The 522,723-nt window shown below is 43.3% G+C and overlaps 1 protein-coding gene, 1 long non-coding RNA gene and 1 other non-coding gene across 6 annotated transcripts; all 3 read right to left on the minus strand.

Annotated features, from left to right (window-relative positions):
• Positions 1-63,291: 63,291 nt before the first annotated feature.
• On the minus strand, positions 63,292-457,744 carry Camk1d (calcium/calmodulin dependent protein kinase ID). Of its 4 annotated transcripts, none has more exons than XM_063253725.1 (11): positions 457,341-457,737; positions 303,398-303,529; positions 203,995-204,069; positions 119,354-119,492; positions 114,326-114,452; positions 99,205-99,280; positions 79,838-79,950; positions 78,378-78,456; positions 72,098-72,185; positions 70,770-70,891; positions 63,292-69,080 (listed from the first exon to the last, which is right to left on the minus strand). In XM_063253725.1, exons 1-11 carry the CDS (start codon positions 457,430-457,432, stop codon positions 69,056-69,058), a joined length of 1,068 nt encoding a protein of 355 aa, XP_063109795.1. In that variant the 5' UTR covers positions 457,433-457,737; the 3' UTR covers positions 63,292-69,055. The 4 variants fall into 4 exon arrangements, with proteins under 4 accessions (XP_063109795.1, XP_063109794.1, XP_063109796.1 ...); XM_063253724.1 differs by having other exon boundaries at positions 70,774-70,891; positions 457,341-457,732; XM_063253727.1 differs by having other exon boundaries at positions 68,988-69,080; positions 70,817-70,891; positions 457,341-457,744.
• Positions 372,760-372,890, minus strand: LOC111756455 (U6atac minor spliceosomal RNA). Its single transcript, XR_002790944.1, has one exon. It is a non-coding gene; the product is annotated as a U6atac minor spliceosomal RNA (small nuclear RNA).
• Positions 457,745-505,233: 47,489 nt separating the features above from the next.
• On the minus strand, positions 505,234-508,923 carry LOC134476736 (uncharacterized). The gene is made up of 2 exons (XR_010048541.1): positions 506,062-508,923; positions 505,234-505,601 (listed from the first exon to the last, which is right to left on the minus strand). It is a non-coding gene; the product is annotated as an uncharacterized LOC134476736 (long non-coding RNA).
• Positions 508,924-522,723: the final 13,800 nt, after the last annotated feature.

The raw sequence follows: 522,723 nt of genomic DNA on the forward strand, positions 1-522,723 counted from the left end.
TAACTGACACCAGAAATAGTCACAAGTACCATACCTTGAAAGCAATTGGAATTCAGAAACAGATCTATCTTGACTGGTTTTGAAAATAGTTTCTGGTTACCTCTAGAGAGCAGGACACTGAACTATAAAATTGAATGGCTCTGCTAGCTGTACTAGAGAATTAAAACAAAACAAAACAAAACAAAACACAAAGAACAGGCATAAGGTTTTAAATTAATGACTTAAACTCAGAAAATTTCATTTATTTAATCACAGAGCCAACATAGCCAAAAAACAGATATAGGGCATCTTAGATTGAAGTCATAGCCTCACCAAAACTCATAAACAAATTTCACAAAATAAGAATGGCTCCAAAAATCTTACTGGAGACATTAAGTCTATCAGTCTGAACTCATAAATCGTACTGACCTCCCTGCCCCCAAAGCAATTCCTTCCTGGTTTGATGAAGCTTAAGAACCGTGTAATGAGATGTTTCATAAAAAGCCCAAGCTCTTCCTGCCCTCCCCTCTGAACCAGCTCCATAGTTTGCACACCCCAGTGCAAAAAGACAATTCTAAGGTCCCTGTTAAAAAAATTGTTGAGAATTTCAAGGCAGTGACAACAAAGCACTGTATCAAGTGGGAGTCTTTTTTGAACAAGAAGCTCAGTGTGACTGTACTCACTGGTCAGAGGCCCAGGACACTGGACCTGCCCACCCTACCTGCAAACTTAGTGTAACTGCATATGAGATTTATCATGAAATCACACTTTAAAGGTTAATGTTCCAAAAGAATTTTACTAATTTTCTAATTTTATTGATTAAAACCTAGGGGTTATATGATAGGAAGGGATATTTAATATCTCTCCTAAACTGCAGAGGGGAAAATCTAATTTTAGATTGCATAGAATTTGTGCATTTGAAAGAGCCTCTAGATTCAATGCACTGACTGGTTCAAGCAACGGGAATAATTCTAAATGTTTGCTCAGTTACTTAAAATCTAGACTTCACGGTATGAAGTTGGATAAAATTGAGGTTCTAGAAATTCCTAGGTATAATTTAGATTCAAAGTATTAAGAGGATTAGGCTCAACTTGTCATCTAGTCACCTGATCCTAATTTGGCTCTGAGAAGACATGGAACTTTGATTTTGAAAGTGGTAAACTTTGGCATCCTCGAAAAACAGAGGTAATCTGACACATTCTAAAGGTCAGAGATGAATGTGATGATGTTCCCTTAAAGCGGGCCCCTGATTTGTGTGTGGATAGTGGGCTCCCAGAGTATGAAACTCATGTAATATGCTATCCTGAGATAGATATTTCATGAAGGTCCCAATATTTTCCTGCCCTATTCTCAGACACAAAGTGGGTACATTATCTATAATAGGAAGCAGGGCCAAAGAGGTCATCCAAATGATTGATCATAAAACTCACAGGACTGAAGAACAGATGGACCTCTTGCCAGGCTCATCTCTGTAACTGAAATCAGTCAATCAATCAATCTATCAATCTACGACTGGTAAACAGAAGTCTAATTTGAGTAATGTCGTGAGAGTCACAACCCTTCAACTGATTCCAACAGCAAGACGATTCAAAATTCCCTTGGTTTAAGACAGGCCAAGGTCTGGTCAGATCCCTTGAAGACCCTACTGTACCATGACAACATGGCAGCAGTCTTCCTAGACTTGTGCAAAGGGAGCTAGAGATGCTTTCCAGTGGAAAGGCACAGCAAAGCAAGGGAATCCTAAAGTCATTGTCAGATTATTGCAACTGCTGCTGAACTATCACCAAGAAAAGAATCAGAGGTGATGCTAAAGGGAGTCAGGTAGTAGATGGTACTTTGGCACAAGACTATCTCACAGTAAATCTTGGAAAAGGTCTCTGAACCCATTTTTTGGATTATTTTTCCCAGATCCTACAAAAATAGTAGGGACAGACATTCTTGGCATCAAGCAAATGCACATACTGACCCTTGAATCACAAGACTAAGGATACTATGTCAGGAAAAGTCAAAAGGAAACCCTAAAATTTCTTTTTGGTACTTCTAAAATAGATAAATATTTTAAAAAATAGAAATCAGGAGAACAGGGGCTGGGCTTGTAACTTATTGGTAGAGCACACATTTTTAGCATATTCAATGTCCAGGGTTCAATGAAAGTGACAGAGGTAGAGAGAGAGGAAGAGAGGGAGAAGAGATCATATCCTTCAAAATGAATAGCAATTATAAAAAAGAATAACAAGTTCTAGGTTTAAAGGTACAATAACTGAAATGAAAAATTCACTACATGAATTCAATAGCAGATTTGAATGGGCAGAATCTTTATCAGTGAATTTGAAGATTATGTGCATTTGCTTGATGCCAAGAATGTCTGTCCCTACTATTTTTGTAGGATCTGGGAAAAATAATCCAAAAGCCATTATTATTCAAGATAGATAAATAAAAAAGAATGAGGAAGAATGAACAGGGACCAAGAACTTGTAGGCCACCATCAATCAATCAACACATACACAGTCAGAGTCCAAAGAGAGAGAAAAACAGGACAGAAAGTCAGTAAGGGTTGCCAAGTGTTGAGAGTGAACAGTGAGTGGGTGAGGATTTCTCTTGGAGTGATAAAAACATCCTGGAGTTACATAATAGTAACTGCATATCACTGTGAATGTGAACTAAAAACATTTAATTCCACACTTTTAACACAGCTAAAATAGTGATTTTTGTTATGTGAATTTCATCTCAATTTTTTTTTTAATCAGTACCGGGGATCGAACTCATGACCATGCACTTGCAGGGCAGCGCTGATGCCGCTGAGCTAAATCCCCAGCCCCTCATCTCCATTTTTTAAAATCTCTGTTTTTCCTCGTGTCTCTTCACCATGAACCATACCAAATGCAATTCATCCAGAACCAATTAACCCAGCACCTGACAGCTCTGGTTATACCATCGCCTCTGCTTTTTACCTCGGCTTCCCTTGGTCCACCTCTACCTGAGAAAACAATTTTCATGTATCAAAATCTTGCTCAAAACCTATCATGACTCTATTCTCCATAGTGAGTGTTAGTTCTTTAGAATTTTATAGTTTGGAAATAAGTAGTTACAGAGAAGCCTTGGGCTATCCAGTCTGTACCAACTGGAAAGTTTTTATTATCTTTTTAAAACAAAAATAATGTGGTGAAAGACATAATAAGTTAAGATGATTAAGATGGTAAGATTTTTAAGGATACAGTTCAATTATGTTAAGTATATTCAACCGTTTTGTAATAATTGTCACCAAAACCTCATTGAATAAAGGGCTTATGACCCCCTAATTGAAATGGACTCCTCCCTCTGGAATTCTACAGTATGTTGAGGACACTCTCATTCTACTGCTGACCATTATCTTCTGAGTAGATTTTGGTTCGTCCCTTCATTGCTTTGCAAATTCCCTGAAGGCAGGCCCAGGCTTGTGGCCAGCACAGTATAACACTAACTAAAGCTTGGGGAGGAAAGAGCAAAGAAGAGAAGAGAGCCGCACTGAGTACCAGGCTTCCCAGCACAGTAAGAACTGGAAATGTGAAGAGAAGAAGCCAAAGAACAACTCTCTCCATCCCTCGGTGTTATGGTTTGTGTCACAATGTCCCCCCAAAGCCTCATGTGGTCATGGGGTTGACTTTTGGAATCTAGAGTTTGTGATTTGTTCATTGTCTAGTGCTGGAGTTGAGGGTGTGAGAACTACACTCTCCTTAGGGTGGGTAACCTACATAGAAGGGGCAGGAGAGGCTTGCTCCTCCCCTTTGTGATCTTGTTGCTTTGCTGTCTTCTGCCACCATTTCCCTCTGCCACACAGCTCTGCTTTGGAGCCAGCTGATTATGGACTGAAATCTCTACAAACTGTGAGCTAAATAAAACTTTTCCTTCCTTAATTTTAGATATCAGGTATTTTGGCTCAGCAATGAGAGAAAAGTAAGACACTCAACCTTCTTCTCTTTTGCATTCTGGTTTCTTGTCTTGCCTCAGTGGGTTTTGGGTCCTCTTAATTTCAGTCTCAAAGAAAATCCCAGCTCTAAAAGAGTCTTCCATGGAAAAATCCCACAGCCAGTGAACTGCCCTGATTTGAAGCTATTTGTTCAGTGTATAAAGATTGAGATTCTTTCTAGCTCCGACCTTTCCTGGAGTATAAGATCATACAAAACATTATTCATAATACCATCATCTCCTCACCTTATTCAACCAACCCATAGAGGAAGCAGCACGGTGAAGTCACTACCTAGTTGTACAGACCGCCTCTATCTATGGAGGGAGCTAAAAAGGCTCCTTGCTTTTCTTTCCACCCCCACCCTCTTTCTATAAACCCCTTTGCTTCTACAGAGCTGGGGGACTTTGGCACCACATTCTCCCCACAGCAAAGGGGTAAAACTCTTCATTGGTCCTGGAGGTACTTTGGCTTTTGCTAACGGTTCAAAGAAGAAGGCAAAACAGAAATTAAAATGAAACTTTGATTATCTTGGTATTAAGTCCAATTTCCATGAAAGGACCATGATCTGGCTGCATCACTCTGTCCCTGTGAGATGAGTCTCCTTTAGTTGCCAGACGGCTCAGCACAGACCCCATGGCCTGGCATTTTGTTTCTTCCTGTCCAATAAAATGGGAAAATTTAAACCAGACCCAGAAATGTCCTTGCCTTTTATTAAAAACATTTCTTAGTTGTGTAGTTGGATATTCTGAGAGAGAACTTCAATAATTCTGAACCTTTGGATGATATAAACAAGGACCAAACTGCCACAATGGAAGTGCCAGACAATTATATAATGTCGCTCTGAACTCATGGTTCTCCACTACGGCTGCCCATTAGGAACCCCTGGCAGCTGTAAATAAAAGGGTGCATGCCACGAGACCCCTTCCTACCAAAGAGGGGCTCCAGCATCAGTGTTCACTAGGAAGTAAAGAAAAAACACCAAACGATGCATAACGACACACCTTCCACGTGATGACAATATGCAGCCCAGATTGAGATATTGCTGCTCTGAGTGTAAAAGAGGTAATTTCTCTTGGGAATAAATACTTTATTCTGTGACATATTATTCTAGTACCCCCTTGGTAAGAAAACATAAGTTCAGGTACTTGGAATAAATCTGAATATTTCTAAGCTGTTCCAAATGTAAATGCTTTAGATCAATACAGAGCTCTGCTATACAATGTAAGAAATTGCTGCAAATTTGTATACTTCTTGTCCCACTAATGTTATTGGTAGGATCTTGGAATGGCTTAGGGGGAGGGCTCCTCTGCTTCAGGGTATGTCACCTGGCTATAGCACTGGCCAAGTGTACAGTCTTACCTGGAGGCTCAACTGGGAAGGCTCTGGGTTGAAGCTCACACAATTGCTGGCAGGGATCAGTTTCCTGAGGGCTGTGGAACTGAAGCCCTCAATTCCTTGCCAAGTGGGCCCCTCCACCATTCCTGCTTGTCATCAAACATATAAGCCAGGAGGATCAGGAAGAAAGTCTACAGATAAGATGGTAGGTACAATCTTCCATGGAAGGGACCCCCCATTACCTTTACAACATGCTTTGATTAGCAAGTCATAGTTTCTACCCCTCCCCCCCGGGGGTGTGTGACATACAGTAAACAAAGACAAGACTATCAGATCTGGGAAATGTGGGGTGCCACCACAGAGCCAGCCTGATTCCACTAAGTTCTAATAACCCAGTTTGCTAATGTAAAAGCATGTCCTGTGGGAAGGATGGTACCTCCTGCCAGATACATGGTTATGTATCTCTACCATTTTCTTATCACTTCTGCCATTGTCTGGGTCTTCTTATAAAGGACAATTGGCACTTGAAAGGAACTGCAAATCACAGGAACAATGATAAGTCACCCATTGTCTGCTTGATATATTAGAACATTCAGTGAGGAGCTGATAAAACTCAGCTACAAGTGCCGAGAAATTCAGGGTCAGAAAGAGTTCTAAAGACTCTACAGATCAAATGCAATCCATATTTGACTCCTTTTTAAGAGAGCTCTTGGTGTTAGTTTTTACTGCTATAATACAATATCAGGAGGCACAAACAACAAATATTTCTTTCTCATAGTTCTGGAGACTGGGAGTCTCAATTTAAGGCACTTGCAGATTTGGTGGCTGCAGACAGCTGTCTGACCATATGTCCTCACATGACAGAGGGAAGCAGTAAAAGGGTAACTAATCCCAACATGAGGACCCCACCCGCATGACCCAATTACCTCTCAAAGCCTCCACCTTCAAACGCTACCACACTGGGAACTAAGGTTTCATATATGCATTTAGGGGAACAAAAACAGCATCTTCTCTCTGCGGGTTGTCTAGATTCCAGAAGAAATTTCCAACGACGGGAAGAATGCTCCATAAGCAAAAGGCCGTCACTGTGAACGGCTGTAACACAGTGCTGAGTTTTACTCTTGATCAGCAGAAATGTTTTCTCTGAGGTACCATGGAGATGATTTCGCTTTTTATACTGGTTTCTCCATCAGCAAAGCTAAAATCAGTCACCCAATCAATCAATTGATCCTTATTATATCTATATTGCTTTCAATATGGCTCCTGAAGGTAGATTAAGAGGATTGACTTTGTAAGAGTTGTTCAAGTGCCTGGATATTTTCCAAAGAGCAGCTTTTCCTAAATCCTGCACTCACTTCCCAGCTGTGTTTAAAGCTGGTTTTCTTTGTGTGATTTTGCTTTGGATTCCTCAAGGCGGTTACTTTCATTGGAGTTAATAACTCAGGCACAAATATTTAGCTTGGAAGAGGCAAGCACTTGCAAATCACTCCATTGCCCAGCCCAAGGCCAAGTGGAAAGTTTTTCTAAGCATCAGATGGAGGGAGGGGCCCCCTGGTTCTTCCACAGCTTTCATCCAGGTAACCACGTAGACATCCCAGAGGCAGAAGCCTTCGCATCCACCTGCTTGCTAAGAATATGGGCCACGGGGGACTTCAGAGTGGAAAGCAACACATCATTTTAAGAGAAAGCAATCTTGTTTTGATCATGAGCATTGGTGATTTTAAGTAGAATATCTGCCCTGCCTTCCCTACAGAATCTTTATACTTCATACTTCAACCCAGACAGTGTTAGGAGGGGCTGACAGTCACTTACAATCTGCAGGAGGGTCGCTGACCAAGGTGGGTGGTGGGGAGGTTGGGAAGCCATGAGGGCTTTCAGCTCAGGAAAAACATAAGAAGACAGGAGGACTCTCCCACAGCCCCCACGTTCATGGCACGGTGTCTCTCTCTGCTTTAAAATTCACTGGTCAGCCATGGGTATCTGTGCCCAGCCTGTGCACGTCACTGGTGGCTTTCTCATTTTATTTGCAGTGAAGTTAGAAGGACTGGATCACTGTTCTTTATTTTTGAGGTGGCGGTAGTAAAGCAAACATTATAATCCAAGTATCAGAACACTAAGCATAAAGACATAGCACTTCACAAAGAATCATGTAGGTCTTTGAGGAAAAAAAAAAAAAAAACTATTCTCAACTCATTTCGACCATTTCAGTGTCAGATACCAAGTGCCAGTGGGTGGTTTGCATCATTTTATAACTTCAAAATAATCCAATTTTGGTGAAGTTTTAGGCGTGAGGAGTTACCAGCTCCTTTTTCCTGGAAACTTCAGCTGGAAACATTTAACTCCTCCTTTATCTGCTTTTCGTTCTCCTAAAAAATGGTGATTGGTAACCCAAATGTTTCTGGTATTTTATCATCCTAAACATTTAGTGAGAGACAGTGATTTAAAAATCTCACTAAAAAGAGGCATAAAAGAGAAACAAACTCTAACACCTCCCTGGGTGCATCATGATTACCCTCATCCCATGGACTCTGGCCTCTCCCGTGGTGGTGAAAATTAGGGGCACTGCCTCTCACCTTCCTGTCCCCCTCAGTGGCTAGTTCACATGCATAAATCAAGCCTCTTTAGAACTTTTTGAAGTTAAAATTTAATGCCTGCTTTCTGAACTGGACCCACTGTGTCCCTTCCATCTTTCAATAGACTTGGAGCCTAGAGATCGGTGGCACATCCTGGGCTTCCTCTTAGCAGGAGAGCTCATGAGTTGCTTCTCATTCTGACTTTCTGATAGAAGTTGGATGCATATTACATTCCCAGAACTCTCCAGTGTGTTGGATTAGAACATAAAAATAGACTTCTCCCCTGCAGCGGATAGATTCTGATTAGAATTCTTAAGTTCTTTCTCAATTTCATTTTCCATGTAAGGGACTAGATTTAAAACTAGGCAGCTGGCAGATAGCCACATGGTTTTTCGGTTTGCTGGCCATGACGTTGCACAAGAACAACACAGGATGCTTACAAAAATCTTCTGCTTGGGGCTTAGCAAGAGATGGGAATGAATCCATTCATCCCTGGCTCATCATCTTGCTAACAAGGCTGCATATGTCACGGGCTAAGCAGTTAATGCCAATGACACTCTCAGTCCAGGGGGGCTTGGAAATTTGCCACATAGTTTGCTTCTACACTTCCCGATAATTGTTCTGTGCTATCTTTATTATTAATTTATTTAGTAGTGCCAGAGTTGGACCCTAGGTCCCTGCACATGTTAGGTAAGTGCTGTACTACTAAACTCCATCTCTAACTCTCCTATGTTGTCTTTAAAAACCTATTCTTTTTGGACTGAGAGTTTAATAAGGCTGCCCCCAGCCCATTCTTAGAGTTTCATTTAACCCACCCTAAGCCATGCTATCTCAGAGACCTCTCATTAAACCCTTCAACACGTACTTATTGAGCAGCTATTATGCCCTTCACACTATGCTAGTTCTGGCTGATGATGACAAAGAAGACAGGCACACTTCTTTTCAACCTGGAGTTAAATTTTCTCTCCAATGGAGAAGAAAAACGGTGAATACAAACTAACGATCATGGGTGCTTTGAATGAAACCAACAGCATGTGGGTCCAAAAAACTGCACCAGTTGGGGCTGGGGATTTAGCACAGTGGCACAGCACTCGCCTGGAATGCGAGGTCCTGAGTTCAATTCTCGGTAACCTCCCCAAATAAATAAATAAAAAGCTACAGCAGTTGGGAGGTGAAGACTCAAGGAAAAGACTCACTTCAGATAAGATGTCACAGAAAGTCTTTCAGACAAGGTGACCTTTGAAATGAGACCTGAAAAAGGCCAGAGAGAGCCTGAAACTACATATGACTCCTAAACAAAGTGACTGTTCACTGGACCGTGGTAACCAGTCATCACATCCACTGAGACCAGCCGCTATGCTTGCCTCGCATTCCTACTCCAAAACCTCTGCCCTACCTATGTCTGGCAGGATGGAACATACTGTAGATGACAACGGGAACAGATGGTGAGTCCTCCAAGACAGGGAGAGCTAACAACAATACACTGCACCACTAGGGACAGCCCTTCATGTCCTCAGGCTTGATGGGGCCCCTAAGCTCTAGACTCACATCCAGTAGCTTGCACAACATCTCCACGTTTGTGTAATGGGCACCTCAAATTTAGCAAGTTGGAAACACTGAACTTCTGACTCAAGATTCCCTTTCCTCAAAGAATCCACTCACTTTGCTCCTACTCCAAGGTCACTAACAGGGTCCAACCCCCCAGTACTGCTGCAACCACTCCCTTTGTATTTTGAGGCTTCCATTACTACCTTCCTATGAGTCATTTTCCAAACTTAACTGCTACCATGTCCCTCCTGGGAGGGACTCATCCTGGGCCATCACCGTTGCTCCTGACACTCAGCCTTCCCTACTGCTCTCTGTTATACTGGCGTGTCTATTTTTCGGCTACCAAAGCCCATTCCAGGATTAGAGCCTTTGTATGTGGTCATCTTTCCACCAAGAGCATTTTTTTTCCCAGATCTTTGCAGCCTGCTCCTCTCCCCCTAAAATTTGGAAGGCTTTCCCTGCACACTGTAATGCACTGCCTAGCTCAGCTCCCCTGCTAAAACATCGCCTCCAGAGTCAGCTCTGAGTTGAACGCTGCCACAAAACTATAGATGCCAAAGATAAACCACAGGCTTGAAGTCACAGAGGAATATATTTTCTTTCTTTTTCCTTGTTTTTTAAAGAAATTTATTCATCTTATTGGGGTATTTTAATTATTACTTTTGGTTTTTTTTGTGAGTGTGAACATTGTTCTAGTTTGGTTTTGTTTTGTCTTGTTCTTGTTTTTGTGTTTGTCTTGTTTCTTTCACTCCTGTATTTTCCACCAGTTCCCTTACTTACGTAATCTTACGTAATCTTCCTCTGGGCATCAGCCTTGCTTAAAATTTCTTCTTCTTTTTTTATTTCTCTACCTTTTCTTCTCCTTCCATTTAAATTTTCACCCTTAATTATTTCTCTTCTACTTCTACTCTCTCTATATTCTCTTTATTCTTCCCCCTTTTCTTTTATTTTCCATTTCTTGCCAGTTTCTCTGTCCTACCTTTACCTAATTCTATATCTATAAATTAATAGTTCTGTGTCCCTCAACTCTCCAGTAAGATTCTTGGTACCACTTTTCTCCCTTCCTTCTCATATCGTAGAGTTTAAAGCTTCAAACTTTTCTTTTTGCATTGCACCCTCACTGTCAAACTCTAAATCTTCAATAGCATAATCATAACCCTTTGTTAATCTTTTGATAGTTAATTCTGTAAAATTACTGTTGAGTTCTTTTCTGTCTGTAACAGAGATACAGCTGCTGCTTTCAGTATATATTAGTTAGAAGTAAATACCTGGCTTACCTTAACATCTATATAGTAATTAATGGCATCTTCTCTAGAATTAAGGGTGGTACAAGACTGGTTTATGTAGTGTGCTAATACCGTGATTCATCTCAGGCAATACTGCCACAACTGAAAAATAACTAAAGAAAGCTCCATGCTAGAAACAAAGTCTTTAGACTATAAGCATCAACAAACTCAGCACAAACAAAACAAACACACAAAAACAATAGGAACATAAAGAAAAGACAACAAAATGCCTCCCCAAATCCCCAATTCCCCCAAGGAAGCACCAGGGGGGCAGAATAGTATAAACCACACAATCCGAATTGCCCAAAAGTATAGCAGATGAGGATAGAAAAAAGCTCAAAGAGATAATCTGTGGGATGAGAAAAGATATAACTAACCAGTAAATGGAAGTTGTAACTGCAAAGATGCATTAGCTCTCAGAAGAACTAATAGAAACCTAGATGAGCTAAACAAAACGATACAAAACATGAATGATCCATTACGAGAACATTAGACTCTATGAAATGGTTTCAATCAGAAATTCAGTTTCTTTTCTCTTTTTTGTTCGTTTTTTGTTTGGTACTGGGAATCGAACTCACAACCTCATGCTTGTCAGGCAGCATCTGTGCTGCTGAGCTAAATCCCAGCCTCCTCAATCAGAAATTTAGGAGATAAAAATCACACTGAAAGTATGGGTAGCTGAAGTTTATCCCTCTTTATGGCAAAGCAGTATAAAAATACCACACTTTAAAAATCATTAAATATCTTTTTGAATTAAATGGCTTTTCCCTTTTTTATAGAGGAAAAACAGTAAAAGCAATGATACAGAGTTTCAGAACAAGACAATAGGAAATTAACAGTGGTGGACATATTACATATTGCTATCTTCAAAGTACTTGCTCAGATTACAAGGTGTAGCATGCAAAATTGGTTAAATAGAATAAACACAAACTGTTCTTTTCAATGAACTGATAGAAATTAGTAATTATTTTAGCTAACTTCTCTGTGTGTGTATATATATACACACATATATACACATATATGTGTGTATGTATTCTTTCCCCTTCCTTCTTTTCTCCTTTCCTCCATCCCAATTCTTAACTTTTGAGCATTTTCTTACCCTTTCACTATATCTATTGTACTCTGTGTGTCTTATTTAGCCTGTAAGTTTCTTACACTAAGGAAACAATACAATATATATACATGTAAATCCAGTTTATTTCACTTATGATTATGGTTTCCAGTTGCAACCATTTAGCTATAAAAACCTCCACTTTTCCGTTTTATAGTGGAGTAGTACCCTCATTGTATAGAAATACTATATATATTTTGTAATTTTATTTTTAAAGAGGGTAAAATTAAAGAGAATAAAACAGATCATAAGATAACAATGTAAGAGACACAGACTTCAAAGCAAGAAAAAATGGAGATCTTTACTGTCTATCAGATTGTCTCTTGTTTTCTTCCAAATAGTTGTCCATATCTTCACATACAATGAATTCATACAAAACAAAATGTTATAAAACTGATCAGAGCAGGATGATGAAGGCATTTTAGGTCTTCAAGACCAGACAATAGGGAAGTCAACAATGACTGCCATAATGTCTCTCATTCTCTTCAAAATAGCTGTCCATACTTTCATGTATGTTGAAATATAAAAACAAAACAGACTAAACTCACTCTGAACAGAGAATAATAGTACTGCTGGATTTCACATCATGACCCTACGGAAGCAGCACTGTGTACTTTAGTGTCTCTTTTTTCCTCAGAGTAGCTGTTTGTTTCATCGTGCATTATACAATCAATTCTCATAAACATTTTAGAAGTTCTATACCTGCATGAGTCTCTATGTATATACCAATCCTTTCTGTATTAAAGGGGAAAAAAAACAAGACAAAACAAAACAAATTCCTAAAAAAACACGATACAAAAAAGACATAAACAAAAACAGCAGAACCCAGAACACTGATAGTATAGGCCTTCAAAACAAGGTAGTATGAGCATAACTAGGGTTGTTATTTTATGTAATGATCTTCAAGAGTTCCTCAGATCACTATACAATAATAGGCACAATTGTTCCAATCCTATGAATGTTAACTATTTTGTTCCAAGAACTTACAGAATTTGTAATGCAATCAGCTTAGCTTTCCTGTGTGTTTATATAATTTTATACATTTTTTTCTTTTCCCTTCCTTTTTCTTTTACCTCATTTTCCCTGAGATATTATTTTTCCCCTTTAAGCAGATTCTTATCCTTTCACTGTATTTATTGAGGTTTTTGTATCTAATGTACTCTTACCATTCCTTATACTAGGGAGACTATACGGTATTTACACATGTGAGTTTGACTTATGAGTATGGTTATTTCACTTATGAGTATGGTCTTGAGTTGCATCCATTTACTTATAAATATCTCAATGTGATCATTCTTTATAGCTGAGTAGTACTGTATTGTATAAAAATACCACATCTTTTTTATCCATTCCTCAGTTGATGGGCATTTAGGTTGTTTCCAAGATCTGGTTATTACAAATTGTGCTGCTATAAACATAGGTGCACATATATCACTGTGGTATGATGTTTTCAGTTCTTCTGGGAATATGCCCAGAAGTGGGATAGCTGGGTCAAATAGGATCTCCAATCTCAGCTTTTTGAGGAATCTCCAGGCTGACCTCCACAGTGGTTTCACCAGTCTATACTCCCACCAACAGTGCAGGAGAGTTCCTTTTTCCCCACAGCCTCTGCAGCATTTGTTGTTGGTAGTTTTCTTGATCCCGGCCATTCTTTCTGGAGTGAGATGAAACCTCAGTGCTGTTTTAATTTGCATTTCTCTAATGACCAATGATGCTGAACATTTTTTTCATGTATTTATTTGCCATTTGTATTTTTTCATCTGAGAACTGTGTTTTCATCTCAGATGCCCATTTTTTGAATGAGTCTTTGTCTAGAGAGACCACACTGACTCCATTTTGTCCTGGACACATCTGGTCGTCAGTGTTATAGGAAGTGCAGGCTTGGAAACATCACCCTCACCCCAAGGTAAAAACATGAGGTCCTGTAAGGTAAAAAAGCAAACAAACTATATAATCTAAGCATGCACAATGTGAGTTTCTTTGTAGTTTATCTCAATAACAGCTGCTTGCTTATGCTGGCCAGGTGACAGCCATCTTGCTGACTATTGGTGTGTATGACCCTTTATTTTCCTTTTGCTTGCAGAACCCCAACATCTGGCACCTGAACAGGGACACAACAGTGGAGATGTCTGCTGTGGAGGGCGACCCGCCTTCGCTGTGTTCCTAGGTGGGACTCGGCCCCCAACGCATCTACTTCATTTTCTTCAGAAAACCCCCGGTGAGTCACGGGGAATTTCCTGTCTGAAGTGCAGCAGAAACATAAGGCAGAGTTGCTTTTTCTCCTTAACAAGGTGGGCTATGGGCTCCTGAGTGTAATTTAGTACAACTTTTTTGAGAAATTCATGACTATTGTCCGTGGTATCCTGAAGGAGGAATGCTCATGATGGAGGATTGGGAAAAGATAGGCCAACTGCTGCACGCAGAGCCTTGAGGCCCTGTCTCTGTCCTGCACACCTGGTGCCTTTGCCAGACGCTGCTGCAACCTTTGGCCAGTGAACAGGTGGACACCGCATGGCTGACTTCCAGGTCCTCCTGGCTGTGCCGCTTCAGCTGTCTCTACCTTACCTGAGTGAGGTCCTATTTTCCCTTGACCACTCAACAGTTAGCTCCTCTGTTCGGTGCATTTCGGGCTCACCCAGATCCTGCTGATGGGATCTCTGACTCTCCTTCTCTACAGCAGGCCCCTCAGAACATTGCTCACACTCACCACGGTGATGGTGGACCAAGTCCAGGAGGACTGCCCTCTCTCCTTACTCATTTTTCATTCAGCCCCTTTACCCACTGGGGCTCTTGTTGCCATCCAGAGCTGCAAGGCATTTATTGTTGAGTGGTTACATTTACCCCACTCGCATGGTAGTACTTTATTTCCCACTATCAATGCTATTTCCTCTCGTATCTCTCGAGGACATACTCCTGCACTTGCACTCCTTGGAACTGATCTCACTGATACTGTTTTACCACTCACCAAGGCTGACTTCTCCTTTCTGCTGTCCCCTACTGTTTCTCTTCAAGTTGCTCTGGCTGACTATGCTCGTTGCATTTCTTTCAAAATGTCCCAGACCCAGGCTGGTGGGAGCCAGTGCCCCTGCTGACCTGGGGAGGAGGGGATGCTTCTGTGTCATCCCCAACAGGCCCTATGAGGATTCCTACTTGTTGTGTTCACCCTGCACAGAATGAGTTGACACCATGGGCTGCACAACCCAATTCCAGTTTTGCCTCTCCCTGAATCAAGCCGGGCCACCTCCAAAGCGACCCAGGACAACAACTGCTTGGCCAGTGACCTGGGGTGATATAAAGGCACTGACCCAGTCTGCACAAGTCTGCATAAGACTTGCTCTGTGCATCTGAAGAGGAACCCACTGCTGAAAAGCTTTTTGCAGCAGTATTTACCAAATTCACAATGAACTCTTTAATGCTTGTTTGTATTCTATTGCCATGTGTTTTGCAACTCTGTAGCATTATGATATAAAATCTAGCAATACTATTATTCACTATTCAGAGTAATATTAGTCTAGTCTCTTATGTTCAATTTCAGCATAGGTAAAGATAAGGACAGCTATTTCGAAGCGAATGAGAGACATTATGGTAGTCATTATTGATTTCCCCAAAATCAGGTCTTGAAGACCTAAAAAGCCTTCATCATCCTGTAGTGATTTGATTAGTTCTATAATGTTCATTGTATATTCACTGTGTGTGAAGATGGGGACAACTATTTGGAAGAAAACTAGAGATAATAAAATAGACAGTGAAGATCTCCAGTGGACTTGCTTTGAAATCTGTGTTTCTTTACATTGTTTCCTTATGAACTGTTTTGTTCTGTTTTGACATGTAAAATCTTACTCTTTTAAGACAAAAAACAAATGTTTAGGACTGATAACCATATTACTGAGTTTTTGTTGGATCACTGAGCAGAACTGTTTGCAGTGTCATTATTTGAATATCACTTTGTATGCTTTAATTTTGTAACTTGAACAACTATTTCTAAGATGACAATATGTAACTTATCAACTAGTGATTTCTTACTGTTTATTTTTTCTGAAATTCTGTATTATTTCTACCTTTTTCTGTTTTTTTTTCTCTTTAAATATAAAAAAAGAATTTCCTTTGCTATTCTAGGTCTCTTCTGATTCTAGATGAATTTTAGGAGTCGTTTCTCTAGATCTGTGAGGTATGCTAGTGGCATTTTGATTGGAATTGCATTAAATCTGTATAAAAATTTTGGGAGAATGGCCATTTTCACAATGCTGGTTCATACTATCTATGAACAAGGGATGTGTTTCCATTTTCTGAGGTCTTCTTCAATTTCTTTTTCAGGGTACTATAATGTTCCCTGAATAGATCTTTTGCTTCGTTAGATTAATTCCTAAGTATTTCATTTTTTTGGATGCTATTATAAAGGCTGTAGCTTCTCTTATTTCTCTCTCAGTGGTTTTGTTGTTAGTGGATAGGAATGCTATTGATTTTTGAGTGTCGACTTTGTACCCAGCTACATAACTGAATTTATTTATTATACTTAGGAGTCTTCCAATGGCGTTTTGTGGGGCTTTTATGAGAGTATCATGTCACCTGCAAATAATGATAATTTAACTTTTTCTTTTCCTATCTTTACTTCTTTTATTTCTCTCTCTTGTCTAATTGCTCTGGCTAGTAAAAAATACTATATTTTTTTAATCCATTCTTTGGTTGATGGTCATATGGGTTAAAAATTTAGCTATTCTAAATTTTGCTGCTATAAACATGGATGCACATATATTATTGTGGTATGATGATTTTAATTCATCTGGGAAGACACCCAGAAGGGGAATAGCTGGGTCGAATGGTATTTCAAATCCTAATTTTTTGAGGAATCTCCACACTGATTTTCACAGTGATTGTACCAGTCTACACTCCCACCAGCAGTGCAGAAGGATTCCATTTATGCCCACAGCCCTTCCAGCATTCGTTACTGGTTGGTTTGTTAATGGTATCCATTCTTTCTTGAACAAAATGAAACCTCAGTGTTGTTTTAATCTATGTTTCTCAAATGACCAATGATATTGAACTTTTAAAATATATTTTTATGTGTCATTTGTTTTTCTTCATCTGAAAAGTGTAAATTCATCTCAGATGCCCATTTTTGAATTGAGTTTTTTATTTCAGGAGCCTTATTATTCAATTATTTATATGTTCTAGATAGAAGTCCTTTGTTTGAAGCATAGTTGGCTAATTTTTTTTCCCAATCTGTGGGGGCTTTTTTCACTCTATTGATTTCTTTTGATGTGTAAAAGCTTTTTAACAGGATGAAGTCCTAGTTGTTGATTCTTTGAAGTACTTCCCATGAAGTTTGTTTTTTGTTCATGAACTCTTTGCCTACACATATGGCTTCAAGGTTTCTATCTACTGTGTCTTCTAGTAGATTTAATGTCTCTGTTTTAACACTTAGATCTTTGACCCATTTTAAATTTAGTTTAGTGAATGGAGATACACATGGGTCTAGTTTTAATCTTTGGCATGTAGAGAGCCAGTTTTTTCAGCACCATTTGTTAAAGAGGTTATCTTTCTTCAAGTGAATATGTTTGGCCCCTTTGTCAAAGATAAGGTGATTGAATGCATTTGTAGTTGTGTCTGCATCTTCTAGTCTGTTCCACTGATCCTCAGGTCTGTTTTGTTTGCCAGTACCATGCTGACTTTATCATAGTAGCTTTGTAGTATAATTTCAAGTCAGGGATTGTGATGCCTCCTGCCTTGCCTTTGTTGCCCAGGATATTCTGTGCTATTCTAGGTCTCTTCTGTTTCCAAATGAATTTGAGGAATGTTTTATCTAGATCTGTGAAGTACACTTATGGTATTTTGATTTAGATTGCATTAAATCTGTATAACAATTTTGGGAATGTGGCCATTTTCACAGTATTAGCTCTTCCTATACATGAGTAAGGAGTATCTTTCCACTTTCTAATGTCCTCTTTGATCTCTTTTTTCAGAGTACTGTAATTTTCACGACATAGGTCCTTTACTTCTTTGTTAGATTGATTCCTAAGTATTTCAGTTTTTGGATTCTATTGCGAAGGGTGATGTTTCCCTAATTTCTCTCTCAATGAGTGTGTTCTTTGTGTATAGGAATGCTATTGATTTTTAAGTATTGACTTTGTATCTGGCTACACTACTGAATTTGTTTGTTAATTCTAGAAGTCTTTTGGTGAAATTTTTGGGGTTTTCTATTTAGAGTATCGTGCCTTCTGCTAATAATAATTTAAATTCTTCTTTTACTATCCTTGTTCCTTTTATTTCTCTCTCTTGTCTAATTGCTCTGGCTAATGTTTCCAGCACTATATTGAATAGGACTGGTGATAGTGGACATCCTTGTCATGTTCCTGATTTTAGCTTTCAATTTTTGTCCTAAATGTGTTTCTTATATGACGCATATTGTTGGGTTTTCTTTCTTGATGAATTCTGCCTATCTGTGTCTTTGATTGGGGAACGAGAACATTCACTTTAGAAGTTATGACTGAGAGTTATTGACTTATTCTTGGTATTGCACTGCTTTCCCATTTCTGATTTCTCATTTATATTATCTGTATTTTACCTCACTATCTATATTGAGTTATATATACATTGAATTATATATATAATTGAAGTTATACACGTAAAATACATATACATATATATTGAGTTTTTCATCCTAAGCTTATGATGTTTAAGCTTACTTAGAGTTACTTAGATAATATTATGGTCTCAAAGTGCATCATTTTCCTACTTTTATAACAAACAGTTTTACAAGACATATAAAGAAACCATTATAATCCTCATCTTTGCAGAAGAATTGGGATCTGAGCAATCCAGAGACATAAAGTAACTTTGACTGTATTTCATGTCTTTTTCTTCCTTTTTAAAAATATTTTTAAAATTTTTAATTATTTTGACTTAAAAATTACATGTCATAAAAAGTATCCATTTTAAGCACATAGTGTGATGAGTTTTGGTAAATATATATATACCCAGGTAACTATCATCATATTATAAAATGAGATACAAAATATTTCTGTCCTCAGAAAGTATCTTCATGTCCCTTTGCAGTCTACCATCCTGGACACCAGGCAAGTGTTTGTCATCTTTCCACTGATAATGTGTCCTTCTGTGTGTGTGTGTGTGTGTGTGTGTGTGTGTGTGTGTGTGAGAGAGAGAGAGAGAGAGAGAGAGAGAGAGAGAGAGAGAGAGAGAGAAAGAGAGACCACTACCCAGTGGCTCTGAGCAGGATTGAAAATTAACTAATTAACGTTCTATGTTTATCTATGAGTCTGTCCTAGGGCTCAGGCCCTTGCCTGGTGATGGGAGCTGATTCATAGTAAGTGAACCTCTATGAATCACTGGTGCTGGTTGAGGCTTGCAGTGGCCCGTGAGGCCAGAGATACCTCAAAGGGCAAGATAAGGCCACAGCTGTGGATACTTGGCTCAAACATCAATTAAGTAGATGGAGACTGCAGCTGTAGGAATTACTTCTACAGTCTCACTCCTACTATGTCTTCATGATAAGACAGTTATATTAAATTGACTTGATTCATTACTTGGAGACATCCTTGAAGTGACTTTCAAGGTCCTGCTCATTGCCTGTGCTTTCCTCAGTTTCCCCACCCCTTATTGTTGGACCTAATAAAGTGAGTGGTCCAGAGAAGTCTCTTTTTTTAGCCCTTGGAGTCTCGAGCTCAGTTAAAGGATTTTAACCCTTCTGGAGCCCTAAAATCATACCACTTGTCTCATTTTATTTAAACCTCCACCATACACTAATTTGGGAGGGATCTAGGTCAGGACCTGATATGTGAGTGTACATGCATTTGAACAACTCACTACCAAGATGCATGGCCTCTCTGTATTGTAGGCTTCTCATTTATAACATGCAGATAATGGTAATAAAGCATTGCTCATGAATATATCTTACAACATTTGATACATATTAATAAAGTGTTTAGAATATCTGCTATTGTGCTTGTCTGCTTAGGATGTCATAAAAAATATCACAGACTGTGTAATTTAAACATCAGAAACTCGTTTTCTCATGGGTTGGGAGGCTGGGAGACCAGACAAATGGGCCGACAGATTCCTTTCCTGACTAGGGCTCTCTTTCTGGCTTATGAATGGCCAGCATCTCATCTTGCCCTCAGATGTTCTTTATTAATGCATAAGTGAAGAGTGAGGCAGCTCTGTGCTGTCTTCTTTTTAGAAAAACACCCTCTTGCAAACTTCATTTAACCCTGATTACCTGCCAGTGTCTCCATCTCCTAATAGTTTCACCTTGAGAGGAAGGACACATTTCAGGCCAAACAGGTACTTATCACTAGTAGATTTCAGAGCTGAGATTCATTCTCAGAACCTCCAAGAGCTTGCACCTTTCACTACCCTACTCTTCATATATGTTTACTAAAGCCATCAGAATGACATAGTGAGAATGTGCATCCTTTCTTCTACATTTGGTGACTTCTCCAGTAGCCTGTACTGTGGTTGTCTCTTCTCAGTTGTAGAAGAAAGGTCAAGTAGACAAGTAGGAAGGGCAGGCGTTGGGATCAGACAACCTTTGTATTGGTCAGCTCTCTATCACTATAACAAAATACCTGAGATAATTAATTTAGATAAAAGGTTTGTTTTGGATCACAGTTTTGGAGATTCCAGTTGAAGGCTAAGTTTTCCCCACTGCTTTGGGTCCCTGACAAGTTGTACATTGTGCTAGAAGTATGTGGCAAAGCCAAACCAGTCATCTCATGAGGCAGGGAGTAAAGAGAGGGGAATAAAGAAAGGGTTGGGCATCCCACAATCCCCTTCAAAGGCACCAGTGATCCAAGGACTTTCCATTAGAACCTACCTCCCAAAGATTCCATCACCTCCCAACACCATTACCCTGGGGACAAAGTCTTTACTACATGGGCCTTTGGGAGAAACTTACCCAAACTATAGTGGACCTGGAATGGAATCTGTGAAATGGAATGAAGTTTCCTGTAGCATGCGCTAGGGCCTGCAAGATCATGCATGGAAAGAACCTCCCACGGTTTTGCTCTTTAGTAGGTGCTTGATCCTTGGTACTTGGGGATGCTTTATATACCCTTCCATTGAGGCTCTGATCATCATTTATGTCCATTTACTGAGTATAAACCCATCAAAAACCATTCTTATATTACCCTCACCCTTTTTCAGTGGGTTCCTACATTAGCAAGATGAATCTGGATGGTCAGAAGTTTCCAAATTGAAGAATTTACCCAAAATTCACAAAGCAATGCTTTTATCGGTTTGATTATCCTTAAAAGTAAGACAATATAGAGTGAGTGGAAAGAGCATACCCCTAAAGTTCCATTTCTTCTCTCAGGAGATGTGGCTGCCTCCATAAAACTGAGATTTGCATCATAGGGAGAAAACTCATCTTGAAAAGACGGTTTTAGGAAGCCCTTTTTCACTATTAAAATAGAGCCTGGATATCAATTACTTAATTAAAAAATGCAACATCTCATGAATGGCCAATTTCAAGGCATTCAGAGAACAAAATGCACTTTCCAAAGACATTTCCCCAGACATCAGAGAGCTCTTGGGAGACATCTGGTCCTTTTTGAAACTAGAACTAAATTAAAAGTTTAAAGTCTTAATTTAGGGCAGCTGGCCTTCTTTCAGAGTGCCAAGCAGATCTGTTAAAAAGCATTCTATGAGTGGAGAAAGAAAAAGCTAGATTAATACTAGCATGGTTCTACTCACCTATTAAAAAATTTCAGCACCTTTGGAGAGTGGCACCCTGATTTGCAGGCACTTGTCACATGAATATTGAACTATGTATAGTGGCTTTGACCAAAGTGAGATGGTGAGCTGTATTTACTGTATATCAGAGTGCTATGTTATCTATGTGCTAATTTATCTTACTGAATTTTCATAACTGGCCTGGAGTAAGAATTTTGAAAATACAGGATGGAGTGCCATATTATAAAGGACAAAAAAAGTCAGAAAAATTATCTCATCCAATTCCCATAGCTAGTAAGTGATTAGATTTGTAAACCCAGAGCTACCTGATTCCTGGATTCTATCTCTCAGCCCTCAAGCGAATATGAATATTAATAAGAGTGGCTATTTGGGGAGCCTTCACTTGGTGTTAAGGCACTAAAATACATACTCTAGGTAACCAGAGGGTACTACATGTTAGAAGATTATAGACATGAAGCACTTTAGACAATGGGAAGGAATTGGGCTCTGCCACCAAGAGTATCCTGGAAAGGTTTAGTTTCTCACTGATTTCCCCTAGACTCTGAAGGACTCATATTTAGCATATAACTATAAGGTTCCTTTTGCATTCACAGTAAAATTTCATTTAGTTGCCTTAACTCTTTAGTAAAGAGTACTAGCAAACTGGTGGTGGAAACAGGAGAAATCCATACAGATTTCATTAAGGGAGTGAACAGAAATTAGCAAAATTGAATGTTTTATATGTGAGAAGCAGACTTCTGCTGAGTTGGTAGATACAAACCGTATACATAGCAGTGACGCTACCTCAGTCAAGATTCTTAGGTCGCCAGTGATAGAAAACAACTGAATTTTAAACAAACAAATGTAGGTTATGGTTGGGGGATTGGGTTTAGTTTTATTCTAGACATTTATCAAGGGTTTAGTTATGCTGAAGTTCTATTCTCAACTTGAAAGTAAAATAATGAAAGCTATTTCAATATGAGAAAACCAGTGTTACTCCATTACGGCTAACTATAGAAATTATCATAGCAGCCCACACAATAGAGAGAAGCTTCCACGTTCCTCAACACATGGTCCCATAAGTGTAAATCCAGCTCTAGAAGAAGCTATGGCTTCACTAAGTTAAGCACTGGGGATGGTAAATGGCTGCTTCTTGGAAAATCCTTCACTGAAGAGCAAAAATGCTACTAGGGCTTTAAAAAACCAGAAGGGTGTGCAAAATGCTGCTGGAATCTGAAGACATGGTCATGGTGAAGTTGGGGATTGGCAAGCCCAAGGGCTTCAGTGGGAGGACACAGTTGTGCAGGGGAGCAGCAGAATGGAAAACAGCATTTGGCTTGGAAATCTGTACTAGCTTGCAGAGAGTGTGGGGAACTCAGTCCTCCCATGGGAGTGGGCGATTGGCTAGGCAAAATTTTGGAGTTGGGCAGGATAAGCCCAGAACAAGAACAGCAGTGGCTTCAGTCAGCAACTCCTAGTGCAGAGAAGATTGGTAAGAATTGCTTGGACTGAGTCCTGCCCCTGTGTGTGATCCAATAGCCAAGGATGAGGTTTCCCTGAAGTTATCCATAACCAACCCCACTAACCCAGCACATGCTAACATAGTGAAGACTCCTTGTGGTTAACAAGGTCAGAAGGGAGGGACCAAACTGCCCTGCCCCTGCTTATACTCCAATAGTCACCAGCACATTGAGGAAAGCAGCAATCCCTAGCCAGCATGCTTAAGAGTAATTGCAGCCAATACAGGATGTGCCCCCACTATCTGGAGTAAACCAGAAACACGACAAAAGGAAAACCAGAAACATGACAAGAGGAAAAACAAAAGGAAGTCTCCAGCCTCCAACCCAGGAGAGGTAAGCACAGAAGAGACTGGGGGTTGCACATCTGCAGTTTCCAAAGAAACAGCATCTGACATAAAGAAATACCTTAATGATATTATAAAAGAACTCAAAACAGAAATACTAATGCAAGTAAAAGAAGCTATAAGAAAAATAATAAAAGAAATGCTAAGCACCTCTCAAGAAGACACAGATAGAAGAATACAGGAGCACAGAAAAAGGAGGGAAACCTTCTATGAAGGATATAAAAAAATCTAGAATATGTGAAACTGATTCAAAGAGATTACTAGGAAATTAAAAACTCTATTTAAAGCTGGCAAAACTACTTGAGAGAAATTAAAGACAGACCTTGAAGATAGGTTTGCAATGTGTGATTGTGAAAGGAAAGATTTCTTAAAAATAACGAGAAACCAGGAAGTAACAATGCAAAGGCCAAAAGACAATAACAGGATCTATAAGTTAAGAATAAAAACTGTGAGTGAAGAAGCAGGGGTAAACACAAATGAAATACAAAGACTATTTACAGAAAGAATAAAAGAAAACTTCCCAAGCATAGGAAAAGAAAATGATATTCAGATATATGAAGTATACAGAACTCCAGCCAGCTATAACCAAAATAAATCTATACCCAGATATATAATAGTCAAGATCCCAGAAATTCAACACAAGAACAGAATATTAAAAACTGTCAGAGGAAAGAAACAGATCACCTACAAAGGAAAACCCATCAGAATCACAACAAACTTCTCAACACAAACCATCAAATCAAGAAGAGCTTGGTGCAATGCATTCCAAGCCCTGAAAGAAAATAATCTCCAGCCCAGATTGATGTACTCTGCAAAATGAACTTTCAAAATTAATGGAGAAACAAGATGCTTTCATGACAAAGAGGAACTGTGGGAGTTTGTGACCACCAACCCAATCTTACAAAAAATACTGGAGGACACTCTAGAGAGAGAGACAGAAAAAACACCAAGGTTTCAAGAACAGTGGTAGACCGGGCTCACTGAATGAGCAGACAGTGGAGTGAAGGGGAAAAGTAGACAACCAAAGGCAGAAAAATAGCATAGTACAGAAGGTTGACCATAATCACTAATATAAATGGCCTCCATACACTAATAAAAAGAAACACAGACAGAGTGGATCAGGAGATAGGATCCATCAAGATGCTCTATATAAGAAATATAATTAACCTGAAAGAGGGTTTATGGACTGAGACTCAAAGATGAGAAAATAATACTTTATGTGACAGGGAACCAGAAAAAAGTGGAAGTAGCTCACCCATCAGCTGCCAATTGATTGGAAAGACAGAACACTTTTATACAATGGAGAACTACTCAGATATACTGAAGGAAAACCTTGAGGCTCTTATAGGTAAATGAATGCAACTTGAGATCAAACTCATGGTAAAAAGATTCAGAACCACTTAGGTAAATAGCAGGTTACCTCTCTTGTCTAAAAATTAAAGGAGTTAGTGGGATTCAAAATGTACAATGCACCCTGTGAAAGTGAAAGGGGAGGAATGTCTAAAAAAGGGAAGGCAGAGGACATTATTAATCTTGTATCATGATTTGAAAACCATATTGTTTTCATTGCTCAGTTTAGTTTGGTAATGTTCTGTTCCAGTTTGTCTACTTGTACTAGATTTGAGGGCATGGATAGCTATTCCAAAGATAGCAGGATATACTATGGTAACTATTTTTAATTTTCTATTAACTTAATCTGAAGCCCTGTATTACTTACACTGTCTTATTATGCTTGATTTTATTTGAATCTGTTTTGTGCAATCAGTCTTGTTTTGGCTGATTTTATTCAAATCTGTTATGTTTGATAGTACCAGGTCTCAGAGTATAGGCAACTACTCTGAAGACAATAAGATTCACTATGATACCCATTCTGGTTTGACTATTACCCTCTTTTGAAGTCCTATAACGTCTCCAATGGTTTTTTTTTTTTTTTATTGATTTTGTTTTGCACTGCTATGTTTAATTTTATTGTGTCTGATTATATGGTCAATTCTATTGAAGATAACAAGAGACATTATGGTAACCCTTGTAGATTACCTTGTATTGTGGTTTTAAATTGTTCTCTGTCCATTCTTTTGTTTTGAATGACCCCATTTTTTTTTCTTTCTCACTTGGTTTTATTCTTTTCAAAGTAAAAAAAATATTTAAATTTAAAAATGGAAGAAAAAGATGAGTTAGAAGTCAAGTGAGAGGCTAATCTAGTTAAGATCACTTAGCTTTATTTTTTGATAACATTAATATTGAAAGTCCACTGTAGCAGTGATGGTAAGCCTACGGCATACATACTGCAAGGGTTGTTGTATCATTGAAAGCTTTAAAAGCTTTGTTGTCACTATACTATTGCATAACGTTACATTAGATGAAAACATAGAGAGAGAAAATTTTTTTCTATACTTTCAGAGCAAAAAACAAAACCCAGGTCCTAGTGCATGCTAGAAAATTCTACCAGCAAGCAGCATATCCAGGTCTACAGAGGAAAATCTTCACTTGAATGTATTCAGATTTAATAATAGCTGTTTTTGACCCCTTATTTTCACTGCTCTGTACTTTGACTTAAAATCAACTACCAGGGATAGGACTTGTCTATCTGAATTTTTTCCCTCTCCCTACTGACTGGAACAAAGGGTCCCCCTACATTTCAAAAGGAAATATGCAATTGTCTTCCCTTCTTTCTACTTACTTTATATTTTTAGCCATTACTTCTGTAGCAATTCTGCAGCTACCTCCATCATCATCCACCCCAACAAACAAACAAAAATCCTACAATTTCACAGGATGACACACAATCCTATCTCTTTCAAGCTTGATGTCAGGTATTGTTTTCCTTCAATCCATGGAACTCACATTTTGGAGTTGAATTCTGTTATGGTTTTGTTCAGTCTGACTTTGAAGCAAATCCTATAGTTTTGTGGCCAGGAGCTGATATCTCTTCCTCCCAAGCTACCATTCTTTCTCCAATACCATAGCAAAAGTAGAGAGATAACAACGATTGTACACTGGAAGGCTAATGTCTACTCCTAACCCATCCAGAACAGTCCACTCTGAGCTCTCTCTTCCTCTGTTGTACAGAGGCAGTGAGAGCCTCTGTTTCCATATTTGATGAGTGAAAAATTGTGGTAGAAATACACACAAGTGCACTGCTAGGCACAGACACACATACATCCACACACAGAGACACACTCACTGCCTAAGAGTCAGAAGAACTAGACTTTATTTTAATTTCCTTTCACATTTTCCCTGGGATCTTTGAAGAATCCCTTCATCTCAGAGGTTTGGTTTCCTTATCTGGAAGTGAATAAGTTGGAACAGAAGACCTATAAGATCTTTTCCAGCATGAACAGAATTTGATTAATGTAAATTTTCATATAAGAAGTAAAATTAAATTCTCCAGTTCTCATAGGCAATCTCATAGAAAAGAAGCTAATACTAGAACAAAGGACGATGACTTAGTGGCTAAAAATTCCAAAAGACCTGTCATAGTTTATGTCACTGGCCCCCAAGCCTCATGCAATTATGCATTTGTGATTGGTTCATTGTCTAGCACTTGGATTGGTGGTGTGAGTGCTATGCCCACCTAGGGGTGGAGCAGGATATGATGTATGGACGGGAAGAAGGTTCACCCCTGCTGTTTGCAGCTGCCATGAACTGCGGCACCTCCATGCTACCCTGCCTTGTAGCCAACTGAGTATGGACTGAAACCTCCAAAAACTGTAAGAAATAAACCTTTCGTTTCTCAACATTGGGCATCAGGTATTTTGTCTCAGTGATGAGTAAAAAGTAACTAAGACAACACCTATGACAAAAATAACCCCAGAGCTAGTCTTTCCATCCTAGTCTAAGATAGTAATGAAGATTTCTAGACTAAGAATTGTATTTGGTCTCAGCTGTGTGCTCATACCCCATTAAGTTGGAATCAGATCACATTAGCTTATGAAAGCTGATTGTATGTGTTGTCTCCTAATTGTGTAAGACATTATATTTTCTGCTTCAATCTAATCATGGTGATACCACAGAAGTCAACAAAATGCTACAAATGCTAACTATTACCTGGTGGAGAGCTGGTTTACCAACTCACAGTGGCTCTTGAAGCATAATTTATTTTGAAGGTAAATTTTATGTGTCAGCTGTTGGCCATAGGGTAGCCACATAGCCATTAAATATTCTGGGTGTGTTTATGAGTCTGTTTCTAAAAGAGATTAGCATTTTAATTTGTAGACTGAGTTAAATTGATGCCCCCCTTTATGATTAAGAATGGCTGTATCAGACAGGCAAGTTATGTAGAAAATAGCAGGAATCTAGAGAGGCACTGGACACGAGATATATTCAGGATGCCAGGTCTTTGTCAGATAAATAGTAGCCTGAGGTCAAGAGTTACCAAGAACAAGATGGACATTTAAGGCCAGGAATGTTAAAATCAGGTAATGAGGGCTGGGTATTTAGCTCAGTGGCATAAGCACCTGCCTTGCAAGCAGGCAGTCGTGAGTTCGATCCCCGGTACCGATAAAAACGAAAAAGACCAAAAAAAAAAAAAAAATCAGGTAATGACCAAAGTAATGAATGACCACTATGCAAACTTCTGCTGCTGTCTATATGGAAACTGTGTTCCTTCTCTTTTTGTTCTTATAATAAATAACTTGGATAGGATAGCTTTTAGAGACCAAGAGGCACCTGCAGACATATTCTTGCTACATGCCTTGACCAAATAGACCCATTTCTAAAGAAAATAAAATTGTCTTAATCTTATTGATTGACTTTAGTTTGGTGTAGAGTGGACTGAATCCTGATAATTTTCTTGCTTAAACACTCCTAGATCAAGAGTACCTTCCCAACTATTGGAAGCTATTTATCTCTTCTTAAAACCGTTCCTCCCATCTACCTCCTTTGCTTTCAATTTTACTCTTCAATTTTGTGAGACATGGACTGATATTATATTTCTTGGTCCCCAATTTAGGGGTGTAAAAATTTAAGACCCCATTTAAAGAATTTTTCATATTTCACTTACAATATGTTCTCTTCTTGCATATCTCTATTTTGCTAACCACGATCACTTTAGAGAGATTGTGGATTTACTTTGGGGGCTTGCATTGGCCAGTCTTTCATTGTCTGTGCCAATAGTCAACCTCAGAATGCATTTTCTGTTGCATGAGCATCAGGGCAGAATAAAAGTTTGAAACAATCACTGCTGTACTAGACCAGTTACCAGACCTTCAATTAAAACTTAGCTTCTCTTCCCAACCTCTATATGGCAAAGGAATATGGAGCCATAAAGTTGCGTGGGACGAAACAAAAGAGTTGCAGAATCATTTTCAGGGAAATGCCCTGAGAAACGAATGTGATGGCAGGAGTGGACAGTCCAGTTCACCACTTCCTAGGACACTCCAAGTTGTAGCCACTTGCATGGGCAGTGTGAAAGCTGGGGGACAACCTAGTCATCAATAGTTACACAAGTAGGACCACTAGTGGCATGTGGTTGTTTTTCAGAATTACATATTTGATGTCTACTTCAATTCCCACACACCCTTGGAACATATTCTTAAGAATTAGAATAATTTTGATACTCATACTTTGAAGTGGCTATTTTTTGGGTTAGATGTCTATGCCCTCAAATTTGATATGAGTGGACAGACGGGAACAAAATAAAATCAAACTAAACAGACTACATGAGTGTGAGAGATCACTTTACTGGATAAATTTCAACAAACTCTTCAAGGACTGACAGAAATCCAGCCTTGGCAACTGGAGCTCCCAGTATCCCAGCCTGGGGATCTAGTACTTGTAAAGTTTATTCCCTCTCTAACGCCCTCTCTAGAGCTGATCTGAGGGGGTCCATAGAGTGATTCTTTCAACTCCCTCAGCAGTTGGAGTGCCTGGACTGGAGTCCTGGCTATACCACTGCCAAGTTAAACCGTGTTAATCTGAAGCACCTGAACAACGTGACCTAGCACCGGAATGATTTATTCTGCTTTGTTTTATCCTCTTTAAAAAAAGAGATCTTGTTGTACTTCAAGCCAGTGGAAGACTTGAAACTTCTATTTTAAGAAAAAGACAGAAAGGTGAACTACAGAGGAGAGAAGAAATGAGAAAATGGTAAGAGAAGGATAAAATGGAACCGAACCTTTGTAATGAGGAGAGGAAAGGTAGTTGAAAGGATGGGAGGGGAATAAAAAAGCAAAAAAAGCAAATATCATGTATAGGTACAAATTCCCTAAAATGAGTGTGATCATTGTGGAGAGCTAACTTGGACCAATAAGCTGCATTAAAATATATGTTTTTAAAAAAGAAAAAGGCCTCTTCTTCAGACAAGTGAATGTTAATTCTCATAGCCCTTATGGTCTCTCTTACACACCTGTGAGAGGAGAATTGAAGTTCTTTTAATATGGGCCCAGGAATGGGCTGAAGCAGTTCAGTGAGGAGCATGCTGGGCCATGGATTACTTCCCTTACCAGCACCTCAGGACTCCATGGTGGGTACCTCCCCTCCAGGGAGATGACTGGGATACATCACAAGAGTCCATTGACCAGATGGACAATCCTCTGCTATCTATCAGGTAGCCCGGCACTCCAAGGTAAATGAATGGCTCATAAATTCCACTTTACACAACTCAGGGTACAAGATCTCTTTTTTAAAAGAGAATAAAACAAAGCAGAATAAATCAGATCCTCCCAAAGCACCCTGTACTCATAGGTAGGACTTTGGGGAGGTTACTGAGTCAGTGGGGGCATGGTCTGGAAGGGGTTATCTTCCACTCTCTCCTTGTTCTTTCTCTGCTTTCCACCATCAACCCATAAGAAACTCCCTCTGCCACACCATGTTGTTTTGGAGCTTGTTGACTATGAACTGAACCTCTAGAAGCTATAAATAAAAACAAATCTCTCCTTCTTTAACTGTTGATTATTGTGTCTCAGCGATGAGAAAACAACTAAGATTTTAATACAAGAGAAGTGGGGTTATTGCTGTGATGTTACCTCATTGTGAGGTTCAGATGTCTTTGAAACTGGCCTTCAGGAAGAGTTTGGAAAGATTTGAAGATGCTACCTGGAGCAGAATCCCTGGAAGGCTGTAAGCCAAGTTTGATGGTGGGTTCTGGTCAGAGTTCAGAAGACCAGAATGCTGATAGAAATACAGTTGGTAAAGACGAGGCTCTAAAGGTTTCTGATGAGAAGAAAGACTCCATTGGCAGTTGAACCCTAGGCCATGTGTGCTATGCTCTGGCACAAAATTTGTCTGCATTTTACTCAGATCCAAATTTCCAGGAGACTAAGGGTGATGAACTAATTAATCTGGTAGAAAAAATTTCAAGGCAGTCTAATGTTGAGGTGGTAGCATGGTTGCTGCAGACTTGCTGCCATGCATGTGGTGTTGGCGTAAGAATCAGGAAGGCTTCCACCCAAATTTCAGAAAAAGACCTGGACGACCAGGCAATTTTCCCTTAAAGGCAGTGTGTGAACTTGTGAGTGTGAAATCAAAAGTGTAGTTTTGACTCTAGAAAGTTGGAAAAGATAGGAATGTGGATCATGTGAGACAAGGTACAGAGTAAGGAAAGCTAGCCCAAAATAAGGTCATGAAGGTTACAACCACTGAAGTTCACATCTCACCACAATTTATCCAGGGTGGTGGACCTGGAGCTAGAGGATTAATGTTTGCTCTGCGGAGTTTCAGTCTTATTTTGGTCTCATTCCTTTATGTTCACTGATTCCTCCCTTTTGGAATGGAAATGTTTATCCTGTGTCATTGTGTGTTCAAAGTATGTAACTTTATTATGATTTTTTACAGGGGTTGGCAGCTAAGTTTACCTTAAATCTCAGAGGGACTTTGGAGTTGGACTTTTAAGTAAAGCTGAAACTATGAAGACTTTGATAACTCTTAGAGATGGATTAAATGTATTTTGCATAAAAGGATGAATATGAGTATTTTGGGGCCCAGGGGCAGAATATTACGGTTTATATCTACAATGTGTCCCAAAGTTTCATGTGCTTAAATGTGGGAATTTTGGAAGATGACTGGATTATGAGGGTTCACAGTTAGCTTGGAGGTGGGATTGGCTGGAAGAAGTGAGTCACTGGAGGCATGGCCTGGGTCAATCTTTTCCCTACTTTCCCTTTGATTTCTCTCTTCCTTTTGCCACACCATGAACAATTTCTCCACTACTATGGCCCTCTGCCTTGGAGCGAGCTGGTTATTGACTTAAACTCTTCAAACTGTAAGCTAAAATAAAACATTCCCCTTTAGGGTTGTGGTTGTCATATATTGTGCTTCAGCAATAGAAAAGCATCTGAGACACCTTATAATAAATCTGTGAACTTCCTGCTTGTTCTCTTTATCTGAAAATCCCAGACTAAATTCCACAATGCCCACTCATTCCCAGTCTCATCTCTAAGTGGAATCTATATAGTTAAATTAAGAAAAAATATGAATTACAGTAATACCTTGGTTCCCAAAAACTTCTGTGAACAATTCAGTTCACAAGCAAAGGTATCTGGCAAAATTTTGATTTTGGTCACAAACTTCATATCGGTTGACAAACACAAGCAGGGGCATCTTCTCTACACAAACATATTAATGTTTCCCAAAATCATAAAGCAAATTAAGTTCATAAACTGAGGCACCACTATACTATTTGTAAGTTTATTATAAAATAAAGTTTATTTAAATAAAATCCAAAACAAAAATGAGATGTATAGAGGAGTAAAAGCAAAGAAAAACCAAGTTCCTAAATTCATAGCCTAATTCTGAGTCAACTCTCATCTCTCTAAAACTTTGACACAGACTGCTTTTCATGAGATCACTTCTCTGTAATCTAAACAAGGTTTTACCCAAGATCCAAATTTCTGCTTCACAGCCTCTAGTCCCATTGGATCAGCTTTGTGTTTCCCTCTAAGTGCAACATTTAGACTGGGAATCAGGGCTGTTTTTCATTGCAAAGTTTATCTGATGCTTCATTCCTCTGAGTAAACAGATTTCCAGCTTAGCCTGCCAGCAATATTACACTCTAACAAAGTTTGGCAGACATTAGGGTTTGAGGTTCTCCATCATATTCTCAGCTCCAAAGTGGCTATAAATATCTCTACTCCTCACCATCCATAGGCTCTCAGCCATTCCTGTCATGTACCATCTTCCTGTTCGGTCCAGTACCCACTGTGCACCTGGATGCCCAGATCAGAGCCAGGACATCATTTGTACCAGAGTTCCAGATGGCTTCACAGCTCATTTAGTACTGCTTTCCCTATACTGGTTACATACAAAAGCTTTGACTTCAGTTGTTAGAACTAGTGACAGGTTTGGGGGTTGTATTAACTTTCTGTCACTGTGGCAAAATATCTGATATAAATTACTTTGAAGAAAGATTCATTTTAGCTCATGGTTTCAGAGTTTCCAGTCCATGGTAAGTTAGTTTCATTGTTTCTAAGCCAGCAACAAGGCAGAAACATGGCAGAAAGACAGGATGGAGAAAACCTCATGGTGGTTAGGAAGCAGAGAAAGAGGGAGGAAAAGCCAGAGAGAAGAGGTCCTGGACTAGATATACCCTTCAAATGCATGTTCACAATGAACTAATTCCTCCTACTGGGTCCCACTTCCTAATAACCCATTCAGCTATGAACTCATTAATAGATTAATCCATTGATTAAGTTGACATCCTCATGACTCAATCACTTCTCTATACATAACCTCTGAGCATTGCTACATTGGGGACCAAGCTCTTTATACATGAGTATTTGGGAACACCTCATATTTAAATCATAACAGGGTTTGACACATTATAGGCCTTTGCCCATGTCCCAAGATCCAACTACCTCCATTAATTTGGGGGAGGACAACACACTGTAAGTGCACGGTTCAATCCCTGGGAATGAGTTTCAATATTGTTAATGACACAAAGAAAACCCAGATATTGGTGTACAGAGAAAATCAATTAATAGCAATTAACAAGAACTATCTCTCTCTGATAATAGCAACAGAATCAGCAACAACAATAACAGCACCAAAGACAACCTGGATATTGACAAACTATAGAACCAATAATACACTGCCCTTAGCCATAGAAAAGGGATCTGTAACTATAGTCTAAAGGCTAACACAAACCACATATCGACATATAGTAAATATCTACTGAATGCAAAAACTGTCTACAACAATAGAAACAGTAATGGCAATAGAGTTAACTATCTAAAGGTTAGAAAAACCTATGGGGAAGCTGGGAAGATGGCAGATCAATAAGCAGCAAAGTAAAGAACCTCTCTGAGAGAAACAGCTCAGACACTGGAAAATAACATCCTGGAGAAGACTAGACAGAAGGAGATGGATCCTCTTGACCCAGGAAAAACTAAAGAGGGATTTAAAAAAAAAAGAAAGAAAGAAAAAGAAAAAAGAAAATAATTGTGGATGGAAACCAGATGCACTCTCACCAGAGCCAGTCCCGCTGTGTAGGAAATGCTGCTGGAATCCAAAAATGCATGGCTATGGTGAAGTTGGGGGTTGGCAAGCACAAAGCCTGAGCAGAAGGATGCAGTTGTGGAGGGGAGAGGTGGAGTGGAGAACAGTACCAGTTCGGAGATCTGCACTGGTGGTGAGTGCTGGGAACTCAGTCTTCCCATGGGGGTGGGTTATTGGCCAGGTGACATTTTGGAGTCGGGCAGGATAAGCCTGGAACCAGAACTGCAGTGGTTTCAGTCAGCCACTCCTAGCACAGAGCAGATTGCTGAGAATTACTTGGATTGAATACTGCCCCTGTGTGTGATACAACAGTCAAGGACAAGGTTTCCCTGAAACTATCCCTAACCAACCTCACTCACCCAGTGCACACTAACATGGTGAAGACTCTCTGTGGTTAACCAGCTCAGAAGGGAAGGTTAGCCTGCACCACCCATGCTTGTACTTCAGTGGGCTGGGGAGGGCAGCAATCTGCAGCTGGCACGCTTCAGAATAATCTGAACCAATATAGGAAGTGCAGGGGACTCCAATATCCACTTGTCTAGAAGAAACCAGAAACATGACATGAGGAAGAAACAAAATGAAGTCTCCAGCCTCCAACACAGGAGAGGAAAACTCAGAAGAGTTTGGGGGTTGCACACGTGCAGTTTCCAAAGAAACAGCATCTGACATAAAGAAATACTTTTGTGATATTATAAAAGAACTCAAAACAGAAATACTAATACAAGTAAAGGAAGATATAAGAAAAATGATAAAAGAAATGCTAATCATCTCTAAAGAAGACACAAATGGAAGAATGGAGCACAGAAAAAGGAGAGAAACCTTTGATGAAGAATATAAAAAAATCTAGAATATGTGAAACAGATTCAAAGGGATTACCAGAAAATTAAAAACTCCATTTAAAGCTGGCAAAACTACTTGAAAGAAACTAAAGATAGATCTTGAAGACAGCTTTGCAACATGTGACCGCGAAAGGAAAGATCTCTTAAAAATAACAAGGAACCAGGAAGTAACAATACAAAGGCTAGAAGACAACAAGAGGATTCATAACTTAAGAATAAAAAATGTGAGTGAAGAAGCAGGAGTAACCACAAATGAAATACAAAGGCTATTTACAGAAAAAATAAAAGAAAACTTCCCAAGCATAGGAAAAGGAAATGATATCCAGACATACGAGGCATACAGAACTCCAGCCAGCTATAACCAAAATAGATCTATACCCAGACATAATAATCAAGATCCCAGAAATTCAACACAAGAACAGAATATTAAAAGCTGTCAGAGGAAATAAACAGATCATCTGATGGGGAAAACCCATCAGAATCACAACAAACTTCTTGACACAAACCATCAAATCAAGAAGAGCTTGGTGCAATGTATTCCAAGCCCTGAAAGAAAATAACCTCCAGCCCAGATTGATGTGCCCTGAAAAACTATCTCTCAAAATTCATGGAGAAACAAGATGCTTCCATGACAAAGAGGAACTGGGGGAGTTTGTGACCACCAATCCAACCTTACAAAAAATACTGAAGGACATTCTAGAGAGAGAGAGAGAAAGACCATGGTTTCAGGAACAGTGGCAGAGGAGACTCACTGAATAGGGAACACAGTGGGGTGGAGTGGAAAAGTAGACCACCAACGACAGAAAAATAGCATGGCAGAGATGATGCAGAGAAGGTTGGCCATAATCACTAACATGGATGGCCTCGATACACTAATAAAAAGAAACACAGGCAATTTTCAGGAGATAGGATCCATCAAGATGCTCTATATAAGAAATATAATTAAACCTCTATATAATAAATATATTGGACTGAGAGTCAAAGATGAGAAAATAATACTTTTTGTGACAGGGGCCCAGAATCAAGTGGGAGTAGCTCGCTCATCAGCTGCAGATTGGTTCGGAAAGACATAACACTTTTATACAATGGAGAACTACTCAGGTCTAAGGAAGGAAAACCTTGAGGCTCTTGTAGGTAAATGAATACAAATTGAGACGACGCTCAGGGATAAAAAGGTTCAGAACCACTTAAGTAAATATTGGGTTGCCCCCCTAATCTAAAAATTAAAGGAGTTAGTAGGGTATAAAATGCACAGTGTTCCCTAGGAAAGTGAAAGGGGAGTAATGTCTAAAAAGGGAAGGCAGAGGACATTGTTAATCTTTTATCATGATTTGAAACCCATATTGTTTTCATTGGTCTGTTTGGTTTGGTTATATTCTGTTCCAGTTTGTCTACTTGTACTAGATTTGAGAGCATAGACAGCTATTCCAAAGATAGCAGGATATACTATGGTAACCATTTTAATTTCATATTAATATAATCTGAAGCCCTGTATTGGTTTCACTGTCTTATTTTGACTGATTTTACTTGAATCTGTTTTGTTCTATCACTGTCTTATCTTGACTGATTTTATTCAAATCTGCTGTTTGATGGTCAAGTCGGACAGTATCGGCAACTACTCTGAAGACAGTAAGATTCACTATGATATCCATTCTGGTTTGACAATTGTCCTCTTTTGAATTCCCATCATGTCTCCATTTTTTTTTATTGATTTTGTTCTGTACTGCTATGTTCAATTTTATTGTGCCTGATTATAGGCAATTCTATTGAAGATAACAAGAGACATCATGGTAACAATTGTAGATCACCTTGTATTGTGGTTTTAAATCATGTACTATGTCCATCCTTTTGCTTTGAATGACCTTATTTTGTTTTTTTTTTCTCATTTAGGTTTATTCTTTTCAACATAAAAAGAAAATTTAATGGCTATGCGAGTAAAGACAGTGGAATTAAGGAATAGGAGAATGACTTTTGAAAAATTAAATAATAGAAGATGAGGAGAGAAAGGTAAAGGGTAAAGGATTGTATTAAGAGCAAAAACTTAACAGAATTAGATAAAAGTAACAAAAAAGAACAAGAAAAAGAAGAAAAATTAAAACAAAAAACAATCAAAATCCCATGAAGAAAAAAATAAAAAAGAAAATGAACCAAAAAAACTTGTGCATTTTTGAATGAACGGATCTGCAATCTTGGGGCCCAGCAAGTTAGGTCTCTCCAGCTATATTCATAGCCCATGAGTTTGTGAGGTGCCCCCACTCTGGCTCCTGAGGAGACTTTTTCTGAGCACCTCAGACTGTGGCAACCACTGAGGCTGAGGCTTGCAGTTGCTCACGTTAGCAGCTGGCAGAAATAAGCAGACAGTGATCTCTGTGCTGGGTGTAGGCAGCATGTAGTGCTTCCATCAGTTTTTGTACTAAATCCTAGCACCTCAGACTCAGTTACCTCTGAAAAAACACACACGCCTGGCCTGGCTTCTGACTATGGAGGGCAGGGCCCCATGTCTTTCCCAACCTGAACTTAAGCTCAGGGTAGGGGTGAGGGCTTCAGTGGTGAGGGGTTTGTGTCTAAGCCCCATCCTCTCCACAACAGTCTTCTGTGGCTATCGTCTACCATAGTCAATGTGGTGAGATGTCTTACTTTTCTCACTGCTGGGAAAAAACACCTTACTTGAGTTAAGAGAGGAAAGGTTTGCTTCGCCACACCGAAGTTTCAGTACATACTCAGCATAGCAGTGGGGCATTATGGAGGAGAAATTGTTTATGGTATAGCAGGCAATTGGCAGCAGGCAGCAGCAAGCCTGTCTTCTTTCTGTCCCTTTATATTTCATCCGGGCTATAAGCCTGTTGATGGGTATTACCCACAATCAGAGTGGGACTTCCATTATCCACCCCCTTAATCCTGTATCACAAACCCTAATCCAGTTTCAAGCACCCATGATCCAGCCATCTTTCAAAAACACCATTTGTGAGCATAGGACACTTTGGAAGGACACATAAATCTAAACTGTAACATAGGATAGCCCTGAAAATCTTGAATGAAGTGATGTTGATCCCTAGTTGTTCTGTGGCTCTGTCCTAAACAATTCCCAAAGTGGCTTTTGATGAAACTTTCTTAAATACGGCAGGTATTGCAATAGATTTCAAGTGTAGACTGCTGTGCAGAAGTATTGTGTACTTTTGGAATGAAACTCAATGCTGTTTTTACAGTTTACAATAACTGTCAGCTTTTCTTGGGGCTAACACTGCTGGTCTGGTCAGTCATTTCTCCTAGAAGCTGCCATCCCTGTGTTCTTACCTTGCATCTGTGGAGACAGGGACCCTTCCTTGGGAATTAAGGTGAGTTTTCCAGAAAGCTTCATTGTTTATCTCTGCATCATCCTCCATTTCTCCAATTCTTCTGTAGTCTAGTTTTTTTGTCTTCTCCCTCCAAATTCCTGGAGAGCTACTTTTTCTTTTTTCTTCGTCACATTATTCTTTTTCAAATGTCTTGATTCAAGGTCCCAAAAAGGCTATATTTTGTTGCTCAGTGCTGCTCTGCCATATTTTCTCCTCACAGTCTTTTTAAAATTTTTGAGTCATAAAGTTGCTAAGTTGCCCATAATGGGCTTGAACTTGTGATTGTCTTGCCTCAACCTCCCAGATTTGCCACTATACTTTGGGTACTGTTGGAGGTAATTATGGGATAGATTTGAGGGCTCTTGTTCAGCAAAGAGAGCCAAAATTGCTTCTTAGTAGAGATTTTAACTGAGAATGGAGCACATGGAAAGATCTGAACCCTGAGATGTAGCTCTTAGGAGTAAAGTAGCTACAAGCGAGGAGACAGGTGCTTTCAGAATGATAGCAGGAGAAGGAAAAAAGAATAAGTCAAAGTGGCAAAAGACAGGGACAATTTTTAGTGGTCACACCAGTGAAACGATATAGGCAGATTGCATGGAAGTAACCATGGCTATATCCAAAATGCCCAGGAGTGAAAGTTTCATGTTGGGAGCACAGGACTTTAATGGACACGGGATTTGCAGAGGCCTGCTCTTTTCAACATGTCCATCCCTACCTAAAGATTACTGACCTTACATATGATTTCTCACCTTACAAAATCACTACCTTAAATATGTGTCTCTTCATGTACCATTTTTTAAAATATTGTTTTATAATCTTTAGGAACATACATATAGTTTGAAATCCTTTGATCCAGGTAAACCACGCAGGAAGGCCCAGAGACCAGAAGGAACACCAGTGACACAGGAGAGCCCTGACTAGGATGCAAAGGGTGGACAGGGGCTACCAGCAGCAGAGAGGATGCCAAAGCAGCAGTGACAGCACCAGCCAACAGACGGTGAGCTAGGGGAACCAGCACTGGGCTTGGGGACAAAGATGCACAGAATAGAAGCAGGCAGGTGGGACAGACCCTGTCTCTCTCTCTCTCTCTCTCTCTCTCTCTCTCTCTCTCTCCCCTCTCTCTCTCCCTCCCTCTTTCCCTCCCTCTCACCCTCCCTTCTCTTTCCCTCCCCCTCTCTTTCCCTCTCTCCCTTTCTCCCTCTCTCTCTTCATTCTTTTTTTTTTCTAAATGGCTCCAGAGACCTCCAACTACAGAAAACTAACCCCACCTTTTCCCCATCAGTTATTGACTTTATGGCTCCTAAACCCTTCAATGTGACCCAGGTCATCCTGATAACTTCTCTATTTCATGGTGTGAGAAGTCCCCCATTCCTTCTGTACAACCTCTCCTGCAGAATGGGGATCAGCATTTTCTCTGAGTTTTGTACTCAGAAATGGCATTTAGATACCACAGCCTGTGCACTGGAGGGGTTCCTGGAACCAGCTAAGTTACCATTTGTATTGGCTTGTCAGTGAAAGAGCAGCAAATACACAAATGTTTTTAAAAAACAAAACAAAATGTGTTGTAAATTCAGATGGATACTTCCAACTTAAATTCAAATTGTCATTTTTGAAACCCTTGATTTTTTTTTTTACTGGTGAAAATCTTAGTTCTAAATGACACCAACCTAAGTATTTATTTGCTTTTTCTCAAGACACACACATAAAAATCTCAGTGCAACAATTTCTTTTTTTTATTTTAAAGAGTATAAAACAGTGTAAAACCAATTAAAACAGACTAATGCAAAAGATATAGGACTTCAAAACGTTACAAAATCAACAATAGTCACCATAATGTCTTTTTGATGTCGTCAAAATAGCTGCAGATAACTTTGGATATAGTAAAAATCAAACAGAACAGAAATAATAAAAACAAAACAATGAATGCAATAAGAGACTTCAAAACAAGCGTATCATAAATTCAATATTGCTACCATAATATATATTTCTATCTTTGAAATAGCTGCTCCTGCCATTGGATTTGACATAACCAAACCAAACAAAACAGAATAAAACCCAACCCAACAAAACAATGGAAATGATACAGGACTCCAAAACAAGACCATAGGGAATCAACAATGGCTGCAACCCTCAGTAGGAGATCCTCCCTAGATGCCACACTGTGTACCACTATCCTCTGAGCCTACGATCAGACCACTGGCCTAGACCTGCAATGTTAGTGAAACACCAAAGCACCACAGGCATCCAATTGCATTTCACCTCGGTAGCTCTCATCACAGCCTGTGATTCTCCGCATAAGCCAGGCACTTTCGGCAGGACATGGGGTAGAGGATTGCTACTTCTTTTTGCCAGCTCATGAACTGAAAGGAGCTGGGATCTGTCTGTTCCAGTCTGGTGGTGGCCCAAGCATGGTGCTTGTTCCCAGAGGGGGCTTGCTTGCTGGTGCGGCTTTGTTCTCTCTACCCCCAGTCTGCAAATGGCTAACAATTTCAACATTGTTGTTGACAGTATGATGATTGAAAATATTTAGTTAAACCTAAATACATCCCACTAAGGATGGATAGTCAATTACTTTTCAGTGCCCTTAAGTAATTCCCCTTTTCATCTACCAACTCAGTACACAGGCTCTCTTAAAAAATTAAAAATATTTTCAGAGGTGGCTTTGAAGACATATAATCCAGTTTTATAATGATAGCAGGTCTACAAAATAAGATACATTCAGAGAAATAGCTTTTATTCCTGACTTTTCCCTTCTGTTCCTCTTCCCTGCATAGATAATATTTTCTGTTATTTTTGGCTTACTCATTCCTTTTGTAATTTAAGAAAACATAATTGTGTCTTCTCCCTCTTTTAAAATAATGACAGCATAATGTATTTATTTTTATCAATTTTTTTTACGTTATAACATGTACTAAAGACCATTCTTTGTTCTTTTCTATGGCTGCAAAATACTCTGCAGTCATTTCACAATGTTTTCAGCCCATCTCTTGATGGTGGGCATTTGGGGTGTTTTCTGCCCTTTGCTTTAACAGCCTTGCTGAGTTAAAGGTGAATGCACATGTACGCTTGCTAGATATTTGCCAATTCTCCTCCATAGCCATTGTATCATTTTGCATTCCCACTGGCAATAAAAGCAAGTGACTTTTCCCTCATAGTGTAGCAAGAATGCATAGTTAAAGTTGTAGTTTTGGTCAATCTATTAAGTTTATTGTTTTCCTTTTTGTATTTCCTCCAAAAGGGTACAATATTCCTGAAGGTTCTTCAATACTGAGACAATGTTTGAAATGGACTGCATGCTCTTATTCTGCTTCCTGCACCAAAGATTCATTTATTATATTGTCCTATATGGGGATATATTAGACATTAAACTATTCATGGTCTTAGAAAAGTGCCAAGAAGCAATTCAGTATGCTTTTAAATTTGCATTTCTATTATGAAGAGGGAGGTTGATCATTTCTTTAAATACATACTCTTACAGCTTCTGATTTATACTATTTTCATTAAAAATATTTTTTGAAATTCTTTAGGATTGGTCTGTATTTTATCTTTGATCTACCTGTTAGTAAAAAATTTGAAATTTTCAAGTAGAAAGGCATAATGTTTGGAGAAAATTATTTGTAGCATTTTATCTGCTTCATAATTATTTATTTTGGGGGCAGGATACCCAGGTGAATAGTTTTAACTTTTTGATTTTTTGTTTTCTTTTTATAGAAGTTTTATATAAACACTGCATAGCTCTTTTGCTCATTTTAAATGTTTTTTACAGAAGAGAGTAATTTTCAGGTATCACAGGTGAAAAACAGTCTGTCCTACAGATACAGGAAGTATAGTTTCAGTGATAAACAGTACTTCTGGGGGTAAGATATTTCTTTTGATTATATGATAGTCTTTTGCTTGCTTCTTCCCTTTTATCATGAGCCTCAGCAGATGTAGAAAGTGGACTGGGAATTGTAGCTTCCCATCATGGAGTGCCATGACTTGGGCTTGCAGAAGTTTCTAGAACCTATGAGCATGATCTAACTTGGCTGCACAGAATGGGCCCAGAAAATTTTAAGCTATCTGAGCTAGGAGAGAGAGAGAATGGAAGCTAGAAACTTATATATAATCCCAAAAGAATTTTCATTCTCTTCTCTCTGGTTCATTGAGCTTTAGAGAAATAGAAAAGCATCTCCACACTTCATCTTTCCATTGTAGTTCAAGCTAAGAGAAATGAAATGGTCCCAGAGAGGGCCTAGTAAAATTCAAGCATATCAGATAATAAATCTAGAATTTGTACAAATATATCCAGATTAGTGATAAAGAAATCTTTTTAGCAGAACAGCAACTATGCCATCATACATTAAGGAAGAGATAGAAAAGAAATAGACGAAAACTTGTGGCATTAGTGCAGAATATACAAAGGCCCGGAAAGTCAACATAAAGTCCAGTTAAAAATTAGCAAGACTGAGCCAAACATGGTGGCTTATACCTGTAACCCAGCACTCAGAACACTGAGGCAAGAGGATAACCAGAAGTTTGAGGCCAGCCTGGGCTATAGAGCAAGACACTGTCACAAAAAAAAGTCAGCAAGTCTTACACAAGTATTTTACATAAGAAAAATTTCAAATGGAGCAAACAACATAAAGAAAACTGTTCATGCTCTTTAGAAATTAGAGCCACAATGACATATAACCGTTAATTTGGCAAAAGTTTAAAAGTCAGGGTGTAATGGGAAAACAGTGGTAAGAGAAATTCTCAACACAGTTACTGGGGGTGTACATAAATTGATAAAATCATGTGACACTATCAGCTAAAATTGAATACATGTATATCATAGGACCCAACATTCTCATTACAGGGCTGTATATCCTGTCCCTTAGAAGTGCGAGGCCATTCTACCAATACACACAAAATTGCGTGTTGGCTAGAAACTGGACACAAGCCAAATGCATGTTTACTGCAGAGGGGAGGAATATACTATTTTAGTGCATTCATGGGCATGCTGGAAGATATTTAATGATAGAGAAGAAAGTCCCTGTTTTGGAGTATTTTCCAATTTTTGTGGTGCAAATACTTCCATCATGGTCAATTTCAAGCTCCCAATATGACACCAACTAGCTTACAAAATTCACAAACACGTAACAGCTCTCAGGAGCTGCACAAGCCAGCTCCAACACATCACTGACACATTACCATCCTGCAGTACTCTGCACAGTAAGAATGAGACATCACAACAAGTTGGATAAATCTCCTAAAGCAAAATAAATAGTAAAAGAATGCATAGAGCAAGATTCCATTTATATAAAGTTAAAATAGGCCAAATTAAAGCAGAATGTGTAAGGTTACATTATTTATATGGTAAAAATATAAAGAATAACAAGGGAGAGTTTATCCTGAAAGTGGTAAACACTTAAAGTGGTTAATTTTAATGAGAATATAGGGAATTATAAGTGGTAGACTTTCAGGATGCATTTTTGTTGTTGTTTATTTTGTTTTTTGAGACAGGGTCACACTATGTAGCTCAGGCTGGTCTTAAATTCACTACATAGCCCAGGCTAACCTTGAATTTGCAGCAATCCTCCTGCCTTAGCCTCCCAAATGTTGGGACGATAGGTGTTCTCTGCTCTTTCTGGCAGGATATAGTTATTTTTCTATTTCCTGACCTTAGTGGAGTTACATGGGTGCTCTCTTTATATCTGTTAACCTACAGATACAGGTGTGTGCCTCTCTCTCATGTGTTATTAAAATCAGCAGTGTCCCAGATTCTGCTGGAACCAGCTCATATTAACTCATGGGAACCACCTGTGCATATCCAGCTCTGTTAAGAGTTACATCTAAAATGTCCCTTAAGCAACTCATGTGTGTGGAGGGTGATTGGGTTATGGGAGCCCCATACTCATCAGTGAATCAATACATGAGTTCAGATCTATACGTGCTGCTAGGAAGTGGAGCCTGGTTGGAAGTGGGCCTGGTTGGAAGTGGGTTGGTGGCAGGACATGACCTTGAAGAGTGTATTCTTGACCCCCTCCATTCTCTGCTTCCTGCCATCACAGAAGGAGCTTTCCTCTATCAGGACTTCCTGTATATGCTATTCCACTTATATGCTATTTCTGCATTTGACTGAATCCAGTGAAACTACAGTCAAAATAGACGCCCCTTTCTTTAAATTGTGCTGTTGGGCATTTTGATGGGAAAGTGACCAGTACATTTACCAATTGTATATTCAGTGACACTATCTTGGGAGCATGAAATCAGCCATGACAGGAACATTTCCACCACAAAAGTTTTCCTTTTCTGGAGAAATTTAATAATCTACCACTGGTGATACATTTAAAATATACGTATGATTTATGAACTGACTTACTTAACCAGATATGTCTTTCTTGGGTAAGTACACTTTAAGGGCAAAACTAAATTTCTAAAAAACAGAACATAACAAGATCCCTGCAATGAAAAAAAAAAGACATAAAAGATGTGAAGAAATATGAAGAGTTTGATGCGCTCTATTATTTGATGTGTGATGTGCATCATTATGTTGATGGTAAAATTATGGATCCTGTCTAGTCCTCTATACTTACAGAAAATGTTTTGATGAATACTTTGAGAGACAGCAAAAGATGCAGTGGGGTCAGAAGCTTCTCAGTCTGCCATTCAAATTGATTGTCAATTTCCTCCAAAGTAGCCTCAGACACTGTACCATACCAACTCATTGGCAGTATTCTGAGTAGTTCTCCTTAGTAATTACTTGTCATAACTCAGGTAGCAATGAAAAATATTATGACTTTTTCTTACATATTAATGTTATTCTATGTTCTCAAAATTTTGCAACCCTAAGAGTTATATCATATCCCTAATAGTTATATGATAGTTATGAATAACATGTATTTCAGCTTCCTGATAAGTGATTGAAATGATTATTTTATGTTAAAATATTCCTGTATCTATTATAATATAGAATTTTAAATTTTTTATTCACTTTCAAGTTAAACCACAAGTCTATAGGGAAATTTTGGGGTTCCGAACAGCTCCTTTAGATTATGAACAGGGTGAGTTTTGCATCACCTCTTGTGTCTTTAGGGTTGTTTCAGAGAAAGATTTCCTCTGCTAGAAGAAAGAATCTGATATAGAAAATTTGAAGAGTGTTAAAGTATTATCATTTGAGATAAAATAAAAATCAAGCAATAATGGATTTGGCTCAATGTTAACGTCCTCATACAAAATCATGTCCTGTGGCAATGGGACAGAATTGCTCTCAGGCCCTGGGCACCCCGTGGGGTAGCCCCAGCACAGTAGGACACTGTTTCCTTGGGGGTCCCCCAGAACCAGCAGTTGGTGAGTGAGGTAAACTGGCTCTGCTTCAAAACAGATGTGAAGAACAAAAATGGTTGGGTAGGGCTTCCATTTCATTTCAAAAGGTTGAGGCAAACCCCAGCAGCAGGCAGGACAGCCCCAGGTTGCTACACTGCCAAAGCCCTGGAGTAAAAGGAGGGATGAGCCACCCAGTCACAGGGGGACTGCTGGCAGCAGGGAAGCAGACTTGGGGGGATTCCGCTGAGAGGCAGGAGTTGGTACCACCCAGACTCCACTCCGGTGGCCACCTTGGCCCAGTGGCACAAGCAGGCACGCAGCCTTGCCCTGCAGCTGGACAAGGGCAATCCCCCCATTCTATGACCAGCAGTTAGAGGACTCAGAGGTGTGGAACAGAGGAAGCTGGGCAAGGTCTAAAAGGAACTAACTGTACTCGGGTCTGGGAGAGCCCCCAGGCTCTCCCTACCTGGGGGTTCCAAAGCAATCGGATAATATTGCGCCATAGAGACAACCATGGTAAAGAGAAGTGGACGCCCAGAGCGTTGTCCCAGCCCCCACACCCAGAGGCCAAGATCAGCTCCACACCCAGTGCAAATCCTACTGCACTTGGTGAGGTTGCACAGCATATTTCTGGGATCTGGAATATGGACTCCTCAGAACTGAGAATCTCAGAGGAATTTTACTATTTTTCTTTTTCTTTGCTTTAGTAATTATCTTTTTAAGTCTGGTTAGGGTGGAGTTGTTGTAGACTTTTTTTTTACTAGTTAAATTTCTTACCTTGACTTTTGTTCTATTCATTTTCTTTCTCTCTTCCCTCAGCTATCTCTTAATTTTGTGATTAAGAGAGTTTTGTGTGAGTGGACATAATTTCTTTTCTTTCTGCTTTACATCAGTATTCTTTTGCATTCTCTTTGGTAGTTTCTTTCCTGTACTCTTCTCTAGTTTCCTAAAATTGGATGATTATCCTTTGCCTTACAGCCTTGCATCCACTGTATTTATCATCATTCATCCCTCTGTTTGATCACCGGTCCCTCTTGCCCCCAAAACAGGACAAAAGTAATCTACCAAGGAAAAACTGATTGCATACAAGTGCCTGGTATGCACTAGATTTTGTGGTATAACTGTAGAGCTGGCTCCTATGGCTTAAGGTACCAAATTAATAGTTACCACAGTTTGTCAGTTGCTAGGCTGTGCTTGATGAGATTATTGTTAATTGTATTACTTTAGCCAGGGTATCATACATATTACAATCAGTTTTTCTTCCTTGTATGACAACAATGATTGTCTGGTGATAACTATCACCATAGTCCAGTGCCAAAGAATAGGGTGCCAAGCCAAATTGATGGCAACTTCTGATCTTTAATAAATTGGGCAGGCAAGATCTTTGGATAGAAGCAAAGACCAAGAACTACCTACACCTGGAAGACATCTCTGAGAAATAGACATTTCCTAGGGAAGCCTTGACATAAGTGATACAACTATCTATCACAAGAAATTACAAGTACCAACACAGAAAATAAAACAAAATAAATACAGAAAATGATGGGCAAAAGCAAAATGCAACCCCAGATCTCCAGCCCTCTCAGAACAAATCTAGAGCTCAATGAGATAGAAAAAAAAGGGGAGCTACATACTGGAGCTTTCTTAAGTGATAGCAACAGAGAAGTGAAAATGTAAATTTAAGTGGCTATAAAAAATAATATCTCAGGTAAAAAAAAAGAAATGACAATCCAAATGAAAGACATGCCCAACAAACCTAGAGTAGACACAGAAAAAAATAGAGGAGCTTAGGAAAACAATGGCAACTTGAATGCCCAATATAGGAAAGAAATGGAAGCCATGGAACATATTTAAACAGACATCCAGGAGATTAAAAATTCCACTGAAAGTATATGTCACAGATTAAACAAAGGGAAAGAGAATATTAGATCTAGAAGAAAGAACTGCAGTTAACAATCACAAAAAGAAAAATGTCTTAAAAATAGCAAGGGTCCATGAAAAGTATATCCAACAGTTGCAAGATAAAACAAAGAAGAAAGTATATGATTGATCAGAGTCAATGAGAAACCTGAAGACAGTGCAGATGTCACAAAAAGCCTCTTCACAGAAATAATGGCAGAAAACTTCTCAAATGTGTAATTAGAACCTTACCAACAAAGAAAAGTCCAGGTCCCAATGGATTCACGCTGAACTCTACAAAAAGTTCAGAAAACAACTAATGCCACCAATGCTGAAACACCAATATGAAACTGAAAAGGAAGCAATACTCTAAAACTCATCCCTGAAAGCATTACCCTGATAACTAAACCAGAGAAGGACCCAACCCAAAAAATAACTACAGGCCAAATCTCCCTAATGAACAGAGATGCAAAAATCCTCAATAAGATACTGGCAAATGGAATGCAGCAGATCATTAAGAAGATTATTCACCAAAACAAAGTAGGTTTCATTCCAGGAATGCAGGGATGGTTCAACATATGCAAGTCAATAAATGCAACATATCATGTCAACAGAGTCAAAGACAAAAATCACATGATCACTTCCATAGATGAAGAAAAAGCATTTGACAAAGTTCAACACCCATTCATGATAAAACCTTACAGAAAATTGGAATTGATGATCTTATTTTGATGTGATAAAAGCCATCTATGATAAACCAACAGCTACCAACACACTAAATTGTCAAAAACTGAAAGCTTTTACAATCAGGAGCAAGATAAGGATGTCACTGTCACCATTCCTATTCATTAAACATCCATTCCTAAACATTAGCCAGAGCATTAGACAAGAGAAAGAAATAAAAAGAGAAAGAAGAGGAAAGGAAGAATTTAAATTATCATTATTTGTGGATGACATGATACTCTACATAAAAGACCCCAAAAATTCCACCAAAAGACTTGTAGATTTAATAACCAAATTAAATTCCACCAAAAGACTTGTAGATTTAATAACCAAATTATTACAGATAGATACAAATTCAACACCCAGAAATCAATTCCTGTACACAAATAACAAACTCTTAGAGAAAAATTAAATAAAACAACAGCTTTCACAGTAGCTTTGACAAAATGAAATACCTAGGAATCAACCTAACAAAGGAATTAAAGTATCTATACATTGAAAATTACTCCTCTGAAAAAGGAGATTGAAGAGGATACCAGAAAACATAAAGGTATCCCTTGTTCATGGAGAGGAAGAATTAACATAATAAAAATGCCCCATACTCCCAAAATTGTTATACAGATTTAATGTAATCCCAATCGAAATATCATCAACATACTTCACAGAACTAGAGAAAACATTTCTAAAATTTATTCAAAACCAGAACATATCTAGGATGGCAACAGAGACAAGTCAAGGTGCATCATAATCCCAAACCTGAAACTATACTACAAAGTTATTGAGCTAAAAATAGCATGGTACTGGCAAAGAAATGGACTTGAGGATTAGTGAAACAGATGCATCTGTATACACACTCGGCCACTTTATTATTTTATTTTATTTTAAGGAGAATAAGACTAAACAAGATAAAACAGAAACCAATGACTGCAATACAGGATAGTAAGAAATCAACAATGGCTACCATAATGCCGCTTGTTATCCTCAAAATAGTTGTCTATGTCATCAGACATAATACAATCAAACAAATCAAAACTGTATAAAACCAATCAAAACAAAACAATGAAAACAGTACAGGACTTCGAAACAAGATAATAGGGAATTCACAATGGCTCCCACCTTCAGATGGAGATCCCCCATCGGTGTTACATTGTTTATTGTCATCCTCCAAAAAGATGATCAGATTACCAGCTTTTCACCTACAAAATCAGTGAAAAACTAAACACTACAAGCATTATATTGTATTTTACTTCAATATCTATCATTGCAGCCTGTGTTTCTCTGAATCAGCCAGTCACTGATGGGTGCGGAGGGTGGTTTGGCTCCTCTCATTTCCCAGCCCGCATGCCAGAAGGGGCTGGATCTGACTCTACTCCTCATGGTCCATGCATGGCACCAATTCACAGGGAGAGTTGGCTTCTGGGTGACTTGTTCTCTTCCCCTGCGGTCCTCTCCATTAATTTTGAGAGATAGTTTTGCAGGATTCATCAATCTGGTTTAGAAGTTGTTTTCTTTCAAGACTTGAAATATTCATTCCAAGCTCTTCTTAACTTGATGGTTTGTGTTAAGAAGTCTGTCGTAATTCTAATGGGTTTTCCTTCATAGCTGATATGTTTCTTTTCTCTAGTAGCCTTTAATATTCAGTTCTTGTGAATTTCTGAATCTTGATTATTATATGTCTGGGTATAGATTTATTTTGGTTATGGCTAATTGGAGTTCTGTATGCCTCACTTATCTGTACGTCCAGTCCTTTTCTCATGCTTGGAAAGTTTTCTGCTATACTTCTGTAAATAGCCTTTTAGGTCATTTGTATTGATCCCTACTTTTTCACTGACATCTATTATTCTTAAATTACTTTTCTTTGTGTCATCTTGCAGCTGCTGAATTGTTGTTTCCTGGTACCTTAATATTTTTAAGAGATTTTTTTTTCTTTTTGCAATTTCTAGCTTCAATCCTGTCTTCAAGGTCTGAAAGTCTATCTTTAATTTCTTTCAAACAGTTTTACTAACTTAAAATGTAGTTTTTAATTTACTGTCATATCTCTTTGAATCTGTTTCATGCATTCTAAATCTTTCTTATATTATTCATTCAAGGTTTCCCTCATTTTACTCTGCTCCTCTATTTTTAAATTTGTCTTCTTTAAATATACTCAGCAATTCTTTTATATTTTTCATTTCTTTTTTTACCTGAGATATTATTTTTGATCAGATGTATAGCTTCATGAGATTCTTTATTTCAGCTGCCATCACTTCAAAAACTTCAGGTGTGTAATTCCCAATCTGTTCCATGTCTGTGTCTCCTGGACTTGCTCTGTATGGGCTGGAGGTCAGAGACTGCCTATTGCTCTGTTGACATTTTCTCAGTTCCTCAAGATGAGTGGGTTGTGGGGTCCCAAGCACTTCCTGATTTGGCTAGAATTCCTCTAAGATGTGGTTGGCTGGTTCTCCTAGCCTGTGCTGGCTACAGGTATCTGATGGTGGTCAGTGGATGTGCATGGGCAGGGCTGGCTGCTATGTTTCCTGGCATATGCTGATTACCAGCAGGGAGCATCCAAGATGGCAGCTCTCAGCCAACTTACCTTTGATAAAGAGGTCAAACATATTCACTGAAAGAAAGATAGCCTATTTATTTATTTTGATACAGGGTCTTGCTATGTAGTTCAAGCTGGACTTGAGCTCATTTTGTAGCTCAGACTGGTCTCAAACTTGCAATGATTCTCCTGTTTCAGCCTCCTGAATGCTGGGATTACAGGTGTGTGCCACCAATCCAGGCCTAAAATAGCCTCTTCAATACATGGTGCTAAAAAAACTAGCTTTCCACATGCCAAAGACTAAAACCAAACACATATCTCTCTCCACGCACAAAATTAAAATTTAAATGAATCAAAAATCTAAACATTAAAACTGAAACACTAAATGTACTGTAAGAGAGAATAGGTAGGACTCTTGAAGACATAGTGTAGGCAAAGATTTTGTGAACAAAACCCTGATCACATGGGAAACCATAGAGAGCCAACAACTGAGATATCATCTCATTGAAAAGCTTTTGCACAGAAAAGATATTACTAACAGATTGAAATGGCAATGCAAAAAGTAGGAAAATCTTTAGCAAGTTGTTCTTAGACAAGAAACTGATATCTAGAACATATGAAGAATTGGTTAAATATAACCAGACCTCCCCAATCTAAATACCCAATCCAAAAATGGGCCTCTGAGATGAGCACACACTTCTCAGAGAAAGAAATAAAGATAACAAATAATATATGAAAAAAATGTTCAACGTCATTGGTAATTCAAGATGCAAATTAAAAGCATGTTGAGATTCCATCTCACTCCAGAAAGAATGGCTATTATTAAGAAATCAACCAATATGCTAGAGGGATTTTTGGGAAAAATAAATCTTTATCCACTGCAGAAATCAGTGTGGAGAGTCCTCAAAAAAACAGGATTAGAGGTTGCATTTGACCCAGTTATTGTCCTGGGTATCTTCCCAGAATTAAAAATATCATATTATCATAATATATGTTCCCTCATGTTTATAGCAGCACAGTTTGTAATGGCTAAATCTTGTAAACAACCCAATTGCCTATCAACTGAAGAATGGATAAAAATGAATTTTTAAAAAATATAATGGAGTATTAGTCATAAAGGATAAATTTGAGTACTTTCTAAGTAAATAGATACACACTGAGACTGTACTCTTATCTGAAATAAATCGGTCATATATGTGTAAATATTTCATTTTTCTCTTTTGTGAGAAACTAAAAGTGTAAATAAGGATCAAAGTGTATAATAGGTATTGTGAAATAGTGAGAAATTGTTCAAAAGGAAGGGAACTGTGGAGCGAGGAGGGGTAAAGGAAGGAAGGAATGGAAAAGAAAAAATGATAAAAGAAAGAAAACATGGAAACAAAACTTTGTAAACAAGGAGGGGGAGAGGGGTTGAATGCAAGGGAAGGGGCTGGGGAGACAAGAGAATTCAAATTATATTGTATACTGGTATGAATTCTCTATGATGAATCTGATTATTATGTATATCTAAATTGTACCAATAGACGTGATAGAAAAGAATCATTGCTCATTTAGGAAGGCAGTGAGTAGAAGGGATAGGAAAGACCTCTTCTTTAATGATTTTGACTCATCAGAGTTGGGACAGCAAAGGGTCTAAACAAGATAGAGATTTGTTACTTTTCCACTGGTCCTTAAGAGGAGTGGTTTAGTTTGAGTTGGAAACAAGACAGAAAGGATGGAAAAGACTAATGCACAGTAAAGCTAAAGAACACTGAAAGAGGCCTAGAGTTGACAGATGAAACTAGAAAACAGGAGAGCGAGTGCCTCAGGCTACGAACATCTGCCTTCTCCAACTCTGCCCTACCTTTCCCATTCCATGGTAGTCTGGAAATACCATAGGAGTCTATGTTACTGCTTTTCCTGGCCTGGTGACTCCAAGCTCTCAATTTTTTCTGCCATTATTGGGCAGGATTTGGTTCATGTCAGCTGTAACCAGGGGTAAAGTAAGAACATCATTTATTCATCAGAACATCTAACATCTGTTTTTCTCATGGAAGTTCTACCCTGAGATATCATGATGATGACTCACAGTATGTTTGCAGGAGTTAGAGAAGAATGAACTAAGTTTATCTTGATTTCTATTCCTAAACTCTGTTGGAACCAAACCTAAGTCATCCTAAGATTGGGAACCACCTGCTTTCCAGATGTCTCCTTTTTATGCTTATCCCCAGAGAACCACTGATTACAGGACTAGAATTGGTTAGTGGTGTGTGACTTTTGGTGAGCTGACATTGCTGCTAAATCATTCTTAACACAAGTGTGCTATACCATCGTGTGAGGATGTGTTGAAATCAAACCTCAGGCATTGTTGCTGCACACTTAGATTGACTTTCCAAGCAAGAAGATTATTTCAAAACTATTTTCAGTTTAAGGAGATTTGTGGGAGGTAGAGAACATTGTATCAGAACTATTTAATGTATCAATGTATCAGAACTCTTAAAAAAATAGGATGCAATCCAGCCCTCTGTCACCCTCCTCAGTGAGAATTTCTTGAAGTATGAGATAGGAAACTTTCTTATGAAAAACCTGAATCTGATATATAGCCCCTGAGTGAGTCGTGTGTTAGGTAGGCATGCTGTGCTAACTTACAGTAATTGACAATGAGAGGATGATGGCAACTCCTTCTTCCAATCATTTAAAATATCCAACAAAGGCTAGGGTAGACCCTGTGGAAGAGGAGGGGACAGAATCCCTGCCTTGAAGAAGCTTAAACCCCAGTAGAACAATCTTGAACTCGAACAAGAGATTCATGAACAGAAAGTTCATAGTGCAAAGCAGGAGAGAATAAGCTTTCTCTTTCTTGCCCTTCAGTCTATGGGCACACAACTGGCCATCCATCCTCAGAGTAGAAGAATGCTCGAGTCATCGTGAGATTACCCAGGCACAGTGGATCAAAAGTGTGAATGGAATGGCCTCCTCTCATAGCATATTGATTCCCTACTCCTTGACAGCTAGAGGGGTCCTCAGAGCTGAAAATACAGCCTCCTCCAAGGACAGTGCTGGCCTATCAAGCCCACACCAAAGATCTCATCACTTCAACATGCAGAGCACTTTGCTGGAAGGCAGAGGCTTAAGTAAGAATGGGATGTTCACCTGGCCAGGGCCACTGCGAGGCCTTCGAGGACTCATTTGACCTTCCACTGTCCTAATCTAACTTTCCTTTCCTTAGCAGGATATGTAAGCATTCCTCTTCTGCAGGAAGAAGGCTTGTGGCTATTGCTTTGCTCAGAATCCTTTCCCTTAGCAACCCCCACACTGTAGTCTAATATGATCGCTTACCCACAGGATTTGAGTGGGCGACAGTGCGAGGGAACACATTACAGACAAGACCGGAGGACAGTCAGCTCCATACTTGTGCATCTTGCATTGGTGGATTCGACCCATCATGGACTCAAAATATTTGAGAAGAGAAAGATTTACCTCTATTTTCTTGTTATTCCCTGAACCATGCAGTTTAACAACTGTTTACAGAGCATTTGCATTGCATTACTGTAATTATTGTAAATAATCTGCAGGTGATTTTAAGACACATAGGAAGACTCCATAGAGTCTGTGCAAAGGCTACACCATTTTTATGGATTTAATCGTCTGCAGACTTTGGTATTGGTAGGGGTCCAAAACCAGTTCTCTAAGGATGTCAAGGGGTGACTGTGATTTGGCAACAGCAGTTCAGGAGTAGACATAGGATTCAAGCTAGGAAAAAATCAGTCTTTCCTGTCTTCAGAGCTCTCAGGAGAGGTTTTTTCTCTTGTCAGGTGATAAGATGTTAGGGCCTTGTGAGGCCTGGACTTCTTGATAAAGGAAAAACTAAAAGATGGAGAGAGGAGAGGTCCCTGGATACCTCTAAAGACAGCTTGAACACATGAAGCCAACAAACTTCCTTTTTTATCCCCTTGAATTACTTTGAGCTGGGTTTTTGTCACTTGTAACAAAAGGAGTAGTATCTTGATTAATAATCTATTAAAAACACCAGGTTTATCAAATAGATGATTCCTAAACTTGAATAATTTATCAATATTTAGTAATTTCTTATGTTTATCCCAAATATTACATGGGGCTTACTTATACCAAAGATTTCATTGATTATCTGGAATTCAAATTTAACCAGGCATCCTATATTTGCCAACATTATCTGGGATATATTATTTGCATCAAGAGTTTTAAAAACTCTCTGCTTAGAAAGGAGGAAAGTCAGCCAGTGGAACAAGGGAAGTTTATACCGACTTATGATTAGGGTTACCATCATGGTCAAATCAACTCTGCTTTGTAAAAACCAGACGAAAAAAGTAAGCAGCTCTGGAGCCAGACTGTTTAATCCCTATCATTGGAAGTGTAAATGCTTTAGTTGGCCTTGGTTTCCCACTTGTGCTACACTGTAGAATACCCTAAGGAAAGTTCTAAAATTTCAATACCCACACACTGTCTTCATTGTGTGCCCAAACAATGAAGTCAGAAGCAAAAAAGATTCACAAAGGTGATTTCATTGCATTGAGAAGGCCAAGAACCACTGAGCTTGGCCCTTAAGACTCAGCCAAGCTGGAGAAGTTAATACAACAAACGAGAAAGGTCCCCTCCAGCTGAGCAGGAGAACACAGTCAGCTAGTGAATGGCTGGCTGACTCCTGGGTCACCTTGCTGGCTCCGGGTGGGCCTTAGTTTCAGGCTGGCTCTCATGCAGCCATGTGGGTGGCCTATGATCGCAACACAGGAAGTGGACACCAAGCCATCCTGGCTCACCATGGTGGGTGCCAGAATGAATAAACCATCTAGGTTGATGATCTAGAAGTTTACATGTCTACAATTCAGATCAGTTTCCCAGAGCAAGAATCCATCCCCATTAGAAAGCTCTGGAGGAGGGGAGTGGAAGTGCCGGGTGGTTATGAGCGGGGTTTCTGTGGTATCAAAGTACAGCCTTTCTTTCTGACTCTAACTATGGATACAAAGTCCAGCCCAGGCTGCAGGACCTGCCAGAGCACATCCCTGCTGGATCCAGATCCTGATGCATGGCTTGCCATTCCTGCACCTCATTCTCAGAAATGTAGTCCCTTCTTAGACCCTCAAAATCATCACCAACATGGCACAGGTTTAGTGGGCAAGGAGCAGCCTCACCCGCCCTTCTATTGGCCACTGGTGCACCGTCCCTCAGAGGGAAGAAGCTATCACACATACCCTTGATTAAGTCCTCCACCTTCCAGCATTCTGCTTAGCATCCAGCAAGTATCAGGTACACATGATCTCGGCTGAAAGGAATACCTGGCACTGTCTCTGATTAGAAGCTGTTGTGGATACTCCTTTTGGGTAAGGTGTGTTTGAAGCTGAGGGCTGAGGGAGCATCTCTCCTGGCTGAGTCCAGGGCTGGCTGGTGGGCTCCTGTTCCCAGGGGTTCCAGGCATTTCCCAGAGCCCCTGTAGTTCTTAAGTGCCAGGCTCTGTTCTGCACCAATACTTTTAGGATCAGAAAAGTAAAAGACTTGATGAAATGGGAAATGGCCAGAGGGCAAGCAGAACTTAAATAGAGGGGGATGAACTTGAAACAGGCAGTGCCCAGATGCTCGGGCCTTGCAGAGAAAGGCCCAGAGGTGAACTGCATTAGGTGAAATCACGTGCTCATTCCTCCAGCATCTGCAATTGGCAGCATCTGTGACTTGGCTGACCTACAAGACCCACCAGCTGTCCCTTAGTGACCCAGTGAGTCAACCCTCTCAGTGATTCCTCAAATCATGCAACAAATAGATCTTTGATTTTGCTTTGCAATGCTGGGAATCAAACCCAGGGTTCCACACTTGCTAGCCAAGTACTGTACCACTGTGCTACACCCTCGGCTCCAATAAGGAATCATATAATGCTGACGGTGTATTGGGATCATAGTAGCTGTCTTTGTTTTCAAAAGAGTGGAGAGTGTTTACATTCAAAACAAAATAGCTGGGTAAGAGGAAGCAAGAGAACACTGATGTTCAGCTGAAATGGGGAAATTAACCTAAGAGCCTCCAAAAATGATTCCCCAGCAAGTGTGAATCCAGGGAGGAGGCTTTTCAGAACACAAGCTAATTCACTTCCACCTCAGGGAACCGCAGTGCCACCTCATTTTCCCTGGGGAAAGCAGGGTGGCACATACTTATCAGGTGTGCTGGGCAACCTACCCTGCTCCAGCCAAATTTAATGTCCATGACCTTTCACAGCAGCGGTAAGTCACCTAAGGGGGCCTGCCAGAGGATAATCTCTTACTCCCGTCCCGACCATACCAGGCAGTGGGTCACAGGGGAATTCTTTCCAGCTTGTTGGTGTCCTGAACAAAGCACCAGATGAGACCTCAGAAAAGGGTGTGTGTTTCTGGAAGGTGGAAAAGAAGTACATTCTATAGGGTGAGAGTGGCCCAGATAATGAGGGAGTGGGGTCTTCTACCTGCAAAATTCCTGGCTTGGATTCTCCATTAGACAAATAAGTCACTGGGATAGTTGTCCTATCAAAAATGCACGTGGCCTGACACCAGCTATAAAGTGCCCTAACCAAGGATTTGCTAGGCTTCCTGCCAGATGTAAATGAAGAACAGAAAGCAGCACTTTTCTGATGTTTTGTGTACGGTGCTCAGGACCTGCAATCATCCTGGATGCTGGGATTCCATAACATTTATTTTTACTTTTTTGAGACAGGGTCTCACTATGTAGTTCAGGCTGACCTTGAACTCACTATGGAGCCCAGGCTGACCTCAAATTCACAGCAACCCTCCTGCCTCAGCCTCCCAAGTGGTGGAATTACAGACATGCTCTACCATGGCTGGTGTGCCTCCACGACCTTGACACATTCTACCCAGCTGACTGACTGGCTTGCCCCAGCCCTAGCTCATTATTCTGGGTCGAACCCAGGGTCTTCACTGAACAGCAAACCTAACTTCAATCCCTTTTAATTATTTTTAAATTTTGACACAGGGTGTCAATGAAGTGCTAAATTGCCCAGGCTGGGCTTGAATTTAATATCCTCCTACTTCAGCCTCCCCAAGCGCTGGGATTACAGGCTGGCGCCACTAATGTCCGGCAAGTTTTTTTGTTTTTTTTTTTTTTTCTTAAGGGAATAGACATTGCCAACTATTTTCAGCTACTCAGTTGTGGCCGTGACTTCAGAATCAGGGAGCCTAGGTTGTCTCAGACAAGAAGGCGTTGAGGAAGAACCACGGTGACACCAAGAAAAACCAATGACCACCCTAGAGCCCTGGGTCTTATCTTTTAGGTATAGGAGGGCCCTGGAAGGCACCTGCCCAGCGCTCCTGAACCCCTCAGAAGTGTAATAGACCAGTTCACAGAAGGACCAGAGACAGGGAAGAAGCGCTATGCACACCCACTCAAGCAGAAGGGTTGTGGCACTGTCCCTCTGGGCCTCTAAAGCTTTCCTGATGTCATCTGCACTTCCGCCTATCAGCAGGGGGCACTGTGGAGCCCCGGGCACTTCCTGCTCTGTCTGACTGTTTTATCCCCCTGGCAGAGGGTGTGGAAATGAATGGCATTTACCCGAAGGTGCCCCATCATTAGCGTGGGTGTAACACCAAGGGTTTAGTTGTCTGGGCAGCCAATTTCCCTATAGTTATTACCTGTAGCATCTCTGATAGGTGACACCGGTTCAAGCCCCCAACTGAATTCCATACTTGTTGCTGCAGTCAGCAAACTACTGCAGGCTCAAGAAAGGCAGGTCTTTCTGCAGAAGATGCAAGGTGGACCCGAGGGCTTGTTGTTTAAGGTGTGCAGCCACGTCTCCTGGAGCTCGCTGGAGATGTAGAACCTCAGCCTCCTTTCTCCACCCAACTGAATGAGGTATTATTGCGTTTTACCGAGGCTGCAAAGGTCTTCTATTCCTAAGCATTTTAAGTCTTGTCCTGAGATGTCTCAGACAGGAACTTCCACTCATCAAATGTTGCAAAGATATACATGGCACTTTGACTAATAAAATATTAATTCATTTTAAGAGCTTTTTGAACTATCTTTTCTTAGTTCGTACACTGAATTCCATGAAAAGGTGTCCTATTTTCAGGAGCTTGAGACTTCTGAGGGTTTCTGGAGTGGTCTGGGGGTTTCTAGAGTACCTTAATCATTCAGTCATGTTTTCAAAAGATTTAAGTCTTTGTGGAGAGTTAAGTATAAACACTAACCTTGACATTATCCTCTTATTTTTCAGAGAAGTAAGGTCTTTGAGTGAACTGTGCCTAGGTTGTGGTTGTAATGTTCATGTAGCATGGTTTAGAGGGGTACAAAGACCAGGGGCAGGAAGGATAAAGGAGGAGCTAAGAAAAAAGAAACTGCCTATAATGTTCTATTTTCAGTCTTGTAAGTCTCCAGCACGCATGTGGTCATGACCCTAACGGTGGGCACCCCTGACTATAGACTTCTTCCATGTAGATCTAAGTATTTTTATCTCATAGCTTTTTCAAGGTTACAGCACTTAAATAATTTAGGTAAACTTGAGATAAGACTTTCAATTTGCTGTATCACAAACTCTTAAATCATAATAAAAATGTGTCATTACATTATGTAACAAAGAAAAAAACTGTATGGAAGAATATTTTTTACCTTGTTCTAATTTTCTTCCTTTGTAAATATTTCATATGTATTTACATAAGTATGTATAGTACTAGATGTCTATAATTTCCAAATATGTAAATATTCATAAATTAGAAGTATGCTCAAAAATATATATATTTTTTTGGTACCGGGAATTTAACTCATGACCCTGTGCTTTCCAGACAAGTGCTTATACTGCTAAGCTGAATTACCAGCCCGCTTGAAATTATTTTCCCACCAAGATGCACAATTAAAACTTTTTAGAGTTTGGTGAATGGAATTAATGGTTCTTGCTGGCTTTTGTCAACAACTGGAAAAGTCCTCGTCTTGCCAGAACCAGTGACCTGTCACCAACATTTTCTGAGCCTGAGTCATACTTGGTAACATCTGAGCTTGTTCATCTAACATCAGAGTTGGAAAGAAGCAGCAGGAAATATACATTTCAATCATGGAACCACTTTACCTCATGTTCCTCCCTGCTCTGGGCTAGGATCCAAATCTGAAAAATACCGCAATTCAGTTTCAATGGAGACTCTTTTTTTTTGCATGTTGTTCAGGAAGCAAACAGTACACTTGACCTGGCAACATGATTTTCCTGCCAAAGAGCCAGACTCGAGAGGCTGACATAGTAAGACCCCCGTCTGAAAACTGAAAAATCAAAAGGGCTGAGATGTTGTTTCGGATGAAGGTCCTATGCTCAATCCCCAGCACTGGAAAAAAGGAAGTAAGTGAAAGGTACTTTAGCGATCTTTTGTCACACCCATCTCTCAACTCAGGAAGGCATGGTGACTCCTAACTGCTGTGTGGTCCCACCCTGGCTGCAGCTAACAATCACCAGAGATGACTGAATTGAGGGGCTTGGTGTTTTCTAACTGCTCCCACTGTGATTCAGTCAGGGAGGAGCAGCACAGGAAGAGACTTGCATACTAGACCCTTTGCTGCTACTCAAAGTGTGGCCCAGGACCAGGAGCCAGGCCCCTGAGAGTCAGAAGTGCAGCTGCTGAATAGGAATCCACATTTGAGGGGAGCTTAGGAGAGGTGTGAGACACAGCCCAGGAGGTGGGCCATCTTCCCAGGGGCCGAGCCCTAAGCTTTGGTCAATTTGGGGGTGAGCTTTCACGTCTGCCCATGTGAAGAGCCCCTTGCTAGGCAAGTGCAGAAGCCAGTGTCTTCCCAGGCCTGTGCTGGGGGGGACAGCTGGTCCTCATTAGAGGGCTCCACACTGAACTCTTCCCTGTGAGTAGTCAGCCTGGGCTGATGGCGCAGGAGCTGAAGTGTGACTGTCAGCCTGACCCAGAAAGGGACAGAAAAATTTAGACTCCATGTGCCGAAGAAACAAATCTAATGCTGAGGCAGAAGACACACCATGGAGAGGAAGCAGGAGACAAAGCTGGGGCTAGAGAGAGAAGAACCCGCCCGTCCACCAAGAACTGGCTTTCCCTGTGCATCCATATTAGGAAGGTGAGCTCATGCTAAATCCGGTTCCTCTCAGGGACAGCCAGGAGCTCTCAGGAGACCTGAGACCTTTTCTTAAAAATAAACCTGTAGCTCACAGAACATATTTAAACAAGTGCAAAAGAGCTGAAATCATCCCTTGCATGTTATCGGATCACAGCGCTCTGAAATTAGAAATTAACGATAAAAGATACTGCAAAATTAGGATATATAATAGTAACTCTTTTCGATCTCCTATTAACTTGTTTTGAAGTCCTGTAATACTCCCACGATCTTGTTTTGACTGATTAGACTCTGTTCCATTCTGTGCGATAGTAGCAAGTCTGAGGGTATAGGCAACTAATTTGAAGGCAATAAGATTCACAAAGATGCCCATTCTGGTTTGACTATTGTCTCCTTTGGAAGTCCTGTAATGTTCACAATGCCTAAGTTTTATTGGTCTTGTTCTCTACTGTTTTGTCCAACTTTATAATATCTAATGAGATAGACAATTCCTTTTAAGGAAACAAGAGACGTTGATAACCATTGTTAATAACCTTGTACTCTGTTCTACATCATGTGCTATGTCTAGCCTTGGTTTTGACTTACAGCTTTGTTTTGCCATATTTGACTTTATTCTCCCCCCCCCCAAAAAGTAATAAGAACTAAGGAGTAATAAAATCCAAAATGTGTAAATTTTGTTGTAAAAAAGAGAGGTAGGAAAAAAAAAAAAAAGAGCTCTAACGGATATAACAGCAAGTGTGTTTAGGGGTGTTAAATAGCTGACTATATTAATGTTTTTGGATCATCGAACACAGCTGTTTGCAGTCTCTCTGTTTGAATGTCTACTTTGTATTCTTTGATACTGTGATTTGAGCAACTATTTCCAAGATGATAATATGTAATCTATTAACAGGTGATTTCTTACTGTTATGTTTTTTTTGTAGTTCTGTATTATGTGTAACCTTACACTGCTTTGTTTTGTTTTGTGTTTTTCTCTTTTTCCTCTTAAAAAAAAAAAATAAACCAGTACATTTGAGGACAGAATGGAGGTGAAAAGCAGATGCCTGGGCAGCCTGCGTGTCAGAGATGAAACTCCATGTGCGTAGACAGAACTTTTCAGAGTTACTATTTGGGACAGAATAGAATAACTTTAAAGAATGCAAAAAGAAAGTTCAACAGGATTAGTATCTTTGTGTGCACCTCGGATTTTAGATTAAATCCAGCATCTGTGATATTCCTCCAAGAAAACTGAATAACAGAATAGCACAGAACTTATGGGTGGGTACACAGAGATATTCCATTCTCACCACAGGTCCATATAGATTAGGTAGGCCAGGCGGAGCAGTGGCACAAAAATGCGTTTCTCTTGGAGGTATGCAATGGATTCCAGCAGTGGAGATGCTCCACAATCTTAACTGACTTGATCAAGTCACCTTTCAATAATTTTCAGTGGCTGTCAGTTACTTGGTACATAAAGTGCAAATGTCAAAGTTTGGAGTTCCGTGACTGTGCCACATCATGAGAGGCAGGACAGCAAGAAGGTTGTTGGGTCAGTGGGAGCTGAGTTGGAAACCACTAGTCCTCACATATGACCCCGGGTGAATCACTGAACCACACTGACTCACTTGGATGCTCTGAGCCCCTTTCTTGGTGAGGCCGATGACAAAATGTGACCCCCGAATGGGATGCACTCAGCTTGTAAGTGGCCGGTAAGGCACAATGGTCAAAGTAGCTATTGTTAGACACTAGCCTCCCCAGCCCACCTCCCTCTCCACAATTTGGCTGCATCCCATGCGCTCATCTGAAGAAATATGCACTCGTCTGTCGGCAGACTATTCCCAGCCTCCACACCCTTGCTCACGTTTTCCTGCTAAATCCTTCCTGCCCAAACTCTGCCCTTCCTCCCAGGCTTACGTGTTCCCTCTTTTTTGCCTGCAGGGGAGGATTCTGGTTGGATTTACTCAGTTTTTCTCACTGTCAGTGAAAATCCTTGAATACAGCTGATGCTCAAAGTGTTGGATACATACATGAACAAAGGCATGAAACTCATGAATGGGTTTAACAAAAGGCACCAGTGGGACCCAGGAGGGGAAAGAGATGAGAGGGGGATTGCAGGCTTTGAGGGCACCTGGGTCTAATTTCATGGCTGCCAATAGTCCGAATGAATGGCCAGGCCCTTGGCTTTCCCATCAGTGAGTAAGACAAGGCAGGGCAACCATGTTTGAACAGAGTAAGACCTCAGGAGATCTAGAAAGTGCCTTTCTATGTACCAGCCCCTTGGTGACAGCCTCCTGAAAGCTAATGTGTCCCTTATCTCTCACATCCCAAAACAAAAGTGGCCAGATGAACCCCTCTGGAACCTGGGCTTTGATTCTGAGTTCCCAGCTAGTGCTTTTAGAGAAAGCCTTGTAAAAGTGGTAAAAGTCCCTGTGGACCCACAGCCTAATGCTCCACGGTCTTCAGGGCCCATCCAAGCCAGCAGCTCCCAAATGGTGCCTTAAGCGTCTTGTCTCTGAGCTAGGGTGCACGGGTGGCAGGCAGGGCACAGCCTGGAAATCAGTCCCTACTGCTTGTCATTTGAATTCCCTGGCATGGTGCATGCATGCACAAACACATACATACATACATATGACGTTACAAAGAGACTAACTGGGGTGCTCTTTGGGGGATTTAACATAGGTTTTGCAATGAAGAAAATGCAACTAGGTACAGTTTCTCTTGCTAAGTCTTTCTTAAACCGGGCCAGATAAAGGATATAGAATTAATCTGTCTGTCTGTCTGCTAAGATCAGAATAATCCAGCAAGTAAGGGATTGAAGATGTCCTATTTTCCTTCAGGAAACACTTAACACGATATGACACCATATCTTGCTCATTACAAAAGAAAAAGCCCACTCATAGCTGAAGGTGATTAACTGTCTTTATTGGAGGAAAACAAGAATTCATCAATCTTGCCATTATGATAGAAACTTCGATATGTTTACATGATTGTCAAGGCAGAGAATCATTTGCGACATAGACCCATGAACAATTTTGCAGTGCTGCAAACCTATGGGGGTTAAACTTCTTGCAGTTTATTACATGCATGGGATAAATGCAGTTTCTCTTCTTTTGGACAAGCATTTTTTTTGTAATGGAAAAACTGAACCAATTGCAAGCCTGTTAATAGTAGACATGGGGACGGTTCCTGGATTCGACATTGTAAGCGTCTGGAAAACATGCTTACTGTAGGGGGGTGTTGTCAAAACAAGGGGAAGATTATGTATAGCTACAAAAGCTAATTTGGAAAATGTTCCAATGTTGATTCTGGGCAGAATGTACCTTTGATGTCTTTTTCCTTGAGTGCGGGACCAAGGTAAATGTTCTCTGAAATGTACCACCCTGTCATTCTAGATGAAGATGCTACTGCAATCTTGCAGCTTTTCTGTTGACATTTGTTTTGGTACCTGGAATCACACTCAGGACCTTGCACTTGCCAGGGAGGTGCTGTGTCACTGGGCTAAACCCCCGGCACTACTGACATTTGGATAGTATCTCACATTACCCCCAAACAGCCAGGTGTCCCACAAAGAGACTAGCAGGCTTCAGTGCTGCAGGACAAACATCAGAACTGCTCCTCTCCTTCCTTGTCACAGCCTGGCTGCCAACTCTTCCCCAAGGCCCTTTCACCCAAAATAGGCTTTGTGGAGGGCTAGGAATCCTAGTCTGTTCACAATAAGATTTTCTCTTAAGCAGCAGCTTAGGTAGCACTTGAGGGTTTTGCATCCCTAGTGCTGTCTCTATGACTAAAGCCTCAAATCTTTCTCTCATTTTCTTTTTCCTGCTCATAGGAAAATCAAATCACCTATACATAAAATAACACAGCAAATCATCAGATGACATAATGATCACATAAGAAATTCCCTGGAGACAAAAAGGTTAAAAACAGATGAATGCAGAAGCAGCCTTAGTACAAAGGGCGAATGCCACAGTTTGTCCCTTTGGTGTAGAAAGATACGGACACCGAAAAGCCATTCCATAGTTTGCTTTGTCCACAAAACCAGACTTGGCGGTCACATGCTAGGTGTTCGGCTTCCAAATGCACAGCCATTAGGTTTGCGGAAGCAAAGCTCCCAAAGCCACAAGGTTAGCTGCTCCCACTGCGGGTGGCAGGGACATCTGGAAAGGGGGAAGTCTTTTGGGAAGATTCTGGAGGTGTGGCTACTGCTGGAGCAGGAGGCAGGCCAGGCTATAGCCGTCATGCATGGTGGGCTTCGCAGCAGGGCCAGCTCCTGTGCGCGTACCATGATGCACTGGGACCTCGAAGAAGGGACCTTGTGAGGGGACATGGGCTTTTGTCTTCCTGCTCCTCTTCTTCCTTACATGTTCCTGCCACCCAAGGGGTGTTCAAGCTATCTCATCTGCACGCGAATGCCCTTGGCGGTCTCAGGAAGTGAATCCCTGTTTTACCAATCTGTTCTCCCAGATCAGCTTTTTTAACCTTACACTTTCAGTTCTGAAACATGAAAGGATTGGAACACCTTGGACAAAGGTCAAATGCGCTTACAGCCCCCGCATAGGACCAGGTACCCCCTAAGAACAGTGGTAGATGACATAGACTTATATACATAGTTTTTTTCTTTTGGAAACAAACTGAACAGTGTTTGGTCTGGAATGTGTTTCAGGACAAGGCAAACCCTGTGGAGGAACAGGAGGAAGAAGACTGCGGGACATGCAGGGGCTCCTGCACTGGCAGAAAGGAAGAACCTTCGTGCCACTTGCCCGCGGGACTCTGCAGACCTAGGAGACTTATTTGTCTGACTTCTGCCATGGAAGATGGGAGGAACTGCTCTTTGCCAGCCCTCGCCCTCTTTGCATGCTGCAAAGGAGCTCCATCAGCACTGCATGGGGGTTACCCGGAGAGCATACTGTGGACTGGAGCAGGTCCTAGCCTGGGACCCCTGTCCTTGGCTCTGCCTCTGTGGCTCCACCGTGGCTTCCCCAGAATGAAAAACATTTCTAACTCAGGATCTGGGCATCCAGAGCTCTAAAACACCTTGTCTAGCTCCACTGGGATATGGTCTTTTCTTTCTCTTTAAAACTGCTCCTAAAATGTGAGAGCCAATGGGTTACTCATGCTAAGTGTCATTACACCACGGAATCAATCCTGATTCACCAGGGAACCAATGAAGTTCCCTTTTCCTTGGCCTTTGCTCCAAAGGGCAGTCTCTCCCACACTGATAGTCTACCCAGGCCACACAGGACGCTAAGGGGGACAAATGCACAGCATGAGGTTAATGCTGGGTGGGTAAACTGAGTCTGGGACTGATTCTTTTTATTGCACAGCTAATGATTTCTAAAAGCCAAACCTTTGTCTGTTCAGCCACAGTGGCTTCAGAAAGAAGCCCCAGCCCTAAATGCCCAGGTCCCTGGATACTATGCTAAGAATGAGTTAGATAGTGGGACCCTCTCAAAGCCACAAGCCCGTGTCCCAGGGGTTGATCCCCATTCTCCAGATTTTAGAAACAAGGATCAAAGTCAAAAACATTAAGCCATGCCTACATTTTTTTTTTGCATGCTAGCTGCATAATTCTTCCTTTTAAGAGGAGATTTGAAGGGGGTGGGTTATCGTCTCTATTCTCCAAGGGGGCCAGGTGCTTTGGGGGATGGCGGCTTCTCTTTCCTCTGTGCCTGCCACCTAGACATGCCCTGTTTTTCCCCGCTCCAGCTCCTGTGCCCTTTCCCTGTCTGAGGCTCCAGACCTCAGTGGCTCTGGAAAGCAGGGCTATGGTGAGGCAGGAACAGCCCAGCCAAAAGGGTCCCCTGGGTAGGAATGACAAGCGGCAGGCCTGCTGGGGCCTAAGTGTGGGTGCCACTCTCTGTTGGTTCAGATGAGTAGTAGCTGTTCTTCCTGTCTCACTTAGGAACTGAAGATCAGGGCGGAACAGGCTGGCAGCAGAGGGAAAGCCTGCTCTTTTATCTCCATGAGAACAAAAAACCCACTTGCACTGAGAAGATGAAGAGACCAAGGGGGAGAAGGGCAAGAGAAGAACCCCAAGAGGTGCCAGGTGCCATCCTTGGCTTCAGCCAGACACACTGAGCACATGGAGGAGATGCTGAGCTAATGCTGGTGGAATCTGGCGTCAGCCAGTGGCCCAGGACTCAGCCTCCATTTATCAGGTTTTAAGCAAAGGTCCACTCTGTGTTCTCCCGTTTTATAATGAAACATAAATAACACCCACTGCTGTTGGAAGGGAGCCTTTCTCTGTTCATTCTGAAACCAGTGGGCATGGTGGATGCCTCTGCGAGGTACCACTCTTCCCTGTGCCACACTTTTCAGGCCCAAGACACTTTCAAATGAACTGAATATAATGTACACCTCCCAAGTCAGCTCCAGACAATATTTTCATCACCAGTAGCAGAATTTGGCTTAATGGTTTTCCAATTGCAAATGGTTGCATATAACATGTAGCACAAAAACCTCATAATGACTTACGTTCACCCCAGAAGTACCATACTCAAGTTAATTATTACCCCCTTAACTTCTTATTTAATTTTTTCCTTATACTGTATGACTCTGAATGTGTCCGTGACACTAATTCATAAGCAACACACTCATAAACCTAGACGGACTCCTTAGTTTTCTCAAATATGCTTCTAACACTTAAGTCATTGTCTACCTTAAGGGAAGAGGCTGATGTCTCCAATGCAGGTGACACTTGCTTCTTAACTGGGCCTGTTGTCATTTCATAAGACGTTTCCAGGCTTTTTGCAGGTCTGAAAGAGTGATAGCTTGAATTCTCACCCCGTGTACTTGTGTGACAGAAGCCAAGCGGGAGTCTGCCTCTGAGGCATATGGGAACAGGTACCAACCTCTTGTATTTTTAGCTGTCCTTATACTTCCTACACCGGTGTCCTTAGGGAGGACAGCCGGGGCTGTGAGCCTGGTAACGCTGTGTGTGTGTGTGGCAAGGAGGCATTGCTAAACACAGGCAAAGTATAGAAGTAACAAAGTTTTGCCCAAGAGGACCTTCCACACCTGGTCATCTGCAGGACTGCAGCATGGAGGCAGCAATCAAGGAAGTCACTGGACCAGCAGGGACCCCAGGAGCACAGTGGGGTAAGAGGCTGTGGAGCCGAGCCCACGCATGCCGGATGGTGTGAGGAACGCTGGGCTCCACTGCCTGGTTCCATGAGACAGCCTCCCTCTAGGCTGGCTTGGGGTCGCACGCTGTGCTCACTCTGTCCTGCACACCCAGCCTCCACGTGGTTTTCCTGTGGTGGCCTGGTTTTCCTGGGCCAGCCCCAGTTTTAGCAATAGAAGTCAACCTACATCCTGGGAAATCCTTCAGTGCCAGATAACTGGGGTAACTGGTGACCCTAAAACCATAGGCCTTTGCTTTGATCCCCCATGACAGTGGCTTTGTGCATCGGCAGGGCCTCTATGAGGCTGTTTCTGCAGTGACCAGCGTTCTGCTTGGCGGTCACCTCTTTGCATCACCCCAGAAAAATAGTTTCTTCTTTGAAGCTGGGTAAAAATGTACAGAAATGTGTGTGTGTGTGCGTGGTTGCGTGTTGTGTGTGTGCATTTTGGAGGTCATTTTAAATATAAGATTAGAAATGTGTTTTAGAAAAACAGAAAGAGATTCATTTTAAAACTGCATAGCTGAGATTAGAGTTTCATCTGTTATCCCTCATGAGAAGGAGGGCTGCATGCAGGGTCACCTTACACAAATGGCAGCCTGTCCCTTGGGGAAGGGACACTCTTGAATCCTGCCTTTGTGGGTCTTGCATTCATAGAGCATGGTTCGCTGTGAAGTCTGGCTATGGGTCTCGAGGAGCAGGCTTCTTCCTCTTGCTGTGGGTGACATGGGGCTTGCTGAAGTAGCCATGGTGGGGGGTTCTGCATATGCTCCCCAAAGCTGGAGGGCAGACAGCCCCCCAGAGCTGCCAGGACACCTTCATTCAGAGCTGACCCTCCCATAAAGGGGAGAGAAAGGGAAATAAAGTTCATTCTTAGCCTGGGAGACAGATTCTTGATCTCCTTATTAGAATTTTTAAAAATATCTTTAAATTCTCCTTGGAAGAAAAAAAATCTCTTAAAGATTAACACAGAACTATTGAAGAGCAAACAATATAGGTTATGTAACTGAGATACAGAGCAAAGACATACTTCAAAGGGATAAACTGATAGTGCACAATATTTACCAATACTTAAATAATCCAGTTGAAACCATTTTTTTTTCCATGAAAAAATACAACCTAGATGGCTGTCTACACTGCAAAGAATAGAAATGACAGAACTGGGGGGTGGGGAGGAAGAAGACGGTCCGTTTAGTTAGAGCTTTGCAAGATTCGTATTTACAGCACCAGACCCCACTGATCCAGCTCCCCTCGAGTTCAGTACAGTTTGTGAGAAATGAACACTTCAGAATTGCAGTATAAAATATGGCCATAAAAAACTTGTCTTCCAGTCCTACGCAGAAAGGTGCACCATGCAGGCAGGGGTAGGGTCTCAATGGAGGCACCAGCAGGGTGGCCCCGGGGCTCCCCTTCCCTGGACCCGCTCCCTGGGTCCCACCTCCAGAGCCGGTCACTTGCTTCCAGTGTGCACTGTCGTCACAGTGGTGGGCCTGGGTCTCCGATCGGCTCCGACTCCTGAGACCCCCGACGAAGAGGAAATGAAACTACAGAGCGTGGAAGGTGCCAGGCCTGCAGAGGGACAGAGGTACACGGGGTTCAGTGCTCCAGCAGCCAATCGGTGCTCTCCCTTCCCACGTGGGGGCCAGATGGGCTAGGTTTCGGGGACCAAGCTCTTATGTATTTGAATTTATTTGTTTTGGTGGCACTCAGGATTAAACCCAAGGGTCCTGTGCATACTAAACTCACACTCTAGCTATCTGCCACCTGTGACTCCAGACTACATACGCATTCCCCACAGGAAAACCTCTGCAATGTGTTTCAGATGCTTTGTCCTTCGACCCAGCTTGCCTCTCTTTTTTTCAGTATAATTGCTTTGGAAACAAGTTTCAGTCTCCGTGATACAGGAGGCCCTATTTATTGAGCACTTACTATGTTCTAGGTACTGGGGAGGCATACAATACAGGCTAGCTTTGTAAGAATTGTTCACTTTTGCAACAGCTCCAGGAAGGAGGTATTTTAAGGATGAGCAGTTTGTAATCTATACTTCTAGCAAGAAGCATTTTCTGACACAGAACACCTTGAAATGAGGTCATTCACCTGGTCCTGTGTGAACTCAGCAGCCCCTTGACCTACAAGAATTCCTCTTGGGCTGCACTAATGCCTCACTGGACAGAAGCGTCACCCTGAGAAGGCCACAGTGCAAGACATACAAGCAGCCATTTGCCTCTGATAGCACATGTGCACCAAGAGCTCTGTATACTGGGACACAGGGGAATCTATAAAATCAACTATTGGGACGGCTTCACTGGTGTATGACTTTAAAACTCAGTGAGGTACAGGCGTGGTAGCACATGCCTATAATTCTAGCCCCCTGGGAGGCTCAGGCAGGAGGATCATAAATTCAATTCTGGCCTGGACAACTTATCAAAATAAAAAGGGCTCAATTCTTCTAACTCCAAAAGCAAACAACAGAATGAGAGTGAGAGTGAGACAGAGACAGAGAAAAAGAGAGAGTGTGTGTGTCAATGTGGGGTTTCCCTTGACCAGAGGTGGAAGAATACAGGTGGCAAGTAAATATGGTCAACAGTGGTGTGTGACGTGCATGGAAACATCTTGGGAAATGTAAACACCAGCCAGTCCCGAATGAGCCAGGATAACTGCTAAGAGAGAAGCAAGCCCTTTTCTGAGCCAGATGGGCAGGAGCATAATGCCCACAGTGGGTCAAGCTAAAGAGCAGCTCAGTGCCAGACAGGAGGGCCCATGGGGACTCAGGTAACTGCTCCAGGGAGGAGCCACTGGTAGGACACATGCAGAAAGGGAGGCGAAGGAGAGAAGAGCCTGTGTGTGCCCTCAAGGAAGTCCTAGTCATGCAAAGACGCAGGACCACAAAGTACCTGACTATTATTCCCACTGCAATGGTCTTCGCAAATAACTTCATGAGATCAGCCTGCCAGGAGTCTCGGCCCTCCTTCCTCAACCCACAGAGCATCAGCTCTGTGCCCTCAGGAGGAGGAGACAGACCAGATCCACACATGCCTGGCCCTGTGAAACCCAAGCCGCAGGTGTCTCATTGCTAAACAGGGTGCATGAATATCTAAGACTATATTAAAAACCGCCCAAGGGGTGGTTGTGAGTGTGAAGTGGGAGCCAGCACTGGAAGTGCCTGGCACACAGGAGAATCTCGGCCCAGATTCCTGCCTGCTCTCCACCCAGTGTGAGCCCAGAGGCCTGCTCAAGAATTCAGGTTTCGCTACATACGCACAATCTTTTTGGCTGGCCAGACTGAGGCTGCTTGAAACACTTGCACTTGAGCTGTCCAGGCTGCTGCCGAGATGTAGCCTCCTCATGTGCCTCACCACCGCCGTGGCATTAAACGCTTGCTGAAAGTTGAGAAAGAAAACGAAATGAGCCAGGCAAAATATCCAGCAACTTAGAAAACACTCTGATGGCTTCTTGTAATTTCTCTGTGTACCCTAAGCATGGTACATGTCTTCAAACATTCTCAGGATCCTCTTTCTTTCAAAGAGAAAAAAAATAGAGGCAAACAATTAAAAAACAAGAACAAACGCAAAATGATGACAACAACAAACAAAAAAACAACAGCAACATAGGATTTCAAAACAAGATGACAGGAATTTAACAATGGTCGCTATATTGCGTATTGTTATCCTGAAAGGAACTGCTCAGGCCACCAGATACAGGCATGCAAGGTTGATCAAACAATAAAATTTCCCTCTGAGCAGTTTCTTTCCCGTTTACAACATCTACTATAACTTCTTCTCAGGATACTTTAGGAAGACAACTTACACTGCTCCTTCCCCAAGGTGTGTGAATTTGTTCAAACCCACTTCCCATCAAAATGTATTTTGGATATTTAAAAATAGTTTTCTTCTGACACCATAAGCTTATAGAACAAATATGAAACATTCTCTCCATAATTTAAGAGAACTGACCTTTAGAATAAAATGTATTATAAAGCTTAATGTTGTAAAATGTGATTTTAGAATAGTATTTACATTCCTATACATGGTACTTTTGTCCTAAGTAATGCATCTCTGATGAATAAAATAGGTCAGTGGAATTAATTTTGTCTCTATACAAGCTTTCATGGCAAGACAGCTAGCTCTATGCTAATTAGAATATAGCGTTTAGGTTCTAATAGACGAACGCAGAAATGCTGTGTTTAACTCTATCAAATTTTTACCAGAAAATATTGATGACTTAAATGCAGATTTTCTGTTTTCTTTGTCCTCTCCATTCTCACTGTAAAAAACTCTCCAACACAGGAAAGTGAGCTGAAGGGGCACAGTGATCAGGGAATAAGGAAGGGAAGAGCTGGTGTAACGGCTGTCTCTGGGTCACGGAGGGGAAATGTTCAATGACACACTTGATCCCTCTTACACCATGACATGAATTCCAAGCCTTAACCATTTTCAATTAAAATGAGCAACATTACTGAGGTTCTGGGGGTTTCTCTCCACTCTTGGGAGACAGTAACTTTTAGAAATAGACAGGGTCGCACAGCAGCAGAGCGAGTGTCAGGAGAGGGGTAAAGGCCCAGGACAGTCAGTAAACACGGCACTTACTCTCCATTTGCTTTTTGCAAAATTCTTCCGGATCTGGGCGCTCACAGACTCGTGGATGTTTTTGCAGAGCGCGGTGTCACCAGCGATCCTGAAACAAAAGCAAAGAGATTTCTTTGGTGCCGAGCCACTGGGTACAGAAAGCTGCTTCTTGTCTTCAGGAAAATAGGCTGGTGAGAGGGTGACCAACTTGTCCCTAAATCCACACATGCTACTCCCCATCTCACTGAGCCCTTCTGTACTCCGTACCCCTCCGACTATCGCCCCACCCCGTCCTGGTGTACCCCACTGCCTGCCTCATCTCCCTCCTGCTCCTTCATGAGTCCTCCCTGTTCAGCACCAGCTTGAGGCCCTGGTGCTCTACCTCTGTGCTCTCCTACTTCCTCCCTGGCTGCTCGGGGCCTGGCTGCTGGTTTCCTTGTACCCAAGACCCCTACTCTATGCCCGCCCCAGGAGCTCTGCACCAACGTCTCACACCTGGGGTCTCACAGCTCCTTCTATTCCACACCAGCTGAGCTGGGCTCTGCAGTGACATTCTGCCCGCAATGCCACAAGCCCTGTGCCTGCCCTTTCTTGGTGCCCTGTGAGAAGATTTACAGCCTCGGTCCAGCCCTGTTTCCTGGTCTTCTACGTCTGCATTTCCAAGACAGTTTTCAGAACTTCACATCTACTCTGCAGTGAGCTGGTCCTGGATGGTCCTGGGCCACCTCTGTTGTAGTTATTGCTTGTTCCTGAGCAGGGACGAACTCAGATGTGCTCATCACTGTCACCCTACTCTTCCTCCCTCCTCCCTCTCTTCTTTGATTGCGTGACACCCCCTTTTTTCTGGCTTACGCTCTCATCTTAGGAATCTCTGGAGGTTGTGTTCAGCCCACCCTTCTCTCCCACACATCCATCTCCGCACATAGTGCTCTTTCCCTATGTCCAGCCATGTGACCTGCCCTGCAGGGAGCCACGTTCTGCTCTCAGTCTACCCTGGCCTTTTTTCCTTCCATCTTCCTGCTCCCACTTCACACAAAACCAGTCAATGCTAGATCAGTATCTGGTACCTAAGAAAGGATTTATTCAATCTTGGAAAAATTGTAGGGCAGGCTGCAAAGTCATGGATCGCACTTCCTGGCTGGAAAGTACTGTGAAACTCTTATACCGCGACTGGCCTGGACACACCTCAGGTCAAGGCCAGGTGTCACAGGCTGTGACTTCAAATTGCTTCGGGCGATATAAGGAACGGGCTCAGGGGTTATTCAGGCAAGAGATCACCCCACATGGCTTTTCTTTCACTTGAGTATTGCAAGCATGGTCCAGGGTCTGGACAGTGAGTCTGTGCCAGGCTGGCCTATGTTTAGAATCCTGTCTGCTATTCCCAGCAACGGGCAACCTCCCCCTGTAAGGTACTCGAGTCTCTCTCATCCCAGCGGGGCTGCAAACAGCCAAGAGGATGCTCTGAAGTAACCAAAATGAACCAGTTTCCAGTTCTTACAGCTGCCAATCATCCTCTCTCCCCAGACACACATCAGGGAAATGGAAATATTACAGTTGAAGGGCAAATCTGAAGTAGAGGAACGAAGAGGTCTGGGGAACTGTGGGCATCTTTATCAAACTTTTTCTCCCAGAGCCCAAGGGAGTGCTTCCTCCTGGACCATTTTTAAAAGCTGCACAGTCAGGGAAGGGTGCCAGTTCCCATGTGCCAGTGGCCAGCTCGTTCTTGGAAATAACTGGGCCACGTGGTAGAAAGTATGGAATTCCTCAGGCCAAGCACTGCTAGAGGCAGGCTCCAAACCAAACAGGCTGGGGAGGCGGTGTCAGGGACTCTGGGATTCGTGCGGTACCTGCCTGTCAGCAGTGTGGTCTCCGGCACCTTGAGTCTGAGCCGGGTGCCTGGCTTCTCCTCCCCGTGCCTCTGCTGTGGGCTATGGTGGGCTCGGCAGTATGGAAAATGCAACTCTGAGCTTTGTGAGGAATGTCTCCTGCTCTCTCCCATAGTCCCTGGCTGGCTGCCACTGGATCAGAGTCACACTGGGCAGCAGGTGGCCCTTGGGATCCCTGTCATGTAGCCTGAGGGGTACTACCACCTTGGGTCACAATGAAAGGATACAATCCTCCTCCCCTGGGCGCCATGATAAAAATAGCTGCTGCCAGGAAGTTTCCAGCAACAGCGCTGGTAGCTCTAGCTTGAGCAGTGTTCAGCAAAAAAATTGGAGCTGGGGGGCCTCAACACCAATGACACAGAAAACTTTAAGAATCTGTAAACAGACAGATTTATAAATCTATAGGCAAACACATTTCATTGACATCTGTCTGCTGAGTCCAACCCTACTTTAACTATGCAGATGGTATTTACATAAACACAGCTTTTGCAGCTTGTCTTGCTGTCTTTCTCCACTCAGAGATCATCAAAGATCTCTCTCCTTGACAGGTTTCTTTGTTTTGTTTTACTTTTGTGGTAAGGGGGATTGAGTCCAAGGTCTTAGCATGGAGTTACATCACTAACTCTTTATTCACTTTTTATACTTTGAGATAAGGTCTTACCAAGTTGCTAAATTGTCCAGGCTGGGCCCAAACTGGGGATCCTCCTGACTCAGCTTCCCTTAATATTTTGCATGAGGTCTACTCTATCTCCACGGCTCTGGTTCTAGCCTCTTGCTTGGTGATGCTTAGCATGAATTCCAGGAATGCTTTACCAGATTCTTGGGCTGCATCTCAGTTCCCAGAGCCAACCAAAGCTCCCATGGCAGCCATTCTGGCAGCAGGGAGAAAGTCCCAGGCAACCCTCTGGAGCTCAGGAGCAGATGGTTAACTGGGCTAGGACACAGCACTCAAACATTTGGCCAAATGCTAGTATGGATGTTGCCGTGAAAGTGTTTTTAGATAACATTAACATTTCAATCAGTAGATAGGAGCAATGCAAGTTACATGAGTGGACCCTATCTGGTCAATTAAAGGCCTTAGGGAGAAAGAAGAGGACGGAATTCTGCCTCTCGCCTGCCTTCAGACTCAGTTGCAATCCAGCTCTTTCCCAGCACAGTGAGCGGAGCTAGTACTTCCAGTTTTCAAAAATAATCTCTATCATGTTCTTTACTTTGGTTTTCTTATCAATGAAACCAAGATGCATGCACAGACCAATCAGACTGGGATAAACAAGTAGCGATAGGGGCCTTGTTGTGATGGGATGTGTTCCTACCCTGCTGCATGCCCTCCCCTTCTCTCTGGCCATGCTTTGGCAGCCTGCTGATTCCTCACAAGCCACTACCAAGTGGAAGGCATCCCCAGGGAGAGGGACAGGAGGATCTGGTAAGCAGTACTTGCTGTCTGTCACAGGAATGCCTGGACAAGGGCCTCTCGTCTGGAGTGTCCTGTCCCGATGCAAGGGGATGGAGTTTGCAATTCTGAGGTCTCTCCTCACCCTGAATGGCTTGGGTGAAGTGGGAAGATTCTCTAGTGTCATGAACGTTCAGGGCCACAGCTTCTCAAGCAGTGGTCCTGAGTAGCCTATGTCCTGCTGGGGTCTTTCCTCTACTATCTGCAGCTCCCAGCTGCAGCCACATGTACCTCTATCCCCCTGTCTTCAGTGCAGGTAAGTGGGGGCTCACAGTGATGTCTACATCAAATGGATTTGTGGTTACCACTTTTCAATCTGTCCTCCTGGGAGTCTCGAAGTATACCATAACAGTGACAGAGCACAGGGGGAACCCCTTAGAATTAGGGGGCATTTGCTGATGCAGGCTAATACCTCCTGCCACGCATGAGACCCAAGCTGGTGACTCTGACACTGCTGTCCCCGCCTGACTTTTCTCCCAAGCTCCACATTTCCAGTGCTGTGCGTACTATCAATCTGCACCTAGAGGGCTCTCAGCACACCCAAGGTGAACTCATCTCTGCACCCAAGCCTGCTTCTTTTCCCACATCAGCCTCCCAGCCCTTAAACTGGAAACCTGGAAATACTCTCAGCCCACCCCACCAGTGCTCCGCCCAGTGCCTAGAGCTTCTGCATCCTTCATGTCCCCTAGTGGGTTCTTTCTCTGGCTGCCTCATCCTGCCCTTCTCCCATTCCCCCTCTCCTACCACCTATCCTTGACCCTGAAGCCAGACGGGCTTTCTAAAATCACCTCTGATCTCCTGCTTACTGCCCAGCAGAGTCCTGCTACCCAGAGTACAAATTCCTCAGGATAAAATAAAATAACAGCAATCCATACATAATAGAGATGCACTGGGAGGCAGAGTTTCTTCTTTATTGCATAAACTATCTCACTGAACCACTTGAAAGCCCTCCAAAAGATGTGCTATGTTATTTACGATCTGGATTCTGCAGAGGAAGCCCAAAGTACTGACGAGTTTCCCCACGGAGGTAATAAGAGAAAGACACACGGTACCCTGTTAGTCCCTGCCTGCCTTTCCCCTCCCCTTCTGTCCCCTCCCTTCTCTCTCCTCTCCTGCTGGTCCCTGCCATCTACTCTTCCTCCAGAACAGCAAGTACTTGCAGCCTTGTGGACAGATGTGCAATTGTCAGCCCATCTGCCTGTCCTCGCAGAGCTCTCTCCCTGCTGCTGACCACTGTGAGTCCCCTTCCCAGGCATCACACTCTGCAGGGCCATCCTGCTCCTCTCCCAGGCCAGCAACTATGGTTTAGATTTTCAAAAACAGTCGGAGACCAGGATTTCACTGTCCTTCTCCCCACCCTGCAGAGTGGGATCACTGAATCAACACTAGAAGGCAAATCACTGCTCTTCTGAGGTCTTTTCCTCCTCTAGAATACTGAACATTTAGAAGGTTTAAAGACTGTGGGTATGAAGTAAGAAAACTTTTACCATCTCGCCATCACACAGTGGGACCTGCTGTCCAAAGTGACTCATTAAACAATACCAAGATTATACGCAATCAAAACTGCCTGTTCAGAAAATCCCTCCTGCTCCCCTTTTCTTTCTCTCCCTTTTCTTTTCCTGTAAGCATGGCGAACAAGAGCGCCGCTGTGGAATGAGACAGTTCTGGCAGGAACCTTGGCTTTTCCATTAGCCAGTTGCATAGTGTTAGCTAAATTACTTCAGTTGTCTGCAATGAGGGTAAAGTCTATCCCACGGAGTTATTTTAAACAAAAACAGGAGTCAACACTTTATAGCAAACAGTTCCCAAAACATAACAGTCTCAACACACAGCAGGTGCCATGAATTAAAATACTGTGATGCAGCCTCTGGGCAGGTTCCTGTGAAGGCTCATGGCGCTGGAGAGCCTGGAGGAAGGTCTATGGAGACAGTTGGCTGAACAGGGCTTACAACGCTCCTTAGGGCTACTTCCTCCTGAACTCCTTTTCTCTTCCCCCTCTCCCTTCTCAGCACTGCAGATTGAATGCAGAGCCTTATAACGCTATACAGGCACTATCCTACCCAGTTATAACCCTGGTTCCCTATTTTCATTACTTTGTGTGCTACAGTTTGGATCTTAACCTCTCCTAGGAGCCCCTGTGTTAGTCCCCAGCTTGGAGCTATCGGAAGGTCATAGAAACTTTAAGGGGAGGGGCCTCAGGGAGGTGTTGGGAGTCTTCAAATGGGACTATGGGATATCAGTTTCTTTTTCTTCCACCTCCTTCTCACCATACAGAGAGGCTGCTCGGCCACACACTCCCTGCCATGATGAGCTGCCTTGCCACAGGTCCAAATCCACAGGGTCAGCTGACCCTTGACTGAAAACCTTCCCTGTTTGAAAACTGATTATCTCAGGTATTTTGTTATAATTCCTAGCACACTGGGTCTTTACCATTATTATCTCTATTATTTCTTAATTCACTCTTTGAATTAGGTATGGTTGTTCTCATTCAATGATTAGAGAATTGAGACTCAGAAAAGCAAGGTATAAATACAATGTCACAGCTAGTTACTAGGAAGTTTGGTGACATAAATCTGAGGTGGCTCTAGGCACACAGAGTTTGAGAAAAACTAAATGGAAAAACATCTAAAAAGAGAAAATATACATAACTTTATTTAAGTGCTGAGTAATACATTCAGGGAATGAAACTCTAATTTTAATGTCTCACTGGGAGATTACCTTCAATAAATCTGATCCTTAAAAGCTTTCTGCTAACTGAAACTCTACACAATAACTGTCCCAGGAGTACCATTGGAAGAGTATATGCTAGGGACAAGGCGGTTCCAGGGTTGGCTGCGGAGAGAAGAAAATCCCCAGACAACAGGAGATGAAACTAACACCTGGGCAGGTTTCGTAGGTGACAAGAGCCAATAGGAAGTGCACAGGGGCACACGATGACACAGTGCTCCCAGGGGTGACTTCTTACCACGGGTGCCGAGCTGCTTGTTCACAGGTGTATCTTTTATTTGGGTCTTTCTCCATCAGATTCCGTATAAAGTCTTTTGCTGTTCAAAAAGGCACAAGGGGAAGAATTACTTGGCGGCTTGAAATGCAATGTGTCTTCAGCAGTATCTACACCACTAAAATGATGGGACAAGCTCCCCATTCTGCTGTATCAGGGAGGACAGGGACTGGGACCTGCAGTGCTGCAGATGCCACCTGGGGGGATACAGAGTGTTTGGTGGGGGACATGGTAGACCAGAAGCAGGATATTAGGAACATAAAGGACAGGGTCACAGAACGTAACATCCTGTCCTAGCTGAAAATATGTCACATTTCAGCCCACTCCCCACAGAACTGGGCTTCTATGGGAAAGCTGGACCCTTCTGAGCCCAGAAGTACAGCATTTTCCTGGAGTTCCTTTCCATAAGTCATGCAGAATATATTCCAGGCTGGGGCTGGGCAGCAGGGTGTTTCTGGTGAGGAGGAAATGACATAGATAATAAAATATGGCCTTGCAACAGCTCCTCAGAGAAGGGAGGCAAGGTGCCATTTGCAATTTCACCTCATCCTGTTAACTACTCTCAATGGACTGGTATTTTCTTACTGAGGAAACACAGGCCCAGAGACACTGTGCCCCTTTCCCCCAGCCTTGGGGCAGCTCCTTCTCCCCTCAGAAGGGTGATAAGCTCCCTTGGGGACATCTCAAGAGTGGCACCATGGCTACGAGGACTGAGAGCTGGAACTGGGGTTCAAATCCCAGCTCTGCCACATATTGAGTGGCTCCAGTCCAGTTATTCAACCCTGGCTTCTCTGTGTGTCAAACGGGAGTAACAGTAACACTCATTTAACAGGCTGTCCTGAGGACCAAGTTAGCACACGGACCGGTCTCTAGGACGGCACATGGCAGGTGCTCTGTATAGGTTAGCTAATCATGTTTCACTCCCCAAGTACCCAAACTGGGGTATAGCCAGGAGATGTGGATAAGCGACGTGGCCAGGAGACGTGGCTGGGCTCAGGTCAGACATCCCAAGCCTGTCCCCAAGCCAAGCTCGTGAAGCTTCCTCAGAAGCCACAAACTGGTATTTCTGACTCCATGATTCATATGATGGAATCCTAAATTCCAAGATGGCATCACTAGGAAGTGATTAGGTTGTGAGGGCAGAGCTCTTTGGAAGGAGAACAGAATCCTCATAAAAGAGACCCCAGAGAGCTCCATTCTGTCACCCACTACGTAAGGACTCAGCAAGAAGACAACCATCCAAGAAAGAGAAGGTGGACCCTTCCTAGGTACCAGATGTGCTGGTGGCTCTGAGCGTGCACTTCCAGCCTCCAGAACTGTGAGAAATAAATGTTTGCTGCTTACACCCAGATCATGGCATGTACATTTTTCATAGCAGCCTGAGGCTCATTCTGAGCCACAGGGCCTGGTCCTTCCAGACCTACCTGAGTCAGAGATATCATCCCAGTACGGGGAGTCGAATTCATATTCCGCCTTGAGGATCTGTTCAAAGAGCTTGGAGTCGTTTTCATCATAAAAAGGAGGGTAGCCACAGAGCCTGGAAAACAAGATAGGTAAGAGCTGAGAGTTTGCATATCCAGGGAGTGGGTATGCACGCTGCCTGGAAATACTGTCAACCAAAATATGGAAAACTGCACAGGTGTGCTACAAATACAAGCTTAGCAAAGGGTCCACACATCCTGTGGTGCAGGAGACACAGAAGTAAAGTGACAATTTGATACCCAGCCAAAAGGGTTAACTCAGGCAATGAACAGAGCTCTGTACAGACACTTGTCTACCTTAACTCTTTACACAGTATTAACCAGAGTCCCACGCACCCTAGAAGCCCACTGACAGTCTTCTGTAGACGAATCTTAGCCATCTTGCTGTAATGCTATCTCCAATAGATGGGTTGGTGGAAAGTATAAACAAAACATATGCTTAGTATACATTTCAGGAGCGCTTCAGCCTCATTTTATTTAAGAAATTATCAAAGGAAGAAACTTTTATGAACTAGAATGCCAAGTTGCCATGAGTCACCCTGAGCTGAAGGTTACCATCTGACATCCCAAGTGGGGTGCCTGGAAGGTTTCAGTTTTGCCCATTTCTATGCATATGAATTGACTAGAGGTGGTACAAATTACAATACCCAGGTACCAAATGTTGGCTATTTGTCCACTGAGCCATTCTACAGTTGGCTTTATCTAGAAGATTCTGTTAGGAGGTTGGAACACACAATTCATCAATCTGGAGGGAGGAAGGTCATCTAACAAATACAGTAGAAAAACATTTTGATTAGATATATCAACTATAATTGTTCTATGCTACTGTGGGTTCTGGTTGGCCATGGTGACGCACACTGTAACCCAGTACTCTGGGAGTGAGGCAGGAGGATCACAGATTCAAGCCCAACGTAGGCCACTTAAGTGATTGAGTGATACTGCCTCAAAATAAACAATACGAAAGGGCTGGGGAGGTAGCTCAGTGCAAAACCCTGCATTCAATCCCCAGTACCAGGAAAAAAAAAATCATGGACTTTGGGGCTAAGGATGCAGCTCAGTAGTAATGTGTGTGCTTAGCATGTCCCAGACACATTCTGTCTACAATTTAAAAACACCACAGCTTCTCATGCTAGCTCTGCTCTCAATTCCAAAGCTACTTTTATTGTCAGCTGGCCACTGACATAATTTTGGGTCCAAATTTCTTGCCTGAAATACAGATTCCTCATATTCTTTTTGGCGTCAAGCCACAGTGGCTCTGTGCCTCTCCATCTGTGACAGGCTGAGATACTGAGGAAAATACCTGTACACAGAAGGGACCCAGGGAGAGGAGGCAGGCTCCTGCTGGGTCTGCACCAGGAGGACAGGGAGGGCCGAGGCCCAGCTGTAAGGGACCACAGGGCAGAGGACGGTGGTGCTCCATCCTGAAAGGCCAAGTGCAAAGCTGGTGGCACAGGCTGGGCTTGTGGACCAGAGAATGGCAGTCATGGTGGGAGTTGGGAACTCTGCATCTGTCTCCCGACTCTGTGCATGGCTGTTCTAAGCACAGCTGCTGCATGGTGACCAGCTCCACGAGAGTAAGTTCACGGATATCAGTACTCTTGGGGGTTGGGAGGACCAGGCTGCCAGTACGTAAGAAATGAGACGCAGGATAAACACAACCTGGGTTCCACCTTGCTTTAGCTGCTCCCGCAGCAAACGCCAAGAGCACCAGTCGGCTCTGGAGGGGACAGGTGACATCTTTCAAGGTTCTGAGATACTCAACTGGCCAATATGACTTAAAATCATCTATGCCCACTCCAGGCAGTGTTAGGGGCTAAGCGCCTGGAAAATCTCATTTTTAAAGGTTTGCTGCTTTTGGAGAAATGAACAACACTGAAGGCTTCGGAAACCACTGCACATACCTCACTGCCCAAGGAAAGAAACCCTGGGCGGCGGAGATGGCTATGTAAATTTTTCCCATAATGAGGATTTGGGCTAAATGAAATGTGCATATTAGGAAAAGCAGACAGAGCAAAATGTTCGTTTGTCTTGGAAAAAACCTAAATTTTAGATATATGAGGTTTCTGTTTATTAACAACCAAAGGCATTTCATTTTATGGTTTGGCTTTCTTTTCAAGGAAAGCAAATCTTTAAAAATTTCTAAGAAAGATTTCTTCTTCTTATGCCAATTTTGTTAATGTATATTCCGATTTCTTTTCAACTTAGTTCTTTTTGGGGGACCATGTAGAATACTGTGTTCATGTGAGTGTAGAAAGACCAGAGAAAAGAAAATGGATCTAGCTTGATGCCTGACTGAGTTAAAATCAACAAAGAGGATTGGAAAGCAAGCATGGTGATATGATACAGTGGGACTTTGGTTCATGAACTTAATTTCTTTCCATGATTCTGGTTGCAGAGTGAGTTAGACAGGAACCAAACTGAATTCAATGGCTTAATGCTGACATTATGGGGAGATCTGATTCAGTTCCATCCAACTCAGTTTATAAGCAGAATCACGGAAAGAATTAGGTTTGTGAACCGAGGTGCCACTATAAATCAGAAGAGTGAATGTAGATTTGACAGCAGGGAGCTGATGTAGAGCAGCTCCCAGGCCAGAACAGCTCACAAGTAGATTTGTGCTGTGGGGACAAAAGGAGCAATGAAAATTTGGAGCCATTTATGCTCACACAAGAAGGGAGACTGTCATTCTCTAATCCCTGTATTCTTCACTAACGGCCCTGAGGTAGGGTACATTTTATATATTAAACCCATTACATAATCTACAAACCCTGTCTCATCATGGGTTCTCAGGGATGATAAAGCCATTCTCAGCTTTCTAGGCCTGGAAATTTATGGTTCAGAGTCACATCAACATTTCACAATCAAAGCCTTCCACCGTCACAGGACCACACGTGCTGGGCTTCTCAACTTCCTGCTAGTACTTAGTTCACCACCAACCTCCCTGTGGCACATGTATGCAAACACGCTGCTAGACTTAGATCACTTCTCTAAGTTAGCCACGCACTGGGTCAGGAGCCCCACTGAGAGCTGTCTTGCATTAGCACACAGCACGGTCACACTGTGAGACGGGTCTCCCAGGCAGCTCCTGTCAGCTTCTTTAGATCTCTCTGCTCTGCACCTGCAGGCTGGTCTGTGTGGATAGGTGAATAGGAAGTCTTGGACATCGTGGGAGCCAGCCAGGGGATCACAGCAGAGGTGGTGAAAGAGAGGGACATCCAGTATCCACGCCCCAGCCCCGCTCTCAGGGTGGCTGTGTCCCTGGACAGAAGGACTGTTCCTCTCCTGGGAGCAGACTCTCCTGCATCCTCTCTCACCCTCGTAACTGATCGCTCATCCCCTTGGGTCTAGGTGTATTTACAGTCAGGATCCCAGTGCTGTTCCTGCAATGCCCTCCCACTCTAACTTCCTATATAGGCTTTGTGCCATTCTTGCTTCAAAAGCAAAGAAACTAGGAATGTAGCATCGCCTGAGCTAGAGCCTACTCCACAGATTCCTGACCTGTGCAATCCTCTTGCCTCAGCCTCCTAAGTGCTGATTATTATAGGCACACTCCGCCCACCACACTTGGATTGGTCTGTACTCTTTTAACTATTGTGCTTATTCATTCACAGGAAGGAGACTTGAGATCGAACCTTCTCTTTGGGTTCTGACTTTGAGTTGTCCATGTAGGTCATCTGGTAGCCCCCAACCTGACCACTACCCCTGTGAGAAGAACCCTGTGAGGGATCTAACCTTTTCAACCCAAGCTCACCCCAGGGCTTCTTGCTCCTGAACCAACACAAAGCTGAGCACTATTCCTGGATGTCCTGGCACCCTTCACCCGACCCTGGTACAACTTCCCTGCCAAGCAACAGGCACTTCCTGTCCTGTCCTCAGCTCTGACCTGTCCATCACCATGTCTGAACTTAGCCTGTGGGTATCGTCACCCAGGCAGATGCTAGATTGATGGTTGGAGGAATGGAAGAAGTGGCTGGCTGGGGCTGGGAAGCAAAGATAAAGCCTTGAGATAAGGAGATGCAGCCACCCAGGAGGTCTCCATGTTGCCAGCGGACCTCACTTCCCGCTTCTTACACCCCCTCTGCCAGAGGCAGTAGAAACATGAACACTTCACATCATCTCCCAAGACCCCAGCATGCAGGGCTGGCTCGAGGGCAGACAGCCTGCCTCAGAGAGAGGACACTGTGTGGTTCGGGTCACCCAAAATGGCTCTCCTGGACGCAGACCCTCTCCATAGCGGAGAAGGCTTTCCACGGAACAGCAATGAATGTGAAGCTCGGCAATGGCCAACAGTGGCTGATGTGGCAGTGCAGTGTTTCCTGGAGCCTGAGATGCTACCATGGCATGAAAGCTCCTGTGGAGAGGCGCGGAGCCTTTCCTAAGTCCTGTCCTGCACTACGTTCTTCTGTTTCTTTGCCCCTTGGCCATGTATCTGTACCCCTCACCCACAAATGGATGTGTGCTGAAAGAATAACCACTAGCTTCTGCCTCTTTTACGTCCTTTTATTGGCTAGCATCATGTACCTCGGCCTCTGTGTTCACATACTGGCTCCCCTCCAATTCTGCCCTCCGACTCTTCCTCACACACCTTGCTGCCAGAGAAGACGCAGAAGGCACAGGGAGATGCTGGCGTCCGAAGTGGTGGGAGAAAAGTGCCAGCCTTGTCTGACATCAGGCAGTGATTGTATTTAATTTTACCTTATGCTTTTGAGGTAGGAAGGTTTTATCGTGAGTTCTAGCCCCTTAACATGTTCAAGCGCATAACACACTACTGTTGACCATGGTGACAGTGGTGTTCAGCCACTCTCTAGAACTTATCCCTCTCGGCTTACCAAAAGCTTATGCCTTTGATTAGTAGCTAGCTGCCCTTCCCACTATGTCCCTGCCAACCGCATTTTTATTCCACTGGTCCGACTTTTTTTAGATCCTCAGGCAGTGGAATCAAGTGTGACTGGTCTATTTCACTTAGCATTGTGCCCTCAAGGTCCGTCGATGGTACAGCATTAACGCTCCTCTTCCTCTGTGCCCTTTCCCCTCCTTCCCACCCTCCCTCCTTCTGCCATGGGATACGTGGCATGCAAGACCTCTCCAGATGCCACTCCGCTTTTGAACCTCCCAGTCTCCAGAATCATGAGCTGAATAAACACTATTGTTCATAAGGTCCCCAGTCTGTGGTATTCTAGTAGAACTGCAGAAAACGGAGCAATAGAGTGCCTTAGGAATACCGAGGCTTCACTCATCAGACGTCCATGCTGCTCCTCCTATAGACCAGGTACTGGGCTTGCTACTGGAGATAGGAAGAGACAACTTCCTCCCTGTATGTGCTCAGAGCAGCAGGAGAGAGAGACCCAATCAGAGAGCAGCAACACAGGCAGTAACAACAACAGAGCTACATATGGGCCATCACAGGAGGGCAGAGCAGGTCACAGAACCTACACTGGATTTGCGGGGAAGAGGTGGTAGTTTCCAATGCATGTCAGAGGGTGTGCCAGAGATTTACAGGAGAAACTAAGGGACTATGGGTAGGGCTGGCTAAGCAGTGAGAAGGGCATGGAGGCATAGAGGAGTACAGTTTAACAAGAACTCTCAGGCTCCAGAGGCATTTGGTGCTGCTATATCTGATGTAGTCACTATGTAGCTAGCCTGCTACTTAGGAGGCTGAGGCAGGATGATCACAGGTTTGAGACCAGCCTGGGAAACTAAGAGAGAACCTGTTTCAAAATGGAAAGTAGAAAAGGCTTAGTTTCTGTTCAAGGCTTCCTGGGTTCATGGCCAACTCTGGGAGAGGAAAAAGGAGCAGCTGATGCAGATGGTGTTGAGGCTGTTGAGGACTGAGCTCCCCACCCTAAGGTTGGTGGTCAGTCCTGTGGGATGTGGGACAGCTTCGAGTAGTGTTGATGAAGTAGCCAGGGAACATCTGGCTTTGTTACAGGAGGGGCAGATTTAAGGCAAAGACAGTTTGTCATCTAGGCTGTGGATCAAACAGAGGTGCATGGGCCCAGAGGGTGGCAGCTGGAGGGCAGATTCACCACAGGGTACTGGCAAGGCAGGCTGGCATCAGTGGACACCAGCTCTGGGGATGACCAAGCTTGGACTGAAGACTGGGTGAAGGATGGGAAGAGGGGTGAGCAGATGACAGGAGGGACAGATGTGGGCCCAGAGTAGAGGATCTGGCTTACTCCATGAAAACCCTGCAGTAAATCCCACCTCATTGTGGTGACCAGAGGGAATCTGCTCTTTGCAACCAGATGTGCACCTCCTGTATGGAGGGGGAGGCAGTGATTCTGCACAGAGCGCTGGAGCAGGTATGTGTGAGGGAAACAGGAGAGACACTCAGCAGGCAGCTGGAGGCAGAGGCCGGCAGCCAGGGAGGATGGGTCTGGCCCGGGGATGCTGAGTTGGCTCCAGAACATTTGCATTAACACTAAGAGAGTAGATGGGTTAGGAGGGGTTGAGACAGGCCCTCCCAGAATTAATCTGGCCCACAGATGTGTTCGTTGGGCAAACAGTGATTTAAAACAAATGCAGTTCTGAGTGACCATAGACAGCTGCTGCCCTAACCAATATGCCACGGCCCCCACAAGTTCCCCCTTGTCTGAGTCTGGGGCACCAGAATGCAGGTCGCTGGTCACCTTGCACAGAGGCTGGGTAATTTGTCCGTTTCCTGGGATGAGCCTCATTAGCAGCAAAAGTGACCTGCCACTGCCCACAGTGTGTGATCCCCTGGCTCTGTCCCCACTAGGAAGGTGACTCTGAGTTAAGGGCTGAGATGGAGCCAAGGGAAGGCCACTTTCAAGGTGGGGGTGAGTTCATATCTTGCTGGTAGTTCTCGGGCTACTGGAGCTGCAAAAAGGAGGGAGCTCTGCAGACCCACTGACCCTTCCTTCACCCATCTGTCTCCTCTGGAGACCATGCCCCTCACCCACAGGTACTGCAGGGAGAGGGAGGAGTGTCAGCATGTAATCAAGAAAGGCTGGTGGGAGGAGGCTGCTACACAGCAGGGTCCCTGGGAATCTTGCAGTAGCTTAAGATGCCTGCATCCACCCCACTGCAGTGTATTCTAAAATTTGTGTTGTTTGCATAAACATAACTCAAACCTGTAGTTTTAAAAATTCTGAAATACTACAGGAGAATGTGAAGGAAAAGTTCATTTCCAGGTCCCCATTTCCACTTCTGCAACTGATTCCTGCAAACGCTTTGCAGAAATTCTCTTGGCACAGACAGGAGTGCAAACGAACAGCCATGCAGACAGCGTCAGGGAGTCACATGGCCTGAGTAATCAGCACAGACTGGAAGACTGCACCAGAAAACCAGCCAGCGCCCTTTGTTTATTTCATGTGGCAGGAAGTCTCTGGTGTGAACATAAATGATCCTATTCAGGGGAACAGTACTGGCTTTTGCCATTCAGGTTGCCTGGCATCTTCCCTTCCTCCTGCCCGTGAAGGGAGCACAGCCCAGCACCTGCTGCTGCCTGGAGGCCTCAGCTCCTGGCCTGCACCAGCCCTCCACAAGCACGAGGCCCTAGGAGACAGCAGAGAAAAGACTGCCAGTCTGGCCAGTCCCTCGGCTGTCACCCAAAGCCAACAGCTCTGGCTACACCCAGAAAGGAGAGGGTGGTCCCAGTGTCCTTCTCATGCTGTTTTCACTGTAGCTGGGGCACAGGGGCACAGAAGCTCAGCACTGAACTCCAAAGCAGATAAGAAATGTCAAACGCAGGCAGGAAAGGTTCATTTGGAGGTGGCGCAGGGAACTACACCGTTTCAGGCTTGGCTGGAATTGCCCATTCTGTATCCTGTTGTCTGTGCTAGGACGCTCTTCTCCCCAGCCTAAGTGTCCAGCTGCTCACATGCAAAGCTCTGTGTGTGGCGCCTGTTTGCTGAGCCCAATAGGGTCAGGACAGGGGTCCCTCGCCTCTTCTCTATGTTCAGCAAGCCTCCTGGACGCTGCTGCTGGGGCACTTACACTGGTTTCACTCTGTCTGCACCTCACTGTCTCTCTGTTACACTCCCAGCTCTCAAGCCGGACAAAATGTTTCATTCACATTTTGCAGTCCCAGTAGCTAACCCCACACAATGCATGTGCTCAGCAAAAGCTTGCTGGGTGAATGAGTCTTCGCATGTCTCCATCTCCCATGGACAGTCATCCCCACCTTCCTCGGTCCCTCTCCAAACACTTCCCATTCTTACAGTCCATTTTAAGTCCCATCTCTTCCTTCAGTCTTCTCAAGAAACTTATTGTGTTTTGTTTGATTGATTGTGATACTGGGAATCAAACCCAGGGCCTTGCACGTGATAGACAAGTGCTCTACCACTGAGCTACATTCTCAACCTCCCTTTTCAAAATTTTATTTTTGAGATACAATTTTGCTAAGGGGCTCATGTTGGCCTCAAATTAGAGCTATCTGCCTGACTCAGCCTCTTGATTACTTGAGGTTATAGGGGTATACTATCACGCCTAGCAATTATGTCTTATTAATGGGGTTGTAATGTTTATCTTCCTACTTCATGAGTTTACAAAAGTGCCAAATGCAGTAGAGTAAGCCCCCAACTTACAAACGTTTGAATTGTGAACTTTCACAGATATGAACAGACCTCATATTATGAACATTCATAGATGCAAACAAATCCTGGAGACAGCTCACGCCTGCAGGATCTGGTCACAGTTGTGCCTCTGTATGCACACTGCACAGTGTGACAGTGTACAGCAGTACGTTCAGAGCCCAGGACATCTGGAAGCAGGAGGAGCTCCTGTGAGGATGCTGCTAGGAAGCACAAAGCAATATACCTTGTATATCTGTGTCAAAGGTGTGTAAGATTCACTTTGTTCAACTTACAAATAAATCTGACTTATGAACGTTCTCTCGGAATAGACCTTGTTCATAAGTCAAGGATTTGCTGTATTTCTTCTGTACTTTTTATTAGCACTCAACATGACTTAGTGGATATGGGTTAACTGATACCTTGACAAACAGGAGATGCTTTACATGAAACACTCCCTATTTATGTTTGTATGCAACAGCACATAAGTAAGCTGATGTAAGAAGCAGGGTGCATTTCATATGTGGTTGTGGTATAGTGCTCACCTAGCATGTGTGTGGAGCCCCTGGGCTTGACACCCAGCTCCACAAGGAAAGAAAAAAGACAGAAATGAGTTCTCTAAGATGGATGTCTACTCTGGAGAAAAAACTTCCAATAACTTTCCCAAGTGTAATAATTTTTTTAGCTACTTTTGCAGCAAAGCCTCCTACAAACAATACTCTTCAAGGTAGACTGGAGTGAACACAGCAGACCTTCAGCAAATGTTCCCCAAGCTCCCATCCCCCAAAGCCTGACACTTTCCTCCAGTAGGCATCCATCTGTCTGACAACATAACAGAGGTGGCAGTCCCTGCTCCCATGCTCAAACCACACACCAAAGCAGCAGGTATTTTTTTGTTGTTGTTTGTTTTGTTTTGTTTTTTGGGACCAGGGATCCAACTCACGATCTTGTGCTTGCCAGGCAAGCACCTATACTGCTAAGCTACATCCCCAGCCCTTCAGCAGCAGGTATATTTGAAGAAGGACTTCGCATAGGAAGGGGATTTTCAAAGTCATAGATAAAGAGGTTGTTGCTTGGTTCAACCCCTCATTTTGGACTTTGGAGAAGAGACGAGGAGATGGTCACAGGGCCACAGTGGCACACTTAGGAGGTAAGTGCTTTTAAGAACACAATCTTCCATTTCTAGAGGAGAAAATCAGTGCAGAGAGGTTAGACAACTTGGTCTTTCCTAAAGGGCAGGATAGAGCTTAGAAGTCATTTTGTGCAACTCCTGGGCCAATGCATATTAACCTTTAGATGACAAGCCTGATACAACACTGCCAAGATGGGAATATACCATATACATTCTCTTTCTAAACCTGCCCTGAAGTCAGCAGTGAGATTCTTGTACATTTTACATTTGGAATCAGAGCTGGTGACAAGACTGAATGACCTGCCACAGAATTAACAAACAGCCCAGTGTGTCTGCAGTCATTAAATCAATGCCTAATGTTCTAGCCTTCCTGAAAGCCAGACTGAAGGAAAATGCCTACCATCATTATAGTCCTGTCTGTGGGACACAGGGACTGAAGACAAACAGTCTGTGTCACCACTGAACCAGATTCCAATGCGATCACGTTGACTTGCTTGCATTCAGTGCTATGCTCCTCTGTTAGCTGCCTGGGGACATTAGGGAGGAAAGTCTCTTTCTGATAAGACCTTGTGGAATTCGATGGAACAGGGCAGAAGACGAGGCCCAGCTGACGAGGGGAGCCAGGGAGCAAGTTAAAATACATTACAGTAAGTTTTCTAGGTAACCTGAGACATGTGTTTCTGAAGTGTTGGAACTTATTTGAAACACTTTATATAAAATATTTGAATGTGATAGTCCACACTGGCAACTCAATGGCCACCCAAATTTCTCTGTCTCGGTCTCACTGGACTTGGAAAGGCTCTGAAGAAAGATTAGCAATTTTGCTAGAAAAGGACCAATTCTGCTTTCCAAGAGGCTGAGGTTTGCTGCTATGGGGACTCAGCCTTATGTTCTCACTTGAATACTGAAAATGAAGCGATGTGGGGGTTTTGGGGGGATTTTTTTTGGAAAGAACTCAGGATTTTTTTAGGAATCGAACTCAGGACTTCATGCTTGTCAGGAAAGTGCTGTGCCACTGAGCTAAATCATCCACCAGCCTGAAGCAACGTAGTTGTGTCATGTAAAGCCTCAGAACTCCTCACCAAATCTAAAGTTTACACTGCTATTATAGGGTGGATAAGAGATGCTTTACTGTTTGGGCTTTGCATTACAAGCAAGCTGATAGAATGTCCTAGACCTGCTTTAAACTTTGATCTTGTATGCATTTAGCCAAGGACCCTTGACTGTAAGAATGGTTTGAGCCTTCTGAGAACACATATTTGAAGGCATGTTTGTAAGAGCAGAATATAGTATTCACTGTAAAAGGATTTTGCCCCAGACGGGACACTGTAGCTGGTAAAGCCTTGGAGGCAAAACCAAGGGGCTCTATCTTGAGGTCATCTTCCCCGCCCCTAGGAATTTACCTGTGATGTGAAATGAATACCAATGAGCTACCCGTGCATCACTAATGCCCCTTAGGCACCACCCCAAACCTAACCTACACGTATGCCCCCACACCACATGTCTGCCGGAGAGAGTGCCAGACCCTGGGGAGAATGCCAGACCCCAGAGGGTCAGGGGGTCTCTCCCCACATTCTTAAAATAAAGGTCTCTTATATTTCATACTTCTTATCTTTTCAGCCTCACCAAAATCCTATCAGATAGTTTCCTTCCACGCCAAAAAATTCTTTCACACTGTAATTAGTTCAGGTGCCAAAAAGTGGCTGAACATCCCCCACCCCTACCCCCACATATTACACATAATATTAGCAACCCCAGGCCCAGTGGGTTGCTGAAAAGCACTAGCACCACTGGCCACATCTGGATAGTGTTCCTGTGGACACTCCTGTGGGTCTGATATGCTGGGTCACTGAGTAGCTACCATCTGCCCTCCTATTTCAGCCCTTGGAAGGAACTCAACAAGTGTTTATTGAATGAACATCTGGGCCCTGTATTAAGGAATCTAAGTTGATTCATCTTATTCTGGATGCTATGAAAGCCTTAAACATAATAGAAATAAAGCAAAGCTTTTAAAGCTGGTAAATCTTTTTTTGTTACTCATAGGGCTTCCTTAGTGAGCAAAACAAGTTTGAGTAGATTCCTTGACTTTATAGACTAGACAAAGAGGTTGGCATCATTATGTGTACACAATCCAATGACTTCAGTCACTAACGATTTGACTGTGCGCATTCCTAGAGGTTTCTGCTTGTGAACTTAGGGTGAATACGCCAGAGGGTGCAGGACTGGCTTGCATATTAAAACCATGGACAGGGCATCTCCAGCAATGTGCTATTGATGGGATTACATGGATAAGTGGCCCCATCCTTCCCTGAGGTTTGGGTAAGGCCTTGAAAGCTGAGAATGGGTAAGCAGATTAGGGAACATTTAGGAGAGAAAGGAGAGGGACTACTAGAAGGAAAACAAAAGGAAACATATTCCTTTAAGTTGGTACACAACTAGAACTGGCGGGGGATGCTTTGGGATGGAGAGAAGGTGTGGAGGGGGAACAACGTGCTACTCCAAGCATGAGAAGAGCAGTCCAATCCATCTGGCATCAGCCAAACGGACACCACTATGGGGGCATCCAGGGCAGCAGTAGACAGGCCCTGAGCCTCCTACTTCAGGGCCAAACAAAACTCAGCCCCAGCCGAATGCAACACAGGGAATAACATGAGCCAGAGGACAAGCCAGGAGAGCTTCCACCGTCAGTAATCAAGGGACAGAAACACACAGTACAACTTTCAGCAGCAAATGAATTTCAGACCAAAGCACCAGGGGGTGCCGACATCCAATCTGGAGGTGATTAACACCAAGCACTCACCAATGTGCTGTGCCAGGGGCTTTACAAACTAACCCCTGCATTTAGACTTTGCCTTCTTTGTGGTCAGGTGCTTCCTTCCTCCTTGGTTTCCTTCTCTCTTTTTCTCTTCCTCCTTTCCACCTTCCTTCTCCTTCCCAGCCTCTCATCCTTCCTTCTAGTCTGCCTAGGCAATCAGGCATCTGCATAGGCCACCGTCCATTTGGGAGAACTCTGGACCCAGCATGCCTTACGGTGGCTTCCGTGCCTGTCTCCCCAGCCTCTGGAGAAGGCGTGCACACTCACCATGCGCTTTGGAGACTGATCACTGAACAGGATCTAAAATGCGCTGGGAGATGAGGATCCTGGAAGGACGCCCGGGCACCGTGTCACTGGGAGTTATGCACGGGCTTCCTTCCCTGTCCTCCTAGGGGTTTCCTACTGCACTATGAGTCAAGTACAGCCTCTCCTCTCCCCACCTCTGCCCCACTCTGCTTGGTTATAGCCCTGCTGGCGCCAGCCCTTGGTGGATTTTGTTCTTTTTCTCCTACTTGACAGTCAGGATTGGAGATGGAACCCAGGGGCCCTCTAGTACTGAGCCATACCCCCAGCCTCTTGTATTTTACTTTTTTATTTTGAGACAGTGTCTTGCTGTGTTAGCCAGGTAGGAACTTGTGATTTTCCTAACTCAGTCTCCCATGTGCCGGGATTATAGGCACAAGCCACACTGCCTGGCCTCACAGTAAATATTTAAAAGAACAGTAATCTCTTCATCCTTCTGTGCTCTCAGCATGGTGCTAAAGGAATTAAAAAGCCTGGCAATTTCAAAATTATATTTTTCTTATCCTTAAGTTTTTGATATCAATGGTTTGAAGCTGGATCAACTTCTTTAAACTATATTTTAAAATAGTTCCAAAGTGAATGGTCCATCTCTTCTCCTATACAGGAAGGACTCCTATCTTAGATAATTGGGTATTACAGGATGTCATGATTTAGGTCAGTGGTCCCCAGGCCTCATGCGTTTGCATTATTTTTCCGTGATTGGTTCAATGTCTAGCAATTGGATTGATGGTGTCAGTGCTACACTCATATAGGGGTGGAGCCAGCATGCAATGTAATGGCAGGAAGAAGGTGTGTGTGTGTCTCTCTCTCATGCCTGTTTCCACCTTGCTGTTTACAGCCACCATGAACTGTGGCCCTGCCATGCCACCCTGCCTTGGAACCAACTGAATATGGACTGAACCTCCAAAACCTGTAAGAAATAAACCTTTCCTTTCCCAATTTTGGGTGTCAGATATTTTGTCTCAGCGACAAGTAAAAAGTAACTAAGACATGGGATAAACCATCAACCAATGTGAGGGTCTTGCAGGGACCACTTAAGGACAGAGCTGCCTCCTTTGCCTGGCCTGACTCTCTTCTGGCAGATTCCTACCTGTCCTTCACAGCCTTCCTCAGGCCTCAGGAAATTCACGATTCTGCCCCAGGACCTCCCGCCTCACACAGCAGACAAGACTGGACTGTGATTTAGTGTTTGCTGTCTGTCGCCTCCAGCAGTCAGTAAACACCTCCAAGGCCAGGCCCCTAATGAATCCATCTCTGCATCCCCATCATGCTGTCTGACAAATATTAGGCTCAATACACGTTAGTTAAGTGAGTGCCTGTCAATCCCTGCCCTCTGTTTTCCAGGCTAAATATCCCGAAACATGTCACTGCTATGGAAATGGCACTTTACAGATGAGCTGAGATGAAAATCACAAAGCACAGGGAGTATAATGTTTTCCCATCTGGCCTGCCGCTGCCCGTTGCCCACTGCCCACTGCCCACAGCCTGCTGCCCGGTTTAGGGTGCAAAAGTGATGAATGTGAGCCACTCCTGTCCCACTTTTCCTGTGGTGGTGCCCTCTCTCCTCCAGGGCCTCTACAAGGCAGGGCCACAGGTATGGGTGGACACCATCCTGTCTAAAGTCACTGGCAGAGAGCTGCTCCCGCCACCTTGTAAAATGCAAAATTTCTGGCCCTCAATTGAATTGTTGTCAAATGTGCCTCTCATGGTTGCACATAACCACATAACTGAAACCAGAATATTTTGAGGGCATGGCACACACAATTAATCACTTCCCTAAAGCAGGGAGATAGGGTCACAGGCCCCACAATAAAGCTAGAATACAGCCAAGCAGAACTTGTGTTTGACGCTAAAACTACAGGGCCTCAAAGCTGCAGATGGCATTTAGTGTCCACAAAACCCACTACTGCAGAGGACAGAGAGGAGCAGTGGACCTTTCCGAAAAGCCCTGGGAAGCAGCCAGACTGAAAGGCAACCAATGAACTCAATTGTCAACCTGGGAATGGCAGCAAACAGTCCATGCATGCTGAACTAGAAAGACAGATGCTAGAATGACAGAAGGATGTCCAGTGGCTAGTGGTCAGACTTTGACGCTCCAGCGAGAAGGTGTGGGGGAAGAAGTGACCAGTCACGGTCACTCTGAGCAAAAAGAGGAAGAACTATGCTGTTGGACAGAAACTTTTTAGTTGCAAAGGGTAACCTGGAGGCTAGCACAAGCATCAGAAGCCACCAACTCCAGTGTCCTGTCCACCAAGAGAACTTCTGGTTTGAGTTGGCTCCTCTAGGAGCATCCCCTTTAGGGGACAAAAGTGGTCATTCATTGGCATACATATCCAAACATCTCATGGACATGAATCTCATTGTGATTTTGTAAATGGACACTCTCTTTTTTGACACTCTAGTTTTTAAAAGTTTCCTTTGAGTCTGGTTAGTGTGAACTCTTTCATAGGGATTGTCTGAGCAAAATGAGTAAACCGATTCAATGTAGTTTCTAAATTTCCAAAGCTAAAGCCCAGCCTGTGGGCCCAGGCTAGGCTGCCCCATGCTGCAGCCTTCATGGGGCACAGGATGATCACTGGCTACAAGCAGTGGCAAGTGCTCCTGCGATGCAGCAGGACGCACCATGCTGCGACACTCTAAGCTTAGGGCCAGGCTCAGTGATTGCACTGGGCTCGTCCACAGATGCTGGGCATTGTGGTCCCTCCCTGGAACATATGTGTTCCATAAAGAGCCAGCTGTCAAATTTCAAAGGGATGGCGATGGGCTCGGATCATGTTTTGTCTCAGAATAACAGACTCAGTATGCAGATTAAGCAATCCTTGGATCAAAAGCTAATGAAGCTGTGTACACAGGCAAATCAACATTGTGTCACTTAGAAAGCGAACAGTGTGGGAGGCCAGTGAAAAACTAAGGGTTTTTCATTATCATATGTATTTTGTCTGGAGTTTCTTCCAGGCAGAGGTCAGAGGTCATGGCCACATCTACCAACACATGTCCAGCCTCTACCTGCCTGCTTCAGTGACAGAGGGAGTTTCCTTATGATCTTTCTCAGTTTTGTTATTACCAAAAAGCACTGTGCTTCTCTGCAGTCTTTGCACCTATAAGCTTAATTTAGGGCAATCGGCACTATCCGATCTCCTTGAAGTTGTGAGAAGGAACAAGAAACTTATTATTACAAACACAGTTTGGTCCCTGAGAGTCTGATCTGCATCTTGAGTGGAGAAATCCACTCTGTAGAACCTGTGCTGTCTTGGCTGAGATGAGCCTATGCGTTCAATTTCACTGCTCTGTCCTCTGTCTCTTTCAGTAGCTTAAATTACATGGGCAAAGGTGTATTTTACAAATCCTAATCCCCAAAGGAAGATCCTTGGCAGGATGAGGGCCCATTGAAAAATTCACATCCTTGACAGAAAAAAATGATTTCTCCTTCCAATGATGGAAAACAGAAAAAATGAGAGAAGATAAAGGAGTCAATTTCACAAGAATCTGCGCTGGCAGAATGAAAAGTGTTTCCATGGAGCATGGAGAGGTGAAGATTTGGTGCTGTGGCCTGCCTGGGACGTTTCGCTGGTATCTCAGTATGACAGGCTTTATCAAGTGAAAGCAATCGTGCTGCTCTCTGAAAACATAAGCTCTTTCCCATCCTGAGGAGGGGAAGAAGGAGGAGCCCGCTGCCATCTCCTGGGGAGTGTCTTTCCTGGCAGGCTGCCTATTGACCTGCTCAGCTGCCTTGTTCATAATCTAACACAATGGATGGGGACAGACGGCCTTTGAGAACCACGGGGAATAGCTAGTGCCCAAGCCAGATGCCTGTGAGTTTCTCCTTTTTTAACACTGGTTCGTGTCATCCACACCAACCCAAGTCACGGCAGTCTGCGTCAACATTCCAGGTACCATGGCACCTCTGTCCAAGGCCCCTGTTCCTCTGCAGGGAGGAGAGTCTGTCTCTCTTCTCTGCCTGTGTTAATTTTATCAAAACATCAGGTCAGATCTTTTGTGGAACCCCGTCTCCTGAACACCCCTGTCCTCACTGATACCCTCAACCCATTAACTCCTGCAGTTAGATGTGCACGTGGACCAGCGGCCTTGACTCTTATCACCATCACTGCCAACAGCCGGCTTTTCCAGAGGACGTCTCTATTTCAGGCATTGTTACAGGTGCTGAGGATAAAAGGGGCAGTGACATAGTGCCCCTATGACAGTGGGACTGTCATAGTCCCACTTTCTGTGCAAGTGAGTAGCTTAGAAAAGACGCTAGAGAGCTTGGCTTTGTGCACTTTATCTGCCACGGCGGGACACAGCCAGACGGTGGCCATCAGCAGGCCAGGAAGGATGCCCTGATTAGGAACCAAACACACTGGCACCTTGAACTTCCCAGGCTCCAGCACGTGCACCAGAGATACCTGTTCAGAACACCCACTGCACGGTACCTTGTTGGAGCAGGCTGAGGAATAAGACAGTGTTACTTAGTTTTAAGTTGCTCAACTTAGAAGAAATGATTGGTTACTATGCACCTCCTATGCCTGTACCACTGCCCTCCCTCAAAGCTAAGAGTTCAGGAAATAATTGTATTATATAAACCCAAAGTGATTCTACATACATTAGCACAGACTAGAATTGAGGTTATTCCAGGCTCAAACAGATACAAAAGAATAACCCCCAGACAGCCGGAACAGGAGTGATTTTTCCCCATTCCAAGGGAAGATCTCTCTAAATGATTAACACTAGCCTTGGTCTTTGCAGAAAAGCCTTAAATCAAGCTGCTTGAGGCAAGACTTCTGATCAGACTCTGTTGCGAATTTAGGGATCCAGGGTAAATAACACAGGGTATATGTCTAGTATCTGCTTATGCAGGAATCTCCCTAAAATAATATGCCAAATTTTGAGTGCATGCGTGCATGTTTATGGACATGTGTGTGTCCATGTAATGGATTTTACTAGGATACAGGGATGGCAACTTTCATTACATTCTCAAAAGGGTCTGTAATCCATTTCCTGTACAAAGGGACGGAACTGCTGCAGGAGGGCTCAATATGCTTTGAAAGCAAAGGTACCACACAACCACAGTGTCAGTTTTAGACCTCAGAGGAATCCACCCTGCACCTATTTCCATAAATGGGAGACCTCCAGGACAAGTATATTATAATGGATAGAATTCCCCTGTAATAATGGTAAGAATCTACAGGAGCTGTCATCTAAACCCACATTAAACTACCAAAACTGCCCAGTTGAATGCTGCTATAGAGAGACAATTTGCTTGCCAGATAATGAAGTAAAGGCAACATGGGGGATTGCTGCCAGCATCCTTGGAGACCAGGATGGCATATATTGTGGGAACTTTCTTACAACCACTGATAGTTTTTCTTTGTGTGCAGGGATGGGTTCTGTTTGCCAGAATACATTCTCTTCCCTGAGGATGAGGAGGTGGGGAATTTGCGGCTCCTAAAGGTCACAGGAGCTAGTTGGTACAACACCCTCTCATAACTGCAAAAAACCCATTGCAATTAAAAAATAGCTTCAGGCAAAACAAAACATAACAATAAGAAACACAGTGATTGGGAAACAGTTGCAAAAAAATCTGTGGCTGAGGACTTCATTTTCTGCATTATGGAGATAAGGTATCTGAGACGAAAAAAGAAACATCTGAATTTTGATTGCCATTATATTTTTCCTAATTATGATTTTAGAGATATCCTAATATTTTCATAGTGGTTTATCTCACCCCCAAAGCTGAGATGAGACATAAATAGATTCTCAGTGAAATGCAAACCAAGACCAAAATGAGGTATCAATTCCCACCCACCAGGATGGGTATAATCAAAAATTGGAAAATGTAAGCTTTGGCACGTATGCAGAGAAACTGGAACCCTGTGCGTTACTACTGGAATGTGAATTTGAGCTGTTGCCATAGAAACTGCTAGTGGTTCCTCAAAAGTTAAACACAGAATTATCATATGATCCAGCAGTTCTACTCCCAAATTTATAGAACCCAAAGAACTGAAAGTGGAGATTCCAGCAGATATTCGTACATTTATGTTCACAACATTCATAATAATTGTGGAATTAATTGCCACAAGGTGGAGACAACCCAAATCTTTCACTGAAAGATGAACGGATGAGCCACGTGTGGGATATACACGCACTGAAGTACAGTGTTAGCCTTATAAAGGAAGGAGATAGTGATGCAAATGGCCTTTTGAGGGTATTATGCTAAATGAAATTACAGTCACCAAAGGACAAGTAGTGTATAGTTCCACTTACGTGAGGTGCCTCGGGTAGTCAGAATCAAGAGGCATCAAGTAGATGGAGGTGAGCAGGAGCAGAAAGAGGAGGTATTATTGTTTCATAGGCACAAAGTTTCAATTGGAGATGATAAGAAGCTCTCAGAATTGGATAGTGGAGACAATGGTGCACTGTCGTGAATACACTTAATGCCACTGAATTGCACTCCAAACGGCTGAAATGATGTTGTATCTTATGGATTTTTTGCCACAATAAAAGAGGCGGGCTCAGAGAAGCTACTTACAAGATGTAGGCAATCACCCCAATGGACCAGCAGTCGACGGCTTTGCTGTACGGTTTCTGGGCCAGAACTTCCGGAGCTATAGAAAGATAAAAAGAAACACAAGCCTGAGTCTGAGGATAGGCATTAGGGCTTATGGTTTGTTGTTTGCTTTCTCCCCATCTGCTATTTGAACTGAACTGCCTAGAGGGCTAAGGGTACAGCCCAGTAGTAAAACACACGTTTAGCATGCACAGGTCCTGGGTTCAATCTCTGACACCAAAATAACTGTAACAGCTATTACTTTTAAATATAGCAGAGAGATATGACCCTTCTTATTTGCTGGATTTTCCAACTAGAAAGAAAATGTGTGTGCGTGCGTGGGGGAGGGATTAACAATCAATTAACAATTTTACAGTGTTGCTGTGTAGGGATGGCAGCAGCTGAACCACATTAAAATGAAAAGTTTAATCCCCAGGATCCACAGCTACTTCATATCAGGACTACTCAAGGCACCTTGGGACACATGGATGAATCCGTCTGTGTCTCTCTGTCTCTGCCTCTGTCTGTTTTTCTGTCTCTGTCTCTGTCTCTGCCTCCATGGAGCTGATGCTCAGCAGAGCCAAGAGCTCACACTTATGTCTGGGGCCCCAGTGAAGGGTGCTCTACTCTCTTTGGTTTGGGAGAAGTTATCTGTCAGCAGTATCATCTCATTCGCTCATCGGGGAAGCAAGGAAAATGCTACTTAATCCTACTTTGCTGGTGCCAACCCACTGTTCTATTGAGAGTCATCCCTGCGTTCCCTGCCATGGCCCTGTGGCCACAGCCAGGGGACTGAATGCATTTTGGCATGGACAAATACATACAAGACAGTGAAACCAGGTTCCACTGACCCTTGTCCTGGATCTTTCTATTAGAACACACTGTTTCCAAGATGACATATTCTTCAGTCTGTAAAAGTCTTTTGCAGGAAAATGAAAGGAAGTCTTCTCTTTCATTCTGCTAAAGATAAGTGTCTTCCTGGGCAAGAACAGGAAGGTTTGATTATTCAAAGTTCCTGCTCATGAGTGAGGAACATAATCGACAGATCATGTTCAAATATGATTTTAGGTTCTATCATAAATTACTCAATGTCTCTTACTAGCACTTCTTTTAGTGGTGCTGAGGATGGAACCCAGGGCTTTGGGTGTGTGCACACTAGGCAAGCACTCTACCGCTGAAGCTACATTTCCAACCCGTTATTTAGTTTAAGTCAAGGTCTTGTTAAGTTACCCTTGTCGCCCTTGAGAGTGTCATCCTGCTGCCTCAGCCTTCCAAGTAGCTGGGATTATAAGCATTTACCATCACATCAGGCTAGAATTTTTTTTAACATGAACAAAAGAAATACCTTTGCATATCCTTTCTTTGGTATGTCTGTCCTCAATCCAGAAGTAAAAAGTGAAACAGAACCATAAAACAAGGACAGCCATTTATTGGACAAGTGACCCCAGACCATGGGGAACTTGTTGCCTTGATCCCCACCCCCACACTGCTCAGAGCATATTTCTCAGTATCTTCTATAAAAGGGAGCCACGTACATAGGAACATATTTCTGATTTAGTAGAGATGCTGCCTCCCTGGGCTGGCATCTTGGCCCAAGTGGCTACATTGGCATAGATGGTACAAGTCCATCAGACGTAGAAGGGGTGCATACAGCCCCAGCTGACCAGCTTCTCCTCCCACAGAGCTGACACAGATGGCAGCAGGGAGGGCACCGGGCCATCACCGGGGTGTACAGGGCTCTTGAGTGACAAGGCCAGGAGCTGGTGAGGCCATGTGTCAGCTCTCCCATAGCAACACACACAGCAGGAAGGAACACAGAGGAGGCAACTGCTGGTCCTGCTGAAAGCTGCCTCCAGGGTCCAACCAAAGACCAGGCCAGTGCTGTGAGCAGCATAGCAGCAAGACTGGCGAAGCACACTCTCCATCCTCGGGCTCTTCGGCAGCACCGACAGTGGGAGGAAGGAGTCTCTAACAAGGACTGCTCCTGCCTCCCCTCATCTGTCAGAAAGTGCAAGTACCGGCCACCCCGCAACACACACACTCAGGGACAACCACACTTCAGAACTTTACACTGGACATCAGGCAGCTACACGAGGTGCTGCAGAAACTCAGCGAGCAAGCAGCTGAGTTTCACAAAGCTATGTCTGGACACTGGAGTGCTCAGGCTCTTGAAGCCACAGGCTCACTACACTTCAGTGATTTTTAAATTGTGAGATTCTGTTTAAATGGCAACATTTGTAACACCAAATCTATGGTTTAAAAAAAAGATTCCAGGGCATGGATGTCACGGGAAAGTTCCACATTGTTGAGTCAGTATCGGGATAAAAACATTGCAGGTGAAAATGTAGGTAACTTGTGCCAAATTTTCCGTGTTCTTTTTAGTGTTCTGTGTTATCTGGATTCTTCTGACAACAAAATACAAGTTTTTTGTTAATCAACTGGAAGTGGGCAAAGCAATTGCTCTCTGATGAAGTTTTTAATTGCACTTGGAAACCAATGAAGGGGGTGAGGATAGAAATACAACATAATGATAACAGACAAGCAAAATGCTTTGGAAGTTCACACTCCCATCAACTTGAAGTCATCTAAAAATCGTGTCACAGCTCATACACAATTAGCGTAAATTCTAATTCTATTTGTCATGCAATGAACGAAACCAAGGGTTCTTTTGAACACTGTGCAAAAAAACCTAAGCATTTTGCTTTGTTTGATTGTATTGTGTGTGAAAATATGGACAACTATTTCGAAGAAAAAGTTGGTAGTCATTATTGCTTTCCTGTTTTTTTATTGTGAAGTGCTGTGTTGCTTGCATTGCTCTGTTCTGATTTGCTTTGTTCTGTTTTTTGTCTTATTCTCTTTAAAACCAAAACATTAAAAATAAAAAACCTAGCTTGATCACTCTCCATAGCTTTTCATCTCCAAGAAATTCTTTTAAAAAAGTACATTTGCAGACAATAACAAAACCCTCCTCATGAGCTGATGTGGTGACCAGTCCCTCAGGGTACCTTTTTGTTTGGTCTACTCTGGGGATCTATGTTGCCTCTGTTGGTTCTTCAATCTGGCTCACTACTTGGGGGCCCTTTGAGGTCCCCTCCTCCCATTTTCTTCAGTCCCTTCTGCTATCCTGTAGCATGCAGCAGTGGGGGAGTCCATTTCTTCCTCTGATCTTTTTAGAGGTCAGTTTTTACACAGAAAAGCAACCGAACTCCTCAGTATTGTGTTATTAGTCTCACTTCACTTAGCAAGAACTCTACTATAATTCTGAAAAAAATCACAAGCATCCAATTTACAAACTTCCTGAAGATAAGTGAGCTTCTAGGCAGAACACAGTACACTGGGCCCTGGAAAATGATTAAGGCTTTCTGCACCACACCACCTCAGGTCCCTGAGGCCATGAACACTGTGTAGAGATGCTGCAGAACCTCGCCATCAAGGAGAAATAGTGAGCACTTCTGTCTGCAGCAGAATCTGTACATGGTGAGAGGCCCTGAAAAACAATGCCTTGCCACACCCTTGGCTTCGAAGAGAGGAAGGCTTTCAAGAGAAATAACTTAATTAGTCCTCTTGACAAGTAGCGCAGCCATTAAAAAGCTCCTGGCACAGCTATGACAGAGGACTCCACTCCGGAGGAGGGACACATACATTCTCCCTATGTGGGTGACAGGACCAGTCCCCGAGAGCTGTTTGCAGCTGTGCAGAGAACCACCTGTTGATGGGAACTGAAAGGACACATGCAAGGTAGACCCCAAGTCCAGCCTTCTGACATGGGGGAAGGTTTTCCAAATTCCCCACAATATAAAATACAATAAACTTAGTTGCCTTAAATATTTTTAGTGAGTAATTATAGGAAAGGGAAAACAAAGTATGAGAGAAAGTGTGGCAAACAGGTTTTTGAAATGGCAACAACTGTTTCTTGGGAAGTATCTTTATTATGCAAAATCAAGATCAATCGCTAAATATCTTTCTGTGAACAAATGATTTCTGATAGGAATTTTGGAGGTAAAAGAGACAGAATTGGTCTTAATTCTTCACACATGGATGTTTTTGTTACTCAGGCTGCTTTTCTTTTAAAATCTTTTCTTCACTCCAAGCTCATCTTAACTGAAGGTTTATACTGAAAAGTCTGCCGTGATTCTAATGGGCTTTCCTTGATAGGTGAGTTGTGTCTTTTGTCTGACAGCTTTTAGTAATCTGCTTTTATGCTATATAACTGGAATCTTAATTATTATATGTCTGGGGGTAGATTTGTGTTGGTTGTGGCTGTTTGGCATTCTATATGCCTCATTCATCTGTACATCAGAATTTTTCCCAATGTTTGGGAAATTTCCGGCTATTATTTCTGTGAATAGTCTGCCAATCTCATTCACACTGACTCCTGCATCTTCACTGATGTCACAGTGATGTATGTGCACCCATGTTTATAGAAGCATAATTTGCAATAGCTAAATCTTGGAAACAACCCAAACGCTCATCAACTGCAGAGTGGATGAAAAAGATGTGGTATTTTTATATAGTAGAATATTACCCAGATATAAAAAGGATGATCTTGAGGCTTTCATAGGTAAATGGAGGCAACTTGAGACCATCCTCATAAGTGAAATAAATAAGACTCACATTAGTAAATATCACATTGTCTCTCTAGTGTAAAAAGATAGTAAAAACTGAAAGAGTAATAAGATCCAAAATGTATAATAGATATTATAAAAATGAAAGGGAAGGAAAGTACTCTAAAGGATATAACTGTATGTATGTTTAAGTGTGTAAGATAGATGACCATATTACTAAGTTTTTGTTGGATCATTGAACAGAATGATCTTCAATGTCAATGTCTGAGCGTCTACCCACTTTTTATGACTTGATTTTGTAACTTGAGCAACTATTTCTAAAATGACACTATGTAATGTATCGATTTCTTGTGCTAATTTTTTTTGAATTCTGTATTATTCTACCTTTTTTTACATTTTGTTTTTTTCTTTCTTTCTTTAAATTAAAAAAAAAAACAGAAAAATAAAACCTTTTCTTAAAAGGATTTCAGAATGACCAGGTTCAAGGCTCACTGGGGGAGAGAGAATTCTGCTACCGATAGCTTAGAACTCCTCCCTGCACAGATCTTGTGTGCCCTTAGTTGAGCTTTCCTTGCTGTTCCTGTTGGAAACATACTTCATTGACACCAGTAAATTAAAGTTCATTTCCATGTGAACCATGTCATCTCAGCAGGGCATCCCACAAAGCACCAGAGATCTCCGCGGACAGAAGTGGTCTCCCTATGTGCCTGCTTTAACTCAGGCTCTTCAGAAAACAGCAGTCTTAGAACTAAAAATAAATGGATTTACTACCATGAAACTCACCACCAACTCCTGTACAGAAAATTCCACTTCATGAGCAAAAGTCTTCTACAAACCAAGATATTTTATACTGATTTAGAGCAAGTATTCCTGGTAAAGGGAAGGGCTCCAGAGATTTTGGGAAGAAAAAAGGAATTTCAGGAACCTTTCATCTTGTTTTTGAAACAACTTAATTGCTGATTTTCCTTTCCCCGAGTACTTGAGGATGTGCCAAAGAGCAGTTTCTACTGGGATGGTGGAGAAAACTGGAAAGCTCTCCTGCTGTTACTAAATTCATATTCAAGGCGATTTGTTCTCCTTTGTGGCTGTTTCACCCTTCTAAGTATTTCAAACATGATCATTTCAGTGGGTGAAGGATAGTGATAGAACCAGGAAATAATAGCTCTTTCAATGCCAGAAGACAGGTTGATGGTCCAGAACCAACAGGACCTGGACATCATCTCTCCCTTTACTCAGCATGTTAGTCAGCTTTCTGTTACTGTGACAAATCCCTACGATTTCCAATTTAAAGGAAGAAAGCTTTATTTGGCTCATGGTTTCAGGAGTGTCAGTCCATGGCCAATTGGTTCCATTGATTAAGGCCTGTGGTGAGACAGAACATCACAGTGGGAACATGTGGTGAAGAAATCTGTTTAACTCATGATAGCAAAGAAGCAGAGAGCTAGAAAGAGCCAAAGAGGAAGGGGCTGGAGACTGGAAATAACTAATGTTATGTCCCCACAATCCAATTCCTTCAACTAAGTCCCATCTGTTGTCTTCATCAACTTCCAATAGGGCCATCAAATTACAATCTATCTTATCGAAGGGTTAATCTGAGGATAAAATTAGAGCTTTTATCATCCAATCCAAAAGCTTTACCTATAAACACAGGAAACTCTGGGTGGACATTCTGGACCTCCTCCATAACATCAGTCATCTATCTAGTCAATAGTACTGAAGTATCTCTCCTTGGATTGGCTCCACTAACTTTCTAGATTAAAATGCTGATCCTGGCTCCTTCCCATAGAAACAGGGTACACTTCTTCTCCTGGGTATTGAGCTAAGACATAACCACAAAATAACCAGGCACTGTCTGTAGTTGCCTTTCTAAGAAAGAGAGTAGAATCAAGACAGACAAGATCATCAGGTATGACAGGAGGGGTGTTTTTGACTTTTACTTTTTTTTTTTTAACCCTTTTTTTTTCTTTTTTCTTTTTATCGGTACCGGGGATCGAATTCACGACCGCCTGCTTGCAAGGCAGGTGCTTATGCAGCTGAGCTAAATCCCCAGCCCTGTTTTTGACTTTTAAATCAAACTTATCTGAATATAACTCTGAAAATGTTAAATTTATTATAATTAAAATCCTATGATCTCAGTTTGAGGACTGAGTTATAGGTTGGGCTCTCACTGGTACTTCTTGGAGGACTCAGTACCTTCCATGTATCAATTTCCTATCCCAAAGGGCACCTGCCATTGTGTTCTGCTGTGATCCCTTCGTGGCACAGGACGTGAGTTCAATGGTAGAGGCCTTCGATGCCCCATGAGATGATGTGAAGTCAGAGCTAAACAGGAGCTCACAGACAGCCTTCCAGGCCTTCCAGAAGCAGCAAGAAGAAACACAGCTCCCTCACTAGTGGATGAATGGAAACAACTTACACCAACCACAGGAGAGTTCCAAAGACTTGGTGACACTGCATGCATGAGATTTAAACTGCAGGAGGGGGACAGTGGCCTGAGCAATGATAGCAAACAAAACCTAGGGATCAAGAAGAACAAAACTCAGCTTCTACGCTGTTCAAGCCTCAGGCATACATTTTAGGTACTAAGAACATGAAGGTGGCCTGTGCTTAGCAGTTATGTTTCTCGGTAGGACACTTGCCAACAGCAAGGATGTTTAAAAAAGAAGAAGAATCATATCACGAGGGGCTTTGCTGTGAAAACCTTAGAAACAGCTGCTGCTTTATGAACATTTAGAGTGTTGCAATCTGGACTGTGGGTAAGTGAAACACAGCAGGAAGCCCAGAGTCACTGCTTGTCCCATGGTGTGGCTTCTACCCACGTCTCAGAAGATGAGATCTCTTCCTGTCGACAGATTCCTTAGCTTTCTGAGTCTTCCTTCAAAGCGGTAATTTACTACAAATGTGTTACCAAAGAACAGCTCACTCTGAGTTTCCTGGTAGCCTCTTGAGTTTTACCACAGGCATGAAAAGTCCCCATTAGAGCACCATCTTGGTTTATAACTGCATTCTGATCCGAGGCGGGGTTATTGTGCCAGTGCTACCTAAGCCAAAACATGGCTGTGGAAGAGAGTCAGGCTAAGGAGTGGGAAGGGAATGGAAAATGGGGGGAGGGAGGGTTGAAATGTGGGAAAGACTCGGAATTCAGTGGGATGGAAGAAGTCGATGTTTGACTAAGCCTTTTAGGGTACTGTGGCAGATTGTAACGGCCACACGATCCTTGTAGGTTGTCCCAAGTACTTGGCCTCCCACCCAATTTGGTTAGTGGTCATGACAGAGGGCCAGCTATTTATGCCTATTTAAGTCAGTCTTTTGCTTTGAAATCTGACAAGAAGCTACACTTGGAAATTAAGAAGCCTGGTGCAATCATTTTGAAGTTTTAAATCTTAATTTTTATGAAAAATATTGAGTACGTTGTAAAATGCTGCTCTTCCTCCTTTCTACCATGACAAAATAGTACCAGTTCAGAAAGTGTAAACTTTATCCCAGCAGTAAGTATTCAGAGAAGAGTCACTAAAAATTTCCAGCAGGATGAAAAATGCTTTAAAAACACTGCGGTTAAGAGTGATTTGGGGGGGATAAGGATGACTCGGGGCGGGGCATAGCTCAGTGCTGGCTTAGCACGTGTGAGGCCTTGGATTCCAACCCCAGCAATCCCCCAGGAGTGACTTATCAGGGCTGTACACGTTGGGTGAGGAGTTCTTCAAGGCATGGCTGGGTTCCCTTTATCTGTTTCTGACAATGAGGTTTTTGTCTCCACCTGTATCCACTTATATCAAAGCTAAAAAACAAGGGACCCTGAGAGTGCCCCATGCAGCGGCTCCATCCTTTCTAACAGAGGGCTCTTGGTTGCAGCCCAGGATGTGAAAGCTCACCGTGGGCTGTCCCTGAGTGGCTCACTGTCAAAGAAAGACAAAGAAAATTCTTCTCTGACTCCTCCACCTACGTGTCTGGCCTGTATGGCAATTTATCAGTTACATAAAATCCTGCCCAATGCGAAAAGTCTGAGAGGCTGAAGATAATGATGTAAGGCTCACAGAAAGGCTCTAAAATATGATACTTAACTAAGGAACAAATAAAACCCATCTCTGCAGGGAAAATTATCGTACTAAGGAGGGAAGATTAAAGGTGTGGGAGCAGAGACGATAGAGGACAGATGAAAAGAACTGAGATTACATGGCTGCTGAAGAGAGAAACGGGCAGTGGCCATTAACTTAATCCAATTTCTTCCTCTCTGTTCTAAATGAGGATTCATTTTTTCCTTTTAGTCCGTATCCTTGACACATGGATATTTATATATTCAAAGATGATGAGATCAAATAGCTATAGAAACAGATATTAGAGCTAGGACTCATAATGGGCACTTAGCTTGGCAAGTTTATTTTATAGACAAGAAACTGAGAATTTGAGTTTAAGTGAAGGATTAGACTTCTCTCCTACAGAACCAGAGACAGGCATTTGGGATACCTGCAGGTCCCCTGCTGCCACCTACAACTAGGTCACCTTCAGAATGAGGTCCTCGTCCCAACAGTGAGCTTGCTGCAACCTCTGGTTTCCAAGATTTCGTCCTAACCTCAAGTCTGACATCAAGTTCTAAAAATATAGTGATCCTTGAATTACAGACATTCCTCTAACTAGTGGAAAAAGTGTTCTGAGAATGCTGACCAACTGCTTTCCATCTCCATTTAGAGAAGAACAGGATGCACTGCTGAAGTATTTCAGGCAGGTTCAGCCAGAGCTGGACCAAAGACGTCTACTGGGGCTGCGTAGGCAACACCACAACTTAAGTTCTGGAAGGAGATTCAAAGGACTCATTCCACAACAGCTCTGGTAACTTAGCAACCAGTCACCTCCTAAAGAACCAAGGGGGAGCTCTGCCTAGGAAAAGAACACTGGGCCTGATGTCATTGCTTCTTCCTGTTTCCAAGTAATGTCCAGTCATGAAGTAGCTGCAATATGCTCCACTTGAAATACTGCCTGGAGATCCATCACCACTCAGCAGGGCTCAATGAGAAACCATCTCTCATTGTGCTGAAAACTGTCAGAAAGTAATGAAAGCCTGCACTGCCGGGGACCTCTCCCTTTCTACAGTGGAAGTTCAGAATGCTGAATCACCCTGGGAGGAGGAGAACAATGTGCCCTCCTCTTGGAATACCTTTTGCCACTCAATCTATAGATAAAAGTTTGAAGCTCTTTTTAATTTTCTTTCTGGAACCAGAAGTAATTTTTGTCACAGAATCTGAGCAATCACATACACCAGTGTGCAAACAGCAATGTTAAGAAACAAAGACAACAAACTCTACTATATTTGTGGCCTCCAGTCTTCTATCAATGACATGCTGGATGTCATTAAGTGGATGTTTCTGTCCCTTACTATGATGTTGGGAGAGTTAAGAGAATCCATTTGGATATTTTAATTAATGCAACTGAGCAGGCAGCATTAGCAATCTGCTAAAATTCTTAGCTCTGACTTTTGCCTCTTACTGGTGATAACAAAGGGAATGTTAGCATCGATTCAATTAAATGGATTTCAAATCCAAGTCAGAGTATCCTGGCAGCTGCCATGGGACCCTGAGAATTTAATTCCCATTGGCTGGCCCATAACGTCTCCTAAGTTATCAGCAAGTATTTATTTACACCAACCTTCTCCCTAAGCCAATGCATCGGCTCATTTCTCCCGGATGTTATGCATAGCGGATCATGAATCAGGGCCTGGGTTCCCTACTGTGCTGCATCTGTATCTCTCTGTATGTTTGCCTGAGCTCTGCCCTTCCTGCATATCCCACTTCCTCCCTGGCCACTGCAGCCCTAGATGGTTCCTCCCTGCCTGTGTTTTATGGAGAGTTGCTAGTTATGTCCCCTATGAACATGCTACCGTACCTGCACTCGTATCAGCCACCTGCCATGTTCTATCTTCCAGGGGACTCTCAGTGTTGACATAGCACCCCGCCCTCTAAGCCGTGGGTAACACAAACTCAGCAACATCACTGGGGAGATGCTTGCAGCACTTTGTGTGAAGTGATGCTGCCTTCAGGTTGGGGATGACATAGATCCTAAAGTGAGTGTACAATCTGGGCAGCTACTATCCTATGTATGAAGTTCAAAGCGGATACAGTCCTGCCTTCTTCTCGTAAAATACCATATGCATGAGGACACTTAGAGAAAACAGGTCCTCCCTTCATTGTTCCTTCATTATTAGAGAGTTCATTTAAATTGAAGACTTAAGAGACGTAATAGTCACAAACAGTGCAAGAACCTTGAAAATACTGAAGTAATAACACGATGTTGTCCAAGTTAACTGTGTGGCTGGTCATTCACAAATCATAATGATAAGCACTGGATCGCACATTGAAAGCTACACTTCTAAAACTATAAAGCCTCTGCACTAAAGCTATAAAGTTGTAAACTGCCACAGGGTGAAAGGACGGTTTTTCTCATTCTACATTCATACATTTGTTTCCAAATCTGAAGATAACAGCCAGGTCAGGAGCAGCCAGCAACCCCCAAAGCAGAGCGCTGACCTTTTCTATAGTACAGTGGCTATGCTGTGGTTTTACACAGCAAAAACATCCACCAGATAGACCTTGCTCAGTCCTGAGTGATGCTGCTAGAGAATCGACAAGATCTGCTACACAGAAACACATGAATCAAGCTAGCAGACTGATGTGCTGATGGAGACACCAGTGGCCAGAATGCTGCGAGCTGCTGAACTGCACCAGATTGAAACCAGACTCCCTCTTGCAAGCTGCTGCCTCCTGCCCGATGCACAGGCTCTTCTGCCTCAGTGAAAGGCAATGGTCCTCTCAGGGGCTGCGCTCCAAATACCCTTGACATCCTCTGTCTGCAGATCCCACTTTGAATTTCTCAGCAAATCTTGATGTCACTGCCTTTGACACGGATTTGGAATCTGACAGCTTCTCACCACTTCCCTGGCTACCAGCCTGGACTAAAACTATGCTATTTCTCATCTGATGGAAGCCAGAGCCTCTGACAGGTCTCTCTTCTCCCACTATGGCCTTTCCTCACTGACATCCATCCCAATTCATCCTGCATCACAGGAGGACCTGTTAGAAATCAGATCAGTCCTCCCTTAGCTAGGAATCCCCCACTGGCTGTATGTCATCCCAAGTAAAGCTCCAGCGATTCCTTCTCTCCCTTTTGTTTTGTTGTGTGTATTTGTGTATGTATGTGTGTGTGTGTGTGTGTGTGTGTGTGTGTGTGGTTCTGAGGACTAACCCTAAGAACTTCACACTGAGCTAAACCCATACCCATTTTTAAATTTGGAGATAGAGTCTTGTTAAATTCCCTGGACTGGGATCAAATTTACAACCTTCCTGACTCAGCCTTCCAGAGAAGGCTCACAGACCTGTGGCACCACACTCGGCTTTACAGTGATTACTAAACCCTGGTCTGTATCCCTCTGCTCAGTACCTCTCTGGCCTGGTCTTCTGCTGCTCACTCCTTCCTCTGCTCATGCTATTCCTTGCTGTTTTTATCATACTCTCCTGTCTCAGGGCCTTTGTGCTGCGCTTAGAACGCGCTCCCTCCCAAAACAATGTTGCCAGAGCCTGCCCCTGAGTCAACCTTACCGTCAAGGCTGCCTCCTTCACCCTGTGCTTCATTTCTCTCCCTGGTTGCTTCTTTTTCAAAATTAAAAAAATATTTTATTAGAGCATTGTGCAGTATGTTTACATTCCTTGTGTGGTGCACGGACATGACACGTCTTAACTCCTTTCTCCATTTCCTTTCCTCTCCTCCTTCCCCGCTTCCTCCATCTCTGGGTTTTCTCCATTTAACGAAGGTCTCTCCCTACTTCCTGTTACCTATTTTTAATTTTGCTCTCGATTTAGAGTTTGAGTTTCTCAGATAAGAGAAACCGTGTGATATCTAGGCTTGTGTGTCTGATTGACTTCACTTAACATTACGGCCTCATGGTGCATCTATTTATTTCTCTCCCTCCTGCTTGTCATCTGACACATGGGCGAATTTACTTAGTTATTTGCAACAGTCTGTCTCCTCCCACTCATACGTGAGGGCCATGAAAATCAGAGTTTCTGTTTCTTCTTCTTCTATGAATGCATTTTCAGGGCCTTGAACAGAAGTTAGGCACTAAATAATACTTCCTGAATGGATGAATAATGTAACAGTTACCATACACTATTAAATTTACCTGTTTTCCCCTGTGTCTTACAACACTGGGAACATTTTGAGGACTGAGACTATACCTTATTTACATTTGTATCCAAATACCAAATACTATACACAGTGCATAGGAGAAATTCAATAAATGCACGTTGAAGGAATGTAAAAGGAGAGAAGGAAGAAAGTTGCCTTCTGGGGACCACCAGCTTTTGGGGGACTGTGTTAGTTGGCTTTCTATTACTATAACAGATGACCTGAGGTCATCAGCCTGTAAAGAGAAAAGGTTCATTTTGGCTCACCACGTGGAGATTTCAGTCCAGGTCAGTTGACCTGTTGCTGTTAATATTAACAAACCTTGTGCTTTTATAGAATTCATTAAGCACCTGTATGGAGGTGAGTAAGATCAATTCCCGCTTGAGCAAAACCTGCAGAAAAACATGCACCCTCATGTCATGTGATCAGAGCCATCAGACTGCAAAAAAGGTTAAGGGAGAGAGAAAAGAGAGGACAAAGTGTCTGGAAAATAATGAAAAGAGCGTATTGCTGGGTTTTGATGGCAGCACAGAAGCTTGCCGTACAGACTGCGTCGGGGAGGAAACAGCCATGGCTGAGCCGAGGGCTGCCAAGGGAAGCCCATGTGGACATCCCTGTGTCACTGCCCACATGGCTTCTTCTCTGCTCTGAAGCTGTGTGTTCTTTACAACCCTCACTGCAGGCAAAGCAAGGCGCTCATAAATGTGAACAAACTGTGCAGCTGTACTCTGTGGGTCCCCTCTCCCCCAACATTCCTCGCAGCAAACTCGGTACCTGACCCCAGAGTCGCCCAGGGCTGTACTTTGGAACAGGGTTGCTCCTAAATAGTGTCTCTGGGTCCGTCAGTGCTGCATGCAGAAACAAACAGAATCACAGTCTCAGACCACAGCCACTTAAAGATCCAGGGAAATCAAGTCCCCGGGTGTGGTGCCCTGCACTTGCAATCCCAGCACTCCAAGAGGCTGAGGCAGGAGGACTGCACATCCAGGCACAGCCTGGACAACCTTGGGACTTACAAATAAAGAAGGGCCGGGGGTGGAGCTCAGTGTGAAGCCCTGGTTTGCTCTCCAATACTGAAAGCAGAAAGCAGAAAAAGGAGAGAAAAGAAATTCAGGAAACCCACAGTCTCCTTGCGCTCTCAGCCGAGTCCTGAGTTCTCCTCGCTGTTGTCTTTCTATTGTGTGTCCCTGGTTTCACTCGCGCAGAGTCCTTACAATCTGCTCATTTCTTCCTCCATTTGCTGTCTGTTGATGCCTCTAAAACATGAGCTCCTCCAGGGCCAGCGCTGCTCCTGTCTCCTTTGCTGTCTCCCCTCAGAGTCCAGGATGGAGCTGGACTCAGCGGGCACTTCCTGTACACTTGCCGAGAGGACAAGGACACCCAGGAAACAAAGCCCTCATGGCGTTCACACACAGCTCCCGCTCCGGCTCAGGGAAGTGTCCCCCAGGGCTCATTCCCCAGTGCACAGGGCACTGGGAGGTGGTGGTGCATTTAAGAGGGGCAGGCCCTGCGGGTCACGCCCTTGAGAGGAGATCAGAACCCCAGTCTCTTCCCCTGCCTACCTCTTCTGCCTTCCAGCCCCAAGGGGGATGATTCTGCTATGTGATACACGGCCTCACCACAGGTCCCACAGCAACAGGTCAACTGACCTGGACTGAAATCTCCACATCGTGAGCCAAAATGAACCTTTTCTCTTTACAGGCTGATGACCTCAGGTCATCTGTTACAGTAATAGAAAGCCAACTAACACAGTCCCCCAAAAGCTGGTGGTCCCCAGAAGGCAAACCTCAGAATCCAAGTGTTCAGATCTGTCATTACTTTCTCTGCATTTTGTGTGTGGTGCAAAGAATCTGGGCTTCTGATTTTAGAAAAGACTAATAATTCCTAGCTTTGTCCAAACAGATTGGGTTCAACTGACTCAAGAGAATGACTTATCAAAGTTTGAGCCTGTTTCCTCATAGCAATGTTTTCCCCTGCTGAATCTATCTGACATTTTGAATGTTTTATTTTGTCTGCATCTTACTGCAATCTCAGTGTTGCACTGTAAATCATCCAGAAACAGATACATAGTAATATTAGAACCTGGGAACTCATCCAAATTTATTCCTGACCTCCAGTCGGGCCCACAACCAAATCAAACAGGATTTCTGCCCAACTTTCAGATGGTTTCTGGGGAAATCACTTTCCTGCTCACTTGTTCCAGTGCCTCTCTATATATTTATTCTTCCCTCAAGGGAAATGAAGTGGCTGTGATCATGTGCCAGGCTCCAATGCTTGTGAAAACTGATGGAACTGTCTTGGAGACACACACACACACACACACACACACACACACACACACACACGCCCGTGCATTCTGTCCTTACCGACATAGCCTGGGGTCCCGCAGGCTGTGGACATCACATCCCCTTTGCCTTCCATTTTGGACAGTCCGAAGTCACTAATCATTATTTTGGACTCCTCATCTTGACTGTAGTATAACAGGTTTTCGGGCTAAAAGAAAGATGAAAATTTCACAGATCACATCTACAGCTGAGTTAATTGTGGGAGACTCATCAAATCACAAAGTCTGTTCACACAGAACATCCTCGATCTTAGACACAGAGGCTGCCTCAACCCAGCAGTATCTGGGAAACACGATACAGAGTATCCGTTCAGCACCTGGCCAGGCAGGCCTCAGAGCTACGCTGGACCCTTCCCTTTACTAACACTGTGCCTAGCTGAAAAGACTAATCATATTTTGAGGCAGTGTCTTTTTGGACTTGTCATGTTTCAAGCAGTTATTCAATACTTTCTTGGAGGAAAGGGGATTCCCAGGACACAGAATCACTCTTGCAGGGGCTCCTCTGATTCTTCTTTGTACTGGCTCTTGCAGCCACTTTCCCTCCTCGGTGTCGTGGAGTCTGGCAGAGGGTTTATTTCATGGCTTGCTGAGATCATCAGACACCCACACCCCTGTTCCCTTGAAAGCAGGGATGAAACCTCAACTCAGAGCAGACCCCGAGTGGGGAGACGGTGCTTTCTAGCCACACATCCTTAGGACTTCGAGGATCTGTTTGCCTTTCTATAAGATGTGGACTGTAACAGTTTCTGGTTTGCTCTCTTGAACAGCATGTGACAAAGCTCAGAAAGTGGTGACAGCAAACATTTTCTATTTCTTATCACTCCCACATGCCTGCCTTCACTGCAGGGCCACCATGTTGGGGCACCTGCAGCTGCGGATGTGGGAGGACACAGAGGAAGCAGACCTGGTGGAGAGGGACGCAGTGAAACATCCTCTGCACGGCATTTTATGTGAAACTGGAGGCTCTCACGGTTCTCGCCAAGGAAGGGGAAGGAGCTATGGGACTGAGAGGCTGCAGTTTTGAAACTTGACCCTGTGCTACTGGCTGAGAAAAAGGTGCACCTGCATTCTGGGAGCGGGAGGGGAAGGGTGGCACAGGTGATGACACTGACCCTGAGGGCGACAACACCAAGGGCAGTCGATAAACTGATCGAGGAATTCTTGCTGGATTAAGGTCAGAGTCCAAGGTCAGGGCCTGGTGGAAATGTCACCCACTGGACAGTTCTGAAGATTTGCAGAGTGATAAGTAACTCTGGCTTTCATTTACACTAAACCCTAAGGAACATGCAGAGTGAAGAATCTAACCAGCAGCTCACTTTCTGACCCCCATCTCCCACCTAGCTGTCCTCCCTAGGCCAAGGGGAAGCAATGTTTTCTTCTGCTAGGGGTTTGTGGTGAAACCAAGTTTTAGGAACTCCACTATGCAGAGTGACCAGAAGGCCTCACTGTGGAACAGAACACCTGTGAGGGTACTAAATGGTGGACGAAAGCATCCTCTGGTATCTCTGAGATGGCGGCCTGCATGTCTGCTTCTTAGAACACTGGGACTGAGCAGATTCGGATGGGCAGCCATTGCCGTGAGGAAAGCTTGAGAACTGTCCACGACTGCCCTTGACTGAATTTTAGTCAGGATCCTCCAAGCCTTCTCCTTGACAGGGCCTCAACCCTGCCTTCACATGTCTCTCTTTTCCCCAGCCAGGCCAGAACAGCCTCTTCTTAGCAATAATCTAACTAAATCAGTTGGAGATAATCCCCACCCTGGAAACTGGGCCAAGTGCTTCATCTTCTCCTCTTGATATTATTAAAAAGGAAAGTTATTCAGATACTTTTAGTAGACGGGAAATGCCACAATGATGGGGTTTTGTAGTTGGGGAGAGATTGGACTCAACTCCAAATACTACACAACAGTGAGAAAGATTTAGCACCAAGCAGCAAGGTGGGGGTCAGTGGGTAAAAAGTTACTGTGAGGACACTGAGGGGTCCTGGCTAAGCCACTTGATAGAATTCGTGGGGAAGACGGATCAAGACACAGGATTTAGAGGGAGGAGGTCAAGGACTTTAGATAAGGAGGGTATGGGAATTTCACTCAACTGACTTGACGGATTCTTGCTGGATTAAGGTCAGAGTCCATGGTCAGGGCCTGGTGGAAACAGGACTCAGAGAAGTCTGAGTCCAGCTGGGCCCAACTCAAGTTTGGTCAAGAAGGGGGCCTGGCCAGTGCTGCAAAGTTCTTCACACAAGTGGCTGCACTTGGGCAATGCACTTGCCCTGGAGCTCTAAAATTCAGGTGCTCAGGGTCCATCTTGTTCTTTGTCTATGTCCAAGTTCTTGGCTTGCCTTTCACAAGAATCCCATTATATCCGTTGTAAGAATCCCACAGCCCTTCTATCTCCTCTGGGTGATTGTTCAGCTCTCCACTCCCGTGGCCTTGACTTGATGTCACCATTTGTTCTCGCCAATGTCTTCTAGGGACCCAAGTTCCTTTAGTCCAGAATCAGGACTGCCATTATAGGTAACACGAACTTCACTGGAAGTGTGTTGACTGGGTTCTTTGCAAAGATTATGTGATTAGTGGAAAGGGTTAAGATTGATATTTCAGCTTTGATATTGGCTACCACCAACTGTCTTACAAAGATGCTACCCTATGCAGCAAAATAAGTTTTTGGATGAGAGCTTGGGCTTTCAGAACTCCAGGAAAAATGGCAGGAGCACAGCAAGGGCTCCTGAGGTGCCCGGGGGCTCTTGTCCAGACTGTCCTTCAGGCCATCCTCTGCGCTCTCCTTCCATGTCCCTAGCATCCTCCCAGGAAAAGCCTCATTTCTGTCTACTACTGCACCTTATACCAGGTCGCAGTATTGATCTAAACGAAATGTCTAGTTGATTTCAAAGCCTTCCTAGGAGATAATCCTCCTTCAAAATAGCTCTTTGTTGGTCTAAGGAATCTCTGGTGAGAGGATGGGTGGGGAGATCCTGTTGGCCTGGGGAGGGTCCTTGTCTGCCCCAGGCCTTGTTCTGTGGCCTGAGATCATGTTCTGTTTTTACCTCTGTAGCTGCAGAAGTTATGGGGCAAGGAAGAATAAAAATCAGGAAGAGCCTCTCTCTGCACCGTATTATTAAAACAGTTTATCAATGGATTTATCACCAAACATTTGGAAAAATAAAGAACCACATGCACTTGGTGATTAGACAATTTACCCCCATCTCCTAAGCTTTTGTCCTATTTCAACTATTGATTGCCCTGTTCTATTTTCTTTTAAAACTCATTTGAAGACATCCTTTAGCACATGCTCGATTTGATTCTAATTTCATGCTTCACCCACAAATTGTCACCATAACTATTGAATCCCATTTCTTTTTGTGAGTAAAGACTGTATTTTTTTTTCTTTTGGGCTCTGTTAAAAAACAGAATTATTGTGACACTTTACAATGGTTAGAAAGCTTTTACTGAAGACTGCTGTGCTAGAGGAAAGAGTCTGAGCTCAGTTCCTAATTCAGCAAGAACAAATGGTGGTGTTAAGTCAAGAAGACAGGACTGCAGAGCTAAACAGAGAAGCTATAAGGGTTGGGGATGCTTGCTAAGCATGCAGTGGGATTCTTGGAAAACAGAAGCCAAGAACTTGGATACAGACAAAGAATGAGGAGAGGCCCAATCAAAAGGCCAAACTGAAAGGACAGACTGAGAGCCCAGCTCTTCAGCCCAGTGCTTCACCAACAGTGGCTCTCAGAGCAGTATCGGCATCTCCCACAAACCTGAGAAGTGAGCTTGTCTGCCTCCTGAGACCCACAGGATTAGAACCTCTGGGTGGAGCCAGTAAGGAGTGCTTTCTCCCCTCCAGACAATCTGATGCAAGCTAATATTTTGTATCTCTAAAAAGAGACCACAGAAAGGTCTTAAAATGGCCTTTGCAAAGGAAATATGGAAACGGAAATGGGAAAATAAGAAACTGACAGAAAATAACATGAAAGAACAGAAAACTTGCCAGTGAGACTTTTTGTGGTGCTAGGGATGGGGCCCATGGCTTGTTGTACACTCAGCAAGGTCCCCACACAGAGGTCTCTACATTGGGCCACGCTGGCTGCATCTCCCCAACAGGACAAGTGGCAGGTGCTGAAACTGTCTGGGCAAATGTTTGGGATTTTTTTTCTTTTGCAGTGCTGGGGACCAAACCCAGGGCCTGGTGTATACTTAGCAGGTTTTCTACCACAGAGCCACGTACCTGGCCCTTGACAGGTTTTTTTTAAGTTGATGTGGATTCTCGACAGTTTCACACAGCACAGCTTCAGTAGAACACAACCATTGCATTGAGGTCTGAGGGTGTGGGTGTGTATCAGGGAGGGATTTCTGTCTGGACTGGTGCTGGAAATGTAACTGTTGTAGCATGAAGCCACATTACTTTCTAGGGCAACAATGCTGTTTTTCACTATTTCTCAATTTTATGTGGGTTCTTATCTACCCTTCACCATCTGCACAGACCTGGGTTAGGGGGAAGGGAGGTGACGCTAAGGTGCCCACAGCGAGGTCCAGACTCTTCAGAGTTAATGGGTGAGGACGGGTCACTATGCGAAAAGACAGGAAACTTCAGAACACTGGGAGAAAACTGTAGTGTAGCTCACTTAAGGGCTTCCTGCTCTTACCCCCCTCTTTCTTTCTCTCTCCTCTCAGGTTGACCACTGTTCCTCCACTCAGTGGGTTGTGTTGAAACAGGAGCTGGCATGGGGAAAGGCTCGGAAGAACTGCACTGGGGAAAGGTTTTTACGTCTCAAACAGAATGATCTGGTAGATTGAACTTGAAGCAATCTCAGATCTACTTGAAGCAGTCTACCTCTCTGTGACTCTTTGGCTGCATAATGGTTATAAAATCTTCTGAACAATGGTCTTAAACATTGATTTTCAACTTTTTCTAAGGTACTTTTGGGCCCCTAATTCCCATCATTTATTGCACATATCATGACTCAAAACAGCCTCATCTCTCACTAAAACCAATCCCCTTGGACAGGTGTTCTGTGGGTTGTGGAGTGGCTGGAAAGTGTTGCTAAGCAAAAGTCTTACCTTGAGGTCCCTGTGGACAATGCCCATTCTGTGGAGATAGTACACAGCATCCAAGACTTGGCGGATCAGAGTGCTGGCATCTTTCTCTGTGTAAAATCCCTTCTCCACTATCCGATCAAACAGCTCTCCACCGGATACGCTGTTATAAAAATAAACAAATTAGAGGTGAAGACCTTTAGAATTGTATGGGGATAACGATCCATTGGAACTTTCCAAGTGAAAAAAGACACAAAGGTGATTTCAAAAATAAATTCACTTTCAAGTTGAGATTCTGTCCTATCTCTTCCCAGAAAGTGAGCCTGTATCATGACAGTAGAAAAAATCTGAATGGAACAAAAGGAATAAAACCAGAACTCATCGACCAGTCTTGTCTGAGGCATCTCTCCTGAGCCTGGCCTCTGTTCTGTTCTGACAATATAAGGCTGAAATATTAGATCCAGTGAGATGGCAATGGATCAGACATCTCTTTTGCAAGAGAGTGTATCCATGTGATTGGGGAGGGCTGGAGGCAGAGCAGTGCCCTCCTACAGGAAGTCTGGGTTTTTACTGGCACAAGAAATAATACTGAGAATCAATAAGTGGGATCACAGCAAATTAAAGTTTCTGCACAATAAAGGAAACAACCAACAAGAGTGAAGAGACAATCTATAGAATGGGAAAAAATTTTGCTAGCTATTTTTCTAAACAGAGGACTACCATCTAGAATATATAAGTACTTCAAAACATTAGATCCCTAAAATAAAAGACCTAATCATAAACTGGGTACCCAAAATGAATAGATATTTCTCAGAAGAATGGCCAATAAATAAAAAGATGTCAACATTGCTGACCAAATGCAAATTAATGGCTACCATCAAGAAATCAAATAATAATAACAAATGCTGGCAAGGTTTGAGGAAAAAGGGCCACTTCTTATTGTTGGTGGGAATATAAACTGGTACAGCCATTATGGAAATCAGTATGGAGATCCCCCAGAAAACTAAAATTAGAAATTCCATTTGATCCAGCTGGTCCTCCTTTAGGTATCTTTCCCAAAGATACCTATCATCATCTATCATCCTACAGGAATAGATATAATTCATGTTTATACCAGGATGGTTTATAAAAGCTAAATCTTGGGAACAACCTATACGCCCATCGATGAGTAGATAAAGCAAATGTAACACAGTATTTATACACAATGGAGTTCTACTACTCTGCCGTAAAGATACACCTGAGGCATTTATAGGTAAATAGATGCAACTTGAAACCATAATAGTAAGTGAAATAAATCAGACACACAAGCTTAAATATCACATAGCTTCTCTCACGTGTGGAACTATATATTATACCTATATACTGATATATTATCAAAACGCAAGATATATAAGTAGGAAATAGGGAGTTCTTTTTCAAATGAATGGGACAACAAGAGATGGAGAAACTGTGGATGAAAAAAAGAATTGAAGGAAAGAAATGATGAAAACAGAGCTTTCGCAAATGGGAAGGGAACCAAGAGGTAGAAGGAACGGAGAAGGAGAGGAAGGGTAGAGGATGGAAACCCAGCAGAATAAAAGAAGGAGGGTGTATATACCAATTCCCTGGGGTAACTGTAATCATATGTACTACACACATGCACAAAAAAAGAAGGAAGGTGTATATACCAATTCCCTGGGGTAACTGTAATCATATGTACTACACACATGCACAAAAAAAGAAGGAAGGTGTATATACCAATTCCCTGGGGTAACTGTAATCATATGTACTACACACATGCACAAAAAAAGATAATTGACCTAACAATGGCAAAAAGAAGAAATACAGTAGAAGATAAGTAACTCACAAGGAAAATATATAGACTGTTTAAAAACTCAAAGGAAGTCTGGGCTCTTGACTAACTCCTCCTGGCTCTACGCTCCTAAGTGAATGTGCACTCTTGGAGTTATTGGTCCTTGTGTTTTCTCCTGTAAAACAAGGACATTAATCTAGAGAACCATTTTCAACAGCGAGCAGGCTCATGCCCTCAGAGGCATCAGAACTGCAAAGTCATTTGTATTTTTTAAGTAGTACCGTACCCCTCTGCTTGCTGTGGCATTAGTGGTGATTTTTCATTTTAATTTGCTTTGAATTTCAGATTATGTTTAAGAGGATTTTTTATCTTTATGGAAACAAGGACTGCACTGGCAGGGTCAAGGACTCACAGACGGACTCCCTAGGCCTTTTGCCTCTGATATTTTACTATGCTCTGGGTCTAATGAAGTCATGGAAAGGTACAGTCCAGAATAGAAACAATTAACAACTAGCTACATTGCAACTTTCAGAGCACATTTCTAAGAAAAACAGTGCTTAGCTTAAAATAATTAAATTGTCTTGGAAATAAACTTCTGGGACACATTAACAGTATTGAAAAGGAAAAGGAACACATTTGTTTGAAATATTAAAACCATAAACTAGTCTTAAAACAATTTGAGCAGCTTTAATACAATAAAAGTTATGTCCCAGCAGCAATGCACGCTCATACACAAAGATAAGATCTGCCCTGCTCGCCACCATCTGCCTCTTCCTCCAGCCCCTTTATTCTGCCTTGGCACAGGCGAGGCATGGATTAGCTCTGCTGAATGAAGACACTTGCCCTGCCATGGGGCAGCAGGCGGTAAGAACCTCAGCACCAGAATCCGAGAGAGCTGATTCCGAAGAGAGCCTCAATGCACTATGAGTTTAACGTTCCCTTTAAACTTCAAGCTGCACCAGGGCTCTATTTTTTTTCTCTTTCAGTACTAGTCAGAAATAATTTGGTTTCCTTAGAAACCAAGGCACAGGGGAAATGTTTAGAAATTTGACAATAAAAAACTGACAATACTAATTTAAAAATCTGAAACTTGCAGATCATTTTATACATTAAACATGAATTTTAAAAGCTCACTACAATGGACTGTTTACCCCCTGACCCCAATCCCTATGCCGAAGCCATAAGCACCATATGACGGTATTTGAAGGTACAGCGTTTGGGAAGTAATTAGATTTAGGTGAGTTCATGAGGGTGAAGCACCCAGGATGGAATTAGGGCCCTTAGAAGAAGAGGAAGAGAGAAAGGAGCTCTACCCTTCTGCCACGTGAGTACATTAAGAAGGCAGCCATCCGTAAATCAGGAAGAAAGGATGAAAACCAGGAAGACAGTAATACAACCTGATCCTGCTGGCTCTCGATCCCTACCCACGGTTTTGTTACACAGCAGAGCTGACCAAGGCACCTATTATCAGAACCACCTGTGAGGCAAGCAGGTCTAGTGCTACTGTCCTAGAACCCCTGCTGGAGAGGAGCCTTAGAATCACAGGAAGATGCAGATTTCATTGTCAGGCTGGAAAAGCGGGTTTCAGTGGCCTGTGGGGCTGCAAAGCTGACTGACAATTTGCTTTCTCCAGTCACTAACCTTCTACGGCAAGCCTCCCAGGTCACGGCTTACAGCTGCTTATTGCAAATGGGATTCTCCAAAAGCGAGAAAGGCATCAGAATGAAATTTAGAAGGGACACAGGAGACTGGGAAAAACAAGCACAACCATACTAACGGATTAATAAACAAATTAATGTATCTGTCTTTGTGAGAAGATACGGTGAGTTTCTGCAAGAGCATTGTGGTCTTAACGTGTGCTGGAGCTGGGCTGCTTAGGAGACTCACCTGCCCTCTTCGTGTTTAGTGATACAGGGAAGGCACTCTTGAAGTGGGCAGGCTACTAGTAAGAGAGGCCACATCATTTTTTAAGAAGTCAGGAAAGCACATTTTTAAACCCAGCACAGGACAAAGCAAGTTTCCTTTCTCTGTCTTCTCCTCGACCCAGTCCCAACTTGGCAATGCCTGGAGCCTCCTTCTTTCCCACACAGGGCAGCGACCCATCAACCCAGGCTGGTGCCTGTAATCCCGATCCCACATCTGACATCTCCCTGCTACTGGGGGGGGGGGGGGCGCGGGCAGGTGGGCGCGGGGGCTCCCTCACCCACTCCAGAGAGATCAAGACTTCATTTCACACAACCCCTGCCCCTCGATATTTTCCTCCTTTATTCTTAGAGTTCTATTTCACAATATCTGCCAGGCTTCAATCTGTTCAGAGATTTCCAAAATAGAAACACACTTCTTCCATCTAATGGACCAGATAACTTTATTTATTTATTTTTATTTAAAGAAAAGGAAACAAAAAAAAAAAAATACATGGAGATAAAAAAAGAGTAGAAATTATACAAAATTACAGAAAAATAAACAGTAAGAAATCGCTAGTTGATAAGTTATATATTGTCATCTTAGAAATAGCTGTTCAGGTTACAAAATTAAAGTATGTAAAATGACATTAAAAAAGTGACACTGCAAACAGTTCTGTTCAATGATCGAACAAAAACTCAGTAATGTGGTTATCAGTCCTACACACTTGTTTTACATCTCAAAGAGAGTAAGATTAAACATATCAAAACAGAACAAAACAGTTAAAAAAACAATTTAAAGAAATACAGATTTCAAAGCAAGTCCACTGGAGATCTTCACTGTTTATCTAATTTTCTCTAGTTTCTTACAAATAGTTGTCCCCATCTTCACGCACATTAAATACATATTGCATATTATAGAACTAATCAAATCATTACAGGATGATGAAGGCTTTTTTAGGTCTTCAAGATCTAACATTGGGGAAGACAATATAACTACCATCGCATCTCTCATTCTCTTCGTAGTAGCTCTCCTTACCTTTACATATGCTAAAATTGAACTTAAGAGACCAGACTAATATCATTCTGATCAGTGAATAACAGTATTGCTAGAATTTATATCATAATGCTACAAAACTAGCATTTGGTTTCTTAGTGTCTCTTCTTCAGAGTATCTGTTCATTACATCTTACATTATATAATATGTTCCCGCAAATAATTTTAAAAAAAATCTCATGTGTGAATTTCTACATATACATCTATCCTCTCTGTATTATAGGGAAAAATAAATCATATCAAGACAGCAAAACAAATTCCTAGAAAAACATGCAATGGATAAGACATATAAGACCACAATATAGGTGATCTTCCATAGTTACTATGTTTTCTCTTGTTATTTTCAATAGTTTTGTCCACATCATCGGCTTAATATAGTTAAACACAGTATTACTTACTTTTATAAAAACACAACTTTGAAAGCATTGTAGGACTTGAGAGCTGTTAATAATTAATACCAGTATGGATATCTTTTACATCTTGTCATCTTCAGAGTAGTTGCCTCTACTTTTAGGGTTGTTACTAACAAGCATACTAAATTCAAATAAAATCAGCCAAGGCAAAACCGTGGACCAGATAACTTTAATTCCTAGTGTTCTATTACATGCTGACTCTGGCTATGTTATTGTCTTAGTATCTGGGCGTAACAGACTGAATTACGTCCCCCTCAAACCCATTTGTCGCAGTCTTAACTCCTCAGGACTCCTCAGGTGGAGGTGGGACCTTAGAAGAGGTAACTAGTGTTAAATGAGGTCATATGGATGAAACCTAATTCAGCCGGACTGGGGTCCTCAAAGGAGAGGAAGAGGAGCTCCAAGTGCAGCTCACGGGAGAGCAGGTGCTCCGCACACACAAGGTCCTGGGTTCCATCCCCAGCACCCAAAAAGGAAGCGCAAGAGACACCAACCATGCTTTGCCCATAGGAAAGACCATGTGAGGACACAGCAAGGAGTGGCAGCTACAAGACAACAAGAGAAGTCCTGCTAACACTGGCACCCCAGCCCCTCGGACTGTGAGGAGATGCGTTTCTGTGGGTTAGGCCCGAGCTCCAGTGGTGGATGTTATGACTGCTCTAGCGAGCAAAGGCACAGTATAAAGGATGGCCCACACTCACACAGTGAATCTTTGCTTTTTTTTTTTTTTTTGCATATTTCCTCAACAAATAGTATAATTTCGCATATTTTCTTCATATATTTTTCGAGGTTTTTAGGGGAAATCTCACTATTTTCTTTAACGGCAGCATATGCTTTGTTGAGCAACCTTGTATTAATTTAGATTATACAATGTCCCTGTTTCTAAGTACCCTTGGTCTGCAGCTACCATCTATCCATCTTTGTTTCTCAGAAAAGCAAATCTCCAGATCCACACTGGCTAGCTCTACGGCTGTACTGGTTTTCTAGACATCCAGGCTGCATTTTGCACTGCTCTGGGTGACACCTAGGGACTTGGCATCACCTTCTTCCCTTCCTGCTAACTACACTCCTTTGGCTCCCAGTTGGCCGCCCCTCCAAGGGCCATAAGACGGGTTATCAACAGTAGAGAACAAAAGGAACTTCCAACTGGTTTGCAAAACTTGCTTGTGGAAACTCATACATTTGACTTGTGCACTACACTTAGGAAAAAGGGGTGAAAGAATGTGCAGAACTAGTAGCATGATCAAGATTTCAACAGGAAAGAGCTGATCTTGTCTAACAGAAAGGACTTGTCCCTCCCCTAAAAAGGGGATCATTAGCAACCATTTTAATTGTTTTGTTTTCTAAGGGGGCACCTTATTCAACTGAATCTCCAGCATATACAACCTCCCCAGTGGAACAACATGAGAAAGAAATAAGTAAACACATAGATAAATGTGAAAGTATCAGAGGGTAGGATGCTGAGCAGAGGTTAGAGCTGCTTAGGTGAGAGCTTGGTGCAGCCACTTTGGGGTGGGCTTGGAGATGGCCCCTTTGACAGAGCAAAGAGCCAGTAATAATGGAAGAAGAGCATTCCAGGCGGAGGGGTGAGCCCCCAGTACGACCCCCAGAAGGTCTGCAGGTATCTGAAGATACAAAAGGAAGCCAAGTGACTGGCATGTGGTGGGCAGTGGGAGAGAATTTCCAAAAGACAGAAGGGAGGAAGCCCCAGGTCAGGCGGGGCCCCACAAGCGGAGGTTCAAGCAGAGTGGGAACACATTTGATAAGAAAGTGCTGGAGGTTTTTTAAGAGGTTTAGGATTATGATTCTTATTATTCCTCCTGTGGCAGAATTCAAGAGACCACAGGAGAGCCAGGAAGATCAGTGTGTGTAGGTGCACACTGGCTCGGCGCTCTCCTGTCCAAACACAGGCAGGGATCCGATCCAGTTTTATATGTCGTCAAGGGCATTGGTCTCTGGCCCAGAACAAAGGCAGTTTGTCAAGGTGTGACAGTTTTTGTAACTTAGGATATCTTGGTGGCCCTGCTATGGTATAACAGGATGTGATGGGAATAGAAAGTTAGAAAACTTTACTTGTAGGGACAAAATTTACTGCTTTTATCTGTATTAGAACAAAGAACAACAGTAAGGAGGGGGAAGTCTCTAAGGTTGGGGAAACTTAATTCCTTTTCCTTTTAAATCCTGCTTCACTACTGCTATGACTACTAGGGCTTCTGCACAGGGCTACATCCTTAGCCCTTCTATACGATTTATTTCATTAAATTTCCCAGGCTGGGCTTGAAACTGTGACACCACCACCTCCACCTCAGCCTCCCAGAGTGCTGGGATTACAGGTGTGCACCACAGTGCCCAGCTGATTTATACCTTTATAAGATCCCTCTGGCTGTTAGTGGATATGTCATGTAGGAGCAAATTGGAAGCATGTAGATTGTGGGTAGGGAGCGTGAGGTGAAGATGGTTCCCCAGGGGACACAGGTGTCAGAGAGCAGTGGAGGGAGGGGTATGTTTTGCAGACACTCTACCTGAGATCCATGGATGAGGTATGCATCATACAGGAAGGACAGGATCCCAGGATGTTACTCAGGCTTTTGATTTGTAGGGTGGTGAATGGTAAATGTAGGATGGTAAATGCCCCATTATTTGAAATAAGGGCTTGAGAGTTAATTTTATGTGTTAGCTTGATGGGTCCTAGGGTGCCCAGATGATTTCTGGGTATGTCAGTAGTGGTGTTTCTGGATGAGATTCACATTTGAGTAGCTGAGCTCAGGAAAGCAGATGGCCTTCCCCAGTGTGGGTGGCCATCATCTGGTCTGTTAAGGGCCTGGACAGAACAGCAGTTAGGAGAAAGAAGAATTCACGCCTTTCTCCTCATTTCTGCCTACCTGAGATATCAGTCTTTTCCTCTTTTCTGCCTTTGGATTGGCACTCCCTCCATTGGTCCCCTGGTTCTTTGGTCTTTCCATTCAGTTAAATTATATCATTGTCTTTCCTGGGTCCTCATCCTGCAGATGGCATATCACGGGACTTCTCATCCTCCGTAACCACATCAGCATACTCCAATCCGTCAGTATCTTCTATTAGTTTTGTTTCTCTAGAGAACTTTGACTAATACAGGGACCCTGGAGGAAGGACAGACTCAGAGGAGTAAAAATACTAGTGCCAGGCTGGGGATGGAGCTCTGTACAGCACTTGCCTAGCATATATGAGGCCCTGGATTCAAACACCAGTACTGAAAAATAAACTAATTAATTAAGTAAATAAGTGATCAGTTAAAAACAAAAATATCTAGGGCAGGCTTGGCAAGAGAATTTGCTGTGATAAAGGAAATGTACTTTGTACTATCACTAGCTACATGTGGCTCTGTGCATGTGAAATGTCACTCGTACAAATGTGAGAAGAACTGAATTTCAAATTTTATTTAATTTTAATTAATGTAATGAGCAAGCTGGCACAGGCAGCTGTCGTAGTGGCCAACACAAATTAGGACCTTCAGCAGGCTATGTGGAGTCTGAGATTTATTTTGGGTAGAGAAGTCAAGTAAGTCCCTTTTGTCATAAGTCTGAAATTCAGTGGGACAAGGCGGTGCTAATGTTCAAAGTGAGCCACACACTGACACATCACAGGTCTGTAAAGCCAAGAGGCACCACGTAGCCCTCACTGAGAGAGGAAAAGGTGTCTAATGCCAACACCTGGTCAAACAAGGACAAGCCAGAGTAGATGAGAGGTAGAAGTAAAAAAAGAGAGTACAATGCTATGGAAACAAGGGAGGCATCTGGTCAACCTGAGCAACACTGCTGTAAGATTCAGGAGGGCAGGGGTGGGCAATGTGTTTGGCCAGGCCTCGGGGAAAAGAGCCAGGAGTCACTGGTGTCTGAGATGGCACCCAGACCTCGCGACTAGAGGAGTTCCGGGCATGCAGAAAAAAGAAGGGAACTCATGCCTGGGAGTCATTTTTCTCATTTACAAAGGGGTGATTACACCTGCTTTAATTATTAAATAAGACAACCAAAAAAAAATGGCTTGGTGAACTCTGGGCTTGCTCTAGGGACCTGGTAAATGCTGATGCCCTTCTGTCTTTCCTACTGGAAACCCAAGGGACTGCAGTGAATCTCTGGTTCACAGAGGACCCTTGGAGGAATAGGGCCTTGCCACTGGGACAGGATGACACAGAGTTGCTGGATCTACAAAACAAGGGAGCCTCTGCTTTTCTTCCTGCTCCCTACAGATGGGCTTGTACTTTTGGAAAATATCTAAGCATTCAATTAGGATGGCAATTTGCAAAAACTGCTGCCTTATATGTGTCTCACGGTTGAGTACTGGCACTCCTGCGTGGACTAGATCTCCTACAATTCTATACAAGGACTTGCAGGTCAGGGTAAGCAGGCTATGAACCCAGCAGAGCAAAGCTGCTGAGATGCTGTAGCTTAATGAGTACTGCTGGTGGAACTCAGACAGTGGCATCTTTGTGCCAACAGATGTTCCTGAATGTGTTAAATGAAATATTGCAAAAATTTCATAATTAGCTCTTTGACTGGTACCTATTACCCTTTCTGCAGTTAATTTCAATTAGGAAGATTTTACTTGACAGCACAATTATTTTTCTATATATATTTTTTCTAGTATTGAAGCAACTTTCCTTGGGCAGATAACTACTGAAAGAAATAGGAGAAGATTCTAGAAGAGGTCTAGGAAGATGACTTCGTTACAGATAGTCCTGAAAACTGACAAGGCCCATGACAGGACCTGCCAGCTGGCTGTTAGCACATCTTGATCTATCTTGGGAAAGTGAATGGTGAAAACTGATTGAGAATGATTACATAAACTCACATAAGCTCACGGTTTTAGAAAGTGAGGACAAGTGATAGGGCCCCAACTTTATAGACATGTTTTAATTCCATTGTTCTCTTTTAAAGAGAGATTCTTGTATGTATTTATATAGCCAATGTAGATCTCTACTGAACATCTACCACATGTGTGAGAGGGCACATGAATCTAGACAATCCTAGAAAAGTTTACCATGGTCTTTAACCAAATTAGATTCACAGTCCATTCTCTCTTGGCACCCTGTATTTCTGCCTGGCATAGAATAGTTGCAATCAACTCCTAACATATTCATCTGGACAAGGCTTCTCTTGCTGTCCTGAGCAGCAAGACTGTGAACTCCACGAAGGCAAGGCCATGCCTATCTCATCTGCTGCCATGATCCCTGACCTAGCATGGTATCTGACACAGACAAAAGCAGACTAAGTATCTGCCCAGCAAATGCCCATACAAAATGAAACTGTACAGTGAATCAAGTCTAGCACGAGCTGAGCACGGCACTGTTAAACAGCCACGCGGACCCTCAACACATGTGCCACAGAGCTTCTCTGATAACCTGAAGCCTGCCTCCATCAGCAGACTGGCTGCAGAGCCCATGTCTCCTCAAATGCCTCCTAATTCATCCTTGACTCTGCCAGCCACCCAGACTTGCTGCTGGTCTGCATGATTAACCCCCTGTCTCACTCTCACGACTCCTCTCTGCTTGGAGGCGCCCCACCCTCTGAGTGTCCCTGGCCTAACCATCAAACGTCTGATCCACCTGGCTGTTCTCAGATTTTCACAAAAAACCTGAGTGGAAAAGGTTGCATGACTCCCCCGTGCAACAGAAGGTCACATCTGAAAGTATCTAAACAACAGAACATTTCAGCATATTTTTATAAACATCAATTTTAAAAGTCATGCCAGCAAAACCATTTGGAGGGTTGTGCTAAAGGAAGCATTAGTGATAGGAAGCAGTGTGAGGGAGTAAGAGATGCTAATGCTGACCGGCAATATCATGGTCCAGTCCTGCCGCATGGACAGGGCGAGGCAGTCAAAACAGACAACAGCAGTGGAGTTACGGCAGTTCCTTACCATTTTTGTAGCCTGACGGATAGCCGTTTTCAAGTCTTCCCTTGTAGCTGCACAGATATGGATTATACATAGAAATAAATAGCTTTTGTCAATCAATGTACTTCTTTAGAATTAAAGTCACAGCACAGACCAGGTGCCAGGTAAAGCAACCCCTGTGTGTGGTTTTTCTCTCTCAGCTCAAATGCTGCAATCTGAGAATAGAACAAAACCTGTATGCAGGGCTGTAGTGTAGGCAGCAGGATAAACACGCTGCCTAGGTGTTCTTGTACTTATGTGGGGACTTACTTACTGACAGATGCATTTTATTTTCCTTTCTAGTACCCCTAAATGCAACCTTTATACTTTGTGTAGAGAGGAAAAGATACAACGTGACAGTGGAGGAGAATATTAGTGTTGGAAAGTAATATTTTAAACAACCTGTAAACCTTTCAAAGTTTGTATTATGTATGAGTCTTAATGTTACAAAAATGACAATGAAGTGTGCTCCCCAATATTTCTAAGGTTTACTTAGCTAGGACTACCTCAAAGAATGAACAGCAATCATGTGAAAATTACTGCCCTGAGATTTGGGTTGTAATTTAAAATTAACAGCTTCTAGGAACCATGCCTGAAACCTGGCAAAGTCTTTGAGCTCAGTTGTAAAACAGGGTCAGCTCTATTCACGCTTTTACATTTGCATTTGTCTTTCTGTAAAGACAAGGTTTTTAATAAAATAATTTCAGAATGCTCTTTGGTTATAATCATATTTACTGGGTAAACAAGCGTGAAAAGACCAACTGCTTCTTCAGACCACGTTTTGCTACATTATCAGTTGTCACTGCTTAATCTGGTACTGTGGATTTATGAATGAACAGTGTGGGTCACCCTCTGCCATCAGCAGTTTTATGAGCATGGTAGAGTAAAAAGTATCTCCCTGTAGGCTGTGGGACTAGCCATTGTCCTTTTCAAAAGAAGTCTCACTCTGGTTGAAGACCCTAAAACCCAAAGTTCTTGGCAACTACCAGTGTTTTTTCCCGTTTCCAAAGATAAAGATCTTCCCAGGAACTCTTTTCTTTACTTCTTCAGGTTTTCGAACTACCCCAAAGGGAAACTGAGTCACACGTCAGTTTCCCCGTGTTCCCAACACACTCCCGGTCCCTGGCTTTTCCCCTCCTTGATTCTCAAGGTCTTAGCACATAATGGGTCCTCACCAGTGCAGTTTTTCAAGACACCCTGAAGAATTATTTTTTATTTTGATGATTCTGAAAGATATCACATGCTTGTTTATGAGTAATTTTTAGAACTTTAAAAAAAAAACAACTAAGAACAAGAAAGTTCAATTACCATGGACTATGGAAGGCAAAGGCAGGTGTAATCTACCTTGTCCACCAGGAATAGACCAGAGGCTGGGCAGCTTCTAGGCATTTCTTTGCTGTGCTACTGATGGCTGGGACTGTGAGGGTTAATTTTACATAACTTCACTGGGCCCAGTGGGCAAACAGTACTCTGGGTGGTTCTGGGGGTGTCTGGGGAGGTCTTTCTGGATGAGATTGACATTTACTGGATAGAGCAGGGCAGGACAGCCTCCCAGACATGAATGCACTTGTTCAAACAGCTGAAGGTTCCAACAGAATCAAAAAGGCTCTCTCTCCCTTGAATAACACTGAACCCTTCTGCTTAACTGCTTTGGCACTGACTTCCTCTGCCTTTGGGTTTGAACTGGCTCGTGGCTCTTCCTGAGACTTGAGATTTCTGGGTTTTGGACAGGAATGTAAGACGACCTGGTAATTGTCAACCAGATCTTGACAACTGTCAGCCTCTGACTGGCAATATCATGGTCCAGTCCTGCACGGACCAATTCCTATATGGATTTCCTCCCATAGGGACTATCTATCTATACACTGCACGTCCTACTGGTTCTGTTCCTATGGAGCACCTTTGTCTATGGCCTTCTAGCTTTGTTCCAGAGTTCCACAGTCTCATTCAAGGGCATCATCTTTGTTGTCAGAAGAAAAATGTCTGAGCTTGAAAGCATAGGGACCTCAGGCATCTTTTAATTACACTCCTCATCTCCTGGCAGGGGAAACAATATCCCTGGCTATGGCTGCCTGACCCAGTCCACAGCTCATCCTGACCACAGGTCCTTGGCACTGCCCACTGCTGGTCCTATGCAGAGTTCCTCATGTCAGCACCAGGCTCAGCTAGAGAAGGGGAACATGGTGGGAAGTGACATAAGAGAGCACAGAGTTAGGGAGGACAGACCCACAGACAGCTAGGTTAGGGAAGCGAGGCAGAGTCTATTCACAGAGCCCTGTAAACTTTCCTGGAACATGAATGGGAATGTACAGAACAGGAAATTCACATTTATAAATAATTCACCCACCACTCCAGCTCTCTCAATTTCCAGCAAGCTTTTCTAAGATGTGTGAGCCCCGAGTGGACAGATTTGAGATGCGATAATTCACATTTATCATTCTACAGACAGTGGTAGCACAAGGCTACCAGGATCAAATGTATCTGATGACAAAAACATGGCAGGGCTGATGGGACCTCTAAATGCCATCTAAGAACAAAAGAGGCCCCAGGACTACACTCTACAGTTACTGTTCTTGATATGTGGTTTTCTGGAAGAAATAACTTTCTCTGGCCTTCCTGTGTTTGAAAAAACAAAAACAGAAATCCAGGTACATCTTGTGGCTTAAAAACTCACCAAAATTCCTGTAGGTGGAAGTATGCTTGTGTTAATGCTACTAAAATTACTTACTATTCTTATTCTCTAGAGCACACGTTTTCTAGTGTTGTGGTTTGGAGTATGTATGTTTGTGTGCATGTTTACATAGGGGTCTTAAAAAACAGGGCAGTGCCTGTTCACCAAAGGAGCCATGCTGTTGGTCTTCTTATCTGGTGAGCATTAAAGGCTCCCAAAAGCCATGGTGCCGAGCCTGAGCACTGAACACAAAGCAAGAAGGTTTGTGGATACAGGACTGAGAGTTTCAAGCACTGAGACTGACGTCTACGATGAATATCTGTCTTCCTTTGCTGCCAGTGTCTTTAGAAAATGGGTCTTTCTGCTCCACACACCACAAGGAGAGTGAAATTTTAAAACAAAACAGAAAAATAAGCACTGACAGCGTGAATGCGAAGCTGGAACCTGCTCACTGCCCATGGAGAGAAATAGAAACCGGGGCAGCCACTCTGGAAAACCATTTAGCAGGTCCTCACAAAGAGAACTGAAAATAATGTTCAAACAGAAACTGGTGTGTCAGCGTTCACAGTAGCATTATTCTTAACAGTCAAAAGTATAGAAACAAGCCAAATGTCCATCAATTGATTGATAAACAAGTGCTACATTTACTTAATCTAATTACTTGGCGATAAAAGGATGCAGTAGTGGTACATGCTACAAATGTACATTCCCAGCATTATGCTAGGGAAAGAAACCAGACACAAAATGCTGCATACTGTATGACTCCACTTATATGAAATATTGAGAACGGGCAGATTTCTAGGAGACAAAATAGGTTAGTGATTTCTCAGGACCACAGAAGACTGCTAATGGATATAGCGTCTAATACTGGGTAATGTGAATGCTTTGAAGTCAGTAGTGGTGAGTAGCTGTGAACATATTAAACACCACTGAAACGTACAACTTACAGGGTGAATTTTATTTTTCTAAAAAGTACTATCTTTTTATAGATCCATTATTTCATTAAAAAGATGACAAATACGACTCCTTAAAAAACAATAGAAGAAAGGATAGCGAGCCTACTTTTTTGCCTTGCTATTTATTTAACAAGTAGAATTTTCCCGTCTCGGTTTCTTGACCTGACTTCTTCATGTCTGTCTTTTCAGTCTTTGCTTATGACTTACAAAGCTGGGGGCCCAGTGGGGCTACTCTTCACTTGTTCCACCTTCCACCTTTGCTGCTATCTTACACCCACCTCTGCTCCCAACAGCCTCCCTACCTCTGACACACGTTCTTATCTGGAGAAATCAGGCAGAAGAATTATAAAGCACAGAATTATAAAGCACTTTGTCAGAGGCAGTATTTATAGATAACCTCTGGGAATAAACCACTTAATGGAGGGAAGTGAAGGCATTTTCTTTGCAAACAGCTTTCATTTCATTGCATCTCTCAAGGACTTATGTGACCTCAAATAACTGCTAAATGGCACCTCACTTCTTTATTTCTATCAATAGACCCCTTCAGTTAAGAACTTAATTGCACTAAAATCTCACTGATGTGATTTGCTTCCCAAAAATTTTAAAAGGTTTGCTATTAGCATATGAAAATGTTCTAAAACTGGAGTAGGATGGTATTTGCACAACTTGGCAAACATTTATTAAAAACCATTGAATTATATACTCAAAAGGAATACATCTTATGATATAAAAAGTATATAGCTTTAGGAAGTTGTTAAACAAAACAAGAGATAAACAAACCAGGGGCCTGGAAGCAGAGAGAAGCAGGCTGGGTTGTGAGTAGACGAGGATGGTGGGAGCCAGGGCTGGGCCTGCAGGGCATGCTGCTGTGTGTTCCTTAGTCACTCCTGCAGGTACTGTAGGTGTGGGGTGACGGAGATGGTGGCTCTTTTCTGAATTTCCAGAAGACATTTCTTTGAGACTATGAGTCAGCTAACCCTGGGTCAGCTTCCTCCTGGTGGGGACAGCCCACATGCAGACAATAAGAGGATGTGAATGCCCATCACTCCACCCTGTTTCAAACCAGGAGAAACCCCTGAACAGCTGTCTCAGCTCTGGGGTTCTGGGAACAGGCCTTAGTCTTTGTGGAGACTGCTTTGAAACCCGAGTCCTCTGCCTTCCAGCCCTGGTTGCTTTGCTGGTTGCTGATCCTGGATTCTCTGCAGAAAACTGTTTGCACCCAAACCTCTGGTCCAGCGGCTGTTTCCAGGGAAACCAACTAAGACAGAGGCTCATTATATATTTTCTCTACATTTGCAAATGCTGAACATTTTTCATCATTAAGAAGTAAAAAAAGTTCAAAAGTTCCCCAAACGGAAGCTGCAAACTCTATGAAAAATGGATCAGAGACTCTAGTGAGTACCAAATTTGATATTCAAAGATAGAAAGAGATGGATAATATGGGGCAAGAAGACATCCCTGGATGCTCCTGACCCTCGAGCCAGAAGCCTGGCTCAGCACCGTCAGGGCTCACAGGGCTCTGACGCAAGCACTTGAGGCGTGCAGATGGGTTTGCTGAACTGGGATCTGTTCTCAGCCTCATGGTCAATGATCAAGAAAAGCATGTGGTCTAAGCATTAAGAAAGGAAGACACAGAAATCTGAGTACTGAAGTTCTCAGAAGGCAACAGGATGCCAGGAAAGCGAGTCCCCACACTTGGTGGTAGAGTGCATTTGTTTCCTCCACTTGGTATAACTGTGCCCTTTATTAGAAAGCCTTAAGGCTGGAGGATAATTTCAGCAATTGAGTCATTTAGGATGCTGATATGGGTCTACTTTAGAATGTGCTCCATATAGTCAGTCTACTACATTCAAAGGAGGATCTGGAAAATTCCCTTCCTTTGGAGAACCCAGTAGCCCCCAATCACTTGGAATTGCCTTGCTTAAAACAATCAAACCCTCCAATCTTATTAGAACTCTCTGGTTATCTGATCATTGCTATCTCACTGTGGTCCATTAGATGATCACTGTTACTCTACTACCAAGTCTCCAGCCAAAGGGAGGTAAATTACTGATTTAGCTAACTCACTGCTATGGTGTGCGTCCTATGCAAAAACCCAGTATCTCCCAAATGGGCACTGCCTCCTCGGTTCCCAGAATTTGTCCCAGAACCACCTTGGTTCACCTACTTTGCCTGGTTCTATCTCATCCTTCTCCAGCTTTAGGCTCAGCTGGCTCCATCAATCTCTGTTGTCTGCTAACCTTGGATCAAACTTTTCCCCCAAAATGTCAGACTGCATCTGTAATAAACATGTATGATTTTTCCTTGTCACACAGTGCAGCAACTAATTACATACCAGTTACACTGATTTTGGTATTGTAAGAAACAGGCGGATGTGTGTAGGTTGTGCATAAACACTATGCTATCTTATATAAGTTTATATAAGGGATTTGGGCCCTGGCAGGTTTTGGTACCCTCAGGATTCCTGGAACTCATTTTTCCTGGGAATTGAGGGATGGTTATACCTAAAATACAGCCTTCTCTCCCTGTGAATTTCCCTCATAGCCTAGTCCCTTGGTTTAATTTTCACACCACCCCAAACTAGGAGGGCTGGGAAGCATCCCACAAATGGAGGGCAGAGGATGGACCTGGGGGGAGCCATTGCATATGGGCCAAAAAATATACCGAAGAAAAGCAGGAAAATAATACTTCAAATGGCAGAACAAAAAGCACAAAGGTCTGTCCTGTTACAATCCCTATTATTATATAATATTTTCACAAGTTAGAAAATAGATTTGTCCTAAGTAATACCACCTTTCAACTCATGCTAATTGTGAATTCTGCCCCTTTCAAGAGCATTTGTGCAATTTCACTTAGCTTTCACAGGCAGGTTATTACTGGACTTAATACCAGGATAAAAACAGGTTACAAAAGAATACGTGATTTGGTTGGTAAGATGCTGAGATGAGATAAACGGTCTGTGAGATTAAGGTTCAAGGCTTTTAAATTTTTCTGATTACAAACAGTAAATGTTCAGTATAGATAATATAGAACATATACAAGCACACAAAACTTTAAACTATCACATAAAACACCACACCCAATAGTACCCACAATTACATTTTACCATTTTTCTTTTTCCTTTATACTAAGATCGTTTATATAATATATAAACTTATATGTACATATATAGTATGTTGAGCTTTTCAGGAAACACTAAAATATCATCTGTTCTAATATTCATGAAGGTGATTCATAAAATAATTTAATGCTGGCATAATATTCTGATTATAGAATAACTTCTTTTTAACAATCCACTCCTCAATAGATAATTTTCTTATTGTAAATAACAATGAACAGAACAATTTGATTTAAACATCTTTGCTTACATGTTATATTACACCTTTGGGTTACATTCCTAGAAAAAAAATTACAGCACTAGACAAAATACTAAGAGGCAAGAAAATGCTCATCTTCATTCCCACCGAAAGTCTAATCTTTTAATTTTAATCTTTATCTATTTGATAGGCTATGCACATAACTTTAATTTCCGTTTCTTTAATAATGAAATTGAACATTTAAAAATGTTTGTAAATCATTAATTCATCTATGTTATTCTTCAAATGCCTTGTTCACTAACTGCATTAAAATATCTTCTTATTCATGGAAATTATGATGAGCTCTTACATTGGGAAAGCTTTACCCCTAAAGTCTGTTATAGTCTTTGAAATATTTTTTTCAATTTGATGGCTGTCTTCTAATTATATCTTCCATGTTCTGTCACCTGCAGTTTGTTCTAAATTGGATAATTAGATATGCACACATATTCTTCCGCTAGTTCTTTTTTTTTTTGAGAACAGGCCTTCTATCTTTCAAAAATAGTATTTCTTCCCAAAGATTTTGTGATTTAAATTTCAACTTTACATTAATTTGTAAATTATTTTACTTAGAAATTGTATTAATTTACCCTAAGTGGTGTTAATTTATTAACCTGTATTTAGTCAAGTATTGAGTTTATTTTCGCATATAGAGTACAAGTCTCTTGGGTTCGTTAAACTTTAGGTAGTAATTCTCCTGTTTATTTTAGTTACTACAAAAGCCATTCTGAGCATATTTCTTGTTTATTTGTGCTGATCTTGTAGTTCATGTCCCTATTGGAGAAGCACCTGTCAAGCCTAGGATCTGAGAATAAGTTATGATCACTGGTAACCTTCAACTGCTCTACAAATAAACACTTCTAATATAAAATGCCAACAACAGACATCACCAGGGCACAGTGATGGAGCTAACACCATGGCTGGAAGTACCAGCCAAGACCAGGGCAGATTCCAGCCCAGACCCCAGGGGTCTGGGCAGGCCAGACAAGGAGGAATGGCGAAGGGACATCAAAGCCTGGGGGCTCCTGCTAGACAGCAGAGCCTGTAGCTAAAGAAAAACTTTGCTTTGTAACAATTTCACTGATGACAAAGACGTGGCACTCTGCACAGGCACACTCCGTGTCTGGATTTCATTTTAGAATGGTCCTTCTGGTATAAAAAGTAGAGCCATGGTGGCAGACTTAGGCATGCGAACTGCAGAGGGCTGCTGCTGTCATTAGAAGCCCTAAAAGGTTTGCCATCACTAGACTGGGGGAAGACCAAGGCACAGACACCATTCAGAGGCTGCTGTTCTCCCAGTCCAACAGAAAGATGTGGCAAGATCAGCCCAAGGAGCAACAGGGAAGGAAAGAAAGAAAAGACCATGAAGCAGCAGCAGAACTGGGCGAGCCACAGACTGTGGGAGACGGGAGGAAGTGGGCCACAGAACCTTCAGGGAGAGTGTGCCAGGGTCTACGTCTGGCCCCCTGCCCTTCCACCTGAAGCTTGGCAAAGGCAAGTGACCCTGCAGCTGCTCCTACTGGAACTGGCCGGAAAATGCTGCTGTTTTCTTGGGCCCTTGTTGGGGTCTGTACCTGGACCCCTAACCCCCAAACAGGTGCATGGCTAGGGCTCAAAGGAGTGAGACATTGAGCATGATCTTTACGGCTGCAGGAGGAGTGAAATCCTCGGCAGAGCTCCTAACTGTGCTAGCCGCCGGCCAACTGACCCTGGGCAGCCGGTATTTAATCAAAACAAGCAAGGAGTTCAGTGAACAATGGAGGAAACCTGAGCAGGATCTTGGGAGGGGTTCAAGGACTCCTCAGAGCAATGGACGATGCTAATTAAGGAAAAACTATCCAAAGGCTCTAGGTGACCTCAGCTGTGGCCCATCTTGCCCCTTCTGGTGTCTCCTGTTCTCAGTTCAATGCTGTCTGGGCTACACCACAGCCCTGCACATGTACTCAGCTTCAACAGCTCTAACAGGCACTAGGCTACAATGAACCAACCTGGCAGCAAGCCACGGCCATGGTCTGACTGCTCCACGGAAGCAGAAAACGAACCAGCAAACACAGAGAAGGGGTGAGGGAGGGTGACCAGGAGAGAGAAAAAGGACACAAGAGAAGAATGCAGTGGCTCAGCACCGTGTGGATCTGTTCATACCCAGGCAGATGCTCAGTTCAGCTGGTCGCAGGCCAGTTCTTGATGAGGTTCCTCACTTGCAACCAAAGGAATCTCAGCAAGCACAAATGCCTGCTACTCCAGCATGGGGAGCCAGGTGGATAATGATGCTATTCATCAGGAGAAGGAAGACGGGAAGGAGACAATATCCAGGGTGAAGAGTGTCAGTCTGGAATCAGATCTTGCAGATAAGTCCAAGTGAGTGCACATAGCAGGTGCTTATACATAAGCACGTAAGGTTGGTTTCCTTATTTATTTTTCATGCATTCTTTGTTGGGTTTGTATTGAATATTTTTCAACATTGCAAAAATACAAATCCCTATTTAGGAAATACTACAACCATAATGATACAATTGTATTATGGTTTTAAAAATGCATTGCTTACAAATTAATAAACTGCACCACCTTCACTCAAGCACAGCAGTTATGTGAATAAATGAACTAACGCACATGTTATGAGGTTCATCCGTTCTCCAGTTAGAGACGGCAAGGTGGGGCTGTAACAGTGCGGAGGGGAAAGAGAGATGAGGAGAGAGGTTCACGGTCCTCCTCATGGGGGAAGCAACACGTGGGCTGCTTAGAGCAACACAGCTCCAGAAGTCCTGGCATCTGGCAGTAGGATGGAATTCCCTGGACACAAAAGGGCACATTTCAGGACACACTGTGGACCTGGCTGTCCTCCACATTCACTCCCAGCTGGTGCCAAGTTTCAACCAAGAGGAGACACAGCCTTCACTGGCTCAGGGCTCTTCAAGGTGCCCACAGTGGAATTTCAATAAAAACTGGCTTAGCCTGCCTTTCCCCTGCAATCTGAGCACACTGCCAGCCATCTCTCAACCCCACAGTGATGGGGGCCCAGAGGGTAGGAAGGGGCATTGCAGGGTTCAGCTATTCAATTTGTTCCTTAAAAGAGATGTCAAGTGTGTTGGCCCATATCTCTTGGAATTAGAACCTGCCGGCCTCCCAGCCTGGTTTGGTGCTCCCTCCTGAGGGGACAGCAAGGCATTGGGGTTTGGTGACCATGACTGAATGGGACAGAGATGTCTGGTGCTACCGGGTGGCTGAGTCACCAGCTTCTACTGGTGCTGTCACTTGGGATGGCACAATAAAGGGGAAGAGCGAAGATCTTTCTCTGCTTTTTGCTCAGTGAATCCAAATAAGATACTTCATCGCTAGGACTCACATCCATAAAATGGGCACAGAAACTGCACCTGTCTTAGAAGATCATTAGGAAGACTAAAATAACATATAAAAAACTAGTCACGCAAAACAAACTCTTGACAATTGTTAGCATTATTATCATTAATATGATATTGCACTAAGGTACCTCGAGCTAAGAGGATGCTTAAGCTCATATCTTTCCTTCATTCTTTCCTTACTGAATGCTTGTTTTGTGGCAGGAAGTCTGCTGGGTGGGGGGAGAGACCTGTGTAAAAGCCCATATCCACCAATCAAGAACGACTCAGGCTCAACCAGTTCTAACAGGTAACTATAGTGGGTACACAGAACACAGTCAGAAAAAGCGTATCTACTATTAGTAAGAAAAATAGCCTAAGTTAAGGAATAAAATGGTCAGCACACAAATTTGGGCCACACACTTCTCTGTGCTTGGTGAAAGCAGGTCACAAATGTGGTTCTGAGATGTTTCTCATAACTAAATCGAACAGTGTGTCATACAGCAACTACTTAAGAGAAGTCCAGTGATCTAGGGCTCCAGACTGAGTCCCGTGGCTCAATCCACAGACTGTTACAGCTTAGGATTTGATCTCTTCACTCTTAAATCTCAGGCATTTCAAAATCATGTAGATAACTTAGAAAATGTACATAGAATGGCTGTATATAGATGACATAAGTATGGCATTGAGAGTCATAATAAGACAAAAATCTGTTTTCCATTCTTTGGCTAAGGAAAGCAAGTTAATTCAGAAACCATCAAACCATGTGAGCCAAATGGCTCAAACAAATACTAACACACAGGGTCATTAGAAACAAATTGGATTGGGGTACACAGCATAACATAAATGAAACTTACTGAGGGGGGAGCCTCTGGCTGGCATTTTAATCAATGTTTCCAGAACATTACCTGGTACTATAATTCATCTATGGCCCCAGACACTGTGCAATGGTTAATTGCGAATGTCACCAAGGACTAAGGACACAGACCCAGGATCTAATTATTGCCAAGCCTGGCAGAAATTCAATCAATTAATGAAGCAGCTCTTTGCCACAAACTATTAGAAGCTTCACGCAGGCTTCCCCTCTCATTTTCCCGGTTTCCTGAAACTGGGCGGTCATCTGTAACTCCTACCCAGCATTCATTTCAGTTTTAAATTCTGTCTACTTTTGCTCTCAATATTTCTGATTTTTTCTTTTGGCTTCAGCTCCACTGTTACCAAGGAGGCTGCCTTCCTTGCTGCTCGGGGGTGGGGATGGCTTTCTAGCTATGCTTCTTGCAGACTGGTCCTCCTCAAGTCTATCTTCACATTCCCTGGCACCAGCAAGAAACAGTATGCTCTGCTCCAAGTTGGAGGTGTGGGTTCGGTATGAAGATCAGAATGCAGGAGGGACACCTCAGCATTCTAAGTCACTGCTGTGTGCCAGGGTCTATGCTTGGGATTTTATGTATCCGTAGAACTGCCCAGTTTTTGAAGGATATACTATTATCATGTCTATTCAACAGGTGAGGAAACTGAGGCTACAAGAGGTTGTGACTTATCAGAAGTAGATGTTGGACCTAGAGTAGCAGAGTGAACCCAAACGAGGCCCATTTTGGCTCCAACACCTACGCTGTCAATCATGATCTCTTCCACATCTCCCTGTCTCTCGGGCAACCATCCTGGCCTGGACACATCATAACTAGGTCACTGGCTCACTCACAGAAGCCTCCTAAAGTTCTCCCCGCCTCCACCATTGCCCATAGCCCACGTCCAACAGAACAAAAGAGCCACAGTGGTGCCTTTCAAATCTAAATCAGATCACGGTTTGCCTCTGCTAAAAATTTTCCAATGGCTCTGCATTTTTCCTAGAGTCAATTTAAAGTCTAACTGCTCACACTCAACCACTTGCTCCATTCATCTTGAGCCTCTTCTCCTCTCACTCCTCCCCAGCTTCCCTGTCGGTCCTTTGCCACCCTCCCACTTCTCGTCCTCACTTACCATGCCCCGGCCTACAATGCACCTCCCCCAAATCCACTACCCTCACTCTCTGTCTCCTGTAAGTCCTTGCTCAGCTGTCGCCTTCCCATTGAGGTCTACCAACCAGCCCTCCCCTTCGAATCTGTACTCCTTTATTTTTCTATAATCCTCAGCACCTCATACTACAGTGCTGGCTTATTTATTATGTGTTTGGACATTGTTTTTCCTGCTCCACAGAGGGAGAATTTTATTGTGTTTTGCAACCTACAGCTGCTCCTGGCACAAAGTGCACAATTTATCAAGATTCAGTGGATAAGAGACACACACGGGACTGCCCTGGTCCCATTTTCCAAAGCTCCATTATTGTGGCCATTCTATTATTCCCAACCATGATGACAGGAAGGTACAAAGAATGCATCAGTCAGAATATTAACAGCTTTACTAAGGCAGAAAGGACTATTTCAATTACAGTAGATCCTTGATTTATGAACTCAATTCATTCGCAAGGGTTGGTTGTAACTCAAGTTGGTTGTAAGTCAAGACTGCTTCTGCCTCACCAAGTCTTGACCTTTCAGAACTAAAAACTAGTCTAAGATTGCCTGTTAACACTTTTTTTTGTACCAGGGATTGAACTCAAGACCTCGTACTTGCCAGGCAGGCACTTGTGCCACTAAGCTATATCCCTGGCCCCTATACTGTTCTTTTCAGTTGCGTTTCCTTTCTTTCCCTTCTCTTCCTTTCTTAGCTTCTTTTCTAGTCTTTTTGGTGCCATTTTGATAGCCATAATTATATAAAGCACTGACAGAAATCGCAAGCACGAATGTGCATCTGAGCTTAGACTGATGGTTACCTGCGTTTTCCTGGCATCATGAGTCTTTGTTTACAATCACACAAGCGGCTGCATTTGGATCAAAACTCAAGATCTTGGTCTTAAGTTAAACCTAACATTCTGGTCACACCCAAGTTGTTCGTATGTCAGGCCAGTCATAACCCAAAGGTCTACTATACTTTTTAGTTTTATCATGTGAAAGAATGTCATATTACATTTATGTCCTTACAGAATTTGTAGTTGTTATAATCATTTATTTGGAGGAGTGATACTACAATAATCATTTCCAGTAATGGGATTTCTTTTAGACTCTTCTATAGGCAGGCACCTGTGTGCACAGGTACATGCTTATACACACACACAAGTGCCCATGTTCTCGTTCGTTCTCTCTCTCTCTCTAAAAGCCAGCAGTGACTTTGGCAGCCATGGTACAAAATTCTTCAGCTAGGAAAATGTGGAGGTGAGGTGAACAAGTAAGAGTTAAAAGGGCAGAGCAAGTCGTCTGCTTCCTCTAATGCAGCCTTCCACTGCACCGAGCCATCATCCCCTTATCATGAATTTAGATGTGAGCCTCTGAGACAATCTTACTATTATTATGCCAGTAACACAATACTGAATCACTTCTTCCAGAGTGCTATAACTCACAGCCCACAGTTCCTAAAAGTGCATCAGGTTATGTCACTTCAAACAGGGCCTCACATCCGCTAGCGACTCTCAGGCAGGGACTCTGCTAATGAATGGGCTAACATTGTAATCCACTCCAATGCTGTGCAGGCCTAACTAGGACTGCCCACCGATCAGTCCATGCAGCCAAGTGGATCCCCAAAGTAGCTGGAGTGGCCCCCATACACACCAAAGGAGTAGCTAGAGAAACATACAGTGGTTCCCCAAATCTTTAATTATCCCCACATGCAAATCTGCCATATTTCTGAAGCCCGAGCAGCATCAGTCCACACAGCAAGTCCTGAACTGCATCTCAGTGGGACACAGACAACATCTCAGCCTCACTTTCAGGGAGGCCCCAGGCACGTTTTCCAGTTTAAATGATTGTGATCCATTTCCAAATAGAATGAATTTGAGAAAGTCTCTGGCTTTTACCTGCATCCTATGATATTCTACAATCTGACCTCATACGTAGTTGAAAAAACAACAAAAGTTGTGCCTCATTGCTTGATGTTGGTACTTGTACTTTGGGATGTGATGTATTTCAGGGAACCACAGTCATATGGGAGACTATGCTCAAAAGTGACTCTTTTCTCAGCTATAACTTGTGTCTGTGAATGACTTATCATCCCGATGATTACGTTTGTTCTAACACACAAGGGGCCAGTACACAGTGCACATAATTAGAGTACAGATGTTATCAGAACAGACTGCTCAGGTATTTGCATGCTATGTAAAAAAGCTACTAGAAGCAAACTACTAAGAAATACTATTACATAAGCAGGGACCAGGATGCTTGCTTTATGCTCAGCAATGGCTTAAACTTAAGATCACAAAGACATTGTGACCTGTTCCTTTTGAATCATAACATCTCTGGACTTGAAAGAGCTTGTTTAAAGATATGCTCATTCTAGCCTAGTATTACCAAAGCGAATCTCCCTCTTGTTACCCTTGCAGCCCAGGTAATGGGTTTTTACAAAACACTAAGATCCCAGCTGCTAGCTACTTGGCCCCCTCAACTGCAAGCATGGGGCACCTGTAGCACCTGGACAGAGAAGTGTGCTGCAGAAGGGGTATGCCTGTATGTTACACCTCTTTATAGGTATGGCTTCAATACACCTGCTCCCCACTTTGGTGCCTGGTGGCTGAGGAGAGGAAACTTTGCTCAAACTCCTACCTAGCTGCACAAACAAGCACCAAGAATTTTAAAACTTAACTCTTCAAGCCAGGCACAGTGGTACACTCCTATAATGCCAGCACTCTGGGAGGCTGAAGTAGGAGGGTTACAAGTTCAAAGCTAGCATAGGCAACTTATCAAGACCTTGTATCAAAATAAAAAGAATACTTAGAAATGTAGCTATGCATCCAATTCACCATACCAAAAAAAGAACTGTTCAGTGGAAGCAAAACTCCATTTCATGTTTGAAAGCCACAGTCACAGTTGGTGAGATTGTGGGCTCGGAAATATAGGAGCTAGGTAAGCGAATCCAAGATCTCTTACTTAGGTGAGTCACGTACATAACTTGTGTAGTTCTCTGTATCTCAATTTTCTCATCCATCAGAGAGTTAGTATGGGAACTTAATTAATCACAAAATTACATAGTTTTGCACCATATGAAGGAGGTTTAAAAATGACTAATAACAATGATAACATGTTCTGCTTGTGGCTTCTGTAGAATTATTTTTAGAGACACATTTTTCTTAATTCTGCTGCAGAACTGGGTCTAATTAAAGTTGACTGTATATAAATCTGTTTTCAATTTGACTACAGTATTCCATTCTACCATTGAAATGTCATTAATTCTAGTTTTTAGGCTAAGTCCATATCTTGATGAGCTATTTATTAGCTAGGAAAAAATATATGGCATGTGCATGAGGATGAAATATTACAAGATTGTGCCATAAGAATTCCTTTTCAATGTGTTTATAATAAATGGGGAGAATAGAAAAATTAGTACTTATTTTTTATATTATGCTTATTTTGAAAATGTTAAATGCTGTTTCTAAGTCATTATGCAAATGTAAGATTTAAGGAAAAATATTCTTTGTAGGGGAGCACCCATTTTCAATATATGAACATCTAATGCCAACATTGAATTCTTTCATGGTCAATGACTGTGGAACAAAACTGGAAATCTCATAGCAAATGCTATTTTGGGCCCACCTCTGTTATGAACACTATGCAAGGATTTTAAGGATTACCTTAAAAACTGTTGACCTTGAACATATATGAATTAGACATATTTTTTGGTTTTAAATGGAAAAATAATAAAAAATGGTACAATATTTCAAAACAAGATTGTAGGAGAGTAATAATAGCACATTGTGTATTGTTATCTTCAAAGCAGTTGCTCTTATTACAAGACAGAGACATGAAAAACTGATCAAACAATATAGGCACAAACCTTTCAATGAACTAATAGCAATTAGTAGTGGAACTATTTAACTATTTCGTGTGTGTGTATATATACATATATTTTTTCCCTCTTCCCTTCCTTCTTTCCTTTTCTCTATCCCAGTTTCTCTTTCTTTTTGAACAGTTTCTTCCCATTTCACAATTTGCATTGCACATTTTGGATCTTATTTACTCCTTCAGCTGTTTACACTAAGGAGACAATATGGTGTTTATACATGCGAGCTTGATTTATTTCACTTATGAGTATAGTCTCAAATTGCATCCATTTCCCTATAAATGTCTCAAGTTTATTCCTCTTTATAGCTGAGTAGTATGCCATTGTATAAAAGTACCACATCTTTTTTATCCATTCTATGTTGACTGAAATTTGGGTTGTTTCCAAGATTTAGCTATTACAAACTATGCTGCTATAAGCATGGCTGCACATAAATTGTTTTGATAAGATGTTTTTAATTCTTCTGAGAAAATATTCAGCAGGGGAATAATTGGGTAGAATGCCTTTAATCCTAGTGTTCTGAGAAATCTCCACACTGATTGCCATGGTGGTGGCATCAGTTTATATTCCCACCAACAGAGAAGGGCTCCTTTTCCCCCATAGCTCCGCCTGCATTTGTTACTGGTTAATTTCTTGATGTTAGCCATTCTTCCTGGGATGAGATGGAATCTTAGTGTTGTATTGATTTGCATCTCTCAAATGACCAATGATCCTGAACATATTTCCTGTATTTACTTGTTATTTGTATTTCTTCATCTGAGAAGTGTATGTTCATCTCAGCTGCTCATTTTTGGATTGGGTCTTAAATTGGACTTTTTTCAATTGTTCTGGGTAGAAGTCCTTTGTCTCAGAGACAGTTAAATTTTTTTCCCATTCTGTGGGTTGTCATTTCACTCCGATGGTGATTTCTTTTGATATGCAAAAGCTTTTTAGTAAGATAAGATCCAGTTGTTGATTCTTTGAAGTACTTCCCATGCTGTTTAGGTTTTGTTCACAAATTCTCTGCCTACCCCTATGTCTTAAAGATTTCTACCTACTCTCTCTTCCAGTAGATTTAGTGTTTCTGTTTTAATATTTAGATCACTGATGCATTTTGAATTTAGTTTAGTGCATGGTGATAGACATGGGTCTAGTGTTCAGCATGTAGAGAGCCAGTTTTTTTTTTTTTTTTTTTTTTGTCAAAGGTGGCTGAGTGTGTCTGGAGTTGTATCTATATCTTCTAATCTGTTCCCTTGATCCTCAGGGCTCTCTGTCTCTCTGTCTATCCTCTGTCTGTCTGTCTGTCTCTCTCTCTCTGTCACTACCATGTAGCTTTGTAGTATAATTTCAAGTCAGGGCTTGTGATGCCTCCTACCTTGTCTTTTTTGCCCAGGATTGCCTCTGCTATTCTAGGTCTCTTCTGGTTCCAGATGAATTTTAGGAAGGTTTTCTCTAGTTCTGTGAGGTATGTTAATGGTATTTTCACCAGGATTGCATTAAATCTATATAACAATTTTAGGAATGTGGCCAAAACACTATGTTGGCTCTTCCTATTCAAGAGGAAAGAATATCTTCCCATTTTCTGATATGTCCTTTGGTCTCCTTTTTTAGAGTACTGAAACTTTCAGTATATAGATCCTTTACTTTGTTAGATCAATTCCTAAGTATTTCTGGTTTTTGGATGCTATTGTGAAGGGTGTGGTTTCCCTAATTTCTCTCTCAGTAGGTTGTTGGTTGTGTACAGGAATGCTATTGATTTCTGAGTGTTGACTTTGTATCCAGCTATGATCTGAATTTTATTATTAACTGTAGATGTTTTTGGTGGAGTTTGTGGAGTCCTCTATGTAGAGTATCATGTCATCTCTAAATGATAGTTCAACTTTTTCTATCCTTATTCTTTTTATGTCTCTCTCTTGTATAATTGCTCTGGCTAATTTTTCCAGCATTCTATTGGGTAGGAGTGGTGCTAGCGGACATCTTTGTCTTGTTCCTTATTTTAGAGTGAAAGCTTTCAGTTTTTATCCTTTTAGTGTGATGTTGGCTGTTGGTTTGTCATAGATGGCTTTTATGAGATTGAGGTAAAGACCATCTATTCTGATTTTATGTAGGATTTTTATCATGAATGAATGCTAGATTTTATCAAAAGCTTTTTCTCCATCTATTGAGATGATCACATGATTTTTGTCTTTGGCTCTGTTGATATGGTGGATTACCTTTACTGGTTTGCATATTGTTGAACCATATCTACATTCCTGGGATGAATCCCACTTGGTCAGAGTATACAGTACTCTGGACGACTTGCTGCATTCTGTTTGCTAGTATCTTTTTGAAGATTTTTGCATCTATATGCAATTAGGGAGGTTAGTCTGTAGTTTTCTTTTTTGGCTGGGTCATTTTCTGATTTTGGTATCAGGGTAATTCTTGCCTTCAGGAATGAATTAGGAGGATTGCTTCCCTTCAATTTCATTAAAGAGTTTGAGGAGTATTGGCATTAAATATTCTCTAAATTTCTTGTAGAAATCAACAGTGGGCTGGGAGTTTAGCTCAGCGGCATAAGTGCCTGCTTGGCAAACAAATGCGAGGTTATAAGTTTGATCTCCGGCATTGCCCCCCCCCCCAAAAAAAAGAAAGATATCAACAGTGAATCTATCAGGACCTGGCCTTTTCTTTATTGGTAAGTTTTTAATTAAATTTTCAATCTCTTTAACTAATACTGGGTTATTCAGAATTCCTATATCTTCTTGATTCAGCTCTGACAAGTCACACATATCTAGGAATCTGTCCATTTCTGTAATTTTTCATCCTATGAAAGATTTTTGAAGTAGGTATTGATGATCTTCTGAATTTTCACAGTGGTTGTAGTGACATTATCCTTTTCATTCCTTGATGAATGAATATCTTTCCTTTTTTGACATGGTTGGCTAAGGGTTTACCAGTTTTATTTATTCTTTCAAAGAGCCAGCTTGTCAGATCATTAATTCTTTGTATTGTTTTCTTGGTCTCTATTGTGTTAATTTCTGCTCTATCTTTATAATTTCCTTCCTTGTATGATCTTTAGGTTTGTTTTGTCTTATTTTTCTAGAAGCTTGAGGTGTAACATCGGGTTATTTATTTGTGCTTATTCTGTTTTCCCGATGTGAGAATTCATGGCTATACATTTCCCTCCTAGGAATGCTTTCATGTGTTCCATCAGTTCCAGTATGTTGTCTCTGAGTTCTCATTTAGTTGTAAATATTGTTTAACTTCTCCCTTTACTTCATCTGAGACCCACTGGTTGTTTAGAATAGTGCTATTTAACTTCCATGTGTTGATGGAGTTTTTGCAGTTTCTTTTGCTATTCATTTCCAGTTTCATTATACTATGCTCAGATAATAGGCATGGCATAACTTCAGTGCTTTTATAATTACTTGAGCATGTCTTATGAGCCAGTATATGGCCTATTTTAAAGATTCTCCCACATGCAGCTGAGAAGAATGTGTATTCTGATGTTTGGTGGAATGATCAGGCATATTCTTTTAAAAAAAAGACAAAATCTATGCAATTAAAAATCATGGCATTCAGTAATTGGCTCAAAATACACAGCCAATTCTGAAATGCTTTATCTTGACTTACTCTTATCTGCTGTATTCCAGGATGCAACTAGATCAGTGAACCTTTCAAAGACCAAGTGGCCAAACTATAACCCAAAACCCGCTTGTTTATTGCAAAGTGCCAGTGCTCCAATTAAATCGGAATAAAGAAGATTTTAGAAGAAACAACTCAGACAATAACATCTTTTGTCTTAAAAGAAAAACAAATAACATGCATGTCACAGGTTTGCCACCACTGGCCTAGATGAATGTTGAAGAATAAAGTATTAAATGACACTGTCAGTGGGTACTTACAACTTTTTAAGATAGCTGTTAAATCTTACTTGATTGCTAACTGTTCTAAATATTCCTTTAAAAAGGTATTTCATGTATCTAAGCTGAGATTGCATTTTACCCTTTTTAAAATTACTACTCTTATTTCCTTTTTGCTTAAGAAAAAAGCCCCCTGATTCTGAATTTCATGACAAGGACACACTTACAAACACACTTACAAAGAGAAAGATACTTATGCCTTATGCTGGCAACGTTCCATGGCTAACAATATTTTTCTGCCTGAGTTTTCTTCTTGAATCCTACATCAGTGTGGCAGGGAGCTAGGGCACTGTCCTGCATGCTGATGTCACAGATAGAGGACTGCAGAGCTGAGGGCTTTGTCTACTGTCACTAGTCCTCTCATCTAAAGAGAAGTACATGGGGCTCTCATTTCTCCTGCAAAATGCTGACCAAATGTGCCTCATTATCTGAGAAGTAGTTGAAAAGGTTGTGGTGGAAAGAAATGCACGTTTATTCCCATGTCCTGACTGCAGAGGATGGTCCATCAAGTTGTGTCACTTATTAGACCATTGAAGGTCCAGAGAAGTGGGTGGCATGAGCCAGGGGCGCAGACCAGGCAAGCTCTTCTTCACAGGTCAGTTTCAGGCTGCAGGGTGCCTGGCTTTCAGCTCTTTCCAGGGTCCATACTTCACCTTATAGCATTTTAACACAAGGACCACACTGACTATGACAGGACTTGCTTTCTTTAAAGTAGATTTACGAAGTTTTATTTTTTATGCAGCAATCACATCCCATTCTTATACCCAATGCGCCAAATTACAGCTATAATAAATCTAAAGCAGATGAGAATACTGTGGAAGCAGACACTATTCTGAGTGACACAACTGCTACTCTTTGTCACTCTAGAACACCCTCAGGAACTCTTAAAGCCTCAGGACACAGATTCTGCATGCAGGGAGCCTCTTCCATGTATTGAGGCCACATTCCTGACATTTACAATAAAAGGCAACTGGGAATCAAAGCCAAACCCAGAAATGCACTTGAAATCCTGCTAATGGAGTTTAAAACTTCTGTAGAGACAGAAAGACTGGTAATATGGGGTGTATCTTAAGAAAAATTTCCTTTTAATTTATGTTGCAACTGTCCTGCTACTTGGAGGTCTTTTATTAACAAATATGCTGAAGATCAGTGAGGTTAAACAGTAGCAAGAGATGCACGTTCATCAGAGCCATACTCCAGGTGCTGGGTCCTTGTAAGGGAAGCACACATCTGTGGCATTCTTAATAGTCTGTTTCCTTAAGTAGATAAACTTCCCCCACTTTCTGAGACAAGATGAGATGCCCTGAAAATGACGCTGGGAAAGACAGGTTTGAATGAGTTTGGGGTCTGTCATTAATCTGCTGTGTGAGGTTAAGGAAGTGTTCCAAACACTCTGAGCATCTCATCTGTCACACAGGAGAAGCAGAAGAACGCCTTTGCCTTTTACAGCAAAACTTCTACAATTCTCTTGTTTACATTGCTCCAACACATAATAAATCCTGTTCCTCCCAACTGTAGCCTCTTTGCAAATAATCGTAAATTCTAAATGAAAGTGGGATTCAAGAGCACCGCCCTGCTCCAGAGTAGGTAGCCCCCAGCACTCAGCCCAAGGCTCTGGTCTTCCTGTCCCTGCCTGGGCTCAGCAGCTCTCTCTCCCCTAACCCTCCCATCACCTCTTTCCTGTGTACACTACAGTCCTGATCTGATGATGTTCTACCAGGTCCATGGCCCTATCAGATACGATTAACACCTCAAATACTCCATCACTTTGTTAGTAAGTAATCCGATCACCTGTGTACTGTTGCTAATTTTTCACTTATTCCAAGTAGTCATCAAGAGACCACATGCTTTGCAGTGATAAGGTACACATGTTACATGTCTTTTTGGAAATGCAATAAGGCCAGAGGTTTTGTCTCCAAGTGTCACCAGGGCCCTTAGAAGCTCCCTTGGTCCACATCCCTTTGTAGACCACTGAGGAGGAAGCCAACCTTTGTGAGGTATTTGGGTAAATATCCTTCATCACACTTCCATGAAGTCTCTGTTTCCATGTCACCCAGGAGGGTACTGAAGTGTGTACTTCCATGACTTCTAGATCAATTTGTGCTCATTTCAAACCTTTTTGGGATCGCTTTGAACTGTGCCATATATTCTCTGTGCCCCTCAATTTCATACGGTGAGTTTCAAGGTGTTAGGTAGTGGGGCCTTCGGGGGTGACTAGGTCACGAGGGTGGTGCTTGTGAGTAGGCTTAGTGCTCTCTGCAAAGAGACTCTAGGAGCTGGCTCTGGCTCCTGCCTCCCTCTATGTTAGGTGAAGAGAAAGATGGGCATCTGCCATCCAAAAAGCTGGCCCTCCTAGACACTGATTTTCCCTACACCTTAATCTTGGGCTTCCAGCCATCAGAATTGTGAGAAATAGATTTCTTTTGTTTATAAGCTGCCAGCCGATAGTATTCTGTTAGAGTTGCCCTGATGGACTAGACAGAGTGCAACCCAGATGTCAGGTGTGCCTGCTGAGGAATGAATGAACGAGTGAACAGTAGCCAGAAACGACAACACTGCTACTCAAAAGTGGTTCTTTCATGCCTTCTTTCCTAGAGAATGTGGTCCCCAGACTTTGATCTGCCCCAACAGTGCAAAACTAAGTATCAAATGACCTCTTGATATAACTCCTCTGATTAAACTCCTTTCATTCCTGTGTGGAGGTCCAGAGGTGTTTTCATACGCTGGATAAAGGAAAAAGGAAGAAGCAGAGAAACTGCTAGCTCTCACTAAGGACAGCCACTCTGTAAGAAAATATATCTGAGCCTGACTAACACGTCAAGTGCCTAATTAAAATGTGCCACAAATCAGGAGAAGCAACGGAAGGGCTTGGGTTGAAGCATGGCCCCCGTTCCCACTGAGCTTTGACAGGCCCTGCTGTCTCAGAGGCACAGACTTTTCCAGACATCAGTTGTGCCCTGGCTGTGAAGACGTCACCGACGGCTCACAAAGATGTCGCCGCTTCAGGCTGGGTTCACCTGCGTGACCCCGCAGTACCCCACCTCTGTCACCAGAGCTTTCCATGTGTGCAGTGTAGCCTGATGTCTGAGCTTCACCCAAGACAGTGAGCCCTGCAACAGGCCAGCCTTTTATCACCTCAGACAGAGCGTCCTCAGAGGTCTCTCGTGAATGAACTAATCAGTGCGGAAGACAGATGCCCAGATAATGCCTCTTCTCAGCTACTCACAAGGCTCCCATGTGACCCTGGCTACAATTAACTCTCAGGCTGAAAAGACCGAAGGATGACAGCACATACAACAAGCTGCTTAGTGTAACCTGCCCGGAGCAGCCACCCCTCCTGAAGTGGAAAAGCCGTGGATTTCTCAGCGCCACTGAAAAGTGCTCACTTAGGCAGTTTCATGCTCAAAAAAGGCTTAAAAGGCTCATAATTCTATGTAAACTTTCTGCGGAAGACAATCAAGACTTTGTGCTGGTCACTGGCTTGGGACAACAGAACTGTGTTTGCAGGACGCAGGAGAATTTGTCAGCAGTCATCATATCTGAGACATTCCCCTGGTCTTCTTACACCTAAGCAATGGCTGGGATGAAAAATGGGCAAGAATGTCTCGGAGGAGCTCATGGGAGGAGATAGGTTGCCAGCCTGCTTTCTCTTCACTGATCTCAACACTAGGCGTCAGTTCTTCTGGGTTGTTAATGGTTCATGTGTTGATTCTCTCATCAATCGCCTCTCTCTATATCCACAAAAGACACAAAACTTGGGGAAACAGGTGCTGCATGATTCTCTGATGCTGCTTCTCCTCACCCAAGAGTGACTCTTGCTCAGAATTCCAGAGAGGGTCAGGGCTGGGGTCTTTTACATCATGACTAAAGACGGCAGTCACACGAAATCATGCTGTTCATATGGCACTGCTCTGTTGCTCACCTCCAAAGGCATTCCTTCTTAGAGGCAGTAACAGCTGAGTATTAGAAACATGTTCTTGAAGGTCTTGCTGCTTGAGAGGCAGCCCTTGGGTCAAGCGGCATGGCACTGGTATCATCTGGGAAACTTAGAAACACAAATTCATACTGCCTGTCCTGCTCAGGGCTGCTCATCAGCATCTCTGCAAGTGGGGCCCCAAATCTTTGCTTCACCAGGTCCCCAGATGGTTCTTTCAGAGCGATTACTGTGTGTGTCTACATCAGCCTGAAGAGGGTTAGCCAGAGGTTTTCCAGTGGAATCACTGCAGAACAGACTTCCTAGATAAAAACTCCTCACAGAAGCAGTGAGGATGCAGTGCATATTTCCAGGAAAGGTCAGCGCAAAGTGGGTCTGACCCTGGAAAGAAACAAGAGTTAGTGGTGAAGGCCTGCTTTGCCCAGCCTCCTCGCTGCTGGGTTCCTGTAGCAGGAAGGGAAGCACTGCACACGGACCCCTTCAACAGGGTGATGGTGTGAGCAATCAGACCAAGCAACAAGACCAAGGGCACTGCTATCCCAGAGCAAGGGGAGCTCTCGGGAGCCCTGCAATCTCCACAGAGAAGTTGCTGGAAATCCCCCAAAGTCACATCCTGTCTCTGTCTCTTTTTCTTTTCTCTTCTCTCCTCTTCCTCTTCCTCCTCCTCTCCCTCTTCTTTCTTCTTCTTCTTTTCTCCCTCCCCCTCCCCCTCCCCCTCTCCCTCTGCCTCCTGGAATTCAATTCAGGGCCTTCACAGTGATCCATATTCCCAGTTGCTTTCTTCAAAGACAGGGTTTTGTTAAGTTGCTAAGCTCAGCTGAGTTAGGTAGAAATATTCGAGGCAATCAGATAGCGGTGGGCCCTTCAGGGAGCCAGGACAACGATGAAAACTCCTAACAACTGTGGCCAGAAGAGCATCTGTTGGAGGCCAAGCCTCAAGATAGACAGACTGACTGGGCCTGGGATAAGTGGTAACACCTGGTCCAGTGAAGGTTCCACAGACATCAATCAGCTTGGTGAATGCCCAAGACCCTCAAGACTCATCTCTTTCTTTCCTTTTTTATCGGTACTGGGGATCGAACTCACGACCGCCTGCTTGTGACTCATCTCTTTCTGGAAAGTTCTTTGTTCTTTTCTTGCTCACTTGCTATGTGACTTACCTGCCCATTGGACCAACATTACCTAAAAATTGTATTTATGCTCTTATTGATCACAGCTGTAACCCATATAGTCGTGCTCTGTAACACTTCCCCTGTGAAGTGGGGTCCTCAGTAACCCACTCTGGATACCCCTGCCTCTCAGGAGCTGTCTTTTCCCCTCAATAAACATTTCCTTTAACCCCTGTTGTTCCTTAGAATCCATTCTTCAATTTTGGGAAACATGAACTTGGCATATCAGACAATAAACAGGTTGAGAGTAACCATATTCCCTTACATCGTATTTGGAGGCCCTATATCATTTCCAATATCACAGACTGGGTTCAAACTTGCATTTCTCCTGCCTCAGCCTCCCAGGGTGTGGCAGTGCTCCATCATTTTTGGCTGTGGTTTCTTTTTGATGAAATGAATGACTCTCCTGGGTTGTAATGTATTTTGCAAATGTCCAAGAAGACGGTGTGAAAGAAGGTAAGTTTAGCAGGAAATAATATGATTACGTCTGATGACCTATACATGACTTCCTCATCCTTCTTGGGCTGTGACCCCCCAGGGCTGTTCGGGGAGGCTGGGCTCCCAGTCATGAGATGCATGAGAGGCTGGGTACTCAGCAGACAAACCAGGAAGGCAAAAGAGAACCAAGGGAAGCAGCAATTCAACTTTGATGAAACCAAAAGAAACGTCAACCAGATGATAAATCATGATGCATGCAGTAAATCCATCCTGAGGATCTTCTATCATTAAACAAAGAAACAAAACCCTCCAACGGCGGCACTAACCCTTACCAATTCAGCCTGAAACTGCACAGATCTGCCCATATCATAACTTCAAGGCATCCTTCCAAATTTTCTCAAGTCATTTTTTCTAGGAAAAGGCAATTTATTTTCCCCAAGTGCACATTTAAAAACCTAAGGGAGCCATCTGGCGGCTTGAGGCCTGCTAATTAAAATCCTCCTGGGCCTGGGGTTTGTACCCTGTGGGCACTGTAAGTGCAGCAAATGGTGGAAGACAAAAGAGACTGGCAAAAAGGATTCTGAGGTTCTACACAACCAAATCTTGCCATTTAGACACAACTAACTCAGAATCAAAGGGGACTGTACTTAAAAGTAGCTCTGGGATTGTGTTCTCTCTCACCCCACCCCAAATAAACCAATGCTTGTGCATTATAAAAATAAGTGTTTTGAACTTGATTTTAAGGCCATGTTTCACATAAAGTAGGATATAACTAATTCAAGATTATGCAACTAGAAATCAAAGCAAAGAGACACCCAAAGGCTCACTGAAATGCTCCATACATTTGGTTTGCTTTGGACCATGCTTGTATTTGCAAAAGCATTAGTACAGCAGGGTGGGAAGGTAAGATCCTGCTCAGAATTCCTCAATGCCTGAGCATATTTCATAAAATAAGTTGGTTACAATACACTCCTTTCTTTCAGGTCTACAATGCTACAATGCAACTGTTAAAGAGTTTCACTACAGTGGCTCTTCGAATGTTGGCATTTTTTTTCACTGCAATAGGTTTTTTTTTTCCTTATAGAGAAAATGTCCAAGGATTTATCTTACCAGGAAGGAGGAAAAATCACTTCAACACTTCAGATAGTTGCCTTGGGTAAGAGGCAGCTCATCTGTGATCAGTAAACTTCAATGGCTTTTCTTCCAGCCTCCCAGTGCTCCAACTTGCCTGGCACCGACTGCGCTACTGGGAATGATGATTTTTATTATGTTACGAGGAAAACCCAGCTCTCTTCATGGAAGCCTAATTATACTGATTTCACTGGCAACTGTGAAGAACAAGCAGTTAAGAGTGCCTCATTATTTCTTTTATAGTTCATGGTTAACATGTAACTTGGCTGTAAAAATGTGTCAGGAAGCTGGCATAAATGTTGAAAATCAAAATGTGATTTTTTTGAAATTGTCGCAAAACCAATACAAAGACTACTCTTAAAAAAGACACTGTCTCCTAGACTATACTTTAAACCCAGTATAATATTATGAGACTATGAAATGTACATTGTCACTATTTATAAATTAATGGCATTGTGATTTTAATGTTGAGCAATACATTTACAATGAGAAAATTTCAGAGTATTCCCAGAAAATGCACACACCAAGTTGTATGAACAGATGTGCATGGACATCTGGAAAGAACTGAAGGTCTAAGTAGCTCCTTACTTTGTTCTTTGCTATCTTTCTTGGTTCAGGGAGGTTCCTGATAGCTCGGTTCTGGCTGATGGCCATGCTCTGTCCAGATATGAATCGCAGTTCAAACTATCTTAAGTGAGCACTAGTCCAGGATGCCAGTATTTTTCTATAAATTTAGTTTAAAAATCATTCATGCAATTTTTTAGATGCCTTGTCTGCAGGTCCTTCAACTGTGAGTTTGGCTGAAATCCTTCCAATGGATCTTTTTTTAAGGCAAAATCAAAGGTGCAGCATGCTGGGTGTGCAAAATGTGAGAGTCCTAAGTTCTCTCCTGATTCCTGTCATGAATCAAAAGTGATCTCTCTTCCATAGGCCCTCCTCTCCATGCACAGCTCTCAGGCTTTGGGAACAAAGAGGCTCAAAGTAAAACTCTCAGCTGAACAACAGGCAGGTTAAGTACCAACCTTTCAAGCAAAGCCAAGAAATTTGGTCTATAGGTCTCAACTGGGGGTAGTTTTGCACCTCCCTCAGGAGACACTTGGTGATATCTGGAGACACACTATATTCCATGACCACAGTGCTCTATAGGCATCTGTGTGGAGAAGCCCAAGCTGCGGCTCAGCGTCCTACAATACACAGGACATCCTCCACCCGAAAGGTATTCAGCACAAAGTGTGAACGCCCTTGAGGTTAAGAACCCATAGTCTAAAGCAATTCTTCAGCAAGGTGATTTCTAAGTACCCATGAGGGCAAAAGGGAAACGTTCCACTTGTTGGCCTTAAAATGTGGGAATAGATGTTTCACCACAGTGCCTGGCCCACCAGTCACCCAATAACTGTTTATCCCAAGTCTCACATATAACCTGATTAAAGATACAAATATCCCTACTCGTCTATATTTAACTTTGAAAAACACAGCAGACCATGGCTGATCACATAGTGATGTTTCATTGTGTTTATAAAAATTGGATTTGCACACAATTTGATTTTTGTATTGTGGTAACGACTTATAGCCCAAAGTTATGGCTACATAGTATCATTTTATATACATTTATCTTTGGAGTAGCATTTACTCAGATATTTGAGTTTTTGGGCATCTTCCATGATTACTTATAAAGTAAGTAGAACCTGATATTACACAACTGAAGTAACTAATGTGAAGAGCTCTCATCAGTTATGTAACTGAGATGGACCTCATCAAATGGAGTGGAAGTGGCCAGCTGCAGGCTTACTGGACTCAGTGTGGACCACTCTGGATTTAACTGAGAAAGAATACAAAGCAAACACTAGATGGAATACAGAGAAAAATATGTCATCAAAATCTATAGGGATAGAGACTTTATATCAATTTTGTGTATTAATATGAATACAAATGTAGTTTCAACCTTTTGAGATAGAAACATGAAATGTGTTTATGGTTCAGCTTTTGCCTACTGATGCTTGCTTGGTGATGCTAGAGTTGTCCAGATCCACACTCTAACAAGAGAACACACCTGCAGGGGCAGGGTGGGTTTAGGATGGGGTTGGTCAGAGAGGCGTAGAGGGGAAGAAAGGTGAACTTTCCCCATGGTGGGCCACACTGCAGGGGAGCTGGAGTGCTGGTCATGACCAGGAGAGGACAGGGATGCCTACAAAGGATGTGGGGGTTCCAGACCATCGATCTCAGCTTGATGACATGAGCTAGCCACACCCCCCAGATCCCTTTTTCTGGGTTTCCATCCATTCAAGCAACCTTCTGATTACAGTTTGTCTTTTCACGTACTTTTGCCTAAAGGGAACACTATGCTGCTTAGCAAACATGAGCCCACTTGATAAGTAAACATTTCATTATGAATTAATAACAATGTCCTTCCATCTCTGTTGACTGATGGGACTCTGGGATTGGTATGTTGCCAAAGCAGCAAAGGTCTACACATGGGGCTGCAGGAGCTCCATCTAGGTGAATGCCACTCCTTGGGACCCTGCTACATGGCCAGCTGCCCTTTCCTGGGTCTCACTCATCATGGACATCTGCAACCAAATGAATGGCAAGCACTGGGATAGTCCAGTCTTCCTCTCTTCCTCCTATTTAGGCTTCTGCAAACACTGAGCAAAGTCTGCATTCCTTCTCTGCTTTTCTGTTTCAACCAACAAGCAGCAGGTGCACAAGTATCTGCCATGCCAGGGCAGAGCATCCAGTTAGCAATGGGCACCCCTAGAATGCCAGGAAGCAAAGTTAAGCTAAAGTCACACTTTAATCCACCTCTGGTAAAGGAAGTTCATAGAAACCCCAAAGTCAAAAGCTAGATCTACAAAAGCTCAAAGGTGACAGGAGAACCTCCATGAGCCTCCTGTCACCTTTACTTTCTTTGTGGTATTGGGGATTGAACACAGGGCCTCCACACTGAGCACACAGTTCCAATCCTTTTCATTTTGAAAAGTATCTCACTAAGTGGCCCAGACTGCCCTCAGAATCGCAGTCTTTCTACTTCAGCCACCCAAGTACGCGGAATCACAGGGTGAACCATGTGTCTTGCCCTGCCACCTCCTATCAGAGGCGTCCACTGACAAAGCCCGCCAGTGACCTGGAAGAGGCCCAGCGCCTCCAGGAAAAGCCGAAGGACCTTTGCCACAGGGACGTGCATTTCATCACATGATTATGCTTCCTCCTTCCACAGAGCAGAGTCTGCGAGCCTCTCCAGACAGCAGTCTGACAGCAGTGATGCCTGCTGCCACCAACCTCGGTCATTTCCCTCCTGCAACAGTTCTATTCAAAAAGGGCTGGTGTATAGGTGAGGAGAGATCAGATTCTAACACTGCAGTGCAGCCTACCCCTCTGTAATGGACCAGATGTTTATGTTCCGCATCTCCAAACTCATATGTTGAAGCCCTGCCCCGCAATGTGATGGTATTAGGAGACAAGCCACTTGACTGTGGGTTGATTAGGGTCAGATGATGTCATGACAGTGGGACCGCACTGTCTCCTTCCTTCTTGAGCTGGCTTTGCATTATCTTGGTGTGTGTGTGTGTGTGTGTGTGTGTGTGTGTGTGTGTGTGTGCATGCATCGGCATCAGCCCTCCTTGCAGGGGCTGCAGTGTAGCATCTGTGCACCTGCCACAAGGCGCCCTGCAGCATGACACTTTGCGAAACATCAGTGACTCAGGGAAGCTTCAGCTGAAGGACAGTTGGCCTGTCTCTGGGAGGGCTCTGAGCTCCTTGGTAGGATCTGCAAAGCATCTTCCACCCCTGCTCTGTCCCTTGTACTGCACAAATATACAGGGACTGATCAGATGCACCAATCAGCAAGCAACCCCTCCCCCCGAAAGCTGCAAATATACCACAAAGCTAACAGAAAAACATATGACATGCTTACTAAACACATTTTCCACACAAAAACACAGGAGGTGCCTGATTTGATGGTAGAGTATATAGAATATTTGAAATTAAGTCTGTCTAAGAAAACATGTTACCTTTATGGGCTGTTTTTAGAGTTCTGGGAGAGCTTTATTTTGGTCCAAGTCATTTTTCATGTCATACTGAAACATGGATGTCTGATTATCCTGGCTGCCAACGTCCCCTGCACCCTAGAAGAGCACTGCTATTCCTGCAGGAATGGGGGCTCGAGGGAACAGATGCTCAGGGCTGCCAGAAAGGACCGAGACAGAGCACCTAAGGACACTGGTCAAAGGCCACCTCCTGACCTAAAGACATCCACTCCATCCTCCAACAGCAGAGAAGAGCTGAACATTACTGCTTCCAAGGAAAACCTCATCTAGCAGCACAGATAAGCAGTAAGCAACCTGGGGGGAGGAGGGAGTGATTTAGGGTTTCCAATTCAGAAAAAAAAATCTTAAGTGAAAATACGATGCAAACTATTCTCAAAGCCCCAGAGGCATGGAATATAACGACGCATTCTCATGCACATTTGTCTAGGGATCCGGTGCTAAGTTCCTTGCTTTCTATCATGTAGAGAATGAACTTCCCCTGCTTTCAACCTTTATTTTTTACAATAGTGGGGACTGAAATTTCTATCACCATTTGTTTCATATTAGAAACCAAAGGCAAAAATAATTTAAAGATCAAAATAAAAGATAACGGAGAACAGGGAAATAGAACTTCAGCAAAAGAGAAGGGGACCGAGAGATGGATGGAAGGGGAGGGGAGACAGGAAGGGAAAGCAAAAATAATTAAGATGTGATATGTACTTGAACCAACTCTAAGCGATGATGGAATTGTTTGCATATTGCAAACATGGACTACTACAAATAAAATTAAAACAAACAACAACAACAAAAATAAATGTCCTGGAAGGTCAATTTGACAAATTGAGTCTTCTTGTGTTTTTCTCCCTCCTCCCTGCAGGTGGCGCCCCTGTTCCAACCCACCAAGACTGCCCATTTGTAAATCACTAATCTTGAATTTCTCAGAAGCAAGACTGTACTTAAAAGTCACATCACTGCCTGTGACTCAAACACACAGGTTCTGTTTTGCTTTTAACCAAAATCCAAACATTCCTGGAATCACAGAGCCAGGGGATTACTACTAAGCTGAAATTAATACAAGAAGGCTGAGTTTGGGCAAAGGCCAGGTGTTTATGATGCGAGTTCTATCCAATAGGCTCAAGTGGGGTGGATGTTGATTTCATGATAACATAGATGAGCAATATCTGCAGCGGCACAAGCTGCCCCCAAAATATCCCTTTTAAATCTAAGTTGATGGAAATTCCCATTATAACTGATCCAGTGTCAAACACAAAAGAAATCAGTATGCAGGGTGGTCATGGAGAGTTTGCTGTACACTGTGGGTACATGACTGATGGAGTTTTGTTAATATTGCATTTCTCTGTGTACACAGGCATTGCTGTGAGCTTAGTTATTTGTTCCTAAGATGCAGTGCCCTTCTTGACATGCTCTCCCTCTGCTGGGTCCCAGGTCCCAAAGTGTCAGACTGTCATTAGGTGAGGTTAGATCACACTCTAGGAGCACCAGGTGGGTCAGTCCAAGCACCACCAGCCTCAGATTATGCCATCCCCCATCCCACAACTTGCAAGACATAAACCCTAAAGAAATATGTGTCCTGGGTCTCCCAGACAGTGCCCATTGAGATAACAATTGTGATCTGTGATATACAAAGTCAGGACCTTTTACGTGGCATCCAAATATTTGTTTGCCTTTCTGTCTCCCTACTAATCTTTGGGATATATATATATATATATATATATATATATATATATATAAAATTTTGTATTTTACACAGCTAGTGTAGCTCCTAGTGTAGGACAGATGCTCAATAAACATGGAATAAATAATGGGGCAACCTGACTACAGATTATCTAAAATATTCTGGTGGAGGTGGCATACCATGGTTATTTACGAGCATAAATAAAATTCCATCTGGATCCAGGAAATACACCCTGAGTGTCTTTGAAGCAGTCACTTACAAATGATTTTTTAAAATTATGTGATGCCTATGTTCCAAGCACACATACACATCTTTTAATTCTCACAATAATCTATAAGGTAAATATTATGATTATCACATGTTAAAAAGGAGAAACTGAGGGACAGAGAAGAGAGGTGCTCAAAGCCACACAATAGAGGTGCTCAGGATGCAGATCTGGATACTCTGACTCTGGATCGGATCTGGTGCTCTGAGCCACCCCCTGGACATGCGGCGTCAGATTCTCTTATTGGTGAGCTTTCAGTGGCACCACTCTCACACCAGGAACTCTGGGATGGGGTAGGAAGGCTTTCGTAAATCTGCGCTCATTCCACCTTATCAGTAGCTGAGCATCACTGATGGTCCAGTCCATTCATCATCATCCATGATGGGAGGCTCAGGCCCTTCGGTTGGGGATTTCTGCCACTCTTGGAATTTTCAAGGGCTTCTTATGGTCATGTTCTCTAATTCCGATGGAACTACGATGACAATCTCTACCGGTTAGGTGCACCAGTTGTTCTAACAAACAAACAAACCCAAAATGCAACACCACAGCACTACTTTGCCTGCGCACATAGAGCTCATGGCTTCGTGATTAGCACCACAAGTGGCTCAAGGACTCCCCATCTTTCCTCCCGGTGATCTGCTTCCTTCTTTAACAGGAAGGGTGGTCTTTTCCATCACTCCAGATAGAGGACAAAGGATTCTGAAGGGAGACTCCAATAAGACAGATTCACAAATGGCTCACTTCCCACTGGCCCCAATGCAGTCACGTGGGTCGGCCTGAAAGAGGCTCAATGTAGCTACAAAATTAACTAGAAAATATGATTTAGCTGTGTCCCTAAGAGGAAAAGAAAGTGGATTTGGTAAACAGCTGTCCAGCCTCTGACACACAGGCTAACCTCAGAACAAACAGAAGATACCATCAACCAAGAACAGTTAGTCCTACAGTGTTTCTGTATACCAAGGATTTTGTTCATATTTTTTCTTTAATGAGAGAACTAGGTCATTGAAATTCAGTGGTTCTTCATTTTTCATACCTGGATTAATGATGATTTTCATCAACCCTCTCCAGAGAGGATCCACACAGTCCAAGAAGGGCTTACACAGAATAAAACCAAGATCCTGACCTCTATGAGGTCTTCTACTCAAGGAGACCCCTGCTCGCCTTCTCTCATGCTCACTGGTCTCAGATGAACTGGCAGGAGGATGCTTTACACATGCAGGAGGGCCTGCACATCACTGGCATTCCATCCTTTCCTCGGAGGAGACTGGAGCCACAAGTGACAGATGGTGCAGAGTCACAGTTTTAGAAAATGCAAAACGGAAAAAAAAGTGACCTGCCGTGGTGAGGCAGAGACAGAACACTAGGGAGACCCACTGGGCTCCTCCCTCCTTCCTTTCGCGGTCCCAGTTCTCCAGCACACCTGAAAGAGACCACTGTGAAAACTGCTGCTCAACTGTGAAGAGCTCTGTGCCAGAGGGCAAGCTTAGCACACCTGAAGCCCTGGGTTGGATCCCCAGCACCTCCACCACTCCCCAGAAGAGCTGAGAATAGACTGATAAATACCTCTATGCAGTCACCCCAGGAGCAGAAGTATTTCTACCATCACCTCTATCACTGCACCTTTCCAAACAACAGCAACTGTGTGCCTAGAGTCCCTTTATTCATGAAGGAAACAGATGCACCCATCTGCCCATCCACCTGTCAGCAGGTCAGTGGGCATCAGGCTCAGAATAGCCTGGGCACAGGCTCAGGCTTGGAAAAGCTTACAAGCCCAGGGACCAAGCATATTTGCAGTCCCCATGTGGAAAATGCAGGTGGACGCAACACCTCTAGCAGAAACCCTTCTATCAGGATTATATTTTACCACCTCACCATGCCCCACTTCCACCTGAACTGACCAAATTAAATGACTGTGTAGGATCTCAAATGAGCCCACGTCTTAAACTGAATACAATGATTGGCAATCCAACCCACAAAGAATTTGACTAAGGCATTCCAATGATTCATGAGTTTTAATAATGATCTAATTATCCATAAAGGCTTTATCTTTATTTTTTAATTCCAGAAGACAGAACTTCATTGCTCTCATTTGCTTCAATTTCTCCCCTTTGAGATTCTAAGAAAGGCAATGATGCTATTACATCCATATGTTTTATCTTTGGTGCTTTCCAGGTGGTTGGCAGAGGCAGTAATACATGGTTGCAGAAGGAGGGAAAGAAAAAGGAATGGGTAGCAAGCCAAGAGATGAAGGGAAGGAGAGAAGGGGTCTTTGTGTGATGCAATCTGAAATAATCCTAAAACCAAGCTGAATTTTAACAAGAAACTTCTGGAATTCCATGAGGAGCTAGCCTTTGTCCTAGAGTAAGTAAGAGTCAAGTCTCACGGATGGCACCTTGCCTAGGTCTGATCTAATAGCCTAAGTCCTTGATTAAGAGTCTAGAGATGTGGGCATTGGAAACTTGTCTTCTTTGCTAAATAGCTAAGGAGCGATTGATCTTGAATAATATACCTTTTTTCTGGGGCTGATTTCAATAAATTTTAAATGGAAATGGTATTTCTTGGTCTATTTCACAGGGAGGAGGGAAGAGAGCCAGGAAGGGAGAGGTTTCAGGCCTTTATAGGAGGACAACAAAAAGATAAAGAACCCAGGATTACAAAAGAATTCGGTAAATCAAATGCTCATGTAAATCCACAGTCCCCAAGACACCGCCTAGTCCATGTTTGTAGGCTTCCAAGTTATGTGAGCTTGTGGGTTCCAACTCTTATGGAACCAAGGCATCCACTCTCACATCTGGGTGTGCACTTCACAGAATCACACCACCACAGATGTGCACAGAGCCGGGCCCCAGCAGTGGGTCAGCTACTCTGCAGGGCTGGCCTCACAGGTGAGCAGGTGAGAGATCCAGGAAATAACAAACTCTAGCACCAGGGAGCACAGCCACCATGTAACATGTTTGTTCAATTAAGTAACGAAGAAACATCATGTGTGTAACCAAAATGATTCAGTAATGAGCAGACTCACAAAGGAGCATGGGGTCCACTGGCTCTTACACCACCCCTGACTCAGCTGAGGCACTTCCCTTCGCAACTGGTGGGCCATGCTTTCAGTTTTTGGAAGTAGCCTAAGATGCTGCCAGGTAAGCATGACATGCTTATAAACAAAGACAAATACATATGCAAAAGAAACACACACACACACACACACCCTCTACCAACATCAACAGCCAGTAAGTACAGTAATCAGAATCTACAAGAAGAAATGCTAAGCACCAAGTACACTTTCTTTAACATCTTTCCTACTAACGTCCTAGCAAAAAGAACCTTCCCTGTTAAATACGCCTGTAGTCTAACAAGCTACCAAACACAATTCAGCTAAATAACGTGACAATGCGTTACAGAAATATTTTGAAACCAAATAATCATAAATTTTGTCTTCTCAAACCATTTAGATAAACGGGCATTTTCACGGATGCTGCTGCAGAGAGGACCCTGACCCGCCCAACCAGATGGTTAGTGACAGATGAAACCACACAGGTCCAGCTCTGTCCCTCTGCCCACCTCCAGGAGTTCCTTTTCAGCTTGTAAAATGCTTCTTAGACATTTCTGAGTAAGAAGACTCTTGGCTTGGGACTATGCATCTCAATTCTAGACACTTTTATTTCCCAATGATTTAACAATGTATTCTTTATATGCCTCGATTTTGATCTCCTTCCCCAGACTTTGTTGAGTTGGGAAGTCATATATTTGTATGTTCTTGGAAAGAACGTAAAGAGGGTAGAAACAACTCCTCTCTCCTGTAGCTACAAGCTCCCTGCCTCCCTTTACCAAGAAAAAAAAGAAGAAAAATATTTTAACAACTGCCTCAACAGCTCCACATCTTCTCAGCTACAACATATCCCATCTTTACAAATCCTTGTGTTTTCTTCACTTTCCATTTATACCACGATGGTGCTCTAGACTTCACGTGGGCTTCCCCAGAGTCTCCTCAAGCAGGTTCTCACCCGCCCACAGACAGGGTGACTCACCCCAGGGTAAGGTCTCACCCAGAGAAGAGACTTTGAGGCAGGACTGGGGCTGCCACCTCCTGACTGCCCCACACCCTCCCCAGAGCCGGAGCCAGCTCTCTTGGCAGGAGCTGCGGCGGGGATGCTGCTGAGAGTCACCACCTTCTCTTCATGCTTCTCTCAGCTCAGCTCCAGGCCTAGGTCAGGAGAGCTGCCAGCACCATCTCTGCAGGGTCTCTTCAACCCTCTTAGGTGCCTTCTGCTCCCTATCTTCTGAAGCTACACAGATCTAAGACCAGATCTGATGCCTGGTTCAGCTCAAATGTGCAAAGGCAGCCATGTGTCCAGCACTGTCCCCTACCCAGGACAATAAGTCAGACAAAGGTCACCCCTGTCCCTGCCTCATCTTACCTGGCTCATCACCGTACTCAGGAAGCTGCCAGTGTCTGATGGCCTGACACACTCACGAGCTCAGTTTTAAACTGTGAAGCATCTTCGCCCCCATTATTTCTTTTTATTCCCACCACACATGAGCAAGGCCAGGCAGGTGCTGACTTCTGGTACACAAGTGGACACCTGAGCTCAGGAGTCAAGCATTGGCTCAAGGGTCCACAGCTGGTGAAAAGTGACTAAAGTTTAGTCCTTAAGCTTCACACTACCTAGATCTTCAGACAAGAGCTACAAAACTGCAAAATAGGCTTCAAAATGAATCAGGGCTCTAGGCTTCTAATCAGTTCATGATATTCACAAATGGCAACAAATGTCTGAGATGACCCCAGGAAGTGTTTCAATGCTTAGAGCTTTGTTTTGTGAAACCACTGGAGTGGACTGGTCAGGCAATGGGAAAAGCCTTGCCCTGGGTAAGGTTTTTGCTGCAATGTTTTAAACTAATTATGTGATGGGAAAGTTTCTCACCACCTGCCTGTGGGTGTTTAGTCTGCACCAGGACAGGTGGGGTGCGGGGGGCACTCCCTCTAAGCACTTGCAGAACCGGAAGCCATCAACTGGTAACTTCCCACACAAATGGACACATCTGAGTCCCAGCAGCATCCTGACAGATCATCAAAGTCCAAATCACTTTCATTTTACAATACCCACTTTTGAAAATATTTGTATCCATAAGGGGTACATGCCTCTATACAATATAACATTATTCCTAAAACCAAAATATAAGGGTTCATATGCATAAGAAACTCCTGCAGGCATGAAAAGCAATAGGAGAAAATTAACTTTGAAGGGCACAGGGTAGATCCCAGCTCAGCCTTTTACTATCTGACCTAAGAATTTTAAGTTCCTAATATACAATTAGAGTCACCTGAAACAAGCTCGAAGGCTTGGGGCATAGCTTACTGGTAGAGCACTTGCCTAGCATGTACGAGGTCCTGGCTTCCATCCCCAGCACCACAATAACAAAAACAAGCTTTGCTACATCAACAAGCCATCCATACTTAATACCCCACAATTTCCTAGACTGGGGGACCCTAGTTCCTGGAAATTCCCTAAGTAGGCATCTCAAAGTGAAAAGCGGTCAACAACCCACGTATCCATGAGGCTACGATGCTGACATTGTCTTGCAAGTTTATATCTATAAAATGAGATTTATTTTGAAATGAGTGTTAAGAGGACAGAGACACACAAATTATTTTAAATTATAGGCAAGAAAAAGATCAACTCTGTTGTATAGGTCCCCTAAAGATTACAGAAATAAGTAGCAAAAATACATTACAGGGTTGAATAAGGAAAACGAATTACACCAGTGCTATCTTGAGTGCAGTTTTGTCATTCCAGGTTCCCAGGGTCAGAGGTTAGGCGGAAGGAAGTAGAGACACAGGGTGTCTGTTACTGTCTTGCACTTGAGTGATCAGCAGACGATTAAGCTGCTTTGGCCTGTGCCTTTCCTCAGACCCACTGCGCTTCAGTCTGGATCCTTCATAGCCAGACCGTGTGAGCATATTCTCTTACAGGTGGCTTCAAGCATTCCAGGAGGAAGCCAGGAGTTCAGTCAACTTGGGTATTATCTCTGTGTCACTGTGGGCAGAAGACGGGCCTGTAAGGTTAGGGCTAAAATGACCGTACTATTTGTGTGCCACTGTGTTGTAGAAAGGGTTCTGACTTCCGAGAAAGTTAAATTAAACACAATGCGCCCTCTACTTCTTGTCATGATAATGGTACCTTGATAATTCCTAGTTAAAGAGCAACAGTATTACACATGGGGCTCCAGGTGAGGGGAGAGAAAACCCATTTGCTGAGTATCTCCTTTGGCCCACACTGCACCAAGCATATGAAACCCTTAACAATCTTCACACACACACACACACACACACACACACACACACACACACCGGAAGAGGGTATGTTTAGTGCTGATTTTACAGTTATGTAAGTAGGCTCAACCACGTGCCTTGCCAGGCATGGTGGTGCAGATCTGGAACCCAAAGTACTTGAAATAATGTTTCCCAAGTTCAAGGTCAGCCTGGGCAACTTAAGGAGAACCTGTGTTAAAAAATAAGGAAAAAAAAGGTAGGGGGAAAAAGTAGCTCTGTAGTAGTGTCCTTGGTTTTTGCTCAGTAGTAGAGTGTCCCTGTTTGTTTTGAAGAACTGGGGGTTGAGCCCAGGGCCTTTGCACTGAGCTGCAGCCTAAGCCCTTTTATTTTGGACAGGATCCTGTTAAGTCAGTACATTGTCTAAGCTGGGCTTGGAGAGGTGATTGTCCTGCTTCAGCCTCCCAGGGTGCTGGGATTGTAAGTATACACCATCACACTAGGCTTGCTCCTGGTTTTGATCTTCAGCACCAATGAATGGATAGATACATAGACAGTTGGGTAAGGAAGACTCTGCCTTGATACAATGTTGCTAATGAAAGCCCCCACTTGAGGGCAGATTTGGGAGGGTCCTTAGGATATTCACCTGTCTTCCTGTCTGAAGTCTGGTCAGCCCTAGAGAGGTCAGGGACAGGAAACCCATACAGAGTAAATCATAGTGGCCTTTGCCCTCTATGCCCTGGAATTTTCACAGTGCTGTTCAAGACATCTCTCCATGCTCCTCCCACATCTGCTCTGTGACAGGCTACCGCGGACACTTCCCATCCTTTCTCTGCAGGCTTTGGCCACCGGCCCTGCACTGAAGCCTTATCTCCCCCTTTATCACTCACCTCCTGCTCAGTAAATACTTTGCATTCTAGTTGGAAAGAGGCTATGGGAGGCAAACTACATTAGCAAGCTGGAACTCAAAATCAAAATGATATAAATTATTGCCCTAGCCAAAAATACTTAATATTAAAACAAGCACTTAAAATTTAAAAAAACAGTTAATATTAAAACAAAAACATTGTTATAATGCTCCTTTCTGATACACTAAACTTACAGCAAAACCTTAACTAGCCAGGTCTCCACTAATCAATACCCTGGATAAGTGCAATATTACATTTTCCTAAATTCTATTTTGATGAGAAAGAAACAATTGACAAAGTACATCAACTGTTACTGAACCCAACAAACTTCAGGCAATGTTTTGGAGTCAGAATAAGTCTATACCCTGCTCCCTACGAAGCCCTCTCCTTCTCCACCTGGAAATCTCTTATGTGCCTCGCAGGTATTAATCCAAATATCTGTGACAGATAACTTCCTCCAAAGGGCACAGTGAATCCAACTTCCACTAAATTCACAGGCCACCCTGGTTGCTTGCTCTGTTCCTCCCCTGCTCAGCTGGCTGTGGTTTGGATGGTGAATGTCTCCCAAGGGCCCAGCTGTTATTACAGGCTTAGGGTAGCATTACGGAGAGAGAATGGAGACCACTGGGAAGCCCACAGGTCACTGGGGAGGCTTCCCCAGGCCCTTCTTCCTTGTTTGTTTCCGGGCCACCAGGCGAGTTTCCGCTCTGCCACACACTCCCAGCCACTGCCAGCTGTTGCCCTCACCAGAGGCCTACAAGCAAGGGGTCTGCCTACAGATCATGGACCATGGACTAGAGTGTCTTACATGATGGGCCAAAATAGTCCATTTTTCTATATAATTATGCCAGACATTTTATTGCAGTGATGGAACGTGGGTAAACATACATACCCAGCATTGTGTATCTGCACATTGTTTTCTGCCTCTGGACCACGGGCCATGGTACCATCTCTTGTCCCCAGAGGATAGTACTGAGTATGAGCTCCAAAATTGCTCATTTTAAATAATAAATGAGAAGATTAATGGAAACAATCTTTTTATATTCTATACCTGCCTTTATAGTGCTGCACTGTAGTTCTTAATCTCAGAATAATACTGTAATTTTCTAAACTAATAAAAATGAAACAATTTTAAACTTTGTACTAAATTAAGATTGCTACAGTATTATAATGTACCTCCTAAAGATGTTCAGCTACTGTTGCAATCATGAAGCCCACAAGTTTCCAATCAGCATTACTTTCAGTCAATCTGGATATGCAATTAATAAAAGTGTTTCTGTCCCTAGGCATTAATGAGAAGTGAGGTGTTATCTATTCTTAGAGTACCATAGGACATATAGAGCATATGATGCGAATAAAAACATATTGTGCTTTTGTAGGAAGGCTAAAGAATTGAGCTCTGGCCTAAGTCTTTGTTGCCTGAAATGTACTTGGTTCTTAACATCATTTTCTTGGAATAAGAGTAGTGTCTACAGGGAAAGACCAATCACAACAACAAGCAAAAACCAGTCTGGTCTCTAAACAAGTAGACAGTACACACACATGCAAGAAATGTTTCGTAAAACAATGTTTATTTTATTACCGTCACATAAAAGGTGTATTATTATTTTCTATTTTCTTCCCATTATCTTTTTTCATACTGGAGCTTGACCCCAGCTTCTCTGCACTGAGCTACATCCTTCGCCCTTTTTAATTGTTTTGTACTTGGAGACATGGTCTTGTTAAGTTGCTAAGTTGTTTACACTGGGCTCAAACTTTTGATGCTCCTGCCTCAATCTCACGGAGTGCTGGGATTACAGGTGTGCACCACTACACCTGGCTCTTCTGTTTTTTTAAAGTTGATTATAGCCTAACAAATTGAGTTTAGTGTTCAACAGTGGGTGAGATCCTAGGTATAAAAAAACTGACATATAGGCCAAAACCAGCAATTAGGTACTGTATAGGGTTGTTTTTTTTTTGTTTTGGGGTTTTTTTTGTCTTTTTCATTTTTATCGGTACCGGGGATCGAACTCACGACCGCCTGCTTGCAAGGCAGGTGCTTATGCCGCTGAGCTAAACCCCCAGCCCTAGGTACTGTATAGGGGAGCTGACTTCACTGACCTCCGACCTCCACTGAGCACAGGGATCCTGGACCATGAGAGACAGCAGCATACCCACTTCCTTAGAGTTTAATCCTAACAAATGTTACTAAATTTTATGATACATTCCTGGGACTGCTATCTCCATCAGCAGTACAACTGTAAAAGAAAAACTGATTAGAAGAAGAAAAATAAATCATTTCTAACTTGAATTACAAATCAAGAAAAAGACTTTTCACAGGAGGCACATAAGATGATTGTTCTCCAATGCTGTAAGGAATGAACATGAACACAATTGTCCTCTACGATCTCAAAACACTCCCCATCCTCACTCCCAAAGTTTTACAGAACCTATCTTATTGCAGGCTTTGTCCATCATCCAAGATATTCACCTCACTCGACTCTCAATACTTGATGGACTATTTTTGAAAAAGAAAAGTCTCTCTTGGTTTTGAGTATTATCACTTTCAATACAGAAAATTAGGATGCTTGCAAATGTGTCATTTGGGAGGACTGGCTCCGGCTGACAGAAGTGGCTATGCATCCACATACTCATTTGTGTCTTGCAGTTCCCACTCAGTGTCTCATACACCACGGAGATAATAAGGGCAATAATTCTTTTGGACTCATATTTACATTCCAGCCGTGGGGGAGTATGCCGACTGGAACGAGCTCTGTGTACATTGAATGCTGGTAACGGCGGGAGTTCTACATAAATTAGGTTGCATTTTTTAACCTTGCACTCATAAGGTTTTTCTTAAAATTATAGTTAAAAGGATGAAAAGGAAGGTGAACGTAGAACTGTGGACCCACCTTCAGTGAGTTAATGCAGCTCATTGGGAGACAGGAAGGCAGGGCATGGCGAAACCAGGCTGGGAAGGAGACAGGTGCCAAATAGTTCCGAAGTCTTCCATGTGGACTTCTCATGGGAACTGAAGCAGGTTTTCCAGAGTAGCCTGGACCTGCCATCAGCCTGGGCACTAGGTGATATAAAAGGACAGTCCACCCCGAGGTTTCGCCACTGTGTTCTCTCTTTCATGGTGGCCGCCCTCACGCTGCAGAGTGTACTTCTCCTACCTTAACTTGGCTCTTACTTTTACTGTTTCCTTTCCCATCTTTAATAAAACCTTGCTAGCTTTTGTGCTTATCTTGACTCCAATTCTTGGCTCAGGACAGAAAGAACCTAGAAACTACCTCCAGAAGGAAACTCCAGCACCCCAAAACCTGATAACAGTAGGCCTTCACAAGACCAGACACACGATAGAAAATAATTCAAGCACACACACACATTCAAGCACACACACGATAGAAAATAATTCAAAGAGCAACAACAGGCAATCTTAGACTTGCCGCCAAGACTGAATCAACTACAGAGCCCATGATTCTTCTATGGAGTTTTTACCTTTGAATAACAGGAGTTTACTTAGTGACAGCTTTTTGCTTCCTTATTAGACTCGGATTTGTCTTTGGTAATATTTGGGCAGCACAAGGAAGGCTGCTTGGCACAAAGCTGACACATGTGTCACTTTCAGGTTGGTGCTGCCGAAGGGCCTCTCCTTATAGCGTCAAGGGCTGGCTTAGTGCCCCAGGAAACAGACAACTACAGAAAGCCACTCCCTCAACCTGTCCTTTTGGCTTCCAGGTTGGCTGCACAGTGCCCAGCCAGCTGGACCTACAGGCAGCCCGTGAAACTGCAAACTGTTACCAAATTTAACTTCTGGCTACATCATAGGGCTGGGTGTGCATATCCAATCGAGTGGACAACATATCTGTGTTAATTTGGGGGGAGTATTGAGGTACTTGTATGGATTGAAATTACTTATTATTCAGTTACTTGCCATATGAGATTTATTTTTTTTTAAAAGCCAAACCAGCAAAATGTCAGGTTCATTTGACAAATAGTTGCCTTCTTCATGGTGACTAGCTATTGCTTGGAAAGAACCATAAAGTCAGTTGAGCATTTGTGCAATCTGCCCAGACCTCCTTTGCAATCTTGGGCATGCTACTGATTTACTGAGCCTCAGTTTTTCTGACTGTGAAGTCCGGTGGCAAAATATTTTGGAAGCTAGGTTCTGATATTATGCTCTAAGAAAATGCTGAATCCTGATGAGCTGCAGGGGTGATGGCTGCCTGCAAAGACTGCAATTCCCCCTCCCACGGAAGGGGGTGCTGTCTGACTGGGGCTCTCCTTACTAGTCCCCTGCTCTATGATTCCCCTTTTGCACTCTCCAAGGGCCTTCACAAACTTCCCCTTACCTCTCAGTGGTTACTTCTCCTTCTGCGTCTACACCGGACTCTGGCCACCTGGGTCTCTCTGGAGAAAAGCCCCATCCTCAGCCAGGCTCCAGGTGGGAAACATGCTGCTCTCACGAATCCTCTCTGATGCACCATTCATCTACTCTAGGTGGAATAAACTACAGATTTCTTTTCTAGGAGCAAGTGGGTACAAATGGAGAAAGATAAAACTGCCTTACTTTATCGCAGGTTCCCAAAGTGGATCCCAGGAGGTGGTGTGAAAGTCACTGGCAGATGGATATTGAAGAAACATTCTGAAGTGGAAAGCACTGGGTGGTCATTACAAATAGGTCACTCAAGATGCCACCCAGCCTTCAAAATGAACTGAAAGTGAGAAAGCAATTTAACCAGCCAGAGAGAGCTGCCATGGCCCTTGACTCCCTGCCCCTATTGCACTGGGAAAAGTTGTCCAGCTCGGGGGCACACTCATAGCTACAGAACTGTCCCAGGTCATCACAATCAAACAACTGTGCAGGTTTCTTGTTTGGGTACTTCTGTTTGAAAATCACTTTAGGCACCGCAGTGCCGTTATACACCTAAGAACTTCAGTGGGTGAGGTAATTTTGCAATTTCCTGAGCAATACTATGCATCAGATGGCATGCTGAATTCTTACACCAGCATTAAGGTTCTGCAATTCAGGCAAACTTCAAAACAGTAGCAAGGCTGACAACAGAGTAGTATTCATCAAGTCCCTATTTTTAGAAAACTTGGCCCAACTAGTATCACTATTTCAGTAAACAGCAGCCATTCCAAGGCCACGCAAGCTTTCCTGTCAAAGAAATAACTCTTGCCAAGTATTTGGAATGGTCTTTGTGGGATTCAGGAGCTCCTTGCTGAAAATGACAAGAGCTGTTTCCTGCAGGAGGCACTACCCGTAAAGGCCTGCCGACCCATCACCACACACACCCTGCCTTCCACACCTTAGGCCACATGTGGCCAAAGCCAGACCAAAGCTAGAGTCCAACATTTGGCAAAAATGCAAGCAGGGCACTTGTGCGCAGGGCCTGACCCTGGACCTTGATTTTACAAAAACACCTTTGTGTTCTCAAAACATCAGCGGCTAAACTTAACTGCTGAGGCTCAGCCCTGCTTCCTACTCTTGATTGTTAACATCTGACAACAGGGTAATAAGCCCAGGGGCGTTAAAACCAGAGAAATACCTTCAGGTTCCTAGGGAATCCCAAACTAAGCATTAGGTTTAGTTCTTGAAACCTAATACAAAAGGTAGAATCCTTTTGAGAGATTTTACAACCATAGATTGAGCACTGCTAATCTGTACATCTGAAATCCAAAATGTCCCAAAACCCAAAGCTTTCTGAGCACTGACAGGATGTCACAAGTCAAATCTTGCACACCTGGCCTCATGTGTCAAGTTGCTGCTAAAATACAGGGGCACTAAAAATACTGCATAAAATTATCTCCAGGCTGTGTGGAATAGGTGTGATGAGAGAGAAATGGATTTCATGTTTAGACTTGGGTCCTGTCCCCAAGGTACATATATCCATATGTTCCAAACTGGAAAAAAATTGTAATCTGAAACACTTCTGATCCCAACCATTTTGGATAAGGTAGCCTTGACCAGTATTTTATTCAAATTTCACTACCAAATTTCTTCCAAAATCTAGGCAAAAGCTTGTATTATAAACAGTTCCTGCTTTGGTCTGTACCTTACACTGTCCCCAAGGCAAACTTTTTTTATTAATATATGTTTCAATATATAATAATTACATTAATCTCCAGGAGCTGGTATGTATACATATCACAACCTAATCCAGGCTGGTTTTTAATATAAAATATATTAATTTAGTATCTTTTTTCCCCTAAATTCAAATGAAAAGTAACACAGATGTGACAGAAGACAAATTGTTCAGCTGTGAACTCTCTGGTCCCTAAGAAAGGATTCAATCAGATTCACATCCTGGAACAGTAATGCTGAGATGGAGAATTTCTAACCTGAACTACTTAATAATTGTGTAAAATGGACACATCTTCATAAGCTATTTTCTTTAAAGGTTTCATTTTCCTGTCAAAGAAAGAAATTCAATGGCTAGGGACTTAACTGAGTAGTGTAAGTGCCTGCCTGGCAAGTGCAAGGTCATGAGTTCAATCCCTGGTACCACCTAAAAAATAAAAAATAAATATAAAGCTTTAAAAAAGAAATTGAAATTTATTACTAGATGTATGTGTTCTACTAGGTAGAAAGTTCTTTTTCCAAATATGATAAAGAAGAACATCAAAGATTACAAGTAGAATTTAGTCCAAAAATGACAGCTTCTACAGAATGACATTTTCATCCATTAAGACAATTACTGTTGAACATAAGTAGGAACATCTAACTCAAATAGATGGATGGATGGATCTTAAGGCATCCACACTCCTAGGACAATTTTAAAGCAGCAATTTCGATACTTTTCCACCCCAGAATGATTACTGGATAATCTGTGCAATACCCGAGCCGCACATGACTCATTTCCAGAAAGATAACACAGTCCTTTATTTTTAGATTGATGCCAAGGCTACATGGGTTATATCACAGAACTGTTCCATTTGGAGCCAGAAATATAACCAGGCAAAGAAAAGGGACATAGCAAAAGATGCCTTCAGCGGTCATCAAGCACTTTTGTAAACCACTGCACCACAGTAACTAAAGTTCTGTGCTCTATAATCTGATGTAAAACAATTTTGATATATATATAAATTTATAACAATTATACATATGATATATGTATTTCCTACCCTGCCACTTCCTGTACTGTGGATTGAAAATCGGGAACACTGAACTACATCCTCAGCTCTTTTTTTTATTCACTATTTCGTGTCAGAGGCTTGTTAACTTACCAAGGTTAGCCTCAAACTCATGGTCCTCCTGCCTCAGTTTCCTGATTAGGTGGAGGGGAAGAGGAGGAAAGGGAGATTTCACAATGTTTCACTTTGAAGATGGAGAAAGAGGTCAGACACCCAGGACAGCAGGAAACATCTAGGAGCACCCAGGAGGAACACAACCCTGACAACATCATGTTAAGGTTTATATCTAGATATCCCCCCAAAGCCTCATGATCTCATAGGTGGGGCTTTGGAGTTGATTGGATCATGGGGGCATGATACTCATCAGCGAACTGGCCCATTGGTAAGTTTATACATAAATGTGATTTGGGAGGAGAAGCCTGGTCAGAGGAGGTGGGAGACTGGGGTGTGGCCTGGCAGGGTCTATCTCCCTCCTCTACCCTTGATCCTTTCTTCCTTTTCACCAGGCCATGAATTCCTTCTCCTCTGTGATGATCCTCTGCCATGCCATCCTGCCTGGGAACCAGCCAACTACAGATTGAAACCACTATGGACTGTGAGCTAAAAACAAACCTTTCCTCCTTTAAGTTGTGGGTGTTGGGTATTGTTTCTCAGCAAAGGGAAAACAATTAAGACATACCTCAACATTAGTTTACTGGCTCCACATTGAATTCATCTCCAGAGCTACAGTATAACATAAAAAATATGTGTTCTTTTAAGCCACTAATTGTGTGGTACCCTGTTACAGTGAAGTACAGAGGCAGTGAGCTGAAGATTAGTGTCTCAGGAATTGCGAGGCGACTGGCTGAATTAGGCTATAGTCACTACCATGAGGTCCAGGCAGGCAAGTTGGGGAGACTACTCAGCTGGAAATGGAGTGTTAGTTGGGGACTAAAGAAGAGTTCTGACTGACCTTCTAGGAAGAGTGGCTTGGCAAAGATGAGGCAAGTGCAAGGTAGCAGCCTTTTTCCAATGAGAGTACATGGGCATTCGGAATCTTTTTGCATGAAAAAGTGATGTAGAGATCTATGTTTACCCCAAATTACTAGCTCTATTCAGCAGTCTGCCTTCCTCACCGGCCCGGAGTATTTCCATTACCATATGCCAAATCTTTGCACATGGGTGTGTGGGGGTGGCTGGGTAATGTGTTTTTATACATGTGTGTGAACAGATAGGATCTGTTTGTGAGCTCTCTCCACTAGTCATCTTGTGTAACTGATATATAATTCAATTATAAAATATATAAGTACTAATAACAAATGCCACTGTCCTCATCAAAAAAGAAAGAGGTGACAATCTATGGCCAGTATTCAGAGGGCTAGTTTTGCAGCTAAACTGAACTTCTGTATCAAAGCACAAAATCAATTATGAAGGCAAAATAAAATGACCAATGTGTGAACTCACACAGGAAATTTGTTAATAGAGCTTTTTGTGACAGAGGAAAACCATTCAAACATTTGGTCTAAATAACTTTTTTAAAAAAAAATTGTGAACAAAATAGAAGCTGCCGAGTCTGGATCATTGCTCTTTGGCATCAAAGATGACATTACTCCACTGGGCCAAGCCTGAGATCTAAAGTGAGCTCAATAGGAAAGCTAGAGGGGGGGACCCACAGCTATGAAGTAATCAACTTCACTTGACAACCATAGGACACAAATGTTCGCTTTGTTATGCAACCATTCCTCCTCTTTCTCTTCCTCTTCTTCTGCTTTCCTCCTTTTCTTTAATATACTGGAACCCACTACACATACTAGATATTAAAATATGTAGGAGCGGTATCCTAGGACACATCTCTCACCTCTCAGGACCTGCCACGCCATCATCACACGTAAGGGGCAGTGCAGGCCCTCATCAGAGACTGTCTTCCACTGTACTTCAATATGCTGCTACTGCATGCATCAGCCAGATTTCTAAAAGTTCACTTTATTAGTCAGCCTTCCCATAGCTGGGACAAAATATCTGGCACCTGCAACTTCGAGGAGGAGAGGTTTACTTGGTTCCTGGTTTCAGAAGGCTCAGTCTATGATTACTAGCTGCAAGGCAAAAAGTCATACCAGAAGAAGGCTACCGACCCCATGGCAGCAGAAAGGGGATTAGGTGGCAGAGATATGCCTTCCAAAAGCATGCCCTCAGTTCCCACCTCCTCCAGCCAGGGCCCAGCTCCTAACAGCACATTCAACCACAAACCTGGCATTAATTCAAGTATAGCAAAACCCTACCTCTGAACACACAGCCAAGACTCTCAGAGGACAATTTAGATCTCAACTGTAACAGCCACCTTGCATGATTCTTCTTGTATTAAACACCGCTTCAGAGTCAATCTTCATTAATACGGGGGAAAGGAAGAGATTTTGGATTCCTCTTTGGTGTTTCAAGGATAGGGCATTCAGCCAGTCCTGCTGGTATCAAGAAACAACGATGGTAGCTTGTAGTCAGCAGACTATGTGGCCCTAGTGGACTTCCACAACAGACACTGAAATATTAAATGCATCAACACATGAGCCAATGCATGGAACAGTGGCTGGGACAATAGATACTCAGGGGCCATTCTTTGTTTCTGTCAGTTCTCTGTCATCGGGTCTATAGCCACGTGAACTGCATGGTCTGTGCAAGCTTGAGTGACATGGGCAGGGCCTCATGAAGATAAAAGCAGCCTGGCCACCTTCAGTGCACAGGACTCAGATACTCAGACTGTGCTCCTGTCCAAACTAAACCACAAACAACAGAACATTCATCAACACCATGGCCTGTGTACAGTGGAGGATCCTCTGCATGTCAGTACCTTTTTTTAAAATCAAATAATGAACCCTAAGTCAGAACATACCATAGAGATGAACTCACCAAGTTCAACCTCACTTTGTTTTCCATTTAAGGAAATGAATATAAAGGCATTTAAAATTTTATATGACAGCCTCAGTTTAAACCATTTCTTAAGAATCTACTCTTCTGTAGGAATAAAAAACCTTTATAAGTGCTTTTTAGCTGGGTTCTCTATTCAAACAATTCATTGTGTAGATTTTGGACAACGGGTGAAAGATTACCACAAACTCCTTATCATTCAGGATGTCAAACTGCCAAAAGGCTAAATAGGTTTTTAAAGACTATTCTTGGTTTGCTGAATGAGTATATTTAACCAATTAAAAGAGATTAAACTTTGTTTGAATGTGGGATGAGGTGGGTAGGAGGAAAGAGGAAAAGCTGATTGCTGGGAAAATCTCCTAAAACAACAAATCCAGGCACCCCAGGTGATATATGATGGTTACAATCCGCTCCTCGCCTCTCAGTTTAGTCTCAAATGTACAAAGCAGGAGCACTACATCGAGAACAAGTTTCCTCTTTCTAAACTGCTGAGCAGGGAGCCAAGTGCTGCCTGAGTCTAAACCATAAATAACCTTTCCACCAACTGGAAGGAACAGAACTCACTGCTGAGATCTGAGGGTAAGTGGAAGCAGTAAGGACTTTGGAAATCAACAGTATTCCAGGCCCATGCAAAATCTGTAAAACTCCACCACTTCCTTTGTGGAGCTAAAGGACTCTAGAGTTTTCTCCCCATGAATAGCAGGTGAAACACAGTAAAAATAAAGGTCTTGAATTCTACTGAGCTGTTCATAGTCTTTCAAGTGTTTCTTTTCTATGCATCTTCTTTCAGAACATAACCAGAGGTTACTAATGAGTGGCCTGCTTGTATTCACTTTCATTTCAACAAGCAATTTTATTTCTTGTTTTTCAGAGGAAAGTAGATGTGTGCTTGCAGAGGCTGACACTAAGGATCAGACATTCACACCAAACACGTTTGCCACTTGAGCTACACAGGGCACCAGTCACTTGATGGCCAAGAGGCACTGGAGATGGAGAAGACAATAGCCCCTTAAAGGCAAGCGTGGATAGGGCCATGACACATGTCACAATGGTATCACTTAATCTTACAAAACAAAACCAAAATGTGAAGATGCTTTCTAAGAGGAGCCTGGATCAAATTGATATTCCATTCCCTACTGTCGTGTCTACTTCTTGAGGAGGAATTGTTTCCAACTAATTTTAACATTTAGATCAGAGACTTGAACAGACAGGTCCCTCAACCAGTTGCACTTCTGGCCATTCACAGAGCAGTTGATCATACAAACCGTCTCAAAATTTAAAAATTAAAAGGGCTAAGGATGTAGCACAATGCTCCCTGGGTTTAATCCCCATACAACAAAATAAAAACAAAAAGCACCATTTGTTACAGTCCTATAATTCATCAATGGGAAATTATTGCTCATAATTTGCAGGGTTCAGTGGTACACGCCCATAATCCAAACTGAGACAAATAACTGGTTTTACTAGTAACCCCTACTAACATCCCAGGAACTTCTCAGCTCTTATGTCCAATTCCAATACTGCAGCCTTTGGTCGTTATTATTCCCAGCAATCTCTCTTTTTATCTATATTCAGAATGGAGACAATGACCTTTTATTTTGGTCCTTGGCTCTCTGGTTGGCACTGTGGTGAGTGATGGTCTCTGTAGCCTGTATCACTGCACCCAGGAGCTCCGAGCAGGACATACACATATGCCTATGGTTTCATTCAGTGATTGCATTTCACCAGATACTATCACGTGGTTAGGATTTCAGAGCCATCCACAATCAACCATTCCACATTATAAGAAAAATCAAAATTTCATAAATGCACAAACATCCCATAATCATATAGTAAAGCACTGGAATTCAACAGCATCTTTAATCTACTACAGATGTGTAAGCTGACAGCTGGCACAAAGAGAAAGAGAGAGAGAGGGGATTTAGACACCATGGGTACATGATTTTTGGAGCACAACATAGTAGGCACTGCATTAAAAGGCATGTTGTCAAAATATGCTATGCAATGTCTTTTTCCCCCTTTCTTTCTGAGCACAGAATCAATAAATCCACGAGAACAGCTCATCTTCAATCAACATAAATGGCTCAGTGAGCTAATTAAAGACCCAAGTCATTAAGGCTCGGTATGAAGGCTGACGTTAAAAATGACGCTATTGTGAAAATGCACGACCTCAGGTCTTCCTGCTCAGAGTGTGACATTACCCAGCAGTGTAAGCACCTCTCTTCCTTACAGAGGAAGACTGAGGCCTTGATTATGCTAGCAAAATGAAAGGTTGGTTTTTTTGTTTTTTGTTTTTGCCACAGTGATAACTGATTCTTAGTGCCACTAAGAATTATTTGTAGTGGCAAAATAATTACTATGAGAGATTGATAATGACAGATCCAGTCTGCCAGACATAACCCAAAGTTCTTATAGATCTAGGAAGTGAATTTTATAATGAAGCCATAAAAACTTTGGAAACAAACACAACTGGGGCCTCTTTAGCTATTTTAACAGGGTAAAAATTTTAAGAAGAATGAAATGGTGTACAGTAAAAAGTTTTTATGTACCCAAAACAGATTAATTTTTCCTCTAAGAATAAATGTTTTCTATATATTCTTCTATGTCCTTTCTACATATTTGAGCCTATGTATGTACATACAAATTGGTTTAAAACATACATAAGTATGCATTACATGAAGTAAACTGGGTGATTATCTATTAGTACCATGTCTTTCCAGTTGGCTCATTCCAACACACATGAAATAATCTCATTCAAGTGTAGTATTTCCATTGTGTGCACAGTAGAAACAATGTAACTTTCAATGTGTAAACTATTAACTTCCAGATAGGATAATGAGCATCCAAGAAACTTAGATGCAAACTATGCCCATGGAATTCATTTGTTCCAATTCTCAATCACATACTTCAAAGCTTTGGCTACTGCCACTGAAACTCGAACCCAGAAAACTCAAATTCTTTGCATGCGGTGGATGCATCAGCTTCCTGGCCATAACCACAGGGGCATCTGTGGTTGGGAGGTGATGGAACAAAACAAGATGTACTTGAGAGGCAGAAGCAGTAGGGCAAAGTTGCACCTAGCTCTCCTAATCCCCAGCAGAGTCTGACACTCCCATTGCCATCCACTCATCTGTGTGAAAACTGGAGTCCGTCCCTCTCCGAGCACGCACCCATCTTTCATCTTCTGGGACTTGCTTTCCATTTGGAAATGCCATCTACTCTATTTCTATCACGTCTGGTGATTGAGAACAGTGAAAACGGTGAATCACCATCCAGAAGGGCTGCAGTGCCTTTTCTGAATAAAAATATGCATAATTCAGTGGCAGAAAAACCAGCCTGAAAACAGATGATGAAGCACTCAGACTCTCCATAAAAGCCTGCTTGCATTTACTGTAAGTTAAAACAGTAGCACCCTTGGAAAAGCAGATACCTGGCCATACTTAATGGGGTAGATATTACTGAGTCCTGGTGGCTCTTCCAAAGGGATGGACAGTCAGTTAGCACTGAGTCCTTGTAATGCCCAGTGTTCCCAAACAGCCACAACCCTGGTAGAGTGGATTCGTAGTGACTACATTACATAATCATTGAGGTGCAAGGATTCACTCCTAAGGAGCTCCTAAAGGATAATGCTTAGTTATGAACCTCGGTGGATATATGGAGGCAGCTATTTGGCTCTCGTTTCTATCTGAAGGACTACAAATAACTACCCAAGATAAATGTCTGCCTGCTTTATGGAGTAAAAGCAGTCTATTGCAGGTTAACTATATTTCCAGAGTTTAACATTCTTAACAGCAAATAAGTAAGTAGCACAATGACCGAAAACATTTTGTCTCAACACCTAGTATCTTCTGAATACATTCTCTTAGGTTTTTTTTTTCCTATTTTATTACAAGGACTACAAATGAGGGTATGTAATACATATTTACACAAGAACCTGAAAATCTTTGCATACAACAGGTACAGTAATTTGTACAATTCATAAATGTTTGATCATAGGGATACAATTTTTTAAAAAAATAAACAATTACTTAGAATTATTTTAAGACCATCTCATGATTTGCATGCTTCTGAGTACTGAGACACATGAATAAATAATTTTCAGTTTCAATTGAAGTGGGACATGTCTACAATCCCAGATACTCGGCAGGCTCAGGCAAAAGATCACAAGTTTGAGTCCATCCTGGGCAGCATGACAACATGATAGGACTTTATCTCAAAAAAGCAAACAGAAAATAATAATAATTTTCTACTGTGCCTCGGAAGATCTTAAAATTTTAACTACCCTTTGGTGATCTTATTAAGGGCTTATAACTTACCTAAAATAGCAGGAATCTTTCCTCCCAAAGAATTTGGCATAAATCAGTAGAAAATACAGTGGTTGGGACCACTTCCAAGATCGCCCCTTCTCTATGTCTGAACCAGCAGTTTCTCTTCTTTCACATTACATCTGAGCCTGCAGGGATGCCTTGAATGTCACAAGTACACCAAACGCTCTGCCAACTCAACGCACCACACTCATCCAGGAGAATATGCCTTCTTTTTTTGTACCAGGAATCAAGCTCACAACCACACAGTTGCTAGGCAAAAAACCACTGAGCTAAATCCCCAGCCTAGACTATGACTTTTTGAAACATTAAGGCATTAGAACATACATATAGTTACCAACAAGTCCCCACACACAGGCCTCTCTGGCTTGTCTTAGGCAGCAAGAGCAGGGCCATGGACCTCAGCGAATAGATCTGTCACATCTGTGTACCTCACTCTCTCAATGGCAAAATATTCCCTGTCCTTACACTCTGCTCTGCTCATGGCTTAATTTGCTTCCAAGGCATTAAATGTCACATCTGTAGGCAGTGCAACCTCCTCACTTTTGGAGTGCACTCATGCATCCATTATGACTGAAAACACCCTGTCTGGTTGACCTGAAATGTTTCCAGTCTCATCTGCTTAGTCACGAAGGGTCTGAATCAATGGGTTACGTGAGGATGATAAAAAGAACTGTGGATAAAACATCTCTATCAGTACATTAATTTGGTGGGGGCATTCTACCAAAGAAACACACACTTGGATTCCTAAGTTTACTTACTCAATAATCATCTATTATGACCTATTTTCTGCTAGACATTAAAGATGCAAAAATACTAAGACAGTGATTCTATTTTTCAAGGAGTCTATAGGCAGAAAAGGCAGATATGAGGAAGAGCGAAAAGACCATGATAAAACCATGTGGGAAGCCAAATGAACAAAATAGGCATAGCTAGCTTAATTCTTCCAGGAAAGGATGTTAAAAAGAGTATCAGAGGGCTAGGGATGTAGCTCAGGGGTAGCACACTTGTCTGGCATGCACAAGCCCTGGGTCTGATCCCTGCCACCACTAAAAAAAGAAAAACAAACCCCCAAAGAACATCAAAGTCATGTATTAACAAACCAGCCCATTGCTAAGCATGAAAGGAGCCACTGAAATTAATAAAGTCATATAATGCTTAAAATATTTATTTCTGGATTGATAAATTCATCATCACATTGGTAGGCTTATCAAAGAATTTTAATATTTCTAAAAATAAAATTATTTCCAGAAAGAAAATAACTTACACACATATTAAGGCAAAAAAAAAAGTCTCAACTTACTTCTATTTATTATCTATCAGAAAATAACAGATGCAGAATAACTAGTCATGACACGAATTCACACAGTTTAATTATTTTTTAAATTTGTATTTGCTTCTAAATCCAAACCTGAAGAATTCCAGTATGGATTTATTATTTTTTCATAAAACTGTCTACAATCTCCTTAGACTCATACATTATTTGAGTTCTGATCATTTAATTTGTTCGTTTTCATTTGTAGGGACTTTTTTGAAGATTTATTTTCAATCAGGGACTACTTTGCTATAAGTACTATTGTTTGGGGCCTTTAATACACTCATATATTCATTACAATTTTCTCATTTTTTTTTAACCAAAGCAACCAAAATATGGGGAATTCGTTTGCAAAGAAGTTTGATACCAATTTAGTATGCTTAAATGGAATTCAAAGGCTATGGTAGATCAGTACATGTCTGGGATAAATGGAGTATATAAGAATAATAGAAGAACTCAACCAGAATCACAGGAATCAGAGTGGATCTGGGGTGAGATTGGAGACCAGCCACATCTCAGTGGCTCCAATTTGCCCAACCAAGTATTTTCCTTTCAGACCTGAGTGGCCCTGATGCAGATGCAGAAGGCATGCAATGTCCAGGTTTTGCATTTGCAAGATGGAGGCATCAGCTACAGAGGGAAAGAGGCTGCCAGAAGAAGAGTGACCATGATGCTCAAAGGTGCTGGGCTGGATAGCGAAGCCAGGGGAGGAAGTGAAGGAGTCTCAGAAATGTCAAAGAACAGGCAGCAGGAAAGAAACCAAGGAGTTGTTAACAATGTGGAACAGTGAAGGTGAAGGCCACAGAGCCATGGCAGGCCTGGGGGTGGCCTTCTGGACAGCAGCCATGACTATGATGCTTCACTGCAGAGTTATAAGCCAGAGCTGGCCAGGGAGCACAGAAGCTCCCCACATGGTTGTCTACTTGGATACTAAGGGCATCGTCCTCGTCACCTTGGTCACAGAAGCTGGGGAAGGGGCTGGAGATCTGCGGCAGTCCGCAAAGCTGTCAGTGTGTAAAACAGCTGCCTGAAATCAGGGAATGCAAAGAGAGAAAGGCTGGCTGAGGGCAGAGCTGCCCTATTTACTAGGGCCTGGGCTACAAGGAGGCAGGACTTTTAAATCAACATGTAAAATTAATCACCAGGGAGCAGCCCAGGCAATGCAGCAGAATTCCAAATGCCTGCTTCCACTGGGAGCCAGGGAGCCTTTCGGTAACACCAGCATCCGTTCCCCTTCCGAGGAGGAGGGTCCACATCCCACACCCAGGCTGCGGGGCTGGCATTGTCACCAACATGCACTACTCATAAGGTTCCGTGGATTCAAGAGATAAGGTGCGGTTTTAGAAACAGCATCTCAGGAGCTGGAAAAACAGCAAATTCAGGAAACCTAACAACTAGATTTCTCATATTATGCTTGATTCAGGGAGATTCATGCTGACAACATGGTAACAGCAAAAGACTGTGGCAGTTTAGACTCAAGATCATAGGCTTGTCTCAGACAAATAAATAGCAACACAAAAAGCCTTTACTTTGTGGGCAGAACGGAGAGGCCAGATGGCAAGTGCAGTGTTAAAACCCAGGTGTGCATGCACTGATCCCTTAGAAGAGACCCTAAACACCTGCTGAGTGATACTGGGGGAATGAACGATTACAATGATGCACAAGGACACGGATGGATAAAATATGATACAGAAATCTGGAAAAGAAACAATTTCTGTGGGTTAGTGCCCCATGGTTTATAGAGGATGTGCTGAGCAATCAGAACTAACAACGAACTCTTGATCTCCGCCCAGACTGCTGGAGTTCCCCCAGGTTTCCAGGTGCAGTAAAGGGGCGAGGTGGGTTTGAGGCTATCACATCAGCCTCCCCATTCCGGCTCCACTTGGAGACCTGCTGAGCTGCCGACGGATGGGCGGGCCCACACTATCAGCCTAGCCCAGCCTGTTTAGCTGCCGTGCCTGGACATAGGTCTGCAGAGGAGGAGCTGGGCAGATCTGGGGTGCCCTCACCGGCCTCTCTGCGTGTCTGGAGGACTCTGGATATCTCCGCCCAGACTGCTGGAGTTCCCCCAGGCTTCCAGGTGCAGCAAAGGGGCGAGGTGGGTTTGAGGCTATCACATCAGCCTCCCCATTCCGGCTCCACTTGGAGACCTGCTGAGCTGCCGACGGATGGGCGGGCCCACACTATCAGCGTAGCCCAGCCTGTTTAGCTGCCGCGCCTGGACATAGGTCTGCAGAAGAGGAGCTGGGCAGATCTGGGGTGCCCTCACCGGCCTCTCTGCGTGCCTGGAGGACTCTGGATATCTCCGCCCAGACTGCTGGAGTTCCCCCAGGCTTCCAGGTGCAGTAAAGGGGCGAGGTGGGTTTGAGGCTATCACATCAGCCTCCCCATTCCGGCTCCACTTGGAGACCTGCTGAGCTGCCGACGGATGGGCGGGCCCACACTATCAGCCTAGCCCAGCCTGTTTAGCTGCCGTGCCTGGACATAGGTCTGCAGAGGAGGAGCTGGGCAGATCTGGGGTGCCCTCACCGGCCTCTCTGCGTGTCTGGAGGACTCTGGATATCTCCGCCCAGACTGCTGGAGTTCCCCCAGGCTTCCAGGTGCAGCAAAGGGGCGAGGTGGGTTTGAGGCTATCACATCAGCCTCCCCATTCCGGCTCCACTTGGAGACCTGCTGAGCTGCCGACGGATGGGCGGGCCCACACTATCAGCGTAGCCCAGCCTGTTTAGCTGCCGCGCCTGGACATAGGTCTGCAGAAGAGGAGCTGGGCAGATCTGGGGTGCCCTCACAGGCCTCTCTGCGTGTCTGGAGGACTGTGGATATCTCTGCAACCAGGGAGGGTCCACAGGTTCCTGAAGCACTGCGGCCTGTGGTGAGTACCCTAACCCGGCTGCGATTGAAGAACTGTGGAGCTTCCAAGGGGCAGGTGGGCGCACAGTGTCCCTGAGGCCCAGCTTGTCTGGAACTGCGGAGTTCTGAGCAGGCAGAGGAGAGCCACTAGTTCTGTAGGCCCAAAGGCTTGGGGTAGCGGGGTGCCAGAGTCTCAGTAGCTCCAAACATAGAAGGGGATTTTCAACAGATCCTGAGGTAGCTTTCAAATAACACTTGAAACACAGAAATATAGGAAAATGACAAAACGAAAGACTAAATTACAACCTCAAACCTCCAGCCCATCTCAAGAAACCCTAGGAGCGATGTATATAGAAGAAAATATATCCCATCCACCTCATATATCGGACACAATAGCCACTGAAATTGACAAGCAACTCCAGGAAGCTTTAAAGAAATTCAAACTCGAAATAATCTCCCAGATAAAAGAAGAAATGATAAAAGAAATGAAAGAGATTCTAAATATATCTAAAGAAAACACAGATAAAAAATTGGAGGAACTAAACAAAAAGATAGAATCCCTAGATGAGCAATATAAGAAACAAACAGAATACATAATGCAGATGCACAGAGATATACAGGAAATAAAAAACTCCACTGAAAGTTGTAAAAACCGCCTTAATGAAAGTGAAGATAGAATTTCAGACCTTGAAGACAGGATTGCAGCTAGTGAACAGGAAAGGAAAGATCTTTTGAAAATAACAAGGAATCAGGAAACAACAATTCAACAACTGCAGGACGATGCAAAGAAGAATAACATAAGAATGATAGGGATTAATGAAAGAGAGGGAGACAACATGAAGGATGTCAGGAGGATATTTAGAGAAGTAATAGCTGAAAATTTCCCAAGCATGAGATCAGAAACTGACATCAGGATCAGTGAAGCATATAGAACTCCAAACAGTCATAACCAAAATAAAACTACACCCAGACATATAATAATCACCATCCCAGAAATCCAACACAAGAATAGATTATTAAAAGCTGTCAGAGAGAAAAAACAGATCACTTATAAAGGAAAACCTATCAGAATCACAGCAGACTTCTCAGCACAAACAATAAAGTCAAGAAGAGCATGGAGTGAAGTATTCCAGATCCTAAAGCAAAACGATTTCCAACCGAGACTGATATATCCTGCAAAACTATCATTCAAAATAGATGGTGCAATACGATACTTCCATGACAAAGAACAGCTGAAGAACTTCATGAACACCAAACCAATCCTGCAAAAAATATTGAAAGACAGTTTAGAAACACAAAGGAAAAACCCACTAAGCAAAGCAAATAATTAAACAGAACAGAAAGATAAAGATGCAACAGCAAAGAGATAACATTCCTACAATTAATCAGCATTTAACAGTAATAACCATTAATGTAAATGGTCTCAATGCACCAACTAAAAGAAACAGACTAGCAGAATGGATCAAGAAACAAAATCCAACCATATGCTGTTTACAGGAAACCCATCTAACCCAGAAGGATACTCACAGACTGAAAGTCAAAGGATGGAAAACAATTCTCCATGCAGCAGGAATCCAAAAAAAGGCAGGAGTAGCCATCCTGTTTGCAGACAACGTGAACTTTAAACCAACAATGACCATAAAGGACAAAGAAGGTCACTACATACTCGTAAGGGGAAAACTCCAAGAGGAAGAGATAACTATCTTAAATATATATGCACCAAACTCCAGAGCACCCAGTTATATAAAACAATTATTAACAGAAATGAAAACTCAAATTATCAGTAACACAATTGTAACAGGAGACCTTAATACACCACTGACACCAAGGGACAGATCAACCAGACAGAAAATGAGCAAAGAAATAACAGAACTGAATCACACCTGTGAACAAATGGGTTTGATAGACATATACAGAATGTTCCACCCAACAACATCAGAATACACATTCTTCTCAGCAGTACATGGATCATTTTCTAAAATAGACCATATATTAGCTCACAGAACATATTTAAGCAAATGCAAAAAAGTTGAAATCATCCCTTGCATATTATCAGATCATAGCGCTCTGAAATTAGAAATTAATGACAAAAGATACTGCAAAAATTCCACAAACACATGGAAACTAAATAACACACTCTTGAGTAATCAGTGGGTCACAGAAGAAATTAAAGAAGAAATTAAACAATACCTAAAAGAAAATGAAAATGCAGATACAACTTACCGGAATCTGTGGGATGCAATGAAAGCCGTTCTGAGAGGAAAATTTATTGCACTGAGTTCCCACATCAGGAAAACAGAACGAATACAAATAAATAACTTGATGCTACACCTCAAACAGCTAGAAAAAGAAGAGCAAGTCAAGCCCAAAGCCAAAAGAAGAGAGGAAATTATAAAAATCAGAGCAGAAATCAATGCAATAGAGACTAAGAAAACAATCCAAAGAATCAACGAATCAAAGAGTTGGTTCTTTGAAAGAATAAATAAAATTGATAAGCCCCTAGCCAACCTTATTAAAAAAAGGGAAGAAAAAGCTCAAATTCATGCAATAAGAAATGAAAAAGGAGAAATCACTACAGACCCAATAGAAATACAGAGGATCATCAACACCTATTTCGAAAACCTCTACTCTCAAAAGTTTGATAACACAGAAGAAATAGACAGATTCTTAGAAGCATATGAAGTACCAAAGCTAGATCAAGAGGATATAAAACTGTTGAATAACCCAATCTCTGCTAATGAACTTGAAAAAGTAATTAAGGCCTTACCCACCAAGAAAAGCCCAGGCCCAGATGGATTCACTGCAGAATTCTACAAGAAATATAAAGAAGACCTAATGCCGACACTCCTCAAACTATTCAATGAAATTGAAAGGGAAGCAATCCTTCCTAAGTCATTCCTGGAAGCAAATATTACTCTAGTACCAAAACCTGAGAAAGACCCAACTATAAAAGAGAACTATAGACCGATCTCCCTAATGAACACAGATGCAAAAATCCTCAATAAAATATTGGCAAATAGGATCCAGCAAATCATCAAGAAGATTATACACCATGACCAAGTGGGATTCATCCCAGGAATGCAAGGATGGTTCAACATACGCAAATCAATAAATGTAATCCACCATATCAATAAAGCCAAAAATAAGAATCACATGATCATCTCTATAGATGCAGAAAAAGCCTTCGATAAGGTCCAACACTTATTCATGATAAGAACTTTACAGAAAATTGGAATAAATGGTCTTTACCTCAATATAATAAAGGCCATTTATGACAAACCAACAGCCAGCATCATACTAAATGGCCAAAAATTGAAAGCCTTTACTTTAAAATCGGGCACAAGACAAGGATGTCCTTTATCACCACTCCTATTTAATATAGTACTGGAAGTACTAGCCAGAGCAATTAGGCAAGAAAGAGAAATAAAAGGGGTAAAGATAGGAAAAGAAGAAGTTAAATTATCATTGTTTGCAGATGACATGATACTCTACATAGAAGACCCCCTAAACTCCATTGAAATACTCTTAGATACAATAAATAAATTCAGTAATGTGGCTGGATACAAAATCAATACTCAGAAATCAATAGCATTCCTATACACGAACAACAAAATTACAGAGAGGGAAATAAGAGAAACTGGACTATTCACATTAGCAAGCAAAAAAATGAAATATTTAGGAATTACTCTTACGAAAGAAGTCAAAGACTTATACAGTGAAAATTACAATACACTGAAAAAGGAAATTGAAGATGATCTCAGAAAATGGAAAGACATCCCTTGCTCATGGATAGGAAGAACAAACATTGTGAAAATGGCCATTCTCCCAAAACTGTTATACAGATTCAATGCAATCCCAATAGAAATTCCATCAACATACCTTATAGATCTAGAGAAATCACTCCTAAATTTCATCTGGAACCAGAAGAGACCCAGAATCGCAAAGGCAATTCTAAGCAGCAAAGACAAAGCAGGAGGCATCACAATCCCTGACTTGAAGTTATACTACAAAGCAACAGTAGTAAAATCAACATGGTATTGGAATCAAAACAGAGCCGAAGATCAGTGGAATAGATTAGAAGATACAACCACAACTACGAACACACTCAACCACCTTATCTTTGATAAAGGAGCCAAGCAGGTTCACTGGAAGAACGACAGTCTCTTTAATAAATGGTGCTGGAAAAACTGGCTCTCCATTTGCCGAAAACTAAAGCTAGACCCATGTCTATCACCATGTACTAAATTAAAATCTAAATGGGTCAAAGATCTGAATATTAAAACAGAAACACTAAATCTATTGGAAGACAAATTAGGTAGAAACCTTGGAGACATAGGAGTAGGTAAAGAATTCATGAACAGGACTCAAACCGCACGGGAAATACTTCCCAGAATCAATAACTGGGACCACTTCTTATTAAAAAGTTTCTGCATGTCAAAAGAAATCTCCAGCATAGTGAAAAGAAAACCCACAAACTGGGAAAAGATTTTAGTGAACTCTCTCTCAGACAAGGGCCTCTTGTCTAAAACATATAAAGAATTAAAGAAACTCAGACCTCCAAAATTCAAAGATCCAATCCAAAAATGGGCATCTGAGATGAATACGCAATTCTCAGATGAAGAAATGCAAATGGCAAATAAATACATGAAAAAATGCTCATCATCATTGGTCATTAGAGAAATGCAAATTAAAACCACACTGAGATACCATCTCACTCCTGAAAGAATGGCCAGGATCAAGAAAACCGACAACAAATGCTGGAGAGGCTGTGGGGAAAAGGGAACTCTCCTGCACTGCTGGTGGGAGTGTAGACTGGTACAGCCTTTGTGGAGATCTGTCTGGAGATTTCTCAAAAAGTTGGGACTGGAAGTCCCATTTATTCCAGCTATTCCACTTCTAGGCATATTCCCAGAAGAACTGAAAGCATCATACCACAGTGATATATGTGCACCTATGTTTATAGCAGCACAATTTGTAATCGCCAGATCATGGAAACAACCCAAGTGTCCATCAACTGAGGAATGGATAAAAAAGTTGTGGTATTTCTATACAATGGAGTATTATTCAGCTATAAAGAAGGATCACATTGAGATATTTATCAATAAATGGGCGCAGCTTGAGACCATACTCATAAGTGAAATAAATCAATCTCGCATGTGTGAATACCGAATAGTTTCCCTAATGTAAGTAATGATTCAAATATATAAAAATATGTGGTAATCATGATTCCCCATTAGGTGGCCTTGGAGCCTTATAAAGTTTTCACTCATTAATTAGAAAGGCTTTATTCTGGGCTTCTTGATTTGAAAATATTTGAAGCTAGAGTATATGAAGTTTTATCCAAATATTTCAAGGAAAAAGACACTATGGTAACTACTATTAAGTCAGGTTATATGGTGGTGAAGTACTAGGTTGTTGAAACAGTCATGCTGTGACCTCTATTGTTATATTGTTATGTCCTGTTTTATCTCAATCTCCCCCTTATTGTTTTAAAAAAATTAGTCATTTCTTATGTTTGTCTTAATTAAAGAAAAAATTCAAATAATTAGGATATATAAATAATAACTCTTTTTGATTTCCTATTAACTTGTTTTGAAGTCCTGTAGTGCTCCCACGATCTTGTTTTGACTGATTAGACGATTAGACTCTGTTCCATTCTATATGGTAGTATCAAGTTTGAAGACATAGGCAACTACTTTGAAGACAATAAGATTCACTAAGATACCCATTCTGGTTTGACTATTGTCTTCTTTGGAAGTCCTGTAATGTTTACAATGCCTAAGTTGTATTGGTCTTGTTCTCTACTGTTTTGTCCAACTTTATAATATCTAATGAGATAGACAATTCTTTTTAAGGAAACAAGAGACAACGTTGATAACCATAGTTGATAAACTTGTACTGTGTTCTACACCATGTGCTATGTCTATCCTTGGTATTGACTGACAGCTTTGTTTTGCCATATTTGACTGTATTCTCCCCCCCTTCCCCAAAAGTAATAAGCACTAAGGAGTAATGAAATCCAAAGGGTGTGAATTTTGTAGTAAAAAAGAGAGGGGAAGAAAAAAAAAAGAGAGCTCTAACGGATATAACAGCAAGTGTGTTTAGGGGTGTTAAATAGCTGACTGTATCAATGTTTGTGGATCATTGAACACAGATGTTTGCAGTCTACCTGTTTGAATGTCCACCTTGTATTCTTTGATACTGTGATTTGAGGAACTATTTTCAAGATGATAATATGTAATATACTAACAGGTGATTTCTTACTGTTATGGTTTTTTTTTGTTTGTTTGTTTGCTTTGTTTTTGTTTTGCTTTGTTTTGTTTTGTTTATGTAGTTCTGTATTACGTGTACCCTTACACCGCTTTGGTTTGTTTTGTGTTTTTCTCTTTTTCCTCTTAAATAAAAAAAAAAAAAAAAAAAAAAAAAAAAAAAAAAAAAAAAAAACAACGAACTCTTTCCTTGACTGGGACCACAGGGAAAGCCCAGATGAGGAGACTCTATGCATGGAAGTTAAAAGGTGACCAGAGAGAGGAGCTGGGGTGTTGTACTCAGCACAGGGCATAAAGGAGACTGTGGAGGATTTGAGGTACAATGCATTACCAGAAAAAACGAAGTCTAGATGCCTGGGAAGGGTAGAAGTAGCATGGTAGACGCTGGAAAAATACAAGAGGAAACCTGAGGCAGGAATTTACACATCAGATTTTCAAGGATGAGGAAGCTGGTTTGGCTGCAGCCGAGTACTGTTTCTGAATTGCAATTCGGGAGCATCTCAAACTACGAGGTCTGGCTGATGTACTTTGAAATTTATTACCATGGAGCTGCTCTTTCACAAGCTCCAATTTTTTATTTACTAGGGAATCAGAAGCAACAAAGTCTCCAGTGATGCTTCTATTTATTGTTTTATTTTACAAGTCTGGGTTTGCTGACTTGAGGTTTTACATATACCCTTCAATCACACAAATGCAGAAGTAATTTATAAGTGATGAATGGATAATTTCTGAAACTGGTATTTTATAGTTTGTGCCTGGTTCTTTGCCTTATGTATTTTTTAAATAATTATTGTTTATTTTATTTATTTATTTGGGCAAGGCACAAGGGATCAAACTCCTCAACAGTAGGTGCTTATGCCACTGAGCTAAATCCCTGGTTTGCCTTATGCATTTTTATGAATTCTCAAAACTTAGAATAACTAACCAGATATGACTTTTCAAAATTCTTTTAAAATTGCTCCTATAATTTATGGGATTTAGAGTTGGGGGTGTAACTCAGTGGTAAAGCCTTGTCTACCAGGTGCAAGGTCATGGGTTCTGCCACCACCACTAATCCTATGAAGCATGATTTCATATTGGCAATTTCATATAGCTGAAACTAGTAAGGTTGGTGCATAATACAACGGGCCTTGGTTCCTCTAACCTTTTTACTCTTTAAGTCTTTCACATCTCACTAGATTTTACAGTGAAAGAAAAAATAAACAAATAAAAAAATAAGAAAGCGTAATTAGCCTGAACAAGTAGCCTGAAGGATGACAAAATAGCGCTAGCCAGAAACACAAAGTTGGCGTCTGCCTGACCTATCTCCTTTCAAGATGTCACGCAGCACCCTTAATTCGGTTGAACTGAACCCCTAAAGAACAAAACTCCTTGTAGATTGAATTCCTCACTGGCCAAACACACAGACACCAATGGCAGACTGAGTCTTTACACACTCAGCCTCTTACACACCTTGTAACAGATCCAACCCCCGGACAGACTGAGCCCCACACGGGCTGGATTCTCTACCCTATTCTGCCTCCTGGATGCCTGTTTCTGTAGCAGCCCTACCGCCAGAAGCACAGCCCCACCTTAGCTCAGCACACCCATGAGGCTCATTCTCCATCACCCTCCACGTTATAGCATCTCCTCTCAGAGCGCCCTGCAAGCTGCACAACCCTAAAAGAAAGCAAATGAGCCTTGTAATGTCTCCTCTGCAAAGCTACTGCAGAGCTACTACAGAGAGTCAACTGTCCCCCAACCTCCTTCCGACTCATCCAGGACTGATGGGAAACCACCGGGTGGGCACTCAGTGTCTCTTGTGAACAAAGATAAGGTTTTGATGATTTATATGTAAATACATTATAGTATTATATTCAGAAACACTTTTTCCTTCATTATCATGCTTGGCTGCTTACAAAAGGCTTTCTATTACAAGTCATAATTTGTGTTCTAATTAAAAATGATTCTGGGAATTCGGTGTATAAATTGCAAATATAATATTCCCATGAAAGCTAACCCTGGTGACCACCCTCCCCTATTCAGGGAACTATTCAAACAGCTTGGTCCAAACGCCAACAGCGGAATAAACCACATTTCCTCTTGGAAGCTGCATGGATTTGCATATATCAGGCTACACAGTAACCAAATTAATATTCATTAAAGAATGTATGTTCCATTCTTAGTTTTTCAAGCTCAGTGGGTAACTAGCTTTACATATCTGAATGCTAACTTGGGATGAAAGGAATATTACAAATCTTTGTATGTCACATGGAATAAGCACAATGCAAATCACAATATTAGTAAAATGCACTCATCCATTCATTCATTATCTGAACAAAATTACGTTAGAAAGAGACACCAGTAATCACTGCAAATGGAATGAAATTATTCTAGTAAATTTCTGTGGTATTATTGAATAAAAATTTCTCCCCGCTATTAAATGGGATATTTTCTAGTTACCTCTACTTTTAACATATCTGATGAATCATAACCAGTAAAGTTTTCCAGGTACCTACAAGTTTCTTTTCTGTAACAAAGATGATCAATATCTTATACTACACTGGCTGGAGGAAATGAACCAACCTCTCTACTCAGGCTCACCATGTAAAACTGAGATAACATAACCTCCTAAGGTGTTGTAAAGCTCAAATAAGAAGATAAATATGTATTAAACATTATTCCTTTTCCGTGTGATCATATTGATTGAACAAATATTTATTACGTGCCTATCACAATGTGGAAGCGCTGTGCCAGCTGACAGCAGAACAGAGAAACTTTTCCTGATGACAAGTGCTACACAAAGAAATATGAGCGAATGGGTCAGTGGCAGGAGTTGACAAAGGCCACCGCTGTTCTATACAATGGTTAATGCTATTTTTTACAGGGAAATCATCCTATATTTTATACTGAGAAAATGGTTCATGGAAAATGTGATAATTTTGCAGCAATTGCAGGATTTCCTTCCTTCACTAAGCATTAAGATAACGCAGGGACTGTGCTCCAGGCAGAGGAACAGTAGAAACCAAAGCCCTGTGAAGGCACAAGCACAGCACCCTTGAAGAACAGCAAGGAAGCTGCCCTGGCTGCAGATAACTGAAAGGGACAGAGAGAAATGGGACCGGAGGTCTAAGGGGTTGCTAGAGCCAAGGACAGATGCAGCCTGGAGGCCACAGTCAGGACTTTGCAATGGGAGTCTTTAGCAAAGCTAGGATACGCCTGGCCAGCACACTTGTGGTTTGGATCTAAAACGTTCCCCCAAAGGCTCACGTGTCCAAAGGTGAGGCTTTGTGAACACAGCTGGATCACGGATCACCGATCCATTGATGAGGTCATGGCTTAGTGTGCTGTTAGGAGACAGGCTTGGCTGGAGGAGATGGGGCCCTGGGGCAATGCCTCTCAGACCTTTTCTCTCCTTGTCTGCTTCCTGGCTGCTGTGAACTAAGCAGCTGTGTTCCTCCATCCCTTCACCTCACTGTTTTGGCTCTGGAGCTAACCAACTATGGACTGAACCCTCTAAAACTATGAGTCAAAATAAACCTTTCCTTCTTTAAATTGTATATGTCAGCTATTTTATCCCAGTCACGGAAAGATGACTAGTATACAATAAGAGAGAACATCCCAATGGGGCAGGACTGGCGTTTTCTGCATGATGGTGGCTTGTGCAGGGTGGTACCTATGGAGAAAGAACTGGTTTGCTATGCATCAGAAGTTGGTAACCACTTGATTTGCCAAAGGGTGGGTGTGCTGGGTGTGGAAGAAAGTACGAATCAAGGATGATTCCAGGTTTTTGGCCCAGACAAGTGAAAAATGGAATTGTCATTTGCTAAGAGACATCAGGAGAAGCAGATTTTGTGGAAAATTTGAACTGATTTTGTATCTGTTAAGTGAGTGATGCTTATTACACAGCCAAGTGGAACCACAAAAGACAGTTGGCTCTACCAGCTTGGTGTTCAGGAGAGGAGTCCACAATGGAGACAGACATTTAGGAGTCACCCACATAGGGAAATTTAAGTGCTATGGAAAACATGGTCTAATTCACTTGGAATCTAATCTATTTCTTTTTAGAAAAAGAAGCAGGGTATTTCCGCAGTCTTCTGTATTATATTAGCTTGAAATGTACTTTACTGCTTTGTTGTACTATAGATGTAAGATGGGAAGAAATGAGGGAATATTCTTTATCATCTCCAAATATATAGTCTCCACAAAGTCAGATGAGAAATAAACTTGATACAAACTGACTTTTCATCTAAAACATATACCAATGTCATTTGGACTCCCCTACTATCCAAAGAAAAATGTTTCCAAAATATCATTATGAAAAAAAGATATTTGTCCAAACACCCAAATAAAATTTAAATGGAGGCCTCTATAAACATGCATGAAGTATCCTCCTACAAAATCATGGGGGCAAATATGCTACCATACTCAAAATTGAAACTGCAATTAGAAAACCAATAGAATTAGTGTGCTGAGCATCCTTTATTATATCTGAACTTCGGTGCTCAAGATGATGTTTCCTAGGAAACCAAAAACTTCCCCGGCACAAATATTATGAAATACAGTCCCCTGAATTGTAATGTTCCAAACCCTAACTAAATATTTAGAAATCAAAGACTTTCTAAGATCATCAAAAACAAAAGCAAATACAAAGAAGTAAACAAAAACAAAAGAAAACTACTTTCCATTGACCTAGATTCCCCCAAAATATATTTCCTGGGAACAAAAATGATTAAGCATTGCAAACAAAAACTAAAATGCAATAACAAATTAAAAATAATTACACTCTTTCTTTTCTCTCCCATCTTTCTTCCTTGTCATTACTTTGAAAAAAATCTCACTAATAGAGAGATGATTATATGAGATTAATTTGAATTTCCAAAATATTTGACATAAAATACTTTAATGACATATGACATTAAAATACTCAATATTTAAAACTGTTGAAGTTTTACCAAATAGAATTCCTGTGAAGAATAGTTAGAGTTAACAGAAATTGAAGATGACATAATTGTTTAGACTGAAAATGCCAGGAAGTACACAAAACAGCTACATGAATTAACAAGGGGATTTAACATAAAAAACCAACCATATTTTTATATACTAGAGTCAAGCAACTATAAAAATGACATAAAATCCATTTACAATGGGATCATCAAATGTATTTCAGGATAAACTGAACAAAGATACATGCTTAAAACTATAAACTATGACTAAGAGTAGCAAAATACCTAAATAAATGGAAAGACTGATCATGTGATGAATTGAAAGGCTCAGCCACTTAAAGTTCTCGATTGTTCTCATGTAGATATACAGATTATATATAATCCCGTACAAAATTCCCCAAGCATGTCTTATAGTCAATCCTTTCCACCCCACCCACATACGGAGCTACTAGGGATTAAACTCAATGCCCTGCATGTGTAGGTGAGAGCTCTACCACTGAGCTACGTCTCCAGTCTTTTTTTAGAAGTCTGAGATGGAGTCTCACTAAATTGTCCAGGCTGGCCTCTCACTTGTGGTCCTTATGCCTCAGCTTCTGAGTAGCTGGGACTACAGGTATGAAACATAACACTCAATTTATCATTATAAAATGTATGTGAAAGTGCAGATAATCTAGACTGTCAAATATTTTAGGAAAGAAAAATAAAGCTAAAGGATTTATACTACCTGATTTTAAGCCTTACTAATAAAGCTATGGTAAACAAAACAGTTTGGTGTTGACAAAGGACAGATGTGAAGTAACAGACTAGAATAACAAAAACAGAAACCAACCCAGCCATGTTAAACCGACTTTTGACACAGGGTCAAGGCAAATGATTGGAGAAAAAAGTCTTCAAAATAAAAGGCCCTGAAAACTGGATATCCCTATGGAAAAATAAATATCATCCTTACCTCATGCCATACATAAAAATTACCTAGAAATGGATATTGACATATACTTAAATGGAAAAGCTATGACTATAAAATTGCTAGATGAAAAAATGTTTTAGGAAATAAGACAAAAGAGCTCACATAGGACACAAAATTTAAAAATTTTAATTAAACGTTATCACCATAGTAATAAAATTTTGGGTAACTGAAAAACACAGGGGCTATTCTTGACAGCAAAGTTTTAGGTAGGGGCAGAAAAAGCTGTGACAACTACAGGGTTCTCAAACTTTGACCCAAGGAAGGTTTGCCCAGATGCAGTGATGCTTTTGTGCCAACCCATCGTTACATACATTTCTGCAAGCAAGTACGCAGCCAAGTCGCTGAGAAAGGCAACACTCAAATCCACTTGGACTTTATCTCATAGAAGTCAAGGTCATCTGCAGAAACAACCTGATGAAATGATACAGATGGCCACAGAGAAACCAGCATGGCCTGAGACCTTTTCTTCATGACTATTTCCAGTGCAAATTTCACATCCACTTTTCATTGCAATCCTCTAACATAAATATCAGCCCCACTTTTCCCAGTTTATGAAATGAGCGCACAAAGAGGTCCAGTCTTATTTGCCCTAATTCACTAGCTAGTAGAAGGGAGAGCTAAGATTTCCATATTTGAGGTACTTTGACTGAACTTCATATACATAAATTTCCGTATACACAAAACAAAATAGAATACGGGCAAGGGTAAACTTTGGATCCAAGTATTGTCACTTTTGCATTGTCCAAAAAGTATACAATCAAATATACAGATAATATTTTGTAGGGTCTTTGCTTCTCCCCAAAATATCATAGTCTTCCTATTAAGCAAATAATTCACCTGCATCTTTAAAAAATAGACTCTATTTTTAAAAAATTCACATGCGCCTCCAAAGAGCATGGCTAAATTTAGGGAGAATTAGTGCAATTATAGTTAGGTAACTGGAGAGTTAACATCGAATTAAACAATCAAACAACAAAAAGCTTAAATTGACTTATAGTTAAGTCTCAGAGAAAAATCAGATGCTTCCAAATTAAACATTTAAAAATATTTACACCAAGTGTCATAACCTGCAAATAACCAAAGACTAAAGACTAAGACTAAAGAACTAAGGACTAAAGAAATGCATTAGTGAATAATTATTTGCATTCAAACGTGATCCCCAGTTAATGTGTTGATTAAACATTCATAAGGAAAAGAATACATGGAAAATAATTATTAGCCTATTCATCAATTCTTCTGCATCCTTTTAGCAATTCAAATTCTGAATAACATTAATAAACAATGAAATTATGTATATATTTTGATCAATAAAAACCTTCAGTCATGCAGCTTAGTAATGTAGTACACATAGGTCATGGTAAAAGCTTATTATTATGTAGCAGTTTTCATCTTGTAATTCTAGTAAATATTCTGGCATGTTCTAGGAATTGTGACACTTAAGAGTAAAGCATTTAAGCATTCATGGTTTAGGGGGAAAGAGAACAAGGCCACACCAGCAAGCAAGCCCTGCCCAGGAACCTGCACCATGTGCAGGCCACCACCAGTCTGGGAACAGCCAGACCCAAGTCTTTTCCCATGAGTAAGTGCCATTTGCAGGCAGAGGGGAGAGAGAACAAGGTCACACCTGCAAGAATGCCCAGTCTGGAAACCAGAGCCATGCATGGGCCACTGCCAGACTGGGAATGGCCAGAACCCAGCCTCCTCCAGCATGCAGGCCGGTAAACAAGAAGTACCAATCCTTTCCCTGTCCCACCCCATAAAAGACCAGCTTATCCAGAGAAACACAGACTGTAATGAGAGCTATGAAGGTGAAATGCAATTGGATGCCTGTGGTGCTTTGGTGTTTCACTAACACTGCAGGTCTAAGGCCAGTGGTCTGATCGTAGGTTCAGAGGATAATGGGAGGCAGTGTGGCATCCAGCGAGGTAAGAGGGATCTCCTTCTGAGGGCTGCAGCCATTGTTGATTCTCTATGCTCTTGTTTTGGAAGCCCTTATCATTTCCATTGTTTCGTTGGGTTGGGTTTTATTCTCTTTTGTTTGATTATATCAAATCTGATGGCAGAAGCAGCTATTTCAAAGATAGCAAAATGTATTATGGTAGCAATTTTGGATTTACTATTGGCTTGTTTTGAAATCCTTTACTGTATTCATTGTTTTGTTTTTTTATTATTTTTATTCTATTCATTCTGTTTCATTTTTCCTATGTCTGAAGTTATCTGCAGCTATTTTGAAGACATCGAAGGCATTACAGTAACTATTGTTGATTTCATAATGTTTTGAAGTCCTGTATCTCTTACACTGGTTTGTTTTAATTGGTTTTATTCTGTTTTATCCTCTTTAAAATAAAATTTAAAAAGAGTAAAGCATTTTTCCAAGTGGGGAGGCTTCTGTCATCCAAAATTTTTAAAATTATACATTGAAATAGTCTCTTATCTGAGTATTTGGCTTTTTAATTTCCTCCCTACCCCTGGTAATCGTTAGTGTAACTGGAATGCAGAGATAATCTAAGAAGGTGACAACATCATGGTCTCACTCCATGGTACTGTGACCATGCTTGGCACGGTCCCCATTCCAATCACATGCGCATCTATCTGCCAGAGCAACAGGAGAAGGGAGGGGGACAGGACACACAGCTGCCATCTGTTCCCTCTCCTGGCATCCCCAGAAATGAAAACAAGGGTGGGAGTTTCTCCTAGAGACAGGAGCAAGATGTCCTTCACAGTGGGCCTGCTGGGGTGTCTTCAAGTGGTAACACTTGGACCTGGCACATCAGAAAGTGATAGAGACACCCTGTACTGTAGCACGTGATCCCACACCCAGAAGGGGCAGTTAAGCCCTTGCAGACTTCACCTCAGGGGCTGATTCCTGTGCACAGCCCACGGTCTCCCAATGGAGCCAGCTTCTCCAGAACTCACAAACATCACCATTCCCTATTTTTCTGGCCCTCTATCGTGACATGCACTGATTTAGGATTTACAACTGCTTTGAGATTTACAATCCCAGGTGACATTCATCAAGCAAACAAAGGTACTCACAGCTGCATGACCAGGTACAAATGATTTGGACTTTCATAAATGTCTTCCAGGGCAACAATATTTTCATGCTTAATTCTAAAAGAAAAAAGAAAGCACAGACACAGTGGTAAGTACAAATAAACATGAAAACTCTTAAAAACAGATGTCATTATGCAAAAAGTTATAAGTCAGACTAAACCCCTTAACGAGACATTTGAAACTCTTTACAATCTTGTCCCCAAACTTTCTCCAGGCTCATTTCTTAATATTCTTCCTTTGTTCTCTGATCTTCATTCACAAGGTTATAGAGGCCAAAATTTCACAGCAGCTGATTAGTTGTTGTTTTATGTGTATCTCAGAGGCCCAGTCTCTCAGCATTCTCGAAGAGCTGAGCCCTGGTAAGACCCACCTAGCTCTCTTCTTGCTGTTGCCTGATGGCCAACGTAGACTGGCCTGAATTGTCTGTTGTGAGAATACCCATCTCCCATAATAGGCCACTTGATCTATTCAACAGGTTTATGGTCATATTCATGAATCCAATAAAGGATTCATGAATTCTTCCATATGCTGGCAACAAATGTCAGTTTAGTTTCCCAAGCAAATTAGACCAGTGCCATTCAAAGATCAGTTCTCAACCGCCAGCCCTGCATCTCCAGGGAGACTGGAAGAAATGCAGATTCCCAGGATATGATCCTTACACACAGTGAAGTGTCTGAAATACTGCAGGAGACCAGTGCTGCTCCAATTTCAGTGTGCAAAGGTATGTCTACGGCTGGGTTTCAATGAAGATTCTGATTCTGTGAGTCTGGGCTTAAAAGCATTAATTTTCATAAAAGTAAATGGCCTGAGCATCTGCATTTCTCAACAGCTCCCAGCGGATACAGATGCTGCTGAGCTGAGGACTACTCTCTGAGAGACAAAGTTCTAACAAAAGCAGCCCAGAAAGAAGGAGTAAGCCTAATCCTAACCCCCTAGAACTATCCATTAAGAACAGTTGCTTCTCAGAACATAAGGCAGGATATTTCTTTAATGCATTTGAAAGGAGAATTGTTTCATTATTTAATGAGCTAATTAGCTCTTAGCATGCGCCCTTCACTGAAATGACTGCTGAACCATTTAAATTAGCACTCAGACTCTTGTGAACCCCTTGAAATTGGAGACATGAATCATTTTGTTTTCCACTTGTGCCTAGCACAGATCTGCTTAATAAGTGTTTGGTGAATAAATGAATGATATTTAAAAGTTGTTGTCACTGAGTGTCAAGGAGCATCCCATATTTTCTTGGGGGAAACAGGCAGAATTCCTATGTAAGAGATGTCTTCCTTCCCAAAGGAAATGCACAAGGTGGAACAAGCTAGAATATTATCTGCCTCTGAGTTGAAAGAAGAAAGCAAGATAATCAACTAAAAGTTGGCAGTGCTTTGCTTTGATTTCTATAGCTCTTATTCATTAATTCAGTTGTTTTGTTGGAGCTGAAATAATTACACTAAATCCACTCTTCACCTGATTCCTATGCAGAGCACATACTTATGTACTTTCAGCAGTGGTTACGGCACAACCTGAGCCAACTAAGATCAGCAATAAACTGAATCAATCTAGCAAATAAACAAGGACAATGAGAGACCATAATGGGGGGCTGCCATCATCCTAGACATTTGTAGAATTATCATTATTGTTTACAAATGAAAGAATATGACCACAAAAAGCAGATAGCTGATTTAACCATTTTTGCAAATTTCAAAACATTTGACATGAGAATCATTCACATGGGCACAAACACTTTCATTTAGTCAAATTAATTGAGTTTACTGGGAGTCTAGATTTATGGGAAAATGAGAAGAGTGGAGGTTTGGCTAGACAGAATACAGGGCACACAGTGATACTTGAATTCTAGACAAATAACAAAGTGTGTTTAGTCTATGTATGTCCCAATTATTGCACTGTTTATGAGCAATTCATAAAGCAGCTGGGATTTCTGTAGGTTCATGTGCTGCATCTGGTCATCCTGGGTACAAGATCAGCCCATCAACCTCTGAATCAGGATTAGAGATTATTGGCGCCTAGCTCCTCCTCTGAGCCAAAGAAAAGCTGTGTGAGCTTAGGGTTCAGTCATTTAATTAATAATACAGTTTCAATTTTCTACAAAGAATCAAACTGTGTAAAAGCACTTGCCAAACCATAATGGTAGACTCTGGGGAATTATGACCACAAGTCCCTCCCTAGATGCACAAGACAGAGACATCAAAGCCTATTCCACCCTGCCACGTCTTGCCATAAGCACTAACTAGAAATAATTCCAAACCAATGGAGCACTCCAGAGAAGAACTCTGGGTGCCAGGGACAATTCCAAATTGATGCATTACAATGGCTCAAAAGATGCTGTTTTAGGAATCATCCCTCCAAACCAATGGAGCGATAAATTAAGCAATTAAAAGCACAGTTTCTGCTGTGTTTGGGAGAATACAAGGAAATCATGAGGTTTCACCCTCAAAAAGCTTGCTGTTTAGATGGAGAAAACCATGAAGCAATCAGCAAAGAGTTAAATGCCAAATGCTATGGAACTATCCTCTTTCTTTCTTTTAATTTTCATTTACTTTTTTGCACAGTACTGGGAATTGAATGCATTAGGCAAGACTTGTACCACTGCGGCTACATCCACACCTGCAGCTGCCTTCATGATCATAGAGCAGGGACCTATGAGGGGCGAAAGTTTGGGGATAGTCTCAAAAAATGACCAAAAAACGGGGGGGGGGGCTGAGTATAGCTCAGTGGCACAGTGCCTGCCTGGCAAGCACAAGGTCCTGAGTTTGAGTCTCGATACACCCCCAAATGATAGGGGTTAAGTTAGGAATGTTTGAATAGGCATATCTGAAAGCTTTTCATAATCCTACAGTGAACTTTTTAATGCCCCTTCTGAAAACTGATTTAATTAACTTGGAGCTGTTAAAGAAAACATTCCAGCCTCCCCACATCTGTTTTTAGTTACCCATTCCACCCTCAGATCCCTTCTGATACACAAAAACTGAACTTAAAAATTTTACATTATTTCAACCCACAGATTATTTCCACAAAACTCACATGAATCCATAAATTTCTAGGTCTAGGACAGGATCGATTCCACATTGCTTATCACAATATTCACTCAACAAAAAAAGGGGGGCGTGGCCAACATGGGCCAGCATATGAATTCATATTTATCCCAAAACCTTATGAATTCAACAGGGGACAAGATGTAAGACACATCCCCAGCTGCTGACAGCTCACAGTGCCATGGCTAGAACCCTTCTCAGGAAGTCTGTCTTGTATTCACCATCAATCGGTCCCCTAGTAATTAGTAGTCATTCAGAGCAGCAATGCAGAGTAAGTTTACACTGTCTTCATGCAAATATTTGAGGGTCACAATGCCTCATCTTTGCATCTCTTCCTAATGTCAACCATCTCTGTGCAATAGGGTTGCTACTCCTCTAGCCATTCTACTGTCATTCATTTCTCCAGACTTTGGTATTCAGAACTGAAAGTAATGATCCCAATGTAAAAGTACAGAGTAGTAAATAACAGAGCAGAACTACACATTAATGTCATGACCTAGATATTAAACTTCTGCAAATCAAGCCTCAGACTAATTTCTCTTTTATGCAGCTACTGACCTGTTGGCATGTTAGAATATAACCTCCATGCAGGTAGGGGTTTTTGATGAAAGTTTTGTTCACTGCTGTGACCCTAATGCCAAAAAGCAACATGGCAGGTAGCACATTTGACACGTTTATTGAATGAATGAACAAAAATACTGAGTTCAGAGCCAATTAAATCATCAGATCACTTTTACATGAACTTCTACCAAACAAGATTTCTCTCCTTATTCTTCAACATCCTGACAGATGAAGTCAGACTGGGTCAAAGTGAACCAGAGAAGCGATATTCAGGAGCAAAAAGAATAGTTAGAAGTTCAAAGAAAATCATCAGAAAAAGCATCCCATCAGCCCATATCTGCTAGTGTTGTCATCCAAAATGGGGGAAAAAACATGATAGAGGCAAGAGGAGGTGATAACAGCCACACACTTTTGAGCTATCTTCAGCTGTTACATTTAGTCTTTTGGGGTTCCATCAGTGCTTCAGATATCAGCAGTATTCCGAATCTTGATTTGCTCATCTGTGTGTTTATTACTCCCCCCAACTGTGAGTTATCTGCATATGCAGTACACATCCCTCCCCTGTATCTTTATCAAAACCTCTAAGTAACATTTCACATGGGGAAGTTATATGTCAGAGCTTCACGATGTGCCACCACAGCCCCTTGGAGACATAGTTGACGTTCACCGGCTGACTTTGACTGCTGTTGAGACGGAACCAGTCCTACCATCCAGCCACATTTTACCATCCTATGCACAGAGACACCTCTAGGCACTTTGCCAAAATGGCACTTTAAAGGGAAATGGGATGTTTGGGAAAATCTGTTCTTAGTAAACTCGGGTTAGCTCCTAGCAACCACTACAGTCTTTACTAAACGATCACTAGCCATCTGCTTAATTTTCTATTTCAGAATTTTACTGTGCAATGAAGTCCAGACTCTCAGTTGATAGTCTCATATTCTACCATTTTTTATGTTTGGAAAATTTGACATCTCCAATATTGCTTTTCCAACATCTCAACTGTCACTCTTTGGGGATAAACTCAATTTCCTCAGTCCCCCAGGATATAAGAAGTTTAAATCTAGTGAAAAATGTTTATGACTTTCTTTAGACCTCATTTACATCGCTGCTTTATATCCACCATTTATTGAATGTTAACTAGGTGTCAGGATGTATTGGGTTGGTTTTGCTTCTATTTGGTCCTGGGAATTGAACCCAGGCCTTCAGGCCTGTTAAGCACATGCTCTATCACTGAGATTAAGTAAGTACTCCAAGAAGTCAGGCAAGTACTCTAGTATTACATAACTCCTGACTGGCACTGCTGAGATTTAATCTAAGTGCATTCTGAAAGCCAAACCCATCTTATAGCTACTATGTTACAACTTCACATTAACTAAGCTACAGTAATGATAGATAAGCGCTCACATAAATTCAGACCTATTTGCATAAAATGATAACATTGCAAAGTCAGGGTAACAATACAATACCCATTTCTGGTGGTGCAGAGAGCTACTGAATAACCCTGAATCCAGTGGATGCCCTGAAGACTCTGAGTTGTAAATATCCTGGCAGATGAAGTCATTGGGTACCAGAGAAACAATATTCAGAAGCAAAAGGAAAAAAGCTCAGAAACACTGTTCAGAAGGAGAGGCTATCAGCCCACATTTGCTAGTGTCAGAAATTGAAAAATAACAAGACAGAGAAGAGGTGGGGATATCAGTCTCCAGGCAAAAAGAAGACTGGGGCTCGGTCAACTCATACAGTTCAACCCCTGTTAGTTACACACAGTCTTTCCAAAGCATGCCAAGAGGACCTCAGACGTGAGGGGTGCTCACCCACAACTGCAAACCTTTTGAAAATGGGCACAGTTTAAAGTAATAACAATGCTATCGAAAGCCTCTTTGGGTATTAAAAAGCAGCTCAATTAAGTCCCATCCCTTTTTAGCTGCCAGGCTCAAAGTAACCTTAGCTGGCCCATCTACGTGAAGAGAGTAAATGGTTTCTACAAAAACTTACATGAAAGTCTCCATAATTCCCAGCGAAGCACAGCTGAGCTGGATAGAAGCAGGCGGGCCCAGGCAGAGACAAAGGCTGAATGAGAAAACAACGCATGGGCACTGAAGCGGATGTCGCCTCCATGGCAGCTAACAGCCAAGCAAGAAAACCCCAGAAAGAGCCAAAAAACATTTTTAGATTAATTCATGCAAAAAGAAAACACACTGCCAAATGCACGAATAGGCCCCAATCCAAAGCCCCTGGGCTAGAGGGAACATCAGGAGCCAGGGGAAAGAGGGTGATGCTATTGAAAACACTCATTTCCATGAACTGATAGCTACAGCATCATACCCTCCAGCCTGATCTGTGTAGTTCTAGGACCCACGGATTTTGTACACCATGTCAGATGATGGAAGTGAAATGTGTACACACACAAGAGAGAGAGAGAGAGACAGAGACAGACAGAGATACAAAGAGAGACAGAGAGAGAGACAGAGAAAGGGGGGAACTTCAGCATATCTTGTGTTTTATTTTTTTCACTTCATCATGGCTCACTGATCTGGAGGGGAAATTATGGAAGCAATTATGAGATATTCAGACAAAACAAAGGACAACAAACTCCCTTCCCTTGGTATAATTCTTCTCAAAATGGAAGTGCATGTACTCAGGCTTAAGAGGTTACATGAGGATAAAAGATGGAAAAAAATACAATCATAAGGGACAGACAGAGTCAAGCATATTATGAAGAAATAACAGACAGGAAACACTCTTTCTGCAGGGCCACAAGGGCACGAGGTAGAAGTTACATCAAGAAGCAGCCACCAACGTCTGATTCTCCTCTCAGGCATTTCCAGGTTCACAGTCTGGTCTGCAAAAGGCCTTACAACAGGAACTTAAGAGGTGCTCTTGCAGATGCCCAGTGAGTAATGAAAAGCAGGATAAAGCTCAGCATCTCTGTCTTCTTTTTGTATCTGTCTCATTACTTTCAACTTTGGGTCAGATTCCTGCTAATCACTTAACAAATGCCTAAAACCTAGTAACACGAGGTTGACTAGCCTCCTTCACATCTCTCTCATTCCCTTTCAAAACTGAGAAGCATAACATAAGAGCTGCTCAAGACATTTTCAAGACATACAGGGACAAGCCAGCCTGTTTCAGACCCCCTGGAGCAGCACCAAGAAGTCACCAGTCATTGCCTTAAACCTGCAGCTGCCTTGGATTCCTGTCCCCAAGTGGAGCAGTCACAGCAGGACGGGAACTGAAGCTACAACTGTAAGCAGGAATGGTCATCTCATTGGAACTGGACACTCCCCTCAAGTCTTAAGAACTTCTCTGGAGCCAATTTCCTGCCCGATTCTCCTTTTCAATCTAAAACTCACACCAGTACCTCCAAAGATAGGGCTAAAAGCACCTGGTTCCCCTTGTCTCCCCAACAACATTACGTTGATTAGTTTCCTTTGCTGCTTCATGATGGTTTGCCATCAGTTTTTTTAAGTGGCCATACCCAATCTGCCAGGACTCTAAAAATCAGGCCTCTGGCCTGGGACTCTGGCAACAGCCTCTCTCAGGGATTCATCTGAACAGAGAATACAGGAAAATGATTTGAATGACTGTTTTCTTAATAGTCTCATGGAGAGCACCATTTCAGTTACGTAGAAGTTATTTAATGCGTCCAATGAGTGCCACAGACATTAAGGTTTCATTCTCCTGCTGAACCCAAGGACAGAAAATTTGTACTGCCCAATTTTTACAAAGCAATACTCTTAAAAAGTTATGTTTTTAGTACTAGGGCTGGAACTTAGGGCCTCATGCATGCTAGGCAAGTATTCTACTAAGCCAGATGCCCAGCCCTACAAAATTCTTGATCCAAATCATCAACACTGACTCACCAAAATATATTCATAATTCTGCACATGAAGAATCACATACTGATCAGTTGGACTGCACAAGCAATCAGGAAATCAGATTGGGTTCTCAGCTCTGACACATCTAACTGCAAGATTTTAAGTAAGTCATTAGATACTTTACAACTTGATTTCCTCATCTGTTAGATTTACATTAAATATAAGGTCTCCCTACTTACCTATATAGATACACATATATACATGCATTTATCTAAAATGTAGATACAGATACATACATATCTATAAAAGAGAGCTTGTCTGCTAAGAATATGGACCACTCTAAGAATGACCAGAATTTAAACTCCAAGGCTTTGCGCCACTGCCCTTTGCTGCCAGCAGATGGAGCTATCATCACTGGGAGACTAAAGGAGCAAAGACCAGGGTGCCTAAATCAACCAGCATTTTAATATAATTTAGATTTGATGTTTGGTTAAGGTTTTTCAAAGACCAAGGACCATGTATTAATACTCCCTCATTGTGAAATGAAGTTTGCTTTGAGTTCTTGAAAACAAGAAGAACTGCAAGTGTAGCTTGGTGGTAAAATGCTTGTCTAGCATGCATAAAACTATGCCCCATGCTGGCTCTGTCTCTACCTGTGTTCTGACCACATCACTTTCCAGGGTCTCAATTTCCTTATCTAAAATTATCCAAAGTTCTTTTCAACTGTACCAATCAAAGAACCTAAGTGTATGAGAAAAAGTACAGTAAGATATATATGAGCCCCCAAAGCTCAATTCCAAGCCTGCTTTTGGTGCTGCTCAATGGTCAGCACTACACAAAGCCTGGTCAGCTCATGCTTTGGTAGACTCCTCTACACGCGTAAGTTTCTCAGCGAGGCATGGAGTGGCACTTCCTGAGATAGGAAGCCACCTAGAGAGAAAAGATCTGCTCTTCCTTCTCCTACAACTGGCATTCACCATGCCCTGGGCCGAAGAAGAAACACCCAAGAGATCTGCTCAGGTCTAGAAAAGCTCCAGAAGGACCAGCTGGGCTTGGTTGTCTCTAGGCCAAAGGAAAAACAAATTAGGTACAATTCAGTGTCAAAGTTCCAGGGTACTCCTCACTCATCTTTGTGAAAGAACAAATGAATGAATGGATGAATAATTAACTTGGTCCTCCTGAAATAGATTACAGACACTCAAAAGCTGGTGAAAAAACAAGCAAACAAAAAAAAAGCATATTTGAATATATATGTTTTTCTTACTTCTGTTGCTACCCATGATAAGTTACCAACACATCTCAGTGAGCTCAGCCACATGTAGAATTATCAGAGGAATTTTTACATGCCACTGATACCTAGCTGAAGGGTAGTCAGTGGTAGGCTATTTGCTTAGCAGGTTTGATCGAGAACGCAAAAACCAAAACTCTGATATTTGGGCCCACTGCTGGAGACTATGATTTAATTAGAATGCGTGTGACCTAGACATGGTTTCTTTTTTTTTGAGACAAGGTTTCACTATGTGGTTCAGGGTGTCCTTGAACTTGCTATGTAAGATAGCAAGATGGCCTCAAACTCACAGTGATCTCCTGCCTCAACCCCAAGCACTGGGATTATAAATGTGCACTACCATGTCCAGCCAACAACATGATTCTTTTTAAAATTCCCCAACCTCTCCAAACGTACAGTTACCAAAAAAGGATTCACCTTTAGATTCTTAGGAATTCACACTTCCAAAATTTTAGTGTCATCTTTAAACTTGTCCTGGTTGAATATATTTGATAATAGGCTTGCTATTAAAAGCAAGGTTCAGGGTGTCCACAGGATGGTAATGGCCATTTCCTTAACACATGGCTCCTCTCAGAAAAAGGACATAACCGACAAATTCCAACCTGCTACCTAGGTTGTAGGTAATTAGGCTGTAATATTTCTTGGTAAATGTTGGAAACCTAATTCATTTCCTACTTGTAGTTTTTGGTAGCTCTGCTGAAGAACGATGCACATGCTATAGATGAGAACAGACACCCAGTTCCTTGCAGAACATTAGAGGACTCCTCCCCCAGACCAACTCCTGTAACCTGATTTGCCAGCTCCACTGATGGGAGAACACAACACTTTACAAGGGGAAACTCCAGCAAATTTCTTTGTGGCTCCCTGTGGATGCCCACAATGAGATTTTAGAGCCCATTCCCATGTAACAGAGGTCCCCACACCTACGTTCTGCTAGGAACTGAGCCTCACAAGCAGACATGAACAGCAGTAGCCAAGACAGCGAAGCTTCCTCTGCATTTGCAGCTTCCCATGGCTCACATCACAGCCTGAGCTCCAACTGGCGTCACAGCAGCAGCAATGTTAGATTCTCACAGGAGCACAAACCCTACCTCGAGCTGCGCGTGTAGGGATCTAGGCTGAATCCTCCAGAAATCACCATGCCATTCACCTCATTCCCCATCACAGGAGAAACTGGGTTCCATGAAACTGGCTCCTGGTGCCCAAACAGTTGAAGACTGCGGCTGCACAAAGCAACACTGGTGGCATCTGGCCAAGCACTCGCTGTCCAGGCTGCACCCCACATCTTCCTCACATCCCCTCTGTGCCCACACTGACAATGGGCAGGGGTGCCCAAAGTTCTTTGGGCCTTTTAGCTCTGAACACTCAAGTCCACACAACCCTAAGAGGCTGAAAAATGTATGGGAATCATGGAAGGACAGTACGTCCCTTTCCTTTCCTGCCTCTAACGCCTGGTGCTTCCTCTGTGCTGAGGACACCCCCACTGAGGTTCCTAGGTCTCATGACTCCCAGGACAATGTCAATCCACTCAGTGTCCCAGTGGCAGCCCAGCTTCTGGGCCCTGTGGAAGCCAAGGCTGTCAGAGAGCTGTAAGGACCAGGCCAGTTGGGAAGGAGACAGAAGGTTGCTGCTGATCACACGGGACAGGAAGCATCAGGACACAGGTGAATGTGATCTTAGAACACGGTGACATTTATTTAGAGAGCAGGAGGCAAACTTTAAAGGAAAAAGATGGAATCAAAACAGGAAGAAGAAAAAGAGGAAAGTCTATTTTGAACAACTGTCCAGTTTCTGTTCCTTTTCAGAGTTAGAGGGACGAAACTCAGACTGTAAAATGGTCCTTGTGTTCTAAGAGCACTTGCATTTAGAAAAAATGGTGCAGAGTTGAGAGCCCTTTGATTTTTGGACTTATGTAATTAATGCTGTCCCACACTCTGTTCAGGTCAGACTAAAGTTTAGAAAACCAGATATATAATAAAAGGAAGATCTTTCAAACACTTACGTGTTGGGAATTCACGAGGGTGGCTATGGTAGGTTTTGTGTATGTCTTTTCATGGACTTTATTTTCTGATAACTTCCAACTGTGTGTAATATGGGTAACTCTAAATTCTTTCTTGAGAAAAGTAAGAGTTTAGTTTCTTTGTTAAGAGTCATGGTTAGAAAAAAAGTATGTTTTGTTTTGTCTAAGATTTTTTAAAAGAAGTGTGTTATATACAACACCTCTCCAAATAGCAGTTTTATGGAACATGAGTGTAAATACTGAGGTGGTTCCGAGTTTAGAGTTTTATGATATCCTGCTAATAAAAAAATTATGCAAACTTGAAGGAATATCTCAGGGTGAGCTCCAAAGTCCCAATTCTCTAAACATGACCGAGAGGCTGTGGCTGGGCAGGGAACTGGCTGCTTTTTACCTAGCTTTCCATTCCAGAGTTTGAATGGGAATTAGGAAGACAGCTGTGCCACACGAGCTGAGGGGACAGAGAAACTGGTGGATGTAACGTCCCTGAGAAGGACACTGAGAAGCCAGGGAGGGCTGGCAGCGCAGTCACTGCTCTCCGGTTCAGCAGAGCAGCTGGTGCACCCAGGTGCTGGCCCCAGTCTGCAAACCATAGAGCAGGAAGGGCTGGGCCAGCCACAGGTCACACAGGGGCCGCCGGGCACACTGTAGGTGACACTGCCTGTTCACAGCCAGGCATAAAGATTTTTCCTCTGAGCACCAGAGCATATGAGTCCCATGACTATACTTATTAAGGTCACTGTGGACCAGTGCTATTCAATCTGGCTGCCCTCAAATGCACCAGCATTTCAGGAAATGCAAGTGAATATAACTTTCACAGCCCTATCTAGAAGAGATGCCAACTATAAACACCACAGAGGCTATCATCATGTTAACCTGTGTTCCCTTCAATAGAATTTACAGGACATGGAACTGAAATCACACAATCATGCTGATAAAACTACATTTCCTCCGTGTTGCTGTATTGGGATTCTACATAAGAATCTTCTCCCCCCCCCCCCTTTCAGTCTGCAACTGAGACTGGGTGTAGCTCAGTAGCCTCCTATGTGAAAGGCCCTGGGTTCCACCCTTAGCACTGCAAGGAACAATAAACCTTGCACCTAAAAGATGAAGAAAAAGACAACAAACAAACAAAACCTAGTTGTGTTAACACCAGGGAAAAGCAAGCAAGGTAACAGTGCAGGCAGCAGATAAGATGATGTCTACACACAGACAGTCACACACACACAAATGTTTGGCTTCTCTATCCCACTGTAAGTACAGAACTAAAGCTGCTGTTTTTCAGAGTCAGGGAGGCTGCTAGCACTACTCAATCCACTCTGCAGGCAGAAAACCTGGTGAAATGATTGATCTCAAGGAAAGGACCCCACGAACATCTGAGGGGTAAAAAGCAGAAAAGGGAAGTGAGGGAAGAAATAAAACTTAGGGCCTCCCGATTCCCAAACTCAGCAAAAGGCAGCAGAAGCCCCTGCGAGGATGTGCAATGGTTCATTTAGGGTGCCTCTAGGGGACACAAATCTGGGGAATGAAGCCTGGCAGCTTGGGATCCTGCAGAGAGGTAGCTGAACCATTGGGTGTTTCTTCCCCATTTATCTTTCTCTCTCTCTTTTTTATCCCTGGGGGTAGGGATGGTGCTTCTGGTGGGCTTCACATCTGGAGATCAATGCTTATTGATAATGAATGAGTATATAGAAATTGTGTTTAATAAGACAGTGTTCAGAGATCACAAGGGAAGTGGAATCCCTGTGGCACTGCAGATGGGACAAGTGATGCGGGAAAGCAGACCTCTGACCGCTGCCTTCACCCATTCTCAAACAGATGCGTGGAGGAGATCACAGCACATCTGCAGACCACATACATAATTACCCCCCACCCTGACTTCCTAGTGCACCAGGAGAGTGCCAAGGAGTGCCAGACCCAAGGCTAAGCCAGGTAGATGCAAGGCTGAATTAATACAACCAGTCCCTGAAGCCAGCTGCTCCTAGGCCAGTGCAGGAAATCAGATACGTATGTATCACTGCACATGATGACCAGTGTCCTGCCAGAGAGCAGGTCACAGGTTTGCAAGGCAAAGCCTGCTCCAAAGGTCTTACTCTAGCCATGGGTAAGCATGAGCCAGGCCCAGAATGAGAGAGGAAAGGAGCTTGTTTAGGGACAGGGAACAATATCTGCAGGAGTCGTGCTGTGGCTGGGACACAAGAGTCCCGTGTTGTTGGCAGCCCATCGGATGTTGCAAGTGGCTTCACTGTCAAGTTCACTTATGAGTTTGATGCTAATCGCATTAAGGAGTAATATGCAAGTGTAAAATTTAACTCCAAAGTGAAGCTAGTGTTTCGTGTGGCAGGGCTATTTAATTGCGCAACACGAAATTCCTACTGCGAGCACAAGTCCTAACCCTGTCTCCCGCTAATGGTGGAACATTATGAACTTTTACTCTTCCCTTTCTTTAATTTCCCACATGGACAGTTCCTTTACACTCTTCCCTTCCATCATGAACAAATGGAGAAGGTCAATTTGACTATCATGAAAATATCTCAAGTTCCTTGGAGAATGAGGCTAATGCAGGCACTCTTAACAGGCAGTGATGGAGAAACTGGAGTCCTTGCAAAATGTCAGGTTCACAGATCTTTCCACCACTGTTTTTAAGGCGGACTATGAGGGAAAAAATGTCATTTGTCATTACCCGGAGGATCTTTCTCCAGAGTTTTCCTACAACTCCAGAATATCACTGCCTGCTCATTGGCTGCCACCTGCAGAAAACACACCATCTAAGTTAGAAAGACTTCCTCACCTTCTCCAATGACCAAATTTGTTCTGATAATGCAGGGATGCCCTCAGTCCCCCTGACAGTGTCCACACAATCTTCTAACACACAGTCCCTGGCCATTCATCAGCTGTGCCTCTCCTTCCTACCACAGAATGTCTATCTGTTCTCTCTCTTTTTAACATTCACTGAAACTTGGAACCCAACAACAACACAGCATCAAGATCAAGTCAATCTCTGTATACTAGGTATTCAAATTGGGCAAAGCATGGGTCTTAAAATAATATCCAATATGTAGGTTGTCTCCTGATGAACAGTAGCCCACCCTCTCCAGACATGCTCAAATAACCTTTGAAGTGCAGTTTAAACAATGGAGTAACACAACAGTGCACCCGTGGAGTTGCCACCAAAGCCAAGTAAGAATCCGGACCCTCTGCTGATGCAGCTTCTCCCAGCCCTTCTAAAACACCACTGCAATGCAGCAGAGCATGGGAATCAGGTTTATGTTTTAAGTCTCTGGTAATTCTAATGATTAGGTAAATTTGAGAACCTATGTTCTAGCCAGTTCTCCTTTTACAGATGTGGGAAAATAAAGTGACACCCAAAAAACTCTTAGCTGATTGACAGCAGGTTACAGAACATAATTTCTCTACAGTCTACAAAGAAATACTGTATTTATACATTTGTTTACTGGGAATCAAATCTAGAGATTCACACATGTGAGGCAAGTACTTTACCTCTGAGCTATATAACCAAGAAAAAAGTTTCTAATAAATAAAATTAGAAACCAAAACAACAACCTAAAGAGGATGATAAAAATATACGGTAAATTTTGGGGCTGGGGATTTAGCTCAGCGGCATAAGTGCCTGCCCTGCAAGCAGGCAGTCGTGAGTTCGATCCCTGGTACCGATAAAAATGAAAAAGACACAAAAAAAATACAGTAAATTTTAAATTTTTAAGAATTACAGTAACAGACACATTCCACTCATTCCTATCAAAATCCTCCCTCTCACTTCAACACATTGATCCATCCTTTTTCTGGAAGTCCTGTTGTGAGTGTCTTTACAAGGTGATAGAAACACAGGGAATGCTGCTACCAAGCACCATCCGATGAAAAGGTAGGCTCATAAAAACATTATAGCGTGTCCTTACTTACCTTGTTTGCTGCATCCTGGGACCATGTGATTTCTAACTCTTTCCCAAAGTTAGAATGACCACAGGAAGTAAATACATTGAATCTATTCAGGATATCGAAGCAGTTCTAACACTGCACCAATTTACAGAGCTGCTTCGGAAAGTGCTACGAACAGTGGGCTAAGTGTATTCAGAGTCGGGAAGAATATTTTGAGGAGGATTAATAGGAATGTATCTTTTATTGTAATAATTATTTTAATGTAAAAATTCACTGTATTTTTATTACATCTGGTACTAAATAAAATACGTTCTAGCCTCTGTTTAAATTTTGAATTCTCAGATTCTGCACAAGATGCTGGTACGGACACAGTGGGCTCAGCCAATACTTCTTGTCCCATTGATGACTGTCAGAGGCTTGGCCTGCACATCCACGCTCCATCCTGCATCTCCATGCACACCTGCAGCGGCCCCGGAGCAGTCCCCCATTGTGCCTCTTAACAGGACAGACGATGGTCCAGAAGTATATCCAAGGTCACTCGAGAGGAATTCCTGGGCCAAGAGGCAGAAGGCATGAGCACCAAGTGTGATGTCCCCTTGACCCATCTGGTCCTTGACCCTGCAGACATCTGAAGCCATGGGAGGAGGCTGCCATGACCCAGACCAGGAGGAATCCCTAAAGCAGGGGCTCCTCTTGTCCGGGTCTAAGAATGCAATGTTCTGAAACAGGCAGCAGCTTCTGTCCAACTGAAAGTCAGCTGTTCTCTCCACAGATACGTACACATATACAGATTTATATTGCTTTTCTATGAAGCACTGGTATGTGGAACATTTTAGAGGAAATTTAGTGTTTTCCTGAAGTAAAAGAACTCGACATGACCAAAGAGTGTTGAAGTAATGGAGTAACATCCTACACTTCAGCTGGATCTTGCCTTTCCCTCCTTGTTCAGTCCTGTTTGTCATAACTACCATATGACCACCTATGTAAAGCTGAGTATGGGACACAGCTAATCACATTTCATCTCGACATCGAATTTGAACAAGTGAAAAGCAGAGGAGAGGGAGCTGTGGGCGTCATTTTACAAGGAAGGAGCCTGAGACAGTGCCTGAGTCTGCTGAGACCACGCATGAGTTAAGTAAGGTAAAACCGATTCAAACCCATGCCTGCCATTACCCTCACGTATTCCTTTCTGCTACATCAGCTGCCTCTGAAATGAAAAGATGGATATATTTGTCCACATTTCTTCAAGATAAATCAATTTTTCCAGAGACAGAGAAGTTTTATTATTTCTGTGAAATTATAACGTTACATAACAAGATATTTTTAAATTTCCTCTTCACTACAAACTGTGGTCTGAGGGGGTTCTTCGGAGTTCTACCAATTTAGACAGTAAATTGCTAAAATGAAAGAATATTAAAAATGTTCACTGGCATTTTAGGAAATTGCTACTCTGATACAGTTTTTTGGGGGGCCGGGGATATAGCTCAGCAGCACAGCATCTGCTTGATCATGAGTTCCATTTCTGGAACCCTCTTTCCCCCTTCCAAAAAATCTAATATAGTTTCTAAAGGGATAACTTTTGTTGTGGCTAAGTTGCTTGGCTGATCTTGAACGCATAATTCTCCTGCCTCAGCCTCCCAAGTAGCTGACTTACAGGCAATGGGCTACCACACCTAGCTAGAAGGAAAAATCTTTTAAAATCATCTCTCATCCGAAGACTACAACCAGTTTCTACATATGAATGCTTAACAAAATTTTTAAAGGTAAGCAATTCTTCCCATGTAAACTTATTTTCTGTTTACTTGACAATACTAAACAGAAGTCTCTAATTACAATGTTTCAATTACTTTCTAGAAAAGTAGGCCAGTGTGAGAAATGACAGAAATTCTTCAACTAAAAATTTATATAAAGTTTACAAATTCACATAAAGTCAGACAGTTTCATAATGAAAACAGACACATTCATGGGGACATTTCCTTAGGAATCTTCAGTTTTGGATAGACAGCTCATAAGTTATCCTTCAAAACTTAGCTGGTATGGTGCACACAGGGTGTTTTTCATTAGCTATGAAACCTACCCCCTGGCAAGTTCTTGGTTTTCCGTTTAATGCACTAAAGCACGATCACAAAATTTGAGCCTCAGGGAAGGCTAGCTTCCATTTGGAATAAGATGAAAGCATCTGCCTGGGGTCTTGCATGAGGAAGCAACCATCCACAGAAGTCACTCATGGCCATTTCACGAGAAGGAACTAACTATAAAACAGAGCTGGGGAGGACACAGAACCGCAGAAACTGAAGTCCTCAACGCCTGACTTTACTGAATCAAACCAAACGCAAGTCCACCTTCTCTGTGGGCAGTGAAACACAACATTAACAGATAAATGCCACTTGTCCTTGAAGTCAGTTTGAGCTCTGTCTTCTGTTGCTTACAAAAAATTACATCCCAACTGAAATAGAGGGCTGAATAAGTGACGTGCTTCTCAGCTGTTCCCTCCGGGTAAAGAAAAATAGGAGAATATTTCATATCTAAGAACAAACTGAGAGCAATAGCTCAGTAAAGAACATGGTCATTAGTATCTTCACTAAAACTGGAGGAGATAAACCACTGCTCCTGTCAAACAGAAAGTACAGGAAAAATGATCGCTTTACCTCCCGCACTTCATGAAAACATTTGATCCCTAAAAAGTGTAAAAAGACCAGAGGAAGAAGAGGAGAACATGAACTAAAAGATATAAGGCAAGTGATAAAGATTAGATGCTAAGAAAATGACATCTTCACAGAAAAAAACTGATAAAGGTTATGTAAACCTTCAAATGATTTTGCTTGGTTTTCTGTGCATTAGAAATCTGTCCCTAACATGAAATACAAGGAGGCATAATTCCATTTTCTTCTCCAAGAAGAGTCCCTTTTAATGCAGCCTTAAAGGATCACTAATATGAAATTAATACTAACTTACAATGGTTCATGAAAAAATACTCTCAAAGGTGATTTTCTCTGTGGAGTTACAAAATGTGTGAAAACAGAGCTTGCAATGCCAGTGAAAAAAACACATACATTCGTAGAAAAGGCTGGGAATCTCTGCAGAAACTTGAGGCAAGCCTCCCACTAATGACGTACTCGAGTTCTAGGGAAAACGCTCTGATGCTAAGATCCCAGAATCCTACAGCTCAGTAGGACCCACTGAGGAAAAGGTGAATACGCTGGACGCCAAGCTGGGAAACAAAGAAAAGCCAACTTCTGAGGAGAAAAGAAACGCACATTTCCAGCACACAGGCCTACCACTCTGGGTAAGAAAGATGGATGCTGATGGCACATTAAGATGCTGATTTATTTGGTCACAAAACTGAAAGGAATTGAATTCAATTCAAAGGCTGATTCACTTGGCAGAATCCTTGGTTTGGCTTTCTTGTTCTTTCTTTCTTTCTTTCTTTCTTTCTTTCTTTCTTTCTTTCTTTCTTTTTTAATCAACTCACACTAGTAGCAAAAGAGACATTTACTTTTGTCAGGAGAAAAAGGTGAGAAATTCCAGAAGGTTTGTTTGTTTTACTCAGGTAGCTTCTGAGGCAGGTCAACAGGGCAGGAAGGTTACTACAACACCAAGAACAAAAGTTCACACAGACTACACAGAAAGATGTGTCGTGTGGTCAGAAGAATAAAGAAGTTAAGCCTATGTTTTATAATCATTTAAGAAAAAGAAGTTTATAGAATTTATACTCCTAAAACTACTTTTGATTTGCCATTTTTACAAATATTTTACCTCAAATTTTCTGGGTAAAAGATTTTTTTCCACAGAATATTTCCTTAACCTCACTGAAAATAGCTCTAGAACATTCTTCTATATTGTCAGGCTCCAACCAGAACTAGAAACTCTACAATAAAGAGAGTGGGTGGTAAATGAAATGAAAAACATTTCTTAAAAAAACATGATTTAATTTATTGTTTCATTTATTACTGGTAGAATTATTTTTGGATCTAACTTCTAGTCATATGTAAATTTAATAAGCAAGCCTTCCATGTCTTCATCCAAAGTATTTTCTTTCAGTATTGGAGAGAATATGTTCTAAGCCAGACCTGGAGAAAATCCTTACAAGTTTCTTTCAGATTTGTACTGACGGGAGACTCAGCAGCCTTTGGGTTTGGCTGCTTTACCAATCGACTGACTATTTAGTTGTGGTGCTATTTTGTTCTCATGTCTCCATCTCCAGGATTTGGTTAACTCACTCAACACTCACGTATGAAAGACTTTCTATGTGCCAGGTTCTACAGGGGCCAGAATAAGTGGTTCTGGCTTGGCTCTGGCTTCAAGCAAATCAAATCTTTGGGCCAGTAAATAATTTAAGACAATGTGATAGGCAGATATTTTCAGAACCCAAGAAATTTCATCTGTGTAACATTTCACTGGAAATCTAATATAAGGATATCTTTAATTTTTCCTCATTCAACATCGAATTCATTAAAAAGCAGCAAATGACTTTTTATGCCAAATCCATGCAACTTCAAGTAACCTCTGCTTCCTTTTCTTGAATTCCTCATTTCCCACCTCATGGGAACACCTTCCAGCATCTGTCCAAATCAACTTTTTGTCTTTATTGTCACAGATTTCAATGTTTCTACTATTTAAACATTCCAACGCAAATAAATCATTTGCCAAAACTATTGTAAGTCCAGGAGTACGTTGGATTATTGATAAATGATTCTTTGAAACAAATTTGGAATTATTTACCCAGAATAGGCTGCTGAGTACACAGATTTTCAACATTTTTCATGTTAAACATAAGAGAATGGTAATGGTCACAGAGCACAGGACTAGCAGGGGTCACTACTAGTCCTGGTACTAGTGCCTGTGAGTAACAAACTCACCGGCATTGTGCCCAGAGCCACGCAGGAAGATAGCTGCGGTCAGGGATCCTGGGCTCTGAGAATGTGTAAAACTCATTTTTAAAAGTGTTCTTTTTACTAAGTATGGGAAGATACAAATGCTAGTCTGATTTACAGTTCAGGCAAGAAACCATTTTTTAATCTGCTCATCCACTTTCCTTAAGGTTCCCACCGAGAAAATAAAGTATAGTACCACTTGCTTCTGAAATTTTGTAGATGTTATTTGTTCAATAGGCTTCCAAGTGAAAAGATATCAAAATGAGAATCAGTTCCATCTAGACAGCATACACTGAGGAAGGGAGACCCCGAGGAGCACCACGCTAGCTCCCTGCTGACCTGGAGACAGTATGACTCCTTTGCTTACAGTGTGGGGACCTCGAGCAGAGTGGCCCCCAACACAGGCAGCCAGGTTTCCCGAGATTCTAAACACCTTGGGCTTTCCCCCATCTCTGCTGGCAAAGCCTGTCACTTAGACAAAGCTCTAACTAGAAAAGGGGGACTCAAATTGACAGCGAACACAATCAGAAATGTGGAGACACATTCTCAGGAGCAAAGCAAATCAGGAGTTTTCTAGGAGTAGAAACTGCTCTTCTCAGCCATGGAAAGGAGTCGTTTTGCAGAATAAAAATAAGGACATCTGTTGGTTTCTAACATCCAAAAGAGGAGTTTCGTAGAACGTTACATTACAGGTTTTTTCTTTCTCATTAAGATCACAGACTTTGAAGTTTTTAGTGCTTTGGAAAATGATCAGTTATGCAAGCAGACACACAAAAGAGTTATCATGCAGAATTTCAGGTGCATTAGAGGTCTCAACTGAGCTCCAGCAGACACAAATAGAATCCCCAAACGAGGATGATCTATCCATCCACCAGTCACTTGACTGTTAAATAAAAATCCTCTCCCAGGAATATGGTAATGAGAAATACCTCAGGGCTTAAATTATCTGTAATTAACACAATAGTATGCAAATCAATGTAACTAAACAAATAATAAACAGATGGACACTGAAAACAGAATGGTAATTATAAAGCAAATAAACATTAGCTCTCCTTTAAAATAGGTCTCCCCATGAATGTATCCCAGAGAAAACACAGCTGAAAATTCTCATGAGGTTTCCTGAGAAGCACGGGGTACATTACAGCCCTTTCAGGCTTTGATTTTATAACTGTGTATCTGTATCTATCTATACCTATTCACATGTATCTGTATTTATTTGTTAAGGTTGAAAAGCATTTTCTCCATTTGCAAGCCAAGAAAGAACAGGACTTTCTCTTTTTGATGCTGGAAGCCCTGCATATCACTGCCAGCTGATGTAATTATTTATGCAGCAGATATGGAGCACTCTCTGGATGCCAGACTATGAGAAGTATTAGATGTGGGGGACAGGAGGACACTGAGGGCCCTGTCAGGAGGGCGGTGCCTTTCTTTTCTATCAGAGGAAGCCTCATCCCTCTGCTTTTCACTCTTCTGAGTTTCTAGAACTTTTTTTTTTTTTGTCTTTTTCCTTTTTATCTGCACTGGGGATCGAACTCACGACTGCCTGCTTGCAAGGCAGGCACTTATGCCGCTGAGCTAAATCCCTAGCCCCGCGTTCCTAGATCTGACGCAGGATGTGAGTACAGGCAGGGAGGAAGGCACAGGCAACCTGGCTAGATGGGCCCATTTCTTTGACAAATATTTACTGAGCTCTGAGGCTAGGACTGTGACCCATGAAAAGCCTCAGGGCCCTGACCTGACCCTAGCTACCAGGATATACCATAGTTGAGTCCCATGTTAAGGTGGGAACCTACACTGGGGAGCCCAACCTGTGTTAGGGGTTCAAGGAAGACTTCCTGATGGCGAGGACAGGCAAGAAGGATTTACCCCAGTAAAACAGGAGAGGGGGTAAAAGGGAAGGAATTCTCCAGCAGAGGGCACAGCCTTTGCAAAAGGCCTGAGGCAGCAAAGTTCAAAGCTTTCCGATTAGCATGGGGTTTCCACTGGGTTGGATCATAAAAGGATGGGGGAGGACAGAGGCTGGCTGAAGTGGTAGATAAAGCCACAAACAACTGAATTACAAAGCACAGCTAGGCCAGAGGCAATTCATCTGTATGGCAAGAACTGCCCCTGAGGAAGTCAGGACCATATGTGGGAAAGATGGAGGATTCTGTCAGGAGTTGGGCCTTCCCCCATATCCAGCCCTTGACAGTGTACTACTGAGGAGCTGAGGTCAGGCAAACCCAGCTTGTCCCCATCTTCCCTTCCCTTCCCTTCCCCACCAGCACCTCGGAGCCCCTCCACTTCCTGTCACCCTGCTGGAGGCACAGGCTGGGGGATGACAGGTGGCCGCTGAGCTGGGTGGCTTCCTCTGCTAAGACAGGACAGCTTGTGCCTTTGCAGTGTTTTCCTTCTTATTTGCATGTTGAACTGAGAGAAAAAACACATTTCCATCCCTCTTCCGCCACAAGGGTGGTATTCCCTTCTAAGTGATACGCCTTAATGTAGTCCCGCAGCCTCATAAAGGATAAAGGAGTCCGGGTGCTTGAACACAGGAGGTTAGTTCCAAGAACAAAATTACTAATGCGCATGGCTCATGCACCTGATGCAGGTCCCCCCAAGTAGGCGCACCCCGCAGGTTCAGCAGCACCAACTCCAGGACCCTTCCTTGCACAGTGCTGGTACTTCCACACCCCTGGCTCAAGCAAAGAAGACACCAAGGAGGAAAAGTATGCCACACGTCCTCGTGTTTGTATAAAAGAAAGACGTGGATGCCATCGTCAGCAGGCAGGAGATAAGTGCAAGTGAACAGATTTGCTCTCTCCTGTTCGACTTGAGAACCATCACCTGACTTTCTGGTGAGGGAGAGAATCTAGGGGCACATACATTAGCCACATGGTGGGGAGGTAAGTTTTCAAATCCTTTCCCAAAAGCAGTACAGGATTGGGGACCGGATCCACGGTAGAGTCTGTGCCCACACTCATGAGGCCCTGGGTTCCATCCTCAACACCACTAAAAGGAAAACAAAAAGCACCGTTTTAATTTTTAGCTGCCGGGGCTGGGGATTTAGCTCAGAGGCATAAGCACCTGCCTTGCAAGCAGGCAGTCGTGAGTTCAATCCCCGGTACCGATAAAAACAAAAAGACAAAAAAAAAATTTAGCTGCTTTTGCTTTTCCAGGTGCCTATTCTGTTGATGATCTGTGGCTTCTTATATTTACTGGGCAAGAAAATTTCAGTATCAAAGGGAGGAGACTTGCCCAGTATTCTGAGAAAATGTGAACACTATTCTAATCTGCACTGAAAACAATTACTAGACAGAAGGCAAGATGCCAGAATCAAAATCTCTACCTGAAAGTCACAGTGGACCAACAGAGAAAGTCTCTTATTTGGAGAAATTTGGGTTCAAATTCCTATCCCAACATCTACTGACTGTATAATTTGAAACAAGTTACTTAATCCTTCAGTCTGTTTCCTCATTGGCTAAAATTGTATATATAACATACCCCTTAAAGAGTTCTGGTGAGAGGTCAATCAGCTACCATTTGTAAAACACTTGCTACAGACTCTGCCAGATGAGAAGAGCTGGTGATGGTCACACAGCTGTGTGGATGAATGGGCTTGATACCACTGAACTGGATGCTTAAAAGTGGCTTGCATGAAATGTTGTGTATATTCACTACAATCGTTATTTACTACAACTGCTCAAAATCCAAAACCTATTGGGAACATGTTTAAGATATTTAGATGGGAAAGTTGCTCAATAATCAAGAGGGAGATTTCCTCTACTTTGAACTGGAAGGTTTTCTTTCAAGCCTAGTGAATTATTTTTCACTACTGAAATACACATTTTAAATAGTGAATTGTCACTACCTAAAATGTTCAGTGACACATCATCTAAATGTAGAAAATGAAATATATATTTCAGAAGTATATATTTTAGAAAGGATAAAAGAAAATAATCACCCATTATGAAAGTCCCCTTTGTTACATAAATCAGTCTCTATTCTCAACTTAGGTTTAACAATCATAAATAAAATCAAGCTTTACCACATTAAAATAAGGAGCTCTCATCTTTATTAATCATTGGCATCTGCAGAACCAAGGATCAAGGATCTGAAAGGCAGACACTGTCCTGCCCTCTCCAGGAAGCTGACCAAGATCCTCCCATCTTTTCACGTAGTGCTCAGCTCTCACCGTCCAGCCTGTGGTTCTCAGGACAGATGCCCTGCACAGTGCCACAGGCTGAGGGACACTCAACCAACTGGGCAAGTGAATGAGACTTTGTCTCTGATCTATTCCCAATGGTGAAATCTGAACAGTTCCACACTAATTCAGATGCGTCACTATTATTTAAACGAACAATAAAAAAAACCCAAGGATTCAAAGGTGTTTCTTTAGAAAGGTGGAAAACGAACACCTCGCCTGAGTTAAGTCTGGGCTGTGCACCGCAACCTCACTGGAGGCCATACCTGAGCAGCTGTGGAGCTGGTACCTCACATCGGGCTCTTGGTATACGAGCTGTAGAGCACCCTCCAGCCCCCAACTCTCCTCCTCCACCACACGCATGCCTCAAGCTAGCCTACATCACTCATGGTTCCCATTATTTTCTGCAATTTCTCATTTATTATCCACTTCCCTGGCCCCTATGCCTTCCAATGGAAATCTCATCAAATCAGAGTCTGGTCTAGTTACTATCAAATCCTATCCCCCAGTGCAGCACAGGGCACTTGCCAAACGAATAAATGTGAAAACAGATGAATGAAGGAGTGAGTGAAACACAGCCTTATCTCCTGTGTACACTGTCACCCAAGTCCCACTGAAAAGGGCCAGAATCCTGGCTACCATCCTGACCTTGAATGCGAGACTTATGTCACACTAAGGCCCCCTGCTTAGGGAGTCCTTGTAGGAAGACTTCAGTTCCGAAGGTAAGAAACACTGAATCATGGAAAGTCAGAAGTCAGAGAGACACCTGGCCTGGGAGTAGAAAAAGTCGATCTGAGTCCTCGGTGTGCCTTCTACTGAACAGACGAAATGTGGCAAGAGCAAAGCCACAATCACTGCAGCAGGGTAGGGGACAAGACCTCCTTGGTCCCTGTGACACTAAGCAAGGTGATGAACCGAGCAACCTTCTGTCCCGTAACCAAAGCGTAAAGGACAACCGGAAGAAACACAGGCTGTTCCCTTGGAGGGCTTCATAGGGCTACAAACATCTGCCCACGCAGTGTGGGAGGCATCTGTTTGTTTGGAGGTGTCTCCTGACAAGGCAGATGGGGTTTTCTGGTTTTGTTTACTTTTCCTCTCCCAAATGAATCATGCACATCCCATCCTGTGCAGCCTGAGAAAGGACAGGTGAGGAACGGAGAGGCTCAGATACCTCAGCAACTTGGGCAGCAACTCTGCCCAACCAGGGTGGCATTGGAACCCTTCATTAAGAAATGCAGAGCTGAACTAGGAGTGGTGCACACGACTATAACCCCAGAGGATTGCAAGCTAAAGCCCATACTGGGAAATCTAGTAATTTAGAAAGACCATGTTATAAAACTTTAAAAATACAAGGCCTGGGGAATGTAGCTCAGCCCAACTACATTCAGTCTCCAGTAATGAAAAAATAAAGAAGAAATAAAGAAAACAAAACTCCATAGGACGGGGTTCCAGTGCCTCTGAAGACCTCGGGAGAGTGCCCCAGCCACGCTCCCCATCACCCATAGCATACTGAGAGGCCCCACTGTCCAGGGCAATCCTCTGTCTCAGAGCAAGCTGTGCCATGCCAAGGATCATTCCCTAGCTGCGGGCTTCAAACTGGCCCAGGCCAGGCCCACAGGACATCAGGTCACCACAGATCAGCCAATCCCTAGGGAAAGTCTGTCTCTAATGTTTGAGAAGAATAATTATTAGCATTTGTTTTCACACAGGCCTGGGGACCAGTTTTTAGAAGCATTCTGTGTGGTCTGATTAGGCATCTGATGGTGCTTACATGCATGAATTCACTGTGTCACTGCATGGAAAGTTGACCCTCTCCAGCTTAGTCATCCTGGGGATGGACTGAAACCAGGCAGACACTCACCTGAGGGCCACTGACTGCTGCTCGGAAAAAGGGACGCAACCTTCCAGCTCCCTTCACCTTCCCCTAGAGGACCATTAATGCCTCTTGTCATTTCTTCGTAGCCCCTCCCTGACTCCTGATTTCTCCATATTTTCCCCAAAGTTGGGGCTGACGCTAAACATGGCACTGCACCGAAGGGGTTAAGACAAACAGAGGGAGAGAAGCTCTGGCTCGGCTCTTTTAAACCGATCACACAGGAAAAAAGAAATGGACCCCAGGGACTGGGCAGATGCTTGACTCAGACACTGACTTTGCGTGGCTTTACGTCGCCTAGAGTATGGTGCAGTCTCCTCACAGGAGCCTGTGAGGCCTGGCACCATCCACCTGTCAGCCGTTCTGGCCACACAACTCATCCCCTCTGCTCCTGCCTAGTGCCGCTTCATGTTCTCCAACAGTCCCAGGTTGTTCCACTTAGGGATTTTTATGTAAACACCCATGTCCTCAGACAGGAAGTCCTGTCCTCAGATTCCACACAATTTGTTCCTCAAATGTGCAGTTTCGGCACAAAAACATCCTCTGGCCCTCCATTTGAAATAATCCCGTGTTAAACTGAGACAAGAGTTTGGCAGCAGGTACTTTAAGGAGGGAGGTGAATCCGTCAGCAAATCAGAACCACTGAGCCTGCAATGCCCCCGCAGTTGAGTGGAGACACTGTCCCTCAACCAGAACAGGAGCACTGCCCCGCATGGGGAAGGTCACGCAGGTCAGCTGGCAACACCCCCTGGGAGTGTTTTAAGGTTCAAGTCATTCGCTCATTCATTTAACAAACTACTAACATCTCGTGTAAGTCACACTTGGAGACATAGATAGAAAGTTCTGGTTCCACTGGAAAATATTCCAGACAGTGGTAGACACATTTCCCCAAGCCACTCCATCCTGTCACATAACTGGTACCTTCTGAGCACTTACATGACTTGAGTTGCTCCCCACCTCAGTGGTGATCCCAGCACAATGAGGAACAATCCCTGGCTTAATATCTCTAGGCCCTACACAATAGTGTGAGATCTTTTTTTTTACCTTGAGTCACCATTTTTCTTAAAGTACCTACTCCCAATTCCGTTACCCAGTCAACTATTCACACAAAAATCACTGTGCTAACAGCTGTACAAAGACTCAAGGGTCTGTGTCGCACTCCAAACAAGTCAATCACTAGTATTTCCCAAACAGCAACCTACCTACAGCCTCAGAATGATTCTCTTAACCTGCTTTTGTTTGCTCATGCTAGGAGATAATGAATCACCAAGTACTGGAAAGGCAGCTTGAGGGTTAAAAGGCTTGGTTTTCTCCTCCCAAGAAAGGGACAGGGGTTGCAGGGTCCTTTCCCAGTGCTGCATCTTCCCCTAACCCCCACCATCCCTTTCACATTCCGGGCCTCTCGAGATAAAAACAGCAGCTACAAGTGCCTTCCTTCGCAGGGCAGGAAGTGTGGCCCATATGAACCGCAGGAGGGAGGGAGGAAAGACATTCAGGAACACTTTGCATGTAAGTCACAAGAAAATAAATCTCCCTGCGCAGAACCTGAGTAGGAAAAGAAGTCCTGGTGTATGCATAAGGGAGGAGCAGGGAGGACGACGGAAGGGAACCGCAAGAAATGACACCGGGTAAAATAAAGGGAATGAAGCTAAGTAACCAGGTTACAAATGGCTTCCAATGTCCAGGTGGAGAAGCTGGGCTGAAGTCCTTAGGGTAGAAAGGACTTCCGAGGTCCTTTAGCTCAAAATAGAGGATCCCCCAGAGCTAACAAAAGGCCATGTATGCGTGTAAGTCTGAGTCTCTTCTGCCTGTGGTCCCTCTGTCAGCTTTCAGGAGAGACCACCCACTCAAGGGATGTTTCCATGCACTCCTACTCTACTACACATGTCACATGTCAGACTTAGGACTGACCCTCTCATTGTTCATTCTGGGTAATGGGAGACATTAACAGGAACAAGTCATTACGTGCCTAGGACCAACTCTGAGCCTTAAGGGACTCCCCTCCTTCTGTTCCCAGGGCCCTCACTTTGGATAACGCTACTGGGGAATGCTAGCTTGAATGCAAGAAATAAAATGCTGTAATGAAGTCAGGATTGCTAGTATGAAAAACAACTGTTCCAGCTGTGTGCAGTGATACATACCTGTAATCACAGCTACTTGGGAGGCTGAGGCAGGAGGACAACAAGGGCCAGGCCAGACTGGACTGTATCAAAATAAAAATGAGTGGGCATACCGCTCCATGGCAGAGGATCCTGGGCTCAGACCCTACTACTGCAAATGGGGGTAGGGCTGGGGAGACAGGAGGAGGGAGAGGGAGGGATGGGTGGGGAAAAGAAAGGGAAGGAGAAAAAGAAAGAAAGCAGGGTCGGCAGGCAGCTCAGAAACTGAGTTGCTCTTTGTACTTTTTTCAAAACACTGTGGAGACTGAAGCCAGAGCAGAGGTAGGGAACACATCCTCTCCAAGGACTGTCACTGTCGCCAGGGCCTCCTACAAAGCAAGCTCTTCACTCAGCAGCACTCCCCCCCCACACACACACATACACACACACACACACACACACACACACACACACGCACGCACGCACGCACACGCACACGCGCGCACACGCACACGCACACGCACACACACACATGCACGCACACCCCTGCAGCCTCTCCCTTTGCTCCTGTGGCTGCCTGACAATCTCCACGCAGCACCACAGACCTTTCACTTGCTGGCTTTATCTGCTTCCCTTTATATTTATATGTGAATGTGTTTATTGTCAATTTGGGCTTTTAACATCTTTGCAAGGAGACACGTTCACTTCAATAAGTGCGAAGTTTATTGCATCAAGTTCTAGTGCCTGAAATCACAGGAAGATGAATTTTTGGTTAACTTGAACACAAAGTACACTGCCTGCCTGGCAATTAGGAGGTCCTGAGTCCCATTCCTGGTACCAAAGGGAAAAAAATTTAACACAAGGGTAATAGTGGGGTTTGGATTTGGTTTTAACTAGCATAATGTTATTTCTCTGCTGTGTCTTTGCTCCACAGATTTTAAAACTGGATAGAACAAACTGAATGTAAGGTATTACACAACTGGGAAAATTGGTTGATACCTTCACTATAATGCTTTAACATTTTATCACTTCCAAAGTAATAACCCAACAACAGAATTAAGTAAAGAACACTTTACAAATATAAATGTTTGAGCGGCTTTGGTTGGAGGAAACGGAGCTTGGCTGCTGAGTGGACTCTTCAGACTTCAAGAATCAGAATCACTGAAACATACAACTTTTCCTTAGTAACTTCCATGGTTAAGAAGTCTTGCTCAAAGAGAGAAATTATTTTTTGCTTTTGGAGGCAGGGGCCTGAATCAGTTTCCCAGGTTTGCCCTGTACTCCTGGGTATAAGCAATCCACCGACCTTCCTGCCTCAACCTAAGTAGCTACAACTACAGGCACACACTTCGCCTTAAAGATTGTTTTTAGGGGCTGGGGATGCTCAGTGGCATAAGTGCCTGCCTTGCAAGCGCGTGGTCATGAGTTTGATCCCTGGTACTGATAAAAAAAAAAAAAACTATTTTTAACTGTGAGTTTTGACCTTCAATAAGTTCTATGAACGAGATGCAGGATATGAAAATATTACTAATCTAGTAATCTGGAAAGAAACCAATACAGATTTATATACATAAAACAATATCCCTCTTGTTTTTTTCAATGCTGAGGATGGAACCTGTGTTGGTTACTTTTCTCTTGTTGCTGAGACACCCAAACTGAAGGAAGGAAAGGCTTATTCAGTTCACAATTTGTGGTGGTTTCAATTCATAAACAGCTGGCTCCAAGGCAGGGTGGTGTGGCTAAGGGGCAGCCGTTCATGGGGGCAGAAGATAGCGAAGCAACAAGAGCGAACAGGGGACAAGACTCTTTCTGTCCTTTGTGCTGTTTGCAGGTTACTCGCCCTAGAGCAGGTGTAACACTCACATCCTTAATTCCAGCACTGACTATGAATCAGTCATAAACTCTAGAAGTCCACCCTCATGTCTGCATAAGGCTTTGGGGGACATCCAGACACAGACCACCCCAGAACCTGAGGCTCTGTGCCTGCTCATCAGGCTCTCTACCACTGAGCTATATCTCAAGTCCTCAGTGTCTCCATCTCTGTCTCTCTCTCTCTCTGTCTCTCTTTCTGTCTCTCTCTCTCTCTCTCTCTCTCTCTCTCTCTCTCTCTCAGCCCAGAACAGAAAAGCAATACCAATGTGCTCCAAAGAGCAGGAAAGGAGACAACTAGAGACAACAGACAAAAGGGACACTGGTTGTTTCCACAGGTGTGCAGATGAGTCCACACAGCAACCAAGCTCTGCTCATTTCCTTCAACCACAGCTGCCCAGGGCCCATCTCAGCATAGTCCTCCAACAACAGGTGGTAAGAACATCCCCCTCACACCTTGAATAATCCTGCCATTCCCCAGGCAGGCACACATATGCAGCCCACTGACTGCTGAACATGCTCTCCCCCAGCGTCAGTGTGCAGGAGATGTTCCAAAGGGGCAGATGTCAGGATCGAATCCTGTCCTGTGACTCCAGAAACGGGGCAGGATAAAATAAACTGGAGGCTAATTCTGAAGGTTTCTGAGTATTCTGCAATTAACACATACGCAGTTACCAAAGATTTCTGGCCAAACAAGGGCTGAACATCCAGATTGCAAAGCTCAGGACTCTGCAGCCAGATTGCCAGGATCTAAATCCAGATTTTACCAGTTCCAATTGTGAAACCTTGGGCAAGTGATGTACTCTTTCTGGGCATCAGTTTTCCCATCTGTTAAAGGGAGATGTAACAGTACATACTCCACTGGGTTGCTCTGAGGACAAAATGAGCTTTTTTATAGAAAGAACTTAGAACATAGTATGTGCCTGTCTCATTAGTATGTAGTCCTGGGTGGTTCACTTAAAGGCAAAAGGACCAAATAAAGAAAACCTCAGTAGAGACACTGTTTGGTTTTCTGCATGGACTGAAGCATTACCTGGCAGATCACTACTTGACTGTATTAAAGATAAGCTTCCCAGGGGAATAGCAACACCTTTAGTGGACAGGACACCAGGGACAGGACATGAGGTAAGAAATGGCCAAGAAAGCAAATGGGGCAATGAGGCAGGAAGGGGAAGAGCTTGAGCTATGGATCCAGAGATGTGGGTCTCAATCCCTGCCCACAGTCACTGGGCAGGTGATTTAACCCGTGTCCTGCTGTTCTCCACTGTAAAAATGAGCAGATTCTTGAGACATGCTTTATGGAGCTGTTGATGAAATCTTAAAAGGCTTATTATATAAAACAATATCCTCACGGGCAGAGAGAAGTAGCCAGATCCATCTCCACCTGCTGCTGGCCACCATCAGAAGGCTGCTTCCTGTGGGCAGCCAGTGTGAGCAGGAACACACTGCCAGGTAAGCCCCATGCGCCTGCAGGCCACCACTGAAGGCCCTTGCTTCCTTCAGGCAGCCATCACCCACCAGGAAAATCAGACAAACACACCCCTGTGTGCCTGCCACCATCATGGGAGTCCTGATGTGCACAAGGCTGAGAGAAGAAGCAACCCTACCACACACCCCAGTGTAGCTGCACAGGTCTAGGGAAGTCGGCCACATCCTGCTACTTCCCTATAAGCCTGGGGTCAGAGGAACCCAGGTGCCTGTCCCATCCCCCTACAGTGTGGAGGGCCAGCCAATGTGGGAAGTGCCTGGGCCCCCACAACCAGCTTGTTGGGAGAAACCCAGGAGAATGTCAAGACAAAGGAGCAAAAGGCAATCTCAGACCTCCAGCCCACACACAACAAGTCTGAGAGATAGAGTCATGGAAGAAAAAGGAAATCACATGCCTGAAATATCAGAGCAGTAAAGAAACAACTTCATAAGACTGTAAAAGTAATCAAATCAGAAATAATGTCTCAGGTAAAAGAAGAAATCACAAACATAATTAAAGAATTGCTCAGCATATCTAAAGAAGATGATGGAAACTTTGAATAAAAATATAGAAAGAAATTACAATGCATGGAACAGATTCCGAGAGATATTCAGGGAATTAAAAAGTCAATTGAAAGCTGGCAAAACCACTAGAAAGAGACTGAAGATACACTTTCAGACCTTGAAGCCAGGATTGCAGCTAGTGATTGTGAAAGGAAAGATCTCTTAAAAATAACAAGGAACCAGGAAATAACAATTCAACAGCTGCAAGATAACACAAAGAAAAATGGTTTAAGAGTGATAGATGTCAGTGAAGAAGCCGGGGTCAACACAAATGAAATAAAAAAGCTCCTTACAGAAGTAATAGCAGAGAACTTCCCAAGCATGGGGAAGGGGTCTGGCATACAGATAAGTGAGGCATATAGAACTCCAACTAGCCACAACCAAAGTAAATCTACCCCCAGACATATAATAATCAAGATCCAAGAGGTTCAGCACAAGAACAGAATAGCAAAAGCTGTTAGAGAAAAGGAACTGATCATTTACAAAGGAAGGCTAATCAGAATCATGGCAGATTTGTCAACACAAACCATCAAGTCAAGAACAGTGAAATGTTTCAAATGCTGAAAGAAAACAACTTCCAACTCAGACTGATGTACGCTGCAAAACTATATTTCAAAATTGATGGAAAACTGAGATACTTCCAAGATAAAGAATTGAAAGAATTAATGATCACCAAACCAACCCACAGTGAGTGCTAAAGGACATTCTAGAAGGAGATGAGGATGACCGTGGTTCTAGGAGCAACAGCAGAGGCGGATTGCCAAAGAGGACAGGCAATTGAATGAGGGGGAAAAGTGGAGGGCCAGCAACAGGAGGATAGCAGGGCAGAAACCAACCAATGTATGCTGGTCATAACCACTAATTTAGATGCCTCAGGTCAGCAATAAAAAGAAACAGGGAGAGTGGATCAAAAATCGGGATCCATCAATATATTGTAGGCAGGAAACACATTTAAACTTGAAAGGAAATTCACAGACTGAAAATCAAAGGAGAAAAGCAATTGTTCCATGTGTTGGGAGACCAGAAAAGAAGAGGGGGGTAATTTGCCCATCAACCACAGAATGGATGGGAAAGATATGGTGATTTCATACAATGGAAAGCTACCCAGCTATAAAGTATGATAATCTCGGGCTCTTGTGGGTAAATGGATGCAACTGGAGATCGCGTTCGTGGGCGAAACAGTTTGAACTCATACTGCTGAACCCTAGCATAAGAAACAGAAGGAGTTAGTGGGATCCAAAAAGCAGCATAGATATTACAGAAGTGATAGGGGAGGGAACTCCTGGGAGGGAAAGGTGGTAACTACTGTTGATTTCTTATTGTCTTGCCTTGAATGCTTGCACTGTTTTCACAATTTCGTTAGGTTTGGTTTTGTTCTGTCTTGTTTTGTTAAATTTTATGGTGTCTGTGGTATGGGTGGTGATTTTGGACATGATGGGAGGTATTATTGTAATATGGTTGGTTTCCTATTATCTTGTTTTGAAGTCCTTTGGTTTAATTGGCTTTATTCTATTTTGCTTTGATTTTATTATGTGTGATGGTTTGAACAACTATTTTGAAGAAAATGAGAATTATGGGTGCCATTGTTGATCTCCTATCATCTTGTTTTGGAGTCCTACAATGCTTTTATTCCTTTGTTTTGATTGGTTTTATTCTGTGGTGTTTTATTTGATTTTATTATGTGTGACAGCATGGACAACTGTTTTGAAAAAAATGAAACATTATAGCAATCATTGTTCATTTCCTGCTATCTTGTTTTTAAGCCCTATAATGCTTTCATTTGTTTGTTTTGGTTGGTTTCAGTCTGTTTTCTATTATTTGATTTCAATATGTGTGAAGGTATGGACAACTATTTTGCGGAAAACAAGAGACATTATGGTTGCCATTGTTGACTTCCTATTGTCTTGTTTTGAAATCCCATAATGCTTTCATTGATTGGTTTTATACTATTTTATTTTGTTTGCTTTCATTGTGTCTGAAGATATGGACAACTATTTTGAAGAAAACAAGAGACATTATGGTAGCCACTGATGATTTCCTGTTGTCTTGAAGTCCTGTGTTGCTTGAATTGCTCCGTTCTCACTTATTCTCTTTAAAATAAAATAATTAAAAATAAATAAAATAAAACTGTCCTATAATAATTCTATAACATCATGTTGTTGCTATGAATTGGACAAGTGTCTTCCAAAAGCCCATCTGCTCAAGGCTTGGTCCCCAACCACGAAGCTCTGTGAAGTGGTAGAACCTTCAAGCAATGGGACCTATTTGGTGGTTTTCCAGTCACGGGGGTGTCCAGCCTTGAAGGGGACACTGGGGCTCTGGCCCTTCTCTTTCTGTCTTTGCTTCGTGGATGCCAGGTGAACAGCATTGGTCTATCACTGCTTCTGCCATGAGGTGCTACATTACCACAGGTCCAAAGACACCATAGGCAGAAAGAGCTGAAGTAAACCTTTACTCCTGATAAGCTGATTCTCTTAGATATTTTGTGACAGTAACAAAAAGCTGACTATCACCGTTTTATATATTATAAATTTATTAATGCAAAGTGTTTAGTAGAATTTTTGGCACAGGGTGACTAGTCATTAATGCTGAGGTCACTGTTACTATTTTTTTAAAGAGTTAAATGTTTCCATGAATTTACAAAAAAATCTTAAGGAAGCCACTTACTTGTATTTGGATTTGCTTACTCACTTACTTGAGGTAGATACTGGTGACACAGTGGTGCACAGGGATGTGCCTCCTTTGCTCTTATAAATTCTTCCCAGAAAGATGAGTTTTGCATTGGGAAGGAGCCAACAACGAAAGCTGAAGGGAGTATGTACAACAGGGCCCTGACCTGGCACTGGGTTTACCTTTACAAACATCACTCAGTTTCAGGCCTGCGGCCAAGGTGATCCCACCCAGCTCTCTAACAGGGGAGCAGATGAGAAACTGGGCTACATTTGGCAAGCAGGGCCTTGGACCCAGGTCTTCCAGCTTGTGCATCTCTTCTTCCCTCCCCACCCAGCAGCCAATGAGGCCTCTGCTCAGCATCAGCTCTGTGCTTCCATCTCTGGGCAGTCGCCTTCTCCCTGGGAGAAGCCACCAAGTGGCTACCACTTCCATAATGGCTTCCACTGTCTAGAGATGAGGACTCCTTCCCAGTGACCAATTCCATCAGGACACTGAGAAGACAGGTGGAGATGGGTCACAGTGCTTCATAAAACCCATCTTGGCACTGTTCTCTGTGGTCCAAAGAAGAAACACTCTGAACCCTGAAAAGCCCCAGGAACATTCTGTTCCTGAAAGAAAAACATATTTCAGATCAGCCCAGGGAACAGTCACCTTTTCTGCAGCAGAAGGGAGCAGCTTCCCTGTCGGAGATCCTGTAGAGCACAAGGATGCCTACAGTCTTTTGTCAAGGGGAGAACTGCTTCTGTTCCAAGGAGACAGAGTGCTGAGGTTTGTCCCCATGTACTCTAAGCAAAGCTACTGTTGTCATGTGGAAAAACAGATGGGACATGTTCCTTTGCTAGCCTGAAGGGTCTGTGGTCACACTGACGTTTTCCACCTTACTTTAAAAGAATCCAGCACCATTTATTAAAATTGAAAAGCTAATCATCTAATGGCAAATATATTTTAAAATAAAGCACTTTGTTCCCTCCTCTTGAGAGCCGTTTCTCACTTGGAAAATGAAAAGGATTCCAGTGCTTAGCTGCAGTGTAAATTACAACGAACTTTTAGAAAATTAATCTCACAATATCTATTAAAATGTGAAACATACAGGCCTTTTATCCTACAACTCCACCCATGAGAATCTTTTCTAGAAATAAAAGGACCCACTATAAAAGGATACACGTAGGAGGATGTTTATCCAAGGTTTTTGGAGAGGCAAAGACAAATATATAGAAACAACCTGAAAGTCCATCAGCAGGAAAATGAGCAAATAAATTAAAATATATTCACATTGCAGTATACTATGAAGATATTATTTTTAAAAATGAGTTGTGACCTTTCATTAAACACAGCAGAAAAGACCGAGCAGGAAAAGAAATGACTGTTATCAATATGGCTCAATGAAACTGTGGGAGCTGAAAAGCTCAGGGACAAAATGTGCCTGATGTGACAGACTAGAAAATCTACAATCTAACTTCAAGCAGGATGGCTGAAAGCAAGCAAAACCAAGGCTGTTTTGCGTCCCTGAGACTCAAGAACTGAGGGGACCAGTTAACCTACCGGTTGGGCACAGTCAGAGGGTCTGAATCAGTCTTTGCAAGGAACAATTAGATCCCCCATGTCTCCTTGTGTCCTGATGCAAAACCAGCAGAAAAGCCTGCTCTCTAGAGAGACCAAATTAGCAGGCTCAGATACAGCCAGGGGGAACTGCAGGGCTCCAGAGAAGACGGGTGCCTGATCCAGACTCCCTGTCTAGCTCTGCCTCTGCCCCCACCAAGCAAATCCACGCAAATATTCACAGCAGCTTCTCTCATGACTGCCCAAATCTAGAAACAACCAAGACATCCTTCAACAGGCAAGGAGGTAAACAAACTGTGGCATATCCAGGCCTCAGAACACGAGCACTAAAAAGAAATGAGTCCTCTAGCTACAAAGAGACATGGAGGAAACTTCACTGCACGTTACTAAGTGAAAGAAGCCAATCCAAATAGGCTTCTTGCTTTGTGATTTCAATCATACAACACTGTGGAAAAGGCAAATCTACAGAGAGAGTTAAAACGATCAGAAGTTGTGCATGGTTGGGAGGAGATGGGGAAGGAAAAGAGTAATAAATAGGACACAAGATTTCTAGGACAGTGAAACTATGTATGATACTATGGTGCTGGCCACTTGTCACCACACATCAGTTCAAACACAAAACACACACACACTGGTGGACCTGATGGAGACTATGCAGCTTTGGTCATAATTATCATCACTGCTCAGCAATTGTAACAAAAATACCACCCTAATGCGAGGTGCTGATAACACAAAAAACTGGGGTTTAGACAACAAGGGAGCACTCGTACTTCTTATTCAATTTTTGTGAAAACCTAAAACTGCTTTTTTAAAAATTCATACACACACACACACACACACACACACACACACACACACACACGCCGTGACTATTTAGGCAGCAGCATGGCTAAAATTAAAGGACGGACAGTACCAATACTCTTTCTCTTTCTCTTACATCACAAGACGGAATGGAAGTGATACATGTACTTGGGAAAACAAGTTAAACACACACCTACCAAATCACCCAGCAATTCCACATCTAGATACCTAGCCAAGAAAAATCAAAACATACATCCCACAAAGACACCCATGTTCACACAATAGCTCTAACATGAGAGCCTAAAGACGGAAAGACTTGACAGGTAATCAGCACATGAGTAGACAAGACACTGGCTGTCTACTTCTGTGGTACATTGGTACATGGTGAAAAAGAGGAATCAAGCTCAGAATCCTGCTGAGTAACCAATATCAAACAAGAAGAGGCTGTCCATGATGCTTCTATTAACACAAAGTTCTAGGAAAGGCAAAAAATAACTCATGGTAATAAAATCAGATCTGTGGCTGATAGGGACAGAGGGTAGAGAAGATTGATTTTTCCATACACATTTCTGCATCATCTGACTTATTAGGATTAATTTTTTTTATTTAAAAACCAACAAAATAACACAAATTGAACACAAAGTATAAAGCTCAATAATCTTTCCATGTCTAATATTATAACAGTACATCCGGCATAGTTAACATCTCACTAAAAGTTCATGCTTCCACAGTTTATACAGTTTGACATTTCTCCCAGATGTGTCCAAATTTAATCATCACAAATATTTTAAAACATCAAGCAAAGACATCTGTGGATTCTGTTATAATGCGATCAAGCACACGGGCACTTCCAGGGCAAGCCTTTCGTGGATTTCCATGAACATGGCCACACTAGAGAATGAGGTAAGCCAGGCACCAGGGCACATTGAGAAGCAGGAACGGGAAGGGAAGTCCCGCCAGCCACGGAGCCTGGGCTCCTGTCTTAAGTAGGCATCATCTTGGAAGTTTTTCCTAGTGTGACATTTACTCTTCAGAGCAACTAAAAAGGAGTATAAGGATGAAATTAAGGCTTAAAAGTGTCCATGATAAATAGGAGGCAACCATCTTTATCACTCTTTCCTCAAAGTAGAATTCTGCTGTTGGCTGAATGAGTTCCCCAAATCAAGAAGGGCTCAGTATTTCTGGTTTCCAGGAACTTAAGAAGGGAGAGAGATGGAGATTTGCTAATCACAGAACATAAAGTTTCAGTTAAGCAAGTTGTATACGCTCTAGAGATCCACAGTACAACATAGAAGATGCCAGTCATCAAACAAGTACTGCACACTTAAAACCACACTAAGAGGGCACATTTCAGGTGTTTTTTTTATAAAATTTTGTGAAAAATAAGCAGATTTTACACAAAAACATGCACATGAGGATCCACTCCTGCTATACAGATCAAAATGCTAACACGGTTCTTTCCAAGTGGTTAGGCTATGGTGCTATTTAGTTTTCCTCTTAGCTGCAATTTAAAGATGTTTCTGAATCACATTTACTACTTTTGCTACATAAAATGCTAACAGAAGAAAAACAGGAATATAGAAAATGTGCATTGTTCACCCCAAGCTACTAGCAAAGGCCCAATTTCTCAATCATACAGTCTATCTTCAGCTGCTTATCTTATGAGGAGTTTCCCAAATTTTGTTTTTCAGAAAATTTATTATTCAATGAAAAATAGCTTTTGGGTCTCGTAAATTTGGAAGAAAAAAAAAAAAAAAACCAGGAGGAGAAGGAAAAGAACAAAGAGAGGGAAGGAGGACAGGTACAGTTTGACTACCGCCATCTTGGGCTTCTCTTCTCTTAAAGTAGGAGACCTCCCCCCAGATGGGAGGTGTGGTGTTTGTTCCTAAAAGCCTCCATACTACAGGCCAAGTTTTCCTCCGATCCTCCAAATATACACTATCCATTCCCATGTCCCCCTGCCTTGACTCAACAAGATTCCCTCCTTCCATTAAATTTTCTGACCAACTGAAGTTTAACTTACTCCCCCAAGGCTTCCCTAACTACTCCAACCCACACTTCTCTGTCCTGTCAGGAGGCCCAGAACAAACCAGCTAAGAACAAGGGCCTGAGAGCTAAACTGTTAGGGTCCAAAACCTTTACTTCAAAAGGAAAGGGCAAGACATACTTCCCCTCTTTCTTTTGCTAAGTTCAACTAAAAATGCTGAGTCTTATTTTTAAAAAACAAGCATAAGAAGATGCTCAAGATAGAAGGGATTGGGAGGCTCGGGATCCAAGAGACCACATGGCAGTGGGCCCCTGGGTGTTCCTTCTGCCTCACGGATTCCAGATTTGGAGCTCAGAAAAGCGGCAATCCAAAAATGTCAAAGGGTGCAACAAAAACAGGCCCCACAAAAGCCTACTTTGTCTCTAGCCAAAACAGAAACTTTCTGACATCCATCACTCAAATAACCAGCCAACCCCCCCCCACACACACACACACATGCAAACTGTGTCCCACTGCCATCCACATCAGCGAAGCCTGAGCAGGGAGCACCACACTGAAGCACATGAGCCCTGCATCATGGTGGTACCAAAGAAAGCCAATGAGGTAGCTGAGGCTTTTTTCCTGGTGGTCAATAACAAGGCCTTCCTCAACTGAGTTCTGATCACTCATCACAGAAAAATAAAAAGTTATGTTGACTCAAAACCTGTGCAGAGATATACAGCAGCTTTAATTTTAATAGCCCCAAACTGGAAAGAAAACCAAATATTCACGATGTGGCCCATCTATATCACAGGACACATCACAATGAAATGGAACAAATTACGATGCATACAGTCTGGATGGGTCTCCAGAGAATGGGGGGTGAAAAACAAAACTGAAAAAGGTGACATACCATATGATTCCACTTATGAAATGATGATTACAGAAATGGAGAACAGAGGTTAAGTGGGAGTGGAAACAGAAGGGTTTGCTGCTAAAGGGCAGCATGAGGGATCCTGGAAGCTTCTGTGTCTCGATTTTATGTCAATGTCAGTACCTTGGCAAGGCGCATTTCATACTACAGTTCTGCAAGATGTCAGGGGTAGGGGAATCTTGCTAAAGGGTCCTTGGGACACCCTGCCTTATTTCTTACAGCTTAATGTGCATCTATAATAATCTTAAAATGAAATGTTTCCTTTGAGGAATCCAGCTCTGTGTGGATTTGGCTAAATTATTCACCCTTCTTATGTCTCAGCTTTTGAGGAGCAAAATACAAATATAATAGTAAGGACACTCACCTCACAACTCATAACACTGGTGAGATCGAACACTTTACTAGAAGCCCGTAAACAAAACTAAGGAGATAGTATGTTAAAAATCTTAGCCATTAATGTTTCAGTGAATAACTCAAAAGCTTTCACTACATGCCAATAAAAACATCTATATGTCAATAATCAATGGGCTTCTTCAAAAACAGACATCATATCTTGGGAGGTAACGTCAGAGCAGCAAGAATGCAGACTTTGAAGAAGAGTGAGGAGCATTTAAACATTGGCACTGACATCAACCTTGTTCTATATCCTTGTAAAATTTATTTTGCCTCTCTAACAGTAAACACAGTTAACATCAGTCTCCCAAAGGGTTATGTTATGATTTGGGTAACTCTCCCTAGGGGTCCATGTCTTGGTCTTCATGGTGGCACTATCGGCAGGCAAGGAGCCCAGTGGAGGATGCTTACACGTGACCTGAAGGGGACTGTGGTACCCTAAGCTCTTCTTTTCTGCTTCCTAGCTTATAAGGTAAGCAATTTGTGTTCCCTGACACACCCTCCTTCCACAGTGCACTGTCTCATCAGAAGCCCAAAACAGTGGGACCAAATTTCAAAAACTGGGACCCAAAATAAACCCTTCCCCTTTAGAAGTTAATTATCTCAGGTATTTCATTATAATGACATGAAGCTGCCTAATATAGATCAGGAGGATAAAGATGATACATGTAAATGGTTGGCATATAGCAAATAATCAATGGATAAACACTATTACTATTTTTTATGTATTCTCTTTAATGTCATTTCTTCCCATATGAATTAAATTTTTTTAGAAGAGTCTCTTTTTTTTAGTTCATGAATCCCTCTAAAAACCAAGCATAAAGCAATGCATTAAATACTTGCTGAAAACACAGTCTGGCAGTACTTAGTAAAACTGAATATGTGTACGCTTCTCCTCAATATACGGTCCTAAATGGTGCCTAAAGGGGTAGATAAAGGAGGGTCATCCAGAACCTGTGTGCAGGTTGGAGTGAATGCAACACAGATGTCCATCACTGGGAGATGAAGAGGAAAATACAGTGGAAACAGCTGAAACAATGAACTAGAATGAAATAGAGCAGCACGGTCTAATGTCAGCAATAATGCGAACCAAACATGGTGCACAACTGAATGGAATCTGTGGACTACTACTCATATAAATTAAAAACACGAATGTGAAATAGCAATAATGCATACTTCAAAACGCCAAAAAAGAAGTTGGGAATGTAGAATGTTGGACTGGCATGCTTCAGGCCTTGAGTTCCACCACAGCACCAGAGAACAAAAAAAGGTGAAGAATCTTGAATGCTATCACTAGAAAGAAATGAAAAAGGCAGGAGAAGACACATATATTTAGTATAATTTAAACATTATACAATGTATCCATTGGAACCCAATGTATCCATGTATCAGAACATCAGAGCACACCAGTATTAGCCAGCTTTCCTTTTGCTATGACAAACTACTTGATACCCACAAACTAAAGAAAGAGTTATTTCTGGCTCACAGTTTTAGATGGTTCAGCCTACGATCTGTTGGATCCAAGGCAGAAACCACATGGTAGAAAGGTAGCTGGAGCAAAACTGCTCGCTTCATGGCAATCAGGAAGCAGAGCACAGAAGAGCCCAAGCAAGAGACGCACCTGCCAATGGTTCCCTCTGTGACCCACCTCCAACAGGCCACGACCCCTAAAGGAAACATCTAGGAGCATCAGTGAGATGCCCCCCATCCCATCACCTTCCAGGAATCTTTCAATTCAGTGAAGTTGACAATTAAACTTAGCAGTCATAATACCTTAGCAGTATGTAAAATTCTGTGTTTTTATGTATCGGTTAAAAATAAATACAATCTAAATATTTTAAAAATCTCAGGCAAGCATTGCAACCCTGGATCTACTCTCACAGTCAGCCTAATATTTACTAAACTGTTCAGAGCAGCCGGATGGATTTCAGTGACCTGCACCACAGAGACGCCTGCAGCCGCCAGACTGTAGACCGCAAGGGTTAAAGCATAGCACTGGACAGTCATCCAGGTCATGTCAGAATGTGTCAGGTTCTAGAGATTTCATTTTACAACAGGATGTTTAATGATTGAGAAGTGTATCTCTTTTCTTTCACTAGAAAATTATGCACTTGGTAGTCAACAATTCCTTTTTTCATAAACACAAATCACTGATTTATGAGTTTCTTTTCAGAGTTTTGTGTAATTCCAATAAAGTCTATAGAAATGATGTCAATGTTAACAAACCCACAAATGTGCATACATGCATGCCCTTATATACACAAACACTACAACATAAAAAAATTCAGGAGGGTGTCTGGGTATTCAAAGACACAGGTCAAGCTCATGGTGACAGATTTTACTGAGCAGAGAAACACAGGGCCATGGATGATCAGGATAAAAAGCAGCTGAGAAGAGCCCTGCATTTCCTGCTTATCACAACCCAGGGGTGGGGACAGAATTAAGTCATGTCTCACCACCTAAGCCCCGGATAAATGAGGATTAATACAAAATAAGTAATTAGGTCAATACTGACAACATTCTACCCTAGACCTTGCTGGAGAAACAGAAGTTTCAAAAGACAAGTTAGAATTGACATTTCAAAAGAAATACAGAAACATTGCTCTAATCCAATTACTGGTGTTACATAACAAAATGAATGATCTAGAAATGTATTACTGCATGTTTCATTTTGAAAAGGCACCATCAGGGTTTCGAGGATTCCGTCCGTAGAAAGCACTGTGGCACATGCATTTTTTCTCATTTCTGTCTTTTGTGACTGTTCAATATTTGTATCACTAATGAATCAGAGACATGCAGAGTGGAGGAACAGAAATAATCCTGTAGGTTTTTCTGCAACTAAAAAGCTGAAGTAAGGCTCTGCTCACAAGGAATCTCAACATTTGGTCCCAGGGCCACAAAACAGATGCAGGCAGGATGGGAAATTACATCTCTCTTTAGATAGTTCTCCCAGAAACAGAAAATGTGAATTTCCACACCTTGGGTCCCTCTTTTTCTGGCCATTATATCCTCCACATCTGCCTGTCACACAAGTATGGCTCATTGTCCTAATCCAACAAAAGGCCACTGCAAACCAACAGATTCCGGGGAAGCGTAGAGACCATGGTGATGGTGACAGGTAATATTTAACATGAGAGATGCCAAAGTCAACAGAGGCAACTGCTGGGTGAAGAGATGACCAGTGGTTTTTCCTCTTCTTGCTGATGTATTTTTCATAATTTGTGTTCTATGAACCAAAATGTTGGGTTATTGTGAAGAAAATATTTTTTAAACAAAAGCATCAGTTAGTCAGGGGAAACATTAACAATTCTGTTTCCTTTAATGAGCTAGTAATTTTACTGAAGAGCTTAATTATACTGCAAAGTTTCAATGCATTGGCAGCTAATAACTTTATTTCAGATCGTATCAGCTCTATGTGTCCCTGAGGAAAGAAACCTACCACCCACCTTGCTTAAAAAGTGCTTGTGCTAAAATGCTTAGTTGATTATAATAGTCCTTAAACTCTGAGGACCAAATAGGAACACACTCAGAAAAGGCAATCCCAAGGTTCTACTTCCTGCCCACCAGGTTCCCTTGCCCTGGCCAAATATGCCATTTGCCAAACAAAGATCCCTGAATTACATGCCAGATAGCTTGGAGGACACTTGGGCAGGCTCAGGAGGCAGAACCTGAGCTCCCACCCTGTCTCTTCTGCTCCCTAGCTCTTGTAGATATTTGCTTCTGTCCCTTGGGTTTTTCTGGGCAGTTGGTAAAATATAGAAGCTACTTCGATAACTGACTTCTGGATCAAATGAGCTAACTTTTGTAAGAGCATTAGAATTTGCAGCACTATTACAAAGGATGATCAAAATATTCAGTGAATATTTAAAACAATTAGAGTAAAAGACACATTGCTATTAATCCCCTCAAAATACTTATCCTATGGTTCTTAGCACTTTCTGAAGCAGAACTCTGCAATATATTAAACGATGAATATTACAAAATAAGGAACACATGCAAAATGAAACGTTCTACATTTTCAATTATATACAAAAGAGATCCATATGGTTGGATCTGTCCAATTTAAATGTGTATATAACGTCAACCCATGTTTAACATTTTTCTCAATGGTATGGATTCAATTTGCATATAACATTTACTGAACACTTGATGCATACAGAGCTTTGTTATAAATGCTTGTAAGTATTAATTCAACTTTCATAAGCCAGTAAAGTACCATCATCACATCCATCATATCGATGACGGTTCTGAGACACACAGGGGTCAGGTATACTGCTGGTAGTGACAGGGCGGCTCGGTGGAGAAGCTGGTATGAGAACAAGCCATCTGGCTACGCTCAGCCGCCCCTATATGGCCCACTGTCATTTCCAGACATCTCCCCACAGCCTCACGTTGTGACAGGTGAGGATTCAGAGGTGGCTTGGTCTAGGCGCTATGCATGTGGAGTGTGTGTGTGTGAATATGGGTTGTGTGATAACTAAATTAGTCCACTGATCCACCACAAACTGTTTCTCCTCTGCCATCTACTGCATTGGAGCCAGCTGACTATGGACTGAAATCTCTATGAATTATGATCTGAATTAAATCTTTTCTCCTTTAACTTGTGGGTGTTGGATATTTTGGCCCAGAAACAAAAAAGTAACTAAGATGCCTCCCTTCGGTTAAAAAAATAATAATAAAGTCAGAAACTATGAGATGGGAGAGCTATAAATTAGCACCAATTATGTGTGTGGAAGGGTGAAATCCTGAAGGATATTGACTAAAAAGCACAAACTGGCAAAAGTGGTACTGTGCTCCTTAGAACATTTTAACACCTAATCTAGAGCTAGCAGAAGAAAGGTCGCCCTGTACATCTGCTGGAAAGGTTGGCTCATGGTCAAGGGACCCCTAGGTTTTAGCTCCAGGAATAGGATAAAACTGACATGAGAAAAAGGCCAGCGGGGGTGTGAGGCAGGACAAAGTGAGAGAGAACACAGAGCTCTGAGTCACAGCACCAAGACCCCCTGCCCACTGGTCAAGTCCTGTCTGTTGGGAGCCGCGTCTGTGATAGCTCGCCTTGCGCGGCGGACGTGCAGCCTGTGGTAAAGAGCAAAGCCTGAGGTAGATTACCCCTCCCATCGAATATGTTAGTTTCCTGCTTACCGCGTAAACAACCCGCTCAACAATATAGTCTGCCTGGCACCTGATGATGTTAGCCAATCAGCTTGCCTTGCTTACTTTAACATGATTGGACACTGTACCCGTATATATACCGGTGCCACCCCTGGGCGGAAGAAGAAGCCAGGTAGAAGCCTGGAAGTAGAAGCCCAGAAGGAGCCGCGGAGAGCGGACCGGTAGAGGCTTCGGAGCGAAGCCCGGAAGGAGCCGCGGGGAGCGGACCAGAGGAGGCTTCGGCTGGGAGCGATCCCAGGGCAGGCTGTACGGAGAAGGAAAATAAAAAGAAAAGGTTGTCCACTACCAGACTTTGTCGTGTGTCCTTCCTGTCGGCCGGGAGCGGACATCGACATTTGGAGGCCCGCCCGGGGACTGATCACCCCCGAGACGTGGAAGTGGACAACGCTCCAGTACAGAGCTGCGAGACAGGTGAGTTGGGGATAAGCCTGGGCTCTGGGTGGCGCGCACCTACAGGGCTTTTAGACTCCCCTCAGGCTCACGCGTAAGTGGCGGATTCCTTGGGCCTCACGCGGTGAGTAACATATTAAAAGATGGGAAACATGTTAGGTAGCAACACTAAGAGCGAGGGTGGTTGTGGAGAAAGCTCTCAAGAGCTTACAAAAGTACGCAGGGTATCTGAGCAGGCCCAGTCAGGGAGCTCCCGAGAGGGGCCCGTCAAGGGGAACAAGGATGCTAAGGAGGAGGACGGGGCTCTAGCCTCGGAGTCGTCTGACTCCGAGGACGAGGGAAAGTTGAATGGCAAGGAGGCCAAAGAGACCAGCTGTCAGGAGCCTAAATCGCTCAATAAGGAGTCGCAGGGTTCTTTTCCAGCGTTGCCCCGCGAATTGCGCTCTGCTCAACCTGGTCTGCGGAGGAGTAGAGAGCTCCTGAGCGCTCCCCGGCGCGAGAGGGAGGCGATCCCTCGCCACGAGGCGGCCGCCTGGGAGCTCCCTCCCCTTTCGCCAGAACAGGAAGTGATGCACGGGCCCCCATTTTCCGCCCAATCACGGCCGCTGTCTTATGCTCCGCCGCCGGCGGGTCGGTATTTTTACAGGCGGCTTTGGCAGGGGGGACGCTTGTCTCATGAGGTACATCCACCTGGGATAGATAGTGGCCCCTACGGGATATTTCCTGTACAAGTAGCTATGGGCCAGGGACGCAATGTATGGGAGCCTTTTGAGATAAAGCAGATTAGAGAACTTAAAAATGCAGTTACAACCTTTGGGCCGACTGCGCCTTACACCATTGCCATGCTGGAGAATCTGTCTTCTGGGCCCCTCACCCCCGCGGACTGGATTCAGCTGGCAAAGGCGTGTCTGCCCTCGGGCAGTTACCTGGATTGGCGAGCCTGGTACACAGAGTTCTCTGCAGAGCAGGCTGAGAAAAACGCCGGTCGAGGAAATGGGAGCTGGGGATTTAGCTTAGCGGCATAAGCGCCTGCCTTGTAAGCAGGCAATCACCAGTTCGATCCCTGGTACCACTAAAAAAAAAAAAAAAAAAAAAAAAAAAACGAAAAAGATAAAAATAAAAAATAAAAAATAAAAAACAAAAAGGGGGAGTAGGCCAAGGCCTGGCCCCAAAGGCACGATTATCCATGGCACTATTCACACACAATTTTTTAAATTTAAATAATGATAATCGCTCCCCAGCTGTGGAGCACTGCAACCCTTCCCCCAACCATAAAGGGTGGGTGAAGTGGAAAGATGTCCTGACAGGACAATGGATGGGCCCGGATCCAGTGGTCAGCTGGAACCGAGGCGCGGTTTGTGTTTTCCCACAGGAACCGGGACGAGAACCACTGTGGATACCGGAGAGACTGACACGGGCAACAAAGCCCTCGACTGAAGATCAGACCTGCCCTACTGGAGATCCATCACAGACCAACCAATAAGATGAATAGAAATAGCGGTAGCCCGAAATGGACAAGAAGATCCTCAGGCATGTGCATGGCTTGCTCAATTGGCCCACGACCGAGTCTAGATATGGCGGGCATCCCTCATTCTCCTCCATAAGGTGACAATACACAGCAGGGTAGGTGAGTCAATGACGGGTAAGAGCGTGCCTCCCCAGCACGACTCGACCTAAGCCAGGCCCTACCCCATCCTGCACGTAAGCCGCTGGACTGTTAGATGCTGCCCAGGTCTAAATTTCTCTCCGAGGGGATTTCTTTACGGAGAGGAAATGAGTGCAAGCTTGTGTGCATCCAGGTTCCGTCCAGTTTGTGCCTGGCCCTAGAAAAAGGACGAGGGCCTCAGGGCCTTGGCAGACCATGGCATGGCCAACCAGGGTCTAAGCCAAGGACCTACGGTGGACCTACACATAGGGCATAAGCCTCTGCACCCAGTCCAGGAAGGGCTACGATGCGCACATTCATAAAAAATAAAATAGGGGGAGATGTTGGGAGCCGCGTCTGTGATAGCTCGCCTTGCGCGGCGGACGTGCGGCCTGTGGTAAAGAGCAAAGCCTGAGGTAGATTACCCCTCCCATCGAATATGTTAGTTTCCTGCTTACCGCGTAAACAACCCGCTCAACAATATAGTCTGCCTGGCAACTGATGATGTTAGCCAATCAGCTTGCCTTGCTTACTTTAACATGATTGGACACTGTACCCGTATATATACCGGTGCCACCCCTGGGCGGAAGAAGAAGCCAGGTAGAAGCCTGGAAGTAGAAGCCCAGAAGGAGCCGCGGAGAGCGGACCGGTAGAGGCTTCGGAGCGAAGCCCGGAAGGAGCCGCGGGGAGCGGACCAGAGGAGGCTTCGGCTGGGAGCGATCCCAGGGCAGGCTGTACGGAGAAGGAAAATAAAAAGAAAAGGTTGTCCACTACCAGACTTTGTCGTGTGTCCTTCCTGCCGGCCGGGAGCGGACATCGACACCTGTCCTCCTCTCTACCTCTTCATTTTCCCCACCAGTGAAGACAGGCTATCACAGCACCCCTGAAAACACTCTTGCAAAGGTTGAATGAGGTGAGATAGTGCTTAAGTCTTATGCACAATCATAACCCATAATAAGTTACTCAATAAAATTACCCACTCTCATTCTCACTGTCACACAGTATGCAGGGGAGAAATTTAGAAAGCAAGAAATGCAAGCCTGAGAGTGACTTTCCTAGTGGTTAAGTTGTCCTCCAAGGCAGAGGCCGCTTTACAGCTGCAGTCCTGTCTAGAAGCCAACAGACAAAGTGGCTACACAGGGAGGGGTCCCCAGAGGGTCAAGACACTTTCGTCTGATGTTTTCGTGAGCCGATGATTCCATGGCACTGCAAGTAGGACCAAATATCCAAACCAAAAATAGGAATGACATAGAGAGAATAAGTAAAATTTATGTTTTCAGCTTCAGGTTAGTACAGCTAAAGTAGCCTTAAATTGTTCCATGCTTTGAATGGTCTTCTAAACTCTTTGCTATATATATATATTTTTTTTTTAAATGACTTAGACATAGCAGTCAATTTTGGAAGAATAGGAGTTAACAAAGCCAAGTGACACATGTTGACAAGAAAAAACTTCCCAAGACCCTCAACAAGTACCTAAAAGTGCTAAATTGGGTTCCAAAGTTTTAAAATAGAAAAAGTTTGTGGTTTACAGGGCCATTTCACATATTTCACAGGACAGAAATGTAAATAGTTTTCAACAACAATGCTGTATTTTTCTTAATGGTTTTTCAGTCCTGTGTAACAGGAATGGCTATTATAGCCACAGCTGGGTTGCTGCCACCTACCTGTTGGCCATTTGGGAGAATCATCAATTACATTTTAGGTGCCAATCAGAGGGAGCAATTCGGGATACAGATTCCCAGATTTTGGCATCCACCACAAACACAAGAGTGTTTTGTTTTCTGTCTTCTCTACAGCCCATACAGAGGTCTGGGGACCTGATACAGCATTTTCCAGATTTTGTCTGTTCTGAAATTGTATGCAGATAAAGGATGCTCTAATATGAGTCCCTAAAGGAGGAAGGGACTGATTATTCCTAAACTATAGGGAAAACTGGCATTTCCCTTTGGGCTTCACCCACCTTAGACCTGCCAATGACCAAGGGACAGAGGTGCCCACCCCACACAGTGATCACACTGACAGACAGGAGAGGATACTCTTTCTATTAAGCAATCATATTCTCTAAAACTAGTCTCCAAAAATGGAAACATGACACACTTTTGCCTTATGGGATCCATGTGCCAGGACTAGACAAATTTGGAGAATTTGTCATGGCGAAAAACATCTGTTCAGAACTAGCAGGCTGGACTCGACTCAGAGGGTCCCAGTTTCATTGGTGACATCCAAAGCATCCCAGTCAGGAGCCAGTGAGACATCTGCCTTCTGTCCTCCATCAGGCCTGGTCAGACTGTGGACCGTGGTCACACTGAGGTCACAGCCTCACAGCCTCTTGGGTCTGCTGTGTGCTGGCCTTGGCATCCACCACAAACACAAGAGTGTTTTTGTTTTCTGTCTTCTCCACAGCCCACGCAGGGGTCTGAGCACCCAATGACAGCATAATACTGAGGCTTGCTTCTCCAGCAGGTATGTGGACTGTTGCCACAGCCACAGTGTCTTGGCTGCTAGAAGGTGGACAATGTGCAGGTCTCCTTTGTTTGTGACAGTGGTCAGCTTTCAGGGTGGCCTCCTTGGCCTTCAAGGCCTTTGCTTTGGCTCTGGCTTCTGGACAGGGTGTATGAGCTTCCTTCTTTGCTCTGGGTGCCATCTTGGTGAGGAGGGCTGAGGGTGTCTTTTGAGGTAGTCATGCTAATAACAAGGTCACTGAATACTTTCACGCTGTGGGGACAATCATGGACGTTTTGGCACGCCATGTGTTGTGGAGATTAGATAGCTCTGCCTTTCCCATGGCACGCACGCACAAAGCAGCAGCCTGGCCCTCTGTGGCAGAACCTCCTCTCTGTCCCTGCAAATGTCTTGTCTTCTTGTCCTACCAGGAAGAGCAGAGGGTGACTCGGAGGTCTCTTGCCTTTACCCAGTGTGTTTCCTGACAGAGCCAGCCTGCCATCCATCTATAGCGCTAAGACCTAACCCAAGGTGGCAGACTGCGAACATACACGAAGATGTCAATCCCTCCTCTGCCTTGGAAGCTATTTTTGTTCTTCAGGGAGGCCTTGTCACAGCCCTGGAAAGTGCTTTGTTGCCTTCTTCCTCAGCCTGGAGTTTCTGAAGTAGAAGCTCTCAACAGCAGTTCACAGACGCAGCACCAGGAGGCCCCTGGAAGGAACCAGCAGCACCAAGAGCCAACGAGGACAGCAGCCTAAGAGTGCAGAGGCACAGCTTTTAACTGTGACTCTACGCCATCCCATCTCATTAGCCCCTGCGAGGCCTTGCCTCAGAAACGAAGAGCTCAGTGAAGTGGAATAATAAGGCAGGGTAAGGAGAACCCGGCTCAAAAGAAAACTCTGCGGGGAGGACAGGATTCATCTGTTGGGAAAGTAGGTCCTGTATACAGCAGGTTCCTCCAGGGATGTATCTCAGACCCAAGCTGTGCCTCCTGGCCAGGAAGCAAGAGCTGGTACCAAAATTGGCACCTGTTTATTCCCCAGAAAACAAGGAAGCCAGACAGGGCCGAGATGGGACTGTTAGCACTACAGAGTTGGAAAGGTGCTCTAAAGACTCAAAGGTGGTCTCTCCTGCATGCACCAAGGGAGAGGCAGAGGGCCTGGGTCAACAGGTTAGGTGGGGTCTTTCAGCTTCTCTGCACCACAATGGGATCCAAGGGTCTGCCTCCAGACCCTTGTAGGAACAAGCTAAACAAGCTAAAACAAATGCTGTAGGACTTTGGACAGATTACTAAGTATCTCTGTGCCTCTCCTTCTTCAACAGTGCAAAGAAAAATAAATTTGTCTTTTAATATGTAAAATATGTATCAGGGTATTTTACATATTGGTGCTATGTAAATGCCTGCTATTATCATTTCCTTTAGGAGTTCTCACGTCTTGAATCCTATAAACCTCACTCATAGGAAATGAATATATGAAAATTAATGCCTAACCCTAAATGGAGACTTACTACCAGTGAATAGATGGGAAAATTCAGCATAGTTGGATAGTGACTTATTGCATTCATTTTACTTTTCAGCCACAGTTCCTGATTCATAACTACCTCTCAAGACATGCTGCTGAAACTAGGATTTCTCTTCCAGAAGGCAGGTCAGAGAGACTGTAATCCTCCCTGGTCTTTCTGTCTGGAGCTGGCCAGGAAGAAACACTCAGAGCAAGCTTGTCCCGCAGAAGGTCACCAGACCCTCCCCGCTCCAGAGGCTCCTGCTCAGGAAGAGGGAGGCCGTACAGAGAAGCCTGCTGTGTCTCCTCCCTGTCTCTCAGCACTGGGTCATCCCTTTCATCCAATTACATCTCACCATAGCTGCCCACACCGCAGTCACACCTACACAGTGAAGTTTCCACAATCCAGGAGCTTCTGAGCAGTGCAATGCACAGCGGCTCCTGGAGGAGGGCCGAGGAGGAAGCCCCAGGCCCCACCTTCCAGACCTCAACCCAGGCATTTCTTCTTCAGCATCCATTGTGTCTGAGTTCTGCAAGCCACTCAAGCAAATCAAATGAACCCACAAAGGGGACCACGGGAACCCTGGTTCACAGCCACTCCATTCTGAAAAGCAAGAGTCAAACCATCTGGGGCTTGCACCTGACATCTGAAAGGGGTGCAGCAGAGTTAGGGACCAAGCCCTCCATGTGCGCGTGGCCTACCCCATCTCCTGGCAGATGAAGTCAGAACTGGGTTGTGTTAGCGAGCACCTAGCCAGGGTCCTCTATCTGCTTACTGGAGAGGAAAAGGCCCCACTTTCGAGGTCACAGAAGCCTTCTGTGCTAACAGCCATGGTGTGAGAGGAAAGGAAACACAAGACAATCCATTTGCCCTGACCCACAGAGAGTATATCTGCATTCAAGTAGGTCCCCTGAAAAAAGCAGATTCAGATCCAAAGGTGCTGTCTGGGACTAAAGTCAGATGGTCCATCTGTGTGGTCCAAGATGAAAGACCCAGTCACCTTCCAGGGCTGAGACTGTCTCTGTCAAGGGGATCTCAACCAGGGTGGACCTGCATCGAGGGTCAGCCAATCAAGACATGTCTGCCTTGAGAGGGAGGAAGGACAGAAACACCAGCTCTGTCCCCCAAGCCCTTCTTTCTGTTGTTCCATTAGGTATTTAATACCAAGAATGCTTGCTTGATGCTTATTCGCAAGATGGCATCTTGAGAGGCAGAGGGTGGAGGAGGCATCTGCTGAGAAGAGGCAGGAGACAGCAGAGCACCAGAGGACCCGGGGTATGCTAGTGAGAGCAGGTGGGGACAGACATCATCACTGAGGGCGGCTGTCAGAAAGACAGCAGACACAGTCCCACACAGCTTACAGCAGCTACCCCGAAAGCTGATGAGCTTGAGATATCAAGCTATCTGTCTATCCCTGCTGTCACCTGCCCCCTGTGTGACTGCTGAGGCCAGGATGCTGCAGTCCTGCGACGGGATGGGCAGTGTGATCATCTCTTCCCCATGTGGACTTGCTAACCAAGCTAGCTTTCTTCACGATGTAACAGACACTTTGAAATAATCAACTTACAAAGAGAAAAAGCTGGTTGCAGCTCAGAATTTTGGAGGTTGCTGTCTATGACCAGTGACTCCATTGCTCTGGGCCTGTAGTGAAGCAACACAGCATGGCAGGAGTCCATGGTGGAGCAGAGTAGGTGGAAAGGAAAAATCAGGCCTAGAATTTGTAATCCTCCTGCCTCAGCCTGCCAGAAACTTGGAATGCAATTGTTAAATTTAAACCAGTACAATACCCAAATGCTTATCACCACTTGACTGACACAGTCCTTGCACAAGTACCCCTGACTTCCCTGTCACCGATCCAGCAGACACTGTCTAGCCTTTATTTTTCTTGAACACTCAGCATGCTTAGCAGTTGACCATTTCTTCCCTCTTGCATCGCTCCCCTACCCAGAACTCTCTGCTCCTGTACTTCTGTTTCTAAGCACTGTCTCAGGTTCCAAGCTTCCCCTAGCCCATGCAGGTGTCCCCAGCAGCTCCCTCCTTCATCACCACATCAGGTCCTTTTTAGAGGCGCGGCCACCGGCCGTAATGTACCATCTCCAGCTGCACCACAGATGCCTGTCTGTTCCCTTGTGTGGCCCCTTCGCTGGAGGATAAGGACCTGGCAAGCAAGGACTTGGAATTACAGCAACCATAAGAAAAGCAATAATGACAAACAGCTGCTACCAGCACTCCTCTCTGCCAGGCACAGACCCAAGAGCTTTACATAGATGATTCCATTTTCTCTTTACACCAACCCTATGATTTTGCCCTGAGACACCTGACACTTGCAGCACTGAAATAACTTGCATACGTCTACACAGTCGGACAGGACCCCAAGCGGCCAGTTCACTTACCTACTGTCTCACACTGCACCTCTTAATTTGCATATCTCCAGAATTTCACACATTTGAGGGGAAAGAGAGACTGAGATTATCCTAGGTTCAACCCCCAGCACCAAAATAAAATAAAAGCTCTCCTATTTGCACTGGGGTTCTTTATAGCTGTGTTTTTTAGGACCTTGGAACTGGGGTTGGTGTGTTAAAAACACCACCTTTGGTTCCTTTCTGCCTCGCACAAACGACCAACTATTAATACATCTTGAAAGAAAAACAGCTCCTTAAAACCCAACAGCCTTAAACCTCACCACACAAAAAGCAAAATGCTCAAAACCATGTAAATCTCTTATTAGGTTCATTTATCTCTGCCTATTTTCTGAAATAGTCTATTTTGTGTTGTTATTGAATCTCACATTCTTAAATATATAAAAATAAGCTCTGGTTTTAGGTTTGTTGTTTTTTAAAAGCAAAAGTCTCTTTGAGTCGGGGTAGCAAAGTTCATGATCCATTTGAACAATTTTCAAAGTTGTCTCTTACTTTAGATCCTTGGGACAATTCAAGGGAGCTGGCATTTGCTAGAAGGTTTAGGTGCTCATGGGTGTGGCAGAGCCAGCCTGCCCAGGGAGGCCGAGAATATGAACTGGGCAGGGAAAAGAAGACCAAACTCAATGGTCATGGTCTGGAAGGGTTGCTGAATTTTTCTCACTACAAGACCCATGGCATCCCTCAAGAGCAGTGTGTCCTGAAGGGCAACACTGGGGTGCTTTATTAGAAGGTTCTCATACAGTCAATCTGGGTTATTTTCACTACCAGGGGAATGAGACACAGAGAGAGAAATTTTTACTTGGCTTTAAAGTCCAAAGGAGGGAGGAAGGAAAGAAGCAAAGGAAAGAGAGAGAAGGGAGAAGGAAGGAGGGAAGAAAGGAGGCAGAGAGAAAGGTGCAAAGAAAGGGGGAGAGGAAGGAAAGAAGGGAGGAAGGGAAGGGAAGGAAATTGGAACCATCTACTCATCCCAGGCTGAAGACTTTCCCAAATCAGCCTCGAGCTGGCTGTGCAGGAATGGGTCCCTGAAACGACCCCAAAGTAACTAATTCTATTCTCTTCTCTTTGCAGAAAATGACTGCACTCGCCTTTTCTCATTAAATGCCACCGCTCTGTCTGTTCCCATTTAATTAGTGAGACTCAGCTCACAGAGTGGCTCAATTCCCTGTGCTATCCAGGAGGCTTGAGTCTCAGATGTTATGGCTGCAGCACAACCAAGAATGCATGCTGCTTTGCTCTGTTTGTTTTTTCTTTGTGGTCCTGAGGATTGAACATAGTGCACCCCCCAACTACTTTATTATTTATTTATCTTTATTTTGAGACAGGGTCTCACTACATCCCTAAGTTGTCCTGGCTCAGCGAGGACTTAACAGTCCTTCTGCCCTAGCTTCTCAGAATGCTGGAGTTACAGGTGTGTACCACCACCCCTGTCTTCTAGGCTGTATCCTGTGTGATGCTAAATCTAAGAATTGGATTCTATGAGCCCAAGTTCACTCTTCCATTAAATGCTCTGTCCATCTGACAGCACCACAGCCTGAGCACCCTCCAAGCACACCCAGGCTTTGGAGTCGATACACAGAGTTCTCTAATCTTAAACCGGCAAGGGAGGATGCATGGGTTCCAGTGTCACTAGGAAGTCTCAAGTGAAGTCTCTGCCTCTCACTCAGACCCTCAACCTAGGAGGATGGTCCACAGCTCCCACAACTATCCAGGAGATCTCAGAGCTGAAGTCCTCTATGCTGACTCTTGTTGTCTTGAGAATCACAGTTCAAGCTTTGTCAACATGTGATGAGAAACACAGAGTAAGACCAGGTAGCAAGTGAGCTTGGGCTAGTCTCCTGGACTGTAACTGCACCCTATGTTCCCAGACATGTAGAGATGAGGTTCTTCTTGTGCCTGAGTCACAGGACCCTGGATGGGCACAGCTTTCCTGCTCCGTGGTCAGAGAAGGACAGTAACACTTGTTTTAACCCAAAGAGCTACAATGGTTGCTCTCAGCTGCTCCAAGTCACACAGGCTCTGAAGGCTGCCCCAGCGTCCCCTTCCCACACCCCCACCTACACAGGCTCACTCCTAAGAACACACTCTCTTTTGAATAGCTCTTCTGCAGAGTGGATAGGAATCCTAAGACAGAAGTTCTGCCTAAGTCACAGAACAGAGGACGGAGAAGAGCCGCTGGGGGTCAGAGTGGGACTGCATGGTGGGACTCACCATGAGCTGAGAAGATGTGGGCAGCCAGGGGCACAGTGAGCAGACAAGGATGCAAACACTGCCCACTGCCCAGGGCCAAGTGTCTCCCTGCTACCACCTGAGGGATGTGTGCCTGAGTGTCTTTCACACAGAGCCCTACAGACACAGAAACATGCATACATGGGCGCATACACACACACACACACACACACACACACACACAGGCCTCTTTCCTCTTTCTTGCTCCACATCAGAAGCCACGTGATTCACCTGATTCAGGAAGCCAGGAGATTTAAGTTCTAGCCTCAGATCTACCTATTCGAGTCTCATGGCCTTCACCTTTCCAGGCCTGAGATTTTTCTCTATGAAATAAAAACACTGGATCAGCATTTCCCAAAATGTGATTCTATAGCATACCTGACTCGAGGAAAATAAGCACTATGATCAACCAAGTTTAGAAATTATGCCTCAAACTACCAATTGTCACTCCCTTCTCTCTTCTCTTCTTGGAAATTCCCAGCAACTATAAGGATCAGTCCCTTCATTTCTCACCACCCCCAGACACATAGCAGAGGAGCAATATACATTCCAAAGTTCACTGGAAAATGAAAAATTTAATTCTTAGAAATGCTCGAAATACAACTCTCAAGTTATGAGGAATAAGTTGCATGCATTCTCAAGAAAGAAGACTGGAGAGAATTAAGAGTAACCTCAAGTTCCTGAGACTTTCTGAATAGCACCAAGTAAGTCCTTCTGAAACATTCCCCAGAGAAGCTGAGTAGGATGCTTTGGTCTGAGATGGAGGCACAAGTTCAGCTTCCAATGTTTCCAAGTGCCAGGCACTTCTGCTAACAAGTGGAAGATACACTGTATTTTTATAATTCTATCTAATAACTCATTAATGTTTGCCATCCTCAAAGATGCTGGCATTCACACTAACTGCCGGGCCTCACAGCCACTGTCCTTAGGCTGTTTACCTAATTGTTTGTGTGATTCCCATCTCACTGTATTCCCTTTGTTGCAACACTCATTCCAGCTGAGAAATGTTTCTGCACATGCACACCAGCTTGGCTGGGTGCAAGAATTCAAAGATACACAAGACAGAGTCCCAGCCCTCAGAATACCCCTCCTACCTGAGCTAGCAGAGGGGTGAATAAGCATTCAGAATGGAAAACAATCAGTACAGCACAGTCTAGATGCAGGGATTTACACACCATAGGAGTTCAGGGAAGGCACAAACTAGCCCTTCCTGAAATCTGGGGGAGCTAAAAAGCCACCTGTGCCTGGGTGAGAAGCACTGAAAGATTTTACAGGAGACAAGAGCATCCTGTGGGACGGGAAACCACTGCAAATTCCCTGAGACCTGAAGGTGCAGTTTCTCCAGAAAATGGTGCCATCCTAAGTCACAGCCACTTAGCATGGAAAGATAGTTCTGGGTTACATTTTAATGGCTTGCAGGCAAGGCTAGGGAGAGACAGAGCAAGCACAGAACTTCACACAGGCAATGGTGTGATAAGATCTATGTCTCCAGAGACCTTCTCTGTCACTGGCCTGAAGCTATGCTCTGATCCAGAAGGTTCTACTTAGACCAAAAATGCAAAGCATGAACTGCAGGGAGGAGAGAAAGGTCAGTTATAGCTGAAACAGTCCAAGTAAAAAAGGTTGATGGCAATGGATTTTGGAGTGTCACAGCCCCAAGACACAAGTCACAGAGGCTGGGGCAATAGGACCTACTGATCAAGTAAAGGGGTACCTGGTGAAGGTTCAGGGGTGCATAGTGAGGTCTTTTTCCCAGGACAAAAATCCCCATGTTTCTGCCCCCAGCTACTGCACAGCTGGCAACTCCATGATCAAGACAAGGACATACATGACAAGAAGAGCCAGTCTGGGTGGGGATAAGGACTTGGACCGTGGACACGTTGAGCTGGAGGTGAATACCAGAAAAGTACTGGGAAACATCAAGCAAGCAGCTAGAAAAGACGTGTGAGACATTTACAGGCAAGGTAGTGACACGAGCTGCAGCTCAGATGTCCTCATCTCACAGACAGAGGTCAGGTGTACAGGCCCAGCGACTGTCACAGGACCTGAAAGGACACGGGCACCCCAAAACTCAGGGTTCACTAAGATACCGAAAATATGTATCATCTTTTATTTCCATTGTAACTCACTTAAATATGGGTGGGTTTCAAGCATGCTGGGGAAGCCATAACTGGCCAAATGGACCTCCTGACCAGGAAGGTTAAGCAGCCCACTCACCTCTCCCAATTCAGAACCCTCACATGGCCCAGTGCTGCGCTGATAATGTCACTCTCTTGTAATACAGTTTGGGTCACCCAGGAATCTTCCTTTCATTGGGGTCACCACTCACACCTTTTCAAGGTTGGAAGTGTACCTGGGCTGAGGGATTTCCTGGTGATGTCCCTAGATGGACTGTGGATGAGACAGAAAGTGACTCCATAATCAGTTTTCCAGAGCTGAACTTTGCTTTGGACAGAATGATCATACAAAGCAGACATCCTCCAGGAAGCAGTAGAAGGCAGGCAGAACCACTGCGGGTAGAGTTTCAGATCTTGAGACAGGCCTTCTCCCAAAATGGCTGCTGAATGGATCCTTGCTCCTGGATCTCTCTCCCTGGGCAGGAGACATTGGCAGTGACTTCTTCAAGTTCTCCCTAAGAGTGGACTGTCCTAGTGGTCCAATCCCAGGGGAGCTGGCCTGAGTTCACAGGGTCAACATGGTTCCCTGGGTGAGAAGAAAGCCTGCTACTGACGTCCAGTGTTCAGGATTGAACTGAGACTTCTGGGGAAAAAGCTATGTTAGGCCACAACCCTGCCAGGTCACAGACCCTCATTAAACCTAGGGAATTTAAGCCATGTGCTTTCCTGTCGTGCTTATGTGTACTCGGATAAGATTTCTGCAAAACGGAAATGAACTGCGTCATAAAACAAAACCCTGCTCACATTATTTACAAGGACCTGGGACACTTCCAGTTACAAGTTCACACCACACAAGACTGATAAAGGACTTAAAGATCTCCGAACAAACAGCTTGTCTGATGAAGTAAACTAAAGAGAAAATTCTCCCATTATTGAACTTTTCGTTGCTAAAAAAGGAAAAATGACACTTTGCCATATCAACATTTGCTAATCAAAGGAGACTGGAATGTGCTTGGAGTCAAAAGGTTCATTTACCCACTCTGCATTTTGTTAAAATAAACAAGATGTGTATGGATTAACAGGTCACAACTCTTTCTAGGTTTCACTCTTTTATATTTTTTTTTATTTATTTATCAGGGATCAAACTCAGGACCATGTACTTGCCAGGCAGGCACTTATACTGCTGAGCTATGTCACTGGCCTCTAGGATTTATCTTGCAGCAGTAAAGCATGAACTTTAAAATGGAGGGCCTACCGTTTCTAAAGTCACCCCTGAGTGAGGGAGGTCTCCAAGCTCCAAGGAGATGTGGAACATGAGTGGGGGAGCTCATCCAGCACCCAGCTTCCAAGTAAGAAACTTGAGTCCAATCAACATTCATGAGAATCTCACCTCCTGTTTTCTTCTAGCTCTGGTATTTTCATAAACTGCTATTCTTTTACTAAGATTTCTTATTACTAGCAGGCTTTTCTGCCTTTTTGTCTGGATTCAATAATGCTCTGGTTGATCGTAAGGGATTTTTACAGTTCGGGGACTCTCACCTCCAGAAGCTGGCAGTAGGGAAACCCTACTCACCCCCCACCTTCAGCCCATCTGGCAACTGTTAATACTATGGGCAGGAACTCACAAGCACCCACCACAACATGAGCATCTATTACGCGGGGAGATAAAGGCTAGAGAGGCAGGACCACTTTTCCCATCTCTCCAGATCTGGTCATGCTCCTGTCTTTTACCAAGTAGTATGCTTGCCATGAAACACACACTAGGGAGGGAACACTAAATGGTGAAGGGCAGAAAGACTAAGTCTTTTTTTCCTACTTAACATAGCCCTTCTATAACCTCGTCCTTGGCACCAGCCAGCCACCATGAGGTCAAACACCTCCTAGTCCACTGAGCCAAGTTCCTGTCTCCACAGCATTCTCACACCACTCCACCCAGGCTCCAAGAAACCACACCATGAGGAGGAGAATCCTGCCTCTCTGCATTGACTCTCTCTCTTCAACTGTCAAAATCAGGTGCGGCTGGGAATTGCTTTTATTTTCCTCATGCAAACCCCAAACCACAACCATAGCTGCACAGCTCAGGAAAATAGTGACCAGCCCAAGTAAACCCCCAAAATACAGTAAGTCATCATTACTGCTCATCAAATAATAATGACCAGCACTCACTACCAGCTGTAGCACCAGCTGAATCCAGACAATCTCCCAGGAAAAACATCTCTGGTCTTTCCAAATTTATAGGGTTACTTTGTTGCCTTTCTCAATACTCTATGAAAACCTGAGCACTCTTGGGAATCATTAAGCAGTAACTGTGTAAGTCTTCCCAACTGATTCCCAAAGAGTTGTTGTCATGGTTTATGTATATGTCCCCCAGGCCTCATGAGTTTGAATTGTGCATTTGTTTTTTTTATTTTTTTTTAATTTTATTTAAAAGGAAAAAGAGAAAAACACAAAACAAAACAAAGCGCTGTAAGGGTACAAGTAATACAGAACTACAAAAAAAAAAGAATTGTGCATTTGTTATTCGTTCCTTGTCTAGTGCTTGGATTGATGGTGTCAGTGCTCCACCCACAAAGGGGTGGAGCCAGGATGTGATGTAATGGCAGGAAGAAGGTGTGTCTTGCTCTTTGCTAGCTCCTGTTTGCTGTTTGCAGCCGCTGTGAAGCCCAGCCATGCCTGCCTGCCTTGGAGTCAACTGAGTGTAGACTGAAACCTCCAAAAACTGTAAGAAATAAACCTTTCCTTTCCCAACTTGGGCATCAGGTATTTTGTCTCAGCGACGAGCATAAAGTAACTAATACAGTTGTCTTCTCTAAAATTTCCTTAGTTAATTCCCTGCCCAAATGCACAGAATATATCACATCACAGATACTGAAATAGTTTGGTCTCTGGAGACCTAATAAAAATAGATTTGCCACATCCAGGCATCACGCATGGTCTCTGACCAGCCTCTTCAAAGGTTCACTAGCTTGGGTTTAATTCTGCTTCCACTCAGGCTGGGGAGCCTCCATCGGGCTGCATAACCTCCAGCTACAACTTCCAAGTACAGGAGGCTGCAGGAACCCACCAGCAGACTCTTTCTGCAGACCATTTCTGCTCCCCTCACTCTTCTACATCCCTGCAGCCAAGACAGAATTACAAAGATCAGCTGTTTCTAGGGCTTCTCTATCACAAGCATTTCATCTGACTGTGGCAAATTCAAAAGGCACACCAAGGACTGAAATCTCAGCAGGCCTTCAGAACCTGCAGGAATTCTGCACTGTTCCATTTTCTTTTGGACACTAGATTGCTTCTCAAGATATGTAAAAAGCTACCTAGCACAGGGCGAGTACTGAGTAGATTGTGCTGCTCTGGACACAGCCCAGATGGCTATCTTAAGAGCCCATGATAGACAAAATATCTGCATCATTCAGATGTTTTCATGCTAAAGGACATGAAAAAGCAAGCCAAGGTTGAAGTACAGCCCTACACGGAATCATACATTCCAGGCAGATCCCCCACCAGGATCTTCTACCACTGATGCACATGAATACTGGAAAGGCCATTTTTCTGGGGTCCCGGGTTCTACTATTGCTTTCACATAGCAACACTGAAAATCAAGGCATGCATGAGGTCTTTGATGCTAATACATGATTATCTTTCACCAAGGAAATGTGGCTGGAGTGCCTGCACAGGAAGGCACTGTAACTTACAACTCAATGTCGCTCATAAGCACGATCCATCTTAATGTCAGCTTTTAAAGGTAGGAGTGTGCATGTGTATATGTGCATATGTACACGTTTCTGCAGTATCTGCACTTGTTGCCAACACATATATGCCATTGGCAGTGATGCCAACTCTGACACAACACGTTCAGGTAACTGTCCAGGTGTGGTACTGACAGCACACATCTCCCAGGATCTGATGCGTACACAAAGCCACTCTGCGCACACCAGCAAGCATCAAGCTCCCTCTAATTTTGACTGCAGAGTGAGTGAAGAACTGATGGTAGATAGTGAATGCAACCAATGGGCAGCTCAGATGACCTGGCAAGTTGGCACAAAACACCTGATCAAGTATCTAAAGCTACAGTGCATAGGAAGGAGCCAGCTCCCCCCCATACCTCCATTTAGGGAACACATGGGCCATGGAGGTGCCTCTGCAAGAAGAAAGGCACCTCCTTCCACCTAGAGTATATCAGAGCCATCCCTTTCCAAGGCCGGTGCCTCCCAGCCTAATTTACTGAGTTCCTCCCAGAACCAGAAGTCCCCTGGCCTCCAGATGGTAATTACATCTGTGGAAGGAGACTGTCAATCCAGAAGGTCACTGACTGATAGAGGGTTAACAGAGCTCTGAACTAGAGGACACTGCCTGTAGAAAAACCCGGCTCCATTCCTAGAAGGTCAAATTGAAGTTTCCTGAGCAGGAGCTGCTGAGTTGGTTCTCACGGGTAATGATGTTTCCCCCACCACAGAGTGTACGGCAGACTCCAGATCAGCACCTCGAGTTCAGGAAGTCAATGACCAGTCAACTTCCAGGCTGACACTGTCTCCCCACAGCCCAGCCCCCGCCAAGGAGAAGTGCTAAGTTCCTCCATGAGGCCCTGAATCCCCACATCGAATACACTCTTCTCACTGACAGGTACATTGTTGGGGCACAAGAAACATTAAATGTCACAGATCTCCAAAACCAAAGGAAACAGCCTCCTCTCAGCATCTGTCTTCAACATCCTAAGTTCGTGTACTCATGGGAAAGAGAATACCTTGCTCTCTGAGTCATGAGTTCTAAACAGAGAGATAAACGAGGGAAGAGGAAGCTGGGAGTCAGGCGATCCCGGGGAGGGGAGGTTTCAAAGAGGGATTACTTTTATCTCCATCAGAAGAAAAACTTTAGAAAAATAAATTTAAGAATTTGAGTATTAAAGGACTCAAGTTGTAAGACATACAACTTACAAAGTTGTAAGAGAAACAGAACAGCCATAAGAAAAATATAGAAAAGAAAAATAGCAGGTTTGTTTGAAAAAATCCAGGTAGAGCTGGAGGTAGCAGCCTGGAGGGAAGGGAGGACCGGACACCTGTGGTAACCAGAAATGCAGCCGCCACAGCAGCTCTAGAGGACCACCTGATTTCAAATGCTGGACCTCACCAAGGGCTTTCAGCATCCAAGGTAGGAATTTAGGACTGCTTCCAATATGTGAGCACTTCTAATCTATAGGCTTCAGTAAAGCTGTACTGTGAACAGTTAACAGTAACCAAACCAGGAGTTCTGAGCTATTAGAAATGAGAAGATGGTACTAGTGCATTCGATTCCTGATCTTACTGAAGCCCACTGTCTACAGTGGGCTGAATTGTAAGTTTAACCAGTCAGAAACCATCAACCAACCTCTTACGGGGTCCACCTACCAGACTAAGGCAACTTTATGACTGCTAGCTGTATCCAATCGATAATACCATTGCTTTGCTTCAGTCGGCCTACGAAAGCTTGCTGCCCATGTGGCTTGAGTGGATCCTCTGCACTGCCTGGGTCAAGTGCTGCCTGACTCATGAGTCCTTTAATACTCAAATAAATTCTTAAATTTATTTTTCTAAAGTTTTTCTTCTGATGGAGATAAATGAAATCTCTCTTTGAAACCTCCCCTCCCCAGGATCTCCTGACCCCCAGCTTCCTCTTCCCTGGTTTATCTCTCTGTTCAGAACTCATGAGCTCCTTCACCCACCCCAGACCCCTTTCTCTAAAGGGTGGGCTGGGATGTCCTGTTTCAAATTTTGTCAGCAATAACTTCATGGTCCTTTAGGTGGCTCTGACTACTGGGTTGCAACAGTCAAGGGGCAGAGGGGCCATGGTCTCCAGAGCATGCTTGTCAGATTTGCCTGACCAAACACAAACTTAGAGATAAAATCAGGAATGTCAAGAGAGCCCTTAAAAAAAAAGAGAGAGCCCTGAATGGATGGCCCAGCAAGGTCACAAGGTCTGGAGGCTAGCATTATCCCATAAGCCGCAGCAGCACTTTAGCAGCTCCCAGAATCTGATAATCCCCCGAGTTCCTGACCCCTCCTCTACCCCTGGACCTTAGCAAAGGGCAATGCTCCCAGGAATCCTTTTCAGTATCACTGTAGACTTCTACTGTCTGCGTCAGTATCCAACGTGGTCATCACGCTGTGCTTCATCTAACTGGAATCATTTCCGTTTCTTCAACTGTCCAGTATCTCTGCTCTCCTCCTGTAGCCTGATGCTAAGCCTTGGACATGGTTATTGAAAGGGTTTTGGCCCAGGCCAGGCACTGTAGCCAGTGAAGCCAAGGAGCTCCCATCTCCCCCTCCCTTAGGAATCTACCTCTGGTGCCAAACTAAGACCAATGGGCTATCTGTGCATCCCTAGTGCCCCCTTAGGTTCCACTCCAAACCAAGGCTACTTATGTGCCTCACTCCACAGAGAGATCACTGACCCTGGGGTAGAGATGCCGCGCCCCGGGGGATCGGGGTGTCTCTCCTCGCATTCTGAAAATAAAGGTCATTTATATTTCATACTTCTTATCTTTTCAGCCACCACAGGTCCCCCACAGTTCTATCAGTTATCATGTGGCTGCCCCATCTAAGTCACCCACTTCCCTGGACTCTCTCTCTGCAGGTCCAGACCGATGGGACACAAGATCAACCTCCTGGAGATAGTGTTTGTTTTGTTTTTTAAACTAGGAAAGAATGTGGCTGCACACCACCTGTTTCCCAAGCAGATAAAGGACTTGTAACCTAAATTAGCCTTTAACTCCTCAATTAGGCTAAACATTTCTCCACCTGACAAATATGCCCTAGATCACTGACTCCCTGGGAATTCACAGCAGGAAGCAGGAAGAGAAGAAACCTCAGAGTCCATTCATGGGCTGGGTGGGTGAGTGGGTAGACATTCTGTCCAGCCCACTTGGTGGAAGCTGAGGAGCTGTGACACTTTAGACTGCAAGGCATTTATAAGGCAAGGCAAAACTAGGATCAGCATGTCCCAAAAAGTCACTTCGAAATATGCTGCCTATAAAACTAAGGTTCACACCTATAGATGGAAGCACGATTGAGCAAAGCAAACTTGTTTAGTATAAAAGAAACCACTACATCTTGAGATGCTTGGGAGAGGTTGCTAGGTAGTGGCTGGTTTTGTTTTCCCCTCCCGCCATATCACATTAATGCCAATTTGACACGTCCCATATTCCACCCTGTAACAGGAACACCACTGCACGTCACATGAGTTCATTTCTCATAATGACACACAGGGAACTTCCCTCCCACGTTTTAATGAGAGAAGAAAGCAATGCAAATTCCCATCTGATTCAAAAACTGCCCAACCAGAGGCAGACACCCTGGGTGGCCCAAGCTGGGGAGGACAGAAAAGTCCAGAAGGAGCCAGACTGAGGAAGAAGGGAGAGAGTAAATGCCAAAAAGCACTGGAGATTTTGTTTTAAGGACATATTCCAAGTTAGAAGATAAAGAAAATATTTAGCAAATGAACTAAGGACAGTGCTATATTCTCAATGTCAAGAACACCAGGGCCTGCTGCATTTCCGTATCATTCCTTTACTTATCCATTCATTTATTTTATATTTATCAAATGTTTAAGTGTTAACACTATACTGGTCCCACAGATACAGAAATTATACCAGAAATATGGTTTTTGTCTTTTTTTCCCCCAGTACTAGGGGCAGGGTCTTCTCACTCAGCTACTTTCCCAGCTCTTTTTAATTTTTTATTTGGAGTCAGGTTCTTGCTAAGTCACTAAGTTGCCCAGATAGGGTTTAAGCCAGATAAGGCTTAAACTTTTGGTCATCCGACGTCAGCTCCCAGAATGGTGAGATTACAAGCATGGGCACCACACTGTTTGGTTTTTATTTTAACAAGCTTCATCCTAGAGGAACGCAGTAATAAATTTTCATATAATCATATGAAGCAGAAAAAGTACAGGGTGCAATAAAACAAGAATTGGACCTATGACCAGCAGTAGTGTAAATAAAGTTTTATTGGAACTCAGTCATATTCACTTACATATTATCTACCTGCATTTTTAATATTAAAGTTGAGTAGTTGACTGCATGGTCTTCAAAGTCTAACATATTTATTATTGGCTTGGCCACCAAGTGGAAAATGTTTACTAACCCCTTCATCTGAAGAAATAAAACATGAATCCAAATTCAGGCTGGAATTTAGGAGGACTTCCCTGCGAAAGGAACATCTAAGAAGCATCTGAAAGATGAGGAATAAGCGGGCAAAAAGAGGAAACAGAAAGGTTTTCAAAAGAAGAACTAAGAGGGCGGCCAGGGACAGAAAAGATTCTGCTATGCTCAAAGACTTTAAGGGGTAAGCCAACATGATTAAGGGACAGTAGCGTCCTCAGATTTCTATCTAGTAACAGCTGCAGCACTGGCCGTAGCAGGTGCAGGAGTAAAGCAGACAGCAAACACTGAATGAGGGACCTCAGGGGCCAGGCTGCGCCCTAAGCTCTTGAGGGATGCTGTCTCTCTTAGTCTTTAAAGGGCTATGTTTCAACATGTTTGGAAATGAGAGATAGGCGGACCTCACAGAAGACCAAGAGCAGGTCAGCAGTAAGAAGCAGGGTATGGCTAAAAGTAGAGGGAAAGGAGGCCTTGAGGAAGTCACCCACACATGCGCAGAACCATTTCCGAAGCCCTGCACACACTTCTCAGGAGAACTAGAGCCGGTTTTTGATAGGATGACCCGGATGTGATGCCACGGTGGAAAATATGAAAAAGGGCCCTCACCAGTAAGTGCTCACTCTCAAGTCTCTTCAGATGGTCTACTCTATGCTGCGGGCTATATTTTTTCCCTACCTTTTGCCTACTTTTATTTAGCCCAAACTGGGTCCACAGAGCCTCCCCCAACCAACTTTAATAAATATAAAATATGAACACCATATATGCTTTTTCATTCTTTATTTGGGGCAGAAAGAACCTAGAAATCAATTCTACATGGAAACTCCAACACCCTAAATCCTAGTAACAGTCCCATGGGGTTTGAGTAGCTGGTAGACATGCAAGAGTCCTAAACCTCTGTCCCTCTCTGCTAAATGCCTCCTTGGCAACGCCTCTGCTTGGAGAAAGTGACACACAAAATGACCTCTAAGTCTAGTTTTAAGTTAATTATTGAGATTTTAAAATCCCAGCTGGCCAGGTATGGTGACATACTTCTGTAATCCCAGCACTCAGGAGGCTGAGGCAGGAGCATCACTGCAAGTTCAAGGCCAGCTTGGGCTACAAAGTGAGTTCAAGGCCAGCCTAAACTACAGAGCAAAACCCTGTATAAAAAAAAATTTTTTTTTAATGCCCCACTGGTAGATTTTGAATCATATTTGTGGTCTTAGACCTTAAGCCCATACTGAAAAATACTGGGAAGTAAGACAAGGAGAAAGCATGACTGCAGAAAAGAAAATGATGGACAACACTTGATGACATCCTTCTTGGGGAATTCTGGAGAAATTACACATGGAATTCTTATGAGCTCTCTTAAATGAGGCGCTGACTCCCAGCTGACTTCCTTTACTATCCTGGCAGGGTTACCAAGCTGCCAGCTCAGGAGAATGCCACAGATCAGAGGCACAATCCTACCTACCCCCAAGACTTCACTTTCAGTGGTTCATTTACTCAGGGAACCATGGTCCAAAAATATCCAATGGAAAATTCTAGAAACAGACAATTTAAAACTGTACATCATTCTAAGTAGCATGATGAAATCTTGCACACCCCTCCCCACCTATGATATCAATGATCCCTTTGTCCAGCGTAGCCACAATACATGCTTCTAGTCTATCTGTCATTCAATAGTCAAGTTGGTTATCACAGTGACTCAAGTACTCCAGTGCTTATCTCTAGGGTCACATACACAGTAGGTCTTAGAATATATTCCCAGAGACAGGGAAGAATGACTCCATGCTAATTTCAGGGAAGCAAATGACCAAGACTTGCTCATTCTTTCCAAAAAAGAAGAGACCAATGGGCCACATGAGTCCTGTGAGGCAGCTGGAGAGCTGACTGCAGAACGAGAACCAGAGAAAACGCCAAGGTGGACAGAATGGGGCTTCTTCCAGGGTCTTCCCCCACATGGAAAGAGGCTCAGCCCGCCCAAGGGGAAAAGCAGAGGCTGTTCAACCAGAGCATGCTATAATAAGGAAGTCAGCCACTGCTACTTGTGCTTGGCAGAGAATCAAAGGCAGGCAGTGGAGTGGGAAGCTTTGTAGTGAAGAAAAGGAAGACCTGGGTGTGCCCTGTGCAAGGGCCGCAGGCACAGGGACGCTGCGGGCAGCCGAAGGGAAGCAGGCCCCCCACGTGACTGGGTGAGCCAGAAAGACAAGGCTTTCTCAGTTCAGTTCTAAACTGGAAATGAGGACAAGAATTAGAGCAGCTGCCAGGTATTGATCAAGTCGTGGCCATTTTGGGCAATTGCTAGGGGGTTACTGTTAGACTCCCCAGAATAGCTGCTGCAGTTTACCGGTCAGAAGTCCACTTTTATGTGGTCTGGCTACTGTCCATCTGTGCAATCATCTTCCTCCCCTCACCCTTCTCAGTTTAACATGGGTAGAACAAAATGTCCAGCTCAGTTTTCTTGAAGATGACATGATGAACCTTTAGAAAGTAGGCAGAGAAAGCAGACACTAATTCGCTTTCAATTCAGATAAGATAAAACTCAATTGACCATATTCCCCAAGGAAAACCAAGGTATAAAGATGGACAAAATTTCAGTGCGCTACAATAAATACCTAAAACGACTGTCAGCATCCTCAGTTTACAGGTTGTCAGTAAAGTGGAAGGCTGATTCATCTGTCACTAGCTTTTCAACCCCGGACAAGTCTCTCAATCGCTCTGAACCACAATTGTCCATTTGCAAAATAAATAGGCTGAATTAAACTCTTAGGTTCTTTATGTTTCTCAACTTTTATGGCTCTATGATTCTAATCACTTGGTTGGCTCTTTTATTTGACATGCACCAACTGTACGGCTGCCCAGCTAGATTATATAATTCATTAGAAGCTAAATTTGAAAAACAAAATGAATCACATCCAAGTTTTGTTAAAGTGCATTCATTCAACTATAATTATAGAACAGTACTTAGGAATAAAGTGCTCTTTTAGGTGCCTGGGCAAAACAAAAAAGCTGAGACACGGCACTAAAGGGTGATAGTTGAAAAGAAAGATACGTACATAATTAACTGTGAAGCAAGAAACACAGTGTTCAACACAGAAATTGCCACAGAACATGACAAATAGTATATTCTGAATGGCTACCCTAAAGGTTCTAAAGAGAATGATCAGCTTGATACTGTATTTTTTTTTACCATATTACAATTTGTTAAGAATTGTAAATCATTTATAAAAAATTTAATTTGCTCCTATTTGAAGCAGGAGACTAAGTCCTGGCAAAACTGGGGAAGTAGGTGTGCTACATTCATTACAAAGTTCCTGGACTCATGCGCAGAACAGCTGCCAAAGCCCCGCACCTGAAACCAATCAGCGAACACGCCCTTCAGTTCTCTCAAGAACTCAAGCAGGTTTTCCATGGCTTGGCTGAAAGTCAGCTGAGGAGCAGGAGAGAGATAACCACATTGAGCTTTGGACTTCTGTCCTCTCTTTTACAGCAGTTCACTCTCACTCTGTAGCATTTCCCTCTTTTCCCACTTTTACTTGACCCAAATTCACTGTGCAGAGCTTGTTTTCCCCCCTATCTTTACCAATGTAAAACCTCACTATCTTTTGCATCTATCTTGACCAGTGATTTGTCCAGGATACAAAGTGAAAGGTTCTTGCCCTAGTATAAATTACTGTACAGTTATGGCAGTGGTCGAACGTGAGGGAAGGCCAAGGTGGGAAATTACCACTTCCTGCTTCTTCTTCAGCTCTAAATGCAATTCTGTTTCGTGTTTGCATGCACAGAGAATTCCAACAGGTTCCTCATACTCATCAATATCCACCCCATGCGCCACTTCCGTTCAGAGGGCATGTAACCCTCTAACTGCCTCTCTGTATCCCGTCAAAGGAGATGATAGCCCAACTGCCATGGGTTGTGTGCTCCTTTCCACGAACTCAATAAACCACATCCTATTCTCTTCTTTTTATACTTTTTGCTTCTCTATTGTGCCCAAATACTCTAACAGAAAACACTTCTAGAAGGACACCCCAGAATCCCAGAACTCAGGAACACTTATTTTCTCATTTTCTCCTTGGCTTTTAGGGTCTTGCACATCATCATTACAGAAGCAGATCTCTGCTGCAAAGCACAGTTAGAGAGTTTATGCCACCATACTGGCAATGCCATATTTTATCTGATGTTACAGCCAGAGAAACCTCAGGCTCAGAAATAACCAAATAAAGCACAGCAATGGGGCAAAACATCCCTGAGAAGTGGCAAAGGCTGAAAATTGTAATTTCTTGTAGTCAACCCCCATACCCTCAGTGCTGAAGGGACTGATCTGTGAAAGACGCAGCTTCTGAACACACACAGGCCTCATGTCTCCCTGAGCAGCAGATCTCACCCTGGTCGGTCGGAAGCCTGCATGTTCATGCTTGTTCTGTTGTCACCACTGAAAACTGCTGCAACTTTCTCCAGTTTACCAGAAACAGTGGAAACCACGGGAAGCAAGTGCTCAAGGGCAGCACAGCCCCTGCCCCCGGGCATGCCTTTCAAGCCTCCTTGATCTCAGGAAGCAGGTCAGCCTTTTTTTTTTTTTTTTTTTTGTCTTTTTCATTTTTATCGTACAGGGGATCGAACTCACGACCGCCTGCTTGCAAAGCAGGTGCTTATGCCGCTGAGCTAAACCCCCAGCCCCCAGGTCAGCCTCTCTTAAAAGTAGTAAAACAATTCTGGAGTACACTTTGTACATTTCGCATATTTCTGTTCCTTATAGTAAAATTACCAACAAAAGAGAAGACAATTCGCTTAATTTGATGCACAATGTAAGTTACTTCTTGAACTGCAGTTAGTAATTTATTTGTGGGTTTTGTGTTTTGGAGGTGGAGACTGGAGGATTCCAGTTCTATCAAGCTTTCTTACTCTATTACTTCCTCTCCCGGGCAAGACAGTCTGAGTAGGTACACATGACCCACTTGCAAGAAACAGAAAGATATTAGAGACTAAATTCCTGGATTATCAAGGAGCAAAGGGGGAAAACCACATCCAAATACTGACTCAATATTTACTGGGCTTTGGAGGTCCTGCCTGATGTTTACCCAATTTGTAGCAAATCCCCAAACAATTAGCAGGCATTTTTCGAGAGCTGGATTTCTTTGTTTCCCTCCAAGCTCTCCTGGGCGTGCCCTCTATTTACATTCTGTGAGCAAAGGCCCTGGGGAGGAAGCTACTTTTCAAACTGGGCTGAGTCTGCAGTCTGTGAAGATACAGGCTGCCTAATTATTATTCCTAAACAGTTCGCCATCTTCCAAACCAGCTATGGGATTCTCTCCACCCAGTCACTGTCTCTGTCTCTCTGTCTCTCTCTGTCTCTCTCTCTCTCTCACACACACACACACACACACACATCTGGCAGAGCTCCTGCCTTACAAGTTGCTTGCCATATATGGGATGAAACAAAGGAATAAGGAGCAGCTGGGGTCCCCAAATGCTCTGCTAATTTCCATAAGCACTGAATGAACCGTCTATATTGTTTTCCACTCTCTTTGGAATATTCACTTACTTAATATTAATTTGCAGGGTACTAACTTCAATACCACAGCAGTGGGAAGTACTTTCCTGTGTTCTTTCAAAGCTGAAGACAAATATATCTTCAAAAAGAAAAAACCCAAAACACAGTCATTATTTTAAAAATCTTGAAGGCAAAATCTTTAACCAATCAGATAATCCTTTCTACAGCACAGCCACTGCCTAATTTATCTCTTTAGCTTTATTAATGACAGGATCACACATCTAAAAAAAATCTACACAGATGCTAGGTAAAATCAAATATTCTCTCTTGAAGATCAAAGAAGGGAAGGAAATATATTTTTCTAAATGACACATGAGTATGAATTATTTTGTTACTAGAGGAAAACTCAAGTTCACTGCAGTCTGCACAAGCCTTCCATCTATGCTTCCCCTATGGAGCCCCTGCTTCCCTTCGCCTCCAGCTGTGTCTGTGACTCAGCCTAGTTCAGAGATCTTCAACTCTGACTGCACCCTAAAGCCACCTGCAAAGACTTCTGTTTAAATATTCATGTCTGGACCCCAGGCCCAAACATTCTGATTCAAATGACCTGGAATAGACCCAAATGACTTATATGCAGCCAGCAGCCAGCGTCCACAGCCATGAGCTGTAATCAAAGCCAAAGGAAAGTAACTGGGGATTTATCATCTAACCTGAACAAATGTAGACAACTAAACTATCACTCTGCTCTTAGCTTCAAATCTTCCCAAATGTTATACACAGAATATGGTTAGAGGGACTCCAACCACTTGTTTATGCCTGCCTATTGGGTAGTGAGGGTGTATTTTAGGAGTAGCAAGCTGACTCTTCCTTAGGCACTGCTTATTAATTTTATGTTTTTACTTTCAGAACCTCTTAATGTTGAAGAGAGAAGCTTGTTTTCCCTTAAAAGGAAAGGAAGCCGTAAAATCAGAACATGGGTCTCAGAGATCATTTCCAACTATGCACTTCAAGTACAAGGAACCTGAGGTCCAGAGTGAACAAAGTCAAAACCGCCCGTGGAAAGCTGCCCCAAATAAGAGGCAGCCAAGAAGACTAACTATGGTTAAGTCCCCAGCAAGGGCTGGGGTGGAGAAGAGGCTCTGCTCCCAGGTAGCGAGCAAGCAGTCTTCTTATCAGTAAAATGACAGAACAGCCGTTCTTAAAATCTCATCTCCAGACCAGCACAGGACAAGCTCATGCCTGTTGGTGATGCAATAACATGACGCATGAACATAGGTGCCAGGTATGCGGGTGTAATCCCACCTGTAAACCCAGCATTCTGGGAAGCTGTAGCAGGAGGGATGTAAGCTTGAGTCTATCCTGGGCAGCTTAGCAATGTAGAGAGACTCTCTACCAAAAGAAAATATTTGAAAAGGACTGGGGATGTACAGTCTTAATTCCTCAGAGTGAACCCCCAGTATGACACACCTAAAGTCTAGGAAAGGGATTCACATGTAAGTGCAAACATGTAAACACAACTGTGGGCACCATATGTGGAGGCAACTCATAGTGGGTGGCTGGGTTCACAAGGATGTTCCCTCTCTTCTGAACATGGCTCCTGAAACACCAGAGCGGGTTCCCCAAATTCAAACTTACCCCAAGCGAGCCTGACATATATAAGAGCCAAAGATAACCCTCAACTAAGTTCTGCACCCTCCTGCAAACCTGGAGTTTGGAAGAGGAGGATGTGGGGAGAACCGCCAGCATCTCCTGAGATTTATGCCATGTTGGAACTTAGGGCTCTGGGAAACCAAGCAACCAGCCTGCCTCCCTGCTAAGCAACAATGAGCCTACCGGTGCACAGGCTGAGAGTCAAACATCCAACTTCCCCTGCCCCCATCAGCAAATGGGAACCAGAGATCTGAGCATCTCTTGGGAGGTTGACCATATGCAATATAGCAGATAAGGGGGATTTTCTTCTACCATCTCTTTGAAGGCAAATATTTTTACTAGTGTTTTGCTTTATTCTGATTAATGGTACTGCTCTATTCAATATTCTGTTTCGGTAAGTTCTATAATATTCTGTATTTCATTGCTATATGTGATTGAAAGAACAACTATTGAGAAGATAACAAGATATACTGTGATACCCTATTACTGTTATCTCAGTAACCTGCTGTGAAGTTCTGTACCAATTTCACTACACTATCTCAGTTGGCTTTGTTCTGTCTTGTTCTGTTGTATTTTACTACCTTGAAAATTTTTTAAAAAGTATAAAAAAGGAAGAAGAGGATGAAGGAGAAGGGAGTATTTTAGTTAGTCCTCTACTGCCATAATAAAATTTCTGAGACAACTATTAAAAAGATGAAAGACGCTCACACCTGTAACCTCAGCACTCTGAGGGGCTGAGCCAGGAGGATATCGCAAGTTTGAGCCCAGCTTGGGAAACTCAGTGATTTAGTGAAACTCTGTGTCAAAATAAAATGGGAGTGGAGCTGTAGGATCAATATGGAAGCCCTGGGTTCAATCACCAATGCGGAAGAAGATAGAGGAAGAGAGAGGAGGGAGAATGGAGTGAAAGAGGAGAAGGAGAAAGACAGGAGTGGAGGGAAAAGGGAAGAGTGGAGAGGGAAGAAGGAGGGGAAAGAAGGAGGAAAAACAGGAGAAAGAGGAGGGGAGGGAAGGAGGGAAGGGGAAACGAGGAAGAGGACAAGTAGTAACGGTCGTAGTAGTAACAGCAGTAGTAGTGGTATTGATAGTGGTAGTGGTTGTGGTGGCAGTAGTGGTGGTAGTTTATCTCGGCTCACAGTTTTGGAGGTTTCAGTCCATGGTAGATTGGTCCCATGGCTCTTGAGACTGTGCAGCACATCATGGCAGGGCCACATGATTTCAATGTGCACCTCATCAGAGGCCCTCATCTCACAGCCAGAAGCAAAAGAGGAGAAGGCATGGGGTTGTGTCACCCTCTTCAGTGCCACCCCCAAAAGACCATAGAACCTCCCAGTAGACCCCACTTCTCACAGTCCTAACCGCCTTTCAACAGGATTAGTGGCTAGGAACCAGGCCTTCAGCACCTAGGCCTTTGGGGATTACTTATGCAAACACAGCAAAAGAGTGGCAGGGAAGCCGACTGAGAGGATCCTGAATTCTTTAGATAACAGCCCAAAACAGATCTATTTGCCTCTTCAAGAAAATCTTGGTTGTTCATTTTTCTCCTCAGTTAACCTGGATAAAGCAGTATTTTTCCAATAAATCTCTTTAATTTGAACAAATTGAAGCTAATTTTGTTTTGAAAAGACAGATACTCGATAGTTTTGTGTGAGGCTACTATTATTGAAAACCAGAGTAAAAACAATTTAGTAGCAATTAAATAATTTAAATTTACTGAAAACCAGAAATACTTTTCAAAACATTTTGCAATTGTTGGAAAAAAGTCATCATGTTATTAACACACAGAGGCCTTTTCTAAATGCATCAGTCTATGGCTGTTCATGGACACTCCTCTTCTGAATGTCATAATCATGTGACCCATCATTACTACAAGTGACTGTGCCAGTAGGCTGCAGGAGCTCCACCCAAGGGGGAAAAAACAGCCTAGAGACAGACAGATGCTGTGGTCCAGACATCCTCTGGTCCTCAGAATGAGAGGGCAGGTCCCTGGAGATGGGGGTTGGGGGTCCAGGCTGGCCTCTAGGACCCTCACAAGCTCTGTATCTGGTCCACACTATTTGAGAAACAACTACAGGGTTAAAGTGAATACCACTGCCTGAGGCAGCTTAGATCAGTGTCTTTCCAAAGGGTGGGCTCTGGTCCAGCAGCTTCAAGTTCCCAAAACACATATTCTCAGGTCCCAGACTCTAGGGATGGGGACTGACAATCTGTGTTTTCAATAAGCCCTGCCGGTGAGTCTGCTACCTCTTAAATTTTGGAAATGACAGATTAAATCTCTAATTAATTCCAAAAGAGACTGGCTGAGTTGTGAAGAATTTTTCAGCATGGGTTTATCCTCAGTCGACTTTTTCATAGGAGGCACAACAGATTTGGTCTGAATGTCAGCTATCAGCCTATGACTAATATGACCAAGACAAAACCTGTAGTCCAAAAACATTACTGGTTGTCTTTGCAAGCTCTGTGATTTCCTTTATTTCAGTTGGATGAATTTTCTTTTAACCTAGGAATTAGAATAAATGATACAATATGATGCACGTGTGTACATACACACACACACACACACACACACACACACACACACACACACACACAGCTTTAGAGCCCAAAGAGGTCTTGATATTAATCTGAGTTTGGCAAGCTACAGAACCCGTATGCCTCAGACTTCTCATCTAGAGATGTCATGCTTGCCTTTTGGTACTGTTACAAGAACGAACAGAACGTGTATGCTCAGCAAACAGCGTTATATGTGACTGCCATGATCATCATGGTCATTCTCTCTCTCCTTCCAAGTCACTGCACACCTTCTTTGTGGTTAATAGCTCTTTAGCTCTGGTGAAGAAAGTCCCTTTTTCTCTCTAGAAAAGTTACATTTTACTTATCACCAATTCTCACTTAAAATGTAGCATCACAGTTCAAATAAAATTAATAGACTTAGCATAAGCCTCACACCCTTACCAGGTTTTAGTTACTTACATAAATCTTAGGATTCAGGCATCATTTTCTAAGACAATAACTAGAATCCATAATATCTGGATTCAATTTCCTGCTCCCCGAGCTCACAAAGACAAAAAGAAAAACAGACGATCTGAGAGTAAAGAACTCATTTAAAGCACATGAAACTGTGCCCAAATGCTGACAGCCACTTTGCTACCATATCTTAAACCTGGGTAGTACACAGCCACACAGTCCTTGGTCCTTGAAAACATTTTTAAAACCTCACAATGGAAGCACCACTTGAATGATAAAGGCTAGAGCAGGGGCTGCATTACGATCCCCAAGTATACAAACAGGTTCACTGGTGGACAGTGTCAGAAAAAATCTAATGGGTTTTCCTCCCATGAAAGGTGTGGCATCTGGGCTAAGCAGCAACCTGGAATTATAAGCTGAGCACAAGGGATGAATTTAAGAGACAGAGCTGAAGAAGGCAGATGCTGTGTTTGTAAGGAGGACAAAGCAGGTGATAAAGATCTGTTTCCTCAGGAAGGCACCGGGAACTTGTCACAATCTAACTGGCTCTCTAGGCTACCTTCAGATGGACCCCAGGCCACAGAACCCTAACTTGGGCACCACCGCATACTGCACATTCCTCTGGTGGGTTTTATTTGACTTCTTCCCATCCATTTGTCCTTGTCAGGGCCTAGTCTCTAACATTTGTGGTTGGCTAGGAGTCGTCTTATAGAAAGGCAACTTACAGTTAGTAACCAAGGGTATGTATGCATCCAGTGCAGCAATATAGTGACCCTAGAGTAAGAATATACGTGAACATATACTCATACAACACACACATACATACACATAATGGTACCTCAGTTCACAAGTGCTTTTGTTTGCAAACAATTTGGTTTAGAAACAAAGTATTTGGCAAAATTTTCTTTTTGTTTGCAAACTCTACATTGAGTCACGAACACAAATGTAACCATCTTTTCCAAAATCACAAGTTCATGAACTCAGGTACCAATTTATATGAATAAATGCACAGGTATGAATATATATTTTTATAGATTAGGTATTTTCCTTGGGTTAGGTATCCCACTTTCCCTTTTATCTTCTTGGCACTGTATTGGAGAGAGGGAGGGGTTGCTCCCCCTCGGATCCTTTGCTGTGAGATTTTTATGCCATTCGAGCCCCCTGGTGCCTTTCTGCATCTTTCCTTGCCCTTTAATTGCTCTCTCTGGTAAAATTCAGCTTTTTCTAGTCAGAATTAACCAGAAAACCTAATGAAGGGCTTATGCTAGTCTTTCATGCCTACAGACCTCCTGTCCTTACAACAGTATTTTCTCAGCTGTGTGTCTTAAATCACAGGGGACTGGAAATAGAATAACCTATTTTAACAATGGCAGTAAAAACTACATATTCGCAGAACAATACCTCTTCTATATATGCCAATGTAAAACCAGTTCACATCAGTGGAGCCAGCATATTGGAAGAGTCGTTGAAAATTAGGCTCATCACTTCCCCTCTCCAGAGACAGAACTGTCTGCAGAGACTACATGGACGTCTGAAGTTCTCCAGATACGAGACCACAGGTCCTCATTCCAATTTTGGATCTTCCCCTAAGAATAATTGTCTTTATTCAAATAAAATTTTATCTATGACTTTTGTGTTCATAAATTCATCAGTCAGTGGCTAGATGGTGTTTGTTCATAATCTCATTATCGGCAATGTAAAATAAAGGCGATGTATTAGGACATTGACCTATTACAAATCTAATTCAAATGCTTCACAAAAAAAAAAAAAAAAAACAAAAAAAAAAAACCAAGTGCCATGGTGGAATCCTGCCACCCAAATACAGCAATAAATACATACTAACTAACATCTGTTGTCTATCTCTTAGGTCAAAGACTGCCAGTTGCTTCTGGCTTTTCTCCCTAAAGCTAATTTCCAATCTTTGACCATCCTTTGGCTCCCAGAGTACCTTCGCTAAGCTCTCCACATTCTCCTCCGTCTGATGCACAGGACACGGTCTCTTAACACTTTTGCCTTTTTCTCTTTCTCCTGGCACTTCACTGATCCAATCTTTATGATTTACACTGCATTTTCCAAGTCTGAAATTGAAACTTGCTCTAGGTAGCAAGTCCTATTTAAGCCGTAAGGCTTCTGCATACAAAATATACTTTGAGCTACCATCTGAAATAAAGTTCTCAGAGGATTTCATTGGTAGCTAATTCTACTCTTGTGTAGGCATTACCGTAGGATACCAAACACTGGGGCCCAGAAGGCACCCTGAAAGCAGCAGCAGCCTTCGTTGAGCTGTATTTTAAAAAAGAAAAAATTACATACTTTAGTTCAACTGCATTGGCACAGTCTAAATGTCCTATTTGGAAATATTTGTTAATTTAAATTATTTTCTGATTATGCTAAGAAACAAACTGTGGCCTTAATAGCTAGCCACGGTCAGAACAGCTCTAAGGAATTATCGCACAGCCAGGTTTAGCTGACCAAACCTTTAAGAAACCCCTCACAGGGAATTCTGACTTGGCCCAGATGATACTTTCTTTCCTAAAGGAGACAGGATCACGGGGTTTTCTACTGAAAGAAAAATGTCCAAAGGCAACACACAAACAAAGCTTATAGAAATCTTTGTAAATGGCTCCATCTGAGCAAGGGCTCCTTTGAAATGCAATCACTCTCAGCCTCTGACACATATGGTGGGATAAGGGGGTGAATATGAGGAAGAGGACTCGATCGCTACCTTGAAGGAGTGGGAACAGCAAGAAAGAGGATGCAGACAAGGTGCCCCAGGATGGCAATAGCGTCTAAAAGAATAGAGAAGATTCTTCCTGGCCTGGTCAGGAAGGTTTCATGTTTGAGTCATATTCGGTTTTGAAAGATGGCTAAGATCTCTAGCAAAGCCACAGAAGAAAGCGTCCAGGGAAGCAGAATGCATTAGAAAAGCAACAAGAACCCTTTTTGCTCTGTAGGAAGAAAGAGACATGTCATGAAAGGTCCACAGGGAACACAATGATACCTTAGCACAGAGCACCTAGAACGTGATGAAGTGGATTGATAATATTCAACAGAAAATGGAGACCCACTCTTAAATGGGTAAAGAAAGATTATTAAAAAGTGTTATAAAATCAATTGGCATTAGTAATGTATAATATAGCAGATGAGGTAGCATTGAGATCATGAATGTCCCAGAAGGGTCACAGGTTGAAAGCTGGGTCACAGGCTGTGGTGCTGCTGGAAGGTGGGCCCATTGGGAGGAAGTCAGGTCACTGGGATGAGCCCTGACAGGGTGTCAGGACCCTGGACCCCTTCCCCTTCCTCTTTTTACCTACTGGCTGCCACAAGGTAAGCAGGTCACCTGAGCACACTTCACCATGATGCTCTGCCTTGCCTCAGGCCTGAAGGCAATGAGCCCAGGCAACCACTGGATTGACAGCTTTGAAACTATGAACCTCAATAAATCCTTCCATTTACCACCTGGGGCCTTAGAAAAGCTACCTGAATTCTGTGATGTTCAATTCCTCATCTATTAAAAGTGGGCAATAATACCAGCTTCTTTGCAAGAGGATTGTGATGAGAATACAGGACAATGCACAGATAGAGACCTGTAACAGCAGCTACATGATAAGTGTTGTTTATTATTTTGTTAGAATTCAACAAAGATTTGTTGACCAGAGGGAGGGACTGATGGGTGAATGATGGATAGATGGAAATTCTTTGACATTTTTACTTTATTTATACTTTGATACTTTATTTTTGGGAAGAAGGAAAATGCACATAACTTTCGACAGAATAAATTAGGTTTAAAGCAGGAAGAGTTAGAGAAATCAATCTAAAACAGGTGGCTTATCAGCAAAATAGGGACACAAAAATGGAAAAGATTTTATGAGAAAATTTCCTAGTTGAAAATTCTGAAATGACAACGAGCAGAGAAAGAATCTTATCAAACCTCTATAAATCTATGGTATGGCTTGAGATGTTGGTACCAGTTATTGAAATAAAGAGGAAAAGCAATGTGCTCCAAAATATTTCAGTGCTTTGAGCTTCTGTAAATCTGCATCCCAGAAATGGGTGAACCCAATAATGGTGTTGAGGGGAGGTGAGACTCAGACCAGTGGGTAGCAAATGTGAACACCCAGCTTAGTGTTGGGGGTGTTCACCAGAGAGACTCTAAGAATTTAGAGCCAGATGCAGCTGGGAAGCACAGCAGAAGTAGGAGCACATGGGGAACCAGCCATGAGTCCTGGGCATGTGTGCAGGGAGTTCTCCTGGGCTTGTCCAGCCTTGGGTCTCTTGGTCAGGGGGCCATAGCACAGAGGGTGGGCACTGGGTGGCTTCGTGATACAGATTCCAAGTGGCCATCACTTCCTCTGAGGGAACCAGGCTTCAAGGGATAGACCAAGCCCTTCCCAGTCTACTCTGTGAGAAATAAGATGCCTGAGCTGGTTTTATGGACTCTGTCCATTCTCTCAGGGTTGAGTTTTGGGCTGTGTCACTAGCAAGTCCCCTGGTATGGTCCTTTTTCCACTGGCCCAGGTACTGCATTATGCAATATATGGCATGTTCATATCTGGACAGGCTAAAATGCATTCATATCAAGCCTAACACTAGCATGGATACATTTTTAAAACTATAGAGATATACATCCATATTTCTAGAACAATGGTCTTCAAATTATATTGACTACATTCCCCTTTAGTTCTAAACTTTTTAGATACAAAAAAACCAATAAGTACATTTATTTACAAACTATAACACATATATAGCACATACAATGTTAAAGACTTATTTAAAATAAGTTTTATTTATTAATAGCTAACATTTTTCTTTCATCAGAAAAACCTCAGTGATAGTATCTAAATGAGATTGACAAAACTGAGTATGTCCACCATGGCTTGTATCTAAATATGTCCCTTAAGTCTAATGTAGTGATGGATGAGGCTTTTCAGAGGTGGTTTGATTTAAGGTATATGAATATGGATTAAAGGTGTCAGACTGGGATTAAGGGTGTGGATAATGGAGCCCCAGCCTAGGTGTAGATGGTACCAATCAACAAGCTTGTAGCCTGTATGGAATATAAAGGGACAGAAAGAAGGCAGACTGCTGCTTGCTATTCACTGTCTTCTGCCTATCACACCATGAACTGTTTCTCCTCTGTGATGGCCCTCTGCCATGTGCCACCCTGCCTTGTAGCCAGTCGACTATGGACTAAAACCTCTACAAAATGTGAGCTAAAATAAATGTTTCCTCCTTTAACTCTGGGTGTCAGACATTTTGTCACAGCAATAAGAAAAGTAATTAAGACAGATTTTGGTACCAGAAGTTGAGTCATTGCTGTAACTCTATCTTGTCATACAATATAGAACTGGCTTGTGAAACTGGATTGTGGGAAGAGTTTGGAAAGAATTGGAGATGCTGGCTAAAGAAGCATCCCTGGAATGCTGTACACTCAACTTGATGGAAGATTCTTGTCAGAGTTCAGAAGACCAGAATGCTAAGAAAAATCATGCTGGTAAAGACTAAGCTCAGGGGCTTTCTGTTGGGAAGGACTTTTGGACTCTGGACCATGTGTGTTATGCTTTGGCAGAAAATTTGCCTTCATTTTGATTTTGTCCAGAGACTTTGCCTGAGACTAAGTGCAGTGGACTAATTAATCTTATAGAAGAAATTTACAGGCAATCTAATGCTAACCAAGTGGCATGACTACTTTGGAGAGCCTGTAATTAGCTGTACCTTCAAAATCAAAAGAAAACAGACCAGCACAATGATGTTAAAAGTTTTGAGTTTGGCCAGAAAGAAAGTTGCAGTACAGCTGCAGCCCAAAAAGAAGGAACAGAGGAGAACTTGGTTGCTGGAAAGATACAGGACCATAGAAAAGAAGGCTTGAAGGTATCACAAGAACCAGCAGGATGCCACCCTTTTCAGCATCAAGCCTGCAGAGATGAAAGACTATTCTTTGAGAAAACAGCCCCAGAGCACCATGTTCCAGAATGGCAGTGGCCTAGAGAATTTGTGCCTCAGGACTGGGTTCACAGTGCTCAGTAACCTACGCACTTGACCCCTATAGTCAAAAGAGAAGGAAGCTTGGCTCTTGCTACAGCTGGTGACAACCTTGGCACTATCTATGCTATGCTGGCTTTCGGTGCACGCAGAATGCAAGAGTGGGGATCAAGAAGGCTTCCAATCAGATTTAAGTAAAAGACCTTGGAGGCCAGGCAGTGTGTCCAAGAGGGCCGTGAAGGGTGTGTAGCCAAAGATACCATGGAGACCCTAGAAAGCTGGATAAGCCAAGAATATGGATCATCTGAGGAAAGCTGCAAGGAGTGAGCAAAGCCAGTCCAAGCAAGAAGTCATGAGAGCTGCAACTGCCTGCGGTACCATAAGGGTAGAGCCACCCAAGGCCTTTGGAGTTCATATCTTGCCACAGATAATTCCAGATGCTGAACATGGAACTGTGGAATTTAATGTTTGCTCTCCTGGAGTTTAGGCTTGCTTTGGTCCCATTCTTTTCTATCCCCTTTTGGAGTGGAAATCTTTATTCTGTATTTGGAAGTATTAAAAGTATTTAACTTTCTTTTCAGTTTTACAGGGGCTGGAAGCTAAGGTTGCTTAAAACTCAGAGGAAACTTTGGACTTCTCAGCAATATTGAAACTACTAGAAACTGGGTAATTCTTAGAGATGGATTAAAGGAATTTGCAGAAAAGGATGTGCATGACTCTTTTGAGTGCCAGGAATGGAATGTTATGGCTTGCATCTAAATGTCCCCTCAAAGCCTCATGCATTAATAGGTGAGGATTTTCAAAGCTGGCTGTGTCTAGGATATGAAAATATTGATTAGGAAGTGTGGTACTGGGATTAAGGGTTTGGACAATGGAAGCCCCACCCTGAGAGTGGGTGGCACCAATCAGTGGGCTGGTGGCATGGATGGACTATAAAGGGGCAGAAAGAAAGCAGCTTGCTGCTGCTGCTGCTCAGTATTTTGCCATCTCTTGTCAGCCACACCATGAATTAGTTCTCTGTGATGCCCCTCTACCATGTTACCCTGTGGTGGAGCCAACTAACTATGGGGTAAAAACTCTGCAATGTATGAGCCAAAATAAACTTTTCCTCCTTTAACTCATGAGTGTTAGGTATTCTGTCCCAACAAAGAGAAAAATAACCAAGATAATATCATACAGTGTTTTATCTTCATAACATGGCTAACAAAAAAAAAAAAAAAAACCTGCAAGGAACTGAAAGATCAACTGTCTTATTTCTTGCTGACTGTATTTGTATTTTTAGCATTATCTTCAAGTCACAGCGTCCTTTCAGGAATTCCTCTTAAACTCTTTGCTTATTTTGTGAAGGGTGACTCAGGTTAAACTAGGTAATGTAACCCACAAATCCAAGTCAGGGGCCACATGTAAACTGCCTATATTTTGTCAGGTAAAAGGCAGGTAAGCAAGGATACTTTGAGAGACCACCTTTGCCTCAGAGAAACTCATAGGCCTGTGACTGTCTGGCTGACATCCCACCTATCTACCAAAAATGATATTTATGATTCTTCTTTGTTCCTCTGAGTGACAAAATTGCAAGTGCAAGTTCTAATGTTTTCTTCCTGCTTCCCCGTGGGCCGTCCTGCCTACTCACCTGGTGAGCACTGCTTTAGAGACACGTCAGGGCTAGAGGTACAGCCTTGGAAGTCCTTCAAGAGATAAAACAAGGAAATCTACACAGATGGACATATGGGAAGCAATGCAGACTGAGCACTGAATTTTAAAAAATGTCCCCAGCTGGGAAGCAAAAGGGAAGAGGAGGAGTCAGCAAAAGGAAAGAAAAAAGATACTCAGAAAAAGTAGGAAGGCAAATGCACCTGATCTCATAATAAGGAATCCGAGGTTTTTAAGGACTATGTTGCTGAATTGGTCAGCAGGGCCTAATGTTTCAGAAAAGTCACAGGGATTCTATACGGTGAAAAGGCTGCGATGTTTGACAACTTAATATTAATTGGCAACCTTTGAGGAAAGTTCCATTACCAGTGAACAGGAGCCGCACTGTAAAGGTTTCAAAGAACAGGTTGATAACTGAAGAAGTACAACTTTGCATGAAAAAAACACCATAATTTAGGGAAGATTAGGAGTAAAAGAGGCAAGAGGGAAGACAAAATGAGGAACACTCTAAAATCATAACAATCTACAGGGTGAAAACCATTGTTTTAGAAGTCAAAACTTCAGAAGATGAATTCCCCCGTTCTACACGGCCAGCAAAAAAAAGTAAATGTTTGCTTCTTTAATTCAAGTTAAAACGCTAAGCTACGATTCGGACCTAGGTGTGAATGTCTGTGCTCATGACTATACTACATCTCCGTGGTAGTGGCATCACATGTCATCATAACACTCAGTCTCTCATCCGTGTCTGTGTAAACAAGCACTTCCTCGGGATAGAAACGGTCATTTCCATCACACGCTCTCCTTCTGCTCTGCCTGGTGTGTCCACCCCACCCAGGCTGGGTCACACTCACGGGCGCCACTAACCAAGTCTATTTTCTACTACAGCATGAGGCATCTGATGGTCTGTGGCCTCACTGCACCCAGCCTCTCAGGTCTAAGGCGTCATATTAATCAATTCTGTCTTATGAATCTTGTGGGAAAGCAAAAATGCCCAAAGGAACAGCACTATGGTTTCCTTTTCCTTTGCTTCTGTTTCTGTTGGGTCCCCACATTCTCCCAACTACTCACACTTAACAAATCACTCCTCTTGTTTCTGATCTCCCATCTCTTACAGCATTCCACTGATTCCTCTTCCTCAGTGTCTCAAACAAGGCTAATAATGTCATTCAGGCCCCCGTCCTCCGGCTGGAGCCCAGGGTCTATTTCCTCTGAATTTACCTAGGAAAATCCTGTCTATCCTTTAGTCACTCCAATACCACTTTCTGCTGACTAGCCAAGTGGCTCTGATTGGTCCCTCTTCTGAACCCTGCCACACAGCACCTGTGCATCTCCTACAGCAGCCTCCAGCTGCTTTCAGACATGGCTGTCGTGCGGTGTTTAGAAGGTTCCAGCCTCGGCGCTCAGCTCCTAGTGGTGTCAGCAGGGTTTGGCTTATTTTGTAAAAACTGTATTTAAGTAATCAATAAGGTTCAAGAGATGAAATCCACTATTTCAGCTCAAAAAAGGTGCTCATCTCTTTCCACAAGGTTGTTTACGCCTTCAAACTCCAGAGCCATTAATAGTGTCTTTTCATATTTAAAATTCTGGAGCAGGTGTAAACAGAAGAGGCAAACTCAAGCAGAATATTTTCAGCAGCAGAAATATGTCTCTCATGCCATTCACCTATTTCCCACTCTGGTATAGTTTTCATTTTCCTCAAAGAAAAACTAACAACAAAACTGGAAACTCTAGGGCAATTCTTACCAAGATTTTTTTAATGTGGTGCTTTGGATCAAACCCAGGATCTTGACCATGCTAAGCACTCCTTCTGTCACGGTGCTATCTCCAAATCCCTGCTGAGATTTAGTGCATTCTATCAAAACTAATTCTTTATGGTGTGTGTGTGTGTGTGTGTGTGTGTGTGATGCCAATTTCCCTCTTTGAAATAAGTACAAACTTTACTGCTCTCAAAATCTATATGTTAGGATATATGTATTTATATTTTCAAAATACTTAACAATTCCATGCATGAAGAAAACTGAGGCATTTTAATTTGTTAAGAGAGGAGAAATACATGCATTCCTCAATGTTCTCTCTTATGAAACTGGTACAGTTCAATTCACCAAAAGTGTACCAAGTGCCTTCTATGCAGAAGGGACTTGGTTAGACATGAGAAGCATCATGGTGCAGGGCTTCATGGCACAAGTCTGTAATTCTGGCACTCTAAAAGGCTGAGGCAGGAAGATTGCAAATTCAAGCCATCGGGAGCAATTTAGTGACTAGAGAGACTTAATCTCAAAATTCAAAATAAAAACTTAGAGCTGGGAATGTAACTCTACAAAAACCCTGGGATCAATCACTAGTATTCATGGCCATGGACACAGATGTGGACACATGCACCGAGCTCAGGTTATCATCCCTACCCTCAGGGAGCTCCAAGTCAGGTGGGGAAGAGGGAGAGTAGTCAGTTACCCCAGTGTGGGAGCAGTGAGTGTCACAGAATGGGAAACGCCAGGTTCCCTGGGCATTGGGGTTACAGTGTAGATTCTGATACAGTGGCTGGCATTTTCCCACCAGGGGATGCTGGGCTGAGCCCACCTGGAGACCCCAACACTGAGACCAGATCATGGGGCACAGCAGAATTTCAGATAGAGAAAATGGTGTAAAAATAACTAGGGTAGGAGAGGGGAGTCCATAACTCCACCTATAATTGCCCTTGGAGAATCTGCAAGGATAAATGAGAGGAGAGGTAAAAGGATCTAGGAAAACATTGACAACCTTGAAAGTTTGATGTGGTCTTCTGCTTTAGTCTGTTCAGGTTGCTACACAATACACAAACTGGATGGCATACAAGCAACAGAAATGTATTTCTGACAGCAGATGCCAGAAGTCTAAAATCAAGGTGCTGATAGAGTCAGTGTGCCCCAGCTGGTCCCTTCCAGCTGGTCCTCACCACCTCATGGAGCTATGCAGTTCTCCAAATCTTTTCTATAACATTCCTGATCCAATTCAGGGGTTGAGTACTCATGACCTCAATGCCTCCCAAAACTCTACCCCTTAACATCATCACTTTGGGGATCAGATTCAACATAGGAATTCAATAGAGCTCACAGCACTTTCCTAACTTGATTTAAGGGTACTCTAATTCAATGGAGTTGGAAGAAGAAAAATCCAAATTATTTAAAGTCTGAGCTATAAAATATGTTTAAGGGGGGTGAGTTGTTCAAGTACTTATAGCTTCTTGAACCTGTTACTTGTCAAGGTAACTGACATATCTACTTAGGTAAAAAGTTAATTACCAGCATTTCCTAGTTAAATGTACTCCTTTTCCTAAGTAGGTGTTATAATAGTTTCATGAGTACTTTTTATTCTATCATAAGATCACCATACAATTTTTAAGAGTAGAAAAGATGATCTTCAACTGGATTTGAATCCTAAATCAACAGAGCTAAAAATAACAAGATTTTTCCATAATCCATGTACATGATCACATTCCCAAAGACACTATGAAAAATTCTCAATGTCATTTAAAAATATTTATGGTCTATGCAAGAAAATGTAGCCTACTGCAGAAAAGGATATTAAGTGTACACAGTAACTGAACTTTTGAGTACAGAGAATACAAGAGTCTGAGGAATATGTTCTGGAAAAGTCTCTCTCATTACTGTTTAGCCCATCTGTTTCTGTGACTCGATAGGAATACTGTGAAAATATTCAGGCATGTTTCTTGAATAACTAGTTTCTTTAGAACATGAAGACAGAGTTCTGTATTTTACTAATTGATGCTGTGGTCTTTATAAAGAGAAAACTCCTTGACATTACTTTTTGAAGAGCCATTTTATATTTTTGAAGCAAATTATAGTAACTGAGCAACAGTGGACATACAGCATTCTGGGAGGCCAAGGCAGAAGGATCACAAGTTCAAGGCCAGCCTGAGCAACTGAGTGATTTAGCAAGACCGTGACTTCAAATAAAAAGTAAAAAGGGGCTGGGGATGCAGGCACATGAAGGTCCTGGGTTCAATCCCCAATACAACCAATTAAAAAAAAAAGCATCCAACTCTGCATAATGAAATCACTTAAATGATTATTTTAGAAAGTTAAAAGCTGCTAGCCATACTCCCTCAGGAAATTAATTAGTACAATAAGCAATCTATAGATACTGCTGGTGGCTCAGAATAATTACTGATCAGTTCTCAAACTGGAAGGCAGACTCTTATAGATAGGGAAGGAAGCAGAAAGGGGGTGGGGGGAAAGGGACAGAAAATACAGAGATACAGTATGCTGTATGCACTTACCAGTTCTCCAAAACAAATATCACTATTCTGTATTACCAGTATGCACTAGAAGGAAGGAAGGATGGATGGACAGATGGACTCAGGAGGGAAGTCATGGTTTCAATCATCCTATTGACATTTTCAAAGAAAAACTAGGTCATGTAGCATCCTTACCTCCAAAGTCCCATGATCTGAATCCCACACAACTCGAGGCCAGTCTAAACCAGGCTCTTCATGGGGTTTGGAGAGGCTTAGTATATACACTGGGTTCAATTCCCAGCACTAAATCAATTAATTGATTAATTTTTAAAAGGAGACTTTTATGTGGTTAAGCAGGAGGAAGAAACTGCAAACAGATTTGCCTCCCAAGTTTTAACACAATACCCGATATATCTAACATTGTACTTTAACACCAGAGCTGAAGTATATGACAAATGTTCCTCTGTCACCCACTGCTCTTCCATTGGCTATATCACATGGTTTGGGTCCTATCTGGATTAAACAAACAACCCTCACTCTGGCATCCACAGCCAGGTAATCAGGCTCAGACTTGTAGAAACACAATTCAAACTATCCTAAAGAGGCTTAGGGACCTATTCATTTTACAGAAAGAGCTGCGTGACTCCTCTGCTCTAAAACCCAGCAAGGAGGCTCATTAGAAAAAACAACCAATGCAAGAGTAGAACCTTCCTCCAAGTTTACTTTTACATTCACAAAAACTGAGATAGTCGTGAGGAAGATTCCATGGTCTCTTAACAAGTCAACCCATCCTTAGAACCAGAGAGTTCACATTCTGGCTCAGCTGCCCCACCCCCTGCCTCACCTGCTGTGTCTCCCAAAACACTCTGTGACAGTCTATGAGAAGGCAACCCACCTTCCTGTTTCCAGAACATTTCTGGAAAGGCACAGAGAGGGGAATGGATGAAATACAGTAGAAGGGAAAAAGCACACCCCCCAGTCCTCCTTGGATTATGACCTCATACCAGAGCAGCACTTTCTCTATTTTCCAGATTATTCCAAATCTGTCACTAGGTTCTCCCTACTGAAGTTCTGAGAGGTAATCCAAAAATTCACTCCATACAGGCGACACGCAGACGGCAACCATTCTCACAAGCATCTAAAGTAGGAACAAAGCCTTTCCAGGTTTAACTTCTAACACAGCTCTAAGAATGGCCTCTAGCTTTCCTTTCCAGAAAGTTCCACAGAAGAAAAGGTTCTTGAGGGATAATCTCGGAGCAGTCCATGCACCTTCTGCCACCCCTTGAGGAGGGAATGAGGGAAGAACGGCACATCTGCCTGAAATCACAGGGTGAAGGGGTGGCTGAAACCAGGTTCGACAGCCCATCCTGGAATTCCACAAAGTTACCAGGGAAGAGTTTCAGTCCTTGGCAAACATGCTATGGGACTTCTAAAAACAAAGAAGAGTTCTATTTTTGCCTTCTTCTGCTGGATGCGCTACAACAGAAGGTGGCGTAGTTTTATGGAAAACATTATCAATCAGGAAGCCTGAAATTGTACGGCCAAGATAGCTCTGTAACCCAGGGCCAGTCACTTCACCCCTCTGGACCTGACTGGTCATCTAAAAGTCAGGAGAACTGGTCCAAGACCTCTAAGCTCTTTTTCCAGTTGATGTTCTATGACTAAGGACTCAGGAGGTTTCTTTAAGGAGCTTTCTCAGGAAAAACACGGTCAGGCTGACTGTTTTTGACAATTCTGCAGCTAAACTGCATGTATCACTGAATGCCCTCTCTTCTGGAGAGTGCCTGGTCAACTCGTTGCAGCTGCCACTGCAGCCTTGGGCTCCAATAGGGAGCCTTGCAGGGAGATGACGTCTGTGTGATACAACTCAGGGAAGGCACCATTCCTATTCTCTAGCAAGATGTCCTCCATGTGTAAGAAAAATATGCACAGGAGAATCCGGAAAGCCTCTATTCTCCCAGCACAGCATCCATGGGGGGCAAGTACCACTATCATCTCTATCTCCTGACAATGGATGCCCAAGGTTAAAAGGCTCAGCAGCATCTGGGCATGTCTGCACACCAGGAGCTGCACAGATAGGTGGGCTGGCTCTGGAGCCTTCACCCGCACCTGCCTTCACCAGTGTTCTGCCTCTGTTCGCTGATGAGCTATGCCAAGAGACTTACTCCTTCACCATGAATGAGCACCTCCTACACATGGGCACTAGGACCTATACCAAGAATAAGTGAGCCTTTCTTAATGGAAAACACTGGAGCCAGATGGATCTGATCACAATGGAAAGAGGCAGAAGAGACAGAAGTGGGTTTGACTCCCCACTATATCTACTGCTATAACTCCAGGTTCCCCATTTGTAAAATGTGAAAAACAGCATCCACTTCATTGGTTTATTATGAGGATTAAACAAAGCGATGGTGATAAAATTCCCAGCTCACTTTGTAAATCAAGATTAAAAGACAGTATCTGGACTTAAAATCTCAAAAGCCATATACTAAATGCTCTGGAGATAAGTATAGTGGGTTGTAATGCAAGTTTCTACTCTGATTTGAAAGTTACCAGCCAATTAATTTAATCACCTTGCTGTTACTTCTTACTATTTGTTGGAGTCACAAAACTCTGGCTTTTCCCAATGTGCCAATAGACATTCCCCAATAAATAGGAAGGTAGTCGCTCCAGTGCATGGGGCCAAGTGGCACGGCGGAGAGTCCTCTGCTCTCTTCCCTGCTCCACTGCTCATCAAATTATGAACTGTACTTCCTCTTGCCTTCCCCTTCCATAAGAAGGACAACAGTTTCTACTCCTCCCTCCTGCAAAGGAATATTCTGACCTCTCCCCATAGTACGACAAGAATGGGCATGTCTAATATCTGCCTAATTCCAAACATGTGAACACTAGAATTCATAAAGGCTTTTCAGCAGGTAACCTAGAGAGAATAGATTCTTCACAAATTTGAGAATGTATTTACTAAATGAAGCAAAAAAATGTTCTGCTCTTCAACAAAAACATAAAATCTGAAAGGTATTTAAAATGTGTGCATGTTACATACATGCATATATTTACATATATGTACACATGTATACATACATGTGTGGACAGTTGATCAGTTCTATAACCAAAAACAGCATATCTCTTATACCAATGTATTTAAAAGCAAAACAGAAAAAAGGGTAGAAATAATACAGAATTTCAAAAAAATTAACACTAAGAAATCACTAGCTGATAAATTACATATTGTCATCTTAGAAATAATTGTTCAAGTTACAAAATTAAAGCATAAAAACTGGACAATCAAACAGTGAGAGTGAAAACTGTTCTGTTCAATGATCCAACAAAAACTTAGTAGTATGGTTATCTATCTTACACACTTAGACATACATGCAGTTATATCCTTTAGAGCACTTTCTTTCCCTTTCTTTTTTACAATGGTGATTACACATTTTGTATCTTATTACTTCTACAGTTCTTATTACTTTTTATGCCAGAGACACAATGTGATATTTACAAATATAATTCTTATTTATTTCATTTTTGAGGATAGTCTCAAGTTGCCTCCATTTACCTATGAAAGCCTCAAGATCACCCTTTTTATACCTGACTAATAATCCATTGTATAAAAATACCACATCTTTTTTATCCACTCTGCGGTTGATGGGCATTTTGGTTGTTTCCAAGATTTAGCTATTACAAATTGTGCTGCTATAAACATGGGTGCACATATATCACTGTGACATGACCTTTTCAGCTTTTCTGGGAAAATACCCAGGAAGGGAATAGCTGGTAAATCCCACTTATCAAACTGCATGCTATCATTGTTTTAGAAAAAAAAAATCTTTCAAATGTGTATTTCCCAAAACCTGGCTTGTCCAGTCTCTAAAATCTCTGGTCTCTAAGCTTTGAGAAAGAGTTTGTTATATAACTTTAAAATGATAAGCAACAGTTTCAACTACCCAAATGATCACCCAGGACTTCGAGTATGTAAATGAAATACATTCATCAAATTATATGTAATTTAGAATAGCTATATGTGAAGTCCAACTAAAATAATTTATCTACCCATATAAATAATGCCAAAAATCACACAGAAGATGGACTTGAAAGACGTAATCTAAAGTTAAACAAAGTCACAGTGGGTCTTTGGTGTATATTTTGTTTACTGAATTTGCCATCTTTGTCTGTCTCTGAACTTCTTGCACTGGATCTTTTATACAGCGTGATTCTCCAATGTAAGCTACTCTGACATTTTATAAGGTACACACATGCGCATATGCACACACATGTTCCTTGGAATCATTTAAGTGACATTTGTATAAACCATTAGCTAAGTAAGTATATAGAAGGAAATATTTGCCAAGATACAGGAGGGACTCGGCCACCACCTCGTCCCTAACCAAACACCTCATTAGAGGAGGGGAAGCCAGCACAAGGAAATAAGCGTGCAAATAGCTGACAGTGTTTCCAAGCGTGTGATAAAACACAATGCCTCTCCAAGTCCTCTAGACAATACAGTGTAATATATATAGCTCGAAAGGTAGCAGGAAAAGCCAGACTGATTTAAGTGACTTAAGAAAGCAGGCCCTGGTGCCACAGGACAACCACTTCTGCCTCAACTCTTCCAGAATACTGGGTCACTGGGGTGTCACCATCACCATCAAACATTATGTAGCTGGGTCTGTGAGGGTCTTCCCCACCACGTGGGTGGCTCACCAAAGGCCAGAATGAAATGCGAAAGCAGCTGTTGGATTCTGACAATCCTGTTTCTCAGGCCTTCAGACTCAGACTAGGACTTAGACCACAGCTGCCCCAGTTCCCAGACCTCAGGGCGTGGACTGAATTGCACCTCCTGGCTTTGCTGAGTCTCCAGCTGGCAGGCGGCAGACTGTGGGAGTTCCCCGTAATTGTCCACCATAATTGCATGAACCAATCCCTCAGTAAAACTTTCAGTGTATATCTATATACATCCTATTGATTCTGTTTCTCTGGAAACCCTCATCTACTGCAGTCACCAAAGCCAGAGACAACTAGGTCAGTTTAGCTGTGTCCCTCCCCTCACATCCTCTTCACCCAATCAGCACCAAGCCCCACTGTTTCCATCCTCCTTAATCTCTCCAGGGTTCCCCTGCCCCACACCTCCTCTCTCACCATCAGGCCTCTAGATCAGGGCTGGATTCAGGGCAACCACAGTTCCAGAAAGCAGACCTCACAGACTGACCCTGGCAGACCTTGGTGCTGGGAAAACTCAGAGGACAGGGTCCACTCAGAAAAGAGCCAGCAAAGGGGCACCTCAAAGGAGGTGTGTGTCATGCTGAAGCTGGAAAAGGGAGGAGGAAATGAAACATGGGAATGGGAGTAGGGAGGTGAAAACCAGAGATCACAGAGGAGGGAGTGTAAGGGATGTATGCAAAGGAGTCAGATTCTATCAAGAAGATGGAAGCTTGGAATAATGGAGGGCAGACTCAGGACCTGACACGCATTTAAACTCTCATAAGCACAGTGCTGGGGGTGAAGGGCCTGGAAAGAGGCAGACTGACCATTCCACAGGGGCAGCACTCAATGTGGGGCAGGGGGAGCAGGAGCCACAGGCTGGGAGGTGCTGGAGAGATCAACCAACATGCCTGCTCAGGACTCCTGAGAATATCCCTGTCTTCTAGGAAAGGACATAGCTAATTCTATGTCCCCTCAGTCCAATGGTTTTATAAACAATGTCTAGGAAATTAACAGACTAGAAATGCACTCATTCTGAGCTCAAAGCAAACAAGTAAGTGTTCTTCATTATCTGCTATGGACAAAGCACCATGAGAAGGCCCCGTGGAAATGCTGATGTGTGCGCTCCTGGCTGTGCAGCTTTGTTGGCATCAAATCAATTCTATTTCTTCTTGCAGATACACCCAGTTCAGATGAAGTAAACTAAAATCACCACAGAGGCAGGTTTATGGTCACCCTGGCAGAAGGAGCCACACCCTGGAGCAGTAGGACTCCCAGAAATAGGCCAGACAGAGAATAGCAGAGAGGAAGAGAACCTAACAAGGCAAGTCTCTGACAGGAGCACAAGGGACAATCAACTCTTCCTGGTGATGAGATGCTCTCTTGAAGCCTGGTTTGATAGGTCCAGGATGAATAAAGTTAAGATTCCAGCAGGACTGGGGCCCCTCAGGGACAGGCCCACGCCTGCACACACAAAGCTTGCCAAGACTCTGACTTTAACCACACAACACAGCAGTCACCACTACCTAGCACCAAATAACTTACCATATCCCCCAAGTCCTGCTGTGCATAAGCTGCAGGATGGTTTGTTTGTTTGTTTGAAATCAAGGGATCTTTAAATAAGGATTTTCCAGATTAGCCTAGGGTTCTAGAAGCATGAGTGACATGCCTGTCTCCCTGTTTGTAATCACATGGGGTTTAGCTTTTACTTTTCAGATCTCTTGCCTGCATCTTCAGTCCCAGTGCTGCTTCTTCAGAGATGTTCCAATGTCCTCTCCTAAGCAAATCAGACAGATCCTCAAAAAGCTGTCTTGGTGCATGCAAAACTCAAGTGGCAGTTTTACCAGAGCTTAGCCATTTTCAGTCATTGGAAAGTGGTTCTGTTCACCCCAGTCAATATCTTTCCATGATGTGTATGTTTCTCTAATACACATAATGCACCGGCAGTGACTTAAATAAGTGAACAGAATGAGTTTCCTATCAGAAGGAGGCTACAAGAACAAGTCAGGTGTCAGCAAGTTCACTTTCTCTGAAGGCTGCTACTTAATCCCAAAGCAGGCAGCCTCTTCTTGGGGTACAGATGCTGTCTATCCTCCTGTGCTGCCTGGCCTGAGGGAACAGAGGATTGAGTGCTGCTCTGGCCTCTGGAGAACTGTGCACTCACATTCCTGGTATCAACATGCTCTCCGTACTTCCTGCCAGCCATCCTGACTTAGGCCACAAGGAGCTCCAGCCCAGCATCCGGGGCTTTGACACCTGCTGCCCTTAACAGCCATGACCCCACTTGACAGTGTGCTCAGCACCACACTGGGGTAACCTGACCAACCTGTATGCCAGCTCTTTCAGCCCAGGAGCCACTATCACTACCATTACTCCCTGGGCAATTCTCGGAGCAAGTCCTCATCCTTGAGCAAAACAGTATGTGGTAACTGCTTCTCACTGAGTCTTGGGGTGATGAACTCAAATCAGTTCACATAAATGAAAAATATATGAATGAAAATCAATTCATATAAACAAAACTTGGAGAAAGTACTTTTAGTCTTCCTCTCCATGGAACATCTCATCTAAAGGAAAGATGGCCTATGACGTGGCCCTGCATGCATCTGTACTCGGGGAACAACAAGGAGATGGTCACCTCCTGGGAAATGAGACCAAGGGTACGACCTGGGAGCAACTGTTTCCACACTGAGTTGACTGTGGGTTAAACTCTCTGGGTGGGGGTGAGTGCTTTTTCAACTATCCAAACACCCCACCATAGCTTCTAATTTGGACTAACCTAGCCTAAGTATGAGTCTGAGCACTAGTATGTCCTTAAAAGCTTCCTCCATGATGGTAACATGCAGCCAAGAATGAGAATCAATGCTTTAGAGAAAGCTACAGCAGGGGACTGGGGGTTTAGCTCAGCAGCGTAAGTGCCTGCTTGGCAAATGTGCGGTGAGGTTGTGAGTTCAATCCCCAGCACCAAAATAAATAAATAAATAAATAAATAAATAAACAAACAAACAGAGACCACTAGCTGAGACTCCCCAAGGTACAAGACACATGACTTCCTGCCTAAAGCCCCTTCTCCAAGGCCCAACAGTTCTCTGCAAATTCCAAAGTAATCATCAGAACAGCATGTGCAATACTGGTGCTATTTTTCATCCAGACGGTACTCTTTACTAGTGCAAGCCTCAGTTTCCCTAGCTATTAGGGCTACTCTAATACATCTCTTTTTGTTTCTCCTGTCTTTTGTGTTCCAGTTTCATGCTTCTCCTTCTCTGTCTTTCATGTATATATCTGCCTCTCTGCTCCTGGAAAAGCATTTTCTGTGTTGCCTTGAAATTAGATTTGAGGAGTGCTTGCCTTCTAAGTAAATAAATCCACAGAAACCATAAGCTGTAATGTACCCAAGGTGTGTGACACTGACGATGATAAATTCCACGCTGTAGAAAACACTCCCTTCGTGGACTGCAGCTACATTCCGTCTGGAAAGGCTTGTGATGAATCACACAGATCCAGCCCACTGAACACCAAGTCGGGCCAGCAGCTACCCTGGCTGCATAGCAACAGCCTACCGAATGCTTATCACGTTTGCTTTTTCTTCCCTGAGCTTGGTTTAATATCTACTTATCAAGTAGAAAATTCATTTTGGAACTATTTTCAGAGCAAGTACAAAGACAACCACAAGGATATATTAGCTACATTGCTTTTATCCAATGAAATAAGTAAATCTCTTACCCTATAATAAACTTGCCATGTAGGAGGGCAAATAGCCTCTCAAATGAGCATCCTTAGGTGACCATCATTGTGGAAATACATAATGACCAGAGAATATCTCAGAACAAAGCAGGGCTAGCTGGGACCCCATCTATGGTGACTACATACCAGAAGACTCAACTTAATATGTTGTTTCAGAACATTTTAACACCCAGCAAGCCCAGTTCTCTATGTGAACATCCCAAGACACCTCACTCACCATGTCCAAGTCAGAACATGTCCTGTCCTTTTATTTCTGACCTGTTAATGAGGTCACTATCCATCCAGTCAACCCCATCAAAAACCTGCAGTTACTCAGCATTCTGCACCTCCTGCCATTCTCTGTGCCCCTCCAAACCTCTAAATCCTAGAGATACCACTCTGTTCAAATCCCTGTATCTCTTCCATTCCAAATCTATAGCCCCTGCTTTAATTTTTTGCCTGATTCTTCCAGTGATTTCCTGTTCTCCCTCCACATGCTGAATCCTGTCTTCTTCAACATAACCATCTAAATTGTGCCATAATTATCTTCATGAAAAATTTTAATCACAATTTTCCTTTCATTATCAGCCTTTCATGGCTCCTCAGTGTCCAGCAGGTAGAGTCCAAAGCTCAAAGCACAATATGTAAGACCCTCTATAATTCTGTCTCTAACCTTAGGACTCCCAGGCCTTTCCTGGAACTCATTTTCCTCATCAAGACAAGCCACTGAGAGTCTCCTGAACACTGGCCAATTATCCCTCATCTCCTAACTTCTATTTGATTGGCTTCTACTAGTTAGAAATTTCCCTTTGCTTTTCTGACCTGGCAAAACATACTTATTAACTTGGGTCATTTCTGTTCCATGAAATCTGCCTTCAACCTCATCATGAAGAAAGAACTGAGCATCTCAACCCTTGGGCCTCTGGCCATGCTTATCTCACATCATCCTCAACTTTACTGCACTAATTAGTGACAAAACTGTTAGATCACAGAAGGCAAACAATGACACCTTCAGAAACTCAGTATCTAACTGCGCTGCCTGCCGCACGCTGAAAACTTAATAAGCAAACTTCTCAAAGGATAACATTCCAAGAGGGGCTCCAAACTATTCTCTTTGCAGCTCACATGCTTTTCTTTCAGCTACTTGTGATGTGGAGCTTCCACTTATCCTACTTGTAAATCATTTGCAGAGGCCTGAAAAATCCATACGGAAGATAAATCACCTCCTATCCCCTGAGAAATCATTTTCTTCTTTATCTCAGAAAGAGGAGCCTGCTTCAACATAGTACAACAACTGATAGTGAGAAATTATCAAAACCAGCTGCTCCCAATCCCTGCCCCTCCCTGCTGTGAGTGGCTTCTCCAAGGATGCGATGATCTGAAGGGAGCATAGGGTGGAGACCCTAATTAAAGGTGACCATCCATGGCGTAAACAAGCCCAGTTTAGAAAGCCTACATGTCCCTGCCTCTGTGCCTGGAAACTAATTCTGAATCTGACTGCCTCAGCAGTTTTACTTTCGAGAACAGAAGGGAGTCACAAAAAACAAAGGTCCATCCTCTGTGCGGCAGCCCCTGTGCCTGAAACCAATGTCCGGAAGGCTCTAGACCCACTCAGAATTCCATCTAAAATGTCAAATAGCTGTAAGCATCAGTAACTTCATGTCACCAGTGAATCACTTCTCTGAGCATGGATTTCATATTGGAAGATGGGTAATTTAAATAAATGTTTCATTAACATGGTGTTTGGCTGCTTAATGCTAATGTTCTTAATTTGTTTTCCCAGACTCTCATCCATAGAATCATTTCCTACAATCCTCCTTGAGACAATCTGAAACTCTTTGGGTCCCTAATAGACAATCCAGGGAGCCTAGAAACCAAACAAACAAACTAATAAGCTAAAACCCTGACCCCAGAAAGCTACAGGGCCCCGTTTGTTCTGGAACACACGTGGAAAATGCTGTGGGTTCTTCTCTGAGTCACACAAATGTCAGAACAGGACAGGCCATCCTGACCAGCTCAGTGGTGCTGAGTCTGGACTGAGGGCAAAGCATCCTTCCATGGGACACTGCTGACCCCAGAAAAGTAAGAGATGGCTTATCCATAAGAATGTGGAGGCTGTGACATTTTCTTTGAGGCCCTAGAAGGTTTGTTCCCATTTAGCTGTGCTTATCTGTGATGGGATTCTTGCTATGTGCTGATTCCAAACCCCAAAAATTTCACGGATATTTTGAACATCTTTTATTAATAGCAACTCAAAAGTTTCCATAGCACACTGTTCATATTCATGCCAAACATGCAAAAGCAGGTACTATATAAGGTTTTGATTCTCCCAAATTTTGTGAGATACGACAGAAGGATTTAGCTCTGATGGTGTAAGGAACAGGGCCAGACAGGATGCTAAAAGATCATCCCAGGTTGAGTCCAGCCACATGAGGGTGGTTTGTCTTTGTCATCATACCAGGGAAGACTTCACAGAAACTTCTGGGAGCCCATGCTTGTAGTGCAGAGTATGGAAGGAGATCACAAAATGTAGAAACAACTCTATAAGTGTGGGCATCCCAGGCTCAGCTACAGGAGCACCACATAATGAGGCTTTGGATAGCAATAACAATAATGGTCCCGGGCAGGGGTTAGGGGGTATAGCAGCCACCCATACTGCACAGTAGTGCTGTGCTACGCACATCACAGACACCTGGTGAGCAGCATCTCACTTAGTCCTCAGCACCCACTGGGAGGGGATGGCATGAGCTCTGCTTCCAGGGCAGACGCAGGCTAGGGAGAACAGGCCCAGGGTCATCAGCTAGAGTGAATGGCAGGGTCTAAGCTCAAAAATCGTATCTGCTGGAGAGCTGTGCTCTTTGGAAATCAGAACTCCTCCATGATTGCCTGGATGCTAACAGGGAAATCGGGTCGCCAGAGAGTACTCAGATAGCCCTACACGAGAAGAGCATTCAGCATCTTTGGGCCAGGGGTTGGTGACCACTTCCAATCTTGCCACCAGTCCCTCAGGCGCCAGGCACCTGGCAGGACCCACAGGCAGGCAGGCAGGCAGGCAGCAGGACTGGTGCTCTAGGTACTTACTTTCTCAGCACGGCAATCTCGTTCTCTATACTGCTTTCTTTGCCCTTCAGCGCCTTTTTAGGGATGCACTTCACCGCAAAGAGCTTTCCAGTTGCCTTCTCCTCAGCTAAAACCACTTCAGAAAAGGCCCCACTGTGAACAAAGGGGAGAAAAGAAGACTCAGGGTCAGGCATTCTGATTTTATAATCGCTCCTCTAACCCCAATATGAATGTCTGAGCAATATCAGCAATACCAACCATATCTCCACCCAGCATACTTCCTTACCAAATATCTTTATGCAGTTAAACACAAGGGCAGGTGTGCACTCATGCAAAGAGACCACAGGTATTGCCACAGGTTTGGTCCAGAGGGACCATAGAGGTGGCCGCAGGCTGGTCACTTGATAGGTCTTCTTGACACCCTGTCAAACCAGCATGCTGTCCCTTTAGAATAAACAGGAGCACTCTCCCACCCCAGGGAGGATCCTTCTGCAGAAAAGACTGGATCCATCAGTAGCTGTCAGTCTTCACCCGGCCATGCAGGCTAAAAAGCCATACTGAAATCCCCAGGTTCCCCACAGGCCTTTCATCCAGCAATGATTTCAGAACTCTTCTCAAACACTGAATTAATTTTCATGATAGGTAAGGCTGTAATTACAGTGTGAGCTGGTACAACACGTGGTATTGACGTGGGTTAATTAATCGCTAAGGGTAGGCGAGTTTTCTTTAAGTAGTTTATTGCCTTTTCAAACCAAACAAACAAACAAGGGCCACACAGTGGGGAAAATTTTCCTGCCTGAAAATATCAATTTAATTCGGCAACAGCAGAGCAATGCATCAAAACCAGGGTGTATGGGACCAGATAGGCCCCTTTTTCCTAGCAGGGCAGAACCCCCAATACTGTCACCCAGGGGCAGTCTCTCCCACTTCCTCCGGGTCACGGCAACAGTGCCTCACACATCCAGGTCAGGAGCAGCTCTGATTCCCCAGAGGGAGCCAAAGATGGGTCCTCTGCAGCATGATGGGAGACAAACTCTCCAGTGACCAAAGACGCCACTGGAAGCACCAGCATCGCTCCAAGACCAACCCTCAGAGTCCTCACACTTTGGCCACAAGCAAAGCAATGCCTGAGCAAGGAAAACATACTCTTCTCTCCTCCTTCTCCTTCCCCATCTGACAGAGCCAGAGGAAGATGAATACATATATTTTTAAAATACTTTTCAGTGAAAGACACCTTTATCCAGTTAGTGGAACTGACTGTGGGCTGCAGGGTACCGATCCTCTTGGAACATGAGCCTCAGGGGACTCCTTCTACTGTCACAGTCCATGTTGAATCACACAGACCAGAGGGACAGAAGACGGCCACTCCACAAAACACCCAAACAGAAATCTTCAGACCAAGGATCTTCACTCAAATCTATACATGATAAAGGAGTAACATTCTCCCCTCCAAAAAATCGGATGGCCAAGCTTCCAGAATCAGCCAGAACAATAATCATTAACTGTGAATACACAAAAAAGCCTCAACAGATTTATCAAAGAGTAGCACACAGAATCAGGAAGCCCCAATAACACGAGTCACTGCCAATGGCTTCAGGCTAAAATAACAAATTCAGAGCACCTGACTCAAGCTTCATGCCCCCCCCCCCACCTTGGACCTGGATAGACGAAGATGGAGCCATCTGACAGATGAACCTGAATGCTGGACCTGGAAATGTTCTCTCCTCTTGCTACCCAGAAGGGAACAAGGGCTGTTTCAGAGCCTAGGGGGAAAAAAGTGGGGAAGGACCAGGAGTGATTTGATGCCAGGTACTCCACTCTGCTTTTAGTTTCCACTTGAGTCCCTAATGCTGACGGTACCACAGTGGCCTCGCTCCTCAGCCTATTAGCCTATCAGAGGTACTACATCCATTTCCCAGAAGGCAGAGAAGCCCTTGGCATCAGCAACCACCTGCCAGGGCTGCTGTCAGGCTTCTCCTGCTGGTTCTCCTTGCCCAGTCCTGCACATACCTATACTTTTCTCTAGGGAATCTGCAGCCAGCAACAGACAGGGACCAAGGCCATGGCAGAAGAAACATTCTGCTTTTATTAAGAGGCTACCTTCAGCTGGAAACATCACATATCCACAGGGAGAAGTGCTTCCTTGCTCTGTGGATCAGTCCCTCCTAGAAAACAGGGAGAAGTGAGCTCCTAGCCTTTAAGGGCTGAGAAGTCTTCAGAGCTGGCAGTGCTAGGCTACTGCATGGAACCAAAACAAGGGGGCACAGTGGTGTCCCTGCACCAAGACTCTCTCTGCCTATAGGACAGATAGACCATCCGTGGGCCTGAGTGAGGATAGAACACTCAGGAGCTCAGCCAGGCAGGTACCTGAGAAAGGGTTCAGGGTAGGCCCCAGGGGGACAAGGAATCCCCAGAAATTACAAGGCCAAAGATATAGTCGCCTCCTTTTACAATGGAGGCCACTCTCAGGTAAAGCCCCCAAAGCCATGAAAGCTTGAGCAGAGATGTGTACACACGTTCTTAGCAGCATCAGCCACAACAGCTCAAAGGTGGAAGCAACACAAGTATCTGGGGATAGACAGACATCTAACAGACAGACAAAATACATTCTATTCATACAAAGGAATATCACTGATCCTTCCAAAGAAAATCAGTTCTGACAGACGCTACAACACGGATGAATCTTGAGGGTGTGGTGCTGGTTGAACTAAGCCAGTCACAAAAAGTCAAAATACAACACAAGGCCACTTAGGTGAAGTCCCTAGAGTAGTCAAATCTGGACACAGAAAGAGGACTGGTGGTTGCCAGGCACCGGAGGGAAGGGGAATGAGGAGTCCCTGTTAACTGGGGCAGAGTTTCTGCTTGATGGAAAAGTCCTGGAGACAGATGCTGGTGATGGTGGCACAGCAATTAAATACACTTACAACTCTGACCTGCACACTTTGGAGTGACTAAATTGGTAACATTTATGGTATATCTCCACTACCACAAAAAATAAAATAAAAAAGATAAAAAGTCTGTATGCATCTACTCCATGGCATTGCTTGAGAATGGAAACATAATGAATTGGCAAGCTTTTTCACTTGTAATCTCCCCAAAGAAAAGAGAAATCATGACTTACTTCAGGGTGCCAAGTGGCATGTGACACTTGGTATTTATGAAGTGCTCTGGCATACATCAACTAATCCAATTCTTTCTGCAACCCCAGCACCCAAGAAGTTACAGTCAGCTGCACTTTCGACTGAGAATGCAGAACTCAGCTGCAGATATAGTAGCGGGCAGAAAACAAAAGTGTGTTTCCCAGCTCTCAGAGGTCTTCTCAGTAGAGGATTCTGGAAGGATGCTGGCTGCTCCCATGGAGCAGGGCTTCGAAGCCTGAAGGTGACAGTGTGAATAGGTCAGCCCTGTCCTGCCAGGAGAGCTGCTGTCACTTCTGAGAGTACAAGTCCACTGGCTTCATCACTTAACCAAACAATGCACCTCTCTCCCCTTGAAGCTTTCCTGAGACAGAGCACTCCCGTCTTAGGGAACACAGAATTAGCACAATCTGTTATTGTTCTTTCAATAAACAGAAATCACTTACAGACACTTTCCCTTTACAAAAAACCTAATTAAAAATATCAAAACCAAACCATAATGAAGAGTTCGGGTACTTTCAGAGGACACAGCCCAGGAATTGCATGTGTGAGAGAGAGAGAGGAGGTAGGAGAAGGTGAGGACAGAGGAAGGGAAGTGGCAGCGGGGCAGGAAGGACCAAAGAAAATGACCAGAGAGCTTATTTCTTAAGCCTTCAGACATGCAAGAAAATAAAGTCCAAAAAGCAGGGACAAGAGTGACAACGTTTCTAACATAAAAAGAAGTTGAGGCAGGTTGTGGAGCTGTAAAATCCAAGTACAATGCATATAAAACCAAATGGCAGGGCACTCGGTCAGCCAGCATGGTCCCACAGGCATCTGGATCTGGGGACGCCTGGCCCACTTGAGAACTGCCAAGTTTATCCTGCTCCGCTCTATCATCTCGCGCTACCCCCACTGGAGTGGAACCAGGCAGGTGTGCCCGGGATTTCCCAACGGCTAAGCAGCGGTGGCGTCTCCCCAGTGGACTTAGTGGTCTTCGTGTGACCTTTGATCGCCTCCCTCTGCTTCCTAAAACTCTCTTCCTGCTTCCACAACATGGCTGTCTCCTTCCACCCACTTCCCCCACCTTCAAGTATCAGTGACACCCCAGGTCTCACCCACACCGCCCTTCCTTCTGCTACCCTTCCCCTGAAAACCCTTGCTTTCTCTAGTTTCAGCTCCCAACTGCCCAGGATGATCCTCTCACCGCACCCTTCTCAGGCATGAAGCTCATCTTCCTACCCCTCCCAGGGCCTCTAATCTAGACAGGAGAGCACCACCGTGAAAAACTGCCTTCATTCAGGTTCTTCCATTCTGTCTGTCTGTCTGTCTGTCTCTCTCCCCACTTCACTCCTGCCTTTCATTTTCATCACCAAAGACAATCAGGTCTTCTGCTAAAATGACTCCCAAGGGTGTCCTAAGTATTTTGCCTCTGAACTACCTGTGTCACCCTTCTGGTCCCTCTGTCTCAGCAAGCCCAGTGCCTCCCTGCTACCCTAGCTGCTCCCAGAAGTGCTTTCCTAAAACAAGGACCTGGCTGCGCCTGTGCTCTCACTGAAATCTGGGAGGCTTCAGTCTAAAGTGCCCTCCAGACCCGCCCTGACTAGCCCACTGTCCCCGCCCTGCACATCTCACCTCTAGTGCCCCAGCACTACAGGGCAGCTTGCCAAACACGTCTACATCCTTTCACATCACTGGCCTTCCTTCAAGTTCTGCCACCTGCCCGCTCCTTGAATGTCACTGCTTTCTTTGTCCTATTGCTTGGCCAGATTCCACTTAGTTTGCTAAGGGCCCACATGGTATGTTTCCTTTTCTTGTAGGTTTGCTTGATTGCTTCTCTCCTGGACCACGAGAGCCATGGACCTTATGCTCCCACCACCCTCACATACACACACATATCTACATCGTATCTTTCCATGTCACCATAACTAACAGTAATTGACAGCAACTGGTCCCCAAGAAATCTTCGATGATCCATGCCCATTGTGTGGGGCTCTCCTCTGATCTCTGTCTGGCTTCCCACACTTCTCCTGTGCTGCAAATGGAAAATGTAAGTAATAGTCACTAATAACCTCCCATTCAACACTGAGGAAACCGTGCTGGTGCTTTTCCTGCCTCAGTCCCTGGTCACTGTGTAAACCTGTGCAGAAAAGACCTGCCAAGGTCCTTCTTGAGACACACAACTTCTTCAAGTCCTTCCTGATGTATGTGAGGCCCTGCACTTACAGACCCAAATGCTTAGGCAAAGTTCTACAGCTGAGATCACCCCTTCACGAGCAAATATATTCAATTCGTGAATTTCTATGATGTGATATTTCTCCCCATAAACTCTCATCCTGGTGAGAAGAGGTAGTAAAGAGAAAGATGTTTATACAGAAGACAAAATGTTATAAAATGCATAAGAATGAGAGAAATAAAATTCCAGTATCCTGAAAAACTGCATATTTTTTCTGCCTAACAAAACATTTATTTAAATTACAAAGAAAGTCATTATTCTATTTTTTAAAAAAGCAAATTCCTCTTGAAATGAAATCTCTGTGACAAATTACTAGAAAGGTCAGACAAAAAGTTATTCTTCAGATGTGAAATATTGTCTGCACCTGGAGATAAACTGCACAAATTGCAAAAGTTGAATCCTTCCCGCTTTGCTTCACATTTCACAGAAAATCAAATCATCACCTGGAGACTCTGATTTTAAATCAGGTACTCAGCAGAATCAATCAATCTTTTGAGAGCTGAATTCCCAACCCTAAGAGAAATGTCACATTCCCTACTGACTAAAAAATTCTAAACAACTACTTAACGCTTTTAACTTCATCTACGATGGTTCTGAAAAAGGTCGTTTGGTTTTGCTTTAGTCAGTTTTAAGAGTGGAATGCTGGTATCCACACTCAGACCAGTTATGCAGCTGAGCAGCTGAATCATGACACACCCAGCCCTCCAAGAGTACTGGACCCCAGGCCCAGGTGGCCAAGGGGAGGCCAAAGCAAAGAAGGAGGCTAGGCTCTGGGACTGTCATCTCCAGTTCCTTGAGAAGGAAGGACCAACCCTTTGCAGGAGGGATACTGTGGCAAAATGCTGGCATGTAATGGTTTTGTGAACAACAGATAGACATGTACTTTCAGTTGTTTAAAAAAAAAAACCATTGAGCCATTCTAAGCATCTGAACTTCAGATCTGTAGCACTTATTGAGCTCGTACATCTGGTGCAAGCCAAGCCCAGAGATACTGAACTAACCCCTCTTCCAACTACCGGTCCTTCCTATTAAAAGTGAAGTCGGGCTCACTGGCACAAACCTGTAGGCTCAGTTACTCAGAAGGCTGAGACAGGAACTGTAGCCTAGGGGTTAGGGCACAGCCTGAGCAACACAGGAAGACTTCACATCTTAAGGAGGAGAAAAGGAAAGAGGACAGGAGAAGGGAAGAAAAAAGACTATGTCTACAAAGGAAAAATCAGAAACCACACTCAGCCTCCAGCTGAGCACAGTGGTATACTTCTGTGATCCAGCATTTAGGGAGGCAGATGCACCTACCACACCTGGACAGGTTAGCAAGACCTTGTCTCAAAAATTAAAAGTAATGGGGCTGGGGGTTTAGCTCAGTGGCATAAGCGCCTGCCTTGCAAGCAGGCAGTTGTGAGTTTGATCCCCCCCCAAAAAAAAAAAAAATTAAAAGCAAGACAAAAAATAAAATTAAAGAGCTATACATGCAGCTTAGTGGTAGAGAGATGCTAGGTTCAATCCCAGTACTACTGGGGCTGGGGAATGGGGATTCTGTGGCTTCTGCTTTTCCAACTTTTAATATTTTTAATCTGAAGTTGTTAAGAACAAATCTCAAATAGCATATAAAAAGAGCAGTGCAAAGGCCAGCTGTTCTAAATGCACACCCTTTACAAATAAATTCCTTTCTCATGAAAGACCTGAATCACAAGAGGGAACAGGAGATTGGAGCCTCCAAACAATCTACTGTGACCTGCACGTTTGAGGAGCTTCAAATTGAACTGTGAAAAAGAATCCTTTAAAAGACTTGTCTGCCTTGTGACAAGAATTGGGAATTCTGGGGCTGTCTTTCTGATTCACAACGGTACACTAAACCAACCATTTGGTAAAATTATATCCATCCCAAATTAGACCAAGAAATCATCAGATGTGCTGGAATGAGGGGCCCTATTAGCTTAGAGTCAGCGATTATTGGCTCATTGCCTTTTCATGCCTTTTAGCCGTTCTACATGTGAATCAGATTGATTGTGTTATTAACTTTATCAACAGCATTACCGCCAGCCCACTAGCATTATTGTACCTCACAACTGGGCCTCCACACCTTCCCCCTCAGGCCTTCGACCATAAATCCAAAGGTTCTTTTCCACTAAGTATACAATTATCCCCAGGGTCTCACCAGGACAATATTAAGGAGCTGGTTTTCTTTTTTAAAGGGAAAAAACCCAAACGGCAAAAATTAAAGCTGGTGACACTAGGCTTGAAACAATCTAAAAAATAGACAGGTGCCTTTTAAACTTGTTCCAGAGCACAATCAATTCTTCCAAAGGAAAAACCTGTCTGCTAACCCTGCCAATAATCTCACCGATCCCAGGGAATCCAAATGAGTAACAGCAGCAGCTTTCAGTACCAAATCCGGGCAATTCTAGAAGCAACAACCTTTTTCTTCTGCTAGAACCTCCAGTTTTTACATCTTTTCTAATTTACACACCATTAGTGACATTCTATAGTACTAATTCAGCACACACAGAAAGGAAACTAAGCCCAATATAAAAAACCCAGTTTCACCAACCAAACACAGCAGAAAGAAAAGACCTGATTTCATATCCTTCCCAAATACATGTGTGGGCATGAACACTGGTATCCAATTTAGACAGAATGTCTAATCACTGAAGTGCATCCGTCACTTGGCAGTTATATAGTAAGCCATATGTTACGAAGCTCATAAAAATGCTTCTGCTAAAGGTATTGACACAGTAGTTCCTAAAAAATAACCTATAACACAGGCTCTCATTAACTGGACCAGCTCAGATTAGGGACAGACCCCTCATTTCAGTGTAGATGCTGAGGAGAAAGGAGGCTGTACTTGAAACACTTTTTCACTGAAAAATTGCTGTCTTTCTTCTCAAGTGGCAAATTCCACAATGACAATCGCCTTTTGTAACAGCTTGGAGAACAATGACAAGGCATTCTTAACTATGCATAGGATTAGCCTGCTTTTTGCCCAGGTTGACTCTCAGGCTGAAGGAAATTCAAAAGCAAAAGGAGCAGGTCTGGGTTATGACAATGCTTGTCACTGGGGTAAGGCAGCTGCCACCGCCTATGACATCTTTGATTTCTGAAGGTTTTTCTGCAGCACTAAATCTTTACTGTTCATAGATTCACTGATCCAAATGCAGTAGACAAATACACTCCGAGTGAGTGCGTTCCACCACCTTAAAGCACACGCTTCACCAGGCAGCACAGCCTCCACCCTGCACTTCTCTGACAGCCCCCATCCTTCCTGCCACAGTTGATATGGAACCAACAGGAGCCACTCACCCTTCTCTCACTACCCTAACAGACAGCATTTAGGGATGCCTGGTTTTTTGAGGTGGTGGCAGGTTAAAAGATTCAATTTTTTCTGTGTTACCTTGAACCCACAGCTAAAAAGGCCAGAAACACTCACTTGGGGTTTAGTGGTTAAAAGCCTGTAATCCCAGCACTCTTGCAAGCTGAGGCAGAAGGACGCAAGTTCAAGTCCAGCCTCAGCAACTTGGTGACACAATAAGATCCTGTCTCAAAAAGATGTTTAATGTCATAAGCGCCTGCCTGGCAAGCACATGGTCATGAGTTCAATCCCTGGTATGCTCCCCAAAAAGGTGTTTAACAGAGTTGAGGATATAAGTCAGTGTCAAGGTGTTGCATTCAAGCCTCAATACGGGGTGGGGCGGGGGCACTGATAACACTCAAAGGCCCATCAAGCGCAGGCTGCAGATGCCCTCGTGAGGACACCTGCACTCCAGTGACAGAGGTGACCTGGAGCCCCCAGGATATCGCCACTTTGCTCTTCAACTACACAGACCTTCTAGAGGTCACTTGTCACTGTGGTCTCTGTAGATCCCCTGTGTGAAGTGGATTTCTCCACCCCAAGGTGGCCCTACTGCACCCCCACTTCCTCACCCCCACCTTGTCTGGCAGACACTGGTGCCTTCCTTCTCCCTGAATGCTATAAAAACCCAGGGTCCTAACAGCAAAGGCACAACCCCTTTGGCAGGAGCATCGCCATCCAACAATGGGCAAGACATAACCCCAATCTGTCCTGAGGTCACCCTCTCTTGCGGTGACCCACTTCCTGTCAACACCATGAAAGGCACATTTTCATGCTTTCAGTGCAAGCATCTCAGCAAGAAAGTTCATGGAAAACTCTCTTAAGCTTCCCAAACATACATCAATATACACTTTAATTTTCTAAGCTCCCTCATTTAAAAAAAAACCCACAGCTAGGGATTTAGCTCAGTGGCATAAGTGCCTGCCTAGAAAGTACAAGGTCATGAGTTTGATCCCCACTACAAATTAAAAAAAAAAAATACCCACAGAGTTCTCATGTACAATAACTGGTACATCAAAGAGACATTTGATTATATTTATATAAAGAAAATAGTATCAACGTTCTGAAGTTGTTTTTTAAATCAGTGAAGGTTTGAAATAGTAAAGCACTGGGAGGATGTTATCTATCTATCTAATGATCTTATGTATGTATCAATAGGGAACTGAGTAAGGCAATCTAACAATACAATGGAGAATTATATATCCACTTAGGATAAATAAGGTTTAGTGAACAACAGAAAAGCACACACTATTGTGGATACTACGCTCCCAGTTATATAAAACACTTAATTAATTAAGAACAACATTGATGCCTCTCGGTACAGGCCTGAGATAAGGCTCACTGGGAGGTTTACTCTCTACCCATTTTATTTTGTGCATACATTTTTCCATTAAAAGTTAATAAAGCAGAGAAAATTTTTTAGAAAAAGAAACTAATCAATAATAATCTATGCAACATTATTTTCTGGCTAATTAAGGCTTTGGGCTAGGTATTTTTATTGGATTGGCTAGTCAGCTTTGCCACATTGGTGAAATGTCACTAACAATTATTCTCCAGCCAAGTTCACCCTTTGTGCTATATAGATACCTCACCTAAATAGGGCTGGGATAAAGTAGTTAATGGGCCTTTAAACCTAGTTTACAATTAACCCAGACACCTTCCTTCACTGGTGAAAAGACTCAGTAGCTTTTTGAAGAAACACTTTTCTTGATAGAGATCATTCATAAATAACACAGAGAGCATAAATAACTCTAGAGAGCTCATTCATGGAGAAGGGGAACAAATGGCCTTTGAGGATGATATTGTCTCAGCAGATAAAAATCACAGGGAAGGCAGAGGAAAGCAAGAAAGGCAAATTGATGGAAGCAGACTGTGTCCCAGGGCAAGCGATACACAAGTGAGTGTCAGGGACAACATGGTTAACAGAGCAAAGAACATACTATGGTGAGTCTGTGTGTATCTCATGTCAGTAACAGTCACAACACTGTAGAATCTTGTGGTGGGCAGAAAAACGGTCCACTAAAGATGTCCATGTCCCAGTCCCTGGACCAGTGATTATGTCACCTTACACAACAAAAGGGACTTTGCAGTGGTAATTAGAGGAAGGCGCTTATCTTGACTTCCCTGAGTAGATCCAGTATAATCACAAAAGTTCTTTTCAGAGGAAGACAGAAGGGTCAGAGTCAGAGAAGAGGACATGTCTACAGAAGCAGTGGTCAGAGTGATGCTGCTGCTGGCAGAGAGCCCAGAATAAAGAACATGGATGAGCTGCAGACTCTGGAAGAGACCACAGATGGGGTTCTCCAGTAGGGCTTCCAGAAGGCACAGTCTTTGTGCTATCTTGACGTCAGTCCTGGAAAAGTCACATTTGGATTTCTGATTAGAAACACATTATAATAAATTTATATTGTTCTAAGCCACTGAGTTTTGCTAACTTGTTAAAACAACAGTGGGAAAAACTCTGTTATCATTGTTATTATGATGCTGCTGCTGCTGCTGCTGCTGCTGTTGATACTGATGCTGATGATGCTGATACTGATAATGCTGATGATGTGTCACTACAGGGAAAGTAGACTCATCAAGCTTCAAGAAGTTATCCAGTCTTAATGACTGGAAGGGACAAGACTCTAACCCAGTGTGACAAGATGACCAATGGACCACTGTCTGATGGAAGCTTAGGACCCCTGTGGTTACATCCAATACTCAATGGACAATGTGGCCTTGACAGTGGGCAGTGAGGAAGAGCAAAGTCCTGGGTAAATGGAGAGAAGGAACAGTGAGGCCTTAGATCAATGTTTGTGTTCTTTATCATCCTTTTTAACAGAAACAAGTGTCTTCCTTGTCAAAGAGGCAAGACTGTCATGCAGGAAGTTCATTTAGAACCAATAGTTACCCTGTTGATGCTGAGTGACCTAAAAAATATTTCTACTGTTTTTACCTTTACAATCCACTCTTCTTTCTTAAAGTGGTTGCTTCATAACTAGTGGGACCTATGTTTGTTAGTTATATTAAATGCCCTGTATATCTTTTAATCGGAGCTGCATCTTAGGCTATTTCATAAATGAGATTCTAAATAGAATGCAATCACTGTGTTTTCATCTAAGTACAGAGTTGGAGAACAGAAAACAATTCCTCTTCCCAGGAAAACAGGTTATTGTGCAAAAATGAAGCCTTTATAACCTAATTGCCACCACTATGATCATCAACACCACCATCTCCATTATTATCAAAATGATTTAAAATCTATTCATCAATTTCTGATTCTACCAGTAACCCTCTGTGTGGTACCATGACTTGTTCACTTTACAGCAAAAGTTCGAACACATCACAATCTTTGCTACCACAGTAATGAACTGATACTCTAGCACTGATTTACTATCAGTGTCATGCTCTGTCATTCTGAAACCATGCCACTTTGCTGGTTGCAGTTAATCTCACAATTCAGAAAAAGTAAGTAGAGTGTGGTGCAGAAGATTTTTTTCACTGTATCCCACCCTTGGCCCAAAAAGCTGTCCAAGTTCTCATTGCATGGTGTCAGTGGTGATCTGGGTTATAATGGTCAACTGGTTGACACTTCTTAATCAGAGAACCTTAATCACAAGAACCCTGGTGCCCCCACTTCAATCCGCAGGGCTAAAGACAGAAGTTTTCTTCTCTCATGCTCCCTTGAAGCCACACAGTCTATCAGTGGATAATGGCAGAATTCTTCAGTTGGACTTTCTGTTCCATTCCTAAGCTACTCCACAGTGTTTCCAGAATGAGACCCCTGTTTTATTTCATGACAGCTTAAAATCACACATAATTTTCATTCTTTTCAAAAGCACAAATATTCCATAGATGCAAAATCAACCCTTATATTGCCTTCTCATTCCTTCTCCTTCAAAACTACCCACACGTCTCATTATTCATTTCCTGATTAATAGAGCCAACTTAATCTTTGAGCACAACCGATAGGTTCTCCCATTTCCTACAACATAATCACATTAACGTTATTTCAGCTGAAAGAAAAGTTCAGGCCTCCTAGGCTTTATTGCTGTGGTGAAACACTCTATTTGCTGTTCAATCTCCACACATCACACACAACCAATCAATTTGTTGTGAGGTGCTGACTGGGGACATTAATTCTGGTTAAAAATAAGAGTGGGTCTGCCTTGTGGCTACTCGTGGAAACACAAGATAACTCCCTGAGACAGGATCTTGCACAAAAAATGAAAGCCAGACTGTGGGAGTATTGTTCATTGTCCTTTTCTTAATTCCTCGGTCCTGGCAGTCATGACCCATCACAAAGAAGGTGGGAATAACAGGGGACTACTCAGATCCTAACAACCCTCACCATCCCAAAAGACAGGAACAGGACCTCAGTGCTCCAACTGCCACAGATCCCCCTCCAGCCCCCCAGCACAGGCTAAGTTTGAAAAGCACATGGCAGACTCTCCGTAATAATTTCCTTGATACTCAGGGATGAGCTTCTCTGGGACATACGAAAGATAAAAACAGGATAACCCAAAAAGAATGAGATTCCCCTAGAAGTGAAATTTGTAGGTCTCCAAAATACTTGGCTACTAAAAGGATCTCTGCAAATCAATCCATTATTAAAGTGCCAGAATGCCACCAGCAAACCACGCCTCCAGGGGAAGGCTCACAGCTTATCTGCATCCCTCTGGAGCCCAAGCGTGTTTCCTGGAAAGGCGCCAAGGTATCACATGAAGACGTTAGCATCACTCTGCAATAAGTCCGTAATGAAACTAGAAACCTGCCACCCTGTAAACGTGCATTAGCTCTGCAAGCAGACTGTGAATATTAACTGCTATTTTCAAAGAAATCTAAACTAGAAATCTGACCCCTGGCATAGCAGGATCACCCTGCATGCTTTCTAAAGATGGGTAGGGACAGTGGCAGATAAGTAAAACATCTGTGATTGGGCAGGCCGTGTAGTCTGCACATCTGGACTGAGCACTATTCTCTACCAAGCCTGAAGATGTAGGGGAGAATGGGAATAAGGGTTCTGCCCCAGGAAGTTCCCATGCCACAGGGAAGGGAGGTTGTGTACAAACAACTACATAGGCCAGGTGTTAGGAAGAACTTAAAACATAAATTAGACAAAAATTCCTCAAAACTTGAATTTATATAAATATATAATACACATAACCATATTATATATGTGATGTGCAACTATAGATGGGTGGCCAGAGCAGGCCTCTATGTAGAAGACTTTTCTAGAATGACAGAGCCACAATTGTTAGGCTCAGGGCTGGCAAGAAGGCCACGTATACCAGGTACAGAGAGCTGAGTGAAGAGGGAAGAAATGCAGTCCACGAAACCCAAACAAAGATTCAAGACCCGTGGACAGGGCAAAGACACTACAGGTCTTTTCTGACAGATGTACACATCTTCTGGTTGTAGGACCCATTTCTCTTTTGTGTAAGAGTTTTTAAAAATGCACAAAGAATGCAGACCAATATGGGCTTCTCAAATGCCATAATTCTTGCTACGTTAATCATTCTCAGGCTCCCTACCAAAGAGGCTTTGCTTGGCCAATCAATTTTCAGATTCCTAAACCTTCTCCTGCGCCCATTTTTGCCCTCCTGGTAAAATCTAGGCAAAACTATACACACACACACACACACACACACACACACACCCTGGATACATGGCCACCTTCCACAGCTGGTTAGATTCTGTATTCTCCACTGGCCCCCAGCAATATTCAGCCACCTTGGCCTTCCTTCAGTAAGAGTCCTATTGGGTTGAGTTACCAGAATGCCCTCTGCTTGTGAGGCTTCCCTTCATAGTTTTCTATCCACCAACTCTAACCTACTCCTGGATTCAGAATTCCCACCACCCACGCTGCACTGAGACTTGGGTCCAAACTCTCCCTTGCATAGCAAGACTTCACTGAGGCAGCCCTGCACCTGTCACAACAGTTGTCAGTCAAGCCTTTCTGACATGTACATCATAAGCACCACTGAATGATTTTTCTTCAACACCCCTAAAAAGTAGCATGGACCCAGATTTGGTCAATGTTCTTCACTGAGCTATGGAAAGCCCCCGTTGTCCACTTAGTTCTCCAGGAAGCTGCCCAGTCCCATTTGTCTTTCGTCTCAGCTTTGCATGGGAATCATAGACAGGATGTTCTGCCACCACTCCTGGAGTCAAGAGCTGCACAGGGCTCCAGACTGCCTTCAGACCTCCCTGCGGAACCAGGCCCTCAGATCACTCTATCTCTCATGCAGGCTTCAGGTTTCTCCTTGGTCACAGCGGTGGATGTGTGGAGAATAACAGTGCTAGTCTGCATCTCATCACTAATCTGCTGATGCATAGCAACTGGCCTGCACCTCCTCAGGCTCTTCCTGGAACTGGCACTTCATCCTCGTAACAGCAAAAGTCATTTCATGCATCAACCAAAGAAGGTTCCAGAAATCTGTCCAAACCCTACCACACACAAAGCAACACTGCTATGACTTCACATTTTTTTCCTTTACCACACATATTTCAGTATTTCTGAGAAAGTATGCTTAAAAGTATCAATCAGATACACAAAATGTTTTCTTCATTAATCACTGATACCTCAAAAGAGGCAGCAAAATGAGGTACCTTTCCCGTGTCACTGCTTTTAGCCCTTCACCTGCGGAAACAAATGAGTGCACCTCATCCCTCTGAATGTAACAATGCAGAGCTAAAGGTACCACCTCCCCGTTTCAGGAGCCTGCAGTCCTGGCTGCTTTCCTAAGGGCAAATATCAGAGATGTTCATAACAGCCTTGTTTCCTGACTTGACTTTTAAACAAAAATGCCAGCCAATCTCCCTTTCCTGTGTGTGCCATCAAATACACTGGCAGAAACTGTGTCTATCCTAGAGTGTCAAAGTTTCTACACAGAGAAGATCAAAGTGCCCATCTGAAAAAGGAGATGATGAGAACACGTGTCACATCGTTGCTTTTCAGTAGAGCACAGACCCTGAGACCAAACAAGTGAAAGTTAGGGAGTTCTGAAGCCTAAGCTACCATGAAATTAAGTGCAAGGAAAATCCAGCTCTTTGAAGAGTTCAGGTTGATTCCAATTCTAATGGCAATATTGGGGACATTTTAGACGAAAATAATTAGATGTATCTTAATTGATCTTAAGCAAATTGCAAAACCCAAAAGCTTATGAAAGAACATTCAGGTCCTACAGATGAAGTATTAACCATGAGTTAACACCCCTATCACCATGGGTTCCCACTCAGCGTGCCACTTGCACAACTCCAGGGACACAGGTCACAGAAGCCATGGCCACAGAGACGCACTGGTGGGCAAATGTGCTTCAGCCAGGGTGTGCAGGCGCAGTCCACACAGTGTCCAGTGAGCATGTTCAAAATCACTGATCTCCCAAAAAATGCTAAGTCAAACCTCAACATGACACCTTTATTATACTCAGTGGATTAGGAAAAGTTAAATCTATGTGGGAAAGTTGCTGAGCTTCCATGGCTTCAGAAACTAAGCCAGCCATCCTTGTTAAATCCCATCGGAAGAACTCTTCCTGGCAGGGAGTATAGCTCAGTGGTAGGGTGCTCACCTAGTATGTATAAGCCCCTGGGTTCCATCCCCAGCACTGGCAGAAAAAGAAAAAAAAGGGGAAAAAGAAAATCTCTCTCCTACAGAAACAAAGACATGCTATAAGAAATGCAAAATACTTTTTAAAATTAATCAGAATTTTCAGTGAGCATGCAATATCATGTACTTATATAGTATGAATTATAATATATATATTTATGTAACATGTTACAGCTATATGTATTTATCTAGGGGGATGTAAATATCCCAAGTGAGAAAAGCTATGGTACAGTCTAGCTGTGGCGCCAACCATGCCTCTGTGTCTCTTGTCTTGACCTCACTGTGGGTAACAGTGTTCTGATGTTACTGGGGCAGCAATGTGCCCCATTACCAGCCTTTCAACGAACCTGTCTCCTTTCAGCCCAGGCACAGAGGCAGATACCGGTCTGCAGTCTCCTTGCAGGTCCACGTGGACACGTGACTGGGCTCGGCAATAGCTCATCCATGAATGACACAGCCACTTCCGGGCTCCCCCACGCCAATACCACTCACAGGTGACTCTTCACTCTAGGTCGCCTCCACAGCCCCACATGAAGGGACAACAAGGAACATTTGCCCTGGGCTGTGACAGAAAAATAAAGGCCTATGATGTTGTCATAAAATTCAGAAGTGTGTTTGCTACTGCTGCTACCAATATGGCAATCCACCAAGAAGGTATTTCCCAACTGCTTCCCTCTCTTCCTTCTGAAAGTGGAGGTGACCAAAGATTTGGCGCCAAAGTCACATTATAAGGCTCACAGCAAAGCACTTTCAAAGGGGCTGATTCAACTGTCAAGTGTATTCTTTTGTGCTTTGCCTTTCCTCTTATTTTGGACTAAGAACTTGATGGCTGGATCTCTAGTAGTCAACTTGTGACCTTGAGGATGAAGTCTTTTCTAAGGGTAATGGAACAGAAATAACCCATTTCTCATGTCTTTACCATGGGAGCCTCCATATCAGTCCTAAATTCCCTATTTTAGAAATCCTTTTCATTAGATAATAAACCCACAATCTATCTATGTTGCACTAGCAGGAACTCTCTTACTACCAGCCAAATTCATCTATTTACTAATAACGTGGCCAAAAAGATGTCCCACATGAAGCATGGTGGTAGGTGAGGTGGATCATGGCAATAATGCAGAGTCATTAAAATTATGACTATAAAGACTAGCCAACTATTTAAAACTGTACCTATCACCCAAAACAAGTATCTATACCATGACTACACAGTTAATAAAATGAGCAATTTATACCACGGGACTTTAAAGAGAAAAACTTTAAAGAGAAAAACTTGCATCTGGACAGTCTACAAAGGAGTATTACATCACACTGCATAAAAATGACCACCCAGGGGCAGGTAGAAGGACTTCCTTCCATGTACAGAATCATACAATAGGCAGTCCCAGGTGTGCAACAGTTTCAAGCAGAGATACATCGAGGATCAACAAGGTGATGCAGCCAGAGGCAGAAGGGTTGCAAGTTCGAGGCCAGCCTGACAACCTACTGAGACACTGGGTCTCAATTTTTTTCTTAAATAGCAGTGGGAATGTAGCTCAACAAAGTTGGACTCAATCACCAGTAAAACACACACACACACCTTACATATACACATGCACATACAAGCCAGTTTTAAAGCTTGAACTAAAAGGCGAGCCTGACTCCCCAGGCCATGTGACTGATATATGTCTACAGAATGAAGGAATGGAGGGAAAGTGTGTTTTTTTAAAAAACTTGAACAACAGAAGAAGAAAAGGCAAATCGCTTCATCAAAAGTAAGAAAGTCCAATTGTCAATGGAAAAAATTAAACTTACTCATTCTCCCGCAGAAATGATTTAATTCACAGTAAAACACACAAGGAGAAGCCCATCAGGTAGAAGCGATGGGCCGGCCTGGCTGGAGTGCTCCACTGTGTAGCCCTTAAAATAATCTTTATTACGAAAGCTGGATAAGGGGTTTGTTAAAAATGAACTACACAAGAGCTCTCCGATTCCCAGATTATAAATCTCTGTAATTAGAGACGGAAAATCTCCCTTGCCTTTATTACAATTCCCGGCTGCATCATTTCACAGTTATTTGCCACATCAACCACCCCGTGAGGACGGCCAGCAACATAATTTTTTCACTTTGTGACCCACCTAGGGAGAACATTTATTGCTAGAAACAAAGCCAAGCCAAAGGACCGCAATTGTGAGTCTTGTTCTTCAGAGTATACAGTCACTTTGCATTATATACTCTGCTCTTGAACACGGAAGATGAGTCTTGAAGAGGTGCTGCACCCCACCATTGTGGGCCAAATGGGAGGTTCGGTTCAGTTTGGTTTAATTTGGATGATTCCCTGGAGTCTCCCCTACTCCATGGTGGCTCACAACAGTAGACACTGTAATCATCATGTTTATCATTGGAAACATGGTTCCAAATAATTGGACTTCACTCCCCAGACACCATGTTTAAGCAAACGTGATGCATACTGATGAGTCAGGCCTAGGCACTAGAAATCTTCTGATGCTGGTAATTTCTCCAGGTCCCTGGAAACCAGGACCTCACTTGGGCTCCAGCGGGGAGGGGCATGAGTGCAGTGTGGCAGGCTGCTGGACACAGCTTTGCTTCTGGCCTGACCACATCCCTAAGACCAGATCCCTAGGTCAGCTCTCTGGGGCCACCCTATCTGTGGTTCTCACCCAGGCAGATCAGAAATACTCAGAGAAAAGAAGCTGACTTTGTATGAAGTATATTAAGACCTATTGTTCTTATCATTATGCCCTAAGCAATGCATGACAACTGTTTACACCCACTAACATTACTGTAAGTGACCTAGCAGTCATTTAAAGTACACAGGAGGATGCGTGCAGGTTCTATGCAAACCCTTTATATAAGGAACTTGAGCATCCACTGAATTTTGTATCCACAGAGGTCCCAGAAACGTCTCCTCTGGATACTGAAGGACACTGTACATGCTATGAATTTCTGAAGGAAAATGAGTATCATGGCTGAGCATGGTGACACACACCTATAGTTCCTGCACTCTGGGAGGCTGAGGCAGGATGACTGCAAGTTTGAGCCCAGCCTGGGAAACTTAGCAAAACTCTATTTTAAAATAAAGGGTGTTGGGGATGTAGTTCGGTTTGGTCACCAATAGCACCACCAAAAATAAAAAAGCAACAAGTCATCATCAAATTGTAACAGCAGCTTCACTGGTGCCCAAAGTAAAATACTGATGTTACTAAAAACTGAATGTCAGTTTCCACATCCTGCTCACCTTTCCACAGGGGAAGTTTCCCATTTAGGTCCTTGTATCCTGGGTCCAAACTGTCTTACCTTGTACAGTCACAGACTTCTGATCATCTCAGTCTCCAGTTTAAATGGTGGAATGGAAAGGGAAGAAGTCTGTAATTATAATGTAGAAAGAAGGAAGAGACCCAAAAGAAAGGTAGTGGCCAAAAATAATTCTTGGCAGAAAGCACATGAAAACTACTGCCGTCCCTAGGCCCCAAGTGCATGGGAAGACTCTCCTGGAACCCCTGTACATTCTCCCAGGCCTCACAAAAATCACAAGACCTTCAATGCTTCTCCATTTGTTAAGTTACACAAACCAAATCTACACGCATCAGTGAGTCATTTTCCCACCCAAATACAGTGTCTCAACATGACGTAGGAGAACACAACTATTCCAGGAATAGTTCCTAGGAAAGGAAACTGAGCTAAGAAAGAATGACTTGCCCAAGATCTAGCTAATTATGAGCTTGAAAAAATTCAGTCCATTACCATCAGCCTGCCCAAGCTTCTCCCTTCCAGGCTTGAACACAGGAGCCTCACTGTGCTCCTCCTAAGGACGCCAACAGCCTTTCAGATCAGTGGAGAGCAGGGGTCAGTAGCACACGGCCTTTGGAGCCAATCAGACTTGATCCAAATCCCAGCACCAGCACTAATCAGCTGTCAAGTAAGGAAAAACAACCATCTTAACTCGGTTTCCTTATACACAGAATAGGGATCCTAGTCCTTTCCTTAGAACTGCAGTTGACATACATGCTCACGTTAACCAGGAGCATTAACCAGCCTGATGACATGGCAGCCAGCTGGTCACTTGTGTTTCATGGGTGTTGTCTTAGTCCATTTCCACTGCTACAACATAAACTTAGGACTGGGGAAACCCAGAAGCAATGAAAGTTTACTTGGCTCACCATTCTGGAAGCTTGTCATTTCCAGGGCAGAGTGATAGCATCTGGGCAAGGCTCACATGCTGCATGATCTCAGGCAGAAAAGCGAAAGGATGAGTGAGGGTGTGCAGGAAACTTGGCTTTTGTAACAAAAGCAGATTCATGAGAACCAACCCACATTGGAGAAAAAGCCACTCTCTTGAGAATGGTGCTACTCCACTCCCAAGGGTGTCCCTCTATAATCTCAATCACCCCGCACCAGGCTACACCTCTCAGTATCACTGGATGGGAATCAAGGTTCCAACACATGGACTCTGAGACGACACATCCAACCATCACAGATGTATAGGAGAAAATTCACCTCTGTTCCCGTTTCCAAAGCCTTCATAACCATTTGACAAGAGAGCTTCATTCATCTCCATGTGACACAGGGAAAGGGGTAGCTTTACCCCTTTTTGCCTGTACTTAATCATACACATCCTGAAAGCCTTATGAGTAGTCCTAGAGAAAAATGTTCTCAATACATATAAGCTTAAAGGCTTTCTTCATGGTATTTCGTGACTTCCACATATGGAAATTATATCGGCTTAAAGGACAGCCTTTTTTGCTCAGCAACAATGAAACAAAACATGTGTGTGACCCCTACGCAAAGTGAAGGACTACCTAGTTGTGTGTGGTTATCTCTAATGACCTCGGAAAATAGATTAGCAGATATACAAGAAAGCACCCCTGAGCACTGGCCCCCTACAGCATTATGTATCATCCAAATCAAACAAATTAATGACAAATGTAAATTATGCAACCCATAAATTCACATTTATTATGAAGGAAATCTTTGTCCTCATGTGCCCAGGACATTGAGTATAATTACCGCCAGTGCCCCTTTTCACTCAGAAGAAGTAATGCCACATGCCATGCAACATCACTTCTGATTACCGTATAGCAAATACGCTCAGGTAAAAAGTGTAAATGAATCTTGACCCGTGTTCTGTTGGCTGGGCAAGTTAGCTGTCATCTCTGTGAACTCAGTTCTCATATTAAAAAGTGGAAATTACAACCTTGCTTCACAAGGTTACTTCAAACCACAGAAATGTGTGTCCCACCAAAAACCTGGGACATCTGTGCCCTATACAAGCAGCGATGGTGATGACTGTAAAGATGGGGATCTCATCACATCACCTTCCCTTATCTGTAACAATTAGCACTCGCACATCACTGTACCTGTAACAGGATGCTTCCCTATACAGGACGATGTGTGATTTTTAAACTCAAAAGGTGACCTGAGACCCAGTGAGTCTCCTCCAGCTCTGCTCTGCTAGGATTCTAGTGTTTAACAACTCACTGGCTGTCTATGTGCCAGACCTCCAAGGGACACCATCAGTTACTGAAAATATCCTTGTCTGTACTACAGAATTGTGTTGTATTGTTACCTGATTGCTCTCAGATCTCCTACATGCAGAATGCGTATCATTCCTACCTTAGGTTAGTGTTGTGCTCAGGGGTTGTAAGAAGAACAATTATAATCAGGACACAGAATTTATATTATTTTTATGATGATCATCCAGAGTTAAACACAATAAAGTGCAGGAAATCTGTCCACAACAGTAAAGACCCAGAATATTCAGCCAAGGGGCCTGGATTCCACAGCACTGTCCCACATGAGTCCAGATGAAGACCTAGAGCCCATGATAATGTCTCTCACAAGTACAGATGGAGGTCCAGAGCTCACAAGAAGGACTCACACCAGTCTCTTTTACAGATCTGTGCTGCGAAGGCACAAAGGTCAGTAGTGAAAGCTAGAAAGTTTACGCCAGCATAGTGAAGGAGCTGTTCTGGTAGGTTGAAGATTCTACACTGGAGCTAGGAAGTCATCCTCAATACAAAGACTAGGGCTGCCCTGAAAAGCACTCAGCCATCCTCAATGACACAAAGTCTGGAGCTCCTCCAATGATAAGCACAGTCAAGTGCATGCCAGAAAGCCAATGTGACAATTTTCTCTTGGAGATTAAACAGCACACATCTTCCCCTCTGGAGCAGGAAGCGATGCTCAAGGTAAGGACCAGAGCTCCCCCTAAGTGAACCATAGCCACTCTCACCTACAAGGTCCCGAGGTCCTCTGATGAAAACAGTCAAACTGGGAAAGCTAGTCATGACCAACTCTTCCAGGAGAACCAACAGCTCAAATAGCAATGCTTTGAGAAACCCACACACCTCACTCATCTCCTCCACATCTCTATTTATGCTGGCAACTTTCCTCAGATGGACCATCTACACGCAGCACCATGCTGATTTAACTCAGCTGGTGTTAAGTTGACCACCAGTTTTTAATCCATAACAGATGGTAGCTGCAGTGTGCTAATAAGACACTTCATTCTGAAGGTGATTAATTAGTACATTTATCACTAGAGCAGTTTTGACCTAGCATGTGCTAGTGATAGTGAAGTGTTAGATACCACCAACATATTAACAACTGTAGACGTATGCATGGATTTCTGAACTACACAAGCTAGGGAATACCTCCACTCACCAGCCACATAATCTTGGCACATTGCTTAATTTCTCTAATGAGATACCATCATCTATAAAATGGGAATAATATTACCTAAGAGTGTTAGTGGAAGAATTAAATGGGTAAATGTATACGTGCAGTGCTTAGAACAGTGCCTAGCACATGATGGAATACAGTAACTGTTACTTGTCTCCCTGAAGCTACTAATCACAATATTATTGTCCCTCAATACAGAACTTAATTATATCACTTAATATAGTAATAGAGTGACTCGGTTTTACATACACATATTTTGTTTTAAACAAAGGAAATACAAGACTGTAAGCCTTGGGACTTGGCCAACGTGGAGTAAGCTCATGAAACCTGTTTCTCTCACTGATTTCAAATGAGATCTATAGGCAGAATACAGAAATCGACTACTGAAGACCTAAGAAGTAAGCAGGATCAGGTGCATTGTGGAGAAAGTCAAAACTTGAAGAAATACACATCAAGCAATCTCCTGGATTCAGTTTTCCTCTTTCGTCTCCTGGCTTTGATCCAAAGAAGGGTTAGGACATGAAGTACCCACTGGGAGGAGACAATGAAACTCGAAGACAAGTCTCCCAGCCAGACAACTGGGATATGGGACCCCTCAAGTCCAAGGGCATGATAACCACCCCAGGTGTATATTTTATTTCTTTTCTCTCGTTGTCTCCCTGTCCCACTTATGGCCAGCCCTCATCCTGAGGCTAAAATGCTGCTAGGCAACATAAGCTTCTAACACCACAGGAAATAAGCCCTGTTGCTTGCCAAAGGAACTGTGGATGAGGGACAGTGCAGTTTAAAAGCAGAGGAGGATGTTTAATTTTTTTTCCCTTTGTTTTCTCTTGCCTCTTCCACCCTGAGGCAACCCCAGCCACAAGGAACTGCAAACCAGTACACATGGTACAGAAGGGTAAAAAACCAAGGCCACCTTTCTTTCAGAACAGCCGGGGAAAGGGAATCCAGGATCAAAACTATGAAAGAAATTCCAGAGAGTAAAGTTGGACAAAGAAATCCTGTAAATCTATGTATGAGCCAGCACAGACCAAAGTTCCTCCAGGAGATGTTCATGTGTGAAACCCTCAAAGAAGCACAGCTTCAAGAAGGCACAAATTAAAGAATCCACTGGTCCCATACTGAGTCATATATATGGGGGGCAGATATAAAAGCATTCAAAGTCTTTGAAAACTAAAATTGACAGGTTAAGAGGCTCATGAGGCTGAGAAGAGTGGCACAGGCTTGTAATCCCAGCTACTCAGGAGACTGAGGCAGGAGGATCCCAACCTGGACGCCAGCCCATACAGCTGAGCAAAACCATGTCTCAGAATAAAAGAAAATAAACAAGGACTGCAGATATAGCTCAGTGCTCCTGGTTTTAATCCCCCATCCATTGGGTGAGGTTCATCAAACCCCAAACGAAATAAACTCAGAGAAAATAGTGTCCAGTAATCAGACTGCTAAAAACCAAAATTTAAGAAAAAAATCAGTCTATCCCCTATAGACAAAATAGCAATTAAAATGAGTGTAGGTTTCTTATCTCATGTGATAGAGGCTAAAAGACAATGGATGAAGCTTTATAAATAAAGTAAAATATCAGGGAAGGAACAGAAAGAAATTCATCACCAGAAGATGTTATCTAAAATAAATGCTACAGAAAGGTCTTCAGTTCAAAGGAAAATGATGTCAAAAGAAAACTTCAAGAAAAAAGGGAAATCTAAAGAAATGGGATGTATCTGGGTGACTGTGATAAAATATTTGTGTCTGTTTAAGTTCTTTATAATCAGAATGGCTATTGGGAGCAAAAATAAAAGCGGGAACTTTTATTGTGTATAGATATAATACATATAACAATTATAAAGAAGAAACAATAAAAATATATTTGGTTGTAGAGCTTCAAAATTTTATTCAAGAGATAAAGTACTATCCTTAAGTAGATTTTGAAAGGTAAATATACATGCTGTAATTCCTAGACACACACACACACACAAAGGGGTTAAGGGATCAAAAGTTAACAGAAACATTTAAATAGAATATTAAAAAGATCAAACAACCCAAGAGAAGACATTATAAAAAAGGGTGAACAGAGGAACAAAATCAGAATAAACTAACAGAAAGCAAATAATAAAAGACACCTAAATCCAACTGTACCAATAACTGCCTTAAATAAATGGTTCAAACACACCATGTAAGACAAAGATTTTCAGGTTGGATTAAAACAATGAGATACAAGTACATTCTGTCTATAAGAAAAACCTATGACATAGATAAGGTAAAGTTAAAAGAATGTTAAAAGATGTAACTTTCAAACACTAAGCAAAAGAAAGCTAGATATAAATATCAAAGTAAAACTCAGAAAAATGACACCCAGAAACCAAGGCTTGCCACATAATGATAAAAGAATAAATCCACTAAGAAGAACTAACAATACTAAATGCGAGTTTCAAAACACATGAAGCAAAAGCTAATAAAACGGAAAAGAAAAATAGGGCAAACCTAACTTTGAGCTGGATGGAGATATTAACACTCCTCTCTCGGTAATGAATAAAACACGTAGACAGAAAATTGGCAAGGGTGCAAAAGTTCTGAATAATACCAGAAATGTTTCTTCCTGATTAACTCCTATGGAAAACAACTCATCATCAGAACACAGAGTCTTTCAAGTACACATGGAACATTCAACAATATATACTATGGTTGGCACATAAAACAAACCCTAAATTCTTTAAAGAACTGAAATCACATAGAGTATGCTATCTGACTCTAATGGTGTTACAGTTTATATCTAGACATCCCCCAAAGCTCATAGGTGGGGCTTGGGGAGGTGACTGGATAATGAGTGTGTGTTACTCATCAGTGGATTGGTCCACTGATGTTAAGAGGTAAAGCCTGGTTGGAGGAGGTGGTCATTGGGGGCGTGTCCAAGAAGGACCTGTCTACCTCCCCACTCCTTGATAGCTCTCTTTCCTGCCAGCTACATCAAGAGCTCGTTCTTCTTTGCTATGCCCCTCTGCCTTGGAGTCAGCCAAAGTGTAAACCAAAATAAACCTTTCCTATTATATTTATGAGTGTTGGATATTATGTTTCAGCAATGAGAACATACCTAAAACAAATGGAAGTAAAGCAGATATCAGTATCAGATTACCTAGAAGATTCCAAAATATTTGGAAAGTAAGCAATGCATTTATAAATAACCCATCAACCAAAAAGAGGTAAATTAGGAAATATCTTGAATTAACTGAAATGAAAACACAGAATATAAAAATCTGTGCACTACATTTTAGAGAAATGTATGGTATTAAATGTAGATATAATGAAAACAAAAGATCTAAAATCAACAATCTAACATTTCATTTTAAGGAATTAGCAAGAAAAAAAGAACAATGAATCCAAATTTTGTAGGTAAAGAGTAAGAACAGGAATTAACAAAACTGAAAACAAGAAAACACAAGAAAAAAATCAAACCAAAAGCTTGTCTTTTAAAATTATTTACAGAACTGATAAACCTCTAACCAGGGTACCCAAGGCAGGAGGGGGCATAGAATATTAGTATCATAAATGAAGAGAAAGCAGTCACCACAGACTCTACAATATTAAAGGGCTAAAAAAGAATACAGTATAGCTCAGTGCCAAAGGGCTTGCCTAGCATGCCCTTGGTTTGATCCCGAGCATTGCAAAAAAGGTAGGGAGAAAAAGAAACAGAAGAGAAAAAGAAAGAAAAGAAGAAAAAGAAAAACAATACTACCAACAATGCAAAAACTACCTAAATGACTTCTTATAGTCCATCCAATTTTGTAATGCAAAAAATGAAAGTGTAAGGGTTCAGGACCTATAATTTTTATAACTGTTCTACTTTGCTATTATGCTGCAAAAGTAGCCATGAATGATAGTAACGAATAGGCATGGCTGTCTTTCAAAAAACTTTATTTACATGCAAAAGTTGGTAACCTGCGGGTCTTAGTTTTCTGATACCTGCCTTAGATGAAATAGACCAGTTCCTCAAGCAATAAAAACTATCACTGGAGAAGAAACAGGTTGTCTGAATATATTCTAGGTAGGTACTAGGGAAACTGAATTTGTAATTCAAGTCTTTGCAAAAAAAGAAAACAAGATCTAGGCAATTTTACTAATTAATTTTACCAAACATTTAAAGAACAAATAATACCAGTTCTTTGCCCTACCTTCCACAAAACTGAAGACAAGGGAACACTTTCAAATTCATTTTATAAATGAAGGATTTCTTCTATATCAAAACCAGAAAAAGACATTGAAAATTAGACATTGCTGGCAGAAAACGGCATTTGTATGCCTGTTAACACAGACACAGAAATCTTCAACCAACTATTGGCAAGTTGAATCCAGCCACATATAATAATCACAACCATTTAGTACTTGACCTAGGAATGCAAAATTGGCTCAACATTCAGAAATCAATGTAATGGATTCTAATGCACTAAAGAAGAAAAACCAAATGACTAACTCAAAAGGTGCATAAAAATCATTTCACAAAATTCAGGGTCCATTCATAACTAAAAACAACAATGACTTCAGCAAACTAGAAACAAAAATGAGCTTTCCTGACCTGAAAAAAATGAATCCTACAACTAACATCATACTGAAGGGGAAAAGGCAGTGTGAATGTTTTCCCATAAGGTCCAGAACAGGACCTGTCTCCCCTGCTCACTACCCCTACACTGAAAGTCGTGGTGAGAGCAATAAAGCAAGACAAAAATAAATTTAAAAATTGAAAAGGAATATAATTATACTGACTGATGACATAGTTGCACAGAAAATCCTAAAAATCAACAAAAAGTTTACAAAAAGTTTAAAACTATTCAGTAAATGTAACAAAATCACAGAAGACAACATTAAAAAATCAATTCTATTGCCACAAACTAGCAGAGAATAATTGCAAATTAAAAATGTTTAAATAATATATTGCAAAAATTTAAATGTTTGGGGAATATAAACACATATGTATGTATGTATTAGTATATGCTGAAAACTATTTTTAAAATGCTAATTAAAGAAAACTCAAATAAATGAGGAGGTAGACCTACACATGGAGTAGATCAATGTTGTTAAGATACGAGTTTTTCCCAGAGTGATCTACAAATTTAACATAATCCTGAGCTAGATACTAGCACACCTCTATACAGATTGACAGCTCTAAAATGTATGTGGCAAAGGTAAAATAAAGAACTTTTTAAAAATCAATGATAGAAATCGACAATAAGAAAAACTTAGTTTTTAAACATGGGTAAACAATTTGAATAAACATTCCATCAATAATATGTAGATGGCCAAAACATTAAAAGACATCCAACATCATTAGTTATTAGGGAGCTGAAACTTAAAGCCACAGGAAGATACCTCTATATGAATATCAGGATGATTAATTTTAAACAACTGACGACACCAAGATTTAGCAAGAACACAGAACAACTCTTACACCACACACTGCAGTGGGATATGAGATGGTACAGATGCTTTGGAAAACAGCCTTATAGTTTCGGATAAAGTTAAATATCTACTTAGGAGGGATCTGTACTCCCATTCCTAGGTATTTACCCAAGATAAATGAATATGTGTGTTCACACAGAAGTAACTGGAAACAGTTCAAAGCCTTCTACCTGGTGAATGGGTAAGCAAACTTCTGGCCTTCATACACTGGCATTCTGCTAAGCAATAAAAAAGAACAGCATGGGTGAATCCCAAATGCATTATGCTAAGAGAAAGAAGCGAGACTCCCAGACTGCACACTGTGTGAATCCATTTAGATTACATTCTAGACAGCAAAAACTGTGAGGAAGGCTAGGGAGGCTAGAGCTTCCAAGGGGTGACACGGGGGACCTCTGAGAGTTTACAGAAACTTACAATATTTTACAATATCTTGCTTGTGGACATGGTTACAGTACTCTATGCATGTGTCCAAACTCGCAGGAAGATTTCTTTTGACTATACATAAATTTAAATGGATTTTATTTAAAAAAAAAACGGAGGGGTTACAAACATTCACAGGCAAATAACTGGTAGTAACTACGTACCAGGCACTTCTCACTGAGAAGGAAAAGCAAAGAAAGTAACTTCTTCCCTCCAGTTCCAAGATAGCTCTATGGCAGCCAAAATATCTTCTTAAAATCCAAACTGGGGAACTGCACAACATTGCTACTAAGTATATTTATTAACAATACAGATTCCCAGGCCAGGCGACCTAGGAGTTCAAATTCTGCTTCCCTCACAGACTTCTTATGGGACTCCAGAAAAGTAACTCCTATTTCCTTCCTTTAAAAGGAAGTAATGTTCCCACCTACCTGTGTGGTTATGAGAATTAATAACATAAGGCCCCAGGGCAGCACTTGGCATCTGTTCTAGAACTAAATGGACACAGTTATTCCCCTTGTCACAGCAGCCACATAGTGCTCGGGGCTACCTAATAAATCTTGGTTTGCTTGATGCAAATATTCCAATGTGGCCCAAGGAGCCCCAATCTGCATAATAAGTAGCATACTAAATATAAGCAACATATGTGGGGGAGGTTATTCTTGTGCTAATAATCCATGATGTGTCAGAGTGCCTCCTGGTCCAACAGTGAGAGCAGTAGCTGATAGAGCTAGAGCTAATTGTTATTCGTATTAATATTAATAAACCTTAACATGTCCATACCACTATCCAGCTGAGAAGCACTCTCAGACCCATTATGTCCTTACCTCACCGTGACAAGGCAGGAGACCTGTTCTTTGCAGGAAAGCCAGGTGACAGACATGTGTATGTGGAAGGCATCATCATTTATAATCATATTAATACCAAGTATAGCCCACCACTGCAGTCAGAGGGACTGGGAGAGTCACAGATGTTTAATGCAAACCCAAAATACAAATGTGAAGCAACAAACACAGTGGTCACTGAAGCCGTTTCCCTGTTTGGAATTCTCAACTTACTCTAAATTTAGGGTAATGCATCTTTTAATTTAGCAGACATTACAAACAACTTCTTTTTCTTTTTGGCAGTGCCAGAGATAGAAGCCAGGACCTAGCACACACTAGGAAAGTGTTCCACCATGAGCTATAACCCCACCTAGATTAAGCACTTTTTCCATAGGACTCAAGGGCCCTGCCCTCAAGACACTCTATTCTAGTTGGGTGTGGGATGTACACCTATAATACTTGCATGTCAGAGGCTGAGATAAGAACACCCCAAATTCAAGTACAGCCTGGTTAACTCAGTGACTTAGAAACCCTGTATCAAAATAAAAATAGAAGTGTCCAAGGAAGCCTCAACCCCCTAGTAGCAGAAAACAGGAGAATAGTCCAATGGTTACAGGCCCTATGGGTGGGCCTGCTGTACACCATGGGCCTTCACCAGCTAGAGGACTAGCACTGAGAAAATGAAGGCCACACACCCACAGTGACCACAGGACCTGTGCCGAGGGCCAGAACTCAAAAGCCTGCTGCAATGCCTTCCCCAAGGTGGCACAAGCCCAGGGAGGCTGTGACCTCACCAAGCTCATGTTATGACACCTGTTTTCCTACCATCTTAGGGATCATGCATTAGGAAGGATGACAGGAGAGCAGAGGCAGATAAACAAAAGACCAAACAATAAACAGCTGCAGCCAGAAACAAGTGATGGAGGGAACGTGACAAAGATGAGTCCCCATCAGAATTCCCTCTTCTAGGCCTGGCCTCAGGACTGGCCTCAGAGCCAGGCCACACACGGGACCCTCACAGCAGGAAAGCCACATAATCCCTGCTGTGTCCTCCCAGGTGTGTGCTGTCAGCTCCATCCAGGCAAAGAATACAAGAGAGGCAGAAAAACAGGGGGCCCCAACTGGCTCTCCCTGCCCTGGGAATTGTCAATATTAGCTGCAGGACATGCTTGTTTTCCCCTTGCACTCTTGGAACACGCTGAATTCACCTGCACCAGGAAACTTTTTTCCCTGGGAAATAAGCAGACGCCCCTGTGAGCTCAAGAGAGCTTTTATGAGCACAACCAGTTCTCCTCTGTTGAACAAAACACACAGATGGTGGCTCACAACATCACACCCACTTCCAAGGTAAAAGTCACCTATAAAGGGCAAACAAACCAGGGAACAGCACCACAGCCTCCTCCCAGGAGTCTGAGTCCTCATCTTCAACAGAAAGTCCTCATCTAGCAACAGCCCCGGCCCTGGGCTCCAGTCTCCCCATGGGTGACAGTGAAAAAAATAGGCCTTGCTGGTGATGGGGACTCCATGGTGGTCGAAAAGCAGAGACAGTATCTTCTTGTGCTTTGATTTCTCCTGAATGATTCAGAAAGGCTCCAGTTCTATGCCTCTGTGCATCTCCTTTAGAAAGGGATTTATACATATTTTGATGAATTGACACATCAGGACTCACTTGTGTGCTCGTGCTAAGCTCTCAGGCGGTGATAATGTATCCTGCATGTGAATATGCCAGGGTGCATCACAGCTGCCTTCTGCACAGTGCTGAGTTTTGTTGTCCTGTTTCCTCTTGGATATGCATATAACTTCACCTACTCCTATCCCAACAGCCCTGTGAGGAACACCAGATAGGGACTGCTGTTCCCATTCCATAGATGAAGAACTGGAAACACGATGCATGTTGCACAAACTTAGGTAACTTGTTAAGCCAGAAGTCTCCACACTTGTAGGTTGACCATATTCTACCCACTGCGCAGAGAGGCCACTGGCTTGGTGAGAGATTTGCAAATGGTCCACTCTCATGATCTCTTATGATTAAAACAAAAAGCCTCTGCAGCCATCAAGGAGCACAGATCCTTCTTGGTAGCCCTCAGGATCACCATACTGTTGCATACTTAACCATCCAAATAGTCAACTGAAATAAAATACCAATGTCTGTGTATCACCCGGACATTCTGATCTAACTGGATTGGGATGAGGTCTAGTAAATATTTTATTAAAAGTTCTTTCATCCTTGAAAACCTCTGTCCTCTAGCCCTATTAGGTAATAAGTAACGGAGCTGACTACAACACTTGAGTAATAATCCATAAAGAGCCAGGAAGCACGGGGAGATTTCAATTACAAAATCCATTCTGCCCATCACCTATAGCAGACTGACACTGAGCCAGGGCTGATGCCAGTGAAGGAAAACTCAGACTTATTTACAGCAAAGCCGATCTCCAAATGCAAATTAAAATCCTGCACACTGTTTACACACTAAATGGATGAAAAGTGGAGATCAATCCATTCTGCCCCAGAAGCAGGGGCTTTGGCAGAAGCTACCTGTGCCAGACCCATGCCCCACATCGGTCTCTATTTCTTAGCTCAGGGCAGGGACTGTCTAAGGAAAGAGAAACCAGTTGTGTGTACACTGCTGAATTAAGGGTTTTCACTGCTTGTCAAGACTGCTTGGTCTGCATTCATTTGCATACATTTGCACTGTATTCCCTGTAGAATAAACGCACAGGGATCCAGAAAAAGCCTCACTTACACTTTCATATTCCTACTGCCTTCTACAGAAGTCACTCCTATGATTCATTCAGAGTTGGCCAAAATGAACCTCCCTGTTATTGGTGACTCTTGAAAAGAAATAAATTTCTGTGGGATCCCCTGGCATCTGCCGGACCGTGAGTTTCACTGGTTCAATTCCACTTGTGTGTAGCCATACACGGTAGTTTGGATGCAGAACACCAGCTGAAGGTTCATGTGTTACAGACAGTCTCCAGGGTGGGGAATGGTCCAGCATTTAGGGGGGGAACCTAGTGGAAGGTTCTTAGGTTACTTGACCCCCAGAAAAGACAAGGAGACCCCAGAACCTTCCTCTTTCTCTTTTACTTCCTGGCCATGACGTGAGCAAATCTGCTCTACCACACCCACCGTGAGAGGCTGCTTCACTGTAAGCTCAAGGTAACACAGCCAGCCACCCACAGACTGAAACTGTGAGCCAAAATAAACCTTTTCTCAATTAATTGTCACAGACCTTTTGTTATAGTGACAGAAAGTTGACTCACCATGATAGTGAAAAATACATTCCGTTCTCAGAAATACTTATCAAGGAAGGAGTGCTTTTGAGGAGGGTAAAAGGAAATGATTAAGTAACATTGTAAGACAGTTTTGGAAATGGCTACAAGTCCATATGGTCCCTCCCTTCTTCTTCCTTTCCCTCCCCTCCCTCCCCCTCCCCCCTTCCCTCCCCCTTCGGCTTTCTCAGCCACCAAAATGAGCAGAGAGGGCTCATCACTGTTTTATTTCACTGATAATGAGGGACACACTGATATGTCTGTCAAAATATTTAGGACTAGTAATCATCACACAGTTAATAGGAACAGGATAGAAACCAACACACTGGAAGACATGCCTGTGTTACGCATCAAAACCAAGGGCAAATATTTCTCCAATTATTCTTTAAGGGAAAATACCCAGCCAGTTAAAAAGCTGAAATCTGAGTTGCTTCCACTTTTGACTAATAATGTGAATAATGATGTGTTTACTTGTGAAAGAGTCAGGCTGAGTTACCAAAGAAATACACAGCAGACCTGGAAATGAGAGTTTCTCACTGGAACTGTCAGCTAGCTGGAGATGGGAACTGGGGAATTGTCTTACAATTATTTCTCAAAACACCTTGGGGTGCTTGTTAAAAATGCCAATGTCTCCACCCAACTGCAGGCCTAATGGATCAGACCAGCAGGCTAGTGGGTTATAGGATAGAGCTGCATTCCATAATCTCCCTAGGTGGGTGCCATGTCTGAGAACTAACTGGTCTGGACAGTAGGCTGAGGCTTTGGGGTGCACAAGAAGACCAAACATCTATATCCACAGGAGGAAGGAGTCAAAATGAGCCTCACCCAGAGACAGGGGAAAATAACTTAATGACACAGGAGCTGCAGCTGTCAATCCACACGAGAACAATAAACAAATCGGGGATCAAAGCAAGGGCTTGGCAGGAGATAAGCAGCAGGAACATAGGGACCTCTCCGGTGATTCTCTAGAAACAGAAACCTTAGTGAGTCATGAACCTTTTTACAGTGTTTCTGTAAAATTTGAGAAAGTCTCCTTTCTTCAGTATGCCCTGTGGCCCAATTCTATGCAACCAAAGCAACTGCTGGGCCCAAATCAATCGGCCACATGACCTACTTGCCTTCTGTCACTCCCAGCAAATTAATAACAGGATTCACTGACTTTACTGGGGGACCTTAAGTCAAGGCCTCTCTTGGGCTCATCATGATGCATTTGACCTCAAGCCTTCCACATCTCATTAACAGGAGTTAAAAGCAGAGAAAGAGCATCTGTATTGCTGCACTACCTCGATGACACAGGGCCACCCCATGTCCCAGAATGGATCCTCAAAACGGTGACCTATAGCAGGCATACATGAGAGACCTTATCTAGGAAACTGATTTTCACTGGTCCAGGCTTCAAGGGATTTCTTAGCCTCTTTGTGTTTGTCTACTGTGTTCATCAGCTTGAGGGGTATATTTTACACACTACCCCTTAGAACAAAGAATCAGAAGGCAACAGGAAAATTCCAGGTTATAAACCAGGGAGACGTGTTGGAATAGTGCGTGAGGAGTTTTTAAAACTTCAGAAATTCATCTCACCTACCTTTAGTCTTTTCAATGCAGCACCAGCGTCCGAACAAACAAACCAATAAATCATAAACCATTCCCTCTATGAGTAAGCACAGTTATTTTGAAAAATGTTCCCAGTTCTGTTTTTACATGGGGACTATTAAAAGACCATTTTCTTGTTCCCTTTCATTAATTCCAAAAACATTTACTGGACACTATGCTATAAAGGAAGGACAAGATGCGATCAGAAGTAGACAGGGTCCCTGCCCCAGTGCTCTACGGTACCAAGGGGCAGAATGGGCCTGAAAGAGGAGACCTGGACTTTAATCCCGGCACTCTAAGAGGTTGAAGCAGGAAGATCATATGCCCAAGTCAGCCTGGGCAACTTAGCAAGACTCTGTCTCAAAATAAATAAAAAGGCTGAGAATATAGCTCACTGTGAAGACCCTGAGGATGGAAGCAGAAACAGACAGACACCTGGATCCTTCCATCCATTGCTTACAGTGTGTAAGAGAAGCTTTAAGGATCCCAACAGTCATTATCAACCCAAGGGAGTAAACTAGACAAGCATAATATGCCTATTAAACAGACTTTTAAAATAAAGGCTTAAGATGCAATTTGCCATCTGTATACTTCCAGCATATGAAAGTCTGAATCCACCTACATTTCCCTTGACTAATCTATGACTCTCATACCAAAAAAAATGAATTTTGGGGTGCCCTTTTTGGGGGGAAAATGGTATGGAAGGCTGGAACAGAAAAGGAGTCAGGCAGCTAAATCACTGGTTCTCTGGGACCAGCCCTTCTCTTTGCTCTGCTCTGTTGGTGTCCGGTGCGTGCTAGAGCATGGAGTCTTGGCCTTAAAAAAATTAACCAGAGAGAAGGCCACCAAGTAGAGACATGGCTTTGTCACGCTAAGCATAATTAAATTCTCTTAAACCAGACCCTACCAGCCATTTGCTTCTACTACCATTTATTCTATTTGTTATACAACTGTGTCAAACCAGAAAGGACAGACACTGCTTGTGATGAGCACAATTTAAACTCATTCTGTGGACCCAGAAAAAGGCTAGCTGGATGGTCTATCCAGAAAAAGAGGAGATCAGCCCCATAAGCCAGAAGTTGCATGTCCCCTGATAACACTGGGGAGCTTCTGGCCATCTCTAAGAAGCTTCCTATAGCATTGTTACCCTGGCCTTAAAGTCATAGACCAGGTTTAAGGATGTCTAAATTACTGGCCAACAGTAAGTTTTGTAGAGCAGTTTCCATTTCCTTGGCACCTTGGAGAGAAATGAGGTTCACAGGGACTTTTGCCTACAGGCAAACAGTTTGTGAATGCTCTTGGATGTCACCTGTTGTCATGTCCTAAGGGACCTGTCCACATGACCAACCCTGCCATTGGGTGTCCCTCAGTCCCACTACACCCACACACCATCGCTCTGCACCAAGACTTCCATTGTCACTGCCTCGGTGCTCAGCAGGACCTGATGAGATTAATGGAAATTTCAAAACACCCTAGAAACAGACAGCAATTTGGCAAAGGAAAAGCCAAACACTAACAAAGAACATGGTGATAGCGGGCAACCGTCCTGCTGTCGGCAAGAACTGATAAATCTAAGTGTCTTGTTCTGTTTTGATCAATGAGCATTCTGGTACTGGCCCTGTCTACATCTTAGGAAAGCATCAAGAGAGACAAGAAATCAGAGCCAGGTGTCAAGAAATCCAGAGCTCTGCATTTAAAACATGGAGGTCAATCAAAATCAGGTGTAACAGTTTGGATATGAAATGTCCTCTAAAGGCTGGTTTTGTAAAGGCTTGGTCTCCAGAGCAGCAAGGCTCGGAGACGAGGCTTCTGGAAGATGAGTGGACCAACCTTATCAGTGGAATTATCTATTGATGGATTTATAATTTGATGGCATTGTTGAGAGGTGATACAGACTTAAACGTAGGACCTAGTTGAAGAGAGGGGGTATGGTGGTATGACCTGGGGGACTATATTTTGTCCCCAGTCTCTTGCTAGTTCACTCCCCTTGCATTCTCAGGCTCTTGCTCTCTCATTCCCAAGAAGCACCATGAGATGGGCAGCTGTCTTCTAACACACCCTTCCATGGAGAATTTCTGCCTTGCCACAGGCTAAAAGCTGGGAAGCCGGCAGATCACGGACTGGAACCTCTGAAGCCGTGGAAAAAACTCAATCATTGCTTCTTTAGGTTGTTTTTCTCAGGTATCTTGTCACAGCAGAGGGAAGCCAACACCACAAGGCAAAAACTGGCCTCAGGATCATGCCCAGTGGACCTCAAATCCAGCCTATCTATAGGGGGTAACTGTGTTGGTTAATTTTGTTCAACTTGACTGTGCTAAGGGGTTCTCAAAACTGGTAAAGCATTATTTTTCGGTGTGATATGAGGATGTTTCCAGAAGAGATTATGATTTACACTGACACAGTAAAGAAGACCGGCCCTCATCATTGTGGGCAGGCATCTTCCAACCCTGAGGGCCAGAAAGAACACAATGATGGAGGGAGAGACAGTGGACACGCTCTCCTAATCTGTGCCCTCTGTCTTCTCCTGCCCTGAGACACCAGCACTCCTGGTTCTTGGATCTACAGGCTCCAGGATTTACCAAGCAGCCACCGTGCCAGTGGTTATGGTGCCAGACTCAACTGAGTTAAGTCGGCCCTGCCCTACTCACCCAGTTCTCAGACTTGGGACTGGGCCTGAACCATAGGTTCTGATCCCTGAGCCTGCAGATTCCAGATTCTGTCAGTCTCCATAACCATGTGAGCCAATTCCCATAATAAATAGACGGTGGATGGATTAATCGATGGATAGAACATTTAAGGGCTTTTGTCCTCTTGAGATTACATATATATATATTCTCAAAAAAATATATATATATATGTATATTTGAGAGAGAGAGAGAGTATTAATGTACATTAATGTAATCCTACTGGTGGTTTATCTAGAGAAGACTGATTAATACAATCACCTGATTCCTCTGTTAATGTTTTAGGTTAACATGTCTCTAACAGAAACGCAGACCTCAGGGAGCACAGGAAAGCAGGAGCCCTGAGCAGCTTCATGTATCCCACCCAGGAGGACAGCCTTAGCTAAGAACTTTCCATCTCCTTGAGTGAATCTCACTATCCTAGGTTCAGGGTGTTCCCAGCTAACAACTTGGAGTATAACCTTAGCATCACCACAAAGCAGGATTCCAGAGAAAATATTCTCACATGATCTTCCGCACAGCAGAGGTCCACAGCCTGACTCTGCAAGGCTGGCCCAATAATAAAGAAGGTGGAAATCTGTTGTGCTAAGAAACTCAAAATAAAGCTATCAGGGGCATGCAGTTACCCTATATCAACTGCACTGATCCCTAAGGGTGGACTCATCCAAGCTAAATAAATTTGTCTTGTGATTAGAGCTCTGGTAGCAATCTCCGACCAGCCCACTTAACTGTTGCGCCCCTTCTCTTTCCATGCTGTTTCTCTCCTTCTTCCCTCTTTCCAGGCCTCCTCTCTTCACTCCGTCTCTCCTCCTAGGCTGCCAGACAGCTAGGACACACACGCCAGCAGAGGACCCGCTACTCAGCTATAAACCCAGCTCCCAGCAGTTGTTTCTGGTTCACGAGTTTCATTGAATGCATTTAAATATATTATATGCAGGCCCCTGGCTCCGTGACGCACAGAGAGAAGCAAACACTCCTCCTGCAACTCCCAGCAGCACACGAGGGCAGGCACAAGTGTGTGCACACACATACACACACACACACACACTCATAAATATGTGTCTATTTGCACATACATGTGCACATAAGCATACATGTCACACACACTATACACATAATTGCACATTTGCACATGCACGGTCAAACAGACCCAGACACATACATTTACCAACCCCCACACCAACACACTCAATTGGCAAGAGTACAAAACTGAGTCAGCCTGTGCCAAGGGAGAAAATGCAGATGCCAAGGTTGTGAAAAAAACTTCGGGCTGGCAAAGCCAATTCTGCCTTGAGGTGGAATCGGGCTCCAAAGAGTGAAAAAAGGGAATGGCAAGTGAGGCACTCTCCCAGGACCTCAGCACCCCGCTGCACTCCTGGCTTCAGCCAGGCATCTATGCACCCCTGCTTCCCGTGCCCCTCGAGCTGCAGCTACTCCTCAGCCCACTGCCAGCCTCACACCCAGAACATGAGTTACTACGGTTTATGAGCAATGTCCTGGCACCCAACTGCCCAGATTAAAATCTGGCTGTGCTACTTCCTGGCTGGGCCTTGACTTCCACTTCCTGCTCATAGCAGAGATAAAGGACAGCATCTGCCCTCGAGGCCTGGGGAGAAAATGTGTGTGTGTGGGGGGGGGGTGTTCTCCATCACACTCCTCGCAAAGGCTGGCCTCTGTTCCCAGACCCACCTCCACCCCAGCTAAAGCAGTAAGATGCTCCGTCTCTACGTCTCTCCGTCTCTCCGGACTCAGTCTATACATAGGGAAGCTGAGGAGCTGAGCAGTGACTGCTTTTCATGCTGCATTTGCGTGTGGATTCCCAAGGGCAACGACATGGTCTCTCACCCGGCTGGAGTCTCCTTTCTTCAAGCTGCTCTTCCTCCAGCCAGTCTCTTGCTGTGGACAGACCTTCCCAAAACAGTATCCACCCCAGCCCTCCTCCACCACAGAGCCCCCAACACACTCAGATGCCTTGTAGTCTGGGCTCCTCTCTTCCCCAGCACAAGCCCTCTGTTCCTTGGCTGGGCTTCATCCGCATTCTGCCTCCTCCAGGTTCACTCTGAACCCAAGCCTCCACTGCCCTGGCTGTGCCTTTCCTTTTTCCAAAGGCCTAAATCCTAGGATGTCTCCAGGCCCTTCTAGTCCCATCAACTCCCCCACCACCACCACCAGCACCAGGCTCTGGGAAGCTCTGATCCTCAGCTTGCCCACTAGAGCCCCCCATGGTAGTCACTGGTATTGCCCATCCTCAGCGGCTGCCAGAGCCCAGCAGATAGCATCAGACGCCTTTGGGGCAGTATTGTACCCTTGGGACATACTAGAGTTTGTCAGCTTCCACACTGTTGACATTGGGTTGGGTAACATGGAGGGGTGGGAGGGTTGTCATGTGCATTGTAAGATATTTAGTAGCATCCTGGGTCCTCTACCCATAGCGTGCATATTCGAACACACACACACACACACACACACACACACACACACACCCCTCTCTAAATGTCTCCAGATGTTGTCAAATGGGGAAGTCACTCTCAGGGGAGAATCCTTGAGATAAATAAACCATTACTCATAGATAACAGAGTGCAGGTTATTTTCTTCCTTTTTATTTCCCCTAAGCATGTAGTACAAAGTTCGGCACACAACAGACACCAAGTGAAGCCCTGGGATGCACGAGCATGTGAATGAACACAGGACGAGATGGCAAGACAGAGGGCGTGACACTGCCACAGAACGACACTGGGCACAGGGACCTCCATGTGCCCAGAAAACCCAGGCTAGAGAAGATGTAAGATCTTGGGTCCTTTATGATTATGATAAGTAAGAACCAGAATCGGAACCGCCACAGTGCTCAGGGAATGCCAGCCAGGGTGTATAAGGTGCGGCTCAATAAAAATTTAAGAGAATGAGTCATTCCTGCCGCAGGGCACTATTTATAGACAAAAAAACCCACAAGTAAACAGGGAACAGCTGCTCCCCACAGAGGCCAGGATACCCCATTTCCACCTCCCTGTGCTATGCTCCACTGCTTTGCAAGTGCGATAGGTTTGAACTGGGAAGTTGTGCAGGGTGCAAGGAAAGATGTGGGGTTTGGAGAGAGGTGCACAGGAGTCTTGATCCAGGTATGTATGTGATCAGCCCGGAGGTCTTCAGTGAGCTGCCTCTGGAGCTTCCAAACTGCTCAGTCTGTAAAATGCGGGCAAGCACAAAGGGACCTCGTGGGGCCTGACCCAGGCAGACAACACCAAGGTGTGTGCACTGCTGGTATTTAGTAACGGTACCATTTCCTCCTCTTTGGGCTAACGGAGAATGTGATAATCTCATTTCTTTTATCAGCAAAGTTAAGAGTACAGGACATGGTTCTGTACTTAACTGATAAGCCCCTCTCAAGAAATTCCATACCTTGGTTTTCTCTAGAAGAAAGATCGATGAGATGACAAATTGGCAGAGTGCCCAAGCCGCTTTAGTAGACGATGATCCTATCTAAACAGAGGCCCAGAAAGGTGAAGTGACCCATCCAATGTCACCAAGCAAAGGGGGAGCCTTTGGGACCGTATATCTACATATCTGTTTCCCATAAAACCTTCCATCCCTAGAAAGACAGGTTACCTCAGCAATAACAGCTCTCAGAACAAAAGGGGCTGGTGTCTGGGGCTGGCGGCCTGGCACCGCCGGGGCAGACACGCTGGCTAACGCTGTGTCTCCTTGGCCTCTTGTCTCAGTGTGGTCTGAAAAAAGATGAACTCAGCCCTGAGAGGCCCACAGAGTGACTGTTTCTGATTGAGACAAGAAAGAAGTCAGGTAGCTTTCCCGTATCCTCCAAATCCTCCATCGAGCCCAAGGCCCCAGCCTCTCTGAGCAGTGCGGCCCCTTGTAGGGTCACACCAAGCAGCTTCGGGGAATTCCTCTTCCCATAATTTCTCCTCATAGACCTCAGTCAGTATCAGTCTGTCCAGAGCATGCAGTGAGGTTCAACATTGTAGTATTGCACACTCCAAGGTCCCAGCAGAAATACACTGTTAGGTGACAGGGCTGCTAACCCACCATAAAACTTTCCTCAAAATTCACCAGCAAGATGGCCCGTGGCCTGGTTGTGACTTTCTACTCTTCTCTCCTAGCTCGGCTCCAAGGTGAAAATCTCCCTCTTTGAAGACCATTTGTTGAAGCAGAGACACCTCCTTTGTGTCCTTCCTGCCAAGTCCTATCCTAAAACCCCCATAAGCCACCTCTCAGACACCCAGTCTCCTTGCAAGGGATCCAGGTTTGGGGGAAAACCAATCACAATGCCCCAGAGCCGGCTACATAAGTGTTTATTTCTGCTTTCGTGGCTGGCATGCCTTTCCTTTTTCATTTTTTTTTTTTCAGAAACAACTAGAAGGTAAGAAAATCATGAAATATGCATGTGGATATGGACTGCGGGCAGCAAAGATAAAGAAGCACAGTTCTTATCAGAATGAGAAAAGAGATGTAGGCTTCTGGCAGTGAAATAAGACCTGCAATCATCCAGCCACATCTTAGCTAAGGATATCGGTCACCATAAATGACCTCATCAGTTCAGCCTCGGAGTGCTGAGATGATAAAAAGATAAAATACAAAAGAACTGCCCAGGAAGCCCTTACTTACCTCATTCTTCTTCCATTTCTCCTGCATCTATCCCCTTAATCAGTCAGATTTTAAATCACTCACTAGGTTTGCTATGAATACCAAAAAAGCAATCATCTAGAAGCCAACAGAATACCATAGATTTCAGGTGTGATGTAAGAGAAGTCATTCGCCATCTATGCCTTAGTGTACCCTCTGCTAAAATCATGCATGAGTATCTACTACCTAAATCGAATTGGGAAACAGACATGAATCCTTGATTGGATGACACTCCAGGTAAGGAAAAAGTTCTATAGTCAAAGCAAGGCAACATAATCATTGACTGCCCTATCTCCCCTTCCAATCTCCAAAGGACCAAACCCCAAACCATACCACCAATCAGCTTGAATGTGTGTGTGTGTGTTCCATAACAACAATGACTTGGATTTTTTTTAGGGTCCATTGATCTAATGATCAGCCAAGCTTCCATCCACTCTCCCTCTTGGTCTTTTCCACACAGCTCCCCACCATCCTTCTCTCCCTCTAGAAAGAAGAAACCCCTTTGGGCTTCATCTCACTGTCTAAAGCAGCTGGGACTATGTCCCAGCTTCTGTCTGAAGTAACCAATAAAGAGAACCAATTCAATACTTCCTGAAGTGTTCTCTTTCTTCAGGAGGCAGTTGAACCTGGCTCCTGAAGTTGAACACAAGTTCAACACAAATTGAACCTGGACACACCCATGGATTTGGAGTTTAGACACACCTTAGCTACAGTCCCAGGATACCTTCTCTTCTACCAAAGCCTGGAGCTTCTCTACCTGCATAACCAGAAGCCTGATTCATTCTGCTAATGTCAGGCACTCGCCTTGGTCATGGGCCAAAGGAATCTGGCAGAGGCCACAGTCTGGGACACACAGCTCAAGGGCTCCCAGTCATCACAGCCTGCACTGCTCTGACCTCTAATCCTCTTCTCACTATTGCCTCATCCATGCTTTCCCACATTCCAACCTTTCCACCCAACAGCACCCTTTAATATTCTGAGCCAAGGTTCTTTCCAACCTAATCACCAGAGTTTTACTTTCCTGACACTTCCTAGGTTTAAGTTTAGTCAATTTTCATAACTCAGGCTTTATAAAATTGTACACTTCTCCAGACCAGTCATTTGGAGTACAAGTAGAAAAATTTAAATAACATCTGTGAGTGTCTGAATAATATAATTTCATAATTTTAAACCAGTAAAGTTTCCTTCAACTACTGAAATATGGTGATAATAGATACAAGCATGTAACAACCACAAAAAGAAATTCAACTTGCTTTTAAATGTTCTTAATGGGTTATTCTATTTATAGGTAAAGACCACTAGCTGTTGTTGGGTTACTCTTTCTTCAATAAGGCACTTGATTTCAGGGAATATCCACCTAACTCAGAATGGAGAACTATTTCCCATCTTCTCTTGTAGCTGGGCATGACGATCCATCAGGACTCCAGCAAGTTCACATTAGCCCTTCGCCCTTCTGTCTCTTCCTCTATTCTGTTGTCTGGAATATGGATGTCCCCATCTAGGGCCAGGACATCAAGCCACACATGACAAGAATGACACAATGGAAGGAGCCTAGACATTCAGTACCACATTGACCCTACACCACCTACCAGGGCTGGTCCAAGACAGACTCACTTCCTGTCCAATGCAATTACAGTTACTTGTAGTTTTCCATTACAGTCAATCTTAACCCTGATGAATACATTCATTAAAGTTTAAGGATCTAAATTTCAAAACTGAATATAAACTTTAGAAGGTCATTAACAGTCAGCATGCTTTATTGGCACTACATTTGTCTTTATCCCTTAAAGAAAGAAACATTTTAAAAAAACAGATCTATGTAAAGGGATGCTTAAGGGGGGACTATAGTTTCCTATAGTCAGTGAATATATATTTCCAACACTTTAATCTTTCATGCACCAAGTCCCTGACAGACAACAATGTCTTCCTGTACATTCTTCCTTTCTATATTCCACTAGTATAACAAATTGGAGTATTTCCATCCTTTCAGAATTGCCCAAATATTTATCCCTCCATGTTCCAAAGGATATCAAACCTCAAATGAACAACACACCCCTCAGAATCATTCTGGAATTCTGCACTACCTAGGCAGCTAAATATTTTGCTCCATCTACTAGAAAATCTTTGATCTTAAAAATTAAGGTTTTTTAAAAACAAGAATTGACTCATTAAAAGAGAAGTGGCTTATAACTGGAAAAGGTATATCATTATTGAACTGGAAATATTTCCTGATAATATTTAGCTCATTCTAAGGAGTTGCTAAAATGGTATCACTATGTCTTATATTAACGTAGTCATCTGCACATATGGCAGTTGAAGAAACAATTATTTGCTTGCATCTGAGAATTTTTTAGGAAATAAATAAGTTAAAAGCCTTTTCCTTTCTCAGAGAGGAAGAACTATTCATGAATGAAAGATATGCTTGCTTTAGAATTCACTTGGAAGTAACCAAAATTTAAGTTTATAGTCCACAGTTCACAGTTTAAATTTCCCTCTAATGGAGGGGTTTTAATAGAAGTATTTCTCATTCTAAATTGCATTTTCCACGAGACAGAATTCCCTAGCAAAACTATTCCTACCCCATTTATCTCTAGTTCATCTTTATGTGTTTTAAGACTAGTCTTAAATTCATAATGACATTATCAGCTCTTAATCACCCAACCCCACAAATGTGATTTACAGCACTATACATATCTTTATCCTTTAAAGAACAGAGAAACATTTAAGGAAACATATTTATACAAAGGGATACTTAAGGGAAGAAGCATTTTCCCTACAGTAGGTGACTGTATATTTCCAATATTTTCGCCTTTCATGCACCAAGTCTCTTGAAGTGAAAACCACAAAACAATTCCAGGCAGCCTTTGGGCCACACAAAATGGAAATACCGGGGCAGCGGGGAGGCAGAGGCCCTGCCTGTCTACATACGCCTGTCTACATACCTGTGATTTTCTAACATTCACTGTGTGTATCTGTAAAATAGTAATGTTTAAAATGAGTGTGCATTTCCTAAGCATATTCTAGCTGATGCGGGGAAATGGCTCAAAAATAAAAGCTACATGCCAAAAATACACAGAGAGAAGCTGGCCTGCCTGGGATTCGATATTTTCCACAGATAATCCACCGCAGATAATCTGGTTCTATAACTAAATTTAAGCCTCTTCTAGTATTATCTTCATGCGATGCTCTGTACTATAAATGGCTGCGATTCTGTTGTGTCGGGAACAACATGACACCTGTCAGCCCGAGTCAACCATCTTTGCAGGGCTCTCTGCTGCTCCTGTAGAGATCACAGCAGGCCCCATTCAGCAGCCCCCACATAAGGCCTGCACAGGAGACGAGTTATTATCCCTGGACAAGAACCCAAGTCTCCAGCTCAGGACACGCCTTCAGCTACTTGCCATTTTATCTCCCCTGCCCCTCCCCGAACTGCAATTCCCATTTTACAGCAGCATCTTCCACTTGTCCTCTCAAGCCTCAGGGGAGGGTAAAGGCTTGCAGCAGAAATCAGCCGTGATCATATCTAGTAGCCCAACTGCAACCCAGCTGGTCCCACCACATATAATGGATAATTTAAAGCAGATTCAATCAACAGCAGTGCAAAGGAAGGGAAAATTCCAGATTTCATAACTGTATTAATGCTAGGATGTAGTTCAGTGGTAGAATGCTTGCCTGGCATGCATTAGGCCCGAGGGTTCAATCTTCAACACTGTGTAAAAAAAGAGTAAACATTTTTAAAAAGATATATTAATGGCTTGCTCTCATAGGATCTATTCTAGGCTCAAAGGATCTTTTCTCCATGAGAAAGTGAATGCACTTTAATTCCCCATCTATTTATGTCAGTGGTGGTGTCTCTGATTTGCTTTTGCATTTTCTTGAGAGCTTGTTTGGAGGTTCTAACAGGGGAGCGCAGCTATTCATATACCCTTGACCAAGGAACGACTCCTCTGTTAGGGATGGTCGTCCTCTTCGACCGAGCATGCAGCTTCGGGAGGGATGCACATGGATCGTTGAGGGAGGAAGGGGACACCCGCCTAGCCAGCCAGATCAGCCAAATCAACCCTAGTGATCAATGGGGTGACAGATGTCGCAGCCAGATCGCCCTCACATCCTGCTTTTGCATTTTCTCTGAGCATATGATTTCTCCACTGCAAAGAAACATAATCAACTGAATTTGTAAAGTGTACCAATCAAAAGTTGAACTCAGTGGTCATAGGAAACTGGGCTTATGTCTAGGAAGTCACTTATGAACAGAGACACTGGACTCTCCCGAAGCCCAGCCCTACTGCCCCAAGCATGGGCATTATGCCCACTAGGTAGATGGCAGTTCTGTACATACTTTTACTTCCCTCCACCTCAACCCCCAAGCAACTTTTACTGGTTCAAGTAGGTACTCAGCACACTTGACAGGTGTTCCAGTAAAATCAAGACTTTTCTCCTACATTCCAAAGATCGGTCTCGTCATTCTTCATAGGAATTATATGCAACAGAGTCTCAATAAGTAAGATATAGTAATGGGAAAGGGGTTTGGCCTGGGTCAAGCTTGGCTACCAAGACTCCTCTTCCACACCTGCCACCCAGAAAAATGTGGTTTTTTTTTTTTTTTTTTTGTCATAAGCTGAATTGTGTCCCTTCCGAAGTCATACACTGAAGTTCTAACCACCACTACCTAAGAATGTGACTTTATGTGGAGACAGCATCTTCACAGACTTAATCAAGGTAAAGTGAGATCAGGATGGCAGCTCCTAATTCTCTCAGACTTGTGTGCTTATAAGAAAGGGAAGTTTGGGCAAAGAGACAGACACAGGGGGACAGGATGTGAGGATGTAAAGGGAGGCCACCTACAAGCCACAGAGAAATTACTGGAACGATCCTTCCCTAACAGCACCTAGAAGGAACAAGCTCTGCCAACCTTGATCTTGAACTTCCAGCCTCCAAAACTGAGGAAAGAAATATTCACTGTTTCTGTAATCCCAGTACTCAGGATACTGAGGCAGGAAAGTCACAAGTTCAAGGCCAGTCTAGTTCCCCAGTGAAAATCAATCTCAAAAAAAGAAAGAAAGAAACAAAAGAAAGGAAAAATAGGAGAAAGGAAAAGGAGAAGAGGAGGAAGAAAGAGAAAGAGAATATGGAAGAGGAGAAGAAACAAAAAAATCCATTGCTGAAGCTAAAGCTGTTTTTTAGTTGACAGATCTTAATTTATTCAGATAGCAGGTAATTCTAATCACATGTGATCCAAGAACACTCAAATACTAAATCAAATATAATGAGACATTAAAGACATTCACACATTATAGCCAACAATGCTATGCTTGCCTATAATCTCTCCAATATAAAACCATATCGACACTTCAGTGGCCACCAAACCATTCAGAACAGCTTCCTTAACCGTGAGCTGTTCGAAGCATGGCTCAATTCATCTGTAAACTCACGGAGAAGGCCCTGGTGCTGGTGAACACTGCTGTGACTTGTTTGAAGCTTCGATTGGCTGCATTGTGGCACTATGCCAAGGTTGACCTGGTTCCTCCAACCCCTGCTGAGATACCTGCAGCTGAGCCTGAAAAACGTGGTCAATAGTGCTCCAATCCATTTCTAACTTGCACTAGGAAACCTTGGACGTTTTCTTTCAGCTCCTACACACCATAAATGGGGAAGCTGCGGTGCCAGCTACGTATTCTCAAGGGCAATGTGGGGTGTCCCACAGGCTCCACCGGGAGTGCTCAGTCCACACTGAAGCCACCTTGCCATTCTTGTGAGGAGACACCAGCAAGACCTATTTGGGGGCAGTCCAAGGAAAAGATGAGAAACTGGGAAAGGGTTGTTTCTAGAAGAGATCCTGTGATAAAAGGATTCTGCTGTGTGGCTCAGTGAACACATCAAATGCCCTCCAAAGTTATTAGCAAGAATACAGAAAGCAGGTGTTTGAGGGTTTCACCCATCAATAAAAGCACACTGCATCTGCCAAAACTGACGGTGTGTGAGACGCGGGAACAGAGGGAGAGAAGCTGGAATCCTCGACTGGCCACAGACAAGATGAAGCAGGGCTTCAAAAATCAACCCCAAGGAGGAATAATCATAGATGGAGAAGTAGCAACCAGAGCCAACTACAGGAACAGGAGCACACGCTGCTCCCTAGGGGTCCCTGGAGCCAGCAACTCAAGGAGCTCCAGGCTATATCCCTGCCAGGCCATTCACACATGCAAGGGGGCTGGGTGGGTGCCACAGCTGACCGGAAGATCCATCCTCCTGCCACATGGTCCTTGAATGAGTAATGGGCTGCATGTGCGTTTGTGTCACTCAGGTTCCCAGTACATACAATGCCATCGCTGGATCACTCTGTCCCCTTCCAAGAATGGTGGGGTTTCAGGGTGATGGCCTTCCAGGCTTCCTGCTACAAGCCACTCCCACCTCCTCCCACCCCCAACCTACCCACCAGAGCAGCCCCAGCACGGGAGGTCAGGAGTTTGGGGCCTGTAGTGTGTTCCATCCAGAATCAGGCTTCTCCAAAGAGCGAGCCACAGAGAAAATAATTAAGCCTCTAGTTAGAAAAGCATTGAATGGAAACAGCTTGAAAATCATCACTACAGGACTTCACCGGCTTTTAGCAACAATGAACAACAATCAAGACTGCCATCTGCTCTGTACGTGGCTCTGTGTGAAATGCTGTCACCTCAGCTCTCCATCACAGCACGGCACACCTTCCCAGGTGTGGCGGCAACACAGAAGTTGCCCCTTCCCCACATCTGCTAAGAGACCAGACTAAGCCTCAAGCCTGACATCTACCACTGGAGATGTGGGGGATCTTTTATTCTGGTAGTTTTCTTTCAAAATGAAAATCCCTTCCTTCTCCGTCCCCATGTCAGAAAAAATATATACATTTCCTTACATGTATCTCACCTCAACAAGTATTTTTAAAATGATCTTGGCCTCCAAGGCTACTTAAGCAAATAAGTAAATAAGTTCCCCGCACTGTCACCTGGTCTCACCTCCTCAGATTGGTGACAGCCCTGTAAAGCCCAATGTGCTCAATTAGTCACCATTAGTTACATGCCTGGAAAGGCAGTCAGATGTTCTCAATCTCCGCCATCAAAGCCCAGCTTCTGTCTTGGACCAGAGGAAATGGTGTAGGGGTCTCACTCCACACCCCAACACAACAGCCCCAGAGGGGCAGACAGGCTGGAACATTCGCAGGTGCCCCTTCCCCGCCCACCCCTCGCCTTCTGTTTCTGCACTCCTACCTCTCCCCCAAGTCTCCCCACTGAGCTGGGTCGGTGTTCTGGATTCCCTTTGCACCTCACACAACCTAACAGCCCTGAGCAGTGCAGGAATCTAGCAAGGGAAGGCCACGCAGCGGCCACTGCAAGCAGCTGGTGCCGATGACAGCTCCAAGGGCATCACCAATGTTTCCCTACCCTTATCACACTCTGCTGAATTGCAAAACCATGTCCCTCAGTTTCTGCATGCTAGGCAGGGACAAGATGACCCTCAAGTAGTTCCAGAGCCCAGTTAAGGCTTTAGCATTAGCATCAAGGGCTGGTGTACAAGGGAACAGCTGCTGTCCACTGGGGGCCATCAAAGGCTGCACCTGGAAAAGCTGTCCTAACTTCCACAGCTGGAGACACACTGATGTGGCATTGGCCTGGGGGCTGGTCAAGATGTCACCTAAACTGTGAGCACCTACACCTGTGAGGATAGCTGTCCTGCTCTCCAGAACCAGGGAACATTGTGTCCAGCAGTGTGTTCCTGCCAGGATGAGTGCTGGGGTCAGTTCCAGAGATGTCTGAGCTCCTGGCAGCAACAAGGACACTGGCACCTAGTCCACCACGGAGCCAGCTTCCCTGCCACACAGTCACAGCAGTGAAAAGTGGAACTCAGGCAAGCTCACGTGAGAGCTCAAGATAAAAGCTCAGAATGGCAGTGGTAGAGAATGAATGAGCAGGTATAAGAAGCGTGAGAATCAGCACACAGTTGTGAGAACCACACCACGACAGAAGCATGAGGAATTATCCGCTAATTCACGTCACATGGAGGGTCTGTCTTCCAAGTCTACCTCAGCACCTGCACCTGCACTGTCTGCGTGCACTGCTTACTGCTGTATTTTGAGTCAATCCCTCATTTTGGACTCTACAAAGTCATTTTTCTTATATTCACCCAAGGAGAAGAGGGATGTGTGAACCACCCTGCAGGTGTGGTTTGTATACCTACGCCTACAATTCAGGAAGCTTGCAAGGCTTCCATCCCCAGGGAAAAATACTGCACCCACAAAACAGTCCGTGTTGGAAAGTTTAACTCAGTACTGCCACTGCATGAAGCATAAGACCAGCTGTCAACAGTAACCTTCACCCTAGAGTGAAGGGCACTGTGAGAACTAAGAGTGAGCTGGGAGAGAGGATTCCTGAGTCCTCAGCTGGTGGTCATCTACAGAAGCTGCCCAGCTCAGACCCTGGAATGCCAACACTTCACAAGCAAGAATGGAGGGGCTACGAATCCAGTAAGCTTCGCTTATGATGTTGTAAGCATATATTACATAGATATTTTCTGCTACTAAACTAGGTATTTTACTGCCTCAAACCTACACTCTCTTTCTAGATAAAATTAACATTCTCTGAATGCTGCCAAGGGTCTCTGTAGAGCAGCATTCTGCTGTCAGAACAGAGACAAAAGCCTGGTCTGACTGGCTCTTCCAAACTATTTTGAGCCTGATAGCATCTTTCTGACAACAGGAGCCCTCAGGAGGAGCCATCAGAACTGATTCCAGTTTCCGGGCACCTTTCTTCTGGGACCCGAGTCATTACAATGACAATCATCAGCTCGCTGCAGGCACTCGATGATTAGAAATGGACTCAAGGATATCCTCAGAGCCAATCCAATAAAATCAAACTCAAACATACAAAAGAAATACAAGCCAACTGAAGCTCTTTGCCACAGGGTAACTCCCGGGTCCCAGCTAGCTGTTAGAGAACAGACCATGAAACAAAGCATCATATTAATTATAAGCCTGGTGAACTGATCAATATACCACTCGATTTTATTCATTAGAGGCTGGGAGGAATATGACAATCCATTGAAATAATCCATGTTTTCCTGGAAGGGTCTGCATAAATTAAAACTTTCCAAATAAGAGAGCATTTGTTCATTAAAGGGACCTTGAGAAGAAGCCAATTTTGATGTCAAAAACAGCTCCTAAATTTCTCCCTTTTCTATAGGTTTAAATTTTTATGCATGGAATTTCATAAAAATGGGGCCTCTACAGCTGTAAATGCCTGACTCCTGCCCATAACCAGAGACCCCAAATTTGACTCCTTAACTTATTCACTGCCTTTTTAAAATTAAATCTTATGATAAAGAAGGTGGAATTTGGGCTGAGCCCCAGATACAAGTTAATTTAGCAGTTGGCTCCATTAGACTTCTCTAGAAAAACAGAATCAATACATATGTGTGTGTGTGTGTGTGTGTGTGTGTGCCTGTGTGTGACCTACAGACTGACTGACTGATTTAACTACAAAAGGTTGGCAAATCCCAGGATCCGCGGGGTGCTAGGACCTGCTAGAGACCTAGGAGCAGGATTGGGCATGAGCTCCAGTCTGAAACCAGCAGGCTGGGAACCCAAGAAGAGCTGACATCCCATTTGGTGGCAATGTCCTAAGCCAGGGATGGTGAACCTTATGGAGCTTTCAATGCTATAAGCAGCCCACTTCGGCACACATGCCACCACCGTCCTCAGCTGGGAGGCCCAAGAGCAGAAAGAATCCTTGGGGGAGCTCAGAGTTTTTGTTCTACTCAGACCTTCAGATCCTCAGACTGGATGAGGACCCAAAAAGGCCTCATGCTGGCCTTACTCAGACTACAGACCCCAACACTGATCTCATTCACAAACACCCTCAGAGACCCGCTCTGAATAATGACTGACCAAACAGCTGGGCACCCAGTTACTTACTCAAGGATACCACAGTTAACACCATAGTGGTGGCAGTGGCTCTCCCCAAGGAAGAACAGGGAGGCAGTATCATCTGGGAGCCAGGGTCCTCTTGACCCCCAAGGATGGGGATGAATTGTGTCCCACTGAGAGCAGTGCCATTACAAAAAAGGCACACATCCCCGCAGTGCCACCAGGCAGCACACTGTCGCTAATCTGCAGGGTGATGAATATTACATCTTAGCAGTTTCCCCAATGTTTAGTGTGAAGTTCAAACCTACTCTTCTCTGTGATCTTGTTTGGACCATGACTCCCTAAAAAAGTGTCAGCATTCTCTTTTCCCAGATAGAGAAGCTACAGTACAGAGAGCTTTGAGTGAGGTGGCCACGTTCTGTGACCTGGCAGTCATAACCCAGTTCCACTTTTCCTCCCAGAATTCCTGAGATGCTCATAGCACCAACAATCAGGCCCTCACGATCCCACAGGCTCTGCCAGGACCAGGTCTTGCTCTCCCCCAGTTGGGGACAGTGGGTGGCAGCAGCCATATCCAGGTGGATAGCTGCTCACCATTCTGGACCTGGGGGTTCAGGTCCCCCACCTCATCTCCCAACAGACAACACAATCCCTGCCTCCAGCACAGCATCCCACAGAGCCTCCCACAAGCCAGGCATCTTAGGAACCCCAGGCACAGCTGGAAGGCAGCCACCTGCCTGCACCCCCAGAGTTACACCCTCCCGTTACCTCCGTCTCGCTCACTGCAATAATCTGCTTTAGCCATATTTGCTAAAAATACACTTTGCTTCTCTGTTACACTTACTAATACATTCTATTTCAGGCCTGTTTGCATTCTTGCTTAGAAATACCCGTATGGGAAGCCGTGAAAACATGCAAAACATGCACTCCCATCCCAAAAGCTCCTCTCCGACCTGCTGTGCTTAGCACACAAATCCCAAAAGCAAATCTTTCTACCCTGAATGGTAAGTGCCAATGGAAAAGAAAAAGGCAGGAACAGAAGGGGAAAGGGAAAGGCCAATCAGGACTGCAGTTTTAGCTGGGCAGACAAGGGTGTACCCACACGTCCTCCTCCTCACATCTGCCCTGCACAGCCATGGGCTACTATGCGGCAGAGCCACTGTGAGCACAGTAGCAGGCTGCCTGGCAGGTGTTAGAAATGTGCAGACCACCTAATGGGTCACAAACAAATTTTAATGCATGAACTACCCCCTGAAGATGTTTTCCACACCTGGGGCCAGGGATGCCACCGTTCCACAGTCCAGTGGTTCCTCTGAATGAGCTCACCCTCCCCCGGGCTCATTTTCCTGCTTGGCAAACACTGGTTGTCTTGGAAGAGTGAGGGAGCCTGGCTGCCAACAGTTCCAACTTTCCTGGCATTTTCCAAGAACTTCAGCTCTCTCCCATAACTATGTGGAGGAAGACGGTGGCGCTCCATCTCTACTCTCTGCCTTCCTGAAGGGGAAGCAAAGATTACTGTATGGCCAGTGTTTAAAGTCCTTACTTCATGTTTCCTCCTGCCTGTGTTATCCCAGGCTCTCCTTTCACTGGCATTCCTGCCTCCTAACCTGCAGCTTACATTCCTTCCTCCCTGGAGGGGAAACAGGAAGCGAGATGCAGTGACTGTATGCATGGTGCAGAGAAGCCGCTGAAGGAGGGAACAGGACCAAGAACATAGTCTTGGGCCAGAAGCAGGGAGAAGGCTGATGACTTGGGGTGCAGCCAGAGCTCAGAGCCCAGCCAGTGCAGTGTTTATATCTCTCCTTCTTGCTGCAGAGCTCTTGGGTGGCAGACAAGCAGATGAGCACGTATGCACTTGGAATGCCAAACTTTGGTTGTCTCCTGCAGGTCTCAGGACTCCCTGAGAGCCACACCCAACAGCCACATGGGGCCATGGCTCACCAGCTATGAAACCGGCTCATTAAAAAATATAAAAATTAAACACTGGCATACACCTGTAATCCCAGCACCAAGGGCTCATCTTGGCAATTTAGCAAGCTCCTGTCTCAAAATTAAAAAAAGAGGTGGGGATGTGCCTCAGTGGTACAGCACTCCTGAGTGTGATCCCTGTATCACAAATTTGTTTAATTAAAAACTGAATTTAATAGATATTTTAAAAAGGAAAAAGACAGAAGAGGAAATGATGGTCCACCACAAAGCCTGAAGTCTCCCAAAAACTGGAAGTGGGGGCTCCACGCTGCTGCACATACTCGGAGCAGAGAGCAGCTTGAGCCAAGGAGGGTATGCTAATCCAGCTGGACATGGACACAGGGAAAAGGGCGCCACAGGCAAGCATTTCCCTAACTATATTCTTCCTTTTGCAAATTTAGCTGCCCTGTCTGGGCAGGGAAATGAATTCAACAAGCCTCTAATGGGACCTCCTAACAGTACAAAGGCAACAACAGTCGTTGTTATGCAGCCGAGGTTCCTCAAACCTTAGTCACAAGAAGCATGCACAGAAGCAAGGAACCCTCGGGCACTGCCAAGCCATCCGCTGGGGGCATTCAGCTGACCAGGCACAGCCCATGTCCTCACAGAGCACTGCCAGTGGGTTCTGTTATTCATGCCTAACAGAAGACACTCACAACCTCAGGCTGCTTGTCACTCAGCCCTCAGTGCAAATATATGTATGGAAACACCCCCGAGCACACGGGCCAAGTGTCCTGACCTCTTGCCTTTTTGTTTCTCTGCTGTTCCCTTGAACAGTGTTTTTGAACATGTCAGCTGCCAAGACGGAATTCACCACTTCAGAAAAAGGAAAAGAAATTCTATGAGTCCAACTTGCTTTCCTGGAGTCTTGGGAGGAAGCAAGCAGCTGGTGACATTCCTGAGCTGGATGCAGAGGACTCACCCCTGAGGTCTTCTAAAATGAATGGGAACGTGGGAATGTGGGATCATTTCCAGGAAAGGTGTGACTCTCTAGAACCCTCACCTGTCCTTTACACTGCCACTGTGTGGAGCAGGGCTGGGGTGAAGAAAGGACAGCATGCAAAAGAGCTGGCTCTGTGGGTTCACAGCCTTCTCTTCAGAGATGCTAAGAGGATTACAGAGGTCAATGTTGCACTATAAATACCGATAGCCATCCCTGGGGTGCAGGGAACAAGGATCTCATCACAGTGGAGATAAGATGCCACACTCCTCTGCAAAAAGACAGGACATATCACAGGGAGATATTCTGTCACCCAGTGGACTGTCTGAGTGACCCACAGCATATCTAGCTCCAGGACTGCATGCATATGATCTTCCTATCTCCATGTAACCAGTTGATATCAACCTATTAAGCACCAACTGTGCCAGGCTGCCAGAGCCTGGTAGTTAAGGCCATGAACTCTGAGGTAGGTTTCTTGGTGGGAATCCTAGCTCCAACCAAATTCACTAGCTTAACAGCCAAGTCATTAAATCTCTGAGCACCTCTGTGACCCCCTCTGTGACTCGGGGACAACAGAAGCCACCTCATAAGTCTTTAAGAGAAGTCAGAAAATCCATCTGTGTTGAGTGGGGAGATCTGCCTGACCCACCACGCTGCCACCGGGATTCTAGTACAGGTACCTGCCAAACGCAGAGCCCAACAGGATGCTGTCTGTCCCCTGGGGACTTAAAATTGGGTTATATTAGCTTCGGCATTGCCAATTAGGTATACACTGCTTACTCACTCAGCACCACATGATGTGTGTGGAAAATGAGCCCGGGATGTGAGCAGTGATACCATAGCCCAGCAGTGAAGGTGTGGTCAGCTTCACTGCTCATCTCCAGGTCCAGGCAGAAGGTTTTGGAGGACGCAGAGAAAAGACTGTCAAAGACATTGCTGAGAATCAGGAGCGTATTAGTGGATTTTATTGTTTTCATGTCTATGTAGACAATGTGCTCACTCCCTTAACTCCTTTTCCCAACACAGCCTTTGCCTTGGAAAATCTGTTCACACCAGCACCCAATTTAATGAGAGAGGAGCACTGATCCTGAGCGGTAAGCTCAGGATCTTGCACCATGGGTAGTTTGGGGGGCATAGCTTCGGACTCATGCACAGGTGTGAGTGCTTCCCAGCCCTACGGTAGAAAAACTACAGGCATTGTGGCCCCAGAACCACCAGAAGCAACAAGCTGGGAGAAAGGCACTTCCTGAGCTCCAGCAGGACCCACTGAATCAGAAACCCCAGGCTGGGACCTGGCAGTCTATGTTCATGCTCACTGCCAACCCCCACACCTAGGGCGTCTGTGAGGCATGCTCAAGTTGGGAGACTCACTGGCTTCTTCAGTTTTCTGAGGGACGGTTCCCTCAGTTAATATCACTTCACAAGGCTACTGTGAGACTTAGACAACCCAAGTCAAACACTCAGTAAACACAGTATACACCAAGGGCAGGCACTGTGGCATCAGTACCTGTAAGACTGAATATAAAACAGCTTTGCAACAGCTAGACAGGGGTTAGAATCCATAGCAACCCTGACTCTCCGGTAAGTCATTTAAAAGCAACCCACAAGAGTAGCCAAGAGAAACTGGTCACTACTATCGCACGCCACCCCTGGCATTTGCCAAAGTGTTCAGAAGTTTACTGACCTCATGTAGCTAGTAAATCTGAAATGATGAATCCATGCTACCTGTTGTTACGCTTCATATCTAGAACGTCTCTACCAAACTCCCATGTGCTCAGAGGCAAGGCTTTTGGAAGGGAATTGTATCCACTATGAGCTTAGCCCCTAGGAGGTAGGGCCTGTTGAAGGCAGATCCCTGGGAGTGTCGGGAAGGCTGCCCCTCCCTCCCTGCTTCCAGTCACAATTCCTCTAGGTCCTTCTACCAGGACCTTCCTGCCTTGGAGCCAGCGAACCATGGACTGAATCCTCTAGAAACCATGAACCACAATAGACCCTGCTTCTTTAAACTGCAGGTGTCAGGTATTTTGTCTCTGCAACAAGAAAGTGACTAAGACACTTGTGATTCAGGTTTCAAGATCCAACGAGATTCCCACCAACTCTGATTCTTCAAGCATCTTGGAGGTTTGGAATCTCAGACAAACAGGATGTCCACATTGATAATGTTTGGAATTCAAGAGATAAGGAGAGAACACATTGGGAGAATTTCATCTTTGATTTCAAGCTGCCATTACCCAAAACAACTCTGACAAAGGTCATGAGGCTAAAATCAGGGGACACCTGTCAATCATTTTGCCCATTAGTGGCCAGTAGGTGACCTCCCACCTCTGTGACTTCCAAAGCACCACCTGCTGTAACTTGGACCTTAGGTATCCCTCAGAGGTCTCTGTGGTAGAGACTTGGTACCCAAGAAGGGACTGCAGCGAGATAATGGTGCTTCCTCTCCCTCTTTCCACTTCTTAGTAATGAGGTGAGTGGTCTTACTCTGCCAGGCCTGCCGTCACTGCTATCCAGCATTCCCACTGCAGACCTAAAAGCAATAGATCCGCCAATCACAGATTTTAGATCCTCTAAAACTCTGATCCCAAATGAACCTTTGCTTTTTATAAATGGATTGTGTTGTGCATTTGTTACAGAAACAGAAAACTGACTAATACACCATCTGTCCTACCCTCAGCTTCACACTCTGAGGATCTTCCCTGATCTTCAGCCTCGTCTGTAGTCCCCTTCCCAGCCTGCCCATCAACATCCCCCCAATCTTTCTGCTCAGAAATCCACTGATCGTGCAACATGAAGACAGTAGCAAGCATCCAGGTCAACCATGCCTTAATCTTGTTCCTATCTTTTGTTCTGTCACCTAGGTGAACATAGGAGTAGGTAAAGATGACAATGGTCTTCTGTGACTGTTCTTTCAGATAATCTCATGGCCCTGGGCACAGAGATGATTTCCATATCCTCCAGCCTCCTTAGCATTGTACCTGCATCCAATGGTCACCCAATTCTCACCTCTTGGGTGTCTCATCACCTTAAAAGATATGTGAGGGTACATTTGCTAGCTCTCTTCCATATCTGTTCCTCTGACTCTATCCTATTTGATCAAGATCTGGTACAGAGAAAGTGGCAGGCTGGATGCACTCCAGATGAGGACAGGCGGGTGCTGAGGAGCTTATGGGATGAGTAAGAGAGAAGAATAGTGACTAATCTCAAATCAAGTACAAAGTAGGGTACAAAAATAGGTGGAAACACTCATAACATTTAATATCAAATTATTCCATTTTCATCTGTCACTTTGAAACAAACCAAGAAAATACTATCCATTACTACGGAGTCCCAAAATAAAAAACTCTGACATGATAAGAGGAATTTTTGCAAAGAAACATAACCATCTTCACTGAATAAGAATCCAAATTCACAGTAATTATACAGTATCTCCATTTCATTTTCCAGCCCCATTATACAGTCGCACTGTAATTACTCTTATCCTGTAGATCATCTGTAGGTCCGAGGAGCTTCCTCCTCTATTCTGGAGAAGCCTGAAATAAATGCAGACCCCCATGGTGTCTCAGCACCCTTCCTACTCACCAAACACCCTAGACACCGTAGATCATGGATATCTGGTCACCCACACTATAAATCTGAGATTCACTCTGGACTCCTCTCTCTCCACTATGGAACCATGAGATGCATGAACCTACATAAACTTCATTCCCTGTACTGGGCTCAGATCAGCACTGCCCTTCCTGTGCCTCCTTCCTTAACTGCCTCGCAAGCCACAGTCCAGGGAGATGCCAGCCCCTGCATGGGCCGTGTGCCCCATCTGATATAAGTAGTCTGGAGCACTCATCTTAAAATATGCTCCGCTTGAAGTCCATCTGAGATCAAGGTTGTGTGACTCACTTCACACCGCAGAAAAAGAAGCGGGAGAGGAGGGCACTTCCACACCCGTCAACAAACTAAAAATGGTTCCCCAACTCTGGTCCAGAGGAAGCTAAAACTTTACGTAACACATAGCAAAACTGGAAAAAAGAGACCCAGATATTTGCATACCTGTCTTCTCGGCAGCAATAGTCACATGAGCTAAAAGGTGAAACAACTCATGTGCCATAGACAGATAGGTAGATAAACAAAAGGTGATACATACACGACGGAACAGAATTCAGTCTTGAAAAGAAGAAATTCTGACACCTGCTGCAACATTAAGAGATCAATCTCAGGAGCCATATGCTAACAGAATAAGCCAGTCTCAAGGAGACAACGACTTCAGTGAGGTCCCTAGAGTTGGCAGATCCAGAGAGACAGAAACTAGAATGGTGATGGCCGGGGGCTGCAGAGGGGAGGAGTGGGAGTTAGTGTGTAAGGAGCACAATTTCACTTTTGCAAGATGAGGAGCTTGAGAGATGGATGGGGACGACTGCATAATACTGCCAATGTGCTACATGCCATGAATTCAAAAAACAGTGAAAATGGCAAACTTTGTTATGCTTTGCCACATTTTAAAAAATGGTTTGAAAGAAAAAAGAACTCACAGAAGAGATACCAGGTCTCAAACTAGCCTGTTGCTTCCCTCCCTCCACCCCTGCAGTGATTCTCCAAAGGCACCATTAAGGGACCACCAGTCTCCCATGGGCCGGGAAATCCAAAGGGACTCAAGTGCATAAGCATAATTAAATTCCATTGGCACACAGACCATGCTGCCTGATACACTACTGTGGGTTTAAAAACAAGTTCCAGAGGACTAGGGGTGCAGCTCAGTTACTGACTAGCCAAAGAAAAATTCTGAGACAGAGATCCTGAAAGAATGTTCCATCAGGTCCCCCTATAAAAACAGCAGTGGCTTATAAGCCATCACACCAGCTCAAGTCACCATCTGGCTCTAAAGATGCAAAACCACTTTGATAAACTTCAGATTCCCTGTCCTGCCCCTCCCAAGCCAGCAGGGCATGGGAGACAGCAGGCTGGGAAGTGGCCACCTCAGACTCAGCTGTCCAGTCTCCCAGAGCAGACTCTCGGGCTTAAAGTGTGGTCTGTCCTGCTGTTGGGTGACTTCATGCAAACCTCCACCTCTTTGACCTCAGTGTTTTCATCTGTAAAATGGAGACGGGGTAGTTCCTATCTCTGAGTTGCTATGAGAATAAAATGAAATCTGTAAAAATTTCAGGTAATATTCTGCATTTAATAAAGACCACGTGATTACTGTTATCATAGTGACAAACCAGGCTCTCCATGGTGCTTTTCTCAAGTGTGACTTCCACCCCTGGACCCTGTCCAGCATCCACGCCATCCCACCCTCACCAACAGGCCAGCCACCAAGTGTCACCTGCATTTGCTGACCCTCCTGTTCCATGCTGGCCTAGTAACACTGGCAAGGAATATCAGTGCAGTGCAGATGGTTCCCTGCCTCAGCCAGACTCACGGTCACTCTCCTCTGGTCACATCCTCTGGGTATCCATAGACCCCTGCCCTCCACGGATACTGTTCCCTAGGGAAGGAGCAATGGGCTCTAGGAAAGCAGGCATGGTACTGCCCACGCCTGCAGACTCAGCCTGAAGCGAAAGGCGCACATAGACAAGATGCTCAACACAAGCTGTATAAAAGAAGACGCAAGAGTGAAACTGAGAGGGACCAGAGAGAGAGCAAAGAGGAAAAGCCAAGCCGACCCTCAGTGCAGACCGGAAGCTGTGTGAGACCACTGTCTTGGAAGGGAGAAAGATCTTCAGTGAGAGGAGGCAGAGAAAGGTTTGTTTTGTTGTTGCTGCTTTGTTTTGTGGTACTGAGGATTGAGCCCAGGGCCTCTGCAGTAAGATACATCCCAATCCTTTCTTTGATGTTTTATTTTGAGACCGGGTTTCCCTAAGTTACCATATTGCCCAGGCTGGCCTCTCCAACTTGCAAACCTGCCTGCCTCAGTTTCCCAGAATGCTGGGATTACGGGAAGGCTCTCCCAAGGTTTAAAACACAGAAAAGTAAGCATTGCAAGGCATGTACAAAAGAGCAGCCCATGTGCTGAGCACAGAACTTTTGAGGCTCCCAGGTAGCCAGGGACCCACCTGTTACCAGCAGGATACATGCAGGCATAAAAGAACAGACAAATCACCAGGAAGGTATGTCTAGCTCATCATCAGTCTCTAAAACCACTCTGATGCCTTGCTGAAGTGAGTTACAGTTTACTGCTTCTGGATGAAGGGAATGATAAGGGGAGAGACAGCTCAGATCAAATAAGAGGTCATAGTTGAACTCAGAAACAGCTTTCAATATGCACCACATCTCTTGCTAGATTGTGCAGGCAGTAAAAAAAGAGCTGCAGGATCCACTGCACAGATGTGGAGCCAGGTGGAGATGGGGTGGCGGAGCGGGGAGTGTCCTGTCTTTCTTGAGTCTCAAGAACTTAGGCACAGAAGCACCCTAGGCCTTCACCTTGGCAGCGAGCTGGCCCTGGTTCTGCTACTCCTCCAGCTTTGGTTGCTGAGTTTGAATGGGAGGAACCAAGACACATTTCACGTTCATCACCTGACAGGCGTGGTCAGCACCACCCTGGCTCCTGAAAAACAGGTCCACCACCATGAGCAAGATGTTTGCAACTCAAACGTCCATGAAGAGCACACACAGATCATGCTTACAAGTTAAAATGAAAGGGAACTGAGCATAAAGGAAGCTCATCTTTTGGTACCCAGCCCCAGGGATGCAGAGAGGGGCCATCCCTGCATCCAAGAGCTGGATAAACCTGTGCACAGGGAGAGAACCAGCAATCCACGGGAGCTGCTCAGCCTCGAGCTGCAGATCCACACTGATCAGTGAGAAAAGAGAACTGAGGAAAACCTTGTGGAAAATTAATGTGGAACACACATAGTGGGCAGAAGCAAGAAAGGAGGAAGGCAAGTTGGCCAGGAAACCCTGGAGCACAGCGCTGGCACACACACAGTGGCACCATCTAGAGCAGAGGTGGTGTGATAAGCCCACTGTGTAACCCAGCTAGTTCTTGGGATTAAAACCTACATGTTTTCTGGAAAGGCTTACCTGAGACATTCATTCCACGGTAAGTGCCACCAACAATACGTAGTACAAAAGAAATTGTGTTAACCAGGCCATCTAAAATATTTAAGTGGGGTTTTTTTGAGTGGTGGGATTAGAGCTGATTTTTAATATCCCCTTTCAAATCTTTTACATATCACACAGAGAAACACTGAGCACACTTTCCTAAAGCAAAATAGAGAGCCGATATGCACCACAGAAAAAGTGAAAGGTTTCAAAAGCATTATAGAAAGTCAGGGGCGAATGCTGACTCAAGGCTGACAATGCTTACATAACAATGGACATTCTGAGACAATCTCACCAATTTAATTTTCTGTTATTTACTAATATATAATATTTGGAATCACTGAGGTATTACTTTTGGATCCAAAGAAAAATCTAAAACAATCAAGCAAAATCATGCTGCCATTCTTTTTCAAGGATTCATCTATTTGTATAAATATCAAATAAGCCCAAAAATGTTCAATGCTTAAAAAGAATAACCTAGTAAACCAAAAAAGTAATAACACGAGGGGAAAAAATTGAAAAAGAAAATCTGCAAGGAACAGGAATGTCCTGGAAAGAACTGATTATTACATAAAATGATTTTAAAAGAATAATTTAACACATGCATTTTTCAAATCCTTTGAAAGGGTTATTTCTACTAAATTGCTCTCTAAGTACAATATAGCATTATTTTCTCCAGAAGGAGCAAATTTTAAAACTGGGCTCTTAAAATCTTATTAAATAAGATTATGCTGTAAACACTTTGGTGAAAGCTCTTTACTCTACTAGCTTTTCCTGGAAATAAGTTCTCGGGGTTTCCACAACACAGCTGTTGTCATGCAGTGAAGCGGTTTATGAATTAATGATTCCTGGGAAAGGTATGTCCGTTACTATCCGTGTCTGGGCAGAGGCGGTAAACAAAGTAAGGAAAGACAGTGCAAATACTGCTTGGTTGTGGGCGCCAGAAGCAGTAAATGTGCTGTCACCAGACTGCGCATCCTGAAGGGAGGCCTGGCTTGCTTGCAGTTAAGCCCATGAGTTATCTGTATGACCTGAAATTCAGGCCTTTGCTAAGTCCACCGGAAAAGGGGGAGGTGGGACAACTACCAACTTCTAACCCAGGACACTGGATTTAATTCAAGAGTGTAAAAATGCTGGGTGGTTTTTTGTTCCCGAAATAGAAACAAGGTCATGTCCCTGTTAGGAAAGGCCCCTTAGACTCAGCAGGCAGTGGACTTCAAGGGCCCCACAACTCAAGTTCCCGATTCTTCACCCCATTTCCTCATTACCAGGATGCCTGCAGGTTTTCACTCCCTCCCAATCTCTCCTTAGAGAGAAACTGACTGCGTGTCTGCAGGCATTAGCTGCCCACCTTGCCTGGGCAGGATGCTCTGTGAGCTGCTGGGGCAGATGCGACTGGGGGCTGGAAAGAGGCTGCTAAATAATGAATCAGAAGAAGCCACCAGCCCTCCAACGCCTCATTATCTGCTTGCCTGAATCCAATAAGAAAAATAACCACATGAAAGGAAAGGATGGCAAAGACAGAAGCTAATTCTTTTCAAACCTTCTGGAAATTCTGGTTCAGAAGGCAGAGGGTGTGGTCTGGGATTTGAGTGTGAAGCAGATTTAGGGGCCCCGGGAGCCCAGACTATTCCATATTTCCCCAGCACAGGGCTGGAGCCAGGTAAGGGTGGGAAGCTTAGGGGGCCATGAACAAGTAAGGTGCCCACTGGATGGATAGCTGGAAAGTTCCAGCCAGGCTCTCTGGCCATCTCCATTCCCGCTGGGAAAACTGTACCTCCTCTAGGGGTGGCCTCTGATCATTCCAAACACACCTCTTCTATACAGTTGGGAACCAACCTCAATCCAACGGAGAGGCCCAGAAAGCTCTGAATCTTGCAACCCACAATCATATTTCCTCATTTTAAAATCATGTTAAATAACATCTGAATAAGTGTATCCTAGGAAAAACACGCTTGGATTGGATCAATATCGATATCCAGTATTGATCTGATGTCACAGGTTAGGGAAGGTTGGAAAAGGGTACACAAGATCACTTTATGTTATTCATTACAACTTCATGTAACTCTGTAATCATCTCAATAAAAACATTCACAAAAATACAAACAATATAATGTACAAGCTTCACTTTGAGACCAATCAAGATGGCAGCCTACTTATGGGTGGTTACATAAACTACCCCTGGCTTCCGCAGTCCATTTATTCAACGTATGTAGATACCATCCTGACACTGTGCTACAGCAAGCACTGTGGAGTCTTACTCAGCTCGTGTCCCTAGAACATGGGCAGTGAGGTGACAAAAGTCATGGAGGCAAACCTGATGTAACTGATGGCATCACTTTTTAAAGGTGAAAATGTTCAGATGAGCACTGAACAACTGCACTGTAGAGGCTGGGATGTGGTTCCCATAACCCATCAGCTCCCTGGGTCAAGAAGACACCAACTGTCAAGAAGACACCAAGGTGGATTCCTCCAGCCCCTGGCTCTTCCTAGTCACTGCCCGCTGAAAGCCAGTAGGATCTCCCTCTTCCTTCTGCTCTCCCCAGGACAATAAGCAAGTTTCAAAGGAGGCCAAGGAGCCCACATTTGATCCCAAAGTGGGAAATCACTGTATGGTACTGGGTTTGCTTCACAGTGAGTTTTCTGTTTAGGCAGAAAGTTCCTAAACAGGGGCCTTAAACAAGAAAATAAGCTTCCAAGCCACGACAACCTTTACACATGTTGCTTGCTTTACAGCTGTTATTCGTGCAAGCAAATGTAGTCCTCTACTATCATGGTGACATTCCTAAGACACAAAAGGGCCCATGACACATTCCCCGGACACAAGCTTCCCAAAACACCAAGTCTCAAAACAAAGACAATCATAGGCATCTCACTATCTCATTTCCTAGTTACAATATTCCCTAAGTACAACAACTTGTCAACCATATTTTTTAACCAGAGGTTTTAAATGAAGAAACTAAAGTGAACTTTCTCAAATAGCTGTCAATGCCTGGTTACTGGAGACTGATGATTCAAGATTATCTCAGCCTTTTTCTGGCCTCCTCCTACCTGCTTCCATCAGTCATAGGTAGCAATTTAAAAAAGAAAGTGTGGGTTTTGACTCAGATAGGTAAATCTTCAGCTCAGCCTGATCCTTAGTGAGTAACCCTGTGTCAAGCCTCCCTAAACCACTGTTTCTCTGTAATCCACACTGAATGGCCAGTAGGTCAATTAAATGTGACAGCCTAATTAAAAACTATAGCTACTGCTCAAAAATGTTTTAGGCTATTAAAAGTCACTTTGAAAATATGATTGGCTCAGTAGAATTACAAACTAACAAGCCAGGTGAATTTGGGGGGGGTTATCAAGAAAATGTTAACTATCTGCAAAGATCACTAAATGAGCTCATCCCAGACCGGATGAGCAGCTTCCTTTGTTTCTATGTGAGCTGGTCAAGAAATGCTGCCCTGCCTCGTTATCTTATCCTTCAATTAGATATCCACCAACAAACCTCCACACTGCATGGGACTGAATTTCACACAAGTTGGGGTCCCTTCCTACCCCGCCCATTCTCATCTGATTTCCATACAAAGACTGTACATGCAAACATAGAATTTAGAGCTGACTATGCCTTGCCTGAAATCCAGACCAGCAAGGAAATGCATGTGCCGCTGGACCCCATGTTCCATTTATGAATTCCACTGCTCAGGAGCCTAAGTGGGTGTTAAGTAGTCAAATGCAAAGAATATGAATTGCAACAAAACATATTTGGGATGAATCTGACCACTCTTTTCTTCTCTGTCTGACTTCAGCCACTAACCCGAAACCTCTCAAATTGCAGTATGTGCACTGGGTAGATACAGCTACAGGATCCAGTGGTACCCCGGGGCTCAGCCTCCCTCACTGTGTGAGATCTCCTAGAGGTCCACGTTCACTGCTGACTGCTCCTTGCACTTGAGGATACTCTGCAAGGCGGAACAGCACTGCAGTGGGGGAGGAGAAATATCAATTTATTGAACACCCGTCTGCCAAGATTTGCACTGGGTGTTTGTACTGTGTCTATTTTCATTTCTTCCTTAGTCATCCAACCATCATTGGAAGAACTGTGCACAATAGCCAGCAACTTTTACTACTGTTTGCATTACTGAGGATTCAACCTAAGCCTTTCGCACTGAGCTACATTCCTGGCTCCCCCATCCCCACTCCACCCAGAGTCTCACTAAGTTTCCCAGGCTGGGCTCAGACTGTCAATCCTCCTGCCTCCCATCTCCCAGAGTGCTGGGATTACAGGGCTGTACCACCATGCCTGGCTTTGTTACTGTTTTCAGAAATGTTTAGAGTAGGTTTTTCAGATTCCAGTTACACATTTGTATCAGAACCTTCAACTCCTCTGTCCCCGGTGGGGAAAAAGCTGCTGAAAACAAACCAAACATCTAATTGTAAGGTGTCCTCACTCTCTTAATGATGGCAAATGTGAGCAATCATGTCGTGGACCAGCTCTAGCAACACCCCAGCCAGGCTGGTGCTACAGTCCCACATTTCTGTGAGGCCAATCAAGAGGGTAGAGTGGAAGGGCTCGAGCGGTCAGTCACAGTCCACCTGTCCTCTACCTCTACTGGGAAACCAAGGCCATAGCCTCCTAAGTTCACCCTGCGATGCTAAGGAAACAGATCTGACCAAACTCTCAAATAGCCAGTCCTCAGACAGCCTTCACCCCATCTGCACCAAACCGAGATATCTAATGACAAGTTTCCAGTAGCACCTTCTTGTGCCTTTCCTTGTATGACACTAGATTTGCAGAATGCCTGGGGCATTTCACTACTATGCTAGAGTGGAGTCCTATAGTAACTATAAGGGTTTGTATTATTTTGCATTTTTTCTAACCCTCAAGATAAATCTGGTTTCTGGGATTTTTCTTAACTAAATCATAAATTTAGGTATGCTCAGAGGTATGCCGGCTCCATATTACCTGGAGCTAAGGTGGCCTGGTTGTCAGGAAAATTCTAGACTCACTTGTCCTCTACCCAATCTGCGAGGTCCACCTCCATTCCCACAGCAACACTTAGTCATCACAGTGCAAGAATCACTGTGACCACTAACTTCACCCAGAACTTTCATCTACAGTCCTCATTATGTCTCAAGTTTCACCAAAATTTAATTGAACCCAGAGAGAAAGAAAAATCTCTTTACAGGATCATTTCATCAGAGCAACTTTGGAAAATAAATATATGAATTTTCAACTCAGAAATGGTGAAAGAGACATCTACCAATAAAAGATCAGAATAAGAAAACAAACACACATGAGCTATCTTTCAAATGTGCACATGGTCTATTCTGGAAATACTTCCATGGCATTTTCAGATAATGACTGTCATGAAGATCTATGGTTGGTGAGAGTTATGAGGTTCATCTGTATGTGTGGGGTTTTCTTTTCAAGTCTTTGTAGCTCATATGTCATAGCAAAGGGCAATTTAAGTTTTAAACTATTTACTGAACAAGAAAAGACAATGGATTTTTTGTAGTAATGTCTTCCCATCCAATAATCCACATTTACGGCCACAAATTATATAGATATATTATCCCCAACTTATCCCTGCTGTTGTGAAAGCCAACCCTGATAATCAAGTCAGCTAAATTCTAGTCTGATTATTATGGCTGTTATCTAAAATGTTTTCTAAAAAGCTCATTGTGTTGCAGGCTTTATATTAGTTACCTTTCTATGGCTGAAACAAAAGCCATGATATATTCATTTTGAAGGAGGAATAGTTTATTGTGTCTCCCAGTATCAAAGAGTTCAATCCATGGTTGGCCACTCTACTGCTTTTAGACCAGTGGAGAAGCAGGAACATCCTCAAACTGGAAGAGCATGGCAGAGGAATCTGCTCCCCTCCCAGCAGCCAGGAAGCAGATAAAGAGCCGGAGGAAAAAGATAGGGCTGGGAACAGCATATAGTGACCTACTTCCTCCAACTGGACTCCTCTCCAGAAAGCCCACTTAGCTATGAATTCATCAATGGCTCGCTCGTTGATAAGGTCAGCACCCTCACAATCCATCTCCTCTCCGAGCTCCACTTATGAACATTGCAGTGCTGGGAATAAAGGGAAACACTTCATATTTAAATCACAACAGGCTTGGTTGCCAAATGATGGACTTTTGAAGTGGGCTAGAGCATGAGGGTTCTTATTCCATCAGTTAATTAACCCACCAATGAGATCATACTCTGAGGGCATCATGAGGGTGAGACCTCGGTCCCACATCGTCCATGGGCCCTTCCTATCTCTGCTTCTCCTCTCCCTCTCCCCTCCCCTACTCTTCCTCTCCCCCTACTCCCTCTCAGTTTTCTCCCATCACTGCCATCCACCATGATGTTTCCACCATGACACAAGCATAAAAACCATGGAGCCAATCAGCCATGGACCGAACCTTCTGAAACCATGAGCCAACATAAATCTTTTCTCTATTAAGTTGTTATGCTCAAGGATCCATGTAGAAGAGCCACAGTGATGAAAATCTGACCAGCATAGTAGTTGCAGGTTGGAATAAAATGACCTGCCATGATTTATTTTTCCTTATTTGAAACTTATCTGAAGTGATGGTATGATGATGAAAAGAAATCTTGACTGCTGTAGCAACATTAAATGTGATCATGTGACCACTTCATTATCCTATACACAGCACAATGCACAGATGCGTGGCAGACACACAGGAACATGTATGCACCAGCAATCAACCTCCTCTGACTTCCAGGTAGCCCCTCTCACATCTCTCTCTAGATGGCCAGCAAGAGTCTTCTCTTCATCATTTATCATTAGTTTGTTATCTTTTTGCCCCTTCAAAAGTGCCAGCTCTGTGAAAACTTGGAATTGAATGTTCCCACAGATAGCACCTAAAATAGCACCAGGTATGCCACTTGCTGATTGAGTAACTGAACATACTGACCTACCCTCTAAGAAAAGAAACTGAGTGAATAATCTCGCCTCTTACTATGCATTCAGCTACTTTACCTTTCCACTATCTCCTCCTGATCTTGTTCAGAGTCCAAGCTGACTGCCAGGTTCACTTTTGTTGACTGTCTGCATGCTTGCTCTTTGCAAGGACCTATGCAGAAGAGTAACTCCTACACCTGTTCTCAATCACCTCCTTCCCCAAACCAACCACACATAAACATTTTTATGAGCTTCCTATTTGTCCTTCTGGTGTTTCTTCATGCAAATACAAGTAAATTCGCCCATGTATTTTCATATTCCCATCTTTCTAATGCAAACACTATTCACCTTGCTTTATTCGCTTGGCAATGTGCCTGGAGATAGGTCCCCTTCAGTGCACAGCCCTGCACAGAGCCATCCACTGCAGATGTACACCATCATCCTTTATAACAGAACCTTTCTGAGTGATGGGCCCTTGGGAGCTTTCAACATTCTGGCACTACACACTAAGCTTCAGAGATAACCATGCACACATACCATTTTGTTACACCTGCAGGAAAGATGACCAGGACTCTAGGTCAGAGGGTAAATCCTTCTTTAACACTGCCTTACACTATCAGATCCCCTCCCTTAGGGTCATTTAAAAATACTGTTAGAAAATCCATGCATGGTGGCACACTCCTGTAATCCCAGCACTTGGGAGGCTGAGGAAGGAGAATCGTTTGCAAGTTTGAGACCAGCCTGGGCTACAAAGTGAGCCCAAGGCCAGCCTGAACTGCATAGCAAGACCTGGTCTAGACAAAAAAAAAAATACTGTTAGGTGCTACAAAAAAGGTAGTGACACTTTAAATGTATATGTGTGATAAAGGTCCCCAGAAGGTTTTCCATTTTTGTCAAGGTAGCTGCCAACCTACTTCTTTACTTTTATAAAACAAACTCAAAATTTAAGTCAATGCAGCAGGCCCTTGAGGTGGGCCTAGTTTCTTTTCTCTATTCTACTTGGATCTACCAATTCTTAGACTAACAAGTTTTCCTTCTAGCATGCTACATAGGAAAACAGCCCTGTAAAAAAGCCTATTGGTAGAATTCAATTTCTGTAAGTGCATTCAGGAATTCTAAGTCAGCAGTAAATACTATTTTCATTACAATACCCAAAATGACATGAAAACAAGTGCATAAATGATTACTTTAAATACTTATTCATTCCAACTCAGAAGATCCCCAAAACCCATTTATATTCTTGGCATTTTCAGTAATTCATGACTTTTTTTCACGGTGAGACTCTATGATTAGAAAATGATGCCTCTTTGCAGAATTAACCAAAAGGTTCTTCCCTAGCCCTCGTGGAGAAAGCACAAAGATACAACATCCTCTTGCATGAGAATCTCAGTTTCTAGAAGACTAAAACTCTGGCTGAGAATATTTATTACAGGCAGGGAACACAGAAGCAATGATCTGTTTTCTTATCAGCATGGCTTTTCTCTCTGCAAGTCTCCCTAGGCTAAATTCATTCCTTTGCTCAATATGGTTTTGAACATCACCCTCAATGTACTCTAAAGTTATCAGGCACGCACAATGAGAGTCTCATGTGCTAAGTAACCGCAAACTTCAGTTCCAGGGTCACTTGAGTTCCAGAGACAGATTAAGGTCCAGGGACCTCAATGAATAACGCTTACCTGATCCACCAAATATATGCATAAGAATTTTTTTGCTGCTTTGTTCATAATAGCCCCGATCAACTGTCAAATGGATATCTAAACATCCTAAAATGGAATGCATACAGTAAAGGGGAGAAATGAATGAATTTTACATACAAGAACATGAGTAAGGGCCAGGGGTTTAGCTCAGCAGCAGAAGCACCTGACTGGCAAGCGCAAGGTCATGAGTGAAATCTCACTCTACATAAATATGATTATATATATATGGAAACCAAAGAAGGTAAAACTACCCAATTATGATAGGGTCAGGTTAGCACTGGGGGGTAATAAAACGTCTCAGAGAGCCTTCTGGCCATATGAAAAATGCTTTATATCTAGACTTAGGGGTTGTTAGACAGGAAAAAACCAATTTGACATTTGTGAACTATACCATTGTATTCTAATCAACCTGAACTGGTCAAACAGTGTACTTGCCAAGAAGCCCATATTCTTAAAAGTAGCACTGTCAGCTATGATCAAAATACACGCTTAATGTTTCAATTTTTAAAATCTATCATAGTAAAAGATACATTGTCATTAACTTCCCCAAAATATTCCCTCTTACTTTGAACGTGCTTCTCTCATCATTCCCACCACTTTCTGAAGTAGTCCTGGAAGACTTCCTTCATGAGAGTCTTTATGAGGCCTGATCAAAAACATGGTGAACTTGCTGCCAAGTGCTCATAAAAACATTATGCTGTATCTTCATTCCTCTTATTCTTTCTTTGATGGCACCAGGCACCTTCCAGCTCTTCCCCAAAGTCAAAACGACCATGAAACATAAAGGCTTTGAATGGACTCAGGACATCAAGGTATCCATAGTAGTACAACTAACGATATCCATGTCAGAACATCTGGAGCTGCCTCATGAAGTAGATAAGTGTGGTTTTTGAAGCAAGAAGTATGTTTAGGAAAATGAATGGCAATGTGTCTTTTACTGTAATAATTTTAAAAATTTAAACATTCACTAAATCTGTTGATCATATCTTCATAAGTATTTCTGCTATTTTTGAGTGACAAGTCCCCTGCTAATTAACAGAGTGAATGTCAGAATTTTTGGTGAAGTTAGTGTTTTGTTAATTAACATGATGACTGTTAAGACTGAAATTAAACATTGTAGATACTGCCTGTTCCCGCACAGACAAGGTGCAACAATCACTCAGCAAGACTGATAGCCTTAGGCCTGATCCCTGAAGAAGTCTAGCTACTGATCTGGAGGATTTCTGGCTGCCTGCTGGCTGTAGGGAAAACAGAACCCTGCAATGGAATATAGGTTGACTATCCCACGTCCAGATGTTTGGACCCAGAAGTGTTTCAGATTGTGGTGGGATATTCTGTTTTTAGATTTTGGAATATATGCACATACAAACATGAGATATTGTGGGGAAGGGACCCAAGTCTAAACATGAAATATATTTATGTTTTCTATACACCTTATATACCTTGCCTAAAGGTGTGTTATGCACTAATTTTAGTGCACCTGCATTTTGACTGCAACAAATCATCTGAGGTCAGGTGTAGAATTTTCCATTTGTGGTATTATGTTGCTGCTCAAAACATTTTAAACTTTTCATTTCAGATTTTCAGATCAGGGATGATCAACTTGCATTGGCAAATCTGCCATAAGGAAAGCTTTGGTCTTCTGTGGCCAGACCTGCTCAGAAAGTCCAGAGTTGGGATTCCAGGTGACAGAACTGACTATGTGGTCTACATGATGCCTGTTTGCTAACACATGTTGGGTGAATTTGCTCTCACCATAAGTCTGTACTGAGGACGTGGGCAAACAGCGAATCCTCACTGACCTAATACTTCTTGGTGGCCCCATTACCTGCGAAACCAATCGAACATGGTGTGGTATGACCAATCTGCTTGGTTCCGTTCTCTATTCCTGCATAGATTGTGTAGCCAGAAACTGCACCCTCACAGCATGGTGACACATTTCCTAATGACCTTCTCATACAAAAAAAGAGCTGAGCTAGAGGCGAGAAAAACTAGATGAGAAGTGAACGGTTACACAGCAGCACCCATAGAAATGAAAATCAGGGAGGCATTCAGCAGCTTGCACAACACTCTGGCAGGCCTTTCACTGTGGTCTTAGATAGAGGTACACAGGATACCTGTGGATGGCCCAAAATGAAACCAGATCAAAGACTCAAAATTTCAAAAGACTTGACAGGCTAGTTTACTAAGCTGCACAAATCTTAACTCAGGACAAAAGAAGCCAGACTTAATGATAAGGTATAACATGCACCTAGGTGATCCTAGGTTCCACCCCTAAATGAAATGAAATGAAATGCCCCCACATAACACTGTAGGGGTTTTGAATAACCCTAAGTTCAAATTCAACAGGAGTCAAAAGTATACTGCAGTCACCAAAAATGTAACATGTATATTACAGTTAAACAGTTTACCTTTTTATTCATAATACAGGTATCTATGTACCAATGTTTATATGAGCACTATTCACAATGGCCAAAAGTAGAAACAATCTAAGTGTCAATTAACACATGAATGGACAAACAAAAGTACCAGATGTGGTACAGATATACAAAGGCTGTTCTCAGCCTCATTGCTATACTCTGTAACCTGAGCAACCACCTTGAGGATAACAATATGCAATATATTAACCAGCATTAATTATTTTGTTATTTTGTTTTGAAATTATGTATCACCGTGTTTATTCTTTTTTCATTTAAAGAAACACTAAAAAGAAACAAAGGAAATTCGGACACATCTTGCAACATGGATGCACCTGAAGATTTTGTGCTTAGTGAAATAAGCCAGTGAGAAAACAATAAATATTGTATGCTTTTATTATTTCTGAGGTCTCTGAAGTAGCCAAACTCATAGAAAACAGAACAGTGGTTGCCCTTGGGCTAATGGGAAGAACAGGAATTCATGTTTAATGGGTACAAAGTTTCAGTGTGACAGGGTATAAAACTTCTGGGTATGGTTGAACACTCATGTAACGTACTTAACACCACCCAACTGTACACATAAAATGGCTCAAATGATAAATTTCATCTTACACATATGTGGCATTTATTTTAAATGAATCCCCCCCCCAAAAAAAAAACCATTAATGTAATCTTCTGCTCCATTCATTTGAAAAAGAGTCACTGCTCAGCTCCATACTCTGCTCAAGTCGTGCCTGAAATCATGGTGTGGTTTCTATACTTGGAAGCAATCAGCTAATACTGGCTACCTGCCCCCAGCAGGGACCTTTAAAACAATCGGACCTGCACACCCTGGTCTGAGCAGAGACACTGTAGTTAAATCTGTCTCCCTAATCCCAATCATTGCTCAACCCTGGTCTTCACAAACAGCACACAAGTCCTCGTATACCCTCAGGTCCAATCCCAGGCAGACAGCCGCGCTCCCTTGTAGGAAACTCTCCCCCTCAAAAATCCCACAGTGATGCTTTTTCCTTCGGCAGTCTCCCTTTTTAATGTTCATGACCCCACAAAGACCTAGCCTGTACGAGAGTTGTCCAGTCTGGTCTCTGTGCCAGAGAACTCAGATTTGCTCTGAGATAAACCTGCTCTGTTGAGCTCCGAATTCTGCTTCTTTTCCTTTCTGTCCTAACAGCCTCAGGCTTCTCCCGCTCGCTATTTCAGACCAGATTGTTCATGGGACCTAATAGCAACCTCTTCCTCAATCAGGGACAACTGGCCATGTGGGGAAGCAGAGGAACAATGTGCCTCACATCCCCAACATCTACACTGCCCCAGTCTCCAGAACCCAGGGGCAGAAGGTGCGTCAACCAGAGGAGCTCCTGGGCAAGGGTACACCAGAGGGGCCCCAAAATCCTCTCACCCTTCTTCTCTCCCAACCACACATGCAAACAAACACAGCCACCGGAGCCTCTGCCACTAATGCAAGCAAGTGCTTACTCGTGATTCATTGATTCAGGATTCAGAGTTGGGACACATTCTGAAGATAAAGTCTTTTAGAGATCCAATCATTCCAGGAGTGCATATCACGTCAATGATAAATGTACCACTGTTATCAGGATTATTCCTCTCATCCCTCTAAATCAAAGCTAAGAGAAAGAGAGAAGGAAGGGCTAGGGGTGGGGACCCACATGCCACCCTGTGACACTGGAACCCTGGGACACCAGCTCCCAAGACGAAGGAACTGTAAAGGGAAAATGATTGTCCCACACTCCTGATGCTCCAAAAGTGTGGCTCATTCTCCCTATGTCCTTACACTTCTCCTCCTCCCCAGAATAGGAAGACTTAGCTGGCTGGCTGGAAGGGACTGGTGAGCCAACAATCTCTTCTCCCTCCCTTCTTCTGGGAGTCTGCTTTGGCCTGAGACTGGAAGGCTGGTCTGCCTTACAGGGGTTCAGGATTAGGGCGTCCTTTTCTGTCCTGCACCACAGTACTCCCATTTAGACTTTATCATGAACAAAGTTAATATACTGGTCCATCTACGTGGCCCTACTTCTCAACTAACTGAGAGCTCCTACAGAAAAGTGTGTGTGCCAATCACTCCCTCAAGCTAACTCCCAACATCCAAATACACCATCACACTTCTCTCCCAACTAGCAGCCAGGGACAAGTGGGTGAGAAAGGTCAGAGTAGGGGCTCAGAGGGAACCTGCACAATGCAGAGAATGTTCACCCAGCTGATGACCTCCAGGGTAATGGCCACTGTTAGCTGCCAGGCATTGAAGGCGCTCTTTCCTTTATCCCGGAACATCAGGAATTTCCCTAGTCAGGCAATCTGCAGGCCCAGCATTTCATCTCCTTGAAGAAACCACCAGTCTCAAATAACAAAGCAAAACTATCTCCAAATGACCAATCAACGCCTTGTGGTGACTAAACAGCATTATGAGTGTTTCAGGAGACTTCGGGTGCCCAAAAACCTGCTATGTCTCAAACTAATACTCTACCTCCCTCTCTCCAGACAGTCTATGACTCACCCTTCCCACAGTGTGAACTTTGGATCAGCCCCCTGTGGATCAGGAATGGCACAAGACGCTGCCCACCTGACCCTACTGAGTCCACAAACCTAACAGTGTCCAAATTTCCACTGCATCTTGCTATGGAGTATCATTTCTATCTCTAAAGCGTAAATCCTCTGTCTTTGTCAACAGAAAATGAGCAAAATCAGAGCAGCATTTCCAAAGGTACTAAACATAAAACTTGTACCTTCCATGAACCTTGAAGATTATTTGGTTACTTCTGCCTCCTTGGCCTTTGTGTGAAGTAGCTACAGCCCTATAAATACAGCGGATGGCCTGACCACCGCTGGAGAGATCAGAGTATCAACCAGGCAACAGAGGACAAAAAGACATCATTCTTAATCTTGTTAGCTGTGATAATGTTATTTTGGTTATTTGGGAAAATCTTCTTCCTTCCTGTCTTTCTTTCTTAGGTCAGGGGACAGAGTCCCACACTATGAACGACAGAATGTCAAGATGTCTTTAATTTTCCTATATATGTGTGTCTACTTTGTTCAGAATTATGGAGTATGATTTACAAACAGAAATTGTATAGATTTAGGGTATGCAGTATGATGATCTGATACATATATACATCAATGAAGTGATCCCCATAGCCAAGCTGACTTACTAGTTACCCTGTGTGTGTGTGTACGTGTGCATGTGTTAGACATTTGAGATCTATCCTTTTAGCAAATATTTTAGTATTTTCTACAAGTGGAATGAAATACATAAATAACTGGCCTGATTCAAGGGTGTACATGGCTGCTTAGCGCCAAGCTTGTGAACAGCGAGCAGTGTTCCTCCCAGGGATGCTTCCCATCAGAGCAGCTTCACAAGGCGATGGGCAGCCCCTCAGATGGCCACTCCAGCTCTGCCCACTCTTGGTTGGAGTGGCTTTTGTGCTCTAAACAGCTTGGCAGACTAAGCTTTGATGAGAAACAGTAAGTTGCTAGGTTGGTTTCTTTCTTGATTTTAACAACCAAATAATCATTTGACGTCAGCCAGGGTGGATATTTGTCTTGAGTTTCAAAGATGAGCACACCAAGTAGCTAAAATTCTTCATAACATATGAACACAGCAAAAGGGAATCAGTGCATAATTGGTAACAGTAACGTCCCATGTGTAGGCACTTTTCAAGTGTTGAACAAGAACAATCTCAGTTAATAAGCGCAGTATCTAGTGGAGTGCGCTCTCTACCACACAGATGATGGAGCTGGGCACAGAGGGCTGAAGAAGCCTGCCAAGCCCACAGCGGGCTCAGGATGCTCAGTGCTCTGACCGGCTCGGCCACACATCTCCCCTCCTTATGGCCACGCTGAATTTCCAGAGAGTTGCAGCCAGTGTTTTCTACTGAGAGAAACTATCCAGCAATCATTCTTTTTCATTCCTGCCTTTAAAAATAGTACAGAAGAATAAAAACAAAAAGCAAAAAAAGAAGAAAATCTATCCCACAGGACAAAACAATATGTCTGATATCAAAAAAGGGAAGCTTCACTTGGTTTTTCTTGCAAAAAATTTAAATCACTCAAAGGCCAATTAACTGTCTTTTACAAACAAACCTAGGTCGGAGGTCCAGATGGCTCTGCAATTTCTCTGCTGGAGAACTACCTAGAAGCTACCCGGTGGGCACTGGTGCCCAGCCACCTATTAGCCTTGATCCATCACAGTGTGATGGAAAAATGCCAGTCTTTCCCTCTATGGGATCTCGGGTTTCTAAGAAACAAACAAACAACAATAACAAAAACCACACAGGAGTCCTTTTGCTACCTTTCCTAGTACTGGCAATAAATCAATCTTTTTAATTTAACAACTTCCTAAAAGTAGTGTGTTCCAAGCTAAAGTGAGACACAGAGCCCCTCCCCCCGCCCCACCCCCAAAATCAGATCCAAACAGATCATCCAGACAGATCCTAGAGATCATGTGGTGTCACAGGACAAACTGGAGAAACTGGGTTGGAATATGCCCTCATCCTGTTTTTCCCTTCATCCATCCCAGTTATTCCCAACAGGAATAAGTGTGGGTAGTTCCTGTTATCTTGGAGGAGGTTGAAGAATTCTCAAAGAAAGATAAACTAAGAGATGATAGGTACCTTTAGCAGGTAGGTGCTGACCCCCAGAGCATCGTGGTCAGGGCTCTAAATCCAGAGAGCTTGGGAATGATTGGCAAAGATGTTGCTGCAAAGGTTCAGATCACAAGAAGAGAGAAAAGAGCTACCCCAAGGTTACCAGCCCTTCTGAGCCTCCTCAAATATCAATAGGTAAGGCAAAGGTGCCAGCAGAGGCCACAAGGTCCTATGTGCAGCTGAAACAAACACGGGTATCCACAACTCACAAGAACCTTTTATATGGAATACCTTCCTTTCACTAGTTGGGAACTTCTTGTTCCTTTCAAAATTTTATTATTGTTAAAATTAGTATTTGACATTCATGAAACGCCAGCAACATGTCTCTATCTGCTATTATGACTGCCTCGTTCATTCACCCCTGGACCAACTCTCCAAACATCGTTAACTTCATCCCAGCAAATGACAGTCGGGCACGAAGATAAGGAAGGCAATTAAGTTACACTAACAATAAAAATAAATTAGTAATATAATTCTTGGCGGTTGTCAAGGCATAGTTTATGGCTTTTACATTAGAAAGACTAGGAATTTTTTTTTTCCTTTTTATTACTGCAGACAGTGCAAAAGCAATGATTTAAATGGCTAAAGGCAAGTCAGGAGAAGAAAAGCCTTCGGAAAGTTTCCAGTCTAAAAAAGTCTGTTAGCAGAACTAGACGGTGACATTTTGAGTACCCAAAGGGAAGTCTGTCTACTCTGCAGTCCACCCGTGTCTCCCCACCTTGGGCCTCTGTTGTCGCCAGTATCTCACGGTCTAAAATGATGTTGCAAACATGGAGGCCAGCCAAGGACAAGACGCAGCAGGACTGAGGCCCCTCTTTATGCCAAAGCACAAATAGTAGGACCACGTTAAGCCTAAATGAACCCCAACCTTGGGGACAGTACTTATACAGGCTCCAAGGTGGTTTTGCTTGAGAATTTTCATTAAAACCCTAGTCAGCATATTCTCCTCCCCTCCCCCTGGCAATGTCTCAGAAACAGCGGGGAAACTGAGATCATGACCAGCCCTACGCCTGAGGACTAGAAGCCTGATGCTCCAGGCTCCAAAAAGGCAATTATGCTGTATGTAACCACTAATCTCTGTGTTTGTCTTTGTCCCCTCCCACGTCACTGCAGGGGATCCTCAAAATGGAACCAGTTAGCTATCCACAGTGCTTGGATACAGTGGGCCCCATTGCATCTGTTCCCTAAACACTGAATGAAGCCAACCAATAGGTGATCCCTGGGGAAACCTCTTGCTCATTAATTTCAAACATTTGCTCCTAGTAGACAAAATTGTACGACCGGAAGTTTAATTTCTCTGCATGTGTCTCCCAAAGTCCTTAAAAAACCGATACTTCTGAGTCAGGTCACTATTCTCCAACTGCTGTCAGCTGGTAGGGAGAGAGAATACAGCTCAAACTGAAGAGAAACATTGAAAAGGAAAGAAACAATGACAAATAGAAAAGTAAGAAATGCAAAAAAAAAAAAAAAAAATGGGAAGAAAGTCAAAGAAATCTGATCTTCCCCTGAAGTCTGCTATCAGATCCTATCTGCTCATGGTAAATTTTGGGCTTATACGCATTTACATTTACTATGATGCTCCATGCAGTGAAATGATGGCCAAGTGTTCACTTTCTCAAGAGGCTCAGCAATGACAGAAGTTCTGCTTTTTGATTTTTTTCCTTGTTAGGAAAGAAAACAAAACAAAGGAAGAGAAAAGCATTCCACACAGCCCTTCAGAAGCCAAAGGGATAGCATTAGACCTGGACATGTGAAAACTCTGGCATGAACTTTCAAAGTCTGGGGTAAAAAAGAAAGCAGTGACCATAAGAGGAAGGGCTCTGCAAGCCTATTTCAAATGAAACATTAGTGGAACAAAACTTCACTTCTATACAATGTTCAAAAGAAATCAAGGCTTTAAGAAAACAGAAGTCCTAGGGCTGTATGTGGTGGCTCACGGAGGAATCCCAGTGTTCTGAGAGGTAAGACACTGCGCTCACAAGTTTAAGCCTGGTCTGGGCAACATAATGGCTGAGACCATCTCTCAAGATAGAAAATAAAGAAGGGCAGGGAGAAGGAAAGGAAACTACTATAAAGGCTGTTAATAACTCTTTGAACCTATGCTTTATATTTTATTGAGTGTGATCCATTCAATAGTCTTTTTAAGACTTCGATTACTACTGATGTATGCTGTCTTGTCAGAGATTCTCTTGCATATCTCTAAAAATAAACTGTAAATTTCCATTTTTTCGTACTTTAGTGTGAAATTTATTTTATTCGATTTCAGCTCATTCTATATTCTGGAGCCTTCTGTGAAACTGACCATTACCCTCTGCTTCTCAGTTAATGGGGGGGAGAGGGGCGGGGGGGAGGGGGCATCTATGAATATGGAGCAGAAAGATGAAAGAAAATCATGCAGACTAAGGAAGGAAAACCAGGAGCATGGCTTTTGTCACACCAAATTATGCCTTCCAAAAACCATCAATAAGACTAACATTATAGTAAGAACCACAGGAAATGGACTCACTATCTCCTATTACATAATCAAGGAGTGACTTTTACGAAGAGTTGTAAAGAGAGAGTTCTGGCCAAAAGCCCATACCTACCTTTCCCTAGGTGTAAAGAGAATTTGCCAGGCTAGGGGTGAGTTCAATGGCAGGGCGCCTGCCTAGCATGCCTCAGACCCTGGCCTGAACCATAAAAATATATAACAGAGAATTGGATGATAGAAAAGAAGACAAATCAGGGTACTATGTTCTCTCTCATTTTGTTTGGAAAAACAAAATCTCTCCAGACTGCCTAGTACCAAAGACAGCGCAGAACAAACAAGCTAGTCGTCATCTTTCTGGACTCCAGGAACATTAAGTTCAAGGGCAAACCATGAGCAGCGTAGCTCTGCAGGGAGCTCTATCCCACTGATTTCATGCCGGCCATGCTAACTATGGGGAAAGAAAGAACAGTAAGAGCCAAAATCCACCATGGGTATCACAAGCAGGCCCCCAAATGCAGGCAAACTATAAGAGGGTGCAGCATTCCTCATGCCAACTCTACTTCCACAGTTCACCAAATGGTGATAAAGCTTCCGACAGACACAAGGATGCACGTGCACAGAATAACTTTGCCATGTGGCCTCCAGTCAATAAAGGCACCCACAAACTAAAGCTTCCAATAAATATTAAACTTAACAAACGAACACAGGGTTCTCTAACATACCCATGGCCTCTTTACTCACAGAAAGCACTTGTCAATAATGACTCCAAAGATGCATTGTAGATAAGAAAAATAATTCCAGCCTGTGGCATATAAAGCAGAGTCCTCAGACAGCTGGGTACTGGGACTTGGAACAGCAGCTCCTAGTCAATGCATGGCACAGTGCCTGACATCTGTCCTACTCCAGCAGGTCTTTCATGTGTGAGATCTGCATGACTCTGAGTTAATAACTAGGAGAGGATGACAGGAAAAAATCCTGCACTAGAAGGTCTTGGGAAAATTCCATGGAAAGCTGAAATCAAATAGAAGTATTCTACCTTTCTAAGAAATTAGCACAGTTCCATCCCAAAGTACATTTAATACTATTCACTGTGTGGTAGAACCAAGGAAGGCACGAAGAAGGATGAAGGCTTCCTCTGTGGAGAATAAGCCAATCACAGCTCCACTGCAGAGAACGCTGTCTCTATGTAGTGGTCAAAAACAAAAATGATAAGGAACAGTGCTCGGGGTAGAGTCAATGACCTGAGCCACTCAAATGAGCATGGCACACAGTGGGGTGTACAGAGAAAAGCCAACACATCAGGTCCAAGCCAGGAGCCATGGTGTGCACCTGTAATTCCAGCTACTCAGGGAGCCGAAGTAAGAAGATTCCAAGTTCAAGGCCACGCCAAGAAACTTAGTGGACCTTGTCTCAAACTGTAAAATGCTCAGTTCTCCCTGGGCTCAATCCCCAGTAACACAAAACAAAACCACAGCAGGCCTGAGCACTATCCTTTCCAACTCCTGTTTGCAAGAATGCCCTTTGCCTGGCATCTGAGAACTTGAGTTTGGAAAGAGTCCCATCAACCTAACAGAAAAGAGTGACTCACTGTGCCTAAACTGTTTATGCAAACTATGTAGTTTATGCAGGACACCTGCTTTCCTTCTGGGAGTCTGGAATTCTGCTGCTTGCCAGGCAGGAGGTGCCTGGTAACCAGCCGCTCTCGGTAAAAATCAGGAAGTAAAAGAAGCCAATATGAAAGGCCTACTTCACGTATGATTCCAACTACATGGCATTCTGGAAAAAGCAGAACTGGAAATACCAGGAAAAGATCAGTGGTTACCAAGATTGAGGGAAGGGACAGATAAACAGGCAGAACACAGAAGAGTGTTAGGGTAGTGAAAATACCATGCCATTACCACCTGCGTCCACGTCCACAGAGTGTGGAATACCCAGACCGAATCCCAGTGCACCTGCGGACTCTGCATGAGTGGTGTGTCCCCACAGAGTCACTGACTATAAAATGCACCTCATGGTGGGGAATACAGACAGACAAGGAGGCCAGCCATGGGTGGGCAGGGAGACATGGGAACTCTGCCCTTCTGGATGGTTCTGTGCACTAAAAATGTTTTAAAAGTCTATTTTTAAAAAACTGGAAGTTACCTCTCCAACAAGCTTCCCTGTGGACAGCATTTCACACCTGTTGTCACAGCTCTTTGTTGGGGGAACTAAGTGCTCCTGTGTGACTTCACCCTAAGCCTTTCCCCTCTATTGCTGTCATCATCCTTAGCTGTTAGTGTAACTATTGACTGAGGCCTCCAAGGCCTCCCAGCAAACCAGCAAACTTGGGGACAATGACAAGGGGCTTAATCTCACCTGATGAGTGCTCACAAACCTCTGCTAAACAGCCCAAGACCCTATTTCCAGTCCTAACACCAGGGTGTCACATGGATGCCACCCCTGGGCTCTCCTGCCAGAGAAAAGTTCCTCCATGAATGTCTGGGCTGTGTCAGTTACAGCTTCTGGGCCACTGAAACTGTAAACTCCTCACCATAGGGATAAATATTGGGCCCAGTGGCTCTGCCATCACTGTCTCACCACCAGTGAGCATCAAACTCACAGAAGTCAAAAGCTGTTCTTTCAAAACACAACTTTGTGAAATTCAGCAAAATCCAGGGCAATGTCTCTCCGATCACCCTTCCAGCAGGACACTGATCCCTGTCCTACACTCTCCACAGACAAGTTCTCATGTGGCAAGGGCCTGAGAAAGGGTGAGTGACTTCCCGTGAACACAAGGAAGGAGCATTCAGCAAACCCTTGGGTCTGTAACAGATTCCAGACTCTTTGGGTAATGATTCCTTGTCACTAGAGGAAGAACAAACCCCCAGGACCATGCCCAGAACACACCAGAGGGAGAACCAAGGGAATGGTCTAAGTCGCTTACAAAAGGAGGTCCTGGGCAGCCAAGGGCACTCTCAGTCTCTCATGTAGCCCAGAGGCGAGCTGGGTAGCACAAGGGTACCATCCCAAAGGTTGTTCACCAGCAAACAAACTTGAGGACCCAAGACTCGGGGCAATCTTAGGTTGTGGTCACAATGGACATCACTACTATCTCATTCTTCTCATCTGTGAACACAGATGGGGACTCAGCAAGCTCTAACCATGATGGCTACTACTGTGCTTTGAAAAGGAACACGCACAGATGTATTCACACATTTGTTTAGCAAATACACGACACGCCAAGATGTATTAGCAAAATAAGGACAATGAAGAGGGTTTTGCCAGCATTCAAAGAGCCACATTCCCCGACGCCTCTGGAAATACTCCCAGCCTCAGGTGACTAATAATCCCTCATCCTTCAGAAATGTAAACAATAAGAGATCTTGATTCTGTCGGACCCCAAAGACACAAAGGGGAGAATGGCTGGGCAGCAGAGGAGGACCTTCGAGATGACCACTGAGATCCATAAAAGAGTTGTCCTCAAACTGTGGCCACAGAGGTACAAGGTCCTGACTCAGCTGCTAATCAACTGCAGGGGTAACAGGGCCATGGTGGGGGACAGACACGTGGCCTGTTGCACAACGGATGAGCATCCACAGGCAGCCCTTCCAAAACAATCACAGAGGACAGAGAGGAGGATTTGCCAGGGGCACTGAGGTGGCGACAGTGGGAAGCCAGGACAGATGCGAGGCTCTGCAATGCTGCTGGGGCTACGGAGGCAGCTGAGGGCCCCACAACAGCAGCAGGACTTCTGGTCAGTGACTGCAATCTGCATCCTGGTCCCCCGCCCTCCTGAATCCTCTCGGGCTGCTCCCCTTTTCACAAGAAAGTTGTCACACAGGAAGCTTGGGCTCCTGCATGCACCAGGCCCACCCTTGCTAGACTGGTCAGGCCTTTGTAGCTTCAGGGTCCTCATTTCAGATACCCGGCCTAGGCTGGCAGGGAGGAGGAAGGAGGAGGGCTGAGGCTGAGCACCTGAGGGCATGCATGACTTGGTGAGCAAAAGGTATAAACCAACACGCAGGCTAGAGTGTTGTTGCTTTAGACTTTTTTATTAGTAGCTGTTTGCGGTACATAATGATCCAATTCCTCATGGGGAGTTGGTACATTTACATAGTGCATTTTAATTATTGTTTATTCCCTCTCTTCCTGTCCCCTCCTCCCTCCATCTCTTGGTTTTCCATTTTGAAAAAGATCTATCTCCCTATTTCCTATTACTACATGTATCTTTTATTTTGCTCCTTATTTATATTTTGAGTTTCTCATAGAAGAGAAACCGTGCAGTAGTTAAGCTTCTGTGTCTGATTTATTTCACTTCACATTGCAGTCTCAAGGTGCATCCATTTTCCTACAAATGTTTCAGGCTTATTCTTCTTAATGGCGCAGTGGTCCTCCACTGTGTACAAATGCCACATTATCTTAATCCATTCATCTGCTGATGGCCAATCAGGCTGCTTCCAAGATTTAGCTATTATGACCTCTGCTGCTGTAAACACGGCTGCACATAGATCACTGTAATATGATGACTTAAACTCTTTGGAGAAGCTATATACACGAGGAACAGCTGGGTCAACTGTAAGTGATATTTAATAGGTTTGAGAATAACACAATGACTTTTTAACTTCTTAATTATGGCTGGAGGTTTGCCAAGACAGGTCCTTAAAGTCTCTGGAATCTTCAAGCAGTCACCTGCTGGATGCTATTATCCCTAAAGCCACCAGCTAATTCAGAGTCGGTAACAAGAGTCACGCTTAGCCGGAAGAACAGTCTAAGCAGTAATGGCGAAACTTTCAGAGCTTTCAATGATAACACACAATCCACTGCAGCATGTGTGCCATAGGTTTGCCACCACTGTGTAAAGTATGTGGCACAGCCTGCACCACAGAACGCACAACATCAGACCTGTCCCTGCTCCTAGACATTATGACAGCAGCCATCCACTAGCCCCCATGAGCAGGTTCAGAGGATCACATTCATCTCTCTCCTTGAAAATCTGGCCATACCACTGTGTAGCAGGGTGTACAAAGCTGCCAAGGACTTTTCCTCAAGCCTTCAACTGGCTTTAAGCAATGCAAATGGATCCAACCTTGGTGCTGATACGTAGTCTTTAAAGCAGCACCACAGGCCAGTGATGCCCTGCCTATAGCTACAGTATGTGTGAACCAGGCCAAGTGAAGCCACGACGGTGCTGAGAATGAAAAGAGGCTCTGACTTCATGACTTCTAAGGGCTTAAAAATTACACATCAAAACTGAAGCACTGACCGCAAGACACTAGATACCACCCTAATCTGTGAGATGCAGATTACTCTTCTTGCATCTTCCTCTCTCTACATAGTGCAGAGGTGATTCTAGGCCTCCTACCTAGCCCAGCTTACAGAACTCATGTACCTCCCACGATTCTCGCAGTCAGTCATCCCTGAGCCATTCCCCTCTTCAGGGAATTAATAAAACCAGATTCAGCCCTGGGTCAAGGATTCTGCTCCAGTCAGCCACTATTTTGACTGGACTTAGGACCCCCTCAACACCCCACAACTACAGATATGCCTTAGTGTCTTTATTCTTGCCATGCATTGCACTGGACATGGTAGACTGAAATTAACTATTAGAATTCCAATCACCTTTGCATGGGATTACACGTGTGGACTTTCCTGGACCATGCCAAGGTCCAGAAGGGCCTTCAGGACTCCATACACGTTGACTGCACGTGAGCCTTGTAGAGTTCATCTGCGGAGATTCTGCAGGGCTGAGCTATCTACCAAATGTCCCAAGTGAAGCAGACCCACACATTCTGCACCAGAGATGGCAAACCTTTTAGGGCTTCAGTGATACAAGCAGCCCACTTCAACAAGTGTACCACAGGTTACCATCCCTGCAGTCTACCCATCACTCTCTGGCAAGGAACACTTTGAAAAATGCTACAACTTTAAGCTAAATATTTGAAAGTGGAAAATATGAGAATTGATTACTCAAGATAAAACACTAGAAGCTTAAGGCACAACTCCACGGCTGTAATCTCAGCACTCTGAGAGGCTGAGGCAGGAGGATCATAAATTTGAGCCCGGCACATGCAATTTAGTGAGACCTCGTCTCAAAATCTAGAGGGCTAGAGATGTAGCTCAGTGTGAAGGACCAGGGCTTCATTCTCAGTGCTACGAAAAAGCAAGTAAAAGAAAGGGAGGGGAGGAGGAAGAAGCAGGGAAAGGGAAGGGAAGGGAAGGGAGAGAAAGTGGGTGGGAAGACAGGCAGGCAGACAAATAAAACAGAAAGTAGATTTTCATCTGTTGAAATATTTAAAAATACTACTACTCTAGAGCCTTTGAAAATACTAAGAAATCTCCATGAAGAATGGCCCGCGGTGCACAACCTCCCTGCTCATGCACTGGGATTCTCAACACGGCTGTTCATAGAGAAGGTTTCTCACACCACCGCACCAAGAGGAGATTTGAAACACACATCTGTTGGCGAGTTCATTGAAACATTACTGCAAAATGCTCTCCACTCATGACCTTGTTTTTCCCTCTTTCCTGTGGTTTGCTGCATAGCCACATAGAAAGCATCTAGGGAAACACTACCCAATACACTGTTGGTCCCCAAAAACCCAAAAGTTCATGCATTACCAGATGCTACCCCTCTCAATCTTATTTTATGCTTCTCTGTTGACCAAACAGCCAAGCGAAACAGGGGGAGGACTCTAAGAAAGTCTTAACTACAGCTGTATTTTGTTTGAAAAAGAAAAAAATTTAAAATTCAACCCTTTGATATGAGGAAAAAATGACTCTGTACCTGGAGCAGGAAATGAGGGCCGAAAAGAAAGTGTTTAGGGCTGGTAATGAAGTCCTGTGGTCTGAAGGAGGACACTTAACAGTGATATCATTAACTGACAAATCTCCAGGAAAACGGTGGCCATAAACGCAGCTGAGGTGGAAAGGCTTGCAGGCAGGGAGCTCTGTGCAGCTCTGATCTCCAGAAAAATGGCAGGAACAGTAACTCGAAGGCCTGCTGAGATGAAACTGGACCCAGCATCTGGCATGAAGTTTGTGGACTTTTGTCTGGTGACATTCATGTCCCAGCTGCCCCACACCTAGGACACATCTGGGCACAATCTGTGGCTCTCTCTCTCTGGGACTCCTGAGCCAGCACAGGCACTGATGAATCTGTGTGTACCGTCAGCATTCTCACCGATTCCATGGAGCTCTGTCCAAGACTCTTCCAAAGGGCCCCCCCCCCTGCTGCACCACAGCTCCCATCTGAGACTGTCCCATCTGGGGAGACCCAGCAGAAGCTGGCTTCAAGAGGTACCAAGGATGGGCTGGACCCAATGGGAGCAGGGGACCGTGGTGAGTAACCATGATGGTGCATAATGGGGAGTCTTTGGCAAATGCACCAGGCAAGTGTTGGTACCCTGGCAGCCTTTGTTCATTCATTCATACATTCATTCATTCCCACTTTGGAATGCAAAAGGCTCCAATTTCAAACCAAGCACCAGCTAGATCTGCAAATCACACAAACACAGACAGCAAATGAGCCTCAGCCTCACCCCCCAACACACAGACATTGCCTTCAAGCCCTAAGGGAGCAGATAAAAGAGTACTTCTCAAACTCCTAAAATCCCCACCCCATGCCTGTGAGCCAAATAGTTCCCCATCTCTCAGTCACTGACACCAAAGGCAATAAGAGAAATACTGATCACTTTCTCCAAAGAGCCTATGGAAACCAGAAATCCCCATTCCTCAGGCTCACCCAGAGCCTTCCCTCACAGATAATGCAGGATGCACAGCCAGCCCTTCTTGGTTGCCTTTCCCCAGGGTGTGACCAGACCCACCCCAATGGCTGACAGAAAGTCATAGCTACAGGCACAATGACATCGGAGAAAAACAGGTAGGAACTGCCAGAAGTTGCCAAGAATAGCCTCAAATCCTCTATGGAAGTGAGAAGGTTGTAAATCTTAAACTGTAATACGGAAAAGCTGGCCACCAGCCATCACTTCTAGCTTTCCCAGGGAGTCCCTTGAGTAAAGGAGCAGAGAAGGAAAAAGCCAGACTTGGTCACTCAGGTCAGAGGAGAGGCCTTATTAAAGCAGACAATGCATGGATGTCCCCAGTTTGCCGGCCTAGGCCGAGGAGGGCGCACACCCATCAGGTCTGCTGACCCCTTTGGCAGTCAGGCAGGAGCTCTAGAGGCTCACCCTTGATTTCACTGAGTTTTGAGGCACCTTTTAAATTGATTGCTCCTGGCAGGAAGTGAGGGAGCTACTTACTGACCTGTCTGCCTGGTTCTCTTGGGAGAATCCAAGAATCAGTCCCTCTCCCAGCTCCTGCCCTGTCTCTCTCCATCACCTTCGCCTCCGACTCGGAATGACCATGGCCCCCAGCTTAGCCAGGCCCCGTGGCTTGGTTCCCTTCCAGCAACGGTGCCTCTCACAGCCCGGCAGCCAGACACCAAGCACTGCTCTGACTCCAACTCTGCCCCCAGGAATAGGAATTGCTGGGCAGCCGTGGGCAACCCCAGTTTACAGGACACACACGGGGTGAGACATGTGTCTGATTAATGAGCCACAAAACTGCCTCAAACATTGGTTTATTGCTTTAATTTTTTCTTCTTTTCTCTACTGCAATAATAAGACAATAAGAACAACGTGGAGGAACTATAAATTTTTAAAAACAAGAAAACAAGACTAATGTAATTTATTGTAAAATGTTTTTAGGCATTAATCGTATGACTGCATCAAAGCTCCAGTCTGAAAAGCCCCAGAGAGTTGCAACAGACACGAGGCTCTCAGCAGGACTCCAGCTCCAGCTGGGCTCAGGAAGGGACAGGGGACATCTGCAGGCTTGGCAGCCCTCACCTCCATTTCTTCATTTATAAAACCAACACCAAACTTCCCTATTCTCAGGCCATAGCCTACAGGGAGGACAAGAGAAAAATCGTGTAAACCTGGGCATGGGGGCTCATGCCTATAATCCCAGCACTCTGGAAGGCAGAACCAGGAGGATCACAAGGATGAGCCCAGCCTGGGCAAATCAGCAATTTAGTGAGACTCAGTCTCAAAAGCAAAACAAAACAAAAAGTCATGCAATTCAAATAACTTCGGGCAAAGACTGATCATTTAGTGAAAGCTCTTGATATTCTGAAGGTCGCTGAGCTCCTTCAAGTTCCTCAGCAGCAAAATCACATACCTGCAGGATGCCACGGCACAGAGGACTCATTCCACACAAGCCCTCCTCCTGTCTGGAGAGCAGCAAGGGCACCAAGAGGCCCCGTCGCAGAGGGCTACAGGGTGCCCCCAGGAGCTCGAGGAACATGTGCTTGGCTGGGCAGTGGCTCGCCTCGTGGGGACTGCCAAGGTCAACACTAGCCTGGGGACATCCAAACGCTCACAAATCTCCACAGAGCAGGATCTGAAGGAAGTAGGAATTTTCTCCGGTGCCACTGGTTACCTCTCCCAAAGGACATGTGTGTATTTCCGTCACTGTATATGGCAATGTGAATTCAGCAAAGGAAATCAGAAGACAAAAAAAAAAAAACAGGAGAAAGCAAGCAGGAGAAATTTCCTTCCAGGAAGAAAGGGTGATCCATGCTGCTGGGACAGTAAAGTATTGCTCATATAAATGTTACACATTACATACTAAAACCACATTCCACTGATTTGAACACAGCGATTCAGCTTGTACCTCTTACAGAGAAACAGAACTAATCACTTTTATCAGTCTTTTTACTAACAAAATTAATTTTAAATATCTGTAAGTGGCCTGAATCTTGTTGGAATTTGAATCATTACTGCCCAAATATTTAATATTGTTCATATCAATTAAAAATGACAACAATCAACAAATTTATTAATTCTTAAATTAAAAGAAATGTTTTATATTTCTGAAGAGTTTATCACACCACTGCTCATGTGTACAGCAGGCACTTAGGACGGCTGCACCACGAAGCAGCCGTATTACAACTTTTTATACCATTTTAATGCTTCCCTTAGGGAACTGTACTGGTCTGCTAAATCAATGCGTTTCTTTGCATTACTATAATCAGAGACCCCCTGAGAAGCAGTGCAAGGCCCCACCCCCCGGGACAATCATACAAGTATCAGCTGTGGCTCAAGCCCATAGGAAACAATAAAATTCAAATCAGAGCAGGGAGACAGGCGGATTAGAGGCATGCACATTATAGCCCCATTGTGAACGTGTTAATGAGGACCATGGTGGTTATTGTCTGCCCTCCCATGTCCATCTTCTACCTTCCTCCCTGGCCCAGGAGGCTAGAATTGAGCCAGTTCTCTCTGGCTTCAGGTCCAGCCAGTGGGAGACACTGTTGATACAGCAGAGTGGGGAAAGATGCTGTCCTTCCCTGTTCTCCCCTTGCTTTGGTCCAGGCTTCTAGCAATAGTTCCCTCTAGGAAACTCCATTCCTACCTGCTACAGCCCAGTGCTCACTAGGCTGCTCCTCAAGCCCCCTTTGTCTAGAGATGGTAGCAGGCTTGGGGTGCGTGAGCACCCCAGGTGGTTCCCTAACCCCATGGACACATCCACAACCAGTCTCTCCCTCAAAGTCTCTTCACTTGACCCTTCTAGAATGAATTCACTTTCTACCAGGGTTCCCTCTGCAACACTAGGGATTCTCAATTGGCCTGCAAAACCCACTGCAGGAAAATCACAGCAGCCTGGGCAAGCAGGTCCTGCCTGAGGGAGGGAACGTATCTTACTGTGCCAGGCTTGACTCCATGTCAGGCCTAACTATTCCATAGTACAAAGATGTCTCATTAAAGAAAAATTGGTGCAGGGCTCAAAATAACAGCTTATGCTGAACAGTGTGCTAAGCAGGAAATGGTAAAATAATACCAGGATCAGCTAAAGTTAGCTAATGTTAAAGAGGTGGCATATACCTGGCATGCGCTGTTTGCCAATACCCTCACAGTGAGCCTGAATTATTTAATAGCAGGATAAGAATTTTTCTACACTGTATTTTCAGTTCTTTTAAAAAGGTTCCTGGTGCAAGACTTTAAAGTCTCAGTCTCTCTGTCTCTGTCTCTCCCATTGTATATGAATTAGGACAATTGACATATTATGATTGCTTACTTGGGAGGAATCCTTCTTATGTTTCACTCACTTATTGGCTAATCCAACAAATATTTATCAAGCATTTATGATGTAGCAAGCCCTGAGCTAACCTCAGAAGGCAGTGGCTGGCACATGTACTCTGCGATTAGAATCAGGCGGAGTAACTGGGTAAGTAAGCACTTATAGAACAAGGCAATAAATGGGATGCACAGGTGAGGGGAGCACCAGGGAAGGCAGCCCCTGAGGTGCTGCCGCAGGGAGACTATGGAAGGATGCCTGGGTTGAATGAAATCAAGGATGCACAGAAGTCAGTGAGGGAAGAGATGGAGGAAGACCCATATGTGTGAGGAATGAGAAGAAAGAGATGCAAAAGAGTCCTCGTGGTTCAATGTGGCTGAGGCAGAATGGGACAGACAGTGTGCAGGCAGAGGGGTTGGGGTGTGGTAACACACCATGGAAGGCTGTGCAAGTAAGGAGACCACACCAACAGTGAGCACTGCTTAGCAGAAATGCTTGGGACCAGAAATGTTTCAGATTTGGGGCTTCTTTTGGATCTTACAATATTTGCATATACATAATGAGGTATCCTAAGGATGGGCTCCAAGTCTAACTAATTTTTTTTTTTTTTTTGTCTTTTTCCTTTTTTTATCGGTACCGGGATTGAACTCACGACTGTCTGCTTCCGAGGCAGGCGCTTATGCCACTGAGCTAAACCTCCAGCCCTGAGGATGGGCTCCAAGTTTAAACATAAAATTCATTTATGGTCACACACACCTTACACACATAGCCTGAAAGTGAATTTTGATGACTAATCCATCCATCACATGAGGCTGAGTGTGGAATTCTCCCTGGTGTAAGTCATGCTGGCACTCTGAAAACTCTGGATTTTGCTCCATTTCTTACTAGGAATGCTCAAGCTGTAGGTTATCATGGAAACCAGGACATGTTTATGACTGAAGTATCTGCACCATGAAAACAGACACAAAGACTGTCCCAGACCAACCCAAGATACGGTTACACAACTGAGTGACAGGAGAGGTGGCTGGAACACTACAGGAAGTGGGATTTCTCTGATGGGTTCTAACAACCCTAGGAGTACAGGATCAAATGTGTGCTTAGAAAATCACTTTGGGCTCAGTGTGGAGAACAAATCAAAAAGGGACTGAAATAGAAGGACGCAAGACCAGCGCAGATGCTACTGGGGAAATGCCGGGAGGCACTGATGCAGGCTCACTATGGGAGAGTAATACGCAGGGGTATCATGGCTATAGAAGCACAACCCACAATAGCTAAACCCTGAAAGTGGCCCATCAATTCATCAATAGATGGATAAGGAAAGGTGGTGTTTACACACAATGGAATGCTACTCTGCCATAAAGAAGGACAAACTAGTCATTTGTAGGTAAATGGATGTATCTTGGGACTGTAATGTTACAAGAAGCAAATCAGAAACACAAGCTTGAATATATCATGGTTCCTCTTATATGAGAAACCCAAAATATAAATAAAGAAGAAACATAAAAGACACATAATAGGAAGCAGAGAGAGAGATCTTTCAAAAGGGAAAGGGACCAAAAATTGGAAGGAAGAAAAAGAGAGAAGCAGAAAGGGGATGGAAAAAAATAGATGTATATGTCCACGTACAACCTGCCCTGAGAAATGCAATCTGTACGCACTGCAAACCTGTGCTAATGAAAAAAGATATAGCATTTAAACCAACCTGGCTTGAATGATTAGAATAAAGGGAGAAATGACTGTGAGGAAGGAGCCACAGTTTTAACCGGATGTCAGACTTGGATAACTAGAGAACACTGTCAGAATTCACGATGGAGGACTTGGGCAGGGATATGTTTGGGCAGGAGAGGAAATGGTGACTGAAGGTTCTCTTTGGGACATATTGTGCTTATATACCCAGAGAGACACCGGGAGCCACTGGGCAGCAGGGGCTGCTGCTCAGGAAAGAGATGTTGGCTGGAAATGGGGCATGGGAGTTGTCCCATAGGTATGATGACTAAAGTGCCCCTTGGACTGGGTGGTGATGGGGACCCTGTAGAGAGAAGTTCCCACAGACAGCTGGGTGCCCAGGCACAGTGAATGGGGAAGTAGGGCGTTAAGAAGCAAAGAGAGCAAGCTATTTGCCCTTCAAGGATATAACCTGCCACTAGGCATGAGCATGACTGCAGCAGAGAGGACAGAGGACCCAGAGCTGTGTGGCACAGAGAACAGGATGAATATGAGCACAGGAAAGGGGACAGGGGACAGATACACCTGCAGTGCACAGGGCAGGGGATGCCTGAGCCTGCCGTGGAGATGAGAGGACACACACAGGCCTCCAGGATAGAGAAGAGGACATGCGAGTGGCCTAGGCAGCCCTGGTTAGGACAATCAGGACACTGCAAGGGATAGTACAGGACACTTCTGACTGGAGGGAAACCGAATCATCTGAGCACTAGCAGAAAGCTCCTCTAATTTCTTTTTTCTTTTTTTTCTTTTTTTTTTTTTTTTTTTTTTTTGTCTTTTTCCTTTTTATCGGTACCGGGGATCAAACTCAGGACTGCCTGCTTGCAAGGCAGGTGCTTATGCCGCTGAGCTAAACCCCCAGCCCATGCTCCTCTAATTTCAAAGTCCACCATTCAGGGGCTTTTCCTGGATTTCAGCACCACAGAAACCAAACTTAACACAGCCAAATTAGATAAGCCAATGCATTCACAGCCCTCTGAGCAACCTCAAAGGGATGTGTACTGATTATCAATCTGAGACATTCAGGCTATCGCATCCAGTCAGCTTCCATCTGACTGGTTAGAGGAAGACTGAATCTCCACCACCGACACCTCCAGGAAGAGGTCTGGTGCCCAGATACTCTGGGTCCTCAGCCATAATTCCCAGGCTGCACAGAGGCAACAGAATGCATTTGTCTAGGGTGGCAATTTAAACAGTTTTTCCTTATGATGCAGTTAGTGGTCCCCCACACTGTATTACCTGCACCAGCAATACGAGATGAATCTCTCAAGTCCTAAGAGTACAGAGAAGCAGAAAAGATATCCTTCTTCCCTCTGTTATTATTCTGTGCCATAAAAACACCCCGTGCTTTGCAGATGGAAACACAAGTTCAATGTACATACACAACCCCTCCCATACAAATATCACAACCCATTTTCATAAACAAATCCCATTCCTAACAGGAGCTCACACCAGTGTACCACTTGCATAAGGCAGAATAGGATTTTCTGTTTATCTGTAAGGCTTGTGTGGGAAGCTCTGAGAGCCGCTCCAGTTCTGTTGGCTATTCCAGAAGCATGCTGGGGCTTGCAATCCAGCAGCTATTCACATCCAGGGACCCGCGTCCCCTCGTCATACCCGTCATTATGTGGTAATGCTCGTGGGTTCAGGGCGACTTCAATCACAGCCACTGAGCTATTTTTTCGCTCCCTGTGTAATTATCTTATTACTAACACACGCTGAAAATCAAGAATAACCAGACAAAGGCAGGCTCCGTGCTCTGTCCCTCCTGAGATACACACCTAACGTCCATCATCACCCACAGACTTACAGGCATGCCCCCAGCATATGCTGGCAGCAGAACTGTGACAGGATTGTTGGCCTGGTGACACACACCTGTAACCCCAGGCACTCTGGGAAGCCAAGGAAAGAACATCATAGGTTCAAGCCCAGCTTGGGCAACTTAGCAATTTAACAAGACCCTATCTCAAAATAAAAAACTAAATGAATGGACGGCAGATATATATAGCTCAGTAAAAAGATCCTCTGTTCAATGCCCAGTACTTCAGAAAGACAGAAAAAGAGAAACAGAGAGAATGAATTTTCACAAAGTATAAAGATCATGAAGCAATGAAAATTTGTTCCTGAATGCCTGGCCTGAGGATGAAATCACAATGGTGTGACTGGAAATGACCAGAAAGACTCCAAAAGCCTAGGGTATAGCTCAGTGTTACAGTGTATGCTTAGCAAGCACATGGCCTGGATTCAACCCCCAGCTCTCACAAGAAAATCCAGTGTAGAAAAAGTGGCCACAAGGGGACAGTGGCATGGGGCAGCAATCACACTGAAGCAGAAGGCCACAGTATGGGTTCACTGGTTGTACTTGGTCCTACTGCTCATCAGGAGATGCTGGGTTCCATTCTCTATGTGCTAATGATGAAACGTACCCCACACTTGCTCTGCCCACAAATGCTCTGACCCTCAGCATTAGTCCTAGAAACCAGAAGCTTTATGAATAGGATTTTCCTCTCACTGCAAAGCACAGGCTGATTCATGCTTGAGAGAAAGTTCTTCCTATGAGAGCAGGCCCAGCCACCATACCTGCCTGTCTCAGACATCCTTACAAATGCTGGGGGTGGGCTTTGCCTAGACTGAGCCTCTCATGGAAACCTCAAAGTCATCCAGACCCTCCTGACTCCTAAGATGCAAGGCTAGGGGTGACACATTCTGCAGGACTAAGAGGGCCACTCCAACAGGGGAGCAGTGTGTCCATCTCACTCAGATGAAGCTGAAAAGCAAGCTCACAGTCCCTGCTATATGGATGATGAGGAGCCCCATCTGCTCCCTCCTTTCTCTCCTGAGTTATCTGTCCCGACACCAGTGTGACCCAGGGGGACGAAGACAGCCCCCAGAGTGTGCCAAACCAGAGCTGAGCCTTTGCAGAAGAACAGTGGAGTCATCCTCAGGCAGGTTGGTGCCACAATCATACTGATGCAATGCACTTGATTTTCTCTTGAAACCTCTACCTTCACAGATGACACCAAAAGCTGTTTGTAAGACACAGGCTCTGGGCATAACCAAGAACTCCAAGTGGTCTGGGAAGGTGTAGTTTCTAGGCAATTACAACAGGAGAATCCACTAGACTATGACTTCTACCCACAAGCCCCACATAACTAAAAGGGTTAATTAAATTAGGAAATCTTGGTCACCTCTCTGGATTTACTAATCCAGAGAATTCACTTCTGAAGATACCTTGGAGTTAGGAAAACAAGTATTATAACTCCTAACATATTATACCGTTTTGTTCCTTTGAAGTGTCCATGTAGGGAAAGTTTGAAAAGGACCATTATGCCATCCTTCCAATACCTCCGTCACTAAAATGCTATGCTTTTTCAAAAAATACACAGTTGTAATTCTTCACTAAGGCTGGGAAAAAAAATGATCCTTCCAATTTCTCACTTCTTACTATATATTTTAAAATGCAATTTAGTTACTGCAGTCTCCATGAAAGCAGCATTCAACCAGGGTCATGTTCCAGGTAAAGCAGCTATGGGTGGCCATTGCTTATGCACAAAAGAAAACCTTGTAAGAAAAACCAGTATATACAATGGAATTCCAGAGAATCTGAAACACCAAGTTTTTCCAATCTCAGTATTTTCTGTGACTAGGAAGTAATAGGAATTCTATTTTTGCTTTTTGGTGTATGTGTGTGTTTTCTCTTTTGATCTAGGACTGAATCACTTTCTGGCTTCATTCGGAATCCACAGAGGCCCAGTGGGGAGGCCGCTGTTTGTGTAACGCTTTATGCACTAGGAAACCCTTGGATCTGACTCACTGCAAATGTGCGCCCTGCATGCTGTCCATAAAGGCTGTGGAAACAGGATTTGGCCTTGGTTATTCAGTGGATTTTCCCGGTTTCACGGTAACTTGGAAAATGTTGCTCCTAACACTGGAAAATGTTACTGCCTAAAGTCAACAGGTGTTGGGAGAACCCAGTTCTATTTTTGGATCTTCCAGTAAAGTGATCTAGGCTACCAACCTCACCTCGCTGTTTAGTGTCTTCAGTTTTGGCTTTTCGTTACTCAAAATGGAAGGACAAAACAAGGCAGGAGGTGAAGCTGGGTATTCACAACATCACATGTTTTTGAATGTTAAAGAAAACAGATGGTAAAGTCATTAAAGATTATAAAGTTCAACGAGGAGGGCAACTACTACTTATTTGACATGAGGTTTCTCTCAGGTACCTTTTTAAACGTTAGGTCATAGAGAAACTAAGAACTTCACGTAACTAGGAAAGTCAGGCTGCAAGCAGGCCGCTACTCTGTGAGCAACCCTTCAGCCACACCCACTCCTCGGTAGCCTTCCATGCTGACCACTGTCGGTCACTTTTCCACAGGCACAGACCCTTACTGCTCTCAATGCCACAGGGCTCTGAGACTCCAGCACAAACAGCTGCGACCTTTCCTTAACTCAACCATCAAGTGTTGTCCTGGACTACCCTGAATCATTTTAATCATCGTAAAAGGCTTCACTTGGTACCATCATGCTAGAAAACTAGAACTGTGGTCTTTGTTGATTATTGGCAAGGGTCTGACCAGATGGACACATTCATATATTACTGTCCTAGGAGAGGTGCAAATTCATAATAAATGCCTTCCTGAAAGCCGGTTACAGCCCCTTAAAAGCCATTAAAACATACTGTATCTCTTACCTTTCTCCCTTTCTCAAAATCCATCACAAGAAGGTACCAGGATTATGAAGAGCAATCTTCACATAGATGCTCACTGCACAAGTTATTTCTCACAGTAAAAGAATAATAAATGGGAATAAGCCAAACATCAAACAACAGGAGAACGGGTAAATAAGTGAAATACAACCCAGCAATGAAACGGCACGCTGCTGCTAACACATTAATGACAGGGCTGGAATCTATGTATCTCTCCTGGTGGTACACACATGAAGTTGGTGGGGATGTGTTTAAAAGTACATGTGTAAGCAACTATATACAATTTGCCTTACTTAGGAAAACACTGAAAAAAATCAGTCTATGATACCAACTGAGTCGAGGGCAATTGAGCCACAAAGAACAATACCCATTTATGATGACTCAGAAACACAGGCCACCCTCTGTAATAAATGGCTCCGTCACCATTGCCGTCTGTCAATAAGCAATCTTGCTCTTGTCCTTAACAGCCACAGTGCAGTCACATGCTTCCCTTACCTGCCCCAGGCCTTCTCCGTCACTGCAGGTGTCCTTGGTGGACCTCTGAAATGAAGCTGCCTCATGTTTGTCTGAGTGGTTTGTCGGTGGACTCCCTGAGGGCCTGCAGTCTTTTTGCCAGTGTCTTTGGGCTCTGGAGTGATGTGGTTTGAATCTCAGTCTTTGTTGTGTGACAGTGGACAGCCTTGGAGACCCTTTCCTCATCTGTCAAATGGGACCGGTACTTGTCTCCTAGTGGACCGTGGACAGATCTTAGCACAGTGCCTGGCAAGGAGTAGGGTTTCAAAGTTCTGGGCTGTTGTGGTCATTACTATTGATTCAATACAGGGGCATAGACTGTGATCCTTTGAGTTGTCTTCTATTCTGTGTGTGTTTGGAAGGCGGGAAGGAGATGGCGATGAGACGGGGTCCCTCTGAGGAAGGCAGTAAAGCAAAGAAACAAAGCCTTCAAGGGCAGAAGATTCACAGGCAAAACAGGACTTCCCTCATTCTGGAAAAACCAACTTGGTGTCGTAAATGTTTAGTTGTCTCCTCTGCCAAAAACCAGTCAGAACCTTCCCTCCAATGCCCAGTGAGGTCCTTCCTTGTGTTAAGCCAACTCCACTCTGCAAATGAAGCCTTCCCCTATACCAAAGCACCCCAAACTATGGGATTAGCCCACCTCGGCTCACAATGCACTAGATTCATATCACCATGGCCCATGCAGACAGTTCAGGGGCAGCGTGGAAACAGCGCTGGGAATCCGGAGTAGCCTACTCCCTCCATCTACGGGTTACACTCCTTTTCCTTCTCTGAGTTTTAAGTGCAACCAGCAATCAAGACAAGGAAAAACAAGCAAAATCTTACACACTGACAGAGCTGATTTGTCTACTCTATTAATACAAAACCTCAGCAAGCTCAAATGTTATTACATGAATAATTCCACAAAAGTTAAATCCAAACTAAATGTTTCCATTGGAACTGACATTTTCATAGACTTTTCCCTCAATATAGCTGATTTTTTTTTTAAAGGGACTAGCCTATTTCCTAAGGGAAGATGATGTGGAACCTAGAAACTACTAAGATAATACCCAAAAAATGAATGGTAAATATTGTCTTTTAGTGTGCTACACTATATCAAACAAGTCTTAGCCTGAGAATGGCTACAATCTCCTATTTGTAAATATTTTGCCCTTTGGTCAAATGTTTATCTTTTTAAAGAAGACAAAATAACCATGATTTTGCTCTGCTTCAAACAAGGAGCGATTTCTTAGCAATAATATAGGATAATAATGTAAAACATATAAAATTAAGACTGAAAAATAGTCAAGGTCATATAACACATGGAAGAAACACTTTTTAGAAGATACAGATACCACCATATATTCCAAGATAAAAGACATGGCCAAGTGATACACTGTTTGGTTTTAGAAAGAAAACAATCACATACATTTCAAGTAATATTAATAGATTAGAAAACACCAATCTTCAGGAAAGAAGTTAATGTACTAAAAAGGCGTTTGTATTAGTCAGCTTTTTGTCCCATAACAAATGTGCACAGTAATCAATTATAAAGACAAGAAAAGGTTATTAGGGCATGTGGTTGGCCCTGTTGCTTTGGGCCTGTGGTGAGGAGTGCACTGTGGGACCATGTAACAGAACAAATGGTTCCCTTCAACCCCAGGAAACAAAAGCAAAAAGGAGCCAGGGTCCCATGATCCTCTTCAGGGCATCCTGAGTAATCAGAACCCTGTTTATGCCCCGCCTTTAGAGTTTCTAGCACCTCCCACTAGGGTCAAGCTGGAAATGCAGCCTTTAACACAGGGCCTCTGAGGCAAGTCTTTGAGTGTATTCAAGACTCCCAACTACAGCAGTGGCATTCACTGTAATGATGGGACACATGAAAATGAACACAGGAAGAGCAGCAGAATCAAGCTAAGAAACAAGGCAGAATTAGAAAGAAAAATCGAAAGATATTTTTTTCTACAGACATTCTAAATGAATGTTAAATGGCACAGAGAAGAAATTGACTCTCCTTAATCTATTTCCTTAATTTGAATTGACTTTGACCATCAGGCAAGATCTAAACAACCTCAAATAAAACTATGTCTACACAGGCAAAGCCAAATGGAGAATTAAGACAATCAGTCATCCAACTCACCAAGGCAAGAGGCTGGGACACTAAGAGGATTTGTCAAGGAAACCTTCCACATGCAAATTAATCAGGAATAGTCGCTTTGTTTTCTTCAACACTTTGCCTAAAATATTCTAAAACAACAGTGCAAGCTCATTAGAGCACTTCCAACACTTTTCTACAAGTGGGCATTAGTATTATATTTATTCAAAGAGTAAGGCTTGAGAAAATTGTAGAAAGCTTGAAAAATGCAAAATGTTTATACAAGACATCTGTCTCCTGCTGAATGTGAGACAATGAGGTGCAGGAGGTGACACATCGGATCAAACACTCAAGCCAGGACCGTGGTGGCCAACCACTCTCCCCAGCTATTGCTGAAACCACAGAGGAAAAAGATCATTTCAGAGATAAAACACATCTCAACAGATATACCTGCTGCACAAGACCTCTTTGTACTGAGCTGACTGCAAAATACAGGGTTTTTGCAAAACAGAAAGTTTACCACAACTGCCATCAAAAACAAACTGGCTTGAACTAAGCCAAACAATAAGCAATAGCCCCTCTCTCGCACCAACTCCATTACCCCTATCTCTTGCTTAAAGGAAGACCATTTTTAAAGAACTACACACTTCTTAGATTATGGTTCTTAGACTTTTGGATTTCAGAAAGCCATGCAACTTTCCCAAATATCCAATTAGAGCTGCCAACTCTTAATTTTTTAAGTCAGTGCACCCAAAAAGGCCTAGCATCACCCTCACTTCATGAAAGAAAGGTTATCATCAGGTATCATCAGAATATAGACAAGATATACAGTCAAGGGGCTGGGGATTTAGCTCAGCGGCATAAGCACCTGCCTTGCAAGCAGGCGGTCATGAGTTCAATCCCTGGGACCGATAAAAATGAAAAAGACAAAAAAAAAAAAAAAAAAAAAAAAAGATATACAGTCAAAGAAAAACAGATAATCTCTCTGTTTAACAAAGTTGGGTTTCTGAAAACCACAGCACATTACTTTTCTCATTTTACTGAACCACCAATGAAAATTTTGTCATGAACCAGCACCAAGAGAAGTTCTTAAAGAGTGGGTCTCACCCCAGCAGCATCACCTAGGATCTTGTTGGAAATGCAGCTTCTCAAAACCCCACGACTCTAGGACTGGATGGTTTGCAATTTATGTATTAACAAGCCCTACAGGTGACTCCATTGAAGGATAAGTTTGACAACCACCTAAAAAAGGTCTATGGATCTCAGAATTCAGAGGGCCAGAAAATCTGACTCAAGGCTCACAGGCCCAGAAACTTTCTCTCCAAGACTCTGTGAATATATGGTTCACATCTTTTTCAAGCAAAATTTGGCCCTGAAGATATGGAATGTGACAATGAGACAGAACAGTTAAAGTCAGAACTATCCTGAATCTAGTAATTCAACATATACAAACACCAACAAATGACGCGTAGCTTTCCCTTCAAACATGCATTTCTGTGTCCATCTATATTGGGGTTCCTCATCACATTATTATTACTATCACCATCATCATCCTTGAGCACTCAGACCCTCAGGAAACAGACAGTAGCCTGACATCTTAGGTACCCCATTTGCCCAGACCCACACTCAGAATGAACAAGGACAAATTCTCTGCTCCACAGTGAGTCAAGTGTGAAAGAACAGTTGGGAGACATCCATGAACTCTTTCCAGGGACAGAAAGAACCCAAGAGCAGCAAACACAGATGAGCAAGTGATTCATCTTAAGAGAGGGAGGAGGAGGTGGCTGGAAAATTCAGTGCCTAACACCCCCACTTGACCACAGCTTGTTTTTACTAGAGTCACCCTAGGCATCTGCTGTAACTTACAATTGGTTTCATTTTTAATCGACATCAGTTCCACTTGTATTTCTCTACTGACTATAAAAAAGGAACTGCAAGCAGACTAGAGGAGGCTGGAGGAAGCAGGCAGCTGCTGACTTCCCCTGCTCACCCTTCCCGATGTACCAAGGCCACCAGTTTACACAACAGCTGGGGACCTGGGACCCACAGAGGACAGGTGTGGTCCTATGATAAAAGAAAAGCCCCACCAGCTACACAGATGGAAAGGGGCACACCTGTGTTGTTCAAGCCCTGAGCTTAACTGCTCTCTGTCTCTCTGGCCAACTGTCACTTGAGAGAGCCACCCATTCCAGCAGACTCAAACTCCAAGCAAGACTGATCAAACTGCATGCATGTGCAGATGTTCTGTGTTAATTCCTAACTTTGTAACTGTTATCAATATTATGGACACAAGTGCCCAGGTGCAAGGCCCTGGGTTTGAGCACTATAAAGAAAAAAGATTTAAAAACAGGCCATTTGCAGACTGTAGGGGAGGAGAACAAGAGGCCAACAAGAAGCCAAACCCTCTCTGCAAGTGGGCACCATATGCAGGCCACTGAGGAGCAAACCAGACACTAGCCTTTTCTTGTGAGTCAGACCAGTGAGAACTGCAGGGTGGAGAAGGAGAGTCAACAAGAAACCAAGCTCTCTCTGTGAGTCAGCACCATGCACAAGCCACTGGGGGGAGAACCAGAGGCCAGCCCTTTCCAGCCGTGGACTGGGAAACAAAAGAGCCAACGTCTCCCCCCGACCACCACCTCCTAAGCAATCCAGAGATCCAGAGAAACACGGGCTGCGATGATAGCCATTGAGGTGAAACACAACTTAATGTTTGTAGTGTTTAGTATTTCACTGACTTTGCAGGCCTAAAGCCGGTGGTCTGATCATCTATTCAGCATCTCTGGGAGTCTCCTTCTGAAGGTGGTAGCCATTGTTAATTCCTCATTATCTTGTTTTGAAGTCCCATATCATTTTCACTGTTTTGTTTGGTTGGGTGTTATTCTGTTCTGTCTTGTTTGATTTTATCATCTCTAATGGCATGGGCAGCTATTTCAAGGATAATAAGATATACGAAGGTAGCCATTTCGGATTTACTACTATCTTGTTTTGAAGTTCTGTATCACTTACAGTGTTTCAATTGGCTTTATTGTTTTATTTTACTTGATTTTATTCTCTTTTAAAGTAAAAATTACAAAAATAAGTAAATAAAGACATAGAACACTAGTGAGGGTCATTTGATTCCGAGACAGATCATTTGACATCAGACTGGCCCCAAAATTTCATAAGCCAATGTTTAAGGAGGTGATAAAGAGGAACCTGTGAAATGGGCTCACAGTTTAAAATAAGAGTGTAGCACAAGGTTTCTGAGTGTGCATTTCAGTATGAGATGGAATCTGTGCAGGTAAGACAGTGTAGGCTCACCAGGCGAATTCTAGATGGCACATTCTAGAAACACAGATTCATTACCCTCTTCCATCTGTGGCTATTATTTCAAATACACAAAGACCAAGAACATTGAAAGTCTTCAGACACTGTCCAATTATAATTAATTAAAATAAAAGGCATAGTGGAGAATATCTCTCAAGTAAAAATGGAGGCTCAGCGAAGCTCGAGCGGTACCCAAAGTCTAGAATTGCTTTGGGTTTAGTCTCACTATTAAAAAATGTCATTTTAGATACAAGAGAATGCACAGGTTGTCAAACTCGATACATATTTGTCCCACCACCTTGTACTGAATGGGTCCCTCCTTCGATTTGTGAAGCAAACAATAAAAAAGTTGTAATTCACTCTCTCCAAGGACCATCCTTCCAAAAAAGTACTTATACACTGCTTCAAGCCTGTAAGACACGGTTATTACATGGGACATGCATGAGTCTGTCTGAGCAAACTCTGAGAATACAGCCAGATAACAGCATCAGGAGGACCGGCTTTCCAATCAAACACCCTGAGAGCAGGAATCAGCTGCTCCGAGTCCCTTCAGTTTCACCACCACCATATTATCTTCTCCAGTCTCATTCACCAACGATGACAACACTTATCAGCCACACAGAAATACACCACTCAAGCTCTTTGTGCATTCTAGATTTCAGTCCCATACCCAAGGAGTAGCTGGCAAACGTATTTTCCCATTATGTAGGTTATCTTTTCACTCTCAGCTGTTTTCTTTGCCACGCAGAGCTCTTTACTTTGATGTGATGCCATTTGTTCATGCTCAGTATAATGTCTTGTGCCACTTAAGTTCCTGCCTATGCCTACGTCTTCAGGAGCTGTATCTCTTTTATCTATCTTCCAGCAGATTGTATTTCTATTTTAACATTTAGATCTTTGACCATTTTTATTTTAGTTTAGTTTAGTACGTGGTGAGATATACAGATCTAGATTCAATCATCTGCACGTCCATGTTTCCAAGCGCCAGTTGTTAAACAGGCTATCTTTCCTCCAGTAAATGTTTTTGGCCCCTTTGTCAAAGATCAAATAGCTGAATGTGACTGCAGATTTTTCTACTTCTCCTATTCTGCTATATTAATTCACATGCCTGTTTTTGTGCCAGCACCATGCTGTTTTAAGCACTGCAGCTTTATAGTATAACTTCAAGTCTGGGATTGTGATGTCACCTGTTTGGCTTTGGTTACCCAAGATTGTTTTTATTGTTCTGCATCTCTTCTGGTTCATACGAATTTTAGGGTTGTTTTCTCTGGATCTATGAGAAATGCCATTGAGATTTCGATTAGGATTGCACTAATTCTATTGGTTTTAGAAGCCATTTTGATTAGAAATTCAAAATACACATATGTATATATGTAGTATGTATGTAGATATATACACATACAAATAAAAATAAAATAGTAGATAAATAAATGGAAAATAGGGAAAGTTCAAATAATTCCCCAAATTACCCAATCGGTTATTTCAAAAATATTTTAATATATATGCTAACTTATTTTATTTATACTACTGGTTTCTCTTAGTTCATAGAAAAGAAAATTTTGTGCTGCTATCTGTTTCTTTTTTGTGAGAGAATCTTTTTTCTGTTTATTTCTTGTACTCTTAGTAACTATAGTACTTTAAAGATAATGATATACAATGTACTAACTATTGTTACTCTTGTTATAAATTTTTGCTTTATTTTTTCATAAAATAAAAAACTTTTTAAAAAGGAATATACCCACTCAATAAAATTTACAGTTACAAACACTACAAGAATTGGCATTTTTAGCTTGTTAACACCATCACTTCGTTCAAAATTATTACTAATCCAATCAAGAGGAATTTACTGGCAAAATGACATGTACAGTAACTTTGCAAAAAGTATGGGAGTTAAGAAGCTGTATGAAGATTACAAGTAACATACATAAACAAAACATAACATATCCTTAAAATGGATTATCTTTAAACCATAGAAGAAGTCCTACAGCATGTGTGGACCCAGGAGACACTACATCCACACTGAAAGACATCAGACCCAGGGGAACAAACTCTGTGTAGTTAAAGACCTGATACACCTAGAACATTGTCTAGAAAGCAGATTTGAGGCTACAGGGCTGGAGGAGATGAATGGCCTTCCTGATAAACAGTGACAGAGTTTCTGTTTGCAGTAATGAAAAGTTTTGGAAACAGTGCTGATGACTGCAATACACTCTCACTGAACGGGGGTTGCGGGAGGGCTCAGTGGTAGGGCACCTGCCGGGCACACCTGAGGTCGTGGGTTCCACTCCCAGCACCATCAGTTCATCAATTCCTCATTCACTCACTCACTGATGTAATACTTAAGATGGCTAAAAAGGCAAACTGTATATTATACACATTTTATCACAATTTAGACACAATAATATTCCAAAAATCATCAAATGGTACTCCATAAGCAAGGGGGCCCATGGTCTCTGACTTTACATGTCAATATGACTATCTTTAAAAAAAGAAAAGAAAAATATTTCCAGTAGCCCAGAGGGCCTACCCAAAGCAGCACCTCCCGTCCTTCTGCTTATTCTCTATACCAGCATGCATCACATGGCATAACTAGTTTTTTTAATGTGCATGTTCACATCCCAGTGCCTAGTCCCCTCCTACCCACGAGGGCAATGGCCATGTCCATGGTGACAGAGATCACGGAAATCTTCCTCACTGGACTTCTCAGCGCCTCAGGTGGCACTTGTTCAGTGAAGGTGCTAAATAAACATTTATAGAAGAAAATGAACTGTTAAGTAACAGACAAAGTCAGGGACAAAAGTCATAAAACAGAAAAAAGGCATCAGTATCACTTGAAGAGGCTGATCCCGGGCAAGGGAAATGAACGAGGAAACCACACACTGAGGGTGAGGACTGTGCTGAGAAAGGGAGCTGATCACAAGTCCACGGAGTACCCCCACGCTGACACGCCACACCCCGATCCTAAACCCCACTTGTACGAGACATGAATAGTGCTCAGGAACAAGCTCTGAGACTATGCCTGTCTTGCATTCCATTATCTTCACAAGCAGATGAAGTTGACCGTGTCACCATATCCTGAAGTCACGGTGGAGATGTCCCAAACAGCATTCAAAAGCTGTGTCAACAAGCCATATGTTGGTGGAAGAATTCCGGTTGTATTTTCTCCAGAAAATCTGGTTTGGGAGTCTCTTACTTACTTACCTCCCTGCTAACACAAAATACCTGGCCCCCAAAGTTAGTGACCAGAGAAAAAGTTTATTTAGCTCACAGAGTGTGGAGGTTTCAGTTCTGAGTTGACTGCTCCAAGGCATGGTGGCCTGGCAGAGGGGCACGGCAGAGGAAACATAGTTCATGGCAAACAGAAGGTGGCAAAGGAGCAAGCAACAATCAGTGGCTGCAGCCCTTTTTGTGTCCCTTATATTCTATCCACGCTACGCACTCTTACGGCACTTCCACTCAGAGTGGGACATTGCACCATGAATCCATCCTAGCATCACACCCTTAATCCCAGCATCCCACGCTCTAGATCAGCCACCTCTGAAAAGCCCCACCCATGACCATATGAAGCTTTGAGAGGACATCCAGACACCAGCCATACAGGGAAGGAAAGCACTTAGATCATGAACCACCAAAAACTTCTCCAGAAAGCCCCATTTGGACAATGCTGCTCACAGGAAGAATACACTGAACCTCATCCTAGATCTGAAATTTGATTCCTTCAGAAATCCTTCCACACCTGCCTGTGAGACAGGCTGGTAAAAACCAAAGCAGCGTGCTCCCTGGTCTCAGGGGCTCAGGGAACTTTCTACAAGGGGTTCCTATGAAACTGGAAAGCAGTGAGCTGGAGAACACGGAGTCATGGTCAGAAAAAACAAAGATATGAAGCAGCAGGGCAGACAGGGTGAGGAGAGAAGTTCAGTTTGGGGGGTTAATCACCGCGGACAGTCTCCAGGGAGGGAGTGTGAAGCTGGAGGGAGAGAACGGTGAGAACTGAAAAAGAAAATAGGAAAAAGAAGCTGGGCTCGGGCAACATGATCTTCCATGCATACTCCATCCATCCCTCATCCCTGTTCCTTCTTTGTCCCTTGGAGGTACTATTCCCTCTCTGGGCGGCAGGGTATTACTCCCCCTGCTAGTTTCACAGAGTCTAACAGGCTGGATTCCAGCTCAGGCTGTGGATAACAGGGTCCAGGCTTCCCCACTAAGCTCAGGAGAAGGTGTTGAGAGCCCAGCCAGGAAACTAAGGACCAAGCGAGACAAGCAGACGGCGGTGGAGGACCATCAGTGTCGGAGATGTGGCTCAGGACTGAAGGACAGCTGAGAAAGATGACAGGCGGTGAGGAAGAGGAGAGGAGAAAGCCAACGGGCGATGCTGGAGGCTGAGGGGGTGGCTGAAGGGGCAGGACCTTTGGGGATGACAGCAGCAGGAGTCTTCCTCACAAAGAAAGGGAAAAGCTGCAGCTTGGAGAGGTACAGTTGTGACAAGTCACCCTGGCTGGTCTCTGTGTCCTGCCTGAAGAAGAAGAGAAGAGGGATTGCAGTGAAACCACCAAGGGGAACACAGAATAGACAATGAGGGACAGTTATGCACCGCAAGGGCCCAGGTACTGCAAGAAGCTTGGCTGGGTGGTTTCCAATAATAGCTTCAATTTAGAGAAGGAAATAGATCTTTGGTCAGTTATGAATTTGTTTGTGTTTGTTTTTTTGTTTTGTTTAGTTTTTAACATTTAACTTTTCTTTTTGCAATCCTGAGTACTGAATCCAGGGGGCTTTACCTTGAGCTACAGCACCAGCCCTTTGCATTGTTTTATTTTGAGGTAGGGTCTTGCTAAGTTGCCCACCTTAATCTTAAACTTGAGATCCTCCTGCCTCAGCTTCCCAAATAGCTAAGGTTACAGGCATACCCAGCTTAACTTTTTAATATCCAGAATTTCTCTTAGCGCTGGTGAGAGGTGAGAATTGCTGGCAAGAGGTGGAAGTGGTACCCCATGGGATATCTAGAAGCCAAGTGAGAACCTTGGGGATTGTCAAAATGGGGGTGAGCATGACTGCTATCCAGTGGGAGCTCTGCTGGGGAAAGGATCCTCTTTGCCAAAAAGCCAGCAGGACCCATACTGAGGAAAACATGCTTGTTTCCATTAATTCACACATCCAAATATACATTAGACAAAGAGATCTTGAGTATGTTCTTTACACCAAAGCACTCCTGCCTACACTGGCACAAATGAATCAGCCACAATTATCCCACTTCAAAACATCCGTAAAGAAATTCAATTCAAATGTTTTGAAATTCACAAACAACTTTTACAGGGCTGACAAAGGACTGTTAAGGAATCTTGTTGTCCCAGATAAGAACTGCTTGCTATAAGCACTTAATTACACATGAGAATTTTGAAGCCAAGTGTTTGTTCTAGGAAGAAGGTTAAACAACCTGGCCACATCATGTTGACACTACATGTTTGCCTAGCAACTCTTGTTTCAGAATCTCCCACAAACTTCAGCCCCCCTTGTTATTGTCCTAGGCTTCCAACTCTCTAGGAGTTTCTGTTAATGAGGTTTTGATGGGACCAACACTCAGGCACTCAGTGAGAAAGATGCTGACAGGTGTTAATATTTCTGGGTTTAGATCCAAGAGACTATGGGGAATGAACCTGGAACTCTTGCACTGAGCTGTGTCCGTCCCCATTTTTTTTATCTTGAGAAAGGGTCTCCCTACATTTCCCACACTGGACTTGAACTTGTGGTCCTTCTGCCTCAGCTTCCCAGTGCCAGGACCACAGCTGCACCCCACCACACCTGGCTTCATCTTTAAGATAGCAGCTTAGGGCTGTGTGCATGAGTCAACACACAGACATGCTAAGGAGCCAGTGGAGTTTTGTTGCTAATTCCTTGCCTGCCTCTGGCCGGAAAACAAACGGTGTGTACCACAGTGCACATTGGTGATCTCTCCTGGACAGCTTTCCTGGCACCCAAGCCCCTCTGCCTCTGATAGTAGGCAGTGACATGTGCTGGCTGGCCTGGAGCCAGCTGTGGCCAGAGCCACAGAAAGTGTTGGGGGGCAGGGGCACCTATTTTCAGTATTTCAGAAGGCCCCCAGAAACCACAGACCCACCTACAAAGTGATGGCCCAGGCCAAGCCACATGGACCTTGGGCTAGGATTATGCCAACTTAGTGTGCAGTGGCCAGGATGCCACCCCCCAAACAGAAGCCCTCTACCAATGAAAAGATGAAGCAAACCAATCACACCTCAGAAAGTTTTCTCGGTGACTTCAATGAAAGAGTTGATCTCCAAGATTCTGTCTATTCTAAAATTCTAGGGTTCTAACCTGCACAGAGCCAAGGATATTCCAAGGACTAGGAGCATAGCTCTGTGGTAGAGGGCTTGCCCAGCACAGAAAGGCCCTGGGTTCAATTCCTCAGCACCACAAAATGAAACAGAAACGAAAGGTAATCCGATCTTAGAACAGCCCTGCACAATCAGTAATTAACAGTAGCAAACAGCTTTCTCGCTCAGCTTTCCTAAACTTGTTTCAGCCTCCCCAACTGATCAAGGTGTATCTATAAAATGTGCCCCATTTCCAAGTGGCTGCACTTATGCAGTTTCTGAGACTATCAAGATCTAGATTTGCTCAATTAGCAGTTCTTTCCTCAATTTCTTGCTCTTCAAAAGCTCAAGGAACTAGATGCCCATCTTTTCTACCTTTGATTTTTTTTTTTTTTGTAAGCAAAGGATAAATTTTCATTTGGCCCTCATCTGCCACAAGATACTGCAAAATCAAGGACCTGCTGTGTGACACGGGTCAGCTTCCAGTCCTAACTGATAACATCATGGTCACAGCAAAGGAGGCCAATTAGGTGGGTGATTTAGAGGCTGAAGGGAAAGAAATCTTAATAGCATGGTAAACTCTTATAATAGAGATTATCATTAATAACAGACTATTATTTTAAAATATGTTGAATTTTTCTAAGCTGAATATTTTTAAATGCAATAAGCAGGAGGCTTGAACCCATTCTCTGCAGGAATTCTACAGGCATACTTTCATAAATGGGTAGGGGGGAAAACCAGATGAGAGGGCATACACTTGTAATCCCAGCACTCTGGGAGGCTGAGACAGGAAAATCACAAATTCAAGCCCAGCCTTGGTAACTCAGTGACTTAGTGGGACTCCGTCTTAAAGTAAAACATTTTAAAGTAGCCTGGGGACATAGGTAGCTCAAAGCAAAGGTCCTGGGTTCAACATCTGATACCACGAAAGACAGGGAAGGAATCTCTTAGAAAACCAACCCTGAATTCCACATTTATATTTTTTGGTTGTAAATTTACAATCTATACAGAAGATGTGTACAAGCAATGACTTCAACAGACAATTGTGTGAATACCCACAATGCCAGGACCTAGGTTCGGCAACACGGTCTCATTTAGAAAGACCTGTAAGCATAGAATGGGAACCTGTCCAAGGCACCAGGCCCATAACGGGCATCACACAGCAAATGTCCAGAGATGCAGGTGGCAAGTGGGGGCAGCTTGTCCTGAAGTACTATCCCACGCCACTCACAGCCTGTCCTGGTCCCTGGATTCCCCTGTCCCATCCCCTGACCCACCTGGGCACTTATCTCTGCCCATTCCACTTTCCATGACTCCAAGAGATTTAATTAGTCTCCCCAACAGTCTTACACCTTCTAACCACAGCATCAAAGTGTTCTCTCAAATACATAAAAAGGCTGATCACATTTCTCCCTCGATTCCTTACCAAGAGAATAAAGTCCAAACTACGCTTTATGCCACAAATAGTCTTTGACAATCTACTCTCCGATTTTCTCTCTTATGACTCCCCAATTCTTGCCTGGACCCCTCGATAGATCCCTCCATCCTGCATCCTCCTGGTTTTAGTTCCAAAGCTGATCCACCAGCCAGGAAGCCCTCACCCCCTTATTTGGTTGACAAATTCCTTCCCACCCCACAAGCTGCAGCCCAGTCCACCTCCTCAGTGACTCTCCCAGACTAAGTCCAAGGGACCCCAATCACCCACTTCTAAAGCACAGGGAATAGACCATAGGGATGGACCGCCCTGCCCGTCCATCCATGCTGCCTGTCCTGTGGACGCTTCTCCCTGGCAGAGAGCGTGTCCCCAGCCCTGCATGCCCACTGGCCCTCTGAACCCCTGCACCTAGCACATGCCAGACACAGACCAGGGGCTCGGGCTGTAAGAATGGGAATAACACACTTGAGAGGGAAAACACAATCGCTGGCTTTATAAGCCGGGGAGGGACTCAGACTTGACATCTGATTAGAGTTTATGGAATACGAAGGGGACTGCTGAGGACAGTAAGGCACCTCCAGACCAAAGATGTGTCCCAGGAGGAGGACAGGAAGTAACACGGAGCACTTCTGTCCTAGATGCCCGTGTCACACTCCAGGACAAAGCAGTGAGTCCCTGTCCACAAGGACACAAAGTCCACGGTGGGGATTCAAAGGGATGTCACAACTCCAAATATACTCTAGTCTCCAGATATAAATGTCTCCAGACCACGGCAATGACATTTCCTGTACTATTTAGGAGGGGTTAGAGGTTGTGGGACTGGACGCTATTAAGAAAAAAGTGGAAGCCATCTGAAAACAGAAGGAAGGTTGGCTCTGCATGTGAGTTAGGAAGGCCAGGCAGCTCCCCACTCCAAGCTTCCTTCCGAGGCCTTTCATCTTCCGGGGACACAAACCTTGGTCAAATCATGAAAGAGTAACTAAGGAGCTTCCTCCTTACCCAGCCTTCCACCCAATGGCTCACACTTATAAAGTCAACAGCAAGAACAGTTCCCATAAAAGTTTAAATGGCGAAGGTGGGGACGGAGGGGTACAGTGGGTTCCTTGTGGAGGTCACAAGCCATGACACGGTCCTGTCCTTGAGGGGCCTGAGTCCAGCAGTGACCTCACCTTTTACCCCCTGAATGCACTCGAGATTACTCCTGCTCCCTCTTCCCAAGAAGCAGTGTGTGGCTTGACTGAACCCCTTTCAGGCTCCCATCCAGATCCAGGCAGAGCAAGCTGCAACCACTCAAAAAGAAGCTGCTAAGAGGGAGAAGCTCACGGCAACAGCTAGGAGGCAGCAGAAGAAATAACAAGGACCCCACTCAGAATGCTCAAAGGGAATAAGAATGTGCTAGAACATCATCACAGTAGCCCCACCCACACCCTCAGTTAGAGGACTCTCTGCCCTCAGCACACAAAAACAGTTCCGAATCCAACACTAAGAAACATTTGCTTATGGACACCTAAAACAACTGGGGAAAAGAAAAAACATTGGCAATATCTCCTAATGAGATACATGGAGCTTTTACAAGTAAATTCTATGCTCTCTTTTTAATATGTTTATCAAAATGTAAAATACAATGCTACTATTGTGTACAAGTATATGATAATAATTCTTGCAATGATACCTACAGTAATTTTTTAACTATCAGACCCCTATAGCCATGAGCAGTTTAATAATAAATGTACACATAATTTTGCAAGGACACATATAATATCCTAGGATAAAATTCTGTGGCAATAAAATATTACCTCAAGGGGAAAAACAAGAAAAAAAAAGGTAAAAATCTCACCAGTTATAGAAGAGCTTAGCCTAGTAGTATTTTAATGGGTAATGATGAGTATTGAGTTTCTATGGCGTTTAGATTCCACCGGTTACAGTTACAGTGATGTCATTGTTTTATTCAAAGATGCCAATGTGTATAATAAGCTGAAATAAAACCCTTGGCCACTCAGACATTACGATGAAAACCTTCAGCTATTGTCTCCGAGTGTGTGAGGAGTAGATGGCTTCACAAAAGTATCTTAAAGACCAGGTACGCAAGAGGAACTCAAGACAGCCAGGACAGAATAGCAGCCTCCTCCAGTTCCAGTACAGTTTGGGTCTCAAGAAACACTAGACATCTGGATTTTTCACTGCAGAATTGACCAGATTTTTTTTTTTTTTTTTTTTTTTTTTTTTGGTTCAGAAGAAGTTTAAGCAGTGCATGAGCCAAGCATATTACACCTACAGCCCCACATTTTTTTTTTTTCTACTTTGGCTTCAAGCAACACTCCTCACCCTCCGTCAACTTTTCCATACACTTTGGGGAGGTATAGTCATCCAAGACTCTCTCACTGAGCACTCGCTGTGTGAAAGGCAATATCCTCGGCCCTGAAAGTACCAGGGGCATCTGGAACACTACCCCTGCCATCTTGGAGGACCCAGCCAAGAACACCAGCAAACGTTTCCCATGCAGTTGGCTACACTCAGTGCTAGAGTTAGGTCCTGGATACAATGGCCACAGGACCTATGCTTGGACCAATCAGAAATAAATAGTGTTACTGGCAAAGCCTAGAATGTAAAGGGAAGAGAGAACTGGAAGAAGCAACGTTAGTGACTGGACACATCCGCCTTGGCAAGACCCAACAAAGCAAGGACCATGGCTATCCCAAGATATCTGAAAGAAAAGAATACAGATAAAAACCAACCCCTCTTCATTTCTCAATTCTTATGTTAAAAACAGCCACATGATGGAAATAAACCATTGAGATGAGATCTAAAAATAATCTTAACCGGGCACCAAAGCTCACATAAAAATTCTTATTTTAATCACTTCTGCAAGGCAGCTGAAAGGTCCGTACCTCACCAAAACTCAGCTTGGGAAGCAATCAACTTAATCTGCTTCTTTGAAAGATTAATTAAAACGCAGATTACCGATGGCTGTGCAGTGCAGCAATGGGGCACAGTCGAGACGAGAGTAAAACTGTTTTCAAATCACACAAACACAGCTGTGGGCCAAACGCAGAGATGTTGCTTCAAGCCGGCTTCTTCCTAGGGACGGTGCTTGAGCTAAAAGCCCAAGCCACAGGCACAGCACATGATGGCCCTGGTCACACCAGGCCTCGGCCCTGACCTCCTGGCTGAGCCCACAGGACCACAGCTGCACAGCTTCCGAGCTAAAATGCAGCAATCACCACACATGGGGCTGACCTCAGGCAAGCACCCAAGTGCTAGTTTCAGACAGGTCAAGGATCTGTCCCGCTGCATCCTAGGTGAGGCTTACAGGCAACAAGAATCCAGGAGTGAGCTCTCCTGGGTTCTCCATGGCCCTTCCTCCACAGGCCTGGACATCTGCTCCAACGGTAGGTGGCTTTCCACCTGAACAGTTACCCCCATGTACAGCAAAAAGGAGATTAAATTGGAGACCCTTACGAACATGCTAGTGTTTGGACCCAGATTTTGAAAACCTCATCACCAGGGATTGCCCTGAGAGTCAGAAACTCTTCCCATCACTTGCCAGGAAAACAGCAGCATTGGCATCAGCTTCTGGCATCCATAATGCCACAGGGGCAATGTCTGAAACAAAGCCATGGAGAAGAGAGTAGCACTGGGAGAGAAGCAGCCCTGCCCGGGCCGCCCCCTGAAGTCCCCTGTGGAGGCCAGTTTGAGGAGCACAGGACTGGGAACTGCTGAATACTTGAAAACCAACCATTCTAAAGTAAGCCGTGGCCAAAGCTTTCAGCAGTGCATTCCTCACCAGGCTCCATGGCAGAGTTCTAAGTTCCAGTCCTATCCAGTGGCCTCGGTAAAACCCCAGGTCCTCCTGCAACGGTCTCTTGCCTGTGCTCCGAGGAGACTAAACCAGAACTCAGCAGCAGACGGTGCCTTTGGTGCTCTCATGTCAGCACACTGTGCTCCCCCAGCTGGCTCAGTCCAGCTATGCTGTGTAACAACACCTGCTACATGTGCAGATTTGAACTCACTGCTTTTACCATGTGGGTAAAGGGTCCAAGGATACTTCAAACCACCACCATTTTATTTCTGGAAGGGAAGAGAGTTAAAATTTGGAGGAATATTTTAATTTGGGTCTCAGATGTACTATGAATACCAAAGTATGTTGACTTAAAGTTGCGATTACGAGCCTAGAGCTAGCCTGCCTTTGCTCCATCCCCCGCACGATGGGAGGAAGGTACGCCAGGAGAGGCTGAGGCCGGAAGAAAGCAAGTCCAGCCCCAGCCTGGGCAACTTCGCAATTTAGCAGGGCGCTGTCTCAAAATAAAAGGGCTGAGACTTAGCTCAGTCTGAAGATCCTAGGGTCAAACCCCGAAACTTCCAAAAAAGAAAAAAAGAAAAAGACAGAACAGGAACTGTTGCCTACCTTATAAGGTGGTCAGGAGAGCCAGTCAGTATTGTTTATAAAGCACTCAGGAACTATGCTACACAGGGCACTGTATATGTTTCAGGAGTGCAGTGGGCTCTGTTGTCAAGAGCTAGCTACAAATTAGGACTGGGCGGATCTGGAGAAGCCCTGTGGCTTGGTCTAAAGCAGCACCAAGACCGAACCTGCCTGCTCCAGCTGCTGGAGCCCCAGCCAGGGAACCCCAGCACTTGCCCCGTGAACTGAACAGAGGAAGTAATGAAGTGGAGAGGAATTTAACATTCAGTACAGTCACACCGAGAAGACTAGGGACACTGAAGCTCCTGCCAGACTCTGGGGGAACTGCATGAGCTTTGGGTACAGAGAAAGAACTGGAGAAGGACAAGGCTGCGTACATAAACAGTGTGGGTTCAACTGTGGTCTAGCTGACCGCTCTCAGGGCTGGGCTATGAGGCCCTGGGGCAGTCCTTACCTATTGAGGTCACAACTGAGTTCCCACCATGAGCTAACTCCTCCCACTTGGAGGTGACTCAGACCCTGTGTGGGGCAGTGGCCCCTCCGGGGGGGCAGTCTCCTCACAGGGTGACCCTCTGCCAGGCTCGCTATTTCTGGCAGGTTTAGGGCAATGATGGGACCTTGAGGCTCAGCTCTGCGGTTCTGGAATAGGATGCTGGACAGGCCTGCAGCTGACCAAGTTAGGATGTCCTTAATCTTCAAAATACCTTAATGACTCTTATCTGGGTGTCTCTGGCCTGGAAGCAGGAGGATTACCAGCTTTGGGCAACCACAGCTTCAATGATCAACATGTCTACGCACAGAGCTGCACAGGAATCTTCCCAAAGTTCAGGTGGAGATACCGAGCACCAGCCTGCTTTTAGTTACCCGCTAAGCATCTGCAGGCCCAAGTGAAGAGTCACTATTTCTAGCAAAGGAAACCTCTGCGTCCTCATATTCCCAGCTTGCAAGGACACAGCTGCCTGTCACTGCCCACCGCTGCTACTCAACCACACCAGCGAAGGCCCACTGGCCAGGACCACCCGGCCAGCTTCCAAATGTCCTACAGGTCCTCTGTCACTAAACCTCTGCCCCACCCTCTGCAATGTGTTCCTAAGGTCCACCTCGGTTCATGTCCACATCCTGGATATGCTAACAAGCCTGTGTCCCCAACTAACATTAAAAGCCAAGATTTTACCTCTCATCCAGCCCACCTCTCTCACTTTTTTTGCTGCTTTTTCATGGACCATTCCAGTCCAATCCCCCGCTTACGTCTATCCAACCAGCTCCCGTGGTGTGGCATAATTAAAAACAAATCTTTGCTCCTTGCCCCGGCTCATGACATCCAGCTCCCAGAGCGCTTGAAGTTCCTGAGAGGTGGGGTGAGAGGCACCCAGGTTGATGCTAAAGGGTGACTCGTGGAGGATGGGGGATCGACCACATTGTGGTCACAGAGTGGACCTTTCCCCTCTGGGGAAGGGACAGGGTTGGAGGTACAGTCCATCACCAATACCAACAGTCTGATCAGTCATGCCTACATAATGGGGTCTCCATAAAAAGGGATTCAGGGGGCTTTCAGGTGATCATGTCGAGGTGCTGGAGGGTGGGGAGCCCAGGGAAGGCCTAGCTGCTCTGACCCAGCCCTTTACCTGGCCCTACACAGCTCTCCCATTTGGCTGTTCCTGAGTTGTTTGCTTTGCTTTATGAAAAACTGGGAAAAAGTAAAGTGTTTCCCTGAGTTCTGTGAGCTGTTGCACCCAACAATCATAACCGAGGAGGGCAAGGAAAAACAAGACAGGAACCCAGTCGGCCACAAGAACAGGTCACAGGCAACCCGACTGGAACTGGTGTCTGAATGGGGCAGACTTTGGTACAGTCTTTAACCCACCGGGTCTGTATTAGCTCCCTGTAGGTAACCCCCCACTGGGGTTCCCAGAGTTGCAGGGTTACTAAAAGTGAAGGGAAATCCTGCAAATGTGGTGGCAGAACGGAACTGTGTAAAACATTCACAATCTTGGGGCTGGGGGTTTAGCTCAGCAGCATAAGCGCCTGCCTTACAAGCAGGCAGTCGTGAGTTCGATCCCCGGTACTGGGGGGAAAAAAAAACATTCACAATCTTTATGTCAACCTACTGTCCTCCATGAGGTGCTTCTGGCCCGGTATGTCTGCTCCCTCAAGCTCCCCTCCTTCAAAGCCAGACCCCACTACGCTTTGGACCCACCACCAGCACCCAAGACAAGTAAGGTCTCCACTTCCATACTCAATCACATTTATCTCTGTCTACTTTGTCTCTCCCTCTCTCCCTCCTCCCTCACCCTCTCTCCAACACCAGAATAGAAGCCAGGGGCTCACACATGCTAGGCAAGTGCTCTACTACTCAGCTACATCCCCAGCCCTTTGCAAAAATTATATTTTAAGGCAAACTCTCACTAACTTCACTGGGCTGACCTTAAACCTTCACCTCCAGGACTGCTGTGGTTACAGCATGCTCCACCACACCTGGCTGGAGCCTTCTCAGAAACGGGTCTGAGATCCAACTGGGCCCTCACTGGCTGAATGTCCCTGAGAGGCAAAAGCCAATCCCTGAATTTATCTCACTAAGGTCATGGGGATAAATGATGACAATGTCCGTAAACACTTGTCACAAGTTTTCTACTCTCTCTCTCCCTCCTTCTGTCTCCCTCTCTCTCTTCGGGATAAATGATGACAATGTCCGTAAACACTTGTCACAAGTTTTCTACTCTCTCTCTCCCTCCTTCTGTCTCCCTCTCTCTCTTCTACCCTTCCTCCCTCCTTCATGGAATTGATTACTTTCCAAAATTTTATTACACTTATTCAGGTTCATAAGTTTTCTTCCCTGCTAGCATTACAACTGCCTTGAGTAAAATATCTTTGTCTTTCTCAAAGAGCCTAGCAATGAGTTACATCTAGAAAGAGCTAAAAGAACATTTTTTTCTTTAAAAAGAAGACAATTCTTTTTTAGAAAATGAGCTCATCACAGCAGAGAGGAGAATGGTAGTTACCAGGGACTGGAGGAGGAGAGCTGAAAGATACTGGCCCAAGGAAAAAATTTGAGAATTACATTCAAGAGATGTACTATAGAGCATGGTGATTGTTAAAAGCAAAGTAGTGTTGTCTTGAACACTGCCAGGAGGGTCGATTTTAAGTGTTGCAGCCCACACAACAAAAAAAGCTAAGGATGGAAGGAATGCAGGTTGACTCAATTCGGTCTTTCCGTAATATACACACAACCCATGCTCACTTCGGCAGCACATACACAATGCACATGCATTCCAAAACTTTGTGGTGCATGATAGAAATAATAAGAGATAAATACCATGGGAGGAAATTCAGACACATGCCACACCACGGATGAACTTTGAGGACACACTGCTAAGTGAAACAACCCAATGACAAAGCACAAATACTGTTATGGTCCCCGCTATGCAAAGTCCCTAGAGGACTCGGACTCCTTGAGACAGAAAGCAAGAAAGAGTGGGACTTAAGGGGAAGCAGGAGCCAGTGCTAATAGTACAGTCTCTGGGAAGATGGTGACATTTGGGATGGGGGGTAATAGGACAGTTACATAATAATTTGAGTGTACTTCAGCCCTTGAACTGTACAACTGAAATGTACAATTTTAATGTAAGAGGATAAATTTTGTGACTTACATATCATATTGCAATGAAAAATAATTTACCAAATGGATCAATGAATTGCCTCTTTTATAGTCACTCCCTATGTTATTCTGCATTTTAGCTTATATCGTTAATAGAAGTGGTTATTAACATAAATATAATACAAATTTAGCACAGGTAACACCAGATTGTTAGGAGGGAAACTATTCTGAGTGTGGAATGAATCAATTCTAGTCACCCAGATTTATTTGTGCTAGTGATTACAATCCCTTCTACCTGACCCTGTGGGGAAGAACTCACCTGCAGGGACCCTCAGGCTTTAAACAGACCTCCTAAATGTAACCCCTGGAAAGTTTTATTTTTCTTCAAGAAACATTTGAAAATCATCACCCTGAAAAGGAATATTTTACTCATGCCAGTTTAAGTAGTGACAGGAAAATATTCAGTACTCAAAATGGAATGAAAAAAAAAAGTCAGCATGAATTTCTAAGGGCATCTGGAAAATTGGCAAAAGAAGTAAAAATGTGAAAAGCAACCGGTGATCCCAGCTGGGTGAAATGGCCTTGCCATGGAAACCCTGAGTGGAAGATAAGCTCCCAAGCTCAACTGCTCCATGCGTTTTCTCTGTAAGTGATGCCAGCCTAAGAGCATCTTAGGAATTCCAAAGACAGTAGTCTGTAAAGTTCATTTACACAGTGATTCCAATTTAATCAGGGAAAAGTATACCTAATGGTTTCCCCCCAGGGCCCCAAAAAAGGCTTGAAATTAAAATATTTCCTTCTGTATTAAGACTAACAAGAGTCAGGCAAGAAATATGACTTAAAACAGAAGTCAAACCAGGTGTGGTGGCACATGCCTGTAAATCCCAGCTCTCAAGAGACTGCCAGGAGGATCACTGTGAGTTCAAGGCCAATCTGAACTACACAGCAAAAGCTTGTCTCAAAAAACAAAAAAACAGTACAACAAAATAACCTAAAAACAAAAACACCTTGTTCTCAGTTTCCAACTTGTAAATAAAGATAGTATTTTTTTTAAAAATCAGACGTTAAATCTTTCCTCTACCCACATACAGTCCAAGACTGAGAAACCAACACACCACTGCTAAGAAAACTGTCCTCATTTTCATAGAAGTCAGTGATGACTCTGCCCAGAGGCTCTGGGGTCCATCAGAACTGAGCCCACACCCCTTCTTCATGCCTTGTTTGCAAGAACCAGGCTCCAAGCACATTCATCCAACCTCGTGTGAATCCCACTGCTGTGGCACACAAAATACGTTCACTCTGGTAGTCATCAACAAGCCAAAGAGCTAGGCATGATGATGCACACCTGTAATCCCTGAACTCTAGGAAGCTGAGGCAGGAGGACTGAAAGTTCAAGATAAGCCTGGGCAACTTGGCAAAACCAGATCTCAAATTTTAAAAGGGACAGGAGGAGGATTAAGAAGGTAGCTCAATGTTAAGGCCGTAGGATCAAGAGGAAGAAAAGCCCAAGAACATTCTGACTAGTTCAAGCTGGAGGATATACTCACACTTCATTCCACACAAGGCTACTCACTAGCCATGCCACCGTGGACTTTCCCTCATGTCTCCTTGAGCTGCTTCTGTTGCCACTGAACACAATCATACAGGGAACCAGGTGGGGGACACATGCAGTCTCCTGAACCTGGAGCTCAGGGCCCCGCACTTCTGACTTGGGCTCTGTCCTGTCCCCAGGTAGCTGCATGGCTGGAAAAAACGTGCTTATTTCTCTGTGCCTCTTTTTCCACAAAATAAGTGGATCAAGCTATGTAGACAGACAGATGGACATTTGGATGTGTAGGCAAAGTCCCTCCTAGGGACTCCAGAATTCTACTTCTAAGAGAACCTTTCCCCACTGTGAGTCAAACAGGGACCAAACCACTTTAAGAGTCTTACAGCCACTTGAGGTAAATCGCTAAGGCCCTGCACAATGGACACACTATGGAGGGCCAGTGCTTAATAAAAAAAGCAAGCACAGCATTCTGATTCACTCCTCTATGGAGGTTTATTGGTGATTCACAGAAATGAAATTACACCCAGCACCACCAGCCACTACCCAAAATGGTACCCGCCTTGCAGTATAGGAGGCTGGAACATCCCACGGGTGGCACTAACCCTAACCCCTCCCAAAAAAGGTGGCCTTCTCTTTGAAGCTGAAAGAGAGCATCTAACACAAATGCTATGTTGAATTCATCCTTCCCTTGACCTAAATCCAGATGGAACATATTAAAAAAAAAATTGGAAGACCCCAGGTGACAATCAAAGCTACTGCCTCTGTGACCAACTTTGCTCTCTCCTCTTCTTCAAAAAGGAAGCAGCTTCAGACAGATACTAGTTGACAAGGACACAGCGTCAAAAGAGAGCGTTTCTTTATAAATAAAACTTTCAATCCTATGGCCATTAACACTCACCCAAAATAACTGGACCATCGCCAACCAGGAAAGGGCAAGTTGCTAAAACTGGCCACCCCGGCTCCAAGAGGCCGGGTGGAATTCTTCGTGCTGTGAGCAGGGGAGGAAGCAGAGCCTGGTCATTCTGCCAACGTGCTGGAAGCGAGGCACAATAACTAGGTCACATTCTCACTCGGGCCTGGATGAAGCCACTTGGCTGCTGCAAGCCAGCGTTCTGGTCTCATTCTCACACCCAACCTTTCTCCTTGAAGCCCCTGCAAGGTTTCTTGGCCACAGAGTCCCAGGTGAGTCCTTGATGTGCCAAAGAGCCTCTACCCAGAGCAGCAGGCAGAATGTCAGCCTGGGTCTAACCAGACTCAGACACCACCAGAGGGACAGAGGACAAACACCTGGGCCCTTAACCTGTTCCTCATTGAAAGTACGGCTCTTCTGATGCAGTCAGAAGCTGAACTTATTGTTATGAAAAAGAAAACCTGGCCCTACAGAGGCGGAGATGCCTCCTCAGATGGAAGCGCCTTCCCTACTTCCAACTCTGCCTAGTAAACCAGCCTGTGCCTCTCACCTACTCCTTCTGAAATTCTTCAACAATTCAAGAGCCTACCAGACGAAGTCCTGATCTACTCTTTAAGGAACTTGTTCAGCCCCCACCCAGTGCCATGGCACACACAGGTCAAGGCCACTACTGGCTACTGAAACCCCAGAGCTCACTCCATGCACAGTGAAAGCAAGAGCCAACCACACACTGATGCCACCCTGGTGCACAGAATGCTGCAACCTGGAACCTGCAAGGAGCCACTAGAAAGCAACAGAACAAGCCCCTCCTCTAGCAGATATAACAGGCACCCACAGACTGTCCATCATGTCCTGTGCAGGTCCTGCAGAACACAAGCCGTGAGACAGGAGGGGTCCTCCAGCAAATGCAGCAGGAACCATGACTCACATCACAGACCTAGCTCAGCACACAGGACCATGGTGGCTTTGCAGCTGAGATCCCAACCTTTGCACCTCGCCAAGGTTCATCAAGCATCTGCCCCAAAGACAGAAATGTGACTTCAGAAAAGCAGGAATGAGACTCCAAGAGAGCGCAGTAACAAAATCTCATTTACACCACATCTCATGACTTCCTGAATGGCGCCATGTTCCCTCTTCCCAACAGACAAACCTCAATGTTGCCAGTTTATCAGAAAACTGTTGGTGCCTCTATCACAGAGGAATCACAGGGCTGCCTGTGAGCACCTCACAAGCCTCCTAACTCTGCATCTGTAGCAATATATTCATGTAAAAGGCACATTCGATGGGAGTGTTTGGCTAGAGCTTTTACCCTCCACAATTAGCAGCGAGGCAACTTTCCTTGAGCCTCATAACGGCCTCCCAACAGAGAGGATAAACACCCACCCTGCCAGTAAGGCTTCCCAGGGAAAAGAGGTACACCAGCATCCAGGATTGCTTCCTCCCCTGTCTCTAGCCTGTCTCACTCAAGAGGGCTTACACTCTAAGGGGGGCTTGCAATTCTCCTCTCAAAGTACAGGACTAAACACCTAGAGTCCTGCTAGGGCAGGAGCACGTCCCCTAATGCTCATGCATTAGGAATGTGGTCCTCAGTATAGCCTAGCCAACGGGGCAGAGGGGACCTCTAAGAAGAATGGCCTCAGGAAGGTCTCAAGACTACCCCTCACCACTTCATTCTGACCTCCTTCAAAAGCTCCTGCCACTGCGGTGCCATCCCTAGGGGGCGACGTAGCTAAGAGGTCCCTGGCCAGCCACTCTACCACTGGACCACTCCCAGTCCTAAACCTCTTTTCTTTTACTATCCAGTTTCAGGTATCTCATTATAATAACAAAACTCAGGTTAATTCCAGGACAGTCTCCCTGGCCATCAGTGAATGAGTCTCTGAATGAAGACCAATAAAGACATTTTGGAGGAGGATACCAGACATATCCTGAGAACCTGGCCCTGAGAAATCACCTCGGGCCACGTACAGAATAAAGAAAGATGCATCATGCATCAAGATGCCTGCAGAAAGGAAGGAAGCTGAGAGGTGGTGCTGAGATCTGTTCTGTTCTACACAGGCCCTTCCTCTGCCCTTCCTCGGTGTCTGATGGCTGTAGCCGGTATCATGCTGGGCTGGACAGGGGTGAGAAAGAAGTGATTTTCCATTTTTTTTATGAATAAAATATTTCAAAACTTACATTCCAAGAGAAAATAGCAAGCGTTTACTAAACAATTATAATGATGTGATAATATTCATACATGTAATAACTTTTATTAAAAGCCAAAAATATCTCCTGATTTTTCCAGTCTCTCAATAAAAGCTTTTATGTATAAAAATTCATATATATTGTTATATTATACTAATATATATATATGTGTGTGTGTGCGTGCATGAAAGCATGGACTACATCACTACTCTGAGAACAGTAATAATTATAAAATGAAGTATTTGAGAAAGTTATCTTAATTCAATATAATTATTACTTTATTAAGGTTTAAAGCAGGTACAAATCTCAGTAGTAGAGCACTTGCCTAGTATACACAAGGACAAGAGTTTGACCCCCAATACTGCACACAAAATGTAACATTTTTCTGTATGCAAATTTTACTAAAACGTTCATTTGGCTAGTAAGGTACTAGATGGTTATTAGAGAAAATCTAGGAACTACAGCAAGACAACAAGGAGAAAATTAAAGTCATCTGTCATTTCCACACCTTGACTACCGTTAATATTAGAAATATGTATCTTTCCAGATCACAAATACTCTTTCATAAGATTGGGACTATTTAGTAACTTTTTAAATGTTAAACGTTATTATATATTCTCTATATCCTGGATCACAATTTTAAATCTGCAGTGTCTCATTATGTAACTATAAATATATTATCAAATGACTTGTTTCCAATTTTTAATTGCCATAGGAAATAAAAATGCATACAGATGAGACTTTTGAAAGGCTTTATTGAGATATACTTCACAATTTAAAACATGCAATTCCATGAATTTCAGTATTCACAGAATTGTGCAACCATCACCACAATCAACCTTAGAGCTCTCCCTCCAAAAACATCTATACCTTTTATCAGTCATTCTCACTTTTCCTCATCCTTCAGCCCTAGGCAACCACTAACCTACTTTCTGTGTCCATGAGTCGTTTATTATGCACATTTTACATCAACACAACCAAACAATATGTAGTTTTCTAAGTGGCTTCTCTCATCAAAACGATTTCAGAGTTCAACAGTGAGTTGTAGCAAATCGCCACAATTCACTTCTTTTTAGAGTAAAATATTATACCATTTTACCGATATACCATGATTTGTTTTTCTGTTCATCAGCTAATGAACATGTAAGCTGTTTCTCCTTTTTGGCTACCACCAGTAATGCTGCTATGAGCATTCCTGTAAAAGTTTTTTTGCATAGACACATGTTCTCATTTCACTTGGATATAGCCAGGAGTACAATGGTGGCTCATGGTAACTTTATATTGAACTTCTTAAGGAGCTACCACTGTTTCCCAAGTAGCTACACAATTCTGCGCTAGCAGTGTAAGAGGATTCCAGTCTCTCCCCATCTGCACCAACTTTTAGCTGTCTGTCTGTCCTTACAGTCATCACTACAGGTATGAGGATACATCCCACAGCGGCTCTGATCTGCATTTCCCTGGTGGCTAATGATGCTGACCATCTATTCATACGCATATTGTTAGCTGTGTATCTTTAACTGGGCTGTTATTCATTTCTGAGTCGTAACAATTTTTGACGTATTTTAGATACAATCCTTATCAGATTTTCAAAAAATACTTCCTATTTTGTGGGCTGTCACTTTACTATCTTAATGGCACTCTTTGAAGCACAAAAATGTTTAATTCTGATGAAATGCAATCTATTTTTGTTGCTTATGCTTGCAAGGCAGGGAGATGTATGTCTATGTTTTCTTCTAAAGAGTTTATATAGTTTTAGGTCCATTTTGAGTTAATTTCTGTATGTAATGTGAAACAATAAGTCTAATTTCATGTAGATATCCAGTTGTCCCACCACCATTTGTTAAAAAGATGATTCTCTCTCTCATTGAATGGTTTTAACACCCTTGCCAAAAATCAAAAGATCAAGCCCAGCACAGTGATTCATGCCTGTAGTACAGCTACTCAAGAGGCTGAGGTAGCCTCAGGGTCAAAATTAAATCAGTAAAGTTTTAAATTAGAGGGCAGCCTGGGCAAATCAGTCCCTACCTCAAAATGAAACAAGTGCTGGGGGTGTAATTCAGTGTCAATTTAAAAATGGCCTCATTAATTTTATTTTATTTCCTTTTTTTTTTTTTTTTTTTTTTTTTTTTTTTTTGTTACTGGGAATTGAACTCACGATCTCATGCTTGCCTGGCAGGCACTTACGCTGCTGAGCTAAACCCCTGGCCCCTAATTTTATTTTAGGTATATTTTTTGTGGTCCTCTGTGGACTTCAAACATGCTAAACAAGGGCTCTATCACTGAGCTACACATTTATCCCTTTTTATCCTGAAAAAAGATCTTACTAATTTTGCCCGGCTGGCTTGGAACTTGCAATCTTTCTGCCTCAGTCCTGAATAGATGGAATCATAGGTATAGGCCCCACACCCAACTTCAAAGTAGACATTTCGGCATTTCTTTCGTTACTCCTAACTTTTTGTTCTTGTTGATGCTACTATAAACAGAACTGTTTCCTTAATTTTACATTTGGATTGCTCATTGCTAGCCTATAACTGATATATACCTATAATGGATCTATATCTTGTAGCCTTGACTAATAGTTACATAGATCCCATAGAATGTTTTCTCTATGGGATCAAATCATCTGCAAATAGAGTTTTATTTCTTCCTTTAAAACCAGGATGCCTTTTATTTCATTTTCTAACTGCCCCTGCTAAATCCTCCAGTGTCCTGCCTAACAAAAATGTAAGAAGAGACGCCCTTAATCCTGGTGATCTCAGGAGAAAACATTCATTTGCTGGCCATGAAGTACGTTAGCTCTGCAAGCAGAATTCTTCAAACTGTTTATTTTAAAGGTTTATTTTAGCGTGGTATTCATTGACAAGAAATCCTGAATATGCATATTTCCCAATGCCCAACTTCTTCAACATTTATTTCTCTTGCAGAATTTTAACATTCTTTATATAAAGACACAGAATATGCTAAAAAAAATTTTTTTGCAAGTAATTCTAAAATTCAGAAAGACTTAAAATAATAAAACCCAATGCCTGTGTCTGGTGAAATAAACATCTGCTCATATAAAGTCCAACCAGTAGGCATTATGTTAAAGTCAACCTGACATTTCCCCAACTTGCCAGCCACTCAATTCACTGCTGAAAGGAGGGTTTTATTCTGAGCATATTCTGAAAATCTGTATCAATTTTCCTTGCTTGGATGTTCCCTGAGTCCTCATCCTGTTGCTCACCAAAATTAGTTCTGCCACAAAAGGCTCTTTACAATAAGTAAAAAACATTTGGACAAGATCTAATTGTAGCTGTATCTGTAAATCCTAAAACAAAAAGAGATTTGACAGTTACCTAACTTATTTAGTCAAAGCAAATACTTCAGATCAAAAACTACAACCTGGAACCTGGACTAGATGGTTTGATTCCCTAAGGAAATTATAGTAGGCAACATCTGGGTTAGCAGGGACATATACAGAGAGGTGCTGAGGAAACCAGCCGTACTACAGAAACCTGAATTACTAGCTGTGCATCCTTGGGCAACTTATGCCCATGTGTCAACTTTAAAAATAAAATAAAGGAAACAAGACCCTACCTTGCAGGGACACTGCAAAGATCAGAGCACATAATTCATAAAGTCGTATTTTTAGACTAAACTCTTCAGGAAGTGGGTTGGGTAGGACGGCCCCTTTAAACTTCTGGTTTTCAAACATGTATGGTTAAAATTCTTTCTAGGCCTGGGATTGCAGCTGAGTGGAAAATCACTTGCCTAGGATGCACAAGGCCCTGGGTTCCAAGCCTAGCACTGGGAAAACGAAAACAAAAAATGTAACAGGTGGCAAGGGGGACCCACAAGGGATGGAAACCTTTGCACTGAGCTACACACCCTGCTCTTGTTATATTTTGAGACAGTCTCACTAAGTTGCCCAGGTTCCTCTCAAAATTGTGGCCCTCCTACTTCAGAGTCCTAAACCACAGAGGTGTTTCCATGGAGTGCATTGCTCCATTCAGCATTAAAATAAAGAAAAAGATTTAATTTTTCTAAGCAATATCAGTTTTTTAGTATGTCCAAATATTATGGTAAATAGACAAATGCACCTTTCACTTCATTTCTAAGAATTTCACGTGTAAGATCTTATATAAATTACCAAAAGATGTGTTAGGCTCATTCACAGGTAGTTTAAAAATCTACTAAAAATAAATATGATGCATAGCATAGAGATTTCACAAGGTAGGAGGAAAGGGAAATTCCCCCTCCACTCTCTGAAGATTCCCTGAAATATACTGCAAAGATTAAATGAGAGGCAAACAGCATACACATGTATTAATACATAAACAGGGAAAAGGACAGTTTTGTTACTTACCTGCTTCACATTATTCACAAAATTATACATCCCTTTTTCCACAGGACAGGGAAAAGGAGCAGTGCAGAAAAATTACTTTGGTGGTCTATTTAATAAATAACAACTTACTTGGGATACTTATCCACAGAGAAAAAACAAACTGAGTCCCTACCTCACACCCTATGTAAAAATTACTTTCTTAAATTTTAAAGAGAAAAAAACATAAACAATGAAATCCAGTTCCAAAACAGGTTAGTAGGACAGTACAACAGTTGATACATTGTATAATGCTATCTTCCTAACAGTCAGAGTACAGGATATGCACATGATATCTTGTCTAAACAATATTAGCAAAACATTCTTTTCCAGGAACAAATACAAACTAGCTGTATGGTTATCTTAACTATCTTGCTTATATATTTTTTTCCTTTTTTCCGTTTTTCCTTTCACTTTTCCCCTATCACAATCTGTTTTTTCTTTTGAACAGTTTCTTCCCAAGTCACAAGATCTACTGGACATTTCAATCCTATTTACTGTTTAGGTTCTCACACTAGGGAGACAATACAATGTTTACACGTGTGGGTCTGATTAATTTCACTAGTGAGTATGGTCTCCAGTTGCATCCATTTACCTATAAGAGCTCCAGTTTATCCCTCATGTTTGAGTACTACCTGATTATATTTAAAAATCACATCTTTTTTATTCATTCCTCAATTGATGGGCAACCTGGTTATTTTCAAGATCTTGGCTATTACAAATTGTGCTGCTATAAACATGGGTGCACATACATCACTGTGGTATGTTTTTAATTCTGGGAAAAATATCCGAAGGGAAATTGCTGGGTCAAATGAGACCTCAAATCCTAGTTTTTAAGGAATCTCCACACTAATTTCCACTGGTTGTATCAGTCTACACTCCCACCAACAGTGGACAAGGGTTATTTTTTCCACACAGCTCACCAGCATTTGTTATAGGATGATATTTGATGACAGCCATTCTTTCTGGAGTAAGATGGAATTTAGTGTCATTTTAATTTGCATTTCTCAAATGATCAATGATGTTGAACATTTTTCATATATTTGTTTGCCATTTGCATTTCTTCATCTGAAAGTGTATATCATCTCAGGTGCCCACCGTTGGACTGGGTCTTTGAATTTTGAGGACCTGAATTTTTTACATTCTATAAATGTTCTAGATAAAAGTTCTTTATCTGAGGGACAGTTGGCTAAAACTTTATTCCCAATTCATGCATTTTCTCTTCATTCTGTTGGTGATTTCTTCTGAGATGCAAAAGCTTTTTACTGAGATGAGATCCTAATTGTTGATTCTTTGCAAGTATTTCCCATGCAGTTTGGGTTTTGTTGATGAACTCTGCCTATGCTATCTATTCAAGATTTCTACCTATGTGTCTTCCAGTAGATTTAGTGTTTCTGTTTTAATATTTAGATCTTTAGATTTTCAGTTAGTGCATGGTGATAGACATGGGTCTAATTTTACTCTTTAGCAGGTGGAAAGCCAGCTTTTCCCACACCATTTATTAAAGAGACTGTCTTTGTTCCAGTGAATCTGTTTGGCTCCTTTGTTGAAGGTAAGATGGCTGTGTTTGGGGTTGTTTCTGCATCTTCCACTGATCTGTTTTTGTTGTTGTTCTTTTGTTTTGGCTAAGACCATGCTGATTTTATACTAGTAGCTTTGTAGTATAATTTCAGGTCAGAGATTGTGATGCCCCCCTGAACTGCCTTTGTTGACTAGAATTGCTTGTGCTATTATCGGTCTTTTATGGGTTCCAAATGACTTTTAGGAGTATTTTCTCTAGATCCGTGAAGTACATTAATTGTATTTTGATTGAGATTACATTAAGTCTATATAGTAGTTTTGGGAGTATGGCCATTTTCACTTTGTTGGTTCTTCCTATCCAAGAGCAAGGGCTGTCTTTCCATTTTCTGTATCCTCTTTATTCTTTTTTTAGGGTACTGCAATTTTCACTGTATAGATCTTTTACTTCCTTTGTTAGGTTGATTCCTAAGTATTTCACTTGTTTGGATGTTATCTGAAGGGTGTGCTTTCCCTAAGTTCTCTATGAGTCAACACTTAAAATCCAATAGCACTCCTCAATGCATACAGACAATTTTAAGGCCTTGGAAATGATTATGGGAATGAATAGTCCAAGGCAGTCTCTCTGCAACTTGAAAGAATCTGTTATGGTTCGTGTCTAGATGTCCCCCCAAGCCTCATGTGGTCATAGAGCTTTTCAGAGGTGGCTGAATCTACAGTGTGTGGTGCAACACTGGGAATAAGAGTGCTGGGATTAGGGGTGAGTGATTACTGTATCAATCCACTGATTGGATGGCACTGCCCTAGTCCTGGTAGGCTGTATACAACATAAGGAACAGACAGAGGCTTGTCTTGCACTCTCTCTCTGTCCCTTATTGCTTTTCTACAGTCTGCCCAACATGAACTGTTCTCCTCTGCCAAGCTGCCCTGCCTTGCAATCAGTTGATTATGGACTAAAACTGCCACAATGAGATAAATAAACCTTTCCTCCCTTTAACTTTGGGCATTAGGTATTTTGTCTCAACAGTGAGAGAAACGTAACTAACACAGACACAAGGGACAGACATTTCCTTGTAAAGAACACCTGTCTATCCTGGTATACTACAGCTGCAGCCTTTTCTGAGATGGACAATGTAACTGGAAGGGGTACAGCAAGGAAGTAAGGGAAGAGGACAACTGTGTTCCCTTCTGCCTCCTGGTCCTGGGTCAGAGAAGGGAAATTTCTCTTTAGATCAAATTCCTCAGCATGACCAAAAGTGCCATATTTGAAGAGTATGTTTTCACACATTATCATTGTACCAAAAGAGTCGAGAAATAGAGATCAAAGGTGCAAGCTGGGCTGATTATCAAGAGATCTGGCTATATTCTAAAACATGGCTTTCAGTAATTCCGAACACTAGCTTATGCATTTACTGCTCACCCATTCTCCTTCACAGAGTACTGCAAAGACAATGAAGTGAAAGTGTGACATAGTAAGAAAGATACTCATTCTCTGTTCCCAGTTCCTAGCACAGAACTTCTAAAACCCTTCATGAATGACAGGGCTGAGGGGTGCATCTTGTATATGTTTGGCCTTAGTTCCCAGTTTTTTGCACAAGAGCTCCTAAGACCCTTGGGATCCAGGGGTGATAAGATCATCCTTATCCTATGCTAATAAGATGATTGGTGGCTGGGGACTCCTAGACAGCTTCATAGCCAAGGGAACCAATCACAGATGAGAGGGTTGGCACTTTCAACCCCAGACCCCAACCTGGGCTGGAGACTGAGCTAATCACTAATGGCCAATGACTGAAGTAACCATGGCTGCTTGAAGGAAATTTCACAAGCCCCTAAATGATGGGGCTTGGAGAACTTCTATGCTGATGAACACACCCTGTGTCTGCAGGAGGACATGTACCAACCCAGAGGCAGGAGCTCCTGGGCTCAGGGCTGCTCTGTACCACTTTCATTTGTATCCTTTGAGCCTTTATCCCTTATGAGAAACTGATCACCAAAACAAGTGCTCACTGAGTCCTATGAGGGGTCCCCTAGGAAGGGGTCATGGGGACCCCTAAGTTACAGCCAGTGGGTCCGAAGCACAGGTCACAATCTGACACTTGGAACTTGCCTGTGAAGTGGAGGCAGTTTTGGGGAACTGAGCCCTCAACCTGGGGGTCTTCAATAACTACTACTGGTTGGCTGCTAGTTGGCATGGGAACTAGACTGTCCAACATCCAGCTGGTATCTCACAACACCGGCTGCTTTGTGAGGGAACCCACTAATCAGAAGTACACACAAAACTAGTCTTTAACTATTTTCACTCTTTCTTTATATCCCCAAGTCACCTGATATGCCATGTCCACACCCTAAAAACTAATCAGGCAGTGTTGCTGCTAAATTCACCGTTTCTACTGTGGTACCCACTGGCACACCTGAAATTATGTAGTTAGCAAAAACTGACCACATTTCAAGGGGAAACCTGATCACTTTGAATGCCACACATACTCCAAAAACTCAGCCAACTGTAATCAGTTCTGAGAAGTATGCACCGTTTCCTGCCTTGGGACACGAAATCTAAAGACTGTATTTCCCTACCTGTGAAAATTACATGCATCTCACATAAGTTCCTTTCTCTACAGAAGTTCCTGTCTCAAAAAGATTAGCATCATGCTGGCAAGCAAGGGGGCGGGGGGCTGCGTCCACTGCAGAACAACATTTCTGAAAAGAACTGAACCCAGGTCCTCATCTTCTGCTGCTCCTTCAGCCACAGCCCAGCCAGCTCCTGTCCAGTACTGGCCCTTACTGAGCCAAGAACTGGGTAACAGCAAATTAAGTAAGTATAAAATGTCCACTGTCTGTAAACAGGACACAGTTCTCTCATCATGTCAGCCACAAGGGACCCTTAATCAACAACTAAGCAGCAATGAAAACAAGCTCAGTAATAATTTAGCAGAGGGGCACTTCTCCTATACTTGGTCTTCAGAAAGCTCAGTCTCCTACAGCAGAAAAGCCATGGAAAGCAGTAAGACAACCATGGAGGGCGTATACAGCACCCAGCCCATGCTGCACAGCTCCTGACAGCTCAAGCTGACCCCTGATTGAGTACTTTGGCTGAGGCAGGCACTGTGTTAAGAGCTTCACATCTGTTAGTTCATTTAATTCTCCCAACAGCCAGAGAGATGACTCCCGATAACTACATGTGCTGTTTCCCTGAATGGGCTGTATATAAAGTATCAGCAGGACAAGAAGGAAGGATGAAACCATTTACTTGTCATAAAGGAGAATCTGAGTGTGTCTCTGTTCCATAAGAAGTTTAGCAGTGCAGTAAAGGGACATGCCCTAAGCACAAACACTTGGTGAACTCAGACTGACCTGGCCACCTGCTGACTGTGAAGCCCAATGGAAGGCACCCCCAAAGTCCGACCCAGGACTCTCCTTTCTCAATCTGACTAGAGAACAAGCTGTTCATAAAGCTGTCTCCAGGTCAGACATTCTGTTTAGAAACTTGAAAGTCTGAAATGGCCCTCCAGTTGCTCAAAGCAGAACTTAGGATTTGTCTCCTCTACTAATCCTGGCAGCCTGAGGAATCTCATACATGTAGCACAAGGCATGGTGCTCTCTAGTTGCCCACTTTCCACCTTAAGAAGTGCTATCCAGGGCTGGGGATTTAGCTCAGCGGCATAAGCGCCAGCCTTGCAAGTGTGCGGTTGTGAGTTTGATCCCTGGTACCAATAAAAACGAAAAAGACAAAAAAAGAAAAAAGAGAGAGAGAAAAGAAAAAGAAAAAAAAAGAAGTGCTATCCAAGACTTCTCCTTGCAGGATTCAGATTTTTAGCCCAATTGCCTGAGTCTAACTTGGGCCACATCAGGAAGATGCAGTATTAATTCTATGACTTTATAAGGTACTGGCCTATTGTCAGGGCTCAATATATGAACAAAACTGACCTTCTTTTGCTATTATTTTGAAGGCACAGCTGGTTTCTTCTTTTTTACTTCCACCTTCCTTTCATTTCTAACTCTAAAGAGGAAATAAAGGGGCTTTCAAGCAAATCGAATAGAAGGGATTTATAAAACACCCTCGCTACTTCACAGAGACAAACACATTTCATTGTTTTCATCTGAACATCAAACTATTCACTTTACTTCATAAGAGATGGATAAATGGCCAATTAGTCAATTACAGCGATATTGAGGAGGCAAGCTTTACATTAGTTGAAAAATACTCTTAAACCTATTTTTTCTGGGATGGCACCCTGGCAAAAATCATTCCATTTGATAGGGACAACAATCACATGAAAAGCAGAGGTGTCACTGTGTTATCTGCTTCATAAAAGGAAAGACGTTTTTGGCCTCTTTTCTGTTGTCAAACTGAATAATTACTACACAAAACAGCCTCCAAGTGTGATCCCTTCCTTGGAGCATCACAAAGCTCATCTCACATTTAAATTCCTTGATCTTCCCTGGAAGCTGGAACAGTATCACAGTAATTGCTCTGCTGGATTCACTGCTGAAGGAAAGAGGGTTTTATCTGGTTTCCATCCTATCACACTCCCCGGGAAGGTGCTTATGCCAGCTATGAAAATATCTCACTCACACCACTCTCCCCTCGCTCCTTGCAAAGTGGACTCTAAATCCCTTGCAGGGCCAGGACCCATGACCTGTAAACATTGGCAAAGAAAACGCGTGAGTAAATGTGATGTCTCTTCTCAGCTGGGCTGGACCAAGCAGGAAATAACACGCAAGCAGCCTTCTTGTCACTCCTGGGGAATGGTCATGCCTTTTTCATTTCTGCAACCACAGGATCCATAATAGAATAGATGCATGCACTGATTTAGTTTCCTATCTCTTTTAAGCTCGACAGCCAAATATTCAGTGTTTCAGGATCTCCATTGACTTACCAATTCCCAGGAAGGTTTAATTGTCTGTTAAAACTTTCCTACACAAAGACAACATTTCAAAATGACACCTCCTTCCTTTTTTTTTAAGTTTTCCTAAAGCATTTACACTGATCCTCTTTTAAAAGTTACCCTAATGAATTTACACTGAGTTAGAGATACCACATTAGGACATGAATCTGAGTGGCAAAAACTGGCTCTAAATTAAGTGATTGCAGCTAACATTTATGAAGTACTTAATAAATATCAGCCAAAGGAGGCATGGTGGTACATGCCTATGATCCCAGCACTCAGGAGGCTGAGGAGGGAGGATCGCTGTGGGTTTAAGGCAACCTGGGACACAGAAGCAAGTTCAAGGCCACCCTGTACTACACAGTGAGATACTGTTTCAAAAAAACAAAAATCCAGCCATCGGGGCTGGAGGTTTAGCTCAGCGGCATAAGCACCTGCCTTGCAAGCAGGCGGTCGTGAGTTCGATCCTCAGTACCGATAAAAATGAAAAAGACCAAAAAAAAAAAAAAGCTTTGTACAAAAATCCAGCCATCACACAAACAAATCTTATATGATTTATTTCATCCAAACCTGGGGCTGAGAACATAGCTCAGTGGTGGACACTAACTCATCAGATGCCTATGCTGTGTATGTTGTGTGTACACATATCCCATGATAGGCATCATCTGGATTATAGATGGGGGTCAGCACTGTACAGACAGACACCCAGCAGGTGGCAAAGCTAAGCATCAGGCACGAGGAGCACTATATCTATGCGGACTCCCTGCTCAGAAGAGCCACTCACAGAGAAAGCCTGCAGGCCACAGCATGCTAGACCTACTTGAAATGCTTCTAAAATAGTCTCAGATTTCTCTTCAATATACTAAAATTATATATATATATATGCTCATATCTGTGTAGGGAATTTCACAATAAAAGACATTTCTAGTTATCTAATAAACTGTAGTGTTGACTAAACTGTTGTAACCACTTAACCCTAACAAAATGTTAATCATTAAAAATACCCTCAGTGTTAGGGTGAAAGCTATGGAGAGGGAAGTTTTATAATTAAAATGGATTGGCACTAGAGATGTGTGGGGCCAAAGCAAATTGGGGGACCCTTGTTCAGAAAGTATGCAGGCTGTCAAGCTGGAGACAGCAGTGCATTCTATGAAGCCCAAGGCCCCTTGCATAAGAGGTTCCTGGGCAGTCAAGAAAGGGGTGCATTTATAAAATGAGCCCCAGAGTACCATAACACATTTCAGACATCACACTGGATTTTGAGGAAGGATGTCCACAAGCTCACGAGGGGCCAGTGGACTCAGCTCTCCATGTGAGATACCTTCTGCAGGATTAACTCTGTTTGCCACACAAAATCAGAACCCCACGCTGGAATGGAAACAGTTTGGCTCCTGATACCTCTGAATAATAACGCAATACAAGACAGTTTTCACTGTTTTTCATTACTCAGAAGTTACCTGTGACAACAGGAAAAGGTCACCTTCCACACAAATCATTAAAGAAACAGATTTCAAAACAGAGCCTAAGTAGAAATAATGACTAACTTTCCTATCCTGCTGGTCGATCTTTCTTACCAGATTGGGTATTCAACGTGTTTAATTTTCCTATGGCTATCTCCTGGAGTTTTCCAATTACTGAAAATAGAAAGGAACCACTTGAGGTACATAATACATGATGAATCTTTTATTATGACTAATAATGACATTTTAAAAATCACAAGCCCTGAGAAAAAGTAAACCCAGCCTAATAAACTTTTGAGCAGCACTTAAAGTACATTGTAATGAGAAAAGAAAATAACTATTTAAATGTGAGCAGAACAACAAAAACAAAGCCCCAAGTGAGGGCTGACCACTAAGCTTGGAGTCACAGTATCTGTCTGGGTCACTCATCCATTGTTAAGTGACCAGCTCAAAATCTGCTCAGCAAAAAGGACAAGGACCCAAGTCATACTCCTGCCCATGTTTCAGCTACTTGAGAAAATAAACCAGACTTTTATGAGTTTCTGGGTATCTTAACTTTCCATGACCTTTTGCCAATGGATACCTGTCCAAGTTCCAGGAAATACTGCATTCCGTTTGCCAGAATCCTACGATGAGAGTTCTGCTTGATTGTTTTACATTTTGCTCCCCCCAATCATAGTCTGATTTGAAATTTTATGCTTCTCTGGATGTTTTAAAAAATTTTTTCCCAGGATAGAAGTAGCACTGTTAAAGGATGTTAAGCCCATTCCCTCTCTCAGCACAGAGGTTTCTGACATGCGTGCCAAGTCCCAGGGCCAGCATCCTCACCAGCAGACTAAGCCTGACCAAATCCTAGCGCCAACTGGAGGACGAGGCCTGATGGGGCCTGAGGAGAGGGCAGCAAGGGGGAACTCTAAGTCTCAGTGACCACTGACAGTCTACACAGAAGCACACACAGGTCCCCAGGACCATGCCGGTGGCGGAGTCTACAGGACACGCCTGCGAGGAGGCTCAAGTACCACTTCTGGCAGGAGCTAATCTCAGCTTTCCAGAAGCTTCTTCAGACACATCTAGGCAAACCCCTGCCCTGTGATGTATTCATCATATGACCTGAGATCAGTCAGTTCTTCTCATCTGTCAAAAAATGGTTAATCCACACAATGGTTAACAGGTTAAATGACCCAGCAAGTTGTGAAGTGTCTGAAGGAACAGAGCGCCAATGCCTGGCAGATAACTCAAATACTGGTAATCACACGGTTCTCTATCAAACTGCCTGCACACCTGCCCTGGCAACCTCCTCAGAAAACCTACAACACACTGAAAACAGAAGCTGGCGAAGGGAAACGACAGGAATCCTTTACAGCAGGTTTAGCTGAGTGCCAAGGGCAAGCACAACTTTGACTTCAGCATGAATGAATCTGGGACATCGAAACAAAGCATTTGCTAAATTTAAGAATATCAAGAGGCAATAACTGCGCATATCTAGAAATTTCTCATCTTATCTTCAGTCCTATAGATACCAATCACATCTTTTAGAGAAAAATGATGCAAACCAGATGCCCATCCTCTGGTTTTAGACAAACTGGCATGCACAAAGAAAGTCATAAAAGTATTAAAGGTCCCAGCACTTGGGAGGCTGAGGCAAGAAGATTGCTACAAGTTTGAAGCCAGCTAGGTATACACAGTAATTCAAGGCCAGCCTGAACACAGGGAGATCCACATCAGAAAACAAGAAGATAAATAAAATCTGTACTAAAGGGCCCAATTTGTGAGGATGCAGAATTTTAAAAGCCAAATATATGATGCTTCCAGGAACAATCCATGAGCCGTGTTTGAGAGGAGAATCCTAAAGAAGGTAACTACCAGGCAAATAATGTTTAACAGGATCCTGCAGGACACAGTCCCAACTAACAGGAAGCTGTAACAACCCGAGTACCGTGAATATTTACTTTCCATGTTACACACAATCTTCTGTGAAGCCACAGCAGCACCAAGTCTGTCCGTATCTCAAAGATACTTTTCTTACAACTTATTCTTGTCCTCTGAACATAGCTCAGTGGGGACCACAAGAAATGGTCTGAAAACAGGCAAGACACAAAGCCAAGCAAAGCCCACAGATTTAAAATCTGCCCTAGCTGTAGGAATAGGTGTCTGTACACAGGGAAATAATAGGGTCTCCTTAGGTCTTCTAGTTGATTCTGGCTAAAAAGAGTGAAAAACAAAAGACAGGAGTAGGAAAAAAATACCAGATGAAGAAAAGCACAGAGAGAAAGCCAGACGCACAAACAACAAGCCACCTCACCTCCAGTAAAATATAGGGGAGCAAAGAGACCATAGCAGAGGTGTCTGGAAGCCAATCCAGTTATGGCACGTTCTGGGTGGGGTCAAGGGCCTCTCAACCCTCCCCATTCAGACAGCTGAGAACAAGGGACGCAGGGGTCCTCCGTTTTTCCAAGGCTCCACCCTGATTCTTCATCAAGGTAGCAGTCTATGGGCTCCTTTCCTCCTCCTTCTTCTCTTTACATGGGAGCATCTTCCTTTTCTTAAGCTTTGCCCTGCTAATGTATCACTGGGCTAGTTACGATCCCAGTGGGCTGTGCAGACAGCTGAGCAACAGTGAGAGTTCCCCAGATGCCACACAGCTAAGTCACCCAGTGAGTCTGCACATGGATCACGGGCAACTGAAAGACAAAAGCCAGAGGAAGCGAATACGGGAGAACATTCCCAAGAGCTGATCAGTAAGAAAAACATTTAGACAGCAGGCTCCCTCCAGACTGAGGAGGCAGTGTCCTCATTCAGGATTTTGCAAAGCAAACCAAACTCTCCATCCATTGTGCAGTGTGGTAGGTATCAGGGAATACAGGCCACAGTCATCATGTGTGAGCAAATGTCCCCTGCTCAGGGCCACACAGAGAAAATACTTACAAAAGAAACACAGTAGAACTGCCTCTCAGGACTCTGACTGTAAGACTGAAAGACTACAGGCAGGGAAGCCCAGTGGGGTGCAGGGGCCAAGGAGATTGAAAGAAGGGGGCAGCCCTGATGGCCCCGATGAATCTGCAGCCAGGATCTGAAGGCAGGAGCTGGCGCCTGACAGAGAGAGACTAGAATAGACTGGGTTTGTCCACAGCACTTTCCCCGGTCACCAGGAACTTTACGATCCTTTGTTTTTGAAAAGCCAGCATCTCCATGGCACATATCGAGCAGCTCACTGAGTATTTACTGGGGAACACCAAGTCCTTCCCACTTCTGGGTTCTGGAACTTTCTTAGGCAAATGCCAGGCTCACTGTCCCATTCCAAGGGACACTGTCACACTGAATCATAAGTACATGTTTGTCCAAAATGCTCCCTAAGGGACAAGGACCATGTTTTGTTCACTAACACTTCCTCGGTGGCACAGAGTGACTCTCCATTCATAAAATCTGATGGGTTGAAAACAAAACCCCATGAATCAGTCTTGTAATCCTTTGGGTCTCATGTGACACCAGCCAAGGCCTGTTGCACCCGGTCAATGTGCTTCAATTTCCAGCACTGAAGTCAGATCAAGTCTTGCCCATTCCCAAGAGGCTTATGCTCTGTCCAGAGTTCAGCCTTTTTCAGGGCTACGGTCTGTTTGTGTGCACCCCACTGACCATGCTGGAGACTGCAGAGCAGACCCCAAACTCCAAACTCCTAGAAACCTTCTGAAGGATACCAGCTCCAATAACGTTTGGGGTTAAGCAAGCTTTTTAGAGGTCCTTGCATCCACATGGACCACCCCTACATTCCCAGGATGAGGTCTTACTTGGGTGATAGATATTCAAGAATTCCTACAAAATACTGCAATGACAGCTGAGGGGAGGGAATCATGGGTCACTGGTCCTGAAGCTGCAGAGGCACCATGTCTACCACGCTGCCCTCCCCTGGGACCCTAACCCACCAAGGCCCAGCCTCCCACAAACTACAGGCATCACCTTTCTCTCCTCAGAACCACCTGAGCAACAGAAATGGCTGCAAGACTGGAAACCAACCACGTTTATCTTCAGCTGGGTTCCCCAGACCCCCCAGGCTCACAGGGAGCACAGCCGTCTCAGACCACAGGCACTGGCAGACATGCTGGGTCGAGCAGCATGTCTTCCCAGCAGGCATTCAGGAATGCAGGCGTGAACGAATGAATGCTGTAACCCTGGTCGACTCACCCACCTCTGGCCTCTTCTCACACACAGTCAACATTATAGCCACTCCTTTATTTCAGTCCAGTTCCTGATGGTCTTCAAGATCTCTTCCCATCTGTTTCCCATAAACGCCTTCACACTGATCTATAAACTTACCATTAATGTTTAACTTCTTAAACTTTAAAAATATGCTTTAAGCTCAAGGCACGCATCTCTCGTGGTATTCCTGGCGACATCTGATAGAGGTCTCTGCATTGCACTTAACCACACACAAGGGTTCATGGTCTGTCTGCTTAAAAACAAAGTCTGCCTCCTCACACGCACTTACAACATGTAGCATGCTTTACAGCCATCTTGGCAACAAAACCTTCCCATAAACTGAAAGGTCCATGCTGCTAGCCCCATTTCAGTGAGAAAACAGAACTGGAGAGATGTGACTGATACAATGTCTCAAAGCCTGGGTCAGGTAAGATTTCAAATCCATTAATCTAATCAAAGGTTTTCTGCCCATGAATCCATTCATTTTCTACACCAATATTTATTAAGCATGTGAGGGGCCCACCTGAGCAAGGTGCTGCTCACGCATGAGGCCTGTCACACTAAGATGTGAGGCAGCATCCACACAGGCCTCTGCACCAGATAATCTTGGCTCAGGTCTTTGCCACTGAGGCCCTGTGGGGGTCACAGGGCCCTGTGTCCTGCTCCTGGCTCTGTGACTGTGGTTCTCTCTCATCTACCTGAGCCACAGCATAGCAGACAGAAAGCAAGCAGAGATACAAAGCCCTCAAGTACCCAGCTTTGAGTTCTCTCTATAACACTTCACACCCTCGGGAACACATTTCGCACACCCGTCCAGTGAATCCTGAAGGACCCAGCAATGCAGAATCAACAACAAGGACAGGTAAAGCTGACAGAAATGCATCCTCAGGAACAATCACTGAGTTAATGCTGGGGTAGGGAGCTTCCCAAGATGGCACCCTACGGCCACCACAGGAAAAGACCCAGCTAAAGCCCTGAGGCTCTAGCTTAACTATGATACACCGAATAGGTCACTGCACCTCAAAGCACCTGAGTTTCCTGGCTCATACACTGACAGAGATGGTCTAGCTGATCCTCACCAGAGGAAAAATCTTTACATCTAACCACAAACTGAGTTGACTGACAGACCGCCTTCTAAAGAGACCATGTTAGTCAGCTTCCTGTCTTTGTAACAACCAGAGACTACTAACCTAGAAAGAGCATAGGTTTTTTGCTCACCATTTTAGGGGTGCAGTCCATAGTTAGCTGGCGCCACTGCTTTTGGCCTGTGGTGAGACAGCACATTATGGTGGGAATACATGGCAGGGCACAAAAGAGAGACAGAGGAAAGGGGGTGGGGGTCCCATTCTACCCCTCAAAGCTGCCCCCATTGACCCAAAGACCTCCCCCTAGGTGCCACTTCTAAAAGTTTCACCACTTCCCAGTAAATCAAGCTAGCCTTTAACAAGAGCAGAGCGCGAAGGTACCCAGTCCACCTTTGGAAGACATGTAGAAAGAGGTTAGTGTGAGGGTTTTGGATGCCTGCCGGTTAGCAAAAGAAAGGGCTGTGTGTGTGCCAGCATTTGTTTAATGTCACAAAGTGACTGGGATGCCAGGTTCCTGTTCCTTATCCTCAGCAGGGACAGTCAGCCATCTAGGGTATGAATATTTTTTATCTCCTTTCTCTCACATGTATAATTAGCTCTGTGGAAGTCTGCTGAGTGGGGGGTCTCATCCTGGCACCAGATTCTGTCACATTGCTGATTCTGGGGACGTGTTTAGAGCTGGTGATGAGGGTAGAGATGGTGACCGTGACATTAACCTCAGCACAGCCACCATGCTAACACGAGTGCACTGATACACTTAAGAAAGTCAGTCGCCCACAGCATTCCACAGACAGTCTCACCTATCTGCAGGGCCAGCCAACCCTTACACAGCGCCTCAACCACAATGGTGGCGAAATACTGAACCACTACCATGGTAAACACCCACAGCCCCACTGTGCCCTCCTAACCTTTCCCCCATCACTGACCTCTCCACCGCTGGCAGGACTTAGCTCCTAGGGTTCTGCCAGACAGACAGTTCACTCTGTCTCCCTAATACGTAGGTGCCACGGGTCAGGGGTGACCCCCACAACTCATGTGGAAACCTACTCCATAAAGTCACATGTTAGCAGTGTTTAGAGAAAAATCCTTTGGGAATAGTTAGGATTAGATGAGGTCATAAAGTCGGGATTCCCATTGTTACAAGAGTGGCATTGTAAGAAGAAGAAGAAAGACTCCCCTCCCATTCCCCTAGTCTTACCAGGTGATGCCTTGTGCTGCTTTGGGACTTTTCAGAGGTCCCCACCAGCAGGAGACCCTCAACAGATGCTGAGCCCATGTAGACACCATACTCTTACATTTCCAGAATGGTGAGCTGAGCAAACCTCTTTCCTTTATAAATGACCTAGTCTGTGCTACCCAATTACAGCAACAGAAAACAGACTAACACAATACTCTTTCGTATCTTTCTAATTCTCTACTCATAGGGTACCTTGCCTTTATAATTTTTTAGAAGTTTTCCTTAAGGTATTAATCACTTCAACCTTGAAAATAAAAAAATAAAATAAAATAAAACAAAACATAAACATTCGAATAGAGCCAGATAAAATTGATTATGAAACTTTGTGGGGTTTATCCACACTTGTAGATTTAAGGTCACTGTATGACCCAATTTCCATGGAAGACTGCCCAAAAGACGATAGCTGGGTTTTAAAAGCGCACCTGATGCTTCATGAGGTGCACTTCCAGCTCTAATCGTCCTACGATAATAATACCTTCTGTTTGTATTTGGCCTCACTCTACTGCAAGCACCACACACGCCTTATCTCATTTAGAACTTATAAAAAGTCTGTAAGGTGAGCAGGTATAATCCAGGAATAATTATCCCCATTTGAAAAACAAGGTAATCAAGACCCAGAGAAGATAAGATCGAGATTCTGCTCTGAAATGGCAGAGCTAGGACTCAGACTGAAGCTCCCTGACCTCTTCTTCCCTGAGGGCTGTCCTGGAGCCCCCAACACCTGCTCCAGAGCAGGTAGTTCAGGGATTTTGCAATATGTTATCAAACTTCAGGAAATCTGTAACCAGCCCAGGTGGAAGCATTCACAGCCATTTACACCCAAGGCCATTAAACTGGAACTTCCTCCCCCCAAGCTGGCGCACTGGCACATGCTGGCTCTGGGTCCCCAATCATACCACATGCATCCACAGAAGGGCACAGTGTGGGTCCTTCCTTTTTCTAGTTCTCCATTCCATCAACTCCACTAACCAGCTTTAAGCACCATGAAATAGGAGAAATACATAGAAATGAGGAGTCAGAAGACACTCAAATCTCCACTGGCCACTTAGCAGCATTTCCCCTGGTCATGTGACCTTCCACCTCCAGTTTCTCATCTGTAAAACAAAGGGAATAATAGCAGCTCACTCACGGGGCTGTTCGACAAGTGAGAAGGAATCCTAGATGCAAAAGAAGTCGTTTTTGCAAACTGCAAAACACCACACAGCTGTGGAAAAACAGTATGGCAGTTCCTCGCAGAAATTAAAATCCAGCACTTCCCTGGCATGCACGAGGCCCTGGGTTCAATCCTGCAGTGCCACAAAATAAAAAAAAAACATCTAACCACCGGATGATCCAGCAATTGCACTTCTGGGTATGTGCTCAAAAGACCCGAAATGATCTCAATGACGGATTTATTCTCCCATGCACATAAACCCAAGACTCACAGCAAGCAAGAAGTAGGAGCAAATCATTCCTGTGAACAAATGAATGGACAAGTAATATGCTGGGTATACTTATGTGGTGGAATACTACTCAGCCAGAAAAAGGGAGTTTTGCCCCCACTACAAGATGTATGCACTCTGAAAAGACAACATACTAAGTGAGAAAGGCCAGAGACAAAAGGACAGAGACTGCATGATCCCACTTCCATGAGGTCCCCAGCATAGTCAGGTTCAGAGAGACAGAGAGGAGAAGGGCAGTTGCTAACAGTTATGGGCCTGGGGGAGATACTGTTTATGAGTCCAGAGATTCAGTCTGGGGAAAGGAATAGTTCTGGAAATGGATGGGGCCATGGCTGCACCACAGTGTGAATGTTCCTACTGAACTCTGCACTTAAAAATGGTGATGACAGCAAGCTTTACATTTTAATCATAAGCATTCAAAAGCATATATATTATATACATATACCTGTGTCCACATACATGTGTACATACATGTGTGCATATGCGTGCATATGTATGCATGTACATATATGTGTACATGTGTTACATATATCTATATATGAAACCGTCATATATATTTATATTTATATAGAATGTGTGGAATATTGTTTCTATATCCCAGTCATCAGTGGGCTGAAAGGGTTATATAAAGCTATCTTTTTTAATTTTTATCATTATCAGGACCATGAGCTCCATTTTTACAGACCATGCTGGCATAAGCAAGAAGAATACATGGAGCATGTTTCTTGTACATTACTGCCAAATTCAGATTGTCCCCAACTTACACACGATGTCAGTTCCTAAGGTTCATTTTAAACTTTTGCTGTTATGTGAAGTATATCTTTGTTCAGAAGTAAGGTGGGGCCAGGGGTTTAGCTCAGCAGTATAAGCATCTGCCTGGCAAGCACAAGGTTGTGAGTTCAATCCCCAGTACAAAAAAAAAAAAGAAGTGGAGTGGGAATTTTCATGGTAACCAGGACCCTACTCAGCCTAGACAAAGTCCTAGTGGTTGAAGATCCCTGTCAACAGACCTGGCCTGGCCTGGGACCAGGCAGGCAGGAGCAGAAGGAAAGAACCCCGGGGTGCTCACAGTACAGTGCCCACCCTTCCAGGCCAGAGCAGCCTGCACCCAGGTCGGTAAAGGCTGCGATCCTCTCCCAAGGCTCCCCTCTGCCCTGCACTCCTCAGCCTGCAACCTCTGTGGCTTCTGTTCCCCAAAGTCCCAGAATCACCCTTTCCCCCTCCCTCGCCCACTCAGACACTGCTTCTAAATACTGGAATACTTCAAAATCACTCATACGCTGAATGACCCAACCTATTTCAGGGTCTTACATCTTCTCATTTAGGAAGGTTTGCTGGTTGGGGATTGAACACAGGACCTCTCACTAAACTACATTCCCAGACTTTTTTATTTTCAGATAGTGTCTCACTAAGTTGCCCAGTCTGGGCTTGAGCTCGTGATCCTCCTGTCTCAGCCTTCCGGAGTGCTGAGATCACAGGTATGTGACACCACATCTGGCATTTATCTTCTAAACTTTTAAGGCAAGTGTCAGCATTTTGTTTTTTCCCCAAGTGTATTAGTCACCTGTTCATCATTGTGACCAAATGTGACCAAGAAAATCAATTTAAAGGAGCAGAGATTTATTTTGGCTTATGGTTTCAAATGTCTCAGTCCATGGCAGACTAGCTCTATCACTGTAGGCTGTGACAAGGCAGACATACCACGGTGGATGGGCTTGGTGAGGGAAAGCTGCTCAACTCACGGTGACTCAGAGTGAGAGAGGAAGGGGCCAGGGACCAGATATACCAGTAATCCAATTATCCCTTGCCCCCAGCCCACCCCCAGCTCATTCCACTGTGAACTTATCAATGGATTGATCCCCTTGTGACCCAGTCTCCTCTCTATGTCCCCCACCAATGGGCATTAAGGAGCAAACCTTCAACACACAAGTCTTTTTATTTATTTTTTAAATTTTTGTTTTTTTAAGACAGGGTAGTTTTGTAGCTTTGTAGTTCAGGCTGGCCTTGAACTATGTAACCCAGACTGACCTCAAACTTGCAGCAATCCTCCTGCCTCAGCCTCCCAACTGCTGGAATTATAAGCATGTATCACCACAGCCAGCCAATTTGTGAGTCTTTGCGGATACTTCATATTTAAACCATACCACAAGGTTAAAGAACTCTCAGCCCTTACATGGGTAGATATTTGGGGGCAGGGACACCGGCCTTCCAGCCACTCTATGAGATGTCCTGGCTTTGTGCAGCTTCTGCTCTTCCTTCCACCTCAAGTTTTCTGAAGCTACAAAGTTTTGGGGTGTGGGGTGGGGTCTTTGAGCCTTTGAGCCTTTGTGGGATGGGACAGAGCTATATGCGGAAGCAAGCAAGCGTGTCACTTGAAAATCAAGGGCTGAGATTTTATTCAATATGATACCTTCAGGATTCTGCCTATAGCACCGAATTGAATATAATGCAAGAGCAATTTTGGTGATCTGCATTGTGGTCATGAAAAGCAGGGACAGATCCTCTCAACAAGTAGAATATTAACAGCTTTCAGTTTGAGCGGTTTCCGCAGTGCACAGTTATAGAGGTTCTATAAAGCATGGCTCCAGACACTGGCCACCAAAGAGGCTAAGACAGAAAGCTCTAGAACAGAGACAATGCCCAATTCAGAAATCAGCCCCAAAGTGTTGCACTTGCATCCCTGGGAAATTAAGTTTTGAGACCCTCCACTTCCCACCCAAAAACTCTCCATAAAGAGATTTTTAAACTATTGTGTGGGCTGTATGATATACAGAAATGATTGTTTCCATTCCAAAACACTAACATTAAAATAAATTTAGCACACATAGGTGTTAATTGGCATAAATCCATGAGAGAAAGGTATTGTAAGTGACTTTAGGCATTAAATCAAAACATGATTTTCAGGGCTGGGGAGTTAACACAGTGGTAGAGCCCGTGCCTAGCCAGCAGAGGCCCCAGGCTGCATCCCCAGCATTGCAAGCACAACTAATTAATTAATTAATCAAGTTCAGTAAGAAACAAACAAAAACAGCAAAAAGCAAACGCACACTGGAGCTGGGCAAGCCCCTGTGCAATGGGAAGGATGTGGCATAGCGGATGCAGTCAGCGACAGATTTTCAACCCCAGCTTAGAGAGCAGGTTAGAGGACCAGAGGCAAAGCTGGCGAGCTAAGGAGGAGGGGATGAGCCCCTGGTCCAGAGCAAACTAGGTCACTCCACATGCGACCTGGCCCAACGGACATTCCGGTGGAGTCTTCTGGTTAATGCTGGCACTGTATGAACTAATCACCATGCGCTGGGAGCAAATGCAGAAGGGCCTGGTGTCCAGGGAGTAGGACCCAAATAATGAGAGGGCTGGCATTCCCCCAGCAGGTTCCAGAGCTGGCACCATTCTCCCACAGTTCTTTTCTTTCTTTCTTTCTTTCTTTTTTTTTTTTTTGTCTTTTTCCTTTTTATTGGTACCGGGGATCGAACTCATGACTGCCTGCTTGCAAGGCAGGTGCTTATGCCGCTGAGCTAAATCCCCAGCTCCATCTCCCACGGTTCTTAGGCACCCTCATTTTATCTTCAACTCCACCCCAGACTCAGTGCCCAGTGCTACCGTGTCTTACACGGGCTCATAACAGTAAAATAATTCACACAAATCTGTACAGCTAGGAAACAGGGGCCTGGCAGGATTCGCACCCATTCCCAAGTAACCATCAAACCGAGGTTCTTGGCCACTCACCCAAGCACAAAGAGCAGTCAGCAATCAGGAAAAATTGTTCATGGTGGTTTAAATCAGAGAGGTGAAATACACATCATCCGGCATTTTTGCAAGAAGAGCTTCCAAAAATCAATTTCCAGCAGATGTAGGCGTGTTCTTCCCCACTAGTGCTGGCCCTGAATATTCTTCAGTAGTTAACTGCAGCTGCAGCAGTCAACACTAGTGTAGGGACAGTCCTTGTTTATTCAGTCCCAGTAAGGAGCTGGCACTTCCAACACATTGCTGGGTCCTCACAACAACCCCAGGAGGCTTCCATGTCCACCTTGGACTAAAGGGCCTGTCCAGAGGCAGCAGCTATGAGTAGCCATACTGGACTTGTCTTTCTATTCTAGCCCATGGCCTTCCTAACCTGGCTCCCGCAAATATAACATCCTAAAGACTTATCCTCAAGATCTGGTGTAAACCAACAAACAGAACCCCTTTCCCTGGAGTCCCGCTGAACGTCCTAGGAAAACTATCACAAAGCAAGTCATTGAACACACAGAATGAACATGGCACAGAACAAATGTGACCTCTGACATCCGTTTGGAGATTTTACCCTTAGTCAAGCTGAAGTCTGACTAATCCACACACTGCATAATAAACCTGTTTTTAAAAATCAAGTGAAGGGGCTGGGGATTTAACTCAGTGGCATAAGCACCTGCCTTGCAAGCAGGCAGTCGTGAGTTCGATCCCCGGTACCGATAAAAAGGAAAAAGACAAAAAAAAAAAATCAAGTGAAATATAATTTTAAAAAAACTAGCCCAAAGGAAAAGTGATCTCCTACACCAAAGGAAGAGTCCTTCAGGGTTAAATACACTAGCATTGAACTGGCCATGTCAGGTCAGAAAAGGAACCTGGCTCATGTGGGCCACCTACATGCTGTTCCTTCATTAACAGAGAAGCCTATCCCCAATGGGCTCCCTGGTGATCCCCATGAAATCTGCCATGCTATGCTGTTGGGAGGCCCTGAGATGCTGAAGTGCCATCCTCAGGCAAGCTGACCAATAATGTGACAACTCCCAGCTGGAGCCATGCCTAAGCCCTCCCAGAGGAGAGAGGAAAAGCAGGTGGAGAGAGACTGAAGGGGATTTAAGGAGATTTGTTTGGGGAAAGGAAAGATTAAACAGATTTATGGAGACCCAGCCAAAGAAAAACTCAACAAATTAACCCTTGAAATGTTCCTGAGAGCACAGATGTCCAGTGAACACCAGCCAAACCTAATGGTTTCCACTTAGCTGGCAAGCCTGAACCAGGAACTGGGACTTGGGAGCAGTCTTTGCCAACCCCTGTGGGCACAAACTCCACCCAAGTGTCCCATTCCCTCAACCCCACGGACTCGACAGGAAGGACACAAGAGGTGGTTTTCTTTCTTCATGCAAGGCAAACTTGGGGCTTTCTCTCTCCAATACAACATATTTACCCTACATTATTTTGCACACAGGAGGTTTGGGGCACACACGCCTAAGTGGGGAGCTGCAGGTTAACAGTCCCCTTGTCACAATGACCCAACTCTTCTCTTGATGGCAACTTAAAAGCACAAAATAGCATTTTCTCACAAAGTTCCACTTCTCCCTTCCCTGAACTCCACCTGCAAGGCAAGAGTCCCTCACCAGGAGGGCAGAGACGCCTCCAGGCTGTGAGCCTGCCCTATAAAGCACTTCCAGAACTCAGCACTCTGCCCCCAGCACTGGGGAAATCCCTGGACACACTGAACAAAACCACCCAAAATACCATCCTTGCAACCCCAAATCCTTGGAGAATCTCACACTCCCACTCACCCGACCCACCATCAAATCCTACTGGCTCTGTCTCCAAAACAGATCCAGAATCCTATCACCACACAGCTGCCTTCCTACCCCAGGGCACCATCATCGGTCACCCGATCACTGCGCTGCTGCCTAACTTCTGCTCTTCACTCCAGCGGTCTGTTTGCAACACAGCAACACCAAGGAGCATGAAAAGCCCAAGTGAGATCAATTGAACATCTCATGGTCCTCCAATTCCACTTTTTTCCCTAGGACTAGGGATCAAACTCTGAGATGTTTTCCCACTGAGCTCTATCCCCAGCTCTTTTTCATTTTGAGACAAGGTCTCACTAATTTGCCCAAGCTGGGGTCTAACTTGTGATCCTTCTGCCTCAGCCTCCCAGAATGCTGAGATTACAAGCATGCACCACTTTATCTTTCTTATTTTTCTGGCTCCACACCAGAATGTAGGCCCCAGGAAACCAGGCTTTTTTGCCTATTTCCTCAAGGAGCAGGTGTCCGAGGGATCTTTTTAAATATCTGAGAGGCTGAATTTATATCATGTCACCGGACAAGAAGACAGAAATTCAAAGTGATCACAGCTGGGATACTCTTGGTTAGAAACCTAAGGTTTCCCATCCCGATTTTTCTCTTAGTAATGTTCTTTCAAATGCTTCTCACAGATGCTAACATTCTGAATAATGTCAGAATAAACACTGTTAAACCACCCACCCAAATACTCAGAACACCTCAAGTAGCTTTGTATTCTCTCCTCCTCCTTTTACAAACACACACACACACACACATACCCAGAAGAGAGAAGTTGACCCTGTTTCTTATCATGACTTTTAGACAATAGGCGTACGCCCTGAGCAATTTCACAATATGTAGTGTAAGTACAAGACATGCAGAAAAGGACAGGGCTTCCCACAGAAATGGCCATTTATTCGCTTCCTAATGCAGCACTCAGCTGACATTTAGTTAAAGGAAAAGAGGACTCACTGCTATTGATGCTACGCTGGACAGGGCTGGTCCTGAGCTGGTTCACCATGCTCCTGCACGGTTATAACTCCATCCCTGCAAACCTAAATGAGCTCCACCCAAGGACAGAAGGCACCCCTTCATGACACAACCACACAACCCCTCCGAGGCTGAGCCAGACTCCGGCCAGCACCCACGGACAGTAGACTTTGAATGCTTGGTCTGTGTGAACCACCTGTATTCAGACTCTGCAGAGTCAGAGATCCATTTTCTAGGATGTGCCACTTCTCATCCTCCAAGCTGGAAGACCATTCTGGTGGTGCCAAGGATGAAGGCCTTCCCTTAATCACATGCATCTCACAGGCTGCAAACTTTTGGAACATCTCCTGGCCACCACAGAGCTTTCTCCCCATCCATCCGTTCACTAGTCCAGGCCACGCGTGTTAGGTTTCTATGGTAGCTTTAGAAGTCAATAAAAGACACCTACAGCAGGGGAGGCCTGAACACCCCAGCAAAATGCACCACCAGAATGTTTACCATCCCTAATTTGCTGTTACACAACGTTTATTTGCTTTTACTGAGTGCCAGGAATCTGAAAACCTGTTGTTGATTAATAAACAGCAATTAAGTCTCACCACCTGATTTGGAGATATGGTTAGGTTCTGGGATTCCCTTGCAAAGGAGGCTAAAGTGAAGCCCCAGGTTGAAAGCTTTTTCCCTGAGGCCTGACAGAGATGCATCAGACAGCCCAGCCCCAAACTACAACTTGGTTCCTCTCCCCTGTGCTGCCCTTGGCTTCCTCCATCTTTTTCCACCTCCTGAGCCAATCTTCCCTCCCACTAGGCCTCTGCGCTCCAAGGAGGTCCCTCTGACCACATCGACTTAAGAGGCCTACCCCAGCTAGCTTCCAACAGTAAGTGTCCTGCTCTATTAGGAAGATACGTGGATGTGGGAGCCAAAATCAGGTTCCAGAGTTTGGCAATGCATACCTCCCCAGGTTTTACAATGCTTTACTTCAAAAGTGTTTTAACACTCTAAGCTGACAGCCTCACTTCTTTCTGGGCTTTCCTGCCTCAGGATCTTAAAGACATATGGTAAAGATGTGACACACAACAGGAGTGGAACCACAAAGCACTCTGGGAGTGAACACTAGTTATAATTATGGATGCTTTTGATTCATGCTGGACTTCATTACTAACAACAGAAAAGGCCAACTCCCGACCCACACTGAAAGGACAGGAAGTGAGCTCCATGTTAAGACTCAGGCCATGGTTGCTAGATCTGGCCCAGGTGGAACAGACACCCTGAACTTACAAACACTTCCGACAAGTCCAGGGGACAAAATGACACTGATAATCCAAAAGCTTAAGTTCTATTTACAACAGTATTAAAATTAGCTTTCCAAATATTAAAATTAAGCCTTTTATATATATTTTTTTCCAATGCTGGGGATCGAACCCAGGGCCTCATGTGTGCTAGACAAGTGCTCTGCCACTGAATTCTACATCCCAAGCCCAGTTCAAACTCTTATTAATCATCTGCCATTACAAAGGTGCTCGACCCCATATGGATAATCAAAGAGTGCTCTGCCTGGCTTTTCACATCAGCTCCACTGCTTGACAGTGGTCAGCAGGTCACAGAGTTTCTCTGTTGCCTTAGTTTTCTCATCTAACAATTAGGGATCACAGTAAATATATCATAAGGTTATCATGACACTTAAATGAGTTAATACACGTAAGACACCTAGAATAGACGCTTGTATACACTGAAAGCTGTTACCATGACCACCATGCAATTATAGGAAGGGGTAAAAAACAACTTGGTCATTTTATTGTATGACTTTCACTCTTCTAAGACCCCTGCCAGTTCTATGGTGGAAAGTATCCTTGCAAAGCATAATTTCCAGGGCAAAAGGAAACACTCTGGGACCCTCGGAGACACTGGTACCCAGAGCTCACTGGAACAGGACTAAAATCCCAGAAGCTGTGAAGGCAGAAGGCAAGTCCACGTCCTCCCCAGAGGAGGAAGCCACTGCGGTGACCCCCAACAGCAGGCTAAGGCAGGAGTCTCTCTGGAGCCCCGGCTGCCCAGCTACTGCAGAAGTGCAGCTGGGTGGCAAGAAGTCTTCCAGGAAGCCCGTCAGACTGCATCGACCTGCCAAGACGCTGCAGGCAAAGGGCCCCAGCAGGGAAAGCCACGAAGCAGGACACACTCTCATAAGATGGAACTCCCCTTATTTCCTCATTACGTCAGTGTCCCGGGCCCCAATATCTTACAACCCCCAAACTGAATAAACCCCAATGACAGGTTTCAAAAGTTCTGACCAAAACGAACCCTCAACTGGAAAACCTTTTTCTATGGGAGGAGAGGGAGGAAGCTAAATGTTTTCTAATTTCATTTCAACAATGATTTGCAAGTCAATACCCACAGATGCCCTCCTGCATCCCAGCAGCCACAGCGAGGAGACCCTTGTCCAGTCCTGGGCATGCTGCTGGCTTTCCCAGGAATGAGAAGCCAGGCTGGGAGCACCACCCTCACACCTTCTCTCCAGGAGACCCACTGCAGATGCGGGGGTGGGGACAGGGGAATGACTAACCACAGCAGTGGACCCTGAGCACAGGCAAGCTGGGTGTGAAAATAGGCGTCTGGATAAGAAAGGCAATTAGGGAAACAATAGCGGGAAAAGGGGGCAACGCAAGTGTCCATCCACACCCCACTTGTCCATGAACACCCCCTTCTTCCTGGTCTGACCAACCTACACAATGTTCAGGTCTGACCCCCTACAGAACGTCCGTTTCAGGCTGACAGATACAGCAGATACTGATCATGGGGGAGGTGGGTAACTTCAACTTCTGCTTCATTCAGCAGTGCCGAGTTCCCTTTCACTATCAGCCCCTCTACCTTTCTGAGACACTACAAAACAAAACAAAACCCAACTCGGGGCAGGAAGGAGCAGCACATATGCTTGGTGCCCTGAGTCCACCTCTGGCAGTTTCTGCTTTCTGGAGATGCAGCCGTCAGTTTGTGGTGTCACACAGCCCAGGAGACAACGGGGTGTCACACAGCAAACACCTGAGACCCTCTCGTGGGACGCGGACCCCAGAGAAATGTACACGCACGCCAATGAGCCTCTGCCCACATGCGCCCCCAATCTCTGGGAAATTCTTCCCTCCAGTCCACAATCGCGTGGCTCCTCAAAGTCTCGGCGACACCTAGGACGTGCAGATGTCAATTTCATGTGAAAATCCGATTTAAGGGCAGAAACCCGAATGACTGAAAGGCTGAATTTTCCCATGACCACGTCTCTGGTACACCCAACGCGCCCAGGCGCACGGCGAGCAAACGCACACAGTAAACGGCAATCTCCATCATGCTCAGCCCACAGTCACGCGTGGGGAGAAAGCGCTGCGAGGGCGGCGGTGGCAGGGGAAGTGGGAAGTAGCCCGCCCGCGTGGGCTGCTCTGCCAACCCAGCGTTCCCCTCCCCCTCCAGCAGCAGGGCCACCGGGAAAGGGGTAGCAGACCCACGCGGGGGGCGCGCGGGGGGCTCTGCGGAGCCGAAAACGGGACAATGAGGACGCGCGCGGCGACGAGCTGGTGCCTGACGCGGTGGCAGCGGTGGCAGCAGACCAAGGTGCAGCCTCTGCCGCCGCTGCGCGACCTCCACCCTCCTCCTGGCGCCCACTTACGTTCCGAGGGTCTCCTTGAACTCGAAGATCTTCTTGATGTCTTCGGCTTGCTTTTTCCAGGAGGAGCTGCTCTCGCCGTTCTCGCGGGCCATGGCAGACGGGCGCGGCGCGGAGGGGCGGCCGGGGGCGCGCTGGGGAGGGGGCGCCGGGGGCGCGGCGCGGGCGCAGGGGCGGCGCGGGGATGCGGGGCGCGGGCCGCGGGCGCGGGGCCGCCGCAGAGCTTCCTCTTCTGCAGTTTCCTCTTTCGCTCTCGCCGCCGCCGCCGCCGCGGTCCCTCCCTGGCTCTTATTTCTGCCGGTCTCGGGCACAGACTTCCTGCCGCCGCCGCGCACCGGCTCCTTTGCCTGCCAGCCTCACTTTCTGCTACTTTCTTGCCGCCTCCTGCGCCCTCCCCGCGCCCGCCTCCTCCCGCGGGCTCCCCGCCCTCCCCGCGCGCCCTGACCGCCTCCCCGCCTCCCGCCGCCCGCCTCCAGCCTCCCGCGCGGCCGCCGTCGGGGATGTCCTGCGCCCCTGCCTGGGAGCCCACGTGGGCGGGGGGCGCAGCCCTGGCCACCCGGCCACGCTTCACGGCGGCCGCGCGCCTTGGAGCCCGGCGAGGGCAGGTGCGGGGACCCGGGCAGGTGCCAGGCGCCAGACCCGGGCGCGGAGGAGCCTTGGCCCTAGGGGAGCTTAATTACGAAGTGCAGGCGGGGGCCCCCGGCTTTCCTTCCTCCGGCGGGAGGGGGCGCCTCTGCCTGGCGCTTAGAAGCGCGGCGCGGGGCGGGGGCGCGCGGCTGCCGGATGTAGGGTGCCTGGGGCGGGGCGCTTTCCTAGTCTAGGGGACCCGGGGCAGGGCTGGCGGGGGCCGGTTGTTATGGCGACGAGTGGCGGCGGGGACAGGGGTCGGTGGGCGTGGACTCAGGTTTCAGACTCGCGCCCGCGCGAGCGTGCCCGGAGCCGGGAGCCCCCTTCCGACTCGGCAGCTGGAGCTAATTCGCATTGCACCAAAATGGGCCTCGCGTCAGTTTCGGGACCGCCGGGAAGACAGCCGAGGAGCCCTGAGATCGGGCACGCGCAGGGCACGGCAGCCGCTGCCGCGTGTCCTTCGGGGGACCGCACTCCCGGGGGCCCCGGGGCGCCCGGGCGCGGTGGATGCGGGACGGCGCGGGCTGCCCGGCTCCGCTCGGGCTCACCGCGGGCTCCTCCGGGCTCCTCCCACCTTTGCGCGCTCTGCGGCCCCGGCCGACGGGAGACTCTAGAAAATCGGTGTCAGCCCCACATGCCCTTTGGAGGAGGGTTGCCTCTGCTTACCGCCCCCGCAGCTGGCTTCGTGGGGTTCCTGGGGCAGGACAGGTACCTCCAAACACCCACAGGCTGGCGAAAACCCAAACAATTCTCCCATCTCCAGGGAAAACCGTGGCCTCCTGACCCACACCACCTAGGGTCCACTTGTCAGAGGACCCCCCACGTGTTGGTCCCCTGGTCCCCAACTGGCAATGACTGCCTCTTGATTGGAAAATTTTAGTTTTTCTTTGTATCAAGACTCCCTTTCCCTTAGGGCTCCGGCTCTGAGTTGAGTAAACAGCCTTGTCTTTTGATTGGGGACACCTGTCCCATTTTCCCAGGACTGTTCTAGTTTCACTGTAAAAGAAAAAAGAATTCTGCTTTCAGAAAAGGAAAACTTCATTCAGCACCTCTGCCTGGCTCTGACTGGCAGGCTGATCTCCCCCCCCCCCCTTGTTGACCCCCAAGGACAAAGGACAGCCTGCCTGACTTCCCGTCCCTACCACTTCGTACTGTGTGCTGCTTCCCATCTTTTGGAGACTGTCAGCCCGTGGCTCTGGAATCTGAGAAAATCGGATGGTGGGGTAGAGCTGTGTACCACGTTAGGGTTGGGACACGTTCCAGAAATGCGGGATAAGATAACAGTGTTTCAGCGGACTCGCACACACCCAATGGTACCGCTGACTACACACTTCGGCTGTGGTGCAGAGAGAGGAGTTACACAGCCCGTTGTTCCCAGGGCCGTCAGAAAATAATGAACAAAACGTTACGCACAAAAGAAAATAATGCAATGGAGAGACATAATCAAATAATATGCGCATACTGTTTTACAGTGATTTTTATAAGTAGGAGGACATCCTAAAATAATGATAGCAAGTTCAGCACAGTAAATATGTAAGTCACCTTAGCATCATTATCAAGTATTAGGTACTATGCATAATTGTTTTGCAATACCTTTGAAAGACAGACAGCACTGTAGGTGTGTTTACACCACCATCCACACAAACACATGAGTAATAGATCGTGAAGTGAGGTTTTGACACTCAGAAGGTCACTAGGCCATGGGTTTTTTTTTTTTTTTTTCAGCTACAGCATCATCTCGTGGCCCCTGTCAGACTGTTGTGATGCCTGCATGACCCTACTTGTTGTTAGAAACACAAACTGCACACTGTCTGTGTGGACCACTGAAGAACCTGGCTCTGACTGGGACATGTCACCCTGCCCCAGGTCGACAGCATCCTGTCAGTGAGCACCAGGCAGCTGTGATAAAGGGGTCAAAGGTAGTGTAGGAGCAGCAGTGGAAGCCAGAGCACATATAGGCCAGCTAAAATCCCAACTGATGCCCTTCCATGCCCCTGGGTCAGCATCGTGGAGCCCTTAAAGCTGGATACACGTGCAGAGCTGTGGCATGGCCAGGGCATGGCTGAACTGAGAACAAGGAGATGCCTCAGGGGGCAAGACAGGCCACAGCTGCGGACACCTGGCTCCAACTCCCATTAATAGGATGCAGGTGGTGGCCGCAGGCATTTCACTCCTGTGTCAGGATTCACCTGGAGACTTTTTCTAGGATAGTTCTCCTTAATTAGCATCGTCTGTTGCTTGGAGGGGTCTTTGAACCCCTGCATGTTCCTGCTCAGGTTCCCTGCGTTTTGCACTCTAACCCCTTCCTTTATTGAATACTAAATAAATGCAGGCCTCCCAGAGACATTCCCTGTCTTAGCCCTGAGAGTCTTGAACTCTGCAGAGGGTTTTGATTCTCTGGAGCCCTGAAGTCATATCACTGTCTCCTTTAGTTAAGCCTTTGCCGTACACTCATTTGGAAGATTGGGGATCTAGGCCTGGTCCCTGATATTTCTCCTTCATTTGCTCCCACTCGGTTCGCTCCTCTTCCTTTGCATTTTACCATCAGTCAAAAGGGACAGGCCTCAGTACCCAGAAAACAACTCTCAGCCTCGGCTCTTGCACTCAGAGCTAATGTGCTGATTCATAGTCCTTCTTTCTCTCCGCCCTCCCCTGTTCCTTTCTGTTACCAAAAAGAGACAGTTTACCAGGGCAGAAAGTTGAAGGGACTCGGGGTGACATTTGCCACTCCTTTGTAGCACGACTTGTCCTGCCAGCCTGTAGTCAGTGTTCTCACCACTGTGTCCCTGGCATATGGTGGAGTAATTTACTCATGGTGACTATTCCGTAATGGTGTGTTGGGATAAAGAAATGAAACAGAGGTCATGTGTGAGAGCACACACTGTAATCCCAGCAACTTGGCAGGCTGAGGCAGGAGGATGGTAAAAGTTCAGGGCCACTCTGGGCAAATTAGCGAGACTCTGTCTCAAAGTTTACAAAGCACTGACATACAGCTTGTTGGTAGAGCACTTGCCTAGTACTGTATGTGGGAAGCCCTAATTTCAGTCCCCAGTACCACAGAAAGAATGGAGGCAGGAAATTATTATCACTGTTAGATACTTTCTATGCTGGTGAAAATGCTGCAGAGAGCTTGTTTTCTTTTACAAATTCTGTAACAATGTTTATTCAACATTATCAAGCTATTCTCAGATGTACTAGAAAAAAAAAACTTCTTACTTGGCATTTGGAGGTATCAGGCTGAAAAGAATGGATCCGGGACCCAAAAAAGATGGAAATGCCAAAGACAGATTCACTTTCTCTATATTTTGGTTATTCTTCCCTTACCAGTCCCCCATGTAAAATAGAAGTTCTTGGTCAGGTCTGGTGGTATATGCCTGTGATTCCAGCACTTAGGAGGCCAAGTCTGAGGCCAACTTGGGCTACATAGTGATTTAAGGTCAACCTGGACAGCAAACACAGTGAGACCCTGTTTCAATAAATAAATAAATGAAAGAATAAATGTTCTTGTTTGGAAATTGCAATAAGTAAATAAAGTCCATTCCCTAAGAATGATTAAACCTTTGCCCTGTGAGCCTCCCCATTCTGTGTGGAGGGCCTCTGCTTGTTAACTGACCATTCCTCCAGCTTACTGTGTGATAAACTGAACATGTGATACCTGCTCCTCTCTTCCCACCCTTAACTCCACTGCCAGTAAAGTATTACCTATCAATCATAAGTTGTCTGTTCCCTGGCAATTCTACCCCAAAATCACTTCCAGATATTATGAAGTACTAAGGCTTAGGCTTTGCTGTAGGTTAAATGTCACAGTCCCCTAAAGATCCCATGAAAGTACTGCACTCTTGAATAAAATCTTTAAGGGGTGGGGCCTCCATAGAAAAATGCAAATTAAAACAATACTGAGATTTCATCTTACTCCAAAAGAATGGGTATTTTCAGGAAATCAAATAATAACAAATGCTGACAAGCTTGCAGGAGGAAACTGTCAGTAGAAACGCAAACTGGTACAACCACTATGGAAATCATTACAGATTTCTCAAGACTGAAACTAGAGATTTCTACTAACCCAAATATCCCACTTCTAGGTATCTTCGTAAATGGGTTAAAGACATCATTTTACAGTGATACATGAAAACTCTTGCTTATAGTAAGACAACTCACAATTGCTAGATCTTGGAAGTAGCCTAAATGTCCATCAACAGATGAATGAATAAAGAAAATGTGGTAAATATACACAGTGGGGTCCTATTCTTCCATGAAGGATTAATTTGAGTAATTTTGAGGAACATAGATGCACCTTGAAACCCTTATGTTAGGTGAAATACATCAGGCACACAAACTTAACTACCACACGGTTTCTTTTATATGAGAAACCCAAAATATAAGTAAAGAGCAAAATTAAAGCCAGTTAATGGCAAAGAAGGAAACAGATCTTGTACATCCTGGCAGGGTACCAAGAGATGGAGGGAAGAGAGTGGGAAAAGCATTTGAGTGTGCTACGTGTGTGTGCCAACTTCCCAGGGTGAATGCATCGTCATGCACTACAAATGTGCACTAATAGAAATAAAACCTTTCTAAAGAAGGGTGGAGCCTACAGAGAGGAAGTTAGATCATTAGGGTTGTGCTTTAAAGGGGGTTGGGGTGCATCGCTTCTTTCTTCTTCCTTTTTTTACTGCCTACTCATGAGGCAAGCACTTTGGCTTTGCAAGATGCTTCTGTCACCATGTGCAGGGGCGATCAATCGTAGACCCAGACCTCTAAATCCATGAACCAAAATCAACCGTACCTCTTTATAAACTGATTATCTCAGGTATTTGTATTTTGGGCTTTTGTTTTGGCACGGGGATGTTGGGGACTGAACCCAGGGTTAATGCTGAGCTATACCATCAACTCCTCAGGTTGTCTTTTGTCATTTGTTTTTCAGAGAGGCCCTCACTAATTTACCACATTGCCCAAGCTGAGATCCAACTTGACACCTTGGCCTTCAGGGTGCTGGGATCACAGGTCTGTGCCATCAGATGGTTGTTACAGTAACAGAATTCTGACTAACAGAGGTTCAAAGTCTTTCTAATTCATTAAAGCCCTTAAATGATTGTAAAGAGTTCAAAGAAGAGGCACTTTAACAACCCGTCATCCAAGAGTTATGAGTTTTACATCCATCCAACTCCTCTCTGGCGAACAAGTCCTGCTTGTATGGCCCATGTTCAGGGGGCAGGTGGTGTGTAAATGGTATCTATAGCAGACACACAAACCAAAATGAAATTTTTCTGAATTATCTCTCTTGAGCATATCATACCTGAAGTGATAAACCAGGAAGGCAAGCCGGGCTGATAGAAAGAACTAGAGACCCAGAAAGTAGGCCCAAGCCCAAGGTCTGCCACTTAGTTTGTGTGTAAAGCACCATACCTGCCTGAACATGTAGATGACAGTTTGTAGAAGGGACAACGGTACGTAAACTAGATGATTTTTAGGATTCCTAAATCAGTAGCTTTTCATATGATGAAAACCATATATTTTTACTTTGTCTCTAACAGTATAACATTCCTTAGCCCACAATTGTATTAATCAAAATACTTGTAAATACATATATACACATGCACGATTATACACTACAGGAAGAAAGCTGTTTAAATTTCAACAAGTAGAACTGCAAAGAAGAATATTGCCTTGTGCTGGGCTTCGTCTTAACCATTAAATGGATTTTTCAACAGTGCTCTAGGTGAGGGCCTTGTCTCATAAATGGTGAAAGAGAAAACTATTAGCATCTTAAACGGTGTACTGAACTCTCAGAAATAGTTAGGAGGGGGCTACTGGAGCTTGTTTCTGGTACACCGACGGCTGGCAGGAGTTGTGGATGGTGAGCACTGGCCTGACACCAGGAAAAGCACACCGAAATGGGTATCACACAACTCTGCACCTGTGCAAATGGCAACCTGTCCTTGAGAAGATGTGGAAAAGAGGCTTTCAGGATGGTAGTTTCCTTTCTCTACTGGAAGAGACAGAGACTACAGGAAACTTCAGTCAAGAAATGTGGGTCATAAAGAAGTGAAATGGATCCTTTGTTTGGATTGGTTTTATACTATTTGGTTTTGTTTGAATTTATTGTGTGTGAAGGTATAAGCAACTATTTTGAAGACAACAAGAGATGTTATGGTAGCCACTGTAGATCTCCTGTTGTCTTGTTTTGAAATCCTGTATTGCTTGCATTGTTCTGAGATGATCTGCTTTGTTCTGTTTTGTTTGCTTTATTCTCTTTAAAAGAAAAAAAGAAAGAAAGTGTGATCCAAGAAGTCCATCTAGCCTGGACTTACATGAATCTCTTGCAAATAACTGTTCATAAAGAAATATGTCTCACTGAAAGGTGATGAAAAATCAAGGTTGGCCAGCCACAAAGCCATTACAGAACTCCTCTAATTAAAAACATAAATAGGTACAAAGCAAGGCCCACTGGTGCATTTCCGAGTGGTGGTAATTCCAGCACTTGGGAGGTTGAGGCAGGAGGACTGCAACAAGTTTGAGGCCAACCTGGGCTACACATTGAGATCAAGGCCAGCCTTAACCACATACCAATTGCGTTTCTCACAACAAACCAACAAACAAAAGTGCTAAAGGAATATAGCTTAGTGGGAGAGCATTTGCCCAGCATGCACAGGCCCTGGAATCAATCACCAGCACCACAAAGAAGGAAAAGCAAGGAGGGGAAAAACGGAGGGAAGAGGAGAGGAAGGGCGAGGAAGAGAGGATAAGCAATGTCAAGACATGGCTCCAGAAAACAAATTTATCTCCAAAGAAATTAGCTTTCACTCTTCTCAGGACAAAAATCAAATCACATACATTGGAAAGCAGATATAAACACATTGTAGATTTTTCTATAGCCAGGCATTGCTGCTAAAAAAAAAAAAAAAGGCAGCACCTATAGTCACCAAGGAAGGCTACAGCTGTAGCTCGGAAGTACAGTGCTTGCCTAGCATGCCTGAGGCCCTGGGTTCAATCACCAGCACCACACACACCCACAGAAAGAACTCATGATATAACACTTTCGCAGTAAGAGCTCTTCCCGTTCCCCAGTGGAGGAGACAAGACTTGGAAATGTGAAGTAACACACCACAGGCCACATAGCACAAGCCAATGAAACGGAAGCAACTTCAGAGAATTCTGCCCACTATTACACCGTATTGCCTCTGTTGAGTATCTGTCAAATAAACAGCATCAGGAAAACAGAGAAAGTGACGCCAGACAGAGGAAAAGTGGACACTGAACAGACAAACACAATAGCTGCCTACCATCATGTAAAAATATTTTTTTAAGAAAGTAAAGAGGGCTGTGTCTCAGTGGTAGACCACTTGCCTAGCATGCGTGAGGCCCTGGGCTTCATTTTCAGCTCTGCCAATAAATAAATAAATAAATAAATAAGATCGATAATTGTTCAGAACCAAAATGATAGGATCAAATGACTGCTAAATCTCCACTAAGACATACATATTTTTTTAATTACCCAAGCTATTTTTTTTACTTTCTTTTTTTTTTTTTTTTCAAACCTCCAGGGATTTCTAAGTGAACACCCATGCTGCCCCTGTGAGGACTTACATGGAAGACTTAGCCTCTATCTGTCTGTCTTAGACCTGAAAAAAGTACAGAGCCACATGACCTTTTCCCAGATGAGCATTTTCCTTCTTCTGGTCCTGACACTGAAACACAATCTTGTCAGTTCACATTAGAATTCAGGGTCTATTCTTAACAATTCAATGAGGTGCATTTGACAATATGCATGGATGCATTTGTGAAATTAAGGACACAGAAACAATAAATATGCTACTTCTTATATGGGGAACTAAAGCCAAACAAAAGTGGGATCTCTGCTGATTCTCCACCCTGAGCTGAATTTTATTTTATCTGCAACAGACAGTGAAACAGAATCTTGGAACTTAATAGTATATAAACGGCCAAGAGAGGTGTGATTGATAACGTGCATAAATGCATTTATAAAAGCTCAAACATTACATCAACAAATATGCTTTTCATACGTAGAGCCAGGGCTTCATATAAACAATCACAATATCAAAAAAATTACCCTCAAAAGTTTTCTCCAAAATCGCATCTTTTTCCTCTCTCTCTTTCTTGCCTTCTCTTTCTTTTTAAGTATTTGAACTATAGACAATGCTTCAGCAAGGAAAGAAATAAATCTGAACAAATGTCTTCCAGGAGTGGTCAATTACCAGGGCCAGTACATCTGGGGACTTCCAGACTCTGAGTTCTAACATGGATGTGCCAACCTTGATTATGTCCTTCAACCTTTGTGAGTGCCTTCCCTGCTCTGTGAGACATTCATTGAGCTTCTGTTTTGAAATAGACACTGAACATAGAAAAATGAATGGATTGTTTTCAAGATTTAGCTATCATGCATTGTGATGCTATAAACTTGGGTGTATATCTACTACAAACCAAGTACCCATCAATGGATAAAAACAAGATGTGGTTTTTTTTAATATAATGGAGTGTTATTCGGCCACAAAGAAAGATAAACTGGAGACTTTTACAGGTAAATGGATGCAACTTAAGACCATACTCCTAAGTGAAATAAATCAGACCCACGTATGTAAGCATGCACAGTCTCCCTGGTGTGGGAAGCTGAACGAATAAATAAGATCCAAAATGTACAGATGCATTGTGATTTGGGAAGAAACTGTTCAAAAGACAAGAGAAACATGACGAGGGAAAGGGGAAAGGAAGAAAGGGAAAAGGAAATATATACATATATATGTATATGTATATATATACACACACACACTCAGGAGTCATACAGATGGTTTCTCTTAGCTCATTGAAAAGTAAGGTTTGTGCTAATATTTTTGGACAATATTGCATGCCAATATCTTGTACCCTGAGTAACTACTTTGAAGATAACAACATGCAATGTATTAATTATTGTTACTCTTCTATTGTTTTGAAATTCTGTCTTATTTTTCTCTCTTTAAAATAAAAAAAGAAAGAAAAATGAGTGGAGCACAGTTCTTGCCTTCTGGAGGTTCAAAGCCTAAAAGAGGAAGGCAGACTTGTAAGCAACAAACATGACATGTGATTTAGGCCGTCGGAGGTTTGCAGAGGGCAAAGTGGAAACACAGGTTAGAGTGGCAGCTTCCTCAAAGTGTCAGCAGAGGCCCCTCAGAAAAGCTGACCCATGACGTGTTCTGGAAAGCTCTGTCAGAACTCACCAAGAGAAGGATGCAAAGTTCAAGCTGAAAGGAAAGCTTGTGCAAAGATTCGAAAACCAAAGAATGGTATAATAGTCACAGCTTTGGTTCCAGTCCCCAAATCTATTAGTGGCTTAGAATGTCAAAATTTGTTTCCCACCTTCCCCATAAAACAGATTGAGGACCTGCTGGGAGAGTGGCAGCCAGCCTTAAACTTTGCTGGTTGCTAGAGCAGAGGAAACTCAGTCTTACAACAATTAATTGTTCTCTCCCAAAAGTGACACATAACACTTCTGTTCACAAGACCCTGGCTGGGGCTATTGTCTCTGTCCCACCCACCTGCAAAGGAATCAGAGTGCAATCCTATCCTGCACCCAAAAGGTGGAGAGCCAGAAATACTGCGGACGCTGGCCGTCTGCTAAGACACTCCCTTAACCTTCCCCTGTACTGATAGCCGCAAGTGCTCAAGTCCCTTTGCATAAAATAACATACTATTTCCACACAAGCTATGCGTGTTTTCCTGTACACTTTAAATCATCTCTTAATTACTTATAATACCTAGTTTGATGTAACTAGTTGTTTAGGGAATAATAACAAGAAAAAGAAGTCCATACGATGTTCCATATAGGTCCAGTTTTAAAAAATGTTTCATCCTGCCATTGGTGGCATCGCAGATGTTGGGTGCAGGGGTAGAAAGCTGACTATATTTGGCACACAGCACCAATGCCTGCCCATAAAGCTGCCATCTAGGACAGTGTTCAGCAGAAGTGTTGTGTGCGCACAAAAACAGAAATTAGCAGCAGAGGAGGCTGGAGAAACCTCGCAGGATCTGTCTGTGGAGAGCCATGTGTCCAAGAAGTAAAACATTTTGGTGTTTCCATGAATGTGACTATGGGGGTGGAAAACACAGAACATCCCAGCCCACGTGCAGTGGTGGTTCTGTCACCCACAGGGACCAGAGGACACTGTCACTGCTCTCCTCACCCCACAGTCTTAGCCTCAGTAGCACTCTGAACACCTTTAAAGGATTCAGACCTTCAGAGAAAATGTCACAGAGTTGCTTCCTACTGTGGATGTTAGTAGTGGATTTCAATTTCTGATCATTAAGAGATCTCAAGGTCCAGGGTAAAGTCCCAAGGATATGTCAGAGATCATCTGGTTAGCCAGGACTGCAAACTGTGAGCCATCCCTACAGGCATGAGTGGCTCTGAAACAGCCAAGGTCTCTTCACGAACCTTAATTCCAGCTCCATAGAGCTGTGCCCTGGAATATTGTCACCACTGAGCAGGTTGGCATGCTGAGCGTAAGGGACTTTGCCATGCCAGAAACAGACAACAAGTAATTTGCTCTATCTGTTGATCTGGGGAGAGCTGTTTGCTTGTGCATCCTCTCCCCCTGACCTTTGTTTTGGGTTAGGGCTAGAGTGAACTTAGGTGAAAGGTATCTTACTATGTCCCAGGACTGGTACCCTAAATACTGAGTACAAACCAAAGCAATGTACGAACCAGAATAAAATAACCAAGAGCTGATCTAACATCTAACACACTCCCTGACTTGGGGCATTTTTCTGTCCTTTCTTCTACAGTGGTAACACATGAGGACAGGGGAAGTACATATATGAAAGGAGCACTTTGGACCTCTCACAAGAAAGACAAATAAACACAAGGTATTAATAGTTTGCAACTTTTTAAAAAGCGCTGTCACATCTGGCTCTTTGCTTTCCGCCTGGATTCTAAAATGAATGGTTTTATGAGAACTCCCACAGCCAAAGCCCCGCCTACAGCCGAGTGGGTTTCAGAAGAAAAAAAAAAGTTCTACTAAATCACTTCCACCCACAAGCCTTCCACAAGATGGGTGCATTTTGTATTAGATGTAAATAATCTCAGAACGTTTCCAGATCATTTTTCCTAGCAGGGTTTTCTAACAGAAGAAAACCTATCAATCACCAAGACTGTGCCAACACATTTTCCCCTAAGAGTCCCTTGGTTTTGAAGGCATTAATTCTTTTAAACCAAAACTTTTAAAGTCTATCACTGGAAGCATGGTCTTCTATTCAAATCATAGATCTATATGTGAAGACCTATATTTGTATAAAAGCAAGTGTTGTATAGCTTTTCGACTGATAGTCAAGTTCTGGGGATCACACCCAGGGCCTCATATATGCTAGCTTTGTGATAAAGAAGGAGAAGGAAGAGAAGAGGGAGGAGGACCAGGAGGAGAAGACGGAGAAGAGGAGGAAGAGGATGATACTCTCCTTCAGGTTGACAAAGGGCCATGACTGAGTTGTGATTCTTCTACTTCTCCAGGTATTTCTAAAGACAGAGGGAAGGGGAGGAGAAATTATCCACCCAGCAAGAAGTGTTTCTTAGCATTCCTGTTCCAGCTGCTTCTCCCAGGGCTCCCCAGCTGAGGTATCTGTGGAATTCACACCTCAGATGCGCAAAACCAGGCTGTGCCCACTGGATACTCCCTACACCCTTGATGGTATGAGTGTGCTTCTAACGCATTTAGGGCCTACAGCAGCACATGTAGGATGCTGTCTAAATTACCAGTCTATACAAGAAACTTTCTCCTAATAAAATGAAAAGAGATGAGGAACTTGGGCCCGAATACTCTGAAGCCCCTTAGTTTTCCCCAGTCCTCCCCAGAGAGCCCTAGCCTTGCAAATCTCCAACATCTCCCCAAGTCCCCTGAAGGTTAATGCTACAGCTTCCCGCTGAACCAGCCAGAACAACACTGGAAGTGGGTTTATTTTTACCCCAGGCCTTGTCATCTATCATTACTGAAAAAGTAAGAGACAGGCTTTGGCTGAATATCCTGTAGATATTCAAGATCTCCATGCAGAATTTGGCCCTCTGTCTGCTGCACTGATCTTATTTGGAATGGCTTCTTTCTCCTGGCCAAAGTTCTTCATTAACAGGATATTTGTATTCAACACAAGAGCCCTGTCTTGGTCTGGGATCGCAGGGATCCTGGATGATGTCATAATGCAGCACTGCGACATCATAGTTTCTTTCATGGAAGTAAATCATGGTCTCTGTATGACATGGTACATATAACCAAGGGGAGGCAGGGTTGAATCACACATTTTAGTATTTCCTACAGATTTCCTTAGTAGACAGGCTCACCAGAAAACTTGTTTTACTGAAAGGCACTCCCTCTGGGCTTCACTTTTCTTTGACTTGGTTGGCAAGATTATATTGTATTCCAATTTGATACCTCCTGGAACTCAGTCCCAGCAATGGAATGCATTTGGGTCTTCATTACTTTCTATACCACATCCAAACTACTCTTTGCAAAGTCCTCTGCTCATGGAACTGTAATATATCTTCCTGCTCATCATCCTTTCTGCTCAAATGTGGCTGGACATTCTCAAAGCAAGCCCAGAAAGCCTTCTTGTTGGTTATTTGCCCACACAGCCTGGCCCCAACCCAGGCCCCATGACTTTCGAGGTCTGTGTTTAAGCTCTTCCTGTTCTCTGTTGATTTTTTTCAAGCACCAAGCTATTACCTGCTCTTTTGAAACCCAGCAAATACATCTTCCAGGATGGTTTTTGACACATGAGGAAACTGAGGCATTTGACTCTTCCCAGAGTGACACAAATGACCAGAAAGGAACAGAGCCTACCACACAATCCGATCTGAAAGCAAAGCCCACAGTGCTGTGTGCTGAGGGTCCCAATAGAACAAAAAACAGTGGGACCAGGAATGCACTCCTTTCCCTCCCTGCCTGATCACTTGAGCTGGACTGGGATTGATAGCATTTACCTTCTTGGTTTTCACACCTTCAGGCCTGGACTTGAATTATTCCTGATTCCTGGGTGTCCAGCCCAAAATCAGCAGATGATAGGCCTTCTCAGCCTCTATAAGCATATCAGCTAATTCATCATAATAATCTCTCTCTTTCTGTCTCCCTCTGTCTGTCTCTGTCTCTGTCTCTATCTCTCTGTTTGTCTCATCCTGTTGGCTTTATTTCAATGAAGAACCCTGACTTATGCAGGGGTGGGAGCTTTGGATAGAAACCCACTGTAATTATTTACAGTGTACATACTACAAATCTCATCCAGAGATCCTGTTACCAAAACTAGGTTTCTCACGTGAATACAGTTATTGTATAAATCGGTCCTAAAGCTGAGGTCACTATCAAAACACCCTGGAAAGCATCCAGTCCTGTCTATGTCCCATCTGGAGCTAAGAAAGTTTCTGCCTGCCAGGGGTTTGGCTCTGGGATGTTCCCTGACCACGCAAATGTGAAGCCTGGTGCGTCTGCTGTCTGAGTTCTATGGAGAACTAGGACGGGAGCCAGAGGGGCATTTCTGTCCCCTGTGCAACCCTTCGCACGCACATCTCAACTGTGCTACTCACACCATCCCTGAAGTGCTTTAAGTCACAAGCAATAAAAGCTCAAGGCACAGAGTTTTGGTTTCAGACCACAGACCACCCTAATCCTTCACAGCCCCTCATTACACACGCAGAACTCCTGGGTTGCTCCCTGATCTCTGGATTTGCTTCAGGATGCCACCTGCATGTCCAAACACAAAGCTCCAATTTCTTTATGGTGACAGCACATCGCACAGGAAGTAAACAATGGCAGTGTTAGGATTCCATCCCCAGCCCTCCAACTACTCCTTTCTGAAGGTCAGTAAGGGTTTTCCTCTGGCGGCTGGCTGACTCAGATCTGTCCTCTCCCCGTGGTTGCCTTGAGGAGGCCACAGATCCAGGTTTTCTGGTTGCAAAATAAATTGGCAGAAATCTGAAGTGGTGCCAATACCGCCCTCCTGCCCGCAGGCAGCTGGGTCCCAGTGGGAGGTCTCTTAGCAACCAGGCTCAAATCAAATATTTGGGCATCTGGACACATTCGGATCTGAATGAGATCATGAACAAAAACTTCTCTTTCTCTCAACCCTGCTACCAAGGGTTATGAAAAGATGCTGAGCTCCTGCACTGCCTGCCTCCTGCTCCGATCTGTCTGTGACTCATGTGGAACATTCAATCAGAGGCTGCCCCACAACTGGCACTGAGGTCCACCCTGGCAACCCAGAACTCCAACTTCAATCTCTAGCCTGATGAATCCTTGGACAAAACACTGTCACTTTTTGGTTACATAAAGCCCAAAGTCTTAACTTGATCTACTCAGATCCTGCACACAGCCCTGTGCAGAAATCAGAATGTCCCCAGATTCACCGAGGTGTGGGTCCCAGTCCAATTCATGAGGAACCAGAAGGACCAGAGTTCCAGCTCGCTCCCTCCGCATCTGCCAGCTCATCCTCTCCTGTGCCTTCCTGCAAACGGCCACCCAGTAGGAGAAGGGACAGACAGGCACCAGCTAAGGGCAGTGTCCCAACTTTCGTTTTCCAGCCTCCAATCCTAGGTTTGTCCCAACCTCTGCGCACACAGTGAGAATGAAATGCATCAGACTTGGCTTTGGTCACTAATTCAAACTGCTACTCTTCTATGCAGGGAGACTTTATGGCAGCTTTTACGCCTGGCACACAACCTTGTGAATCCTAGTCTCTTAATCAGCAAGCCAACGGCCAGCATGCCCAGACCTCTGGGCGTTTGTCCTTGTTGTTATCGATCAGGCCACTCTGTCTGAGCTTTGGGTTGCATCTTTCCATTATTTTCGAATCCACGGCCTTTATAATGAGTTATATCACCAGCCCATGTTTAAGTCATTAAATTTCCAGTCTGGACTCAAACTGACAATCCTCCTGCCTCAGCCTCCTGGATCAGTTGCTTATAGTTTCTGTGTGCACAGATGTCTAAACGCTTCATGCAGCTCCCCCAAATACTGACACCCTTATATCCCAACATAGCCTTTTAAAGACACCTTACCCACAGCCCTTGGGGTAAACCTTACTGGGTCCTACATAAACTCTCAGTGAATTTTATTTAACTGACACCTAAACCACATGGAAATGTCATCTTTTCTAAAGGGTAATGAAAAAATATACTACAACTAGGTAGTGAATTGGGCACCGCTCGCTTCCCTCTGCCTCTCTAGCTCTGTGGGCCTGGGAAAATTACATCATCTCTCTTAGCCTCCGTTTCCTTATCTGAAAAGTGGAAATAGTAGCTACTCTACACACAGTGAAAATCACTTAAGACAAAGGAAATCTATCGGTGGTAGCTATTGTGATTGCTATGGCTTTTCCACATGAAAAATGGAAACTTTTGATCATTTGACCCTCAAATAAAAACATACTTGAGTTATTTAATTCAGTCACTCAATGACATTGTTTTAGTTCTTCATCTAAAATGTTGCAGAGGTGTATAAAATGAGTCAGCACCCCATTTTATCCTAAGCTTTGTGAATAAGGAGGAGAAGAGGAGTTGAAGGGAGGGGAATGGGGAAAGAAAAGAGATACCAAGATATATCATGTACAGGGACAAATTACCTACGATAAGTGTGATTGATGTATATATCTAAAATGTTCCATTAAACTTAATAAGAAAAAAATAAGTGAGCATCCCAGAGTCTATAGCTAATGATAAACCACATTTTCTAAATCACTCCTTGGTTTTACACACATCCTTGGTTTTCTAAATCACTCCTTGGTTTTGCACGCACACACACCTACAGCAATGCTTAGTGGAGCATTTGTTAAAATGACTGAGATTCACCAGTGACCCTGAGTTCCACTGGAACTGTGCCCTCCCTCGTGCCCTACTCTGAGAGACTCCGATCAATTTCTGTTGATTTTGTTTATACAACAGAGGATGCTGGACTCTCCATACTGAAAGATGCTCTTCTGGAAGGAGCTGGAGCACACTGTCAAGGGTTGACCATAGGTACATTTTTCCCTTTTCACTGTTAGTAGCAGACAAAGAAGCCACTATTGTCTGTAATAGCCCCAAGTGGAAATGACCCGAGCATCCAAGGACTGTGGCTTCAGCTGATGATTCTATTCAAAGCACTGTCAAGTGAAAATTAAATGCAACCAATATTGCACTGATCTACTAACTAAGCTCACAGAATCATACAGAGGAGTAAGTTCTTCTGGACAGAAGACATCGCTAGGACGATTTGAATCTAACCCCCCTAAAATACAGTTTCCCAATATATGATCATTTTTTAATGTTTGTGCTTTGACTTACTACTTGGTTTTCTTTACAAAATAACTCCTCCTCATATTCCATGATTATTGAGCATCTACTATGTGTCAGGTATAGTTAGGGTTAAAAATATTACAAAACATAGATTTGTTATAATCCCAGAGTTTACATTCCTGTGAGACACAGTCAGTAAAATAACACTGCACAACTCTACCAAGAAATTTTTGCTTTTTTATTTTACAGTCATGCTGTCTAGGAGGTAGGGTTTAATGCTAACAGCTGAGGAGGAGGGAAAACATGTGCCCAAAATCAGGCAGCTGGCAGTGACAGCTGGGATTTGAACTCTGGTCACCCAACACTTTTGCATGGCAATGGCAGATTAAGTAGCTCAGATCAACCTTCCTACCAAAGACAGTTTAGAAAGCGCGATGAAATATTTAATTTTCTCAAAAGCATCGAAGCAATAATAAACCCATAGCAAGGAAGGGGTAAACCCAGAAGAGGTTATGTCAGCATGGAAGCTCTGGCCTAAGGCATTGGCTCCTCTGGAAATCGACCAAGATGGAAAATAAGCTGTTCTTTGTTTGGTGCCACAAAGGTAAGGGGACAAAATTCAAAGCCCTGGGGATTGCCAAAGTTTGGGAGTCAGAAAAACTACTCAACACTTGAAAACATGTCCCAGAAGGCTGCAGGCTGTCGTGTTCAAGGCTTTGAACTTGGAGTTGGTTCCAGCTGCAGCCCCCACTCACAGGGCCCAGCAGACAAGGAGAAGCCTCAGCAGATGCACCCTTCTTCATGGTGTGTGCGGATTGGTCAGTGTAATCCCACACCCCCTAGTCCCCGAGAATCCAAAGACAACAGGGTGACTACCAGCAAGAAGAGCAGAGCTGCCAGGCCGTGGGACTTGCCCCTAGGTATGGCTGGAGGGCATCCTTGCTAGGGTGTTGGAATTTCACATCCGGCTGAGTGGAAACTTAACCCAATTTGACCACAGTGTTGAGAGCTGAGGCCTTGGATTAGAGAGATACAGAGACCTGTCATCACGGAGTCCTGATGACAATCAGAGGAGGGAAGGAAACCGGAAGACACAGGTGTGCTCCTGCTCTCTGGCTGTGCGATGCTGTGATGCCTTAGGACCCTGCAGGTAAGATATCATCACCATGTGGATTTGCAACCTTGGAGAACTGGGACCCACCATAAACCTCTTTTCTTCAAAAAGTATACTGCCTTAGGGATTTCATTATCAAAAAAGAATCATATAAGTGGAAACTGGCTCATAGAGACTTCAGAAATGAGATCCGAGAGCCAGGAATAGTGATGCACACCTGTAATCCCAGCGTTTGGGAGGGTGACACAGGAGGATTACCAAAATTTCCACGCCAGCCTGGATTACCTAGTGTTGTAGTCCGGGGTTGTACACAGAGAACAATTTAGGATTAAGACATGGAGTTTATAATATTTTTATAATAGTCACCAGGAGTTAACACAGGAAAATGCAGGAAATCTATGTGCAACTTACACCAAAGACATAGATTACTCAGTCACGAGCCTAAGCCCCACAGCAATGTCCCACATGAGTCCAGATAAAAACCCAAAGCTTAGGACAGTGCCTCCCACGAGTCCAGCTGGAGGTCCAGAGCTCATGCCAGTCTCTTTTACGGATCCGTGTCGGGAAGACCCAAGGGCCAGCAGTGGAAGCCAGAAAGTCTATGCCAGCAGGATGAAGGAGCTGTGCTAGTGGGATGAGGGTTCTACGCTGGAGCTGAGAAGTCACACTCACAACAAAGACCAGGGCTATCCTGAAGGCACCAGAGCCGTCCTCAGTGACACGGAGGCCCCGAGCTCCTCCAAGGACAAACACAGTCAGATACATGCCAGGAAGCAGCGTGATGAGTTCATCCTGGAGACCAAGAAGCACATGTCTTCCCCTCCGGAGCCAGGAAGCAATGCTCGATGTGAGGACTAAAGCTTCTCCAGGAGAACCAACAGCTCAGACAGCAACTCATAGGAGAACCCACAGTGCCTCCTTAACGCCTCAACCCCTCAACACCTCCCTTCTTTTCCACCAATTTATCCTGGCAACCCTCCTCAGGTGAAGCATCTTCGCTCAGTGCCTTGCTGATGTAATCCAGCTGGCGTTAAGTTGACCACCAGTTCTCAGCTAGCAAGACCCTGGCTCAAGACACACGTATACACTCATACTGCAAACTAAATTTCAGATAAGAAAGCAACTATGTTTACTATATTCAGAAACATAAAAGCCAGACTTAAAAAATTTGATAGGGATCTGGAAGCTATAGGAAATGACCTGAAAATTTTTCTGTCTTTTTTTATTAGTGCATGCTTGCAATACATAATGACTATATTCATCATGTTACATACATGTGTACATGTATGTAACACATCTTTTTTTCATTCCCTTCCCCTTAAGATATTTTTAAAGAGCCAATTAGGGGCTACAGATGTAGTTCAGTAGCAGAGAGCTTGCCTAGCATGTGCAAGGCCCTGAGTCCAATCCCTACTGCTACACACACACACACACACACACACACACACACACACGCGCGCGCGCGCGCGCGCGCGCGCGCGCCAAATAGAAACAGAAATTCTCACACTGAGAACTATGGTTACAAAAATTAAAAATCCAATGGCTAATTTAACAGCAGATTATCACAGCTGAAATGAAAGTTATTGAACTGGAAAAACTATCCAGAATTCAGCCTGGAAAAGCAAAAAAGGACGTGTTTTTTAAAAGACTGTTTAAACCAATTAACACAGGTTTAATTGACATCTAGAAGGAGATAGTTGAGCAAAGTTAACATTTGAACAGAAAACAGCCAAGAATGCTTCACAACAAACAGCAGACATCAACTAACACTTTCACCAGCCCAAAATGACAGAAGCCTTTTAGAGCCCACACCAAGACATAATATGAAAGAACCAGAGACAAAAAAAGAGAGATGTTTTTCCTGAAAACGCTGGAAGTGGACCCCATGCCCCACGCTTGCTAGGCCCATGCTCTACCACTGAGCTGCACCCCTGCCCCATAAAGAGAAATCCTAAACCCTAGATGGTATGAAGCCACCTCTGGTTCATTCCCTATCTCCCTGAGGGCTTGTGGTGTGTGTGTGTGGGGGGGGCACTGGGATTGGACTCAGGGCCTTCCACGCGCTAGGCAAGCTCTCTACTCCTGATATAACTGTGGCCGAGCACGGTGCTCTCTCTTCCTCCTCCTGCCATTCCTTGGACACGTGGCAGCCAACATCAGCGTTCAGGTGGCCCTGGTTCCACAGCACACAGACAACACTGGTGTCTGAAGCCTCTAAAGGCTGCAGCTAGTCAGCAGAATTTCACACCAGCAGGCCAAGATGGGTGCCTTGTTAAGTCACATAAAAGCAAAAACTTGCCCAGGGCACAGTGGATGTAGGATGATCTGAATCATCTACTTTTCTCTCAGTTGCCAGTTACCTGTGAGATCAAAGGACCCATCCGTGCTGAGATAAAAGAGGACTCCAGGCCAGGTGAGTGATGGTTAGGGAGGGGCATCTTGTTTTTATTTTATTCGTTATGTTGGCTCTCAACCATAGGGGATATCGGTGCCACATTCCACTCACTGTACATGCCGGGCATCTGAAAGGGCCTGGATTAGCACGGCAATTCGTTCGTTACCTTTGGAATGAATGAATTAAAAGACAAAGCTAGAGACTGTACCAACCATACATCTGGGATATTTACTCCCCGGAAGGTTTTGGACAAACAGACGGATGGCCTCACTCCCTGTGGAATGGAAAGTTGTTATCCCATTTCTTTGATGGTCTCCCATTAAACTTCAGCTTTTAAAACTATTTTTTAAACTATTTTTTAAAAACTTTTTTTGGGGGGGGTCTGGGAATTTAGCTCAATTATAGTGTATTTTCCCATGTGCATGACTCTGGGTTCAATGCCCAGCACAAAAGAAAAAGAAAGAGAGAGAAAGGAAAGATAGAAAAGGAAGAGGAAGATAGGAAAGGAAAGGAAAGGAAAGAGAGAAAGAGAAAGAAAGAAGACAAGGCTTTTGTAAGTATCCGGGTTCTCAGTTCCTGAGGTGCTGTGCTTGGTACTTACAGCCAGCACTGAAGGGTTTGGGGAAAACACCCATGACCACGAGTCTGCAGCAGTCACGGCAGTGTGCAGGTCCTCCTCGTCTATGCCAAAACAGCCTTCTTGGTGGACTCCATCCTTCATGCAAAGCAAAGCACACACACCCTTCTATCAGTGAAGCCCTGCTCTCCTATCGGGGTGTGCGGCTGCAGTGGGGCAGTCCTGGTTCGGTCCAGGCTTGGTCCTGCCGTCGTCTACTATGCACTTCAGGCAGGGCCCTCTCTTGGGTTCAGGGTCCAGCTGTTAAAATAGAGCCAACCCAGAGGCATGGGAGCCTGTGGGGGTTGCTATGGGAGAGGTGAGGTGTGTAGTTCAAAGCACCCCAGTATCTTCCATCCTCAGAAGGAGCGCATGCCCAAGAGGATGGGCCCTTAGGTCCCCAGTGGAATGAAATGGTGTCTATAGCCCCCCTGAACCCCTGTCACTTAGGCCTTGCTTAGCAGCAGCAGCAGTAGAGTTTGCATAGCATGTTCCCTAGCTCTGGCCCCACGTCATCTGCTCCTTTCTGCACAGCTTTCTGGTGCTTACCAGTTGCTGGGAAGCCAGCAAAAGCCCCTAAGACCACTTGGTGGCAAAGCAGCTCTTGCAACCAGCTAATTAGCAATCAAAATGAGAACATTCCAGGCAGGTTCCTGGCCAATTTGAGCTGACAGCAGAAGGACCCTGAAGGCTGGCGCTTGCAGTGCCTGGCTTGCCCTGGCCCTGTCTCGCCCCTTGCTCTGCCTCAGACCCAGCCTGTGGCTGCTGTCCCTTGAGCTAAGTAGCTCTGCTGGCTGAGGCAGTGGCAGGCTCTGAGGAACCTGCAGCTTCCATAATTTGGAGTGACTCCTGTAAGGAACATAAATTGCTGTATAAATCAGAATTGCTGAGGCCCCTCCTTAGGATGAGCAAGAGTAGATCTGGGAAGCTCACACCTTGCACCTCCACCCACCCACCCACCGCTGCTGTTTCCCACCCAGCCCCATTCCTGTGTGCCACCTGCCTGGTGAGTAGCAGCTGTGTCTATGAACTCTTATCTATTCCTTGTGGTCACTAGGCCCTGCCACCATTTCTAGTGCCTGGTCCTGAGTTCTAGTATAAAATGCAGCGGGGCTGCAGCCTTCTGTCTTACACTCTAGCAACTCAAAGTCTAACTCTATACCCAACCTCAAAGCCGGAAGCCAAGGAACCAGGGATTGATCCTAGAAGAGTCTTTTGGTTGCTTTTATTCTGAAACAGTCTAAGTTCCTAAATTTCCCAGACTGGTCTTGAATTTGGGATCTTTCTGCCTCAGCCTCCTGGGTAGGTGAGATTACAGGCATGCATCACAATGCCCAGAGAAAGCTGATGAAGAAGTCTGCATAGCTTACAATTCCTTCTTCTTTGCTAGGTAAAAAAGATAGAAGAGGGCCTAAGGTGTAGTTTAATGATAGACAGTTTGCTGAGCACGTGTGATGCCTTGAGTTTGATCCCCAGCAAAACACATGCACACACACACACACACACACACACACACACACACACATACACACTCAAGTATCTGCTCAAGGAAATGTACTAAGTGATTCCTTTCCAGCACAGAGATGCATAGAGAGTCAAGGGAACACACACGTCTGTTAGGGCTGCAGCCTAATTTATCTTTGGTCTGGGACCCCATTTGGAGAAACATGTAAAAAAAAAATAAAATGTCATCAAAATGCATGGTGCACCGTATGGCCACAGATAAGATTTAAAACTGAGATGATCTGACTGAGCACCCACTGTGCTAACAGTACCTCCAAAGCACTGTGCATTGCACTCCACATAGGTGCCGCCCTGGGTGCTGGCAAAGCAGTAACAGATGACCAGGTAGATGTGAGGTCCCAGACAGCAGGAACAAAGGAGCTTGGGGATCAGCCTGAGCAGGGGTCCTAGAGCAGGGGGGACATCACTTGAACCCAAAGGGCCTGCATGAGGAGGAAGCGGCACCTGGGAGATTCCAGGTGGGGGAAGAGTGTGTGCCCAGGCAAAGTGGAGTTCAGGGGGCATCTAGGGACCAACACAGCCTGGCTCTGGAACTGACTGAGAAGCTTGACTTCTAAATAAAGAGCTTGGGGCTGTCCAAGTCACTGATAGGATATTAAGTATAATAAAATCTCACGTGGCCAGGGCTTTTCAGTTTATTGAGAGTAAACATTGCTACTTATTCCTACAAAATTCTTATATTTTGTAAGCATTATACCATCCAGGGTTTTTGTAAAAATTATGTAAGAAAGCAAAACTGGAAAATGTGCCTGTACTCCTGTCAATCAGGGATAGCTACAGTTAATACTTTAGCATATTTTCTTTCTGTTTGCTTTTTTAAACAATTTTGATTTTTACTAGCACATGTTTTCAGTACTTGATTAAATTCATGATGGGAAGTGGCACACATGTAACACATATGAATTATTTTAATGTCCTCTTTCTCACCCCTACATCCTCCCTTTTTCCTTTTATTTCTGAACATTTTGTTCAAAATACAGGAGCAATGTATCTATTTTCGCTGAATGTCCTATTGTGAGACTTTCTTGCATCAGCGTCTGTTTTGTGAGAACGTGACATTTACTAGCTGTATGACGTTCTATTTTATTGATGGCCCATATTAGCAGTGATTGCTCTGTTGAATATTTAAGATGCTTCCTACTTTTAGTTATTATAAACAATGCGACAGTGAACATCCCAGCATATAAACATTAGTCTGTATCAGTCCTATTCATGATAAGAAATTCTTAGAATAAATGACATAAATATTTTTAGGGCTTGATATATAATGACAAATTGTTTTCAAAAATGATTTTACCGATTTAGACATTTGTCAGCAGTACATGAAAGGAAATGTTTTCCTGCATATGTGCCCTAGGGCTAAGTACTTTTTAACTCTTTGCTAATTTGAGAAGTAGAAAATAGAACCACAGGATTCCATGCAAGTAATCATTTCTGTTACTTGTGGGTTTGGGTTTTTAAAAGTGTATTTTTCATTAATCTGTGTTTCTCTGAATGCTTGTTCATTATTCTCGTTGCAAAGTATGTATTATTTGTGTTTTAGAAGCTCTAGGGTTGCAGGCATAGCTCAGTGGTAGGGAACTTGCTTAGAAACAACTTTTAGCAAGATCTTGTCTCCAAACAAAACAAAATACACCAAAGAAAGAGAGAGAGAGAGAGAGAGAGAGAGAGAGAGAGAGAGAGAGAGAGAAGAAAGACTTAATTGTATGTAATTATTGGTTGTAATAGTTTTTTAAAATTTTGCTTATGGTATTTTGATCAGAAATGGTTTTTTATAATATATAATTCAATCTAGTCTTTCCTTTTTAAGTTTGTTCCACTGATTTTTATTGCAGCATCTTCTTTGAGACCATTATATTTTTCTTAATTTTTAAGATTTTGTTTTTATATGTTACTTTCTTTTGATGCAGTACTGGGATTGAGCCCATGGACTTCATGGTCTTAAGCCTCCATGGGACATCTTGGAAAGTATTCCCAAGATGTGGGGTGGGGAGGGGTTTATAGGATTTTTCGGTTTCAGAGGTGTTTTGTGTGCTTTTATAAATAATCCCCCATGAAAATAGGGATCATCCATTTCTCTTATTTCTTTTCTCCTACTTATTACTCATATAAAAGAAATGTTCTGAGAAACAGATGTCTGGACAAACCTAAGAAAGGATCTTGTACTTCTGTGTCTCTTCTTGGTGGAAAAAAATAAAAATAAAAAGCATGGCCTGGTTTTTAAAATGGAACACTTACTGAGCTGGGAAAAATCAAAACAAAACACTAGTAAAATCCCAGCATAAGCTTGCTCTATTTATTTTTTTAAATTGAAAATGGGTGTGTCAACCTCAAGAAAACCCGAGCCTATCAAAAACCAGTTATGACCATCAGAGCTTTGCTTGCCTAAAAAGAAACCTTTCAGAATAAGCACAGAATGGCTAGACATGAATTCCACTTCCTGTCTTTTAAGCAGGATGCAGGAGTCAACTTCACCTATGAAGCACGTGGTCTTGAAGGTTCGTCTGCAGCAGTGGGTACCACACGCCTATGCAGCACCCACTATTTGGGGTCAGCTGTCAAGGATTTAGGAAAGACTCCATCTAAGAATCAAACTTCACAAATCAACTTCACCATAGCTTTTGCTGTCATCAAAATCTGCATCATAGCTGAGTCTAATCAGCCCCACTGTCACAACATGGCACTGGTGACACCTGGGTCACAGATTCCCCTACACTGATAGAGTCTTTCTTTCAGTCCCCACTCAGGTTGTCTGGGAAATGTGTGTACTGGTTCACAGAAAATGCTGGGAAATCATGAGTCAGGACAACATATGGCCATCCCCAGTGTCTTAGTTACTTTTCTCTCACTACTGAGACAAAATTAAATTAAAGAGGGAGAGGATTATTTAGCTCACAGTTTATGAAGGTTTCCTTTTGTAATCAGCTGAGTCCAGCACAGGGTGGCATGGCAGAGGGCAACAGTTCATGGGGCAGAAGATAGCAAAAGCAACAGGAGCAAAAAGGGAGGAGTACCAGAGAAGATTCTTTCTGTCCTTTATTTTATACGTACATCACACACACTCTGGGGTGGGTGTAGCACTCACATCCATAATCCTGGCATTGGACCACGAGTCAATCACCCCCTGTGACTGCATGAGGCTTTGGGAAGACAACCAGACATAAACCATAACATTTGTCTCTAGCTCCCCAAAGATTTGCACACATCTTCATGCAAAAGACAGTCCATCTCCAAGGGTTGCCAAATTTCAACACTGCTGAAAAGTCCAAGTCCCAAGTCTCCTCCAAGATCTAAGGCAAATTCTTGCTGTGAGCTCCTGTACACATGAAAAGTTAAGTACTTTCAACATTCAATGGCGTAAAATAAATATTACCATTCTAAAAGGTACCAACAGGGAGACACAAATGATTGGGACCAAAGCAAGTCCAAAATCCAGCAGGGCAAATATTAAGTATTGTGGTTCCATGTGCAGTGTCCAAAGCAATCTGTGGCAAATTGTGAGCTCCAAAGGGCTTGTGTGGCTCTGCCTCTATGGCACTTCTGATGATTGTCGCTCCTATGATTTCTTTCTTGAGTCCACTTTGCTTCCCCCTTGCAGGTTTCTTCAGATGATCCACATTCTTGGATTTTCCCAATTTCTGGGGTCTCCACAGCACCTTTGGCTTCACATTCACAGCGTCACACATTGCCCTCACAGGGGCACACTGCCTGGCCTCCCAGACCTTCTTCTGAAATCTGGGTGGAACCCTTTTAAACCTCAGAACTCTTGCATTCTGAATGAGCCTAAAACCAGTGCCACATGATGATGCCAAGTTCCACTGCCAGTTGAAGTACTAGCCAGTCTTTCTTCCTTCTTGGCTATAGGAGTTGAGTGCCTGAATTACTGGACATTCTGAATCCAATTCTTAGGAACAAATTCTCTAGGCTGCCACCATTCGGGAACCTAGTACAGCCATTGCCACCAGTCTTTAACATAGTGTGGCTACCACCATTCTGGAACGTGGTGCTCTGCAATTTTCTTCTCAAAGCAAAGTCTTTCACCTTTGCAGTTTTGAGGCTGCAAAGGGTAAAGACTTGATACTTCTTGTGATGCCCTCAGGCCATCTTTTCTATTCTGCTGTTCCTTCTCAGCAAATGAGATACTCTCAGCTCTATCTTTGCAGTCCACAGATTTATTGGAACTTCCTTTCTGGCCAAACTCACAATGTTTTTAAATCATTCTGTTGGGATCTTTGCTCTTGATTTGCAACATAAATCTGGCTAAAAGTCCCCAATAATAGCCATGCCACTGCCCCAACATTAGACTGCTTTGAAATTTCTCCCGCCAGATTAATTAGTTCACTGCACTTACTCTCAGTCTCAGGCAAAGTTTCTGAACATGAGAAAAATGCAGACAAACTTTTTGCCATAACACACATCTAGAGTCCAATAGCCACCAATGCAGTCCTTCTTCCCAGCAGAAACCTCCCAAGCCTTGTCTTTACCTGCAGAATTTCTGAGCTCTGACCAGAATCTCCCTTATGGTACAGCCCAAGGAATTCCACAGCTACTTTTTCAACTGGCATCTCCAAACCTTTCCAAACTCCTCCCACAGCCATTCCTAAAGGATCTTGAACCACATGGCCAGGTATAGTCACAGCAACGACCTCACTTTTTGATATCAATTTTGGTGTTGGTTACTTTTCTCTTGTTGCTGAGACAAAATTCCTGTGCCCAGAATTAAAGAAGAAAAGGTTTATTTAGCTCACCATTTGTAGAGGCTTTAGTCCATAATCAGCTGACTCCCTTCCAGGGCAGAAGAGCAACAGCTTATGGTAGCAGAAGACTGCAAAAGCAACAAGAGCCAAAAGGGAGGAACACAGAGAGAAAGCTCTTTCTGTCCCTTATATTGTATGCAGGCTACCCACTCTACAGTGGGTGTGGTGTAGCACTCACACCCATAATCCCAGCATTGGACCATGAATCAATCACAAATTCTAGAAGCCTGCCCCCATGGCTAAATGAAGCTTTAGGGGAACTTCCAATACAAACTATAACACCAAGAAAACATCTCAAAGAGCCCAGCCTCTTAGGAAAGAGAAGACAAATACACCTCACACACAAGACTGGGAGATCTAGCAGGTATGGTCTTCAATCCATTGACAGCTTATTACATGGTGTGTGCTTATTCAGTGGATGGGTGGACAGATGGATGGATTGATGGGTGAATGTTAGTGAGAAAGTGTGACTCTAGCTAATCAAAGAGGAAAGAGAGAGACAGGAGCAGCAGACTAAGGAGGACTGAAGGTAGCAATTACCCACTAGTGATAAAAAGGCAAGACATTACCTAAGTGAGCAGATGTCTACTAGCTTTCTATGAGGTACCCAGCATTTGGGGTGTTAGGGAGAATTTATTGGCTGTAAACATTGATCACTGTAACATCTTCACCCTGGGACAAAGGTAGAATTATACTTCACTGGGTAGAATGATTCATCCACTGTGCTTGAAGTTGAGTCCTGCTCAGAAACAGTGTTCTCTTACATCAATTTCCTCCAGGCTCAAGGTTTCACTTGGGGGCTGAAGTGATAAAACTACAAATTCTGAGGGGGTTCACCTTTTGACAAACAGATATGTTGTTTTGCTCTTAATGGATATATTATTACTCTGATCATGGTTCCATTTGCCTTTTCATAGTTTCCAGTTTTGTTCATTGCCATGGTTGCAAAGAAAACATGTTTAAATCCTTGGAAATCAAATTAAAGTCAGGAAACTTTTTTCCTACTTAATATTCTAAGAACATTCATCAGGGGACCTTCCTGGCCCTCAGTCAGAACTCCCTCTCACTAACTGGAGAATTTTCTCCAGGCAGATTATCATACACCAGACAATAAAATCTCTACCTCTTGCATGATTTTTCTTCTTTTTATTAATAATAAATCCACCTCTTTAAATGTATTTTTACAAGCTACAATTGATTTTTCAGGCAAAAGTGCATGAGAAGCTCTTCAGATAATATTAACAAAAGGATGAGGGTTTGGGGCACAGGCTTCACATCAGGCAAGTCAGGATCTGACTGAGTTCCATGCCAGGAGGGGTAGCTCAGGCCTGTAACCCTAATATTTAGAAGGCTAAGGAAGGAAGACCCAAATATGGGCCCCACCTGTGCGATGTAATCATTTAGCAAGGTCCTGCCTGAGAAATATAAATTAAGAGAGCTGAGGCTGTACTTCAGGGTGTAGGGACTAGGTTCAATATCCAGTAGGAAAATAAATAAGCAAACTAAAAAATACTAACAAAAGCACTTTTTTTTTGTCTTTCAGTAATTAAAAAAAAGCAGATTAAATATGTACTCAGTTTGCTTAGGGTCATATTTATTTACAAAGTATGTTATATGAAGACTAAAATGATTAATGGAGAAAACACATTATTAATATAGTTACAGATATGCATTTAAATATTTCCCAACTCAAGTTTACTCTGTAGCTTCCCCTCATAGCATCAGCAGCAGGTGTTTGGGTGAAGAGGGAGAAAATAAACTTTAATCCTCGCCCTGAATTCTGTTCTTGGAACCCACATTGTTCTAATGAATACAGTAAAGTAACACATGCCTTCCTTGAATTTTCCTTTGGTTAATCTTAATAGTAAAACAAGCAGGAGGCTTATTTGGCTTAAAATTCTAATTGATTGGGTCCTTAAAGCAGTTTTCTCAAATGGATCCATTGGGCATTTTGTTTAGTTATTACCACTTAACTATCCACTTAATATTTATTGAACACCTATGGGACCAGGCACCATGCTAGTATTAAAGAACAGGAAATTCTGTGGCTTAACATAAGAAGAACCTCTTAAAACAAGAAACTGAAGAAGCTTGCCCTATTTCTATCCTTATCCAAGTATTCTCCGGTCTTTTTACTCAGTGAAATTCCTCTCTGAAGACCAGAGACCACTTAAAAGAAGTCTAGTACAGACCAAGTTTAAGATTCTAGAGGGGCTTTTCAAAGAGGAATGTATACCGGTCTCTTGGGAGTGCAGAAGTGTCCTGAAGGATGCATCAGTGGAACCCGTCAGCTACCTTGTAGAGTCTGGCACTTTCTACTTCCTGGTGACCACAGCTGTGTCCTCTCAGTCATTAAATCTGTGAGTACAGATGCACTGTCCTTACGAGGACTCCTCCTCTGAAAGCACATTGATATCCCCGCTTTCTTCATATGTAGTAAAAGGCATGCCCTGCTTAGGAACTTTGAAGATAAATTACAATGCCTCCCTTAGGAGGCTTTCCTTACACTCTCTTCAATTCCATTGCAGCTTTCACCTGACGCTCTGAGCAATCTATTATCAATTTATAGATAATACACAGTTAATGTAGATTCTATATTGAAAATATATAGCTAATATTATTGAGTACCTACTTGTGTGGAGGTACACTCAGAAGCTGACAGATACAGAGCCTCTGATTATGAATGAAGAGACTGATGAGAATCTAATCAAGAGAAAATTTGACAGATTCTGTAATATGAGTGCATGCCGAGTTCTGGGGGAGTACACAGGCACTGAATGGGTTGTAAAGGTCAGTGAGAATTCCATGGCTGGGGGTTGGACAGCAACACTATACCAACCACCCACTGTACCAATGCACAGTGTACATTGGGGACATTGCAAGGAATGGGAACCAAGAGAAGTCAGTGACAGACTGAAAAGCTCGTGTGCACACCATCCTAAGGGTGCATTACCCGTCTGTGACAAATGGGAAGGCATACGCAGTCATTTTACATGTCATCTCATCACAGATCACTTTCACAAAAGCAGAGTTTGGGGAGGAAAGTTTTCTTTTCCCTTTTAGGATAGGGATGAGGAAAGAGAGTAATCCAGAGGTGGAAGAGACCGAAGGTGCTTGGTGAACTCAGTAATTGCTATGCCCTGTCCCTGTAGCCTGTCCTTGCCCATCAGAAGAGAGTAGAACTACTTTTGTGAGGTCCTTATCCTCATAGCCCAGCTCCATCACTAGAATGTTCTGGAAGCCCAGCCGCTTCTTCCTCTAGGTCCTGCATGGTTGTGCTCATTCACAGGTTGGGGTCCAGCCTCATTGTCCCCTCCCTGGCCTTCCACCCGAGGACCATGTGTCAAAACCCAGGTGTCTACCTTGATGCTGTATTGAGAGTGGTTGAACCTTTCAAAATTGGGTCCTAACAGGAGGAAACTAGGTTATTGGTGGTGCAGTCTTGAAGGGGATTGTGGCACTCCTCTTCTCTTCTCTTCTCTTCTCTTCTCTTCTCTTCTCTTCTCTTTCACCTTCTTTTGTGTCCAGGCCATGAAGTGAGTACTTTGTTCTACCAAATATTCCCACCATGATATGCTGCTTTATTAGGGTCCAAACAAAGAGGCCAATCATCCAGAGAATGAAATATCCAAGACTGAGAGTTTAAATAAACATCTTTTCTTTGAAAGTTGATGTAGTGGCTGACACATTGGGTCAAATTGAGAAGTTTAGAAGCTTAACTCAGTGATCAGCAGTTCCATACTTTAGGGTGTAGAGGACATGCCCTAGAAGGTGACTGTTTACTCTCTAGGATGTTGTAATAGTTGACTCATTGTATAGACTTGAGAAATTTAGAAGCTTAACTAAGTGACTCACAGGGGACCCAGGTCCTCACTTTGTAAACATCCTGAGCCTGTGCAAGAGGAGGGACTGGAGATGGTGTGAGTGCTACACCTGCCCCAGGGAAGCTTATTAACCCTCTTTTGGCTCTTGTTGATTTTTCAGTCTTCCACTGCCATGAATTGTTGCTCCTCAGCCACTCCACCCTGTTTGGAGCCATCTGAATATGGACCGAAACCTCTAAAAACTGTAGAGGTTCTCCCTTAATTTTGGGCATCGGGTCTTTTGTCTCAGCAACAAAAGAAAAGTAACCAACACAGTTGGTTATCTTAGGTATGTTGTGACAATAACAGAAAGTTAATAACCCTGTGTCAGTAGTGAGCCGCCATCAGGTAGCTCTTAAGTTCCTTGAGAACAGCAGAGCACGATGGATTAGTGAGGTCAAACAAGAAATCACAGCTCGAGAGAGATTTCATGTATAGGTCTCCCCCATGAGCAAACCCTTCTTGGTTTCACCAACGACCCCTACAGCATTCATACTTATTATGCCAACTTCTGCCAAAAGCACAATGTTCAAATCCTGGCCACATCACTGCAACTTTAGACAAATTACTACAAGTCCTTAGGCTGGTATTTATCTTCTCTCAATTTCCCAAGAATGTGTTCGGACAGGGTTCAAGTGTTTATTTTCAGAACCATACAAGATGATTTAGAAAGGCTTGCAAACTGTCAACCATGACCATGTTAGACATTATAATATTAGTTATTATTACCTATGCTCCAAAGCTCATCAAACCCAGAGTTTGTAGTTTCAACAAAGGGAAGGGCTGATGCTCCTCGTCACTGGTGGAGTTAAGAAACAAACAAAAAGAAGCTGATTTTATTTCCAGTTACAGTAATTGTCCCACTCTCACATTGGATGGCATCATCACAGTTCTTATGGGTTTTATTTATTTATTTTCTTGGCAGAACTTCTGAGTGCAAAGCATGGTTCAGTAGGAACAAAGGCCTGGCCCTGACCCAGCATATTAATCAATGAATTAATTTGTCCCCCATCCATTAACCTTGGCCCCAAAGCAGTGACTTAGCATTGGCAGAATCAAGAACTCTAAGCTGTCTGAGAAGCCTGGAATACTGGAAGGAAAAAGCAGAGAGGCTTTAAGTCTCCTGGAAAAGGAGTACCCAAATTACTGTGCTCCTGTCAGGCCATCTTAGTTTTATCTAGAAAGTTCTGCAGATTAAAATGATGAGAGAAAAGAGAGACAGAATACAAATGAGGAAAGGGTGTGCTCTCGCTATAGGCTATGAGCTAGATCCAGGTGCCTGTGCTTGTTGATCTTGGCTGTGTCCTTGATCTCTCTTGCTCTGCAGCCTCCAGCTTCTGGAATGAGCAGCTCCTCCAACTCTCCAGCCTGTAACCAGCCAACTCTCCTGCTTCTGATCCTCTAAGCCTGTCCAGCCAACCCTCACATACATTCCATTGCTTCTGACAACCCTACAAGGGACAGCGCCTCTATGACCCCTTCTCACTGTTAATCATTCTCTTTTCAGACAGGTGTGCTCCTCTTCTCTCATCTTTCCCTCCTAACCTTTCATAAAGTTTTTTTTAAAAAAGAATCATGATTAAGAAAAACCCTACACAGCATCAAATTCACCATCTGTACCATTTTTTAAGAGTACAGTTCAGTATTGTTAACTATATTCACTGGATTGTGTAACTATGTCCAGAACTTTTCATCTGACAAAATTGAAACTCTTTACACATTAAATGACCCCTCATTTTTCTCTTCCTCTCTTCCATAGACTTTTAAATGTCCATTATTTCCTACCAATTGTATTGCTTTCCAGGCTCTTCCTCCAATGGGCTACTTGAATATTTTTTAGGTATCATTGCTGCTTCATTAAAACTGTTTTCCAGTTCTGGATTCATCTCTGCTCAACTTTTAGGACAGCGACCATTTCTTCCTGTGGCACCTGGCATGGCAACTGAAGTTGGTGTTCACTTGTGATTCTGCTGTCTTCAGACAGTGGGAAACACTTCCTGTCCTCCATGAGCCCGCAGCAGACGTGGGCCAGCTCTGAAACCTGAGAAGGCTGATTCCAGGCTTCTTTCAGCAAGGGAACAAACCAGCTGGGTGGAGAGCTAATGACCGGCAGCAAATGCAAGCCAGTGTAGACTTGGAGAGCTGGTGTCAGGGCCTACAAATGCTGGGGAAGCTGGAATCGAGTTCGAAGAGGGGCAGGCTTGAACTGGGAGTGAGAAGAAGCACATGAAGAAGGAGGGTGGTGTGAGCTGGGAGAGGCAAGGGCACAGCCTTGGATGACGCCCGGGTTAAATTGGTAGGACTTCAGGGATGAGGCTAGGAGGTGGGATTGGACCAAATAGAGAAGGGTGATTAAAAGCCTGGGAAAGAGCCCAGGTCTAAAGGTATAGAAAAGGCAGGCTCTGCAAGAGCAACAAGAGAAAGCCTTGCAGAAGAATGATGTAATGAAAGCAGTGTTCTCCCAGGTAATGAAATTCCTCAGCACGAGGCTTTAAGGACGGTAATCCCAAGGAAATCCAGAAACATATGAGAGCACGTTCTGTCTCCTGGACAAATCTACCTTCTCTGTCTCACCAAACCTTTGTGACTGAATGGTGTAAAACAAAGACTCTTCTCCCTCCCCCAACTGCTAACCAGTGTTTCTGCTTTGTATTTGCAATTGCTACACACAGTTTGGCTTGAGAAGGCAAATTCCTTTCGCATCCTCCCAGCTAGAGAATTATCTTCTTTTTTCTCTACCTGGAAACAAAACCACAGGCCCTGGTGTGGTCCCCAGCAAGTCAGCCAAGCCTTCCTGTGTGCACCTAGGACCGCCTGCTCAGCCCCATCTGTAGGCTGGGAGACCATCACCGCTACCACAGGAAGGGGGGCTTCATGGAAGGATCAGGGGTTCTGGGGCGGGTCTGTGTCTCCCCAAGTCCCATGTGTCAAAGGTTTGGTTCCAACCCTTGGTGCTGTTGGGATACTGACACCCCAGTCTCTCCTACAGCTCATCTACACCCCAGCCCTCTGGTTTCTAATTTTAAGGGAAAAACAAACAAACAAACAAAAGCCATGGACCAAAACTATCAGCCAAATCAAATCTCTCCTCCTCTTCTTCCTCCTACTCTTCTTTCTTTTTCTGTCCCATTTTCTTTCTTTTTTCTCATTTTCCTCTTCTTCCCTTTCCTTTCCTTTTCCTCTCTTCCTTTCTTCCTTTTTTCCTTCCTGTCTTTTAAGGTACTGGTGATAGCTCCCAGGGCCTCGCATAACCTTGCTTCTTTGTAAGCTGATTTACCACAGCTTTTTCTCTAACAAGAATGTTTTGGACCTCACAGGACCAACCTGATCCCCTCCCTGGGATGCTCAGTGTTGGGCCTCACCCACCCAGGAGTCAGTGTGGTGGCAGCACAGCCCTCCTGAAGTGCTGCTGACCTGGGGGAAACAAAAAACTGCTTGGTTTAGAGTGAAATGGCCTGGAGAAAATCCCTCTTATCCCTCGGCCATATGGCTCTGGCTTTAGTGCTCATTTCCACAGAACATCCCAGGGAAGGGGATGTAGCTCAGTGTAAACCTGAAGCCTTGGGCTTTGTCCTCAGCTCACACCCCCAACACAGCCTCATTATCATCCCCCCAAAATGCCACCCATTCCCCTGCTCCCATTGCTAAGAACCAAACCCCACGTTTTGTGGATACTAAGCATGTGTTGGACCACTGCGCCCCCCACCCACTCTTTTCAGTGACTATTGCTTGCTTGCTTACTTGCTAATTTTCTTTCCTGGTCAGTGTTGTATGGAAGCTTTGTGCTTGCTACACAAGTACCCCACCACTCAGCTACACCCCAGTCCTCTGGTTTCTAATTTTAATACCAAAAATCACTCTGTATAGTTGAATCATTTTATCCCCATCCCTCTTTGGCTCCCAGATTCTATTCCATGTCCCTGCTCTGTTGCATTAATGATGAATTTCTAGTGACACCAGTTTTCATGGCTCTGTGACTTTCTCTTCCAATGACTATATACACAGATGCTTTTTCCTGTTCAAAGGTGGCTTCTTTCTAAAAGAGAGATAGGAAGACAAAAGGACTTCAAAGGTGAAGGCCTTTGTGGGGGATGGTTTGTTGTTGGTTGAAGGCACTAGAGAAGGCAGGCTCTCCAGAAAGGCTACTTAAAGGTCAAGGGCACCCTCAGCAGAAACTTCTGAAGTGAAAGGGTTAAAAGTCGGCTTCCAAAACACGTGTTTGCACTGTAGCACTAGTGTCTGAGCAAATGCCTTATAAACTCTCATAATCTTAAAGCTGAAGGACATCTATTCTAATTCTTTCCCCTTCAAGGATGGAGACATTTTTGAGGCTATGAAAAGTAATTTGTCCAAGATCTCAGAGCTAGTGAGTAGCAGAGCTGAGATTAGAACTCCAGTTTTATGACTTTTAAAACTTACTAGGATTTGTTTAATGCAAAAATAAAAGGAAATAGTTGTACTTGTAATCCAAGCTATGAGGGAAACTGAGACAGAATCACAAACAAGAAATCACAGCTCAAGAGGGAGCTTAGGGAGGCCCTGTCTCAAAACAAAAAATAGAAAGGTCTGGAGATGTACCTTAGTTCCAGGGCACGCATTCAATCCCCAGTACTATAGAAAAAGAGAAAGAAAAAATGAAAGAAAGAAAGAAAGAGAGAGAGAGAGAGAGAGAGAGAGAGAGAGAGAGAGAGAGAGAGCTCAGTGGCATGGCACCTGTCTGGCAGGTGCAAAGTACTAAGTTTGATTCCTGGTAGAAAAAAGAACTCTTAAAAAGGATCATATGAAAATTCCAGAGCTGAGAAATATAACTGAAATTAGAATTCATCACATGATAATAGGTCACTATAAAAGAAAGATCCGTGAACTAAAAGACAGGTGAACAGAAAGTTTCTAACTAAATAACAAAAACGATTGAAAAACTGCATGAGACTCACTGATTTATAGGACTGTCACAAGTAACCTGGCATGAATACAACTAGAGTTAGGAGAGGAGAGTGAAAATAGTGGAATAAATCTACTTGAATAAACATAGATTTAATACTTTCTGAATCCGATTTCTGCAAAACAGCAATGCATTGACCTAAGAAGCTCAGTGAGCCACAAGCGGCTTAAGTGTAAGGAGAAACAGATGTAGGAATATTATAGCCCAACTATTCAACATCAAAGTCAGTGTCTCAGAGTGAGTCAATAGACACATCACAAGAAGGAAAACACTAGGAATGACAGCTGACTTCTCAGCAGAAACACTGAAGGTCAGGAAACGTTGGCAGAGGAATATTAACACAGTATTACTCAGTTCATGAAAAAGTCAGTTCACCAGTAGAAATGCCTGGCAAAATTTTCCACCCATGAACTCCACATAGAGTGATAAAGATGACTGCAGCCATTTCCCACACACACACACATGAATGATCACCTTCCCCGGAATCCTGGAATGAATGAAGGTTGGGAACTGAGGCACCACTGTGTCACTGAAAGCCGTGAGTATTAGCAAAGATCAGTGTCATTTCATCACAGTTAAAAGATCAAACTGTCAAAAAGATCAAATAGCCCTGGATGTTTACATATATAATAACAGAGATTTAAATGTGAAGTAAAAATTAACAGAACTAAAGGGAAAATTGGAGAAAGCCATGATTACTCTGGAAAGGTCAACACCCTGTTTGGTAACTGATAGAGCAAAAAGATCCTAGGGGAAAATATGTGAACAGTGTCTCAACCTAATTAACATTTCAGGAACAATGTACACAATTACAGAAGACTTCATTTTCCAGATGCACAAGGAAATTTTACTAATATAGACAACATATTGAGCAAAGAAGGAAATCTTTTTTTTTTTTTTTAAATCAGTATCAGGGATTGAACTCACGACCTGCTTGCAAGGCAGGTGCTTATGCCACTGAGCTAAATCCCCAGTCCCAAAGAAGAAAATCTTAATAAATGTGTAAGGACTGAACTCACACAAAATGTGTTCCCTGACCACAATTGCATAAATTAGAAAGAATGGCAATGAAGGTACCTAAAATTGCATATTCAGTATGATAACCTCTGGCCACAGGTGGCTATTTAAATTAAAATTGTAAATTATTTTGTCACATAAGCCACATTTCAAGTATATAATTGTCACAAGGAGCTAGTAGCTATTTTTCTAGGTAGTACACAAGAATATCTACCATCACAGAAAGTACTTTTAGATAGTGCTGAACAAAAATTTCCAAATATTTGGAAATTAATCAATGTGTTTCTAGTGTCTGAGAGTATCATTCAGTGGTAGAGAGTGTGCCTAGCAGGCACCAGGCCCTGCAGTGAAGAACAAAGGGAGAAAGGGGGAGGGAAGGGGAAGGAAGGAGGGAAGGGGGGGGGGAGAAGAAGGGAAGGGGGGAGGGAGGAAAAATTTCTAAATTTCTAAATCTTTATAAAGAAGAAATCAGAAAAAAATTGAACTGAATGATAAATGGAAAATATATCGAAATTTGTGAGATGTAGCCAAAGCACTAAACTGAAATTATACATTCACTACTGAACATTAGAAATTTTTTTAAAAAGAGAAAACCAGCTTGGGGTTTAGCTCAGTGGCATAAGCACCTGCCTGACAAGCGTGAGGCTGTGAGTTTGATTGCTGGTACCAAAAAAAAAGAAGAGAGAGAGAGAGAGAGAGAGAGAGAGAGAAAGAGAGAAAATCAATTACTTTTTTGCTTTTTAATAAGCTTTTAAAAGCATCAAGTTAAGCTGGGCATGGTGTTGCACACCTGTAATTCCAGCACTCAGGGGCTGAGGCAGGTGGATTGCTATGAGTTCAAGGTCAACCTGAACTGCACAGTGAGTCCTAGTCTCCAAAAAAATAATGATAATAATATATAAAATAAAGTAAAACAATAAAAAGGATCAAATTAAATCCAGAGCAAACAGAAAAATATTGAAGGTCATACCAGTAAGTGAAATTTAAAAACTGATGACAAATAAAACCTCAAATTTGCTTCTTTAAAAATATTAACAAATTGACAATCCTTGTTTTTCAGCCTTGATTATAATCTCCTTTTTCTTTTATTTGTTGATTTTCCTCTTCTCCCTGAAATTTTCCCCCTGAGGTAAAATTACCCTATTAGATGGATATTTACCGTATACAAACTTATATATTGTCCTAGAATCTGTTCTATAACTTCAAATCTTGTACCTTCGGCAACAGGTGGCAAATTGATTGTCATGGTTTTTCATTTTCCAGTCTGATGCTATTGTTATCACTGATTGCACATATTAGCTAAGGTTACATAGCTGTTGTGACCAATTGACTTTTCTTGAATGCCAATACCTAGATTTTCTGGGAGTCATAAACCAGACCGTACCAAGACTGGGTGCTTGGCCAAACAGGCTGTATTTTTTATTCCTAATAAATTAAAAAGGCAGGATCCTGGGACAGACTGAAAAACCAAAAGCGAGTATGCCTAGAAGCTATCGGTAAAAGGTAATCATTTCCTAAAAAGGTCTCAATACTAGTAATAAAGTACCATACAGGCAATTTATAAGCCTCGATGCAGGAAACAAATAAAAGACAGGGAGACAGGAAGAGGAAGAGGAAGAGGGGGAGAGAGAGAGGGAGATGGAGAGGGAGAGGAAGAGGAAGAGGGAGAGGAAGAGGGAGAGGAAGAGGGAGAGGGAGAGGGAGAGAGGGAGGGAGAGAGAGAGAAAGAGAGAGAGAGAGAGAGACAGGGAAGCAAGATCCAGCCCATAATCCCCACTTGGCTGAAGGCAAATCCAGGAGGCACTGAGGTGAAAGAAATTAAAATCACCGCAGCTGAATCTCCTGAAATGGCAGCAGCAGAAGTAACAAAATAAATAAAAATTCACTTGACAAAGCCAAAGCATAAATAGAGATAATTAAAGAGATGGTTACCATAATGAAGGAAAAGGTTAGTGAATCTAGAGTAGATCTAGATTTTCTTTAAAAAAAAAAATAGAAGAGCTTAGGAAACTCGTGAGAACAATCATTGCCCAATGCAGAAAAGAACTGGATTCTACAAAACAGACTCAAATATAAATCCAGGAAATTAAAAATCGGATTGATAGGCTGAGGATGTGTCTTGGTGGTAAAGTTCTCACCTTGAATGCACAAGGCCCTGAGTTTGGTCCCCAGGTCCACAAAATAGATAACTCAATCAGTGTGAAGAAAGAATATCACATCTAGAAGACAGAGTTATGATTGGCAATCATCAAAGGCAAGACTTCCTGATAATAGCAAGGGATCATGAAAAATCAGTCCAACAGCTGCTAAATGATGCAAGGAAGACTAAGAATAACTGGAAACAATGAAAAATCTGAAGATTGCACAAAAGGCACAATAGCAGAAAACTTTCCAAACATGGAGAGAAGAATTTGATATAGAGATAGGTGAGGCATTGGAATTCCTAATAGCTATGATCAGAAGAGAACTACACCAAGATGATAGTCAAGATTCCAGAAATTCCAGATTAGAGTATTAAAAGCTATTAGATAAGAAACGAAAAGCACCTATAAAGAAAGCACCTTTACTTAAGAAAGGAGAGCTTGAGGTAAAATATCTCAAGCCCTAAAAGAAGACAACCTCCAACCCAGATGTACTCTGCAAAATTATCTTTCAAAATTGATGGAGAAATGAGATGCTTCCATGAAAACGTTTGGGGAATTGCTGAGCTGGAGATTGATCACACGTGGGGCTAGAGCAAGGCCAGCCCTGAGAACAGGGAGCGAGCCAGACAAACAAGTTGTTAGACAGGTTATTACTCCTATTAGGAAAGAGGAATCACCCGTTAACAACCTCTTGCTGATTACATAAATAAATACACTGCCGTTGTTGGGCAGCTCCTTTCTCCTATCAGGAGGTGGGGCTCCACCTGACCTCAGTTTTCTGCATTCTGACTTTTGTCTTCCTTTCTTCATCCGCCATCACCCTCCCCACTCAAATTTCAAGAGCCACGCTGGACACAGCAAAAAAGAACACCTAAAGAAACTCACAGCCACCAAAACAGCACTCCAAAAAGTACTGAAGGATGTTCAACAAAAAGACAATAAACACAACAATTCCAAGAATCCCAATAGGCAAGGAAAGGAATTAAATAAAAGATGTCTTACTTTTCTCATTGCTAAGACAAAATGCCCAACACACAAAGTTAAAGGGGAAAATGTTTATTTGGCTTACAGTTTGTAAATGGTTCAGTCCTGAATCAGGTGGCTCCAATACAGCATGGTGCAGCAGATAGGCCTTACAGAGGAGAAACATTCATGGCATTCAGAAAAGCAACAGGGCTGAGGACCCGCCCTAGGATGGGTATAGCAGTCACCCCCTTAAACCCAACCAGAAACATGCCAAAGTAATCAGTGGACTGATTTACTAACCACACATCTTTGCTCCCAGTATCACACACTCTAGATTCAGTCACCTCTGAAAAAGCGCCATGACCCCATGAGGCTTCAGGGGGACATCTAGATACAAACCATAACAGAAGGGAAAGAAAGAGACCCAAAACCAGAAAATTACTATGACAAAGATAAGTCAATACCTACCAGTTATAACCATCAATGTAAATGGTCTCAATTCACCAATCAAAAGAAAAAGACTGGCAGAATGGATCATGAAAGAAGATCTAACAATATGCTGCATATAAGAAGCACATTTAATTCGAAAAGAAATTTTCAGACTTAAAATCAAAGGATAGAACAATGGAATACTGCTCAGCTATAAAAAGGATGATCTTAGGGGCCTGGGGATTTAGCTCAGCGGTGTAAGCGCCTGCCTTGCAAGCAGGCAGTCGTGAGTTTGATCCCCGGTACCGATAAAAAGGAAAAAGACAAAAAAAAAAAAAAAAAAAAAAAGGATGATCTTGAGGCCTTTATAGGTAAATGGAAGTAACTTGAGAATATCCTCATTAGTTAAATAAACAAGACTCACATTAGTAAATATCACACTGTCTCTCTAATGTAAAAAAATAATAAAAACTGACAGAGTAATAAGATCCAAAAAGTATAATAGATATTTTAAAAGTGAAGGGGAAGGAAAGTGCTCTAAAAGATATAGCGGTATTGATGTGTGTAAGATAGATGACCATATTACTAGATTATTAGATCATTGAACAAAATGGTTTGCACTGTCAGTATTTGAGAGTCTAGCCACTTTTTATGCTTTGATTTTGTAGCTTTAACAACTATATCTAAGATATCAATTATGTAATGTATCAACTAGGTATTTTGTGATGTTCATTTTTTTAACTTCTGTATTATTCTTTTTTCTTTTCTTCTTTTTTCTTTTTTTCTTGAAATAAAAAAATCAAAGAATAGAAAATAATACTCCATGTGACAGGAACTTGAAAAAAAAGCAGGAAAAGTGTATTTTAAGCCAAGACTAATCAATAGAGACAAAGAAAGTGACTACATGCTTTTAAAGGGAACAATCCCAGTGGAAGAGATCACAAACATAAATACACATGCACTAAATACTGGTGCACTCAACCATGTAAAGCAAACAGTAATGGATATGAACAATCAGATAAGGACTGTTACAATTGTAATGCAAAGCCTCAAATAAACACTATTGCAAATAGATCAACTAGACAAAAAATCAACAAAGAAATATCAGAGCTGAACCAAACCTTATAAAAATGCATATAATAGATATTTACAAAGTGCTGTATTCGTAAAACAACAGAATACACATTCTGCCCAGAAGCACGTGGGACTTTCACCAAAAAGGAGCACATGCCACCACAGAGAACATGCTTAAGCAAGTGTGAAGGAACTGAAACTATCCCATGTATGCTACCAAATCATACTGCAAGTGAAATTGAAAATCAATGGCAAAAGAAACTACAAAAAGATTATAAATGCATGGAAATTAGATAATACCTTCCTGAGCAGCCAATGAATTACAGGTGAAATTAAGAAATTAGTGTCTAAAATAAAATGACACTGCCAGCACGACATAATGGAACTTATAGAATACAATGAAAGCAGTCCTATGAGGGAAATTTATGGGGCAAATTCCCACATCAGAAAAACAGGCTCAAAAAAAAAAAAAAAAAAAAACAGCCTACTGTTAAACCTCAGGTTTATAGAAAAAGAAGAGCAAGTTAAACTCAAAGCTCCTATGAGAAAGGAAATTATAAAGATCAGAGCAAAAATTAATGCAATTGAGACTGCAAAATCAATACAAAGAATTAATGAAGAGTTATTTCTTTGAAAGATGAAATAAAATTGACAAAGCCTTAGTCACTCTAAACACAAGAAAGCAAGAAAAGACCCAAGTTCATGCAGTTAAGAATGAAAAGGGCAAAATCACAACACATGTGCTAGAAATGCAGATCATCAGTAGCTACTTTGAGTAACTGTACTCTCACAAGATGGAAGAATTGGAAGAAATAAGCTTAATCAAGAAGGTATAGGAACTCTAAATAATTCAATATCAGCCAACAAAATTGATGAAGTAATAAAACAACTATGAGGGGTTTAGCAAAGATGTCAGATAGATAAGAGCAGAATACAGAGGCTCCCCAAGATAGACAACTCAGATGACGAAATAAAACATTGTGGGGAGGCCCAGAAAGAGGGAGATGGAGCCTCTGACCCAGTAAGAAACTAAAGGGAAAAGAATCAGTCAAACATGCAGTCCCAGGGCTACTATGAGAACAGCTAAGATTCAGTGTTCTTGCTGCAGTGCCTGACCCCACATGGCCACGACTCATTGAGCCTTCTGAATTCCTGCCGCTTAGACTCCCTGGAACCGCAGTCACACTGAAGTCGGAGGTCAGGTCGGCGAGCCCAACAGAGAAGGGAGCCAGCAAGGGACCTGCATTGACCTGCAGTGAGTGCTGAGAATAAGACCCTTCCATGGGAAAGGGGTGACTAACTGGACAACATTCTGGAATCAGGCAGGACTGGCAAGAGCAAGGAACAGCAGTGACTTCAGTCAGTTGTTCCCTTCCCAGACAAGATTGGTGGGGTATGCTTGGCCTGGGTCACACCCCTGCCTGAGACCCAATAAGTTGTCCCAAACCAATTCCCTATGCACAGCATACACTAATGCAGTGAAGTCCTCAGCAGGTTGACTGACCCAGAGGGTAAGGGCCAGCATAGGCTGCCCCTGTTTGCACCTCAATAACACACTGGAGAGGGCAGAAATATCTAGCCAGCGCACTTCAGAAGAACACTACAGTACCCGTAACCAACAAGGAAGGGACTAGGACCTCCACTGTACACCTATATGGAAGAAACCAAAAACATGAGAAAAGGAAGCAACAAGAAAAAGTGCCCAGCCCCCAGCCCTGAGAACATTGATCCAGGAGAGGTAAATACAAAAGAGATTGAGGACAGCAAACATGCAATATCAGGCATGGCACCAGTGCACATAAAGAGATATCTTTGGGACCTCATAGATGAGCTCAAAAGTAAAATATTTAACCAAGTAAAGCAAGATATAAGTAGATTAATAAAAGAAATGTTAAGCACCTCTCAAGAAGACACAGATGGAAGAATGAAGGAGCACACAAAAAAGGAGAGAAATGTTTGATGAAGAATATAAAGAAAACATAGAATACATGAAGCAGGTTCAAAGAGATTACCAGGAAATAAAAAGGTCCATTGAAAGCTGGCAAAACTACTTGAAAAAAATTAAGAATAGATTTATCCAAACTGGAAGACAGGTTTGCAATGTGTGATCATGAAAGGAAAAATTTCTTAAAAATAACAAGGAAACAGGCAGTAAAAATACAAAGGCTAGAAGACAACAAGAGGATCTATAACAAGAATAAAGAATGTGAATGAAGAAGCAGAGATAAAAACAAAGGAACTACTCACACCGTTCTGCTTAGATAGATTATATTCTGTCCCAGTTTGTCTACTTGCACTAGATCTGAGGGTACAGATAGCTATCCCCAAAATAACATGATATAGTACAGTAATCATCTTTAATTTCCTATTAACTCAATCTGGAGCCCCATATAACTTATACTGTTTTATCATGACTGATCTTAGTTAAATCTGGTTTGTTTGATTGCTGTTTGTTATCAACAGATTTTATTCAAAAATGTTATGATTGATAGTATCAAGTCTGAGAGTATAGATGACAAGATTCACTTTGATACCCATTCTGGTTTGATTATTTCCTGTTTTTGAAGTTTTACACTATCTAAAAAGTTTTGTTTTTATTAATACTGTTATGTACTGCTATATTCAATTATACTATGTCTGATGATATAGACAATTCTATTGAAGATAACAAGAGAACACAGTAACCATTGTAGAACACCTTGTACAGTGGTTTTATATAACTTTTTCATTTCACGTGTTTATAGGAAAATGTTTTGTTTTGTCTTGCTTTGTTTTTTTTCTCCCTCTAATATAGAAAGGATAAAAATACATGTTGAGACTCATGCATGTGTAGAATCTATAAACAGTTTATGAGAACTGATCTTATAATGCTTAATGCAATGAACAACTACTTTGAAGAAAAAGAGACACTACAGTACCCAGTGCTGATTCTGTAGTGTCATGATGTGAAATCCAGCAATACTATTATTCTTTGTTCAGCGTGATTTTGGCCTGCTTTGGTTTGTTTAATCTTAACATAAATGAAGGTATGGATAACTGCATGTATGTTTAAATGTATAGGATTGATAACCATATTACCAAGTTTTTTGTTGGATAGTTGAACAGAACTGTTTGAGTCTTGCTGTTTGAATCCCCACTTTGTATGCTTCACTTTTGTAACTTGAACAACTATTTGTAAGAGGACAATATGTAATCATCAACTAGTGATTTCTTACTGTTTATTTTTCTTTGAAAGTATGTATTATTTCTACCCTTTTTTCTGTTTTTTTAGTCTTTCTTTAAATAAAATTTAAAAAAAGAAGACAGCTATGAACAAAGAAAATCCCAGATCCCAATGGATTCAATGCTGAATTCTAGAGGAACTTTAGAGAAGGTCTAACAACACTACTCCTCAAACTCTAATAAAGTTGAAAAGAAAGCAGTACTCCAAAAGTTATTCCTGGAAGCAAGCATTACCCTAATAGCAAAACCAGAAAAGAATCCAACCAAAATGTACATAGATCCAAAAATCCTCAAAAACATACAGGCAAACATAATGCAGCAAATCAGCAACAAGATTCTACACTATGACCATGTAGGATTTGTCCCAGGATTGCAGAGAGGATTCAGCGTAAGCAAATCAATAAATGTAACACAGCACATTAACAGCACCAAGAAGAAAACCACAGGATCATCTCAATAGACACAAAAAAGCATTTGACAAAGTTCAACAGACTATGATTTTTAAAACTGTACAGAAAAGTCATCGATGACAAACCATCAACTAGCATCATACTCAATAGTAAAAAACTGAAAGCTTTCACTGTAAGATCAGGATCAAGAGAAAGATGGCTAGTGTATCCTTAAATAGTTCTGGAAGCATTAGCCAGAGCAATTAAATAAGAAAAAGAAATACAGATAAGAAAGTAGGATGTTAAATTATTATTTGCTGATGACATGATAGTCTACATAGAATATCCCCAAAAGGATCCTAGATTTAATAACAAAATTCAGTAGTGTCACAGGATACAAAGTCAATATTCAAAAATCAATAGAATTTTTTAAAAAAGCAATAGAATTCCTGTATATAAATAACAAAGTCACTAAGAGAGAAATTAGGGAAACAATAGCTTTTACAATAGTATCAAGAAAAATAAAATACTTAATAATCAACCTAAATAAGGCAGTGAAACTACAATACTCTGAAAAATAAAATTGAAAAGAGTATCAGAAAATGGAAAGATATCTTGTGTACTTGATAGGCAGAACCAATATAGTGAAAATGGCCATTCTTCCAAAACCGTTATATAGATTTAATGCAAACCTAGTCAAAATACCCATGGCATACTTCACAGAACTAAAGAAAATAATTCTAAAATTTATATGGAACCAGAAGAGACCTAGAATAGCAAAAACAACAAGGGCAAGGTGGGAGCATCCCAGCCTCCAATTTAAAGTTATACTATGAAGCTATCATGATGAAAACAGCATGGTACTGGTAAATTTTTAAAAAGTAGACCCAGGGATCAATGGAAGAGAATAAAAGATGCAGAAACAACTCCAAGTTTACTTTACTACCTTATCTTTGGCAAAGGAACCAAACACCTTCACAGAAAGAAATCCTCTTTTATAAATGTTGCTGGGAAAACTGACTTTCCACATGTTGAAGATTAAACCTAGACCATATCTCTCCCCATGTACCAAACTAACACTGAAATAGACCAAAGTTCTAAATATAAAAACAGTAACACTTAATCTGCTGGAAGATAGAATAGGTAAAATTTTGAAGATGTAGGTATAGGCAAGTATTTTATGAATAAAACCCTGATTGTACAGGAAATACTACAAAGAATTAACAACTGGGGTCACATCAAGTTAAAAAAGCTTTTGCACAGTGAAAGAAACCAGCAGAATATAGAGACAATCCACGGAACGGAAAAAAATTTTACCAGCTATTACCAGTTATTCAGATGAATAACTGAATTCTAGAATATATAAAGAATTCAAAAAAATCAGATGTCCCAAATTTAAGGATCCAATTAAAACTGGGCAACTGAAATGAACAAATATGTCTCAGAAAAAGAAGGACAAACAGCAAGTAATTATATGACAGGCCAGAGGTTTAGCTCAGTGGCACAAGTGCCTTCCTGGCAAGCGAGAGGTCATGAGTTCGATTCCCAGTACCAAAAAAGAATATATATATATATATATATATATATATATATATATATATATATATTCAACATCACTGGTCATTCAAGAAATTCAAATTAAAACAAAACTGAGATTCTATCTCACTCCAGAAAGAATGGCTACCATCAAGAAATCAACTAATAACAAATGTTGGTGAGGTGTCGGGGTTGGGGTGAGGGGAAGTCCCTTCTCCACTGTTGATTGATGTTAAATTAGTATAACCACTGTGGAAATAAGTATGGAGAATCATCAAAAAACTAAAACTTGAGGTTCCATTTGACCCAGCTATTCTCTCTTTAGGTATCTTCCTAAAAATTAAAAGTGTTATACCATAATGATGTATGTATACCCTTGTTTATAGCACCACAATTTATAATAGCTAAATCTTGAAAACAATCCATATGTACATCAAACAGATGCATGGGCAAAGAAAGTATTTATGTACAGGGGGATACTACTCTGACATAAAGAAGCATAAACTTGCATCATTTTTAGGTAAATGAATGCACCTCGGGATCATAATTTTAAGGGAAATAAGACACACAGGTCTAAGTACTGCATGGTTACTCTTATGTGAGAAACTCTAAGGGTAAGTAGGAGCATGCTGGAGGATGGATACTGGGAAGCAGAAGAATATGTTCAAATAAACAAGGGAGGGGGAGAGTGGAATGGAAAGCAGAGAAGAAGAATTTTAAAGATAAGGAAAAAATGAAAGCAAAGTGAATGTGAGAGTGAAGAACAGTTGAAGTGACAGGAGGGGAATAGGGAAAAAAGAGTGTTTAAGATATATCTCATACAGGTACATTTTCCCTATGGTGAGTGTGAACACTACAATGGCAAATGTTTACTAATAAAAAATAAATAAGAGGAAGGAAGGAAGAAAAGAAAGGTCACACTACATATCTTGTATCTTATTCCATTCCTGCAACTAGGTCATTGATTGAATTGGTCACTAAATAAAGAATTGTACATAGTATGTACATTAAAATATTCAGAATAAAGAAATGAGCAAAGGAAACTCCAACTTGATGATTGATTTTATTACATAACTCATATATAGTACTGTAATGTATAACAAATTATAAAACTACAGTACAGTACTATTCTACACAGTACAATTTGCAAAAATTACAGTGCTGCATAATCAAGGTGAACTATAAAAAAGACACTGAGAGTCTATAAACAAGATATACAGAACTATATTTTTAAAAGGCCATAAGTCTGAGCAAAGAGGTTATCAACAGTGTAGTGATAAGTCCAAACAGTCATTAACATAAACAAGTAGGTCATTAAATGAGGAATGTCTGTACACATTGAAAGAAAGACAAGGGATGTAAGGGTGTAGCTCCGTAGTAAATCCCAGCATGCACAGGTTCGGGGTTGGACACTTGACATGCAAAGAAAAAGAAAAAAAAGAGAATATTCGTGGACAAATTCTTTGAAAAGCACAGTTTGCAAAAATTGATGCCAGAAGACAGAAGCTCCAAATAGCTTAGTGTCTATTAAAGACATAACTATCAAATATTAAAGACATGTCTGTCAAATACATAACTAAAAACCTTCTCATCAAGAAGAACATTCCAGGGAGCAGGAGTATAGCTTAGTGGTACAGCACTTGCTTAGCACAGGTGAGGTCCTAGGCTTTTACATAAACTCCACCAGAAAAGAAGGGAGAAAGAGATATTTGCTAACTGATTTTTATATGCATAGAGAAATCATGATGAGGAATTCTGAGAACATTTCAAATTAAAAGTACAGACTGGTATCTCAAGAACAATTATGCACATATTTATTTTGTTTTCTGAGACTTTTTCCTGCTATGATGCTCAGGCCGCTCTTGAACTTACAATCCTCCTGTTTGGCTCCTCCTCAGTCCACCCCCTGGCAGGTGAGAGGATACTCATGCGTCACCATGCAGGGCTCAAAGATGCAAATATTAGCAGGATATTCATAAAGCAAAGGAAGCAATATTCAAGAGGACAGCTCAGAACCTAGCGGCATGTATTCCGAGAGTGTGAGATTGACTTTTTATTTGAAAGTCTGAAAACAAAACAAGAAAAACATATGATCATCTGTAAGGATGCAAAAATAAAACAAATTTCAGCACTTACTTATGACATAAAAATCATAATTAAGATTGGCATATAGAAGATATTCCCTGTAAAACTGAGAACCAAGGCAGAAATGTCTGCCCTCACCTCTTTGAGTTCTAATTTTATCCTATATGATAGGAAAACTTAATTTATTAATTGTAAATAGCTTAGAAAGAGGTAAATTGTCATTGTCCATTGATGGCATAATTTTCCAATTTCTATAAAATTGTCCATTGATGGCATAATTTTCTACCTAAAAAATCCTATAGAATCTGCAAGGAAAAAGAGAAAAAACTCCATTATAGAATATGTTAATTTAGCAACATCACAGGATATCAGGTGCACATATAAAAATCAAATGTATTTCTGTATGATATTAGTAAGTAGAATTTAAAACCAGTACTATTATGATAGCATCAGCACCATTAAACACTGAGAAATACACAAAAATGCCCAAAATCTCTATGCTGAAAAGTAAAAAACATTGTTGAGAAGAATTTAAAAAGTTCTAAATATATAGAAATATCAGTCACATTTAAGAGCTAGAGGACAGTTTGTTAAGATATCAGTTCTTCCCAAAGTGATCCACAGGTTCAGCATGATCCCAATCAGATTTCAAAGCTGTTTGAATCAAAAATTCAAAGTTATGTTTGTAGAAATTATTCTAAAATATGAAGATTTAACCAAAATTATCTTGTAAAAAGAAGACCAAGTTGGAAGATCTACATTACCTAATTTTAAAAATTAGTATAAAACTGTAGGACAGTATGGTATTAGTACAACATAGACAACTAGATCAATAGAACAGAATGGTTGTGCCAAAATTGTGTGTATGTGTGTGTGTGTGTGTGTGTGTGTGTGTGTGTGTGTGTGTCCCCTCTGGAGTTGGGGAGGGTATAAAGTGCAGGCAAATGATTCTAAACAAAGGTGTCCAGGTAATTCATTGAGGACACTGATTTTGACAAATTATGCTAGAACTATTAAATATGTGTACAGAAAAATGTATCTTGACTCCGACTTTATGTACACATACAAATGTACTGAGATGGATCTTAGCCCTAAAAACAAATGTTAAAACAGTTCATTTTATTTTGTTTTAGTTTGTTTGTTTTTGGGGACAGGGTCTTACTAAATCATTCAGGGTGGTCTTGAACTCACTATGTAGCCCAGGCTGTCCTCAAATTCCCGGTGATCTTCCCGGTTTGGCTTGCCAAGTGCTGGGGGTATAGGCATGCACTGCAGTGCCCAGCTTTAAAACCAAATCACTTCTAAAAGAAAACTAAGAAAAGATGTTTATGACTTTGCAGGAGGCGGCAATTTCTTTTCTTTTTCTTTTTCTTTTTTGTTTTTGTACCAGAAATCAAGCTCCAGATCTAACATTTATATGGGATGCAAAAAAGTATCAACCATGAAAGAAAAGACATAATCACATTTAAAATAACTTTGCTCAAAGGATAGCATTAGGAAATTGAAAAAGCAAGCCACAGTGTGAGAGAACTACCTAATCCATATATTTGATAGAGGTCCTATACTCAGAATATATAAAATATTTTTACAAATGACAACCCAGAAGACTTTCACAGACATTTTCCAAAATGAAATACCATGTACAGATAGCCAATCACCACGTGGAAAGGTGCTCAAAATTGTTAGTGAGTGGCCATATGCAAATTAAAGCCAGAATTACATGCTACTTCCTACCCATCAATGGCTAAAATGAGTTAAACTGACATTATTAAATGTTGGCAAGGAGGCAGAGCAAGTGAAGTTTGCTTAGAGTATTAGGATGTAAAATGGTACAGCAACCTTAGATAACAGTTTAACCATTTTTTATAAGGTTAAACATATGCAAATAAAAAAATAAAATAAATACCTACAATATAATCTTCCAAATCTCCTCTAGGGAAAGAACCTAAAGAAAGGAAAGCATATTTCCACCAAAAGATCAGATATTTGTATCAACTTTGTTATCAATAGTTCGAAACTAGGACCAGGTCAAATGTCCATCCACAGGTGACTAAACAGATTTTGATGCTACAATTTTATTGTTTAATAGGAATAGTCTGCAACACATACAACAATATACCTGAATCTCAAAAGTATGTTGGAAAAAGTTGTCAGGTGCAGAAGAAAAACACTAAAATTTCCACTTATATGAAATTCTCAAACAGGCACAACTAATGCGTAATGATAGGATGTTGCCACTATTGGGAAAACGAGCTGGAGATGGGTATGAAGGACTTCCTGTGTTAGGTGAAAGTTCTTTATTGTAACGCCTTTAGCATCTTGGGTATATGTCACACCAAATATCAGTATCGAGTCCTAGTAGTATTTCTTTGGGAGGGATGTAAGGTTTAACCCCACTGCCTTGTTCCTACTGAGCACCAGCTCTATCACTGTGCTGCGTCTCCAGCCCCCAAATAGCATTTTTTAGTCAAGTAAAAGAAAATAGATTTAAATATTTTGAAATATCTGGAGAGAAGGTTGAAGGAGACAACAGTCCAGAAGCGTCATGTGAGGTAAAAAAGTAAGAAACAGCCTGTCTGACCATATAATCTTTTAAAAATAGGTTTTAAAAAAAACCCCAAAACAAAAAACCCACAAACAAATCAGGAAACAAATTTGTCCCAGTAGGCCCTCCCCCTCCCCCACTGCAAGATAAAGTGCCCAGAAACCGGAAGCAAACTTCTCTGAAGTTCAGCAGTTCAGCTCTCCACTCGCAGTCCGGCTCACCAACGCCTATCTGAAATTCCTCCGCTAGGAGTAAGATAATTCATCACCTGCCATCACATACTGCTGTGAACGTTAGATGAGAGAATACACGCAGGTGCCCAGCTCCCAGCATTCACCTAAAAATGGTAAATTTGGGACATTATTAATCCTGGTACCTGATTAAGTACCATTTAGCTACAAGAAGCTAGAAAGACAAAAGAGAGGTTGGGAAAATTATTTAGCGTAATGCCCACCATATATTAAAGAGGCAAAATATCCAACTACAAAGCCCGTGTTTGTAATCCAATTGCAATAAATCATTTATATCTACTAAACTCTGTGTGTCTACAGAGAGCCTACAAAGTAAGAAAGAGCATTGGAGATTTAGAGAAGTGTTACAGTAGTAAGATTATGGGTTACTTTTTTCCTTTTGTAACTTCCTACACACTAGAGTGTTTTCATACATGAAAGGAAATTCACCAACGGCACACATCTGTGATCCTAGCTACTCAGGAAGCTGAGGCATGAAGATAATAAATTCAAGCGCAGTGTGGGAAAATCCTGTCTCAAGATAGAAAGGGCTGGGGAGGGTAGCTCAGTGGTATAGTGCTTGCCTAGCATGTGAGAAGCCCTGAGTTTAAACCTCACCGCAGCAATAAATAAATGAATTCATGTAGCAAAACATTTCCTCTACCAGATCATAAAGTCTAATTCATGATTTGGAAATCAAGAGAGGGTGGAGCAGGGCAGATTCCTTCCTTGTTTGTTGCCCTTGACTGGCCCTGACACATGTCATCAGAGGCTCTTGATGCATGGGCTTTGTCATGTTCACTGTGGGTTACCTTTGCATCTAACTAAAAGGTGCCACCCTTTGGAGCCTTCTAACTGCACTACATGGGCACAGTCGCCACAAAGTTGCTGTGAACAGAGTCTTTTTCCACCTGTACCCTCAGCTAGCCATAGGAGCCGGTCCACACTCTGGGATGCCTTCTTCAACTGCTGTGGGCAAGAGAAGCCTCCCTCATGGGCCAGGCCAATAGCTGCATTTCCTATTACTCAAAAATCCTTCATCTGTGCTAAGCAAGATGATTAAAGGAGTTTCCGTGTAACGGTCTAATGCCCTCTGTGCTTTGGTTCCATCTATGAGATGCCAAGTTTGCAATGCTGATTCAAGCAGTAAAGTGGCCGGGCCTAAAACAGAGTCCCCATGCCCAACTCTGCCACTATTTGTGAAAATTCTTACTTTTTCAATATAAGTAGCTCAGGGTAATTGTGGTTAAAACCAACTTAGTATAAACTCTAATTACAGCAAGAAAAATCAGTAACAGAATTACTCATCTTGCTACGGCATGATGAAACCCACAAATATTTTATTTAGTGGATACTCATGGTGGAGAAGAGCTAAAAGGTCATTTATTCAGTCATCCAGGAAGCTCTTGGATCTGATTAATCACCAAGAATAACTCTTAGAGGGTAGGGATGTAGCTCCGTGGTAGAGCAGTTGCCCAGTATGTAGCAAGCCTTGGATTCATGTCCACCACCTCCGTGAAAACTCTGGACTAGGAACTCACAAAATTCCATGGTAATCCATCCCTCTTTTAGTTGGCTCGAACTTTTAGCAAGCTCTTGGGTTAATTCATAACTCACCAGCATCACTAAGCCGAGGAGGCTCTGCATCATGAGTCACCACCTTTTCCTAAGAAAACAAGTGACTCTTGTCCCTTGTACTAGCAACTAAATGTCCCAGCTACCTCCCGTTCACACTGTGTGACTCAGCAAAAGTTGCAAGCCCTTTTAAGATCTGGAAATGGACAATTTACAAAATAGGTGTTCTGGTTTTGGGCACCTAGTCAGGAATATGTGGTTTCTGTGATTGTAAAAACAATGTCAAAGTACTAGGTTTTAAGCATATAGCTGACATTTAGCATGTGCAATTTGGAGCCCATTAAGAGCAAATTAATCTTTTAGGCTCTTGGATGGTGAGTCACAGATTCCATGAAAGGCCCAGCTTCCAGGCCCTTGCCTAAAGATTAATGGCTTTTCACCCCGAGTGATCCTCCAAGGCTGACGTGCACAGAGCTCTGACAAAAAGTGGTTATTCCACTGTGCCACGAACGCTTTGTACTAGGAAGCACAAGCAAAGAAGCATAGTGAGATGGCTGGAAGAAATGAGCTGAAACACTTATTTGAAGCTTTAAAACAAAATATTTATGCTCCAAGACAGTGGATACGCAGGCGAGGATTCAGGTCTTCAGCCCATGTACCTGCGGTGAAAAGGTTACTCAGAACAAAACAAAAGAGGAGTTGAAGAAGGAGAGAGAATTAGGACATAAGAAAGAGGCACCATCAACTGTGACCCAGAAGGTGCGGTCAGTGGGCTGCGCAATCCAGAGAGCTCCTGTCAGCAGCAAAACCCCAGAGCCAGAAGACTGAAATTTCTGGTTCTGTGAGTCCATCCACACTTTGAGAGAGCCCGTCTCCAATAACCTGTGCGTTTGGGTAAGCCTGGCCTTTGTGCCATCTCATTTCCACAATTCCAAATCGACCTGCACATCAGTGGTGGTGTTACACCATCACTGGGGAGGACATGGCTATTTCCCGCCCCTAGTCTGACAGTTCGCCAAGTGGTCCATCACTCGGATTGTCCTGCAGGGGAACCCCTACTTCATCACGGGAAACTGCTGAATTCAAAGGTCTACAGCTTGTGCGGACTAATCTTTGGAGCCAAAAATCAAGATAAAAAACCAGATGATGAGTAAGAATATTTTCCTGAACCAAAGGAACAGAATATCTAAAAGCAGGCAGTTCCCACCAGGTCAGGAGGAATGGCTATAGTACTTGTCCCAGGGAGCTGGGGGAGGGGAGACAAGGCAGGTGTGAAAAGCTGGGGGCTCCCTAATCCCCTTCCCATGCACCCTCTGGTTAGATTCCCTTGGAGGAGTCTCCCCAGAGACCACCCTCCCCTGGGCAAGCTAAACTTGCACGGCGCTCCCACTGGCTCAGAACTGGGCACACTTTCAAATCCAGCCTTACAAATTAGTTTGGTGACTGACATAATGAGACGCTGGGAAGGGCACAGACAGGAAGTAGAAAGTGTGGAACCTGGCCTCTTCTCTTTGATCTCTAATGGTGTAGCTGAGGTCCCACCCTGTCTGCAGCTGCAGCTAACAAGTTCTTCAGCTGGAAGGCAGCTGGGCAGCTGCAGTTGCTACTGCAGCCCGTGGTGGGGAATCTTTTAGCGCTGAAGTTTCACAGCAGCCTGCTGGGGTGACACTCCACATCCCTGGGACGAGATAGGTTGGAGATGAGAATCTTAACATCCATCAGGTTGCATTTGGGGCTGTTTCTGCATTTTTTATGAATGGGAAGTCCCATTCCTAAAGACCATCCTAAAAGACCTCCTAAAGACCATCGAGGTATCCAGTCCACCCTTCAGTATGTTCTCACCACAGACCCTTAGGAAGAATTCAGTCAACTCTCAAGTTTTCTACCCAGAAGATAAACCTCTGACCCACCTCTCGTCCGGGGCTCCTTCAAATGACTCATTGGCCTGAGCCACCAGGAAGCTCCCGTGACAGCTGAGAGAGGAAGATAAGAACCAACCGTAGCCTCCCTTCCCTCCGGAGGCTGAGCCACGTTTGGTGGACTCTGTGGCAAGAGGGAGATAAGAACCGGGCAGGCTCCTTGCCCACAGAGATGTTTCATACCCAGCAGACTTGCTCCGGATCCAGAGACGCAGTAGGCGCTTTGCAAATATTTACTCTGCTCCATGGCAACAGGGCAGATGGAGTCAGGACTCCACTCAACCCCAAGGACTCGCGCCCTGCCCTTCGCTTTCTCCGCGTGCTTATTATGAAGGGCCACATGCTTCTGTTGCCAGATGCTTGCAGTGTTGAAATCCATGTGAATATTGGACTCCTCTTACCATCTAAATAACCTGGGTATCCAGGACCTGAACATCTGATAGAGAAAATAAGGTTTGCTCTAATTTGTGTCGTGAACAGCTGTGGCTTGACCTTGGAATTAGACTCATCTCCCCATTCTCAGCAAAGGATATTCCCTTAGTTACTTTCTTCTTGTTGTTGAGACCAAATACCAGATACCCAAAATGAAGGAAGAAAGGGTTTGTTGGCTCACAGTGTGTGAAAGTTTCAGCCCACGCCAGGTGGCATGGCACGGGGGCAACAGTTCAAGGCGACAGAAAGCAGCCAAAGCGACAAGAGAGGGAAGCGGAGGACGAGGCTCTTTTCCTTGTGTTATATGCCAGCTCCCCACGCTCGTGCGGGTGTAGCACTCACGCAATCTCCATGTCCTCCTTTTGCACAGACTCAGGATGTTTACACAGTGACAAACCTGGCCTCCTGCTAAGTCACTTAATTACACTTCTGAATTTCTCAGGTTGACTCAGTGAACAACATTCTGGAGCAGTAAGGGCAGGTCCTCTACACCCCAGGATGTAGAGCTGCTGAGTTAAGCTTCTAGACCTTTCCAGTCAATACAGTGTATCAACCATTATAGTTCCCATGGAACAGCAGCCGGAGCTCAGAAGTATGGCATGTGCTTAGCATGCACTTAGCATATACTTAGCATGTGCGAGGCCCTGGCCTCACCTCAGAGGCTGTGGGCCTAAAGTAGTCTGGGCATCAGGTGTGGCCTGAGGCACCAGAGTCTATTCATTAAAAGTACATGCGCATGGTGCCACCTTGTGGTGGATTTCTTAGCCACTGGGGAGAAGCAGTGGGCCTGTTTTTTTCCACCATTTACATTTTGTGAAGTACAATATTCAGATGATTTTTGACTATTTTAGGAAGACGCCTTGGGCCTCTGTTCCATAACTGAACAATAAAAAAAATAGTCGATGAGCCAGGTGCGGTGCTACATGCCTGTAATCTTAGCTACTTGGGAGGCTACTGTGAGCAGGTTGCAAGCTTGAGCCTAGCCAGGGTAACTTAAAGAGACACCAGGCCTCAAAATAAAGCAAAAAAAGCTAGAGATCCATTTTGATAGTAGAGCATCCCCAAGTTTGACAGTCTCTACCTGAGAGTTAATAAATGTGAACTGCATTTCTCCACCCCAAAGTCAGCAATCATAAAATAGGAAGAAAATTTTGAGTCAAAGGCACTGCGGGTGGGAGGGGCAGGATGCTCACATGTGGAAGCTGACAGGCCTTTGTAGGAGGCCTGGTATTTCAATAGTGGGTGCAGAGCTAAGCAGTACATTCGAATTACCTGGGGGACTTCAGAAATTACTGGGCCCCAGAGATTTCCATTTGTTTTGGCTGGATCTTTTCAGGATATTTTTGTTTGCTTGTTTGTGTTTTTGTGGTACTGGAGATTGAACCCAGACCCTTTGCACTGAGCTAACATCCCAGCTGCTTTTAATTTTTTAAAATGCTATTTTGAGATGGTGTTTTGGTACATCACTAAATTGCTCACCTGGTTTGAGCTTGAATTTGCTATCCTCCTGCCTCAGCCTCCCAGAACACAGGGATTACAGATGTACATCACCACGCCCAACTTCGGTTCGTATTTTAAATAGACAACTCTCCAGGTGAGTCAAATGTACAGCTAGGGCTGCAAACTGATGGCTTAAATGAATAGACGAGGTCAAGAAGGATACTCTATGTATAGAGGTATCCAAGCTAGAATAACACAGTACATTTATTCCGTGGCTGCTTGGAGCTGAAGATGTCTCAGGGGTAGTGAAAAATAATTTTACTCAGGTCATAGTGAAATTACAGTGGAGTTTATGGAATCTGCATATACAGAGGACAAGACAGGAGGCAGATACAAACCAGCCTAACAGGCTCTACTATTTGGAAACTACTTGTGAACTATTTTCTCTCTCCTTTCCTGAAGCCCAGGATTCCAGGGATTCTCCTTTTGATTCCAGGAAAGGCAAATCCATGCTCAACCAGGTGACAGGAAGCAGCAGTGTGACACCCTTACACTTCACGATGGCCCGTGCCTGCTGGCTCCTTCCACACTGTGCTGGATTTTAAGCACCTTGTAGCCTCCCCTACTCCCTTTATTTTTCCAAATCTACAGTCCCTTGCAGTGTCAGATTCTCTCCAAGGGTGTCTGAGCATATTCTTTGTCACCTCTTATTTCTTGATGCCTACCCACGTCCTCTTTCTTTGAGTGACTACTTTTTAAAAAGAAGGGAGTTGGAGGTGTGGCTCACCGCTCATGCCTGCTTAGCATGCCTGAGGCACTGGGTCTGATTCTGTACAAAAACAAACCCAAGTGCCCCCTCTCCTGTCCCGAAGAATGTGATGCTCTCGGTCTTACTGATCCATGTACAGGAAGCCTGATTGTCCTGTAACACAAAAGACAGAAAGAAAGTCTAACCGTGAAAGCTGGGGATTTCAGTGTGTGGGGATGGATATATGCTTTTTGCCAGAGAACAAACATTCCAAAAAAGTGATAATGTCATGTTGAGGCATTTATGCAACACTTTTGCTCTTCAAAATAATTTGTCAACATTGAAGGCTGTCAGTTCTTCTCAGATAAGAATAAAAGCATGATGCCACGTACTATCCTGTCTCCTTCCTTCCTGAGGCCCTGCTAATAAACTGTGACTGAGCAAGATCATTCCTTATGAGGGGAAAGGGGGGAAAAGCCAGGGAATGTACAAGTAAGAACGAAGAAAAGACTTGCAATTCCTTTGGTGAATATTTTGAGGCAGATTGATGGTTTGGAGAAAGCCCAAATCTTTGGCCTGGCTTTGCTATTTTATGTGCCCTGTTCTGTGACTGCTGGGAAGTCTCCACCAAAAGCAACTCATTTCTGGGCTCCTTCACCTCAAGCTGTGCCATGGCATGTGTTTCTTCCTTTGTGGCCTGGCATGCATAATTCCCTATTGCAAATTCAGATATTGCCTGGCATACCAAAGCAGATCAGTTTGAACATAACATGTGCAAATGCGTGAGTGTGCGAGGGTGTGTACCTGCACATATGTAACACCGTGATTGCTCTTGCCCTCTGTGTCCCCTCACCTTTCTTATTTGGGGGTAAGGGCAGGGGGTGTCAGCAATGAGCCCTGCCTGCTTGATGTTCTGCAGTGATGCGGAACTCAGTGAAGATAAGAACTAGCTTGTTCTTGCCTAAGAAATCATTGCATCAAGAGGAAGACGAGCCTGCACCTGCTCACAGAAACTGCTGGCTGAACTTCCTAGCAGCCAGGCACATGTGACATGCACGCAAGGGCGGGCACGGGGCAGGGGCCAGAACCCTCCCACAGCATGGCACGCAGGCCTCTGTCACACACCACTGTCTGGCAGTTTGTGCACAAAGGACACCGTTTCGTCCTGATTCTCCTAACAACCAGTAACCATTTCTGTCCAAGTCAGGAACAGCCTACAGAGTGCAATTCCTTCAACAAGCCTGTGTCCTCACTTCTCAGAGGTCCCCCAGTATCTGTGGAGCTGGCAGGCGTGAAAGAAGGCAGGCGTGCAGCAAAGCTCACGCAGGGCTGAGTACAGGAAGGTGCTCCCATAAGGGGTCGTAGGGAAGCGCTTTTAAACTCTAGATTTCTTTTCTCATAAGCTCAATACATCTTATTAAGCCAACTTTTGATTGATAAAATTTTACTTTCAGTACACTGTACTCATAAAATCAACTATGCCAGCCAGGCAGTGGGCATACAACTGTAATCCTGCCAACTTGGAAGCTCAGACAGAAGAATTGCCAATTCATGGCCAGCCGGGGCAACTTAGCAGAATACTACTCAAAATAAAATGAGCTGAGAATGTAGCTCAAATCAAAGGCCCTGAGTTCAATCCTGGTTACTTCAAACACAAAACAAAATAAAAAGTTTAAAAAATTAAAGAACCCAAACCCCCAACTGTTTATGAATCAAAGAACATCTTTGCTTGCTGCTGTTTTTTAACTCCCAAACATGCTAACCCACTGAACATCTGTGAGTGTCCCTGTTTCACTATCATATTATAGATCTTGAGGTCACGGAGTCTTCCTCTTACTTCTCTAGGAATTTCACAGACTTCAAGTAAGGAATCAAAAGTAGGAAAAGAAAAAAATCAGAAGAAATTGCAATGTAAGACTCAAAATCAAATGGAAATCTAACACATCTCACTGCTCCTCATGCTCAGACCTGCAGTGTGGTCGTGGCCCAGGGCAGAACCCAGCGACAGGAAAGTGTACCTACCCGGTACCACACATGAGCTTGTGGGTTTTTAACTTTCTCTTTTACATTTGTAGCTGTTTTCCTCAAAGTGTACTTGAGCGTTGAGTGATCTATTCGCAAGAATGCAATTCAACCCAGAGTGCCAGGGCACTGTGCCCTTCACTACTGCTTTAATGAGAGGGGACAATTAAGCCAACAGCTTCATTGAGGACCTGTGGTAACAACACACATGGAACTATAAGGGTTGTCACTGAATTGTAGGAGCCTAACAACGGAGGAGTGCCTGTGGGATTCTCGAGTAGGGTACTCATTCTCAGGTCAGCTCCCTGGTCAGAGGCAGGAATGGATGCTCTCTAAGAAGGCCACTGTGAGCCAGGTATGATCATGCATGCCTGTAACCCCAGCACTCAGGAGGCTGAGACAGGAGGATTGTTGCAAGTTTGAGACCAGCCTGGGCTACAAAGTGAGCTCAAGACCAGCTTGAATTGCATAGTGAAACCCTATCCCAAAAAGTCAGGGAAAGAAGAAGGAGGAGGAGGAGGATGAGAGAGGGAGAGAGAGGGAAGGGGAAGGAGGAAGAGGAGGAGGAGGAGACAAAGGAGAAGGAGAAGAAGAAAAGAAGAGGAAGAAGAAGGTAGCCACTACGTAGCCAGAGGGAACAAGCTCAACTGGGTCAGAATGCGATAGTGAACCATTAACTCCTGAACTAGAGCTCGGGAAGTAGGGGTGACCTGTTAGTTACAAAGTCCCAGGACACAGGGGCAGAACAGTTCCCAGAGCCCTGTGTGTGGACTTCTAGTGCAGTTTTCGGCAGATGGCCTAACCCTGCCGTCAGCTTGAGGAGCAGGTGAAACCAAAACAAGCGGTGACCCGGAGCTCCCTGCCGCCGCGTCTCTCCTGCACCGTAGTCCACTCCCGCCTGCAGAGCGTACTGATTTCCTACTTTTACTTGGTCCAAACTGCAGAGCACATTCTGTTCCTACCTTTAATAATGTGAAAACTTACTGCCTTCCTTTTGCACTCGTTTTGACCAATTCTTTGTTGAGGACAGAAAGCAGCTAGAAACCACCTCAAAAAGAAACTCCAGCGTATCAAACCCCAGGATATGTTTGGGCAAGCCAGCCTGCAGCAGCGTAGGCCCTTTTGGGGACATTTTTTCCCCTCTCTTTAAAAATCTATGACTAAGGTATTTTTCTTCCCCTTCTCTTCCCTAGCAAAGTTTCAATCCCTTTTCATCCCTTCTCCCCAAAGACAGGCTTTCGTTCTTTGGAGGGCTTGAATCCTTTTTGGCTATTGGGGAGGAGGAAGCGAGAGGTCTTCTGTTTCCTGTTTTTGGTCACTCATTGCAGTAAGAAGAAGCCAGAGAGCCTGTTACCAACCCAGTCGCAGAAAAAATCCTTCAGGTTCCATATGCACAACCTAGAGCTTGGTAGGCCTCTTTCCGTCACATTTCTGTTCCCTGTGATACTTTACTCAGCGTTCTCATTCTTTTGGGAGAATATTTGTACAGACCTCAAATATTTCTTTCTGGTGCTACAATGCCCATGCAGCAATATGGAAAGAAAGGAGCTTCCAGACTAATGAGCAGCCTTAAAATTCTGTAACTCTTGGGGGTAGTCTATCTCCCCAAACCAGGTGTTGTCACTCACTCCAAGGGACCCCAAAAACACTGTATAAAGTTTGTGTGGAAAATCAAAATATTTTTAACCTTACAACCCCTTCAAGATCCTAGCCCTATTCCCAGTTCCTGAGGAACCATTAAACCTGTCCTCCCTCAAGGGATGCGGTTGATAGCTCTAAAAATCCTCTACGATTTTCAATTTGGAAGAACTGAAGTTACTCCTCAGAAAGCAAGACTCCAGGACTGCTGGCAGTACAGACAAGTAAATCAAGGCTCCTGCTTCTTACTTAGATTTACAATATGGTAATCTTGCTTAGGATGGCTCTCTGGCTGGCAGTAATCTAACATCCCTCTTTGGCACCCTTCTCTTCCACAGGAATTGTGGACATCTAACCTGCTGTTCCAGGTTTGCCCAACCTAATGATAAAGTTGCTTTCTTTATCCCATCAAATAGTCAACTCCACAGTCACTAACACTTTTCTCAGTGTCTTCTAATAGGTTTGTTTTCTTCAACACAGTTAGTGAGCCACACAACACCCCAAGGCAGTTAGAGAGCACAGGATTCCCACCCCCCAGTAAGTGGGGCCTACATACCTTTCAACAGGAAGTAGCTATACAAGACACAGACCTCCACTCCCTCAGCACTCCGTAGGGAATTATAGGGAATTGTGTCTCTTGAGGGAAAGGAGGGAGGAGATAGGGCACGGCAAAGCTGGCTGAGGAAATAGGCATGACTTACTAATTACAGAACCCTAAGACACATGCGCGCAACAGTTCCCAAGGCTCTGCACGTGGACTTCTCACAAGAACTTGAGCAGGTATCTGATAAGACGGCTTAGACCTGATGTCAACCTGAGGAGTGGGTCATACAGAAAGGACAACTGACCTCGAGCTCTCCACCACTGTGCCTCTCTTACACACGGTCCACTTTCACCCGGTAGAGTGTACTTGCTTTTTCATTTTGACTTGGTCCAGACTTGCTCTGCAGAGCACATTTATTTCCTGTCTTTAATAATTGTAAAACTGTGCTAACTTTCGTGCTCATCTTGACCAATTCTTTGCTCATGATAGAAAGCACCTAGAAACTACCTCGAGGAGATCCCGCACCCTAGCCCCTGGCTCTTCAAACTGGGCAGGAGACTCCCACACCATGCCTCTCTAATGAAATCCGGCATAATGGCAGCCAGATGTGTGTCTCAGCAGCTGTCCTGGGGAATACAGGAAACAACTCTGTTTACCTACTTGGTAAATGAATGGCAAGGGGTATGCATATGTGTCACAGTATCAACAGAAGAGTTTTACCCACGTGTCACATCATGTTACATGTTACTTGTCTTATGAAACATTTTCTTTTGATTTTTCTTGTGGAGTTAGTCCAACTCAGTTCAATGTTATGTGAAAGTATGCTTTTACAACTTTGGGAGGAGGTTGAAAGTGAGTCATCAGGTGACTTGGCTACAAATGATGACTTGCATCACGTAAGCCAAAGAAGCTGCGATGGTGAGATGGGACAAGATATGACAGGGAAGTGCAGAATGATGACCTTCATCTAGACGAGGAGGCAAACAGTCAGGTAAAATTCAACTAGTCCACATGCTGCAAAATGGTCACATGTGTCTGAATGATCCAACGTTAGAATCAGGTTGGGAAATGTTATTAGGTTCTTGCTAGAGGCAAAGCCGATTGGATGAAATGCCAACACTGACTCAAAGTTGGACATTGTTTATAACGAATGATATGCTATAAGATGTTGAAAAATACACTGACAATGAAATACAAGTAAAATGTTCTGTATCCACCAACAGTAATACCCAGAAGTGTACTTACCATGACACCACACTCAGAGTGAAAGCCTCCATGGCAGGACATTATCATCCTAAGTATCAGAATCTAAAGGATTTGTGGAGAAGAGACAGATGTGGTGTTGAGACTTTTAGGACACTAATAATGCTTGAGGGATTTGGTTGCCTTCAAAATTCCCTATATTTTGATGACAAAAAGACCAGTGAAGAAAGAAAAAAAATCTGACTATTATTTGCTCATTTTGAGAAAGCTTTGCTTCAATTGTCAAGAAATGTATACACCACTTGAATACATGATAATAGATGAACAACTTGCATTAGTTTGTGGTGTTTGTAGCTTTTGGCAATTCTGCCAAATAAATCTTTCAAAAATGGTATAAAGATATATGCCTTGGTATATGTGAAGACATTTTCCACCTTGAATTTGGAAATTTATCCAAGAACTCAGCCACTAGGTCTTTATTAGCAAAATAAACCATAAGATGCGTTAACAGACTTGTTGCACCTATTTAAAACAGAGTAACTGAAGTGTCACATTTAACAATTGGTTCACTAGCTATCAACTGATGTTACATTTGCTTAGAGGACACCAGGTGACCAGCACAGGAAACATTCACAAGAACAAAGAGGAGATTTCCTAAAAAATTTTGTAAGTTCACAATAGAGAAATATGTAATACAATCTTTGAATTTCAGAAAGACATAACACCACCTTGCTAGATGTAGATGGTGGAGAAAAGCAGAGTAGTGCCTACACTGGCAACATTACACCATAATGATAAAATTGATGTGAAGCTAGGAGTGTTGGTGCACACCTATAACTCCAGGATTGGGGAGGCTGAGGCAGGTGGATACTGTGAGTTCAAAGCCAGCTAATGTTATGTAGGGAGCTCAGGGTGAGTCTGGACTACAAAGTGAAACCCTACCTCAAAAGAAAAAACAATTGAAGTGAATCTTCAATACAAATAAAGCCAGAAATGCTTACATTTTACAACAAAACAAGATGTTGGTGAGTTATGCAGCAACTATGATGTCACTTGAAACACAAACCATTGGTCAATGGTTATCTTTTACTGGATCCTAAACATGTCAGGCATAAATAAATTCACAGTTCACAAAGAAACTAACAAGCACAAAATACCATGGAAAATTTTTCTTAAGAGGATTGGTACTGGCATTGATAAACGATCAATTACAACAGAGGAAAAACTATATGTATCTTCCCTAAGAACTTTGCAAAATAATTCTGGAGCACAAAAACCACACCCTTCACAGTACCATCCTAAGAAATGAAATACTTAGGAATCAATCTAACAAAGGAAATAAAAGAGTAAAAGGTTTATACATTGAAAATTGTAGTACTCTGAAAAAAATCAAAGTGAATTTCAGAAAATGGAAAGACACTCCTTGCTCATGGATAGAAAAAACAAACATTGTGAAAATGGCCATTCTCCCAAAATTGTTATACAGATTTAATGCAAACCTGATTGAAATACCATTAGCATACATCACAGATCTAGAGAAATCATTCCTATAATTAAACCAGAACCAGAAGAGATTGAGACTAGCAAAGGAAATCCTGGGTAACAAAGGCAAGGCAGGAGGCATCACAATCCTTGACTTGAAATTATACTACAAAGCTACAAAGTCAGCATGGCACAAAAAAAACCAACCAAACAAACAAACAACAACAACAACAACAACAAAAAACAGATCTAAGGATCAGTGGAAAAGAATAAAAGATGTAGAGAGAAGTACAAACATACCCAGTCACCTTATTTTTGACAAAGGGGCCAAACATGTTCACTAGAAGAAGGATAGCCTCTTTAATAAATGTTGCTGGAAAAACTGGCTCTTCATATGCCAAAGACAAAAACTAGACCCATGCCTAACACCATGTACTAAACTAAAGTCAAAATAGATCAAAGATCTAAATATTAAAACAGAAACACTAAATCTTCTGGAAGACATTTTTTTTTTTTTTTTTTTTGTGCCAGGGATCGAACTCATGACCTCACATTTGCAAGCAGGCAATTATGCTGCTGAGTGAAACCCCCAGCCCCCTAGAAATCTTGAAGACACAGGGAGAGAGTTCATGAACAAAACCCAAACTGCATGAGAAATACATCAAAGAATC

The sequence above is a fragment of the Cavia porcellus genome, unplaced genomic scaffold (genome assembly GCF_034190915.1).
Source record: "Cavia porcellus strain 051 isolate PalLab524CR breed Dunkin Hartley unplaced genomic scaffold, mCavPor4.1 scaffold_7, whole genome shotgun sequence".
Lineage (NCBI taxonomy): Eukaryota > Metazoa > Chordata > Mammalia > Rodentia > Caviidae > Cavia > Cavia porcellus.

Coding starts and splice junctions, on each gene's coding strand:
- Camk1d (XM_063253724.1), bottom strand. CDS start 457,432: ATGGCCCGCGAGAACGGCGAGAGCAGCTCCTCCTGGAAAAAGCAAGCC. Junction 303,530..457,340: donor TTCAAGGAGACCCTCGGAAC/GTAAGTGGGCGC, acceptor CTTTGTTCACAG/TGGGGCCTTTTCTGAAGTGG. Junction 72,186..78,377: donor CAAGCAGCTCGGCACCCGTG/GTAAGAAGTCAC, acceptor CTTTTGTTTCAG/GATCGCTGGTGACACCGCGC.